General features: G+C 49.7%; 168 protein-coding genes, 9 non-coding genes and 1 pseudogene across 177 annotated transcripts in view; 86 read left to right on the top strand and 92 right to left on the bottom strand.

Moving 5' to 3' along the window:
- Window positions 1-730: 730 nt before the first annotated feature.
- On the top strand, window positions 731-1552 carry YALI1_F26367g (uncharacterized protein; the record flags this gene model as incomplete). Its single annotated transcript, XM_505638.3, has 1 exon — window positions 731-1552. One exon carries the CDS (start codon window positions 731-733, stop codon window positions 1550-1552), a length of 822 nt encoding a protein of 273 aa, XP_505638.3.
- A 4635-nt stretch (window positions 1553-6187) lies between these two features.
- YALI1_F26313g (uncharacterized protein) lies at window positions 6188-7627 on the top strand (the record flags this gene model as incomplete). The annotated part of the gene is made up of 1 exon (XM_505637.3): window positions 6188-7627. The coding sequence occupies one exon, from the start codon at window positions 6188-6190 to the stop codon at window positions 7625-7627; it is 1440 nt and encodes a 479-aa protein (XP_505637.2).
- A 4712-nt stretch (window positions 7628-12339) lies between these two features.
- On the bottom strand, window positions 12340-14094 carry YALI1_F26234g (uncharacterized protein; the record flags this gene model as incomplete). The annotated part of the gene is made up of 1 exon (XM_505636.3): window positions 12340-14094. The coding sequence occupies one exon, from the start codon at window positions 14092-14094 to the stop codon at window positions 12340-12342; it is 1755 nt and encodes a 584-aa protein (XP_505636.3).
- An 898-nt stretch (window positions 14095-14992) lies between these two features.
- Window positions 14993-15877, bottom strand: YALI1_F26216g (uncharacterized protein; the record flags this gene model as incomplete). The annotated part of the gene is made up of 1 exon (XM_505635.3): window positions 14993-15877. The coding sequence occupies one exon, from the start codon at window positions 15875-15877 to the stop codon at window positions 14993-14995; it is 885 nt and encodes a 294-aa protein (XP_505635.2).
- Window positions 15878-17148: 1271 nt separating this feature from the next.
- On the bottom strand, window positions 17149-18816 carry YALI1_F26186g (uncharacterized protein; the record flags this gene model as incomplete). Its single annotated transcript, XM_505634.1, has 1 exon — window positions 17149-18816. The coding sequence occupies one exon, from the start codon at window positions 18814-18816 to the stop codon at window positions 17149-17151; it is 1668 nt and encodes a 555-aa protein (XP_505634.1).
- Window positions 18817-20759: 1943 nt separating this feature from the next.
- On the top strand, window positions 20760-21719 carry YALI1_F26167g (ADP/ATP carrier protein; the record flags this gene model as incomplete). Its single annotated transcript, XM_505633.3, has 1 exon — window positions 20760-21719. One exon carries the CDS (start codon window positions 20760-20762, stop codon window positions 21717-21719), a length of 960 nt encoding a protein of 319 aa, XP_505633.2.
- A 1502-nt stretch (window positions 21720-23221) lies between these two features.
- Window positions 23222-23710, top strand: YALI1_F26142g (uncharacterized protein; the record flags this gene model as incomplete). Its single annotated transcript, XM_505632.1, has 1 exon — window positions 23222-23710. The coding sequence occupies one exon, from the start codon at window positions 23222-23224 to the stop codon at window positions 23708-23710; it is 489 nt and encodes a 162-aa protein (XP_505632.1).
- A 994-nt stretch (window positions 23711-24704) lies between these two features.
- YALI1_F26127g (uncharacterized protein) lies at window positions 24705-25244 on the top strand (the record flags this gene model as incomplete). The annotated part of the gene is made up of 1 exon (XM_505631.3): window positions 24705-25244. The coding sequence occupies one exon, from the start codon at window positions 24705-24707 to the stop codon at window positions 25242-25244; it is 540 nt and encodes a 179-aa protein (XP_505631.1).
- A 191-nt stretch (window positions 25245-25435) lies between these two features.
- YALI1_F26108g (uncharacterized protein) lies at window positions 25436-26683 on the bottom strand (the record flags this gene model as incomplete). The annotated part of the gene is made up of 1 exon (XM_505630.3): window positions 25436-26683. One exon carries the CDS (start codon window positions 26681-26683, stop codon window positions 25436-25438), a length of 1248 nt encoding a protein of 415 aa, XP_505630.3.
- Window positions 26684-30235: 3552 nt separating this feature from the next.
- Window positions 30236-31652, bottom strand: YALI1_F26058g (uncharacterized protein; the record flags this gene model as incomplete). The annotated part of the gene is made up of 2 exons (XM_505629.4): window positions 30236-31561; window positions 31623-31652. The coding sequence occupies 2 exons, from the start codon at window positions 31650-31652 to the stop codon at window positions 30236-30238; spliced, it is 1356 nt and encodes a 451-aa protein (XP_505629.4).
- Window positions 31653-33313: 1661 nt separating this feature from the next.
- Window positions 33314-34144, top strand: YALI1_F26039g (uncharacterized protein; the record flags this gene model as incomplete). Its single annotated transcript, XM_505628.3, has 2 exons — window positions 33314-33387; window positions 33601-34144. The coding sequence occupies 2 exons, from the start codon at window positions 33314-33316 to the stop codon at window positions 34142-34144; spliced, it is 618 nt and encodes a 205-aa protein (XP_505628.1).
- Window positions 34145-34401: 257 nt separating this feature from the next.
- On the bottom strand, window positions 34402-36207 carry YALI1_F26012g (uncharacterized protein; the record flags this gene model as incomplete). Its single annotated transcript, XM_505627.1, has 1 exon — window positions 34402-36207. One exon carries the CDS (start codon window positions 36205-36207, stop codon window positions 34402-34404), a length of 1806 nt encoding a protein of 601 aa, XP_505627.1.
- A 1244-nt stretch (window positions 36208-37451) lies between these two features.
- YALI1_F25999g (uncharacterized protein) lies at window positions 37452-38494 on the top strand (the record flags this gene model as incomplete). Its single annotated transcript, XM_505626.1, has 2 exons — window positions 37452-37461; window positions 37512-38494. 2 exons carry the CDS (start codon window positions 37452-37454, stop codon window positions 38492-38494), a joined length of 993 nt encoding a protein of 330 aa, XP_505626.1.
- A 97-nt stretch (window positions 38495-38591) lies between these two features.
- YALI1_F25987g (uncharacterized protein) lies at window positions 38592-38865 on the top strand (the record flags this gene model as incomplete). Its single annotated transcript, XM_068283445.1, has 2 exons — window positions 38592-38695; window positions 38739-38865. 2 exons carry the CDS (start codon window positions 38592-38594, stop codon window positions 38863-38865), a joined length of 231 nt encoding a protein of 76 aa, XP_068139546.1.
- Window positions 38866-39011: 146 nt separating this feature from the next.
- Window positions 39012-40694, top strand: YALI1_F25984g (uncharacterized protein; the record flags this gene model as incomplete). Its single annotated transcript, XM_505625.3, has 1 exon — window positions 39012-40694. The coding sequence occupies one exon, from the start codon at window positions 39012-39014 to the stop codon at window positions 40692-40694; it is 1683 nt and encodes a 560-aa protein (XP_505625.3).
- An 83-nt stretch (window positions 40695-40777) lies between these two features.
- On the bottom strand, window positions 40778-42316 carry YALI1_F25951g (uncharacterized protein; the record flags this gene model as incomplete). The annotated part of the gene is made up of 1 exon (XM_505624.3): window positions 40778-42316. The coding sequence occupies one exon, from the start codon at window positions 42314-42316 to the stop codon at window positions 40778-40780; it is 1539 nt and encodes a 512-aa protein (XP_505624.1).
- A 542-nt stretch (window positions 42317-42858) lies between these two features.
- On the bottom strand, window positions 42859-43368 carry YALI1_F25941g (uncharacterized protein; the record flags this gene model as incomplete). Its single annotated transcript, XM_505623.3, has 1 exon — window positions 42859-43368. One exon carries the CDS (start codon window positions 43366-43368, stop codon window positions 42859-42861), a length of 510 nt encoding a protein of 169 aa, XP_505623.1.
- Window positions 43369-43892: 524 nt separating this feature from the next.
- Window positions 43893-45074, bottom strand: YALI1_F25924g (uncharacterized protein; the record flags this gene model as incomplete). Its single annotated transcript, XM_505622.3, has 1 exon — window positions 43893-45074. One exon carries the CDS (start codon window positions 45072-45074, stop codon window positions 43893-43895), a length of 1182 nt encoding a protein of 393 aa, XP_505622.1.
- Window positions 45075-46132: 1058 nt separating this feature from the next.
- On the bottom strand, window positions 46133-46606 carry YALI1_F25908g (uncharacterized protein; the record flags this gene model as incomplete). Its single annotated transcript, XM_505621.3, has 1 exon — window positions 46133-46606. One exon carries the CDS (start codon window positions 46604-46606, stop codon window positions 46133-46135), a length of 474 nt encoding a protein of 157 aa, XP_505621.1.
- A 319-nt stretch (window positions 46607-46925) lies between these two features.
- YALI1_F25885g (uncharacterized protein) lies at window positions 46926-48965 on the bottom strand (the record flags this gene model as incomplete). The annotated part of the gene is made up of 1 exon (XM_505620.2): window positions 46926-48965. One exon carries the CDS (start codon window positions 48963-48965, stop codon window positions 46926-46928), a length of 2040 nt encoding a protein of 679 aa, XP_505620.1.
- A 2011-nt stretch (window positions 48966-50976) lies between these two features.
- YALI1_F25865g (uncharacterized protein) lies at window positions 50977-51579 on the top strand (the record flags this gene model as incomplete). The annotated part of the gene is made up of 1 exon (XM_068283444.1): window positions 50977-51579. The coding sequence occupies one exon, from the start codon at window positions 50977-50979 to the stop codon at window positions 51577-51579; it is 603 nt and encodes a 200-aa protein (XP_068139545.1).
- A 703-nt stretch (window positions 51580-52282) lies between these two features.
- On the top strand, window positions 52283-55495 carry YALI1_F25852g (uncharacterized protein; the record flags this gene model as incomplete). The annotated part of the gene is made up of 1 exon (XM_505619.3): window positions 52283-55495. The coding sequence occupies one exon, from the start codon at window positions 52283-52285 to the stop codon at window positions 55493-55495; it is 3213 nt and encodes a 1070-aa protein (XP_505619.3).
- A 104-nt stretch (window positions 55496-55599) lies between these two features.
- Window positions 55600-58287, bottom strand: YALI1_F25792g (uncharacterized protein; the record flags this gene model as incomplete). The annotated part of the gene is made up of 1 exon (XM_505618.3): window positions 55600-58287. One exon carries the CDS (start codon window positions 58285-58287, stop codon window positions 55600-55602), a length of 2688 nt encoding a protein of 895 aa, XP_505618.3.
- Window positions 58288-58841: 554 nt separating this feature from the next.
- YALI1_F25783g (uncharacterized protein) lies at window positions 58842-59185 on the bottom strand (the record flags this gene model as incomplete). The annotated part of the gene is made up of 2 exons (XM_068283443.1): window positions 58842-58966; window positions 59020-59185. 2 exons carry the CDS (start codon window positions 59183-59185, stop codon window positions 58842-58844), a joined length of 291 nt encoding a protein of 96 aa, XP_068139544.1.
- A 1173-nt stretch (window positions 59186-60358) lies between these two features.
- YALI1_F25771g (uncharacterized protein) lies at window positions 60359-63292 on the top strand (the record flags this gene model as incomplete). The annotated part of the gene is made up of 1 exon (XM_505617.3): window positions 60359-63292. One exon carries the CDS (start codon window positions 60359-60361, stop codon window positions 63290-63292), a length of 2934 nt encoding a protein of 977 aa, XP_505617.3.
- A 3345-nt stretch (window positions 63293-66637) lies between these two features.
- On the top strand, window positions 66638-67363 carry YALI1_F25708g (uncharacterized protein; the record flags this gene model as incomplete). The annotated part of the gene is made up of 1 exon (XM_505615.3): window positions 66638-67363. One exon carries the CDS (start codon window positions 66638-66640, stop codon window positions 67361-67363), a length of 726 nt encoding a protein of 241 aa, XP_505615.3.
- Window positions 67364-67397: 34 nt separating this feature from the next.
- On the top strand, window positions 67398-67865 carry YALI1_F25701g (uncharacterized protein; the record flags this gene model as incomplete). Its single annotated transcript, XM_068283442.1, has 1 exon — window positions 67398-67865. One exon carries the CDS (start codon window positions 67398-67400, stop codon window positions 67863-67865), a length of 468 nt encoding a protein of 155 aa, XP_068139543.1.
- A 382-nt stretch (window positions 67866-68247) lies between these two features.
- Window positions 68248-68321, bottom strand: YALI1_F25691r. Its single transcript has one exon. It is a non-coding gene; the product is annotated as a tRNA-Ala (tRNA).
- A 513-nt stretch (window positions 68322-68834) lies between these two features.
- YALI1_F25671g (uncharacterized protein) lies at window positions 68835-70386 on the bottom strand (the record flags this gene model as incomplete). The annotated part of the gene is made up of 3 exons (XM_505614.3): window positions 68835-70126; window positions 70181-70268; window positions 70336-70386. 3 exons carry the CDS (start codon window positions 70384-70386, stop codon window positions 68835-68837), a joined length of 1431 nt encoding a protein of 476 aa, XP_505614.3.
- Window positions 70387-70749: 363 nt separating this feature from the next.
- On the top strand, window positions 70750-71329 carry YALI1_F25663g (uncharacterized protein; the record flags this gene model as incomplete). The annotated part of the gene is made up of 3 exons (XM_066094454.2): window positions 70750-70757; window positions 70833-70916; window positions 71194-71329. The coding sequence occupies 3 exons, from the start codon at window positions 70750-70752 to the stop codon at window positions 71327-71329; spliced, it is 228 nt and encodes a 75-aa protein (XP_065950526.1).
- A 34-nt stretch (window positions 71330-71363) lies between these two features.
- Window positions 71364-72541, bottom strand: YALI1_F25650g (uncharacterized protein; the record flags this gene model as incomplete). Its single annotated transcript, XM_068283441.1, has 2 exons — window positions 71364-72183; window positions 72486-72541. 2 exons carry the CDS (start codon window positions 72539-72541, stop codon window positions 71364-71366), a joined length of 876 nt encoding a protein of 291 aa, XP_068139542.1.
- A 51-nt stretch (window positions 72542-72592) lies between these two features.
- YALI1_F25649g (uncharacterized protein) lies at window positions 72593-75601 on the top strand (the record flags this gene model as incomplete). Its single annotated transcript, XM_505612.3, has 1 exon — window positions 72593-75601. One exon carries the CDS (start codon window positions 72593-72595, stop codon window positions 75599-75601), a length of 3009 nt encoding a protein of 1002 aa, XP_505612.3.
- Window positions 75602-76048: 447 nt separating this feature from the next.
- YALI1_F25614g (uncharacterized protein) lies at window positions 76049-76969 on the top strand (the record flags this gene model as incomplete). Its single annotated transcript, XM_505611.1, has 1 exon — window positions 76049-76969. One exon carries the CDS (start codon window positions 76049-76051, stop codon window positions 76967-76969), a length of 921 nt encoding a protein of 306 aa, XP_505611.1.
- Window positions 76970-77123: 154 nt separating this feature from the next.
- YALI1_F25587g (uncharacterized protein) lies at window positions 77124-78725 on the bottom strand (the record flags this gene model as incomplete). Its single annotated transcript, XM_505610.3, has 1 exon — window positions 77124-78725. The coding sequence occupies one exon, from the start codon at window positions 78723-78725 to the stop codon at window positions 77124-77126; it is 1602 nt and encodes a 533-aa protein (XP_505610.2).
- A 397-nt stretch (window positions 78726-79122) lies between these two features.
- Window positions 79123-80421, bottom strand: YALI1_F25570g (uncharacterized protein; the record flags this gene model as incomplete). The annotated part of the gene is made up of 1 exon (XM_505609.1): window positions 79123-80421. One exon carries the CDS (start codon window positions 80419-80421, stop codon window positions 79123-79125), a length of 1299 nt encoding a protein of 432 aa, XP_505609.1.
- Window positions 80422-80936: 515 nt separating this feature from the next.
- Window positions 80937-81812, bottom strand: YALI1_F25556g (uncharacterized protein; the record flags this gene model as incomplete). Its single annotated transcript, XM_505608.3, has 1 exon — window positions 80937-81812. The coding sequence occupies one exon, from the start codon at window positions 81810-81812 to the stop codon at window positions 80937-80939; it is 876 nt and encodes a 291-aa protein (XP_505608.3).
- Window positions 81813-82178: 366 nt separating this feature from the next.
- Window positions 82179-82895, bottom strand: YALI1_F25546g (uncharacterized protein; the record flags this gene model as incomplete). Its single annotated transcript, XM_066094468.2, has 1 exon — window positions 82179-82895. One exon carries the CDS (start codon window positions 82893-82895, stop codon window positions 82179-82181), a length of 717 nt encoding a protein of 238 aa, XP_065950540.2.
- Window positions 82896-82967: 72 nt separating this feature from the next.
- On the bottom strand, window positions 82968-83945 carry YALI1_F25535g (uncharacterized protein; the record flags this gene model as incomplete). Its single annotated transcript, XM_505607.3, has 1 exon — window positions 82968-83945. The coding sequence occupies one exon, from the start codon at window positions 83943-83945 to the stop codon at window positions 82968-82970; it is 978 nt and encodes a 325-aa protein (XP_505607.3).
- A 1190-nt stretch (window positions 83946-85135) lies between these two features.
- Window positions 85136-87820, bottom strand: YALI1_F25496g (uncharacterized protein; the record flags this gene model as incomplete). The annotated part of the gene is made up of 1 exon (XM_505606.3): window positions 85136-87820. One exon carries the CDS (start codon window positions 87818-87820, stop codon window positions 85136-85138), a length of 2685 nt encoding a protein of 894 aa, XP_505606.3.
- A 1025-nt stretch (window positions 87821-88845) lies between these two features.
- YALI1_F25485g (uncharacterized protein) lies at window positions 88846-91810 on the top strand (the record flags this gene model as incomplete). The annotated part of the gene is made up of 2 exons (XM_505605.2): window positions 88846-88881; window positions 88988-91810. The coding sequence occupies 2 exons, from the start codon at window positions 88846-88848 to the stop codon at window positions 91808-91810; spliced, it is 2859 nt and encodes a 952-aa protein (XP_505605.1).
- Window positions 91811-92169: 359 nt separating this feature from the next.
- YALI1_F25444g (uncharacterized protein) lies at window positions 92170-93027 on the bottom strand (the record flags this gene model as incomplete). The annotated part of the gene is made up of 1 exon (XM_505604.3): window positions 92170-93027. One exon carries the CDS (start codon window positions 93025-93027, stop codon window positions 92170-92172), a length of 858 nt encoding a protein of 285 aa, XP_505604.2.
- A 2987-nt stretch (window positions 93028-96014) lies between these two features.
- Window positions 96015-96355, top strand: YALI1_F25413g (uncharacterized protein; the record flags this gene model as incomplete). Its single annotated transcript, XM_068283440.1, has 2 exons — window positions 96015-96144; window positions 96192-96355. 2 exons carry the CDS (start codon window positions 96015-96017, stop codon window positions 96353-96355), a joined length of 294 nt encoding a protein of 97 aa, XP_068139541.1.
- Window positions 96356-98382: 2027 nt separating this feature from the next.
- Window positions 98383-98656, bottom strand: YALI1_F25388g (uncharacterized protein; the record flags this gene model as incomplete). The annotated part of the gene is made up of 2 exons (XM_068283439.1): window positions 98383-98589; window positions 98633-98656. The coding sequence occupies 2 exons, from the start codon at window positions 98654-98656 to the stop codon at window positions 98383-98385; spliced, it is 231 nt and encodes a 76-aa protein (XP_068139540.1).
- Window positions 98657-99242: 586 nt separating this feature from the next.
- Window positions 99243-100964, top strand: YALI1_F25382g (uncharacterized protein; the record flags this gene model as incomplete). The annotated part of the gene is made up of 1 exon (XM_505603.3): window positions 99243-100964. The coding sequence occupies one exon, from the start codon at window positions 99243-99245 to the stop codon at window positions 100962-100964; it is 1722 nt and encodes a 573-aa protein (XP_505603.3).
- Window positions 100965-102554: 1590 nt separating this feature from the next.
- Window positions 102555-102646, bottom strand: YALI1_F25348r. Its single transcript has one exon. It is a non-coding gene; the product is annotated as a tRNA-Asn (tRNA).
- Window positions 102647-103746: 1100 nt separating this feature from the next.
- YALI1_F25309g (uncharacterized protein) lies at window positions 103747-106518 on the bottom strand (the record flags this gene model as incomplete). Its single annotated transcript, XM_505602.3, has 1 exon — window positions 103747-106518. One exon carries the CDS (start codon window positions 106516-106518, stop codon window positions 103747-103749), a length of 2772 nt encoding a protein of 923 aa, XP_505602.3.
- A 1940-nt stretch (window positions 106519-108458) lies between these two features.
- YALI1_F25289g (uncharacterized protein) lies at window positions 108459-108840 on the top strand (the record flags this gene model as incomplete). Its single annotated transcript, XM_068283438.1, has 2 exons — window positions 108459-108486; window positions 108530-108840. 2 exons carry the CDS (start codon window positions 108459-108461, stop codon window positions 108838-108840), a joined length of 339 nt encoding a protein of 112 aa, XP_068139539.1.
- A 330-nt stretch (window positions 108841-109170) lies between these two features.
- On the bottom strand, window positions 109171-112038 carry YALI1_F25254g (uncharacterized protein; the record flags this gene model as incomplete). The annotated part of the gene is made up of 1 exon (XM_505601.2): window positions 109171-112038. The coding sequence occupies one exon, from the start codon at window positions 112036-112038 to the stop codon at window positions 109171-109173; it is 2868 nt and encodes a 955-aa protein (XP_505601.1).
- A 4205-nt stretch (window positions 112039-116243) lies between these two features.
- Window positions 116244-117728, top strand: YALI1_F25212g (uncharacterized protein; the record flags this gene model as incomplete). Its single annotated transcript, XM_505600.3, has 1 exon — window positions 116244-117728. One exon carries the CDS (start codon window positions 116244-116246, stop codon window positions 117726-117728), a length of 1485 nt encoding a protein of 494 aa, XP_505600.1.
- Window positions 117729-118596: 868 nt separating this feature from the next.
- YALI1_F25182g (uncharacterized protein) lies at window positions 118597-119684 on the top strand (the record flags this gene model as incomplete). Its single annotated transcript, XM_505599.3, has 2 exons — window positions 118597-118897; window positions 119206-119684. The coding sequence occupies 2 exons, from the start codon at window positions 118597-118599 to the stop codon at window positions 119682-119684; spliced, it is 780 nt and encodes a 259-aa protein (XP_505599.3).
- Window positions 119685-119907: 223 nt separating this feature from the next.
- YALI1_F25164g (uncharacterized protein) lies at window positions 119908-121053 on the bottom strand (the record flags this gene model as incomplete). The annotated part of the gene is made up of 1 exon (XM_505598.3): window positions 119908-121053. One exon carries the CDS (start codon window positions 121051-121053, stop codon window positions 119908-119910), a length of 1146 nt encoding a protein of 381 aa, XP_505598.1.
- A 5356-nt stretch (window positions 121054-126409) lies between these two features.
- On the top strand, window positions 126410-127519 carry YALI1_F25110g (uncharacterized protein; the record flags this gene model as incomplete). Its single annotated transcript, XM_505597.2, has 1 exon — window positions 126410-127519. One exon carries the CDS (start codon window positions 126410-126412, stop codon window positions 127517-127519), a length of 1110 nt encoding a protein of 369 aa, XP_505597.2.
- Window positions 127520-129553: 2034 nt separating this feature from the next.
- YALI1_F25079g (uncharacterized protein) lies at window positions 129554-130129 on the top strand (the record flags this gene model as incomplete). The annotated part of the gene is made up of 1 exon (XM_505596.2): window positions 129554-130129. The coding sequence occupies one exon, from the start codon at window positions 129554-129556 to the stop codon at window positions 130127-130129; it is 576 nt and encodes a 191-aa protein (XP_505596.1).
- Window positions 130130-130814: 685 nt separating this feature from the next.
- YALI1_F25066g (uncharacterized protein) lies at window positions 130815-132158 on the top strand (the record flags this gene model as incomplete). Its single annotated transcript, XM_505595.3, has 1 exon — window positions 130815-132158. The coding sequence occupies one exon, from the start codon at window positions 130815-130817 to the stop codon at window positions 132156-132158; it is 1344 nt and encodes a 447-aa protein (XP_505595.3).
- A 1536-nt stretch (window positions 132159-133694) lies between these two features.
- YALI1_F25035g (uncharacterized protein) lies at window positions 133695-135329 on the top strand (the record flags this gene model as incomplete). The annotated part of the gene is made up of 2 exons (XM_505594.2): window positions 133695-133750; window positions 133940-135329. 2 exons carry the CDS (start codon window positions 133695-133697, stop codon window positions 135327-135329), a joined length of 1446 nt encoding a protein of 481 aa, XP_505594.1.
- A 1844-nt stretch (window positions 135330-137173) lies between these two features.
- On the top strand, window positions 137174-138046 carry YALI1_F25001g (40S ribosomal protein eS6; the record flags this gene model as incomplete). The annotated part of the gene is made up of 2 exons (XM_505593.3): window positions 137174-137179; window positions 137324-138046. 2 exons carry the CDS (start codon window positions 137174-137176, stop codon window positions 138044-138046), a joined length of 729 nt encoding a protein of 242 aa, XP_505593.1.
- Window positions 138047-139861: 1815 nt separating this feature from the next.
- On the bottom strand, window positions 139862-141190 carry YALI1_F24963g (uncharacterized protein; the record flags this gene model as incomplete). The annotated part of the gene is made up of 1 exon (XM_505592.3): window positions 139862-141190. The coding sequence occupies one exon, from the start codon at window positions 141188-141190 to the stop codon at window positions 139862-139864; it is 1329 nt and encodes a 442-aa protein (XP_505592.2).
- A 1922-nt stretch (window positions 141191-143112) lies between these two features.
- On the bottom strand, window positions 143113-144516 carry YALI1_F24929g (uncharacterized protein; the record flags this gene model as incomplete). The annotated part of the gene is made up of 1 exon (XM_505591.3): window positions 143113-144516. The coding sequence occupies one exon, from the start codon at window positions 144514-144516 to the stop codon at window positions 143113-143115; it is 1404 nt and encodes a 467-aa protein (XP_505591.2).
- Window positions 144517-146998: 2482 nt separating this feature from the next.
- YALI1_F24905g (uncharacterized protein) lies at window positions 146999-147298 on the top strand (the record flags this gene model as incomplete). Its single annotated transcript, XM_505590.3, has 1 exon — window positions 146999-147298. One exon carries the CDS (start codon window positions 146999-147001, stop codon window positions 147296-147298), a length of 300 nt encoding a protein of 99 aa, XP_505590.1.
- Window positions 147299-148444: 1146 nt separating this feature from the next.
- YALI1_F24881g (uncharacterized protein) lies at window positions 148445-149359 on the bottom strand (the record flags this gene model as incomplete). The annotated part of the gene is made up of 1 exon (XM_505589.2): window positions 148445-149359. One exon carries the CDS (start codon window positions 149357-149359, stop codon window positions 148445-148447), a length of 915 nt encoding a protein of 304 aa, XP_505589.1.
- A 1724-nt stretch (window positions 149360-151083) lies between these two features.
- YALI1_F24864g (uncharacterized protein) lies at window positions 151084-152691 on the top strand (the record flags this gene model as incomplete). The annotated part of the gene is made up of 1 exon (XM_505588.3): window positions 151084-152691. One exon carries the CDS (start codon window positions 151084-151086, stop codon window positions 152689-152691), a length of 1608 nt encoding a protein of 535 aa, XP_505588.1.
- A 306-nt stretch (window positions 152692-152997) lies between these two features.
- On the bottom strand, window positions 152998-154833 carry YALI1_F24826g (uncharacterized protein; the record flags this gene model as incomplete). The annotated part of the gene is made up of 1 exon (XM_505587.3): window positions 152998-154833. One exon carries the CDS (start codon window positions 154831-154833, stop codon window positions 152998-153000), a length of 1836 nt encoding a protein of 611 aa, XP_505587.3.
- Window positions 154834-156643: 1810 nt separating this feature from the next.
- On the bottom strand, window positions 156644-157633 carry YALI1_F24798g (uncharacterized protein; the record flags this gene model as incomplete). Its single annotated transcript, XM_505586.3, has 1 exon — window positions 156644-157633. The coding sequence occupies one exon, from the start codon at window positions 157631-157633 to the stop codon at window positions 156644-156646; it is 990 nt and encodes a 329-aa protein (XP_505586.3).
- Window positions 157634-159211: 1578 nt separating this feature from the next.
- YALI1_F24773g (uncharacterized protein) lies at window positions 159212-160183 on the bottom strand (the record flags this gene model as incomplete). Its single annotated transcript, XM_505585.3, has 1 exon — window positions 159212-160183. The coding sequence occupies one exon, from the start codon at window positions 160181-160183 to the stop codon at window positions 159212-159214; it is 972 nt and encodes a 323-aa protein (XP_505585.1).
- Window positions 160184-162267: 2084 nt separating this feature from the next.
- Window positions 162268-163236, bottom strand: YALI1_F24742g (uncharacterized protein; the record flags this gene model as incomplete). The annotated part of the gene is made up of 1 exon (XM_505584.3): window positions 162268-163236. The coding sequence occupies one exon, from the start codon at window positions 163234-163236 to the stop codon at window positions 162268-162270; it is 969 nt and encodes a 322-aa protein (XP_505584.2).
- Window positions 163237-163657: 421 nt separating this feature from the next.
- On the bottom strand, window positions 163658-166642 carry YALI1_F24708g (uncharacterized protein; the record flags this gene model as incomplete). Its single annotated transcript, XM_505583.3, has 1 exon — window positions 163658-166642. The coding sequence occupies one exon, from the start codon at window positions 166640-166642 to the stop codon at window positions 163658-163660; it is 2985 nt and encodes a 994-aa protein (XP_505583.2).
- Window positions 166643-167511: 869 nt separating this feature from the next.
- On the top strand, window positions 167512-168168 carry YALI1_F24699g (uncharacterized protein; the record flags this gene model as incomplete). Its single annotated transcript, XM_505582.3, has 1 exon — window positions 167512-168168. One exon carries the CDS (start codon window positions 167512-167514, stop codon window positions 168166-168168), a length of 657 nt encoding a protein of 218 aa, XP_505582.3.
- Window positions 168169-168680: 512 nt separating this feature from the next.
- On the bottom strand, window positions 168681-170753 carry YALI1_F24667g (uncharacterized protein; the record flags this gene model as incomplete). The annotated part of the gene is made up of 1 exon (XM_505581.3): window positions 168681-170753. The coding sequence occupies one exon, from the start codon at window positions 170751-170753 to the stop codon at window positions 168681-168683; it is 2073 nt and encodes a 690-aa protein (XP_505581.3).
- Window positions 170754-172377: 1624 nt separating this feature from the next.
- On the top strand, window positions 172378-172733 carry YALI1_F24649g (uncharacterized protein; the record flags this gene model as incomplete). The annotated part of the gene is made up of 2 exons (XM_068283437.1): window positions 172378-172486; window positions 172531-172733. 2 exons carry the CDS (start codon window positions 172378-172380, stop codon window positions 172731-172733), a joined length of 312 nt encoding a protein of 103 aa, XP_068139538.1.
- Window positions 172734-173914: 1181 nt separating this feature from the next.
- Window positions 173915-174985, top strand: YALI1_F24635g (uncharacterized protein; the record flags this gene model as incomplete). Its single annotated transcript, XM_505580.3, has 1 exon — window positions 173915-174985. One exon carries the CDS (start codon window positions 173915-173917, stop codon window positions 174983-174985), a length of 1071 nt encoding a protein of 356 aa, XP_505580.1.
- Window positions 174986-175710: 725 nt separating this feature from the next.
- On the bottom strand, window positions 175711-175970 carry YALI1_F24615g (uncharacterized protein; the record flags this gene model as incomplete). The annotated part of the gene is made up of 2 exons (XM_068283436.1): window positions 175711-175825; window positions 175876-175970. 2 exons carry the CDS (start codon window positions 175968-175970, stop codon window positions 175711-175713), a joined length of 210 nt encoding a protein of 69 aa, XP_068139537.1.
- A 3584-nt stretch (window positions 175971-179554) lies between these two features.
- Window positions 179555-179817, top strand: YALI1_F24578g (uncharacterized protein; the record flags this gene model as incomplete). Its single annotated transcript, XM_068283435.1, has 2 exons — window positions 179555-179619; window positions 179664-179817. 2 exons carry the CDS (start codon window positions 179555-179557, stop codon window positions 179815-179817), a joined length of 219 nt encoding a protein of 72 aa, XP_068139536.1.
- A 51-nt stretch (window positions 179818-179868) lies between these two features.
- Window positions 179869-181071, bottom strand: YALI1_F24564g (uncharacterized protein; the record flags this gene model as incomplete). The annotated part of the gene is made up of 1 exon (XM_505579.3): window positions 179869-181071. The coding sequence occupies one exon, from the start codon at window positions 181069-181071 to the stop codon at window positions 179869-179871; it is 1203 nt and encodes a 400-aa protein (XP_505579.3).
- A 3778-nt stretch (window positions 181072-184849) lies between these two features.
- On the top strand, window positions 184850-185209 carry YALI1_F24525g (uncharacterized protein; the record flags this gene model as incomplete). Its single annotated transcript, XM_068283434.1, has 2 exons — window positions 184850-184920; window positions 184966-185209. The coding sequence occupies 2 exons, from the start codon at window positions 184850-184852 to the stop codon at window positions 185207-185209; spliced, it is 315 nt and encodes a 104-aa protein (XP_068139535.1).
- Window positions 185210-185617: 408 nt separating this feature from the next.
- YALI1_F24517g (uncharacterized protein) lies at window positions 185618-186003 on the top strand (the record flags this gene model as incomplete). Its single annotated transcript, XM_068283433.1, has 2 exons — window positions 185618-185758; window positions 185803-186003. 2 exons carry the CDS (start codon window positions 185618-185620, stop codon window positions 186001-186003), a joined length of 342 nt encoding a protein of 113 aa, XP_068139534.1.
- Window positions 186004-186108: 105 nt separating this feature from the next.
- On the bottom strand, window positions 186109-186385 carry YALI1_F24511g (uncharacterized protein; the record flags this gene model as incomplete). Its single annotated transcript, XM_068283432.1, has 2 exons — window positions 186109-186269; window positions 186313-186385. The coding sequence occupies 2 exons, from the start codon at window positions 186383-186385 to the stop codon at window positions 186109-186111; spliced, it is 234 nt and encodes a 77-aa protein (XP_068139533.1).
- Window positions 186386-186475: 90 nt separating this feature from the next.
- Window positions 186476-186735, top strand: YALI1_F24509g (uncharacterized protein; the record flags this gene model as incomplete). The annotated part of the gene is made up of 2 exons (XM_068283431.1): window positions 186476-186478; window positions 186523-186735. 2 exons carry the CDS (start codon window positions 186476-186478, stop codon window positions 186733-186735), a joined length of 216 nt encoding a protein of 71 aa, XP_068139532.1.
- Window positions 186736-188028: 1293 nt separating this feature from the next.
- Window positions 188029-188544, bottom strand: YALI1_F24489g (uncharacterized protein; the record flags this gene model as incomplete). The annotated part of the gene is made up of 1 exon (XM_068283430.1): window positions 188029-188544. The coding sequence occupies one exon, from the start codon at window positions 188542-188544 to the stop codon at window positions 188029-188031; it is 516 nt and encodes a 171-aa protein (XP_068139531.1).
- Window positions 188545-188579: 35 nt separating this feature from the next.
- On the bottom strand, window positions 188580-188889 carry YALI1_F24486g (uncharacterized protein; the record flags this gene model as incomplete). The annotated part of the gene is made up of 2 exons (XM_068283429.1): window positions 188580-188717; window positions 188761-188889. 2 exons carry the CDS (start codon window positions 188887-188889, stop codon window positions 188580-188582), a joined length of 267 nt encoding a protein of 88 aa, XP_068139530.1.
- Window positions 188890-189409: 520 nt separating this feature from the next.
- YALI1_F24478g (uncharacterized protein) lies at window positions 189410-189681 on the bottom strand (the record flags this gene model as incomplete). Its single annotated transcript, XM_068283428.1, has 2 exons — window positions 189410-189588; window positions 189642-189681. The coding sequence occupies 2 exons, from the start codon at window positions 189679-189681 to the stop codon at window positions 189410-189412; spliced, it is 219 nt and encodes a 72-aa protein (XP_068139529.1).
- A 662-nt stretch (window positions 189682-190343) lies between these two features.
- Window positions 190344-195408, top strand: YALI1_F24469g (uncharacterized protein; the record flags this gene model as incomplete). Its single annotated transcript, XM_505578.3, has 2 exons — window positions 190344-190395; window positions 190586-195408. 2 exons carry the CDS (start codon window positions 190344-190346, stop codon window positions 195406-195408), a joined length of 4875 nt encoding a protein of 1624 aa, XP_505578.3.
- Window positions 195409-195493: 85 nt separating this feature from the next.
- Window positions 195494-196141, bottom strand: YALI1_F24413g (uncharacterized protein; the record flags this gene model as incomplete). The annotated part of the gene is made up of 1 exon (XM_505577.3): window positions 195494-196141. One exon carries the CDS (start codon window positions 196139-196141, stop codon window positions 195494-195496), a length of 648 nt encoding a protein of 215 aa, XP_505577.3.
- A 487-nt stretch (window positions 196142-196628) lies between these two features.
- On the top strand, window positions 196629-196922 carry YALI1_F24408g (uncharacterized protein; the record flags this gene model as incomplete). The annotated part of the gene is made up of 1 exon (XM_002143079.2): window positions 196629-196922. One exon carries the CDS (start codon window positions 196629-196631, stop codon window positions 196920-196922), a length of 294 nt encoding a protein of 97 aa, XP_002143115.2.
- A 471-nt stretch (window positions 196923-197393) lies between these two features.
- YALI1_F24401g (uncharacterized protein) lies at window positions 197394-199424 on the top strand (the record flags this gene model as incomplete). The annotated part of the gene is made up of 1 exon (XM_505576.3): window positions 197394-199424. The coding sequence occupies one exon, from the start codon at window positions 197394-197396 to the stop codon at window positions 199422-199424; it is 2031 nt and encodes a 676-aa protein (XP_505576.3).
- Window positions 199425-199758: 334 nt separating this feature from the next.
- On the bottom strand, window positions 199759-201576 carry YALI1_F24359g (uncharacterized protein; the record flags this gene model as incomplete). The annotated part of the gene is made up of 1 exon (XM_505575.3): window positions 199759-201576. One exon carries the CDS (start codon window positions 201574-201576, stop codon window positions 199759-199761), a length of 1818 nt encoding a protein of 605 aa, XP_505575.1.
- A 1244-nt stretch (window positions 201577-202820) lies between these two features.
- Window positions 202821-203376, top strand: YALI1_F24343g (uncharacterized protein; the record flags this gene model as incomplete). Its single annotated transcript, XM_002143078.3, has 2 exons — window positions 202821-202872; window positions 203159-203376. The coding sequence occupies 2 exons, from the start codon at window positions 202821-202823 to the stop codon at window positions 203374-203376; spliced, it is 270 nt and encodes an 89-aa protein (XP_002143114.1).
- Window positions 203377-204203: 827 nt separating this feature from the next.
- YALI1_F24332g (uncharacterized protein) lies at window positions 204204-205781 on the top strand (the record flags this gene model as incomplete). The annotated part of the gene is made up of 1 exon (XM_505574.3): window positions 204204-205781. One exon carries the CDS (start codon window positions 204204-204206, stop codon window positions 205779-205781), a length of 1578 nt encoding a protein of 525 aa, XP_505574.2.
- Window positions 205782-206054: 273 nt separating this feature from the next.
- Window positions 206055-207401, bottom strand: YALI1_F24301g (uncharacterized protein; the record flags this gene model as incomplete). The annotated part of the gene is made up of 1 exon (XM_505573.3): window positions 206055-207401. The coding sequence occupies one exon, from the start codon at window positions 207399-207401 to the stop codon at window positions 206055-206057; it is 1347 nt and encodes a 448-aa protein (XP_505573.3).
- Window positions 207402-210405: 3004 nt separating this feature from the next.
- Window positions 210406-210714, top strand: YALI1_F24270g (uncharacterized protein; the record flags this gene model as incomplete). Its single annotated transcript, XM_505572.1, has 1 exon — window positions 210406-210714. One exon carries the CDS (start codon window positions 210406-210408, stop codon window positions 210712-210714), a length of 309 nt encoding a protein of 102 aa, XP_505572.1.
- Window positions 210715-212798: 2084 nt separating this feature from the next.
- YALI1_F24247g (uncharacterized protein) lies at window positions 212799-213503 on the top strand (the record flags this gene model as incomplete). Its single annotated transcript, XM_505571.3, has 1 exon — window positions 212799-213503. One exon carries the CDS (start codon window positions 212799-212801, stop codon window positions 213501-213503), a length of 705 nt encoding a protein of 234 aa, XP_505571.1.
- Window positions 213504-213897: 394 nt separating this feature from the next.
- YALI1_F24228g (uncharacterized protein) lies at window positions 213898-214683 on the bottom strand (the record flags this gene model as incomplete). The annotated part of the gene is made up of 1 exon (XM_505570.3): window positions 213898-214683. The coding sequence occupies one exon, from the start codon at window positions 214681-214683 to the stop codon at window positions 213898-213900; it is 786 nt and encodes a 261-aa protein (XP_505570.3).
- Window positions 214684-217575: 2892 nt separating this feature from the next.
- Window positions 217576-217961, top strand: YALI1_F24197g (uncharacterized protein; the record flags this gene model as incomplete). The annotated part of the gene is made up of 2 exons (XM_068283427.1): window positions 217576-217647; window positions 217728-217961. The coding sequence occupies 2 exons, from the start codon at window positions 217576-217578 to the stop codon at window positions 217959-217961; spliced, it is 306 nt and encodes a 101-aa protein (XP_068139528.1).
- Window positions 217962-218310: 349 nt separating this feature from the next.
- On the bottom strand, window positions 218311-220191 carry YALI1_F24173g (uncharacterized protein; the record flags this gene model as incomplete). Its single annotated transcript, XM_505569.3, has 1 exon — window positions 218311-220191. One exon carries the CDS (start codon window positions 220189-220191, stop codon window positions 218311-218313), a length of 1881 nt encoding a protein of 626 aa, XP_505569.1.
- A 141-nt stretch (window positions 220192-220332) lies between these two features.
- On the top strand, window positions 220333-221664 carry YALI1_F24171g (uncharacterized protein; the record flags this gene model as incomplete). Its single annotated transcript, XM_505568.3, has 1 exon — window positions 220333-221664. The coding sequence occupies one exon, from the start codon at window positions 220333-220335 to the stop codon at window positions 221662-221664; it is 1332 nt and encodes a 443-aa protein (XP_505568.3).
- Window positions 221665-221763: 99 nt separating this feature from the next.
- YALI1_F24151g (uncharacterized protein) lies at window positions 221764-222345 on the bottom strand (the record flags this gene model as incomplete). Its single annotated transcript, XM_505567.3, has 1 exon — window positions 221764-222345. One exon carries the CDS (start codon window positions 222343-222345, stop codon window positions 221764-221766), a length of 582 nt encoding a protein of 193 aa, XP_505567.1.
- Window positions 222346-222578: 233 nt separating this feature from the next.
- Window positions 222579-224495, bottom strand: YALI1_F24130g (uncharacterized protein; the record flags this gene model as incomplete). Its single annotated transcript, XM_505566.3, has 1 exon — window positions 222579-224495. One exon carries the CDS (start codon window positions 224493-224495, stop codon window positions 222579-222581), a length of 1917 nt encoding a protein of 638 aa, XP_505566.3.
- A 395-nt stretch (window positions 224496-224890) lies between these two features.
- Window positions 224891-225211, top strand: YALI1_F24126g (mitochondrial 54S ribosomal protein mL54; the record flags this gene model as incomplete). The annotated part of the gene is made up of 1 exon (XM_505565.3): window positions 224891-225211. One exon carries the CDS (start codon window positions 224891-224893, stop codon window positions 225209-225211), a length of 321 nt encoding a protein of 106 aa, XP_505565.1.
- Window positions 225212-225540: 329 nt separating this feature from the next.
- YALI1_F24115g (uncharacterized protein) lies at window positions 225541-225925 on the bottom strand (the record flags this gene model as incomplete). The annotated part of the gene is made up of 3 exons (XM_066094453.2): window positions 225541-225694; window positions 225791-225818; window positions 225865-225925. The coding sequence occupies 3 exons, from the start codon at window positions 225923-225925 to the stop codon at window positions 225541-225543; spliced, it is 243 nt and encodes an 80-aa protein (XP_065950525.1).
- A 1597-nt stretch (window positions 225926-227522) lies between these two features.
- On the top strand, window positions 227523-228716 carry YALI1_F24099g (uncharacterized protein; the record flags this gene model as incomplete). The annotated part of the gene is made up of 1 exon (XM_505564.3): window positions 227523-228716. The coding sequence occupies one exon, from the start codon at window positions 227523-227525 to the stop codon at window positions 228714-228716; it is 1194 nt and encodes a 397-aa protein (XP_505564.1).
- A 701-nt stretch (window positions 228717-229417) lies between these two features.
- YALI1_F24079g (uncharacterized protein) lies at window positions 229418-231607 on the top strand (the record flags this gene model as incomplete). Its single annotated transcript, XM_505563.3, has 2 exons — window positions 229418-229426; window positions 229526-231607. The coding sequence occupies 2 exons, from the start codon at window positions 229418-229420 to the stop codon at window positions 231605-231607; spliced, it is 2091 nt and encodes a 696-aa protein (XP_505563.1).
- A 738-nt stretch (window positions 231608-232345) lies between these two features.
- YALI1_F24031g (uncharacterized protein) lies at window positions 232346-234325 on the bottom strand (the record flags this gene model as incomplete). The annotated part of the gene is made up of 1 exon (XM_505562.3): window positions 232346-234325. One exon carries the CDS (start codon window positions 234323-234325, stop codon window positions 232346-232348), a length of 1980 nt encoding a protein of 659 aa, XP_505562.1.
- A 3177-nt stretch (window positions 234326-237502) lies between these two features.
- Window positions 237503-237573, top strand: YALI1_F24000r. The gene has a single exon. It is a non-coding gene; the product is annotated as a tRNA-Gly (tRNA).
- A 5-nt stretch (window positions 237574-237578) lies between these two features.
- Window positions 237579-237707, top strand: YALI1_F23999r. The gene has a single exon (XR_002432168.3). It is a non-coding gene; the product is annotated as a 5S ribosomal RNA (ribosomal RNA).
- A 958-nt stretch (window positions 237708-238665) lies between these two features.
- Window positions 238666-241104, top strand: YALI1_F23988g (uncharacterized protein; the record flags this gene model as incomplete). The annotated part of the gene is made up of 1 exon (XM_505561.3): window positions 238666-241104. The coding sequence occupies one exon, from the start codon at window positions 238666-238668 to the stop codon at window positions 241102-241104; it is 2439 nt and encodes an 812-aa protein (XP_505561.3).
- Window positions 241105-241187: 83 nt separating this feature from the next.
- YALI1_F23963g (uncharacterized protein) lies at window positions 241188-241901 on the top strand (the record flags this gene model as incomplete). Its single annotated transcript, XM_505560.3, has 1 exon — window positions 241188-241901. One exon carries the CDS (start codon window positions 241188-241190, stop codon window positions 241899-241901), a length of 714 nt encoding a protein of 237 aa, XP_505560.3.
- Window positions 241902-244502: 2601 nt separating this feature from the next.
- On the bottom strand, window positions 244503-244979 carry YALI1_F23925g (uncharacterized protein; the record flags this gene model as incomplete). Its single annotated transcript, XM_068283426.1, has 1 exon — window positions 244503-244979. One exon carries the CDS (start codon window positions 244977-244979, stop codon window positions 244503-244505), a length of 477 nt encoding a protein of 158 aa, XP_068139527.1.
- Window positions 244980-245282: 303 nt separating this feature from the next.
- YALI1_F23922g (uncharacterized protein) lies at window positions 245283-249809 on the top strand (the record flags this gene model as incomplete). The annotated part of the gene is made up of 1 exon (XM_505559.3): window positions 245283-249809. One exon carries the CDS (start codon window positions 245283-245285, stop codon window positions 249807-249809), a length of 4527 nt encoding a protein of 1508 aa, XP_505559.1.
- An 896-nt stretch (window positions 249810-250705) lies between these two features.
- Window positions 250706-252178, top strand: YALI1_F23867g (uncharacterized protein; the record flags this gene model as incomplete). The annotated part of the gene is made up of 1 exon (XM_505558.3): window positions 250706-252178. The coding sequence occupies one exon, from the start codon at window positions 250706-250708 to the stop codon at window positions 252176-252178; it is 1473 nt and encodes a 490-aa protein (XP_505558.2).
- Window positions 252179-252475: 297 nt separating this feature from the next.
- Window positions 252476-252561, bottom strand: YALI1_F23849r. Its single transcript has one exon. It is a non-coding gene; the product is annotated as a tRNA-Pro (tRNA).
- A 186-nt stretch (window positions 252562-252747) lies between these two features.
- On the bottom strand, window positions 252748-254193 carry YALI1_F23833g (uncharacterized protein; the record flags this gene model as incomplete). The annotated part of the gene is made up of 1 exon (XM_505557.3): window positions 252748-254193. The coding sequence occupies one exon, from the start codon at window positions 254191-254193 to the stop codon at window positions 252748-252750; it is 1446 nt and encodes a 481-aa protein (XP_505557.3).
- A 761-nt stretch (window positions 254194-254954) lies between these two features.
- On the bottom strand, window positions 254955-255527 carry YALI1_F23819g (uncharacterized protein; the record flags this gene model as incomplete). The annotated part of the gene is made up of 1 exon (XM_068283425.1): window positions 254955-255527. One exon carries the CDS (start codon window positions 255525-255527, stop codon window positions 254955-254957), a length of 573 nt encoding a protein of 190 aa, XP_068139526.1.
- Window positions 255528-256962: 1435 nt separating this feature from the next.
- YALI1_F23784g (uncharacterized protein) lies at window positions 256963-259056 on the bottom strand (the record flags this gene model as incomplete). Its single annotated transcript, XM_505556.2, has 1 exon — window positions 256963-259056. The coding sequence occupies one exon, from the start codon at window positions 259054-259056 to the stop codon at window positions 256963-256965; it is 2094 nt and encodes a 697-aa protein (XP_505556.1).
- Window positions 259057-264546: 5490 nt separating this feature from the next.
- Window positions 264547-265542, bottom strand: YALI1_F23719g (uncharacterized protein; the record flags this gene model as incomplete). Its single annotated transcript, XM_505555.3, has 1 exon — window positions 264547-265542. The coding sequence occupies one exon, from the start codon at window positions 265540-265542 to the stop codon at window positions 264547-264549; it is 996 nt and encodes a 331-aa protein (XP_505555.3).
- A 973-nt stretch (window positions 265543-266515) lies between these two features.
- Window positions 266516-268238, top strand: YALI1_F23706g (uncharacterized protein; the record flags this gene model as incomplete). Its single annotated transcript, XM_505554.3, has 2 exons — window positions 266516-266576; window positions 266863-268238. The coding sequence occupies 2 exons, from the start codon at window positions 266516-266518 to the stop codon at window positions 268236-268238; spliced, it is 1437 nt and encodes a 478-aa protein (XP_505554.3).
- A 1392-nt stretch (window positions 268239-269630) lies between these two features.
- Window positions 269631-271007, bottom strand: YALI1_F23664g (uncharacterized protein; the record flags this gene model as incomplete). The annotated part of the gene is made up of 1 exon (XM_505553.3): window positions 269631-271007. One exon carries the CDS (start codon window positions 271005-271007, stop codon window positions 269631-269633), a length of 1377 nt encoding a protein of 458 aa, XP_505553.1.
- A 3432-nt stretch (window positions 271008-274439) lies between these two features.
- Window positions 274440-275879, bottom strand: YALI1_F23616g (uncharacterized protein; the record flags this gene model as incomplete). The annotated part of the gene is made up of 1 exon (XM_505552.2): window positions 274440-275879. The coding sequence occupies one exon, from the start codon at window positions 275877-275879 to the stop codon at window positions 274440-274442; it is 1440 nt and encodes a 479-aa protein (XP_505552.1).
- A 2042-nt stretch (window positions 275880-277921) lies between these two features.
- Window positions 277922-280696, top strand: YALI1_F23595g (uncharacterized protein; the record flags this gene model as incomplete). The annotated part of the gene is made up of 1 exon (XM_505551.3): window positions 277922-280696. One exon carries the CDS (start codon window positions 277922-277924, stop codon window positions 280694-280696), a length of 2775 nt encoding a protein of 924 aa, XP_505551.3.
- A 528-nt stretch (window positions 280697-281224) lies between these two features.
- On the top strand, window positions 281225-281580 carry YALI1_F23560g (uncharacterized protein; the record flags this gene model as incomplete). Its single annotated transcript, XM_068283424.1, has 2 exons — window positions 281225-281395; window positions 281449-281580. 2 exons carry the CDS (start codon window positions 281225-281227, stop codon window positions 281578-281580), a joined length of 303 nt encoding a protein of 100 aa, XP_068139525.1.
- An 18-nt stretch (window positions 281581-281598) lies between these two features.
- YALI1_F23551g (uncharacterized protein) lies at window positions 281599-282330 on the bottom strand (the record flags this gene model as incomplete). The annotated part of the gene is made up of 1 exon (XM_505550.3): window positions 281599-282330. The coding sequence occupies one exon, from the start codon at window positions 282328-282330 to the stop codon at window positions 281599-281601; it is 732 nt and encodes a 243-aa protein (XP_505550.1).
- A 2264-nt stretch (window positions 282331-284594) lies between these two features.
- YALI1_F23529g (uncharacterized protein) lies at window positions 284595-285896 on the top strand (the record flags this gene model as incomplete). Its single annotated transcript, XM_505549.2, has 1 exon — window positions 284595-285896. One exon carries the CDS (start codon window positions 284595-284597, stop codon window positions 285894-285896), a length of 1302 nt encoding a protein of 433 aa, XP_505549.2.
- Window positions 285897-285979: 83 nt separating this feature from the next.
- YALI1_F23484g (uncharacterized protein) lies at window positions 285980-289078 on the bottom strand (the record flags this gene model as incomplete). Its single annotated transcript, XM_505548.3, has 1 exon — window positions 285980-289078. The coding sequence occupies one exon, from the start codon at window positions 289076-289078 to the stop codon at window positions 285980-285982; it is 3099 nt and encodes a 1032-aa protein (XP_505548.3).
- An 858-nt stretch (window positions 289079-289936) lies between these two features.
- YALI1_F23474g (uncharacterized protein) lies at window positions 289937-290223 on the top strand (the record flags this gene model as incomplete). The annotated part of the gene is made up of 2 exons (XM_505547.3): window positions 289937-289955; window positions 290015-290223. The coding sequence occupies 2 exons, from the start codon at window positions 289937-289939 to the stop codon at window positions 290221-290223; spliced, it is 228 nt and encodes a 75-aa protein (XP_505547.1).
- Window positions 290224-290515: 292 nt separating this feature from the next.
- On the bottom strand, window positions 290516-292867 carry YALI1_F23446g (uncharacterized protein; the record flags this gene model as incomplete). Its single annotated transcript, XM_505546.2, has 1 exon — window positions 290516-292867. One exon carries the CDS (start codon window positions 292865-292867, stop codon window positions 290516-290518), a length of 2352 nt encoding a protein of 783 aa, XP_505546.2.
- Window positions 292868-293330: 463 nt separating this feature from the next.
- Window positions 293331-294632, top strand: YALI1_F23441g (uncharacterized protein; the record flags this gene model as incomplete). The annotated part of the gene is made up of 1 exon (XM_505545.1): window positions 293331-294632. The coding sequence occupies one exon, from the start codon at window positions 293331-293333 to the stop codon at window positions 294630-294632; it is 1302 nt and encodes a 433-aa protein (XP_505545.1).
- Window positions 294633-294841: 209 nt separating this feature from the next.
- On the bottom strand, window positions 294842-296098 carry YALI1_F23414g (uncharacterized protein; the record flags this gene model as incomplete). The annotated part of the gene is made up of 1 exon (XM_505544.3): window positions 294842-296098. One exon carries the CDS (start codon window positions 296096-296098, stop codon window positions 294842-294844), a length of 1257 nt encoding a protein of 418 aa, XP_505544.1.
- A 651-nt stretch (window positions 296099-296749) lies between these two features.
- YALI1_F23399g (mitochondrial 54S ribosomal protein mL61) lies at window positions 296750-297511 on the bottom strand (the record flags this gene model as incomplete). Its single annotated transcript, XM_505543.3, has 1 exon — window positions 296750-297511. The coding sequence occupies one exon, from the start codon at window positions 297509-297511 to the stop codon at window positions 296750-296752; it is 762 nt and encodes a 253-aa protein (XP_505543.2).
- Window positions 297512-298345: 834 nt separating this feature from the next.
- YALI1_F23391g (uncharacterized protein) lies at window positions 298346-299485 on the top strand (the record flags this gene model as incomplete). Its single annotated transcript, XM_505542.3, has 1 exon — window positions 298346-299485. One exon carries the CDS (start codon window positions 298346-298348, stop codon window positions 299483-299485), a length of 1140 nt encoding a protein of 379 aa, XP_505542.3.
- Window positions 299486-300004: 519 nt separating this feature from the next.
- On the bottom strand, window positions 300005-300648 carry YALI1_F23368g (mitochondrial 54S ribosomal protein bL12m; the record flags this gene model as incomplete). The annotated part of the gene is made up of 2 exons (XM_505541.3): window positions 300005-300431; window positions 300584-300648. 2 exons carry the CDS (start codon window positions 300646-300648, stop codon window positions 300005-300007), a joined length of 492 nt encoding a protein of 163 aa, XP_505541.1.
- A 290-nt stretch (window positions 300649-300938) lies between these two features.
- YALI1_F23364g (uncharacterized protein) lies at window positions 300939-301340 on the top strand (the record flags this gene model as incomplete). The annotated part of the gene is made up of 2 exons (XM_505540.3): window positions 300939-300964; window positions 301031-301340. 2 exons carry the CDS (start codon window positions 300939-300941, stop codon window positions 301338-301340), a joined length of 336 nt encoding a protein of 111 aa, XP_505540.2.
- A 650-nt stretch (window positions 301341-301990) lies between these two features.
- On the bottom strand, window positions 301991-302380 carry YALI1_F23351g (mitochondrial 54S ribosomal protein uL14m; the record flags this gene model as incomplete). The annotated part of the gene is made up of 1 exon (XM_505539.3): window positions 301991-302380. The coding sequence occupies one exon, from the start codon at window positions 302378-302380 to the stop codon at window positions 301991-301993; it is 390 nt and encodes a 129-aa protein (XP_505539.1).
- A 1986-nt stretch (window positions 302381-304366) lies between these two features.
- YALI1_F23331g (uncharacterized protein) lies at window positions 304367-305233 on the top strand (the record flags this gene model as incomplete). Its single annotated transcript, XM_505538.3, has 1 exon — window positions 304367-305233. The coding sequence occupies one exon, from the start codon at window positions 304367-304369 to the stop codon at window positions 305231-305233; it is 867 nt and encodes a 288-aa protein (XP_505538.1).
- Window positions 305234-305486: 253 nt separating this feature from the next.
- On the bottom strand, window positions 305487-305972 carry YALI1_F23315g (uncharacterized protein; the record flags this gene model as incomplete). The annotated part of the gene is made up of 1 exon (XM_068283423.1): window positions 305487-305972. The coding sequence occupies one exon, from the start codon at window positions 305970-305972 to the stop codon at window positions 305487-305489; it is 486 nt and encodes a 161-aa protein (XP_068139524.1).
- A 1038-nt stretch (window positions 305973-307010) lies between these two features.
- YALI1_F23270g (uncharacterized protein) lies at window positions 307011-310436 on the bottom strand (the record flags this gene model as incomplete). The annotated part of the gene is made up of 1 exon (XM_505537.3): window positions 307011-310436. One exon carries the CDS (start codon window positions 310434-310436, stop codon window positions 307011-307013), a length of 3426 nt encoding a protein of 1141 aa, XP_505537.3.
- A 4230-nt stretch (window positions 310437-314666) lies between these two features.
- Window positions 314667-316046, bottom strand: YALI1_F23214g (uncharacterized protein; the record flags this gene model as incomplete). The annotated part of the gene is made up of 1 exon (XM_505536.2): window positions 314667-316046. The coding sequence occupies one exon, from the start codon at window positions 316044-316046 to the stop codon at window positions 314667-314669; it is 1380 nt and encodes a 459-aa protein (XP_505536.1).
- A 1156-nt stretch (window positions 316047-317202) lies between these two features.
- On the top strand, window positions 317203-317652 carry YALI1_F23201g (uncharacterized protein; the record flags this gene model as incomplete). Its single annotated transcript, XM_068283422.1, has 2 exons — window positions 317203-317346; window positions 317389-317652. The coding sequence occupies 2 exons, from the start codon at window positions 317203-317205 to the stop codon at window positions 317650-317652; spliced, it is 408 nt and encodes a 135-aa protein (XP_068139523.1).
- A 729-nt stretch (window positions 317653-318381) lies between these two features.
- Window positions 318382-320892, top strand: YALI1_F23191g (uncharacterized protein; the record flags this gene model as incomplete). Its single annotated transcript, XM_505535.2, has 1 exon — window positions 318382-320892. One exon carries the CDS (start codon window positions 318382-318384, stop codon window positions 320890-320892), a length of 2511 nt encoding a protein of 836 aa, XP_505535.1.
- Window positions 320893-321706: 814 nt separating this feature from the next.
- Window positions 321707-322981, top strand: YALI1_F23157g (uncharacterized protein; the record flags this gene model as incomplete). Its single annotated transcript, XM_505534.2, has 1 exon — window positions 321707-322981. One exon carries the CDS (start codon window positions 321707-321709, stop codon window positions 322979-322981), a length of 1275 nt encoding a protein of 424 aa, XP_505534.1.
- A 536-nt stretch (window positions 322982-323517) lies between these two features.
- Window positions 323518-324162, bottom strand: YALI1_F23133g (uncharacterized protein; the record flags this gene model as incomplete). Its single annotated transcript, XM_505533.3, has 1 exon — window positions 323518-324162. One exon carries the CDS (start codon window positions 324160-324162, stop codon window positions 323518-323520), a length of 645 nt encoding a protein of 214 aa, XP_505533.2.
- Window positions 324163-324560: 398 nt separating this feature from the next.
- YALI1_F23109g (uncharacterized protein) lies at window positions 324561-326522 on the bottom strand (the record flags this gene model as incomplete). Its single annotated transcript, XM_505532.2, has 1 exon — window positions 324561-326522. One exon carries the CDS (start codon window positions 326520-326522, stop codon window positions 324561-324563), a length of 1962 nt encoding a protein of 653 aa, XP_505532.1.
- A 949-nt stretch (window positions 326523-327471) lies between these two features.
- Window positions 327472-327966, bottom strand: YALI1_F23095g (uncharacterized protein; the record flags this gene model as incomplete). The annotated part of the gene is made up of 1 exon (XM_505531.3): window positions 327472-327966. One exon carries the CDS (start codon window positions 327964-327966, stop codon window positions 327472-327474), a length of 495 nt encoding a protein of 164 aa, XP_505531.2.
- Window positions 327967-330328: 2362 nt separating this feature from the next.
- On the top strand, window positions 330329-331185 carry YALI1_F23071g (Compare to YALI0F17314g, Misc non-coding, similar to Saccharomyces cerevisiae POR2 (YIL114C) and POR1 (YNL055C); ancestral locus Anc_2.254, similar to uniprot|P04840 Saccharomyces cerevisiae YNL055c POR1 mitochondrial outer membrane porin; annotated as a pseudogene).
- Window positions 331186-331830: 645 nt separating this feature from the next.
- On the bottom strand, window positions 331831-332721 carry YALI1_F23047g (uncharacterized protein; the record flags this gene model as incomplete). Its single annotated transcript, XM_505529.3, has 1 exon — window positions 331831-332721. The coding sequence occupies one exon, from the start codon at window positions 332719-332721 to the stop codon at window positions 331831-331833; it is 891 nt and encodes a 296-aa protein (XP_505529.2).
- Window positions 332722-335053: 2332 nt separating this feature from the next.
- On the top strand, window positions 335054-335767 carry YALI1_F23024g (uncharacterized protein; the record flags this gene model as incomplete). Its single annotated transcript, XM_505528.3, has 1 exon — window positions 335054-335767. The coding sequence occupies one exon, from the start codon at window positions 335054-335056 to the stop codon at window positions 335765-335767; it is 714 nt and encodes a 237-aa protein (XP_505528.2).
- Window positions 335768-336734: 967 nt separating this feature from the next.
- YALI1_F22993g (uncharacterized protein) lies at window positions 336735-338135 on the bottom strand (the record flags this gene model as incomplete). The annotated part of the gene is made up of 1 exon (XM_505527.3): window positions 336735-338135. The coding sequence occupies one exon, from the start codon at window positions 338133-338135 to the stop codon at window positions 336735-336737; it is 1401 nt and encodes a 466-aa protein (XP_505527.1).
- A 1536-nt stretch (window positions 338136-339671) lies between these two features.
- Window positions 339672-340127, top strand: YALI1_F22978g (uncharacterized protein; the record flags this gene model as incomplete). The annotated part of the gene is made up of 1 exon (XM_505526.3): window positions 339672-340127. The coding sequence occupies one exon, from the start codon at window positions 339672-339674 to the stop codon at window positions 340125-340127; it is 456 nt and encodes a 151-aa protein (XP_505526.1).
- A 661-nt stretch (window positions 340128-340788) lies between these two features.
- Window positions 340789-341763, bottom strand: YALI1_F22957g (uncharacterized protein; the record flags this gene model as incomplete). Its single annotated transcript, XM_505525.3, has 1 exon — window positions 340789-341763. One exon carries the CDS (start codon window positions 341761-341763, stop codon window positions 340789-340791), a length of 975 nt encoding a protein of 324 aa, XP_505525.3.
- A 21-nt stretch (window positions 341764-341784) lies between these two features.
- YALI1_F22940g (uncharacterized protein) lies at window positions 341785-343415 on the bottom strand (the record flags this gene model as incomplete). The annotated part of the gene is made up of 2 exons (XM_068283421.1): window positions 341785-341938; window positions 343327-343415. 2 exons carry the CDS (start codon window positions 343413-343415, stop codon window positions 341785-341787), a joined length of 243 nt encoding a protein of 80 aa, XP_068139522.1.
- A 29-nt stretch (window positions 343416-343444) lies between these two features.
- YALI1_F22935g (uncharacterized protein) lies at window positions 343445-343921 on the bottom strand (the record flags this gene model as incomplete). Its single annotated transcript, XM_505524.3, has 1 exon — window positions 343445-343921. One exon carries the CDS (start codon window positions 343919-343921, stop codon window positions 343445-343447), a length of 477 nt encoding a protein of 158 aa, XP_505524.1.
- Window positions 343922-344660: 739 nt separating this feature from the next.
- YALI1_F22915g (uncharacterized protein) lies at window positions 344661-345956 on the bottom strand (the record flags this gene model as incomplete). The annotated part of the gene is made up of 1 exon (XM_505523.3): window positions 344661-345956. The coding sequence occupies one exon, from the start codon at window positions 345954-345956 to the stop codon at window positions 344661-344663; it is 1296 nt and encodes a 431-aa protein (XP_505523.3).
- Window positions 345957-346633: 677 nt separating this feature from the next.
- YALI1_F22908g (uncharacterized protein) lies at window positions 346634-347536 on the top strand (the record flags this gene model as incomplete). The annotated part of the gene is made up of 1 exon (XM_505522.1): window positions 346634-347536. One exon carries the CDS (start codon window positions 346634-346636, stop codon window positions 347534-347536), a length of 903 nt encoding a protein of 300 aa, XP_505522.1.
- Window positions 347537-347660: 124 nt separating this feature from the next.
- YALI1_F22883g (uncharacterized protein) lies at window positions 347661-349115 on the bottom strand (the record flags this gene model as incomplete). The annotated part of the gene is made up of 1 exon (XM_505521.3): window positions 347661-349115. One exon carries the CDS (start codon window positions 349113-349115, stop codon window positions 347661-347663), a length of 1455 nt encoding a protein of 484 aa, XP_505521.1.
- A 229-nt stretch (window positions 349116-349344) lies between these two features.
- On the bottom strand, window positions 349345-349426 carry YALI1_F22880r. The gene has a single exon. It is a non-coding gene; the product is annotated as a tRNA-Ser (tRNA).
- Window positions 349427-350163: 737 nt separating this feature from the next.
- YALI1_F22867g (uncharacterized protein) lies at window positions 350164-350748 on the bottom strand (the record flags this gene model as incomplete). Its single annotated transcript, XM_505520.3, has 1 exon — window positions 350164-350748. The coding sequence occupies one exon, from the start codon at window positions 350746-350748 to the stop codon at window positions 350164-350166; it is 585 nt and encodes a 194-aa protein (XP_505520.1).
- A 671-nt stretch (window positions 350749-351419) lies between these two features.
- YALI1_F22858g (uncharacterized protein) lies at window positions 351420-351811 on the top strand (the record flags this gene model as incomplete). Its single annotated transcript, XM_505519.3, has 2 exons — window positions 351420-351561; window positions 351624-351811. 2 exons carry the CDS (start codon window positions 351420-351422, stop codon window positions 351809-351811), a joined length of 330 nt encoding a protein of 109 aa, XP_505519.1.
- Window positions 351812-351989: 178 nt separating this feature from the next.
- Window positions 351990-353315, bottom strand: YALI1_F22841g (uncharacterized protein; the record flags this gene model as incomplete). Its single annotated transcript, XM_505518.3, has 1 exon — window positions 351990-353315. One exon carries the CDS (start codon window positions 353313-353315, stop codon window positions 351990-351992), a length of 1326 nt encoding a protein of 441 aa, XP_505518.3.
- Window positions 353316-353395: 80 nt separating this feature from the next.
- YALI1_F22836g (uncharacterized protein) lies at window positions 353396-356989 on the top strand (the record flags this gene model as incomplete). The annotated part of the gene is made up of 2 exons (XM_505517.3): window positions 353396-353582; window positions 353847-356989. 2 exons carry the CDS (start codon window positions 353396-353398, stop codon window positions 356987-356989), a joined length of 3330 nt encoding a protein of 1109 aa, XP_505517.3.
- Window positions 356990-357203: 214 nt separating this feature from the next.
- YALI1_F22794g (uncharacterized protein) lies at window positions 357204-358052 on the bottom strand (the record flags this gene model as incomplete). The annotated part of the gene is made up of 1 exon (XM_505516.3): window positions 357204-358052. The coding sequence occupies one exon, from the start codon at window positions 358050-358052 to the stop codon at window positions 357204-357206; it is 849 nt and encodes a 282-aa protein (XP_505516.1).
- A 992-nt stretch (window positions 358053-359044) lies between these two features.
- YALI1_F22784g (uncharacterized protein) lies at window positions 359045-359440 on the top strand (the record flags this gene model as incomplete). The annotated part of the gene is made up of 1 exon (XM_505515.3): window positions 359045-359440. The coding sequence occupies one exon, from the start codon at window positions 359045-359047 to the stop codon at window positions 359438-359440; it is 396 nt and encodes a 131-aa protein (XP_505515.1).
- A 2381-nt stretch (window positions 359441-361821) lies between these two features.
- YALI1_F22750g (uncharacterized protein) lies at window positions 361822-366984 on the top strand (the record flags this gene model as incomplete). The annotated part of the gene is made up of 2 exons (XM_505514.3): window positions 361822-362002; window positions 362432-366984. The coding sequence occupies 2 exons, from the start codon at window positions 361822-361824 to the stop codon at window positions 366982-366984; spliced, it is 4734 nt and encodes a 1577-aa protein (XP_505514.2).
- A 110-nt stretch (window positions 366985-367094) lies between these two features.
- Window positions 367095-367370, bottom strand: YALI1_F22701g (uncharacterized protein; the record flags this gene model as incomplete). Its single annotated transcript, XM_068283420.1, has 2 exons — window positions 367095-367244; window positions 367287-367370. 2 exons carry the CDS (start codon window positions 367368-367370, stop codon window positions 367095-367097), a joined length of 234 nt encoding a protein of 77 aa, XP_068139521.1.
- A 2644-nt stretch (window positions 367371-370014) lies between these two features.
- On the top strand, window positions 370015-371439 carry YALI1_F22674g (uncharacterized protein; the record flags this gene model as incomplete). Its single annotated transcript, XM_505513.3, has 1 exon — window positions 370015-371439. One exon carries the CDS (start codon window positions 370015-370017, stop codon window positions 371437-371439), a length of 1425 nt encoding a protein of 474 aa, XP_505513.2.
- Window positions 371440-379429: 7990 nt separating this feature from the next.
- YALI1_F22578g (uncharacterized protein) lies at window positions 379430-379759 on the top strand (the record flags this gene model as incomplete). Its single annotated transcript, XM_068283419.1, has 2 exons — window positions 379430-379599; window positions 379651-379759. The coding sequence occupies 2 exons, from the start codon at window positions 379430-379432 to the stop codon at window positions 379757-379759; spliced, it is 279 nt and encodes a 92-aa protein (XP_068139520.1).
- Window positions 379760-380619: 860 nt separating this feature from the next.
- On the top strand, window positions 380620-382173 carry YALI1_F22568g (uncharacterized protein; the record flags this gene model as incomplete). The annotated part of the gene is made up of 1 exon (XM_505512.2): window positions 380620-382173. One exon carries the CDS (start codon window positions 380620-380622, stop codon window positions 382171-382173), a length of 1554 nt encoding a protein of 517 aa, XP_505512.2.
- Window positions 382174-382673: 500 nt separating this feature from the next.
- Window positions 382674-382793, top strand: YALI1_F22548r. The gene has a single exon (XR_002432167.3). It is a non-coding gene; the product is annotated as a 5S ribosomal RNA (ribosomal RNA).
- Window positions 382794-383089: 296 nt separating this feature from the next.
- On the bottom strand, window positions 383090-384904 carry YALI1_F22525g (uncharacterized protein; the record flags this gene model as incomplete). The annotated part of the gene is made up of 1 exon (XM_505511.3): window positions 383090-384904. One exon carries the CDS (start codon window positions 384902-384904, stop codon window positions 383090-383092), a length of 1815 nt encoding a protein of 604 aa, XP_505511.2.
- Window positions 384905-386531: 1627 nt separating this feature from the next.
- On the bottom strand, window positions 386532-387088 carry YALI1_F22504g (uncharacterized protein; the record flags this gene model as incomplete). Its single annotated transcript, XM_068283418.1, has 3 exons — window positions 386532-386746; window positions 386789-386988; window positions 387033-387088. 3 exons carry the CDS (start codon window positions 387086-387088, stop codon window positions 386532-386534), a joined length of 471 nt encoding a protein of 156 aa, XP_068139519.1.
- A 2230-nt stretch (window positions 387089-389318) lies between these two features.
- On the top strand, window positions 389319-391871 carry YALI1_F22481g (uncharacterized protein; the record flags this gene model as incomplete). Its single annotated transcript, XM_505510.3, has 1 exon — window positions 389319-391871. The coding sequence occupies one exon, from the start codon at window positions 389319-389321 to the stop codon at window positions 391869-391871; it is 2553 nt and encodes an 850-aa protein (XP_505510.3).
- A 1489-nt stretch (window positions 391872-393360) lies between these two features.
- YALI1_F22436g (uncharacterized protein) lies at window positions 393361-395126 on the top strand (the record flags this gene model as incomplete). The annotated part of the gene is made up of 2 exons (XM_505509.3): window positions 393361-393406; window positions 393856-395126. The coding sequence occupies 2 exons, from the start codon at window positions 393361-393363 to the stop codon at window positions 395124-395126; spliced, it is 1317 nt and encodes a 438-aa protein (XP_505509.1).
- A 958-nt stretch (window positions 395127-396084) lies between these two features.
- YALI1_F22414r lies at window positions 396085-396173 on the top strand. The gene has a single exon. It is a non-coding gene; the product is annotated as a tRNA-Thr (tRNA).
- A 97-nt stretch (window positions 396174-396270) lies between these two features.
- YALI1_F22402g (uncharacterized protein) lies at window positions 396271-397292 on the bottom strand (the record flags this gene model as incomplete). The annotated part of the gene is made up of 4 exons (XM_505508.4): window positions 396271-396981; window positions 397032-397071; window positions 397143-397156; window positions 397218-397292. 4 exons carry the CDS (start codon window positions 397290-397292, stop codon window positions 396271-396273), a joined length of 840 nt encoding a protein of 279 aa, XP_505508.3.
- Window positions 397293-399860: 2568 nt separating this feature from the next.
- On the top strand, window positions 399861-401093 carry YALI1_F22376g (uncharacterized protein; the record flags this gene model as incomplete). Its single annotated transcript, XM_505507.2, has 1 exon — window positions 399861-401093. One exon carries the CDS (start codon window positions 399861-399863, stop codon window positions 401091-401093), a length of 1233 nt encoding a protein of 410 aa, XP_505507.2.
- A 333-nt stretch (window positions 401094-401426) lies between these two features.
- YALI1_F22359r lies at window positions 401427-401550 on the bottom strand. The gene has a single exon (XR_002432166.3). It is a non-coding gene; the product is annotated as a 5S ribosomal RNA (ribosomal RNA).
- Window positions 401551-403658: 2108 nt separating this feature from the next.
- On the bottom strand, window positions 403659-405335 carry YALI1_F22321g (uncharacterized protein; the record flags this gene model as incomplete). Its single annotated transcript, XM_505506.2, has 1 exon — window positions 403659-405335. One exon carries the CDS (start codon window positions 405333-405335, stop codon window positions 403659-403661), a length of 1677 nt encoding a protein of 558 aa, XP_505506.2.
- A 1248-nt stretch (window positions 405336-406583) lies between these two features.
- On the bottom strand, window positions 406584-407519 carry YALI1_F22299g (uncharacterized protein; the record flags this gene model as incomplete). The annotated part of the gene is made up of 1 exon (XM_505505.3): window positions 406584-407519. The coding sequence occupies one exon, from the start codon at window positions 407517-407519 to the stop codon at window positions 406584-406586; it is 936 nt and encodes a 311-aa protein (XP_505505.1).
- Window positions 407520-410120: 2601 nt separating this feature from the next.
- Window positions 410121-415431, top strand: YALI1_F22241g (uncharacterized protein; the record flags this gene model as incomplete). The annotated part of the gene is made up of 2 exons (XM_068283417.1): window positions 410121-413337; window positions 413381-415431. The coding sequence occupies 2 exons, from the start codon at window positions 410121-410123 to the stop codon at window positions 415429-415431; spliced, it is 5268 nt and encodes a 1755-aa protein (XP_068139518.1).
- Window positions 415432-415566: 135 nt separating this feature from the next.
- YALI1_F22219g (uncharacterized protein) lies at window positions 415567-416289 on the top strand (the record flags this gene model as incomplete). Its single annotated transcript, XM_505503.3, has 1 exon — window positions 415567-416289. One exon carries the CDS (start codon window positions 415567-415569, stop codon window positions 416287-416289), a length of 723 nt encoding a protein of 240 aa, XP_505503.1.
- A 3381-nt stretch (window positions 416290-419670) lies between these two features.
- YALI1_F22172g (uncharacterized protein) lies at window positions 419671-420267 on the bottom strand (the record flags this gene model as incomplete). Its single annotated transcript, XM_068283416.1, has 1 exon — window positions 419671-420267. The coding sequence occupies one exon, from the start codon at window positions 420265-420267 to the stop codon at window positions 419671-419673; it is 597 nt and encodes a 198-aa protein (XP_068139517.1).
- A 126-nt stretch (window positions 420268-420393) lies between these two features.
- Window positions 420394-420866, top strand: part of YALI1_F22171g (uncharacterized protein) — a gene marked incomplete at both ends in the record, with an annotated part of 2277 nt that continues 1804 nt past the window's right edge. The window contains one exon of the mRNA XM_505501.2: window positions 420394-420866. This exon is cut by the window's right edge and continues 1804 nt beyond it. Coding sequence (XP_505501.1) covers window positions 420394-420866 — 473 coding nt within the window.

The following is a 420866-nucleotide window of genomic DNA, read 5'->3' as shown; positions in this document are numbered from 1 at the left end:
CTCCTTGATAATTCATTAAAAAAGTTAGAATTTATCGGTGGCTATTCTTTTATGAGTTGCACGTGATGTTTATCTTCTCCCACTGTACTTCTCTTCTCTTCGAGTTGTAGCTCTTGCACAGTTTATCGGTAGTTTGTTTGGCTCGACTGGGGAATTTCGAAAAGTGACCACGTGGGTAGCTCAGAGCGGTGTGTTATCGGAGGTGCCATCTCGGAATATGTGGTCTACGACTATTTTCTGCTTGCATTTTGTGATTTTCGCCATGACCTTTGCGTTTTTCGTTTCCATCCCACGCTAGTGGCGATAATCTGGTTGTTGGACATGCAACAGAGGGAGACCTCAGTGGTTACAAGGTCCGGAGAGTCTTTTTGCGAAACCGCGTGTGTCGGACGAGCCCGAAAGCCGACGTCATTGCCACCCTTTGGGCAATACTCCGCTTGTCGCCCCTCTGAAGCCCAGACTGCCCCATTGTGCACAAATAGTGGGTGTCAAGGTTACGGTTCTCGCTTGCGGAACTAGGTTCACGCTTGTGTGTCTGACTTTTTAGACGAGGGTTTGAGAATTGCAAATGGGACTCGACAAGGTTCGAGGTGGGCTTTGTAGACGCAAACTCTGCTTGTTTTTGTGGTTTGGCGAATGATTTTACGATTTCTACACTTTGGGCCTTGTTTACTCTATCGCAGTTTGAATTTCATATTGGCCTACCTCCCTATATCCTATAAGCAGCTTCATGTATATAGATATATATATATATCAATGGCTCACGGGCAAACGAAACCAGACCTCCACAACGATGTTCCCCTACCACCAACTGCTGCCGCTCAACAAAAACCATTCGAAACGCCCAAGGCGCAAGTACAACGAGATTGAGCGTTTGTACGTGTGCAACTGGCACGGCTGTTCCAAGGCCTATGGCACCCTCAACCATCTCAACGCGCACGTTGCGGCCCAAGGCCACGGCTCCAAGCGCGCCCCCAGCGAGTTCAAGGAGCTGCGACGCATGTGGAAGGAGCAAAAGAAGGCAAAGCTCATCGAACAGCAGTACGGACACGTCCCCCAGCTACAAGGCTCGTCGGCAGTAGTCCAGGGCCCCTCACAGACCGGACCTCCTGCTCCGGGCAACGGCTACTACCCGTACGGATACCAGAATGGCCAGCAAACCACGCCCGTGACCCAGCCACAGAGCTACTATCCCCAGAGACTCGCTCCCATCCAGAGTCACTACACGTACGACAAGAAGGACGGCGAACCCATGGTGCCTACCAGCGCATCACCGAATTTTGCAAACTCGGGCGTAGGCCAGGTGATGGCTACCGTCAACAACACAGCTGTGGTTTCCGGCCTGACAACGCCCGTCACGCCGTCAAACTCCACTACAGTGGCCGCTACGGGCTCGGCGCAACCAGGATACAACTACTACATGGATCAGTCGCAATCGGCACAGCAAAATCAGTACATGAAGTACTACCCCAAGCCGACGTCGTCGTACCAGTACGGCGCCGCTACATCACAGTACGCGCGCGCAGGCACGGATATGGGTTATCAGGAGTAGACAGATGGGTATACGGTTATTTAATTAATACAGCTGGGCTGAAAGTAGACGTGAGTATGAGAATATGTATGTATTTCCTCCCTTCTATCTTTGTGGTCTTCCGCTATCTACAAGTAGTCCAGACTACCCCACTCACACTAGTGTGCGCTAGTGGTGTCAAAATAAAAAGGACGACCTTGTATTATCCACGGGCTTAGCTCCAAGAGCTCCAATAGTTTGCTGTGTAAAATCCAAACCTCCGGCGTGTTCGGAGGGCCTACCAGTAGTTTGTCTTATAACGTCCCTGATCTAGACCCTATGTATAGCTACAAATTTATTGAAAAGAGGTTTATGATCCTACTCCAGCACCATTTCTGAACTGTTACCCGCCTGTCGCCACCTATTTTTTTTTTTTTTTGGCACCTGATTATTCATGTCCCATCCATGTGACACTGACGTGCTAGCGCTTCTCCCCAGCGGTCTAAAAGAAGGCCGTATTTTTTTACTCCCCTCTCCAACAGTCGACCTTGATATCCAACGCCCTCAGATTCACCCCAAAAGTTGTCGCAACAGGTATAACAGACAAATATATGGAAAAACAACTAAAACCATTAATCGGCAACTAGCCTAGTGTGGTTCACGGTTAGCGTGATGCCCACTGAGACTAGCGATTAGTGTCACCATCTCCCTCCGCCTTAAGTAAGCGTCAGGAACCACCTCATTCACCTACACACTCCAACCCCAGCTCGCACAAACGGCCGCTACTTATACTGGCCATGCTCACGCCTAGGCATATTGTCGCCCTCACAAAAAATCGCATCTCGGGATAAACTCAGCGTTTCATAATGCAAGGCCTACCTGCGAAAAGCTCGCCTTACATGGGACCGGGTGTTATGGAGTCTTTTTACCTCAGGTAAAACATAAAAGCTGCTTTGAGAAACTCCGATCCAGATGCTCCTTCTATACGTCCTCGTATAGCCTGGGGGTTTACATCTCGTTGCCCGGTGGGACATGATATATACAGTACAAGACTCGATCGAGAGCAAACAAGATGGGGAAACATGCAGGGAATTTCGGGGAGGGAAGAGAGAGACATTAAAAATCATGTCTTCTTGGCCATGCGGCCCCATGTGCCACACTCAACCTCCGGAATTATATTTCCCATAACTGATAAATTTCGTATTTATCATCTCTCTGAAGAGATTTGGGTGGTTGGGAGCCCTGACCAAGCGCGGTAGCAACCAAAGGTGATACACCCCAAACTCACTTTTCTCGGTGGAAGGAACAATAGGAGTGAAGACCAGGTGTACTGTTGTTTCTCTGAGATGTCAGCTCCGTTATTCTTAGCGTGTCTGCCTATTGCAAAATTTCACCTATCTATTATTGGGCTGCCTTCTCCTTCATAGCTATAACTGAAGGCATTTGTACCCAACCAGGAGGGTAGTGCCAGGGGCTCTGAACCTCGTTTCTCATCTCCAACCCCATCTCCATCTTTCTGAGATCTATCATCCTTCCATGCGCATCAGTGCAGGAATGCGTTACGGCAAACATCTGTGCTCTTTCAGGTCCAGGTGCTATGTTCAAACGGCTACCAGCTAGGTCACGCCAGATTTGGTTTGGGTTAATGTTCGCGACAAATAAAACGCGGTCACGTGTCACAACAATGAACAGGGTATATCTGTATTGCTTCTCTTTGCCCATGTATGTGCTTACTGAATGTAGCTCTACTCTACTGCACGTACTTGGACGTGCTTGTACTTCTTCTCCACGAAGTTCACCATCAGAAGCATATTCCTGTAGCACTCACAACTGCTCCAAAACAGCGGGCTATAACACCACAGACTTTTAGCTCACTCGTCAAGTGCGCTCTAGACCACGTATAAACGTATATAAACACATCTCGTGCGGACGCACGTAAACCTTTACTTTTTTTCCGGTTAAACTTGGACTAGTTGGCCGTTGGAGATGCTGGCACGGGCCTTTATCTGCTACAAATAGAGAGCGTCGCGTCGCTTATTTATCCCCCGCGTCCAGTTACAACGCTCGGATCCGGCGATGGGAGGATCCAGCCGAATCGGCCAAAGCCGGCCCACTATAAATAATAACAGCTATAACTACTCGACGGTGTCTAACGCCGCCTTTAGTGGCTACCAAGAGAGCATTAGTGGCTTCTGCCTCACCACTTAGACCCGGCTAAGAGCTAGTAGCATGAGATTGGGTTGAGCCCTGAGAGCACCTGTCACTATTGGATGGGGCCAGCTGTGTCTCTTCTCCTGTTCAAAGGCCGTATTACTCATCTCTGAGAGTAATTTCCCAGCATTTATTCCTATGAGCATCTCATGTGACCGACCAACTCTGTGGGCACGTATTCGTGAGTGCGACTAGGTTTTCGTCTTGTCCTCTTTTGTGTTTTTCTGCTTCTCCTCTGTTGGACAGGACGGAGTCAAACACTTCTCAACTCAAGCTCAATCTATAGGTCGTTGCTTTTTCCGCTGAGACCGCTGAGACTCCGAACTGTGTCCTTTAAGATCGAGCTGGATGGGGTTAACCGGTGGAATTAACAAACAAGCAGATGTCAGATACAGTAGACTAGTGAACATGGAAGAGGTGCAACTGCTTGCACTCGGTCACAACGGACTGCAATTGCCTGCAATTGTCCACGTTTCGCGTCTATACATATCGCTGCTCACCCTCTTGCTATTACTTCCCGGAGCGGACATTGTTATTACCGCATTCTTCATACATCGTATTCGCAGACCTTGTCGTCGTACTGCATCGAAACGGTCCGTTCGTGTTGGCAAGACGATACTGCTTCATTTCCAGCCTGTCTCGCGCTTATCAAGTGGCCCTGCATCACACAAAAGGACCCATAGGGCCGTATCAGTCCACAATCACGTCTCTGAGCTCTGACGTTGACATGTTCCCACATCACGATCATCGTGCCATGTTGGGTTGACGTGTGGCCACCGAAAGACCTACCAAAGCCGTGTCAATGGTCCACACAGGGGATCCAGAAAAGACCACACAACGTCTTTCTTTGGTGCGCTTCGCGCCATTACTTAGGGTGCCGGTATCGTACCGAACCACAGTCCACCTGGTTCCCAGCCACGCATCTTTGACTTTTATTGTCTCGTGTCCATTGTACTGCAAAGCTTTATGCTCAAACACCAGACAAGCAGACTGCAAACGATGGAGCTGCGCAACGTTAACGCTACCTTGGAGGCACAGGAACGGCAGCGGTGCTGTACTCTTGAGACATCATCGAGGGAGCCAGTTTGTTAGGGCTTCGCTAGCCAAAGTGTAACTGGTTTCTTGCACGGTTGTAATTATTTGTGATTTGTATGACTTCAACTAACTGTATCGTACGGTCTACAGTACAAGATACCTACAAGCAGAGCCTAGTGGTGCAGACCCATAAATTGCATCTATGCTCCTCCTAAGCCCGTATCGTGGAGATTTGCTTCATCTCGGACCAACAAGAAATGGCCCGGAAGAACTCTCCCTCCACCACGATGTGCCTTTCAGCCTCTGCACAGCCGGAGCGGCCACACGTCACTGCCCACGCTTTGCATAATGGCCGTGATCCTATGTCCGTCCATGTCGACCGTTTCAACTGAGTTCAAAAAGTAGTGCAGTGTCCCCAAAAGCAAAAGGGAAAAGGAAGAAGCGGAGCGCGCCTACTAACCCAAAAGACTCAGAGTTCCCTGAGACATACCCGCGATCGACACCTGATTTGGGACTGCATGGTTTTATACGTGGTCCCAATCCTTGGAAAACCAGGCTATTGTCCCCTGATGAAAATTATATTCTACACACACACACAAGTGTGTAGCTGCTCAAACGATGGCACTAATGTACAATGAGAACTAAACTAGCGTCGACAACAAAAAAAAATACGATGGAGCTCTCCATCCACCGATCACGAGGCTGTCAAAGCGTTCTCACATTAAAAGTACTTGTACTGTACAAGTACCAAGCTTCACCTCGCTATTTTGTCATCCCCAAATCCCTAATAATGCCATTGTCAGCCTGTATATATACGAGATCGAACCAAGGTGCCTACTTGTAGTCGGACCGTCTGAGACTCCACTCAAACGATACAGGTGAGGAGCTCGTACCCAAACCGCTTCTGTATATATCACCGTTTACCGAGAGCAACCAAGAGTAACTCAGTGCATGTACTGCCTTCGTACCCACATACGGTTATTTTCCATCTCCTGATCCACTTGCTCGACTCATAAAATTATTTAGAGATATAGATCGTCGACAGTTGAGGTGAAGGTGGTCTGGTCACAACACAACACCACATTTCTGGAAATACCACAGTTATTACAGTATATTAAATGAAGCACGAGAATCTCCTGAATTATACGACCCAATTTATATTATTATGCCAAGTTTATTAAGCGAGTTATATGAGAAATAATACTAGTATCACGTTAACAAACCACAAAACTCGGCATGCTTCTTAATCTCAACTAATAATCAGTCAAAGCAAGTATTTCCTTCTATGTCCTCCCCAGCCACCTCATATCTCTTCTCTCTCTTCCAACACTCCTCCTACTCACAAGCGCGGTCTCCAAACTCTAAAAAAACCTGCATGACTACAGATCAGAACATCAGCTCACAGGCCATCTGTACACCAAACATCACATAATGTCCAAACCCGGCTGGACCACGGTGGCTCTGGCGGCTGCACTCAGTTCGCTGGCGACCGCCTGCGTGCTGACCTTTACAAAATGCAATCCCAACTTCTACGACGACGTGCGAACACAAAAACCTGCTGAGTCAGCGTCGAAATCCACATCTGCTTCAAAGCCCTTCCTGGCTCCCTCTGACGACGAGCAGGAAGAGCTGATTCTTGAACAGCTTGCGCGATCCCGTGTGTTCTTCGGTGACGACGGACTGGAGGTGATTCGAAAGTCCTCGGTGGTTATCGTGGGTGCTGGAGGAGTGGGCTCTTGGGCCGCTACCATGCTGCTTCGATCTGGTGTTGGAAACGTGCGGTTGGTGGACTTTGACCAGGTGACTCTCTCGTCTCTTAACAGACATGCCACCGCCAGCAGAACCCATGTTGGTATCCCCAAGGTGGAGTCTGTGAAGCAGTACTTTAGCGGAGTCGTCCCCTGGGCCAACATCGAGGCTGTCCAGGACCTGTGGGTGCCTGCCAAGCTGAGTAAGAGCGAGCAAGAATACACTGAGATGGCCGAACGACTTATCTATGTTAACGGCGACAAGCCCGACTGGGTGCTGGACTGCATCGACAACATTGACGCCAAGGTGGACCTGCTGCATTTCTGCAAGTCCCGTGATATCAAGGTCATTTCGTCCATGGGTGCGGGATGCAAGAGTGATTTCACCCAAGTCCGTATTGCCGACATCTCCCAGACTGCCGAGGATCCCCTTTCCAAGGCCACTCGAGTCAAGCTTCGAAAGCTCGGTGTCTACGAAGGTATTCCTGTGATCTTTTCGACTGAGAAGCCAGGAGAAGCCAAACTGCTTCCCTTGGAAGATTCTGAGTTTGAAAAGAAGAACGAGGAAAACGAGACAACTGTCGGTGAGCTATCCGTTCTACCCCAGTACCGTGTGCGGATTCTGCCTGTCCTGGGCTCCCTACCTGCCATTTTTGGACTCTCCATGGCCACCCATGTGCTTACATCTATCGGGGATTACGCCAGCATTCCTGAATACATTGTCACTCAAAGCCGACACAAGCCCAAGGCCTACGACCAGATTCAGCAGACCTTGGTTGGCCAGCTGGCTCGGGAAAGTAAGCGTCGAACCGGAGAAAACGGTATTCGAATTGCGGCTCCTTTTGACTCAGCCGACGTCGGCTATCTTGTCGAGGAGGTATACAAGAACAAGTCCGTAATTTCAGGCGAATGTTCGCGACTGTCGCTTTCGCGATGGAGAAAGGAGGGCCCTATTAACCTGCAGAATGTGGTTGTCATGACCAAGGACGAGCAGAAGAAGCATGAGGAACTAGTCTTGCGCGACGAGAACCCCATGACCGTGGAGGAAGTGTATCCGGAGTGGGTTCTGAATCAAGTTGAGCATAGATTGAGACAGGAGAAGCATTATTCTATGTATAGATAGGATGGCCGATAGTTCAGGCAGTAAATAGCGTTAAGTATATAGTGGAATTTCACAACTGGATGGATGTGCGCATAACCCCCCTAGCAGGGAAGTGAGATAATTTTATGTACGGCATGTGCGCATGTGGACGATATATCCTGCACGAGCCGGTATACCTAGTCTGCATACTACAAGTAGCTAATCTGCCCTGTCTTGTACGCATGCTCGTAAGATAAACTCATGGGATTGGTTGGTACACTGTAGACAGCAAACGATGGTTAAAGGACGAGCCGTATGCTTTTGGAGATAAAGAGATTGGATTCTGAAGCAGCTTTACGTAATTTCTGTATAAATATTATTCAGAATCTTGTAAATGATCCCCAGTTTAGGGTGACAAAGGGTATGCATTGTGCATGATATGACAAACATCTTCAACGGAGAAGGAATGGAGCTACAGACTCAAGTACTTGATTTATAGATACACCTAGAATCGTAGATTAGGGATTCGAACTCCCCGTCACGATCGGAGTAATATTCAGCCTCGCGAGATGGAAAGTAGTGGGATCAATGGGGCAATCCTTAGCGGTGATTAAAGACAAAGTGTAGCCGTTTCTATGGATTAGATATCCAAAGTGAATAATAAAAAAACGCATTCTTTGTACACTAGTGGAATTTTGTCTGACTTTTTATTTCTCTTCCATTTTGAAATAATTAGTGCACAAACAAGCTAGGTTATATGAAACTGAAAAAGCATTTACCCCAAACCTACGAAGGTCTCAATTGTTCACTGAAATGGCTCACTTGGAAGTATATAGAAAACCATTCGGCTTGATCATCACTGTATATCTTCTCTCAATTGAGGTCCAGGCTTCTTCACGTCTAGGATTCATTCCAGTAATGTCATCAAGACATGCGCATCCGCGAACTCACTCCGTCGGTCTCCAGACGCTCGTAAAAGATTGCTGTTAAACAGAATGCGCCATTCCCAACAAACACCAATCAAGGGACCCTCTTTGTCCTAATCTAGCTGATCATAATTTGTCTGTTGATTATCACAGGACCAACCCTTGCTACAGGGCGTTGAAATTCTTGCTTCCGGCAGATTGTGCTCCAACATGTTGACGAGAACCAGCCTTAAGACGATTATGACGACGCTCAAGTGGAAAATACGATCTTAGTACACGCGGGAAGTGGTTGGCTTGGATTTTGGCGCGATTATTCCCACACTAATGCACTGCACCGTAGACTCGATTGTTCAACTCCTCAGGGTCTCCGTGGGCGAAGTCAAGACTCTTTCAGACACATGAGGTTGGGGTTACAGTCTGGGCTGATGGTAGCAAGACTTTAAAAGGGGCAAAGTGCTCATGTCCGTACACGCCGTCTTTTATCACGTAATGTGTCTCAGCCGTGTGTAGATAGTTCCGGAACACTGTTGGGACGCTACTGTACATGGTGTTCAGATTGGACGCCATGGTAAAGACAGTCCATATTGATAATTGGGACGACCAATGCTGTTAGAATGGCAACATGACCCCACCAGAGCTCTCGCAGTTCTTTCGCCTAATTTCAAATTCGATTTTTAAAAACGTATTCAGTTCACAAAATGAACATGGACCATGCACAGGAGAAACAAGTGGACAAAAGAAACGACATTGAGTTACCATTCCGCGCTAGTGGACACTCAAAAGTGTATGTATCTGTCTTCTCGTACGTTTGGGGAGAGTTCGAGTGAGCAGAAGATCCGTAGACCGGGGTAGAGAGTATTCACAGCGTTTATGCCTCTAGGATTTTCGCTGACGTCACTTTCCGTCTTTCCAAACGAAGACCCTATCGTACCAAATCTCGTCGTATGCTAGTGCCCGTACCTAGACTACCGCACCACCATGGTGGGTTTGAGACTAGCCAAACGTTGAGCGAAAAACAGTAGAACCAACCTGTAGCTTTGGCCCGGTTTGAAAAGACGATACGGCAGCTGGTATGCAAGCGTATTCGATACGTGGTGGATCGATGTACTTGTAGTTAGTTGGGCATGGTTCTGTACGAATAAACTACGTAGATGGGTCCATACGTAGTACCATGACTAGGCCAAATGCATGCAGGTACCCTTAATAGCCGTTTCTATGATATATATAGGCTTGATCGAAGGCATAGATGTTTGCTATGACTGATCACAGTGCCCTAAATCTCGTGTATCGACCAGTGGGATTGTAGTACTTGTAGTTGCAATATGCGTGCCAAATACTTTAGGCGTTTGCGAGAATTCTCATCGCGTTTAAGTATATTATCGAACCCTTCTAGAAGCTCCTCTAGAAGCCCATTAAACGGCTTGAGATATACAGAACCTTTGATAGACCTCCTCCACCCCGATGTCACATTTTTGAAACGCGACCTTATCGAGATTCGTGGCAGTGCTCCTGCACTGCAGTCTCTCCACTGTGTCTTGGGCGTCTACCGTACCTTGCCATCAGTGTTTCATGGAGTTGCACCCCACCCTCTCATGTCTCGGCGAGTTCTCGGGCCTCGAATCAAAACAATGGTGCGATAGAGATTAAGTAAGAAGCTCATTGTTCTTCGTATATACCTGGCCGTTAACAGCCTGTTTCACGGATATCGGCACTTGGTTGCGTTTGGATTAACCAGCAGACCCCTGCAGGAGACTGCCGTCGTTGATGCAGACACGGCCCCTCTTCCTTTTCTTCGGATATCAGACCTACTTGTAATTAAATCTAGCGGTCTTTGTAAGGTATCTCATCGGACCGAAAATATCTCTTAGGGTATCGGCGCAGTTTACTTCACATAAGCGTTGTCATCCGACGAACCTAGTTTAAAGCCAATCGCAAGTTGCGACCGATGGAAACCCTTCTGAGGCAGTTCCATACGTCTTTACTTGTGCTATGTGCTACGAGAAAACACAAAGTCAGCTCCTGGTTACTGATTTACACTTGGGTAGTCGGTGATTGCGATTGGAGAGAGATCTATATGGTTAACGTGGTAGGACATTGAGAAAGACCCTTAAAACGGCGTACCGAGGTTTCTTGGTTAGAGAAGTGCCGATTGCAACGAGTATAAGAGTCTTGTAGTTGATGAAAGGGGTTCAAGTTTGAACATATTAAAGTGAAATGTTGTAGAAAGGCTCCTAACCTGTCTCCAACCCATGAACCTAAAGCATATTTTACAATCTGGGGAAGTGACTATCACGTGACAGATAATGCCATCAGGGTGCTGTGAAAGCGACATAGGAAGACTGGTAAAAATGTATACTTGCCGCCATCGAACCAGGTTCATGGAGCATAGTTATGCTTTAGAGAGATCATTGAGAAGGGGGAAGTGGTGAGTGCAGTAGTCATCAACCCTACTTGTAGGAGAGTAAGTCTCATTCGAAACTGGCACGGCTTCAACTACTTGATTCAGGCTACAATATATAAATAAATATTCATTTATTTCGACTTCTACTTCGATTTTCCTGACTTGTTCAAGATGATACACAAGCCAGACCTGGATATTTGTACCTGGCACATTGTTGGTTCTGATATTCCGGCTCTACTTGTAGGTTGTCGTGAGAGTCTGGGAAAGAATGTTATAGACAGAGTCGCTACTGAAAGGGTTCCTATAGGTGGGATTGTAGGTTTCGAAACCGCTGACTTCAAAAACTTGCAGGCGCAAAATGGGGTGCTACATGAGACATGATAGTGCACTAGTGTCAACAACAGCAATTTACATAACAGAAAGCAGAATGAAGGAAACATCGTGGGGACTTCAAATTCTTGTTTAACGAAGTAATAAATACCCAAGAAATTCATTATATGAGCACTGTCCTGACTGCATGAGAAAAGAATATCATGTTTTAAACTACTGATGAAAATGTCAGAGGAGACTGGTTTGCAGCTCTGGCTCAATAATCAGAGACCCTAAGAGATATCTAAAAGGTTACTTTTGCACTAGAAAGAACAAAGGTTACATTATTCAACTCTTGGCAATCTTTCTGAATGGTATATGCCACTATTATGCATTTGTGTGCTGTGATATTTGAATTGAACGTTCCCTTCATACTTGCCCCCCTTAAGATTCATAGCCTCAAGAACAAAATGGTAGCAAATGGAAAGATGGTACGAAAAAATGTAAAATATCACATTTCTGAAGTTCCCATCCTCACATTTTCGTCCTGGAGCTCCTAAATGTATATGTTGGAGTCTGCTACTCAGTGAAACTCAACTCGACAACAACGGTTGTGCCAAACAAGAAAAAGTGTTTTGGAGCCACTACGCTTGTTATAAAGAAAAGCGCTTAAATATATAGCAAAGGCGGCGAAAACGAAAAAGACAATAAGATACATGGGTCCATCCATTCATCTACTGTTGTGGAGGTCACTGTCCCCATCAGAGAAACAGCTCTCCTTGTAGATGGAAGGCGATGAGAAGAAGAAGAAAGCTCCAGAATGGGAAGATGACCGCACTTGTCGATACATTCAACTACGTAATGACGTTGCACTTCTCGAACGGCTTCAGAACCACATGCAGTGTGGTCTCGCAAGCTTTAATACCAGATACAAATCTCCAACTGTAATCTACCAGAAAAGCACCAATGCGACACTACTGCAGCACTAATGATCATCTATGATCCAAGACAGCAACAACCTACGTACTGTTCAAAGTCTCTTTTCCTACCAATCTTATCCATTATGCATCTACTTCGTCATCATCTACTATCTAGGTCGAATCCACACTAGCGGAGACCTACACCATTCCGACTCTGTTTCGGGGAAAGAAGCCGTAGCGTCCATCCTTGGTCTGTCCCACCCACCAATCCTCATTCTCAGCGTTGTACAGCAGCTTGAGAGTGTCGCCCTTCTCGAACGCCACGTCTCCAGGTTGCTGGCCTGAAAACGGGAACAATGCAATCACAGAGCCGAACGATGGAGTCCCCGACTCCTCCTCGTTGAGCATCTCCACGTCCTCGCCTTCAGGAGCCCAACTCTTACGCACCTCTTCAAGGGTCATGTGATGAGGCGATAGTGCTCTGGCGGACGAAGAAGACCACGCACGAGCACGACGAGTCACGTCACTGGGATATCTTTCCTCCAGGCGACATGTGATGGGAGTAGGGCCGGAGTTGGCGTTAGTGGACGTTGACACGTTGGAGAGGTTAGAAAACGCTCGAGACCGTCGAGTTATTGGTGACGCTGGGGTCTTGAGAGGGGAATGGGTTTGTTTGAGAGGCGAGCTCTGTGGCGTCAACTGAGGGGTGAGTTTGGTACCCGACCCTCCATCGTAGGACGTCACGGGAGTCAAGCTAGAGTCTCCTCCTATCAATCCAAGAGGGTCAGCTTCACCCTGGAACAAACCCTGATCCGACGAGAACAGCACAGGCTTGTCGTGATGGAACGGCTTCTGGGCCTTATCCACAAGGCCCATGGTGGTTGCCGTAATGTCATCCTTGGCTTTTTCGAAGAACTGTGCGTGACGCTCTCCGGTGTAGAAGTGCTTTTCACTGTCCCAGTCGTCGTAGTCTGTCTTCACAGTCTCTCCTCCTCGGATCGTCTTGAGTCCCTCCTCCGCTCGGTTCAGGGGATCAGGGAACCGGTCTCTCCAGCATTCTGAGATCTCTCGGAACGATTCGCTCTGGGGGTGCACCGAGGAGCACTCAGTAAGACCCTGGGTGACACTGAATTCGAGGATTTTCTCCTGCAGCAGCTCGTAGATGGTCATCTGCTGGTAGAAGATCCAGGTAGTGAAGGGGTTCAGGAACTCTGAGAGCATGGCCAGGTATTGAGGCACTTGGGTTCTTACCTCGCCATCAATGGCCATGAAGATTTCCGTGGCCTCGTCGAATCGGGCCTGAAGAGTGTCGATATGCAGCTTATCCTTTTCGGAGTTTGTGCTCTTCTTGATGGCCTTGTGTAGCGACTCGGACGCCTTATCGTAGTCAATCTTTTTGTGGGCTCGTTTGGTTAGGCGTTTCTCAATGGACTCCAATTGAGACCGGACCGTGTTGATGCGGTCGCAGGCTACTGAGCACAGGCTCTCGGTCAATGGCAGCAGCGCCACAGCCAGATCCTGAGCCAGATGCTCGTAGTCGGTCACGTACGCCAACACGGACTTTGGCGTCACCTGGGGTTCCTTAAAGTTGTGTTTGTCCTCGACAATGGGTCTGTACAGCTCTGCGAAGACGGTAGCAAAGTCCGCCTGCGAGTCCAGCAGCTTCTTCCATGTCTCGGTCCAGGTTGTGAGCTCGTGGGTCAGGAAATGAAGCGCATCTTGGGCCACCTTGAAATCCTTGGCCCATTCCACAATCACTCGATCTTCCACGGACTTGTTGCCAAACAGGCGGTGGGGCGCCCGTTCCAGGGCCTTTCGCGTGCCTCGCAGGTACGATGTCATTTGCAGGGGTTGGGGGAGAGTTGCAGTCCGCGTCACTGGTTTTGTACCGGGTGACTCTGGTGGCGATGAGTGATTAGATAATGTATATGCAAACTTTAATAAATGTCTCATGACTGGCGGTGGGTTGGTCGGAGTTAGTCGTCGGAGTTTGGCTTTGCTGCAACTGTCGGTGTATTTCTGGAGATATGCGGTTTGTGTCGCAGAGCTCCAGAAACCGGCGTTTTTAGTGATGAGGGTTTTTGTGTCGTTGACGCTGCAAAAACAAGTGTATGTACTCTGCTGGCTACAAGTCGCTAAATAATGCTGCCTACCCTCTTGGCAACTCCGACACTAAAACGGAAGGAGTAGCTCCGACAGGCCCCGCTTTCCGGACTAGCTTAGCTTTGGGGCAAGACAGTGAGAGCTCTGGAGCAGCGGCAACCTCAGACAGTCGGCAATTTACTTGTAGTTCCAGCATTTTAGGAGTTAATTGACTTTGCCAAACGGTCACTTGAGATTGCACGCGTGACAGGGTTCAGGGGTATGCGGTGGCTATGGACCGCCGTGGGTACATGCGGTACAATATCTGGTGAAGTTCATGTTACAGTACATACTGTACCCAGAGTTTTAAGGAGCTAACAGTGGCTAGTGAATTCACGAGGGAGTGTGGTTTGGTAATTCCGATCTACAGTACGTTTGAAACCATGAACGTGCACTCCAATTATTGCAAGTGATAGGAGCTCAGTGAGTGTGCAATAGTTGAAGTATAGACAACCACGAGCTTGAGTAAATTTGTACTGCACTCGTACAAGCCCACTTGAAATTAACCTGTAATCATCTACAGTACTGTACGTAAATGCAGATTGAGTCATCGGATAGCCCAGCCAACCTCTCTAGAGTACGAAACTTGTCATTGGTACTACGTAGATTTAACGCATTCCCCTAAAGTAAAGGAAACGGCCCACAAGCATGTGGGCTTGCTGAATTCATCTTCATTCATGGACTGGACGACCAGTGAAACCTATATACATTACTCGATATCGTCATCGTCCTCTTCAACCTTCGGCTTCAAGCCGTCGGGCCCATTCTTTGAAAGAGCTCGCACAGTCTTCCACAGAGTCTCTCGATCAGTCTCGGTAGCCAGACCAGAAGCAGCCCATCGAATTCGACACTTCTGATCCACAACATAGACGTAGCCAGTGTAGACGTTAGTATGGCCAATGGCATTCTTGATACCCCGCATCAGCTTGCCGAGATGCTCAATGATGAAGTATCGCTTTCGCTCATCAGGAGGACACTTCTTGGCCATGGATCCCACGTACCAGCTCAGCATCCATGACTTGATTTTGTTCTCGGGAATGTTGAAGTTGACAATCTGGAAGTCTCGGTTCTGAACCAGATCAAACTTGTCGAGATACCGGTCAGCGTTGGTAACATAAGATCGAGCATGCTCCTCTCCAAACACAGAAGTGAACATCCGCACAATCGACACGTTGCCCTCCAGGGTATCTGTAGTTGAAACAATCTGGGGGCTGGCCAGAGTTCGTCCCAGAAAGTTTGGCATGTATCGAGACTTTTCAGCCCGGAAAAATGCTGCTGGAGACAACCACTGTTTACCATTGTGCTGTCTCAATTCCTTCATGTCCCGGAATCGCGACTCTCCAAACTCCTCCATCAGCTCCTTTCGCTTCTTCATATGCTTCTCCTTGTCTCGGACGTCTCGGCCCCACTCCTTCCAGGTTCTTTCATCCACAAAGTAATGGGGATCGCCTGATTCGGGCTTCTGAAACACTCCCAGAGGGTGTGAGAGCATCTTGACGGGCAAGAGTCGCGAGCCCTCCGACTTTTTGTTGGCCTCGAGCGCTCGAAGCGCCGTGTGAAACGATCTGAGCTGCCCAAATCGAAGCCCCTTCATGTTGGTTGGTATGGTTCGGAAAGCTTAATAAGCATAGTCGATGATGGTGGCGGGTAAAAATAGAGTTGACAGGGTAATTGATTACATAATCATATACAGGAGAGTGGAATCAAACTGATGACCTCGTCGCAAAGAATAATAATATGATGTCGAAAATGCTTCCAGAGTCAACGGAAAGTAAACAGACAATATTGAAGCAGTAATGTTCGCAAAAAGGCTGGTTCAGGCACACATAAAAGAGCTGCATATTCTTGAAGTTAGATCTATCGATGGTACAATGGATGGATCATTTTTGAGTGACTCATAATCACGCAATGATGTTGAAATTTCGACAGTAGCATAATATTATCTGATGAAACCAGTTAATATATTCATATTTAAAAACGACCAACTAATTGACAAATTCACTTGTCCCATATCACATCTTGTAAGTACACATGTCATATCGTGGACGGCGTATAATAGGGTCTGGTCCTGATGCATAGTGGGAGTTACCCTACCGATCTCTCACGAGTATATAGTCTGGTGCATGTCGCATCCAGTTTTGATTCTTCGATCAAAAACTCACGGAGGTATTATGCCACGACGGTGCGCGTTTTTTCGTTTGCGCAACGTTGCCAGATTGGACTCAGTCCACTCGAACCTCCCAGATCGAATTCCTGCCATTTAGGAAGCCTGGCCATAAAATTATATGGTATGGGTGTCACTGAAGGGATACATGTCCTCTGTATAAAGCGATGTTATGTTCTTAGCGACATTCAAAGTGTACAACAGAGTGTACATTATATATTATTAGTTATCCAGAGTGTGTCGTATATGTTTGGGATGTGTCTATACTCATCTGTGTCAATGCTGTCGATGATGTTTGGAGGGAGTTACTTGCTTTGGCAGCATTAACTGAACTGTTGACTGATCTGCTCATGGCTGTTTTATTTGTTGTATGATAACGACAATGCCAAAGCACAATATGAATTTACTTAAGCGAGGGTTTACAGCGCTAGTGATTACTGATGTTTCCAAGTAATGTACACCAATGTTTACTTAACATTTTCATGTTGTTTGACGCACCAACTATTATGCACACACCATATCAGTACAGTTCGGTGATCGTTTACTGAGTGGAAAAAATTGATACATATTATATAGCCCGTTTGGACTGGAGGTAGAGTGTTGCGGCTGGAAGATCCGGTACCGACTTATGTCACGGACGTGTGCTTTCGCGCACATTGTCACTGGACCACTGGCTAAGTTTTTTAAAACGAAATGGCCCCTTACCTCGGGATATGTCCGGCGTAGTTGTCTCTTCGGTAGTCGAGATGCACAAAGGCTCGCTCCACGAAAGGAAGCGTCTCGATGGCGTACTGAAGAGCCTCGCCAATGTCGTGACCGTCTCTAAGAGAGGTGCAGTCGAGGACAATGTCGACCTCGACCACGTGACGGTCTCCGGCGTGGTACACGTTGAGCGCAGAAACTTCTCGGATGGAGTCTGCGAAACGCATGCACATGTACAACACCATCTGGCGGTCTGCCGGGTCAGCTGCCGCGCCAGATAGGTTGTCAATGTGTTCTAGACCTGTAGCTCCCCAGGAATAGATAATGTAGAGACACAGGAAGATGGCTCCAATGGGATCCAGCCACCAAATGTCCAGGTGCTGGCCGGCCAGGGGGAACACGATCGAAAAAGTGTTGAACACGATATCGGTCATGGCGTCCTGGGCGAGAGCCTGGACAGCAGAAGAAGGCGATCTTCGGCACCAGACCCAGCAAAACAGCTTGACGATGATGGTTAGGGACATGACGGCCAAAGCAGGGATACCCACATCGACGGTGGAGTGATCTCCTGAGATGAGTCGTTCTACTGACGCTTTTCCGACCTGCAAAAACGACAGAACAATGAGAATACTGAAGACCAGAACACCGATGGGTTCCAGACGCGATCGACCAACGGGATAGCTCTGTTGACTCTCCCAGTCCTTTCTGTCGACAAGTCTGGTACTGAGCCAGATGATGAGGGTCGACATAAAGTCCAGAACGGAGTCTACGACGGAAGCAACAACGGACAGCGAGTTTGTCAGGAATGCAACGCACAGTTTACCAGCCAGGAGAACTGTGTTGATGAAGAAATTGACGTAGATGGCGATCATAATGTCCGTCTGAGACTCAACTCGAGAAGTGCCCCATTCAAGATCTTCATGGATGTTAGCAGGCACTCCCTGTCTGAATTCCGGCGTGGAGTTCTCGTCTACATCCACCAGATCGGTTCCGTAGGTTCTAAGAAGCGTGTGGTGGATTCCAGAGTCCAGAATCTTGTCCACGGCTTCAAACCGGTCAATGAGCTCGTCTTGGTTATCGTAGAACCGCCGTACTCCGGCAGACTTGCCCTTCCGCATCTCGCTGTCGCTACGGTACACCTCCCAGTTGGTGAGAGGACGAGAGTAGCCAATCAGCCGGAAAGGACGCAGTTCCGTGAGCTGATTGAGCTGCGAAAGACGCTCTTCTCGGGTAGGCAGAGAAGACATGGAGTTGAGAGTATGCAGTGCCTGTCCAAAGGCTCCAGGAGCGAGAGGAATGGGCGAGTACAGAGTCCGTCGTCTGATAGGAGACTGAGCTCGAGAAAGGCAAGGGGAAGTAGGAGAAGATCCAAAGTCTCGCCCCTCTCTCTCCTCATCAACATGGATGCTTAGATGCTCCCGGGGACCCCCTCGCTCAATTCCAAGAACACTGGCACTGGAAGGTCGTCGGGTGCTGTTGTATCGAGGATCAATTGTCTCGGACGATCGTCTCCCTGAGCCTCTCTCCTCTTCAGTGGTCTCGTCTCGTCCTCGAGGATAGTGCTTGCCAGCAGAAGAGCTGCGGTACCCTCTGCCCCGGGATGAGCTGTTCTCCCGCGACAAAGAGGCCTCCCGCTTGTCAATCAACGGCGTTTCTTCGTTGGTCATGGTGTTGTACAAGGCAGAATGGTGGCCTTCGGATTTTTTCACTGTTACATCTGCATGGCTAGGGTTAGGTGCAGCTAGGGGTGATTTGGCGCATGGTGCGGGGGAGATATGGTCACGTGAAGCATATCAATCGAAAGCTAAAAAGGAGAGCTTTCCACTGAATCTACTCCCAACTCAATCGGAACACTATTCCGCAAGCTATATATCTCTCATTACATCAGATAAAACTAGGTTAACGTGCATGATACCAACGCCGAATACCATAAACAATTTGTTTGGAACCATACAAAAGAGTGGGGGCGCGACAAGACGTTTATCTGTGACTCTCAACATAATTCGAAAGCCCCTCAAAAGAGTTACCCTACTGGTACACGCTCACTCAGACACCGTGGTCTCAAAAGACGGAGATAAATACACCTCTGGAGGAAGCTTAACATAATTCTAGACCCGCAGATTATCATACACGTGCAAACTATTGGACAGGGCTTAGACCTAAATGAAGAATAGAGAGAACTAGAGCTTCTAAGGCCGAATTCCGGCACAGTAGCGTGAAAAGGGGGATAATTCGCCCTAACCCTACTTTCCCTCATACCCAGTAACCCCTCCCCACCTCTCAACATCTCCACTATACCATCTTCTGTCCCCTCCCATCAACATCTGCGCCTTGTGCGCCACCCCGCGTAATCACGGAAAAACCTGACTTTGCCATCTGTCCCCTGCCTGGAGGGGTCATCCCCTAACCTGCACTCCTGCACTCAACCCTTAAATCCCCTGACGGGTTAGGGTAGGGGATAGAGCGGGAGATGGTACATATACATATAGATATCCATACATGTCTATAGGTGGTTTGGGGGAGGTCGAAACGTGTTTCATTACTTGTCAGTATTAAAGTATACACACTTGATATATATTATGCTGAAACCAAAAAAAAAAAAAAGACTCCAGTCATATTTCACACCCAACTCTATTGCACTTGCCAAACGCTAACTCTTGTCTCCATCCGTCCAGCCCGCCATTTCTCCGTCGACAACCTGTTCCTTCCAAGGTGCGGTTTCAACCCTAAACCTAAACTTCCGTATAGAGTGCTCAGAAATATCCACCCTTCCAGCTCTCTCTCTGGGCAACCAATAAGGTGTTTTTTTAAGCCACGTTAGTCTTCAAGAGCAATTGCACGTGTATTATCGAGGTATTTCCCACGGTCCATTTATGAGAGGTTTAGTAGCTCCGACAAGAAGAACTGGTCTTAAGCGGAGTACACACGTCATGCACAGGAGATGGTGGAATACGATCAATGACGTGCTCCAAGCGTCTAACGGGAATAATTCACCGACTACCCACATGGCTCTTCTCCAATAGCGTGCAAATAATGCCGCATCCTGCCTGTGAGATTATGCATAGAGTGCAGCCCAGGTTAGCAATCATACATGGACGGTGGTTGATTGGGGTGATGAGGGATATGTTTGAGTAAGCCGGGGCATTCAATTGACGTCTCTGCGACCGTAGATGTTGTTTCCCGGCTATATTTGTTATTAATGGCCATCCAAAACTCCGGATTGACCCTCTTTCTTTCCACCGGACCCCCCTCTGCAAGGTTTAGCTTAGACTACTTTGGTGTTTGCTAACTGCCAAAGACAGGACTATATAAGTTGGATAGTTGCTGAAAAAAAGGCGCCTTTTGTGTCCACGTATTTGTCGACTCTTTTTTCTCGCCACTTATACAAAAACTATCGCAATGGGTGGAAGTTCCGATGTGAGTACAAGTACAACAGACAAGACTCAATGGACCCAGAGCTGCATTATCATGCAGCAGATTATGCAGGGTTCTCGCTACTAATTGAAGGTGAAGAGTTCCGAGGGTGGGCTGTTGAGCACAATTGGAGCTACTTATGAAGTCAATGCCTCTCTAGTTGAGATGATCCCCATAATCTGCCGCTTACTGGTTGATGCCAAGAGTTATCATCCGACGTGAAGTACTAACCCAGACTCAACATTTCTGGATTGATTTCCTCATGGGAGGTGTGTCTGCCGCCGTGTCTAAGACCGCCGCCGCTCCCATCGAGCGAGTCAAGCTGCTGCTCCAAAACCAGGAGGAGATGATCAAGCAGGGTCGTCTGTCTCGACCTTACAAGGGTATCATTGACTGTTTCCGACGAACTTGGGGAGAGGAGGGTCTGGCTTCTTTCTGGCGAGGTAACACCGCCAACGTTATCCGATACTTCCCCACTCAGGCTCTTAACTTCGCCTTCCGAGACAAGTTCAAGGCTATGTTTGGCTACAACAGAAAGAAGGATGGCTTCTGGCTTACTCTGTACGGTAACATCGCCTCTGGTGGTATGGCTGGTGCCACATCTCTGTTCTTTGTCTACTCTCTCGATTTCGCCCGAACTCGACTTGCCAACGACGCCAAGTCTGTCACCAAGGGCCCCGATGGTAAGCCCGTTGAGGGCCAGCGGCAGTTCAAGGGTCTGATTGACGTGTATGTCCAGACCATCAAGTCTGACGGTGTCCAGGGTCTGTACCGAGGTTTTGTCCCCTCTGTTATCGGTATTGTTGTTTATCGAGGTCTGTACTTTGGTCTTTACGATACCCTTAAGCCCATTGTTCTTGTCGGACCTCTCGAGGGTAACTTCCTGGCCTCCTTCCTTCTTGGTTGGGTTGTCACCACCGGTGCCTCTACCGCCTCCTACCCTCTGGATACTGTGCGACGACGAATGATGATGACTTCTGGACAGAAGGTCAAGTACAAGTCTTCCATTGATGCCTTCACCAAGATTGTGGCTGCTGAGGGTGTCGGAGCTCTGTTCAAGGGATGTGGAGCCAACATTCTGCGAGGTGTTGCTGGTGCCGGTGTGCTGTCCATCTACGACCAGCTCCAGATGATCATGTGGGGTAAGAAGTTTTAAGAGCTCTCAACGTTTGCCATAGCTGATTAGATTAGTACAACAGCTGTATGAATGGAGCGAATTGTAAGTACAAGAGTCTTCAAAATGGTGCACAAGATAGTGTGCGGAGATCTTCGGTATACCTGTAGCAAGAGTGGACAATCCGGTGTAGTTTGTACGGGGCGCTTCTACTTGTACAATGACAATGACACGACTAATCGCAGAAGAAAACTACGCAAGCAGTCATTTCTTCTACAATTGTATTGTGTGTAGCAGTCGGAGACGAGCTGTATACAAGTACTACAAATACGACTACTTACTTACCCATACATCTGCACAACGAAAGTACGATGTCGGTTCAGTAGGTACTCGCACAGACTTCTTCAGAAGGGATAACGTCAGACTCATGTTTCTTGTGTGTTTAAGTGCTCATAATAGACAGACAGTGTTGTAAGATGGGTTCGGAAGAACTTTGTTGTAAGATGGGTTCGGAAGAAAAAGTGTTGTAAGATGGGTTCGGAAGAACTACAGTACATCGTGCCTTCCTTTTGGTTAGTCTGTGTCGTACACAGTCAGTACAGTCAGTGTCCATTCCTTATTGGACAGCAGGAGATCTCAACTTTGTAAGTTGGAAAACGCTTATTGTAGCGGGTTACAGCAACTGTACAAGTGTGTATGATAAAGATCGACCATTGGGCATATTACAAAAGGATATGTCTCTTCTGCGGTAGACTTGTGTATCCAGCTTCAAGTTGCGATCGTCCTATATCGCCTTGTTGGAACTCCATGGTGCTCTAATTACCAGTACAGTATGTACGACATGGAGTCCGGAGCGGTAGTATATGCCAAATCACGTGACTGCAACGGTACCGTAGCTACATGACGATGGAACTGTGAGTCTCTGCGATTGTTGTCGAATTATCACTTGAAGATTCCCATTGTCAGGCTGCATCCAACGATACCTGAATGTGACCGCGTCAACAGTACAACCGACTCTCTGGCAGTGTCCAAAACGACATTCTCTCTTTCTGCCCCCCAAACAACAAATTGATTGTGTTCCGAGCCTATTTCATTTAGGCTCAATGGCACTATATCCTTTGTATGTTGCGATGATTTATCCTTGGGGAGCTGTGAAAGGAAGAAGACTTTGCGAGCCACTTTACAATGATGATGGGAGGGTCATACATTCTGAATTTAGGACCCAGACCTTGCATATTACTCCAAGCGTATGCAATCACCGATTTGAGCCCTAGAATGTGCAGATCGACTATATAAATCAAATACCGACCGGTGAAGGGTTAACAAAGGCCCAGTACTGACCATAACCGTCGTCTCGCACGAAAAAAACAACACTTTTCGTTTCTATATCGTCATTTTCGAGTCCTCTTTGCGAGCTGTTTCTCATGTTGTCAAATTAAGATTTGAATCACGTGCCATAATTAAGCTCATTTCGTGCATCCCCTTGCATTGTGCAAATCAACCATCGTTACAAACCACACCATACACCACCTTGTCACTGAAAAATGCCTCCCGCTAAAGCCACAAAAACCTCCAGCGAGGTCGCCAGCACGCCCTCCGCCAACCGAGGCGGTCCTCGAAAGCCCCCCGCCGCCACATCAGCCGCCGCTCTGCAGAAAGAAAAAGAGCGGGCCGACAAGGAGCGAGAAATGCTCGAAAAACAACAGCAGCTCAACCAGCCCCCAGCCACCATGACAGCCGGCGAGGCCATGAACTTCGACACACTGCCTCTCGAGTCGCTGCGAAAATACAAGTCGCTGCACAAGCTGCAGGCTCCCTCGGCTCTGACCCTCAACGGTTACCTTCTGAGCGGACCCATGGGAAAGAAAACGTGGAGCTACAAGCACCGAACTCGAGTCAACAAGCCCGAGCTTGCATCCGCCGCCAAGAAGCATTTCATGGCCCAGCCCGTGCGAGAGTCCGAGATTATCGTCGACTTTGTTTACGCCGTCAAGAACCACGACAAGGCCTTCAAGTTGCAGTTCAACCCTTAGGATAGGGCAGAGTGATTTTGAGGTGCGAGAGAAGGCCACTGTTTTCCGTCAGTCTATCCACCACCCGACTGCCACTATCTGCGCGTGACTGCATCATCGTCACTGTATCAGTCTCATGCGACTGCTACTATTTATTGGATGCATTCGACAGGAATGTCTTGGATACGACCGAGAGAGCTGTGTATGCTGTTATTTTAATTATATGTTTATTTGTACATCTACTTGTACCTACAGTCCCGTGTGTAGACTCCGCCACTGTGGCCGTTAGTGCACCGTTAGTGTGATTTGTCGGAGTTTCCAGTCCTCTGCATGGTGATCGTTTATTACTGGGAAATAACCATACAAGCACGCGTGCTACATCGTACTGAAATGAGGGTAATTGGCTATATATTTAACAAAGATAGAATGTGAGAACTGATCACATGCATATCTCATCTTCCGGTGATTCATTTGAGCGAAATGGCTACCTCTTCTGATCATTTACGCCATTGTACAGCCCACTCATTTAAGCAGCCCATTCATTTAAGACTCGGAGCAGGCACTTTTTTCATGCACCTGTGATCCGCAGAAGGGGTGATTGACACACTCGCCATCATCTCAGGGCAGCTCTTGAATATACAAGTATACCCGGATCGGATTGAGGAAAGGTATAATAATTTCTAATGTGCGTATTGCCGTATCTTTCTGTACAGTGAGTTATTATTGCACTTGCCGTCATGTGTCTGTGGCGTATCTGAGATCTAGGCAAGATGTGAAAATTCCACCGAAACTATCACCACTTTGCAAGCGTCGCTTATCACATCACAGAGTCGGGTGTTACAATGCCGATGAAGCCCCCCAAGCTCCTCTTAAAACCCCTTTCTCCACCCTTCATAAAGGACGTAAATCATGTACTGCAACTTGGTCAGGACTCCCAACACGTAACTCTGAAGCAACGCGAGAGCCAGGGTGAAACATCTCCAGTTACACATCACTTTGGACACACTCTGACAACATGGACGATGCCACGACGATCAACGCGGTGATCGCAATTCTAGTCATCTTTGTCGTTCTCCGGTACGTGATCTTCAATGGCTCCGAGGAACATAATCCCAACCCAGACGCCCCCATTGCTCACAGACCCGATGAGTTCCGGGAGCTGTCCAACATCGAGCAGCATGCCGCCGCCCTGCAGGCCGAGCGAATCACACGAGAGTACGACGAGCGACAGCGGCGACCGGTGACCCAGAGCATGATTGAGGTGGTCCAGGCCATTGCTCCTAACGTATCTGTGGCTCAGATCCGATGGGATCTGGAAAAGACAGGCAACATCGAGGCCACTGTGGAGCGATATCTGAGCGAGGGCACCCTCCCTCATCCCCCCAAGTACGATCCCGAACCTGCATCCACGTCCAGCACACGAAATCCTACAGAGCCATCAAAGGCCAGCAAGATGGAGTGGAAGAACACAAAAGAGGAGCGACAGGAGCAACTGCTCAAGCAGCGACAAACCATGCTGGAGGACGCCCGAAAGAAGTTTCTGGACAAGAAGTAAAATGTTTATAGAGGACAACAGTAATTATTATGGCGGTTTTAGCACAACAGGGAGTAAGGGGATGATACTGTACAGGACTATGAAACAGTGTACAGTATCAGTTGAGGTTCTAGTCGTTTCAATCTATTAGTATCTATCTATGTCTATAATGAATGTGAGTTAATGAGTGGGTTGGATGTGTTCCGAGGTGCTTAGGGATGGAAGTTCCAGGCCAGAATGTTGGGGGTGTTGTTGTGGGTGTTGACCAGGCCCTTGCTCTGGGTGAGGACCCACTCGAGAGAGGGAAGGTCAAAGTTGATGATAGACATCCAGTAAGAAGCAATACCGGCCACAATGGGAGAAGCCATGGAAGTTCCCTTCCAAGAGGTCCAAACATCATCTCCTCGTCGAGAGGCAGAGGAAATGGCAACACCGGGGGCAACCATGGACACGCAGTTACCGTATCCAGACCAGTCCTCCATGTTATCGGCAAGGTTGGAGGCTCCGACAGTGAAGACACCAGTGAAGTCCTTTGCGAATCGAGCAGGAGAGACTGTACAAGCGTCCTCGTTGTTGTTGCCGGCAGCGAAGAAGAGGGCAATGTTCTTCTCAAGGGCCTTCTGGATCAGAGTCTTGTAGACCTCAGTGCTATCAGATCCAATAGACATGTTGATAACAGATTGACCCTTCTGACCAGCAGCGTGGTTGATAGCCCACTCCATGCCAGCGAGAATGCCAGACAGAGAACCGGTGTTCTGGGGTCCAAGGACCTTGACAGCATAGATTTGGGCGTTCTTGGAGATGGAAGCAGCAATGGAGGCAACAGCAGTACCGTGTCCATGTTCATCCTCGTCAACGTCGTTGTTGAAGTTGGCACCCCAGTGAGCTCGGCCACCAAAGGCAACATGAGAAGTTCGCACACCAGAGTCAACCACGTAGATGTTAGTATCCCGAGTTCCGGTTCGGTAGACGTATTCGGAAGCCTGGGGGGTGTTTCGAGGGTTCTGCAGGTGAGAGATTCGACCAAGGTGCCAGGGCTGACCGGATTCGGTGGTGTAGATAGAGCTATCTCGCTCCTCAAGGTCCTCCTCGAGGCCAAGACCCTTAACGATAATATCTTCCTGGAAAATGGAGATGCAACCGGCATCGGCAATGAGAGCCAGGGTCTCGTTGGAAAAGGTTCCGACGTAGCCAGCAACACCAGCGCCCTTCTCAGTAGATGAGACATCGTAAAGCTTCTCAATGTGATCATTACCAATAATGGCCTTGACATGAGCGAGCTTGTCAGAGATGGTGGAGTTGTCAGTGAACATGACAATGGTGGGCTGTCCAGAGATGTCTCGCTTCTCAAGGTCCTGGTTGTTGATCAGATCAAGCAACTGGTTGTACTCGGAGGCGGGCTGCTGGGCAATGGGGAGGGCCACAGCCAGCGTAGAGAGAAGAAGAAGAGAGAGCTTCATGGTGGAAAGAGGATGTTGTTGTGTTTGAGTGAGGAGCTGTGAACTGATGATTGAAACGAGAGGACAGCTGGTTTATATAACTTTTACTACAGATCAATTACCGCTCAATTTAACGAGCACGCGTGCATCTAGACTCCCCATGAGCGGCACAAATCAGGGTTTTTGCTAGCCCAATATCTTACATTCAGCTTTCCACACATGTGCACATGCATGGTTTCTGCGCGCCAAGACATCGCCAACGGTACATTAAACTCAATGAACAATGGAGCCTTGCCTAAGTTTTAACTGATGCAAGATTGGGGGTACAATGGGAGTTCCCGTGATGGGGGTCGGAGAGTTCGTCTAAAAACGAGCCCAGGCAAGTACTGTATTAGTAGGTTGAGACACATTACGGGCTTACACGGAGTATTTCCGGCGAGGCTCATGTATAACTTGCATGTTATAGGTCTACAAAAATGGATGAAAAAAGGCCGCATGAAGAACGCATAGAAGGTCGTTCCTTGGGATTGCGAGCTCGATAAAACTTGCTTCTATAGAATCCCCAAGGTCAACTATTGCCGTACCTGAATTTCTGGGTCATCACTGTTACATCTGTGAGCTCAGGATGTGTTGATAATTTTTGAACGGAGGCGGTTGAACACGAAAGTTAGAGCGAACCCTCCGACCAAACCACATCGTTTAGAAAGCTATTGTGTCACTGAGTTCAGCTTGTAGTGCACCTGAGAGGTTCATTCGACTGAGTTCGAAGGGTTCAAGCTAACCGATTAGGTCGAAATCCCTGCAAAGTCCATTGATAGTTAGTGTAATGTTCGGACTTCAGCCGTGGACCACTTTTGCATAGTCACGCCATTCTACCCCAAGACATAATTGACTACAGACATAATTGACTACGCCCACAGTTCTGTCCCGTTTCGGGTCATATTTGGCCTTGTTCAGTTCATGTGACTTACTCCACATGGCAAAAATGGTGTAAACGAGAAAGAACATTTTCAAAAACCATAACACCCATTATAATAGCAAAGAACAATACTTTCAGCTATTGAAGTGCGGAAACCCAACGTGTAGGGTTATGGGAGAGCTGAAAACATAGTCAAACAGTGTTACATTCCACAGTCTCGTCAAGGGGGCGAAGAGGTCGTTTCGGGTATGCAAGGGGATGTAACACCTCTAGCCGAGGCTCGGGCTTGTTGTCAAATGATGATACAGACACAGATATACTTGTATTTGTGTAGCCACGCCTGATACAGAAAACATGAGAGTTCGCAATCAAGTCTATTTAGCAAAACGTATTGACAGGTGGGTATCGTAGGTACCTGCCGTAATGCAAGACAGTTAGGTGGAGAAGTGGAGCTGAATGGCAATGTACGTACAGCAGACAAAGGAATTCATGTTTAATCCACGCCTTATCAAGCATGGCTTGCTTTTTCTGGCCTTTTGGAGTGTTTTTAAACCTCAATTAGGCTTACAAAAACTATTGTCATGCTCTACAAGCTCGACACCCGGAAAATCTTGCTAGGAAACTATGCGGCAATAGTTTGTATAGTATACCTACGGGCGGGTTATATCGCATGGCTGTAGAGTATAGTGTGTATTTGCAGGGTCTACGATTAGCTATTTCCGGTACTTTCGTTTGTATCGCCGTTGACAACTGTTGCTATCATAGGCTACACCATGATCTACCGATCAACTTGTCATGTCATCGACGATCCAACAGCCCTACACACATTGTGTGTTGAATAAGGTGTGTGTCTCTGATGACAATGGTTTCCTCCGCCCTACCTTGCCGGGTACGTATTTGCTTTTGCGTCTGGCGCATCTACGGATACTTGACCCCCACGGCGATCTAAAAAAACTTCTTTGTTCCATTGTGTAAAAAATACTACTTGTAATGTGCAGTAATGCGCACGGCTAATTATTTGTCAGGAAATGTGATAATGCCCTGAGTGATTATCAATAAGAACTTTACCGGGCTTACTCTCGATGCAAACCTTTGAGCCTGAGAAGGGGAAATACCCAGAAACACCCCTGTAGCCTTAGCTAAGATTGTCAACTGAAATGCGGCTCGGTCTCGTTTCTTTTTCGCCCCATATTTCTAGTTCTGGGAGGGAGTGACTTTGATTCGGGTCTGTCTGAATCCTAGATGCGGTATAGACAATACTACAAGTAGGCTTTACGCAACTTTCCTTTGGACAAGATAAGCCTTGTAAAAATACTGGATCGAGCGCTTTAGACCTTTTTTAGACGCGCGGAAATGTTACAGGAACCTACTGTTTGTGCCTGTGGTGCCCGTCGTATAGTGTTTGCCATTGCCGTAGACTACTCGTACTGTAGTCCAAAAATCTGCCCATGGTGAATACATATTTTTGTTCTACATCTGATGGTACATCACCAGTTACTCAAACCAGATGTGGTGTTATTATGTGACCTTGCCATTTATAGATGAGAGATACATCCCTGTAACCCTGGCTATAGCTGTGCCTAACGGTCTCTGGGGGCATCTTTTAGCCGACAACAGATGTGACAAAACACGGGAAGACTAATAATTTGTCATGGCCATTTGAGGAGACGCAAAAGGCCCTCCGACAAAGACCCCTTCTGACCCAGGACCTTGGTTTGATACGACATTGACCACAGTTAGAGGCCGGGATAAGGCAGAGAAGGTAGAATACGGAAAATGCAAGCTTGGGGGGCTACAAGTAGGGTTAGTTAGTTAGAACTTTTCACCTTGTACTTTCACCGCTAAATCTCAGCCCACTCAAGGCTGGGGCATTTCATGGGTTAGCTCGTTGATCCCAGTCTACAAGCACGATGCGCTCAAAAAAGAAGAAGGAGAACCGTGGACTCCGTCCACATCTCGGATTCCGGCTAACCTGTTTGCGCTCGTAAAAGTATGGCTCGTAAAATTCTTCCCATTCCAATAACCATAATGCATCACATCGCCCAGACGATGCGACTGTATGTACACTGGATGTACTTGTATGCAACTTTGATACCACCCCAATGTCTCCGATCAACCCCCGAGCGATATCAACAAATGCCGAGACTTTCTCAGTACAGTACTGGCACGTAATAAAAAACCTACACGGCTTCTTGCTGGCTGCGATCCTGGGCTAGGTCGTGTTGGAACATCGTGAACCCAGCAGATAACCCTTGGGTCCTACAGTAGACCTAAAACGAGGTCTGAATTTAGTTACCCGCGCGGGTACTCCCTGTCTCGTCCACAATGACTTTGAACTGTCTTGAACGTACTCAATACTGCCATTGTAAGGGTGTGTATGTCGTTACGCGAGACTTCCGGAACGGTGTCGTGCTCCTGAGTACGAGTACGTACATACTGTACCGTATGTACTACTTTTACTATACAAACATGCATTATACAATATAACCGTAAATGTAGATCACCCAATCTACACCACCATTTTCCAGAGCATCACGTCGAACGAATCCCAAGGCCTCCACTTGTGAGGCCCTGTCGTCTCCAGCGTACTCAAATTTCCCCTCTCCCCTCCTCTCATCCATACATCCTCTGTTCAAATACTCGCACATAACCTCCTACTTGTTCAGATAGCCGTCGGATCGAAGATTACCAGCTCCAGGCCAGTGGTGCACAGCGTTGTTAACCTCCACGGGCTTCTGGTCGGCGATGGAGTTGTATTTGACAATGTTGACGACGAGTCGTCGTCCATCGGCTAGTGCGCCATTGAACTTTGCGAAGGCGACTTTAGCAGCTTCAGGGTCTTCGAACGTGATCTCACCCATAGCACCCTGTGTACCCAGAGTAAGAATGCGACAGTCACGGATAGCGCCGAGCTCAACAAAGAACTTGTACAGATCGTCTCGAGTGGTTCCTCGATCCAGATTGGAGATCTGAACAATGGGAGGCATGGCCAGATGCTTGATTGAGTATGAAGGGGTTCCGTTGGCCGACAGCTCCGGTACCTTTGCACCGAAATTTGTGTTAGACACCTGAGCAGCAGGTCGAACGGCAACAGTATCTCCGGGATTGGCGTACGCAGCGGGACTAGCAACGGCCTCCTGAGCAGTATGCTTCTGAGGGGACGTGGCTCTGTATCGCACTCGATCTTCAGAGTATCTTTCCCGAGACTCTTGGTAGCTTTGGGCCTGGGATCGAGGCTGGTCGTTGTATCTATTCCTGCTTTCGTTGCCGCGTCCACCGTTTCCAAATCTGTCTCTGCTGTCGCTACTGACGGCTCTATCCGATCCCCCTGTTCGCTCGTACCGCTCTCTTTCTCGACTGTTGTACCTCTCCTGGCTTCTGCCAAATTTGTCGTTATTTCCGTACTTGTCGTAGTTGCCATACTTGTCGTGTCCACCGCCTCGTACGTGCTTGTCGTCTCTCCTGGAAGAAGTAGAGGACGCCGAGGTGTCGTGCGTGGATCTGTGGTTGTCACTCGATGAGCTATGGCTTGAACTGTAGGAGCGGCTGGTGTCGCTGCCGTTGTATCTGCTGTGGGAGGGAGCAGTTGTTGTGCCCAGCTTGTCCAACTTGGACTTAGGAAGAGGAGGCTGGCCGAACCGGCTTGCCAGAGGGTGTGCGGGCTTGGCTGGGATCTTTGTCTTAGCTGGAGGTGGCGCTTGAGTCTTTGCGGGCGTCTTTCCGGAGATTCGGTCTCTCAACTCCTGGCCTGGTCGTGGCTGAGCTGGTTGGGCAGGGGCTGTCGGAGATGTTCTGGGAATACCCTTGATGGCCTGAAAGAGTGCGTTGTTCTTAAGCTGATTAGCAGACCGCGTGGAGGTTGGCTTGGCTGTTGCAGCTTTTTTCACTCCTCCAGCTGATGCGACTCTCTTGGCTGACCGTGGAGAGCTGGCCGAGCCTGGAGGCGCCGAAATCCGGCTTCTCAGCGCGTTGGCTTTTGGCTATGTTAGTAGTGAAATAGTAAAATGGGCGCGAGTATCGACCTGACTTCACCTGACTGACTGGGTGCGCGGATATCATGTTGATGATCATGACTTCTTTCGAATCATGACACGGCTGATCTGAAGGGTCTAGAACATTTCACCAATATTCTATCAACCGTTCTGGGCACGAAAAAGGGCATCCCAGGGTCCAGACCTAGTCTGGGTCGCTTTAACCCCGAGTGTTGTTCGTATCTTCCATCCTGTTCGTCCTTATCGCATGTGGTCGTCTCATTGTCGCCCGTGGTCGTGGTTCTCTGTTCTCACCTGTTTTGACGAAGCTGCGTTAGTACGGATCACTTGTAGCATTGCAAGTTAGTGCTGAGGCATTGAGTGGCTCGAAATGCAGAGTCCTGGCCCATATATACTCACACATGTGTCGTTGCACTAAAGAAGACCGATAGTTGCAGAATTGAGATGCTGTTGGCGACTTTTTGATTTTGCTGCACGAGATGCTTGTAGTTGTACCCTTTAAAAGTTTGTTTCAGACGAGACGGTGAAGGGAGGACTTACTGAAAAGGATGGAGCAGAGTATGCTGGGAGAGGTGAGAGAGGGTGGAAATAAATTCACCCGACTTAAACAACCTGTCTGGGAAGTTTGCGGTCTATTTATACCAGAGATTCCAGTATTTTGTTCACTTTCCATTGCCGTTATGGCCACGTTTGGCGGCTGTTCATCTGACACCTTGTCAAATAAATGGCTGCCTGCCCACTCTGTTCAGAAGGTTACAACGACACTGGGAGCCAGCAACAAAAACGATTTGTGAGCACAATACGAGATGCAGCATTGATTATGCTGACCAAAGCACCCCCAGAGAGCGTACTTTGCCGCAGGAACCGAACTGTCCTTCGTACTCATACCAGAAGTGGATACAAGAATACAGACATATTTGCAAGTACAGAACGTCTAAGTACCTGTCCATACTGTACATCCTGTACATGTAGGTTGGACACGGCTGTGAACAGTGAAACTGAATGTACAAGGGCCCTGTAGGAAACAAGTGTGGAATAGCAAAGTAACGAGATATGATGGTTGTGATGACAGTAGGTATAAAAGTTCGGCGCCACCTATAACAGAACTGTCATCGGAATGTGTCTCTGATCATCTCTGCTTGTCCTTCCTACAGTATTCGTACACCGCGCGCATAGTGCATAGTGCACGTGTTCTAAGTAAAGATAAGTAAATGGCCAAGTATCCACGTAACTGGCAAAGAGAATTTCAGACCATAATTTTACACCGAAACAGACAGCTCTTCCTTACTACAATAAAGTACGAGCATTGTACTGTACTGTACTTACTGGAATATCAACTATTGCCCTCAATTCAAGTCACGATTAGAAATACTCTTGGACTAAAATTGTTCATCAAATATCCTCTGCCCTCAGGTTTTGTGAATGAGCGTTTAGATGTTGGAGTGTCTAATTACGTCATCAAGGTTGCCTATACCTACCAACCATTTCCTCCACATGATACCCTCCTCCTCACATCACACACTCTATGTAACACCTCGTATCTATATAATCTGCATCTCCCCCCCGTTTATCCCCCTTGGAAACCCCACATCAGCTCATCTCCCCCTGAGCACCTTTTCCTCGTCACATGCACCTCCCAATCGCTCCTATGTTGTGGTCCCCCACGGCAAATTACCCTAACCCCGGTCTATATCCCAACATGGCCGACATCATAATGGTCCTTATCCATTACAGACAACCATGCCGCCCAAAAAGAGAACCATGCTGAAGGTCGTCATCCTCGGCGACTCCGGCGTTGGTAAGTCGTCGTTGATGTAAGTATACCAACACAAAGCGCAGTCTGCTGGGCCCCCTGGTTGATGTGCTACCATGGCAACCTTTCGTCGACTCAAACGGTTGTTGGGCAACAAAATCGTCATTGGGATTATGCCACAGATGAAGAGAAGACAGAGATGGGGAGCAACGAATGACATCGTTTCCCACAGCTTGATTCGCTTTCTTCCACCTACTATCAGATACTAACCAAGGCAACAGTACGTCAACAACAAGTTCAGCACACAATACAAGGCCACGATCGGAGCCGACTTTCTCAACAAAGAGCTGACTCTCGAGGGCCGAAAAGTCAACATGCAAATCTGGGACACGGCCGGTCAGGAACGGTTCCAATCCCTCGGTCTGGCTTTCTACCGAGGCGCCGACTGTTGCGTTCTGGTCTACGATGTCAACAACTCCAAGAGTTTTGATGCCCTGACTCTGTGGCGAGATGAGTTCCTTCTCCTTGCCAACCCCCGAGACCCAGAAAACTTTCCTTTTGTGGTGATCGGTAACAAGGTGGATGTGGAGGAGAGCAAGCGGGCAGTTTCCGCCAAGCGAGCCCAGGCCTTCTGCAAGGCAACCGGCAACATTCCCTATTTTGAGACCAGTGCCAAGGAGGACACTGGTGTAGACCAGGCTTTCGAGACCGTTGCTCGAAACGCCATGGCACAGGTGGACTCAGAGGACTACACGGACGATTTCGCCGACACCATCAACATCCATCTGGATAATGAGCAGTCCAACTGTGCTTGTTAAGAAGTATTTATCGCAGGGGCACGTATGTTAATATATTAGAGGTTAGGATGGGATTTTGTGTACGGTAGCTAGATGAGCTGTAGACGACGTTCATGGCTCCTTCGGTTTAACCACTGTACACTGTGCAACGGACAAGGTGGTTACAAGAGCCTACCCTACTCGTACCATACTTGTTCAGGAAGAACTTGTCACTTCCAATTACATATGGCTGAATAATAAATAATGCAATAACTTATATGATCTTATTGTTTTGCGGCTCAATCGTGCTCACGCCGTTCTCCGACACGACCAACAACATTGGACTTCAGATACGACTTTCGCTTGCACAGACTGGTCCACCGTCTTCTTCTCCAAGTACCCCTGAATCCGTCGGGAAGAATGTCATAGACCCACTTTTCGTCCTGGTCAATCTCGAGGTACTTGCGCCAGGCACCCCACCAAGCTACCCACTGTTCAGGCATGTAGTCCATTTCCCAATCGGACGACCGCGGTAGAGAAGATAGCATATCTCTCTCAGGGACCTCCAGGAAGGTCCATCCTGTAGGAGGTAGAACTTCCTCTAACGAATAAACTCCTGGGGGCGCAGGGATCTGATGAAGAGAACTAACCCCGTAGGTTGCCATAGACACCTCCTCTTCAATGTTTCTGATGGCCTCGCCCATGGTCGTTGGCGGGGGCGAAAAGGTCCTGTCTGGAATACCATTTGTGTGACGGAACTGAGGTAGGATTCGAGATTCAGAGTCAACAGATCCAGCTGAAGCGGTAGGGCTCAAACCCAAGTCGTCAGGATCAGCATAGTAATTGGGCTCATGAAGCATGGACGGAATGTGAGGATGGGCAACATAAGTAGCCGTCTTCCATTGTCTCGTGTGAACATCCAGTTCTTGCAGCTCAAATACCTCTATCACTCTCACATCATCGGCGGTATGGTACAGGAACTCGTCTCTTGCTAGTTCATCAATCACCTCCTTTACAGCCTCAGGTGTGAACTTCTCCCGGGTCTCGTGAGGGAGCTTCTTGTACTCTCTCAGGACGATTCTATGCAGCATCGGGTTAAGCAGTAGAATGACAGCCCATCCAAAGACAAAGAAGAAGAAGCGCCATGGCATGATACGGAGAATGGTATCTCCGTATACATAAAAGATAGCTACCCCAAGCATTCCAACAAAGTAGATGGCAGCACTGAGTGATTCATCTCCAGCAAAGTAGATCAAGTGTGCCAGAATGCCAGCAACGATATCATAAGTGCGAATGAAGTCGGTCATCGCATTTTGTGTGTCCACCATGTTGATGTAAAAGTCTCTGGAAAACTCGGGAGCAGGAGCAGGAATCTTGGGTTCAATGGTAGGCCATTGGGTGGTCAAATAATTCTCCTGGACGTCGTAGTGTCTGGAGGCGTACGCGGGAACCATGACACAGAACATGATGTATGCCAATGGGGTGATGAACAGCAGTCGGGGATGCAAACAGATGAAAGAGTAGATGGCCATAACTCCTAGCGTAAAAGACGGTCTCTTCCACATTAGAATCTCCAGCACGGTATAGTAGGTTTCGTAGATGATGGTGAACCGCGACGTGACGCCCCTGAAGTTCTTTCCCATTAGATTCATACTAAAGGGGTCCTGGCCCTGCTGGATTCTGACTCTCTTGGCCACTGCAGCTGATTTAGGAGGCAGAGCTAGGGCCAGCATCTTGTCCATGAGTTTGACCGACAATTTAGCATGGGGGTTGATGGGTTCGGGGCCGTCCGTGTCCAGCTCCGAATCGGAGGCGTCGCTCATCACGTTGCCGTCCGAGTCTGCAATTTTTCCTCCTCTTAGTTTCTCAGCGGACACATCATCTGTAAGACCCTTATGGTGGCTGTCTGAGTGGTTCTTGGGCGAGCTGTCCAAACTCGAGATATCGCTTTTGGTCGAGCTCCCATTGGCGATATCGCTGTCGTGCGAGTGGACGGGTTGTAATGACAGATTTTGATCATCGTTTTGGTTGTGGAACGCCAGGCTGATGGCTTTGAGATTGCGCTGTGACGATAATGGCTCGGCCAATTCCACTGTCGAGGTCATGATGCAAGATGCGCAGCAGGGCGTGGTACGCTAAGTGATGCCGTTAATATCTCACAAGGTCACTGAGAGAGGTTCACAAACACTGATCCAGCTGAGCCTTGGAGGATGTTGCTGCATCACACATGTATTCCAAAAGCCTACTGTTGACGATTGCTCTTTTACCCTATTTGAGGAGGGGTTAGATAGACCCCAAATGTTGACAAGGGTGCAGCTGGAGAATGAAAGCTGGATATGTTCTCTCTTGAGAATCCAGTGGACCACTTAACCTGACGGAACAAGAGTACCCTCTCCAATGTGAACTTCGGTGAGCTACATGCCGTTTCTCTATTTTTTGGGATTAACTTCAGAAGATGCATGCAGATATACGAACCTGTTCAGCCTGCTTGGATACAGTATCGTACAGTAGCTGGATATTATGACTTGGAGAAGGTCTCTGAAACAAGGACCAGAAGTGGTGGTTTTGGAAGTGGTTTTGGAGGTGGTTTTGAGACCGTTTGCGACACGACCCGGTGCACCAACTGTCACCGAATTACAGGCAAGACTCCAACTTACAGCCTCTGTAATAACGCTATTCTTGCTCTTCCCCCGTATAGATATTTGAAGGCGGAGAGGCATGACACACAAGCTTCAACTGAACTTGACTATCAAGATTCACGCCTCTCTCTCACCCGATAATTGACTTGGGCCACACTTGATGAAAGTGGCCAATACTGCTCATATGCAAGATCCTTTTGTCGTCTTATATGGATCTGAAACTACAAGTACGAGTACACAAGAGTTGATGACGTTCGTTTCACTTTTCCCATTGTATGTTTGGAGGTCATCGAACAATACAGTGGGTAGTGTGTAAACATTGGTATCATTCAATATGTCAGTCTGAACTACAAGAAGCTACAAGTACAAGTAATTACACCGATTAACCCAGTCGATGAAAACCCCAAAGTCAAAGTGGGCTGTTTTCGGGCTGGAAAAGAAATCACCAACTCTCTTGATCCATAGTCTTCAACCATATACATCTTCAGGTATTGTCGTACTTGTGCCTACAACAAGCTCGAAACTCCAGACAAGGAAAGAATGCACTCATGTTAGATCCCCCACATGGCCCAGCTCTTGTTTCCAACCCTAACCCTAGCCTCCTGATTTGACACGCGTCTCCATGACAACCACGCATGTTGATCTGCATAAGCTTGTATACACGCCGGAACATCACGAACAATATCGGTTTTCGATAACAAGTCCAAAAAATGAGCATAAGTGAGTATCCGTTTGATTTTTCTTCTTGTCAGCGACATTTTCTAACCCAGTTCAAATCGACGCTTTGCCCGATTTAATATCGAAGGTCACATGGGGTCCTCAGAAGCATCTGCTTGTGTCTTCCTGGGATACTAAACTGCGTCTGTACTCTGTCAGTCACGACAATTCTCGACAGGTCACAGAGGTGTCTGCATCCAGCCCGATTCTCGACTGTTGTTGGGGGGACAACGGTGTTGCATTCACAGGAGGATTGGCAGGTGTGGTTGAAGCAATAGATCTTCAGGCAGGAGAACTTTTGAGCATAGGACAACAGCATGCAGATGCCATCTCGTCAGTGGTTTGCGATGCCGGCAACAATCTGATTGTGTCGGGTTCGTGGGACAAGAACCTGCAATTCATTGACGCTCGGGGAGGTTTTGGAAACAAGGACAGCTCTATGATGATTCCCACAGCAGGCAAGGTCTACACCATGGACAAGGCTACCAACTCCAACTATGTGGTTTGTGGTCTGGGCAACCGCCAGATTCACATTTACGACATTCGAAACATGGGCCAGGTCTTTCAGCGTCGAGACTCGTCCCTCAAGTTCATGACTCGAAAAGTAAGAAGTATGCCTGATGGAAAGGGATACGCCAACACATCGATCGAAGGCCGAGTTGCGGTAGAATGGTTTGACCCCTCGCCTGAAGTCCAGGCACAAAAATATGCATTCAAGTGCCATAGGGCCAAGGAGCCTGACGCCCAGGGTCGAATTGAGGTTCATCCAGTCAACGGAGTGGCCTTCCACCCAGCCACACCCGCATTCTTCACTGGAGGATCAGACGGTGTGGTCTACTGCTGGGACGGCAAACAGCGCCGACGTCTCAAGCAGTACCCTCATATGCCCACCAGTGTCATGGGTCTGGACGTGGACTCTACATCCGGCGACATGCTGGCCATCGCATGTGCTGATGACTCTTTCAAGGAGAATCCTAATGGAGCATTAGCCAAAAGCTCATTGCACGTTAGATTTCTGGATGGAGAGGGCTTATAATTGGCCATCTATCTATCACTACTTGTAGCTACTTGTAGCTAGTGTCAGTCTTGCAATTAGGGTATAGATTGACTTCAAGAGCGTGAAAACTTGAATTATGGAATGGACAAGAGATACGGTAAAAACCGAGCCACCTGAGGCTTGGTTAATGCATAGACACTGTCCAGTCTTCCATATCTATCGGAACAAAGTCCCCAATTGGTTACACACACTTCCGACAGAAGCCGCAGCCCCCTGTCTCCAGGTTTATGGTTCTGGTAGCTCAGCCGTGGCTGAAGCACGCAATGGAAGGTAAAGGAGGGTCTAAAATTGCCATTTGTGCGAATCAACAGGTATATCGCACCATTTCGGATAAATTAATCAGCTTATAATTACAAAACAAATGCCGTTATTTACCAACATCTGTTTTAATACCCCCTATTCACCATCGCTTGGACACATCGTGATGCCGCCGGCATGAGCTAATCTGGATCTACAAGGAACTTGCTCTAAAATAGCTAAGCCACAGAATGAGCAGATGGTATTCGTTCTTTTGACGGCTCCTCGTGAAATGAGGCTAAAACGCTGTCACTCCGTTTCCAGGCTGAAAACGCCACATTTGCAGCTTTCCGTCGGAAATGGCGGACATAACGCAGTGGCTTGTGTTTCAGAGACATCAGCATATGAATGTGTCCAACAAATGGCAGTATATAGCTGGCGATTAAGAAAATATACGACCCTAACGTATCTTCATTTTGACCAATTGACCATGTCCGAGAAACAACTCTCAATCTCAAGTGCCGATATCGTTCAGGTGCATTCGCACACGCACACGCACTTGACACCTGAAGAGAAGAGTCAAGAGAAGAGAATTGTGCGAAAAATCGATCTTTGGTTGCTGCCAATTCTCTCTCTTCTCTACCTGCTATCATTTTTGGACCGTTCTAATGCCGGAAATGCTCGTCTAGAAGGACTAAACGATGCTATAAATCTGTCTGATGCAGACTACCTCACCTCTCTATCTCTCTACTTTGTGGGATACATTCTGTGTGAAGTTCCTAGTAACATCATTCTCAAGAGAACGACTCCTCGAATCTGGTTGCCTACGGTCATGTTGCTTTGGGGGGTCACTTCTACTCTCACTGGAGTGGTCTCCAACTCCTCGGGGTTTCTAGCCAATCGGTTCTTTCTAGGTGTTACAGAGGCAGGTCTGTTCCCTGGTGTTCTCTTTTACTTCTCCATGTGGTATCAGCGGAACGAGATTCATTACCGTGTGGCTCTCTTTTTCGCATGTGCGGCCCTGGCCGGAGCTTTCGGGGGTCTCCTGGCCTACGGAATTGGCTTCATGAAAGGCATCGCAGGACTAGGAGGCTGGGCATGGATCTTTATAATCGAAGGTCTCGTCACAGTCGTCGTGGCCATTGCTGCCTACTTTCTCATCTTCAACTATCCCTCTACAGCTCGATTCTTGAGTGAAGAAGAACGAGAGATTGTCAAGAAGAGACTAGAAATGGACGGAGATGCAGCCAATGAAGAGTCCTTTGAATGGAAATGGGTATGGAGAGCATTCACCGATGTTAGAGTGTGGCTATATGCTATTTCTTTCCACGCCCTAGCTCTTCCTCTATACACTTTGTCCATGTTCCTACCTTCCATCATCAACAACTTTGGCTACTCAACCACTGTTTCCCAGCTTCTGACGGTTCCTGTTTACGCCGCTGCAACTATCACTACTCTGGCTGCGGCTCTATTGGCAGAAAGAACCCGAAACAGATGTTTGTATATCATTGCCGGCAGTGTTGTTGCTCTGATTGGATACATCCTCCTACTAACCACCCATACCCCTGGTGCCAAGTACGTGGGTGTCTGTTTCGCAGCTGCTGGCATCTATCCAGCTTTGGGAACTCTCCTCTCGTGGCCCAGTATTAATGTTTCTGGTCAAACGAAACGTTCTGTGGCAGCTGCTATCCAGATCATGATCGGAGACATTGCACCCATCTATGGTGTTCAAATATACAGAAGCAACACAGCACCCAGATACATACCTGGGCATGCCACAGCTCTGGGATTTGTCGCAGCTGAGATTGTTATCACCGGTATTCTTTGGTGGGTGCTCACTAAAGAGAATCGAAGACGGGATGAGCTGCAAAAGCAGGGTGTAGTCTCCGAACACGACGAGTGGATGGGTGACGAAGAGTTGTCGTACAGATACGAGACTTAATTAGCTTCATTAAATAAATTTATTTACTGTCTATGCCACAATTATCTAACGTACTCGTACACAGTATGCCATGCCCAATTTAATTACTTGGTCTTGATGGTGTCCTTCTTCACCTCCTCCTTGGCGTCCTTCTTGTCAGTGACGGCTCCAGCCTGCTTTTTCTTGATCTTGGGAATCGCCCATGCCTTGTAGGGGCTAGAAATTGCAAAGATGGCGCCCAGAGCAATGTGGTACAGGAACCAGGAGTTCTTCCAACACTTGAGCGACAGCCAGAAGTCTAGAATCATAAAGGACTGGGTAGCGTATCCAAATGCGGTTTGGACAACGATCCAACACACAATGTCGTAGTAGATCTTATAGGGACCGGCAGTCTTTCCATCAGACTCCATGAAGAAGGGTCGCAGGTATCGTCGGAAGAACTTACCAACAGACTGGTACATGGCAGCGGTCACAAAGGTGAGATAGTAGCCAGGTCGAGTTCCATGCCAGAAGGCGGAAACCACAAATGTGAAGATAGTGGCTCGGAATCCAGGCTTTTGGCCTTTGGGCACCACTCGGAGGTACACATAGTTTCGTAGCCACTTGTTAGTGTTCTGGTTCCAGGCCTCCAGCAGAGCCTTTGTGTTTTGACCAGTTTCGAATCCCCACGGGTCCACGTTCTGGACACGGTCCCACTTGTACTTGCCAGTTTTGGGGTCCACGCCATGGAATCCGAGGCCAGACAAGATGCAGGCTCCCTCGGAAATGGACCAGGCTCCGTAGTACTTGAGTCGGTACATGAAACCGAGCATGTAGAGGTACACAATTCGTCCAAAGATGTTGTGCTCCTTGGTGAATGCGTCTGAGTAAGCGTAGGCGGTGGAGATTCGAGAGTCCACCTGGGTCCACAGAACGATCCAGAAGATACCAGCGGCGAGTTTCTTGGAAGCAGCGATTCCAGATCGGGGGATCTTGTGTCGCTTTCGTCGAGCAGCTCGCTTGGGGTCCTTATCTTTCTCCAGCTCCTTGAACAGGCTGAGATCGAGCCAGTTATGGAACTCCATATAGTCGTAAGAAGGACCTGTCAGAATGGAAGGGAAGTAGAACACAAAAGCTAGGAAGTCCATAAGACTGGGGTGCTTGAGAACAGCCCTTTTAGTCTGGAACTCGCTGAGCTGCTCACCCTTCTCAATCTGCCATCCATCGTAGACGTTCCATCCAAAAGACGATAGCTTCATACACAGAACCATCTGTGCTCCGGTGATGTCAATGACATTGGGGTCGTATGTTTCGGGGAAAAACTGCGAACGCAGGTGATTGACGAAGAGATGGGTCATGACAAAACCAAAATTGACCCAGGGCATGTAAGGGCTCTTCCATTGGGTGATGAAGAAGGTACCCATTGAGGAGAAGAGCAGAGTGGCAGCTCCGCCATAGAGGGAGAAGACACCCACCATGTAGAAGATGGACACGGAGATGATATAGATGATCTTGAGGTTTTTGGCGTCATCTGGCAGCCGTTTCATGAGAGAACTCAGCGGATAAGACATGACCAGAGTGAATGCAATCTTGAGGAGGTCCGGAGGCAGCCCTGTAGATGCAGACGCATCGGCTGCCCACTTATCTGCCCATGGAAAGGCCATGTTTGAGGGACTGGGTGGTTGGTGTCGAAAGCTCGCGTTCCTAGGGAAGTTCCCTACAAAAAATCTTGCTCAAGTCTCGTGGTGAGCAACGAACAATGTTAGACAAGGTGCACCCAAACTCTATAATCACGTGTATGTTTAATTATAAATGAGAGCATTAAAGCCAGTGCTACAGTGGATAGTCGAGTGTGTTATGGATGTCAGCTTGTGTCCCGCCTGTGTGCATCTTTTGATTTTATTAAACATGTACTTTTTTGGTCTACAGTCTGCGTTTTGGCGACGCCTAAGTGGTTGTCCTGTACTTTTCAAGTAGATACCCCCCACCTCCAATACAGTTCCATATCGCATATCGCCTAAATTAAACAATAGAATTAAGTTTGACAATATTACTTGGGGTTTGTTGACTTGTCAACTAAAACACAATAACACCACTCTTTTTCTCTCTCAATCGCTCAATGCTCCTCATCAGTACAAAAGTCGTCATAAACCCGAAATGAATGTGTTAAGTTAGATATAGTGTGTCAATTGACCTCCCAGTTTGCTTATTGTTGCTCAGGATCAACATCAACGGCTCTGTTAAAAGAACGCTGAATGGCTCGCTGGTGGAGAGCAACTCGCCACTTTGCAAACCACAGAATAATGGAGGAAATGGCCACAGCAACAACAATGAAAACCTCGCGTCTAACTTCGTATCTACCGTAGAAGGTGAATCGAATAATCCAAGCCACCACACTGGCTGCCAGTCGAATGTACTGGTACTTCTGTCGACCAGTCTCCTGGGTATATTGCAGCACGAAGGCAACAGGATAGGTGATCCATTCAAGGGCTAGCGCACCAATTGGAGCCGCCAATTCCCAGCCGTACGACGCAACGTAGTACTGGTAGTCAATCTTGAATGTGTAGTAGAAGTAGAGACCCACAATGAAGAACTTAGCAATGAAGATTGCATTCTCAATGGGGTGTAGCTTGATCAGCTTGATCTGGTAGTGTCTCTGGAGATCCTCCACCTCGACGGGGTGGTCGTGGCCAGACTCTCGGTGGTCGTCGGGCATTTTGTTGGTGTACGATAAAGAAGAATAGTATGGTTGCTAGTATCTGTTCCCCATGGTGTCTTATATACTGGCCCAGTCCGCCTTAGAATTGGAGTTAGGTTCAGAACTTTGGAGGTACAATTGATTGTCAGTGGCGTTAAACAGGTCTGAAAGTTTCGAGACAGTATAAACACAGCTTTCACAGGGCAGTGTTTCAGTCTCGCGTATTTGCTTCGCTACACCCTATGATGACTGTTCCACTACAGTTCGTACCCATTTGTATCTAATTGGTACAGTCAAGAGCGCAAGTGAAACAATGGGCCTAATGGCGAGAAGCTGCTGTGCAGATAACCGTCTACTTGCATTGGCGTGCCTTCCCAGCTGCAAGCTCGTTTCTAAGTTGCTCAGTGTGGAGAGTGTCTCTTGCGTCATCTCTACGACGACTTTCATCTTAATTCATCTTCATCCATCATTGCTCATCCAATGTCTATCACCTCTATATACTTATCTACTAATTTACTTATTTACAAACCGTCCGAGAATATCTATCCGCTAGCGTTGATGGCCTCGTGGAACGCGCCTCGCTCGCCCTGGGCTCCAGGACCCTTGATTCGCAGAATCTTGGACTGAAGACCCTTCTCCTTGGCAACTTCCGCGGCAGTCACGTCACCATTCAGAATTCGCAGATGAGTGTGCACAATGTCGGCCATAGCATCGAGGAAAAGAGGGTTGTCGTTGAGAGACTCGGCTCGTCGAATCAGCTCGGGATGCTCGGCCTCTCCTCGAACTTCAAGATCCAGCTCGTGCAGAGTCTCAATGTGATCGGAGGTAAAAGCCACGGGGACCAGAATGATGGGCTTCTTGGCCTTCTGGTACTCGTCGACCATCTTCTGTGTCTGCGCTCCCAGCCAGGGCTTGGGGCCGACTTGCGACTGCCACACCAGCTTGTAGGGGTTGGAGAAGCCCAGGTTAGTCATGACAGCGTAGGCCGTGGCAGCAACCTCAGCGGGATAGGGGTCGCCCTTGTTGACAACCTCCATGGGCAAAGAGTGTGCCGAGAAGAGGATGGTGACATCTTCGGGGTTGATACCCTCCTTCTCGTAGGCAGCCAGCTGCTCCTTGACGTTGTCAGCCATGGCCTTGGTGAGACCGGGGTGGGTGGGCCATCGGTCAATTACGGACCACTCAATCTCCTCGTTGGGGTCCAGCTCCTTTCGCACTCGGTACAGTTCGTTGAGAGAGGAGCCGGTGGTGGAGAGCGAGTATTGGGGGTACTGGGAGAAGGCAATGGCTCGCTTGATGCCGTCCTTCTTCATCTGGGCATATGTGTCGGGAGTAAGGGGGTTAGCGTATCGGAAAGCCACATAGGGCTTGTGGGGAGCAGTCTCGGGCGACAGAGTATCGAGCTTTTTGCAGGCCTCGGCTGCTTGCAACTCGGACCACTTTCTGATGGGAGATCCTCCTCCAATTTCTCCGTAGTGCTTCTCAATCACGGGGGTTCGTCTCCAGGCAATGAATTTGGCCAGAGGACCCTGGAATGGGCCCAGAGGGATCAGATCCTTGTCGGAAAAGAGCCTGAGCAGGAAATCGTATGTTTCAGGTACGGTGGAAGGACCTCCCATGTTAACCAGTACCACTGCAGTTCCGTTGCCATTAGAAGCGGTAGTGGACTGGAAACGTCGTGCCTGGGCAAACAGATGTCGGGCCGGAGTCTTTAGTCGTAGCATGATTCTGTGTGACAGTAGGTGTGGTGAGGGCAAAGTAGCAAGTGTTGCACCCTTTTAAAGTGTGATTCGAAGTGGTCCTTTTTCTATGTGGACCTACGATGTGTTTATACACCGCTTGGCTGGAAGTCTAAAAATCTGAAATTTTCACGATCTGAGCTGTTTGTCGATTGCATCAAGATCGAAATTGAGGCGGGTCCGAGGACAATGAAACTCGCTGAACAATGTCTAAATGCCCGACCGGTGATATGGGAAGTGTTTCGACAGATACCCGGACTCCAAATCTGCTTAAACCAATCACCCCACTAGCTGCCCAAACCCTTGTTGCTTATAAATTTAAGCCCCACAATTGGCCTCGAACGAAAATTAAGCCTGGTTTTAGTCAGACCCTAGATTCTAAAGATAAAGCAGCGGACATCGGGCCGGTCTAGATGTGTCATGTGGTTAGTGGGCGGGGTCGGGGGCGATAGCTATAGATGCTGGCTGACGAGACGGATTTCCACATCGGATTTCGGCTTTGATTAGACGAGCAGAATGCGAATAACACAGGTACATGTACCGGTATTACCACAAGGACTCTCTGTATGTGATTCTACAGAAAGTGACTGTTGTCAAGAACAGCTGTTCAGGCTGATTTTCGAGACCTGAATGGGTGAAACTTGAGTTCACTACAAGTACCAAGTACAAGTACAAGTACAAGTGCAGAGTATGAAACAGCTTCAAACTACTGTACAGTTGCTGAACTGGACCTTTATATATAATCTTGTGTGTTTGTCTGTTTTGCAGAACATCACTGTCGTATGTATGTGACTCGGCTTCTGAGTCAGTCACTGGAGATTCAGGTCCGATATGGAACTCTACTGTTGCTGTAACTCCTTAGTCATAATTTTACTGGGGATATTTCATAAATTCCTTAAATGTGTATCAATTAGATAAATAATGTGCGTGGTGTTTTGGATATGTCGTTTAACAGATCATGAGTCACACAATGATGCGTTTTTAGTCATAAGACTGATTACAGAGCTGGATTAGTAAGCGTTCCACACTTTTGATTGTGCCATTCACTCCTTAGCCTCAGCCTCGTCCAACTTACGCTTCTTCTCGTCGTTGATTCCGGTGGAACCAAACCCGCCAGCTCCTCGCTCGGTGGACTCCAGATCGTTGGTCTGGACAACCTGGACCTCGGGGGTGACGATTCGCTCGAGAATCATCTGGGCAACCCGGTCACCAATGGTCACGTTGAAGTCCTCTGTGCTGTGGTTGAACAGCATCACCTTGACGGGGCCTCGGTAGTCGTAGTCAATAACACCGGCGCCAGTACTCAGGCCATTCTTGACAGCAAGCCCGGACCGGGGAGCGATTCGAGCGTAGGTGCCCTCGGGAATGGACATGGACAGACCCAGATCAACCAGACCTCGACCGTTGGCAGGAATAGTCTTCTCTTCGGCAGCATACAGATCGTAGCCAGCAGCGTGCACAGAGCCTCGAGTGGGGGCTCGGGCGTTTTCGTTGAGGAAGGCAACCTTGAGAGACATGCTGTTTATGTTTGTGTTTGTGTGAATGTTTGGGGGAAGGGGAAGAAAACGCGAAACACGAGCAGCTATATAGACTCATTTAGGGAAAGGGTTGAGACGCGTCAAGGGCCATGCGCATCAGTTATTGAGTTTACGCACAACTGCATACAAGTTGTACTGTACATATTGTAACAATATGTACGATACTCTTACCTACAAGTAGTGACATGCTGTTACCCTGCTCCTGTGAAATTAATTATATTAGTGATTATGCAATAAATAAATAAATAGTGCCGGTCCTAGCCTATATACAATGCTGGCGTAGACCACTCGTAATCCCTTACTGGCGCAAAAAGTCAACCAGATCGACTTCCTCGTCTCCAGTGCTGAACTCGCTCTTGCGTCGTCCTCCAAAGCCCCAGCTGATGCTACCTCTATGATGGTCCCGATGAGAGTCTCGCTGACAAAGACCCTGACTATGAGGTTGTTCTCGATCCAGGTCACCAGACCGCCTGCCAAATGGAACACCAAAGGTAACTCCACCAGGAGACCGCACAAACATCATCTCAGGAACAGTATCATTGTCCTTCTCGGGGCTCTTGGCAGTGGAACGGGGGGGAAAAGTCACCGACGTAGGTGTCTGGTAGCCAGATGGAGGGGCTGACGGAGGGGCTGACGGAGGGGCTGAAAGAGGATCCGACTCCCGAGAGTCCGGCGCCTCCCTCACATCTGGACCATCTCCACCGCCACTTCCTCCAAACCTCATTTCATAGTTACCAAAAGTAGGTAGCGAAATTATAGTTCCGGCCGACGACTCGTTCTCCTCACTTCTGGACTGGTTGTCATCATCGTGAGGCTTGTTTCTATGCTCGTTGCAGTTTGTGCACTCCTGCTTCCTCTCCTCAGCCTGCTTCAGCAGCTTTCTCTCCCGTCTCCACTTTCGATAGTTGGACTCTCGAAGAATGAAGACAACCGTATCAATGAAGCAGTTGGAAGCCTGGCTGACAACCGCCCAAATCATGATCGAGAACTTGCTGTATTCGTTCTTGTGTTTGGAATACTGCATGGCCTGTTGAACAAAGGGACCTGTCCACAGAAGGAGATACGCCAAAGGGTAAATGAAAATGTAGTTCATCTGACGCTCGATGTCCGCCCGTCGCTGCCGAAACCGCTTGAGATTCTGTTTGTTGATATGCGACTGCAAATCTGCAAGGTTGGCAGCTCTTCTGCCGGGAGTAGCAGCAACAGGCCCTTCGTCCTCCGTGGGACTATCTGGGGTGCGAGTAGGACTACCTGGAGGCGTAGATAGGGGGTCGTCCTGAGCTTCCAGATCCGAAGAACTCTCCTGTCGACCAACCCCAGGCCAAACTTCGTTCTCACCCTCCCCATAAATATCCTCTTCAACGCCTGGGTAGTGATGATGGTGATGATACAGCATACCTAGACCGGGGAAATGACTCAGCCAGATTCGCACCCTCTTCCACCCCTTGCTGGACTCCACCTTATCCTCCAAAGCCCCTCCTTCTTCCGCACCAGCCAATTCGGCCATCGAAACATCCAATCTCTTAAACTCCCGTCTCACATGAATAAATACTGCAATGTAAATCGCGAAAATGGCAAACATGATGAAATACCGCGGTCCCCACGAAAGAACAGCCCGATACCAGGTCGGAGATGCTGGCAGAAAAACAAATGTAGGCAGAGGAACATATCCTCGAAAGCCCAGGTCCTGGGCAGCTGGGTAGCTTGTTCCAACAAATGCCAATGAAGACAGCAAGGTGGGAAAGATGGTGAAGCAAAAGACGTAAATGTACTTTCTGTAGGGATACAGACCATTTTGAAAGTATTTGGCAAATTTTCTGTTCCACAGGTTGTCCTTTGAGTGCTCGTTTTGAGGAGCAAACACCATCATGGCTGTCTGCACGGCCAGGAGAAAGGCAGACATATCGCCACCCTCAATTGCCACGTTTGTGAACCATCCAATGACTGCTGCAAATTGTGGCGAGTCTGGAGTTCCACACAGCTTCTTTGCGGGATAAATAGTTAGCATGAGTGCTTTGAGGAAGTCAAACAGAATCAAGGCGAGCACCAGTTTTCGTCGGAACTTGATTACGCGGCTTCGAAATCCAGCGTTCTTTGTCAGATGTCGCTTCTTATACTGGTGATAGAAAAACCAGAAGATTCCATAGGTTCCTGCTAGCAACGAGAGTGAAGAGAAGCAGATGGAGACGATACGAAGGGACCGGTTTTGCGAGGTTGTGTACTTGCTGTCCCACAGGGGGTCTGACGAGTCGGTAACGTCCGTAGCTAGCACATGTGTGGACTGGAAGAGAATAAGAAAGAGGAGAGTGATGGCAATGGTGGTTGCATCATATTTCATTCTGTGTGTGTTTTGTAGTGTTGCGTGGGCGTGGTTGTTGCACCAGCGCCTTGTGTATCAGAGGTTGAGCCCACGAGCCGAGGTATGTGGTGATTGTGGTTCGTAATGAGCGACTGTGAGTCGGTGTTGTTCAAAGTCGAAAACCTCGTTTGTCGACACTTGTTGAGCTCGTTGTGCGAGTTTTGTGCCGCGCGCTCTGTATCGCTCCGTCGTATTGTTCAACGTTGTCAGATCGAATGTGTGGCACTTTTGATAACGTGTTTCTGTCGATGTGATTAGCAACTCCGGTTTTGCCGCTGTAGCTTGAGGCGCGCACCCGGTCGTAGTGCGGTCTTCTCGGTGGGCAAGCGGATGAGATGAAAAAGAGATTTCGCGATAGGATCCCCTTCACCGACACTTCACATATACATATACGCACAAAGGGCAAGTATACTATAAATCTTCCCATTAGAGTCTTGGTGCATGAAGGGAGGCCTTTCCGTCATTTGGGTTGGGTAATAAAAGTTGGTTGCAGGTGCACCTTGGAGTTTAACCTAGCGAGCTACAGCCGGCTGTCCAAATGGAAGTGTCAAAAGGACAAATCTGGTAAGCCTAGAGAAGGCTCACTCGCTTCGGTGAACATGTCACAAATACAGTTGTTCCATGGTGGCTTTGAGACAATTCCTACGGCTCTATAGTTTCGTTTTATACCCACTTTTGACAGCGCTTTGTCGCCCAAAACTTTTCTGCAAATAACCTCCACTAAAGGCTTTAGGACTTAAGCCCTGGGCGGGCTCATGGCGGGCTGGGAAGACAATCGGAGGTTAAAACAGGGAGCAAGAAGACAAGGGTTGCATCATACAACAAGTGGGCTTGTACGATTCGACGAAGGGTGCGGTCGTTGTTTGTGCAAGTTAGGGCTCTCTTTGATCTTCGGTCCTGTTTCCGAACCCCAACTTCTCCTTCGTCGATATGGTGTCTCTGTCTTGGCTGAGACAGATCCATCAGACCTATAGATGCCATGCACACCTCTCTCTGCAGGCTCACTGAGATGTTACAGGAGGTCTGAGATCGCTCATCTTGTAGTCGAGGGGGTTCAACTGCATCGAGATGAGATGAGATGGACAAGGGAGGTTGGAGGAGATCTGTGCAGATGTCGAAAAGAAAGTGTGATCCCAAGTCGTGATGGTGTCGTCGTGTGCCATAATATCGGGCGTGAGGCCAGCGGCATTAGTGCGCAATATTTTGCTTCGCTCGGTAACATCTCTACAAACTACAAGTGTGCAGTGCACTTAGTTGTATGAAACTGATCGGGCTGCACTACTGTACGCGTATCAGTGCAATATTGTACATACCCTACTTGTACTACTCTCTATAAATCACGCCTCTGGATTCTGGGCCAACCAGCACAGACATAGTAATGTTGCTCTCGGGACGGAGCAGGTCCGCGATACTTTGACGTTCAACCGTGGACAAAGACAGGCACGCAAACGACACTTTTAGACAACCATTAGGACTGTCGGGTTGCGGTATAGCCGCATGGTTAAATCAATCTGATAGCGGTGAGCCTGCGCAAAAAATAAAACTGCAAAACAGCCGAAATGAGTGCTCTCATACTCTCTCCTCACGGCCAACAGAGCTACTGGGGTATGTACTCCACATCGCCAAGCCTAGAAAAACTTAGGCCGTATTTATTTATGGGACTGAAACAGATTCCTGAGACACTTTGGCCCAACGTGGTATAAGGAGTGGACAAGCAAATAGAAGACAGCGAACCGTCTGTAATCCACATGTCGTTGTCTATTGTAGGAGGCGCAACGTGTCTCAGGCACTGTAACTTGTCTTACAACAACCCTTCACACCATCGGCTAAATTCTCCCGACCCCCACCCTAGGGTTATAATTAAATGAACCCTAAGTGTGCAGACAATAGAAGTTAGCTCCGTTCTCAACCCTATTTTTCCTGTCAATCTCACCATTATTGACACTTGTAGCCCACTTGTCTTTTTCGTGGTTCCGAAATCGGTTGGGACATGAATTGGAAATGTCTGGTTTTGATGGTAAATAATATTTTACAGCCCGAAGATGTTATGAGTCAACCCTCAACGTCACGTGAACCATTCGTCAGGTCCCCCACCCCCCACTGTTCCCTACAAGTACCTACAGTAGGCGATGCTTACCTTTTTTTTACCCATCCCTTCTCCACTCTCAATACAGGTCCACCCCATCGGCCCGAATACGTTGCTTTGCCTAGAAAATCGTACCCTGTAGGTACGAGCACATGTACCCGTATACTCTCCTCGTACATCACATTCTGTAGCATGGAGTCCGCCTCGTTTATGTCATGTATCGTACGAGCGAGCACGGTCGCAGCTTCGATACAATCATACTGTGATAATACGTCAACGGAGAACCGTGAAAAGGTAGCTTCTATACATCACTACTCCACCTATTTTACCTATCGTGTAAATCCCCACTCATTTTTTCATCCCAGAGCTTATGGAAAAAAAATGAGTGTCCCATGCAACGGATATGCGTCCATCGGCTTTTGCGGCAATAGTGACAGTGACGTACGGACTCAACAATGGACTTGTTACGTAGGTACGGTAAGGGGTATTTGGGTATTTGTACGGTAGTTATCGGCCATTAGTGACGTTGCTCTATGTTAGAGTCTCATTGGGTGCTGTAGTTCGGTGGCAAATGGTCAAATGGTTCTTTCCTAATGACATGAGTCCATGGGACGAGTACAATACACTACAAGTACCGTACATACTTCTTGTAATTACGATACAGACCACGTCAAGTTCACAGGTTATGAGTGAACAGATTATGACTATGTCACTTGTGGCATTTACCTTCATGCAATGAACCTTTCAAGCGAGACGGCAACTCATCCGGCTTGAGATCGCACTTGCCTCTCCTCGAAAGTGTACTGAAAAATTATTCTTGAGCCCCCTAATTAGCCTCGTCGCATCACACACCACTGTCCCAATTAGGCACGAACTTTTTGCAGATGCTGCAAGCGATCTAAATTATTAGTGCCTAAAGTGCAGGTGTATTTACAAGCACCAGACTAGATTTAACCGATAACAGTTTCCGCCCGACCTGACGACATATACGATGCTGCGGTTTCGGGGCGTTTCCAGGCGATGGAGCCAAGGCATAGGGTACGTTACCCGCCAAGTGCCCTCGCCCAGCCGTCTCCACCGCTTATTGACACACAGTGCCATCCCTCTTAGACCTGGTCCCAGAAGACAAGAGTCCGATTTTGGAGCCGTTGGATGGGATGCCACTTTTGATCCACAGGGCGCTCCAGTATTTCCCGACACATTTGACCACATGAATATGGATCCGAATGCTTGGGAGGATGTGGAGGATGTGAAGGAGCCTGTGAAGAAGGCCCACAAGGCAATGAAACAAGGGAACGTTGAGGTTGACTCTGAAGGACGACGAATCAACCCCATGGGGATTCAGATGTTGTCTTCAGGTTTGTACAACCAGCTTTTCGGGGACTACAACCAGACTAACTCCTTGACCAAGCCTGAGATGGTTAAGTTGGAGGCTATGGCCAAGCATCATCTGATGAAACACGAACTACTGGGCAAGAAGACCAAGAAGGAAAACATCATCGATTTCGACTTGCCTCCAATGCTTGGATCCAGTCTGGACGAGCATTTCTATCGAATGGCTAAAGTTATGGGGGAACCCTACATGGATATTATCCAGGGCATGATGACCAAGGAGTTCCCTGCCAAACCTAGGCCCAGGGACGTGAAGACAGATATCAGTGGATGGATGAGATACGCCAAGGGGAAGAAACCAGAGCGAGTAGATTACCCCAAAGAAAACGGCCTGGTCTTTGATATCGAGGTGCTCTACAAGGTGAGTGGATACCCTGTGATGGCAAGCGCCGTGAGTACTGAGGCCTGGTATGTCTGGCTCAGTCCCTGGCTGGTGGAGTCACGCGAAACTGGCGTGGATGTGGAGGAAAAGACCAAGAGTCTAGATGGGGAAAACCTGATTGTCAACCATCCCCAGGAATCAATGCATCTTATCCCCCTGGGTCCACCGGATGAACCTCGGGTTATTGTGGGACACAATATTGGCTACGACCGTCAAGCAGTCAAGGAAGAGTACTCCCTTAAGCAGACGAAAAACTTTTTCATGGATACTCTGTCACTGCATGTTTCTGTCAACGGCATGTGTTCTCGACAACGAGGAACGTGGATGAAGGCTCGAAAGGGCCAGAAACGTATGAAGAAGCTGTTGGATGATGAGGATCTGAGTAATGAGGAGAACGTTAACGAGCTGCTGGATATCTCAGACGATCTTGCAGATGCTTACTCTGAGGACCCCTGGGTCATGGTTTCTGCCACAAATTCGCTAGCTGAAGTGGCTCATTTGCATTTGAACGGACTCGTCATGTCTAAGGATGACCGTGAGCTTTTCAGTCAAGAATCGTTGGGTGAGCTGCAGCAGCGTGTCAAGCAGGCTATTGACTACAATATCACTGATGTAGAAATCACCGCACAGGTGTTCAAGAAGATTCTTCCGCTGTTCCTCGATACGTGCCCCCATCCCGTCAGTTTCACGGCATTGAAGAACATCTCTTCGGCAATCCTACCCACAGACTCAGAGTGGAAAGACTACCTTAACCGGTGCGAAAACATGTACCAGAAGATGAAGAAATCTATTGACGAAGGTCTCCAGTCTTTGGTTACTGAAGCAGTCAAGCTCAAGGATGAAGCTGATAAGGAGCCCTGGCTCAACGATCCTTGGCTGTCGCAGCTGGACTGGACTATTAAGCCCATCAAGATGGTGAAGATTCCTGCCAAGCAAGGAGGAGGTGAACGGCTTCCAAAGAACGTCAAGTTCCCCGGTTACCCTGAATGGTACAAGGCCTTGTTCAAGTCGTCTGCTGGACCTATGCATATCACCACAAAGACACGAATCACTCCGTTGTTGCTGCGTTTGAAATGGGAAGGTTACCCTGTTGTTTGGAGTGACAAGGAAGGCTGGATGTTCCGAGTTCCTGTTTCTGAGCAGGCTCATTTCGAGGCCAAGAAGTACAAACTGGCCACTCTCGATACCGAGCCGCATCTTCGAGATGATGGCTCGACCCTGTGTTTCAGAATTCCTCATAAGGATGGCGGTAACACTCGAACCACACAGCTCATGGGCAAGTCCTTCCTGGGACACTTTGAGAAGGGGACCCTGAGCTCAGACAACCCCCAGACCAAGGAGATGTTCGAGATGTCTGTCTGCTCCTCTTACTGGGTGTCCAACCGGTCTCGAATCATGTCTCAGCACTGCATCTGGGACGGGGATGGTGTGGATATGGGCCGTGGTCCTGGATTTGGAATTATCATTCCCAGAATCATTCCCATGGGCACCATCACCCGACGATGTGTTGAGAATACTTGGCTGACAGCCTCCAACGCCAAGAAGAATCGAATCGGATCCGAACTCAAGTCTATGATCAAGGCTCCTCCGGGCTACTCCTTTGTGGGAGCAGATGTGGACTCCGAGGAGCTGTGGATTGCTTCTCTCTACGGCGACTCTTGTTTTAAAAACCACGGCTCCACCGCCATTGGCTGGATGACTCTGGAGGGCACAAAGTCCGAAGGCACCGACCTTCATTCCAAGACAGCCTCGATTCTAGGAATTTCTCGAAACGAGGCCAAAATCTTCAACTACGGCCGTATCTACGGAGCAGGTCTCAAGTTTGCCGAAGCGCTTCTCAAGCAGTTTTCTCCCAATGTCACAGACGCCGAAGCTTCCACGCTTGCAGGCCAGCTCTACACTTCTACCAAGGGTAAGAAGATCTACTCGATTGGTAAGTACTCTGGAGGAACTGAGAGTATTCTTTTCAACAAGCTCGAAGAGATTGCCACCCAGGATATGCCCGAGACTCCTGTTCTGGGAGCCGTCATCACCAAGGCTCTCTCCTCTCAGAACCTCAAGAAGTCATCGTTCATGACCTCTCGAGTCAACTGGACCATCCAGTCGTCAGGTGTCGACTACCTGCACATGCTTGTAGTTTCCATGGAGTACCTTGCAGCCAAGTATGACATTGACATGCGACTCTGTATCACTGTGCATGACGAGCTGCGATTCCTGGTCAAGAATGAGGATGCCTACCGAGCTGCCATGGCTCTGCAAGTGTCCAACATCTGGACTCGAGGCATGTTCTGTCAGCAATCTGGTATTGATGACATTCCCCAGGGCTGTGCTTTCTTCTCCGCCGTGGATATCGACCACGTGCTTCGAAAAGAGGTGGACTTTGACTGCATCACTCCAACCCACCCAGATCCTATCCCCCACGGAGAGAGTCTGGATATCGAAGGCCTGCTGGCCCGTAAAGACGCCCGGTTGGAGGATGCCACTCACGTGATTGATCACTCTATTGACAAAAAGGCTCAAAAATTCCCCTACACAAGCCGAACCCCAGTGCTGGCGGCTCTTGAATCTAACCCCTCAAAGGTGATCTCTTCTTTACTGGATCAGATTGGCGGAGACAAGAGAGCGATCAGAAAGCTAAGCAAATTGTAATTATAGAAATGTATTTATTAATCAAACAGTAGTCGTATTGTACATCATAATATTAGTTACACAGCCGTCTAAATAACCTCCCTTAATCGATAATAGTCCCATATTTACCCATACAACTTCTGGTTAAGTGTCAGTCGTGAGTTCCACTTTTCGTCCAAGATCTTAGCTGTCACAGCCAAGGAGATCTTCGACAGCAGCCACTGCAAGTCCTCCAACGGGTTCTTGGACTCCAGGTTAGCCTCAAGTTGTTCCTCGTCGTCCGACGATAACAGAGCGGGAAGTCGCTCAATCGCAGGAGCGTCTTCCCCAAGATCCTCGAAATATGTGTACTCGGCATTGATGAACAGGTACATGATACGTGCCTGTACATCATTGTCAATGATATCGCCTACCGAGGTAAGCTTGTCCTTGATCTTCAGTGCAACGAGAATCTCCAAAAAGAGGCCTGCCGTCTTAATAGTGGCACTAATAGGCATATCCTCCTTCATGAACACCTCCTTCATGGCACCCAGGACCTCGGAAATAAAATCTGACGCCGAGTCGGAAGACGAATCGCTGTTTGTAATGGACCAGAGCAGCTGGAGACGAAGCAGGTTGATGGCAGAGTTGATGAAGTCGCCAATCTCGGTGTTTGCATCGTCGTCTTCAACAGCAGACTTGACCTTCGCGATCACTTCGTCCAGAAGAGAGTCGTCAGAAGATATTTCAGAGAAGGGCATAAACTGACACAGGACCTCAACTCTCTGAGTAGCGGAGGCAATTGTGTTCCAGTCAGCTGCAGGGTCCGACAGTACGTTGGCAAAGTCGCTGGAAATTTCAGCCATCAAGTCAGCGAGCTTTGGAAGCGTGGATTCGGGGAAAATATCCTGCTTTTTGGCAGATGCAAGGAACTTGACACACTGTAGCTGGGTCTGTCGGTTGTGATGGGTCTTGAAAATACGGCAAATGGTAGAGTGCAGCTCAGAGAACTGGTCTTCGAGTCGCTTGACAGTGTAGAGAGACAAGTCGACTTTGGAATGCAACTGCAGGATCAAAGTCAGCATGTCAGACGAAGACGAAAACTTGTCCAACAGAGCAGGAGTCTCGTCGATGATCAGAGAGGAGATAGTCTCTGTATCGTTCGAATCTTGAGCCTTTCTGGAGCCCTTCGCCTCCTTGAAAACACCCTCCACACAAGCAGAGATTAGTTGCAACAAGAACGTCTGTTGGCTGGCAGAGAGCTGCAGAATGGTGCTCAGCTGCTCCTCAAACTTGTCCTTGGATAACGAAGAAGGATCAAACAGCAGGTATGAAAGCAGTTTCTTAACATCTTCGGACTCGTAATGTTGCGTAAGGTCCTCGGCGATGGTGGCTCCGACTTCAATGTTTGCATTTGAGCTCTCATCATCATCTTCGTTCTCTTCCGATTCGTTGTCCCTAGGCAAGGCGATAGCACTGCTTACCACAGACACGACACTCTTGTAGGTGACCCATTTGGCGTCGACACTCTTGACAGCCTTGACCTTCCTGCCCATGTTTTTGATTTCGTCTTCACTCTGCTCGTTGCAGTAGTCCACGATGAAATCAACCACCTGCTCTCTGACCACGTCATTGGCATCCAGCAGCAGCATTATCACCTTGTCTACATTGTCCTGTTCAAGGAACCCGGCCTGCTGCAGAAGCACGAGGAACTCAATCACTCCAGCCCGCACATCCAGATCGCTGTCGCTCTGAGCCATCTCTACCAGACGAGATCTGAATCGTTCGGTAAAATGCAAGAAACCTGAAGTGTTGAGGGTATCAAAAAGATTGGCCAGACCGTTGACCACCGACTCTCGTACACCGGGATCGGTATCAAACAGCAGCCAGCCAAAGTATCGAAGATACTGGTCTTCAAAGAAAACAGACGGCAAGTTTTCGATCCAGTTGTTGAGCTGCAGAACACACTCACTTCGGATTCGTGCGTCCACGTCTCGGTATCGGTTTACAAAGCAAGTTTCAAAAATGTCGTTCATGAAGTTGGCCAGCTTGCCAATCTTGTTGGAGCATGTCTCGATAGTGTCCTTGGCTGCGCTGACTCGTTCATCGCTTCTTCCTTTGGAAGCACGGCCCTTGCCTGATGCCGCATTCGTCAGCACCTTCTCATTGTCCTCCTTGAGCTCCAGAACAGAGCTGTACACGTTGCACAGGTTCGTCAGAAACATGAGAGACACTACAGTGGCCGTATGACGGAAAGGCCGCAGCTTTGAAGACGACAGTGCAGACACCCAGATGAGCAGGTTGTCGATGACGTTGCCCTCGGCACTCTCGTCGTCGTAGAGCAGGTCCTTGTCGCTGGCAAAGGTGACCAGGTGACGCAGAAACTCGTTGAGATGGTCCCGCAGAAATTTGTGCGGCGGTTTCTTGTTAACCAGGGGGTACTGCGCCGCCGACTTGTTTCGAACGTGGTCCTGCAGCTGGGCCACGGTGGCTGCTGCTGAGTCTCCCTCTTCAATGTCGTGGGTCTCAATCACGTCATGGCATCCGGCTAGACGTAGAATCATGTTGACAAAGTCCCGGATGGCAAAAGTCGAGTTTTCCTCGTAGCTTTCGATCCAACCACGTGCCAGCTCCGTCAAAGAAGACTCGCTATCGCATAGAGCATCGTACAGATAATTTGGAGTCGCATCAGCCTCATCTGGAAGATCGATTAGCTGGTTGGTGTTAGCGTTGCCGTTTCCGCTGTTGGTTTTGTGTCGTTTGGTTCGTCGTGTCTGGACTACAGGCTCGTCTGAATCAGAGGCGTCGTCGTGGTATGCTGGAGTTAGTACCATGAGGCACAGAAGACGCGTTCTACGCGAATCACTTGTATGGACGTGAGGAACGCGATTTCTGCAGGATACGCGTAAATCGAACAGAAATCGAAACGGACACAACTCCAGATGTGTGTGCCCTTCTTTCCTGGTTGATTGCACAACCACAATCACGTATCCTCATATCATGTCTGAGATTTGACGCGTTCAAGTGGACGTCCAAAACACCACAATCCACTTCTTTCACACACTCACTTCTTTCAACACGCGTTCGTCGCGACCGTCTAGGTTCTGTGCTTGGCATTCTTGGATGATCCGGCGGGGTATCGAGACTACCGGTGCTATTGCGTGGGGGTCTTCTAGAGAGAGCGTGTGGATAATTTGGAGTTGTCTATTCACTTGCATACAGAGTGCGGATTAGAGTTTACCCTAACCTCTATTAGGTAATCGGGAAGTGCTACTTACAATGAGATGCAAAATGTATGAGCACCTGAACCGCTGTGTGATATCGTAGAGCTATCGGTATAGGGAGATCTACGAGTTGATGTGACTCGTGCAAAGCTGTGTTTGTGCGGTTACAGTCCAACTGTGAGGGTCACACATAAAACACCGCTGCCGCCGTCCCTCCTTTCATTCATAAATAGTATTGACGTAATAGTAGCGTGATAGCCACTGTATCTGTTTTGTGGTTGTTCTGTGACTTGTAGTCCCGACTCAGTTTCGTTTCTTCCGCCTAGTTCCTGATTCCCAGACGCTCCTCCTTGGATCGCTGGTCCTTCTGGGGCTTTGGAGGCTCGAACTTTGGGTTCTCGGGAGCCTTCTGTTGGTGTTTTGTCATTTCCTCAAGATGCTTCTGGTCGTCGTACTCGAGAATGTCGGCCGTGGTCACGGTGATGGCGGTAGGGTGGCGTCTGATCATCGTGTTTGTGTGGATGAAGAGAAGGGTTGTGTCTGTTGTTGATGTAGATAAAGTTCCGATAGATACGGATCCATAAAGCTAAACGGAGAGCAAGAAGAAGATATAGAGAGCGTCTGTAGAAAAACGAGTTACAAGAGGGAGAATGTCTGTCTTGTTTTGCACGTCATTTCGACTCTTGTTTCCACGTTAAATCAAATACAAGTATCTGTAACTTGTAATACTGTTGATGTCTCACCGAACTGAGCAAGGGTGAGATTAAAATTACCAGTATGTACTTCTCTTTTAGAGGCTTGGAACGTGAGATTAGCACATACTCCCTGGAATATTGCTGTATACGGAAAACTGAGCGCATTTGAAGATAAGTTGGTACTTGTACTTGTTTCTGTTTTACGATCCCACTCGCATTTCAGAGCAATATGCAAGCAATATAATCTTCATATACAGTACAATTAGGGAAATCCAACATCGAGCTTCCATAAACAAAACATAAAAGAATGTCAATCGTGTTTTTGCAATCAGAAGGTGAGAGAGGAGTACTTGTAACGATTTCAACTGCTTGTACTCGTACTTGTAGTACTTGTACCGGTACGAGTACTCGTGAAAGTATGGGTTCCATTTAAACCACCAATAATATCAGGTGCTAATACGATGAAACACACAAATGGCATTGTCAAAACTTGTGCGGTGAAACATCAATGAATGAATCGCTTGTACTTGAAATCATACACATGACAGAAAACTCAACAGACCAGAAGAAAAGACACTGCAACGGTTGAAAGTGCAGAATAATCCCCTACCACTGTCGGTAGCAGGACATAGATTTGATCAGATACTTATCGGTGCCACCCATAAGGGAATTATCTTCTCTCGCTGGATCACGTTGACACCTAAATAAACTCTCTTACTAAGCAGTTACACTTTTTCATGCGTTCGAACTTAGCACATTTACGCTTACACTTACACAACAATATCACGCTTGTTCGGGCCAGCTGACGTACAACAGACCCCCATACTTTCTGCTACACGCTCTACACATTCAACGGTCATCCAGAGCCGATCGTCCATCAGTTATTTAACAGCACAGAGTGGCTACAACCCCGACAGTCTGTGCACAAGACACATATCCAGCAACACAACCGCATCTTCCGACAGAAAACAACATCACAGCCCGAAATGGAAACGTGTCGTATCTGCAGGTGTGAGGAAACACCAGAGGAGCCACTCTTCTACCCGTGCAAATGTTCCGGAAGTATCAAATACGTCCATCAGGGTTGCTTACAGGAGTGGCTGACCACATCGAAGAAGGGTCAGGTGTGCGAGCTATGCAACACGAAGTTCCTCTTCACCAAAATATACTCACCAGACATGCCCAGGGACATTCCTCTGGGTCTCTTCTCACACCAATTATCGATATCCGTGCTCAAGAGCACGAAAACGTGGTTGCGATATTTTCTGGTGGCTTGCAAGTGGTTGATTCTTTTCCCCATCATCACAAGTGGCTTCTTTTTCAAAATCTTCAAGTTCACGCACCAGCTCTTCATCGAGGAATCGCTAGTGGACAATATCAGTACCTTCCCCCTCGGTAGAGCACTGTTGCCCCAGTTCTTCTTCACAGATGGAGGTCTTTACAGTGGGCTCTTTGTCATGACATTCGAGGGTCTTGTCATCACCAGTGCATATCTCCTAACCGTGATTGTCCCTTTCTTTGTGCGTGAGTGGGTACTCAACTGCTTCGCCTTCCGACAGGAGCTCGACCGTATCCAGGAGGAGGATATCAAGCAGAGACACGCTCAGGCCGTAGTTGACGTGATGCGACGCATTGGAGGAGAAGGCGCCAACGAAGACGTGGAAAATGTCATTGACGCCCTCAACCAGTTCCAGCAGGATCAACGAAACAACGTCCAGCACGACCGACAGGTGCTGGAAGAGATGCGACGAATGCAGGATCAGATTAACCGACTAGAGGATCAGAGAGAACAGCAGGCGCGGGCTGCTCGGCGTGATGACGACGAGCTGGCTGCATTAGATGCTGCCGCGGAAGACAATACTCTGATGGCATTTTTGGGCTTCACAGGTCCCCTCAAGGCGTTGTGGCAAGCTACATTCACTGCATACACTCTTTACTTTGGATTCACAGTCATTCTGCTCTTTTCTCCCTACACTATTGGCCGCGCTACCATGTTTACTATCGAGAAGAATGTCGATACGATAAACTATTGCATTGATGCCATCCAGGGCATAATCATGAAGTTCCTGCGAGGAGTATTTGGCTCTACTTGGTTCCCCATATCCGACGAGCTTACTTCTTACAACACAAAATTCTACAATCCCACAACTTTCGGAGCACATGCCTTTGAGGTTCTTGTTGGATACACCTTTGTTGCCTCGCTGGTCTACCTGTACATGAAGATCTCCAAGCCTAAACTCTCTGTGGACGCCAAGCAGCTTCTCAAGCTTCTGGAGGCCATAGTAAAGGTCATTACCATGTTTGGCGTTGAGTTGTTGGTATTCCCCTTCTGTTGTGGCCTGCTTCTGCATGTGTCCATTCTGCCTCTATTTGGTAACTTCAGCGATCTCTGGTGGGAGCGACTGGCTCAGTTTAGCATGTTTCCTCTTACAAACATTGTTCTCCACTGGGTCATTGGTACCTTCTACATGATCCAGTTCGCCATGTTTGTGTCCATGTGCCGAGGTCAGATGCGACCCGGTGTTTTGTACTTTGTGCGAAACCCCAATGATCCTTCTTACCAGCCGGTCCAAGAGGTGCTGGAAAAGTCAATGTACTTCCAGTTCAAGCGTATCATCATTTCTGGAGGAATGTACGCTGTCTTCATTGGATTGTGCATTGGAATTGTCACCTTTGCATACCAAAAGTTGCTTTCTGACAAGGCAGGCCTGCTGCCTTTGTCGCTTGATGTTGCTCTAGGGGATTTCTGGCTCAGCAAGCCCTTCTTCCACGTGGGTCTTCACGTGTGTCTGTCTCTTTGGCTGTCTTCCCAAATCGATGGAAAGCAGGTTGCAAACTACACTTGGACTCAAATTCTGAAGCGAACTTGCGCAGTGCTCTCCCTCTCGTCTTTCATCTTCAACGACGACCAGAACAGTGAGCAGGATCCCAAGGGCTCCTTTGTGCGGGCTCCTTGTTCGGATTCTGTTTCCCTGAGAAAATCTAAGAACTTCTTTGTGGAAGTGACAAAGGATGACGTTCCCATTATTCCGGAGAAGATCCCCAGAACCGAGACGAACGCTGAGGCTGATGCCGACTCCGGCTCCATTGCCAGTAACACAGACACTGCAACTGAGACCACAGGCGCAACTGAGAATGGGGAAGAGGTCCCTCCGTTGACTTCTTCGGATTATGTGGTTGTCTATACTCCCCCCCGGTTCCAACCCAGAATTTTGGCACTTCTGTGCACCATATGGATCTGCGGTGCTCTCTGTATCACTGGTCTTGTAGCTGCCCCTATTCTCACTGGACGATTCCTCTACTCCGTAATTCTCAACAATCTCTGGAGCGAGTTTTCCGACATTGAGGCCTTCTCCATCGGTGCTCCAATTGCAGCTGGTTTCTACCTGGTCGCCTCCACCAAGTCGGGGGCTATCGCTTCGCGATTCGTGCTCGTCTTCCTCTCTGGTATTGCTCTGTTGATTGCCACATCGGCTGCTTGCGAGATGTATGTTCTGCGAGTCGTGGACATCTTCATAGATTCCGACACATCTACCGTCGCCCGAGCCATTTCTATGGGCTTCATGGTTCTGGTCGCAGCGAAATATGCTCCTTCCCTGCATGTTCCTGTACTTGGCCCTCTATTCACGCAAACCTTCCAGAACGGAATCCGAACCTGCAATCTCAAGGCTCTTTCCAAGCTGGTGATCACCTCGTCGGCATTATCTCTGCTGGTGGTGGCTCTTCCCGCCATGATTGGCCTTGTGCTTGACGGATTCTTCCAGACACATTTTATCCACATTGCCATTTACCCCGTGATCCTGGCTCTCTCCATTATCCCCGTCGTGTGGGGTCAGGTGTTCCAATTCCTAGAGCTCTACGAGGCCCAGATTCGAGACAAGTTGTACACGACTGGAGAGAGGCTGCATAACCGGGAATAAGGGGCTTGTTTAGGATCCACCAGGGACTTCAAGAAAAGACAATACAAACTGGGTGTATCTTTTTTTTCCTTATTTGAATGTACTGTATATAGATTAGCATATTGAGTTATGGGTTAACCATTGGTATATACTATTGGTGCTTGTACTGTTAGTCTTAGTCTGATTACTGGTACAATGAGGTGAATTAAGGGGTCTTGAGGGGTCTTCAGAGGGTGTATTCATCTTCATTACTTCCGGAACAGGCAAGTCTATGTTCCATAGAGGGGTCGCAAGGGTTTTATTATCCGATATATCAGTAATAAATACAAGTAATGGTGACAAATAAGTGCTAAAATAAAGAAGATTTCACATGTCATCAGCTGGGCTACACCTCGACATAGAGCAGATCCCCAGAAGAGATGTTCTTCATCTTGCAGGAGAGAGATATTTTGGCTCGATATTGCACCTGTGGACCAATGCACGACATGTATATATACCAATAAGTTCAAGTATAAGTACAAGTACTGTACTGTACTTGCACCGTTGCGCCGACTGGATCATGTCGATTGATCTTGAAGTTCACTGGCGAGCTACAATGTAGTGTGTGCGTCCAGCTCTCGTACAAGTACATATTTTTAGCTGTACAAACCTAATCTAGTTTTTTTACTTGTATATAATTGCCGTTATTATATTACACCCTTTTCAAATACTGTGATAAGGCGTTTTGCGGGCAAATATTATTGCTACCACTCAGGGGCACTTTTCTTTTGCAATCGGTTGTTGATGTTGCTGTATGAGGAGAGGATGCATTAGCCACTGTAAAGTGATAACAGGTGGTGTAGAGCGACTGGTATAGAGACTTACTGTAATGACCTGGCTGTATCGCTACATGTGCGATCAATTACTGACGTAGACGTAGTCAGCATCATATATACTCCACCTTTTCAAAAAAGTCAGTCATGAAATTACAGAATCCATCCACAGACTTGTCCTGTACCTCGTGCTCGCTTGTGTGAAACGACGAGTGTGGAATGGACCGATTTCCTTGTTCTCTGTGACATGAGTTGCAAGGAATTTCAAACATGGATGTATGACGACGTGGGATGTCTTAAAACCACACGTGATAAACAGCGTCTCGTGCACGGGCACATATATGGCTCCCACGTGGATGCTGTACATATAGTCCAGCTCTTTGGCATACGGACGTACAGCATTTTCTACTGTACTACTTGTAGTCCTGGTGGCTCGGTTCCTCGTCCGGAAGCCTCCATCAGAGCAGGCAAACTCAATAGTCAGGGGCTGCTGTATGGAGTCTGCGCCCTGCACAGTGCACAGCACCGTGGACCTTGTCTGGTTGCCCCTATTCGGATTAGGTTGGCCCGTTAACCAAGACAAACAAACATGATGACAGGCGAAGAAGAGACCAAAGGAAGGCTTTTAGGCGGGGGCACGGGTAGAATAAGACAATAGGGCTTCCGTTCGGGCCCAAGGCACGCTTTGCATTGTCTCTGCATTGCTGGCCTGGGGTGGAGGTGCATGTGTATGGTGTGTAGCTACCAACTAATTACCGGTTGTATTTTTGGAATAGAGCGTACAATGTGTGTGTGTGTGTAGTTGTACTTACTGTAGTGGAACGTATGATCTTCGGAAGACTGCTGCTTTTCGGACCCACGAATTTCTTATGCTGAATGCTAATGTGAGAAGTGTGCAAAGACAGTAGATCAAATGCAGTCGGGCAAACAGTGGTCATACAATGGGAGGTCCGCACTGTGGGAAAGCGAGGGTGAAGCCCAGCGGTAAACCCTGGTAGCTAGCGGCGTGGGTAGCGATGAAGTGGAAACTGGTACTTTCCGTTCTTACCCTTGCACACGGAGCGTGTAATTCAGGGCACTTGCTACTCTTAGATACAACCTATCAACCCATACAGGGGGCTACAGCAAATAAACTCGAGGTAATGTACGATATGTACGGGTCGGTGGGAAGCACGGGCACACCTAATGAATCCAGTTATAATAGGCCGCCGGTGGGGATATACGAATAATGGCGCTTGTATGCCGCTCATTATTACATTCAGGGATGGTCCCAGGAGGGGAAGTCTGCAGCAGCACCGACGTGCAATGTGGCACAAGGCGTTTCTGGCCGAGGGAGCAGACACTCTTTTTCGACGTTGTTCTTTAACTACTTGTAGACATGGTTCGAGATGGAAAATCCAAAGGTGCTAAAAAGCTGTGCTCCACATGATAGCAGATGCGCTACAGATAGCACATTCCAAGGGTAGTAGTGTCGGTACGGTATTTGTAGTGTGCCAATGGTTATTTCTCACACTCACAGTCGTAAGTAGTACAATTTGGACGAACCACAGCAGATCGCTCTTCGTATTGACCCCGTCTATAGTTTGAGGTTAACCGACCATGCTCTCCCTTGAAGACTATTCACAAATTTGTAGCTAACCGCCTCTTGTGGCTCGCTTCGGCGGTGTTTAATCCTACAGTGGCGACCTCGAAAGAACGCCTGCGCAACGCTGATGGCGTCCACGGCTGTATTGTCTGCCCAGCGCATTTGTGTTACGGGCCCCGCAACAGATAATATTGCCAGTATTAACTCTCTACCATGCACACCTGATGACGACAAGATTGTTTGGTTTTGCAGTGAAAATCACTTCGCTTTGTCGTTTCTGCTTTTGTAAAAATCTAATCTCCGGCCTGCCATTTGGGTGCATCTGTGATGTGCAGTTATTAGGGGGACCAGTGTTGCCTAACGCTATATTTTGAGGGGTCGCTACAAAACGTCATCCGAAAGTGAGCAATCTTGGGTGGTCCAGGCGGGTTCTCTAGGCCCATACAAACCCCATAACTCTCGACCCTCCCCAGAGGGGCAACAGCACACTCGATTTAGACCCATCTGGTCCTGACACAAGGAGTGATAGACAGACCCCCTTACTTACCACATCCATCAATTATAGTTCGGCTCAAACAGGACGCGCGTCTAAGACATGCGTCGTTTACCACACTCCACTCTCAGAGCGCCCAAAATCCTCTTTTCAGAGTATTTCCCCTAAGCCCTACCACGCTGCTTCTTCAAGAGTCCCCAGAGCCGCCAGCCGGACAAAAAGCACAAAAGCAAACGCCCCACGCAAGACGCACACGCAAGCCAAGCCTAGCGAAACGCAACCCAGGAGTCAAACTAACAACACAAGGATAACTTGTTATAATGAACTCTCAACGCAGGTGAGTATACTACATTTCGATAATTTCCACTCCAGCTGCTTCGGGCTCTTCTCCGTCTCCCTGTCACGTTGCAACCTCTTCATCCAGGGTCAGTTAGTCAACTTGCACGACGCTACGACAGTCACAACAAAACCACACCATGTACTACTCGAACCTCTACCAAGACCCTCTTTATCAGGTGGCCCAGAAGTCTCCATCTACCGACTCTCGGTCGTCTGATTCTGCGTCCACGACACCCACGACACCCACAAGCACACATGATTTCGTGTACCCGTCCAACTACCAGTATCTCTCGTACAAACATACTAACCCGTCCAGGCGCAACCAAGGCCCGTCAGACGACATTCCGCCGGTGCCTGAAATGCCGCCCATCGAGGCGCTAGACTTGAGCCCCTCAGGAACTGGAAACACCGCCACCACCGCAACAGCAACTTACCCCAACGTCGCGCTCAGCAAACGACGTTCGCAGGCACACATCAACAGAGACTCCAATTCTTCAGGATCGGTCTCTTCGCGACGCATGTACGACCAACGTCATCAGCAACACAACAACAACAAACAACAACAACAACAAACAACAACAATACTACCAAGAGTCGCGTCAGGACCTTCGACCAGTCGAGCCTCTTCACTTTGGAGACACGCAATCCGACTCGTCTCAACTTCCAAACCTGCCCCGAAACTTCCCCAAGTCGCTAGCAGAACATACAGACCGAAGCGAACGGCGCTGGAAACAACCGCCTCCCCAGGTCACAACCTCATATTCACGACTCTCACCACCTTCCCAAGGTCCCTCTTCTCCCGGAGAACAACAGACTACGTCTCCCACAGGCTTCTCCAGCACTTTGATCAACTCCATCAGTAAAAAAACAAAGGGTCACGCAGCTCCCATCTTGCCCATGGGAACAGTCAAGAGCTCAGTCTTCTGGCGGGAACAGGAGGCACGCGACAAGCTGCGAATGCTATGCGCTCCTGCGGAAAATGCAGAAAACGCTACAACCTTTGATGAGATTGTTGAATTCGGCTTCCCCGTTGGCATTCCAACGTCGCCCAATGATATCGGATTGGGAGCTCGACAGATGACTCTACACGTGACTCTGTCGCCAGCAGCCATGCGTGATCGAGACGAGGTTCTTTATGGCTGGCAGAAGGAGCTGGCTACCGGAACCAACAACAATTCAAACCCTACCGTGGACGATGTGTCTACATACCAGCAGTCAAATTACGACGACGACAGATTGCGTGGACAGCAAGCTCTTCTCAGCGGATCCACGGGAACAGGAGGAATGAAGCGTGTATTTGGCAAGCTCAAGAAAAAGGCACCTGCAAACAGCAGTATTATGATCACCTCAGCCGACGTTCAATAATGAGATCATCTTCTCCCTGTTCGTCCTAATGGCATTTGTTTCTTGACACTCACACACGCGTCCGCAAGCCGGACTTGATACCTTTTTTTGTACCACGTTTTTTAATGCGGCTATTTATATGGATGTATTGGTAATGGAATAATATTAATTTTTTATAATGTGACAGGTCGCGTACAATAGATCGATACTTGGGGGCACGCGTTGGAACTGCTGTGATCAAAACAAACACAATATGACGAAGCTGCTGGTACAGTATGTACGATACGAAGACGGTGCAACAAAAATAATATCCGACCAATCTACGAAACTGCGCTTACGCGTAATAGTCGACGTGAAAAAATTAACAAGTTGTGATTGTCCGTAGTACAAATGTAAAAAAGTATGGACGACACCGGAATCGAACCGGGGACCTCGCGCATGCTAAGCGCATGTGATAACCAACTACACCAGACGCCCATTGTTATTTTTAAACAAAAAACTAGGGGTACTGTATCCAAAATATTATTTTTTGAAAAAAATCATTAGAATAAAAAAAATGGTTCTACAGTGAATCTAAGATAGTCACATTGTAGTAAATGGTGTTATATTAATTCTTCAATGCTTTCTAGTCCATTTGTAATTGGACAAAGCTGTATGGCGTCATTTTGTCCCGTCGTTTTGCGTGCGCGAGTTTCGTGACTTGGTGAAGGAAACATTTTCGAGGATACAGACCGGATATTGATAGAAGAAACACAGGTAAAGGGATCATATCTTTCTAAATTGCTTTATATTTCTCTTGTGTTTGTCTCTGTTAAATGGAAGGCTCAAGACAGGTTGTACGATCGACTTTAAGGACACCTGAAATGGTGACTCTGGTGATATAGGTCTCTACTTCTCAGATAAATTCACAGTGACGTTTCCAAAACTCATCTAGTACAATTAGTACACTATACATAAGTCATTATCTTTCGTTATCTAGTGGATGCAGATCTACTTGAGGCCAGCGCCAACGGCGATTTTATCAATCGTGGCAACCTTGATGAACTTCTCGCGGGCCAGGTTTCTAACATGCTTCATGAACGGCTCAACGGTGATCTTTTCTCGGTCAAGAGCAAGACTGAGAGCATAAATAGTGTCGTCAATGGCTTGTTCCTGGGCAGTCAGATCGTACAGTTGGTTGAAGACCACATTCTCTGCACAAACAGCCGAGTCGATATCTGGGATCTCGCAGGCTCTGGCCTGTGTAATGACTCGACGAGCCTGGTCCATTTTGTCTGACAGGATCTTGTTGTTTTTGTCTGCCTGCGCTTCCAGTTGTCTGAGCAGCAGTACTTCCGAAGACACGCCTGCTTCCAGAGAGCTGAGTTTCATCCAGAGACCTTCAATCTGGGCATCATCTGCTTGCACGTTTGCCTGGATGGCATCCGCTTCTTTCTTCAGCTGAGAGTGTAGGTCATCTAAGGCCTTCATTCGCTCAGGGTTAGGGGGTTTAGGTGGAGCCGGTTCGTCAGAAGACTTTGCGGTGTCCATGTCCATGATATCTGTGCGGGAAGCACGGGATCTGTGGTGAGGAGTGAACTGCTGAGAAAGAGGACCGCCGCGTGCCTGAGGGTGGTGGCTGGCCTGGAGAGGGTGCTGAGCATGCTGAGCATACTGAGCATACTGGGCCGGTGGCTGAGGTACGGCGCCCTGGTTCCATTGCTGCGGTGGCTTGGGCGGAAGGGGAGGCACTGCTTCGGAAGCATGAGTCGAAGAGCCACCCAGATCTACAGGACCCGTACGCATGGGCTGTTGCTGAATATGTTGACCTGTGCGGTTGGGCACAGGTGGCACAGCATGCTGGCCAGTTTGAACAGGCTGGATTGGCATACCCGATTGTGGGGCCAAAGGCGGAGGACGCTGCATCTGGTGTGTCTGTTGCTGGTCGTTCTGAGAGGGATAGGTAGGTGGAGGTCCGTATTCAGGTGTAGGACGACTGTAAACAGGAGGTTCCTTACTGAAAATGTCTGACAGCACCCTCAGGAAGGTAGCCAGGTTCGTATTCTGGGGATCCGAACCCCATTCGCTGATGTAGGGGTGATAGCACCGTCCGTTGTTGTCCACGTAGTTTCCCGGGCTCAGCATCATGGTGCTGGTCGGTCTGACGTATGCAAAAGGTCCTTCGTCGGGATACCGATGTGGCACCCAGACCTCCACGGGGATCTTGTATGTGTCTCCAGCAATCACTGAAGGCACTGTTCCATGCAAACATAACAGTAGTGCTGGTTTGCCATACTCATCGGCTGGGTTAGTTGTTTATCCCCAATCAGTACTGTCCAAATCCTCAAGATACTTACTGTAAACACTGGTTCGAGGCCGAAGTGTCGGGTAGCGTGTGAGAGCGTCAAGAGTGTCGTTGTATGTGCGGTCCAAATGGGGGTATTCCTGCTGTTAGAAAACAATTGATCTTGCGCGTTGAAGGGGGCATTAGGAGCTGTCGTAAGATACTCACCGGAAGAAGCACGTTCCGTAACCACTGGGTGAGCGCCGGCGGAAGCGCCATGGCAATGCAATGTCTCTTGTAACCTGGGTGTCTTGGTTAGGTGGACAGTAGCATTTGATATGCAGATAATGGCTGGCGGGTGGTGAGTACGGCCCTAACCCTGCTGGTAACAAGTAAAGGGGTGGGTGTGGGTGATCATGGCTGAGGGAATATGTTAGTTGTTGTTTCCTCATTTTTTTTGTTCCTCTGTTTCAATATTTTTATCTTCCTTATTTGCTGTTTTTCACTGACAATTATTTTGTCTAAAACCCTTGACGAGTCCCTTACTCTAACCACAACTACTGTACTCCAGTATGTACAGCATGTAAGAGTCCAAATTAGCTTCAGCCACCATCATCAATCTCATCGACAACATCACACAACATGGGAGGGTGAGTGAAATCGGTTATTGAAGAGGAAGACTTGTCAAAGTAAAAGGGACTATTTATGGACGACAACTAACGCAGCTGGACTGTTATCATTGTATTGGCACTTGTCGTGGGTCTTTGTTTTGGTGCCTGGGTGTTCGCACCTAAGGGCGACAATCAGACGTGAGTATGATGGAAGGTTGCGGATGTGATGGAGGCTTGAGCGAAAATGGCTTGCTGGATTTGCCACGTCTCTTGAACGACGTCGTGATGGCTGCTGGTCAGCTTGTGCTGGTATGAGGCATGTGCATGATCACATGTTGCACACTACCACGAACAGAGGCATATGGACAGGGCCAATTACTCTACTTGTACGACATTTGGCAGTAGATGGTGTTTGAACTGCTCATGATAATGGAACAGTTCACATTACTTATCAAGGGAACAGTACTAACAACAGCGTCTGGAGATCTTCGTTGATCCTTGCCATGGCCATGATGTACCTAATGTGGGCAATCACATACCTCGCCCAGCTACACCCTCTAGTGCGACCTACTCGAAGCGACTTGCGACCCGAGTTTGCCGAGCACGAATAATTTTCTAACATATAATCATTAAAATGTCTACAGTTTATGTACCAAGTCGCTGGCCACGACCAGAGAAGCTACCGGAGCCCTCACTTCTGACAGAAGCACCAGTAGTAGTAGCACCATCTGCAGCGGCTCCGCCGACAGGGCCACCGCCCAACCCCCAGGCATTGGAAGCACCAGCAGGGTTGGTAGGAGCCTGCGAGCCGGTGCCCATGTTGGAAGTGTATGCCGACGATTCAGTCCCCAGAAGAGTGTAGTAGAACTGGGGGGGTTCGACAATTCGGAACTTGCCGTAAGTAGGGTACACGGAGGGGTAGATGGTGTCGAGAAAGTAGAAAGTGTGGGCAGCCACAATGCCAAGAATGCAAGGGTAGAGATCGGAAGGGTCGTCGAGCAGGGAGATGAAAAGGTTGACAGGGAGCAGGAACTTGGCCGAGAAGCTGACAAAGTAGAACGACACCTGGTTATACTTGTGATCCTGGACCCAAGCATAGGTGAGTGCCATCATGAAGGCACGGGTGTAGAAGGGCGAGTTGATGAGCAGATAGTCTCCGATCCAGATGAATAGAGAGATAAAGGTGAGCCACCACGCGTACTTGGCTGTGATCCCTCCGTAGTGGTTGGCCTCGAGGTCATTGGAGTAGCTGTACATTTGGTACGCCGTGTAGAAGGCGGGAATAGCACTGCCCTGTATAGCGATGAGGGCTGTGAAGGGACGCCAGAGCTCCCAGGTCTGAAACAATGTGCTCCATTGATTGTAGGGGAAGTATGGGCTGAGGAATCCCAGTCGTGACAGAATAAATACTGACACAGTGGTGATGGTCAGGAGCTTGGTAGCCGGTGGAACCTGTTTCAGGAATCTGCGTTAGTGGCTTGTTCGTGTGCGTCGCCGCAGCATGGCTCAATGAACTCACTCGTTATACACGTTTGGCATCTTGATGTCAATGTCTGTGCACGTGGCTGTGATCGTGTTTGTGTGGCGAGTATGGGATTATGGATCGTGCTGTTGTCAGTTAACTTTATGCAAACCCGATGTGGTACTTCCACGAAGTTATGGTGGCGCCGGCAGCGAATGCATCTGCGAACTCAACTACTGGCAGCTACCCGTGATGGGCATTTATGACATGGCATATTGCAACTTCGGAGAAACCCATATACTAACGGACACGCACTCCAGACACCACTCAACTGTGCCATATCACACAATGTATATATCATGGAGCTTCATGGCGTGACCGACTGGTGGACCTTCCTGTAGCGTAAAACACGATGCAGTTTACGCCCTTATTCCTGCATTTGGTGGCCACTCTTGCCGCTTCCCCTGGCGGCACATATGAGCCCAAACATGTTGATTGTCCCCCAACCGTACTGGTTCGAGAGGCCAACGATACCCTCAATCCCAAAGAGAAAGACTACATGGACCGGCGATGGCTGCAGACTCAGCAAGAACATGTCAAGTTTATGGAACGTCTCGACATTCCCGACTTCAACGTCTCCTTCTTGGACGAAGTCCCCCCTGTCGTGATGGGAACTGCCTTCTCTGGAGGTGGTTATCGATCCATGTTGACAGGAGCAGGTGTCGTTGCTGCCATGGACGCCCGTGTAAACGGGTCTCTTGACCTTGGCGCGCTGGGTGGTCTCTTCCAAGCAATGTCCTACTTGGTGGGCTTGTCCAGTGGAAGTTGGTTGTTGACCTCTCTCTTTCTGAACGACAACTTCACTGTTCCTGACCTTCAGGCTGCTCCTAACCTCTGGAGTCTCGAGAACTCATTCTGGGGTGGAGAACGAATGAAGGACGTCCAGCTTGACAACCCCGTTCCCAACCCTGGTATTATTGATAACAACGGAACCGAGAGTGACAACAGTTCTCTTGTCATTGGATCTGGCCTGACAGATCGTCTGAGCTCTCGACTGAAGAATCTCGTCAAGCTAGCTCCTCGGAACATCGTTTCCGACTCAATCAAGCACCACTGGAATCGACGACCTTCGACCGGTGGAGCTGAGGTTGTCAAAAACATTAACCTCAACGACATGTTGGCCAAACGACCTAACTCTGGTATCGCTGAGCGTCTTCGAAACATGCCTCCAATCGGTGAGAGCATTTCCAATGGTCGGCGTACTCGTCCTAGCACTGGTTTTGCTGACCGTCTGAGAAACAGACCGAAGACTGGAATCTCTGACAGACTACACCACCGTCCCAGTACTGGACTCTCTGATCGGCTGCGAAACAGGCCCAGTACTGGCGTTTCCGACACCTGGAAGAATCGACCCAAGACTGGCTATGCTGATCGGCTCAAGAATTCTCAACGGCCCCACTTCGATCTCGCCCAACGACTCAGAAATAGACCCAAGACAGGAATATATGATAACGTCGACAAGGGGATCTCTCGAATAAAACCTGGGTTGTCTGATGCCCGAAAGGCTCTTGACAAACACATTCCTTCGAAACCTTCAATGGGTGACTTCTTTAACCAGAGAAGACGTCAGTCTGATCTCGAAAAGCTCTTGGAGTACGTTTCTCCTGACTTCCTCTGTGACCTAGACTATTCAGAGTTCCTGAAGTACCTTGACCCTCTGTATACTTATTACCACCTGGAGAATGAGATCAAGCAGACCCTGTACTACTTCCTGATGATCAAGGAAGAGGTCGACCTGAAATCCAGTGCTGGTTTTGTGACCACTATCACTGATTACTGGGGTCGAGCACTCGCCCGTCAGCTGCTTCCTGATTCTCGAGGAGGACAGGGTACTACCTGGTCCGATGTTCAAATCACACCTCAGTTCATGAACGCATCTGTGCCTTTCCCTATCATGGTTGCGATTGGTCGAGAGCCCTCCGAGTCTAACAGTACCTACATGATCTCTCCTCTTTGGTCGACTCTCTTCGAAATGACTCCCTTCGAGTTTGGATCTTGGAACCCTTCTTTAAACGCCTTCTCTGACACTCGATACCTTGGTTCATCCCTCTATAATGGGACCCCCGTCAACAATGTTACCCTTGAGCCTGTTCCCTCAACTGAGCCCGTTTGTGTCTTGGGATATGATAATGCTGGTTTCCTTGCCGGCACTTCTTCCTCTGTCTTCAATGATCCTTTCGAGAATTCGGGTATCGATCAGGACTACATTCGAGAGCTCTTTACTGGTATCATTGATGCCCTTGAGAATTTCAATACCTCTTTCTGGGGTGAATTCTTTTCTACAGAGAACAGCACTGTCCCTGAAACTGATCTTACTTGGCGGGACGCCGACTATGCCATCTTCTCACCCAACCCCTTCCTTGGGTTTGACTCTAACGCCACCACTGATAAGTTTTCTGAGTCCAAACATCTTTTCCTGGCTGATGGTGGTGAGGATGGCCAGCTGGTTCCCTTCGAGCCCCTACTTCAGGAACAGCGTAATGTTGATGTCATCTTCGCCATTGACGCGTCTTCGAACACTGAGGACAACTTCCCAGATGGAACTGCGCTGCGTATGTCACAAGAGAGATACCTTTCGGAGGATTCTGAGCAGGCGGCTGGCATATCGTTTCCCCAGCTGGCTGCAGAGTTTGGCAATGAACCTGTTTTCCTTGGATGTTTCATAAACTCGTCTTACTCGGTACCACCCAAGGGGAGAGCCTACAGCTATAACTATCGACGAGACCGTCCTGCCGAGCCCAATATGACTATTCCTGTATATCCTCCTCCTCCCCCGTTCGATTTCCCTAACTCTACCTTTGATCCTAACTCCACTTTTTCAAATGTTAGTATGGCTTCCAGGGCTCACTGGAGAGCCAGACAGATTCCTGTTTCCAACGGCACTACTAATGATACGGGACCTATAATTCGCCCTCGACCTCGCCCTCGACCCCGGCCCTCACGACCCCGGCCTATCATCGAAGATGGTCGTGACTATGACGCTGACTATCCTTATGACCACACTACCCCTATTGGTGCCATTCCAGTCATGCCTCCTACAAATGTTTCCACCGACCCCTTTGTCAACGTTACTGTTGGTGTCGACAAGTACCCTCCTCTCATTGTGTATATCCCAAACAGCTACCAATCTTACTGGACCGGTGATAGTACTTTCCAGGTTGAGTTTTCCACCGAGGATGTTGCCGGCTACATTACCAACGGCTACAATCTGATGACCAGACAGAACTCCACTGTCGACCCCGACTGGAATAAGTGCGTTGGTTGTGCCACTATTCTCCGGGCTTATCAGGGAGCCAACAAGACCATCCCAGACTTTTGCATGGGATGTTTCGATCGATATTGTGTTGATTCAAGTAAATGATGTTAATATATGACTCTTGTATGACGTTCTGTAGTTAACGTACGTTACGGCTGTGTGTTTGTAGAGAGGAAACGAAGCTCATACCCGAGACTTCAAACAACGAGTTTTGTGACAGTTAACAAAATCGTACGGCTGGTGAATCTCTTTTTTCGCTTCTGAGTTCAATTTGCGACTCCATCAGGTCTCATTTAGCTCTATGTGATGGCATTCTAATACGAGTTATTTTAGAGGGGTCATACCTGACATCTGTATTATGTTGCATCCCTGATGTACAACACTCTATTAGCCTGCATAATGTATGCGATGTATGCTTGGTAACAAATTACTACTTATGTTCTAGAAAGCGCGTCACTCTTTGCCGTTAAATATAAAAGGGCCAACAATTACGCAGTGTTGAATATTATCTTCAATAAAGAAGCAACATAGCACAAACACAAACACAGACACATGTCTACTACTACCACCACTACCAACCCCTTGGCAAAGACCATCGATAAGCTCTTCACTGCCCCCGAACAGTCTGAGGGAGTTGGTGCCCGAGTCAGACGAGCTATCGGTACCCACGAGCTACGAAACCTCAATCCCTTCATCATGTTTGACCATTTCAAAGTGCCCTCGACTGCCGGATTTCCTGACCATCCCCACCGGGGCCAGGAGACCATCACTTACGTCATTAAAGGGTCTGTTGATCATGAAGACTTCACTGGAAGCAAGGGTACTCTGAGTGCCGGTGATCTTCAGTTTATGACAGCTGGAAGAGGTATTGTTCATGCCGAGATGCCCACTGCAGGACCCAACGGCGAGACACAGGTTGTAGAGGGTATCCAGCTTTGGGTTGACCTTCCCCAACACCTCAAGGACTGTGAGCCTCGATATCGGGATTTGAAGGCTGAGGAAATTCCTGAGGCTCACTCTGAAAATAAGGATCTAACTGTCAAAGTCATCTCTGGCCAGGCCATGGGCGTCGACTCTGTCAAGGATCTCGCATACACTCCTGTCTGGTACCTGGATTACTTCACCGAAGCCAACTACAACGGCAAGCAGGTGAGCCAGACTATGCTTGCAGGCTTCAACTCTCTTCTTTATGTAATGAAGGGTTCTGCTATCGTTGATGGTAAAGTGGTCAACGCCCACAATGTCGCCATACTCTCTATCAAGGGTGACACCATTGATTTCACTCCTGCCCCTGACTCTCGAATCATCATCATTGGTGCCCAGATTCTCGACCAGAAGATTGTCCAACATGGTCCCTTTGTCGCAACTTCGGAAGAAGGCATCATGAACGCCTTTATGGACTATCAATATAGCAGCAACGGCTTCGAACGAGCAGCTGCTTGGGAGTCGGAGATTGGCAAGAGGATGATGTAGAGAGCACTCTTGCAAGTTACAGAGGTTGTACCAAAACATAACATATAGATGAATGCTAACTTGATAAAATAAAAAATAATAATAAAAAAGTGCTGTACAGTAGCTTCTCGTAGTCTTAAAATTTATTCTTGTTCTCTATAAATAATTCTGTAGTCTAAGAGGACTCGGAGAAGTCGGTCATACTGTTCTTAGGTTCGTTGACTTCCTGCTTCTTGGAAGAAGGAACCCAGTTGGGGGAGTTTCGAGCACTGACACCTGAAGCGTACAGCTCGTCAACATCCTCAAGGGACAGACCCTTGGTCTCAGGGATGAAGAAGAAGACAAAGATAATGGCGAAACCAATGCAAGCAGTGAAGACATAACCGTACTTGAACCCAATGGAACTGGTGATGAAGGGAGTCAGGAAAGAAACGAGGAAGTTGATCATCCAGTTTCCTCCAGTAGCAACAGCCATTCCCTTTGATCGCATTCTGAGAGGGAAGGTCTCAGAAACAACGACGAAGGCAATAGGGGCCCACGTAGAGGCGAAAGCGGCGATGAAGATACAGGTGAACAGAATCATGACATCACCAACAGCCTTTCTGGCGGGAAGGGTGGTATCACCGTTGGGATAAAGAGCAGCGAACCCGACAGTAGAATAGACGAGGAAACAGACAAACATGACCATAGCTCCACCAAGAAGGCACTTTCGTCGACAGAATCGATCAACAATGTAGAGACCTCCAAAGGTAGACAGGAGGTTGATTCCGCCAAAGATCATCGAAGTAGCGAAAGAATCCGACATTCCAATGGCCTTGAAGATAGAAGTTCCGTAATAGAAAAAGTAGTTGGCACCACAGAGCTGCTGGAGAACCTGGACGAGAATACCAAGGGTAAGCCGGTAGCCCATTCGGGGCTCGCCAGTGAAAAGTTCTTTCCATGTGGCCTTACCAGCACTCTTTTCCCTAATGACAGAGTTCTCAATAGCCTTGAGTTCCTCATCAATGACAGCGTCGTGGAGAGGAACCTGGTTTGTCATGGCCATAGCCTTTCGGGCCTCCTCAATGCGGCCAATTGAAACCAGGAACCGAGGGGACTCTGGCATGAAGCACATGCCAATGAGAAGGATAAAAGCCCAGGCGAAGCAAAGACCCATGGGGATTCGGTAGGCACCGGTATCGAGCCGCGACTTGGTAGCGTAGCAAACACTAAATCCAATGAAGATGCCGAGAGTAATAAACAGCTGGAAAGAAGAGACAAGAGCGCCTCGAAGATTCTGGGGAGCAGTCTCTGACTGGAACATGGGGACCAGCACAGAGAGTGCACCAATACCAACACCACCGATGACACGACCAATGGCAATCTGGTACCAGGCTGTGAAGGCTGTGATCTGGATAAGCATACCAACAATGTAGACCATGGCGACATAGACAATTCCCTTCTTTCGACCAACCTTGTCAGCAAGGAAGCCACCAAGAAGGGTGCCAAGGAAAGCACCAATGGAAAAGAGTCCAACAATGAGCCCAGCTCGGATTCGGGATAGAAAGAAAACGCCAGACTCATCGGCTTCTCCAAAGCTCTCTAGGAAAGGGTCCATGTTGATGAAGCCAGAAATGGTACCAGTGTCATAGCCAAAGACAAAACCGCCCATGGCGGCAAAGAGACAGAGCAGAATGACAAGAAGCTGCGATTTCTTGGCAGGCTCAGGCATCTTGGTCTCCTCAGTAATGGAGACCTCAGCCATGGGATAATCGTCGGTCATAGCACTAGTGGACATGATCGAAGGTGGATGAACGTAATTACCGAAATGTCGCCCCCATCATCTCTATATAATAGTTTCTGGTTTATGTTGCCATACTATTCATCGTCCATATCGAGGGTCCCTGCGGTCGCATAGTGTATGTTCTGGAACGCCCTTGAGATTATGGGTCTGCAACCAATAACGCATAGAGTACGAGTGCCCACCCTATGCCCCCCGGCTCATGTGATAACATCACCAAAGTAAATTCTGTCTTGATAATGCCGACAACACCGTATTCTATGGTGCTATGTAAGAAAGCGAGTGCATGGACCCTGCTTGTTATGTGACTCTTAACCATCACCAACATGTTTTTGCAGATCAGATGAATCAATTAACTAATGTTTGTGTGTTGCACGTGTGTGTCTCTCATGTTTTATTTCCAGTCTCCCCGTCGCAGGTTTGCGTCGTATTTCTCCAGGAAGATCTTCAGGTGGTTGTCAGTCTGCAGAACGCTCTGAATCTTCTTCTCCTGCACACCATGCTTCCAGAAGAGATGGAACTTGTAGACAAGATGCTCGTGTAGTCTGTAGAAAACCTCCTTGAACTCCCGATCAAGCTCGCCTCTGATCTCGAAAAAGTAGTCCTGCTTCTTCTTGTCATTCTCGTGGAACGCCAGGGTTCCAATTCGCTTCAAGAGCTCGCCATTAATGTTGAGAATGAAGCCCCGGTCCAGCTGTCCGGCAACGAGCATGTCTCGCAGATGGGACACAACATTGATGCTGATGAGGGCAGGAGGGTACCAGGTCTCACCAGGGTCTGTTGCCCCGGATTGTGTCATCAGCTTGGTAGATTCAGCGGGATCAAACAAGTAAAAGTGTCGAAAAGCCTCCAAGCCCAACATTCCAGAACCTCGAAAGTCAGTGGACGGATCTTTGCCTTGGAAACCAAAGTTCTCCCACTGGATCTCACCCTTGGAAGAAGGAGCACCCTTCACCACATCCTGGTGCGGGATCTTTTGAGCAGTAGCAGGGATATCCATCAACTTCTTGCTAGCAGTAGCCCAGGTGACAGGTGTCTCGGAGAGCTTGATAAGGTCAATCTTGGTGTCATTGAGAGCTCCAATAATGGCGAGAGACAGCTCCAGAGCTTCCTGTCGGTCATCGAACGACACTCCTGTGTATCGAGGCAGTTCATAGAGCACCAGAGCGTTCAGAAGCTGGTTCTTGGAGTCTTCGTTGGGAATGAAACCACCTTTGAGCTGCGAGTCGTCGCTCACAGACTTCTTGAAGTATGCAGTCATGTCAACTCGTCGGCCCAGAATGATCTCACAATTGAGAATGTAGAGGCTCTCGGCGAAGGGGCGTGTCTTTTCAGGAGAGAAATTGTAGTAGTACTCTGAGATGACCGCAGTGGCGGCCTTGTCGATCTGAGTCGTGTTGAAGAGAGTGGTGGAGCCATTGATCAGCCTGTAGAGGCCCAGGAGGATCCAGTTATTCCATACAGTGAAGAACTTCTCTTCGTATGAACTTGTAGAGGGATCGCTCCCCCGTGCTACATTCTGTACCACTAGAATGCGCCACTTCTTCTGGTTGGCAAGAGTGGTCAGAACATGCACCTGAAAGTATCCCCACAAAAGAGAAATGTATCGGAAGATGTTAGGGATGAAGCCGAGAATGTACGACTCACCCTTGCCCACTACTTTGTTTTTGAGGTAGTCCAATCCCAGTACCATTTTGATCGAGTGTCGAAAGGCTAGGATAACTGGGGATAGAGCTGAATGATATTGTAGAGATGATTGTCTGACGTTGGAGTGGTCTCATACTGTAGTGTCATATTGTAGGTTGCTTGAACCTTATGTGACATCTGTAGCTGCATCTTGCATGTGGATGTCGGAAGTCAATTAATAATGATATATAGCGGTAGACAGCACTACTTGTACCGGTAGAAGGAAGGGTTCCACGCCTCCAAGATAGAGAAAGACTTATTAGAACGTGTTGCAGCCTGAATTAATAATTTTGTTGAAGCTATAGACACACAAAATCATCAATGGCAAGCTACATACAAGCAGGTGTATCCTAAACAGCAAGTCCTACAAGTACATACAGTAGATGCATGACTGCCGGCTGCCTCGGTTTGCTGCTGTATTATCAAGACAGAGCAAAAATATGCCGCCTTGCCATGAACACGCCATTAAAATCGTTAGTTGAGTTGTTGAAATATATACAGATTAAACGCACCTCACACCGGCTACTTTCGAGCACCGATGATTCTCAGTCGCAGCTTCTGATCGGGATGGTGACCGTTTGAGTCCAGGCTGATACCATCAGTGGTTCGTTTGAGAGCCACATAGTGGGGAGAAAGGTAGACGTTTGAGAAGCCTGCAGTCTCCAGAGACTTGGTGATAGATTCCTCAGAGAAGCCATGGTGGTGCGCGACCACATGATAGTGCTCACCGCCATGAGAGTGGCCGTGAGGATCACCATGGTGATGACTGTGATCATGGCCATGAGAGTGATTGGAGTGTCCCTTGGCGTCAGGAAAGATTTCCCCTGCGCCTTCGCCAGAAATAGAGATGAAGTCAATGATCAGTATCGTACCACCGGACTTGGTCAGATCAAACAGCTTCTCGAGGGTACCATCAATATCAGGAAGATGGTGGAAGGAGAGCGAGGAGAAGACAATGTTGAATCCACCAAGAGCCTCCTGCTTCACCTTTTCGAAGTCTGCCGGTTTCGAAATGTCTGCCACAATAGCTCTCATTTCCTTGGGGGTAATGCCCTGGTTCAGAACAGCCTCGTTGAAGCCCTCCACCATCTTAGGAGACACATCCACGCCCACCACCTCGCTGGTGTAAGAGGAAATTCGCTGGGCAACAAGTCCAAGGCCTCCAGCAAAGTCAAGTACCTTGGGAGCAGGATCATGCTTCCAAAGCGAGCTCACTGAGGTGTCATAGGTGTCGTCTCGAGTGGTAGAATGGGCAGTTCCAAACTCGAACCCCAGCAGCAAACGTGCGCACTGGTCTGCGATTTTCTGGTAGTTTTCGCTTGTCAATTTCTTTTCAGGGCCCGAGTTTTTGCCCTCAAAGAACTCGATGTTATGTTTCACGTAATCGTCAGTCGACATGGCTGTTGTTGTGAGTGATGATGATGAGAGATGCGCTACCTTCAAGGTGTGAAGAAGACCGTATTTAAGGTTTGTAATCTCAAGTTAGGGATCTGATAATGTGAGTTTGAACTGAGATTTGCATAAAAACGAGTGAGAAAAAAGAGACATCATAAATTCGTTACATAAATACACATTGCTACTTTTTTAGATCTTTTGCTCGTTATGAATGGTCTTTGAGACAACCGACTCAGATTTCTCGAAGTCGCCATCTTGCGAAGAGTTGTCCGTGGGCAAGATGTCACAAGGACATTGGTTACTGACGGGGTTCTTTTCACCATCGGCAGGCTTATCTGACTTGCCGAAAACAACTCCCTTGACCCGCTGCTAAAGCTCATCAAGATCGACATTGGGCATCGTGAAAGAAATGAGAATCATCACACCCGCAACCACAAGAGGACCGTAGAGCATCTTTCGGTAGACATGGTTGAATGCTTCAATCACGGCCACTCGTTCAGGAGAACCCCACGCGTATTTGAGAGGTGCTCGAACATCATTGACCATCTTATGAATGTCTGCTTCGCTGAGAAAAGGAGCGTACTCAGTCAGTTGCTTCGGATATGACTGTCGATACATGGACCCCGAAATGGCATCTCCAATGACCGTTCCGACTGAAATCGAAGAGTAGAAGATGGCCGTAGCAGATACCACTTGGTTGTGATTGACCACAGACTGAATCAATACCAGAGTGGGAGACTGCAGCATGCCGGATCCAACTCCTTCCACGGCCTGGGCAGCAATGAATTGAGCAAGAGAGTGGTCGGGCTGTCGGTAGTGGTATGTCAGACCCAGTCCCAAGATGTACACAAAGCCACCAGCCACAATAATAGGTTTGATTCGTTTGGTGTAACGAATGAGAGCTGCAGCACCGATTGAAGCAGCTGTGGAGGCCACTGTAAAAGTCACAGAGGTGTTGGTAGCAGCAGTGACTGAGAGACCCTTGCATACCAGGAGCCAGGGGTAATAGTAAGGGTAGTAGATGTAGAAGGCAAGAGAATAGAGGCCCACAAAGATACATCCAGTGATGAGAGTTCGATCTTTCATGGCAGAGAAAGGAAGGAAAGGGTATTTGGGGTACGTTTTTTCCCAGATTGGGAACAGGAGGAGAAGAATGGGTCAGATTATGATCATGGGAAGAACATGGGGTTGGGTCCAGGACTTGGAGGACTTGACTAAAGTGACAGCCAAAAATAGCAAGCAGAGACGCCCTGTGAACAAAATGAGGCCCACTAAATCGAACTGAAGAAGAGTCTCCTTCATGTTGCGGACAGACTTGCCGCACTGCATTCCAAGAGCGCGAGCTTTCATCTTATGTCTGAACATAATCGTCAAGACTGGGATGGATACGACAGGGACAATGATGCACCACATTCCGTAGCCCCAGTGCCAGGTGGAGTGTTTAATGATAGCGTTGGTGATGGGAGCCGAGCACCAAGGCACGAAGAGGTAGCAGATGTTGGGCAGGATGACGAAAAACATTCGGTTTTTTAGATCGGAAGTGTCTGCAGCGAAAACTTGTTCCATGAACTGGATACCTACCTGGCCAAACACGTAGAAGATGTGGGCAGCAAAGTAGGTGCCAATGTTGGGTGAAGCGGCCAACATAATGAAGCCAATGGTGAAGAGAACCACAGACATGAGAATCGACTCGAATCTACCAAGTACATCGGCAAACTTGGCCATCACTGGCCGAGTGGCAATGTACATGACCGCTTTGACCACACTGAGAGCAGACAGCAGAGACATCTGGTCAAAGTCGGAAGTTGCAAATGTAGAGTAGACCGAGACTGTCTGAACTTCGAGGGCCACCGCGACGGCTACTAGTAGCATGGAGGCCCAGGCCATCCAAAGATCCGTCTTGTTCCAGAGAGAAGTGATCTGTTCCATCTCTTGGGATCCACCTAGAGCATTATCGACACATGTGTCTTTCTGTTGGACGATGGTGGGATTGAAGATCTTCTTTATCAATGTAGTCTCAGTGGGAGCTGCTTTGACAGAGTTAGATCCGCATGTGGATCCCCGTTCTTCGGCATCGTGGGTTTGCTGCTGGCTTCCACCGACCAAGCAGTTCTTGAATGTACCGATCCACTTCATATGACGCGCTGCAATGGTTCTGGGGACGAGCGAGGAGTTCCATCTCCATTATATAAACTTGTTGAAAAAGAGTTGAAACATTATTTTGTTTTTTTCTCCTATTCGTTTTATCTAATCCATCGTTGTTCCTGATCTGACTTTCAGTCCTGAGCTGACATGCATGGGGAAAGAAGAAAAAAAAGGAGTATGTACCTTGGTGGTTACAATTCTTTGCATCTGTAGTTCAACTGAATGTGGGCAGCATCAGTAGGGTTCTCAAGGGTATTTCTACTACATATGATCCTTACTAATCCACTCACAGCGTCTTCACGTCTACATGGAGCCCCGAAGTTTGGACAGTCACCATACCATCCTCAACAGTAGAGTAAACATACAAGCATTTTAAAAGCGAAGGCAGTTCGTCTGGGCACGAACATATAACGCCATTCGACAACAGTTACAGTATGCTTAAAGGATCCCGCGTTTATACAGTCAAGCTAAGACTTTACAGGTACGAGTAGGTAATGAGACCGTTAGAACGTTTAGACAGTGCATTAGTATGAAGGCAAAATGAGTGGTCGGAGTCCGAATAGTGCATGGGAGCGCAGCAGAGACGTGGTTGGAGGTAATTCCGAGTCCGATAAGCCTTACCAAACCCAATAGTGGAAAATAGACGAAGTGACCCGATATATCAGGGTTTTTGTCCTCGAAACCGCCAGTACCGGCTCGGCTCTCCGGTAACTCTGTTCTCCATCTAACTATTTTAATCACTATGTGTGTCTTAGTTAGACTACAACTATCTAACATTGAACATATCTCCAGAGCCTGGACCAGTTTTGCTAAGCTGGATACAAGATTGTAGCTCCTTCCAGTAGAGGCACGCTCCTGGAAGTTCAGAACTCAACTCAATGTTGCAGTACATATCAACGGTCAGACAATTGCTACTGCCAAGACACAATATTTTCTCTCTAAACGTTGGTAAACTTCATCAATTGGGCTCTGGGCAGTTTCCAATGCAGCCTTCCTTGGGCATCATCCTTTAAACAATTCCCACCCGTGATATTGGTGTCTACAAGTGCGAGTACTCGTAGAGGAATCATTCTAGTATTTCATGTTATCACAATAGGATAAATTGCATTTTACTGTTGATAATTAATGCATTGATATAATATATACACTTCCGAGGGCATGCGCTTACGTTAGCTTCAACTTCAGTCGCTATCAGGATTGGCAACAAATAGGTGAATCCGTCGTACCTCCTGGACACTCTCCTGAGACGAATCAGACGCGGCTCGTCCTCGTGAAGCTGGAACTGCAGGAGGTGGCGTGCTTTCTTGAGGTGCTGAAACCAAAGAAACACTGCTTCTACCGTCAACATCATCGTCGTGAGAGATGATGGACCGGTTATCGAATCGCGACATGGAATGGATAGAGGGAGCATGCATGGACGATGGCATGTCCGTGTGACTGCTGCTTCTCTTTCCGTCGTCATCGTCAACCTCCGAAGCCAGCAACCTGGGCTTCAAGTGGGAGTGACGAATGTCCATGGTCCTCTTGAGGCCAGCTGCATATCGCATGTCCATGTTCTTGTTGAACTTCTTTCCAGCCTTGTCCGAGATACCCAGGGGAAGACCCCAGACCTTGGAGGGCACTTCACACCATGCTGAGGCTGTTCGTTTTCTCAACGCACGGACATACTGAGACTCGACACCCAAAGCAGGATAGTCGGAGTTGGAAATTCTGCCCTTTTGAGACACCTGGGAAGTGGTCGAGATGATGCTCGGTGCGCCCTGTAATCCTGGCATGCTTGTGGCGGTTCCAGTACTCATATTGGTGACTGAAGGTACCAATGGAGCGCCCACATCAAAAGCACCATACTCTGTAGGATCTGGGATATTAATTGAGGGATCCAAGAGAACGGGAGCAACAGAACCACCAATGACAGCTCCTCCTCCAAATGCAGATCCGTCGAAAGCAACCCCTTCAGGGATCGCAGGGGTTTGGGGTGAAGGAGGTTCGGGATGCTCGTAAGAAGTTCTAGGCTCGTATGCTGGGTTGTGAGGATCAAACGAAGGATCAAAGGGATCAATCGCTGATTCGTGTGTGTACTGAGGTTGCAGATGATGTTCCGCTAGCAGATCCTCTCCGCTCATGGGACGTGTGCTATGACTGCTCCCGCTGTCGTAGCTATGGTTGCCGGTAAACATGGAACTCATAGATCTGTTGTTGTTATCAACGCCTCCTCTCTGACTATTAAGGTACGACTCGTTGGTCACGTACTCCTGGGAAATGTCATCTGTAGAGCCAGAAGGCGTGGCGTAAAACGACTCACGGGTTGCAAAGTCGAACGACGGGTTGGAAGTCGACGAATTGCTCTTCTTGTGGATTCTCAGAGGCGCTGCTGGTGTAAAAGGGTCCAGATGGTTGCCATCATTGATCTCCAGGTGAGACATGCGGTTCGTCAGAGGGTACTCTCGAGGTCCAGCGGGGGTCTTGGTGACCGTAGGCACAGGGGGAGCAGCTTTTGCCGGTGTGGGTTCATCTTCGTCACTAGAAGAAGAAAAGTCGTTCACGACTCGCAGCGTTCGTCGGGGAGGCGAGTGCTGGTAGTCCGAGTCCGGGGAAGGAGACCGAGGAGGCAGATGGTGCGACGGCTGGTAGATGGGTGCAGCAGCAGGAGTGGGCGCAGAAGCAGGGGCTGGTACAGGTGCCTTTGTGACAGCAGGAGCTACTGGTGCAGGTGTGGGTATTGGCTTTTGAATGTTGGTCTTGGGAACAGGAGGCATGGCAGGGGGGCACGTGTTAATGGTAGTTTTGGGAATAGGTGGCATAGCCGGTTTAGACACTGCTGGTTTGGCCACGGGCTTGACCTCGACTTGAGGGCTATCAAACTTGTACGCACTCTGAACGGGAGGAGTTTGCGGCGTGGGTTTTGTTGCAGCAGGAGTAGGAACTGGGTATGGCAGGGTAGACTTGCTGGAAGAGGTTGTGGTCGAGGCGGCCGAGGGTTGTCGTGTCGTATTCGATGCTGATCCGTATGACGACGTGTTTGCGGGGACTGGGTAGGGAGGGCTCTGTTGCGAGCTTGCGGACGTGCTTCCATGGGCACTTCCCCCAGGTACATTTCCGCCAGGTCCATTATTCTTAGGTGTCGAAGGTGCTACTGGTGTCGAATAAGACGTGTTGGGCACCGGTGGTCGAGAAGAAGCGCTGTAGTTGCGGCTGGTCGAGTCATGCTGTTTTGGTGACGTTCCGTTAGTAGCATAAGGAGCGGCAGCTGGGCTTGCAAACTGACTGGCCTGATAACCAAACGACGCCTGTTTCAGCTCCGGAGTCCCCGAGTAGGGGTTGTGGGTTGATGTTACGGGGACCTTTGGTGGCAGCGACGGCGGTGGTTGGGCCGTAGACGACTGTGAGGCCTGTGCTCTACCAAACCCCACGCCCTGTTGTGCATGTTGGCTTGCCGGTGACACGGGTTTGGAAAAGTTGATTGCTCCAGATAATCCGCCAGCAGATGTCGTTTGAAGTGGAGGCACTTTTCGGGCCTCGCTTACGGCCCGGCGTTCCGAGGTCGCGGGTTTCGGAGAGGTCGGCTCTGGATCAAGCAGAGAAGAATACCGGTATTGCTTTTTGGCGGCTGCAGGAGGCGTCCCCGGAGCAGCAGACGGCGTGCCCGTGGCACTCGCAGCTCCATAAGGTATGATTGGAGGTCCCAGCAGAGGTGAGCCTGTCTGAGGGTTCGGGCTGGCACTTGGAGTGGTGGAATTCGAGTCCACTCCCACAGGTTTTCGATGGACCGGCTTTCGCTTGGGGACATGAACTGGAGGCTGTGACGGCGACGGGGTCTTGTTGTCGGAGACCACGCCATTGATGTACCCTCCAGCTCCGTGAGACATTGTGATTGTGGTGGTGTGGTGCTGGATTTGTGACAGTTGTCTGTCTAACCAGTCTAGGAGGTGCTATTTTCGACTGCATGTCCCAGCACTATAATAGGCTTTTGCATGTGTGACGTCAGCCAAGCGACAAGTAGGGGTCGGCACGTGACGCAGCAAGAGGTGATTTGGGATGCTGTGAAGATGAACATTGTTCCTGACGCAGAGTTCGAGATGTATCTACATTGTAGCTATATCTCAAGGGTCAAATCCCTTTCCAAACTATGTTGAAACGCCCTGGACATCTTTGACCCCAAACTCCATCTTTTCCATCACCCCTCACTGGAACATGAAATGGTAAACACACTGATGGCAACCAACTCTGGAAGCTACTGTAGCGAGTCTGTAGCACTTGTTCAAGCTATTGTCATCGAAATATGATATTCCTATTACTGTAGGAGCATGAATTGTGTGTTGAGTACCATAACCATCTTTCCATGATTATATATATTTTATATATTTTTATAATTTAACAGTACATAGTAGAGAATATGTATCTTTTTTTATAATAACATAATACGTACATTAAACTCTATAGAATATGGGAAGACTACCAGATGTCTCACTGTAGGGAACAGTACGTAGTGTCTAAGTGTGTTGTTGAAATTGTAAGAAATAATGTCAACTGCGAGACTCGATTTACTTCACTTGGCTTATTGGGCTTATTCCAATGTCGGCAATCGCAGTGCAGATATGCCATGTGGGAAGATGTGAAGAGGTGCACGGACCGTATGTAGTTGAGCAGAATTTACGTCATTAGTAGAGGTTCTACTTGAGAATGACGCGGTTTGTAACGTGACCTTATAGCAATAAAAAATGCCTGCCATCCCGTTTTCTAGACACCTCTCTAACGCTCTCTAAGAGTATCAAATACGCAACTGGCCGGATCGCACTCTATTGAACCCCAAAGTAGGGTAACAACACATGCCTATGGCCACGATGTCAAAAGTCAATTGACGAGACACACTACGTGTAACCTAACCACTACCATGTCTGATTCAGCTCAGTACACGTTGGTCTACGAGGTGAGTAAAGCCGCCCGAGGTGTTTTGTGGCCCCCACAAGTCTCTTCTCGACGTGTCTTTCAAAAATTACACGCCCCCAACACCTCACAAGACACCACTAACACAGCCCTCGACTGAGAAGCTCTCGGTCCGAGACTTCCAGAACCTGCTTGAGAAGGGACGGGATGAAGACAAGGTCGATGCCATGCGGCAAATCCTGGTCGCCATGCTCAACGGCGACCCCATGCCCCAGCTTCTGATGCAAATCATCCGATTCGTCATGCCCTCGAAGAACAAGCAGCTCAAGAAGCTGCTGCACTTTTACTGGGAGATCTGCCCCAAGCTCCAGCCCGATGGAAAGCTCAAACAGGAGATGATTCTCGTGTGTAACGCCATCCGAAACGACCTGCAGCACCCCAACGAGTACATTCGAGGAGAGACCCTGCGATTCCTGTGCAAGCTCAAGGAGCCCGAGCTGCTGGAGTCTTTGATTCCCTCTGTGCGATCCAACATGGAGCACCGACACTCCTACGTGCGAAAGAACGCCGTTTTCGCCATCGCCTCCATTCGAGAGATCTCCGAGACCCTTGTCCCCGACTGCGACGAGCTGATCTCCACCTTCCTGGACGCTGAGACCGACGCCACATGTAAGCGAAACGCGTTTGTGTCGCTTGCCAACATCAACCGAGACTGGGCGTTTGCCTACCTGCAGAAACAGCTGCCCTCCATCGGTTCCCTCGACGAGCTCATCCAGCTGGCGTTTGTCCAATTCATTCGACGAGACGCCATTGTCACTCCCGAGCTGAAGCAGTCCTACATTGCCATCGTACTTGAGATGCTCGAGGCCTCGTCTCCCGCCGTCACTTACGAGGCTGCCATGGCCCTGACTGCCCTCACCTCTAACCCCACTGCTCTGCGAGCTGCCGCCCAGGAGCTGGTGGATCTCGCCATCCACGAGTCTGACAACAACGTCAAGCTCATTGTTCTGGACCGAGTTGATACCCTGCATCGACGAAACCCAGGAATTCTCAACGAGCTGTCCATGTCCATTCTGCTGATTCTGTCGTCTGCCGATCTGGATGTGCGATCCAAGGCCATCGACATTGCCCTAGACATGGTGTCCTCTACAAACATTGACGAGGTTATTAAGCTCTTCAAGAAGGAGCTCCAGGCCACCGTCTCCCAGGAGTACGAGCGAAACGCCGAGTACAGACAGGTTCTTATCCGAGCCATCCACAACTGCTCCATCAAGTTCCCCCAGGTGGCTGCCCAGGTTGCTGATCTGCTGCTAGACTTTGTGGCCGACTTCAACTCCTCTTCTGCCAACGATGTCATCATCTTTGTACGAGAGGTTGTCGAGCGGTTCCCCAACCTACGATCTACTATCGTCCGACGACTGTTGACCACTCTGTCTTCTGTTCGACGAGCCACTGTCTACCGATCTGCTCTCTGGGTCATTGGAGAGTACTGTCTCGAGGAAGCAGACATCCAGGAGGCATGGCAGCACATTCGAAATTCTCTTGGAGAGGTTCCCATTGTTGCTTCTGAGCGACGAAAGAGAGACGGTGAGACCAATGGTGCCGAGGAGGAGCCCGATGTTGGCGAGACTGCCACCCACAAGCCTTCCCGAAAGGTTCTTGCTGACGGTACTTACGCCACCGAATCTGCCCTGACCACCACTGTCAAGGCCGAGGTTGACGAGTTTGAGGGCCAACCTCTGCGGTCTATCATCCTCAAGGATGGCAACTACTTTGTTGCCGGCGTTCTTGGATCCACTCTCGCCAAGTTGGTGTTCCGATACGCTGCCATCACCAAAAAGCCTGCTCGGGTCAACGCTCTCAAGGCCGAGGCCATGCTGTTCCTGACCTCTATTCTGCGAGCTGGCCAGTCCGAGTTTTCTGCTGTTTCTATCGACGAGGACTCTACTGACAGAATCCTGTCTTGTATTCGAGCGATCTCTCAGGGCGACCGAGAGCCTGCCGTTGTGGAGGCCTACAGAGAAGACACGAAGGAGGCCTTCCGAGCCCTTGTTGGCAAGCTCGATAAGGAGCGTGCCGACAAGAAGGCTGCTGACAAGCGAAACAACGCCGTTCAAGTCGATGACTCCCTATCTTTTCGACAGCTTGTCAAGACTGATGGTGACGACGAGGAGCCCGAGGCTCTTGATACTATCGACACCACTGTTGTTTCTACCAAGCCTCTTTCCTCTCTTGCCAAGGTCCAGCCCCTCACTGGATTCTCCGACCCTATCTACGCTGAGGCCGTCATCAACGTGCACCAGTTTGACATCATTCTCGACATTCTGCTTGTTAACCAGACCAAGGACACCCTCCGGAACCTCACAGTGGAGTTCTCTGTGCTTGGTGACCTCAAGGTTGTTGACCAGCCTCAGAGTCTCAACCTCGGTCCCCATGGATTTGCCTCTCTACAGACCACCATCAAGGTGTCTTCTGCTGATGCGTCTGTCATTTTCGGTAACATTGTCTACGACGGTCAGTCTTCTCTGGACAACAAGGTTGTTATTCTCAACGATCTGCATGTTGATATTATGGACTACATCAAGCCTTCCACCTGCTCCGAGACTGAGTTCCGAAGCATGTGGAGCGAGTTTGAATGGGAGAACAAGGTCAACCTCATGGCAAAGGGTCTTACTCTTCAGAAGTACATTCGGTACTTTGTTGAGAACACTAACATGAAGTGTCTCACTCCTGGTGCCATCAAGGAGGATGCTACTGATCTTGAGGACGACTGCGGCTTCCTTTCTGCTAACCTGTACTCTATCAGTTCGTTTGGTGAGGAGGCTCTTGCAAACATCTCGATTGAGATCAACGACAACCTGGAGATTTCTGGACACGTCCGAATTCGGTCCAAGGGTCAGGGTCTGGCTCTGTCGCTGGGTGATCGGGTTGCCGACATTCAGAAGCAGCTCGTGTTGAAGAGCCTGGCATAAGGTGAGCTTGTATATATATATATATATAGAACAAGCAATGTAATGAAAATTGTACTATCTGAGCGGCAACGTGGGTACATACCCTACTATTACTGCAGTTACTGTATAGACTGATCGATCTGCCATGCTTTACATGAACCATGTATATGATGGCTTCCGATATGCACAATTTGAAATTTATAGGACGTATCTCAATGCTAACTCATTCAGTCTGGTTAGTCATAAGAGAAATTTATCTATCTATTTGTCTATATGCAAAAAACTATTACTATTCCTCCGCAACTCTTGTCAGCTTCTTCTTGTCGTCATTCTATCGCTTGTTGTGTTGATTTTGTGATGTTCGGGGAGTGAAAGCCAATTTACTTCTTGAAGATGTCCAGCAGACCAGTAAGGAAGAGCGCCGAGAGGACGGGAATGGTGAAGTTGTCGTCGATTCCGAACACATCAATGGACTCGGAAACGGCTCCGACGAGACCAGACATGGCTGTCAAGACTCCCAGAGTAAGTCGAGAAGACTGCTTGGACCAGGTGATCTGGCCGGGCGTGTCGACTTCAGCGCCGTACTTGGGGATGATGATGCCGTATAGAAAGAGACATGCGATCTCAGAGGCAATGAAGGCGCCCATAAAACCAGCCAGCGACTTGTTCTTGTACTTGGGAGTGAGGTATCCATAAGCCCGGCCGACGGAAGAGGCTGCGGTATCAGCCCAGGAGAGCAGAAGAACAGCCATAAGAGCAACATCCTTAGAGGCGAACGAGAAGACCAGAATGAGGCCAAGCAGGTACCAGATGGTTCCGTTAACGCCGTTAATCTCGGACTCTCGCATCAGAGCTCCCATGACTTTGCAGTAGGCCTTGTTGAGGGCCTTGTTTCTGAGACGCAGGAAGTCAAAGGTGCCGATGAACAATGCCATCACCACGAGAACGGGAGTGACCTGGTTCAGGTTGATGCCTTGGGTGTACAGCCATAGGGTGATGAAGCCGATGGAGGTGTGGAGGAACTTTCTGGGGATTTCGTGTTTCTTGAAGAAGGCGCCAAACCGGCCATTATGCCAGAACGCCAACAGGTCTTCGCCGTTGGTGTCGGTGGTGTTAGAATTGGTTTCGGTAGTCTTGGTTTCGCTCTTGAGAGAAGCAGGTGTAGACTGAGTGCCCTGGGCGGTTCTGCTAACAGGCGCACTCTTGGTGGCGCTAGCTCCAGTAGATGCAGCAGACATGACACGGGTGTTTTTGTGGGAGGGTGGAAGGGTGCGGGACGCGTGAAAAGGGCGTTATTTCGGCGCTTCTGAAACGTTTAGAATGGTTGGCTGTGGTTTTCGAGGGTGCAAAATCACGATTTAATTTTTTTTCCGCTTTTCTGCGTTTTTCCCTCTTGGCGATGTTAGCCAAAGTATAACTGCCGACCCGAGCAAGTACAACCGTACTTTGGCTGGAGTGAGCGAGGTGATTATGACAGAAGAATGGGCCGTTTTTGTCTCCTGAAAACCTCACAGCCCTATCATAGTACATTTACTGTTTCCTCTGACCCAGCTATCCTACGCTACATCCCCTTACTAACCGCGCTAACGAACACCCGGCAACTGACTAATGGACGGAGGGACTAATTTAGCATCCTTTAGTTCAGCCTATGATTGATACCGTTAGTACGTTGTCTCGTCTTCGGCACAGTACTTCTTGGTCCATGCAACGAAATATGCATTGAGCACTTCTCTGCCGAAACTTGACCGAGCACTCACTCATTGAGCCTAGACGAGAACACTGTACGAATACACTCTTCGTAAGGCAGCGATTGCATTGATGACTAGTGGGTAGAACTCCCTGTGTATGTGTCGGTATTCTCACTTTATTGCTCATAATCTGTGGTATACCCTCAAATCGGCTTGTCGGCTTGCACTACGTAACAATAGGACTTGTGCCTTACATATCATAGCACATTGCTAAGCCTCCATAACCAAGACGTTACACCGGACCAATTACGTAATGCGGATGCGGTTCGGAAGCCTTCTATTTTCAACACTCGCCGCTATGATGTGGCTGCATTCTGCACAGCCATTTTTTTTTTTTCTTTCTACATTGTAGTCAACAAAGATTCTCTCTCGGTGGCAGCGTTTGTTTGCCTCGGTCAAAAAAATTGACTTTTTTAGTTCAACCGGTAATTATGCCTCCTACAAAATCGTGCCGAGAACACTGCACATTGTATCGGCTACAGTTGGCAGACAGCAATGAGACCGCCGGTAGAGTAGGCGTAGTCGTAGGAGAGCGAGCATGGGTCTTGAGGCAAGCGATTATTATCAGCGATAATTTATCACTCTTTCCACCCTCCATGACGCTATTTGTCGTTGCGGTATTTGAGTGGGCTGTCACTACTGTTCAGTACAGTAAGTAACTGTGAAAACTTTTAACCTGTATCTGGTGGATGATTGCTACAGTACGATCGATTCTTTGCAAGGCACATTTCTCACGCTGTCGGTCACTTCAGCGTAACATCACATCATGGATGGACATTAGTCAGGCCCCCGTGTATGTACGTTTCTCGTGGAATGGAGGCTTAGACGTGAATGTGAGCTGTGTCGCGTTACGTAACGTTTCTACAGTGTGCTCAACTATGTGTGTACGAACTTTGGAGCAAACCGTAACTACGACGCTGGTAACTGCGGCAACAACAACCAGCCTTCGGAGTGTCCGACCCACTTTCTCGACGATGATCACATGACTTGTGGACGAGAGGTGGGCACCCTAACCCCCTTTCTCTGGGTTGGGTTCGTTTTTCGATTTAGTTTTTTTCACCTCTGGGCCCTCTAAAATAAGCAATATTAGGGTTCCGTGCACTCGGAAATCTTGGGACAAGACAAACGAAAAGCCTGCATATAATACGCAAGAGGTATCGCGCTAAACTGTCTGTTGTAGAAATATAGCCCAATGGAGAATGTGGGAATTACTCCAAGACAATATTGTTTTGACTTGGATAGAAAAAGTTGGGAGGATAGTTACACTCGGTGACTTCGATGTAAGAAATATGACCCCCAACGTAACTCAAAGTTCAAGAAAGTCGTGATGGACAGGATCTTCGCTTAAGGTCGTGGACGATCCCCCAAACAGGTTACCATAATGAGAATGGGTTGCGGAAGACCTTGGCTAAAGGCTTGGCCACGAGTACGAGTGTGAGTACAGTAGCAGAAGCTGATAGTCATGATTGTTCCTGAAACTAAATGTCACTTGTACGTTAGATAAAACCTTGCAGATGGTGCGCCGTGTTGGGCTAGGCACGTAGAGCTGCTAGTACAGTGGTTTGGCCGGGTAGAGCTGTTGTAATTCAGACGGCTATTGGCCTGTCTATAATTAGGGAGTTGTCGTACATTGTTAATGCCCAATTTTGATTCTATTCCTGGAAACAGCGTAGTAACTAAGAAAGATACAAAAGAGTAATCGTTACTGTGAGACATGATATTGGATATCAAACTTCTCGTATAAATGGGTTCTCAAACTAACCGATACTTGTAAATGGAGCAGTTACCTTTGTGATCTAATTAGCCTGGGGGATACGTTGGATGAGACACAATTGGGCACTTACTAAAAGGGAGAGATTTGCGCATGGGTATCCTATCTGATCTTCTTGATTGCTTTTATACTCGCACGGAGAGTGGGGTTGGTAACATTGTACAAAGTGATCTTTCCCTATTGCTACAGTACATACGAGTACAGGTACTGCGTATACTTGTGCGAGTGACACATAGCAGTACCTGCAAGCAACTCCGAGCAAGCATCAATTACTCCATGTGGTTTGACTACGATGTCAGAGGTTTGTTTGCACATATACTGTACGACACACGCTACTCCTCGTTACACCTTGCCATGAACTGGGACAGGTTTCAACCTACATTAGCATCTAGACAAATACTTTCCACGCCCTTTTGTCGTGGACCAAAAAGAGGATGGTCCAGCCAGCCTCCTGTATCACTGGCATTGTCAGCTGTATCCCAAGATGAGCACCTGCGTCTTCCGCTGCAGCAATTGTACGAGTACTCGTGCGATGCAGCAGAGAGATGACCTGTTAAGGCGGTACATTGGATAAGAACTCTCGTGGCGATATTGGAGGCAATGAACCACCTAGATTAAGTCAAGTCGGGAAACTGTACCATGTCACCCGGGTGTCTGGTTTCACACGTTCTAGACAGTGGTCATACTGCTTTGGGGGGCATCAATTATGATTGACACTATGGGTCGTCCCACTCCGACCGGTACAGTGATCGTCCAATGTCTTTCAGGAGGGCTGGGGCAGATCAGTCTGTCCGCAGTTGAACATCATCGAGTTGGTAACCAGCACTGGCGACGGTGTACAGTGCAAATTGTGGCACGGGTGAGCTGATAGCTCCATGGATAGTCCGTTTGATTGTCGCCTGTATGTGGATCACATGGCTATGTGTGTACGGCCCTCGGTGTGCCAGCGCTGTTGTGTTCGATCAGGTCATTTGGCTTACCCTTGTCTGGTTGCCAATCTCTGGGCAAGCAGTTGTTCTATATTTGGGAAACAATGTTGGCAATTAGTTGAATTGCTGTGATATCGACCGACCTCGCCGGGCCCACTAACCAGAAAAAGAAATCCATATTGGCCAGACAAACAACTGCAGGGCCCGTCGTTGTGCGTTTGAGTTTCGCTAATCCCTCAAGGACTGCACAATGACGCTTCCATGCCTTGGTACATGGCTACAAGAACCACCCTCTTCGATTTTCCATACACCCCCAAATCAACAAACATAACTAAATTTGGAAGAAGTTACCGGATATAACGGATCAACTCGGCCCAATTCGATCGGGGCAAGGGCTAGCCGACAAGACGAGGCACTTATCTCAAGCGGAGTGACTACGAGGGCGTGAAAAACAACAACCCAAAAGAACCTAGTATGTACAAGTACCGAGCAACAAAGATGAAGAGGGTCCTGGTGCTGTCCTATTATCTTCACATGTCATTAGCTATGAAGTTCTCATGTATAGCCATCTAATCGGTGGAATCATCAGGGGCCATCTGCACAACCGCTATCAATATCGAAGTTGATATCGATGGTGATCCCCGTTCTCGTGCACCGGTAGTGCTCCACTGCCGTTGTCATTCCAGGAACACCCCCCTGCTGTGCCTGAAAGTTCTACTGTTGTTTTTCTCTTTCCCCTGCCCGTGCCTTGCACTCCCTTCACCACGTCGCACACTGCCGAGCAACAAACAGGCGTTTTGGGTTCCCTATTTGGAATTTCTTTTTGTAATGGTTCGCTTTCTCCGCAGATCACTAACTCTTCCAACCAAACACGCTGCTTGGGATCGACATTGCTGATTAGCGTGATTGTTGTGAAGATCACCACCTCCAGGACAAGGGGTGCTAATTGATAGTACGATGGACTATACGATTAATCTATGGACCAGATGTTACGGCCCAAAAACCATAGCAACAACCATACAACACTCCAGTAACCCATTGATCCTCAACATTCAGCATGGGACTTTAACCAGCCACAGCATCATGTTTAGTTCAGGCCAGTCATCGATCCCTGCATCTCGTTAACGTGTTGCGTGGATGTTATTTTGGGGACTTCGTTTTTCCGTCTTTTTTCTCTCCCTCTCTTTTCTCTCGCAGGCCAGAAACGGACAGCTCACTGAGTTTGGGTACAACAGTGTCGATCACCAAAGACGTGTTCGTGTAAGGCGGCTGACGCTAACAAGCAAAAATGAAGATCGTCGCAACAAGCAAAACCCTCACAAACGGAGGGATGGGTTCTCACTGACCGACAGACCAGCTGTCTGATGCACACAGGTTTCGATCAGCAAGTTTTTCAGGAGGGCTAGCTCTTGGCGCACATCTTAAACCTGCGTGGCAGGTTTTCATATCGATTGAGGGCATTGACTACCCATTGACCTTCTCTGGCTACTTTGTTGACAAGGTCTAACGGCATTTTTTTTTATTTATTTTTTCACGCCCTGCTGGGGGTCACCCCTGCTCTAACTTTCAGCAGCCGGGGAAAACGCGTGGTCGTGTATCAACTAAAGTTGGTCTCACCTCTCCTCCGCCCTGGCTTAGGTTTTGGTTAAAATAGAAGGATCTACGGATCATCATCATGCTTGTGCGGAGGGTAAAGACAAGACAAAACAGAGAGGTGTGTGCAAGTGCCAAAGAGGATGGACACAAATAAATAGAGAGAAAAGAGCGAACCACTGTATTACGCAAGCACCGATAAACAAATGCTCATTTTGTTGACCCCCCACACCTATAACAGACCGTTGCGTGGGAATGAAACAAAAGCACCCCACAGAAACACCCACAGCAGGGTCCAAGCACACCAACGCGACATGTAGCCCCCTAATCCAATCTATGACATTGGTCCCAATACAATCGTAGCGAGAGGACGTGTTCTGGGCTGTTCTGTGCTGTGTAAGAACCCCCTACAGTAATATTTGGCCCTGCATAAAGTTAATAGCCCCTACTTTTAGTGCCATGGACACACACCACCCTGTCAGGTACACAACGGCGCCAAGACGACTTGCACCGACCAGCACAACCAGCCGCTAAAACAAATCATACCAATTGTCACCATGATATTATTGTGTTACCCCCCAAAGTGATGACCATAAGCTCTCCCCGCCTCCCAGGCCCAGTCCCTATGCCGATCATCATACCGGAATGCAAATCATGCAAAAGATCGACACTGTGATCGCCATTGCGCCTAAAGGATGACGACCAGCTCAGCGAAAAACAGTGCTCGCGTCTGAGACCCAAAATACACTCTGTACGAACCTTGGCAGTCCATAAATACCCTACCCGTCCTCCTTCTTACAACTCCAACAGATTCACTTGTGTTCATTTCGACTACCACACTCGCTTAATACCCTTTCAAAAGTCGAGAGACCCTATTAAGACACAATGAAGTTCTCTGCCACTCTTCTCGCTGCTGCAGTCAGCGTTGCTGTCGCCGACCCTATCCTCGGAAAGGGACCCGACCCCAACACTTTCTGGTTCTCCCAGCCCTCTACTCCCGGAGCCCCCGCTCCTTCCAACCCTCCTGCCGCTCCCGCTCCCAAGCCTAACCCCGGCGGAGTTGACCCTAACACTTTCTGGTTCTCGCAGTCCAGCACTCCTACCCCTGCTCCCCCTGCTCCCGCTCCCAGCACCCAGGCTCCCCCCCCCCCTGCTTTTTCTCCCCCCTCCTCCCGCTTCTTTCGGCTGCCCCTGCCCCCCAGCCTGAGGAGACCTGTATCGCCCCCGCCGGCGCTCAGGAGAAGCGATCTCTGGCCCTCCTGTCCCAGGTCTTCTGCTCCACCAAGTGCTTCAAGCTCTCTTTCGGTCTGCAGACCTGCCAGGGTCTCCAGTCCTGCGAGTGTCAGTTCCTTGATGGCTTCGCCTGGACCCAGAAGTGTCTGTCTTGTGCTCAGGCTTACCCCCAGTACGGCATGCAGGAGATCGACGACGTCATTAAGAAGTGCCACCCCCAGGCCACCTCTTCTGTCGCTCCCCCTCCCGTTGTTGTCACCACCACTCCCCCCGATGTTACCAGCTCTCTTCCCGAGTGTGAGGTTCCTCCTCCCACTTGTACCCCCGAGCCTTCTCACCCCGCTTCTCTTGATAACATGCTTAACAAGCGATTCAACCTGATCGGCAAGCTCACCTGCAAGAAGACCTGTAACACCGTTGTTGCTGACATCAACTCCTGTGGCCAGGATGCCAAGTGCATCTGTGACAAGATCAAGTCCACCCAGTCTGCTGTTGACCAGTGCACTTCTTGTGTCCAGCAGTACAACATGTGGCCTTACTTCAACGTCGACAAGCAGCTCCTCCAGTACGTTGAGGCTTGCAAGGCTGTCGCCACCCCCACTGCCACCCCCACTCCCATCATCCCCGTCTGCCCTACCGAGGGTGCCACCACTGAGCCCGCTCCTTCTTCCACCCCTGCCTCCTCTACCCCTGCCTCCTCTGCCCCCGCTTCTTCCAAGCCCGAGGAGTCTTCTGCCGTCCCCACCTCCGCTCCCGTTGCTCCCACCAACGCCACTGAGTCTTCTGTCGCTCCCTCTACCACTGAGGCTGCTACTTCCCCTGTCCCCACCAACGGAACTGTTTCTTCCTCTTCCGTTGCTTCTTGGACTACCAAGACTCTGACCTCTACCGTTCCTTGCCACGAGTGCGAGCACGGCGGCAACAAGACTGTCATCGTGACTGTCACTGAGCCTTGCTCTACTGAGGTCCCTACTACCTCCGAGGTTCCTACTACCTCCGAGGTTCCTACCACCTCCGTTGAGGCTGTCCCTACCTCCGAGGCTCCCGTCCAGAACACCACCCAGACTGTCACTGAGGAGTGTGAGACTTGCAAGCACTCTTCTACTGCTGCTCCTTCTCTCACCACCAAGACCACCGTCATTGAGGGTAAGACTGTCACCATCACTGAGCCCTGCTCCACTGAGGCCCCCACCGAGGCCCCCGAGGCTACTTCTGCCCCCGTTACCACCAAGGTCACCGTTGTTGAGGGCAAGACTGTCACTCTCACTGAGGAGTGTGAGGAGTGCAAGCACCACTCTACCGAGGCCCCCAAGCCCAAGCCTACCTCCGAGTACCCCGAGGGAGTTTCTCTCACTACCAAGGTCACTGTGATCGAGGGAGTTACCAAGACTGTTACCGTTCCTTGCGATACTACCACTGAGGCTCCCGTCCCCGAGACTTCTGCCCCTGCTCCCAAGCCCGAGTCTTCTGCTCCCCCCGCTCCTGCCCCTGCTCCTGAGTCCCCCGCCGGCAAGCCCGAGCCTACCCCCGCTCCTGCTCCCTCTTCTGCTCCTGCTCCCGCTCCCAAGCCCGAGTCTTCTGCTCCTGCCTCCCGGCTCCCAAGCCCGGAGTCTTCTGCTCCTGCCTCCCGCTCCCCAAGCCCGAGTCTTCTGCTCCTGCTCCCGCTCCCAAGGCCCGAGACTTCTGCCCCTGCCTCCTGCTCCCAAGCCCGAGGAGTCTGCCCCCTGTGCTCCTGCCTCCCAAGCCCGAGGAGTCTGCCCCTGCTCCCGCGCCCCAAGGCCGGAGTCTTTTTGCCTCCTCCCGCTTCCTGCTCCTGCCTCCTGGAGTCTCCCCCGCCGTCAAGGCCCGAGTCTACCCAGCCCCGCCCCCTGCCCCGCCTCCTGCTCCTGCTTCCTGTCTAGTCTTCTGCTTCCTCCGCCCCTGCCCCCAAGCCCGAGGCTTCTGCTCCTCCCGCTGGCAAGCCCGAGGTTCCCCAGGCTCAGCCTTCCACCCCCGAGCAGGCTCCCCAGGCTCCCTCTTCCGGCCCTGCCCAGGCTAACGGCGCTGCCTCCAACGGTATCTCCGCCGCTATCCTTGCCGCTGCTGGTATCCTTGCTCTTTTCTAAATTATGAAGTAGAAAGCAGTATACATTTAATATTATTCAATACCCCTTTATTAACCTGGGTTTTCATAGTGAATAAATTTTCTTAGATATTTAACAAAAACATTTCTTTACAAAAACTACTACTAATCACTACATACCCCGTAGCAAGTCTCCAAAACGCCAACATTGGAAGGTTGTTCCGTTTGCGTTCTTCTCCTTTTGCACAGGGATCGACAAATAATGAAAAAGAAAGCTTCCAATGTCGATCTCCCTATATGGGAACGAAGCAACTTTTACGGTTTTTGTTTACAGCTCGTAACGGGGCAACTGTGCCAGGTCGGTCCTTTTTTCCCTTGATATTGTTGACTTTTGTTGTTATGCACTTACAAGTACCGGTGCCGGTACGAATACAGTACGAGTACCACCATATGATGTCGTAGGCTGGTCAATTGGGACATGTAAGCGTGGAAGATGAAGGATTAATCCATGTAATTGATCTTACAGAGCGCTCGCCCTGTCTAGTTTTCTCTCTGGTTGCTTCACGAAGAGAGACTATGAATAGCTACAGTGTATCAATAATTCACAAAAAATAGAGACAATTGAGCAAAAAAGTGTACTGCAAGATATATTTGGAAGTGATATTGGTCAATGGTCTGACCATTGTTTCTCATGGGATAGAGTTAATTGATACTGATGGCAGGTGGGTCTGGATCTTCAACCTCCGGATGTAGATGGACAGCTCCCGCGCTTTTGCTTGTCCCCCACTCCGAAGGAGATCGTCACCGCGGCTCTGTAAGGCTGAAAAGTGGGTGTACCGTAGAGGACGGAGCCGTAAATTTCTCTTCGAAGCTAATACTGAGACACTGGTTTACTGGTGAAGAGCCAAGAACCTCAAGGTTGGAAAAGAGCATCCTTGGATATTGATTCTTGAACACATGCCACGATAAGGGGATCATAGGAGTCCTCAGTCAGGGGTTTATGACCTCCCCCCTCCCGCTTGATTCCCTTTGTTTGCCAATGAGCAGTGCAAGGGCTTGTACCATTGATATGGCCTTGCTGTATCTCTTGTTGCTTGTTCCTGATTTCAAGAGTCAAACAGAACGCCGTGGAGATAAATGATGACCGATTTGCACACCTGCAACACAGTTTTGCAACCACTTTCGATTTCCAGAGCAATCAATTCCCTGTTCGTAAGTCGATGCCCAGTCACTTATCAATGTGAGCGTGTAATTGACAGCGGTTGATAGTGATGTGTTGCTTGCACGTAGCTCCAACTCCTTATCCTCTGATGAGCTACTGTACCTACGATAGTACACCTAGTAATCGATGAAAGGATGTCAAAATATATATGACCACGATACCAGCCTAAACTACTCGTTTGACAAGCATGAAATGAAAAAAATCGGACGACCTCGGAGAGGGTCGAACTCTCGATCTTACGATGGCGGCCATTTAGGTGACTAACAGTCGTACGCCTTAACCAACTTGGCCACGAAGTCCGGTTTTTTTGAGATTGAAACTGTTGACAGACAGTTCTGAAACTGTTCAGACAGTTCTGAAATAGATGAAAGATCTGAAAAAAAAACAAATTGAAAAAAAAAAAAAAACCAAACACCGAGCTACCCCCAACTTCAACTCCCGATGGCACAAAGACTCAAACACGGACACACCACGAATCATATTTCATGATCCCTATTCCGAATTTACACCGTCTACGATCTTTTATGAAAAACAAACTAAACCGACCTTCGAGTCTGGATAAGACACATGAAACGATTTGATATGATTTCTTGAATCTGTTGGCCATGATTCACCTACCACACGAGACCACGACAATGACATCAACTAGACGGAAGCGTTCGAAAAACCAACTGACAGTGCCTCGCAGCGCACACCGCAAAGATTCAGAAGTGTATGATTTATTGAACGCCAATAACCCGGCTTACTAGGTACAGTATATAGCTGTAATGAACCACTAGAATAAAAAAAGAGCTGTAATGAATCATTAGCATAAAAAAGGAAAAAAAGAACAACCGAATCCGAATCTGATTTGCGGGTATAACATTGTTTATAGGCCTCAAGTAGCTGAAATGTATTTCCCTACAAGTAGAATATAAAAACAACAAACCCCGCGAGTTTTTCTGTTCGATGTAGCTTTTTCTGTTCAATGTAGCTGAAATGTGTTTTCCTCAGAAGCAAAAAATGAAGCATTTTCTACGTGTTCCGAAACATGATCGGAGAACTAAATTTGCAACATACGTAACTGCATTGGTATCTTCAACTGTCCTCAAATATCAATTCCTCATTTAATGTGCCCATTTACATCCTTGGAGTGAGTAATGCTCGAATACTCTGATGCAGCATAGTTCGAATAATGTACAGTACTTCGTACGATAGAAGGGCTCTCTGTGCTGGTATCATCTGCTACTTCTTCAATTGACTACAGTACTTACCCACTCCACGCATCTACTTGGACTTTACGCGCCGATATTGTAATTGGAGTGCAGTGGACACAATAGTTGAACAAATAAATCACCAATATTAATTAAATATTTACAGTCAATAGACAAATGCAAAAACGATACTTCCGAGTACCCACTTAAGGATAATGAGAAGGAGGGGGGCCAAAGTAACCAGGGTCGGCAGGGATGTCCATCAGAGGGGGTCCAGCACCATCTTGACCGGCGAAAGGAACATTGTTGCCCCACCAGCTCAGATCCTTGTTAGTGTACTGCACAGCGAAGAAGATGATGATACCAGAGAGTGCGGTACCAGTGGTGAGGGCAGCATTGATAACGTAGGTGTACTTCTTCCACCACGCAGTGTAGTATTTTCGGAGGTAGTAAGAGAACAGGACGGCAATGTAAAGACCACCAGTCATGTAGGACAAGTTGTAAGGAGCCCAAGACAGACCACCAAACGCGACGAGAACAGGGTTGACCATCATAAGTCGATCCTGCCACTTTCGAATCTTTCGCTCCTTCTGGGGATACTTCTTGACTAGCGCCCAGGGAAGGACCGTCTGGACACCCCAGAAGAGCAGGAAGACGCCAAAACCCATGAGGAAAGCCCATCGAAGAACGGGGTACTGGTTGTCGAACATTCGCTTGGGTCCGAAAAGACCCCAAATGACAGAGGCAGTGAAGAACGTTCGCTCGTTGGGACAGGTGAACTTCTCGTGCTCCTTCTGGTACTTGATGTCACAGAAGTGTTCAATCTTGGTCAGCTGGAATTGGATGACACCGATGGTGACAAGTCCATTGACCATGGTAGCCCACAGCTGAACCCGCAGCATGGATCGAGGTCGAAGGGCCATGTAGTGGCCAATCTTCTGGTCAGAAGACAGGTTCTGAGCCTGTACCTGAATCTGAACGGCAAAGGCCTTGGCGACATTGATACCAATGGGTCGACCAGCAATGGTGTAACCCATAATGAGCTCCAAAATAACGTTGAGGGTAAGCTGGGCACCAGTGGCAGACATGACAATGGTGAAGGGGAACAGGAAAACCAGGGTTACACAGAGAATCAGAACAATGGACCACACGGGAGTCTGGACTTCCCAGTGCTCAACGAAGGCAACGGTAAGACCAAACATGACGATAAGGATGGCATAGTACCACCAATCTGGCACCTCCTTGTACTGAGCCATCTGTCGAGAGAAAGGATCATCTCGACCCTCGTAGTTGGATCTGTTCAGGTATCGGATAGACAGCCAGATATCCTTGACGGACTGCTTGCAAACAGACCACTCGTTGGCAACGTAGTAGAAGAATGACATGGGGTAGATTGCGAAGAAGATACCGTAAAGAACCAGGTTTGCTGCAGTGTAGTAAGGCGGGGAGTAGTTGTGGTACTTATCCTCATCCAGCTGGGAGTTAGTGAGAACCTTGGCGACCTCAAAAGGCTGGCCAGTGTTGTCAAACAGGTCGTTAGAGTTGATTGGAAGGTAGGCGGTGTTGTAGTAGTTGGAGTACCATACACCAAGAATACATAGACCACTAAGCACGAAACCAACGTACTGGGTGACAATGGTGTAGAGAGGCATGTACACAGGCTGGACAAGAGCGGTGATCACGGACCAGTCAAAGGTGGCGATGGGGTTGAAGCCCATTCCAGTGACACTACCGGTGACAGTTGCCAAATTGATGTTGTTGGGGGCAATCCAGGACATCCAGTTGAAAGTGGAGAGGGCTGTGAACAGGTAGTTGGGAACCCAGAAGTAGAGGAAGGCACCAAATCCAAACATCATAAAAGCCTGGTACTCAGTGATCTTCCATCCGCTAACAGTTTCCTTTCGGTGACCGTCCAAAAGAGCCTTGTTAACAGCAAGGGTCGGCAGGGAAGTAGGCCAGAAAGCTCGGGTGGGGTAGACAGCCACTCGTCGCAGAAGACCAGCAAGGCCAAAACCCATGTACTGGGTGACCAGCATGAATAGGAACATGTATCCGAATCCGAGGGCCCAAGACTGGTCGTAGAACATGGGCAAGTACTGGACAATGATGTTGGAGTTAATGTAAGGGGGCACGGCAGCCACGGAACACATGAGGGTTGCCATGAGCTGCTCTCGGGCGGACCAAGGGCCGGGGTTGAGGGAGAAATCGATACCCCAGAGCTTGAATCCCCACTTTGGCAGAATGTACTGCAGAAGCACACCAGAGGGGTAGAGGAAGAGCTGCAGCACGGGTGTGGTTAGAGAAATAGCGGGCTGACGGGGGTAGAAGAATTGGTTGACGAAAGCAGAAATAGCAACCCAGATGGTTCCGACAATGTAGCATCGAATGGTCTCGACATGCTCATTGGGGTCTGCAGGAATGGGGGTGGTGACAGATCGAACCTGGGGATAAGGAGACCAGTCGTGGAACAGAGCGGCGTAGTATCGCATCATGAGAGAGTTCTCTGGCTGGAAGTCATCACCGGCATAGTCTCCGACCATCTCGTCCTCCTTCTCGCCCTCAGGTCCATGTGTGTATTCCTCCAGAAGGTCACGGCACTCGTCCATCATGCCAGCAGGCAAGTTCTTGTCGTTCATGTGGTAGTCAATGTTGGCTCTGATGATACTGGCGGCAGTAACATTGGACATTTCCTCAACCTTTCGAGCCATGTAATGGACATCTTCAGGGTAGGATCCATCGAGCTCGGAGGGAGGGATGAGCAGTTGCTGAGCAACCCACTCAACGGTGGTCATGGATACCTCTGCGATACTGGCATCGTAGTCGGTTTGGTCCTTCTTCTCATCAGTGGTCTGAGGAGGCTCGGTTGTGTAAACAACTTCGTCGGAGATATTTTCCATGCTCCCAGAAGCAACATCGTTCTGGACGTGATGTTCTGCTGCCGACTCGTAGTAGTCGATAGGGGGTTCGTCGTAACCCATAGTGTGTGAGTGAGAGAGAGAAGTATTAGAGAGAGCTCTACTAAACCAGCCCAAGAGAACCCCATTACCATATATATCTGTCCATTATCGCGGAGTCTCTCGCGTGAGTCCATCAAACTCTACTTCCGATGGTGCCGTGCCTGGTGGGATGTCTGATAGACTTCAAAAAAGCGAGCGCGTCTGTCTTGTCAATGAGTCAGATTGCAGTGCCATGCCACTTGGCTGACGTTTTGCGAAGCGCCAAGAGATTGTAATTGAGGATTGCGAACGCGAATCTGGTCTTGTGCCGTTTGTTGAAGTGGTCCCCATGTAAATAAACATGCTGATATCTTGTCGCCATCTCGTAGGGCTGTATCATTCTCTATCCCCATACCTCGAGGGTAAGCCAATCAGTGTAACGCAACTCTGATACCAAACCATCGTTTTTGATAGAGTTCATGCTCCACCACCAAACAATGAAAATGATTCCAGACACAAGAAAAATGTCCTGCACAGTGCTGGCCGAAGCGGATTAACGCGGACCCTGCCAAGCCATTTGTCAGATGAACCACAGCAGCCGTTGGGCTAAGGAATCGAGGTCAAAAAGAATGAATGTCGCCCAATCCGGGTCTTGCACAACTACCCACCCTCCTCTCCACACGACTGATAAGGTCATACATTTTTTACGTATCACAAGCGCAGACAAGGTGTATATTTCTCTCTCAGCCATGCACTCCACCTACGCCAGGGCTGCAAGCTCAGACTTCGAGCCAGTTAAACTATCGCCTAAAGTGAAGCCAGCCTTGTCGAAACCGCGGAGCTATGAACCTACGGGCGTTTCGATGCGTACTGAACGGCACCGGGCCCATGCATTACAAGCTTTACTCACAAAGAGCTTTCCCCCCATCGGCATCGGGGCGCTTATCCCGACACATGAGACAGCATCATGTGTAAACTCACGTGAGGTGCCGTTCGTCGCAAACAGCAGCCCAGGGATTAGTTTTTCACCATAGCCCAAAAGACACTCGATATTAGCCTCTGCGGCCTTGTTAGCCGCTTCACGGTAGGCTTTAGACAGACACGGAATCCCGCCTGTGGGGTAGAAGGTCATTATCATTGTCATCAAGCTGACTGGCACGGCACGATCTACACCACTCTACACCTCTCTTCTCCCCGAGTAGAAGCCGTCTTCTGCACACAGGGGCTGCAATGACTGCACCCATCCTTCGAGGACTTTTGAGCTTAGCCGTTGTTAAAGGCTGTTTGACTAGCCCGTTTTTGGCTGCGGTGAATACAACTGTACGTGAATACGTGAACTCCGCCGAAAAAGCCCTCTGCATTACACTACAAGTAGCACTTTGCGCCATGAGAGATGACGCAGAGGCTAGTCCGAAAACCAGACGGACATATCACACCCAGTCTGTTTACTATTACCTCCCCTCCTTAGAATGTAGCGCCACCCACTGTAATTCTACCATGTCCAAAGTTTTCGTTTCCGGGGACATGAAGAACGTTCCGCTCCCGACTAGTTCCCGTCTGAGGAGCTATAATAGCGGATGAAAAAACTCAACTAGTGTATTATAGCGTATGATGACCCGGATTATGAATACTAACAGACGGAGCACTAGTGAGCCGGGGCGGAAAAACTAGACAGTGTCACATCCATTATTGATCCAAAGACGACTTGTTCGTCGGCGAGCACACAAGATTTGAAATAAGGAGACATTCCAAACTTTTTACGTATTAGAAACAGAAAAAGTTTTGCAAATCAAGTAGAGGGTTGCAGGGACCACGGCTTCGAGGCTCCAACATCTACGTCACCTTTGAGATTCGCTCTCATTCCTTATCAAACTTTTGGCCTTGGTGTAAACTAAATCCCAAAACGGTCACATTACGAGAGGAAAAAGATAGGGAACGTACCAGTACAAGTAGGCGAGCAATTGTGATCGTTTTGGTTGTGGATGAGTTCTGTTTCAGCACCATACTCCAGTTTTTACGTCGCACTGCGAGTCAATTTCGTTTTCAGCCAAAGTAGTGGCTCGGTTGGACGGCTCGGGTGGGCAGTTTCAGCCGCTTTCTACAAGCGCCTTTCACCAGGTTACCTCTCGTCAAGTCAAGCAGGCGGCTGAACTTTGCGTGCCGTGGTTTAAACCCTCGTGCAATCAACTGCAAGATAAGAAAACGGAGCCACTTGGCGCTGCAGACAATGTCCGTGAAAGTCCATTCTCAACGCCCAAAAGCAAGCCTCTGAAGGTTGCTGTCCCCGAGAGTGGCGTTTTTATAACACAGTGCCATAATCATATCCAACTACAAGTACTCTCTACTTGTACTGTAGTAATATAGGACATGTCACCTCTCGATCGTTCCATTTGATTCAGATAAGATAGCCCACTCTGTCGAGCTTGCTTTCGTATTCAACATGCCTCGCCCCTCTCATGTGTACCAAGCATCTCAATGAAAGTTTACTTGTATGGTTGTTTAACCCACCTTCTGATTGCATTTGCAATCTATCTGGAGCACAGCTCCCACTCTACTCTACTACAGTAGTACAGTATGTACCGTTACAAGTATGTGTACTCATACAGTACTTTCACAAACGCCACTTGTTCTACTTGTTCTACTTGTTCGTATCTCAACAAATCAGTTGTTAATCTATACCAATCACCTTTAATTTTAGTTTCGCTGGGAAGGAGGAATATATCGGCCTCCAGATCCAGCGCCAGATCCACCCTCACGTCGAGAAGGAGGAACGTAGCCTCCTCCGCCACCTTCTCGTCGGCTGGGGGGAACATATCCGCCTCCGCCACCTTCTCGTCGGCTAGGAGGAGTGTAACCTCCAGAGCCAGCTCCAGGAGCGGCTCCAGCATCTCCTCGTCGGCTGGGGGGGACGTATCCACCCTCTCGTCGCGAAGGAGGAACGTAGCCACCGCTGGGAGGGGCCTGTCGACCAGCTCCGGAGAAGCCGGCTCGCTTGGCTTCCAGCTTGGCCTCCAACTCGGCCTCCTTCTGTCGCTGCTTCTCGTAGGCGGCGTCGGCTCGTGCGTTGGCCTCCTCTCGGGCCTTCTTCTCTGCCAGCAGCTTCTCTCGCATCTCCTGCTCGGCCTTGGCCTTGGCTTCCGCCTCAGCAGCAGCCTTGGCCTCTGCCTCAGCGGCAGCCTTGGCCTCTTCCTCAGCTCGTTTGGCGTCAGCGATTCGCTTGGCCTTGACCTCCTCGATTCGAGCAGCCTTAGCCTCGGCGAGATTCTTGACGGCCTCCTCTCGAAGACGAGTAAACTCAGCCTCTCGCTTGACACGGATATCGTCTCGGAAAGACTTGTAGAAGGGAACGGCTCGCTGCAGACGCTTGGCCAGCTCGACCTTGGCGTCGTGCTCGGCCTTGGCGGTGTCCTTGATGAGCTTGATTCGAGTATCGTAGATCTCTCGGTCTCGCTGCTTCTGCTTGACAAAGTCGTCCTCCACCAGCTTGATCTCCTCCATTCGGTAGGCTCGCTCAGTGTGGTCGATTCGCCGAGCAGTGACTCGGAGTCGGTCTCCAAGTTCCTTGGTCTCCTTGGCCAGCTGGTCCACCTGCATCTTTCGCAGAGCGTTGGTGTCCAGACCCTCGAGCTTGTCGAGATCGATAGTGATGATACCCTTCGCGTTGATCTCCTCGGCCAGCTTCTTCTTCTCCTCCTCTCGGATGGCGTCCTGCTCCTTTCGGATCCGCTCGAGCTCTCGGGCGTGCTGCTCGGCAGCCAGACGCTCCTTCTCGGCGAGCTCCTCGTCCAGAAGTCGCTGAGCTCGCTTTCGAGCCTCCTCTTCCTCTCGCTGAGCTCGCTCGGCTTCAGCCTGGGCCTTTCGGGCCTCAATTTCAGCTCGTCGAGCCAGAGTCTCGGCGTGCTCTCGCTCAGCATTGTCCTGAGCAGTAGTGAGAGCAGCCACGTACTGCTGCTCTCGAGCCTCGGCGGAGTTGAGAGGGTCAGCAACAGAGAGAGTTCGACCAAGCCGAGAGAGCTGGGTTCGAACAATTTCAATGGGAGTGTCCTGCAGAGAAGCAGAGCCTGTGGCGGCTCGGACCTCCTCGAACAGCACGGATCGCTGGTCGTGGTCAATCTTAATGGCCAGCTCGCCCTGAGCACAGGCTCGGACAATGAACTGCTCAATCTCCAGAGGGGTAGCAGAGAAAGGGGCAGGGAAAGTAGCCAACTGGATGACAAAGTCAAGCTTGACGGACTCGTAGACCTGCGACAGCTGCTGGAAGAGCCGGGTGAGAATGACCTGGTAAAGAGGGGCAAAGTAGGGCTTGAACTCGGGGGCCTCAGCGATAGCGCCAACCACGGGGGTCAGCTTGGCTCGAATAGACAGAGGGTGAAAGTCGACCTCCAGAGTCTTGTACAGAGCCTTGATCTCAGGCTTGACGTGAGCCAGAATGTTTCGGGACAGCGCAGACTTGAGAAGAGCGTCTCGAGTGGGGGTTCGCTGCAGGTTGAGCAGACCAGTGAGCCGGGTGTTTCGGTATCGATCCTCGGCGCTGGAGTTGTGGGGGATGGCGAGGGCAGACAGAAGCACAAAAGAGGCGACTCGCTGGTACTCGGACACGGGGATGGCACCTCGGGGAGACTGGGACAGCAGGTGGAAGAGCTTGTTCCAGGCCGCAGCGTGGAAGAGGTAGTTTCCGGCGACCAGGAAGATTCGGGCCAGGTTCTCGTAGTAGTTACCCATCATCAGGGGCTTGGCGGGTCGCTTGGAAACTGTCAGCAGGGTGTGCACATCCTCGACGGATCGGAAGGCCTCCTGCCACAACTCCAGCTTGACGGCCACGTTGAGCTGTGAGAACCGGGTGTCAAGGTACCGCTGCAGAGTGTCAGCATCAGACAGATCGACAGAAGTTGCGGTCACGGGGGGAGCGTTGGGGCCTTTCTGGGCAGTGGTCTGCAGATGGGATCGCAGAAGCTCACAGAGTCGTCGGAACTCGGTCTTTCTAGAAAACTTCAGACAGAAGTTGAAGGCCTGCTCGACCACCTGCTGGTAGATGACCTCCAGCTTGCTGTTGTTTCGCAGAACGTCCAGCACGCTTCGGTAGGCCTCCCACAGGAATTTGAGCCAGGGGGTTACGACCCGTCGGTCAGTTCGGTCCTTGGTGTCCTCGGAGGACACCGTGGCCAGAAGCAGGTCTTCAGGCGTCTCCTCGGCCTCCAGATCGTCAGCCTCCTCCTCGTCGGCAATCTTGTCAGCCTGGGCCTGAGCATCAGTAACTCGCTGCTCGGCCAGAGACAGAAACTGCTTGATAACAGGCTCAATGGCGTTCACGTTGGTGGACTGCACGATCTTCTTGTACTGGTGAAGACCATCCTTAATGATTTTGCCCTTGCGCAGGTCAACGGAAAGTTGCACAAATCGAGCCACGATGGGCTCCAGAGTAGCCACAGAAGTGGTTCGGGCCTTTCGGGCAGACACAGTCTCGTGGAGAAGCTCCAGAGCAGCATCCTGCTGGCCCACGGCAATAAGCTCGTCGGTTCGCTTCAAGACCGTCTCGGGACGGACGTTCTGATGGGGAGCCATATTGGTGGTGTGGTTGCTTGGTAGGTGTAACTAGAAATTTTTCAGCAGACGTGTGAGACTTGCAGGTAGGGTAACTTTGAGGGTTAGGCAAAAAGAAGGGATTGTGGTTGTGACGAGGGGCAGAAGTAGAGGGCTGCGACAGGGCGTGGTGCTTGTATTCAGTTTTTGGAAGTAGAATTCTATAAAGCTGTCCCATTTCTCCTCGCATTATCACGTCATCATCAGATCCACTACCTACCATTAGCTCCTAATTTTTTTACAGTGGTGTTTAGTTAGTTAGAGTTTTGTAGTTGGGAGACGAGGAAAGAAGATGTGTGTGCTGTATGTATATATATGCAATTTAACTAAGGTCACATGACCAGACAGAGCCTCGTATCGTACAGTAGGTGTGGAGGAGAGCATGACTTGGAAAGTGTCTAATACGACGGTGATGATATATCTTGGTAAGAGTACTGGACTTGAATGAAGTTGTGCACTTACAGATATCTCATGATCTTTCTCAGGTTTGAATGTACTGTAGGTGCACGTATGTACAGTAGTTTGTATGGAGTGGAACTAACATGCCTCCTGACTGTTGTGTATCTCTGGTCTCTTTGGTCTTCAGATTTCCCCGGTAATCCCGGTGATATGCTCCCTGTTACCTTGAACCGCGGCTTCTCTGATATACCTTCGGGCCTGTGTTAGAGCATTAGTTGTGTAGAGCGAGGTCAGAGACTCTGTGGAGCTGTCGGCTCCGTTGTAGGAGTTGTAGAACTGCTGTATAAGCACACCGGGTTCCAAATGTCATCTATATCTACCAATAAAAGAACTGTATCGTACCATCGCGGTATCTGTAGGTTCGATGGACCAGTCCTCGAGTACATCGTACATACTGTAGTTCACGGAGAGTATATGGGACCCAAAATGGACGAAAGGAACCTGCAACCGCTTTTTCGAGTGCATTGATATATCAGTAATGTAGCTATTTTCAGGCTTTCGACCTAACTGGTACTGTACTACGAGTACTCTTGTGCCATGATGCTCAAAAGTCTGAAGTGTCTCTTCATCTTCCCTGGCGTTTTGTAGCAACACTGATTGCTGGGCCTTACTCTCTCAATGCTGTGTAACTGTACAATGTTACTGACGAAGAGATCATGTTTGATGGATACCTCGCGCTGTTCTCAAATAGCTCCAAAAGTCGAGCGTATAAAGTGTCCTCTCTTGGCCATCTCTTGGTAAGAGAAATGATACTGTTCGCACTCATGTAAGGACGGTGGCGGTTTAACGAGATACCAAATCCACTACAGCTTGTGTGCATACAACGAAGGAGGAAACCCTTGTCCCTTACTACGCTCCCTTTCATTGTATAATGAGCTGGATATGTTGGAGGGACACGCTGAAGAGTAAATGGGAGCCTTTCAAGCTCCTAAACTTTTGATTCTTGAAGTGTCAATAAAAGTACCTGTACTTCAGATTTGATGAATAAAGACGTCCATCTCTCCGACACTCCATCTCCGTGTATGCTCTGGTGACATATGGTTCTTGTGCTACAAGTATTGTAGTGGAAGGTACACTCATGCATCTGAGGGGAAGTGGCATGATGTGTGTATGACCACGAGCAAATACATGCAAGTGGCTCGGGGCTGTACTGTAGATTGTGCTGTTTTGAGAGTCATTCTGCGCTCTACGATATTCGAACTAACAGCCGTAGTTCGCTGGCTATATCACAGCTTGAGCTACTACTGCACGAGTACGAGTACGAGTGCAAGTAGTTGACCGAGAAGGTGTATGGGAAGGAAGCTAAGGTATATTCTGCACATATTCTGTTGCATTAGCTACTGTATGTACTGACACTCGTGGTCTCATACAGAAGGATGGTCTATTCAAGTACCGGAACGATTCTGTATCTGTTGTTCATTCCCCCATACACCATGCACAACCAATGTGACTGGCATTCTACACATAACTCGTCAGTCATATGCCGGCAATCGATTCTGAACCCCATATTAAACCGAAATAGCTGTTGACAAAGAAGTGGCCAGTATGCAAGGATGGATGCTCCCACATGGGGATGAGCAGTCTGCTTGATTTGTCAGGTTGTGACAGCTTTACCATGAGTCATGTACAAGTACAGTGTACTGGTAGATACAACGCTGGAACATGGGACATTTTTTAGCCAAATATTTACTCAATGTTTACCCGATGGTTGCTTGAATACGTCTCCTGACCTCCTTCAGCTCCTAAATTTACCATTTCTCTCGCGTTACTCGGTCTAGCAGATGATCCACGTTGTCGATGCTCAGTTATGCCCGTCAGCTGTGCGGTTAAATGGACAATCTAGCGGAGCGGAGATAATGGAGTGGGGGCAGGAGTCTTGTTGCACCGTCTATAACGGTGGTAGTTCCGTCGGAAGTGTTGCAAAAGGGGCTAAAAAGTAGTACCAGTATATACACAGGCAGCTACATTCCGTCAGATGATAGCCACTACTAACTTGAGTCCGTGTTTGCTGTCGGAATTGGTCGGAATTCATCCCCATGGAACACGCTGCGCGCTCTGGATAATTCTCTCATCGGGACTCGGAGCTGTATTACACTCGGACCCTGTTTAATCTGAGTCTGAGTCGCAAGGGTTAACGGCCTCGGTAGAAGGTTGAGTTGAGCATGTCAGACGTGGACCAACTGAATACTAAATTATATTTGACGGGCCTGGGATTCCGAGGTCTGGTGGTTTGTTGCTCGACCACCTGGTTCTGTCTAAAAGTCGATATAGACTGTTCGCCACCTCCCCACATCCACCAGCCATTGCTTCGAGCGGTGCTTTAGCTGCTGTTGCACTTCTGTGACTAGTTGTAGTCCAGTTGTGATCACCCCACACATTTAGCGCCGCTGAGTTATTCACGTTCCACAGTTTGATTCAGTGGGAGCACTCAAACTCTGGCATGGTCCGAGTAAGAGGTGGTTGTTCTGGATGGCGTCCCTCAGAGCGAGCATCTTCTTCAAGAGACGGCACACATTGTAGATACCCTACAGCAGCTGTGACCCTGAAACATCGCCGTCTGTACGGTACGGTGCGTATATCGATACCAATGCAGCCGTAGCACGGCGTTTTACTGACAAGGCGCATCTATAACAGAGGATCCAGTTGTACCCAAACATCAGAATGGTGGTCGATACAGCGTCGTCACAATACAGTTAAAGATGATGATGTGTAAGACAGAACATGAAACCGAATAAAAGTACAGTATGTACTTGTACTTGTACGAGCACTATAGGACAATGAAGCAAGCGATCGGAGAGCGACGGGGCTGTCATGCCGTTGGAAACGGCTGAGGAAGATATGCTTGACAGCGGCCAAGTGTCTGGAACATTCGCCAGACGGCCCAAGGGACCAATCACGCTTCCTGAGAATGCACTTGTTTCTTTATTGTACGCATCCAGTTGAGTTTTCTTTTTTACCCACATGACAAGGTTCAATTGCGGTGTCCGTCCCCGGAGCAAACACGATTGGCGCTACTGGTAGCAATTTTTTAGTGAATCTCGTGAAAGAGACAAAGGGAGGGGGTTGACAAAGGAGTCTTGTTGAAGAGGAAGGTCTGTAGGCCTTCTTGATGGCTTTTCAACCGGGAATTGTGTGTGTAACCCCCTCCACAGCTCCCTCCTCCTCCCTCCCCGATACCGGCCCCTATATCGCTGCGCCCTCCAGAATATGCCTTATTAAAGCAAGACCTGCACCCCTCATCTCGATAACTCTAAAGTCCTAAGTTTGGCTCTTTATGTGGGTGTGTCTTTTGGCGATGCCCTAGAAATACAAAATACAAAAAGTTAAGCGGGCCTTGTAACCACGCGGAGGATGAGTCACTAGCCACTCCCAGGTCTGCTGTCTTTGGAGGCGTCGGCTATCGATCCCAACGGGCTGGTGTGCCCGCATGAAGCAAATAAAATATCGCCCGTAGACGCATATCAACACCTCAGCCTGACCTTGGAAATTGCAAGTCACAAGACCACCACCACTTTCTTGGCTAGCGAATTGAGAGCACTCTCTTAGTCTGGCGTACGCTGCTAACACGCGAATACTCGCCTGCCCTGACATCTAATACACTGGCGCAGAGCTAACCCCTCTCACTCTAGCCCTGCACTCACAAGCACGTTTCGATATATATCAGTGAATCCCGTTGTTGACCACTGGTACAACATATATATCCAACCTCGACATTGAGATACACAACAATGACCACCATGCGCAGCTCGACCGAGTCCTTCTTCTCACATTCGTCGGACACCACCGATACGTCGTGCAACTCGTACTACAATGTGGCGTCCGCCACACCCTTGCCACGACAGGAGCTCAAGCAGCCCACTGTGTCCAAAACTATTGAAATCATCAGAGACCCGCGCTGCAGAGGAACTTTTGACATTGGAGACGAAATCTGCGGATCAATCTTCTTCACCCCCGACAGAGACATCAAAGTGGACCGACTCTCCATCCACTTTTGCGGCATTCAAACCTCGTCCTTCAAGGCCACTATGGACGACACAAAAGCCTCATGGAACTTTCTGAAGCAACGAATTACCACCGACGAAACCCTCAATGCCGCCCAGAGAGGCTACGAACGCATCCAGGAAGGAGATACCTTGAAACCTGGCCACAAATACGCCCTGGACTTTTCGCTCTTTGTACCCCACGAGTTGCCCGAGGTGGCTCAGCGACTCACAGGTCTTTCTCTCAACAGAAGACTGCCTCCGTCGCTGGGATCGTCGCTGTCCTGGGAAGAGCCAGCGTTAGATGTGCCCGGCAAGGTGGCCACTATCATCTACGAGATCAAGGTCAACATTTGGGATGAAGGGGCTCGAAAGAACCACCAGAGAATCATGCCTGTTCGTGTCATCCCTTCCTATCCCGTTGTGGAACTCCAGCATCACCAGAGTGCCATCTCCTCTTCCTGCGACCTTAAAAAGAAGAGTCTGATGAGTAGTAAAAAGATTGGAAGCATTGCTGCCCACGTCCCGCCCTCTGTGGTTCTCAAAATCCCGCAAACCGAGATTGACCAAGGCCTGTACGCCATCTCCAATAACGGCCCTTACATGGACAACACATCCCCTGTCGAAATCAAGCTGGAGTACAAGCCTGAGGCTGGTGTCACTCATGTGCCGGAGGTCAAGCTCATCACTACCCGAATCCACTCCGACACTTTCCGAGCCTCAAAGGGCATGAGTTTTGTTCCCAACCTCGAAGTCATTGAGGAGCAGAGGAAGCAGTTCAGTGCGTGCACAAACAACTCCAGTTCTCCCGGTATTCTCAAGCTTACGACTCAGAACGATTTGCTGGGATGCAAGGAGCTGAAGGAAGAGTGGGTCCCCTGTGCTGATGGTGGGTTCGAAATGGTTGTTAGGGTACCTGTTTCCATTCCTCGAAAACCCAAGTTCATCCCCTCCTTCTACTCTGCATTAGTATCTCGACAGTACCGTCTCGAGGTCCATATCACCGTGGATCGTCAAAAGATTCAAATGTTTGTTCCTGTGCAGCTGGCGACCAGGAACTACACGCCCTGGAACTCCAGGGACACCCCCGAGGAGGAGTTGCCCAAGTATGAGGCTCAGAGCACCAACTACGTGGATGTTTCAGACTCTGTCTACTTCCCTGCTCCTTCTGTTGAGCGACCTGCTGACCAAAACGAAGACTCTTATCCGGGGGAGAACAAGTCTGTATACTAGGAGGGGCTTGCCCGCTCAGCTACCTAAAATTAAAAGTCTATGAACAGACAACCGCTAACTATTTATTCAACTCTCGATTAAGAAATATATCGCAGCTCATTCTTGTGGATGTGTAGTCTACTGTATGTACTGTGGTTCCACGCGTCCTGGTGAGACCCGTCTATATTCGCGGGTTTTGTGACGGGGCATGTGACCAGTGTTGCTATTGACTCCCGTGCTTATCACTATTCAGTTTGTATACCGAAAAAATCGCTTCCCCTCGGACCCACGTGACCGTTTTGCTGAAATGTACAAATGAGGAAATTTTATCCAGTTCTATACCTACAAGATGTGCCTTTCTGGTGTGTAGATCTGCTGCACTGCTGAACCTTCCTCATTCGGCAGGATGTAATCCCGGGGTTGTGTTGAGTAGTTATCAGTTCGATTCTTGGGTGGGTCGTTTAATAGATGAAGAACCCCTGGTCACATTAGAGTTGACTGGTCGTGAACACTCTTTGTTGATTCATGTACCATACTTGTACACACTGTAGTCACATACAGACAGGCGAGTGGTAAGTTGGATATGACTACAATGTAGCAAGTGACATGGAATGCCCAAAGATTGCATGTCTTATCTGAAATATGAAACAGGTGATAATTCACCAAATCTTACAAGTACTTGTAATGTACGTGTAAGCTACAATTGTACGTGCCCGCACAAGTAATAAGCGAACCTTCGCATATATACACGCCAAGTAGACCGTACATGATATACTGTAGCTACTTGTACTGGCGCTTATACGAGAGGACCATAGAGAGTCGAGGGCATACTAAAACAGCTGCGATCTAACCGCACATCCGCCGAAAGACAGCGCGACACGAACAAACCATGCTACATCACGTGCAAATGTCCTTTCAACGACCACACCCTAGCCCCTCTCAATCTCACACCCAGCACTTTAAGTTGACACGTAGGACAACTTTCTGCAGTGTGCCAACCCTAACCAGAGAGCCCAGTCCTCGCCTCGCGCACATCTTAGCATTAGTCGACTACAGTACTTCTAAAACATCAACCATGGCTACCTTTTTCGAGAAGAACAAGAAGAACTTCCAGGACGTGACCATCGTCGAGGGCAAGGTCGACACCTCCCAGTTCCTGGATGCTTCCAAGGACCTTGTCGGACTTTTCGGTGAGTGTTCTGAGCTGTGACCAAGGGCGCAATGGCGTGAAAGGAGACACGTGACAGAAGGACGGTCCATCGTAGTCGACCTGTGTGCTAGATGCCTCGAGAAAGGTCCACCGTCACAGTCAACGCGTGACAAACAACGCCCATATTGAGATCACGCGATCTGACACCCTAGCAACATCAGCGGTATCATAGCGACTGCAGCAACTGTGGGGCACAACAACCGTTAGAACAAAAGCAGGCCGCTTGTCATGACCACGGAACTGCAGCGACAAGCCGATGCAGTCACTGCCCAGTTCAAACTAACACAGACCTATTCGGATCTACTGCCTTTGGCGTTGTTCAGTCCGACATGAACGGTAACATCAAGAAGATCCAGGATCGTCTCATGACTAACCCCATCCAGAACGGTACTCTCCAGGATCTCGTGCTTGCCGAGAAGGGTGAAAAGACCAAGACCGCTACCCAGGGTCTGCTGTGGCTGATGCGAGGCCTCGAGTTCACCGCTGTGGGTCTGAGACGACAGATCGACAACAAGGACGAGGAGCTGGCCAAGTCCTTCACCGAGGCTTACAACGCCACCCTCACCAAGCACCACTCCATGCTAGTGCGACCCATCTTCAAGCTCGCCATGAAGTCTTGCCCCTACCGAAAGGACCTGTTCGAGAAGCTCGGTCAGGACCAGACTCTTGTCTGGGAGCAGTTTGTTGCCTGGGTTGAGGGTCTCGAGAAGATTGTTGATATCATCAAGGCCTTCTACCTCGAGGGTAACTACGGTAAGGGTTTGTAAGTTATTTATCCATCGGATAAGGACATAGTAAAATAGATAATTGTTTTAACATACTGTACGCAGGGGCGAGCGCTTTTCGGTTATACAGTGTACACAACTTCCACATTACGGTCACATCACGTCGCTTCTTGTGTTTATCAATGTTTTTTTACTTTTTATATCACTTGGGGGATGTTTTTTTACTTTTTGATAGTCCTCAACGCAAGACCATCAATCAGGCCACTCAATTGAACATCTCCACTATGGTACGTCCAACCGAGGGCTCAATCTCAGTGCCATCTCGAGCCACCTTGACCTCTCGGCCAGAGTTTAGCGAGTTTCTGAGGTGGCGCGTTTCAGAGAAATGTACACGCCGGTTCCGGTTGCCCAGCCATTGGATTCGGAAGGGCGAAGTCCAGTTGGACTCCTCTTCTACGGGTTTAGACACAGAATCTAAAACCTCCCAAAACAGAGACGCCCGCTCGACATCGTGAACAATTCTTCCTGCGGGAATCTCGCCGGAAGAGGGCGTCATGGTGATCACAGGACTGTATACATGGCTGGAGGAGGTGGTGATGACGCTTGAAATTGTTTTCTCCTTAGGAGGGATGGGCTCAATCATCTTGGCACAGCCAAAGAACTCACCTGTTCGGTTGGCAGAGAAAATCAAATAGACGTTGGACCCGTCTCGGAAGGCCTTATTGAGCATGGCCTCATTATGGCTCTGGGTCGACCACAGCGAGTTTTCTCGCGACACCTCCAAGTCTCTGACCGTGAGACTCTTGCAGACAAAGTACCTGTCTGTGAGGGGTGGAGAAGAGGTCTGGGACCGCTCCGAGTCCGTCAATGGCTCGGGGCTATCCGTGTCGGGGTCCTTGGTCCGTCTCTTTACTACTAGTTTGTTGGATCTGATCTGTCCTCCTCTTTGGTTGAAAGCTTCAATTCCAGCGACAACACCTTCTTCAGACTTATAATTGACAAACGCACATCGGCTTCGGGGAATCATAAAAATACTCTCAATGTCTTTGGTTGCAAAAAGTGTCCGCAGCGAGTCAATGGGTGAGTTTGACGGAATGTTGCCGACCCATAAGGCGTACGCAGACTGTCGGGGCTTGGGTCGTGCCGTGGGTGGCTGACTCAATGGGGCATTGGGGTTTGACGGCTTACGTTTCCGCTTGGGTTTCGGCTGGGTATAGGACGCAACAGGAGGGTAGTACGAGCAGATGGGGACCGGCACCGGGTATACGATAGGTAGGTGCGGCTGTTGTTGGTCGTAGGTCGCTAGAGGCGGCATGGGCTGACTAGGCAGCTCGGAGGGTATTGCCTGCTGTTGGTACTGATCCCGGAACTCGTCAAAGTCGTTATAGGAATTGGGGTTTGGCGCAGACATTTACTGATGGGGCTCGTTTCGGAGGCAAAGAGAGATGAATGGGATGGATGATGGGGCTGTTAAAAGCAGAAGGGTAGGTGTGAGGGTGAAGGGGGAGGGTTGGATGGAGGGGGTGGAAATAATAGGTGGGAATGATGGGGGAAGATAGGATGGGGAAAAATAGGAAGGGGGAATGGGGGGAGGGGGAGAGAGATGGAGGGAAAATGTTAGGTCATTGGCCTGAGTTAGTTGAGCTGCGCGAAGAGTGCGGTTTTCTTGTCTTGATATGCAACAATCGAATGACAGCGACAGTGACAGCGCCAGTGACGTGTCTGAGATGACAGTGACAGGTCTAGAAGCGGTATGACGAGTTGCGAGTGGGCACCGGCCATGCAATTGAGACCGACGCGGGGGGACCTGCGCGCCTTGTGGGAGAGTGTAACCCACCATGACGGTTATTGTGCCGCCACCCACGATGCCGTCCACCACCAGCCTCGGGCCGTGTGGGCGTCTGCTCCTCGTCCACCGCGTTTGGGGACATCGCCATATTGTGGTGGAGAGACCGGGCTAACTAGAAAATAGCGTCGTGTTTGTTTCGCCATGACTCGTATCGCCAGACCAGCGCCATTGTGGGGTAGAGATACTCACCAAGAAGATGGGGATGTTTCGGGCGAGTACAGCAGATCAGATCGTGCGATCTGCTGTCTAGGTAAGATGGAGAGGGGGCTGCTAAAGTACCGTAGGTGGAATGGAAGCAGAAGGTGTGTTGTGGGCTGCCAAGTAGGTTTAGAGGATAAGGAAGCTGTTACTGCGTTCTCCGTATTTTTGGGTCGTCACAATCTGCGACAGTTGGGATTTGCCTTTTGGCTTTATGTTTCCAAGTAGGGTCCTCTGGTGTGTACAGTGAGTGGGGCTTAGCTGTGTATGACCGTGGTTCCCGCCCACCATGTCTATACGTGCTCTACGTAAACGCCACGTATCTGTGTGCGCACTTTGCTTCCGCCTGTACGTACGGGACACCTATGCAGCACAAGCACGTCTCACATCGTCGACACCACTGGCCCTCTTGATTTGGTTCGTGTTAGGTTTAGGTTCACTGACATCCAGGATCAGGTTTTATTGATTTTGATTTTGATTTTCGATTGTGCGGTACTGGAGTAGACTTGTAATAGCGGGGAATTTATTGATAATTTCATTTCCAAGATGGCTTATTTTAGCCTACTTTGTATGAAGAACGTTTGTAGCGCTAGTGGCGGGCGCTCCAACCGGCGCACTGGCAGTATTTATCGGAGCTGCACCAAGCCACCATTTGTTTTTCTCCGGGCACAGCAAAGGGAAAAAGTTCCATTTTCATTTTCTCCTTATAAGCGAGCGAGCCGTAAACTCGGTGTACTGTCCACGCAAGCCTTGCACCAGCACAACGTATACAAGGCGGCATAAAAGCGATCTATGGGTCGAGAAGTCAGCCAAGGTGGAGACAAAGTGAGACAGAACAGGACCATTTGTCGAGCCCAGCTCTGCTCCGGCGTCTTCCCGGTGGCAAGTGGACAGATGGACTAGCGGAGAAGACGAAACCCTTCGTCGTGTCCAAAGGTTTAACAGCAAAAGCGGCTCCAAAAATGCACCTTCCTGTAGGGTTTCACAGCTTGTGCCAATCTAACTCTCGGCTTACATATGTGGATCTGCCAGCTTCCACATCAGCCATACAGTGTCCAGAAAAAGTAAAGTCAGGTAGTAAACGAATACGGGCTCGTTGGCCGGGTAATAGCGACACAGTACAGGCCTGCCTCCAGGGCCAGTTTCAGATTTCCTGAAAACCAACTCCAGGTATGATCGTCCGCCTTGGCTGTGTTGAGCAGCATTACCATTACCCCAATTGAGAGAGCCAATATTTGTCAACTGCACGACAATGTCACTAACACCCTCTCTGTCTGTCCTACACCCTTGTGAGGAGTGAAACGGAGTGCCGTTAAAAGTTCACTAAACTACGAGGCTGAGAGCGAATAGGTTTCCAGTCTGTGATGTTCATCCAGACCCAACAATTGTCTATCGCTGTGGCCGAAAACCAAACAGACAAGCAGGTTGCAACCGTTGGTGCCGTTCCAGCTTATCACCATCATGCAGTTTGCACATTGTTAAGCACAACTAGTACCCTTTGTAAACACAAGGACAAGACAAACAGTCATAGGTCGCACAAAAGCCACTAATTCTACAAGTAGCTGTAGAGCGAGCAGCTGTCAGCTGTCAATTGTCACTCACGCAAGACGAGAAACACATGCGTGGGGTAGGGGTTGCTTTTGTCAGCACGCAGGGCCCGACAAACAAAATTCAATCGCTCTCCTCATTTGTTGGCTGGGGGTGATGTGGGGGTCTGGTACAAGGGGATCGCCATGTGTCTCTGGTATCCAAAGCGCGCTCGCTGCTCCAGCTTGTGTTCCTGGACTAATGAGTCTTGTTTGTCATGGACCAAAGAGCATGGGTCTATCATGAGCCATTGAACATTAGTCGGAGCTGTCAAAAGCTGTCCCGGAACAAGTAATGTTACCGAAAGTCCGTCTATTGAAAAAGCACAGTTTGGCACAAGACTCTGTCCAGAACTCTCTCTCCTCTTCTTGTCTCAACCCCAGAACATAATCAACGAGCGTCCGGCAGCTAGGGGTGGTCAGTGCAAGTGCCATTGAGCGGAAATGAAAATCTGCAGAGACAGAGAAACGTCAAAAGAATGACATTTGTGCTACGTGGCATCTCATGAGCTGGTCTCAAGGTTCCTACTAGCGCGATATGGCTGAAGAAATTGAACTAATGTCTGCGCTAAAGCCCCCGAGACGTCTAATGCCAACTTAGAGCAGGCCCTTAGCATTGTGAGATGCAAAGAATCCGGGTATTCTTGTCTTTATTACCTGTGATCCTTGTGAACGGAGACGAGAAAAAAGAAACCAAAGCTCTGTTTGTCCACAAGTACAATTCCGAGGTGTACTGTACGAGTACCAGTACACGTACCGGTAGCTACTTGTAGCAGACCATATGTTAGACGTACTGAATGACACTCGTCGTGCATCAACCGTGGGGGGACCAGTCCACAGAATCAGGCTCCAAATACGCTGTGCCAAGTTGGTCAACTCGCACAGACAGACAGACAGACAGGCTTCCGCTCACACCCCTACCCCAGACCTGTTTCAGCGTTTCAACATCCTCGGTGTCGGATGCATGTCTAAGTTCACAAAAACGGAGAGCCTTTAGAGCATCCAAACTCTCGCCCAGAGAGACCACATGCACGCTTTGGCCAAAGCCAAAGACCAATGTATGGGAGAGTAGGGTCAGTTTGGAGCTCTAAAGGACCTCTGAGTTCCACCGGCAAAGCGGCGAAAGAGCCATAAAAGAGATACACCTGAGCTACTGCACTTCCCTACCTTCGCTAGTGCCGGGAAGAGCTCCATTAGTCCCGTATTTAAAATTTCAAGTTGATTTGCATTGTTTACCAATTTACCTGGACAGAAGCTCGTTGCAAAAAGCGGAGAGACAAGTCCCTTGGTGGACAGCGGAAATTGCGCTGGGACGTCAGCATGTGAAACCCAGCGGAGAAAAAAGCGCAAACCTAAGCACTCGAAACCCTGTGTTTTCTGGACAATATGTCAACGTCCAAAGCCTTCCTGATACGCTGTCGTCAGGGTCAGAGTTGTCAACAATTCTAGGTTGAGAGCGAGTACGACAAGCGAGCGACTAAACCGTCAGATAGCGGCGTGGTTAGACAAGGCGATACAAGGACTCGACCGAGTACAACAAACAAACACATCATGTGCACAGATTTGATATCTGCTGCACCTGATACAAGTATGGTGCCGCCGTACATACAGTACTCGGTTTGAAGACTGCAGTTTGCGGTATGATAATTTGGTCGCTACAATGTTCAGTGAACCTCCTTCCGCTCTAAACTTCTCGTCATACAAAGCAACACCGCCTAAGTGTACCGCTTTGGGCCAAACTGCGAAACCATAGACAGACCCGTTGCAGAGAGCAGGCACATAGAGACATAGAGAGCGGCCCGTCCCGGTCGCTACATTACGGTTTCCAACTCAACAGACGTCCCCACTGCGTTTCCTGCGTATCACTATACGTCCGGCCCTATAACGATACAAACAAGCACTATACATGTTTTCGCTATTATCGGTATTATTGATACAAGAATATGTGCCAACTTTGGTTTTATGCAGATGATAGCATGGAGTCAAGTGATTGGTGTCACCGGATGTATATTGAGAATCGTGTTTTCAAAACTCGCACCGGTATTGGATATACTGACTACAGAAAGAACTCTGTTGACCAACAGGAACATCTCGAATGCGGCCAAGAAGAAGGCCTGGGATGAGCTGAATAAATTTTCCGCGGTGGTTCAACGGCCAAAGTCTCTCTGGTCATATGAAACGTTCGTAATACAATTGTGGTTATAATTCCAGTGCCTGACTAACGTAAAGGCTCCCACCCACAATCCAGACTACTGTTGACGAAGCGAGAGAACTTTTAGTCCTCTCTTGTCCTCTGCTTTGGCTGTCTTGTGTATTTGAAGGGTCTTAATCATGGTATCTTCTCGTCATGAGCTGTCTTGAGTGGTATTAACGAGACAGAAGCTGGAGAATGGGAAGGCCCGAGGAGACAGATGCTACTGTAAAGCTGTACCAATAAGATGATAGATGTGTGGAAAGAAGTCGCCCACAGTCTCTCCGTTTCTCTTTGCATATTTATCTCATGTCGTACCATCTGATAATACATACTGTAGCTACAAGACAAGAACAGCCATCGATACGCACTTTGTCATGCTGTTGGCAACATGTACTCGTACCGGTTTTATAATGCAGGTTAGTCACTAATATATATACAAGAACATACACGGCAGAACCTCTCGGTCCCTTCAGCTGTTCTCATCAACCAAAGGTCATTTTATGGAACTACCGTTCCTCCATCATGGTGCTGGCCTGTGTCATCCTTGCAGCAACGCATCCCATCGTTGAGGTGTAGTTGAAGCAACCTATTGAAGCAGTCTTAGATTCGTTCAATCAAAAGAGAGATGTGCACTGATTAGCGTCTTTGCTCACAACTCCCTTGCTTCCAAAAGACGGGGGGCAGCCAGTGGAAGGTCGAGGGTTAGTAATCAGCACAGGAGCCAGAACGGAAGTAAGCAAAGGGGCACATTGTGCGGTCATACTCGCATAAAACAAAAACATAAATTGGAAAATTACTCATTAACGGACAGAAAATTCGCTATAACTTCCCTTTGAACATCTCAAACTTACCCAGCAACCTCCAACAACACCACCCCAACCAGGAGTCGAACCCACGCCAAAGCGCTGCGGCACCAGATCATGCATATAATTTTCAAACTATGTTTTTTTCTGAGCTATCCTCGAGATTTCGACCAGACCCACCATCGACCGGACGTGCTTTACGACCTAGGTGCCATAGAACCGATTGGGGAACCCCAGAAACTCTTTCTTCCGCGCCAATCATGACAGCCGATGACACAGACTCGCTGTCGTCCCATTCGCCCCTAGCATACGTGGTGCTTTCCGGAGGAATCGGAGGTGCCACTGGAGACTCGGTCATGCATTCTCTCGACACCGTCAAGACCCGACAGCAGGGAGCTCCCCACGCGCTCAAGTACCGCAGCATGCTGAGAGCATACTCGACGCTCTATCTGGAGGAGGGATTCTTTCGAGGACTATACGCTGGCTTCACGCCGGCACTGCTAGGTTCGTTCCCGGCAACTTGCATGTTTTTCGGTACCTATGAGACCACAAAACGAATTGGCGCCTACTACAAGGCTCCTGACACCTTTGTGCATTTGCTCGGTGGACTTCTGGGTGACCTGGTGTCGTCTGTGTGGTACGTGCCATCCGAGGTGCTCAAGACCCGTCTGCAGCTTCAAGGGCGACACAACAACCCCCACTTCTACTCGGGATACAACTACAGAGGCTTCAACGACGCGCTCAAAACGATTTATAGAAAGGAGGGCCTGGGAGCGCTCTTCTTCGGTTACAAAGCCACTCTGGCTCGAGACTTGCCCTTTTCGGGACTGCAGTTTGCTTTCTACGAAAAGTTCCATCAATGGGCTCAGGATTATGTGGGCCATGGCAAGGACATGGGCGTCGGCCTGGAGCTGTTGACAGGTGCAGCTGGTGGAGGTCTCGCAGGTATCATCACCACTCCTCTGGATGTCGTTAAGACCCGTCTTCAAACACAAATCACCAAGCCAACTTCGGTTGGAGGACCTACAGACACTCGGGTGATTTTGTCGGATTCAGTTCTGCGGTCACTGGCAACGATATGGCGTACTGAGCGGTTTGCTGGGCTATTCTCTGGTGTGTGGCCTCGATTCGTCTGGACTTCCACACAGAGCAGTATCATGTTGCTGCTGTACCAGACTGCTCTGAAGGCGTTCGATGTGTACGATCCCTTCAACCTGGAGGACCACGGACGACAAAAGTTGCAGTAGAAACAAAATGTGGACTGCAAAACAAAGCATGAAGGAAGGAGAGGGAAACAGACATAAGAGGGCAACTCTACGAAAGACAATGAGGGACAAACTACGGGGACAATGTAAATATTATAGATAGATAGAGCATGGAAATTGATTAATTGACGACTTACAGAGTAACACCTGTGTGGTAGACAAGATGTGTGACCAACAATGCTTAACAGATCATGCCGGGGAGTGATAGGAGCTACCATTGTGTTATCTATGACTAGACCTTTATCAGGGCCAAGACTCGGTAAATCATTTCGTCTTGAGCTTCTCCAGCAAAGAAAGACTACAAGCAACTTTTCGTAATCCGGTTTTTGTTCTGCAGCTCAGATACGGCTTCGTGTACACCGTATGGCTGCTTTTTCTCTCCCCGTATCCATGTTGATCCTGACGGGGAGCAAAGATCGACAGTTTCTGCAAGAGTGGTGGGGATGCCGATACAGGGACCGTCAAGCGAGATAGCCCACGAGCGACTTTCAGAGCAAATATAAACGGCGGGACGAAAAAGATTTTCTCATATTTGTCCGCTTTTCGATATGGCTGAACGTTGCAAGTAGCTACTGTATAGAGCTTGGAGTTGTTAGAGAAGGGGTCTGTTGTCGTGTGACTCTTAGCTGAGTCTTTATATTCTTTATATTGTGTAAACAAAGCAACAATAATGTCAGTTTCGCACTAGTACATAAGGTGATTGTTAAGAAATGAGATGCTTCAGATGGCACCAACGATAGTGGATTTACATGTCGATAAATCGGCTCTAGGAGCTGGACAGGACGAGTTTTTTAGAGACACCTTCAAACTGATGATGCACCAGCGGACGCATCGACGCACTCCACCTTTGAGATGCAAGAGTAGACTCAACGTATACACATGCCCACCAATACCGTCTACCCAAAACGATGGGTTTATCGCGAACAAAAGTTTGTTCCATGGGTCGCCAACAGCTCCAACGATAGTTGGTTAGTCGAAGATTTATTATGTTGGCCAGTAGCTATAGATACAAGGTCTGAATGGGACCGCATGAATGAAAACTCCTCCCTCGGGGATAGAAAGCAAGAAGACAGAATGTGTCGAGGACGTTCAAGGAGAATGTCTGACCCGAAAATGTCCTTATCAAAGACCCAACCTTTTGCACACGCAAGGTCCATCTCCGAAGTACAATAGAATAGGGTACGTACTGGTACGAGCAGGGAACATAGCCTCCTTCGGCCGCTTTCCGAAGAAAAAGAAAACACTCAATACGTAACTTACAGTGTACTATCGGTACTCGTACTTGTACCCGGTACAGCAGAAGAAGAGGAGGATCATCTCTCCCATTTTCGTAAGTCCTAACCCAATCCCACTGTCCCACATGCAGATGAGTTGCGAGATGCAAATCATTTCAGTACAAGGTCCACCATGTCCACCTCGTCGACCTGATAAGTCGGACTTGGCCAATGAGGACTTTTCTTTTTCACCACCTGTCTCAAAAAGAGGAGGGAAAAGTAACGAACAAGGTTTTTTAACTCTTCTCCACACCATCGGCGACTCGTGGGATATGCGTCTCCGCGGCAGCCAAGAGTTTTAGCGAGTGATGATAATGCCATGACATGTGTAAGTGAATTGAGAGGGTCATGAACTCCTGATGAATGAAGGACTGCAAACCTCACCGAAATTATCAGTTGAGATGAGTTTTTATCTCGCACTAGTGCCTGCACCACTAGCTCGATGTCGAAGTCTCCACAGCTCAACAGTCATCTTTTCGTGTCTAACCTTTCAATATACCCACCGAATGCACGAGATAACGCTCCTCTGGAGATAGGAGAAGGCGACGGAACCCATGCATCCACCCTGGGGAGTTAATTGATTCTAGATACCAGATACCAGATACCCTCCACCTTTTGATCTCGTCCAAAACACATATAAACACCCTCCGGAGCCTCTCAAATCGATATCAAACAACAACTTCACAGTTTCCCCACAACCACCTTTCCACACTCTTCTACTTCCCTCTTACACTCTACTACAATGGTCTCTGCCAAGTACATCGCCGCCACTGCCTTTGCCGCCATGGCTCTGGCTGCTCCTGCCCCTGCTCCTGCCCCTGCTTCTAACGAGCTGGCTGCTCGACAGCTCTGGAACGCCATTGAGGATGTTGATGCAGATGTTGAGACCGTTCTCTCTCTTGTCGACGGCACTGTCAACACCCTCATCAAGCCTCCTGGAGACCGGCCTACTGAGATCTCTGTTCTGACCTCCACCTTTGCCACTCTTAACACTGGAGTCGACAAGCTTCTGGCCGATCTTGGAAAGATTCCTCTTGTTGGCTCCGTTGTTAACCTCGTTGCCAAGATTGCAGCCAACCCCGTCATCAACGGTCTTCTCCTTGTTGTCGAGAAGCTCGTCACTCTGCTGGTTGGTGGTCTTGTTGACTACCTTGTTGTCCCCCTTGTCCAGTCCATTGATGGACTTCTCAAGAATGTCTCTCTACTTCTGCAGATGCTTGGAAAGCTCCCCGGTATTGAGGATCTCTCCTCTTCTCTGGGTCTCGAGACCGGTTCCCTCAAGAGCCTTCTGTCTGCCCACCCTGTTTCCTCTGCTTAAACAGGATGACTTCAATTCTCTTCTTCGGCTGTGCCACTTTATACTTAATTAACTCTCTTATCGTATCAAATCTAGAAACCCGGTTCTGTACAACCTGTTAATGTGGTAGAAGTACCGGTGCCTGGTACAAGTAGCTAGTTTTTTTTTTTTTTTTTGTGCATATACTGTACATTCATTTAATTATAACTTTGCTGTGAAAGAATAACCTTTGAAATGAATGTACGCTTACACGAATATTACTAATTAGTACAGTACATATTGTACAGCTACTTACTGTATGATGGTTAACTAGGGAGGAGGGTATATCTCCAAGTACTTGTACAAGTAGACACAAAAGTGATCAAAACACACGCCAGAGGAGATCGGAAGAGCGGTTCAGTTCTCTAATCTCAATCCCTCCATTGCCCTCTTCGTTTGCATTGCCTTTGAAAACGTCTCCTTGTGGTTCTTCTTCGTCATTGGTTTGGTTCTGCGTCCCCTGTGGTGACTACGCGCCCTGCTACGCTGTTCTCTCGGTGGCCTCGGCCGCCTTCTACGCTTGCTACTGTCTAGTCTGACTTGTAGCTACACAAAAGACTAACTAATACTCGCTGAATATACAGTATATACTTAGATAACTTGTTAAGCTTTCACTTGCACGCGACACGCACTCCAGTTTGGGTTATAAATGTTAACGCCAAATGTCATGTTTCCTCTTTCATATACAACCATGTCGCGCAAGCTGGGGCCCCACGAAACGTACGCGGCTACACGAAGCCGTTTCGGTAGCTACTCCAACGTTTTTGTGAGTGCTCGATTAAGAGACCCCGCTCCAACCGAGGCAGTTGAATACGCCGTGTGTCAACTGATCCATAATGAACCCATCCTAGGTGTCACCATTACAGGAGACAAGCCAGGCCAATACGAAATGCACAAACTGAATGCCGACGACTACGATGTCAAGGACTTCCTGGACACTACGACATTTTGGGATAAGCAGGTGAGTGAAGCCCAATCCGATCTCCATTACGTGCGGTTTGATCTCACCAAGGCTCACTGGAAAGTTGTTGGGCTAGACCACGGCCGGGAAGTCCTCTTTCTCTACGACCACACTCTTCTGGACGGAATGTCTGGATCTTTTGCATGCCGTCAATTGGTCAAGTCCATCGAGGAATACCGACAAGGCAAAAGATCTGATGACAATAAGATCCAAGTGTCACAGAAAGAGTTGCCACCACCCGTGGAGAAACAGATTACCGTTTCCGCTCCTGTCTCCCGACTGGTGAAGGAACTGGCTAACGAGTATCTCTTCTCAAAACCCAAAACCTCTTTGCCTCCTCAGGTTCTCCCATGGACGGGGTACTATGGTGTCATTGATATGACTACCGAGCAGACAAGCGCGTTTCTGAAAATGTGCAAGGCACATTCCATCAGTGGAGGGGCCGGTCTGTATGGTCTTCTGGTGTGCTCGTCGTCAAAGGTGCTTCATGACAAGTATCCTGACGCAGTTCAGCAACAGGTGAGCGGTTCCATTCCTTGGAATGCTCGTAAATTCACACCCGGTCAGGACCCCGAACGTCTGGGAATGGTCGTTGGGGAGTCTCTGTTTGACAACCCGGTTCCCAAGCCTGCAGATGTTGAATTTGGAAGTGGACCAACGATTCCTTCTGGGTTCCTGGAGGTTGCCAAGGTGTACCAGGATCAGATTAAGAAGGACGGAGTCTCGACATGGTTCTCCGGCTATCCTTTCATGCATATCATTGGTCTGATTCCTTTCGTTGACCTGGAAGACTACTTTGCCTCTCATACCAACAACTACCAGCGGCATGGAATGTACTCTTTGAGCAACCTGACCGCTCTGGAGACCTCTACTACGGTTGAGCGGCTGCGGTTCTCTCAATGCACAGGAGGTACTTGTCCTTTCATTCAGTTTTCCACTGTGGGAATAAAGGGTGGCCCCATTAGCATCTCAGTTGCCGTTGCTGAGGACGATAGCATTGTTCCGCAGGTAGAAAAGTACGTTGAGGAGTTCCTTTCGCACATTTCCTAGAGGCACTGGTGCCGTCATAATATATCACATTAATGATCATACACATTCACTACAAGTACTTGTACGAGTAGAGTATGTCGATGAAGTATCCTTGTCAACAAGTCAATGGGATGAAGATAGGCGGCTGAGTCGCTCTTACGTGACAACCAACAGAGACACTACGACCCTGGATTCCACTTGCAGAGGGATGTACTGGATAGTAGGTGTTTGAAACGAAAAGTAAACACATAAGCTTGCATGGTCAGGATGAGATGATCTTGGCGAATTACCGTTCAGACCCCTGCACCCGTCCCAGCGCCCTTTGAGTAACGTCTTTCCAGTGCCTTGCTCGTATTCTGTGTGTTTAAATTTATATTTAGAACCTGGGAGATGCTCATCGCGTCGGATCTTGTGGTTGACCGTCTGCACCTTTACCCCAGGGGGTGTGCGCGTCCTTCTGTAATGCGGCAGTGAGCTTTTTTTGAGCCAGTCGTATTGATTGCTGAGATCTAGGCCGAAAATATGTAACTATCTACACGTACGGGTACAAATAGCTCTGATCGTAGTGTGTCTGACCAAGGCGGAATAGTGGACATGTAGGTTGGGGTTGATGTGTCTTCGGTCTTCTGTCTTCAGTTCAGGGTCGGTTATTGATGACGTTGAATCTTGGAGACGGTTTTCGCGTAACTTGCAGGTTCTTGGCAGGCGTACAAACCTCTTTCTTTCACCTAAATCCTGGTGGTTATTTCTCTGTTGGCTGCTCTTCGACTTGGTGTACCCCAGGGCTGGTTCTATTTATAGTAAGCTTCGGGGGTCTGCATTGATTGTACATGTTACTATCTTTAGAAGCAAAACGGCGACGCGTGTGGGGGTGTGCCTGGGGAGGAGATCACGTAGTTTTCAGGCCATATAATGATACGAGCTCGAAAAAAACACCGCTACAAGCCCTATGTGGCTGTTTTTGCCGCCTGAGCTATGTCTAATTGCCTCACTACAGATGTTCCCCAGCTAGCGTCACTAACGGGAGATGGGAGCAACCAGGGGGTGCTCTGGAATACCTCCTAGGGAGAATCCTGCCAAGAGCCTTTTTTTGGGGGGTGGGAAGGAGCACATATGCTGTTTACTTCCACAGGTGACCCAGGCTGACTTTTCGGGGTGACTTTAACTGTCAGTGTATACGTGTTTGAGTGGGAGAAAGGCACCGAAAAGCGCTCAAAAGCGGTTGTTTGTTTCAGAAAAAGACATGGGTCGATTCACTGCACTAGTATTAGCTTGTCTGGGTGAGTCAGCTACTCTCTCGGTCCACTACTCCAGCCTATCGTGCTGGGTCGCGCCAGGAAGTAATTTTTTTAACCTTCCAATATCCTGTGAGAGCCGTGCATGGAGGACGCATGGTGACGTTGGGAGAGGGTGGTCCAGGGTTTTCAGTTTGCAACTGCCTTGCTATTAATAGCACTTCCTTCTGACATATTTACGTGCCAAACCACACGAGACGACAGCGACGGAAAACACAAGCCATCACCGTTAAAGGATTCTGCTCGACACAAACACATCACCATGGGACGTCGCAAGATTGTTATTCAACCGCTGGAAGACGAACGCAACCGTTCAGTGTGAGTATTCTGGCATAGCCCGCGACATCAAGACACGCAAGAGGAGAAACAGATACACAAGTGGAGAAAACAGGCACTTGATTAAGACATGTAACAGCGTTATTTCCATCGAGCGTGCTTGTCCACCACCTCCTTCTTCTCTGCACTATTCTTTCCTCGCCACCTACTTGTAGGACACAACTAACTCAGAACATTTCTCAAACGAAGAGCGGGACTGTTCAAAAAGGCCCACGAGCTGTCTGTGCTTTGCCAGGTAGATATTGCCGTGATTGTCTTTGGCGCCAACCAGAAGCTGTATGAGTTCTCGTCAACAGACACAAACCAGCTCATTCAAAGATACCAAAAGTCCATTCCCTACGAAAAGAAGACGCCTGAGGACTACAATGGTAAAAAGCGGGCGGGCGGCCACAGAGCCACGGGAAGCGTCACGAGCATCAAGAGCGAGCCCACCGATGAGGACGACGAAGAGGAGGAGGAGGATTCTAACAACGGAACACAAAACGCCACCCCTCAGATGCCCCCCAACGTCACGCCACGGATGGCCCAGAGCGTGACTCCGCAGATGCCTCAAAACGTGACACCTCAGCAGCAGCTGACTCCCCAGCAGCAGGCTCAGCAGTCTCAGCAAGCCCAGCAGGTTCAACAGGCTCAGCAGCAGCAAATGCCTCATCCCCACCACCCCGAGCAGCAGCGTTACTATGACTACATGAGCATGGGACAGATGGGCCAGCATCCCCACCAGCAGCAGATTTTACAGCAACAGATGATGCAGCAACAACAGCACCATCATCAATTGCAGCAACAGGCACAACATGCTCAGCAGCACCAGCAGCATCAGCATCAACAGCATCAGAACCACCAACAGCAACAGCATCACAAGAGCCAATTCACCCCCATTTCGCAGGAAATGAGCTCGTTGGCGGGCCACCTGTTGGACATTCGGCGTGGAACTAACGACATGCCGCCTAGTTCTATCCCCGCAACCGCTGGAGGAAACCCTATGGGCCAGGGCGTGGCCGGGGCAGGGAGCGGATACATTCCAGGATCCGAGGGCTCGTCACGGGTCTCGTCTCGACAGAACTCGGTAACCAGGCCAAAACTCAAGGTTCAGATTCCGGGCGAGAAACGAGGCAGCACGGGAGGCAACTCTGGACCTGGAGGTCAAGGCTCCACAGCAGGACAGGCAGGGAACTCCAGATCCACATCCGGGGAAGGCACACCGATAGATGGGTCCAAGGACGAAAACACCTCACACGCCGCGCTGCTTTTACCACCACCCTCTCCCTCCTCGTACATTAATAACTCGGGAGTGGGCCCTGGAAACCCCTTTGCGAAACCCACGCTTCTGAATGGAGAACAAACGCCGTTGTCGGCAGCGTTACCATCGCGGTACATTAACGACCTGTTGCCCAGTCCGTCAAATTTCTACGGCACAGAGTGGAACTTCAACCCCGGGTCTGCAGGGGGCTCTTCCTTTTCTGCGGGAGGCTCGTTGATACCCACCAGTGCCTGCAAAGATAAGAAGCGGGTGGATAACAGCGATAGTAAGTTGGACCCTAAGAAGCAGAGGTTGGGGTGAGATGATGACATGACATGATGCGATGCGATTCGACGATGATGATTGATTATGATGATGATTAACTTGTTCCACGGACACAATGTGGCAATTTTTGGTATATAATAAACCCAGTTTGGGTACTAACACTCCTTGTACAATACATTCTAATAGTTTTGATGGGGAATTGTAGAACAGAGAGGCAGCAGTATGGTACGAGTACGCAGATGATCTGTCGTGAATCATGTTCGACGGCTTGGTTTACTCACTAGGCATGGAACACCCAGCTGCTTACTGTTAGCACTTCTGTACGCCTTATCAATGCACCTTGATGCGGAACCCTACCAGGACTAGTAGGTTACAAGTACTCATACGATACATATGAGCAGTGTGGTAAGGGCGCAGGAGAATGTTGGAACGAGTGTCTAGTGGTTCTAGTTTTTTTATTGAGCCTTACATGGCGTTCAGGTGCATTGTACTCCATTTAGAGGATGGCAGATGTGTACGTCTGGTCGCCATGTCTACGTTGTGAGCGTGTTGGTGAGTTACCAACTGAGGATGTTCTCTCTCCTAGAATACTTGTACTTGTACTTCTAATACGAATGATTCAAGTTTTAGATGTTGGTGTATGTATACAACTTCTCTCTTCTGATGAAATGAGGTATTCGTGTCAATGTCCAAGGTTGTGTTAAGTGAGAAGGGCAGCCAAGTTGTAGCCATACTGTAATGTGTAAGATACTGCGAGGAAACATATTCATATAGTGCTGTGTTGTAGAGGTAGACAGCTCACGGACTGGGTATTTCAATCCTAGCCACGGGTCCACATACTCTGATGGTGCCTATGTTTCATTCTGAGAACGCTGTCTTCGCGTTTCAGTACAGCAGTATGTACAGGTAGATGTCTCTCAAGACGATGACTTGAAAGTAGAACACTGAGTAGCACAGTATGCAGTATGCTGCTTGAGTGCAGATGAGAACGACAAAATCTGCCGGAGTGAATCCTAGTACCGGTACTTGGGTGTGAATCTACTTGAACAGATCTGTGTACTACTTGTAGAATTGTACTCGTACTTCTGTTCATGATACAAGCCATGCCTCTCTGTCTTATCATGGCCTCACGCACTCACTCTCACCTTGTACATTGTCTGTCATACAACAGCAGCAGCCCCTATTCACCTCACCTCACAACACGGCTAAACCTCACTTTGCAGTTGACACTCGGGTCTTTGAACATCTCTGCTGCACTGAACCTGACCGACATAGATGCAGGAGTCGATTCAGCGGGTCCCTACGGGAGATCTCGAGATGAGATGTGACCGAAGACGTATTTTCATGGAATATACAGAAAATCGTCATTTGGTACAACCCGAGTAATCGTACTATTACTTACCCCCCACAACTACAGTACCCTGCTTTATCCCTTTCTCACCATCTACGAACACGGCCAGTTGGATTACAATACTTTCACCTTTTGTTCAAGAGTACTTGTACCAATAAAATTTATTAAAGTTAAGGTGTATCGGTTTCGTATTCAAGATATCTTCTAAAAAAAACCCACAAAGACCATGTTAAAGGTCAATACGCCTCCAGATTAGGCATTAAAGTCTCGATTCCATCTCAAATATTCAGAGTCGGTTTTTAAACAATGGAAACCGGCCCCAGACAACCCCCCATCGTTCTGGTCACGTGCTCACAGTTCCCTCTATTAGGTTTGGTTGGGACTTTGGTCTGTTTTGAGCCCCTTTGGTCACGTGCATAACCCTAAGAACCCTAGATTTGTGACTCGCTTTTTTACGCTTTCGACTCTGCTCCCACCTGTAATCTTGACATTTTCACTTCGTTTCTCTACAGCGTTCGACAATAGCAAAATGAAGGTGAGTGACGGTGGATATTGGTGTGACTAAGGCGACACGGGAGAACGACAGAGACGGTATTGAGGGGAGAAATTACCAAGTCCCGTTTGTCGAATTATGTTGGATCACATTTGGATCATATCTCTGACAAATTTCTAACACCAGCTTAACATCGCATACCCCGCTCAGGGCACCCAGAAGTGCATTGATATTGAGGACGAGCACCGAGTCCGAGGCTTCTACGAGAAGCGAATGGGCCAGGAGGTTGAGGCTGACTTCCTCGGTGACGAGTTCAAGGGCTACGTGCTCAAGATTACCGGTGGTAACGACAAGCAGGGTTTCCCCATGAAGCAGGGAGTCATGCACCCCACCCGAGTCCGACTTCTGCTGTCCAAGGACTCTTCCTGTTACAGATCTCGACGAGCCGGTGAGCGAAAGCGAAAGTCCGTCCGAGGATGCATTGTCTCTTCCGACCTGTCTGTTCTGTCTGTCGTTATCGTCAAGCAGGGCGATGCCGACATTGAGGGCCTGACCACCGAGACTGTTCCCCGACGACTCGGCCCCAAGCGAGCCAACAACATCCGAAAGCTGTTTGCTCTCTCCAAGGAGGATGATGTCCGACAGTACGTTATCCGACGTGAGGTGACCACCAAGTCCGGAAAGACCTACACCAAGGCCCCCAAGATCCAGCGACTCATCACTCCCCGACGACTCGCCCACAAGGCCCAGCTCCGAGAGAAGAAGGTCAAGGCCATCCAGGCCTCCAAGGATGCTGCCGCTGAGTACGCCCAGCTGCTCGCCAAGCGAGTTGCCGAGAAGAAGTCTGAGAAGGCCGAGGAGAAGAAGCGACGAGCCTCTTCTCTCCGAACTCAGTCTGTCCAGGCTTAAACGGTTGTTTATAAAAGAAAAAGATGTATTATTTCATGCCCAGAACAGCGAGCGCAGTGTAGTTCGATCGTAGAAGAATAAGAGCGAGGCCAGTGCCCTGGACTTATCCATCGCGTATCGGTAGATAATTACAAGCGCATCACGCGAATCGGTCTGGACCTCGTAGCATTATTATTTTTTTGCATAACTACGAGTGAAATTCAGAATAGTACTGAACTGTTCGTACCGATACTGGTGCTATACCTTGGTAAAGGAAGGTATTACTGACGATTTTCAGACGAGTCACGACGGTGAGTCACGGGGCTCAGTCTGTACTTGCACTGGTTTGTACTGTAGTTCGGTGGAGTGCCCAGAGTCCGAGTACGATGCATACCATGGGAAATCTCCTTGGACTGTAGAGTAGAGAAGAGTCACTCACGAAGTGGTCATGAACTTTTATTCGCCTTTCAGCGCTACAGTACAAGTACAAGCATTTGAGTATCAAGGATTACTCTACTTGTAGATCTCCTTCACAGTAGGTGGATTATGTCTCTGGGCATGTGTTCAGAATAGACAAGTTATAAACATAAATGTCTTGCAAACGCTGCTGTATAAGAGCAGATCCTGAAAGCAGATCCATTTGCTGAGACACTGAAGAAGTATAGGGATACCTGTGACAGGACATAAGGCTTTTCTCTGTAGAACAAACTAAGGCTACGTCTCGGACAAGATGTCTCTCACATCCTCTAGTGTAGGACAAGAGTTATTCAGAGGATATTCTTGCCTTGAGAATAGGAATCTGCCAATTGGCCATGAGTTGGTTTGTCAGGGCCGATTTGGTACCTTTCCTGGGAATCCGTGGATCTCTTCGTTTGTTTGTTCGACTATTGTACATACTGTGGTCCTGGGTTGGACTTGCAGTTCTTTATTCATTTCTCACGAGATCCATCAGTGAATTTCATCTGAGATACTGCGAGAGATTCCGACTATAGTGACGATCTGGGATGAATTACAGTAAATGAAGAGCCATTTCGAAGATTTTTGGCATTTCAAAAAGATGAAATATTGTCTGTTAAATCTTTTTCACTGCATGGCCGCTTTCACAGTTGACATTATACCATATGTGGAATAATCCCTGGGATAATGCATGTTCCGTTTTAATCGAACGAATTGCACCGTGTGTCACAGATGAAGTACGGAGTCAACCCAGTTGCAGTAGATTTCTGACGTGAGCAATGGGACTGTCCTACTGAACTACTACTTGACATCACGTGATATCACTAGTACAAGCTGTAGTGGACACTAGAATCCAGTGTCGGTGTCTTTAGACCACATCGCAAACGCTCATCTAGCAAGTGCCGTCGTGACACTTGATAGGACCGTTCTGCTTCTCTCTCTAGTACCACGCCTCCATTTCGTCTTAGTCATAGCCTACAGGTATTTGTATTGTCTTCTCTACAGTATCTCCAAGCCTCGCACTGTTGTCTACACCACTGCCTGTTCGGCAAACAGTTGGGCCTGGCACAGTCTCGTAGATATCCATGCTCAAGAACAAGTTTATCGTCAAGACAAAGAACCAGTTAGTCAAGAAACAGGAGCTATGTAGGCGTTTGGTGTCCTGGACGCCAACAGCCCTCAACGTGTTGTAATGCTAAGCTCATTCGGCTATAGAGAACACCAGTGGCTGTGCGTAATCCGTCAGGTGATACTCACCAACTCCTCAAGTTTCTTCTTGTGGTCTCAATGTTCCCTATCTGCTTACTCCTTTCCTTCATCACTTTTCATGGCTCATCATTTGTTACATCAAGTATACCATATACACAGCATTGTTAATAATTACTTTTCGGCGACCGCTTCAGGCTGGACAGAAGGTTCACGGGTGGGTCGTCTTTCGGCCTTGGTATGCTCGTGGCCAACGTCATCGCCACTACTGCTACTGGTTATTGCAGGAGCTTCAATGTCTTCAGGCTTGGGAATATCATCCTCTCCAGCAACCCACCGTTTCAACACAGGAACCAGAAACTGGGCTACCAGAATCTGTTCGCCCTGGTAGAGAGTCAGGGGAATGGACACCTTTCCAATCACCGGTGACTGTGATCCATACTGAGCTGAAATCATAGGCGCCCCCAGAGCGACAGTCTTGGCAGCTCCACACAACATGATGGCACAGGTGTCTTTTCTGCTGAAATGGAACGGTCGTGCCATTCTGTAGAACCACTTGTAGAACTTGCCAGAGTTCTCCGTCGGCTTAGGCAGATGGTTGACCGGCAACCGAGCTGCTCCTAGGCAGAGCAAAGTGAACAGGAGGTAAATACCCACGTTGAAGAAACAAACCATCACCATGGTCGTATAATGGACTTCTTCAAAGGCCTTGTCGTAAAACGCAGTGGAAAATGTACTCCAGATGAGAAGCAGCAGCATCAGGGTGCCCACCTTGGCCAAATATAAGTGAGTGACCGCCCACTTAGTTTGCTTTGGGAATACGTTCTGAACCACCTGTCCGACAAACAGAGGCACGAATAAACTGAGACCGACCTGTTTCATGACCTTGGCGTACAATTCTCGAATACTCATGTGGTTTGCCGGGTTTCCGTAGGCAAATCCAGTATGTTTGGAAAGGTACAGCTGAATGAGTCCCGGCGAGATAAAAGAGCCGAGAAGATTTCCTACTGTGACCTCCAGCAGAGCGAGGGACTCGTTTCCATTACACATTCGGGTCATCAACACATTGGAAGCAACTGTAGTGGGGGTGGTGCCGGCGATAATCATTCCAACCAGAACCCACGGGTCCATGTTTTTGTTTCCGGACTTGTGGATGGCCACGACAAAACCAAACATGACCGCGGGTGTGATCACAAACGATAGGCCTTGGGTGATCAGGTGAGCGCGCCAGTGCTTGGCTTGCTTGGCCATGACTTTTGTGGGCATGGATAGTCCCGAAATAAGGAAGATAATCGCGACTGCACAGTATGAGAAGGCGATATCGGCTCTTAGCACTCCGTGGGATCGTGCAACATTGGGAAACAGGTACGCCAGCAAAATGACCACTCCCATGCCGATAATGAACCAGTTTTTGATAGCAAACAGGACCAGGAACTTGACCGTGTGGCCGGTCTTGTACACTGCTCCCGGCTTGCTACCGACGATGTCTTCGACCATAGTCATGGTGAAAGTCGAGTGTCGTTGCTTGTTTTGTGGGGGAAAGAAGATGAACGTCTCTTATGAGCGGCTGTGAGTGTCATTAAGAATCTTTGAAACTCACCTCCAAAACTCTGAGTCAACCGTTGGTTAGCGGTGGCCTTCTGATCTCGAACTCTGAGATTAACTCCGACTAACATGCATGAGGTATTTCTTGGCGCAGTATTTATGCCTGGCTGATGCGGGTGCTCAAGGTGGAGGGATTAACACAACTAAAGGAAGCAACTCTTCAAGTAATTAGAAGGGATGTGTGAGATGTGACCATGTGCCTGATTCACTAGATGCACGCGACTGGACACAAAACAAGTCAGCTCACATGGAGCCGCCAAAATACACAGAAAAACGTTGGGTTTCCCGTATCCCGACTTCAAGACAGACTCGTGATGTATAAGTCACCCCCACAAGAGCTACGGTATCTCCGCTTCGGCATGACCTAAACCCTCCACACTGTAAACGCATCGCGGATCGTTAGCTAGGACAAAGGTAACATACTTGCAATGCGAGATGTGGATCGTTAACGAGAGTTGCAAGGGATGGTTACTTTTAGCTACAAGTAGCTACAGTACTTTTGGAAGTGGTATACAACACCTATTCCCAGTTGTATTGTTTTTCTTTTCTTGTAATAAGACACGCTAAGTATTGGATAGCTACAGCACAATTCAGCAGTTGTTGAGTTACAATCAACAACATAAACCACTGTCAGTCACTCGTATCCAACCCCTCCAAGGCATCACCCTGTGTGAGTCCCTCATCTAGCCAGGCTGCTCATCACCTGTACTCCGCTAGCACCATCCCTAGACCCTTTTTCTTCAGCAGAACTAAAGCTGAATAAGTATATGAAAGTCAATCACTCATTGGGCTTATCCTCCTATCTGTTCATATTGTGAGTAGGGCCTCTTGGATGCAGTTGTGTTTGGATGGTGAATCTGTCATGGCTGTCTTCTGTGTACTTGAAGTTATAGAAAAGTGCCAGTGTCATCGGGTACAAGTCGCAGGTGAGAGTGAGGGTTCTGTAGCGATCTACAAGTAGTAAAGAGCTACTGTAGATATTTTGAGTATCCCCATGTTGGATTCATAACGGGACCACGGTTTGTTACTACTTGTAGTTGTAGCAATGACATTAAATTGAGCTATCTACGATACTCGTGTGGGTTAGTTTCCTTGACTTAGCCTCACTGGCACTCAAGTTGGCTGAATCCAGAATTGGGTGCCTAACTGGATTTGGGGGTGATTTTGGGCTGAAATGATGCTTCCTGACATGATCCATGTTGTGAGATCCACTCCTCTAGAGGCTCCTGCGGCACTCGCACAGTAGTAGTTCAGCCAATGCACAACATCTCTAGTCAAGCTTAACAGCGGGCTCGGGAACGGCAGGGATGGCGTCTCTCATCTCCCGTTGGTAGTTGACCAGCAGCTGGTACAGGTCGCTGAGGTACGCAAATTGCAGGCCCGAAAGGTCTCTGATGAACACAAACGGCAGGAAGAAGGTGTCTCTGAGAAACTCTCCAGAACGGTTGCCAAGTTTCTGGATGAACGCCCATGTGAGCGAGGCTACCGACTGGATGAGCGAGGTGGTAAGGCGAATTCGACGAGAGGACATGTTGTGTTTGTAGGTGGTGTAGATGTGGAATAGGGGTGTATGGCAGGAGTGTTGTGGCACAGATAAGGTGATGGATACGCGTTTCTTGAAAGATTATAAACTACCGGTACTTGTGGCTACGGATAGTGGAATCCGCACAAAGAGACTATTGTACTTGTATTTGACAGTGGCAACCGGTACTCTCTGACTGTATTTGCATTGCGGTCAAAATCAAAACATAAATTCGTAAATAGGATGTGCTCTACAAACTTGAATCGCACCATGGGCAATATCTACAAGCGTAGTGCGCTTACACAAGCAACCACCAGCCGGCGGCAATCATCATGACACCGACAATGACGGTGATGATGGCGGCACCAGCTCGGTCTCCTCCTCCAATATTGAGAGGATGAGCCTCATCCTCTCCAAAGGGATGGAATCCCAAAGCTCCGGCACTACCGTTACCCTTTGAGGTACCACCAGTGATATCTGTGAGAGGTCCGCTGGACTTGAGCACCTGGGTGTTCTGAATCACCTCCATGGCACTCAGCTGTTCTCCTAGTCCAATGTAGTCGTTGGAGTACTGGCCGGTGAGCCAGTTGAGCGAGCATGTGTGTCCGTCTCGGCCTCCACTGCAGGTTCGGGCGGCGGCGTAGGCAGAGGCCTCCAGGTACCACATGATGTCGGATGCAAGAGTGGGCACCATCTGGGCGGTCTGTCCGAGCAGCGAGGAGAAGATACCCTTGAAGGTTCGCTGATCGGAGTTGCAGGTGATGGTCTTCTGCTGGCAGGCAATCTCGACCATAATGTTCTTCTGCGGTCCGCCAAAGAAGAGGTTGGGCCCCTTGGTGGAGTTCCACAGCCCGTTGGCTCGGTCCAGCCACTTACCGTGGTTGGGGTCCGTGTGATTTCGCAGCACCGTGGCGTTGTAGAGAGCAGCTGCTCCAGACAGGTAAATACCGGCGTTGTAGGTCCACAGGTAGGGAGATCGGTCGGAACAGTTTGGCAAGTGGATACCGTCGTAAACTCGGCCGTTGTCGACAATCTCAATCTGCGTGGACCAGTCCCAGATTCGCTCGGCCCACTCGAGATAGGTCACATTTCCGGTGTATCGGTAGAGACGGGCTCCGAGGTTGAACAGTGCTCCGTTGGCAATGGCGTTCTTGTAGTCATAACCAGAGTTCCACTGGAAAATCTGCCAGTGCAGACCTCCGTAGCAGCTCTGGGTGTCCCATCGGGCAGCCATGGTGTTGAAGGCACCCTGGGCTACGTACAGCCATCCGTACTCATCTCCAGGCTCGGGGAAGTTCTTCTCGGCAGCTGTCATCATGGTCATGGCCCACACTCCCTGGTCATCGTTACCTTCGGAGGAAGAAAAGTTGGAGACCATGAGGTCGTATTTCTCGCCTCGCTGGTGCTTCATGGCTGCCCAGGTGAGGTTGTTGTAGGTGTCGTTTCCAGTAATGTGCCAGTAGTCGATGAAGGCGTTCCATGCTGCGCCGGCGTGCCACCAGTAGTAAGGAGCGACAAACATGCCCACGGTTCCTCCGGGTCGAGTTCCATCGTAGTAGTCCATGAGGCCTCCAGCCACCAAAGCGAGTGCTTCATGGACCGTGTCTGGTTTACTGAGATCCATAAAGGAGAGATCTGCTCGGGCGGTGCCCAGCAGGAACGCCAGAGCGCTCAAAATTGCGGGTATCAGACCAAACCGCATTTTGAATGTGTGTATGTGTGGAAAGTAGAGGGAGAGGGAGACGTTGGCTGGGCCGATATCTGACGGCAGGAACGTAGTATCGCTTGTGTATAAACTTTTTACTTGGCGTGTGGTGAAAATGATATGTAAACGCTGTTCCTATGCGTGTAGAGGAGGGGCAAGAAATGGGGGCTTATTTAAAGGGGCTTTGGGGCTTTGAAAATGTTCCCAATACTCTTGAGTCGCCATTATGAGCCGTTTTGGTCGACGCTGTCACCCTCTCCTAGCCCCCTACAAACACCCATCCCGATAATTAACTCCAGTAGCTGGGCTATAATGTTGCGCTTAACCTACAAATGATGCCAGACTAACGCGTTCAACTCATGGAGGAGATGGGCTATGCACCTAAAACAAGTGCGAGTACGAATACTGTGGTGAAGTGTATAGGGAGTCACGTGACTGAGCGAACCAGCGGCCATCTTTCCCCTGTGTTTCCTGTGACTGTCTGTCATACGACATTTCTACCACTTGTAAGACTCAGTCAGACACCATTCTTGGTGCTCACTCACGCGGATGAACTTGTTGCCTTGACAGGCTATTTTCGGACACTGGCAAAAATAGGGTTCCGCGTTTGGGTAGGGTAATTTCGCCTTCGAACTGAGCCACGGGAGAGGAGAATGCAGGGATGGGCGATGAGCATGGGCAGTGACGACGATGCCGGTACTTGTAGAATTTTTGGACGAATTACAGCAGTAGAAGACTGGGTCACCGTTTGGCTAAATGGCTCCTATAACTCTCGTGGCCCACATATATCCAAGCGGCTGTACTTGCTTAGCTTGTCTATAACTGCTTACTGTAGCTACTTGTATGTACTTGTTCTATAGTTGCGCTGAGAATTAGTCAGTGTCTACTTAGCCTACCGTTAGTCCATTGTTACTTGCAGGGTGTACGAGGTGTACTTTTTCGGCATGTCTATGACGATGATGGGGCAGGTTTGGTGACATACGGGTACATACTGTACTCATATCGAACTCGCACAAGTCATGATAATCACTCACGGCCCATTCTAAGACACCGTTTGGGATCGACAACTCCGAATGCACCATACCTCTCTCCATCGTCCACGTACCATACAGTCGCCCTCCCTGTCCGTCAGGCTTGGCAAAGGGGCTGTGGCAGGAATGGACTAATGAAAGATGGTGGAGGGTTGGAATGGGTGTCTTTATATACTTGCACGTCGGATGCTGACCTTTGCTCGTATAACCCGTTTTTACGGGTAGATACAGCTTCAACAAGGGGCTCTCGATAAGGTTGATTGTGGGGTGATGCGATTCCTTATAAATTATCGTGACTTGAAGTCTTGGATAAGGGACACGAAGCGATGCGAAAGTTCTTGGGTGTACAGAGGACGTGATGTAGGGGTGTCGGATGTGTGTTTGAGCAGCTTGCTGTAGCGTTGTACTTTCGACTGTCGACAATGACCTCGTCAAGTGACTCTCTCCAATGTTGCAGTTTATAGTACATTCAGTACGAGTATGAGTGTATACGATACTGTAGTCCGTACCACGTGAGAATTCAGACAATGGTCTACAACAAGTGATACTCGTGTGTATCGTACCATCGTAGACATGCACTGACCGGCACACAGGCACATTCAACAATCACTTGTATGCACCAGACTTCGTGGGCTCTGCGCCAGGTTGGCTACGTTGCATTTTCGGTGAGGTTTCAGCACTGTCTTGGGCGTGGTGCAGCATTTTAGATGGAGTGATGATACTCGGAACAGAACGACATAGGAAGTACCGTTGTACTTTATACCGTGGTGAAAGGCGCCCCATGGCACTGGGGACGGAACCTGCCGATTACGCGAGTATTTACACTTGTACAAGTACTTGTATATTGCAAATCGTCACTACACTCATTAAATGGCCATCATATGCCAATACTGGTACTCGTACATTGTAGTACAGTTTAACCAGTCCCAAAATCCTACAGTCCAAACTCACACAAAAGAAGACTGGGCGTGGAGAAAATATATATAGGTCGGCCTATAACCAGTCCCGACTTGTCTTCCCCCAGGCCACTTGTAGCTCCGCAACCACAAAACACCATGCTCGCTAAAGTGCACCCACCAAAGACCTCAACCTAATCAGAATGTGCTGGCGCATTCCCTCTCAACGGCCCGAATCGGCAGAGTACCCTTACCCTGATAAAAACCCACCAACCCTTTGTTTGATTTTTGGCGTGCTTGTGATCAGAACATATTCTGCTATACTTGGAACTCTTGGAACCGTTCTCCAAGTATAACCGTTCCCATCACAGCATCACCCTAGGGAGCACTAGTCGACCGCCAATACCCGCCAGATCACCAGCAGCCCCTTCCTGACTGGGTTTTATTATTGGACAAGCCACGGCACTGACAACAGCGTGGTAACAAGAGACAAACACAGCAGCCCTAGTTGCACAAACGGCCCTTCGGAAACACGCGACCGCCACATTGACAATGTCACGGCAACCGAGACTGCTGTCGTCCTCAGAACGAGCGCGACTGGAGGAGTTCCAGGAGGCAATTCACTACTCTACACGATACAGTGACGACACATTCGAATACCGACACGTTATGCTGCCCAAGAACATGCTCAAGGCAATCCCCAGAGACTACTTCAATTCCGAAACGGGCACGCTGAGAATCCTGCTGGAGGAGGAATGGCGAGGTCTGGGCATCACCCAGAGTCTGGGATGGGAGCATTACGAAACACACGCACCCGAGCCCCACATTCTGTTATTCAAGCGAAACAAATAAAAGGGCTGTTTCTGCGACATCTCTGGCGGCCCTAACACACGATCGTGCAAACTCGGCGGGCCTTCGCATCATTTTCCCGACAGTTTCGATCGAAAACAAGCGCCACCAACCTACGACAGAGATTTAAGTGATATATAGGTTTTATTTGATGATGGTAAAGGAACTGACGACAGTACAGAGCCAGCATGGACTTGCGATGCTGCGATTGAAGGGGTTGTGGAGGGAACATTGGCTAATTGAAACATCCCTCGTTTAGATCGGCTTAGATACCTGTAAAGGCCACACAACCTACACCGAGAAGGACCAATACCAATGGCAGTTCCCACAATCAACCGGGCCAATCTGACCATGTCTCAGAAGTGTTAATTTCTCAATCTTGGTAGAGACGATCTAAGCCAAGTCAAGATAGGGCCTACACGACGTAGGCAGGGGTGTATTTACATTTGCGGGGACGTACGGGAACACTACTTGAACTGCGCTCTCTGGGCACGTTCACTTTATAGCCTTACTAGAGTCTCCTTTTGTTGAGTGGTCTGGACGTGTATATCGCTGTAGATTGCGTCATGAACGTGAGTCTAATGGCCTGCGCTAGCAGCTAATGATAGATACTAAGATGCCAGTAGTTGGAGCAATACACAGCGGAGGTACTGGCGAATTGATCCCGACTGTTTCAATTATTGTTTGATAATCACGAGAATCGCGAGAATCATAGGTGAGACAAAGTGATTGGCATGGAAGTACGCACGCGCCGAAGAAGGCACATCCCGTATTTGTAGTTTGCCATTTGGGTCTCATAGTGAGACATCCGAGGCTATGCGATCTCTAGAGATTTGAGGGTTGGTAAGTGTACAGGCGTTGTAGAGTTGTGTCATATCAAGGAGTCCACCCTCCCTCTCGTCTCACATACTCTCTGCTCTCGCTGGAAGCATAGACGGTATGGGAGGAACAAGAAGAGTATGAGTATCTGTAGCCTGTGGGAACTACATGTGTAAAAGCTGCGATGCAAGGTCTGAAGCATCAAGTCTCAGATACTGTAGCTCGCTGACGATCTACGAACGGGAACATTCAAAAATCGGATCTACGAATGAGACATAAGAAAACAGTTCTAATATCTATAGTATTTGCGGGGGGAATGGTCGTCACAACTCAAATGGAAGCCTTCTCCTTGAGCTGCCACATTCCAGTTCGTGCGTCGGAGATGACAACTCCATCATCCTCCAGCTTCATCAGCTGCATGGTGGTAGTGTGCTGAGCGGCATCAAGAATACGTTCAGGGTAGCCCTCGTAGATCTGCCGTGTGATGGTCCGGGCATCAGAGGGACCCTTCTCATGCAGAATAGTGTACACCTGGGTTTCTCGCTTTTTCCGTTGCGAAATGTACTCTGTGATTTTCTCCCAGCCGTTATCGATCACGGGTCCGTGGCCGGGGAATATCTGGAACTGGCCGTCCGCTCGCTTGGTCTTGGTCTTGCCAGTTTGACGCATACCCTCCAGAGACTTCATATAGGCCGTCAGATCCTCAAACACAGACGTTCCCTGGCCCAGAATGTTGTCTGCAGAGAACAGAACATCATCCTCCTCTAACCAGAAACACAGGTGGTCCATGGCATGTCCGGGAAACAGATGACAACTCATATGGAAGCCTAGGTTCGAGATCACCTGACCGTCGTCCAGATACTCGTCCACGGACCAGCCCTCGTTGATGTTCTTCTCTTTGTCCATCTCAGGAAACGGGTACTTGACCACTTTAGGGGGAGAGGTTTGGACCTTCTTATCCTTGAGTTTCTTGAGCAGCGGCACCGTACCCTTGGTGTGGTCTGCGTGCCAGTGAGACAGAATTATGGTGTCAAGCTCAATGTTGTTCTCTTTGAGATAGTTGGAGACCGTCTCTGTGTACTCATCGGCTCCCTCTCCGGTATCAATCAGCAATCGTCGGGGTCCCTGGCCGATGAGATAGGTGTTTGTGCCCTGTAGAGAAAATTTGCCCGGGTTCATGCCGAGGAACCGGCTCACTAGCGGCGTGAGTTTTGTGACGGCGGGAATGTGAACGAGTTTCTCCATGGTGGCAAAAAAGCGTGTGTGCAGAGATCAAGGCTGGGAAAACACGATCCAATATATTGATTGGTTTTAGCCAACGGTGATGCATGCATGCACGTTCAAAAGTCAAAAGTCGTTCACATGTGTGTGGGGTTTCGGCCGACCGCGTTATCTGCGAGCCGAAATGTGGGGAACAAGCGTACACCCCAGATTCCGGGCGGATTTCGGTGATTGTTGCTGCGCCGAAAAACAGCTTTCCTGTACAATCACAGGAGTGCACTCCCGTCACGTGATGACGTCAAGTGGAGTGTGTAGTGCTGTCAAGCCACAGTTCATCGGGAAGGTCTACGAGAAGCTGTACTTGTACGGTTGTTCGAATACACTAGCTATAGCATAGCAATATGGCGATTACTCGCACACTCGAAGGGCTGTGGTTAGTGATAACGGCACAAGTAATTGGAGTACAATAGAGTACAATAAGGTGGCGAATTTAGCAATTGAGGATTGAGAATACTGGTCGTTCTGACACAGAGTATCAGGCAGTATCTCTCGTCATTCCGTTTTGAGTTGTTTCAACAAACTGTCAACTAACCCTCTACCATTACTTGATACTCCCAATTAAATACACACACCTACCCTCTCAGAAAGTACTGTATGTACTGTAGCAAACACCAGGTGTGGACCAGGAAGATGACTATTGCCTGTTCGAACCCATTAAAACCCACTACCCCTTCCCAACCAGATCATTCTAATTGCCACCCGAACCGCACGTGCACGGTTAGGCCTCTTCACGATACGCGAGTCCGCATCTAGACCGTTTCCTTTCATAGTTATTTTGCTATGATACCACGGACTGGTTATCGGCAGAGGAGAGTGAAACGGGCTGACTGTTGAAATGAAGGCCATATCTTATATCTCGCAAACTGGCCGTGTCGCAAAGGTCCGTATGTTCCTGGAGATGACTGGAAGTACCCCTATATCTGGTACGCACCATCACGCTAAAACTGACATAGTAGAGATGAGCATATGCATTAACGTGGTGGAGTAAGAGTGCAATACAAGAGAGTGTTTCGCATTCATGGAAGGAATACAATACAGTACACTTGCACTTGGACTCTTACTAATACGTATCTGACACATCAATTAAAGATCTGTTTGTCCTCATCTCCCCGGCATGTTGCGAGAAAGCCACAGACACAGCCGACAGAACGAGTACGAGTGGTGCATATTGTGCGATTGTACATGCGCAAAAGCAAAATTAATTACACTTGATGATGTCGGTGCTGGTAGCTATTTACCAGCTGTATTTGAACTCACCACAAACAGCTGATGGATAATATACACCAACATCTCTCCAAAGCCAATGTGTACTCACGCTGGAGACTGGCAGTAGTTGAGTTGCTGGTTAGAGAGGTTTGGGTTTGATCTAAGACTATATGCGAAGGCTAAAGGACATGACATAGCAATGTTGAAATTTGGGGAGGGGCTTCAAAATGTTCAAAAAAATGGACTTCTAAGCACAAAGATAAGTCAAATTTAGCCAGAAAGCCATTGGAAACAGCTTCATCAACAGTTACTGCTAACATCTCCTTCCAGCTACCTCTCAGCCACTTACTATCAGTCCATTAGCCTCAGGCAGCAATGTCTTGCGTGCAAGAGCCTTGCATACACCTTTATGCAGTCAAGCTACATTATCAATAAATAATTGGGCTTACCACGCTGCTTTCAACATCTCCAAAAAACCAGCCATGGCTCTCAACGAAGTACCCCCGGAGCCCACCAACCCCTCGCCAGAGGAAGAGAGAATGACCCCCAATGAGAGAACCCAATTGCTGACACCAGAAGACCCCCAGGTGACCCCATACAACTTGCTGAGTGTGCGTATTGCCCGGTCGTTCATCACCGTCTTCTTCGCTATCTCGGTGATTGCATTCCTTCTGCTGACCCTCAATCTGTTTGTACACGTACCCAGTCTGTACACCAGAGGAGGAGGTTTCCTGTCGTGGTTCTTTTCGCTCATTGCAGTGACCACCACTGTCAACTCGGCGCTTTTCTTCTCCACCCCCTCGGTCATGGAGAGACAGATCCAATACGCCACCATCTTCTTGCTGTTTATCGATCTAATCATTCTGGTTGCCACCCCGCAACTGCGATATGGAGAAGTGATTGCTGGCCTCATCATCCCCGTCTGGGCCATTCTGACCTGCTCTCTGTCAGCCGTCTCAGACCTGATCGTGCAGTGGGGCAAGAGCACCGAGGAACGACGTCTCACCGGCCGTGTGGAGACTCGAAGAACCCTCGGAGAGTGGCTCAAGGTATCTGTCAATCTGCTTTTCAACCTTGTCAACCTGCTTCTGCTCATCGCCGTAACTCTCTCCATTACTCTGTTTGCCATTGATGCTGCCCGTGTGCCTGTGCCTGGAAAGCGAGTCGATGTTGACCATGCCGCCTTCAAGGTCCATATCAATTGCTATGACCTGCCCGGTAACCACCTGCTCCAGCTCCAGGATACCCATCCTCACGTTGCTTCCAGACGACCCGATCGGCCCGATCCGTCCAAAAAGAACGTTACCATCTTCGCTGAGGCAGGATCCACTTCCTCCGAGGTCTACTGGAGTTGGATCACTGACCTCTACGCCATGAACGAGATCCCCCGAGTTTGCACTTGGGATAGACCCGGAGTTGCCTTCTCCGACGCCAGCCGAGGTCTCACTTCCGCAGGGGACATTTCTGACCTCCTCAGCGAGGCTCTCACCTCTTTCTTCTCTTCAGAGGAAGAAGGTGGCCAGACCGAGCTTCCTAACCTGCTCATCGTCGCCCACGGAATCGGAGGTCTCTACTCTCGTGTGTTTGCCTCCAAGCACATTTCCATCGTCAAGGGAATGATCCTTATTGATACCCTCCACGAAGACCTAATTTCAGATACTCTCACCCTGTGGAGAGGTATCAAGCTCTTTATTGAAGGAGCCATCTCTCCTCTCGGCCTCCAGTCTCTCTGGTCTCTTCTAAAGGGCCATGGCTCTTGGGACCGACTTGTGGGCCCCGACATGGTCTACACTACCAAGTACCTTGGCTACCAGCTCAAGGAGAACGCTGTTGCCTGGGTTACTCGATCCGAAGTGCGAGCCTCCAACGCCGTGCTCGTCAACCTGGACATCCCTGTCGAGATCGTCTCCTCTTCCCAGATGATCAAAAAGTCTAAGAAGTGGAGCGCCAAGCAGCGAGAACTCACTCGTCTGACCAAGGAAAACGTTGGCTGGAAGATCCTCGAGGGTGGCCACGATCTGTGGAAGGAGGGCAAGACCAAGAAGGAGCTCCAGGATATCCTCCGTGACTTCGTCGATTACTACATTTGATCGCTATAATCGTCACGTCAATCATTTAACCATCCCTGTATATCTATAGCTAATGACTATTACAAGAAATAAACTAGAAATATGTACTGCAGGGTACGAGTTACTGTAGTCTCACCTCCAAGGTGCAAATACCAAGTACACAAAAGTACCGGCACGGTTACACTTCATACACTTCATTAATATTAGCTAGTGGGATGCTGCAACAGAGTCATTGCTATGCTAGAGTCATTGGCTAGTAGAGTCATATACCATGGCCACGATATCCTTTCAAAAATTCGTACAGTAAGTAATACCAAAAGGATGTTTTTATCCCTCCATTACCATGGACTCATCGGCATCGGCCTCCAAATCGCAAATGTTTCTGCAGTTGGGGCACTGAAAATGAGGATACGTCTTGACCATGAGCGGTCGGATGCAGTTGTAGTGCCAGGCATGCGAACAGGGAGCAATGAACAGTGGCTGGCACGGTCCCCCCGCCACAAGACAGATAGCACACTCGGAGTCGGTGGGATCGCCGTTAGCCATGCCTCGAAGTCGCTCCACCGCTTCGATGTTGTACTGCTGAACCTTTCGTTTCCAGCTCTGGTTCGTCTCCACTCGGACCTTGATGCACTTGAAGATTTCCTCCGTTCCTCCTCGGAAGTCCATGCCAAACTGAAGCATGTCTCCGTTCTTGAGAACGTGGGGCTTGGAGGGCTTGCCGGCCTCCGACAGACGTCTACGGTTGAGGAATGTACCTGAGGAAGACCGCATATCCTGCACAAACCACTGGTCGTCCTTGACAAAGAACTCCGCATGCGATCGCGAAACAACCTTGGACTTGAACACAATGGGCCGCTCGTACTGGGGAAGCTGGGGCTCATCCTTGGACTCCGTCTGACGGCCGATGCGAATGGATCCACTAGTCAGACGTCGCTCGATGGGACCAAAGTATTGTGCAGGGGTGGAAGTAGAATGGTCGATGACGGGTGTGAGTCGGATGGACGGGATTTGGGGCTCGGAAGGCGCAGACGGAGGCGCAGCGGAGGATGCAGTGGCACATGTAGCAGAGGGGCCGTCGGAGGCAGCGGAGGCGGCAGAGCCCGGTGCGTCGGACTGTGAAGACGATGGCGCAGTGGAGCCTGTATTGGCAGCCGTGGCGGCGCCTGCTGTGGATGCTGCTGCTGTTGCTGCTCCGGTTGTGGAGTGTCCGGCGGCAGAAGAGAGTTCGGGAGTGTCGTCCATGGAGTCGCCATGCTGACCGCTGTGCTCTTCGTCGTAGTCAGCCATGTGGACATCGTCTTCTTCGTCCATGCCTTCCAGTTGGTCCACTTCTCGCTGGCCACCGTTGTCATGCGAATGCAGCGTGGCTGCGGAAGTGGAGCGCATGCCCGCGCCGACCCGTTTGGGTGCGCCTGCGATGCTCATGTTTCCTGGGGAGTTGGATCCGGTGGGAGATTCGGGGGGCGTGGAGTTGGGAATGTTGTCCGTGTCGTTGGAGTCGCCCGAGGAGTCGGCGCTGTCGTGCTGGTGGTCGTTGGTACTGGTCACGGATGTGACGATATCGTTGGAGGGGCCGGCGCAATCGTGGAAGAACTCCTCCACGGCCAGACCTTGGTTGTTGTAGGGGGTCGAGGGCGACTTGACCTGTTCGACGGCGCCGGGGGTAATGTCTAGACGCAGACCAACAGGGTTGTTGTTGTTGTTGTTTCCCGCTGCGACGGGCACGGGGTTGCTTTCACCAAGGGCTGGAGACGCGTTTCCGTTTGTGTTACTAGACGACGATGTGGTACCTGTGGCGGCTTGTGGCTGCTCTCCCAGGTTTGCGAACGGGTTGTTGGACGCCGTGGAGCTTGTGTTGATGTACGTGTTGCGGAAACCGGCCTTTTGTTTCCCAAAGTCGGCCAGCACGGGGGTGTCGCTGGTTGTGGTTGTAGTTTTGGGGCCGGACAAAAGGTCGTTGGAGGGCGAAGGAGAAGCAGTCAACTCCAACGGATCCGAGGTAGCTGTTGTGGGGGTGCGTGTGCCACTGGAAGAGTTGTTAGTGGCGATGGGGTTGGAGTTGTTGCTGCTGGTCGATGCCGCGTTTGTGTTTGTGTTGGATTTGGGGTTGAAAACAGACCCGATGTTGAAGAAGCGTTTCTTCTTAGGACTGGAAGGCATCTGTGCGTTAGCTTAGTTAAGGTGCACGTTTGCAGAATAAGGTGTACTCAGCTGCTGTACTGTAGGGTGGACTGTGGGCAGGGAATATGAGATGACAGAGGTGTTCGAGAGAAGAGGAGGAAGAGCAGAAAGCTATGGGAGAACAAAATGGTCCTGTGATTCAGTTTTGTTGTCCAACGACATGGGTTTAGTGGCCAAATCGGCCGCAAGCAGGCCCCCAAAAGCCGACGCAAACAACAAAACAACCCGTTGATGAGTCGTTTGGCACAGCTCATCTCAACCCCAAACTTCACAATACAGCGCTTGTCTGTATAAATACCTGTCGACCGTCCCTCCACACATCCACTCCCGCAGCCCCAAGGTCCCCTCGCCATCTCCGACCTCTGAAGATGACCAGAGGGTCCAGTGACGGCGCAGCAGAGAGAGAAACGCCGGAAAACCGGAGACCGGAATAACCCAGAGAATATGCTGGGGCTCCGCGACGACAAACACGACGTCCACAGGCCCTAGCGCGCCAGCTCCACCCGTGCGCCCAGTGCTCCATACTCACCTTTTTTTTGCCTCCGTGTTTACTCTTTCTCAGTTCACTGCAGCGGCATTTCCACCAAGTTTAGTTGTAGGTAAGGGGAGATTGCCTAAAAGGGTGATCTACGCACGTGATGTGGTTTTGGCATAATCTATGTCATTTGACTTTGCCCGATTGGAAGAGGCACGAAATGTGCGTTTCTTTTTTAGAGCGACTTAGCGGCAGGCAGTAAAAAAAAATTGCACCATCAGACTGAACAAGCAAACAGCACCAATAACACGCGGTCCCGCTAGCTATGGTAAACAAGCACACATGTATAGCTGTGTGCGTGCCCCATGGCTTTATATTTCCCCATTTATCATCATATATAGAAGTACGATACTGTAATTGTATGATACAAGCAAGGGGCCAATTTTAGTATGGGAAGACTGGAGTGCATGAAGAGAAGAGAAGAGTCTGATTGCACTCTCGCGTTTGTGTGATCGGAGCTCGTAATAAGTCAGCTACGAGAACATACCAAGCATGGAATGAGGTTAGTCCCATTTTCGACCAGGATTTGAGGATGTAGGTTTCATCTACGAGTCGAGGTGGTTAAGAAAAAGGCGAAACACCACCATATCTACAGCATGTACAGTATGTACAGTATGTACGGAATACAGAGAATTACTCCGGTCTAATTTCCTGTACTCGTACCACGTGCACCTGTGGCGCATCTCATCACAGTATGAGAACAAGAACGAGTACCAGAGGACTGGTTCCATCAAAAAGTACAGCATGAGTGCTCGTACTTCAGTCAGAGCCACAAGTAACTAATGGTACCTCCAATGGCATATATAATTAAGCCCCAGACCGAGTCTATATTGCGCCCAGATTGCGCCCAGATTGCGCCCAGATTGCGCCTTGAGAGCTCTCTGTTGAGGTTTTCGTTCCACTGGCTGGCAGCCTTAACAACAATGGAAAGCAGCCTGAAACAGTGTCACTTTGCGAGTAAAGGTGCTGAGAAATACAGGTATAGTGGGTGGCTATCCGTTTCAGGTAGCGACTGAAATATATACAGAATTGCCAACTATGGGATAGCAATGGTATTAGATATGTTCTCTCAGAAGATGGTGTAGAAGTCAGAATTGAAGTACTTGTACAAGTAAAATGAAAGCATACTACCAGTACAGTACCAATACTTGTACGATACTCGTACTCGCTCTTGTACACGTTGAACACAAATAATACATCTCTTATTACATACAGTTACAATACAAGTCCTATACAGCAAAATCCTCCTCTCTTCTAAACACGGTACAGGCCGTTGTAGGAGCCATCGGACCACTCCAGCAGCTGGACCAAACCAGTAATCCACTTTTGGGTCTCCCGCAACCGGATCTCCCGGTTGGAAGGGGTTCCGATGCACCAGGGGCCGTCCAGCGCCTGAATTCGGTTCTTGGCACCGGTGTAGTCTTGGTCTTGGATCAGAGGCACAATGGTGAGCAGCTCAGAAAGGATGTTGTCCTTCAATCGCAGGTACCGCAGCACTCCCATGAGGTTGCTGAGGTTTCTCTTGATCACTCGGCCCTCGTCCGTGTCACCATAGTTCTGCAGCAGCAGAGCAATATGGTGTCTAAGCACCGAGTACTGCGAGTACACGTCCTTGGCCTCGTCGGCGTTGAAGAAGTCCTCGCGGTTGGTGGCCAGCGCCTCCAAGAGGTCCTTGTCCTGGGCCTCGGCGTGCAGACGTCGCTTGATGAGCGCCAGCTTCTCGGGGTGGGTCAGGTTGGCACCTTCCTGTCCAGCCTGCTCCTCAATCCGTTCAGCGCTGAAGCTGTCAATTTCCTCGTAGGGGTCAGCTCCTCCAAACTGCACCAGGTCCGGGGTGGGCCACAAGGGTGCGGGGGCCACGACGATGGGGTTTTTACGCGGTCGGCCACGTCCTCGCTTCTCAACTATAACGCTGGGGTCTCCAGACGCGTTAACCGCGTTTCCGTGTGTGCTGGGATCGCCCGAGTTGGGGTCGATGCTCTTTCGCGGCCGGCCACGGGGTCTCTTGACCACGGGCTCTTCTCCCTCGGGTCGCACCTTTGGTGGTCGTCCTCGTCCTCTCTTGACCTTGGGGGTGGTATCGACCACCTCGGTGCCCGTGGGAACCTTGGGTGGACGTCCTCTTCCTCGCTTCACAATTGGGGAAGCTACCTCTTGCGAGATGGTGTGCTCTTCAGACATGTTGTGTGTCGTGTCGTTGTGGAGGAACACTGGCGAAATTCCAGTTTTTTTTTGCCTACGCATTTCCAATTATTTTAATATGGATTTTGCTTTTTTGAGGTATAAAAACGGAGAAATACTGCGCGCTCTATGAGATGCAAGGAGGCGGGAGGGGTTACAAGGGGCGTCCATTCGAAGCTCACGAGCGGCCACTCTCCTTTTTTCAACCACTTTCCGTCCTTTACATATTCCTCTCCACCACCTCCGCGCCATCGCCAACCGCCAGCCAGCCCCCTCTACACCTGGCTTCTGTCGCATGGGGTATGTGAGCTGCACGCGCGTCAAAGACGGCGGCGGCCTTACTGTAGTTGGGTGTCAGCTCAGGCAGGTGGGATGATTGCGTTGCAGTGGAGATGAGCAAGAAGATACAAGGGCGTAAGTGGATTTGTTGAGTTGTGTTTTTTTTTTTTTTGTTTTTGTTTTTCTCGCCTTTTTTTATATATATTTAGAACCCCACAGTTCCCTCCTCCCCCTTCCTATTGCCCCCTTTTCTCTGGTGTAGCCACACTCTACTGCCTTGGAGTTGCTCACAGCCCCTCTCTCTCTCTCCCACCAGACACCAACTCCAAATACCGTTGTTATTATGACACTGGTAACGCTTTTAATTTCCGGTGAACCTAAGGGTTGTGTTGGGACTAAAAGACGAAGCTTATTGGCAGCTTTCTATGCTATTGGCCACTGAGGAATGTGAACTTTTGGACGAGGGTATTTTTAGCTATAATGTGGGAAAAAAGCAATTGGCGAGGAGGACAAGTTGGTAAGCGGGGCTTGCGAATATAACGCCAGCCGCGGGATTTGCTCTTCTAAAGCTCTTTCCTGACCCAGCTACACCCAATTGCCGCTTCACAGCTCCTTCTTCCTTTCCTCCCTCTGAGCAATCTTGGCTTCTGCCATGCCGATTACATTCAACTAAACGCACTAAACTTATACACGCATGGTGGGAGGAGGGCCTTGAATCTTGAGTGCCTCCCCCACCCCCCGTTCACGCCGTAAGCCAGTTGGCGAGTTAGCTTGTTTTGCAGACGACGGCCAAAAAATTATCTCGATGATGCCCCGACGTTGTGCATTCGCTTTTTTTTTTAAAATTTTTATTTCCGCTGTACTTTCTCTGGTTATGTTTTTCCCTTCATCCGGCCATCTCTCTCAATACAACCTGGCAAGTTGACTCTACAGATCGCCAAAAAGCAAGGTTGCATTCGCTAATGATACATAGCCCACTTCAGGTATGATTTGTGATCAGCTTAGTCATGTACGAGCTTTGCTATTGGCTGAGTAATCATAGGATTGAATTGGGGCACTTTTATCTGCTCAAATAGATACTGTATGTACTGTAGGTTGACACACAAGTACAAGTGCAGTAGTCGTATCGCACCAATACATGCAATACTATCGTAATTACAGCATATGCGAGCACCCCTGTTATCTACATGTGAGAAGCGCCAAGTTGCGGTTCTAATTCGTCTTACTGTTAGTTCAATGTATCATCTAATTGTCAATCTAGGGCAGACTGCCGTTGTCTACAACTTGGACCTTGTTAATACAATCGTAAAATTCATTCATCGTCAAATATAAAAAGATGTCTCAACTGATACCGCTGGGTACTTACTTCTTCTGCTCAGCAAGGTACTTCTTGGCAGCCTCGTCCACTCGCTTCTTGATCTCCTCGGGGGTGGCAGTGCCGAAAATGTCGACACCCCACTCGATGGGGTCGTTTCGTCGAGACTCCTCGTCAAGGCTGTCCAGGAACTTAATCTCCTCGGGAGACAGATCAAAGACCTCGAAGTTGGACTTGATTCGAGAAGGGGTGACGGACTTAGGCAGAACAACATGGTTCTTGGATCTGATCCAGTTGACAATGAGGGCAGCAGCATCCTTGCCCTTCTTCTTGGCCAGATCGATCACTCGCTCGTCATCAATAGCTCGGGGGAAGCCGTAAGTGTTGTTACCGAGAGGAGAGTAGGCCTCGAGGACAATGTTCTTGCTCGCAAGGTACTTGGCCAGACCGGGCTGCTGCAGGTAGGGGTGGTACTCAATCTGGTTGACGGCAGGGGGGATCTTGGCGGTCTTGAGGAGCTTCTCAATTCGCTCCTCGGTGAAGTTGGAGACACCGATGGACTTGACCTTGCCCTCCTTCACGAGCTCCTCGAAGGCCTCCCAAGTCTCCTCGACAGGGACCTCGCCAAGGGCGACAGTGCCGTCGGCGTTGTGGGGGAAGAGCTCCTCGCCGGTCTTGAAAACAACGGGCCAGTGGATGAGCAGCAGATCAACGTAGTCGGTCTGCAGCTCCTTGAGGGACTGGTCGAGCTGCTTCTTGACGCCCTCCTTGGTTCGGGCGTTGTTCCAGTTTTTGGTGGTCAGGAAGATCTCCTCTCGGGGAACTCCAGAGGCCTTCCAGCCAGCACCGACTTCGTTCTCATTCTGGTAGATGGTGGCTCCATCAATGTGTCGGTAGCCGTCCTTGAGAGCGGACTCAACGGCCTTGGCGACCTCGTTGGGCTTAGAGAGCCAGGTTCCGAGACCAATCTGGGGGATCTCGTGTCCGGAGTTGAGCTTGAGAGTGGGTCCGCCTGCCATTGTGAATGTCTTCTGGGTTGGTTGTAGGTGTGTGTGATGTGTCTGTTAAAAGTTCAATTGGTGTTGCAAACAAACAATTGAGCTATAAACAAGAAAGATGAGGTCGTAAGAGAAGGGGGAAGGCCACCTCTATATATAATCCTCGCTATGTACATCCACCCACCACAGCACACCACACCCAGCCTAAGCCTAAGGTTAACGTTATGGAACTCAGTAGAAGAGGTGGACTATTGCAAGAGATTATGAGAGCGTTGCAATGGCCCTTGAGATATTAAACAATGGCCAGGAAAGTGGTGGCATGGAAACGGCTCACAACCTGTGATTCTCGCCAGCTCCATTGCTTCTCACCAGGTGACACACCGGGCCTGGTATGTCGGATAATTAAGTCGTACGTCGGAATAATGACGCATTAGCTTTTCGCAAACAACCTGACGCAATCGCAATATGCAGATAGCAAACCGAAGAGGCTAGAAGAGGGGTTATAGGAGTGCTATGAGGGTGGGAATTGCTTTAAATAAGAGCCAAAAACAGTCCCACACAGGCGAAGAACACACACAAACAACCCGCTGCCCATTTACCCGCCAATTGCACCCACCATACCCGTGCGTCTTGGGCCCGTCTCCCTCTCTCGCCTCCCACGCCTATGATGCAATAACTGTGCCTCGACTGTACCCCCCACGGCAATCCACCAACTTTGCACAAGCACCATGACGTGACCCAGGCAGGACCTGACCTAAGCGAGCGAGAACGAACTACGCCACAGCTGATAGGCCGAGTCTCAGCCGTATCTGGGCATGTGTCTGGTCCTAGCCGTGCTGGAAGGGGCTACCACATGAACAATGGCGAGCTCTAGTGCGTGAATTTCAATGCCGACATGAGCAGGGGACAGACAACCACAACCTCTTTCGCGCATTCTGCATCCCCCATATACGTGCTTACAAACTACAGTAGTGCCGTATCTCCGCATTGTGGGGTGAGGCGCTTAGTCCGGTTAATTGCGCTAGCCATGGGGAAGGCGAACGTGGCTGCGATTGACCAGCGCGAATCGCTGTGGTTTCGACGGCGCTTGTACGTCACAGGTCACGCTCCTCTTCCGTCCACGGAGCTTCCAGACCAAAAATGATCGACACAGACCCCCAAAATAAACGTGACTCTTTAACGGCCGACAAGTCCCTGGTGAACTCTAGTTGACCCCCCACGGCTGCAACAGGAACAGGTAAAACCACATCTTCGCGTGCATTTAACGCAGTCATAGTGATGGTGCAGCCGTGGTTCAAGTCATTAGACCGAGACCTGTACGCTACAGTACAAGTAGCACATGTACGCATGCCCTACGCTGTCCCAGCACAACTACTCGTCCAGTAGTCTCCCTTCCTCCACCGGAGAAACCAAAGAACTTACTTCTCTAGCTTCCAGCAGTTAATCCGTGTCTTTACGCGGCTCTCAGCATTAACTTCGTCGAACGAAGCCATCAGACACCTTGTCCATTGCTATGGCATCCATTATTTCCAGCCATCGATGCGATTGTCTATAGGAGAACATCCCACGGTTATTTGCTACTGTATGATTGGTGACGGGGACTTTAGAAGACGAAGATACGTTCCAACATGGCTTCAAGGTACTCTCTTTCTGACTGTCGTTAAATCAATGCCGTAGAGAGAGATTCAGGATACAGAGACTACAATGGTGCATCTATTGTACCAGTGAATTGCTTTTTGCATACAGCTCTCGTTAATCTGCTATGATACATCAATCCTATGAACCTGGTAAGCCCGATAAGTTGACATAGAGTGCCCAATATGGTATCATCGGTACATGCGATTCACTTACCACTTGAATTGAAGTAGAAATGTCGCTCCAAAAATGTCTAATCCACCATCTCGATAAGTAAACAATACAAGTCCATTCCAAACCATCCTCACTATGAGTTAGCCAACTGCGACATGGTATACTGATTCAGACATGTTTCAGGAGAGATAGAACATACCCTTTATATACTTTACCAAGAGTAGACATCAACGTACACTCTACATCCATCCAATCAATAATAATACATTTGTTATATAATCCTATCCTTTCTAGTCCTACTCGTAGTTCAAATCCAAGTCAACATCCATGTCCATATCCAGACCGTCGCCCATCATTTCGCCTCCCAGCTGGTCAGCCATTTGCTGCTCCATGACGTGGTCGGGGATATCCATGTCGTTGAGCAGCATGTCGTCCATGAGAGGCATTTGCATGCCCATATCCTGGCCCATGCCCTGCATCTGGCCCGGCTGCATCTGTCCATGCTGCATTTGTCCCTGCTGCATCTGACCCTGTGGTCTATGGCCCTGCTGCTGCTGCTGCTGCTGCTGCTGCTGCTGCTGGCCGTCCATGGGGTACTGCTGCTGCTGATCCATGTTCTGGCCCTGTTGCTGACCCTGCTGGCCCTGCTGTTGGCCCTGCTGGAGTTGTTGTTGCTGCTGCTGCTGCTGCTGGATCTGGGGCCCCAGTCGCTCCCGAATGAGCTGCTCGGCTCGCTGGATACGTGCGGCGTCCACGTCGCTTCGTCGCTTGGACGGCACAGACAGGTCCACCTTGACAGGCCGCAGCTTGCCAGACTCGTGTACAGTCAGGTTGAACTTCTCGTGTAGTCGCTGGACAGTGTCGGTGTCGGATTCGTCGCCAAAGGACTCTCGTAGCCGCAGAATTTCGTTCTTGTAGAACTCGCTCTTCTCATCATCAACGTCCATGGGTCGCTCACTCTTGAGCTCCTCAACCTCCTTCTGTGTCTCTTCCAGCTTCTTCTTGATGTCGTAAACGGGGATACCTCGAGGAGCAGTGAGCTTGAGACCCTTGGCGCCCACACTCGTGGCTCCAGTCACAAGCTCCATCCACTCGTAGTGACGCATGTATCGCATGGCGGCAATGTCTCGAGGCGACACGACATCGACCTCGTCGTGAAGCGCAGACTTGCCATCGGCGCCAATCTCGCCAATCGCGTGCACAAGCTGATGGGGCAGCAAATGCGAAAGGCCCTGCACGGGCGGTCCAACCGGGGGCATAGGCATTTTTCAGTGAATGTGTGGTGATGTGTTATCGACGCGATGAAAGTGAGTTGGAGGTTGGGACGAAATTAGAGTTTACATAGTGAGAAGGGTGTCAACTAAACGCTATGTATTAAAAGCAGGATTACTAAAGAAAATTGTGAACACACCTCGTCATCTCAGAATCCATGAATTCATACATAGGAGACTCGTTCATTGCTACAAATACTTGTGCAATGCTGCAAGATATACTCACAATCAATAGACACACAAATCAACGCTACTCGTAGTATAATTAGTGGTTGCACTTGCAGTATACTTTTGCTTACATAACCATATCACATAATACAGCATATCTCAATCAGTTGATATCATCACATTGTAACTACTACGGGTCAGTGGAAATCATTTTACATACAATCATCAAATATAGGTATCATTATTATCAATAGTAGCTGGCAGGCTGGAACCGCTTCCGGTCACGCTGGTCATCGTTGTAACCTCGTCCTCGGAAATCGCCAGACTGCTCGGAGCCAGGATTGGAACCAGGAGGTCCAGGGGGTCCAGGGGGTCCAGGCGGACCGGGAGGACCAGGCGGAGGTGCCGAGTTATTACCTCCAAAGAACCGCTGTTCTCGATTGTAAGGGCCGCCAGGGGGCCCACTGTGGCCACCCTGTCCAGGACCTCCTCTTCCTCCTCCTCGTCCGCCACCACCGTAGTACTGCTGCTGCTGCTGCTGGGCGTATTGGTCGTATTCATGCTGATCTCGCGAGTCTCGGTTCATGCCTCCACCAGGAGGACCGCCTCGAACTGGGCTTCGGAACCGGGGGTTTCGGTATTTTTCGTAGTACTCCTGCTGGCCGGGAGGACCGTCAAATTGGTCGTAGTCGCGGTGGTCAGGGTACTGGTAGTAAGGGTCTCTGTATGGGAGATTGGGGTATCCTCCGTCTCCTCCGCCGGGTCCACCTCTGCCACCAAAGGGACCGCTGTGATCACGAGAGCTGGGACGCGAGTCTCTGTCGCGAGAGTCTCCAGGAACAACGTCAAAGAACTTGGCAGCTCGGGGCTCCTGTTCGTTGTGCTCCTCCTCGACAATTCGCTCGGATGAACCCGTATTGAGAGGCACGGAACCCTGTCGAATCACGTCTTGAACTAAATCTCCTCGATCGATAATGTCGAGCTCCTTCTCACGCAGATAGGTGGTCAGAGCCAGAATGGCCTCCTCCAGACCAGGGGCATGTTCCAAGGTGAACGACAGAACGATTCGCTGGTATCGGGGAGAATCGTAGTCGGTCTGGCCCAGCAGATTCTGTCCACTCATCACTCGAGGTTCGGGGTAGACCTGGAGATGGATTTTGAGGGCAAGTCGCAGAGGAACCACAATTTTGGAGAAGAACTCGGGGTTGTCTTCAGAACAGACCTCTGCAAAACGGTTCGAGTACGCGACCTTAAACTCGTAGTCGTTAGGGAGAGAGTTCTTGATCACGTGAGCAGCTTCCGCGGAGGAGCCCAGAAGACCTCGAATCTCGACCTCGTCGTTATCGCAAATGTCGCTGGGCTCAATGGACGGGAAGATGACACACGTGTTCCACTGGCCTTCGGCAATGTTGATAAAGAGATCGTTCTCCATCATAAGAATGCGACGATGGGAACGCGACACCTTGATGAATGTGTTGCCGTGATCGCCGGCTCGTTTGGTGGCCGTTTCCAGAATGTCGCTCTTGGTGGGAGCAATGTTGGCCGAGTTTTTAGACGGACATCGCACCAGCACATTGTCGAACCGGTGGTGCGAGTATCCGTTGGGGGCACGGTCGTAGCCGTTGGTGAACTTGATGAACACATTGTATTTTCGCATGAGCGTCTGGATGAGGTGGCCACCGCTTCCGATGACTTGCTTGTGGTATGTTTCGGGAATGTAAAACTGCGTTTCTGAGGGGAACTCCTCTTCCAGCAGTTGCACGCCGGTCAGCACCTTGCCACTGTCGTCGCCCACAATATCCAGGAAAAAGTTGTATTCGTGGAAGGGAGACAGCTTGATAAAACATTTCGACGAATCCATGATCCGGTTAATCTTTCCATTCTTCTTGCCGGTGACAAATTCAAACTCGGAAAGAGGTAGTTCTAGTCGGAACCGCAGCTGGCATTGGGCGTTGGGCCAGAAAGGGGCCTTGGCCAGCAGAGAAACAGCCCGCTTGACATCGGCCTTGAATCCAGACACTTCAAACGAAGAGCCCGAGCATGAGACAGTAGCTCCAGAGGTTCCAGCAACCAGATCGATGAAAGAGAGGTAGTCCTCTGTGTACTTGACATCGACTCCAACATAAGTGTTTGTGGCAGGGTCTTCCTGGCCGGTATGGGCCCAAAAGCCGGCATGGTATGAACCAGAAGCCATAAGCATTACTTCGGCAATGGCTTGTTCAACATGGGTATCTGAAATTCCCGTCACTCGAATGACGGATCTAGAGGCACCCAAAAAGGGCACCTGGATGAAAGCTCCCAGCTTCTGCATCACCTCCTTGAGTCGCTGTTGGTACTTGAGACACATGAGGTCGATTTTGGCGTAGGAACCCAAACAGTCCTTGTAAATTGTTTGCGTCTTGTTTTTGATCTCTGCAATGAGCGTCTTGGCAAGAAGTGTATGATGCTGTGTAGGGCCCACAACAAAGACCGAATCGTAGTTGAGGTTCATCTCTTCGTCCACGTGGAACAGCTCGGGTAGCCAATTGGGGAAGAGGATTTTGCAATGGCTCTGGGCCTCAATGTTTTTGACGTTGAGCAGCTGGCATCCGGCAATCAGAGGCTGCATTGAGAGGGGCACTTCGATGGCGTCGATGAAGGAGCCCATGAGTTTGTGGATCAGAATCTCCACTCGCAACTGGGCGTACTGAACGAGCTCCTGGTCGCCGTAGATGAGCACGTGGAAGGGTTTCTGAGCATCCGAAGAGGACACAGAGCCTCCAGAGTACCCCAGACCATAGGTCACCTTGTCGACGTTGTTGGTGACATATATCGACACATTGCAGTAGGTGGCGATTTCCGTGAGACCTTCCTTGAGGTCATCTCCTCGCTGAGAAACCACTCGATCCTCCAGCGCCACATGGCCTCGAGCCACAGCCGTGTATGCTCTCAGAATCCGTGTTCGTTCGGTCTGGACCGCTTGTCGAGCGCCCATCAGAGACACTGTGACGGTGTTTTCAACCAGCCGACGCTCCTCCAGGTTGGCCTTCACGTCGGAGATCTCGGAAACGACCTTTCGCAGGCTCACCAGGTTGTCCAGCACCTCTTTAGTGTCTGGTTTGGCTGCCAGTCGGGTTCGAAACCTCTCTGTTTCCTGATCCAGCGGTCGAAACACGTTTCCCACATGCCACATGTAATCTGTGGGCGGGTACAGGTACGTGTACCGCAGCGGAATGGCCACGATGATGTCCATTGTCGGTCGAGAAGAGTGGTGTTAGTAGCTACCCGCTGTCCAACAAAATGTCTGCGTGTGTGTATTTCCTGTATATGCATGTGTTGTATGTATACAGGGCAAGGGTAGCGACAAGTACCTTTTTTACCTTCCCGTGGCCGTATATTTTGACTGGGAGGGTTGCCTTGGTTACAGGCATGGAGTGTATTGTGACAGGGTAGTAGCGCCGGATTAGTCATGGTTGTGGGCAAGAGAAGTCACGTGCAAGCGGCTACACAGAGTCACATGACCGGTATTTGCCCCCCAATGGCTGGCCTCTTTTCCGACCACCATTTTTGTGGCGTTCAGATCTGACCATACATACGGGTACAGTACATCCGCGACGATCGGTGCTTGGACCGCTAGGGTATATAGGTACAGCATCTATCGGTGTGTGTGCGAGAAGGTGAATGAGAGGAGAGGGCAGTACACTGTCTATATGTAACCATTACAAATAACTACTGGCAGTCTGTCACTCAGTATTGTGACAGAATTCAAAGGCTCAACAGTATTGTATTGGTATAGTACAGGGCAACCACTTTCCGGTGTTTTTACTTGTACTGTCGTCTGGTTGGGCGTCAGTTAGGCAACCAAACACAGCTACTTGCACCGTACAATGCAACAACACTCCAAGTACGACCCGCTGATAAGCATGAAGTTGTGTTTATCTGTTCAATTGAGGTTGGGGCAACTACGTTATACGACTATATATGTCGCTGGTAGTTCAGATCAAGTTCTGTCTTCGTCCATATCGTTGACCATTTGACGACAGTTTTAAGTAACTCACTTGGCTATTTACTTGAAACTATAGTTGACTAGCAACTCATTGACTGCAAGATGCGCAACCCCACATGTTAAGTTTCGTCATCGCAGGTTCGTTATCAACACTACAATACACCATAATGGAACCACCGCCGCTCCCAGCGAAACCGCCAGGAGGTGCTCTGGGATCTCCTGCCTCGCCTGCTCCGTCCACACCCGTAGAAGCCACGCCAGTTCCCGCACAAAGCAACTCCACACCGTACACACTGTCGCATCTCGATGAGCTGGCCACCCAGCACATTTCCAGTGTGCCTCAGGACGTGCTCAAGGGCTCAATTGTGGCCGAGGACGGCGGAGACTACAGCCGACAGACGCGCGCGCTCAAAGATCTCGAACAGCGAGCACAAAAGCTCAAGGAACAGTACCAGGAGACTCTTCCTGAACTGCGTCAACGAGTAGGAGAAAAGGTGACTGCAAGCAAGAAATTGGAAGGAGAATGGGTCCAGCTGGAGGCAGAAATGTACCGGGCTCTGCAACCGTTTTCAAGTCCAGCTCTACAGTCGAGTATGACCCATTCAGCTGTGGAATCGGACGAGCTTAGTGAGATTCTTCGAGAGTCGTTTCTAGGATCCGATAGCACCGACGTGGCCCAATTTGTGGCCGACTACAGACAGGCTCGCTCACGATACCATCTGCGACACGAGAGAGCACAAAGATGGAAGGAGGAGCGGGTTGCGAGAACATAGCATGTTGATTAGGTTATTTATATCATCAATGAATGAGACAAGAAAGTAGACAACCGACGGCGGTGACGCAAGTCATAGATGGCTATGCGTATACAATTTGAGACATGAATCGAACGCAGAGCTCGTTACTTGTGCTTAGACTCTATCCTACTTTCGATACATGTCTTTTCAGAGCCATACTGTAGCTCTATATCATAATTGTATCTCGACGATGTATTAATGCAACATGGAACAGTATCTAAACCTGCTTACTGTACTATTTCAAGACATGGTGAGATAATATTGACACTTCATGATGCAAGAACATCTGAACATGTGTGCGTTTTCACTTTCGTATTGGTTCCAATACCGGTACGTAACTAGCAGGCTACGTTTGCCTCACATCGAACTACTCGTTCCACTGCTGCATCACTCGTCCTCTTCTTGAGTATCGTTATCATGACAATATATTAATTACCAGGTTTTTCCTTCTCCCTACTATCAAGTAGTACATTCAAACACTCAACTTCTGCCTACTTTCTGCTACCGGCTAGAGTGAGAGTGGCAGGGTAGCTAGTCTCCTCCTCGTCATCATCATCCTGGGGAAGTCGGAAGCCCACATAATCGTCAGTGTCAAGACCCTCGCCAATCTCACCCAGAGATCCAAGATCACCGGGAGTCATGAGACCGGCTCGGTCACGGGGGGATCCAGGCACAGATAGAGGTCGAGTCAGCTTGAGAGGCTCCTCGTCTTCGAAGGGGTTCTCCTCGTGGTCAAACTGGTCGGGGTAGGCTCGTCGAAGAGCCAGCTGTCGAGCCTTGATGTACTCTCGGCCCATTCGCTTCCAGTCCAGCAGATCGGACAGTCGCTCGGTTCGGTTTCGCTGGTTAATTCGCTGACGTCGCGACTTCTTGGAGAACTCAAACATGTAGTCGGTTAGCTGGTCAACACTCTCGTCAATAGACTTGAGACGACGGTCCACAATGTAGATGCCGTAGTCGGAGGCGTTCTCAATGAGATCCTCCATGTAGCAGCCGAAACCAGAGAGGTTGGTGGTGATGGAAGGAACGCCCATGACGGTGCACTCGGCGGGGGTGTATCCCCAAGGCTCGTAGTAGGAGGGGAAGACTCCGAGATGACAGCCTCGCACAAAGTCGTCGTAGTCGAGAGGCAGGATAGGGTTGTTGGAGTTGAGGAACTCGGGGTGGAAGATAATCTTGACCCGGTCCTCGGGCCGGTTGAACAGCTGTACCCGTCGGATCTGGTTGAGAATGGGGTCTGTGGAGTCGTCCACCATGTTGTGGGTGACAATGGGAGGGAATGTTTCTCGCTTGAGGGCAAACACTCGTCGCTTGAGCAGCACTCTGTCGGAGGGGGAAAGCAGCTGGTCGAGGCCGGGGATCTCCTTTCCGTCGTGGCTGTTGTGGCGGGCACAATGGTCGAGCATTCGTCGGCCAATCTGCTGCTGGATTTCGTTGACGGTGTCCTCCAGAGCCTTCATAACGGCCTGGCCCTTGAGGGTCTCCACTGTGTATGATGAGGTCTGGGCGGGCATGATGATAAAGGCCACAATGGTCTTGGTGGACTTCTCGCTCTTCAATCTGTGGTTGAGACGGGCGAGAGACTCGATGAACATGTCTACACCCTTGTTTCGGTACTCGTATCGGCCGGCAGTAAAGGTATACAGAGTGTCGTCGAGATCAAAGTCCAGGTGACCGTAAAAGTGGCCCTTGACAAACTGGTTGATCTTGTCCTTCATCAGGGCATGCAGGTTCTGGAACTCGTGCATGGCCGAAAACTTGACCACGTTGAGACCGTTGGGCACCACACCGTCGGGCTTTCGCTTGAGCAGGTGCTCGGACTCGTAGGCGGTGATGTGCGACACGGTGGTGAAAACGTCGGCCGAGTGGGAAGCCGCCCGCTCAATGCAATATCGGTGGTAGATGCCTCGCTTTCCGGCCTCGGCGTCCACGTCGAAGCCCTGCAGGTTGTTGTAGAAGTCGACCGAGCCGGCGCACAGGTATCGGCCCAGCAGAGTAGCGTGTGTGGTGAAGATGGTGGTGCAGTCGATTCGTCGCTTTTTGCACAGAGGCAGAGCAATACCGGACAGCCACTCGTGGAAGTGGGCAATGACGGCCCGCTCGGTTTCGTGGGTGGTCAGCTCTCCCAGGAACCAGGCCACCAAGTAGCCCAACACAACGGCGTCGTTGGACTCCTTGTCGCCCTCGGGGGCGGGGATACCGGCCACAGTCCACAGATCACTCTTCCACTCGGGAAGGTAGCCCCAGGCGGAGCCCAGGTCGAAGAGAATGACTCGGGGAGCGCCCTCAATGAGCCATCGGCCGTAGACGTACTGGATGCCTCGTTCCGCCATGGACTTTAGTGTTTTGTTGATGGCTTCGGGAATCTGGGACTCGTCGGTGATCTCCTCCACCTCAATGTCGGCCGACTTGCGGTTGAGGGGTCCAATCAGGTGGTACCGGTCCCCATACTCGTAGACGGTGACGGGGGCCTTGGACTTGATGACCGAGTAGATTCCGCCGACCCGGTTGGCGACCTCGGTGGCGACCTCGAACAGCAGGTGGTTTCGTGTGTCCCTCGTCATGTTGGAATCGGTTGTTGCGAGAGAGAAAGAGGAAGAGTTGGGGGTTGTGGTGTCAATAGCGGAGCAATGGGAACAAACCTCACTATTAAGGCTAAACTCGCAGTGTTCAAGTACAGTCACTTTGACAGGTAGAGTTTCAACCTATGTGGCTCAAAGTTTGGGCTGCCTGTTGGGGGCCTGATGGGTCTTGTGTGGAGTGCGAGGACTATGCACGTCCTGTACCCATAGCCATATTCTACAGGCCCAGGGGAGGGGAATATCTCCATCGTATTTCCCCTCTGTGTTCGTTATTCACTTCCACCTCTTCCAGACTAGTCGATCTTATAGTGTTGGTAACGTGCGTACCGCTCCTTGGTCATTCTGCACTATGGTGTGACTTCCCCGCACAAACTCGAGACTTAAGTTGACGCTAGTGGGTCTAGTATTGTATCGTACGTACACGACCCAGGGATATTGTGGGCTCTGTGGGCGCGATTCACGTTGATTTTGGCCTCGTTGGCCGCTCCAAATCCAGGTCAAGTCAGCCCCAACCCGACACATGGCCCCATTATTCACCCGGAGACTCGGACCCGTTTGCATCTCTTGTCTTGGTCACTCCCATTCGACCCGATCCCACCAGCCCAGCACGGATTAATGCAAGCTGCTGCCGGGGTAGGCCGCGGCAAAAAGTAGATGCAACGTGCGGGCCATCAGCTGTCCAAAAGCAGGTTTCGGAATAATTGGACACATTGTTTTAGCGGGAGTGGATCGGAGTCGCATATTCCACGTCCCTGTGGTGGTATCTCACTCGTAGCTGTAGCTAGTGACATTTGCTTGCGGTGATCTTCAGAGTACAGTAGTTTATGTCGACGATTGTGCATGTACGTGTAGAAATACTGAGCGTGCGTTGCTCTCAAAGAGCCCGGATGTGGATACAGATGCAAATTTCGCATTGTCCTCGTACATGTCTTCACAGCTATGCCTCGAATATGACTGCCATGGCTCGGATCAGGCCCGTCTCGTCCAAAAAAATAGCCTCACTGATAACCTTTTGGGTTGAATGAAAAAAGGTGATGTGTTTCCAAATTGGGATCCGTGCCAATAGACCTGAGACAGCCAACGAGGAGGCATTCGAGATGCTGGACGGCTCGGGGTGCAAATAGTTTCCCCTACGTCCTCCACACCGTCTACAGACAAGTCCCGCGTACCTCCAACAGCTCCTCATTCGTTCTCGCCGCTCTTCACTTGCAGTTTGAAAAGTGAGACATGGGGAGCCGCAGACCGCATTTTGATACAGACAAGAGACGGCGGCCGGTTTTTCGCTCAGAGTAGCTAGTGGTTGAAGTCGAGTAGGTTCCGTGGGTTTCAGGTCGGTGAGGAGACAGACGGTCAGATGCGGCAGTTTTTGTCTTGGTTCTAGTACGAGTACTTATATCGCACAGGTGACACCGTCAGATCCGTCTTGTTGATGGGACGATATCTTGTACCCATCTTCAGACAGGCTCCGCTTCTGACTGGGTGGTGCAAGGTTGGAGAGGTGACGTCACTTTTGATTCAAAGTGGGTCGAGACGAAACCAACTTTGGGTTGAATCTAAGTGAGTGATTTGATGTTATATAGGACGCAGTCATGCCATTAATGGCCCGATGGCTTTCTTTTGGCGAGCATGCTCACCATTCGGGTTTCTGGTGCGGTTTCTGTCGTCTCGAAAGCTAAACGCATGTCCAACTAAAGCTAACAAAACTCAACACTACTGTACAATAGAACTTCTACTGTTTCACAACCAGTGCGAGTACGAGTACGTGTGATGTACATTACTCACTGCACGAGTGCTGAAAAAACAGCACATCTCTCTCACTACACGCACCGCTCCCAGCTTAAAAAAACACATTCAACACCTACAGTATCGTACACACTGTACATACATGACCGAAGCAGATGGTATTCTGCAGTGCTTCAATGCACGTCCGTTAGCATGGCTGAGCCGAGGTTGAGGGACTGACAATGAGGTTAGGATTGGTGCGAGTAGAGAGAGAAGCCGTTATGTGCCCGTTATGTACACGTTTCTGTACACGTTTCGTGAAGTAAATAGATCTTTACTTGTGTGTGTATAAGTGCCCAAGTTATTGAGCCCAAGCTTCTCAGTACAGTAGGTACTTGCACGAAAGACCAATCATAACTGGGTTGAACTGCTCCATACCACTCCACACGTGCGTTGTCAAGAGGAGTATAACGACAGAGGGGTTGTGACGTTTGGTTGTTAAGAATATAAATACACCAACGTCCGACACTAAACCATCACTTCCTCGAGCCACGGGGACATCTACATCTCAAAATCAAGGCGGTTTGGGATGCTTGAGAGTCTAACCTTGGGAAACAGTGAGATGAGATTGATTAGGAGTTTGAGATGGAAGCACTTCTGGGAGACTAGAGAGTGATTGAAGTGTGTTTTTTTGTTCTTCTCTCTTAGTAACACAGAAACCACCCTACAAGCACGACATTTTGTTTTATACAAGTACTGTACGTGATGACCGCGTACAGTCCGGACCCGGTCTAATTTTCAGGCACCCCCTCAATGTGTGAACCCAATCAACAGTGGGAGACACACCCACTCCCACATCTTACAGTATAAATAGGGCAAGTCAAGTTTGAGCGACAGCTTTGGTTTACTGTGCTAGTGATCTCGATACCAAAAAGAGTACGCATCCGCTTCCTACACTCCGACAGCACGACAAGTGACCTACGCCACCGCCACCACCAATCCACACTGCGATACCAGATTGCACTCCCCTAACCCACTCACACACCTAACTTTTTCTCACTCATTCCCCCACCCAAAGTAATGTCTTCGATCCAGACTCAGCTCAACAGGTTCATTTCGCAACCTCTCCGAGTCGCCGTGAAGCCAGATAGCGACAGCAGCCCCGAAGACGACCAGCGCACCTTTTTCGGCCGCCTCATCACCATCGACAACGAGGCCAATCTCATTCTCACTGACACCAGCGAGGTTCGCAGCAGAAAAGGAGTTCGTACCCATCAGCGGTACGTTGGAATGGTAGTTGTCAAGGGCGACGACATTGAATCTGTTGGAATTGCTTGTTAAGTCAACCGAAACACAAGCACTGACACTCAATCACACTCACCTACTCTACACACTCTAGTACACAAATCACATCTTTACACATGTTGGGATTCAAAACACAGGGATTCAACGGCTACGCGGCCAACTACTCGCCGTTTTTCAACGACAAGATTGCGGTCGGAACGGCGGCCAACTACGGGCTGGTCGGAAACGGAAAACTCTTCATTCTGGGCATCTCTCCCGAGGGCCGCATGGTCTGCGAAGGCCAGTTTGACACCCAGGACGGCATTTTTGATGTCGCGTGGTCCGAGCAACATGAAAACCACGTGGCAACCGCCTGCGGAGACGGATCAGTCAAGCTGTTCGACATCAAGGCCGGTGCCTTCCCTCTGGTATCGTTCAAGGAGCACACACGGGAAGTCTTCTCTGTCAACTGGAACATGGCCAACAAGGCGCTCTTCTGCACATCTTCATGGGACTCTACAATCAAAATCTGGACGCCGGAACGTACAAACTCCATCATGACCCTTGGCCAGCCTGCTCCGGCCCAGGGAACAAACGCTTCAGCTCACATTGGCCGTCAGACGGCCCCCAACCAGGCAGCAGCCCAGGAGTGCATTTATTCGGCGAAATTCTCGCCTCACACAGACTCGATTATTGCATCCGCACACTCCACAGGAATGGTCAAGGTGTGGGACACTCGAGCACCCCAGCCTCTCCAGCAACAGTTTTCCACGCAGCAAACCGAGTCTGGAGGACCACCAGAGGTTCTGTCGCTGGACTGGAACAAGTACAGACCCACAGTGATTGCCACAGGTGGCGTTGATCGGTCTGTTCAGGTCTACGATATCCGAATGACTCAACCTGCAGCCAACCAACCCGTTCAGCCATTGAGCTTGATTCTGGGCCACAGACTACCCGTCAGAGGAGTTTCGTGGTCACCGCATCATGCCGACTTGCTGCTGTCGTGTTCTTACGACATGACTGCTCGAGTTTGGCGGGACGCTAGCACTGGAGGCAACTATCTGGCTCGACAGCGGGGTGGAACAGAAGTGAAATGCATGGACAGACACACAGAGTTCGTTATTGGCGGCGACTGGTCGTTATGGGGCGATCCTGGATGGATCACCACCGTTGGATGGGACCAGATGGTTTATGTTTGGCATGCGTAAACAATAGAAACAATAGTGCAATGCATGATTAACATGGTAAGTGTTGGAGCAGTATAGTGTTGGAGCAGTATAGTCGGGGGTGTTACAACGTTGTATCTTCCGAGAGTCGAGCTACAATCCAAATGTTCGAGTACTTGTGCCGACCAGAGTGAGGTGTGCTTGTAGGGCTTCCTAGCGAGCTTTTTACTGACAGTGTATGTACGTATGTACTCGTACCATTGTGAGTGGCCATCACGCACTACTAGTAGAAGTACCCAGGGAATATAGTCTTAGTCATTACTATTGTCTCACACGAGTCGACATACGGGGTCTGATTATGTTCTGTCTGGTAGCGCAGGTTGCGTCCTATCTTGTCTCCACGATAGTGACGGAAAAGTAGATACACTCGGTTATTTACAGAAGCTGAAACTGCTGTACTCTTACAAAATGAGATCTTTAGTCTAGATACAGTACATCCCGACGGTTTCACGCTTGTAGATCAATAGTAGCATCCTAACAGGCATGCCTCAGAGGACATACGAGCACCAAAGACTTGGCTGTAGCACTTCTGGACTGTTAATGAGATATGGAACAAACAGGCGTCACTTTGGACTGCCTGGAACAACCAGCGAATATCTTTGACTCCCTCGACCATCACTTCAGACTGTGCTCACCTTGACACACTCTTATCTGGAGTCTCTAACAAGACGACATACAAGTGTTACATTTTGAACCGAGACAATTCTTTAGTTTTCCACAGTTCCTTCCGTCATATGATTATGATCCTTTATGTACTCAATTGAATCAAACACTTTGTCACTCCGAGACCGCCGGAGATCCACGTCCAATCCGTGAAAACATCTCCGTGATATTGCTTTTTCCCTCGAATGTTGACCTAAAAAGCACATCACAGCTCTCCTCCAGCTGAACCATCACATGTCCAAGACACAGTTAAGGTCCCGGGATATTTTACGAGTTGCTGGGGCGAGTCGGTGCTTTTGTCCATTGTCTATCGCCAGGGTTTAGAGCTCAAAAAGCACTTGGATGCTTCGGTAATAATGATTCATGAGACACTGTGAAGCACAAGTGTATCATGCGATTGGGGTAACATCATGGGATGCTACTGGCATGGGAGTTGCACTAAAACTAAGACACTCTCCATACTGTACATGTTTTAGAAGATACTGTAGCTTCCACTGTACACACAGGCCATGTCTTGTCGCCGGGTCTCCACCAGGAGCTTATCTCTCCCTGACAAAAACCGCTGTATTCACATATCATCCACTTTTCGTTCCTGGCGGCAATCTGTCTCAAAGCAAGCATGGTCGACTTCCACAGCAACTCATTTGGCCTTCTATTATGTGAGACTGGCAAGATGCCCACACTGAGCTCTCAACATGTGTAGGTTTGTTCTGAGGAGTAGATTTCCATGTGGAGGTGGGTAGAATTTAACCCCCATATCTGGCGGAGTTGCGTCGGAAAAAGCAGTTCTTGCGGGGGAAAAAGAAAACATGACGAGAAGAGGGCTGTCGTTAGTGTGTGTCTCTCCAAGGCTGGCGCTCATCTGAGGTGTCTATCTGGTGATGACACTGGTCGATCCAAGGAGGAGTTATACGAGTACGAGTACATACGGTGATGACATTGGTTGGTGCAAATACCCCACCTGTACCTCGAATGTACTCCATCATCTCCGCCCTTTGGAAGACTGTTTCTGAACAAGGGCGCTTTAGCGAGCGAGGAGAAGAGGTTCTATAAAGTCAGATTATGATTTCATTTGGCCAAGCACGGGCTCAAAAGCAGTCAAATACATTATCAGCCGAAATATATATAAAACCATTGTTCGTTACCGAGTTCCATCGCTCAAGGCCGCTTTGCAGGTGTGCGTCTGCGGTATGAGACAAGAGACTGCGGGGTTTATTTCCAGCATTGTTGGCAAGGGGCCCTGAGCTCCGGAGACTTTTAATATCAATAAAAAGTTATCCGTGAATCATAAAACTGCTGGAACAAGACAAAGTGGCGGTAATGGTTGCCAGGTTGCTTGTACTATACCGGTAACTACTCATGCTGGTACGAGTACCTTACAGTATGTACTGGTACCCGGGGACAGGAATGTACCCATACCCACAGTGTGGCTGCAAAGTCCACAGTGACGCCATCGTACGAGAGATGGGCCAGAGCCGTATACTGCTTGGCCTGCAGACCCCTAGACTTAAGGGACCCACTTATCCCGCCGTCTCTCTGGTTTCGTTTGACCTTGCACATGTTATGTCTATTCAACCAAGAAGCTATAGGACTTGTGTGATCCTCTTCGTCTTGTTGGGAGGGCCTTTTGTGGGCTACATACATTACAGCTACAGGAGGTCTGAGATTTGCACGGAAGAGCCGGATTGGGTAGTCATTGCGTCTTTTTTACTTTGAGCGTCCTGCTACGTGCAGTCCCAAAAGTCTGTGATGTCGGAGATCGTCACAGCCCACTCATGTTTTGTGCATCGCGGATGTAGACTTTTCGTTGTCCTCTCCAGGCGGGAATAGCGTTTTACGAGCCCATCAAAGGCGCAGACCAAAGCCAAAGGTGAGGGGATTCGGCATGATGGTTCCGCTCTAAGCTCGTGTTGAACCGTATCCGGAGTCGGAGGAGGAGAAGACCATCTGCAACGGACAGGTGACTCAAGGACGCACCCGCACTTCTGATTTAAGGCACCATTCCATTACTAGCCGCATTCATTACTAGGCGCATGAGAAGGCACTACTGCACCAGGCCGCTGCGTGGGGCACGATGACAGGGCGGCCCTTTAGGCTCCGATACTTCATCTAGCGATGCTGGCCTCGCACTAGCGCTAGTGCCGACCTAGAGCCGATACTGCAGACTACTGCGGTGGTTAACCTTGCGTGTGCTTTCGAGGCAACAACTTGGAGGTACGGTACAGACATTGGTTTTTCAACCCAGGTTGCTATACGGAAACGAAAAGTGCCTGTATGGGCGTCGAGAGAATGGGAAATAGTTTAACGGCAACTGTGGAGCCAGAAAAGCTCCCGTGGGCATGAGGACTTGAGCCCCGCAACCGCCTGCACTCCAGCTATTGATTGATACAACAACCTCCACGCTAGTGTCAATGTGTCAATGTGTCAACGTTGTACAAGCCGCTTCTGTAGGGCTTTTACACTCCCATGCATTGGGGACGGAAGCTGTTCGTACATATGTTGACGCAACCGCGCAGAGACAACCGCTTGTTTGGGCGTACTGCAATGCACGTGCATCTGACCTCCAAAGCAGTGCCGTACCCAGGACGTATTTGGCCTTGTTTGACGGTGGAAACGCATCATGACCGCAAAGTGCTCCTGGAGACGTATGTTACATTGTTGTATCATCTAAAACTCTACGACTTGTACATCCTGAGCGCTTGTTTTGGGTAAGTTTTGTCCAGCTTTAACCAAGTGTAGATATGCCTCTGGTCTCCTTTGAAGGACGGTTATTCCGAGTATTATTCCGAAGCCACATTAGAGCGTGCCTAGACTCGCTACAGGTGTTCAAGGAGTCCGGGAGACGGCTACAGTATACAAAGCACCATTTTCTACAAGATCAAACATTATATATTGGTTAGAAAGTTGTTGGAATGCAGTGGCGGCTTTTCGGCAAACCCTTTCGAAAATACAAGCTCTCAAGACGAACTCTTTGATCTCAACTCTATGCCCCAGCGCAGTAAGGCGGCGTCACTGACCTATCAAACGAAGAGCTCGGTTAAATAACATTTCAGGCTGTTTCTGCACTCTGCACGAGGGGATGGGGTGTACACTTAAGTCCGTACGATACAAGTCGTAGCACAGTAATGTACTGTATGAGTACGAGGGGGCGAGATTGGCGAGAAAAGAAGCGAGCTGAAAAAGAGGCGAGCTGAAAAAGAGGCGAAAAAAATGTGGGTGTCGCGGAAAAGCCAAGACTGTCTTGACAAAGAAAGGAAAGAAGACACGTAGCCGCGGTCCCCAAGCAAAGCAGAGAAGCACCGTGGCTAAGAGTCCTGTAGTTAGTTGCACAACAACAAAAAAACATCCAAGGAGCGGGGATTTCCGCTAAATAACAAAAAGGTGGAATTTCAATATATAGATCAGTTAAAGTTATCCAGCAGCAGAAGCTTACCGGAAACGGTCACCCGTCCACACGTGAAGTGTTTCAGAGGCAGTCAAAAAAATGAACATGAAGAAGAGGAAGGGGTATCTTTCGGTGGCGAAACAAACGTAAAGGCGGCGACGTGGGAGGAGCGAGGAGGAGTGGGAAGGCGTAAAAAGACGCAGTGAGGCGTAGAGAGGGCAACCATGGTCGGTGGTGGAAGTGGGCTGACTGAAGATTGGAGTGGACTGAGTGGAATCGGACTCTTCGCATGGGTTCGGAGCTGTTCGAGAATCGGGGATCTAGAGAAGGGAGTAAAGATGGTTAGCATACAAGTGTCTACAGTGGTGTCGCTGCCCAAAGGTTTTTTGTGGGGGAAAAGAAAAAGAGGAAAGAAAAACATGATAAAACAAACGTCGTCCGAAATAAATAAAATAAAAAAGTACAAAGATCAGAATGAGAAGCATTCCTCGCAAGCAGCAAGAATGTTCGAAAAAAGGGTGGTGAAACATGTGGCGAAAGATGGTGATTGGAAACGTGATTGTGAACTGTTCTGCACAGATGGATGGGCAAGAAACAGATATCAAACAATAGTGGAAGAAGAATCGGACTGGTTGTGATCAACAAGTGTGCCGGCTTTCAAAGCTGCAGCGACAAAAAAAGGAGCATTGTAAAATCAATAGAAATTGATGATCAACATCGGGGCATCCGGAGGAGAGGAGGGAAGGGGGTTAGTTGTTTTAGGTAGACAATAGAGGGTGAGTAGATTCAATAAATAAATGGTTCAGTAAGTGCCAGCTTACTGGAAGCCCATGTCGACATAAGAGGGGTTCTGGTCAACGGTGAAGGTGTCTTTGGTATCAATCCAAGAAGCCATCTCATCTTTGAACTCTTCACCTGGAGTGTGAACCGAGTCCAAAAGAGAAGATGCCGACGATGCCGAGTGGCAAGACATGGGCTGTGTGGCAGTAGAATCAGACATATTATCAGGAATGTCAAGGGTGAAAGAAGGCTGTGTTGTCGGAGTGCCGATGGGCATGTTAGGCACCTCGGAGGGCATCTGGTACCAGTCGTAGTAGTACTGCTGTTGGGTGTTAAAAACTGCGGATGCAGGCGCTGTCAGAGTGGCATTGTTGGCCAGAGGTGACATGAAAGGAACATCAAAGGACATAGTAGATTCGGGAGAAGTCATGGAGGAGCACGTCTCAAAAGGAGGCTCGTAAGACATAGACTCGAAAGGAGTGTTATCAAATTGAGGCATAGGGTTGGAAGTCATAGCCGGGGCTGCCTCGAACGGAGTCACAGGCTCAAAGGGGTAGGAAGGCGTAGGCAGTGACTGGGCCATGGTAGGGGTGTGCTGGGGGGTGACCGAGGCGGAGTGGTTCTCTTTAGGAGGCTCCATTTCAGTCTTGGTGGACACACCGTGCTCTTCCTTGATGTTGGTGAGCAGCTCCGGGTCAGACAGCTTGTTGGTAACAGCCTTCCAACAAGCATCACCATAAGCCTTGGGAGTCAGGCCGGTGATGGATCGGAAGACTCGGTGGAAGTGCCAGGGAGACAGACCCGACTTGGCTGCAAGCTCCTTGAAGCCCAGGATACCACCTCGTCGTCGCTTTCGCTGGATCTTCACAACCTTTCGTCGAGAGTCTTCCTCGATCTGGACGTCGTTGTCCTTTACGGCGGCAACAGCTGCCTGAGCGGCGGCCTCGGCAATGTGTCGACAGGCGCCCTCAACGAGTCGAGTGTGCTCAGACTCGCTTCGGTGACTGCTGTGTCGCTGCTTCTGCTGCTCCTGGAGGGCGGCAACGGCAGCAGTAGCCTTGGCAATGTGACCGGAAGAAATGGAAGCTCTTCGGGGTCGGTGGGTCTCCACAAAGATAGACTTGGGCACGGAGGTGTTAGAGGAGGCGGAGGCGTCTGCAAGGGCAGGAGAGGCTCCGATGTCAAGGCCCAGGCTGGCATTGACATAATTCACTGTTTCGTCAACCATAGAGGGTTGCATTTTGTCTGTTTGGAGGATGATTGGAGGGGAGGTGGGTGTTGGGGTGAGTTTTGGAGAGACGACTTAAGTGTAAGTCTGAGAGGGGATGGGAAAGATGGGAAAAGGAGTCAAAACGGAGGTGATGATCTTCTATTTGCTGAGACTGGAGTTGGTAGTTACAATCGGAACTTTTGGAACGACATGGGCCGTCTTTATAAACCACCAGACCTGACCTTAGCGAATGCTCTTCTGGTGCACGTTTCTTTGTTTGGGATTTTTAGGTTCGTTTTGGCATTCATGCATTCAAAGGGCAATTTCATTAAAACTCAAATTTGCCAAGGCGACAGATCGTCCGCATGAGAGCTAAATATTTTGGGTTAGGGTTCTTCCCTTTGTCTGTTGTAACCTCTTTGACAGCCTGACTTTCCAACCAAGACACCACGTCTCCTACTCCCGCAGAGCACCAATCAGTGCCCGTCCACCTGCTGCTGCTGCTGCTGCTGCTGTGGGGTCGACAATGGCGGTGTCACAGAAAGAAGAAGAAAAAAAACACAAAAAAACATGCTCACCTGAAGCTGCCACCAAAAGTTCGATGTCCTCGCTGTGCTAAAGTAGTTAGAGCTACCATACTACATTCACCACCACCATTAGTCTATTCCATGTGATTGGAAAGATATTCCCCACAGACCCATCTCCCTGAGGACGCCCACTTCTGTGTTATTTTTGTTTTCTTTTGACTCCACAGACCGTCTGGTCCAGCGAAACCAGCAGCTAGGTTTTCCAACACCCTCTCCAGGCGCTCTCTTTTTTTTTCTGCGAATTTCGATCACATCACAATAACACTATTTTCTGATCGAAACTCTATTTGTGGATGCAGCAAACTGGAATCAGACAATCTTTGTGACTTCGTCTTTCCTGCACGTCCGACTATCAAAAGTCTATTATTATGGGGGACAAGAAAAAAGCGTGGACACAGAAACAGCAGAAAAACCCACCAAAGCCATTATCCATGGCGACACACAAAAAGATGCACAAAGCGCAGAAAATGAAAACGGAAACGAAAACGAAAACGAAAACGAAAGAAAAAGAAACAACCGCGGTGAAGAAAAGAGCGAAAAGAAACCAAGACAAACTCTGTGTAGAGGGGCTCCCGGGATAGTCGGGACCCCTGGAGCTACCCGCACCACTTCCGTCTTCCGAACTGTCTCCCTGCGTACGAGCCACCACTTTTTCCCAGGCTCAGGGACCGCATAAGAGCCATTCTCTAGGCTCATCGCACCAATACATGGTCGCGTCCTTAGAGAGTACTAATTATTGTTTCTTTTAGTGCGATCTCACAGTTTTGACTAGTCCAACAAGCTGCCGCTACTGCGCAACCATCATAGACCTCCTACAGCCCCACCCTCAGAAAGAGCCTTTAATAGCGACTGAAAATGAAATGTATAGCTGTAGTCCAGATGCAACAAGGGACCCGGTCCAGCTGACAGAATCTACGGTATACCGAGGGAGGGAGGGTGATTATTCTTCGGCTTATCAAGGTATGAGAATCAATGAGGTTCCCTGCAAGAACCCAAACAACAGCGCAATAGCTCCACACTTGTGGCTGCTGGCTTCTACAGCATATTTCGGGGTCTCGCAGAGCTATTGCCTTTCTGGGCATCTTCATATGCAACATGGAAGTCTTCGTAGATGTCTGGGTACACTGACTCCCCTTTCGAGAAGGTCAACCAAGTACAGTCCATACTTGTACTCGTACTCATACATCCATTCTCTTTCCTGTCTATCCCGCTTCAGCTCTGCTCAGTGAATGAGATGAGAGCCCTGAAACTGAACCAACGAGACTTCAAGCAGCCATTGCCTGAAGCTTCAGGGAAGGCGAGATGCGAGAAAGATAACCAAAACTGGAAAGACACGAGCTTAGAGGGCCTTAACTGTGAGTGTTGCGTTGAAAGAATGATTGAGGCTGTGGGCAGAGATGAGCATCCAGCGTGGCAGACAATCAGACAATCAGACAATCAGACAATGAAGATGTGTGAGGGACGGACTAGATTACACTTGATTGTCTCCAACAATGGACTTGTAGCAAAGGGTGGAGAGACCGCGAGGATGAGTAGAGTAGTGCTCTCCTCAGACTGAACCACATGGAGTTTCACAGTCTGCCAGATGACAAGCTCGTGCAAAGTCTGAAAACCCAGCGACATTCATAGATGGCATATACATGACGAGTTTCGGAAGAGTTTTACCGTCTGTTGAGAAGTCAAGTTGCAAGGATACGACATTCAAAGTTCGGCCAGTCCTTGTCAATGGCGTTTGTTTCTGCATTTCCCTTCATTCAATCAGACTTTCAAACACAACCTTGCAATAAGAGAGGGTAAGAAGTGACGAGACAGAAAGGCAATGTAAGCGCACAAATAAAAACTAAATGGAAAAAGGGACTGGCAAATATGAAGTGGTTGGAGGGGGGCTAGAGCATGTCATGAGAAAGTTAGGTTTCATACTCCTCCTATCTTTGTTTTGTCGCTCAACACATGACCCTTCTCCAGAAGACAACAGACATGCTCTTCTGTTGACACTGTAGCGAAACCTTGCCATCAGTTGGACGGTACCGACACTATACCTTCTCCAGACATAAGCTTCCCTTGGATATATGAACGATTGTCACTCAACATGTGACCCAACAAGTCGCTCGCAAGTTGGAGAGAGTGGACTTGGGCCTCTACGCACCAATCTCGTTGCCAAGAACCTGCATATGGCCCCCCCGACAACCGAGACTAAGCCAGCTTTCAGATGCACTGTGCAGCTTTGCAGCCATCGTCGTATTCTGGCGGGTTTCGTTAAGCGAGAAGCATCGATGCCCCGTGCCGCATGTATACAGTACAAGTAGCAGGCACGTAGCACCAGTCAAATGTCTCCAGGCATCGCAGTAGTACCTCGCCGTTGCTGGGGACCAGTGTCAGAAAGTGTATATCCACGACTAGTGGTTAGGGCGCATCTCAGCCAAGATCAGCTCAATGCCAGTGTGTCGGAAGATTCTCTTGGAAAGGTCCATGTGGTTCAAGAATGGCTGTTTCCACCGCTCAAGTGCAGGAATATCCGCGTAGATTCGCCCAAAATAAAGTGTGCGTGGTTTTGCCACCGATATATCCACGGACTGAACCCCTGGCTGATGACAGCTGCAGAGACCGTTAGTCTGTGTCAAAAATTTGACATGTCAAGCGCGTCATGAACACATGGTCTGGCATAGTCGACCACGACTTGCCCATCTCCGCTCCTTCCCCATCTCTCCCTGTCTCTCCCCGTCTTTTCCCCGTGTCTATTTCCACCCATAAAGTGGGGAGAAGTCGGTTACAGTTTCTCCTCTTCATCTTGGTGTGAGTCTCTGAAATGAACTGTTAAGCGAATAATGTGCTGAACTCTAACCTAACATTAGTGTTCGTAAAATAGGGTTTTGGAGGCATATGAGCCTATATATCCAACCTTATTGTGGCTTGGGATGGGGTTTACTTAGCCGCGGATTTGGGTTTCGTTTCGGAAGGTTCCCAGGTTCCCTCCTGGGTCCTCCTAGGATATTTTACGACCATTAGTGTTTTCGTTACGATAAATGAAACTAGATGCAAGTTGTATTAAATCAAACAGCGTGTAGATTTCTACAAATGACACGGAGTCGCGCCCAGCCGGGGACCTACCCTACCTCCTACCAACCCAGCTTAGCGTATGCAGGTACCGGTGGAGGCGGCAGAGGCTACGGCCGGACCTGCCGAAAAGAAAATGTCGCCAACGACGACTCTAGTTTCATGTTATGCTAGTCTCAGGGGCCTATAGGTTTTATTTTTTTCTCAAGCCATGGCATAGTTCGAATTCTGTTTGGTGGTGCTGCCGGCTACCGAATCTGCACACCTAGCTAATCGGAAACAGTCCATTCTTTGCCTCCAAAAAGAGTCCAGGTGTGTGTAAGGGACTCGCTGCGGCTCCAGTGTACAGAGTGCGACAACTCTCTACAGCCCATATCGTGAGGCTCCTCACTTTCTGTCACCCCGGAAGCCCTGTGCAACAAAACATCGTGGAAAGTTTCAGAGTTTGTGGACCTGGATATTTTTTGGCACTTGGACTCGATGACAACGGTAGCAAGCAGCTGTGGCAATCGACGCTAGCGCACTAATGGAACGGCTTGGAGCCTTCTAGTGCCATGCTAGTGTCGCGCTAGTGCCAATTCTACGTCATCCACGAGCTAGTGACACGAACCCTTGTTTCCCAAACACTACGGATCAAGCCCTAATCAAGGCAGGTACTGGATAAAGAGAGAAAGTAGGGCAGTTCCGTGGTGCTAAGACGAGCAGTCTAAACTGTCAACCAGGTGAACCGCACTAAATCTTCTTTGTGGTGCCTTCTCACATTATGAGTGATCGAAACCTGCACCTCATTTACAGGGCATGTCCATCATATGCCAAGCGGGTCTAATGCTATAGGGTGGCTTGTCTTCCACTATGGATGATTAGCATCAATGCACTCCAAGCTTATGAAGTGCGTAGATGTCTGAATGTGGCCTTGAATAGTCAATGGAGATGAAATGTTATCCCACCATGCACCATCCACTGTCGCCGAAAATATCTCATCCATCTATCGCCATCGCCAGGAGGACAACGCTACATTGGCAGCAGTAATCCGTGTGTCTGAGTTCGATGCAATAAATCAACGTTGCACTAATGCGGTGTATTTATCATAACCAGGTGGTCAGCCATGCTAAGCCCTTAGCGTGAATCTTACCCTTTCATTCGAGTAGTACAAGTAGTTTGCTACTTTGTCTTTTGGTGCAAGGTGTCGAGCACTGGTTCGGCGTCCGAAAGTGTCGACAGAATTATCTGCTCTCAGAGGCTGGAATGGATCGTGGAGATCGAGACGGCCGCGGAGGAGTTTCATAGGAACAGAAATTCCGGTTCTCGATCCATTGCATAAAGTCGCATGCAAGCCCGTCCAGTAGAGAAGATGTAATCGATGAAGGACAGGAACAAGCAGACTGCCATTTTGGGATTATAGGTTGCAGCCGGCTCTGTGTTCGGCTCACGGCTTGTGCGTTGCTTGTAGGCATAACAAAACAATGCTAATCCTTCGCGAGATTGACAACCTGAATGATAACAAAGAGGTCTCGGATCTAGGGACTCTGTAGGGACTCTGTAGATCGATGAAAACCACTTGTTTGGTGTTGACCACTTGCTCTGGAGCTCAGGAAGATTCCTGTTCAAGCACAAGTCCGCCTGGCCATACCTCCCCCACCCTGTCTGCAATATGAAATGATTATGAAAGTCTGTGACCCTGTAGCTCCCAAGTAAGTTTTCATGGCCAGGAGGTTTGAATGTAGATCGGAAACACCCAAGCTGGCAGCCTTTTACCAAAGGGATCGTGTACAAGGAAGTGATCGATATCTCCTATGGTTGTTCTGTTTCAATTATTCATCATATACCGAATTAGCAGAAGATTAACGTCTCCTGGTGGTGTTGGTGGGCTCCCTACCTTGCTCTAGTAGCAAACAGCAAGATGGAACCAGAAGGGTATCAGACACACACCAATCAGGGATTGGTCAGACATGACCGTTCGAGACCGTTTGGAATGCAGACGGTGGAGTGTGTAATCCAGAATGGTAATTGTGTCCCCCACAGCTGGGATCAAACGAGCTTTCGCTACTTGTGAGTATGTACACAAGTCAACTTTGGGACAACCCACATGCAACGTCGCACATGAAGAACGCCCCTCGCCCCCCCTCCTCCACCGCTTACCACCTGCGGGATGCATGGAAATCTTCGCTTATTGGTCGTAGGAGTCCGCTGCCGACAACAATCCGATCTCCTTTCTTTGTGTCGTCACCTTTCCACCGATTGCACATCGCAGACGTCCGAGGACCGACGTGCTAAGGGGGTTTCGCTCTGTAGCATCCAGGCCGTTCGCACGCACGCTTTCTGTGGATCAAGGGTGCAATCGCCAGATGCGCAGCTTCAGCGGTTAGCCGCTCTAGCACAGCTCATGAGAGCCCCCACGGAGTTGAGTTAACCAAAACTGACTGCCATAAACACTCGTAGGCGTAATCGGCGTCGGTATTTGGTTAAACAAGGAAAACCTCCGGGAGCCGGAGCCCAGTTGGCTGTAGACAAGGGAATTGGCTCTCTTTCTAACGATAGCTGGCAGGGCTGGCCATTAGGTACGACCCGCTCCGTACTGTCTAATGCTGATGTTGCAGCTTGTTCGGACAATTAGAGGGCTCATCAAGCCGGCAATCGGCAATCAGCGACCGAAATGCGTAACTTTGTGTAGGGGTCAGGACAAAAAAGAAATCTCCACCTGGATGGAGAGACAAAAGTACTTGTACTGTTGTTGTGGGGGCTGCAGGGCTTCTTGGCGTGGATAATCGGAAGATTTCACGGTTGACGTCCGGGTTTGGGCAGCCATGGACTGCGTGTACTGAATCGTGACAAGTGCTGTCTGGTTGCTGAGTCACCAGGGACAAACGGGACAAACGGGACAAACGTTTACCCATCAAGGTAGGTTTGGACGTTCTGTCTCATAGGTTCAGAGCTGCTGATGATTGAGATTGGAGACACACAGCCACCGTGTATCACAACCTCTTTCCTAATGAAATAATCTCATGGTTTCATAAGAACAAGAGGGCCCGCTGGCAGAAAGTTTGCGAGCTTTGAGACAAGTCCAACAAGGGAGTCGCTGTTTTGCTGTGGTTGCGTAGCTCAAAGTTTGCGATCGGACACCTGAATTCCACATGCAATGAACCGACAGACTGACACTGAGACACTGACTGAACACTGACTGACCTGACTGACACTGACTGACTGAACGACTGTCAAACAGACTCAATTCGCATTAAACTGAGATTGCAGGTCCTCCAGCGGCGTGTCGAACCTCCGAACAAAGTTGGTTCGGAATGCGTGCGTCTGGGTCGTAGTGTTCAAGCGGCTAAGCCCATTTGGGTGCAGATCAGGTCCCCAAATGTTGGAGTGGGGGTCCAATTGACCTTGGAGGTTGCTGGGCCACGATCTGGGCGTCCTTGAGGGCCCTGATCTCCTCTCTCTCTTTCTTTCTCTCTCTATGAGTGTCCCGGTACAAGATTGCATGTCCAGGTCCGGAGCCACACAAAGAAGCGATCATCAAGAGGGGATACAATGGTTCAGTTCTTTTCTTTCTTCTCTCTAGCGCAAGTACATACAATACGACACTGTATGACATCATGCAACATTGAGGAAAAGAGAGCGTCGAGCCTGATGGATATATTTTATCCATATAAACGCACCGTGTCAGAAGAGGAAGGTCCAGAGCATCACGAATCTCTGGTATTTGTGCCCACAGTCCTGATGCATGGGGCATGAACAACGTTGGTGAGAGAGGAAAAAAAGAAATCAACACATTCACGGTTGAAGTGGGGGAGGAGGAGGGATATGAAAGTGTGTTGAGGATCTGAGGTGGGCCCACAGACTGGATGTATCTGTGAAACATTGGACCACAAGATGCGCCAGTGTTTTGCGACTTTCTCACCCATACAAACAAGATGCCACCCCCTTAATCCACCCCATCTGCATGATTAAGGGAGCGAAAAACTCGATCGGCCATGTGTTTGCTACTTGTACCTTCGAGGCTAATCGTGACAGGGCGGAAGGAGAGGGAGTGTCCTTGTAAAACATTTGCCCTGATACAGTAACTGGCTCAACTCACGCAGGGTCTTCCCAGATGAAAAAATAGCCTTCTGTTTGTGTCAGTTGAAGCTGTCTGTGGCTGGCTGAGGTCTGAGACAGCTGAGGCCATGGATGGTGCTGAAGGCGGCGGTAGTACAGATGTCGTCATACCGCTTTGTCGCCATCATCTAGGCCTCGTCCCCAGGCTGGGTTCTCCTTGACCCAGTCTACGTCGTCTACTTTCTCCACCACTGGTCCATCTCGACTTAGTGAATACCGATCGAGCCTATTGAGCACGACGGTATGCAAAACAATGCCGCGAGCTCATTAATGAACGCTGTTGCTGCATGATACCTGTAGCGGATGGACTTGACCCGGGAGCCGTGGGCCTTAATTCGCTCGATCTTCTTACCAACCAGCATCCCAAAAGAAATATGCTGTGTGAGCGTTTTTTCACCGTTGCCGCTATAGCGCCCAACCTACAGTTAAGACTCATCATCTCTGTCACCCATAGATGGTCTATAGGTTGCTACTCGGGGACAACTGGGAGACTTGGTCCAAAAGTGAACGTCTTTCTGACAGCACAACCGGGCCACAGCTCATCACGCACATCCTAACGAACATATATGAACTCAGGTGGAGTAGCATGTGCAGATTGCGGTCTGTGGTGAATCCCAAAGGGGCAAGAATCAATTAATATGGCTGTAAGTTAGCCAAGCGTTCGTGTAAAAAGCCTCCTGCAGGGTGTGGTTCCTACACCGGGAAGAGATGGCACGAGACCCAATCGCTGGCGATGAACTACGGCAGATAATAGGACAGAGAGTTCGATAGTCAATAATTTCGGCCGTGCTAGACATTATGAAATGGTCTTATTCACCATAAAAGTCAAGATTCAGTTCCGACTATCGCTCTTAGTCCCACCCTTATCGAGCGTTACGTCCATGGGGTTTAGCCAACGCATCTGCAAAGACGTTCTTCTGTTTTAGGAAAACGAATGAATAATATACCTCTACTATCGCTAATCTTCTCTTCGCAAGCTTAAGATGTGAATTTGTCATCTTACTCAGAGATACAAGTGTCCAACTGTTGAGGTGGTGAAAACAGTACACACCGTGAGGTCTTTCTTTCCATAATTACAAGTTCCCCGAAAGTGGGTTCCTATTAATAGGTTAGGGCATCAAATCTAACCTACCGTGGAGCTTCTCAATCAGCATGACTATTCCCTTTGCTCTCTACTGTGCTTGTATCATTTTTTTATTTTTATTTTATTTTTGGTCTTCCGGATGTCTGTCCGCGCTTACGTAACCCACGGAATTTACTTAATCCCCTAACTAAAGCTAACAAAAAACATCTGAAACGTGTCACTCTCCCATCAGGGGGTTAGGGTAGTTTCACGTGTCTACCTTTGCCGGAGTGATTAGTCAGGTGGCACGACAAAAGCGTTCAGAGATACGATATCGGGTGGTCGCGGATCTGGAAACCCACTCATTCCTTCACTCTCACTCGCCTCTTGACGTTACAATATGTGTCCTATTGTTTCCACCCAAGCCTGCCATGCACACGCATCATCATGCTGTGTGTATCTGAACCTTCTGTCAGCTACAACATAAGGGTATCACCAACATGTTTCGGTCAATATCGCCATTGCCATTCTGGTCCAAGGATGCGACCCAAGGTAAGTATGAAGAGGGTTATGGCACGCAAGCTCTTTTTTTGTTTGTGTCTGTTCTTCTTACAGCACTGAACGCCTCAACATGAGGACATGTCACGAACGCGTTAGGGGGTGGTAGAAGAGATCCACAGCGATGATCCGGCACTAACGACGACTGTTCGAGTGTGTGCAATGACAGGACTTACTAATTCAGACCCAAAAATGAAGAAATACACGTCAGCACTAGAGAAGTCGCTGGCTTTATGGGACTCGGTCGACGAATGGGCAGACTACATTTCGTTCATTGGCAAGCTGCAGAAAGCACTCAAGAGCCATTCCAACCCATCCTACCTGCCGCTACAGAGCGAAATTGCCTCCAAACTGGCCTGGTGTCTGCTGCCAAACCTGCCGTCAGGAGTGCACCAGAAGACCCTGGAGGTGTACCGTCAGGTGTTTGAGATACTGCGAGGTATCGGCGACTATCACAAGAGTCTGGACGGCAAATCGGTGGACCCCGTGGCCCAGGGAATCAGAGTCTGGCTCCCCGGACTGCTCCCGCTCATGGCATATGCATCCATTAACGTCAAGCCCATCTTGATTGAGGTACTTCAGGAGGACATTGTGGAGAAGCTGCCTCAAGCGACTCTCAAAACGACAATTCGACCGCTGCTGCTCTCACTGCTTCCCGGTATCGACGACGAGTCAAGTGAGTCATTCCAGGCGTGCTTTGATCTCATTCAGAAGCTCAAGCTACGTCTCCATGATGAGCCCTACTTTTGGCAATGCTTCTTCCTCACCATTGTATCCGCTCCAGATAAGAGGCAAGGAGCGCTGGTTTATGCATACAAAGAACTGCCCCAGTTCTCCAAGGTCGAGGGCATCAATGAATCCGACAAGATCATTCACAGTCTATCCTACGAAGCCCAGTCAGCTGTCACTCCGGAATGTGGCCTGCTGATCCGGGCCTTCTGTCGGGGGCTAGAGGACGACCAACTCCTTGTCCAGCGAGGTTTTCTGGAACTATTAGTCAAGAACCTGCCTCTCGATTCTCCTGTCATTACAGGCCTGGCCTCTAAGAGCGACATTTCTCTGCTGATGACAAGCGCATGTGCCGCCGTGCTCAGAAAGGACATGTCTCTCAACCGAAGGCTGTGGGCCTGGCTTCTTGGACCCGATGATGTTTCCATGAAGGAGTACTTTACAACACACGGCCGAGATGCGCTTGTCCAGGGCATCCTGGCTCTGAGTTCGCCAGTGAGAGCTTCCAAGATTTCTCTCTCGTTGATGGATCGATGGGAAATTGGATCTACTGTGATTCCAGAGATTCTGACACCCATTATCCAATCTGTCTACGACTGTGAAAAGAGACCTGACTACCAGGATATTGTGTTGTCAGCCTCCGCCTTTGTTGACTCAGTGGAGGCAATCAACATTTGGGCCGACATTCAAAAGATGCTCAAGACTGGCTCTCTATCTTTGGCTTTATTCACACTTCAAACCTTCAATCTTTCGGACGAAGAGATGATTGTCAAGCATGCTCCTTTGGCACTACTGAGCCATCTTCTGTCTGGACGTTTTTCTCAGTGGAAAGAGTGGAACGAGATTGCTACTCTGTTGATTGAACTCATCCCCGAGCGGGCATTTTTACCAGTGGAACATTCGACGCTCACTGATGGCGATTTCCAAGTGTCCACTATTGAGTCCAAGGTCGAAGAGTACTACGATGGCGAGTGGGCCGATGGATATGGAGCTGCTGATGTTTACTTGTTGCTTCTACAGACCTCCACTCGCTTGGCTGATGAGTTCTTCCAGAAGGTCACTGCTGAATGTAGTAATAACCCAGCCATCTTCTCCAAGCTTGCACTCATCATTTCCGAGCTACAAGCCAAGCAGGTTTCTGGTTTTAAGTCTGAACAGCTGGAAAAAACTCTACAGCTGGCAGGTGAAGAAGCAGTGGCTCAATTCGACCCCTTCTCCAGCTCTCCCCTGCCTTCTCTGCCTCCCGTGGCTGTCCTGGGATGGACCAGGCTGTACCCGCTGTTCCCAGCGAATCTTCTTGCTCTGGTAGGATACATTTTCACATCATTAACCCCCAACTCACAGTACTACAACGGCCCTTTCCACAATGCAGAGCTGGTCAAGGCGTTGTGGTCTCTTCAGGCTGTTCACGGTAGCGATGACAGGGAAGTGGAGGCTGCTCTGAGTATTCTGTTTTCGAAACCCTGTGATGAGAAGTCACAAGTGTTTTCGGCTATTTGGCAGCACTCTCTTTCGGCACCCAACTTCTCCAAGTTATTGGCTCGACCCTTGTTCCTGTATCTCGACTTGCTTCCTCTTCCTACCTCTCAGTTGGAGCTCTATGGCAGCAATGCAGGCAAAAACAAATTCCTCGCCTCTGATGTGTCGTCCAATGAGCTGATTTCCCTGGCTTTTGCATCGGAGAAATCTCTTGCTGGCTCTTACTGGCTCAACACAGTGGCTTCGAGCGGGTCGTGTGATAAACTATTCTCACTTCTCCTAGACCCTCTGTCCAAGTCCGCATTTTTCAGCCGGCCAACCGTTGAAGGCAAGCTGCTGTTTGAAGAGTCCGATGACCTGGCTCTTTTCGCATACCACGTCTCAGCTCTCACGAAGGTTCTTTCTGCCAATAATTCTAGCATGGCCAAATTCCATTTCAACAAGGAGGAGGTGGAAGAATTTGACATCAACGATTACTATGAAGGCAAATCCACCTATGCCGCTTGGACTGCCAACCTGATGGCTCATTTTCTGCAATTCCAGGCTGTTGATACGCTGGCATACAGTTCAGCTCTGTCTGCAGTGCTCAAGCTGTGTTCCATTCTGCTTGATTCGCCTCTCTTCCCTACTTCCAAAGCCAATTGGGAGGTATTTGTGCGCGTGTTGGTGACTAAGCTGTCTGACTTGGTAAACCAGGACTCGGAGCTTCAGGTCATCGTGCTTGCAGTTCTTGCCAAGGCTCTGCAGGCCTTGGATCTTTCCATGACGCTTTCCAAGAGCGAAAAGTTCATTGGAAACGGTCCTGTGGACATCCCCTTGGTGTCTGAAACCTCAGATGTGAACATTCCCGGTGTTTTTATTGCTGTTGTTCTGCATGGCTTGTCTTCTCGAAAGGGCGTTATCATCAGTTCGGGATGGATTCACTTCCTAGAGTGTCTGCTCGGAATCTACTCTACTGATTTGTTCCAGATTAGCATTGCTATCGTCGAGAGACTGTGTGCTCTTGTTGATGGTACCCCCGTTGCTTCTCTGCAGAAGCTTTCTACAGGCTCCAGGGAGGTTCTGGTCGAAGTTGACGACAAGGACGGCGAGAAGGACCCTGCAGTTGGCGATACAGTCACTGATGTCACGGCACCTCTGTCTGACTCCATTATTCCTTACCTGACAGGTCTGGAATACTGTCTCGAGTCCCTTTATCTTGCTTACACCAAGGTCGAGGCTTCGCAGGAGGAACTAAATCTCAACTCCACGGGGTGGATGACCAACGTGGTCAATGGTGTCTTATCTCTGGAGGAGCCTACAAAGGGCAATGGCTACAGAATGATTGTTCTGTTGTGTTTCCAGAATGCCGTCAAGAGCTGCTTCAATCTGTGGCGGAAGGTCGATGGACAGGAGGCCGAGGAATACACTTTGGACAGCGTTGTCTACCTTGGCCAGCGGTTGAAATTCCGAGCTCGAAAAATTCTCGACAAGCTGTTCTCTTTCGAGCGAGGTGAGGTTCTTCAAATGCTGATCGAGCTTTCGGAGGATGATATGCCCCATGTGTTGAAGGTATTGCATGTTCTGGATGGCTCTCGGCCCAAGCTGTCGGTGAGCCAGTTGCTTCAGAGTCTCTCAGATGACCAGAAGAAGTCAACGGCCTCGTTCCTTTTGGCTTATGTGAAGTCTCTATCCAACGACGCTGTAGAGGACATTTACACGGACTACATGGGTTTCGCCCGAACCGTCATGCTGAACCCCGTGCCCTACAAGGAAATCTTGTCTCCCACCGTTCAGACCCTCACTATTATTGGAGTCAAGATTGATGGCAGCAACTTTGCCAACCGAAAGGTGAGCAAGGAAATCTCTGATGCTGTTGTGAAGCTGGTCGGACAGGTTACCGATGAACAGACTCTCATGAAGGTGGTTCCTGTTCTGCGAACGATTCTCATTGACCAAGACAAGGTGAGTTCCGTTTTGCAGGGCATTGTGAACAACGTCGTGATCCCCAAACGGTCTTTTGAGTTACTCGGCGTCATCACTCAGATCCCAGGAACCGTCAAGGTGTGGAAGAGTGCCGTTCACGACTTTTTCATCGAGGACAACTTTGTCTACGAGGCTCCCTGGCCCCAGATTCTGTCCAAGTGGTCCACGTGCACCAAGGAGGTTTCTGAGCTCATCACCGGCTCATCTGGTGTCTTCAACTGGGGCTCTCGAGGTAACAGTGTTCGACGTTTGTGTTACCTGTTGCTTTCTGGCCAGGAAGACCAGTTTGTGCTTCATATGAAGGAGATCAAGGGCATTCTGGATGAGATTGAGCTCGAGTCCTTGTTCATTGCACTGCGTGCTATTGTTATGCGGTTCTCTGCCACTCATCTGGTTCCCATTTGGCCTCTGGTTGCCCACAACCTGCAGGTTATATTCGAGGGTCTGCTGCAAGGTAAGGAGACGGATAACCGAATCGTGATGAGTGCCTGTAAGCTGCTCGATCTTGTGCTGGTGCTTAACCAGGAGGATTTCCAGCTGGATCAATGGCTGTTTGTCACCGATTCCAGTGATGCTATTTACGGACACCCTTACGGTATTCTGGATCAGTTGGCTGAGTCTACGCCTGTCAGCAGTGATGATCTTCATCTGGAGGAGACTTCCAAGCGACGGCCTTTGCTTTTTGGACAGAAGATTGGTTCTCTTACCTCTCTTGCACAGCTAAAGCCTTTCTTTGACCGGCTCTCCATTTACAACTACGAAAGTGTTTACGCTCTCAAGGAGACTGATCAGGAGGCTTGTGAGCTGGATCTCTTGGCCGATATCCAGGAGTAAAGATGATATATTATACTAAATAGATTAATGAATGAATGATATGTATGCGTGTGAAAAAATGTAATTAATATGCAATGATGGTCTACTACTTCAGCTCGAATCTGTAGACACTTAGAAGTTCCCTGCCTTCTTTTCTTTCAACAATGCGCGTCACGATCCATCCCAGTTCCCTCATTTTGACAGCCACTTGTTCTGGCTTGTTGCTTGCACAGAACAAAATGTAGGCGATTCCGTTCTTTGACAGTATGGTCTTCAGTTCTAGTAGCACCTTCCAAGTCACCTGCATTCCGTCTTCACCTCCAAGAAGTGCCCAATCGACCCAGTCACCATCTGTCTCCGGGTAGGGTTCTACGGGCTTGTCGTCTGGCACATATGGAGGGTTGAAGACCAGTAGATCGATGGTATGAGGTCTCATCATTGTGGTACGTTCTCCACGAAGCGCCTCGAGGTACTGGGTGCCGTTGTTTTCTTTTGACGTGGCCAGAACCTGGTTGCATGCAAAGGGGCTGATATCTGTAGCCAAAAAAACGCCTTTGGGCACCACGGATTTCAGCATGAAGGTGGTGACGATGCCTGATCCGGTTCCGATCTCTGTCACCACAGGGTATGACAGATGGCTGTTGATGTAGCTCTGTTCCATTTCCAGCACGTCCAGGAGCATGAAGGAGTCTTCGCTGGGCTCGTAGACCTCTTCATAGTTGGCTGATGACGTGGAAGGTGTTGGAAACGACATTTCTGGGTGGTGTCTAGACTACGATATTCTTTGGTGGTTGTGCATGCCAAAATATATATTCGCATGCAACTTAAACTCGTTCCAGCTGCAACTCAACCTCAACCACTATACAAGCCACGCAACATGAAGATCAAGATCAAGGTGAGTATGATTTGGGGAGACCGCGGGGTACATGATTGGGGACTCGAAAGAACTCATTGTGCGCATCCTCCCCGCAGATTCGTGCTTGCGGTGCGCTAACTTGGAAATGCTAACACAGACACTCATTGGAAAGGAGGTGAGTCCTGAACCACGATATACACCCAGCAGTAACATTCCTAGATGAAATGACATTTGGAACACTGTTGCGGCCAGTGTGTGACGACGAAGCTAACACAGATTGAGATGGACGTTGAGCCCGAAGATCAGGTGAGTATGAAGAGATGGAGGGACTGGGGGGACTGTTGCGAAGTGGTCACGCGTGCGTGCCACGATGAAGTTGGCATGAATGAGACACGATAAGGGGAAAAAGTCATGGGAAAGTGCTGTTCTCTATCACGATCCTACAAATGCAAGGTTCACTTACGGACCTGTTCGCACCTATCCCGTCACCACTCAAACAGGACTAACTCAGATCTCCGTTCTCAAGGAGAAGATCGAGGAACTCGAGGGTATTCCTCCCGCCCAGCAGCGTCTCGTTTTCACCGGAAAGCAGCTCCAGGACGAGAAGACCATTGCGGAGAACAAGATTGAAGCTGGAGCCTCTCTGCATCTGGTCCTGGCCCTTCGAGGCGGCAACTAATGTATTGATAATTGACTGATTAGAGGATGTGGGATGGGGCAGCGTGAACTACGTGCTACTGGATGAACATATGTGGAATTAGGTATAGATGTGAATAGGTAGTAGCTACTTGTAATACTTGTAGTCTTTTTGGTTGCCATACAACTAGCTACTGTAGCTACAGTATGTTCTGTAAGTACGTAGTTACATACAATACTTGTTCCTGTATTGTGGCGCCAGTATCGATATAAAGATAGAATAGACCGACAAAACAGACGGGAAAACAAATGTATCTCTTAGCATTAGGTGTTGGAGGTAGTACTTGTCTATATGTCTATATATACTGATTTCCACAAGTCAAGATGCGTTCACACTGTTCCGCTCATCTCATGTTGACTCGACGAAGCTTAGTTATCACTGCAAATAAAACCTTCGCAGAATCATCACCAAAAAATATTGACGCCATATACGACCTCGAAACACCACACCGGTATGGAAGGAAGGGTGAAAAACAAAGCGCCCGCCGCGTTGCAGATTTCTGCAGAGCAGATTTTGCTGGAGGCATATGAGCGAAAGGAGACGCCTCTTCAGCAGACAGAGCAGATTGCCGATCTGGAAGAGCTGGCAGAGTACCAAGGCCGCAAACGACAGGAGTATGAGGGAGCCTTGCGACGAAATCGACTGAACACCGGCCAGTGGATGCGGTACGCGCAGTGGGAGCTGGAGCAACGGGAGTTTGCACGTGCCAGATCTGTATTTGAACGAGCTCTCGAGGTCAACCCAACGCATGTGCCCACCTGGATCCGATACATTCAGTGCGAGCTCAAGGAGAAGAACATCAACCACGCACGAAACCTGCTGGACAGAGCCGTCACACTCCTGCCGCGTGTCGACAAGCTGTGGTTCACATACGTGGCTACAGAGGAGACGCTGGGCAACATTGCCGGCTGCAGAGCCGTGTTTGAGAGATGGATGCATTGGAGGCCGCCGGTGACCGCCTGGGCAGCTTACGTGAACATGGAGAAGCGATATCGTGAGTTTGACCGTGCGCGGGGCATTCTGAGACGATATGTCACTGTTCATCCAGGTGCACCAGCATGGAACAAATGGGCCAAGTTTGAGATGGAGGCAGGAAACAGAGACACCGTCAGGGAGGTGTATGCTCTGGGAATCGACACATTGGTGGAAATGGCGCATGGAGGCGTGGACTTTCTGGATGAGAGTCTGCTGGCTGGATGGGCGAGTTTTGAGACTCGTCATAGGGAGTACGAAAGAGCAAGAGCTCTGTACACTTATGGACTCGAGAAGCTGCCCAAAAGCAAGTCTGCAAAGCTGTATGCTGACTACACGGCCTTTGAGAAACAGTATGGAGCCAAGGAGGGTATTGAGAATGTGGTTCTCACTAAAAGACGATCCAAGTACGAGGATCAGTTGAAGGAGGACCCTGCAGACTACGATACGTGGTTCTCTTACATCACTCTAGGTCAGGAAAGTGGTCTTGAGGCCGATCAGATTCGTGAGATCTTTGAACGTGCTGTTTCTAACGTTCCCCCACATTCCAAGCGTCTTTGGAGACGGTACATCTTTCTGTGGATCAAGTATGCCATCTGGGAGGAGCTTGAGAACAAGGAGGTTGAAAAGGCCGGTGAAATCTACAAAACATGCATATCTATCATCCCACACAAAAAGTTCACATTCGCCAAAGTGTGGTTACTATGGGCCAAGTTTGAGATTCGACATGGCAATCTGCCAGAGGCTCGTAAGATCCTAGGCCGAGGACTGGGCATGTCGGGGGGCAAACCTGCGCTGTACAAGGGATACATTGCTCTGGAGGCCAAACTGCGTGAGTTTGACCGGTGTCGAAAGCTCTACGACAAGTATGTGGAGAAATTTGCCGAGTTTGCTGCTCCGTGGATGGAGTATGCGGAGCTGGAGCAGATGCTTGGTGACGAGGAGCGAGCTCGTGCTATTTTTGAGCTAGCTGTGTCGCAGCCCGAGATGGAGATGCCTGAACTTGTGTGGAAACGGTTTATTGAGTTCGAGGCTGAAGAGGAGAACTACGACCGAGCACGAGCCATCTACCGACAGCTTCTTGATCGAACCCACGGTCACATCAAGGTGTGGATCTCGTTTGCCCAGTTTGAGGTCACTGTTCCTGCTGAAGACCAGGAGCTGCAATACAACGACGAGGGAGAGGCCGAGATTGAGGTCACTGAAGAAGCAAAGGCACGCGCACGAAGTATCTTTGGCGAGGCCTGGGACGCTCTCAAGGCCGCCAACAAGCGAGAGGAGCGAGTGGTTCTGTTTGAATCATGGCGTGAGTTTGAAGAGGAGCATGGAGATGACAAGTCTAAGGCGGATTTGGACAAGCGAAAGCCCACTCCTGTCAAGAAGAAGCGAAAGCTGGAGGATGGCACCTTCGAGGAGTACATCGACTACGTCTTCCCCACCGACGAGGAGGACAAGTCGTTCTCCAAGCTCCTGGAGAATGCTCGAAAATGGAAGCTTCAGAATCAGTCTTGACTGTGGGAGCCAACTATGTATTTATCTGTATATGTATAATAGAATCGTTGTATAACACTAGCTGCGATCCCTTATTCATGTTACTCCACCCTGCGCCACTATCACCAAGCTATCACCAAGCTACAAGTACAGCATTGTGTGTACAGGATGTACCAAAGACACTCGCTCTTCAGAATTACTGCTAAATAAGGTTTGAAAAGATTGCAGTAAAATATATATATATATTATAATATAAAAAACTTATCAAAATTTTTTGTACAAAATACAAGCCTACGGACAAAATGATATACGAGTCTAAGATCCAAATCCATTAGTATACATGTTAGTAGTTTTTTTATTTTGGGGGCCCGATAACTCCGGGAGGAGGAGGCGGGGGATGACGAATGGGCTGGTCTCCATCCATTCCAGGCACCCCAGGAGGAGGAGGGGGAGGAGGAACTTTAGAAAGACCAGGAGGTCCGGGAGGCACAGACATGCCGGGCACACCAGCAGGAGCGCCACCGTAACCACCAAAGCCAGAAGACGACATACCAGGGGGCCCGATGGGAGACTGGTTGTTATTAAACATAGACTGGTGGTGCACGGGGGGCTGGTGCTGATGCTGGTGCTGACGGGTGTCGCGATTCCACGGCGACTGCTGCATCGACTGCTGAACAGATACCTTGTCGTGCTTTTTGTAGTTGTCACGTCGCAGCCACGGGGGAGCAGCAGGCTGCGAGGGAGGTGTGGGTCTGTGCCAAGGAGGGAGTTCGGGCGACGAGTTGGACGAGTTGTTAAAGTTGCGGTCGTATCGGTCATAGTTGTTTCCGTTAGTGTTGTGCATGTTTTGCTGGTGGCTCTGCTGTTGGGGCTCTCGCTGGTTGGACTGGTTGAAGCCGCCTCGGTCAAATCTATCAAACGACCCTCCTCTCTCGCTCATGGGCTTTCGCATATTGATGGGAGCAGCGTTGGAGCCAGTCACAGCAGGGGGCAACTTGGACACGTTGTTAGTGTTGGGGTTCTGAGCAATGGACTGCTGCTGAGAGGCAGTGTCAATGACTCCTTCTCCCTGGAGCTCTCGCATCAGAGCGTCGTACTCTCTGTCGGCATTCTCAGACGTGCCAGCGTTGGTGCCCTTCTCGAGACAGTCCCGGGCGAAATGCCCCTTGGAGCCGCAAATATGGCAAACAATAGACGACATGAAGTTGTTTCGTCGCTTGTTGCGGTCGTCCATCTCGTCTCCAGAAGACGACTGGGGAGCGCCACCGTAGTTTTCGTCATCTCGAAGAGTACCGTTGAGAGCAGCCAGTTCTCGCAGCTGAGACCTCTTGAGCTCGTTCTGGCCCTCAGGAACACTAGCAGCAGTATCGATGACCTGCTGGACCAGCTGGACTGCCCGAGCAATCTTCTCTTCGTCCTCTGAGATGATCAGACAGTGAAGGTCATCCTCGGCAGTGGACTGGAAGGGGATGTCTGTTCGTCCCTTGCCCTGCTTAACACTGCCTCTGCCTCGAATGCAGATTTTGGCGCCTGATTCCTGCTCCATCTTCTTCAGCGTCTTTCCTCTGGCTCCCAGCAGCTGGCCGATAAAGTTGATGTCGGGGTACTCGTTAACGGGAATGTAGACAACTTCCTGGGTCTTGGCGGGCTTATGGTAGTCCACGGGCGGGCGGTAGTTGGGAATCAGTCGCTGGGCCCGCTCGATCAGCCGGTGGCGCTCCTCTTCTAGCTGGCGTGTGTATCGGGCATCCCGTGTGTTGGTTCGCTTGCCCATGGAATCATACTGCGGCGGTGGCGACGGCGACCGCTCGTCCTCCGGCGGCACGATATCTCCCAGACGCAGCTGCTGGCTGATCTCTTCAATGCGATAGTAGATGGCATACGCTTCGGCCTGCTCGGGCGTGAGGTGGCCCGTCAGGGCCGTTGGCATCTGCAGCAGGTCTGCCACCTTGTTCTCGCCGTGGCTCCAGCGCTGCTTGCGTCGTCCTGGCTGCCGTTTGGTGCCATCGTCGTGTCGGGTGGGGGGCACCACAAAGCTGTCGAGGTGTGGCGCTGATCCCGGGTCGGCCGGGCCCTCGTCGAACCGCCTGCGCCGGGCCAGCGGCGTCGTGTTAGAGCCCGACGACGACGTGTCTTTGCGATGTCGTTGTATCGAGCTGTATGTGCTGGACATGTGGTGTGTGAAAATGAATGATGAAAGTGAGTGCTAAGTTGGGTGTGAGCTGTAGCAGATTTTTTAAGCTTTTAACTCTCTGAGGCATAAATCAGGGCACGTGAGAGGGTAACTAGAATGGTGGGTAGCGGCGTTAGACTGAGACGACTAAAGAGCGTCCTTTTGGCTGGCTTTGGATACGAAAAGACACAGAGCTGTTTACCCACCGGTATCGTCTTGACGCACATTTTCAAGCCCCGTTGTAGAACATGCTAGAAGGTTCCATGCTTAGTACACCGACAAGACCATCGCTGACTCGTGACTACCGGTACCAGTCCTTATACAAGAAGCTACCGTACAACCACTACAAACTACAGTAGTAACAGTACAGTGTGTAATGGTACCGTGTCGCCACCGACTGTACATTTGGCCTCAACTTTTGGACTCCAAATTACTCACCGTGCTCGTCTTGTCTCAACGGTTATGCAAGCACTGCGTCATAGGGCTACAAACAGGAAGCTGTTCCGCAACCGTGGTGTCCGTCCGATACGGACGGCGTTGGCGGTCACGTGACCAGTTGCTTGCAGTGCTGTGGCGAATAAGCTATTGTGCTTGGTCAGCGGGTATGAGATGGAGATATTACCCTTATTACCTTAATAGTAGAGATTCTCGCAATGTAGGGAGTACTGCAACGATGGGTGGTCTTGTGGGGCTCTCGCTCATACGATTACAGGTATTTGTATACGATTTATGGGGGATGGAGAAGCTTGCAGTGGGTTTTATCGCCGAGAAACTACGGCTATTTGTTATGATCACATGTACTCGTGGTCTGTAATGTACGCGTGTGAAGAGGTGAGATTTCAGAAGTCGGTGAGATACGTAGGAGCGGTACGAGTACATACAGTACAAGTACAAGTACAAGTACGAGCTCAAGCACGATCGTAGGCGAGTTGATTGATTCTTGAGCTCGTTGACAGTGAATCAAGAACATTTATAGGAGTTTCTAGTCCTCGTATTCTGCAAAACCACTGATCACGGGGTGGTAGAGATCTACGGAGACAGAAAGTGTGGTCTACTACGCCTCTAGAAGAGCATCTTGAATGATATTCACTTCTTTATATAACAATATCTTCTTTTCTCAAGAAGCTGGTATTTCTGCTTACTCAGCCTGATGGTTGGGAGAAGGTTAGGGTTGTATATGCTGTGGGCCAATCAAGAGAAACCAATAAGACCAAATCTACCCTCCATACACAACACTACACAACATGACTGCTGCTGGAATTAGTTTGACTGGAGGTCGAAACCGATGCTTTTCGGGTGAGTATGGCAATTACATCGAGCAGCTTCGTCTCCTTTGTTTTCCCGGCTTTTTATGGTCTCTATGAGGTTCGCTCATGGCGCTGCGAGGGTGGTTTGAAAAACAGCGACTTTGTGAAGGAATGATCCTGGATCTGCGGTCATGCTACGTGGCAGCAGATTGGAAGGGCTGAGTGCAATTTGTTTTGTGTTACTTCTGTTTTGATATGATTTGATACCCCATTCAGATCGGGCCTAACGGCCGTCTTGACACCAACAGCACCATGAAGGTCATCAACTAACACAGAATGGCAGTCGTTCATGCACTGCACAGCCAAGACTGATGCCAAAAGCCGGGCTCAGTGTCTCCCCAACTTTGAGGACTACATGGAGTGTTTGCATCATACCAAGGAGAAGGCTCGTCTGCGAGAGATTGAGTCTGTTCTCAAGCAGAAGAAGGAGGGTCTTGAGGCTCCCCCCGTCAAGGTCATCCCCGTCAAGGCCATTGGTCTTGTCGAGGAGTAGGTATTACGAAGGAAATTGATTAGTGAATGTTACTGTAGAGCGTAGGTCTCTAGGACTACAAGTAGAGCAGCATAATGAGACACGATAGCGACCCGCCAAGCGAGTTGCATGCGAAATGGTACCAGTACAAGTACAGTACAAGTAGCCCATACTACAATGTAGTCCATTTTGCCGTAATGCGACCATTTGAAATGGCCGGGGACATCTCTCCATATGGAGGCATCATGCCTATGTGATGCATGGAGAGAGATCCGAGGCAAGCCCAAGTCTCACCTTGAAACAACCGGTCGGCCCAGAAATCACCCCAGAATTTCTTCTTGTACGGACGGTTGTGACTTGAGCTGTTTGTGCCAGTCGTAGTATGCCTACAATACGAATACCGTACGAGTTCTCGTACTAGTGTCCCGTGCTGTGCACTTATTCGGCCGTTACTTAGTCGAGCATCGACATGGCTTTATTTTCTGCAACTCTCGTCACATTATAAATTAACGTCTATGGCTGTATCCTCCGTGTTACAGTAATATCAACATGTCACAGCAGATGCGAGCAAAGAAATGTGTATGAAAACATGGCCAATAGCGGGTTCAGCTTGAGTACTTGTACGCTAAAGCGCTCAAAAAAAACCCCCGGTTTAAGCTATGCGCCCGCATCGGCAGATATTTGCTCATTATTGGTGCTCTTGCCCTCTCTACTTGTAGGCACTGCCCCTGAAGACCTCGTCAACATAACCTCCCCACGGGTGAACCTTACAACCTAGTCGTGGTAAGTACATCTACACGTCCCATAGTTGGCCACCTCCGCACCACTCTGTCTGGGCCCCCGCTAAAATGCTCGAAAAACGCCATGGCGACCACCACAACGCCAACATCAAGTACGGCACGTTTGTGCTTGTCATTTCGCTGCTGGTCGTGTGCTACATCGCGGTTAGGAACCTAACCCAACCCGAGGTTCGGGCACGCACGAAACGCGATCTCAGACTCCCGCTGTGGCTCTCGGTATTGCTGTGGACAGCCCTGGTCATTGGCATGGGAGTCATTCACGTCGAGGAACTCAACGAGGCGGCCAAACGGTTTGGGCGGCTCTGCTACGCTCTGCTACCGCTCATTGTCTTTCTCGCCATCAGACCCTCCCCTCTGCCCCGGACCTTTTATCTGAAACTGCTACCGCTCCACAAGTGGCTGGGACGACTGGCCACGCTTGTCGGTGTCGTCCATGGTGTTCTCTACACCGTCCACTTCGTCAAGAAGAACGAGTTCTACAAGGTGTTCAAGTTCGACAACTTTCTGGGCGTCATCATCCTGGCCGTCTTCCTGGTCATGGTGGTCACCTCCCTGCCCTTCTTCCGAAAGCGAATGTATTCCCTCTTCTACACCATCCACTACCTGTCGGCGTGGTTCGTGGCCATCGCTACAATCTTCCACGCTAGACCCGGAGTGGGATGGCTCTTCTTCTGGGTCGCTCTCTTCATGGGCAGCTCGCTGCTCTACCGTGTCCTCGCATCCAGCACGGTCCAGATCGAGTCTACGGAAGCCATGGGTCCCGATCTGCATCGTGTCACTTTCCCCCGAAGTATTCTGCCCGAATTCTTTGTCCCAGCTTCTCATATTCGAGTCTCTAGAACTCTCAGAAACCCACTCTCCTGGATCTCCTCCACACACCCATACACCATTTCGTCTCTGCCCTCAGACGATCACGTGGAGCTCATTGTTCGACCCACCAAGTTCTCCCTGGCTCACGCTGCTTCTGGAACCCAGTTTGCCGTCTACGGCCCCTTCGAGTCTCTGCCCGACGACTTTTTCTCGACGGCAAACCGAGTCCTAGTATTTGCTGGAGGAGCGGGTATCTCCTTTGCTCTTCCTGTCGTCCAGACCCTTGCAAAGGCCGGAATCTCGCATAAGCTGGTTTGGGTGTTGCGAAACAAGGCTGGTGTCAGTGAAGTCGAGTCGCGCTTGGGTGAAACGCCTACCGATATCTACATCACTGGTCAAGATCCCTTCCTGGGAGAAGGTGTGGTGTACGCTAAGGACGCTGAAGGCACCGCTGGCCTCCTGTCCGAGGATATGGAGATGGAGGAGATTGGCCAGGAAGATGAAGACAGAGAGCGAGATGAGCTCGACGACCTGCTCTCTGAAGACGAAGGCAGCAGCAGCCAAGATAGCACCAAGGGCGCCCACAAGAACAAGGGGAAGGACCAGGACAATGGAAAGCGGGAAGCTTCTCAAAGCATTACATACCACGATGGCCGTCCCCAGCCCGCAGACACGGCCAGCGCTTACTTTCTCAACCGAAGCGCTCCTGAGGGTAAGTGGATTCTTGCCTGTGGCCCCAATGGTCTGGTCGTGACCGCTGAGCAGGCTGCCAAGAAGACTGGGGTTCGGTTTTGCAACGAGACTTACTCCATGTAAGGCGGATTGAATATCGGCATACAAAAATATTTATATCTGATAGAATAAGAGCAGTTACGGTACAATAATTTGACTAAAGCAGATACACCTTGTCAACATAATCAAGAAAATGATATTAATAAATAATAGCAGCAACTAATAAATAACTCTGTATCTAATGTAAGTAGTGGCTGTTAGAATAGTTGGTGGATCACTTTTTTCATGTACTACAAGTACTGTACCAGTACAAGTACAGTACCGTAGTTGTTAGATTGTGGGGATGAGGTCTCCTTGCTATGCGAGAGTCATTTCCCGTAACTTCCCTGACAACATGTCTTCATAGTTGTACTCGTAGGTCTGCACGATTTCCAGAGGCCATTGAAGATAGTCATGGAACTCTATAGGAATGTGATCCATGATGTAGTAGACGTCCTCTGATGATCTGTCTGCCCACCAGAAGAGAATATGCCACATGTGGGTGTAGGCGGCATAGTAGCAGATGATCATGAGAGCGTAGGGGTTGGCGTTGTTCTTGAGGTCTGAAAACTCAGGCTGCCAGTAGGTGCACCAGGCCGAGAAATGCGCGACACTGTGGTTGAGGATGTCCATGTTCAACAGCTGGATCAGAGAGTTGATTTCCTTGGTCAGAATGCCCTTGATACGTCGCTTCGTGATGGGCGAGTAATCCATATTGAGTTCCACCAACTCGACAATCTCCCACAGAGCCTCTTCCCTGGGCAGCCGGATGCTGCCCTCAGCAGGTGCCTCGAAAGGAGGATGGATCACGGGTTCTTGGCCTGTGATTGTGGTTGTGATGAGACGCAGATTGCGCACGATTGAAAAGAGATCTGAGCCTCCGTCAAAGTTGGCAAGAGGAATTAAAGGGCCAAGAGACATGGCCACCAGGTAGATGACGACAGATGTCACCAGTAGAGCTTCACAGTTTTCTGCTTCCGTCTCCATGATCTCCTTCTTATGAGCTCGCAGCGTTTCTGTGAACTCAATGAGCAGTCTCTCGGTGACACGGTCTTGCAGTGGCACGTAGCCGATCACCTGTTTCATATCGGGAGGACCACTAGATGTGGGATGCTCGTTTCCGTCGTTCAAAAGATAAGTTGCAGTCTGACGGTTCTTTCCCAGATGCAACGTAGCAAAGGTCATGGCGGCCCGTTTGAGAGCAGGGCTTCTGTTGGACAGCGCAGGCACGTTCCCCATCCATATCGAGTCTTTGGTTCCACTGGCAGCGCACAGAATCGGGCTACTCTCATGGAAGTAGAACCGCAGCAGTTCCAGCTCGGTCATGTTGAGTCCCAAAACCTTGGCCATTGACGTCGGTCTGAGCTTGTGTCTGTGAACTGGAGGCCCCACATCCTCCTTTTCCTCGTCGCTAACAATGTCCAGCCGCTTTCTCCGTCGGTATGAAGGAAGTTGGCTTGAAGGACTCTCCTTGTCGATTTCAAGTTGTCGGGAGTGTTCCGAAAACAGATCCTTGTCCAACGATCCATTGGGAGCTGAGGGATGCTGCTCCAAGCTGGATGAAGGCATGTCTGAAGGGTAGCTTTTGCCGTTTGTCAGGGTCTCTGCACCAGAGCCCTCCTCGTAGGGACTCGGCGGTTCGTACAGAGGCTGGTCATCGCTCATGATGCCAGTTGCTGAAGTAGCTACAGAAGGTGGAATTCTCGTCTTTTCTCCTCCCTCTGGCGATGGTCGAAGTTGAAGGCTGTTTTCTTTCGAGTCGGGGCGGTGGCCAAGTGCTTGTATCTGTCTGCTTCGTGTAACGAGTGAAGGGTCTACGGCTTCTCACACCAGAAGAAGCCCAAGATCGGTTGACGAAGAATGAGGGTGAACAGGAGATGAACAGGAAGCTTAGAGTTAATTCCGACCGACAAGATGAGCGTTCCCCCGTCTCGTGCTGTCAAACGATGTTGTACTCGTACCTAAGCACTGCATGTCCCCGTTGTACGTTGCAGGCCTAACGTGGAGTAGCTTATATCACCAGATGGAGAGAGACGCAGACATGCATCTGATATTAAAGCTACTAATAACTACTGGTAGAGTGAAAAATACTGAGACGACAGCCGCAGCCCACCCGTATGCTACGGCTAGCTCGCTCGTCCATCTCGCCCGTCAGCAGCGCACTACAAGACCCAACTACAGGAGGCAGACGCAGCATTTCTTTCGGACCGACCCGGTCTCTTCTTTCCTCCGATAAACAGCATTAACTCCAACCTAGTTTTAATAAATATTAATTATTAGGCACGATCTTGTGCATTGTGAATAAAAGGCCGCAATTTGGGGGGCAATTTTGGGAGAAATTATGGTTGTATATAATCGGCCATGTATTTAGAAGAGTGGCTACAGCGTGGCTGACGTCTTTCCGAAAACTTATACTCTACTATGTTGGATTTTGGACGTGGTTGGTCTACGAGGAGTGAACAAGCCCCCCATAGCTACAGTATATTACACAAAGGGGGAGCAACAACCCACCTTTGGTTGTTGCATGTCTGATGGACGCGCGCTACTGTATATAGCTTTGGGGGCTGTTGATGGCGTTCAAATATCTCAGGTTATCTTATGCATTCGAAGCAGCACAAGTAACGTACTCAGTGCACCATACAAGGTACGCTATAGCAATCCATAGTCTGCACTGTTTGTAATCATAAATGCTACCGGTACTGTACGGGTACGGTACTCGTACAAGACTCTGCCCACTTCCTATTAATCAGTAGCCACCTTTTATGATAAAACGAGAGTTTAGGTTTTCGGCAATGGACCCTGCTTGTTTTTTTTTTGAGAAGCCATAATATCGGTGAGTGAGTTATTTGATCGTGCTGTATTTTGGAGATGATGTGATGGAGACCTACATTATTCGATTTATTTACTTACAATAACTACTCCCCTATTAAATTGTATGACTATGGTCTGTGGAAGAGACTGCGGAGAAAACTGCAGACATACATAAACTTTGGAGTTTCTCAACCTCAACTCCTTGTTGCTGAAACCGCTTCCTGCGTCCTCCCAAACGGCTCCCCTTGTCCTGGGCTAGTTCCGCCCACCGTCAATGAGCATTCTGGTCAAGTCTCCGCACTGCTACGGTAGACGGTCGAATATTTTTTGCTACTCGTAGGTGAATACGTCCTTCTTGCAACCAAACAAACTCAACTTCGTTAGCACTGTCTCACTCTTCTCGGGTCACGTACCGGTACGAGTACATGTCAGTTGATGGAAGAAGGTGCAAGTTTATTCAAGCAAGCAGTGGGGGCGCTATTACTGTACTTGTACCTACAGTAGTGAGAGTTCTCGTACTCTCTTCTGCGTATACTTGTAGACACCGTACAAGTACCGTACAAGTATTCACGGAGCTGTGGTGCATGGTTGACACTGAATAATAAAATAAAAAACATTAAGAACACGCTGGTAGGACCCATGACGGGGCTATCCAGAACCCACATTCTTGGTCATGTACGCACTCTTGGCCAATACCGTACATCCGCTCTCCACGGCTTCCATACAAGCTGATGTAACGTCGACCTGCGGTAGACAACCGCTTGTGACCGTGGACAAGGAGCCTACACGCAGCTTACTCCTTGACGTGAGGGTGAAGAAGTTTGTTAAATGGCGCTAAACTGGTCTAGTTTCCACTAGAGGTGCATTAGTGCCATTTTTAAATCTCGCGGTATGTTCCCTTGGCATGGTGGCCATCTCTATGATTATACTCGAAGCTGCTGGACTTGCCCACATGCTGACAGATGTTGCCTGTTCGTATGGAAGAAGTCGAGGTACGAATACCATGGATATAAGTGAAAGTTCATCCTGAAAGTACAAGTACGAGTACGCGTACAATAACACTGCCGTTTCTTACACAGGAGCTGCTATACATGTGGCTCAGTGTAGTCTTAGAGCCAGCACAGGCATGGAAGAACATCATGGAGATGCTTCTGTATAATGCCCTTGCATGGAAAATTGCGCGTCACGTGGTCCATACTGAAGCTACTTATACCGGTACCTGATAACTCTTGCCAGTTATACCAGACGGCACCCGTGTACCTGCCCGTGCAGTAACTAAACGCTATATGGGCATCTCTATACAGGCACAGTATGTGACAACAGGAGCGACCGGGAGCTACCAGGTAGATCGATGTTCCATTGCGTAAGATACGACTGTATAAGAGCTCAGGTTCGCTTAGCCAGAACTTACTATTGGTGACGATGAAGTACGAGTGAATGTTTCAGAACCTGTCGGTTAACTTGAAGAATGGTTTTGGTAGAAGGTACAGTTGAAAAGATGATGTTGGGTGAGGTGTACCTAGCCGTGACTGGACGGCAGGTCCACGCCTATGGGTGTTTCTCTGGTTATAGCTGTACCCTCGCCCTCAGCTGAGATCGTGGGACAGGCTATATGAGAGCTCCTCGAGCAATATAGGGAAGTTTTATGGGGTATTCCGGTCAGGGGTGGCCCCTGCGTGACCAGGTACCAGTCGTTGGACCTTCCAGATGGACGAAAACCGACGCAAACACTTGGAATAGCGCGTGTGGACGTGAATATTGATGAGTATTTAACCAGGCGGCGATTCCATGATACACAAATCAAGGATCCCGACTCCCGTTACTCCAACTACCACCCCACCCCAGTCTCTTTTTCAAAATGAAGTTCAGCGCCATTCTCCTCTCTTTTGCTGCCGTTGCAGTCGCCTCTGTTGCTGAGCCTGTGGCCGAGCCTGTGGCTGCGGCTGAGCCCATCACCACTGCCGAGGCTGAGAACCCTGCTGACATCCACAAGCTCAAGGAGATGATCCACGCAAAGAAGTGTGCCAAGGTGGCCCACAAGTGCCCTCCTCCCTCTCCCAAGTGCGTCACCGTTACCAAGACTGTGAACAAGACCGTCACCAAGACCGCCCAGGCCAAGAACCACTGCCAGACCCCCCAGCAGAAGTGCGGTAAGAACGGTTGCTAATTAGGCCGTCGTGACTTCGATTTAACATTCCGATCAGGCTATTATTTTACATTATACCTCTCAATACATACGCTTCCAGATTAACCTGTATAACATGAGACATTGAAATTTCTTGCTCCATACAAATACAATTACACCAGTGGCATTCTGCATCACAGCGATCGACTCAACTGCTACAAGTACAGTACCTGTTCGATGTGTATCACACCTGTGTGTGTGTCAGTCCCTTCAATCACTTGACCGCATATATATCCGTCGATATTTTCGCAATACTCTCTCTAAATCCCTCAAACACGCATACCTGGGGAGACTTGAAACTCTCGGCTTCGATGAGATAGATGCACCCTCCACTTTTTGCACAAGTACCTGGTTCAAGTAGAAAAAATAGCCAGCTGGGTTGTGTCTGCAGTCACCCGTTGGTTTGTTATGATGTTTATTCATCAATCTGCACATGTTACAAACATTTATTAGAGTCTATAGATGGGGTCTATTGCTCTATGTAACATACTCCAATGTCAAGAATGGATTGGTCTCTCTCCAGCACGCCTCTGGACTGCGCGTCGTTCCTGCCAGCAACCCATGCGCACGGAGGTTTCGCATGCTTGTAGTAATGCAAGCGAATCCGCCGGATAGCACCATGTCAAATCGATTACACGTTGCTTCTTTACTGTTCTTGTACATCTCCATGGGGAGCCGTGGATCTATAACTACAGCACGCGAAAAAGAGACGCTGGTAAAGTTACGCACGGTCGAACCCAGACGTTGGTAAGGCTCATATGGTGCTACTGAATGCACATCCCGATGACCCCTGGCTAGAGACTGTGGCTAGTTTGACAGATCCAAAAGATGGGCTACAAGTAGTGTCATCTTGTATGTGTGACATCTCAGCCAGTGTGCAGACGGTGTAGGCAAAAAGTGTAGACTCAGGCTGTCGGTAGTCTTATTGTACGCGCTTGTCACGCTATGCGGCTTTCTAGAATGTTTGTGTGTCTCTCTCTGTCTCTCCCTCATAACGAAGGAGCGAAAGAATGTACGATATTGGACGTGGCTCAAGGTTCAAATTGAAAAACCACAACGAGTGGCTAAGGTGACGGGTAACTTTTACACTTGCACAGGGGTGGTGTGAGAAATAACAACACGAGGCGCTATGGCCGCTTGTATAGTTCGGGTTGGTTCCGCAGGGGTAGAACGATATGGGTTACAGGTGTGTTACAAGTAGTAGCGGCACTTGTATCATCGAGCCGTCAAACAGACATGCCAACAGTATGCCTATCTTTCGCGGGGGTTACAAGTGTTCGTAGTTTTAATGCCTCATTGCATGGCCAAGAGCTATATCGGGCCCATGAATGGCTCTATCAACACACACTGTGCTTGCAGAATGCGGAGGTGAGGGGAGAGAACACGTTGAGACATAGACCGCACGAGAGTTTTGTCCGAGTCCGTTGTTCGTGACTGGTAAGGTTCTGAGACACGTTCGAGTGGAGGCCGCCAAGCGCCAAAACAGGCGAGCACAACCGCGCAGAGTTCGGGTCTCAGATTCCTCGTCTCGGATCTCTCAATCCAAAATAGATCAATGTTACATTAGATGGACCAACGTGCCTTCCAGCTTTGCCTCTCGCTGTCTTTGATCAAAATATTTCCCCTATAGGTGCATACATGCATTCCCAGCTCCATCCCTTGGCCTTCGCTAGTCCCTTGGCATGCATAAGCGAGATGAATCTGGTGTGCCAAATTGGAGCCTTTGGTAGCGTAGAACGCACTGCTCAAGCGCAACATGGACTTGTATCGATAAAAGGTGCGGATTCTTTGCTCGATATCAAACGATTACACCCACCTCAAGTGGACCCGAAACGGAAATGTGGCCATCCGACAAGCTCAGAGTTATACATCGCCGATCTGTCTTTTGGAATGCAGGACCTAGTGTTTAGTGCTGAACGTTGTCACGACACGAAGAAACATGCAGCGGATGCAGGGTTTCGTTGCTGACGGGAGAGGAGCCCGAGGACTATAAAGTGCCGCTCTGTCGCCTGCTATTCTTGTTCTTTATCCCTTGATCAATCAACACACTCGTTTAAACATCCACAATGAAGTTCTCCGCTGTTCTCCTCGCCTCTGCCGCCGCTCTTGTCTCCGCCAAGAAGTTCACCATCGTCGCCATCCGATCCGGATCCGACATCCAGAACACCCCCGTTGTCTCCGACGGTAAGAAGCTCGTTCTCGGCGGTGAGGGCGGTATCCCCACCACCTACGAGGTGAAGGACGGTGTCCTTTACGCCAACGACAAGGCCGTCCAGTTCGGCAACGGAGCCACCATTGAGGATGGTGAGGGTCAGGGAACCGACGGCGTCACCGTTGACGGCCAGGACCACCTTTACGTCCCCAACTACTCCTTCACCGCTTGCGCTGCCCAGGGCCGAGCCTACAAGTACACCGTCACCTCTTCCGATGACTGCAAGCAGGGTGCTACCCCCTTCGCTGCCCGTGTCATCTACGAGGACGACAACAGCTCCGAGTCTGCTGCCGCTAACGGTACCGCCGTCACCAAGACCGGTGTCGTCACTGCCCAGTCCACCCAGCTCGTCACCATCACCTCTTGCGAGGACGACAAGTGCCACAAGCCCACCGCCGCCCCTGCCCCCGGCTCCAACAACGGTGCCGTTGTCTCCCAGATCGGTGACGGCCAGATCCAGGCTCCTCCTTCCGCTGCTCCCGAGCAGGCCAACGGTGCCGCTGCCCTCGGTGTCTCTGCCGCTGCTGCCGGTGTTGTTGCCGCTGCCATGCTTTTCTAAGCTTGGTGTGATGTATACTTACTGATCATGATATCCTAATAAACTTGTAAATGGTACTCAAAGTACGACTTCAAACCAGGCTGTAATGTGTTGGTAAACGGACTACAGTATGAGTCCATACAGTAGCTACTTGTAGCCCCGATTGTACAGCGTCCAACACCAATAGAAGCGCATGAACATGTTCAAATGCTGGTCCACACATTACTCCATGAAAGTTCTCCCATTCTCGTGAGCCAACATTTTGTACTGTATGTACGGGTACGTACCATGTCTATCTCCATTGTGTTTCACGCGTTTCGACGCGATAGAACCGCTCAAACAGGGCCAAACACTTGTCAACCACAATCATTATACTAATACATTAATATTACATATTCCTCGTGCGGACTCCAGTCTACTCCTTGCTAGACTTGGAGGAGCGTCTGTTCTTCTTGTCCTTGGACTTCTTGTTCTTCTTGGGAGACTTGATGGGTTCGGGCTCCTCTTCCTCCTCCTCCTCCTCATCTTCCTCCTCCTCCTCTTCCTCCTCAACGGCTTCCTCAACGGCCTCTTCCTCGGCCTCTTCCTCGGCCTCCTCGGCCAGGGCAGCGGCCGCCACGTTGACAGCCTTACTCTCAATGTACTTGTTCTTTCGGCTCTGGTAGTCGATCAGCTTCTTCCGGTACTCAATCTGGTAAGGTTCCTTCTCAGCGTCAGACAGCTTTCCCCAGAGTTCGGCCACCTCGTTGGCCATCTCCGAGTTCTGGAGAGGTGGCTCGCCTCGGGCCAGTCGAGCGGCTCGAATCTCGGCCCGCTTTTTGGTGGAGAAGGCCAGGAAGACGGTCATGGGCTTCTTGGGCATGTTGGGGTCCACCACACGCTTCTTCTTGATACGGCCGGTGGGGGTGAGCTCCACCTCATCTCGGAACCGCTTGCCGTTGGACAATTCCTCGCTGAGAGTGATGTCCACGTTGTCGGGGCTCCACTTTTCGACAAACGCCTTGGTTTCCTTGTTGTCGAGGCCCCGGGTGTGGGCGACACATTCGACCAGTCGCTGCCAGCTCTCAGTGGCCACAAGAGCGGCAACCTTTGCGCTCTCGGTGAGCTCCGAGGTGAGGAATTGCACCGTGGCGGCGTTATCGTGCAGGGTTTTTGTGTTAGTGATGTCGCTGGGCGTGTAGTAGATTTTTGATTTAGCCATGGTGTGGAGTTGACGAAGCAGTGACGCGTAGGTGGAAGAGTTGGGTCAACAACAACAGGGGGGATACAGTTTGACTAGTTGACGGGCTAAAGAATGCTGAAGAATGTGAAGCAAAGTTAGTTGGATGCGTGCTCAAACTAAAGTTTCGGGGGCATGGGGAAGGCTGGAAAGGGAGAGAGGGAGGAGGGGGGGGATTGGGCCAACACTTTCCAGGGCAGGTGATACGGTACATTGAACCAAGAGGGCAGGCGGTATTTCGCGAGTGTGCCCATGTGGTTTTTTTTCGGGCCCCACTGTCTATACAAGACCCTACCGTGGGTCACGCGACAGACCTGTTTATCTGCATCTTTCACGGCCCACCAACCATCAACGCGTCTCCCAACCGGCACCACCCACCAGCAGTAGAACTGTTCAAGCTATACCCTGCTCCACCAAAGCCACTGCGCGTAGGGCTCGTGTTTTGTGGGGCCTGGTAGGATCATGAAGCGACCCCTAAACTAACGGGGTGTGATTAGTGCCTGTAGACAGACGGAGCGGTGGTTTGTTTTGACACATTAGAGTTGCGTCAACAATCTTCAACTAACGGAGCCGGTATGACATGCGCCGTTTGGACCAATGAGAGCCCGGGCCCGTCTCTGTTGCAACCCTGATAAACAAAACAAGACAAGACATGTTAACAAGCCCGCCAAACAAACACGGCACAATGCCGAAATTGCCTCTCCATTAAGTACAAGTAATCTCGCAATAGGGGTCGAAGAGGATTGGGGGGAGGGTTGTGGGAAGGGGGGGTTTTTTGTACGAGCTGGAGCTGGAAAGAGCTACAAGTAGTAGACAAGTATGGCGTGCTCGTGAGACTTTATTAATGGCATACCTGATACGAGTGTCTATATGTCGGTATGAGTACGGCACGTAATTTCGTTTTTCAGCTCTTTAGTGTGGTGCGGAACCGATCCTACTCGTACAATAAGTACAGTATGTACTGTAGCCTTGGTCAGTTGTTTGTCTTCTCTTGTTTGTGCGGACCTCCACTTTGGTCCCAACAGATTCGGTTGTGTGAAGCGAGCCTTCCAATACCGACCATGGAATGATACGATGCAGAACAAAGGGGTCGGAAGTGTCGCGATTGATTGGAGAATGGAGAATGGAGAATGGAGAATGGAGAATGGGGACAACGGTTCGATATCGTGTCACAAGCTGATTTTCGACTCGCCACCAAATCACATTTTCAAGAGATATCCCAGGCCCACCTACAAGTACCTCAATCACCCGATGAGGGCAGATGATAGACTGACTCACAGGGGCGTGCATAATCGACACTCTCCGCGCTTATTATGTTGGAGAGATTTGAGCACTGTCCACGACGTTGCAAGAGGGATATTGACAGTGTAGTGGTTATTTGAGGTGATTGTGAGCATTGGAGGTGACGACATTGTCAAGTACTGTACAGGCTATTGTCTCATCAGGGAACTACAGTACATGTGTGTATGAGTACGAGTACGAGTACATTCTCATCGTGTATAGAATGTCCCTCTCCGGACACACGGCACGTCTGCACTGCACTATGACACAAGTCCGTGGAGTCATGTCGAGACCTGAGACGGTCTAAGAATAGACACTCAGTACGAGCGAGTAACGGGTGTATTTACCAATACATACTGTGCTCGTACTTGCTAACAACAAGTACGTGCGTAGGTTATAGAACTGTCACTTCAGAGTCATACTCATACTCATACTCGTAGCTACGACATCAGCCTGAAGCGCAACTCCACCGATCAAGCACGAGACTGGATAATCAGTGGATAATCAGATGGCTGGCCGAGACAACCATCCAGACCACTACACCTGTAACAGCCGATCTCTCACCAATAAACACACCATGTGCTACAATACTGCCTAACGTGTCATAGCCGCCCAACCCCTCAAACCATGCGTCGGGTTAGCTTCTTAGTTTGGGGTTACGTCACATGTTGGTCCCCCATCATCTCGGTCTCGAGCCAGCCATTTAAGCCCAAGTTTAGAGCTTTTCATGGCGCGTGATGGAGGGCAAATCGGGTGCCAATGACGACGGTTTTGGGCATTTCGGCCGACATATCCATCCACCAGTCCCCTTGATTGCCGCCTGTAATTGCTTGCTACGCCTGCTGCTGCTGCCTGGGTCATGGGACCACTGCCCACTTGTCAAAGCACAACGTGATATGGGACCCAAATTCTATCGTCAATAAGCCTTCAGTTGCGCCAGTTCCCCACAACCTCGTGCATGAGTTGCTGCTCTCCAAAGGTATATAAGGGGTCGTCATCAACCACTTCTCTCTTCCTTCTTCAGAAACTCTTCATCGCATGATGGAGCGATATCTTCTCCCTCCGGCCCCATGCCGGTTGTGATTCATCGGAACATTATCATCATGTGGATACTTCGGCATCATTCGGATCGTCATCATTACGGAATTATTACGGAACCATTACGGATACTACGGAAAACGGAAAAAGAAAACGGAAAAGAAAACGGAAAAAGAAAACGGAAAAATATCACAGTTCAATCACCCCAGCCCCAGAAATACTACGGAAACAAGACGGTAAAGAGCTGCTGAGCAGCCGCTAGTGCAGAAGATTTCGCAATTGACTATACAGCAAAGAGCCATAAAAGCCTGCAGCCCCGTGAGCTACAGAGCCAAGGCGCCACCGACCGACCCCGCCTCGAGCTCGTGTCTCGACGCACCATGAGAGAAGATTGAGCCCGTGCCTCGTCTTCAGAGCCCGTGTCTCGCAATAATTCCAGTATGAGCCCGTGTTCTCATATCGAGCCCGTGTTCTCGACTTTGGATTCCTGTGATGAGCCCGTGTTCTCATATTCGAGCCCGTGATCTCGACTCTTTCCTATGAGCCCGTGTTCTCATGGCGAGCCCGTGTTCTCGCATCGTCCCTAGTGAGCTCGTGTTCTCACTTCGAGCTCGTGTTCTCGAATTTGTCCGCTAGATGAGCTCGTGTTCTCATCGCGAGCCCGTGTTCTCGCCTTCTACAGTATGAGCCCGTGATCTCATATCAAGCTCGTGTTCTTGACTTTGACGAGCTCGTGTCTCGTCTCGAGCCCGTGTTCTCGAAGTATGGAGTGGACCGGACGGAAAGTTGATGGATTAAGTTGGATACGCGCAGTGCAACCTGATCCTTTGGATCATGGTGAAGATGGAACCGCAACCGAGGCCGCCGAAAGAGCCAGAGCAAAAGTTAGTGCCGATGACCCTTGGAGCAAGACCCGTGGAAATCTCACAGAGGGATTATAAGAGCCGTTGCCTGTCGGATTACATAGTATTTTGGAGGACGTAGGCTGGAACGCCGAACCTCCGGGGCTAATACGATTGGACTATTCAGTCCCATCCCCATAATTTTTGACCCGTAGTGTGTTACTGTAATTGTAGATGAATCTGTGAAGTATTCGATACTTTAGAATGGTACAGAAGTGCTGCACATTTGACTATCACGATGTACAAGTGTACTTGCGGAATGTTCTACCCGTTCTGGTGGTGTACTTGTGCTGTAGTTTGATATTATCAAAAGGTTTGCCTCGGTTCTTTCAGGCAGGATATACCCGTACATACGGTACAACGTAGCATAAATAATTGTCTATATACCTTACAGGTCGTCAAAGGTAGGCAGATCGACCTTGCGCTTCTTGCTCTTCTTGACCATGTCCTTCCAGTCGTTAACAACCTCCTTGGACTCCTCCTGCTTGAGATCTTTGGCCTCCTCAAAGTCCCGCTTGATTTTCTCGTTGATACGTGTCTGCTTCTTCTGGTGACGCTCAGACTTCTCCTCCTTCTTCTGAAGCGTGGAGGACCAGGCTCGGTTGGCCTTCTGGACGTCGTTCTTGGTCTTGTGGATCTTGACCTTGTTCTTCATGGCTTCCTTGTGTGCCTCCAGCTCCTTGAGTCGGGCCTCCTCCTTGGCGGGGTTCTTGTACGAGTATGTGTCGAAGTCAATCACCTCGCCCAGCCATGTGTTTTCAGGTCTCTCGTTGTCCTTGGTTCGCAGCTCAGGCATCTTAGGCAGACGCAACAGGCCGTAAGAGGCTGCCAGCCCAGGCAGATCCAGTGACTGGATTCGGAAAATGGACTGGGCAACATGCTTGGAGTAGAACCGGACAAAGGACACAAACGAAAGAAGAGCCTGGTCATGGCGTTGTCTGTCTTCGAGCACCCACTTTCTCAGCTTGGTGTACAGTTCCGTAGCCTCCTGATCCAGTTTCTCTCCTTCCAGCTCCGACCCAGGTCCGGTGTATGGTCGCAGCTTCACCTTTCGGACTCTCATGAGGTCCACGTATTCCTCCTCTCGTCCCTTATGCAAAAGTACAATAGCCTGGCCCTGTCTTCCAGCTCGACCGGCTCGTCCACATCGATGCTGGAAGGTGTCAGCATCAGAAGGAGGATCAAGCTGGACAACAAGATCAACCTCGGGAATATCAAGACCTCTGGCAGCGATATCTGTAGTCATCAAGATGGCTTGCGCTCCAGTCTTTTGGTACTTGTTGAGAATCTTGATTCGAGTAGATGATGGCAGCTTTCCATGAAGACCGTAGATCTCATAGGGTTCTTCCCTGCCCTCGTTGAGATGTGAAAACATTTGCTGGTAGTATGTCACAGCTGCACATGTGGGCAAGTAAACAATGGCCTTTCTGTAGGGGTAGATACTGAGCAAATTGAGAGCGTAGGCCAGCTTCTCGCGAGGCTCCAGAACAACGTAAGAGAGACCCAGCGAAAGCGGGGTCTTCTGTTCCTTCTTACCGCCAACCTTGACGACAATCTTGACGGGATTTCGTAGACCAATTTTGACCAGGTTCTGGATGGCGTCTGTGATTGTAGCAGAGAAAAGTCCTGTTCTTCGCTGTTTGGGGAGAATGTTGATGATGGATGTAATGTCTCGTCCAAAGCCGAGGTCGAGAAGCCGGTCGGCCTCGTCCAGGACCAGAGAGTCAAATGCGGATGTCTTGATTTGGGGAGCACGCAGCAGCTCGAGCAATCGGCCAGGAGTGGCAACAATGATCTGAGGCTTGTCTCTAAGGAAGTTCTTCAGATCCATATGAGATGGAAGATCTCCACCCATGATCAGCTGGCCTCGGATCTTCTTGGGCATGGTGGGGGCGGCCTTTCCCTTCTTCTTCTTCTCCAGGGTGATTTTGTCGCTAGCATCGGCTTCAGGACATCCCATCTCCAGAATGGACTGCAGCACTTCATATGTCTGTCGGGCAAGTTCCCGGGTAGGAGAGACGACCACAGAGTAGACTCGGCCAGAAACAGCCGGTCCTTCCTTCAGCAGATTCAGCATTCGCTGGATCAGAGGAACTAGGAAGGCAATGGTCTTTCCTGAGCCAGTGACTGCCTCGACAATCACGTCCTTGTTTCCTGCAAACATGGGGATGACTGAAGCTTGGACAGGGGTCATATCGGTGAATCCGAACTGCTCCATGGTGTCGATCAGCCATGGCGCAACGGGCAAGTCTTTCCAGTCGGTAGACATTATGTTTTGTGTTGTGTGAGTGTGCTTGGTCTTTTTTTTCTCACCGCCAAATTATTTCCATTAGCCTCGTACTCTGTGCAGCTTACATGCAGGCCGACACTCCCAACTTAGTGATGAAAAATTCCCAGCTCGAATCTTGTCATGGCTCTGATAGCTGCACTAAAACGGCTGATTTCCGCTCCGAAAGCGACACGACAGCTAAAGTTCACGCCACACCAAGTTTCCAGAATGGCCGAGTATCAGAAATGGACTCGAGCGGACCTCATCAATCGCATTTTCGAGCTGGAGGGCAAGGACCCTAGTACCGCCCAGGGAGCCGTGCCAGACCCGCCGGTCAAGGCCTCCAAGGCCAAGCGAAACGAGAGCTACGACATTAGTCGGCACCCCGTTCGAAAAATCGCGATCCGCTTTTCCTATCTCGGCTGGAATTATGGAGGTTTGGCTGTCCAGCATGAAGACACCCCTCTGCCCACTATCGAAGGAACCATTCTGTCTGCCATGCAACGGTGCAGACTGATCCCCGAGTCGGCCAGTCTATTCGATCTCGACTTTAGCAGATGCGGAAGGACAGACCGAGGCGTGTCCGCCTTCTCTCAGGTCATTGCTCTTAAGGTGCGATCCAAGCTGTCTCCCGAGGAGCAGCAGGACGCCGCTAACGACAACAAGGAGCTCAACTACATTCACATTCTAAACCAGCTGCTGCCACCAGATATCCGAATCTACTCTGTGGCTCTCAGACTGCCCGAGGGATTCGACTCCAGATTCTCTTGTGAATACCGGCACTATAGATACTTTTTCCACAAGGGCGATCTGGACATTGATCTAATGAGACAGGCTGCCAAACTGTACCTGGGTGAACACGACTACAGAAACTTCTGCAAGGTGGATGGATCCAAGCAGTTGGCACACCACAACCGAGTCATGTTAGAGGCCGAGATCGAGCAGCTCTCGGACGACATCTACTACTTCAACCTCAAGGGACGAGCCTTCCTGTGGCACCAGGTTCGATGCATGATGGCTATTCTCTTCCTGGTGGGCCAGAAACTCGAGAAACCAAGCGTGATAACCGATCTGCTGAACCCCGAAAAGTATCCTGGACGCCCCGTGTACGACATGGCTCACGATGTTCCTCTGGTTCTTTATGACTGTACATTCAAGGAGCCCATCGAATGGATCACTCCCAACGCCATGCCCCAGGAGCGAATGGAAAACTCCAATTTCAAGCACTGGCACGACGTCATGCTCCAGAGCACCCTCAGTCTAGCTATGATGAAGCACATTGCTGAGCGAACTGGAAGCGAACGGACTTTCCCCCGTGCTGAAGACGGCGACAGCGACAGAGTGGCGGTGGTCAACGGCTCTGGAAGCTTCTCTCGGAAGATCCCCTACGTTCCCATCAGTAAGCGAAAGATGCTTGACACTCCCGATGTGACTAATGAAAAGTGGAGAAAGCGAAAGGAGGCTACACAATAAACCCCATCCATCATCGTCACCATCAACATAATCTAATAATGAAGCATTTTTAAATATATAATTTATACAATAGTGAGATACACGTCCTTCTGGTCCTGTCTAAAAGTAGCCAACAGCATGCATCAGAGGCAGCTTGGGATGCTGCTCCTGCCACGAGTCCATGATACCCATGATTTGTGCGTCGAGGTCTTTGCTGTCAGCTAGACTCCGGGCCAGCTTCAAGATGCCTTGGGCTCCAATCACAGAGTCCTCATGGTTATCACGGATATCCACGTTGATAACATGCACAGGTCGCTGCAACTTTTCCCCCCGGTCCATCAGGTCGTCGCAAACAGCTTCGAAGCACCGCTCCTCGCAGGTGAAGACCACGTCAAAGACGTTCTTGTGTTCCACCCATCGCTCAGGAGCCGTCTTGATCTTTCGATTTCGATCCAACATGGTCAGCAGTCCGTTAGCTGTGTACAATCGCTCGTCTTGTGCACTGAGCTCGTTATAAATATCATCGTATGGCGTTCCGAAGGCGTAGATGTTGGGCTTGTCGTACGCTGGACCTGGCAGTCTGACCGCGCTTCCCGTTCCGTAACTCTCCACGTCGAACCCGGCCTCCTTGAGAACCTTGTGGGCCTCCATTGATCGATTCTGATTTGAGGCACACACGGTGCACATCTTAAGCTCCGTCATGATTGTGGTGATTGTGTGTGTTAGTGTGTGTTCGTGTGAGATCGAAATGAGTGTTCGAAAATATCATGCATGGAGATAATATTCAAAATTAGGTTACAGTACATCCAGGGAACCCAGCACGATACAAGTACATGTACAGGTACGATACAAAGGTCGGGTTATATCTACTCACTCAGTCACTATCATTACAACATCGTCATTAATCTATTTATTCAATACACTAGATAACCTGTCTAGTTGCCGTCAGCCTTGTACTTGATGAAACGCATCAGGTTCTGAGAGGCAGCATCAGCGTCCTCCCGCAAACTGGGGTTCTGCTTCTTGTTAATTTTCTTGGCCATGTGTCGAACCTTGGGCAGCAGAGGCTCCAGTCGCTTCAGGTAGCCCTTGTTGACAAATACGGGCCCATCGTAGGGGTACTTGTCGCCAAAGATGTCAAAGATCTTGTCCACGGCCTGTAGAGCAACCTGGGTTTGGGTCTGCGGAAGAGCCTCCAGAAGCTGGAGAAGGTACTCTCCAACCTTCTCAACCAGGGCAATGGATTCTTGAGAGCCACTCTTGCCGGTAGCCATTGCTAGAAGACCAACCAGAGCAACAGCTCGCTGGTGATAGTCGGCAATCTCGTCGGCAGTGAGAGTCTCCGTGGCCTTGGTGACTCGCTCAATCTGTGCCAGAATGAAGTCGGACTGGGAAACAGTCAGAGAGTTGATCTTGGAGTCCAGAGCAGCTGCTACAGCCCAAAGAACACCAACAGCAGATGTGAGGGAGTCAATAGCAAGCTCGCCCTCGTACTTCTCGAGCATGGGGAACACATTGATCCAGAGCTGCTGGGCGGCTCCCTGCCACTGCTCAGAGTCCTTTGTGGGCTCGTGAGATGCCATAGTCCATGCCAGATTGTTGAGAGCAGCCATGGCTCGCGACTCGAGAGGGGCATAAGTGAGAGCCTTCTCAATGACAGCAGAGGCCTCGTTGAGAAGCAAGTTGATGGTAGAAGTAGCGGCAGTTCCCTCAGCGCCGTTCTTGTCTCCATGGCCAAAGTCAATGTCCTGGGGGATGTCAACCTCCATATCTTCGTCGACGTCCTCGGGCTCCTCGGTCACGCCTGACCAGGTGACCTGTTCGGCAATGTCCGTAATGAGCTCGAGAATGACCTGGAGGGCGTTCACGGTGGAACGGGCCTCAATGGCGTCCATGTCCTTCTTGTCCGTGGCAACCACAGTTCCGTCCTTGGAGCCAGCATCCTGCTTGGCTTGCAGGTCGGCAAATGCAGAGTTAGAGTTGAAAATGATGAGCAGTCGCGACAGAATCTCGGACAGAGAGGCGTCTCGGCCCTTAGAGCCTACTCCCTGGCTCTCGACACAGATGTTGTAGTGCAGACCCCACACAAACACCTGGGCAGCGATGGGTAGAGTGGTATCCTCGAGGTAGATCTTATAGTCGAAAGGAATGGTTTTGTAAAATTCGGGGTTAGACTCGGAAAAGGTGTAGAGATACTCAAAGGCAGCAGAGAGCACAGCAGAGGGGAACTTGGGATTCAACTCAGCCTTGGTCTTTCGCAGCTCCAGAAGAGCAGCCACGGTCTGGACGCCAGCTGGCGAAGAGGCGATGGCGTCGAAAATGTCATCGGAAGTCACGCCCATGTTGGTGAGCAGAGACAGAATGTTTTCGGCAAACTCGCACAGTAGAGTGAATTGATCTCCTTTGGGGATCTGCTGGGAGCCGTTGGCAATGTTCTGGCAGGTGGAAACAATCTTCTCCAGAGAGTCGGATGCAATCTTGATGACGTTCTTTCGGAACATGAACACGGCCACGTCGTAGCCCTCCTCCAGGACAATGTTTCGCAGCAGGCCGTACGACTCCATGACAACCTCCTCGGAAGCGTCAGGAAGCAGCTTGTCGATCACAGTCTGGATGAGCGACTCCTTGAGAAGCATCTGTCGCAGCTTAGGATCCTCGACCATAGCTGTGATCATTCCAATGGCAGTGCACTTGTCTGCGGGCTTGCCGCCGTTGAGCTTTTCTAGCAGAGGCAGAATCTTGGTGGTTCGTGTGTTTTCATCCTTGCGGTCGTCCTTGGCGGCCTGGGACGCCTTTCGGGCGATGGGGTTGTCTCGCTTGGTGTGCTTGGCTTTTCGCTTGATTTTTGCCATTGTGTTTCGTGGTTTTGTGTGTTCTTAAGGATGTCTATGAAGTTCTTTGATTTCTCACTCTGCACCAACTTCACAATTTTTTAAACTCGTGCGTCTCTAAGGTGCTTATTCAGCGATGGAGTGTAAGAGGAATATGGGTGAGTATTACGATATGTTTTTTTGTGTTTGTTTTTGTTTTTTGGTGAGAAACTATTCCAAAACACGTCGGAAAAACCACTCGCGGGTATTTGTGTTTCTTGCAGCCCTTCATATATCCATTTTAGCCACTTCTTTATTGCCGGCTACCACAAGTAGTGCTTCCCTCATATCCCTAACCCTCAGCATGGTCCTCGTCAACTGAAAAACTTAGCATATCGAAAACGACAAAAACGTCACTACACACAACTACACACAACATGCTTCGACTCCTGACCAGATCGCGGGCCACCCCCCTCCGTGTGATCTCGCGTGCATACTCCACCCCCTCGCAGCCCAAGGTGCCCTCCAGCGTCGCCGCAGGAACCGTTCTCAAGGGTTGCAACGTGCGAAAGAACGGCCAGGACCCCGTGGCCCTGGAGGACTCAGAATACCCCCAGTGGCTGTGGGACATTCTTGATCCCGCGGCCCAGAAAGCCAAGCTTGCTGCCGACCCCGTGCGAGCGGCCCGAAAGGCCCAGAAGGCTCGAGCCAAGGCCATTATGCAGGAGAACAACTTCGTCTCCAAGATGAACAAATAATCAGATCCGGCATAAGTCTGCCCAGTCTCATGTAAATATGATGTATATATGTTTTTTGGTTGGTTGGTGAAAGAAGAGTGTAGGGTTGTGGAGGCTGGTAGCGAGACGAGATAGGCACCTACATAAACAGTATGTTTTGAATACAACTTGTATATATATCATAGAGGACGGACATGAGCTCTATGGCTTCAGATATCTAACTGCTGCATCTGTTTTGTGGATCATCTACCCCAGATCACTACATCAGATTCATACCCCTTGTCAACTCACCACGTCCTCGGATCATGGGTAGTCCACTCAGTTAACATATCAATTGTCTATATGCACAATTACTCCTTTCCATCCTTGGGGAGAGGACCGCCCTTAGGAATCTCAACTTTCTGGGCGTTCGCCAGAGCAGCTTTTCGAGCCTCTATGCTCTCAGCAATCTCAGGATCGATCTTGACGCCGGGCTTGAGGTTTCCGTCGATTGCCAGCTGTTCACTTGGTTAGCTGTTGATTGAGATGGTTATTGGTAGCTGACGCGCTTGTTGTAGCTGTTTCTTTTTCGAGCAGCCGGTTCGTAGTTCCTATACTCACATGATGATTGGCTTGAACCAAAAGTAGGCTGTGTTAGTGGGTGAAAAGCTGAGAATCAAGGTCGAGTTACTCACTGGTCGATGCCATAATGACAGAAGCCACCACAGGCACGCTGTACTTGCTCCAGGCGGTCATGTTGGTGTGATTTGGTGTGTGTGATTAGTGAACGGTTAGGATGCTTGGAAAACCTTGAGCAACATATCGTGCCTTGGGGATGATATCTAAGGCGTGGAACGCTCCAAAGTCTGAGGTTAGGGCACTTGGTAAGGCAGGAGCTGTGTGAGTTCTATTCAGTATGCTAATGGATTTCGAAGTTTTTACTGGAGATTTATCACTGTCTTGTCCCCTCATAACACACTGCTGTAGTTCGTGCAATATTCTGCACGTGACCCACTAAGGCGGGTGCATGGGGGTACTTGTAGCCGTACTGAACGCACAGGCGAATGAGTAAGAAGTGCCGTAAACGGATAATGGGGGCTGTGAACGCATCTTGAAACGTCAGGCACCTTGTAGGTAGGATCTAGGGCGTGAGTAATCTCCTTCGAGTGTTACTTCCTTTTTTTTTTTTTTTTTTTTTTTTTATTTTTATGTTTTATGTTTTATGTTTTATGTTTTATGTTTTATGTTTTTTTTTTTTTTTTTTTTATAATAATAAGGAGAAGATGCTTGCTGTGACATCCACCATTATACATCTTGGTACAAGTAGTTGAGGGTTTGTTGACGAACATGTCTATCTGGGATGTATATATTTTCACATCCGTGTTTAAAAAACGCATCACGATGTTTCATATTATAGAGCGGCATATATATTGTATATTTTGGTATTGTTTTATTATGGGTCAGTAAACGATCCCTTTCATGGGCTCCGACCTCAGCGGTCGCTGCTTCCGATCCTGTTATGACCACAGCTCCAGTTAGACTTTTAGTTGATCAAAGGTCCTCTATCGCGAGGTTCCTGAAACGCGAGGGAGAGAGAGCTGGAGAGCTACAAGTATCGGGGTGTTTCCGTGTTGTCCATGTGCAAGTGTCTCGTTTCGGGGAAATCTGGGCGTTCATGGATCAACTTTGTGGGTATACCGTTACTTGTACTTGTACTTGTACAACTATTCCACACGCAACGATGGCTAAGTTGACTGAGCATACCCCCCCTGGCTGGAAAATGGCGACAGTACAAGTACAAATACAAGTACAGGTACTTGAGCACACTAATGACGTGTTGAAAGTGTACTTGCACAAGTACGTGTAACAGACATCCTACATTACTCCACCTACACGGCCCCCGACTTGTCGACACCCCATCGTACTCGTACGCCCTTTCCCATCCTCTTCACATGCACCAGGTACATCATACAGTACAGTACCTGCGGAATGAAACCCTTTTCAACAAGCGATGACGCATGTTTTGTTTTGCCACCAACATTTGGGTTTCTCAAGTCCCCGCTTGGACCAGCTGCACTGCCATAGCTGGAGAGTACATGAGAGAGAGGAAAGTCGCTGGTCGATGCAAATGACATGGAAATGCGGAGTAGCCCGAGAGCGAGGAAAAAAGACGAGATTTCGTCGTGTTTCGGGCGGTCGGAAAAGTCGGCTCCGATGTCCCGAAGAGCTTAACACATCTACTCCAGCTCAGGTTACCCGGCCGCATATTAAGCGACAAGAAATATTTACAGATAAACCCAACCACCCTGTACACCGTGCCATAGGTGGATAACGGCACCACAGTCTGTTGGCCATGCCATTTTTCAAGAATCTCGTCCGATTTACTCGCGACGTCACCCGGGACTTTTCCCGCACCGTCCACGAGACGTACGAGAGCCTGGCTTTCAACATCTCACTGAGATGTGAGGCCCGACTCCAGGCACATCGTGAGGTGCTGTCCTATGCCCGGGCTGGCCGTCCATTGACGTTCCGTCAGAAGTTTGACATGTTCAGCAAACATCGCCAACATGCCCGTCGAATGCACACCCGACACTTCAGCTCAAACAATTGTGCGCGTCACATTAGCCGTGTATTCGAGAACGGCTACAACTACCAGCGAGCACCGGGCTGCCGAAGGCGAATCACCTACCCCCTGGCAGGCTACGCGATTCGAAGAGCCTTTAGTTCGGCGTTCGAACGCAAAGATACTACATGCAACTTCGGCCGAAGATTGTACGCTACAATGGCCATGCCCTGTAAGGGCATCCATAAGCTACAAAAGACGGCCTTTGGAGGAAAGAGCATCGTGGAGGTCACCTCCCAGCTGAGAGTGCGGGAGCTAGATCTGTGCTCCGCTGCCCAGGAGTACTTCCCCCGATATTTTCTTCCCGTCGAGGTTGAGTCTGTCACCGAGGAAGAGTCCCTCTTCCAGTCTTCTTCCTGGGTCGCCTGTCTGGAGCCTACTTCCACAGGCACATTTGTGGACTTCAACTTTGCTCCCCAGCTCTCTCTGGAGGCGGAACAGCTGACCACAGAATCCCTGGACCAACTGGAGCGAGACTTGCAGGCCTTTGTCCAGGAGACCAAGGTGCTTCTCAAAGACATCAAGACAGTGTGCGCCTCTCTTGGAGAGCTGCCCGTAACTGTCAACAAAAACAACGTTCGTGTTCACTTTCCTAATGCTGATGCTGAAAAGGTCAACATTATGCTCAAGGACATTGGCGTGACCCGAGGAGTCATCACCGAGGAGGAGTCCAGTGACTCTTCTTCCGAGTCGCTCATGTCTGCCAGCGTCGTGGAAACCAACTGGAACGAGTTTCTGGAGGGCTCTCGTCTGCAGCCTGCTGTGCAGGCTCGAACTGAGGCCATTTCTGTTTCGGACCTGTGTTCGACACCTCCCTCGCTGTCCGAGTCCCCGTCCAGTGCTTCTTCTTACTCTCTGAGCAATGAAAGCTCCCAGGAGAACACTCACATGGACTCTTCTGTTGAGATTGTCAGTATTTATTAACTAATGAAAGGATTACGAATGATTTAATCGATACTGTAGTGCAGTAGTCTCAGCCATATACTGTCATCACCGGTACAGTACATACAGTACATACAGTTCTTCTATCGCTGATGGACCGTATTAACTTATCTCCGCAGCTTCACACTCGGAACATACTGTGCGCCATTCAGGTATCTGAATGTAAAAGACTGTACAGAAATTAACTGGAGCTAATGTGGGTACCGTCTTTTTGGTCCAAGATAATTTAGCACTTTATGTCACCGACCCATTGCCACAAATCACACGTCTGGTGTGTCATTAGTGAGCGATTGGAATCACGAGTTTTTTTTTTTAAGCAAGTATCACCAAACAAGGTCCCTGAACTTGTACCTGAACCTCTGGTTTAACAGCAAGCAATTACAAGTACACCGCCTTTATCTTCGACACGCGAAATAAATCAATTTCCGACCAATTCAATTAGTCGCACTCGGACTTAACACCCTTGCCATGGTCTGGGCAACTATAGTCTGTTCAGTTTGGGACTCCATCTCCGAACTTCACCGGCTGGTACATAGGATACCACCATCACCGCACCTGAGACAATAAATTAAGGTTTGGGTAATCCCTCAGGCAACGGGACTCACACTGTCCAGCGTGACCATGCAGGAGGTACCATCAACCTCACTACAAAGACGGAGCACACCGCACACCACCCCCCGACCATGAGTGAAGTGAGTAAGGAACACAAACAGGCGCAGCCAACGCAATTGCGCACGCCCCCGAAGGTCCGCCTCTCGCCACCGAGCCTCTGACTTCACACACTAACCCAGAAACCTGAACTTGTATCCGAAACGGAATCTGAAGACGACCACAGATACGAGGACACTGAAGATGTTCTTTTGGGCTCAGAGGATGCCCCTACTAGTGCAGCAGCCGAAGAAGTTGCTGGAAACACATCGACCATCTCCATTGGCACTGCCAAAGCCGACGACGATGAACTTCCCGCCACTCCCAAGCCAACTTCGCCCACGTCACTGAAAGTGACACCTGGATCTTTCCCTGGAGCTGCGGGGGCAGATGAGGACTCCACCACCACGCCCTCGGCCACGTCGCCCTCTGCTAACGTTCTCAACTCCGACGGAGAATCGCTAACACCTGGCACTTTCCCCGATGCCACATATGACCAGACCCCCTCACCCGTATCATCGGCTCCTCCTCCTCCGCTACCCCATCGGCCCGCCACCCACGGCGACGGTGGAGCAGCCTCTGCTCGAGGAGAAACTCCCCCCACACTTCCTCCTCGGCAGGGAGCTCCCAGTCTGCCACCACGAAAGCGGTCAGCCTTCTCGTGGTTCCTGGGCAACAAGAGCCAGACCAGTCTCAAGAGCGAGGACAACATCACGGCACTGGCCAACAGCCACCGTGCCAACGCCCAGCCCGCCAAGGTCGATGAGAAGATTGTGGCCGAGGGCTACGGTCTCATGTACAGCCGAATGCAACAGAACCAGGACAGCCTGAGTGAAAAGGAGGAACGGGAGCGACAGGCGGTGTTGCAGGCTGGCGAGCTACTGCAGGAGGACTTCCGACAGTTGCGACAGAAGGAGTCGCTGGAAAATCCCTTCATTGACTGGGACTTTTGGAGTCGGGTCATTGAGGACTACGCAACCGTGGCTAAGGAGCACCCTAAACAGCTCAAGGAGGCTATTAGCGCCGGATTCCCCACAGAATTACGGTCTATCATCTGGCAGATTATCACAAGCTCTAAGAACGCTGCTCTGCAAGACTTCTACACTGAAATCCTCAAGGAGAGCACTCCCCACGAGAAGGCCATCCGACGAGATCTGTCTCGAACGTCGTTTGTCATGGAGACCTCTCCCGACTCTCTATACAACGTCATCAAGGCATACAGTCTGTTTGACCCCGAGGTGGGATACACACAGGGCATGGCGTTTGTCACGACCCCTCTGCTGCTGACCCTCAACGAGGTGGACGCTTTCTGCCTGCTAGTGCGGCTGCTCAAGGACTACGAGCTCAGAACAATGTTCCTGCAGGAAATGCCCGGACTGCATCTGAAGCTGTACCAGTTTGACAGGCTGTTGGAAGACCAGGTCCCGTCTGTGCATATCCATTTGACCCGCCAGGGAGTCAAGTCGTCCATGTACGCCTCTCAGTGGTTCCTTACGCTGTTTGCATACAAGTTCCCTCTATCAATGGTGCTACGAATCTTTGACATCATCATGACCGAGGGTATCGAGGCCATTCTCAAATTTGGAGTGGCTTTGATCCGGAAGAACGCCGACACAATTTTGGCTCTCAAATTCGACCATCTGCTGCCCTTCCTCAAGGAGTCTATTTTCGACGTCTATAGAGAGGGGGCTGGAGATGTGTTCCGAGTCAACGAGTTTGTGCGGGATGCCATGGACGTGAAAATACACCCTCTGTTGCTACACAAGTACCAGGAGGAGTATCTCGAGATCAACCGTCTTGAGCGGGAGCGATTGGAGGAGGTTGAGGCTCTGCGACTTGCCAACGGTCAACTGACTCTGCAGGTGCGACGAATCGAGTCGACTCTGGTGGCTCTCGAGAAGGAGCATATTGAGGTTGCTAACGAAATGGTACAGGGCAAGGTCAAGCTTGCATCTCTGCAAGACGAGAATGAGACTCTGAACATGCAGGTGAGCGAGATGAGACGAATCACTGGTGACGAGGATCTTGAGGCTCTGATGGATCTCAGACAGGACAACGAGCGTCTGGTTGCTGAGAATGAGCAGCTGCAGTCGCAAATGACGGAGATGAAGCAGGAGCTCGACGAGATTCGGGGAAAGCATGGCGAGCTTGATGCCCAGCACACCAATCTCAAATCCAAATGGGGCGACATGCGCAAGCTTTTGGATGCCATGCCCCAGGAATAGCTAGCTACGTAACATAACCAAGCAATATTATATTTAAAAGGCAAGTGCAAGGATGTGATATACTAGTACAAGTAGTTAGCTACATGTGCCTGATTGTGTTGTACTGCTACCGCCCAACGCACATGGACAACAGTATACAGGTATGCGAACACTCGATGCCCTCAATTGAGGGATCTGTCTCCTCTTAGGAGTCCCTTCTTGGGCTCCTGCTTGCTACATGTGTTTACATGAGCAACTACTTGTAGCTAGTCGATTCCATGAACGCGGTCTTTTCTTTGTTTACGGCTTGTATTAGTTGGCAATCTAACGTGCCTGTGACATCACAAGGCTAAAATCTGAGATTAAACACCATCCCGCCAAAAGATGCGCATATCAACAAAATGTGGGGTACAGTACATACCATGCAGCTGACCTAGCAAGGGGCTACCAGCAGTAGCTCCTTTTGTTTGTGTATGTGTGGGTGTGTATTTATATAGGTCTGGGGAGTCGTATGTTGCGCGTCATCTCTCCCGAATGTCTCCTCGCCAGTCCACACGTCCCAAGCATCCTCGAATGAAGTGTCCTCACTGTCCTCTGGACTTCTCTACCCCCCAAGAGTTTGAGCTGCATATTGCTACTGATCACTGACCAAGATACGACTATGCCATACGATACAAACGGACGTCTATAAGCACAGCACAGTACTTGGACTTGCCGGTAAAATGAATACAATTAACTAAATGAGTAACACAGAATAATTTAAGCAAGCTCCGCCGTGTGAAGGGGAGTGAGGTTGGCGGTGTGGTGGGGCTTGTGCTGGTAGTGAGAAGTGCCGCCAACTCCAACCTCGTGGGCGTAGAGAGGAGGGGGCTTGGGAATGTCCTGTCGGAAGAGGTGTCGCTGGATATTCACCTTGAAAGCGTTGAACTGGTACTTCATGTGCACTCGAGTGGGCACACCAAAGACCTTGTCCAGCTCCTCAAGAGTCAGGTTCTTGGTTTCAGGCAAGAAACAGAGCACGAGGAAGAAACCAACCACGTTCCAGGCAGCGTACCATCCAAAGGCTCCCTGTGGAGTGAAGGCAGCTAGAAGAGAAGGCCAGGTGACAGCCAGCACAAAGTTGAAGAGCCAACAGGTGGCAGTAGCAAAGGACATACCTAGATCTCGAATGTAGAGAGGGAAGGCCTCGGCAGAGTAGGTGAAGGGAACTGGACCCTCTCCGCAAGAGTAGACGGCTGAGAAGAGATAAATACCCAGAGCAATACAACCGACTCGAGCTGGGGAGTTGGTGGGGTCGTCCTGGTCGATCCAGAAACAAAAGCCTGCAAATAGCAAGAAGATGGCCATGAGCGGGAAGGTAACTAACAGAAGCGCTCGTCGACCAAACGTATCAATGGTGTAAACAGCTGGAAGTGCAAACACAAAGTTGATGGCGCCGAAACCAAAGGAGGCAAGAAGAGCCTGGATTTCGCCGAAACCGGACTCCATGAAAATGTTGGACGAGTAGTAGGCAATCACGTTAATACCGCAGAACTGCTGCATGAACATGACGATGAAGGAGGCCCAGGAAGCTCGTCGGTTTCGAGGCACGGTAAAGAGCTCGAAAAATCGGTTCTTGCCGCGCTTCAGCTCCTCCTCTTCAAGCAGCAGCACGTGTGCGTAAAACAGGTCGCGAGCGGCCTGGACTTCCGAGTTTCGAATGACTCGCATGCACTCGTAGGCCTTGGAGATTTCTCCTCGAGCAAGGTGCCATCTAGGAGACTCGGGACACCAAATGACCTGGACACAGACGAGCAGGGCAGGGATCAGAGCAGAGCCCAGCATCAGACGCCAGTTGAGACCCTCAATGCCGTGATCAGGCACATAGTAGAAGGCCAGGTCCATGACGTATCCCATCATGATTCCAAAGGCGGTCCACATCTGCCACATCATGACCATGGCTCCTCGAATGGTGGGGGGAGCGCATTCGGCGGCGTAGACGGGAACAGTGGCAGACTTGGGTCCAATACCGAATCCAAGGAAGAATCGGGCAATGAACAGGTGCCACCAGTTGTTGACGAAACCGGACCAGAAGCACGTAGCTCCAGACCAGAAACAGGTCCAGAAAATGGTCCATTTTCGGCCCAGCAGTCTATTAATGGGGTCGGTGAGCCAACAGGAAACCACGGCACAACAGAGGTAGGGGGCCGAGTTGACCAGACCAAGAAGCCAGGTCTTCTGAGACACCACACCGGCCTCCTCCTTGATGCCAAACTGAGCAGGGAAGATGATGTTGGCTCCGTTGATGACAGTCTCGTCCATACCCTGGACGGCCGCAGCCAAAGAGCAGCAGATGACAATGTAGTAGACCTTCATGGGGTGGTCCCACTTGTGGGTGATTTCTCGTCTCAGCCAGTATCGGTCATTGTCGTCGAGAATGTCAATGTTGTCAAAGTTGGCCGGGTCTTGGGCCACTAGAGCGCCCTTTCGGAAAATGTCCTCCTTGTCGCCCATTCCGTTTTCCTTAGCAAACCCAGACGCGATTTCCAGCAGCTCATCGCGGGTGTATCGAGACAGCGGGTTTTCGGGGTCGAGATCAGCGTTCAGAGCGTTCCCAGGAGGTAGCCCTTCGGCGTGCTCGTTGGAGGGCTTCTCATGGAGACCGTTGTTATCGGAAGTGTTGTCTGAAGCGTCGTTAGTCTCGCTGGGGACCCTGTCGATCCCCTCGGTACCGCCCTTCTCGGATGGATAGGAAGACATGGCGAACGACGTATCGAGTATGCCATTCTAGAGAGAGAGATCGCCATCTATATATAGTTGTCAGAAACATAGCAACGGAATAACCAGCTGCAGCTACGAGACCCGGCAACTGCATGCAAAGTAGGCCCGAAGTCTCAACCAGACAAGACTTACCCTCCAAAATAAGGAAGCCGGCCAACTCTACCTACTCGCAACTCTAATGATCTGCTCGAGGACTACTCCATCTGTGGTAGGAAGATAATACGTGTCCGTTGCAGTGGGTCTCTTTGTGTTATCGTCTTACTGAGGTCCTCGACATGCCCCTTTGCGCTAAAATGGGAGGCTTTGAGATAGCTAGCGCGGGGAAGTGTAGATACAATACGCAATGAGCTGCAGACTTAGGTGGGTTTGGCATGAACCTACTGGGTCAGATAATGTCGAAGGGCACCAAACATGGGGAAAAAAGACATGCTAAATGACAAGTGGATTTATTGTTTATCAGCGTGTGTCCATCAAATGTTGGTTTTGTGTCTGTTGATCTCCGTATGTCATCCCTTACAACCCATTTCCAAGGTCGTCCGGGGTGCATGTGGCTCTTTAGGTTGAGTTCGGTGTAGCCGTCCCTTCGTGTTGTGTGGGGAGGAAAAAGGATGTTCCGAGACAGGTGATTTCAAAAGCAGGCCTTACTACAAACACAAGCAGCTACAGTAGTCCAGAACGTCGAGGTAGGTCCATGAGTTGGCAACTCCGACGGCGCTACGTCACCGCGCATAAACAGGCAGCTATAGAGGGTCTGGGAGGTTGCTATTTTTTGCCGACCAGGGGTGGCATCTATTCACATGGTGGAGACGCATACTTGTGTCTCGTGTCGACTTTGACATGCTTAGAGTTGGTAAAGTTCGGCCTGATTTCTCCCCCCTTCTTTCCAGGAACAGACAAGAGGACGAGCGGCACCACCCGAAAAGGGTTCCGAAACACACTCGTGTGCTACCATGTCTAGCGTCTGTTATGCCGCCAGCACGGAGAAGGTCTCCCTCCCTATGGGGGCCGCGTGGAGAGTGTACACAACACGTCTTGGCAACATGCGCCCAAGATTGCTCCTGCGTCATCATCTCGTGCATTTGGCGAGCTCTACACCCCGCCCAAAACAAGCGGGCTTGTCGCAGGTTGCTCTTAAACGCCAAGGAAACATAATAGCGACAAGTCTAAGCTTTGAAAGCCCTTGGCAGACTCACTCTTGGCTGGAGATGATTACGTCACTTAAAGTTGCTGCCTTTCTTTCTCTTCTCTAACTCAGACTTATTTCTGCAATTTGAGAATGCACTGCAACAGCGGTATACCCCACACGGATAACGGAGGGAGCCCTGGGCCGTCCGCGAGAGCCATGGCCGTCCGCGGGCAGCTTCATGTGCCGAAATCCTCTGGTTTTCTCGTATGACCGTTGCATAGCGTATCTCGGCGCGGCTGTTCCTGTCGGAAAAACGCGGGCTACCGATCTTCCGAGTCTCCCTGCGGCTACATTATGGTGTGTAGATCGCATGCCATCGGCCGCGTAAAGTTGAGAGGTTCGCGGGGTGCCTCGCCTGGAGCCATCAAAGGGAACTAAAGGAAGGAGTAGCGAGGTCTGGAAGGGCCATTTGGTTGAGGCATGTACCGTATAGTTGTTGGAAGACCTACGTTGTGTGCCCTTGAGTAGACATTGATAGTCTCCCTACATGTTACCCATTAGCCCTTGAGGCAAGTTAGAACCCAAAGACGCAGCTGGTATTTTGAATTTTGCTCACAAAGAGCCCCAGCCTTGCGACACGCCGTGTTCTCGTGACGGCTAGGCTGAGCGATAAGCCTCGATACCCGTGGAATTATAGTCGACTTATTCTGTCAGTTTTGTCAGGCTGCAAGTTTATGCTGCCAGGAATAAGCATGCACAGTTTGTACCGGTAAGTACTACATGGAACTTCCGAAAGCATTGTTTCAACTTCCGAAAGCCTTGTTTCAACTTCCGAAAGCCCCGTTTCATTGCACCACGCGACGCTATGTTTTCCCATTGGGGAAAGATTTCATCTCCTTAATCTGTCCACATCGGCTGTGTCCGTGCTACTTGGAATACATTCATTGGAGACATGCTCAAGGTTGGAGGGGAGTTCATAAAGCAGTTTTACGTATTCGATAGACATGAAACAAAGAACAAATAAAGCCACCGTATTCGCCTTTGTCTTCCGATGTGGGGGTCTGCCATGACAGAAATGTAACATGCTCAGATTCAAAAGAACGGTTTCGTTGAACGGGAACAGAGAAATTGGGATATGTGGCGGTAATATCTGCACAAACCAGATCTATACACCTAGGCTCTACTTCAACCCGAAAGTAGCTAGACCTGACGGGGTTTAACAGCCACTAGCAATAGAGAGATGGAGGAGGGGTAAGTCAGATAGTGTTATTGGTGGTCGGAAATCTGATGAAGCCCCGAAAAGCTGTCTTATTGGCGGGTGGTTCAACCGAATTTCCCTCAGTCGCATTTTTTATCCGTGCCCAGCGCTTCCAACATCCCCTCATCATGCATACTAAAACACCTTTTGCCTCCACAGGATGTGGGTCCTGTTCCTGAACCGTCTACTTTTGGATTACAAATCCACTACTGTAGGACGCAAAAAAGATGGAGACATCACCTCATGAGACACACCTGGCCCTCAATTAGCCAACGTACCGTCCATTATCGCACCTTGAAGGATTTCTCACCTAGTCATTCGACATCTGATTAACGGAGTGAGACACAAGCAAGTGCTTATACAAATACTGACACTTGGAAGGAAGTGCCGTATGCTTTCTTAGTCTAAACGAACCAACCAGTGCTTACACATCCATGACTAGTTTGTTTTATACCCACCCCACATCGAGGAATTGTTCCGGCTATGATGGTTACACTTACTAGTATAAATCCTATTGAGTGGAGAAACGATCGCCGAAACCTCCATCTTCTTTTCGCTGACATCTCCACAACCAGTGTTGTTGTGTTGTGTGGGGTAATCTGATAGTGCTCAACAGTCCCGATCCAAAGACTATATACTTTTGATACATGAAATATATACAATCCTAAATAATAATACCAGTACTATCAAATGACCGATCATTTTATTTCGCGCTTTTACTAAGCATATATATGAAAGTAGATGCCAGCATTTCAAAATTTGCAACTTACCCGCGCCGATGGTTTAGTGGTAAAATCCATCGTTGCCATCGATGGGCCCCCGGTTCGATTCGGGTCGGGCGCAGTTTTGGTTACGGCCCATATCCTGGTGAAAATACGGCTTCCCGGTCCGATCAGGCCCATAGTCCAAGCACCAGGAGAGCCTAGTTTAGTAATTGTAGTGGGGAGACCATACGAGAATCCTGGGGTGCTGTAATCTTTTTGATTTTTTATGAGTACAGTATGTACATACATACTACAGTAATGTTCAAGGTTCCTCTCACATGTCTTGTTGGTATACCTTTTTTACTTTTTTAATATTATTATATACCTTATGAGCTAGTTTGATATCCCAAGTAAAATCCATGAATTACTACTCATACTGTTAGGACGGTTGTTTACAATCTCGACATGCTGCTGCTCAAAATGCTGCACCTCGTAGGCCATGTGCATGTGAGAGAACAACTCTATGCACACACAATAACCAAAACAAGTCAACCCGGCTGCCTATTTGGTACGGAAAATGCGTAAATACGTCGAGGTTGAATTTGAGCTTGGACAAGCGTATTATTGGTAGTTACTTGTACTTTGGCGATAGTTGCTGGAAGGCACAATTCATAGCACTTTCAAGCTGCGGGGCTATAGATGACGCCACTAGCGGCATCAGGCGACGACAAGGGAAGGAATGAGGCCGAAAAGTGGTCCAACTTGTGTCGATAAGCAAAATAGCAACCTCTCCACACATCCTCAAATTTTGCACTGCCCGCCCAAACCATATCCTAAACGGCACGGTACTGTAAATTATACAACTACTCTGATTACCGAATAAAGGGCCCACTGCATGAGTTTTGGGTGTGTAGAGAGTGCGCCTGTTAGCAGCAAGACATACGACCCATAGAGTAGGCTTGGGGGCTCAAAACTTGCAAAAAAAAGACGCTGGATTTGAACAGCCAACCAGTTGCTATGATTGCAAACCATTCAAGCACCGACATGCGTACCCACGAGTCCCATAATCACACTCACATCCACTAAGCCAACGTCTTCCACAGCTGAACTCTATCTGCCACTCTATCAGATATCTCGAGCATAAGTCACTGGTCAACAGCACGTCGTACATTGCAAGTGGTAGCACTCTCCCAACAACACCTCGCTCTACTCACATACCGGCAACCTCATCATGGCGCAAATACGAGGCAAGTTGCGGAAGGCACTGGTGTCTCTGGCAGCCCTGTCTGTCTTTGTGCTCTGTGTTCTGGCCATTCCTCGATCCCATTCCATCTCGGGCGCCAACAGACTGCTTAACAAAAGAGACGTTCTCCCGGAAGATGAATGCTCCAACGTGCGACACATTCCACGAGCTGACCAGTGCGAGTTCGTCAAGCTGCACTGCTCAGAAGACGAAAACACCTTCATCGATTACATGCAGGTCTACTACTGCTCGCCTTATGGACAACGACCCTTCCTGCTGATCATGCTGCTTCTGTGGCTGCTGACATTGTTTATGACACTCGGAATCGCCGCCAGCGACTTTCTGTGTCCCAATTTGGGCACCATCTCCTCACTGCTGGGCATGAGCGAGTCGTTGGCGGGAGTCACATTCCTGGCCTTTGGAAACGGATCCCCTGACTTATTCTCTACCTACTCGTCCATGAAGATTGGATCAGGTTCGCTTGCCATCGGAGAACTCATTGGTGCTGCCAGTTTCATCAGCGCTGTTGTCGTGGGAGCCATGGCACTTGCCCGGCCGTTCAAGGTCGCTCGAAAGTCGTTTGTTCGAGACATTGGCTTCTTTACTGCCGCTGTGCTGTGCACTATGGCGTTTATTTCGGATGGAAAACTACGTCGGTCCGAATGCATTCTCATGCTCATCATCTACATGATCTACGTCGCCACTGTTGTTTCCTGGCATTATCACTACACCAAGAAGCGCCAGGCATACCTTTCTGAGATTCGAGCGCGAGAGTTCTTTCTTGATGCTGGACAAGAGGCTAATGTGATTGAAGATGAAGAGGTTGGAGAATCTTCAAACTCGGTTCTGCAAGACGGTTTCGATAGAGAGGGATTCTTGTCTCTGACAAACTCAGACGACGCTTCCAGAACCTCCAGATCTCCCGTCAAGAGTCCCCAGACACCTACAGCAAATAACCTATCGCCCCACCCTAATCCCCATGCTCCTCATGGACGTTCTTTGTCTCCCCACGGTCGTCTGCCTGATCGTGGACGGTCCCCTCTGGCCGTGGAACGTCTTAGAACCGAGCACGCCCAGTCTAGAAGCTATTCACCTTTGGATAACAGATCCAGCCCTATTATCACCCCTGTCCACTCTCATCCTTCTTCCCACAGTCATCGAAACGTGCCCCGTATCGTTACTCATAATTTGGATCTCGATGAGGACGAGGAAGAAGACAGATATACGGGACTAACGTCCTCTATGCGTCTGCCTACTCCCCTGCACACAACCCATCGAGTTCACGATTCTGCGCCTATCAGACCGTCTCTGTATGGTGCCCTCGACTTTAGAGACCGAATCAACAATCTTAATGACGGTGAGGATCATCATGCTCACAACCATTCAGATTTGATTCACTCACCTCTGACTCGTCGATTAGACACTGAACTCTCACCCGTTCCCTCCTCCATCGAACCCATGTGGTCCAACGTCAAGGAGGTGACTGAGAGTGCTTGGGTCGTGGCTCTGTTCCCTACCCTGACTGATTTCTGGTCCAAGTCGTTCATGGGAATGGTGTCCAGTGTCATCACGGCTCTCCCTGTCTTCCTCCTATCCATCACTATCCCAGTTGTGGAGTCTGTGGTTGAAGAGCCTCAGGTTCCCAATGCTTCCGAGCCCGTGTCTGCTTATTCTGATGATGCTTCGTTTGTGTCCAATAACACTGCTACAACGAACCCTTTGTTGGCTGCTGAGAGCGAAAACAAGGTACTTTATAATATGGCTCGACGAAACAAGATTCTTGTGATTGTGCAGGCCATGCTGGCTCCTCCCGTCATCAACATTCTCATGCTAGATGAGGTCCCCGGAGTATGGGGAACTATTTTCTGCATTATCTGTTCCATGACGCTAATGTGGCTGGCAGCCACTAACTACGACAGAATGGTGCAGTCTGGCCAGTACCGCTTCCTCGCGTTCTTCGGCTTCCTGACTTCCATTGCGTGGGTGTCTCATATCGCGGATGTTGTGGTTGGTGTTCTCAAGGCTTTGGGTGCCATTCTGGGCATTTCTGACCCCGTTCTGGGTCTCACTGTGTTTGCCTTTGGTAACTCACTGGGAGATCTGATTGCCAACACCACCATTGCCAAGATGGGATTCCCAATGATGGCTCTCTCTGCTTGCTTCGGTGGCCCTCTTCTAAACGTTCTTGTGGGAGTCGGAGTGTCTGGTCTCATTGTTACCAGCTCTCCTGGTAATGCAGTCAAAAACGGCAGCTACCACATTGAGATCAGCGGGACTCTTATTATTTCTGCTGCCACGCTGTTTCTGACGCTGGTCATCACCATGGTGATGGTTCCCTTGGCTCGATGGCACATGACCAAGACAATTGGAGTGACCATCATCAGTATCTGGACCATTTCCACAATTGTCAACGTCATCTTCATTTAATGCGCTCGCGCAAGCCTCCAAAAGTCACGAACCACAGACATTTCCGTACTTATTTATACTAATTAATGATTAATGAGTGAGCCATGGGTATGTATCGTCTATCGTGTAACAAAGTTCGAACATGCATATACATTATCCACGCCAGATTTTTTTTTGAACATCACCACTACACAACACATCACACTCAGGACATCATGTCTGACGATCTCCAAGAGTACCTAGATCAGCTGGAAACAGTGCAAACCGAACTTCTGGATGACCCAGAAAACGCCGACCTGGCAACCCTGAGGGATGAGTTGCTCGAGCTAATTCAGCTGTTACAAGATGATACTAATGCAGATGATGATCAAAAGGAGGAGGCCTGTGGTGACGAAAAGGATGTGGTGGAGGGTGAGGACGGCAACGAGAAGGGAGCAAAAGATTCTGCTACAGGTGGAAGTGCACCTGTCAAGCCCACTTTGGCTGTCCCTCCGCCCCCAGCAAGTGTTCCCAAATCACCAGCTCCTCCTAAACCAGTGTGCGCTCCAAAGCCGCCTCCAAGAAGCGCATCCAGTGCATCGCCGACTCCCCCTCCCTCAGCTCCACCAGCTGAGTCACGTGCAAGCGACCGACCTGCTCTGCAGTCTCAGAACGCTCTGGCTCCCAAGAAGAAAAAGAGCAAGTGGGAGAAGCAGGAGGAGGCACTAGATGCCACGAAGAACAAGTGGCAAAAGTTCAGCCAAAAGGCCAATGCGGGACGGGCCAGTATGTTTCAGAGTCCGTCTGACGCATCCGGTAGAGGTGAGTATTACATTTGAGATTATGGAAGATACGGTTACGATGGACTACTACTGGTCTAAATGCGGCTAAAAGTGTGCATCACTTTGCTGTGTCAAAGACAGCGGCAGCGGAATAAGATAAGTTGATTTTCCGACACGGAAGGGAGATTACGTTGCACACGAGCTCAGCCATCAGCCGCAAGTGCTTCTGTGAAAGAAGTTTGCTTTCGCTGCAGCAACATTCATTGTGCGGACGCACGTGTTGCTACCCACCCTCAACAAGAATTTTGCTGCGGCTCACTATTTTTTTTCATCACCGGAATGCAGTTTTGGTGCAGTCCATATGGTGGCGAAGGAATAGGAGGTCTTTTGTCAAGCATTCTTCATGCCGGAACCTCGGTTGGATAACTGGTTGCCAAGCTCCGCAAGGTAGATGCCAAGTACAGTCCAACAGCGTACCGAAACTGTCTGTTACGATATCGAAGCTAACACAGTGGGACGAGTTGAGAAGCCCAAGGCCAAAAAGATGAAGCGGCTCGGATGATGAGGGGACAAAGTGTACATACTGTACCTTGAGGGCTGCATTGTTGCACCGAAGAAAATAGGTAAATAGATTGCTGGAGCTGCATTCGGACTCCGACGAACTGGTCTGGTCTACTCTTAGATTACTAAGCGATAGATGGATGCACCTTGCTGATCGCTGTGCAAAGATGAAACGGGAAGGCTTGGCGGAAGGTGGTTAATTACTTGTACCGAACCAATGCCGGACTCATATGAAGTGACTTTTTTTTAATGTCGGCGTTTGGTTTCTCGGTTACTGCCGAGATAGGGGTGTTCTGCAGCAAGCAGATCGGGGTACTTGTACGAGTCCGATAATGCGAGCTTTTCGGGTCACCAATATTTCGGGTGAGCTGATTGAATGAAGAATTGGCAGGAAAGCAGACCAACTTCCGCGCTATAGCGAGCTTGTCAAGTCCGAAATGTCCTTTTTTTTAGGCGTTCAGTCGCTAGTGCCGGGTTTAAGGGCCACCAAACTATAGTTGCTACAAGGATCAAAGCTGTGCCCCTTCAGAGATGACTAATTACAGTACAAAGGGGAATACAGTTTGTGTGTGCACAGGCTCAGTTGAGTGGGCTCAGGTTCAGAGTTACGGGAGGGTCTGTTGGTGGCGCTTCCGTGGACAAGTTTCGGTGTAAAAAAAGTAAACAAGTTGGTCCAACAGCTGTAGGTTAGGCAACTGGAGGCTAACTTTGGAGCAGTAATTTATGCGATGAAGCTTTTTTTCAATCAGGAGAGATGTTGGGTTGGATAGGAGTCGGCCAAAACCAATGATAGCCAAGAGTCGAGACAAAAATAGATCGGATAAATAAATGAGCGTGATAACAAGTAGCTACAGCAGGTTTTGGATCTCGACGTTCTAAGGTAGAGAAGATACTTTGAAGAGGTTGAAGGGCAGTAGAAATGTGAGTCCGTCAAGTAATGCGACAATGTTTGGTCTCCTTTCATCTTGAGACCTATTATTATCACAATGGTTGGATTTTAGGTAGTGATACGAGTAGTTACTCTTAGCTACTTGTAGCTACGGATAGGGGCCAGTCTGAGGACCCAGGAAGGGCGCGGTATTCGGGGCAACCGTGTCTTATTCTCGCCATGTAGGGTCTGCTAACTAGTACCTTGATCCATGTGCCGAAGGCGTCGGTCGTCTGTCTTTTATTGAGCTTGACTGTCATGCCACGTCTTGGTTGTTTTTTATTTTTAAGTCAAGCTCGGGCAACCGAGACCTGTCTTGAGGCGGTCAGCGAACGAGTACTGGTGCTCGTACGGTACGAGTACGTACTTATAGGAGAGGTGGTGGAGCAATATCGATGGATCGATAAAGCCCCCATGCGCCAATCGTTCCATGCACAACTGCACCCCAACCGGAGGAACTGTGGTGAGACAAGCCCACCCTTCATCTCTCACACAAGCACCCAGTGGAGCCAGTCAGAAAGTAGACTTTGGGAAGAGAAACCGATCAACGGCTGAGTTTGACGTCAGTAGAGATACCGAGCAGCTGGAACAAGGGCCCAGCAAGCGAAGAGAGGCCCCAGCCCGGTGACCGGAGCGATAAGAAGGGGCCACCCTGACGGTGGCGAACACAAAGGCTGGGCGAAACGTCAACCTCTCGGTGTACCTAAGCTCTCAACGGCAAAAAACCTTGACCTTGGAGGCCCGCTTACAAATAGGCATCTGAGAAGCATCAAAAAGTATCCACGCTGCTGCTATTTGGGATCGGGTCGGAAAGTGAGATAAAAAGAGGGACATGTTCCGGAGGGGATGATGGCCATGTTGGGGAAATAATAGCCCCAAGTGGAAGTTACAGAGTGTGTGCTGCCAACGTCGACTTGCCACTATCGGAGCCATTGAAAAAATATCCCTCATTCTCATCAGGTAGAGCCACCCACCTTGGTGCTTGCACTACGTAGTGTAGCGATACAACACCAAGCGTAGCGGCACCCTCATACCTACCCCACCTGTTTAAGGGATATACTTGTATAACGTTGCATTTATATCTCGACTAATTGGTTGAAATGTGCGACGCTGGCTGCCCTGGCGGCTCACGGCACGGTGATCCATCTGCGACCGTCACACGCCGGACTCTACAATGTACGCCGCCAGCCAAGCACATGGCGTATTGCTAAACGACAATGTACCAAGCGATAGCTGCGATGACTGTATGATTTAAAAGCCACCCAAGGTTTTTTGGCTTCCACATCTCCTCCAGAACATACCTTTGGCTTTTTGCTTTTCTTGCACGGCTGAGCGGAACGGAAAGGTGCTAGAAACTGGTTGCTTCCTTCCGATGCAGGCGACTTGGACTGACAAACCATTGCGACGGTGGCAGAGGGTCTAAGTTTGACAGGCTGGGCGATGGGCCAACCGAGGCATTGGCACATGTGTACAGGACAAATCTGACAGCTCTCACCGGCTGCTTCACACAGCTTCGCCATTGCACGGTTCGTCCGATTGTCATAGTCGGACAAGCTTCCATAACAGCTTTCGTTTGGGTTTGGCGATTGTATGTTTTGAATTAGATGCATCTGAAAGTTCCCTTTTCGGATCGGGCTGATATGCATAACAAAGTGCGAGGCCAGCTTCCAGTAGCTCAGCAAGATCAAATAAATACAAGAGTGTAGCCCACTGTAGCAACTCTAAGCTACCTGACGAACGTGTCTCGATCAATGTGAGTATACCATGGCGTCTTAGCGGGCCTGGTGCCGCTGCTATCTGCTGATTTTACTTGAATGGAGAGAGTAGCCCAACCAACCTTGCTGGAAGGGTTAACCGTTCTAGCCTTGCTGCTTGGAAGAGGTTCCAAAGTCTAGACGGAAAAGGATCCAACTTTTTTCTTCCTCACACATATCACCACTCCAAGCACCATGGACAACGGCCCTATCGATCCCAATCGGGACGTGGAGCAAGAACACCCGGTGCAAGTCGACCACACCGAGAAGCACGAATCTTCCTCCTCCGGAGCTCCTCTAACGCAGATGTCGGAAACCTCGGAAGATAACACTTACACGGCGACCCCGGTGCCTCTCACCGATGTCGAGAACATGGACCCCGATTCCCGGGACGTGAACGATCTGCAGCGGGTGCTGTCCAACCCCGAGTCGCTGCACAAGCTGCAGTCATACACAGAGCAGATTTCTCGTCGAATGACCCAAGATGAGCGAGAGTCTCTCAAGAACAACGAAGACACCTTTGACCTGGCCCGAATTCTCGACGGCTTTGTGCAAAAGTCCCACGAGCAAGGCGTGCACATGCGTTCTGCAGGCGTGGGCTGGAGAAACCTGACCACCGACGGTATCGACCAGTCCACCGTCTTTGTTCCTTCGGTCGACGAGCTGCTGCGAGCCCTGGCCACCCTGCCAGTCCAAATCGCTAAGGCTTTCAAGAAGAAGCAGACTCGACACATTATCCAGAACAACAACGGAGTGCTCAAGGCCGGAGAGATGTGCCTGGTGCTCGGCCGACCTGGATCTGGATGCTCCACCTTCCTCAAGACCATTACCGGACAGGTCGGAGGCTACACTGGCGTGGAGGGAGACATTTCATACGACGGTCTCAGCCAGAAGGACATGCTGGAGTACTTTAAGTCGGACATTATCTACAATGGAGAGCTGGACGTGCATTTCCCCCATCTCACCGTCGAAGAGACTCTTAACTTTGCTGTCGGATGCCGAACCCCACGACAGCGTCTGGACGGACTCACTCGAGACCAGTACATCAAAAACTACGTCCAGCTGCTGGCAACCGTCTTCGGTCTGCGTCACACCTACAACACCAAGGTTGGAAACGATTTCGTTCGAGGTGTGTCTGGAGGAGAGCGAAAGCGAGTCTCTATTGCAGAGGCCCTGGCTACCCGAGCTTCCATTTTTGCTTGGGATAACGCTACTCGAGGTCTCGATGCCTCCACTGCTCTGGAATACTCTCAGGCCATCCGAGCCACCACTAACATTCTCAACAATGCGTCGTTTGTTGCCATCTACCAGGCCGGAGAGCACATCTACAACCTCTTTGACAAGGTCACTGTGCTCTACTCTGGTCGACAGATTTACTACGGACCCGCCGATCACGCCAAGGACTACTTCCAGCGAATGGGTTACGAGTGCCCTCCTCGACAGACTACCGCCGAGTTCCTCACAGCTGTTACCGACCCCCTTGGCCGAGAGCCCTACCCTGAGATGGTCGGCAAGGTGCCCACCACCGCTGACGAGTTCGAGAAGTACTGGCTGGCCTCCCCCGAGTTCCGAGTGGTCCAAGCCGAGTACGACGACTATGTGGGTTCCCATAACGCCGAGGAGACATTCCAGAACATGCAGGACTCGCTGTCCAAGGATAAGATGAAGCGACAGCGAAAGAAGTCGCCCTACCTCATCTCCTTTGCCATGCAGATGCGACTCCTCACCCAGCGAGGTTTCGAGCGTCTCAAGGGAGACATGGCCTACCAGACCATCAACGTGTGTGCCAACATCATCCAGGCCCTCGTCATTGGTTCGCTTTTCTACAACATTACTGAGTCCACCGCTGGAGCATTCTCTCGAGGTGGTGTTCTTTTCTTTACTCTTCTGTTTAATGCTCTCGCCTCTATGGCCGAGATTTCCCACTCCTTCTCCCAGCGACCTATTATTGTGAAGCAAAAAAGTTACTCGTTCTACCACCCTGCCGGCGAGGCCCTCCAGGCCCTGCTGACCGATATCCCCGGTAAGCTTGTTACCATGATCTGTTTCACCCTCATTGTTTATTTCTTGACCCACCTGAACCGAACGGCCGGCCAGTTCTTTGCCCATCTGTTCATTTTGTTCGTCACAACCCAGTGTATGACGGCCTTTTTCCAAGTGCTGGCCTCTGCCACTCCTTCCGTTGAAGTTGCCAATTCGCTGGCTGGTATTGGTATTCTGATTATCGTCGTCTACTCTGGTTATATGATCCCCACCCCTACCATGCATGTGTGGTTCAAGTGGCTGAACCGAGCCAACCCTGTGGCTTACGGTTTCGAGGCCCTGATGGCCAACGAGTTTCACAACCGAGTCATGACCTGTGAGCAGATTGTGCCCGCTGGTCCAGACTACTCCGGCATGCCCGAATCCAACAAGGTCTGCTCCTTCTCTGGTTCCACACCCGGTTCTCTGGTCGTCACTGGTGACAACTACATCAAGAACTCGTACAACTACTCTTTCTCGCACATGTGGAGAAACCTGGGTATTCTGTTTGCTTTCTGGATGGGCTTCGTTTTCTTCAACGTCACCTTCTCCGAGTACATCCAATACCACTCCTCTTCTGGTGACGTTCTGCTGTTTAAGCGAGGCCATATTCCCGAGGAGCTGCAGAAGGAGGGTGCTGATATTGACGAGGTGATTGCTGACAAGGCCCAGGCTGACGATTCCGAGAAGAAGATGGACCGCCTCCTCTCCCTCGATGAAGAGCGAGACGTCTTCACCTGGCAAAATGTCGACTATGTCATTCCTATTGCTGGCGGTACTCGAAAGCTGCTAGATAACGTGCAGGGTTACGTCAAGCCCGGTACTATCACTGCTCTTATGGGAGAGTCTGGTGCTGGTAAGACCACTCTACTCAACGTTCTGTCTCAGCGAATCAACTTTGGTGTCATCACTGGTGACATGCTTGTCAACGGCCGACCTCTGGATCGAACTTTCCAGCGACGAACCGGTTATGTCCAGCAGCAGGATCTGCATCTTGCTGAGTCCACTGTTCGTGAATCTCTGATTTTCTCTGCCCGTCTTCGACAGCCCTCTTTTGTCCCCGACCAGGAGAAGATTGACTACTGTGACAAGATCATCAAGCTGCTTGGTATGGAAGCTTACGCAGAGTCTCTTGTTGGAGAGACTGGTCGAGGTCTCAACGTGGAGCAACGAAAGAAGCTGTCTATCGGTGTCGAGCTTGTCGCCAAGCCTTCTTTGCTGCTGTTCTTGGATGAGCCTACTTCTGGTCTTGACTCTCAGTCTGCTTGGGCTATTGTCCAGTTCCTCAAGAACCTTGCTGCTGCCGGCCAGGCCATTCTGTGTACCATCCATCAGCCTTCTGCTACTCTGTTTGAGGAGTTTGACCGTCTTCTGCTTCTGAAGAAGGGTGGCCAGACCGTCTACTTCGGTGATATTGGTAAGAACTCCAACACCCTGGTCTCTTACTTTGAGCGACAGGGTGGTCGAAAGTGTGCTCCCGATGAGAACCCTGCCGAATACATTCTCGAGTGTATCGGTGCCGGTGCTACTGCTACTGCCGATGGAGACTGGCACGATAAGTGGAAGAACTCTGAGGAGTACCGACAGACCACCGATGAGATTGCCAAGCTCCAACAGGAGCTTGCTCAGCGACCCCAGAAGGAACTGGACCCCTCTCTTCAGCGAAAGTACGCTGCTCCTTACATGACTCAGCTGCGATGGGTTCTTCGACGAACCCAGATTCAGTTCTGGCGGTCTCCCGGCTACATTATGGCCAAGTTCATGCTTCTTATCGTTGGTGGTCTCTTCATTGGTTTCTCTTTCTGGGACATCAAGTTCACCCTGTCTGGAATGCAGAATGCCATTTTCGCTGTCTTCATGATCACCACTCTGTCTGTGCCTCTTATCAACCAGATCCAGTCGTTTGCCTTCCAGTCCCGAGAGTTGTTTGAGGTTCGAGAGTCGTCATCCAACACCTTCCACTGGTCTTGTCTGCTCTTCTCTCAGTTCATTTCTGAGCTGCCTTACGCTCTGATTGGTGGAACCATCTTTTACTGCTGTGTCTACTTCCCCACCAAGCTAGGTACTTCTGCTCGAGTGGCCGGATACTTCTACTTCATCTACGCCATTCTGTTCAACCTGTACTACCTGTCCTTCGGTCTGTGGATTCTCTACTTTTCGCCTGATGTGCCCTCGGCTTCCATCATTACCTCGCTCATGTTCTCCTTCGTCATTGCCTTCTGTGGTGTTATGCAACCCGCTTCTCTCATGCCTGGTTTCTGGACCTTCATGTACAAGCTGTCTCCCTTCACCTACATTATTCAGGCCTATGTTGGAGATGTTATGCATGACCGAAAGATTACCTGTCTGCCCCGAGAGTTCTCTCGATTCAACCCTCCCAGTGGGCAGACTTGTCAGGAGTATGCTGGTAAGTTCCTGAGCCAGGCCACCGGCTACCTTGAGGACCCCAACGCCACTACCCAGTGTGGTTACTGCCCTTACTCTGTGGCTGACGAGTTCATTGCCACTGTGGGCATCAAGTACCACTACCGATGGCGAAACGTTGGTTTCATCTGCGCCTACATCATCTTCAACATCTGTGCCATGGTTCTTTGCTACTACCTGGCCCGTGTTCGAGTGTGGCGAACTGGTGCTGCCATTGCTGACTGGAAGGCTAAGCGAGCCAACAAGAAGAAGGCTGCTTCCAGCGAGAAGGCCTAGATGGAGGATTTGCGGAGGATTCACACACAAAACTGTTTATTGACACTATAGAATGATACATTGAGATTGATTTATTAAAAAAAATACTTGTAGTTGGTTTTAGTAAAGTGATCTAGAAAGTTACGTACTTGTACTAAGTGGTCATGAGGACAGTGCAAAAAGTTGGAACAGTACTTCTACTTTATTCGTACAGAAGTAGGATATCTACTGGAAGTGTCCGGATGTTGTCGCTAGATGTGCACCAAAAAAAAACACACGGCACATCTCAACCTGTTTCTCTGACTCAATATATTACTCATTTCACCACCCCTATGCCCCAATTGGCTTGCTTCTGATGTTCTGTTGTAACTCCGCCTGCAGGTGGCATGTAATATGAGTAGTGGACGGCACTACGGAGTCCGAAGAAACGGCACACGGAAATGCAGTATAGAAGACGACACTAGGGAGATTGAGCCGTGAAAAGGTCATATTGGAGATTTTTTCGGATACATTGGACTTGTGTATACGATCAAACTCCCTCATAAAGCACCTTATCACTCCCTGTCGCTCCGTAGGGTATCTAGAGTGATTCTTGATAAGATCTGACACTGTCACTTGAGCCGCATAACCTTCGTATACAAGGCACGACTCAGAGGAACTGTTGAGGGCCGGTGGCGTTCAATTGCGATGGAGACAGCACTACAAGTATCGTAATTGTAGTGGATTGAGATTGACGGGGGTTCTTGCAGACCTTGGAGGACACCGTGGCAAATTATCTGGTCACATGACCACATTGAAGGAACCGCACCTCTCATGAGCTCTCTCCACACAAACTTAACTTGGAGTTCTTTTGAGATGAACGGCTTCCGTGCCATATCCACTTGTCCCAACCTTGTTAGTTATCCCACCACACCACAATGAGAAGTATATATAGAGCCAGAGCCCCGTCCAAGACAACCCCACTTCTAGCCCAACACCTTACCTCCTCCCGCCGGTACTCCACAATGTCGCCCAACCCCGTCAACACCGCCTCTCTCGATGCCTGGAAGACCCAGGCCTTCAAGTCGGACAAGAACCGACTCGCGCAGGCCGCCATCTCGCGAGGTAACTTCCAGGACATGATCATTGACCGGTCCGCCCTCAACAAGAACATTGGCGTCTTCAACACCCAGATCCAGCTCGAGGGCACCCCCATCACGTACCAGCGGTCCTCGGGCCGATGCTGGATCTTCGCCTCGCTCAATGTGCTGCGGATCGCCCTGCAGCAAAAGCTCAAGATCCCCTCGTTCCAGTTCTCCCAGACCTATCTCTTCTTCTACGACAAGCTGGAGAAGTCCAACTGGTTCCTGGATAATGTCATTGACACCGCCGACGAGGAGCTCGACTCGCGGCTCGTGCAGGAGCTGCTCAAGGAGCCCGTCAACGACGGAGGCCAGTTTGATATGATCATCAACCTAGTGGAGAAGTACGGCCTCGTGCCTCTCGACGTGTTCCCCGACTCGTGGAACTCGGAGAACTCCCGAAACATGTGCTACCTCATCACCGAGAAGCTGCGAGAGTACGCTCTGACCCTGCGTGAGCTGGTCAAGGCTGGCAAGAAGGACGAGGCTCTTGCAATGAAGGCCGACTTCCTCCAGGAGATCCACACCATTCTGTGCATCACTCTGGGCACTCCTCCTGCCGTGGACGAGAAGTTCACCTGGGACTTCCAGACCCGAGACAAGGTGTCTGATGACAAGGAGCTCGAGATCTCCGCCAAGAAGGTGGAGACTCTGCAGCTGACCCCCAAGGAGCTTTACGAGCTCATTGGAATCGACTTCAAGAAGTACTTTTCTCTCATCAACGACCCCCGAAACGAGTACAACAAGCGATACACCGTTGACCGACTCAACAATGTTGCTGGTGGAGCGAAGGCCCACGTTGACTACGTCAACACGGATATTTCCGAGCTCAAGAAGGCCGCCATTAAGGCCATCCAGAACAACGAGGCTGTTTTCTTCGGTTCTGACGTTGGCAAGTTTGGAGACCGAAAGTCCGGTGTGCTCGACACTCAGGCCTGGGACTACAACCTGGGTTTCAACACCAGCATGAAACTGAACAAGAAGCAGCGCCTCCAGACAGGTTCTTCCATGATGACCCACGCAATGGCCATCACTGCCGTTCATCTTGATGAGAGCGGAAAGCCCGTTCGATGGCGAATTGAAAACTCTTGGGGTAAGGACAACGGTAAGGACGGCTATTACCAGATGTCCGATGCTTGGTTCGATGAGTATGTCTTCCAGGTGGTCACCACCGACAAGTACGTTGAGCCCGAGGTTCTTGAGATTCTCAAGCAGGAGCCCAAGGTTCTGCCTCTGTGGGATCCCATGGGAGCTCTCGCCCGACTCTAAGTCTAGTATTTATGCACGAATAATGATGATATGATATCAAACAAGGACGTAATTCGGCGTACCCAATACAATTGTAGTTAATATATAAAGATGGAGATAATTACATTTTCGATACAGTCATCAGATACGAAAGATCGATCAAAATAATCATCTGTGCCAAATAAAGTTCGTATAAGAAGCTTAACCTAATCAACCTGGACGCGAACATATCCCTTGATTGGAGCGACACGCCATGCGGTGCAAAGCTCTATGAGTTGAAAAAGAAAAGGATAGACATGTAAAGCAAGCAAAAAGAAGGGGCCCAACCGGGAATTGAACCCGGGACCTCTCGCAAATTGCCTAGGACACCCTAAGCGAGAATTATACCACTAAACCATCGGGCCTCCGATAGTGACGTTTTTGGAACGTGTTCCGTTTTCTTGGGCCATTAAACTCACGTGACCCAGAGAAAAAAGCTTAATTCTGTCGCAAAAAGCCGTTAAAACTGGGCAATGGGTTATGATCGGGTGTTTTTACAAATGTTTCTTGAGAATAAAATTTTCTTTACATATTAAAGATATAATACTTGGTTATGCTTTCTTCTCAACTGTTGCTGGGGTGGTAGTGGTTGTAGCGCTAGCTGTTGTTGAGGTTGTGGATGATGTAGTAGCTGAGGCGAGAGGGGTGGTTTTCTTCTTGGATTCAGTTTCCTTTGCCGCCAGAGTCTTCTTTTTGGGACCAGGCTTCTTGGCAGGCTTCTTGGTCTCCACCGGCTTGGGAGCTTCTTCAATTAGTGGCCCGGAGTACACGAAGAAGCCGTCTTGAGTTGATGCTTGTTGTTCTTCCCATGCAGTCTCTGTGTCGTCAATGAAGGGATCGTTAAGATCGTATTTACCCTCCACTCGCTGTCGCCGTTTCATTTCCTTCTCTTCCTTTTCCTTGTCCTTGTCCTCTTCCTCTTCGTCGTCGTCCTCCACCTCTCCATCGTCGTCCACGAGATCAAGAGCCTGGTTGGGGTGCACATGATCGTATCCGTACTTGTCCTCAGCCAATCGGGTGAAGTTGAGCACAGTGGTATCATCAGCTGATGCGGTCCAGTCATTGGCCTTGTCTGGAGTGGAGTAAAAGTCGTACTCCTCGTTATCAATCACGTACTGTTTGGGTTCAGGCAACGCAGCAGACTTGTCGGCCTTCTTGAGAACAGACTGTGAGGGTTTGACCTTGACGTTTCCTCCAGCCAGACGGATTCGGAGTCGCAGAGTCACCTCCGGCTTGGAGCCTCGACTGGCGTCCTTGTTCTGCCCAATGGCATCCAGTCCCTGGGCCTGTTTCTTGCCTGGCGACATGGGCACTGAAGGAGGAGGAGGAATATTTTCCTTGGGCCTTGCCGTCACCTTGTCGTCGGAGCCAGTGACAATAGGAATGGATCCCACCGACTGCTGTGTCTGATCATCCTTCTTTTGCTTCTTCTTTCCCTTCTTTGGCGCTGCTGGGTCGTCAGCCTTCTTCCGTTTCCCTGCTGCCGTGGTAGCTGTCGGTTTTGCCGCTGCTGTCGCTGCTGTGGATGCCGCCTTGCCCGCCTTCTTCCCCCCCGCCGTAGTTGGTGCCGCTGCCGGTGTGGCAGGTGTAGCAGGGGTAGCCGGACTAGAAGCTGTTTTGGACGGAGGGGCAGGAGCCGCAGGCTGAGGTGGTTGCTGCGCCTGGACGGGAGGAGACACTTGCGATGGCGGTTGTTGGTATTGGGTCTGATATGTTTGCTGCTGCTGTTGTGGAGGCGGATAGTGCTGCTGCTGTTGCTGCTGCTGCTGCTGAAGTGGGTAGTCGCCCTGTCTGGGCTGAATCTGCGAGTAGCTAAAGGTGGTGGCATACTGGGGCGGAGGGCCCGGCTGCTGATGCGGATGTGGATGTTGGGGAGGCGATTGCTGGTATGCTAATGGGCTTCCTGGTGTCTGGTTGGTGGAGTTGTTATCATCTGACAGCAGCGACATGATGGACATGCCTGGAGAGCGGGCATGGCCTGAGGGAGGGGCCGACATGGTTCTTGTCGGATGTGATTCTTTCTGTGGGTCGCTTTGGCTATCTCCTGGATGTCGTTATGCCTCCAGAGTCCAGTGTCCAGTCCTCTTGTCGTGTCGGGGCTTAGGTTGTATGGGGGTGCGAATATATCGGCGAGTGTGCAAGTTGTCTTTTTTGCTGTCGTAATAACAGCACACTTTTCATGTTGGGACCACTTGGTCCACTTGTCCAGCTTTATGCATGGGTTGGGAGGACGGCTCGTTTGGCTGGGTATTACGTATTACCACGATCCCTACCAGTAGATCGGAAGCTGATGCAGGGTGAGATGGAGACATCTCGGGAGGGGGTTTGGGTGGTAAAAGTGCCAGAGACAGTGTAATGAGAATAGATCAATCAATACAAACAATCTCTGTCGCTATTTAACCCCCCCACCACCTCTCCTTGGCCCCTCAAGAGTGCTCATAATCAGGCTACTTTAGTCTACGCCGAGCCTCGTTTGGCTGAAACAGCTCATTTAGGGTCCATATGCACGTGCGTTACATGGGTGGGGGTGGATCAGAGGGCGGGGGGAGGTGGTCTGTAGCGCCCCCACTTGGCCTTTGCTCAACAACACCTATAGCTGTGTTTACGTGGCTATGCTGGATGTACATACCGGCATGTACTGTACGTTCCGGCACACTGCGTTCTGGTACAGTCACCCATGCCCCGCAAAAAAAAGCCCATTTTTTGTCTTTTGGCTTTCGATGTAACTCTACCGGTGCCCCTTAATTATCGCCTTTAGTTAAGCGAGCCTACACCGCACACTTAATCTGATTGGGATCGAGACTTTGCAAGCATGAACCTCCAGGCCGTCGCTCCAGGCCTCCGACTGCCGCTGCTGCCGCTGCTTCTCATAGCTGACGAAAGCGAGGAAATCGTCCAGACGTATATTGACGAGGGAACTATGTACAAGATTGCTATGGACGATGGAGAGGTGGTGGGGGTGGTGCAAGTGATTGGAGACGAAATCAAAAACCTGGCTATAGCTCCGGGCAATCAGGGTCAGGGGCTGGGAAAGAAGGCCATAAAGCTGCTTCAGGAGCAACCTCATGTGTCCAAGCTCGTCGTGGGCACCGCAAACTCGTCTATCGACAACCTGGCCTTTTACCAAAAGTGCGGGTTTCGGTTCAGCGACATTCGACGAGACTTTTTTCTCAAGTACCCCGAGCCCATTTTCGAAAACGGCATTCGGGCTATCGATATGCTGATGCTTGAATGGACAAAGTGACACTACTCGTACAATAGTTGCCGGTTGAAAGTGAGAGCAGGAGTGACAGTCATTCCCATTTGAAACATGGGGTCTCTTGAAACACATTCTGTCTCACAGATAATTGTGCCGGTACAACTGTCTACAGCCGCTTCAGATGTCACGGCCGTTATGATCTGGCTACTGTACGCGGGTACACTCTGGGTCACACACTGGTATTGTACTCGTACATACACATTGTCTTCATCCGTGGAAAGTGTCAAGTTCAAGGCTACACCTTCATACCCTGCCGTGGAATGTTCTAACCTGTCCCTAGCCCAATCACTTTGCGATGTGGTAATGCAGAGTAATGCTGATGGATCTGGGCTGATCAGACGAGACTACGGAACCTGCGACGGACACAAAGAAGCCTTGGCGGCAGCTACTGTATAAGTTGACAGTAGCAATGGTCCGTTTTTGGGCTCTTGGTATGTTCTTCAGCTGTCATTGTCACAACGCCCTCACCTGTCATCACGTTCCGTGAAATACACTTATTATCATGTATTATAACAAGGACAAGTGCCACTATGACTATGTATGTACTCGTGCAGTAGTGCCCATGGTTTTCATGGGGTAACCGCGCCCTTAGCTTCACCCTCAATCTACTCTTCAATTGTGTTTCTCCTCAGCTAAATTGCCATAGAGTATCATTCTCGTACGCCGATATCGCTTCGGAAGCTCACCTTCGTCATACTCTGGCTCGAACTTTTTTTTTTTTCTTCCATATTTTATTGGGCTAGACTACTCGTAGACTATGGGCCAACCTTGTTCTCATTCAACCGTGTAGCTGAGCCCATATTACCAGCACAAGTGAGGCGGTCCCTACTTGTAGTGGTACTAGTAGTAAAATCCAAGGCAGCCCCAATCGCCAGTATAGTCCCTCAAACCAATCAAACCAAACCTATAAACCTGACCATTTATCAACCCTACATACCGCAGGACAGAGTCTGAGTTAACGTACAGATCGGGATCCGTGGAAACGTTGCAACCAACTGAGAAAGAGAGGAGAGTGAAAGCAGAAGAGAAGGGCTGGGGAATCACATCACATTACCGTAAGACTGCTGCTATTGTGAGACAAGCCCGCATAATTACGTACCCGAATGTGCTAAAAAAACAACCACAGAATACGCCCTGTGCACCCGTACCAAACCTGTATTATCGCTCGTATCAAAATAGCAAGTTTTTACACTTGAAATAGCGTCTATGATCTCCACACCCCAAAAGGAGTTCAATTTTACTTTCGATTATTGCGTTGCACTCAGTCACTCATTCAGTATATTGCATCTGCGGAGAGAAAGACCAGCTAACTGAAACTACATCTGTGCTTGTACTGTACATACTCTCACTCGGAAAAATACTTGTTCTATCCACTAGTATTCCATTAATATACAATAAATTAAGTTATGATCGCTATAAAGCTGTTTTCACCATGCAACCTTCCCCTTCCCGTGTGTTTGTTTTTTTGTTCTTTTAGTTGTGTGCTGTGTGTCGTTTTGTAGTGCGCCTAAGTAGAGGGGTTCAACTTCAACCAGTCATATTCATCTTTCTCCTGCTTGACCAACCGCGTCAGATTGGACTTCTTGGTGCGAATGTAGGCCTCCTTAGAGAGAGGCGCAATGGGAACAGGGGCCTGCGACTGCGAGGGCTTTGGTCGAGGCGCAATAGGCACCAGAGGAACGGACTTGGTGGCCGACATGGGAGCCACAGCAGGCAGAATCTTCTTGCCGTAGGACGCAGAAGACGCAATGGGAGTCATTCGAGGCACAGCAATGGGGTTAGACTTGTCGTTGGTCAGCGAAGAAGATAACGACGAGTTGCCCGAGGTGGTGCCGGTTCCAGAGGCTCGGTTTCGCTTCTTGATCACGTCTGTCTTGAGAGAAAGAGGCCGGACAACACCGTGCAGCTTGAGGAACAGACCACAAGCGTTGCAAAGCGACTCTCCCTCAGGAGACCGTCGCCATAAAGGAGTGGTGGTTGTGTTGCAGTTGGAGCACTGCAGCGCTTCCTTGTTGGAGGGACACGATGTAGACATGGCAGACAGCGTCTGGGAGGAGGCCGAGGTGGAAACCTTTCGGAGGTTAGTAGACGACGAGTTTTGCCGCTTGATTGGTCGCAGGTTGGAGCCCATGGAGGTGGTCATTGACCGGCAGGATGCCACCTTAGGCAGCAGCTGCTTGTGTGGCGACGAGAGATTTACGCCCGAATGGTATGAAGTGGCAGCTGTGCTCTGCTCGGGAGAGGGCGACTCCGAGGCCATCGCCGAGGCGGAAGAAACCGAAAACCGCGCTTCTCGAGGAGGGGCAATGGCTGTGCTGCTGAGCGAGTTAGCCAGCGAGTGAGGGTTGGTCAGAGCGTTGTTGTTGTTGCTTCGGAAGGGGTCGAAGAACAGAGGCTCTTCCACGGGGGTGGAAGCTCCCGATGATGGCACACTGGCATTTGGAGTGTGGTGGCCAGAGGACGCAAAAGTCTGGAACTGGACGTTGGGAGATGCAGAGTAGGGAGAGGAAAAGTGTGACGACCGGTTTCGTCGGATAGGACCGCCTCGAATGGAGTTGGAGCGAGATCTCTGCTGTGCAGATAGATGCGTTTGGCTCTGGTGAGAAGGCATAGAGTTTTCCTGGTAGAAGTCGATACCCTCGACAGCCAATGGGTCCAGAGCGAAATGGAACGAGTTGTCTGCGGGGGCAGACGCTGCCATACCTCCCATTCCTCCTCCCATTCCTCCTCCAGTTCCTCCACCGGTGCTGTTGTGCTGCTGTCCCTGGGGTATACTGCTGAGCTGGCTATGTAGGTGCGAGGACGACGATGCGCTGGGGTTGTACGAGCCGAACGGTTGTGAGTTGTGCAGGTTGTTGGTGAATAGGTTGTCGGCCAGGTTTGTCGTCGAGTTGTTGGCATTTCCGTTATTGTTAGCTCCGCCCATCATGCCGCTGGCGTTGTTGTAGGCTCCAAAGCTCTGGGCCATGCCGCTGGGGGTGTCATACGAACCAATCTGGAACATGCCTCCCTTGCCGGTGTTATTGCTGGGCTCCTCGGGCGAGTCAACGATGGACTGGGGGGTCATATCCAGTCCCGACGGTGTGGCCTCGTTGGAGAAGGAGTTGGACTTCGAGAAGACTGGCTGGAAGGACGAGCTGTTGGTGTTGACCGAGCCAAACTGCGAATCCAGTCCATCATCGGGGCTGAGCAGCCCAAACTCCACATTCACACTGGAGGTGGCCACGGTAGGTGCCACCGAGGGGCTGAAATGGGCGGGGGGCTTCTGCTGCTGTTGTTGCTGCTGGGGGACGTTCTGCCGTCGCCAGTGCGAGTTGTCCATGCGGGTCTGTTGGTTGACATTCTTTTGGCCGGACAGTAGCATGCCCATGAGGTCAACGGGCTGCTGGAAGGACTCGGCTATGTTGGCGTTGATGGCCGCGGTGTTGTTGTTTGCGCTGTTGTTGGTGGCGGAGATGACATGGGTGTTGTGGGAGATTGCGTGGTTCTGCGAGTCGTTGGCGTTGCCGTCCACGTCGATGAACTTGTCGAAGATGTCGTTGTCCTCGGGGAAAAAGTCGTTGAAGCCATCCGACTCGGAGTAGCCAGAGATTCCGAACATGGAGGGAAAGTGGCTGTCTGGAGTGCGAGTCGAGGTAGAGGAGGTGTTTGGTTTGTGGGGGCGCTTTTGTCTTTTGGCTCTTGTGTCTTTTATTCCGCACCCACGGGGTTCCTGAGGAGTATCACGCTGAGTAGGTGGTGGAGAGACGTTTGCTTGTCTCGCGAACGGTCGTGTTTTTGAACGGTGGAGTCTCCAAGCTGGTTGTGTAGGAGGAGAGAAAAAAAATCGAAAAAAAGGATCAGCTGTGTGGGACTACCAAAAATTAAGTGCTGTAGGGAGGAAAGCTCAAAATGCCCTGGGTGGCCAAAAGAAGCTTTTAGACTCGGAGGAAACCCTTATAAATATGCCCTAAAATGGCACCTTGTGTCCGGCTGCACGTTCTGGCTGTATGGACAAGGTTGTGCGCCAACCTTGTAGAGAGGGTACCAAGGGCAAAAACCGACAAAAAACTCGTTTGACAAAAACCTTTTGAACCTTGTACACACCACCTTTGTCACTGTACGCCCCCAGCCCTTGTGACAGCTCTTGTGAGAGCCATGAAGGTTCCCCTAGCCACCCGAGTCGGACAAACTACGGGGAAACCACGTATTTTCAAAGTGGCTGTGGACGTGGCGGAACAACCGAGAAATGGAGACGACAAGGCAGGCGGGGGGCGAGTGTAGCACGTGACCCGGACGACCAGTTGACCGGCCGTCCTGCTCCGTGACTCTTGCCGTCTCACCACGCCGTCCTGTCTGTGCTGCACGGTGACTGAGCTCTTGTCAGTGCTTGTCCATGGTGCTTGTTTATGGATCTGGCAATTTAAGATACACACCTACCGAACACACCTTGTTCTACTGTGCGTATATTATTATGATAGTCCGGGTGCAGGTGCACTACCAAACTATTAGCCACCTTTGCACGGAGCACTGCTCCTCTATAGCTGGCTATTGACACGTTCAGCGCACGGTCTCGTTTCGCAGTGACTCAGTGCTGAGAATGACGTGATTGCATGCGAGTGGTACAGATGACTACGTCAATATTCTGCGAGAAGTGCGTGGTTTCTGTGCGATAGTACAAGGTGGTCGACATGATGGTCACAAATTTTATTTGCGGGAGACCGAAAAGACGGGAAAATCCAAAAGCCAGGATTTTGGAGGAATTTTGCAACCCGTCCGACATCGCTGGGGTAGAGTTGAACTTGACCGCCTGTCGCTCAAAGTCAAACGGTTTTTAAACCAAGATTTGCGTGAAAATGAAAAGCTAGAAAGCGTCTCTCTACTTGCGAATCCAATGTCGGCAGCCATTGACACACACAGCGGGCGTGAGCATGAGCATATACGAGTAACGATGTATGTACGTGCGCGTAAAAGGGTCAGTGTGGGCAAGGCTGATCAGCGGTGTAATTAGCCTTGCTACTCCTTTTTCAGCTGCTAACGAGTTTGGGAAGTGGCATGGTCATGTTACGATACTTTAGACCGTCCATCTGTCGGAGGTAGACCAATGGCATCGGTGACGTATCCAATTCTCCGTCGTCACAGCTCCGTCCAGATACTTGCTTTATCCGATGTACCGACACTTGTACACACGACATTTGTTTTACGTCTTCCAAGGAGTCATGCTTAGTCGAAGTATTGACAATAGACCCTTGGCACGAGCTAACTGGTCAGCCGAATACAGACACACTACTCGTACGAGAGTACAAGTGTGGTAACTGGTCTACGACCCCCACTTCCCCACAACCATTGAGCTTGAGTGTCCCTGGCACATGTCCAGGCCTGCGAGGTGCACAGTGCTTAACTCCGGTGCTGTTAAGTTGTCTCCGGGTTTTTTTCGTGCTTCTGCTGCACATCCATTGTTCTTGTATAATTATCACCGAATATTTCTTCGGAGTACTTCTTGGACCTGCACCCGTGCATGAGAGCAACCGATGGAGGAGCCTCCATCATGTCCGGCAACTGATGGGGTCTGACTGGGTTTAAGAGAAGTCGTAACGAGCCGGCAGCTGGTAAAACGCCAAGTCTCAGGCGGTGCATCTCCCCCTTCTAGCCGTGCCGTGTAACATGGTTCATGTTCATCTGTAGTAGGCTCCATGATACTTGAGGGCTGCACGGCGAGCTGTGTAAGAGTGAAGGGAGGCCAATACCAGACACACCATCCAAGCGAATACGAGAGCGGCCAGCGGGAAGTTGGCAACTTCGCTTCCAAACTGACGGTCTCACTTGCACTTGCACTTGCACTTGAGTCTCACTTGTGCTTCTCGGTCTCTGACCATACGTTGGCTCCAAGGATTTTATTTTTTCCCAGTTTTTTCTCATGGTAACAACGATCCACCGAAACTCAACTCAAATGCAACAAGAAATGGTCTGAGAGACTGGCTCTGAGACAGTGGCAAAGTGAGACATCGAACCGCTGGAAGCGCAAACATCAATAACTTCAGACTTTGGGCCACACTGGCAATCATAGGGTCTGGTTTTCGGTGGGAAGCAGGATGGAACCTGGAAACCGGCCTTGAAACAGACGCAATTCCGGTCTATTTACAGCTAGTGTCTTTTTTCCAGGCCTAGGCCATTAATATCAACCATTTGACAGCCCCTCAGCATCACGTGCCCCCCCTCAAACAATGCACCAACCATATAAATAGAGTGTATCGACAAACTGAAAGTCCAAACTCAGTCACTCGGCTAGCCTTAGGTTGGCCATTATTGCTGTACCTCTGCTGGGACGGACTCCTCTGTTTCACTCTCTTGACCGAGTTTAAGAGAGGACCATCGAGAAAGAGAATTTGACAACAACGGCCTTTTCCGGAAAACGGGAAAGTGCAACAAGAGAGGCTATCTTGAAAGCTCGATCCACTCTCGCTTCTCCTCCCATAAACACAACTTGGCAGGCCAAAGAGTGCTAAAGCCCGCATTGGCGACAGCTGCGCTTTGTGCTCTCTCCACCCTCGAATTGAAGACCTCCTCACTTCCGTTCGAGCCGCTGCGAAATGTGAAACCCCATCTCATCTTGCACCAACTTGCAGATGGTCGGTAAATGAAGGCTGTGCTCATGTAGTACCTCGAGTTTACCCTCATCAAAGTACATACACTACAGTAGGGTGACAAGCGCAAGCGCACTTCAGCAGTTATTGTTCAGGCCGCATACGGAGGATGCTTCGCAACCAACCTCTCCCTGCCGCTCTGTTGATTGCTTGCGGGGCCGTCTCAGTTGTCTCCTTCCTTACAGCTCTTTCCCTGGCCCAAACTCAGCTGTCCCCGACCCGGGTAGAGTTGAGAAACTTGGTCCCGTGCCATAATAAGAGAGACATGAGTGCTACAAGTAGCGGTTCCCAAAGAACCTCTGAGGAGCAACTTTGCGGGCGGTTAAAGCCATTCTTGTTGCATGTTCAGACACTTGTTGTACGGGGTATGCACTGACGGCTGTTGGTTGTCGGGCCATGCGACCTCTTGGCCCTCGGTTCATATCGCAAGCACAGACCTGGTTGAGTCCCCAAAAACGGCTTCGGACCGACCTCTGGGCATTCCCGCTCTCCTTCACGGTTGGTTGCAGATCAAAGTCGTAATTGGAGCTAAACCAAGATACACCTGGCGGCCGTCGATGGACAGCGCAGAGTCCTAGACGTGACTACAAAGCCTGGTTGTCTCAAATTCCCTAGACAAAGAAGCCGCTGTTAATGTCGCACAGAACTCGTCTGCACAGGTGCAAACTGCCGGGTTTAATGTTCCGGCTAACCGATTCCATTAGACAATGTTCGATGGCGAGCATAACTGCCATTTATGGATAGAAACCCCCATCCCCTGTCCACGTATAGCCTGCGGGAGTTATGGGTGCGGACTACATTGTTCAATAACCACAGCTATGGTCTGGCAACACTTGTCTTATTGACTTAGCGTATGGTATTGCAAATCCCACATTGTTGCCAAGCAACTGCCAAGAGCAAGAGCAATCATCAACTTCATGAGAGAGGAGTGGATAGGGTCGTCGTAAACACCCTCATAGGGTCGTAAACACGCTTTTTTTGGAACTACGGAATTACAAATGCGTACAAATCTACTCGGGTGAAGACGAAACTCTCCTCTCTGACCTTCTTCGTAACCATGGTACGGCTTGGTTAGATTTGTGGTGCCTGAGACGTGTCTAAGTGCACAAGGTCTTGACCCAGACTGTCAAAGCTCTGAGATAGCTCTCGGAGCCATGGTTTGGTTTGATACGATATTTGGAAGCAATTGACGTCAAGTGCGAGTACAAGTACGAAATGTATGGAGAATACAAACTAGCGAATACGATCGTACGTTATACGCTGCTCGATTCCGTGCAGGTCAGAGGTACCCTGCATTGCTAAGTAGAAAGCGATAGAAACCCGAGCCCGAAGAGTGGCGGGGTGAACTGTCTCCTACAATGGTCAAATATCAACGTCCGTTTCCATCCACGGTTGACAGAATTATGCATATCTACCTTTGACAGCTTGGTACATGGCAATTATCAACGTTGACAGACATGAACATAGAACATGACGTGAAGTTGGACTGAACATATTAAAGATTGGAATGTCAGGCTGACAATGGCTTGAAGATGGCCAATGTCGTCCACGCACTCCCTTCAATTGTTCATATTCCCCAGACGGGCAGTTTACCAGAGACCACAGGATGGCCCTCTACTATGGTAGTACATAGTGTTATGCTGTGTGAATAGTACAAGTAAGGCCAAAGATTGAACAGTGTAAAAAGAACTAAAGAGTTGCAATGATCCTTTGCCGTTTCTGACATTCAGGATATTCTGTCACTCAAGACAGTTTGTTGACTCTGCCCAGAATAGGACATGGAAATCAGAAAAGCCACAACTGGCCATGTATCTGAGTCGCGCGTCTCGAACATTCCTGTTCAAGAATGGTGTATAATGAGACACATGAGACAAACCAGGGTCCAGTCTCGATCTTGACGAGCTTTAATAAAGATCTCCAGTGTTTTACAGGCATTGGTACTTGTAGCTCAAGCTTCGTTGAGCATCAGATACAAAAGTACCTACCAGGAGAAGACAGACGATCAATGTACCTTCACACAACTCGCAAGGATCCTTACAATACTGTCGCATGTGTATTCACAGAGTAAAATAACGGTTGAAGAAGACCTCTGACAGCTCTCAAGTAGGGCGATTATTACATTGCTAATGATTTGCTGTGTGTGCCCCCATGAACAAGCACATCAAAGGAGTTGCCGTGAATGTGGATGTAAACAATGCCAGACAGTAGGAAACAGATGGGCATGTGCTATAGCTATACCTCAACAGCCGCACCTCCATCTTTCATGGTTTCACTAAATCTCTTCCCATCCATGATTCTTAGGCATTCACGATTTGTAAGCAACACTTCTGCCCTACCAACATCTTTTCCAACATCTTTTTCTTGAATCACATTATCCAGTTTATGCTATATATAGACGAGAATCGAACACTCTCCGTCTGGTAACATCCGTGATGATGCTGTGGCCATGTACGATACTGACAAACACGCTACTTCTCCTCGGTCTCGTACAGAGCCTGTTTCTCCACTCCCTCCTTGAGACTGTCCGAGTGCACCTTGTACTCAAAGGTCACACTTTCAGGAACTCCCAGAACCGCCTGCATTCCTGCTCGAATAGCCTCAGTCACCTGGGGATCGTTGCTAGTCCGGTTCCACACGGAAATGATATCCTCCTCCTTTCGTACCGAGATGACAGCTCCTACAATCTCGTCCTGGTACTGGCCCTCGGGCAACAGAGTACCGCCAACCAGGGCCAACAATAGCTTTTCCCAGTATACTGCTGCCTGGTGCCTGAGAGAGGCAATCTGCATGGGAGGGGCTCTAGTGGGCACAACAATATCGTCATCGTTGTCCAGTTTGGCAAACTGCTTCGAAGGTCGTCTCAATCTGCACACCCATTTGCCTCCGCACACGTTGTGGCTGTCTTCCCACATGGGCTTGATTCCCCGTCGAAAGACCTGGAACTCGGAGGTGTATGGCAGCTTGTCGACATGTTTCAGATGTCCGTAGAACGACCAAAACTCCTCCACGGTGGCAAAAGTGCATACTCGCTTGGTGGCCGCCTCGTAGTTGGAGATCCGCACGCCCTGAGCCCGATAGAAAAACCAGATGGTCCACTGGGACTCCAGGATCCGTTGGCCCAGCCGTGGGGTCACCACCACCTCGTTGTTTTCGTTGACCACCGTGTTGGGGTCCATCAGAGGCGTGCTTGGGTCATCATACGGCACTCTGGGAGCGCTTCCGCCACCTTGGTTTCCTCCGTGGTGATGGTGAGAGCCGTTGTGTTTCCGTTCAAACCGTTTGGACCCTCCGATAGCTCCTACTGCCGAAGAGTCCTTGCCTGCTCGAGGTCGCCATGGTCCTCCGATGGACGATCCAATTGGCGATGCAGGGCTGAGAGCGCCGTTTTCCTTGAAGTCCTTGAATCCCGTGCCGAAACTAAAGTCGCTGTGTTTCTTGTTCCAAATCGAAGAGACGTCTGACATGAGTTCTGCTGTTCAACTGTGTTCTTGTTTTCTGGGGTGGTTGGTATTGCTAAAAGTTGGTGGGTTGCGTGTTGCTGCGAGTGAGTTAGAATGTCGCTGGTTTGCTTCTGTGTCGAAAGAAAAATGCGGGTCGCAAGAAGCTGCTATGTTGTGGGGAATGTGGTATAGATTTGATTTCTATTGTATGATGTGAGGTCTTCAGATTTTGCAACCCAAACTCAAAACGCGCAATCAGATGTGTGGGGGAGGAACACATTATAGAAGGAGCTGGGAGGCCGGTGTCAAAAGCAGGGTACAATAAGAAGACTGTTTTTAGGCGCGCAGACACGGTTATATGTGATTCGCTTTGGTTTTGTGTCTCCAACTACTCTGCAAGACAGATATTATTCGTGCTCTCTTTTCTGACGTCATTGTCATGTGACCGCTGAAAAAATCAGCCCGCCATAGCTGAGTAAATGGTGTGTCTATCTATAGTGAATTAAGTGAGTAAACCAGATGGCGTCTGTTATGCCATCATGCTGTCACACTGGTGTTGTAACCGCTGTATTTTCGGGTGTACATATATATCCCTGTTCCACCAGATTTTGTAGACACCTCAGTGGTCCACTGAACACTATCAAAACCCTGGTTGCGTAATGGCCCAGATGCTATTTGCACTTAGCCTCCTGTCTAACCAAAAGCACCAGTTGAACAAAACCAGCCCGAATTGCACGGCTGAAACAGTAAGACAAGCCGTCGAGGAGTGACACAGATGAGCAAAGCGACGTTCGCCCACCACCTCAGCGGCCTGACGCGAGCGTGCCGCACAGGAATCAGAGGCTCGGATCGACGGACTCCGACTAGCCGAAGTGGCCTCAGCTCCAAACTGGGGTTAGGGCACGCTAACCGTACGGCACTCAACCTGCATGGACTCTGCGGGCCCACTCTTCACCACCAGAAATTTCTTTCTTCTCTCTCCTCATCTAAACACACAATGGCTGATCTCAACAAGTTTTTCGAGACCGTCGACTCTCTCAAGCCCGAATTCATCCAGCGTGAGTATCTGCCTGCGGATTTGGCGGCTAAAACACCCTCATGTGTGGAGTGGGGTTATGGGTCTGTGGGACTAACCACAGTTGCACAGACACAGGCACTGGCGAAAGACACGACACAGACCAGCACAGAGAGTGTGTCATTACGCGCCATGGCCGTGGAAATGTCGTGGTCTCAACGTTTGTGCCAGTAGTTGTGTCTCTCCATCTCCACTCGTGACGTGTCAGTGGCGTTTTTTAGTTACCGCCCAAGTACACCGATAACCGAATCAACCATACTAACCACTAGGACTCTCTGACGCCGTGGCTATCCCCTCCGTGTCTGCCGACGCCGAGCACCGACCTGAGGTGGTCAAAATGGCCCATTGGACCGTTGACCAGCTCAAGGCTCTGGGCGCTCACGACATTGAGCTCCGAGAGCTGGGTGTCCAGGAGGGCACCGAGGATCTGCAGCTTCCCCCCGTTGTGCTTGCCAAGTACGGCAATGATGCCAACAAGAAGAACATCCTTATCTACGGCCATCTAGATGTTCAGCCCGCTCTCAAGGAGGACGGCTGGAACACCGACCCCTTCGTTCTGACCGTGGACGAGGAGAAGGACGTCATGTACGGCCGAGGCTCCACCGATGATAAGGGTCCCGTCATTGGCTGGCTCAACGCCATTGAGGCCTACAAGAAGGCCGGCATCGACTTCCCCGTCAACCTTGTCATGTGTTTCGAGGGCATGGAGGAGTCTGGCTCTCTCGGTCTTGAACAGCTCGTCTTCGCCGAGGGCGACAAGTACTTCAAGGGTGTTGACGCCGTGTGCATCTCCGACAACTACTGGCTGGGAACCACCCACCCCGTTCTTACCTACGGTCTGCGAGGCTGCAACTACTATTCCATCACCATCACCGGCCCCGGTGCTGATCTGCACTCCGGTGTCTTTGGAGGTATTGTCAACGAGCCCATGATTGATCTCTCCAAGGTGCTGGCCACCCTGGTCGACGGCAAGGGCAAGATCCAGATCGAGGGCGTCGACAAGATGGTTGCTCCCGTAACCGAGGAGGAGCGATCTCGATACGACGACATTCACTACGACATCAAGGAGCTCACCGAGGCTACCGGTGGTAACGACATCAACATGCACTCTACCAAGGAGGACACCCTCATGGCTCGATGGCGATACCCCTCCCTCTCTATCCACGGTATTGAGGGCGCGTTCTCTGGTGCTGGAGCCAAGACCGTTATTCCTGCCAAGGTCTCCGGTAAGTTCTCCATCCGAACTGTCCCCAACATCAACTCCAAGATGCTGGACGAGCTTGTGTTTGCCCACGTTGAGAAGGAGTTTGCCAAGCTCGGTTCTAAGTGCAAGCTGAACGTCGAGCTTGTCCACGACGGTGACTACTGGGTGTCTGACCCCAACAACTGGAACTTCACCGCCGCCAAGAAGGCCACCAAGGCTGTGTGGGGAGTCGAGCCCGATCTCACCCGAGAGGGTGGATCTATTCCTATCACCCTCATTTTCGAGCAGGCCACCAAATCTGATGTTCTGCTGCTGCCCATGGGCCGAGGAGACGATGGAGCCCACTCCATCAACGAGAAGCTCAACATCTCCAACTACATTGGAGGAGTCAAGACTCTCGGAGCCTACCTCCACTACATTGCTGAGGAGAAGAAGGAGTAAGCGGGGTGGAAATACCGCTATTTATATAAGTAAAGGTTGAAGATCTTCAGTGAGAGTTGTGAGAGCATCTTTATCGGTGTGTTCTACGGTAGCTGTAGATAGGTTGAAGATTATTGCCGATGAATGGGCAATATTTAGTTACTTGTGACGATGAATTGTTAATTGTTCTGTATATTAGTTGAACTGTTGTTGAAGCGGGGTTGATTATTCTTGTTTGTATGTATGTCATTTAGTTAAGCTTTTAAGAACCATTCGTCTGTCGGTTGTTCCTGAATAATGCCTTTATCCCACATATTGAGCCGCTCAGGTCTCGGGAGAAATAGGAAGCACCATCCCCTGCCTCGTTCAGTCTTTTTTTGAGTCTATATCAGCCAGGCATATGGCTCCCACCGGCGCCGTAGACCGTATAATGAAGAGACGTGCATTCTCGATTACCTTCCTTAGGTGTGATGTGACCCTAAAAATTGAGCGTCGGATTTATTGTGGACCACATCATTGGGTGTGGCTGAGGAAGGGACGTAGATTATTGCAACAAAAGGGCATGGGAGGATTTGGGGCAATTGGAAATTATTGGTAACATGTGTCAAACAAGAAACGACTGAGGCAATATACCATACCAACCTACAGAAGATCTAGTAGGGCGCCCGTATTAGGTATTCGGCAAGAGTGTGTATCGGAATGGGTAGCTACAGAACTTGTCGTATTTGCTGTGAAGTGCTTTGCTCAATGTGTTGCCTCCTTCTACGCAAAGATCCACTCAATGCTTGCTTCTGAATAACAGGGCCGTGTCGATATCCGTCTTGTTTGAAAGGCCGCGTTTCATCCCTGAAAATCTGGAATGCCGTCTCTCAAACCCCGCCGTTTCGTTCCTTCCTTGAGACACGCTTTTGCTTTAGAACTGAGGGTACCCACTCTGGTACACGAGCCATGGGAGATGATGGCCGTTCACAAAACCGTACTTGACACCGTCGTAGACTACAAGTAGGTGTTCTTGCTCCATACCGGCGGGCCACCGGAACTCGTCGGAAGAGACCCCGCGTAAGCCTCGCTAACTTCCCCCTTTGATTGGTGTTCGGAAAAACTTTTGGTTGATGATGCGTCTCCACCTGAGGCATGCGTGCCAAGAGCAGAGAGGGGGTTGTGTTTGCCAGCAACAGTTTTTCCTGAACCTAAAGTGAAATTCGAGTTTAATTACTCCGGTAATTAGTCGGTAAACAGACGAGAGCGCGGCGAACATGATTGAAGAGGGAACGATAAAGTGGCGCCATAGAAAACCGAGTTTGGGAATTTAGAGCGAGCGAAGTTGGAAATATGGAAACTACTACTACGATACCAGGTCTTGTTTCATCATATAAATATTATTATTCTATCATACAGTCGTTAATTGTTAGTTTACCAGAAATCACCGTGGTCCTTCATGGCAGCAGAGACCTTGAGGAAACCAGCAATGTTGGCACCCTTGACGAGAGAGGGGAGGCCATCGACCTTCTCGGAGGAGTAAGTAGAAGCAGTCTCAACGCAGGTGTTGAAGCAGTCGACCATGATATCCTTGAGCTTCTGGTCAACCTCCTCCTTGGTCCAGGAGATTCGCTGAGAGTTCTGGGCCATCTCCAGACCGGAAACGGCAACACCACCAGCGTTGGCAGCCTTACCGGGACCGTACCAGATACCGTTAGGTCGGGCCATTCGCTCGGCCTCGAAGACCTCAATGGCGTCGGACTCACAGCCCATGTTGGAGCCCTCGGCGATGAACTTGCAGCCAGCAGCAACCAGAGACTTGGCCTCCTCACCGGAAACCTCGTTCTGGGTGGCACAAGGAAGAGCAACGTCGACCTTGCCAACGTGGCACCAGGGTCGAGCGTCCTCAATGTACTTGAACTTGGTCTCGGGAAGAGTGGCGGAGGGGTAGAGAGAGGCCAGCTCCTTGTGCTGGAGCTTGATATCGGCAATCTGCTCAATCTCGGCGGGGGTGAAGCCCTCGGTGAAGTCGGAGACCAGCACCAGAGCGCCCTTAGAGTCGGACATGGAGACAACGTTTCCGCCGAGCTCAATGACCTTGAGAGCGGCGTACTGGGCAACGTTACCGGAACCAGAGATGGCGACTCGCTTGCCCTTGAAGGACTCCTTGCCGGAGGTGGCGTACTCAATCATCTTCTCAACGTAGTAGACGAGACCGAAACCGGTAGCCTCAGGTCGGATCAGAGATCCACCCCAGGTCAGACCCTTACCGGTCAGAACACCCTCCCAGGTGTTCTTGTACTTCTTGTAGGCGCCGAAGAGGAAACCGACCTCTCGACCACCAACACCGATATCACCGGCAGGGACATCAGTGTCAGCACCAATGTGTCTGTGGAGCTCGCCCATGAAGGCGTAGCAGAATCGTCGAATCTCGGCGTCGGACTTGCCCTTGGGGTCAAAGTCAGCACCTCCCTTACCACCTCCAATGTTGAGGCCGGTCAGGGCGTTCTTGAAGATCTGCTCGTATCCGAGGAACTTGAGAATGGACAGGTTGACGGAAGGGTGGAATCGGAGACCTCCCTTGTAAGGGCCCAGAGCGGAGTTGAACTGGACTCGGTAGCCACGGTTGACCTGCAGCTTGCCCTGGTCGTCCTCCCACACAACTCGGAACTGGATGATTCGCTCAGGAACAGACACCACAGGGATGACCTTCTCGAACTCGGGGTGCTTGTCGAACAGAGTCGAGTCGTGGATGGAGTTGTAGAGCTCGTCGTAAGCCTGTTGGAATTCGGGTTCAGCGGGGTAGTTCATTGTGATTGTCGGTGTTACTGAGGAGAAAGATTCAAAGCTACAGACTTGTCTCCTCTATATATACCTTCTCGGAGGTTGTAGTGTGCTCACATGAAGATGAATTTTTCATGCAGGCCTAGAAAACCCTAACGCCGAGCTTGCCAAACTATGGAGGGTGACATGAGCTATTGGGGTCGTATTGAGACGGAAAGAGACTCTACAGAGAGCTATAATCCATCTGTATCTCCTCGCAGGGCCCAAGGGCAGTTTTTCGGCCCAAAACACCCAAAAATTCCCCGTTCTGAACCTCTCATTGGCTGAGATAACGAAACACTAAAATGCATAGACTCAATGCGCCTTTGTGCGCTCACGCCTCCGGTGCATGCTTATCAGGGCCGTTGCAGCCAATGGGAGCTCACAACGCTCTAGAGTTGAACCTAGATTTTGGTTTTGTGAACCTTATTTGGTATATGGAGGTTCCGTCCAACGCAGATTATTGGTGTTCGCCACATTCAAGCTCCGATAGCGACCGGTCCCCAGTCACTAGTGGCTGGCGGTTAGAGGTAGTCGCCCCTGTGAGCTTGTTTGTGCGAGTGTGGAGACCACCTCTTGGGTTTGGCACCCCGCAATCGGCGGATTAATACTCCGGAACGTGTGCGGTATCGGCATTTCAGTCGTATGAGCTCCATCTCTTTTCTCTTTTCTCTTTTCTCTTTTTCTCTCTGGCTCTCTCTCTCTCTCTCTCACGAGGGCTGGTCACGGGGCCTGCTCGTCCCTAAAGTGGTGTCTTAGGCGAGTCCAATTTGCGTGCGTATTGTATGGGTACAGCAGTTGTACTCGAACTGCAGTATTAGAGGCCATAGCGGCCGGTACCGGTAGTGTCTCCTAGCTCGCGGTCTAGGCGGAAGAATGTTGCCTGGAACCCTCTGACGTCGCTGACACCCGCTACTTAGTCCAACTCTACGGGATTAGCCCCTTGGCTGGCTTTACGTTTATCTGATCATGGCTGTATACCTTGGGTGGTGCTGGGGCGTTTGCCAGCATTGATGCTCCGTAATTAGCCACTAGAAAGCCGTGCAATTGGCCTGGCCAATCTCAGAGTGTGTGTCTGTTCCGATCTTGTCCCTTTTTTTGTGATTTCATTTCTACTCGGCCGAGTCGGCCGTTATGCACCGGGCAGACTTTGGCTCAGTAAACACCGCACACCGCGCCGCAGGGAGGCCAATCAAGGGAAAAAAGGCACAAGAGCGAAAAGATCCAGTGTTTCGCCAGTGCATAATCAACACATTCGACACCCAATGAGATCCGCCCGCATGAACAAAGACGACCCGGAGGAGAGTAGGATGAGGCAGGCGCCCAACGTCAGCCCAAGAGACACTATGTCACGTACAAGCCCCCTGCTCTTGGAACAAGCGGGGTATACCGAGATTATTTGGCTCTGACATTGGTAGGCTCGTCTGTCGTAACTGTACTTGCCCCGGTGAGTTTATCCAAGATCAGGAGAGAACGTATTCTGATAGCTACGCGTAACTACACTTATTTACTCCGCTCACTCCGTTTACTCCCTCCGCATTGTGCATGTCCGGACGGATTTTTCCACGGCAGAGTTTCGGCTCAGTGGAGTGTGTGCAAGGCCAAGAAAGTCACTTGTGCGCGTGCGTCCATCGGACCTCCGTCGGCTGTGAGCGATGACGTAGTTGCCCAGAGACGCTCCTTACTTATTCCGGCTGGCATGGCTCTTCTTGGTGGTGTGTCATACTGTCTCTGCGGTGGCCTACAGTATGTACTCGTAGTGACAGCTCGTGTGGCCCTGTGAGAGAGCAATAGCCGGAGTTAGACGACCCCCCACTTCGGGGTTAAGACTACGCCACTCACCAGCCACGGGATCGTCGCTGTGAAAAAATCTTCACAATTAAATTGTAATATACTGGCGAAATACAAAAAAAGAGAGAGAGACCACCAAACTGATTTCGGAACGACCCGCATCAAAAAAAAAAATCAAAAAAAAAAAACTAAACTTTTGAAATTTCAACGTAGCGTAACATTTGGACACCATCCAATATACATCGGTCTAAAAATCCAGGCTAAATCAACACACAAAGAACCTGTCAAACTCTCGCTAATGTGGGGCAGTGGGACTCTAGGGCCACAATATCGGCCCGCCCGGCGCCACAGACGGGCCACTGTAGCAAACAGAGTCAAACCGCCTCCCCTGAATGGCTTCTATTTTTTTTTTCCTAAACGCTGCCAATCGTCGTGTCTGTGCCAGTTAAACTCTCGGAATTTTTAGGAAGAGCCCACAAAGTTTTGCAGAAAAGCATGAACGTTTCGCTACTGCTAAAAACCTGCTGCACGGAAAAAAACGGTGGATCGGCGGATTTGACGGTAATACGTCGGCTATAGAAGGTTGCGCAGGGCTGAATCTATAGCCGTATGTATGGGGGCTATACAAATACACTCTTTGCGACCCTGTACGCGCCGGTATCTCTCCACTGTCTACCGTATCAACCCATTTACACTACCACTCTAAATAGTCTCACAAGGCGTACATCTGCCCGGCACAGGAGAAGATAAAATCACCACGTATACATCCGTCTTGCGTATTAGAAGGCATGTATCCGGTGAGAGGAATCCCGGCCAGCAGCGGGACCCACCCGTCACGTGATCTGCTAGAAGAATGATGTTCCGTCGATAGCCAGGGTGGCATTTGAGAGTTTCGAGAGGGCGCTTCAAAGGGAGGACATTATTAGCCGGCAATAGTTTTATCTATGTCGAGGAAACGACAGCGGAAGTACCGGTAGTTGATTCCTAGTACCTTGTACGAGAATACAAGCCGGAGAGAATTTGGTGATGTCATCCTTGTGAAACAAGTCTGGTGCACTTGCACAAGCGGTATACTCCATCAAATCAAGGGTCATAACTATTCCTAGATGTCGCGTATCTGAGATCTCCACCGAGGGACATACATATACCAGTACAAGTACAAGTACAGTACAAAAAATACGTGTACTGGTACTAAAAGCACCGTACCTATACTACTTGTACACAGCTCTCCAACATCTTCACAAGCATCTTCTCAATCGCGCGTGCCAATCACAAGTAAGACACCCCACCATGCTTCCCATGTTCACCAGTGTCTTACATCAATGCACAAGAACATGCATGGGGTTAAGAGATACTAGTACCTACTACAGTAGTAGACACCTCGTAGATACAATATGTATCAGGATCTCACTATAACTCCATTACCAAGTAAAAGGCATACCGTCCTCAAGACATCATTTAGGGCATAAGCAGGAAGAGCACAGGGTGGGGTGTATCATATGTCAAAGGCCTACACCCAGTGCGACCCTGGCAGCGCCAATTATGAAGGTAGCCCAGCATCACAAGTACCCCATGTCTTGTAGCAACGCGCCTTCCCCCAACAAGTCCAAAATCTATATATTTATTTGATTATTTACCTCGCAGAAGCGACAGCTCAAAGCCATCATCCCTTCGTCCTGACGACGAGCCCTCAGAGGGATCCTCCTCGTCGTCAATCTCAAACTTGTCGGCCTCCTCGTCGTTCAGGCCAAGCTCCTCCTCCTCGGTGGCGAGGGGAACATGCTGACCCCGGTGGGAATCCCGGCTCGTCAACTGGGTGCCCGACAGGTACTTGTAGAGCATGATGAGCGACAGGAAGAGGAAGTAGACGAGGAAGGCTGCCGACGACAGGGTCAGCAGGTACGACGAATGGTCGATTCCAGCGTCATTGAGGTAAGCCATCTGCTCCTCGGTGGCTCCCATGAAACAAATTCCAGACTCAACGAGCAGGAAGGGAGGCAGAAACTGCCAAGCCTTGGCCACGGCGAGCTTTGAGGGGCCGTCCTTGAGCACAAAGGAGATTTCGATGATTCGGGTGAGACCAGCGAGAATCAGAGCCCACCCAAAGAAAGCATGGACCTTGGTGGACACCTCCAGATGCTGAGCGTGCTCACTCATGGCATAACCAGTGAACATGAGAACGATGGAGGGGATGTGGTTTCGCATGGGGGGAGAGCCAGCAACCCATCGCTTTCGAGACAGCAGAATACCGACCAGACCAGCGCACCACCAAATGATGCCCATGGAGGTGTGCTGGTAGTCTCCATGAGACCAAGGCTGGCCCCATCTGTGCTCGGTAAAGGTGTTGACGATTCCCCACAGCATGATGATCGTGGAGTCGTAGAACTCTTGGGACACGTTTCGTCGCTGCAGCCAGGCCTCTCCCAACAGCAGCATGATGGTGAGAATGCATCCGTAGGCGATGAAAGAAGAGCCCATGATTCCGTGGGCCAGACACTGGCCGAGATGGTCCTCGTGGCACCAGCCGAACATGGTGATGAAGATGAAGCCAAACTGGACCCACGAGGCAATGGGAAGGAAGCAGGCCAGCACCAGCAGGCACTTGGAGAGCACGTTTCGCACCCGGTAGAAGAAGGGGTATCGTCTGAGCACGCTGTTTTCCTCGAGCTCTCCCTCTCGGGTTCGCAGCGGGATCTGCAGGAACACTGCGAAGAAAACCTGGATGCCAGCAAGCACCATCAAGCACCATCCCCAGATGAGCGCGATATTGTTGGGCGAGTATCGTCGGCCGCCATGGGTGAGTCCAAACACCATTCCCACGACCGCCGTTGCCGCAGCCACAATCTGCATGGGAATGAAGTATCTGTGTCGAGCCAGGCCCATTATCAGGCCAATGGGGAACATGATTCCAAACGCCAGCATGGTGACCAGCACGTAGGTCCACATGGCCGCGCCCACGCTCTCGTTGGAGGTGTACTGGCCCTCGGGAATGTCGTGGTTGCCCTCCTCGTACTCCGGCAGAGTATTTCCATGGTGGTGGTGACCTTCGTCTCGTACAAAGTGGTGCATTGTGTGAGGTGGTGTTCGGAGAGTCGCGTTTCGCACGCTCTATATTCCACTCTACCTACCACTCGTGCCTAAACTTTGACTTTGGGAGCGGTTTGCTGTGAAAGGGGTGTGGGGGCGTTTAGATAGACCAATTTGTATAGGGTGCAAGTATGTGACAAGATGGGCGCTGTGTTTGGCGTCGCAGGTTGAAGGTGGACCTCGACAGACTATATAATTTGCTCATCGCCAAGTCATCTCATCCCATCTCATCTCGCTACTGTACGTCTACCTACAGCACAAGTCGAGCTACACGTCACGTCACTCATCACCCCATTAAACTTAACACGGGGTGGAGCCATCTTCAGTGTATCCGAGCAATGAGACGTGGTTACAGTAGCAGCTGAACCTTCATCTACTGCTCGTGGCAACTCGGAATAGATGCTCGTCTTGTCGAAGAATTTTCAATCGCATGTCCGGTTAATATGTATGTATGCATTGTGACGCGTGAGCGATTATAACGCGGAGCCGAGGACGTGGAACCGAGGACGCAGTATCGACATTGTCCGAGGGTCAAGAGCTCTGTTAGACAAGCAAGAGATACCAGAGGGGAAGTAGTACCAATCTTGCATCTTCTGAAACGCACGCAATAAGCAAAAGTAGCAGCTTGTAATAGCCATATCTTTTCATTCAACAGAATGACAATGTATGGGGTCACTTGAGTGGACTGTCTGGAGGTACTGTAGCTGCAGTACACTGCACTCGTACTGTTCAAGACTCCGTCTTCAAGCATACCTTAACAAAACATACTCGGGCCAAAACCACGGTAACGGATATATTGGAGTTTAGAGAGCTATGAGGTGTAATGTTTCTATTCCCAGGGACGCCTCCAAATCGATTATATGTAACCGCGTCGATTTTTCTTTCTTGAGAGAGTTCTTGAACACTGAATCAAGTGCCAGTAGAGATGGCTTTTCAATTGTTTCCCAACTAAAGCTAACTACTGTGTGTATCTGATGCGTACATACAGGTAGTGCCATGTTCGATGCGATGGAGGTTTGGAGGTTTGGGGATAGCATGATTATATTGTCAACAAGTGAGTCTTTTTAACCAAAAGTACGTTGGAAGCTCTCGACCATGCTCATATACTGCTTCTATCCCGAGCCATACAGTATCATAGCTCTCACTGAATGTAGAACTTCTGAGACTTTATGAAGCCAACTGGGTGAGAGAAGTACAGGGAACTGATGGAATTCTCGTGATTTGATTGATTGAATATATCAAATAATACAGACTAGCGGCTCTGAGTTACAAATATACAGATAGATACTGTAGTATGTACTGGTATCCCAGTATCGATTCTCACTGCAGAGTTCCGGGGATACATGTGATATAAATCCCATATTGAATATATTAAAAGAGAGCTATAACTGAAGAGGTTGCAATGAGACACCATCATTGTGATCATAAATACTATCCACTTATTCATTCAGTTGTGGTTGTGTTCTGAGTCGCATTTCAAGTACAGGTACAAGTGTGTACATGCTTCGATGATCCTAGTGAAATAATGCTGACGGCTTATGGTATAGCAAGATAGACGGACTAGACACAAAGTACCAAACAACACCAACGTAACCAGTCCAACAAGAGCCTCAAAACGATACCAAAAACACTGCCTCTACTCTCACACCAAGCTTTGTTGTGGATTACTGGAAGACATTCCCCTAAGCTTCTTGTCGAACCTCGTCTTCGGACTTGAACAGTGTGACAAAGATTGTCTGAAAAGAGATCAAACTTGAAGAGGGCATTATATTAAACGGCCTGTACAGTATGTGCCAAATGTTACCCAGGTGTATTGTATTACTAAGCAGGGGTCGTGTTGACCTATACCATTGACACACTTCTACCGTAGACTGCTGTGCTTTTCATGTGAATTGCATTGTAGACAACTTTGATATTGCATACTCTATCGTACCAGTCAGAATAATATTTTTATTATATAAACCACGCACCCCATCTCACAACGCCATACAGCCCATCAGTTGGTTTATGTACGATACCACAGCATGTACCAATATGCACCCTCCCACAACCTCGACCACATAGAGTGGAATCATGCACATCTGATTTATCCTCCCAACCTTGCAATACCTACATCACCAGTCAACCCCCCAGCTACGCAACTAAATCAACCTGTGCAGATGACAATCGACTTTGACAGCATCATTGCGCCCAAGCTGGGCGCACGCGAGTCGATTTCGTGGAACAGAAACGGCATCATTGCCAGCATAGGCGACGAGGGCGTGGAAACCAATTTGTTGGTGTGCACCGATGGCCAGGACTGGGTGCTGACCAAGCCGACGTTGTACGCTCCCAAAAGCATCCTGCAACCCCCGACGACCTCGTTTGTGACTCCGCATCGCGCTTTCTGCCATGTGGAGTGGTCTCCTTCGGGATCGGATCTCGCCATCATTGACACTCTGGGCTCTCTATACATCTACAGTCAGTACACCACACTATCGCCCATCACATGTCTCAGAAAGCCGCCATCCGAGGAACTGACGACTCCCATCGATCTCAACGCCATTGTAGGATTCACCTGGGTGGCTCCTGAAAAGCCCGTCATCTTGACCAACCCGGGACTCAAAGCAGGAGGCAATGAAAAATCGAAACAAAAGCTGTCGGACGTGAAGGATTTCCCCACCGGCCAAACTTCGCAGCTGCTGGGCTACTCCGGCATCAGCGTCACTTACGGAGTGAGTCAGGGACTGCATTTGGGACCCCGAATCCCTCAGGGCTTTGGAGCATGCATAGGAGTGACCAGATCGCAGGTGCTCAAGCTGTGGACCCAAAACGGCCCCTCGCAGCCATATAACCTCGTTAAGCTATCACTCAACCAGCTGCATTCCGACGACATCATTTCACATGCCAGTTTTGCAGGCACCAAAGACCACAAGATGCTGTTGGCATGCTACTCGCCAGCAGGAGCCATCTACCTCTACAGAATCGAGGTGGAGTGGTCCAAGGAGGAGGAACCTAAACTGAGAGCAACTCGACTGCTCAAGGAGACACTTATGCCGCAATCAGGTGCCCCGGCGCGACTCACTGACCTCAAACTGTTCAGCATCCGGTCGAACCAAGTGTCGTCAGAAACAGAGGCTGAAATGGTGTGCGTTTTCACGGATACAAAGGGAGCCACTACAAACAGATATGAACTGCAATCACATACACCGGATCTCAACTCGACCTTTTATTCACTCGGCACTAACGACTCATCCGCCAGCTCAACTACAACGCACAAGACACACATTATCTCGCTGGTGGAGACCACCACCTCCAACAAGATTGTCAACATTGGCTCGCAAGTGTATGACTCCATCTTCTTCGCTGCACACGAAGACGGCATTCTCAACTTTAGATACAGAGGCAATGTGTCTTCTTCGACAAAGGGAACGCCTTTCAACATGTTCAGTGATGCTGGCTATGCTTTTACTCCTCTCCCCAAGGGCTCAGATCGTCCTGATTACATTTGTGTATCGCCCACGTGTGCCTCCTACGTGTATAAGACGAAAGATGGACTGAAGCTACGAATCATTGACAACAAAATCCCCGATGCCGATCTCACAGTTGCCCAGATGGTTGACTCCGCTTTTGTCCTTTCTCTTCGACACTCGGTTTCGTGCATTTCTGCTGTCTGTAACGATGATGTCATGATGGTAATGCGACGAGAGATTCAGCGGGTTTCCAAATTGGCTCCTGCTCTTGAGACACAGTTCCCGTTGCTACTTCTAGCTGAGTCACACAAGGCTATCAACTTCTCGCTGGATCTCAAAAAGGACCACCAGATGGACAAAATTATGATCAACCCATCTCTCCAAAGACTCCTGACCATGCAGACGGTTATTGGAACACAGCACGGATGGACTCGAAATGTCACCTCGCGTCTTTCGTGGTGTTTCCTCAACCTCCGTCTCGTCTCTTTCTCTTTGACATTTACTCTACGAGCCATTGGACAGCAGAAGCCAGGCGTGGCCCCCAACCATGCCATGCGAATCCACTATCTCATGTCTCTATCTGGTCTTAAGCGATGGTGTCTTGATTTCGCTGCCTATCTCTGCCAGGAGCTGTTGGCTGCCTCCAACGAAGGCCCTAGTTACTTCCAGAAACAGCATGTGGCTTTACCCATGGTCATGGCGCGTTCTTCTAGAATGTTGCTCATGTACTCGTGGCGAGGCATTCGATCGCTAGACACGATCCTGATGCAAAAGCCTGGAACGGAGACGCAAGAGGCAGGCCTGGCGTCCCAGCGACAACGGGAACTGTCGCACTTCACACCCATCTCCATGACATTCTTTGAGCAGCTTTTCAACGTTATTGATTCACACACGAAGCAGGTCGCCGAAAACGTGGAGGACCGTTTGGGGCTAGAGCAGCAGCTCCTGTTCCAGGGAATGATCCCCCAGCAGTTCTTGCCGCTGGCCAAACGGTGTGTTGATGAGTTTGACAAGTTCCGAAAGACAAATGATCTGTCGCCGTTGTACTTTTACAATGTGTCGTGGCTCGGCCTTGACGAACACTACGACGGCCGTCCGGCCCCAACACCTGCCATGGCTCCCTACAGGAACGTGACGTCCACGGGTCTGAAGATTGACTGTCTGCGAAAGTTCATTATCGAGCGACAGGAGGGAAGCATCTTGCGGGTGTGTCAGCGATGTGCTGGAACGTCAGTGTTTGTGGACTCATCTGACGGCAAGCAGTTCACTGGCACACATTGGACGTTTGCTTTCCAACGAAACTGTTGGTGCGGAGGCATGTGGATTCCCGAAAGCTTGGGTGTTTGATCTCAGCACCAGTATTTAATTAACGATGTTTGCATACACTAAAAGTACAAGCACACACATACATACTATATATAGTATATACGAGTAGCAAGACGCAGAAATACACTGAGAAACACGAAATACCAAGTAAAGAACCCACTGTAGTATTTAGCGATTACTGCATCGATCAGTTTTTGTGTTTGTACCACTTTCTCCTTATCATATTGGCCATTTACATACAGGGTCTACTTGTACAGTATGTACTTTTTTCCTTGTGCAGAGTGCTAATTCTATATCATACATTCCCATTATGTCGTTGCGATTACCCAATGTGGATAGGGCCTTTTTATTATTACTTATTCGAAGCTAAATTGGAATGTGTGTTTATTCTCGTGAGACAACCAAGAGAGGGATCTGTGGGGAAGAGAGTTGATCGGCCGCGCACAGCTGTGTATTGTGTGTGAGTGAAAGTGGACCGGCAAAGATGAAATGTCCACGACGTTGCTTATGTAATTGCACACCAGCCGATACAGGCGCTGTACTGTATTGATGCTGTACAGCTATGACCGCATCTGTAATATGTGCAGGTGCAAGACAAGATTCGACCGGGGGTCAATAAACTTCCACTTGTTGGTGGGGGGTGGGTCAGTGGAAAAAGACATGAGTGAAATACGAGTGGTGGAAGGTGGAAGGTGGAAGGTGGAAGACATGGGGTTGGCTGTATGGTGATCACACACGGCCTGTCGGTACCAGGGGTAGTTTCCACGGCTTAGCCTCCCCGTAACACGGCAAATATCAATATCGAGTATCGAATAAGCTCTCACACCGGCCTAAGCGAAAGCCGTAGTATCAAAATAGTCTGTGGTGGTGAGAAAAATGCATTATTAGGTGAAGGGAACGTTTGATGAAGAGTCCTTGGGCCACTAGAACAGCAGAGCCAGCAGCGCTGCGCCGGCCACGGCCGTGGGGACAGCAGCAGCGCCTCCAGGGGCTGCATTAGCGTCAACGTATTTTGTTGCTTGGGTCTGAGCAGAGGCCACCACAGTGTCGTAGGCAAGCACCCAGGCGCCTCCTCGGTAGCACTGCACTGGGGGCGCGTTGAGGTAGAAGACGGGCTTGGTGGTGTAGAACTCAAAGTCGGGGAGTGGTGCGGTGATGCTGGCGGTAGTGCCGTTCAAGATGGTGGCATTATCGGGGCCGCACAGCGCTGCCGACGTCCATACCTGACCCTTGGAGCACACGGCAAAGTGGTTGTCATTGCCCTCGAGAAACTCGGGAATGTAGTATGTGTGGTCCGACTGGCACGGGAACACATTGTATGCTTGCGGCGTGGGGTAGACCAGGTAGACGTCTGTGGTGGGGGCTGGAGACTGCTCCAGGGTCACGATTGGCGTCGGGGGCAGCATGTACGTTGTGGACCATGACGGAGGTGCCCATCCTGTGGTTGTGACGGTGGTGACGGTCTTTGCTGCGGGCAGCTGGGTCTGTTTGACGGTGACGGTAGTGCCAGCTTCCGGAGTAGCCGTGATGAAGACTGTGGAAGGCGGTGTGGAAGGCTGGATGATTGTTACCGGTGGGTTGGTGTTGGTGACCGGCACGACAATCGAGGTTGATGGCGTGGAGGCGGCCACGACGACTGTGACTTCGCTGGACATGGCTGGTTTGATGTTGGATGGGTAGCAACAGCTGGGACCGCGGACTTTTTTGTACTGAGAGAGATGAGGGGGATACAGTCTGCACGTGATGCAAACAATCCAAATCCCACTAACTCTGTTGAACAAGCGAAAAGCCAAAGCGAAAACTGCGAAAAAACGAAAACGAAAAGTCTCATTGTCACAGCAACCTAAAGACACTTGTAGATGAGCAGCAAAACACGGTATGGATTTGCGACTGGTGCAGATATTATGGGTAATCGGTAACCACGAGCTCTTCTATCAATCACAGCTTGTCGAACCAGCTTTGCACAACTCTCCCCACTCCCCCCCTGAAGAACATCTACCCCCCCCTGACCCTACTACCATGTCTCATACTTGTCTGTGAGCCCTCCACATTGGCTTTTTAGCGCATGGGCCATGCAACAAGCTTGTCCGTGGATACAATTTGATAATTGGGCTGTAGTTACATGGTGTGCGAGGATGTGTACTCAGAAACCTGTAGCTCATGATCGCCTTAGTGTCTCTATCGCCATCATATCCTCTACTACCACTCGCAGCCGTACGTACTACTCGTAGTGCCCGACTAGCAACTGGTTCCTGCCTATGGCACTATTATTCACATTTCCGCTCCCAACTATATCTGCGGCAGTTAGGTCCTGTACCCCGCCAAAAATCTTAGCGCACTGGTAAATTAGTGGGGCCAGACAAGCTAAAAAAAAATTGGGACTTCAACAACAGACAGATATCAGAGACACACAAAATGGCTGATGTAAGGGCGGTAGAGGTGAAAAGATTGGACACAAGATACTTACGTACTTTCTCAACAACATAGGTTTCCCCGAATTCTTATAGCTGTTCTACACAACCAGTTAGGGATGCTGTTTTCATTTTTTTCTCAGCTCAATTCCGATGACGTAAACTCAAACCGACTAGTGGCTAATTAGTGGGGTCAGGTCCGCTGCAGATCATCTCAACCGACATTGCGCTGACCAGTCAATTTCAATTACGTTTCCGAATTGGTGGGCGAAGCGAAATATGTGTACGTAATTGGCTGTTCAAGAGATGTTGGCAATATACCGGGAGCACTGTACAGTTTTTTAGCGTTTTTCTTGAGTTGAATATTGTACAAGTAGTGAAGTAGGTACAGTCGACTATGCGAACTGTGATCTGAGCTGTGATTGTTAACTAAGGGCTTTTAGTATGGAGATTCAACCGGTTACGCGGACCCTCTACACATGCTGGCTATTCTCATCAGAAGGGCACCCTTCAAGCATTCTCTCCTCTATACGAGCATTCGCAAACGTCTACACAACGTTTCGGAGATCGACACTGGAAGCTTCCTTTCCCCACATACGATGAGTGTCTTAGAATCCGAGGCGGAGACAACTCAGTGCCGTGATGGTTGCTAATGACGTGAGAGATAATACCGACGGGTATGACTGTAGGCTGGGGGCTGTCAGATAGCTGTGAAAGTTGCCAACGTGACGTGCAATAGGCAACAGATAGAGAAGGAGGTGTAGAGAGTATCTACATACTCGTACAGTGAGTGCTTGTAGTAACGGACTGCCAGGACAAGTATGGACAGAAGAGAGACAGAGAATTAGCCATTTGGTATTTCTTTCAGAATTACGAGTTTTATATACCTGGGAGTCTGTGGTCATCGCCTTAGAACATCTGCTCCTACTCGCTCCCATAATGCTTGTGTGGAGAGCGTCTTTTTTCCTGTATCGCACGTGCGTTACGGCACCTACACAACTGAGCTTCCTGGGTGATTGTGTGAGTACGTAATTATTCAGCTACAGTTGACAATGAAATATTTCAGGTCTGGAAAATACCCTTGAATGAGATTGTATGTACCAAAATCCACCACCAACAGGTCACAGCAACTGTCATTCATCACGTGCGGAACCACTAGCATACTATTAGTGACAGTACATCGTAGAAGCGAGTGGTGGCGTCGCTGGCTGTCTAAGCCACAATATTGCGTACCTGCTTATGACGTACTCGTGCTCGTACTCGTACCAGTACAGGCCCAGTCTGTACACACCCAGCTACTCGGCTATCGAACAGTAGCCACCTTTCTCCTAGAAAGGCTTTAAAACAAAACCCGGGTCCCTACTCCGATAATGCAACCTTCTCCACACTTCATTTGTCAGCCTCGGCCGATAGTACGTCAGTCCAAGACACAGGGATGACAGCCATATTTAGTTGTTCCGCTGTCATATATATACGCATGCCTGGCGAATAATCACAAAAGACAGAGCATGTCGGCTTCGGAAAAACAGCCTATTCAATCGTCGGACAACTCTGAGCAAGACATACAGCCTTCACAGCAGCAGCAACGACACCTCTTCCACAATGATGTGCGTCCCGGACACTATGCCGTGTTAAAAAAGTCACTGTTCATGATGCTCTTTTTGAGTGTCGGAGTGCTGGCTGTCTTTTCCGTCTTCTGGGGCGCCATGTTCCGCAGATCGGAGAGGGCTCATAACCTACGGGTGGGGGTCATCAACTGGGATCAGGGGGTGGTCGGAGACTTGTTCATGGACCAAGTGGGTGCTAGACCTCAAGAAAAGACTCTGGTAGCGCTGGATTACATTCCCTCAGACATGTTCAGCACTAGGGAGCAGATCGAAACTCTGGTGGTACAGCACAACTATTGGGGAGTGCTGGTGGTGGAACATAATGCGACCGAGGACACCCAGGCGATACTAAATGGAGACATGAAGGAGGCACACCAAATATCATACTACTATGCATCAGGAAGACAGGAAACAATTCATTGGACCTACATTCTTCCCCAGATTCTAGAGTTTCAGGCCCAGTTTTTGGAGAAACAGGTCCCTCATATTCAACAGCTGCTGACGAGGAACTTCTCAGATTTGCAGGTTGCAAACATCATCAGAAACAACATCACAACACTGAAGTTTGCAAACTACGACATCAGGCCATTTACAGGAGGAGTAGCATCGGCTATAGACAATGTGGGACTCATCTATCTCATCATTGTATCATTCCAACAAACAATGATGTGGAATCTCATCCACGCCATAATGATCCCTTACAAGATCGTCTTCTGGCAGAGATTTCTGTACAGATGCGCCGTCAACTGCGTCAGTATGTTTATTGTGTCGCTGTGCTTCTCGCTCGTGTCTCTGGCCTTCCAACAGGACTTTGGAGTCGCCTACGGAAAAGCAGGCTTCGTAGTCTACTGGCTCATCAACTACCTGGCTATGTTAGCACTAGGAGGAGCCACGGACAACATTCAGATCATCTTCGTCAAGTACTTTCCCCCAATCTTGCCTGTCTGGCTGCTCTTCTGGGTCATTGTCAATACTGCCACTGCCATGTCTCCTCTGGAAGTGTCGCCTGGAGTGTACGCTTATGGAAAAGCCATGCCACTGTACAATGCATTGGAGGCCATCCGAACGATTCTGTTCAACGTCAAGTCTACAATTGGCTTGAACGTCGGAGTACTGCTCATCTGGATAGTAGTGAACTGGTGCATCTCGTTTGTGGGTCTGTGGAATAATGACCGCTTGGCAAAGGCGAACAACAAAAAGTGATCGAACAACGAATGAAACAAAACTACATTATACTACATACTGCAATATCTATGTTAATGAATAAATTATTGTATATTTCCACCTTACCTGCCTGACTGCTGTTGGAGAAACGAAACATGTGCCAGCTTGGATGCGAAAGACCCATCATGCGCCTGCCAAGAAGGCAAGCTATCCACCTCCACAGTTTTCCCGTCAAGACTTTTTACAGCAAACTCGTCCATACCTACTCCATCAAACGCCACTCCGCCCATTCTCAACCGACCAAGAGCGTCTGTTTCTCGATGACACTCATTGGTGATGATCTCATGAGCTCCTTTAGTCACAGACAGCTGCAGCTCGTTCTCGGTGAAAATGTTCAGAAGACAGCCCTTGAGTCCAGGGATCTCGAGGTTAGGGGGGATCCGCTCAATGAGCTTGTATGTGGGAGTCTGTGCCATGGCGATGTTCTCCAAAAGCGCCTTGAGAAACAAGGGCTTGTCGATGGAGTAGTCGACCAGGAAGTTCCACAGCTCGGAATCCTTCTGCTTAAGAGAAAAGGAAATGGCCTGGTAAGGGTCCTGCAGCTCGTCAATAATCAGCCGCAAGGCCTCCATGTTGCGGCCAACCTTTCCAAGCAAGTATACCAAGTCCGGAGTCAGACTCTTGTCTGCGCGACACAGGTCAACGGCAGAACCAATGTCGTAGTTATTGTTGGACTTGAGGAAGGCAGAAAGAGCCACATGGTCGTACTTCGCATACAGAGCCATGAGCTGGTTACCATAGTCACGAGCAGCAAACGAATCAACTTGGTTCAGAGAGTGCAGGTACACGTATGCCAGGGGAGAAGACTCAGGGAGAGAAGAAAGAACAGTTTTGGGAGGCAACTCATGGTAACCTTCCACGAGCAGCTCAGTGGTGCGTTTCAGAGTCGTCTGAATCTCCTCAGCAGATGCTTTGTCAAGGGCAGCAAGAGTAGATGCTGTGTCTTTACCAGCTCCAATGGTCAGCAGGCTGGGGATATCCTTGGGTGAAATATCGCTCAGGAGATGATGAGCTTCAATTAGATCAAGACACCGTTCATCTCGCAACTCCAGCAATAGCGCCAGAGCAGGCTTATACTTTCCGTCGGCAATGTTGAGCTCAGCAAGAGCCAGCTTCAGCGCACTGGTCTTCTTGTCATCTTCAGAGGAATCAATCTCTTCAACAAGAGACTGCTCGATTCCTTCGCCGAACAGACCCTGCCACTTTTTCATGTAGAAACCAAACTTTTCAGCATCATCGCGTAGATAATGACGCAGGTACTCGTCGTAGACCGAAGACTGAAGCTGGTCAGGGAGATAGTTTGCCAAAAGCTCGTAGTTGTTTGACTTTCCAAAGATGAAAGCCCAGTTTGCCCAGTCCTCCGACCAAATTGTGTGTTTGTAAGTATCCTGAGGGTCAATTGTACCCAGAAATGCAGTCAGAACAAGAGAAAGAGCCGCTCCAGCTTCTCGCCAAAGTTCATCTCTTACGTGAGACTCAACCCATTCAATGCCGAGATTCTTTCGCTCCACAGTACCGTAGATGGACTCACACGTGACCCAGGCAGACTCGTACTTTTCGTGCTCAACAAGCCATTGCACGTGATCGGTGAGATCTCGCTCACGAGCAACTACTCCGTCGTGCGCACTGATAATGTAGTACTGTGCTTTGGCATCTTTCTGCACAGGTGCATGGGTCTGCAGCTGGTAGTCATTGGGACCCAAAGATTCAAAGCCGTTGAGAGGCAGCTCATCAGAAGACACTTCTTCACCTGAAGCAGCATCAATGAGCCGCAACTCGGGTCTCTGGGCCCGTCGCTCTCCTTTGGTGTAACACAGCAACATGAGCATGTCGGCTCCAAAGGTCGAAATGCCACACAGGAGAGAATCGACTCTGAACTTGGTCACCACAGCAACTGTTGTTTCTGGCTGGGGTGATTTCGTGGAAGACGCAGAGGTTGAAAGGATTCGGCGCGAGAATATTGACATGCCGTCGTTGACAGGCTCCTTCTTGAGTCTCTTACCACGTTCCTTCTTCTCCTGCGTCACCTCCAGAATCCAAATGTGGTCTGCCCAAGCGAGGTAGATTCGATCGTGTCCATCACTGAGATGCATGCGGGGATGGTACAGATCGGCCCGCGAAATGTTGTCAGGTTTGGGCACCTGAAGAACCTGTTGTTTAGTCACGTGGTTCCATATCGTGATTCCGTCGTCGTTGATCCACAGCACTACGTCGCCAATCCACCTCAGCAGCACGATTGTCGAGTCGCTGGTGCAAATATTGGTGTCGCTTCGAGCCTGCAGCCATCCCTTTTCCGATAAGACCACGTTTCCGGCGGTTCCACCAGACACAAATGTCTTTGATGAGGCGTAGTTTGGGTCTAGGGCTACAGCATGAACTGGTCGTTTGAAGTCGGATGCAGCAATGTCTTGGGGATCTGAAATGCTGCCGATGACTACGCGGCCATCTAGGGACGCCGAGGCAAAGTACGTGCCGTCTGTGCTCAGAGACATGATACTTGCCGAGTGGGCCTTGAAGCTGCGGATCAACTCAATGTTGGGTCTGAACAGATGGATGAGACCCGAGTGGGTGGCGATAATCACAATATTATCGTTGACCAACGTGGCAGACACGGGGTCGCGCGTAAAGATAGTTTTGGGAAGACCTGCCAAACGAGAGTACTTGAGTCGTGGTTCAGCTTCTTCAGTATCAGAGTCAGAATCGGACTCAGAATCGGAGCCGGAGTCTGAGTCAGACTCAGACTCGGAGTTGGTGGATTCCGAGTTGTGATCAGACTTATGGTCATCATTCTGTTTGCCATTCTGTTCATCATTGCCTTCTTCCTCCTGCGTATCCTCCTGTCCATGCTTATCAGATCCTTCTCCATTCTGAGCTTCGTTGTCATCACTATGTCCTTCCGTATCCTTCTTACCCGAGCTATTATCGCCAGAACCATTGCTTGTGTCGTTTCCGTTCGTCTCAGTTGCTTCATCGACTTCGTTGTTGGCAGTAGTAGTACTCGTATCGGCCGTATCTCGAGCGGTGTTGTAGTCGGAGCCACGTGACTGGGGAATCACCTCCTCACCCGTCGGCGGATTCTCCACATTGCCACCTTCATGTTGAGTTTCAGCTCCCTCCATAGCATTGTCGTCTGGCATCTTGACTGGAGAGGATGTCTGCATGATTATGTAGGCTGTGATATATGCGGGTTACCCGGGAGTCGAGTCCAGGGTGTCAGGAGGTGAAAGTGGTAAAAATGGAACAGTTCAAGATCTGAAAAGTGTATAATGACCACCGAGACGAGACAAATCGAATGGTATAGTTATTATTCTGTTAGAACTTCTACCTGCTGATTTAAAGACATTCGCTGTTACCCCTTCCTCGTCCAGAGCTATGACGTCTTCGTACATACAGGTGTATATTTGTACGTTTGGAACCAGCCGACACTTGGCAGCGACGTGCTTGTGTCAAGAATTACTTTTTTGGACGTTGAACGCGCACCAGTTCCGTATAGTACTTGTACAGCGGGGATTCTATTGTATCTCTGTAGCGTATGTATTGTTTAACTACCGAGTGTGTTTTAGTTGGGACGGTTAAACTACGGCAAGGTGTAGTAGTAGAAGCTACAGCAATACCAAAAAGACCGTGTATTGTACGTACTCATGTGACTACTTGTAGAATGCGACGACAATCACAATCACAGATGAGCACTGCCGTAACACTGTATAACGACAACACCCCTGCTGTCTCATGTCATATTTATAGGTGCATGTAAACCCGGAACAGTTCTTTTTCTGAGTCTGAAAGTTGTTTCTAAGAACGAGTACCAAGTGTACGAAAATACACGCCACGGTAGGTGAAATTGAAAAAGTGGGGCAACTTCCCACTAAAGGGGAAGTTATCAAATTACCATCTCTTTTGATTTTAGTGGTTTAAAAGGGTTTTATATATATCACATCGATTTCTATCAGAACCTCTAACTGATCATTACACCTATTTTCATCACAACTCTGATCCCAATCAAAGTTCGCTTCATCAACATGCCAAAGGCCACCAGAGGTGAGTAGGGAGAATTCGACAGCGGAAAAAACCAGCCGGTGAGCAGACAACTAACGCAGGCGTTCTGATTGAATGCGATCCCTCCATCAAGGCGCTCATCGTCAACATTGACTCGTCGCAACACAACATCATTTTGGACGAGCTGGATGACACCCATCTCATGATCCACCCCTCCATGGTCGAGGTGGTCAAACAGAAGCTCAACAAGATGCTGGCCGAAAACACATACAACCCCAACGAGGAGGCTGCCAAAGCGACTGGAAAGTAGACAGTCGACGGATTATTTATTCAATAAAATTGCAGACAAAGTGGATGGACCGTTCCTACTCTACACACTGCCTTGCAGTAATACTGTCATAAATGTGGCCTGTTGTACAATACGCGACAATGATACTGTGTATTGCAGCTGTCTACTGTAGTTTACAACGAATACACACCCGTAGTAACTGGTGGTCTATTTTATGTGGTCTTTTTTCTACCGACTCTCTACAAGTCTCCCCCACTCTCCATGTAATTCCTTCATCATGCGTTCAGTCGTATTTACATGTCCACCCTCTAACTTATTGCTCACTAATATACAACTTTTGAATAACGTCTCCAACCCAACTGACGAATCCATCCACCTCCATAAGAGCCTCCAGCTGCTCAGGCTTGCCCCGAGTGACCATCTTACGATGATACTCGTCGTAGTTGCGCACCAACAAGTCCTGGATGGCCTCAATCAGCACATCCGCAGCCTGGGCATCGTCCACATACGACTTAATCTTCGTGTACGACCGCGGAATCTCCGAGGCCGTGTCTTCTCGCAGTTGCCGCGTGTCAGTCACAATGTTCTCCGGTTTGGGGTCCGTCATGATGCTCTTGGCAATGTGGCGCACCTCAGACTCGGTCATGGTGGAGATGGCGTTACGCAGGTTGGCAGAAAGTTCCACACGAGCGTCCATCATGGAGTTAATGACTCGAGGCAGAGAGGCTCGTGCAAGACCAGCAATGCCATCCTTGTCGGTGGTCACACGTCGCTCACGCGCAATCTGGCCCAGAATGCCCAGAGCTCCCGAGAAGTCAAGCTGCTTCTCCTCAGGCACAAACTGAATGTCAAACTCAGCCACCTGTGAGTTGAGCATCAACAGGTTCTTGATAAACCAGAGCTCGGCGTCAGACGGACCCAGGCGCTTCTGAGCCACCACACGTGCAACATTCAACGAAGTGATACAGTCGTGCAACACATTGTGAGCCATGGTATCAAAAACATGCGAGTTGACCAACTGGTATATTTGCGACAGTAAAATCACAGTTCGTCGTAGAGGAGGGTACCAGCCCTGAAGGAGATCATTGGAGATATCGGCGTTAGATTCGTCGCCAACAGAAGAAGAAGCTGTCTTATCATCTTCTTTTTCATTGGTCCTTCTGCTACCAATCAAGAAGTCTCCGTCTCCAGGAACGTAGTTAACAATCTCATGATCAATGATATTTTGGGCCCTGAACACCAACCGTGACTGGACGTCTTGTAGTGCGTTGAAAACCAGGTTGCCAAAGCCATCGTCATCCATACTCTCATCGTCCTGCAGGATGACGGCAATCTCACACAAGACAGAAACAGACCGATCTCGAAGTATTCGAGTTCGAAGCTGGTCATACAGACCCTCAAACAGTCCATCCATCCATTCAGCAAGTCGACCATGGCCCTCGTCGGGGAAGAAATGGTCAAAGAGCCGCTTCTCGTCGCTGAAAATCTGCTTGTACAACGACAGCGCCTTCCGACAGAATTTGACGCTGTCTGTGCCACTGGAGGAGTTAATGTCAAACACAGATTTATCAATGTGAGGTCGCAGGATTGGTTGACGGGCTGCAAAATACTTTTGGTATAGCTCCTGCATCATGGGCTCAATCTGTGGATACTGAGCTCGCTTTGACACCTCAGACACCATTTCTCCCAGGTTAGTGGCCTGCTCAAACTTGCTGTACATGAGAGCATGACTGGCTGCCGACGAAGAAACGGTAGCCATCTTTTCCTGTGCCTCTGCGCCAATATCCGTCACCTTGTTGCCGAAATACACCACCACCAGACGTAAACATCGCACTAAAAGTGCCATGAAGCGCTGCTCATAATCCTCAGCACCCTTGAAGTTGTTGTGCTCGGGGATATAGACAAGCGACTCGTCAATCTGCTGCAGAATGGATCTAAACGCTGGCGTCTTGATGAAGTTGTGACTGCCTCCTGTCACCTGTCTCTGGACAGATTCAATGCGGGTGAACATGTCGAGATTCTGTTGCAGATTACCGATGAGAGTTTCCAAATGTGTCTGTTCGTCCATGAGCGCATTGCATTCGCGTTGGAACTTCTCCGTGTCGTTTTCCACCTTGAGGAATGAAACGGACAGAGTGTCCAACAAGCCAATGATGTCGTTAGTCTGGTCCAGCAGCTTGGAGCACGTCAGCGAGTACGACGTGGCCTGCATGTACATGGTGGTGGCCCTTTGGAGCTGTGGCGTGTTTGTTTCTTGTGATGACGATGCTGATTGTTGTAGGGAGCTGTTTCCGGAAGGAGAAAAGAGCTCTTCCACTTCTCTCCTCGAGAATGGCCATTCTGTGCGCAGTTTCTCAACCTCGGGTCTCTCCAGCGAGCCCACATTGACGCTCTGTGTCCGTCGACGCAAAGGAGGCACCTCCAGCACATCTGTCTGGGTCACTTGGACCACCTTCTCCACGGCCACGGACTGAATGATGCTTTTGGCACGTGATCTCTTCGGGCTTACCGGCTTTGGAGCCGGCTTCGCCGCGTCCATGTATGCCCATTCGTCGTACATCTCTCTTGCTGTGTAACCACGTCTATCCTCCGGGTGTGGGTATGGAGAGCTGTACCACGTATGTCGGATGTGCAAATAGAGTTGCGCGTGTGTTTGGAGTGACATGAGAAGTAGGAGAACAAATGTAGTGGGTAACTGGGTAAAGGAGTTTGAATAACAACAGGTAATTTACATACAAAAAAAGACCAGTCAACCCCTCGGCTTATGTTTCAGTTTCTTCCGAATCAGATCACCGTGGTAGATGGAAGTTCAAGGTGATCCGTTTAGTTGAATATACTTCAGCATAAGCTAAAAGTTTGTTAATGATTTTAGGAAAGTAGAAACTCGACAATGACAGGGGTAAAAGATATGTTATGAGAAATAGAAATGTCAAATTTCAATCACAACCAATTCAAGATCCAGAAATTAAAAATTCAGTTCTAAAATACCACGTTTTAAGCCCCCTATACCTTCACCTCCATTCCACCTCGGAGTTTCACTATCCGCATAAGGTTTTAGTCTCAATATGGAGATCCGGAAACACCATTTCTACGACACGATACATTGTACTTTCGCCACGCTCTACAACATGTCTATTGAGGAATGGAAGAAAACCAAGCTAGTGGGTGTGATTGGCATGGGCGACATGGGCCGTCTGTTTGCTAACCACTGGAACTCTCAGGGCTGGAAAGTGCTGGCCTGTGATCAGGAATCCCACTATGAGAAGCTCAAGGAGGAATTTGCCGATTCGGAGATTGAAATCGTCCAGAATGGCCACTATGTGTCTCGAAAGTGCGATTACATTCTCTACTGCGTCGAGGCCGAGAATATCGGCAAGATTGTCAGCATCTACGGTCCCTCTACAAAGGTCGGTTCCATTGTAGGTGGTCAAACGTCCTGTAAGGCTCCCGAGATGGCTGCGTTCGAGGCACATCTGCCCTCTGACGTGGATATCATCTCGTGCCACTCACTACACGGCCCCAAAGTCAACCCCGAGGGCATGCCTCTGGTGATTATCCGACACAGAAACACCGAGGAGTGGAAGTTCGAGTTTGTGCAGTCACTGCTGGAGTCACTCAAGTCCAAGATTGTCTACCTGTCGGCAGAGCAACACGACAAAATCACTGCCGACACACAGGCTGTGACTCACGCCGCATTTCTGACCATGGGCAAGGCCTGGCAGGCGAACGGACAGTACCCCTGGCAGATAAGCCGTTGGATCGGAGGTCTGGAAAACGCAAAGATGAACATCTCGCTGCGAATCTACTCCAATAAATGGCACGTCTATGCCGGTCTGGCCATCTCAAACCCCGCTGCCAAGGTTCAGATCCAGCAGTACGCATCCAGTGCCGGCGATCTGTACAAACTCATGATCACAGGCAAGGAGCAGGAGTTGCTTGACCGCCTTACGGCTGCCCGAGACTTTGTGTTTGGAGGCCTCAAGAAGGAACACTCGCTGCTGCTGTCCGATGAGATTCTCGAAAAGTTTTCGCTCGGAACCAAACCCCTGGGAGAAACACAAAAGCCGAACTCGCATCTGTCACTGCTGTCCATTGTCGACTCGTGGCACAAACTCAAGATCAACCCCTACGACCACGTCATCTGCTCGACACCTCTGTTCCGAATCTGGCTGGGTGTCACTGAATACGTCTTTTGCACTCCAGGACTGCTCGAACAGTGCATCAAACACTCCATTACTAACCAGGACTTCCGACCCGACGATCTGGAGTTTGTGGTGGCTGCTCGAACGTGGTCTAAGGTCGTTTCTTACGGCTCCTACAAACTGTACGAGCAGGAGTTCAACGACACCCAAAAATACTTTGCTCACATGTTCCCTGAAGCCACTCGAATTGGCAACGAGATGATCAACACCATTCTGTCAACCACTTAAGACACACTTGCAGGTCTAAAAGTTCCTAGAAAACAATAGTTTCAATAATAGAGTGACTATGATGATGATTATTATGAGGATGAGGAGGATGATGATGATACAAAAAGTATTACTTATACAAATCTATTATAGTAGTTTACCACTGTTCTGGTTTTTGTTATATATAGTTAACTGACAGCCATCAAGCTACCGGTACTTGTACTGTCTCTCTATCGTCGCTTGTAAATGCAAGGCTTGAGCAACCACTCGCCCTCAGCCTGCTTCTTTCGTCTCTTCTCGAGCTGCTCGCCGTCCTCGGGTCCCTTCTTTTCCTCCTCATCTCCATAGTCAATGAACTTTCGCTTTGGCACCTTCTTCTTTCGTTGGGCGAGAATCTCTTGGGTGGGTTTGAAGAACTCGAACCGCACAAAGTGCGTGTTTTCGTCGTCTGTGAGCTTGTGGAAGAAGCTGAGGCTCTTGAGCACCTTGATGAACTCGTCGGTCTGGCCGTCGGTGAATCGAGACTTAATCTCGGCGATCCACAGCTCTCCATTGGGCCGCAGAATTCGCATGGCCTCCTTGATGAAGTCCAGGAAGTTGGTTCCCATAAGAGCCAGACAGAAGACGACAATGTCAGCGGAGTTGTCTTCCATGGGCACATTCTTCACATCTGCCACTGTCACTCGCTCGTTGGCCTTCTTCAGATCAAACGACTGGGTCTCGACCACCAGGTTCTTGTTCTGGGGGTTGACGCCCTTCTTCTTGAAGTTGATCTTGCTCAGATCCAGCGCCAGCTGCGCCTCTCCACAGCCCATATCGGCCACCACAATCTTGTTCTCGCGCTTGTGAGCAGGCAGCCCTCCAGGAGAACACACAGGCTTGTTGAGCCTCTCGGTAAACCGCTTGACAAAGGTGTCCACGGGGTTCTCGGGCCAACCCTGCACCTGGTTTCGGAATCCAGCATGATACTCGTCAAAAATCTCGGGGTTGTCGGTAATCATTTTGAGAGCCTCTTCGGAGGGAACAGTATACAGCTGCTCGTTGATCCATCGGAACCGCGATCCGGCCAGCTTCTCTTTCATCTTGAGCTGAAGAGGTGTCAGCTTGGCGGCAGGAGCCTGTGTGAACGCTTCAGCAGGAGGAGCAGCTGGCTTGGAAGCCTCTTCAGTCTCAGAAGCCTTGGCCTTCTTATCCTTCTTATCCTTCTTCTTGTCCTTCTTGCTCTTTTTGTTCTTGCCAGAATCAGCAGCATCCTCAGCAGCAGAAGCCTTCTCAGCAGCTTTAGCGGCCTCAGCCTTGGCCTTGGCATCAGCCTCGGCGGCCTTCTCGTCATCCGCTCGCTCCTTCTCTCGCTGCTCTCGCTTCTCCCGCATCATGACGCCTCGCTCGGCCTGCTGGTCTCGTTTTTCCTTCTGACGCTTGGTCAACTTATCAGCCTTGACATCGTTGGACAGATTCCATCCGTCAACCTGGAACATGAACGACATTGTGTGTGTGTTTAAGTCGGTAACTGGGGTGTGAAATCAGTTTGAAATAATTAATCCAAAATAATTTTTCGAACCCAGATTAAGCTGCATCATTTCTGCAGAGCTGAAAGTGGTTGAAAGAGTGACGGAAATAATGGAGACATTTTCATATAAATTACTTGTTGGAAAATGCAAAGGATTTGTGCACATTGGCAATGTAAACCCGAGTTAACAGGATCTTTCCAATGCCCTAATTACTACATACCGAGGCCCAAATTTACCGCTCAAGTATGATGATGTACTTGCTTGTACCCCCTTCAAGAACCTGAACTGTTCCCCCTTCAAACAGCAATAAAGAACATATCGTAACGATACATAAACCACTCGGAATCCCCAGCACCTCTAATTACCCACGAACTCCAAAATGCTGTACTATTGGCATTAGCGACCCCCCCCCCCCCCCCCCCCCCCCTTTGGCATTATGTTAGGCTGACAATAGTGTAGTATGTACAAGTGCCAACAGCTGTACTTGTAGCTACAAGTAGTACCCGTATGTGTACAATCACTCGCGACGCTCACACCTATGGGTGTGTCATAATAAATCATGTAATGGAACTATATACCGTCTCACGTGCCATTACTGTTCACGAGAGATCCACATATTTACTCTTTCTAGTTCTTGGTCTCGATCTTGACCTCGGTCTCCTTGATCTCGATCTTGGCTCCATCCTCGGCCACCTCCTCGGTCACCTTCTGCTCAACCTCGACAGCAGCCTCCTTAACTTCGTTCTCCTCTCCCTCAATGTAAACTCGTCCCTCCTTTCGGGCCTTGATCATGGCGTCCTTCTTCTTCTGGGCAGCGGCCTTGGCCTCTTCCTTGGCCGCCAGCTCCAGGGCCTCTCGGTCTGCCTCCTGCTGCTTGTGCAGCTCCACCTTCTGTGCAAAGGCCACATCTCGCAGATGGGTCTTCTTGGCCAGCTCCATCTTCTTGTCGTAGTCGGTGACAAAGGGGATGGAGTACTTCTTGAGCTCGCCGGCGGAGACAGGGGTTGCTCCGGCAGCCTCAGCAATGGTCTCGGCCATCTTCTCCCAGAACATGGAGGCGATAGAAATGGTTTCCTCGGAGCCATCAGTTCGAGTGATGGTCACGGTAGGTCCAACGGACTTCTCCTTAGGAGCCTGGACTCGAGACACACTCATGGCGACGGAGGGGTTCCAGAACTGCAGAGTGGGCAGCGAATGGGTCCAGAACAGCTTGGTCTGAGACCGGTTACCAGAGTCCTTGAAACGGAGCTTCAGAGCCGAGACATTGTCGGGCAGCTTGTATGCTCCAGGAGCGGTGACGACCTTGTTGAGCTGGAAAATCTGCTTGTCGACTCCAGTCATGTTCTGGTAGGTCTGACGGAGGTTTTTTGCCAACTGTTTGGACGACATTTTGCTAGTTGTGTGGTCTGAATATGTCAGATCAGGTGCGGTTTCAAGCAGTATTTTGGCTAGGAAATTTGGTGATGAAAACAGGTAGGGTAAGAGATTTAAGGTTACATATAGGAAGTGGTGGTGATATTGAGGGGGCTTTAAGGTGGATGTAGGAACGAAGTGAAGGGTAAGAATATACTTGGAAATGTTGAAAGTGGACCAAAATATCTATGTTTTTTTTTTTCCACATGCTTTTTCTTTGATTTTTGGAGCAGTTTTAAGGATCGTTTACGTAGCAATAAGTTCAAGTACTTCTCAAGTATTCTGTTATAACGTTTACTTAACCCAAATTAGAACACTCCTCCTTCACAAGTGTTTTTAAGTTGTAAGGGTGAGTCCAGGAGGTTATGGGCGTCATTAGGCGACCCGTATTTGGTGTCTCTGTGCACTTAATGGCGTTTGAACAAGATGTATTCAACAACACACCGCGTCCAGATACCTGGGATGCAAATATTTTCTGAGAAAGTCGATATTTGGACAGTTGAATAGACCCTGACTACATGCTGTGAAACAGCCTGCAGGTGCCAACATCAACTTTAACACACACGATTACAGGAAAGACGCGTTGATGGCCAGGTTTGATCTAGACGGTCACCAGTCTAACAGAAGTGGATTTGCCAATTGAGAGGAGATACGACACAGACAGTCCGTGAGAAACAAACTACTCAACGACTAACAACTCAACGATATACATTGCATACACCAACTCTGACTCAACGTTCCACCACGGTAAGCCATTAAGAGACAGACACCGATACCCAGCCACAGACATAACTCTCGACTAGGCCTGACATGTTCCCCTACAAAACCAACCGACGCGGCAGCCGTTCAGGTGACCGCGAAGAAAACCCGTTCGCAAACACCCAAATGTCGCGGTCCAGAAGCTCATCTCTGTATGGTGGAGGAGCACCACGTCCAAACACATCTCACGGGCACAGACCACAGACAGCAGGTCGTCCACACACGTCGCATACCCACTCGACCAGCGTCAACTCATTTCCAGCCTTCAACAACGGATACATGGGCGGTCTTGGATCGGGGTCCCCTGCAGGTGGTAAGCCAGCGTACAAGAGCCATCATCGCTCGTCCACGTTGCGGGACGTGCGTGATTTGGAGCCCGAGACTATTGAGCCTCCCTCTTCGGCGTGGTCGGCGTTAGGAGCTCTCAGAGAACGTATCAGACGTCTCAACATGGAGTCTGAGATGGAGGGAGATGATGAGAACTCCGAAGACTCGGCAGGCACCGAAACGGAACAGGAGGGAGTCTCCAGAGCAGATGGAGACACGTCGTTTGCATCAAACGAGTCCAGCGAATCGTGCGAGTCCATAGAGTCGGAAATGGAGCATCAGAGAGCCCATATACAACAACCTCTGCAAACTCAACACACTGGGCAGTCCACTATGTCCAACTTTGATCACTCGGAGGACATGATTGACATTGAAATGTCGCTGAACCGATTGAAGAATTTGGATGCAGATCTCTACGAGTCCTTGTATACCATGTACGAGGAGATGACTGCCCTGTGCCACTTACCAGGCCAATCTGGCCTCTCAGAAGGCATCTCAAACAATTTAGTGGCTCTTTCCTCCTTCGTCAAGATCCTCGAGAAGAAACTAGAGATCCATGCCATCAAGAGAACCAACCGAAGAAGTGTCATTGGTGTTGTTAGTCCTCAGGGATACAGCTCTAGCAGCCCCTACCAGAGTCCCTACACCCAACAACAGATACCGCCGTCTCAACAACAGCAGTATGCTCCTCAATTCGTGCAGCCCCCCCCACAACATCCGACCACTCCCCGGATGCCCCGGTCGTCGTCGTTGAGATCTGTTACTCCAGCCACGCCCTCAGAACTCGGAACTCCTAGCTACGCTAGACGCCTTGCTGCCCACAATAGACGGCAGAAGAGCATGAGCATGAGCCCAGACTTTTAACGAAGGAGTAGTGGGTGCTTAAAACGAGATCAAGAGGTGATAAAAAAACGGGATTCTGGTATGCCTAGCCGTAGCTATCCAATGACGGCGTTCATACCAACATGTAGAATAATTTATTAGTAATGTACAACCACCTGGTGATTATAGACGGTTGTAGATGCAATTGAGATGTTTCAGCTGGAAGATATGAAACTGTTGCCCATTGGCATTCAGATCATGTCATCAACGTAACATATGAGTAAGTGATTAGGTCAAGGAAATCACACTGCTTCAGTACCGATATCTGACTATCCGAAAGGCTATTGATATTGTCAACATATCTAAACAGTCAAGCAAACATTTCCTTCGTCGTATTTCATGCTTTACATCTTGAAAGTACTCTGTCGTATCACAGCCGTACCATAAGGGCAACAACGACTACTACTCCAACTACGTTCCAGTTCTCCAGCCAGAAGAGCATCCAATACTCGTGGTTCGCACTCGTATTTTGTCTGGTTCAAAATGAGTTACTATATACACTTACTCAAGAGTAATCTTGGCGCCGAGATCCTCAAGCACCTTTTTGATCTTGTCGGCATCCTCCTTGGGGACGGACTCCTTGACCATCTTGGGGGCGGCGTCAACAATCTTCTTGGCGTCGACCAGAGACAGACCGAGCAGGGTCTTGATCTCCTTGATCACCTTAGGCTTGGCCTTGGCATCGTATGACTCCAGCTTGATGTTGAAGATGGTCTTCTCCTCGACGGGCTCGGGGGCGGCCTCCTCGGCAGCAGCGGCAGGTGCAGCGGCGGGGGCGGCTCCGGCGGCGGGGAAAGAGATATCGGGAATGTTGAGTCGGCTCTTGAGCTCGGTCACCAGAGACGAGGTTTCCAGCAGGTTGAGCTGGGCAATCTGGTCGACAATAGCGGTGATCTTGGGGTCCACGGGGGCGGCGGTGGAGTTGAATCTGTGTTAGTTGGAGCTGGGTGGGTTTTTTTGAAGCGTTTCGTCTTCAGATCAGTGCTTTTGTGAGTTGATGACATGATCTGGCTGGTGATCTGGCTTGATTTCAATGTCGAGAAAAACAATCAAGGAGTGAATCTCGCAATTAATACTCACCGAACACCAACTCGAGCCACACGGGCGACTCGAGCAACTCGAAGAGACATTCGAAGAGCAGACATTGTGCGGTTGTATGGGGTTGAGATGGACTCAGTGTAGACGCTGCTGTAGGTGAGTTTTCAAATTTTCAGGGTGCGTGACGGAGGGTTACCCGGCCTTGCTCTTGTACTGTGGTGTCCCAAACCTCCCAATCACTATACTTGTAGTCAGAGGGAGGGGGATTAGAGACGGGAAGAATAGACTCGTGCGCACATTTAGAGTTTGCCATAGAGCTGCAGAACACCATCTTCACTGGGCTTTGAAAAACACACAGCAGACGACAGCTCAGTGTGTGGAACAAGACGGAACCAAAATGACGTCGCGATTTTGTCTCGAGTGGTGAGTGATCAGAGAGAACTAGATAACGAGAGGACGAGAAATGATCGAGGACCAGCGCTAACCCAGCAACAACATGCTCTATCCGAGAGAGGATAAGGAGGATAGAAAGCTGCTGTTTGCATGCCGAAACTGTCCGTACACGGAGTTTGCATCCACTCCTCTGGTGTTCAAGCATCAGCTGATCACCAACATTGAGGAGACGGCCGGAGTGACAACCGGTATTGGAGCAGATCCCACTCTGCCTCGATCCGACAAGGAGTGTCCCAAGTGTCACGAGCACGATGTGGTCTTCTTCCAGTCGCAACAGAAGCGTGCGGAGACCACCATGATTCTGTTTTTTGTCTGCAACAACTGCAACAACATTTTCCGGTCTTAGAGGGGATTATTCGAGGGTTGTATATTATTGGTTCGTTAATGGATTATTTATGTTTTGACGTGAGCATCTGTGTGGAGGCGTAGGCGGTGGAGGGATAGGTGGCGGAGACCAAGTTGAGCTGTAACACAGGGGATTGGGAAGGGCGTGTGAGACTTTGTCTCATAAAATGGAGGAGGTCTGACGTTGGTTGGTATGGGGTGGAGATGACATTTTGAGGGCATACGACGATAGCTATGAGATTCTCTACTTGATCAAACACCGTCTTCTAGAACGGAACCTCAAGTTGATACAAACAAGAGTTGCTCCTTATCTCGAAATAGCACTTTGACATGTTATTTCTGGATGGCTGAATCTATGATGGAGTACAATAGTGACGAAGTAAGATAGTGATGAAGTATGGAGGCAAGCTCTATCCCCACAGAACAAGTACATACGGTACAAGTATTCGTACGAGTGCTGTAACTACATCTGTGACAACATTCATTCATTATCTATAATCATCGATAAATTACTTTCTTGGGCTTACTTGTACTCGCACTACAACCACTCCTTGTTTCCAAGCTACCCATCCCACACTACAGCTTGTGAATACCAAACATTTAAATACTATATACAAGCCATGGTTACGGTACGGGTACGGTAAGCACAGATTACAAGACTCGGGGAGCCAGAGAAGCGACCTTGGTGAAGCCTCGCTCTCGCACCTCCTTGGCAACGACTCCGTTGAGTCGGTTACCCACGGGCTCGTTGGCGTCGTTGATCAGCACACAGGCGTTGTCATCAAACTGGATGTAGGAGCCGTCGGGTCGTCGGATCTCCTTCTTGGTTCGCACAATGACAGCCCGCTTGATTTCACCCTTTCGGGCCTTCTGGGTGATGGAAGAGCCGTTAGGAATGGGTCGGGCCCGCTTGACGACACAAACAATCTTGTCGCCGACACCGGCGTAGTTCTTGGGTGACTTTCGCAGCACCTTGATGCACTCGACCAGCAGAGCACCAGAGTTGTCGATGCAGTTGATCAGAGACTTGAGGTACAACATGGTGAGTGAGGTTGTGTGTAGTTGTGTTAGATCCTAACTGAGATGTTGAAATCTGGGTGAAAAGTTGGATTCTCGAAACCTTAAATGACAGTGTGTATGAGCAGAGCATATGACTAAGGAGGGCGACAATTAGCGGAGCCCTGGAAGAGGATTAGGTCATGTGAGTTTTTTCCAGGTATTAATAATATAAAGCGCCTATTGAATATAATTGCCTGTTGAGATTGTGGGTTTGTCACTTAAATGGGGATGAGATCCATAAGTGAGATGTATGCTAAGAATTTGGGAAAAGAGTTGGCCAAAAAAAGTGGAACTTTGTTACAGTATTGTAGAGATCAGAAACATGAAGGAGTATGATACAGCATGGGTTCCAGACATGCTGGAGATAGGCTGTAAAATACATTGAGTACCAATTGGTCAGCTGAATTGATCCCGCTTACTAAAATTCAACCAATATACCTAACAAGTGGTTCCACTATCATATACTGGAACGTGCCAGCTATGTCAAGCTGGTACAAGTACGAGTACAGTATGTACAGTACCTGTAGCGCAGCTAAGCCACCGGAGCCGACGACACTCTTGCATCTCAAATATCTAAATCTCCACGGAACCAATCACTCTTGGTGATCATGATGTCATTGTAGGGTGTGTAAGTGTTTTCAGTACGAAGGGAAACGCCAGACACTAACTACAAGTACTGTACTTGTAGTGTTTCTGCTTCAGTTATCTCGCCTCGTTCTCTCTCAGCCCACGTGACTTGAAATACAGCCTCGGAATCCAGCGCCAATCAATCCTCAGCTCGACCAAACCCCGCGCCACGCGTAGATCACGTTAGTACAAGCGCATTTCATTTTACACGAATCTCGCAGTGCGTAAATACAGTTCGGAGCTTGTGAAGCCATGTCAACAACCAATAGTTGGGGTTGTATATAGGCGCGAGGGTAGATGACGTGAACAGCTTGCTTATAGGGTACTGTCAAATCCTCCGGGAGTATCTCTGATCTTCTTCCATATCACCTCAAACCCCTGACCATGTATGCTGTATGCTGTTTTCTCATTCCACTGTGTCTGACATCCACTCATATTTGCTGTGTTGGGAGAGCCAGCCAACCTTGTTTGCTTATCCCTGTTTTTCCAACTCAGCCTGTGGGCCTGTTTTTTCCAGAATTTAAACACACATTCCATGTGTAAATAGAGTGACTTGCGAGGTGATCGAGATATGGAATTGATGTATGGCACGTCCGCTGGATCGCAGAATTGCAATGGATCTATATCAGAGCACGTGCCATTGCTCCATAAAGACCAAAAGTGGACACTTTACCAGCGCGCCATTTATTTTAGCGGCTCTAAAAAGGACCCCCCTCCCTCTTCCGTGTCTCTCGGTTAGCTCATTGCTTACCAAAAGGGTAGCCAAGCAATAGTTCATGTAATGTGAACAGGTGGATTTATGCGCATGTTGCAGCGTACTGTGACATTTTCTCAAGGGGGCCGAAGAGGGTGTTTCGGGGACCAAAAAGAGGCGGGAAAGTCGCTGGATTAATCACGTGACCACGAACTTGGGTGGTGCCTTCTCAAATCCCCGCTCGATCACCCCAAACTCCTCATTGCTACGATACCTACACCAAAGAGCCCTTCTGGTTTCGGACCAGAAACTCTAATGTGGTTTTAAAGTTCTGGACACCGCCTCGTCAACTTAGCAAAGCCAGAAAATGCAAACTTGAAAATAGACGTCTACTTGTTCTTGTATTGTATCAGCAACGACCGGTTTTTTTTTTTCGAATCCGCGGTGAACCAAGCTACTCCGACCCTCAGCTTGCTCGTCCAACACTGCTCTCGACCTCGACACGACCACGGCCTCCACGCTCGCTAGTATTCCGTCGCCGTTTCCAAAAATAGATCTCAGCTCACAGACACCTCTTGTGACACGATCATAAACCACTCTTAACATCACGGAAAACAACGACCAAGAACACACACAACTAATCCATAATGCTGCACCTTCTGCCCCAGCTCGTGCTGCTCTGGCTGGCGACTTTTGTCGTCGCCGACATCTCCATCACATCTCCTAAACTCGGCCAGTCTTTCAAGGCCGGTGACACTATCAAAGTGTCGTGGGAAGACGACGGAGACAAGCCGCCTCTGGACGACCTCAAGGGCATCACAGTGACCCTGGTCACCGGAACCAGTAACACAGACCTCAACCCGCAGGGTCTCAAGCTCAAGGACGGTATTACTCCCGACTCCGACTCGGTGTCGGTTACTATCCCTGCCTCTGCCGGCGGAAACGGTTACTACACCATTCAGCTGTACGCGTTGCTGGCCAACGGAGGTTACACCATCCACTACACCAACTGGTTTGAGATGACCGGCCTTTCTGGCGCCACCAAGGCTCTTCAAGAAGACCCCGGACAACCCCCTGCTAAGCAAATTTCCGACTTGTCTGAGAAGGCCCAGGGTGACCTGATGGCCTCCCATACCGTGCCCTACGGCGAGCAATCCGGAACCATCAAGTACGCTCCCATGCAGATGCAGCCTGGCTCTACCATCACCGCTAAGAGCATGTCTCAGCGGTTCCCCACCTCCAGCTACACACCTTTCCTGAGCTTTGCACCTCCTCCCAAATGTACTTCCACCGATACTCCTGGTTGGTCGTACTCTCGAGGCTCTGCCACCAACATGGCTCCTCCTGCGCCCTACCCTTCTGCTCTTGGATGGTACGCCGCTTCGGCCAAGAGCCGAGCCACTCCTAGCCCCATGCCCACCGTGGAACACCACTCGGACCAAGCCAACACACAGCACAAGAAGCGATGGTTCGACACCGACGAATGGCTTGCTCCCAAAACCCGAAGCAGTTAGTTATTGGAATCAGCATAATGAAGGATGAGGACAATTAAGAAGGAGAGAAGAGAAGGATTGAGATAGGAAGTCTCGGCATGATGTGTACACGTCAAGGATATATAGATATTTATGGGAATGGAACATTGAAAATGAAAATGAAACTGTGGTAGGAGTGAGGCTCGTAATGTCAAGCTGTGAAACGTTCGTATTTCGGCAGACTGTTACGGCATCTATATATAGGTGTTACAGAGATACATGACAACTGTAGCTTTCAGGGGAAGGAGGGAAGAGATAGGGTCAGGGATCGGTGGAATGAAAAAGGAAGCAGAGGACAAGGAACTGTCGCGTTCTGGGTTTCTTCGGCATATACAAAAGTCGACTTCGGGGAAGATACCGAAAGGGAGGATAAAAAACATACGGTGTGAGATGCAACGGCATAGCTTCTTATGGATCGTAAACATCTATGGTATTTGTACTGTATATACTGTAATGATAAAGGATACTCACTGTGCCTGTATACTGTACCTGTCCTTATACAGGATACCACTGATTGCCTCTTTTGTTCCGTGCTTGTAGCATGTCTACACGTATATGGTGCTTGTATGAGGTAAGGACTGTACAAGAGGCTGGCGAGTGAACAGATGTGAGGTAGCTGTTGGCTGTACAGTGGGCTCGTTGGTTCGACAAGCCATTGAACGATTACATCATGTACAATCGAACTTGCCCTTTCTACCTGCACTTCCAAAAATTTTCTCATCTTGACATGACTATCTTGATTATCACCAACCACTAGATCAGTCCAACGGCAACCGCCCAATTAGTCGATAACTACCGAACCGTCGTAAACCACGCATTGCACAATTATCAAGCTCATGGCACAAGCTCACTTCCATCCCCAGCTGACATCTCCACACAACCCAAACGTCCACGGCTCTGGATCACCATTGGCCGATTAACGTGCATCGGCTCGTCCGGAACGTGCAACTTTGAGCTTTCTGTATAAGATGTGTTGGAAACGTGGGGGTAAAACTGTTTGACCAGGGGGTTGTTTGACACGTGGTTTTACTTCAATTCACTTGGCTGTTTCAGCTAATCGCTACAAGTACTCGTACTACGTACTGGTAGCTACCAGTTAGCTTGTCTTCCATACAGCTCGTACTTCCGCCAGTGTTATCTCACTGCATGTGTAAATCGCTCACAGGCAAGGTATACGGTCTCCCCGTACGGGCCGTGCACACAGTGTAGCTGCACATAATTCACTATCGCCACCGGCGGCCAAAGTCTCTGCACTCGCTCCACTTTTCAGCAGCTGTCTCCACCGGTTCAGCCCGCTCACACGTGAAGGTTGTGCCGACTGTATACTGGATTGCAGCTGCTTGTACTCGTATATACTGTGCTTGTAGCCTTTAGATAGCGCATGCGCGCAAATGTCGTCGATAAAATGAAACTAAATACAAGGACGGATTTTAACGGACATGTATCGATAGCCGGGGGGCTGGAGAGCCTTTCACGCCAGGGTTTACATGACGATTAATAGCTTCAATGTCTTGGCTATCAGTGGGTGCTGCACTTGAATAATGAGGCATTTGATTTCTCTTAACCACCAATTAATGAAGTCCATTACTATACCTCTTTGGAAGTACCCATCATCAATAACTGACTGCTTAAAACGTAGTCTATTACGAAACAGTGATCGTCAGTTTCTACACTACAGTAGCTACAAGTGTATACAATACAATAACATGTTCAATTGTCTATTATCACATTACTGTACAAATAAATAACCACCAATCAACTAGAAGAATCCGACTATCTGGGAGGGCGAAGTTACCTCATAGTTGTCAGTGGCGGTGGAGGTGTTGTTAAAATTCTGGTCCATGGACATGTAGAACCGCGACGAGTTAAGATCATCAAAGAGCGAGTCCTCAATGTTGGCCCACTCTTCGGCAATAAGCGACGGAAGCCCCAGAGTCGAGCCCAGGGTATCAAAGGTGGGGTCGTCAATGATCGGGTCCTCTAGAAAGGGAGGCTCCATCAGACCGTTGTTCTGAAACATGTTGTTGTCACCCTGCCACTCCATCTGCTGCTGCTGGTTGCCCTGGCCAATCTGGTCCTGAGACTGCGCTGCAGGAGCAGACATAGACTCCGGGCCTTGACCTTGGCGGTTGGCACGCTCCTCGGCAGCTCGAAGTTCGCTCTGCTCTCGGTCGTAGTTCTCCGACGTGATGTCTCGACCCCAGTCGTTTTTGGTAACCGACATGGTTGTGGGCTCTCGCATTTGAGGCGCGTAAGGACCCACAAACGTGTTGTCCCGGTGGCCCTCCTTCTCCAGCCGCTTGTACTCTTGAGCGTCAATGTACTGGGCGAGAACCTCCAGACGAGCACCTCGAAGAAGACCGACAATGACGGCATGACACTTCCAGGCAACATAGTACCGCTGCGAAAGAGATCGGACCCATCGGTGAGTTCTGATGGCAGCCTGAATCAACCGCTTGGGATCTCGGATCTTGTCGGGCGAATAGTCAAACGTCATGTCATTGTACTTTCGGTTGACGGCAGGAGTAATGATGGGCATGTCGCGCTCGGCTCGTCGAGTGTTGATCTCGTTCAGGTATGCAGAAATGCAAGTACCAAACGAGAAGGTGAAGTTTCGCAGGTTGACGAAATGCACATACCACATGAACCCAGAGAAGAGATGAGGTCGCTCCATAGCAGCCTGCATGATATCGCACATCTTAAGAGCACACGTAACCACCTTGGTCTTGACCTCGGCGGCGTCCATAAAGTTGCCGGCACACAGGTAGTAGCCAAGACGGAGACGCACTAGTGTCATGTACAGAGACAGCCGCTGGGCGGCAGCATGGCCGTCCACGGTGCGGTAGTCGCTGTCTCGGGACTCGGGTGCCTGTAGAGCCGACAGGATCTCCTCGTAGTAAGGGTTCATGTCGTTCTCAAATGCTTCCAGCTTGCGCTCAATGGCATCGAAGTACTCCTTGCCCATGGCCTGTGGAGAGGTGCCCATTCCATCGGGAGTAACATGCACTGTTGTTCGCAGCAGTCCCCGAACCACATCTAGAGAAATGAAGGCCCATCGCAGCTGCTTTCGTCGATGGTAAATGTGCTGCTCCTCGCCGGGTGACAGCAGGTCATCGGGCAGAGAGTGTCGCTCGAACAGAATGTCGGTATCCGAACACTCCAGAGGCAGAGAGGGAGGCAGAGCCAGCTCCATGGATCGATGGGCGTCCAGAGTGACAATGAAACCAAACAGCATTCTCCACAGATGAGCAATGGTTGGGGACACCTTGGAGAAGTGGCTGGGGTCCATATGCAGCCCCATAGAGATTGAGATCTGGATGATCAGACCGGTGAGGTTGCACGAGTCGCAGCCGTCGGCCGAGTCGCCGGCGTCGGGATCGCACATGGCCGTGATTTTGAGCAAACATAGCACCTGGAGTACCCGCAGGTTGGCCTTTCGCAGATAGCCGATGTGGTTGAGGCAGTTTTCGGCAATCTGAGAAAGCCCGGCTCCAAGGTACACGTCCGAGGTGTCTGCCGAGGCAGGAGGAGACGAGGCGGAGGAGCCGTCATTGTTTGAACCGCCAGTTGTGCTGTTAGAGTTGCCACCTACCAGGTACTCGGGAACCACCCAGTCAAAAGGGAGCGTAATTCGAGCCAGACGCAGAATCAGCAAAATCTGGGCCACCTGTCGCAGATCGACAGTCTTGACAGTGGCGGGGATCTCTCGGTTCAGAATGCGCTGCTTCTGGATGAAAAACTCGTCGAGACACTCGTAGAAGGATTTGGGAATGACCGTGTAGAAGAACCGGTTGACCGAGTTCATATACTTGTCGACCAGAAAGTACGTCAGGGGCTTGGGAGGGACTAGCTCCAGTACCTCGTAGATACCGTTCGGCGAGTCAAATGGGAAAGACTTGGAAATGTCTCCACAGTCCATGGTCGAGCAAGATGACGAGGTGGAGGCCGGAGTCTTGTCCATGGGCGACGCAGCCGCATTGAAAGCACCGCCGCCATTGGCGTGGCTGTTTGTGCTTCCCGGCGCACTGGTGCCTCCGTAATGGCTGCCAGCCCCTACAAACGAGCCTCGGCCGACCCGGTACTTTTGCGGCAAGTCGGTAAATATGTTTTTGTGGCGCATAAGTACAGGTGCGTTCTTGTCCTTGATGTAGTTTTGTTTCTTGGCCTCGTACACCTGTTTGGAGAACCGCTGCAGGTGCTCGTTTTCCGAAAAGAAGGACATGGACGAGAAGGGTCCAAACAACTGCTGGCGCGCGGGCTTCATGCACAGCGAGAATTTCGACGAAATGCCAATATATTTGGTGTCTGTGGCGGTCCGGGTGACCACCTGGTGCAGCATGTCAGCCGACGATTTGAATGCGGAGGACGGCGACGACATGGACGGCGAGGGCGTATCTCCGATCGGCGGCAGGTGTTTCTTGGCCGATCCACGTCGAGGCGAGTTTTCGTTGGGGGGCGTTCTGCCCGGAGTGGCTGAGGCTGCGGACGATTTTCGCACCGCTTGGTTGACGGGCGTAGCAGGGTCGTTTGTATTGATGGTTAGGCCGTTGGGCTTGTGATGCTGCTGAGCGTGGTGCTGCTGTTGCAGGTGCTGGTGTTGATGTTGGTTGAGCGCGTGGAACTGCTGTTGTTGATGTGCTTGCTGGGGCATGTGCTGTTGCTGTTGCTGGGGGACATGTCGCATGGTTTGTTGCTGTTGGTGCTGCTGCTGCTGCTGCTGCTGTTGGGGGATGTGTTGCTGTTGCTGGGGAGGAAGAGACTGGAACTCCTGCTTGACCACGTCCTTCAGCTCTTTGGTCTCGCCCTTGAGCTCGTTCTGTTCCAGCAGTTGCTGGTGCATCTTGGTGAGCTCGGCGACAGACTTCTTGGGCCGGCCACGGGGCTTCTTGGAGCCCGAGTTGGCCGCGCTTCCTCCTCCAGGAGCGCTCGTTGGTGCCACCATGGACTCGTCGCTGGGGATGGGCATGTCTCTGTCCTGGGGCGACGCGCTGCGGTTCATGTCATAGCGACAGAGATGGGCGGCGTTGGCGGCCTTGCAGGTGGAGCACGGCAGATTGCGGTCGCACTTCATCTTTCGTTTACGGCAAATAAGACACGAAAATGTGACTCTTGACCGTTTCTTGGGCGGCTGGCCCGAGGGCTCGGTTCTTGCCTTATGTTTCTGGTCGTCTTCAAAGTCGTTCATGGATGCTGCGGGTGCGGGGCACGACTAACGCCAGGAGAGGTATGGGCGAGGTTTTGTGTTGCAAGAGACGGTGGTGCAATTATCGACAAGTCAAGTCACGATCATGACGTAGACCAAACGGTCTCGACTCGACTGCACATGCGCTAATCTAAATTAGCGTAAAGCAGCGGGGTAAGTTTGAGAGAGCAAAACTCTGTCGATCTTTTCTTGACCCAAAGTAAGGTGGGTATAAATGGGGTGACTGGGTGGCCGTGGGGGGCACGGGGAGATTCCCAGGTTTCCGCAGGATGTGCGTGTGTTGCTTTTGCGTCCAAAAAAATAAGTCGAACGGGCGGCTAGCCCCTTCACACTCACAACCACACGCTCGTATCTAAGACCTGTCGCTAACACCTTTTTTGTGCGCTATTTATGACATGCTGAGTTTAAAACAAACAAAATACAAGAGACAATGTCGAGCACTCAAGGTTAACCACTGTAACACCAGAAAGAGGTATAGGACGGCTGATAAAGCTACGATTTTCGCATGGAAATGGAAGAAAGAGAAAGGAAGGTCGCACAGACATCCACACGCGGTCACCGCGGGGAGCGTGCACGCCATTAGAACCGACCCACGTCTCGGCACGCTACATTGCCACCCCCTACCCAGCACCTGGCACATGTAGCTCTGTTTTCAAGCGCAAACTTTTACCGCAAAGTCAAGTGCACATGAGGGCTGCAAGGAGCCCTTTAAGCGGTAAGTAGCGACCGGACCTTTTGTTGTATTCCGTTTTGCTCTTTTTTCATTTCGCCCTTTACCGTTCAGATAAATGAAAGCAGGTAGAGTTGAGTTGGGCTGGCACACGAGGCCGAGGCTGTGTCGCCAAACTCGCCGGTCGCCGTTGGCTCACATCCACCATCGAGAGCGAGAGAGGGAGAGCGAGCGAGCCTCATCGGCTATCGGCCCGGGTGTGCAAAGACAGAGACTACATAGTGTCTTCCTCAACGCACTAGTTAGGATACAAGTGCCACTATGGTGCAGTCTTGAATATCATGTTTGCTAGTCCAAAGGTCGACTTTCTGCAGAAGCCGTGAGACGAGCCAGGCCATTGCAACAGTATATACGACATGCGTGGTGCACGCCACAGATGTGAGATCGAGGCTGGCAGACAAGACATCCACACCAGCACTCGGTCAGCACCTCTCCTCCAGCACAGCAGTTCAGTCGCCGTGCTTCCGTGAGACCGTATTCCCAGCTGTTTCACCAACGCATGCGGCATTTAATTTGCCTTTCGATACGCTGGGATGGTGGATTGTGTGATGGGAGAGCCTGAATGCAGCAACTACAAGGACCACAACGGCGTGTGCTGGGGGGCCTCTGGCCCGAGAGCAGCGGCAGAAAGGCCAAGTCGCGTTCGAGATTTGATTTCAATTTCGATTCTCTCAGTTTAGCACCAACCTCGGCTCCAGCCGCGTCTCTCGCACTAGAAGTAGCTACTTTCCCCATCCTAGGTGGCCCACCAGTATAGTTTGGGCTCCCGCACCCTTGGAAGCCATCCGAATTAGCCCTATGTGGAAATGCAACGGAAGCGTAAAGGAAGCCATGAGGTTGTCTTTTTGCTTAGATATCTCTGCTTCGTTAAATGGAACCTTTTCTCGATCTGGGACGCGATCGGAGCTGTAGATGGCGATGCAGTGGTCCCAACATGTTTTGGAAACAACCAGCCGACTCCCCAAGCCGAGACGACTACAGCCGTGGTCTCCGAATAGGCCTACCGTCATGTGTGACATCACCTGATATACTCAACGTTCAAACTCAAGATCAGAGATTGTCATTGGTATCGATGTGAGTTTGGTGAGTCCGATGCTTCCGGTGGCACATCCAAGAGATGAGCAGTACATACTGTAGACCCTACGGCTCTTGGAATTGCACCAATGCTGTGGTTGAATGAACGGAGCTGATTAAAAGACGACTGCTGCGAAATCTCACCACATCTGTTTCCAAATTTCAACTCATATAGCAGCCGTATTTCCTTGGGCGTGCCGGAAAGAAGCCGATAGGGAAAGCACAACTCTGCAGACGTGCACTTGGGCTGCACAATGTGCTGCTCCAGGGACCACCGAACACTGGAGGAAGCTGTCGGATCAATTATCCGAAGAAGAAGCCGTTTTTCCGACCCTTCTGCAGCCCGGCCCTATTCCGAGGGGGTCCGCCCAGATTGCCCTTTTCGACCTCGTTGACGGTTTTCTTTTTCTGCATTTTACTGTACCTCTATCTCGACCACACAAGATGGCTCTTTATTACATTCCGCACTGGCTGTGAAACAAGCTCAGTCTAGCGTGTCGAGAAAAACCTGTATTTCGACTAAGCTCGAAAAGCGTAAGCTCCAGGTGTCGCTCACTATCAACTCAGATTTGGTCATATGGGAGACACGACTGACAACAGAGAGAGACAAAAGAGGCACAGATTCCGCGCGTGTTCGGAACATTGTATGTTCGAGTACGAGTACGAGAGGTCGCTTGTCCGTCGTTCCTTGTTCTCTAACCCCATCGCAGGTGCAGCAGACACACTTGGCGACATGTGTCAGACGTCATTCTTTGTGAAATTGGACCGATCCACTAAAAAACATAAAAAACATGTTCTCGCGCTGGCGGTCAATTCATCTGTCGTTTTCTTTTAGACACTATGCAGCAGACGCACTTGTACTCGTACTGTAGCAGACGCACCGTCGAAGCTCTCCCAGGGGTAAGACTCTAGCTCAAACACCTACAAACCCCAGTAACTATTCCTCTTTGGTGAGTACTGTGGGGACGCACGGCGCATTAGTGTTTGGAGGAGCTTGAGTGGGGTTGTATCTGAAGGGTCATTAGTGTGCTTAGTCAGTCGTGATGACCTCGTTTGTGCTGCCTATTTTTTGTTGTCGCCAGACATTGTTAGGTCCGTTGTGGCACTTCAGATATTCGTCATGTATACTTGGTGCACATTCTCACCGCATCATTAAACACAAGGTTAGCTGTGGTTTAACCTGCTTTAATGAAACCTTGAAGTGCGTACCGACTGTACATTCCACCAGGCAAGATGAGCAAGGATGGTGGGCAAGTGAGAGCAAATAGCGAGGGAAGATTTCACAGGAAGCACCAGATGCTTGTTATAGAGGCTAGGACTGATCTGCACGTGACATGTGGTGGGAATCGGGTCAAGTTTACATTGGTTGGAGAATGAAAGCCGACAGAGGAACGGTGGGGTCGGACCAAACCTCAGCCTCTCTTCGACGCGTGATGGTTGTCTCGACCTCTAATCCACGAGCTTCATTTCGACTCTAACGATAAACCTGTTTCAGCTGACCCTTTACGCGAGGTTGCTGGAGCAGAAAGTGTGGGGACCACGGCCATGTGAGTAAACACGGGCATAGGGATGGATATAAGTTTGAGAAAGGCTACTGGAAAATGGGTAGGACTTCATCTAGCGACGTACTTGTACATACAATGAGCCAGCTGAGGACGGCCTGTCCCCAAGATGGGTCCAGAGTGATACTGTCGCTCGTTCAATACCATAGCAAATACCAACTAAAGGATCGTGCTCTATACCACATTCTCAGGCTGTTGCCGGATGTTGGCCAGGTTCCAGAATCACAGAGTAGTCCTTTTCACTACTGCGACAACTAAGGAAACACACTAAGCGGTTGCGTTAGTGTACGGTAGCATGTATTGGCCAGTAACAGAGAGCGTTGAGTGGTTGAGTAAGTGCTAGTGGGGGCGTATTAATGGACTGAATGATGGCAGTATTGTACAAGAAAGTATGTCCAGACTTAATAGTGCACCCTGCAGAAGAAGTTGTATATATCTCAGGGTTAATCTGGGTTACCGAGGTGTAGTTCCATTCCGTTTACTGGCGACTGTCTACTTGTATCATACCCTTGAATTTACTGTGACATTGTTCACGCGGAAAGATACGGTATATATGTACTGTACATACTCTGTAAGGCGGACTGAAGAGTAAGTGAGTCAGTGGGTGATTTTGCTGTCACTACTTGTAGATAGGTGCACTTGTAAGTACTTGTACTATATATACGACAGTCTCCATCTCTTCACCACTGTACATTCAATTTGCTACTTGTACTTGTAGGTATCATGATCTTTTATTATTATTCTACCTGCTAGCTCCGCCGAGTATAGCATCTATTATCCTTGTGCAAGATTGAGCAGCCTGGAACTACCAGTGCCGTTCAATCTGCTGTCCTTCTCATTGCCATGCTAAAATCGAGACTTCCAAGTCTTTCCGGGAATGGTTAGTTTCGTGATGAAGATGGTGACACCTCCACAGAACATGAACACTCCGGCCCAGGCCTGGCAGCCGTCAAACGAACCGTTGTCCTTGAGCAGAATCTGACCAGCGATGGGCATACAGGTCAGACAGGCAAAGGCGACGAAGAAGGAGACCATGCCTAGTCGTCGGCCAACCTCAGCGACAGGAGTCACCATACCGACCAGGGCAGGGAACAGGGAGATGGAAGAGCCTGAAATGATACCGAAGACAGCGGAAAAGGCGATGATGGGAGGGTTGGTTCGTGCTGGAATCCACAGCGCGAAGATGAAGACGGAGCACAGAATGGTGCAGAAGGCGTGCATGTTAAAGCCTCCAACGTGGTCAGCAATGATTCCAGGAAGAATTCGTCCTACCACGGAGCAGCCATTATAAATGGAAATCAGGTAGAAGGAGACTCGGGGAGACATGCCGTTGCTCTGGCCCTGGACAGACATGTATCCAATGGGCACAAACAAGCCCCAGAAGGTCATGAAGATGCCAGCGGTCAGCAGCCAGATGTGCATATTTTTGTAGGGCGCAATCAGATCCTTCTTGATGTCCAGAAGAGGCAGTTTGGGGTTAGCGGGGATTCGAGAAGAGATGGTGACGGTGCAGATGAGCGCCATGCCCAGCAGAACAAAACCAATGGCTCGCACGGTCCAGGGGAAGCCGATTCGAGGCTCGAGCTCGGAGAACATGAAGGGCATAGTCAGACCTCCAATGGATGAGCCCGCAACCGCAATACCCAGGGTGAAACCTCGCTTGGCCTTGAACCAGGTGGAGACACCCAGAAGAGATGCGTAGTACAGCATGGAGTTTCCCAGCGAAGTACAGATACCCTGGGCAAGCAGAAAGTGCCAGTACTTTGTAGATGCAGAGGTGGTGAAGACTCCGAGAACGACGAAACAGGTTCCCACGCCGGCAAGGTATCGGGGTCCATATCGCTCGGCAACGGGGCCAAACAGCAGACCTCCAGCCACCAGAAGGAAGATTTGCAGGGAGGTGATCCATGAAACGGTCGATGCAGAATAGTTGCTGAGCTGGTTAGTGAGATAGAAGGCTTCGAACATGCCGACTACGTTAATGTATCCAAAGGAGGCGTAGATGCCACAGAAAGCTCCCAGACAGGCCAGCCAGGCCTTGAGTCCCACATCTGGTGGAGGCAAGCCGGCCATGGGGTTGGGAACAGGCTCGGTAGTCTCCTCCGGCTCAGACTTTTCCGACTTGAAGGCGTCTTCCTCAGAGGCGTCTTCCTTTTCCTTTTCCAGCTCCACGGTGGCAGCCATAGGCACAATGTCAGATCCAGGAGAGGGGGGCAGTTGAGACATGGTGGATATAGCGGATACACGTCCTGTTGGCTTCCGCCGCAGTATATAAACAGCGGATCTATGTTTTAATGTTTTTTTTAGGTCGACCCCTAGACTAGTCAGCTATAGCGGTGCTGTTATGGCGCAGCTAAGAGAGGGAACCCTCCAATACGTGGGAAAAAAAATAGCGGAAAACTGGCAGTTAGCCCCTTTTGGTCCTCTGAGGGCCGGGAAACTGGTACAAACAGCCCCTAGACTGAGGCATTTAGTCCGCTTGCCCCAGACATCTTTCAACAATTGCTTTTCGTCCTTCATGGTACGGCTTGGGATAGACACAAGCTCTCCGGAGATAAACTTAGGAGGAGGATAGCCGTGGTTCTTGTCTTGGCTGTTTCGGCTGGAGGTTCGGGGATCGAGAACGTCTTTTTTGTGTGCTCAACGGGCAAGACGCTCTGTTCTCTGTTCTTCTATTTTTCTCTTTCAATCTTGTCATGCAACACTAGCTCCAGGCCTGGCTCTTCCCACACACGGCCTTCAAGTGCAGTATGTACAGTGAAAGCCTCGTCCCTCTCAAGCCCTCGTATCTGCGCGTCGGAATTAAAATACCATCGCTGAAATAGCCTAATAGTCTATCCTGGACGAGCGTGTAAGATGGACAGATTGTCCCCAAGACCCCCAAAGTGGGCCTTTGCAAAGCCGTTTGCTTCACCCCCTCTGGTCTGATGCTGTCTCCGAGAAAATGGCTTGTTTGCACAGTGGTTAGTGTCCGTTCATACCTCCGTTTAGTCCCACTACTACCTAGTGCCGACCGGTAGCGTGCCATCTGCACTAAACCTTGCCAGAGGTTAACGCTGACAATGGGAGAGCTGAGATGTGTAAGCAAAGAGTGATTGAGGAGGGAGACAAGTCATGCGCGAGACCAAGGGAAGGAGCTCTGCAAACAGCCCTCTCGAAACCACACGTCAAGCCCCTGTCCGGAACCCTCCAAAACCACATCTCTTCGCTCTTGTTTTTCAAACAAGACCACTGCCGCTTGACAATTGATACCCCACCTATAACCACCAGCTATAGGCTACAATCAATCTGCGATTGAAGAGCGCAAGGATGTACTTTGACTGCAGTGCGATACATAGGGTCACGGCAAGAGATATCAACCCAGACTAACCCTCGACATGCTATGAAATCATCGTCTCGGAGCGGTGTTGGGAGTAGCAACAGTGCTGCTGCTCTCACACTGGGACCAGTACAAGTACCAGTAAAAGTAGCTACCGGCACTTGTATCAGAATAGTCCAATCTCAGCAGAAAAGGAACTGCCAGATAGTTCGTTCGAACCCCAACTAGTTCTTAAATGGTATCTTCAAGATTTTGTCTCATACCAAAACCGCCGACTCATACAAGTCAAGAGTCGGCAGTCCATTGAATGCAACTCACTTTTCCGGACTTGGGCCGTTGAATTCCATACTCCACGATTGGTCCCTGCTTAGACTCGGTCGTGTCTATGCGGAGGAGCAGATCATGCATGTTTCAGGCTGCCCATTGCAAGCGTGTGTCCACTCATTGCTCATCACCCAAATATTTTGGTCTTTCAGATTAGGCGACAGACCATGGGCTGAGTCAGCGGGTTAAAACCGAACAAGTCGCCCCGTCGCCCCGGTCACGTGACGGGGGAATGGCGGGTGTGAAGCCAGGAGGACGAGAGGGTAAAAGTCTGCATCGCCAGCAAGTTCCCAGTGGCTGCTCTCAGTTGGAGGCAACATTGTTTGGTCCATGTTACAGCCACTTGAACAACATGCTGTTTACTCTCTCAGTAAACCCTTTGGGACATGGTTAAATCGCGCTCCGAGAAAGTCCCAACCCCAAACCTTTGATTTTGGCCTCACCATAAACTCTGTTGCAGGCTGATGTGCGCTGATTATCCGAGAGAGTTTGAGATGAGTCCAGAGCCGTCACGTTTGGAGGGCCATGAGACGTGGGTGTAGAGGTTGGAAAGAGCACAATGCGGTTTATATAGACGTCTGAAGGTAACCACGCGCGGTTTGTGGGTCCCCGGCTTCCCCATTTCCCCCCACACGTGGCTCCACGGACACCCACCACCTCGATTAGCGTTTCGGAGATAATTACCTGGGGGAGCGAAACTTCGGAGTGCATGGATATATCTTTAGGGAGTCTTGACTGACGTGCGCTTTATTCCTTGACCAGGTCTCGGATCAGGTAAGACAGACTGACCGCAGATACTAGCACGTTACAGACGACTACTCCTACGACTACACGCCTCTTACTACTACTCACACGACCTACTCACCCCACCACTACACTACAATCACATCTACTCACACTCAACCCACACTCTCACTCATGACAGACCAAGAGTCTAGACGAAACGGACTGGAGCAACTGGCGGTCCGGGCCATTGCGGAAATGAGAGAAGGACAGGGTCCCCGACCGCCAGATACCCGCGACCAGCAGCCGCTGGATCTACTACCGGATCACGAGGACAAGTCCGTGAACAACAATGGCACTCGATTGGCGCCCTACGAGCAGTGCATTCCGGACCTGTCTGCGCCCGGAGCAGGGTTCGAGGACGACTTTTCACGGGTCGTCAAGCGGCGGCGTAGAGCGCCTGTCAGCTGCCTGCTTTGTCGGAAACGCAAAGTGCGTTGCGACAAGCAGATGCCGTGCTCGGCCTGCAAGACTGCTAACGTGACGGGCTCGTGCGAATACGCCCCGCCCACTTGGGGAGGACGAGAGGTCCGAGGAGGACAGGAGATCCAGTTCACGGTGGACGAGGCCGAGCCCATTTCACAGCCTCCGGGCAATAACAGCTCCAACAGCGATACCCGAGGTCACCACAGTAGCAGCAGCAGTTGCTCCAACATCAGTGTGCCGCCGATGCAAAAGCCGTTGACGCCGCCCCAGATGCTGCAGCCCATCGTCAGTCCACTGCAGCCCACCGTCAAGTCCAAGTCCTCGCACCAGCGCATGTACGGCCGGTTCCCTAATGCCGCAAACTTGCTCCGAGCGGACCTCAGCGAACGTCAACGGGCCAAGGGCGTGGAGGTGCCGCCTTCTCCGAGAAAAAAGCAGCCGCTCCACAACGACGCAAAGTGCAAAAGGGCTATTGAAACGCTGCAGGAGACCCGCAGACGCAGGTCCGACAGCCCCATCGACCCCGTCTACAAGCCGCTGCTGGACCTCTTCCCCGGCCAGCAGTACTGTGAGTTTCTCATTGACTCGTTCCTCAAACGGGTCAACACAGTGCATTACTGCGCCTGTCCAGAGGGTCTGAGAACGGATTTCAACGCCCTGTGGTCGGCCAAACAGCGTATCGAGGATGGCGAACAGTTCAATGCCCGAACATACCTCAATCTACCGTCCATAGCCGTCATGCTGTTGGTATTCCGACTCGGCAGAGGCTCATACCCGCTCAAGGACTGGAGCCCTCCAAACTACTGCATCAAGGACGGCCACCGAGACAACACGTATCTGGGTCCCCAGGTGTTGGAGGTGGCCGAGGCATGTCTTAACGCGTCGCATATTTTCCGACACGGTGGGCTCAAGACCATCCAGGCTCTTGTGCTCATGAAACTGGACTGCTTGTACGCTCCAGACTCCGAATACTCGCCTGATGGGGTCGATTCCGTCAACCTTACCGGTGTCATTCTTCAGCTGGCGCTCTCGCAGGGTCTGTACATGGATCCCGCCAACTTTGATACCCAGAGCACCTCAGTGTTGGCGTTCCAGGACTCGCTGTTGGTGCAGTCTCCCAAGGCCCACAGGCGGTCCATGAGCGTGTCGTCTGCGGGCTCTGCATCGCTCATCGAGCCGTCCTCGGCCAAATTGTGGCGTATACTGTACGGATGCGCACTCATTCTGGACGCCAAACGAAACCTGGAGGTTGGAATTCCGTTGTCGTTACCTCAGGGCGATTGTGATGTGTACTTCGACCACACAGACGATGGTGGAAAGACCGCCAGCAACGTCCTGGCGTTCCGTCGGGCCATGCTGCGCTTCTGTGCCCTCTCGGGCTGTGTTATGACCGAAACAAGCCGACCAGTCATGTACAGAAACGAACCTCTGATCCAACGACTGGGCCAGGACTTACACAAGTTCGGGGTGGACGAGGTGGCTTCTCTTGCCCAGCTGCGAGAAGAACTTGGCATCCCCAAGGACGACTCGTTGGCATTTTCGTCCGATGACGACCATGCCGACGAGTCTGACACCTCGTCGGTTGCGTCGTCGGCCACCTCTGCCCTCCAGCTGATCCACAGATGCCGCATTTACTGTCTGTGGTCCAAGCTGTGTGTGCACTATGAGATGGACACGTATGACGCCTCCGAGGAGCCTCTGTACGGCCACCGTGAGCTGTGTGTTCGACTGGGCATTGAGCAGGACCAGGCCGGGGTGCTGTCCCAGTACCGGGTCATTCTACGCATGTCCAGTCTCATTACTCTGCTGGTGTGGGTGGCCCGGCGACGCACTGCCTCTGTGGAACTTGGCGCCCATTCATGGTACATTGTGTCTCTTGTGCATTCCATGATGGGTCTTCCGTTGACCGGCGTCATCACGTGCTGGTTCCGTGTGGCTATTTTGGCCAAGGAGACGGGCTCTCTCAAGGGCACACGCTGGGACCCGGATTGGCTGTTTCGACTCATCACCCAGGGTATTGCCGTACTTGGCGACACGGATGTCGGAGACCGCCAGATGCATGGTCTTTGCGTTTCGTTTCTCAAGAAGGCCCGTTCCGACTTGGGGCGTTTGCTGGCCAAGATGCCTGGATCCGACCCGGCGTACCTCTCCTCTCAGTTTGATGCCATTGACAAGCTGGCAGAAGTCGAGGTGCTGAGCGAGGAGGATGAGGGCTTATGATAAGGAGTGAGCATGGCGATAATTGCATTTTCTTTGGTATCCAGACTAGAGTATAGGAGGAAGGTGTAACTACAGCGTAGGAAGAAGGAGTAGTTTACGGGCATATATCTGAGACACTGAGAGTATTTATACGATAGAGTGTGAACGGAAGATATCGAAGTGTTCGCCAGGTACGATACCACAAATCGGGTCTGTGCCCGTAGTCGCACCATCATGGCGGTCTGGCCTAGAACAAGGTGCATGAAAGACGTGTATCGTGTGTTAGTTCAGTGATAGTGGTTAAAATGACAAACAGTAGTCTCAAAAGGTGGGCTTGCCCCCCCCCCCCGTTGATGCATGTATCGTAGTGATGGATGGCGACGATCAGTTTGTGAAGATAAAACTTATTTTATCTCTCTCATTTTCCAGTCTGCTTCTTACTGTACTTTTACGGTATGTCCTCTCTTACAGTATAATTATTCACCAAGTCCTATTTCCGGCCCTTCATTCTTTGTCTATGTACGAAGAGTACCACCCCTTGCACGTCCATCACACGTACCTGACGATTGTGACCTACGCCGTTCGAGCGACACAGGTTGTAGGCGGCTTAGTAATGCTTAGAAACATGTGATTCGAAGCGAATGGTCTCTTGGGAACATCTCTTTGGCCTCCCCGATAAATCAACTCTTGTATCATAGCTCCCATCCTTACCTATTCGCGCGACCCGCTATGACGTGCAATACCACACTCCATGCTTAAAGTTTTCTTCGCCGAGTGTCGATAATCCGACATCCAACCCAAACCGCTCTCTGCCACCACACTACACACCATAACCATGCACCAAGCGCTCCCCCGTCCCGGCGGCTCCGAAAACTCGTTTGTGCCGCGCAACGGCCGGTCCGGCGGCCTGCTGGGCCAGATCAGAGCCACCGCCCAGCGGATAGCTGGACCGTCATTCAACCACCGAGGATCGTCCAACCTCAGAGCCCTGGTGGTCGGCCTGGCCATCTTGCTGTCAATTTACACGTTTGTGTCGATGCTCACGACCCCGGCCGGATATACGTACAAGACTGGCATCCCCGTGCTCGGCGGAGGCCCCGACTCCATCAAGGTGGCCTACTCCAAACAGCCCTACATCTACCCCACCATCGCCAACGAGGACCTCAAGCTCAAGGACGGCGCCGATAAAGACCGGCAGACGGTGACCCAGTACACACAGGTCATCTACCGAGACGGCGGCAAGTCCAAGCCTGTGACCCAGGCCAACATTGTCAACGGCCATGCTCCATTCACCAAGTCTACTCCTGGCAAGCCCCGAACTGTCATTGTCATGAGTCTGGACGGCACCGATGCTGCGCGAGCCGACTCAGAGCTGTCGCTGACGATTCTGCAGAACCGACTCAACTATGCCAAGAAACATGGCTTCGGGCTGTACGCGCGGTTCTATCAGGACTTCCTCAACCCTCTCAGCGGCCACGGAATCACGCCCGAAAACTACGAAAACTGGGCCAAGTTTGAAATCATCCGAGCAGCAATGCAGGCCTTCCCCGACGCGGACCGAATCTGGTGGCTGGACTCAAACGCCCTCATTGCCAACGACAAGTTCAATGTGGAGACCGATCTGTGCGACCCCGTCAAGCTGGAGAAGATCATGCTGCGAGACGTACCCGTGATCCCTCCCAACGGCATCATCCACTCGTATAAGCGGGTGCCTGCCAAGGACATTCAGCTGCTGCTTACCCAGGACGATGCAGGCCTCACCTCCGCCTCCATGATCATCTCCAACGACCAGTACGGTCAGGCCATCACCGACTACTGGCGAGACCCTCTGCAGTACAAGTACGAGGACTTCCGGAAACAGCAGCCGGGCAACCCTGAAAACGCCGCCCTTACACACATGGCCCAGTGGCATCCCACAGTGCTGTCCAAGACAGCCATCGTCCCCGCGCGAATCCTGGCTGCCCGTGCCTTTGACGGCGAGGTTCTCAAGGACGTGCAGTACTCCCCCGGCGACTTTGTGCGCCTGGTGCCCTGTCACTCGGCTTACCAGTGCCCCACCCAGTGGCTGGAGGCCGTGCATGAGTCCCAGTCCCAGGCTGCTTCGGCTTAGTCTGAAAATAATTAGCATACGGTATAATAGAGTCACCACAGGGACCCGACAGTAGTTAGTGGTATAAAGTGATCACTTGATTGTCATCACTTCGATTTAAGTGGTTTGGTTGTGGCTACAATGCTAGCCTATAGGTCCAGTGCCTCACTTGTAATCTGAGAGACAGAACCAAGGAGATGCAGAGTCTTGTGCTTCTACCATATCGTATAGTAGTACGACTTCAAGTACCAGCGGCGTGTATCTTTTGTAGGCTTTCTTGTAAATATGAATCTACAACGGTAGTACTTGTATCGTAACTGACATACTCGCCCAGACAATACCAACAACCGAGAGATCAGACAAGAGCACAGTGATTAAGGAGACGACGCTCAAAATCTGAAGTCATTTAGTTGAACATATAGCAATGAATGTCTTCGTTTCACCTGATAGTGTTCTTATCGACTTGACAATAATAAAAAAGCGGACTATCCCCTACTTCTCCAAGTTCTCTACACGCCTTCTCATTCCGTCTAATAGTAGCATGCATAAATAAAAACTTACATAGTGTTGAAGTCGTCGAGCTCGTTTCGGTACTTGAGAGTGGCCTTCTTGATCTTGGATCGGTCGGTCCAGGTGACAAAGTCCTCCATGTTTCGGGTCACCAGAAACGCAGGGTCGGTGACAATGTGAGGACCCACTCTCACGTGACCCTGCTCGATCATGGCAGTTCCAGCGTCCAGTTTTTGGGTCATCTTGAGTTTGTGCATGATGACGGGGAGTCGTCGCTTGGCGATAGCAGACACAGATATCTTGGTCTCCAGATGCGAAACGGTGGTGTTAGTGGAAAGAATGCCCATCTGGTAGAGTTTGTCGAGAAGCAGCTTTTCGTGCTTGATTCGAACAGGGTCGTCCGGTTGGAGCTGAGATAGCTTGTATGCTAATTGTCGGATCTTACCGCAGATTTTGTTGTACTTGTTGTAGTCGTCTCGGTCCTGCAGATGGAAGGTGCCCATCACCTGCTGTTCACGGTGGCCATTATCTGTCTTCCAGTTGACAAAGTCGACCTTCTTGAGCAGCTTGCCCTCGTGGTGCTTGAACTGTCGTACCATTTTGTCAAAGGTGTTGTGAAGAAGTGGTGATATCTTTCCCTGCACCGTGAAGAATAATTTGGGATTTTTTTGATATAGAGTTTTGCCATGCATAGAAGCGAGTATCAAGGAAAATGCTTAGATGGGTATTTGGTGTGACTACCACCGAGACTACTTGTAGTATTGTTTGTGTTGGTTTTTGGTTTGATTTTTTATTTTTTTTAGTTATTTTTATTTATTTATTTTCCAACTATTAAATATGCCATACCTTGGTAACTTGTTAATACTTCCTTTTCGATCTCCTTCTATTTCATTTGGAAATTCTCAACATTTCTGATCTATGGATTGATCTTTCCAAAAAAAATATATATGTATATATCAAAGCATCCCTCTCTATCGTATGCACTTGTACGCGAGTGGCAAACAACTCTTTACTTGTAGTAAAACAGTATCCTCAACTTATCCTATCATACCTCTATTACCAAATATATCTTTATACAACGTGTTTTCGCTTAAAGCAGGTCAACAATGAGCTTGGAACCCTTGTTTCCATCCTCGGCAGCAGCAGCAATCTCCTTCTTACTGTCCTTGAGAGTCTTTTTGAGCTCCTTCTTCAGCTTATCGTCCTCCAGGTTCTCCAACAGAGTCACAATGACAAAAGCACCGTCTCCAGTGGCCCATGCGACAACGTGATCCCCAATTGCATCGTAGAACTTGGCACCGAAGTCGATGGGAGTCTCGACCTTGACTACCTTCTTCTCCTTGTTGTTCCAATGTCCCTGTTGAATGAGGGTTCGCAGAGCTCGCTGAGCGTTGGGCTGCTTGATGACGTGGTTGTCACCGGCGGGATCGGCAGACAGAACCTCCATAAGAGCAGCGATAGCCTCAGACTTGTCACCGTCACACGACAGAAGAGCCTCAGAAATGAACTGAGAACCCAGGGTGTCGTTCATGAGCTCGTAAGCGTTGTTGGCAATGGCCTCGAGAATCAGAGGGGACATTCCCTTGTTGATCTCCTCCAGTCGAAGAGCATCATCCTTCTTGGCAGTACCAGTTGCGGTCTTCATCTCATCGTACTGCTTGAGCTGATCCAGAACCAGCTTGTTGAAGTATCGAGAGTCTCGGCCTAGCATGGCATACAGGAAGGGTCGTCGACCGTTCTTGTCCATGAACAGCTCATGCACGGGCTTCTCGGAGAGCTCACCAGAAAAGGCCTTAACAACACTCTTGGTATCGTCAATGGTGTCAAAAGCAGTCATCATGACCATGTGTCCGTACTGATCAGCAGCCAGGGTGTCGGCAAAGCTCTTGAGCGACTTGAGAAGACCCTTCTTCTCCTTGGCAGAAGCCATGGCCAGAGTCTTGCAAGCCACCTGCGATCCCTCGTTAGTATGCACCATCTCTGCAAACTGCTCGCCAATCAGATCGATGAATTCGGTCTTCTCCGAGTTGTTGGTGTCAAGGTTGCTGACGTACTCAAGCATGGCAGCATGAATGACGGTGAAACCAATGGAACCCTTGTTGACAGCAGCAGTGATAGTTTCGTTCAGGTTTCGCATGATGATGGGTCGCTTCTCGGGGGCGTCCTCGATAATATCCTTAAGGGTCTTTGTGCCAGCAGCGTCTCGGAAAACGGCAAACTCGGCACCGAAAAACTCTTGGATGATTTGTCGCTTCTGAGCAGCAGTGCTGTAGTCTCTGTAGGCATCCTCCAGCACATAGGCACCCTCCTTATGACGCATGAGCTTTCGGAACCGGCCGTGCAGCTCGTCAATAATAGATTGTCGAACGGCAGCAGATCCGTAATGCAGCATCTTGACCAGCAGGTACTTTCCGTAAGACGAGATGGCCAGGTCGTAGTAGTTGCCCTTCAGCGCCTTTGTGATGATCTCTCGCTTCTCCTTGTCAGCGTACTTGAACAGAGTCTGGATAATTCGCGATGCGTCGTGCTTGAGAATCAAGTTCTTGATATCGTTCTTGGAAATGGCCCAGATATCCTCCACCAGCTGCTTTCGCTCAGCAGGCTTGACACCAGTCTTCATTCGGAGCCGCTCCCAAATCTGCTTGATCTGAGCGATACTCTCTCCTCCAGATCGAGCAAGCTTTCGTTCCTTCAACAGGCGCTTCTGCTCAGCATGGCTCTCGGCAGCACTAGACTTGCCGGCAGGGGCCTCCTCTCCGTCCTCCTTGGTCTCCTCATCCTCCTCGTCGTCGTCAAGAGCGTCCTCTTCGTCATCTTCCTCCTTCTCCTCGTCGCTGTCGCTCATCTCCATGTCGTCAGAATCGGAGTCATCGGAGTCCTCCTCCTGATCCTGTTCCTCATCAGTAGATGCAAAATCCTCCTCGGAAGAAGCCTCTTCGACCTCCTCAACCACCTTCTTGGCGCCCTTCTTGCCAGTGGACTTCTCCACCAGTTTGACCTTCTTGGACACCGTCTTCTCTCGACTGTCAGCTGATCGTTTAGCAGAACCCATTGTGTGTAATGTGTAGTGTATAGCTGTGTCTGTGGCCGAATATGCGAGTTTGAAAAACTTCAAAAATAATTTCGAATAAGCTTCATAAAATTTTAGAACCCTTACCCGTATCAGTGGTGAGCGAACGAGGCGATTCTAACGCCACTTGGGCAGAATGTGGGGAAATATATGTACAGGGGGAAGTTGTTCTTGTCTTATATATGGCATTTTTCAAGATGTATGTTTTTTTAAGTCACTAAATAACTCTTTTAAGGCACTATTCTCTTGTCTGATTCTGGGTGTCTTGTACACACCAGCTATCCAACAATAGTATTAAGTAAACAAAGTATATTTAGTTGATCAAATTACCTCAATAGAAAGAGTAAAATAGCCACGAAATTCAAAGAATATTTCATATCGTAGCTGTTCTCTATAATGCTTGCCATTTGTGTACTTGTACAATACGTATATGTTACTGTTTTCGTCAGCTTCGCCATGTATCCTTTGTTGCCAGTCTCAGAATGCAAGTGTACCGGTGACAGATTACCCAGACGAACAACCCATAGCAGTGGCACGGTAAGGTCGTGTTCATATCAACCGAAAGCTCTTACTCTGACAATCGTTACTTGTATTTAGAACTGATACTCTTTTTTTTTAGTTCTAATGACCTTCAATCATATTGTGAAGCGTCTAAAAAAGTGCCCTCGACTAAATGCTGTACAACATTGACATTCACACGGACCATGTCTGGGCTCTGGTTACTCTATAAATAAAATGTAATCACCGGTAATTACACCGGACAACACTGGTAGTTGAGGGCGTACTCAAATGAGGTGAAAGGGGTTGGTCTTGCCCATTGCAACTTGGATCTCTGAGGATCCGAGAGCATCCAGCTCGAAGCTAACCAAGAGTAGAAAGCTGAGCGAGGCACAGGGCGTTCATGGGGAGAAGGATGGAAAAATATAAATAACTAATGATCGAGGTTCATCTGGTTGACGAGATGCTCAATGTCCCGGGCCTCCAGTTCCAAGGCTTCCTGGATCATCCGTTCTTCTTCGTCTTCCAGTGCGCCATCTTCGTCGTCGGTCAGATCCATGACTACGTCCACGTTTCCGTCGAGATCGCCGTCGACGAGCCCATCGACAGCTCCATGGACCGATTCGTGAGACTGTAACTCGTCTCGCAACAGCTGTTCCAGCTGGTGCTCATCGCCAATGTCTGGCAGCTCAAGGGCTCCTGCCTCCACCAAGAGACGCAAGTCGCGGGCCAGTTCGCCCTGGATGACGTCCGCCTCCATTTCAGAGATAGCAGTTCTTTTGGCCAGCACATTTTTGATGCGTCGCAGCCGGAGGTGCTGTTGGTGAGCGGCCACGTGGCGGTTGCGGGTATCGTACACGTCCTCGTCCACCATGCCGCGCGTCGCCACCCGATACTTGCCGTTTTCGGCTGGTTTGGTTGCACTCATGGCATGCTGGAGTGGATCCAAAGAGAGGTGCGGAATGAAATGTTCGGATCCAGATGCACAAGAAAAATCAGGTCCCAATCAGTGAGCAGGGTAACTGTATTTCTGAGGACGGTTCCTCTCAGCAGGGTAATAGGAGGGTGGAAGTGGTGGCAGAGGGCTATAAAATAGTATTTGTGTCACTATAATAAGACAGATTGATTCCGGTTGATGTTTTTTCTGGTGGAAAATCCACTTTTTATCTCTTCAGCTTGCCTATGACCCGTGCTATAGGGGTAGGTCCAACCTACAAGTAGAGTCAGTAATTACTTAAGACAGCACCGAACGAGATATTATATATATACTAAAAACACGGCGGTTGTAAGAGCACCGCCATTCAAATATAATACAAGTGCCGTACTGATTGTTGATGTCAGGAACCACTGCTCGTACGCCGATGTTCCTGGTACAGTCTAGTCCAAACGACACCCTATCTATCGTACCAGTATGTACTCGTACTCGTACTCGTACATAATTAGATCGCGAACCTCAGCACACTGCGTATAGTCGTTCCGACAAGGACTGCAGAGTAAATGCTGTAGCATCTGTGGGAGTGTTTGTTTGCATCGCATCATTCTGCAACAACAGTTGTATTCTCTTTTGATAGGTCGGTCTCTCCGTGCGAGATATTCCATCTTCTATCCTACATTGTACAGTAGTGCCTGTGCCTATGATCCGTGTATAGATCACCAATCCCCTTCGGCCGTTTCTATATCTACAATATGGGGAAAACTTCTGACAGACTATTCCCCAACAACGACTTATTACTGACTGTACACAGCTGTCATACACTGTAACCGAGATGCACGATCAATGTTGAGCTACTCGTGACCCGTCTCATTACAACTGCAATTATCGTGTGTTTACCGTACCTGTACCTGTACAGTAGACGTGGTGCCAAATGCGTCATAGTCCACCCGATATATACCGGCTAACTCACTTCGCTAATTCCGGCCCACGCGTTGTGGCTTGGTGCTGGTTATCGGAAGCTTTTTAATTTCCATTCACGTGTGTCGTCTGCGACAGATCAACGATCCTGGATATTATCACCCATGCACGATGAGATCGCTTAGATGAGATGTCAGGGTGAAGTAGTAGGTCGCTGCAATGCCGGTGTAGTGCCTCGGACAGCTGGTGGAGGGGTTGTGTCCACACTCAGGTTATATATATACTTGTGCCAGTGTGCCCAGTTTCACCTTAGAGTGACACCAAACGCCCCCAACTGACACCTTTCCCACACACCTACTTTACTGTACTACAACACGTTACAGTTCACCACCCCACATGCATATAGGATACATTTTGTTGGGGAGAACCGAACAGAGGGGAGAGGAGGTTGCACTGAGCAATCAGACCATGTGACCGTTTTTTGAAGGAGATGTGCTGAGAGCGGGGGGCCAGAGATCATGTGAGGATTTGTTGAGAATCCTATGGGGCCTGCTAGGGCACCATCCAGGCTCCCGCCGCCCTCCCTTCGGCCCGAGAAACAAGCTGTAAACCGCTCAGATCAAGCCGCACATATTTTTGCCCTCCCTACCGCCTCCCACCCGGACCTTCCTCTGGGCTGTCTTGTATGTTTATGTGGACGTATGGTGTGCGGCAGCTCAATTTTGATTGGTCGGAACCATAATAACTTTAGTTGATCAAGGTGCGTCTACCGTCTTTGTTGCAGTCCCCGCCTACGCCGCAGATTAAAGGAACTAACTCACCGCAGTGGCTAACGTAGCTTTTCGCTCCCCGTAACTTGTCTTCTTTCTCAGCACAAACACACATACACAAACAGTGAGTATAGTCACCGTGGCGACACAGGCACAGCGCCATTGAGGCGCCGAACGCCCTCTCCTCCATTGAACACACGCACATCCACAGTGGCACTCTCGGCTCAATTGCACGTGGCTTGATTCACCTCAACGCAAATTGACACGCAACCGAGAGGTACCGAGTAACAACCGAGGTGGTTTTGCGATCAATCGGGCTGCAAACACAGGTGGCGACATTGTCAGCCTGTGATGTGAGACCCGACCATGGGGCCATTGAGGGTGCCCATCACGAGTCTCGGTAACCAGCCCATCGCATTCATGATGTGTCTTGGGGGGGAGGTATCACAGGGTGTGATTGTGTTTTGCACCAACAAACGCATCAACACTATGACACATCGGCATTCAATGGTCGTCTCCCGTCTCAATTGAGTCTATGGCGTCCTTCAACTGCCACAATCACCGTCTGGAGGTGACGATTGTTTTTTTCTCAGTCGCTGTGCTGCCGCGCGTCTTGATGACACCCGCACGTGCTGAAGCATCATAACACGCAACACGTACTAACCCAGTGGCTCCTCTCGCTTTCTCTGACATCGCCAAGGCTTCCAACGACCTCCTCAACAAGGACTACTACCACCTTGCTCGAGCCTCCCTCGAGATCAAGACCAAGGCCCCCAACGGTGTTGCCTTTGTCGCCAAGGGTAAGTCTTCCCAGAAGGACGGCTCCATTGCCGGTAACCTCGAGGCCAAGTACGCCGACAAGGCCAACGGTGTCACCGTCACCCAGGGATGGACCACCGCCAACGTCCTCGACTCCAAGATTGAGATCGATGAGGCTCTTGCCCAGGGTCTTAAGGGTGAGCTCGCCACCTCTTTTGTCCCCTCTTCCGGTGCTAAGAACGCCAAGCTCTCTCTCTTCTTCAAGCAGCCCTCTTTCCAGGCTCGAGCTTTCTTCGATCTCCTGAAGGGCCCCACCGTCACCTCCGACGCCACTCTTGGCCACGACGGCTTCATTGCCGGTGCCGAGGTCGGATACGACGTCTCTGACGCCAAGGTCACCAAGTACTCTGCTGCTGTTGGTTACACCGCCCCCGTCTACTCCACCTCCATCCTGGCCACCAACTCCCTCTCTGTTTTCTCCGCCGCCTACTTCCACCGGGTTAACCCCGCCACTGAGGTCGGTGCCAAGGCCACCTGGGACTCCAAGGCTGCTGCCGCCCCCGTCGGTCTCGAGATCGGTGCCAAGCACACTCTTGATGCCAACTCTTTCGCCAAGGCCAAGATCAACAACCAGGGTATTGCCGCTCTTGCTTACTCTGTTGGCCTCAAGCCCGGTGTCCGAGTCGGTGTCGGTGCTTCCATCGACACCCAGCGACTCGAGCAGTCCGCCCACAACCTCGGTGTTTCTTTCACCTTTGAGGGTTAATTAGAATACTTTAATGAGTTCTGTATATGTAATCAGTGTGTCTGACTGACGGTATGTTGGCTTGTAGCTTTCTTGTCGTATTCGGCGCTGTCGCCGAGGTGTAGTATCTTGAGCAGGCTGAGGGAGAGGACTTGCTACTGTCATTTGTATTTGTTACCTGACTGGCCGCCATATGGATGCAACAACGGTTGTTTGCGTGACCAAAGTGTCATGGTGCCACGCTCTTACGGCTTCGGTGTGATTTGACAAATGTACAACAACGTACAAGTACTTGTAGCGGATCTTGCTGTTTTACCTCGTGTGCTTACAGTACGAGCACGATGACGGATATAGCCACACAATGTTGTCTGTAATTTTTTCTGTATGTCTTCTTACAATGTATCGTAGATACTGGTATCAACAGTACGAAGAGAGAAAAACACACACACGTACAAGGACGTTGTGGATTGTACTCGAACCGTAGTCCCGCCTCCTCTATTGCCTCATAACACATAATTCATTACTCATATCTATAAATATCTATATGGGTGCCAGTGGTGTCACTTGGATGCGTCTGCTCGATGGCTGTAAATGTTCGATTTGAATGGAGACCTTTGAATTCTTCAATGAGGTGTCACTGTCTCATCGATTGGCTCGTCTAGCACGCTATCTACACATCATGGCAATCAACACCACACCCGTGGCCCCCAACCCAGCAACAGCTCCGACGTTAATGCCTCCTCCCTGGGTATGATACTGTCTCTCTTCGTTCTTCTTGCGTCGGGCCTGTCGAAACTCCTCGTCCTGCTGGCGCTGGTGTCGCACTCTATGTTCTTCGTACGAGCACTGTTGGTGGTGGTGTTTATCGTAGTCAAAGTGAGGCACGTCGTAGTTGGACGCCTCTCGGTGTTCTCCGGAAAAACGCGAAGAAGCAGTGTTTGCCTTCATTTTCGACGTTCGGTAGCCACCCTGGAACGTGGACGTACGTTGCTTGTCTGCCCGTCGGTTGAATCCAGACGCAGGCCGTTCGCGGAACATTCCAGTGCTGTGGAATCCGGATCCAGTGTTGGGGTTGCCCTGGGTGCCTGCCGAGCCTCCATTAAAGCGGTACGAGTTCTGCTGGTCGTAGTCTCGCTTCTGAGCGGGATCAGACAGCACCGTGTAGGCCATGGAAACCTCCTCGAACTTGAGACGGCTCATCTTTTGCTCCTCCTCGCTCTTGTTGCGGACCCGGTCGGGATGGTACACCTTGGAGAGCTGGTAGAAGGCGGTTTTGATTTCTGCCGCCGTGGCGGACACGCTGACGCCCAGAATCGAGTAGTGGGTCGACGAGTCTGCGGCCCGAGCGGCGGACGTGGAAAAGTGTCGAGGACCTAGTCGCCACATGGTGGACTCTGTAAGACTGCTGTTCCTGTAACTTGTGAAATTACAAGTCCCAGTGCCATGCAAGATTATCGGGAAAGACTCAAGATTAGGCTTGGGTTGGGGAACAACAGATTGGGAAAGGGAAAGACTTTTCGGAGCGTTCCCCCAGGAATTCCGGGAACAACAATACATAGACGGAGTTGTTTTCAGGGCAGAATTTGATCAAAAGTTTCGGAATCAAAATATAGCCACTATTGGCCAAGCTTGATACCCCCTTCCACTTGGCCAAATACCCATTTGCACTGTCGCAATAAAGTTGAATCTTAAAAGTGCTCTGATCTGGAATCTTCGTTTCTTCATGCTGAAAACTTCACCATTAGTGTAGAAAGAACACGAGATATTTGGAGGTCTAATTAACTGAGGCTCCTGCCTTGATGTGCCTGAAGCAAACTCTCCATGTCACGTGATTTTGCAAGTTGGGCAAAAGAGTGGTCAATGGTGCGGGTATGGCGTTCGTTCTTGGTATGACGAGATCTATGCTCGTGGATAGGAGTTATCTGTCACTGGTGGTATCCATTCGTGTCGTATGAGCACAAGTACATACTTGTACTTTAGACAGGTGTTGTTCATTCCATTGATGGTTCCAACTTGGCAGGTGGTGCTATTAGTTGAGATCTTCAACAAATGACCCAACTACCCTCTTTACTTGTACGATCCGGATGCAGCTCTCGCTACTCACAGTCGACCACATGTTCGGGAATATCGGGATAAATCACCATAACATGTAATGAATCAAGCAGACAATAACGTGACTCCAACATGTGTCTCCCACGCTACCCACTCAGACACTTGGTGCACTTTCCCTGTCACTGTCAAAAGCCAGAATAGTCCGATATTATGGGCTTAGACGGAATGTGCATCTTTAGGGCCGAGTGGGAGCTGGTTCCGGACTATGGTTAGGCGCCAGATAATATTGTGGAGGTGAATTCCAGACAATAGCATCCCTTAATTAATTAAAAGGTTGGTATAGGCACTCTCCTGGGGGTACCAATCATCGGCCTGAGCTATAGCTCGCAATTACAATAGCACCCCTGTCAGTCTGAAACAGAGCATTTGCGGATCAGACATGGTTCCCATGGGAACCGCCCTCGTGTGTATCAACAGTAAGTACTGTACATACATATGGCTTCAGAGGGTAATGATAGGAGTATACGCACAGTCGGTGCTGTACACTGTCAATGACAGGCCTTTACACTCATCAATGCTACAGTATGTACAGCACAATCACAGCACCATGGACCGTCATATTATGTGAGCCAGTGCATCTCCAACACTTACGGTTTAAGCACTCTCCAGGTCCACACTTACAGGTGGGTGGAAACTTTCAGGGGTCCGTCGATCACTAGCAACCAGACGATGCGTAGCGGCAGAGGTCTTTGCACCGGGGGTTTTTGTGGCCGGTAAGCGCCTCTCAGCGTGTGCTAGAGCCGACGCCAAGCTCGGTCTTGTTGGCGGCCCTCGGGCCCTGTAGTGCCAGATATGGACTCGCTCTGGTCGCAGACGTCTCGCACGCGTTCGCGTCAATACGAGCTTTTCTGGGGCAAGGTTGTGACACTGTGCGCTTTCTTGGCTGGACACACAAGTTTTTATATTTTTATTTTTTTCGTAAAAAAACGGGTAGGTGAAAAATGTCACCTTCATAAATGGGAAGAAAAAAAAATCGTAAAAGGCGCACTATGCCAAAATAAGGAGGGGAAACACCGTCTCCACAGCTGTAGCACCCCGTAATACCGCCGAGGGCAAACTAGTCTATGCTATCACCACAAACAACAAGTACAAGTACACCTGCCACAAGCAGCTGATAGGGTGGACACGTCACTCCGTCACTCGCGTGGGAGGTGTAACCTCACAGTTGGACTCTGGCTCAAGCGCAGCGCTACAAGAGCACAAGGGAAAAACATAGACTCGCAAATAAGCTTTGCTGGAAACCAAAACAAGCCGTGGTCCACCTAACCTGCACCAAGAGATATACCATACCGTTACGAGGTAAAACGCACCACTCTTCCACTCTCTCGCTCATTTTCGAATATTCAACATGGCCATCTGCGGCGGAGCCCCCAAGGCTAGTGAGTATTTCAGCGCACACGGCAACACGCGTGCGCGCCAAAACGCACCCTGAAGCATATACGGGATATGATCTGGACGGAGCTACAATGTTGAGGGTGTTCTGAGGACGCCATGTGGCACTGCAACCCCCGAGTTGTCACTGCGATATTGCTATTAAAAGACGCCACATCGATCGAGTTGCCCTCCTACGACACCAGCGGGGATACCCATTGTCTGCGGCGCCATGCCATATCGCATGAGCATGATATTGAGTATTGAGGGTGGTGGAGTCTGAATCTGGAGCCAGGACCTGAGGGCACAATCTGAGTGTGGACTTTCAGGCTTACTGAGGTTTCTTGCAACATATGTGGGCTCATGAGGCATTGTCTTGGATGTGGTCTCAGAACTACGTTTGAACATGACTTCACCAGGTCCATTTCATACCTCTCATTTCTCACCACTTGTGAGACTTCGTTTACACTCTTACGCCTTCTCTCTCTCTCTCTCTCTCTCCAAATATACCACAGCTCATTATCATTCTAACCCAGTTTCAAGAAAAATTGTCATTCTAGGTGATGGTGCTTCCGGTAAGACCTCTCTGCTGAACGTTTTCACTCGGGGATACTTCCCCCACGTGTACGAGCCCACCGTGTTTGAAAACTACGTGCATGACATTTTCATCGACGGCCAGCCCGTACAGCTGTCTCTGTGGGACACTGCTGGTCAGGAGGAGTTTGACCGACTACGATCTCTGTCGTACTCAGATACACACACCATCATGCTGTGTTTTTCCGTCGACTCGCGCGACTCGCTGGAAAACGTGCAGACCAAGTGGGTGGGTGAGATTGCCGACCACTGTGAGGGCGTCAAGTTGGTGCTGGTGGCTCTCAAGTGCGATCTGCGAAACAATGAGGAGGGCGGCGAGGGCGCCAAGAAGACGTACGTCACCTACGAGCAGGGCCTGGAGGTGGCCAAGAAGATTGGCGCTCTTCGATACCTCGAGTGCTCGGCCAAGATGAACCGAGGAGTCAACGAGGCTTTTACCGAGGCTGCTCGATGTGCTCTGGGAGCTAAGCCCAAGGGCGCTGCAGCCGATGACAAGGAGGAGTCTTCCAAGTGCGTCATCATGTAGTGTATTTATTACGGATAGAATGGATTGTGTTATTGATTGTGGGCATGAGAGCTTAGCTCGGTGGGTGTAGGAGCGAGTGGTTTTATACAGTATGTCATGGAGAGAATGATCTCTCTCTGTGCAGAAGTTGTCCCGTAGTATGCTTATGTACACCAGGGGACAGGTAATGGTATTCACCAGATCATGGTTTACCTATTGATCACGCATCAGTAGGTGTACACAAGTAATCATGATCTAGCACTTGCAAAAGTGTTTGTAATAACTACAAGTAGTTCAATTAACGATCATTTATATCGAGTTCATCCAATAGATCAGATGTTCATCCACCCCCTTATCAGTTCCCATCGCCCCAATATGTTTCTTTGATGACATGTTTATGCATGCTACATGAATGACATATGCTCAAAGGATTGGTGTGAGATGAACCACAGCCATGTGATTTTGTGAGCATATGAAGGAGGTGGTTCAAGCAAATGATGACAGCTCTGGTACCAGAAGGTCCATTACTACCAGCGGCATTGGTTCCAGTCTTGGTGGCTGTCTCGCTTGATGACAGATCCATATGGACATGCTTGACATGTGAAATTTACCGGCATCAGATTATATGTGACTAATATGACCATCTACGGCCGAGAGATGATCGCATTTTACTTTCGCATTCACCTGTCCTGTAGATTAGTTATACAAGTGTACAGTATTTGTAGTCTCACATCTACTCGTCTCGCGACCCGTATCTCGATTGTTGTATCTGTGAGGTAACATCACCATAGTAGAAGAGAAAGCATTAAGAGATTTAGCATGACCCACATTGCTCTCAACGGACCATTCTGACTCACAGTCCAACTAACAGTCACGCATCCACCACCTCTCCTTATAGCAACTCTGCTCTCACATACAGTGTACAACCCTCTACAGTACATTCCACGAGCACACGCATATGCGACTCTGCTTAGTATGTATTCTATGACTATCGATCAACCTCTCCAAACACAAGATCCATGGTACCAATAATGGCCACGGCGTCGGGAAGGAAATGTCCTCGGGCAATGTGATCAAAGGCTCCGAGATGGGCAAATCCGGGGGCTCGGATCTTGCACTTGTATGGTCGCTCACTACCGTCGGAGACGACGTAGACACCCATCTCTCCCTTGGGGGCCTCGATGGCGGTGTAGGTCTCTCCGGGAGGAACAGAGTATCCCTTTGTGTAGAGCAGGAAGTGGTGGATCAGGGCCTCCATATCCTCCTTCATGAGGTTTCTAGGAGGCGAGTTAATCTTGAAGTCCTCCACCTTAACGGCGCCGGCAGGCATGTCGTTGCAGCACTGCTCGATGATTCGCAGCGACTGTCGGAACTCGGCCATTCGAATCAGGTATCGGTCGTAACAATCTCCGTTCATGCCGACGGGGACGTCGAAGTCGACCTTGTCGTATGCGTCGTAGGGGGCGTTCTTTCGAATGTCAAAGGGGATACCGGATCCTCGCAGCATGGGGCCGGAAAGACCAAGGTTCAAGGCGTCCTGGGCGGTCACGGTTCCAATGTTGACGGTTCGTAGCTTCCAAATTCGGTTATCGGTCAGCAGCTCCTCGATTTCGTCCAGACGGTCACCGAACTGTGTAGCCCACATGTAAATATCGTCCAGCAGGCCGGCGGGCAGGTCCTGGGAGACTCCTCCAGGTCGCACGTACGCGGCGTGCAGACGGGCTCCAGAGACTCGCTCGTAGAACTCCATAAGCTTTTCTCGCTCCTCAAAACCCCAAAGGAAGGGGGTCAGAGCACCGACATCCATGGCGTGTGAACACACGGACATGAGATGGTTGAGCACTCGGGTGATCTCTCCGAACATGGTTCGGATGTACTTGCCTCGCAGGGGCACCTCCACGTTGAGCAGCTTCTCGACAGCCAGAGAGAAAACCTGCTCGTTGGTCATCATGGACACGTAATCCAGACGATCAAAGTATGGCAGCGCCTGCATGTAAGTCTTGTACTCAATGAGCTTCTCGGTTCCTCGGTGCAGCAGACCGACGTGGGGGTCCGATCGAATGATTTCCTCTCCAGACAGCTCCAGAATCAGACGCAGCACACCGTGGGCAGCGGGATGCTGGGGACCAAAGTTGATGGTGAAGGCTCGGATTCGGGTGTTGGCGTCCGACGTGTTGATAGGGGAGTCCTCGTCGTAGGTCTCGAGATCCTCCACCATGTGAGAGGTTCGGAACAGCAGGTCCTGGTGGCTCTCATCGACGTGAGGCACCTTCTGGCCCAGAGCTCCGGAGGGGATGGGGTCCTGGGGCAGAGCGGTGGTGGCCATGTATCGAGCAGACAGCCGGGGGCGCACAGCCCTGACGGCTCGGGCAGCAGCAGATCGCAGCATTGTGTGAGGGGTTGTGCTTTTGGTGTGTAACAGAGGTTCGGTCGCTGTGAAGAGTTTAGTCCAGATGGGAGTATTCCGAGAACGCTGATTGGCGCAAACGGGGGTTAGGGTTGAAGGAGTGTATATAGGTTGTGGGGGTGGTTGTGGTGGTAAGAAGTCAGTAGATTAAGACAATTGGCCCGTAGCTATATAATTCACGACTTGTCCCGTGGAAAAAGCCCAATTGCATCGTTCTACCATCTCCCTCTTTCAATAGCTCGGCTTTCATTGGGTGGAGGTTTATGTGTGGAAGTCTGACCAGCCAAACTTCCCAAGCTCAAAGGAATCACGTTTTGCGAGTTTGAGAGGTTTAACAGGAAGATATAAAGATACAAAAGGGGATAAAAAGGGACGGTTATTGTAATGCAAGTTTCATAGTTTCAATAAGTGATCTTTTGGGGGAGTTTGAAGACTGCTTTGTTTTATTCCAAGTAGTGGATAAAGTTGGTTAGCAACGTTTAATGAGTTGATTCAGGTGACTGTGAGCGGGCTCTGTAGGGGTGTATTTTTTGGACGCAATTTGCGAATATTTACTTCTAAAGGACTCTATTCCATTAATTTGTGTTGATTTTAGCACAGAATATCCTACAACACAGTATATTATGGCGTCCCAACGACCTCCCCCTCAACTTCACCCCTACTACGGTTTCGGCTTATATTTCCCCCAAATTTGAACCTACATCTCTCTCCTTCAGAATCCACCATATTTTGTGAATGAGATGCAAGATTAACCCTTCAAAAACGCCAAAAAAGGAAACGACCAACCACATTCTAGACATTGTTTGATATTCAGCCTCTCCCACAGATTATGACTACTCGGCGGTTCTGATTGGCCACCCACTGTGTGCACTTTTTACAACGCGGGGTTTATACTTTCAACCTAATATTCAACGTCTGGAGGGAGAGGTCAGCGCTTACTTACAGTACAGCAGGGTGTGTACGGACACTCAGTGAGTACACTTGTAAGTGTATAAGCACACACAACAGGATGTATTTATAAGAGTGATGTTCTCACAATGTAACGTTCCACAGTATTCCAAGACCTTCCAAAATGTCTCCCTCACTACTTCCTCACGTGACTTGTTGCTCTATTATACAACTTTCTCTCTGGTGCCCCAGTCCGCCCACGCCCCGACCTAAAGCTCCGCCGTAGGTACTGTAACTTATCTCGAGGGTTAGGTTTCTAGTATTGATGACTAAGGAGCGGGGTTAACGGCGGACATGTGTAAGAAGAAATAGCGGTGGCGTAGTACACGAGGGACATGTGATATGTTTCGACCAGATCTCCGACTCGGCTATCATACCGCTGTACATAGAGCTCTATTCAGAGGGTCTATTTCGTGCGACTGGTACGTGCTTTTACATAGGTGGCAAATAGACTCAAGCTTCGAGACTGTTCGAAAATGGCTACCGAAAATCTTATATAGCCACGAGGTTCCCTCTACCCACCACAACAGAAAAAAAAACTAAACCAGTTACACACAACACACAAACACAATGGCTAGAACACGATCCAGAGCCGCTCCTGCCCGAGCCGCTCCTTCTCAGTCCCGATCTGCCTCCACCATGGCTCATCCCCAGCAGCAGCACTACAACCACCCTCCTCCTGCCGCCGCTCCTCCCGTCCAGGCCGCCCCTCAGCAGCCCGGTATGTTCGCCCAGATGGCTTCTACTGCCGCCGGTGTTGCCGTCGGATCCACCATTGGCCACACTCTGGGTGCCGGAATCACTGGCATGTTCGGAGGAGGATCTTCTTCCGCTCCCGCCGAGCAGCAGGCTGCTCCTGTGGCCGCCGCCCCCGCCCAGGTCCAGCAGCAGCAGCAGACCGGTGCTTGTGAGGCCGACGCCCGAGCCTTCACCAAGTGCCTCGACGAGAACAACGGAAACATGCAGATCTGCGACTGGTACCTCCAGGCCCTCAAGGCTTGCCAGCAGGCTGCCAGCTCTTACTAAGTGTGTCCAATGAAAGGGACGACTTTGTAGGAACCGGACTGTAATATATTAAAATAATAGATATTTGATATTTATATGACCATTTTGTAGAGACGAAAACATGTTAATACAACATGTCCTTGTCAGGGGCAGCCGTAATTTTTTAAATCGCACACCAAGATATATATATATATATATATATATATCACTGGACAGCCGAAGGAGCAGATAATGTGTCCTCTATCGCATCGGTAAGAGAGAGATGTATTCGATAACTGTACAGGATTTAAACGAGAACGGAGTTTCTATCGCCTACACCTTTGTTTTGGCCTGTTAGAAGTATTGTACGGGTGCTTTCATCTCTCATCTTCACGTCCTTGGTAGTCTCTTCACCCACCACCTACATCCAGCGATTTCCTCGTCAACTACACCGTGATCATCCGCATAATTTCATATTAACATGCCATTGCTACTACTTTTCAGTTGCTTGTACGGGTACAGATGCGTACCACACTGAAGAATGCCATCGAATAACCCACCAACAATACCTGTCTGAGCCCATTCCTCAGACCTCAAGACCTCTGCAGATGACAGGGACCGACATGAGAATCTCTCGTCTCTCGTGAATAGATATAAGTGATCATTTCACTTGCCTGCTGGTGCTCACTGTTGCTCACTACAGCTATTTTTCTCTCTCGTCCTCACTCATCATGTCGTCCTTGAGCATGTCATCCAAGAAAGCAGAAGGAGCTCGGACTCCTCCAATATTTCCACTCTGTCCGTCCATGTGACTCATAGGTCGCAGCGAGTTGGCCCGTCCTCCAACCATGGAAGGAGCCATCATGGAGCCTCTCATACTGGCTCGAGACTGCGAGGTCATGGAGTTCAACTGGCCAGACTGAGGGCCATAGTAACCCGAAGGCAGGTATGCAGTAGATCTGTTTCCGGAGTTGTTGAAGCCCATGAATGAGTTTGCGGACGATCCCGGGTGGTAGGCTGGCTGCTGCTGCATTTCGCCCATTCCTCCACCATTTTTCTGGGCGTTCATCACCTCGGCAGTAGGAGAGAAGAAAAGCGACGACTTGTGGGCGGCCATGGAGGCCGCCTGCGCTTTGGACATGCTCTTGCCCTGAGGCGACAGGTTGTCCATGGACAGCTCTGCGTGATTTCCAAACGGGTTTTCCGTGGGGAACAAGGACTTGTGGTCGAACTTACGTTTGGGCCGAGGGTTCTTGTTGTGGTAAGCAGCCATGAGAGGCTCGGCAGCGTTGGCCTTTTTGATTTGCTTCTTCATGTGCCATGCGACACCGAATCGCCATGCCGTGACCAGCAGTGTGAGACCTCCCAGAATGGAACCCACACAGATGAACACGGTGCCCTCGGGGTACTTGGATGTGTTGACGTAGGGGTTATCTTCGGTGTAGGGGATGACAGGCTCCGAGGTGGGCATGCCGGGGAGCGTCAGGGTCGGTGGCTCCTCGGTGAAGGTGTTTTTGCTCTTGTTGGCGGTGAACCGGGTCACGATACTTTCGTTGTTGTCATCCTTGGAATCTGTGTTGTCCTGCCGAGGAGCCAGGGTGGCTCGTGGAGGGGGAGTTGTGATGGTGGAGGCCAGGGCTACCGTGGCCAGCACCAGGACCATGGGATTGAGCTTCATGGTATGCAGTTGTGGTGGATGTTACGACTGGTGTGCTATCGGAGTATGTGTGTCTTGATGGCGGGCTAGGCGGTGTGGGGCCGGGTGTTTTCTTTTGTTAGTTGCGTCTGTGTAACGAGGGTTGATGTGTGCTCGTGTCTGTGCCGTATGTCTCGTGCTGGACCGTGTGTCTCGTCTGAGTCTGTATCACGGTGCTGGTGAAGCTGGAGAGTTTACGCCATCCGCATTTTTTTTGGCACTTGGTTTTTGCTGGAACAGCGCATAACGCATTTTTATTTTTGCACTGGCCTATTTTTAGCTCCCGACACTGACTGGCATAAACAGCGGTCAACAAGCGTGGGGAAGACGGCCTAAACGGGTCTAAAATCCCGCGACGTCAGTTCACAAAGAGCGAGTTCCGCTGTCGTCCGCAAAACTCGTCACCAAACCGACCAGCGAGGCTCAAATACCTCACCCCCCGTCCATCTCTTCGCCGATGCCCCTTTCCATGCACTCCCAGTCGAATATAGTTAACCTTGGTTACGCGTATGCTTCTGAGACATGTGTGTGGGCACAGTAATTAGCTCCAGGGTGTATAACGTCATTTCGTAGATGGGAAAAGCCATATATTTATAGACAGAAAATTATGGCTGAAGCACAACCGAAATGAAGTGACATGACGGGAGGAAGTCATGAAGACTGAGATAAACACGTCCATGTGACAGCCACATTACAAACACCGTCACGACACGTGGACGCAATGCATACAATGACACGGCATATGTGTGCGGCTAGACGTGTTATTACAGGAGAACACAGGCAGATTGCTTGATCCGGCCCATCAAAAAGAGACTGTATACCCTGCTTATATACTTATGGTATAGTGTAGCTACGAAAAGCCTCATGTTGTGTGGAGTTGGCTAGACCCTGTTGTCCTTTTAGGTTGTATAGAAAACATAACAAATCATGGTCATGTTCTTTAGGGTTAGGGCTGGATGTTTGGAGGGGTGTTTGTAGGTTTAAGTAGCGTAACAAAAGTTACTGGTAAATACTGGGAGCGTGTCTGATCTCATGGATCTCATCAGTGAAGCAAAACAGATTATGAGTGAGTGTGAATGATTTCAAATCTTCAAATCTTCAAATCTTCAAATCTTCAAATCTTCAAGTAGTTCTGTTGATGTATTCTTATGGACTAAAAATCTCGATTTAATATATCAATTTTTTCTTCTTTCAAGTCTCCAATTCTGTATTTATGTCATCACGAAAACGTCTCGATCCCTTGAAGCCTAATCTGATTAGGGCTTTAAGAGCTCATGAAATCTGAGGGTCTCTGGAATGGTGAATACCTGAAAGAATTCGCTGGAATTCACTACGACGGATTATGATCAGTCTTGAAGGAACCTGTCAAATTTTCGGCGTAACAACACTACTATTGTGTCCGTTTGGAATGGTGTCGGTTGTAATCCCGACGCAACTTTAATATATCAGCGAGATCTACACTGCTGCCTTAGCAATGGTAGTCAGTCTACAGTACAGCGTTGAAATCTTGCCAGGGGTGTGGTGTTTTAGGATCATGGGCAACACAAGTTACCGTGAATTAAATATACATCAATGTGTGTGTAGTTGCACACAGAGCGCGTTCCATTGCAATGGCCAATATCATGCCATGCCATGTCATGTCATTTCAGGTGCATGAGCATGCTTACAGCTTTGAGACGCCGGCCTCAGCCCGCTTCTTGAGCTCCTGGTTCATTCGCTCGTAGTTGGGCTTGAGGTTTTCAAACACAGAGGTGAAGGAGGCCACTGCGGCCACCCCGCCGCTAAAGTTCTCGCCATGCTTGAAAATACACTTGTTCTCGCTCACAGGCACGATCTCAAAGTAGTGCTCGCCCTTGATAATGTGCTTGCTGAGCAGATGGCCCTCCCATGACAGGTTGTTGGGCTCCCATTTGTTGACGACACAGTCAAAGATTTGGGGCTTCTGCTTGCCGGGGGTCCACACCTGGATGGTGATGTGTTCGTTGGCCAGCTCCTGGGGTCGGTGAGAGTAGTCGTTGGAGTTGCCCAGGACAAAGGTCAGGAAGGTGTTCCATTCGGGGTACTTGTTAAACTGGTACAGAATCTGGCTGACGACTGCTGCGGGAGCATTGATTTCGATTTCTGTGTGAATGGTGGGCATTGTGGGGGTTCGACAAGTTTTCAGACGTGGTCAAGAGAGATGAAATGAGACAGACGTCGAGTGTGATATATATGAATGGTCTTTTTTGGGCAACCCTATATATATTTAGGCTTAGGTGTGTTAACGCCTTTGCTCCCACTTGTGCTTATCATGGTGCATATGTAAGGCGGGGTTTGGTGATGGTGGCAAATGGAGACAGGCTTCCATAGCTGCCATGAATGGACAAAAAATGGTTGGATAATTCTCTTACTGGGGTTTAAGAGACAATAAATCTCTGTCCATACATTTTTATTCTCCATTTTTTCTCCATAACTGTCGGTATAGACCTTTGTAACTTCCCCACCTATTGTAGCGGTTCCCCTGACAAACAACGTTAGATCTACAATTTTGCACCGAAGCCACCGTCTGTACTCTTCCCCACAATCACATGAAACGGAATGGCCTTATTTTCAACTTTTTCTGCGTCGCCATTATCATGCCATCCACATGTGATTGAGGTAGAAAGACGAACAACATGGCGATATTGATTATTATGGAAGGTAGCAACATGTGCTTAATCTTTGCAGACATTGCCTTAAGCTAGCGAGCGACAACTTTTGGAGGAAAGGTGCGCCGCGTGCTATTAGTACACACAGTGAACAATGTGCTGCACATTAATGGAACTACAAGTACTCATACTCGTACATGTAGTATTTGCTTTTTGTTGTTTCAGATCAGATTGAGAGCCTGTATGCTGCTTTCACTCCCCGGGCCAAGAAGGAATGTTCAAACCCGCAAACCGGTCGACGAAGGAATTCAACTTTGAATAGGTAAGAACATCGGTGGAGTCCTCCTCAGCAGGATGAAATACATCCAGACCGATCGGCATGCTTCTGTGATTCTGGCCCCTGTACCTATCTGCCAAATATGTCTCCGAGTACTTATGAATGCGCACAGCACCTTTGGAGATGCCAATAAAGATCAGGTGGCGCTCTGTGCCAAAAGCTTGTGTCGGTATCGACCATGTTCCAAAGCTTTGCGGGGCATTTGGAGTATCCATCAAGTTTTGGATCTTGTGCTCCTTCAGATCGACAAGCGCAGAAACCACTCCATGCTGGTTGTAGATCAAGGCATATTGTGTGTGTCGTTCGTCCTGTTCCACCTTGTGGTATCTGTTTAGTTTCCACTCTTCAGGAGTAGACGAGTTGGATCTGGTGCTCTGAACAACAGGCTTCTTCGAGAGAGACATGAACACGTCGTAAACATGGCCGTCGTAGAAGAGCATCCCAGCAGGAAGTTTTCTAAGCGGTTTCGTGTACACAAGATTCGTGAATCCGCCAGGCGCGCTGAATATAGACGAGAATAGCTCTCCCTTGTGTCCCGTGACGACCAGGATCACCCTTTTCCCCACAGCTTGCAATCTGAATGGCCCTCTACCATGTAGTCTTGCAAAGTACAAGGGAGCTTCTTCGGGATCCTCCATCTTTTCTGTAAGATCCTTCATGAGAAGACCGAGCTGGTCTCCATAGGTTGAAACAGCAGCCATTATCTGCGAAGTGCAAATAGATCGATGGAAGTCGCCTACCACCTTCATAGACTCCTCGCCATAATTGATCTCGTGAACCAAGCCAAAGGGAGCGCTGTCAATGTACATTAGTATAGGGGAAGGCGGGACTTTCCTGTGCGATTGGCTGAGATTCACAAACTTGTTCTCGATGAAGACACCGCTATCTTCGTAGACAATTTCGCTTTTCAGATCTGCTCCGCGGCAGAAACATTGGAAATCGTCTGGAAGAGGTGTGTTGATATGAATTGGATTTTTCAGACTCAACTCGAAAGGCCGTGTGTCCACCTTTGAAAAGTGAAGGGCACTAGCCTTCCAGCTGTCCCATTGGCTGTAGTCGAGATCATAGAAGGGGCAATATCTCAGAAGCACGTCACGGTAAGTTGTTTCAAAAATCAATTCCAGCAGCTCTCGACTGGTTTGAGTAAGGGAAACGAGAGCCTCCAGATCTAAGTAGCAGCAAATGTGGTCGAGTATCTCCGATGGTAGCATGGCGAAACGGAGATGGTTTAGCTCGCAAGTGTGAGGGGAGGAGGAGTGATTGTGAGTTTGACTAACCCTGTATAGAATATGCACACATACCACGATCCAATTATCGCTCTATAATGAATCATAACATATCGTCTCGTATGGTTTTCTGGCACTTGCAGTTATTGTACAGTATCATATCGTACCTGCACTATGCACAAGTTTTTTGATGGACATGAATCGTTGAGTCCATAAAGAAGCTCTATATAGACAAATATATATATTGAACAGATGTACTAAACTAGTAAACAGAGAGGGGAACAGTTGAAAACCAAACATGAAAAAGTTATTGGGTCCGAGCCGCCATCGTTTATCTTCAAACTATACTTTTCTTCCACTATTGACTTGATCCTCAAGTGACTTCCCTGTGGAGTAGTGAACTACTGTTGTGGTTGATATAAACGGAAGCAATGAAGCAATGAAACAAGGAAGCAATGAAACAAGGAAGCAATTTGTCTGGAGGGGGTTACCAAATCTCCTTCACTGCATTATACCTACCCTCTACATTTGCACTAACTCACCCCACCCATCTCGAATGACCCGCTTAACCTCGTACCTGTCAGACGCACTCCCACGCAAATTAATTTTGGTGAGTTTTTCAGTTCCCAAAAATCCAATTTTTGACACACAATCTACACGAAATGCTTCATCTGATTGGCCTGGGTCTGTCCCACGAAACCGACATCACTGTCCGAGGTCTGGAGACCATCAAAAAGTGCAAGCGAGTCTACCTCGAGGCGTACACTTCGATTCTCATGGCCGCCGAGAAGGAGACCCTGGAGAAGTTCTACGGCAAGGAGCTCATTCTGGCCGACCGAGAGATGGTCGAGCAGGCATCCGACGACATTCTGGCCGGCGCCCAGGAGGACGATATTGCATTTCTGGTGGTGGGAGACCCCTTTGGAGCCACCACCCATACCGACTTGGTGATTCGAGCCCGAGAGCTGGGAATCAAATACCAGACTATCCACAACGCCTCGGTCATGAATGCTGTTGGAGCCTGCGGTCTGCAGCTGTACAACTTTGGCCAGACCGTGTCTCTCGTTTTCTTCACCGATTCATGGAAGCCCGATTCTTTCTATGACAAGATCCACGAGAACCGAAAGATTGGTCTGCACACCCTGGTTCTTCTTGACATCAAGGTCAAGGAGCAGAGCATTGAAAACATTATGCGAGGCCGAAACGTCTTTGAGCCTCCCCGATACATGTCTATTGAGCAGGCTGCTTCCCAGCTGCTGGAGATTGAGGAATCTCGAGATGAGAAGGTGTACTGTTCCGACACCCCAGCTATTGCTGTCTCTCGACTAGGATCTCCTCGACAATGCATCAAGGCCGGTTCTCTGGGAGAGCTTGCTGAGTACGAGTCTGGCGAGCCTCTGCACTCTCTGATTGTGCTTGGAAACAACGTGCACGACCTGGAGATCGACTTCCTGGTCGAGTTTGCTGATGATCCCGAGGCTTTCAAGGCTCTCATCACCAAGGATGCCGAGAACTTCAAGAAGGAGGTCAAGATTATGTCTTACTCCGACGACGACGACGAGTAAACCAATGTAAAATTAATAAATTATCTTCAACAGTACAACCCTGTAAGAGCCACCTAGTCGGTATGAGATTGGTATAAATACAAATAATTTATGTGATGCTTTGCGAGGGTTTACAAAGAAGCTATCACTTGATGGCTAAACTCCTGGAACAACTAGGCTGAGTGCTAGATACACCCTCCGACAAGGAGTCAACAGCTCTAACCATCGCCATGTATCTAGAAGACACAAACTGCTTATTTTTGCACACATCGCAAGCATAATCACAGTATTCTTTCGCCAACTGGGTTCTCTCCTTGACGGTTCGCGTCTTCTGGGGTTCAAAATATTCAGCAATAGAAACATGACGACATTGATTGGCCTTGGAACAGTACCTTTTCATATCGGCATTCGCAGTAGGGCTATGGGCACCTGAACAATAGTAAATGATACACCTGGCGCCCTTGTTGTCTCTGCCTGCTCGACCTGATAACTGGTAGTAAGACTCCAGGTTGTCAGGAAGATCAAAGTTGATGACAAACCGGACGTTGGGCTTATCCACACCCATTCCAAATGCAATGGTGGCTACAACAATTTCGTAGCCGGGCTCCGAGTCCGTCCATTTGGTTAAAATATCTTCTCTGACGTTGAGATCCATGCCTGCATGGAAAGCATGAGCTCCATACCCCTTCCTACCCAAGTTCTGAGCCACCTTCTCGACCAAGGCTCGGGTACGACAATACACAATGCCTGCACCGGGACATGTCGACTTCTGGGCCTGTCTGCGTTCCTTGTAGTCTTGTAGAAACTCCAGAATGTCCTTCATGACCACTTCCTGAATACTGTTCGAGTCTGTGAAGCGATAATCGGGGATGAGGTATCTGACCTCGTAATGCAAGTTGGAGCGATTGATAGACGTGGTGAACACTCCCAGCCTCTTCTCGTCCAGTCCCATAATGTCGATTATTCCTTTCTGGACGCTTTCGGATGCTGTAGCTGTGAGAGCAGTGATGGGAACATTGGGGTACTCCTGTCGTAAGAACCCCAGCTCTTTGTAAGTGGACCTGAAAGAGTGACCCCATTCCACACAACAATGGGCCTCGTCAATCACAATCCTCACCAGCAAGTCCTGATCGTAAAGACGCTTGAGGATGCGCTGAAATGCCTGGTTTGAGATGTACTCAGGCGACAGGTACAACAGGCGGGTTTCAGGGTTATCACTGACCAGATCTTGCAGAATTGTGCGCCTGTCGTGACCCTGGACGTCACTATTCAGTGTCTCTGCAGGGATATCAAGTTTCTTAAGCCCCTGAACCTGGTTAGCCATAAGAGCTAGTAGCGGACTCACCACCATAGTGACGCCCTTGGAAACTGCAACAGCTGGCAGCTGGAAGGTCAATGACTTGCCGTGGCCCGTAGGAAGTAACACTAATGCGTCTCTTCCCTTCATAGCCGCCTCCACTATCTCCTTTTGACATCCTCGAAACGCGTCCTTCTTGAACACCGATCTCAGCACGCTGTAGACATGCGCTTCCGAATACGAGTGGTTCTGTTGACCAGATATATCGTCGTCTGTCGAATCTCCGTCGTGTTTCCTCTTCATTCTGCGCTGAAAATGTCGAACAACGCGTGTTGATGTAGAACGCGTAAACAATCAACTCATGATATGCGTTTAGTCGAACAGGCAAGAAGACGTACAAAAAGACGAATAAGACTCTACTCTCTCCAAAACTTCATAAACGCAAGGGGGATATCAAAAAGGAAGAAAAAATCATGCGAAAAGAAGAACTGAAGTATTATTCTGTAGCTAGGAAGACGACGCAAAAAAATGGCGACATCCGCAGGATTCGAACCTACGCGGGGAAACCCCAAGAGATTTCTAATCTCTCGCCTTAACCGCTCGGCCAGGATGCCCAAATATGCCTACTGAAAAGTGTTGAAACAATACACTCATAAGATCCATTAAATTCCCTGAAAATGCTTAGTAAGTGGTATCAAAAGATAATAATTTGTGTATAATTTACTTCATCAAATTTTGTTTCAGTTCTGCTGATCGCAGCTTTCACACTAATCATTTGAAGTACTTCAACAACAACTTGCTCTGACCCTACTCTCAAAGCGGATCTAAATCAAACTATTTTAGCGGGAAAAACGGAATTAATTACTTATCGAGGCCTATTTTAGTAGATGGAGAAGTCCTCATATCTTTTGTGTCTTCTCTTTGAGAACGATGTCGAGGACATGGCCACTGCTTGAAGTGTACATCGTTCGACCCTTGACAGACAAGTCATAGATTGTTAAGAGAAATGCCAATGCAACTACTAGGTGTTGGTGTAATTCACAACTACTAGCATACTTGAATTATTCACATTTACGATACCGGACGTCTCAGCGCTTCATTTTGTACAGCTGTGGTGGTGCTCACTCTATGAACTGTGTCTGCTTACCGTACTACAAGTACAAAAGAAGTAGCACTCCACGAAGATCATTTCCACAGCATATCTCGCGCTTGTTCCATGCCAAAAACTATAGCTCAACAACCGCCGTACAAATACGAGTACAATACAGTCATAATATATCACATACACTTTATAAATAGTCATCAATAGTACAAAGGGAAAGGTCCGTAGCATGTGTCTCCAATCAGACACTTAGTAGTAGTCACCGGTATAAGCGTCATACATGGCCTTTTCGTCCTGGGTGGGCTCTTCGGAGAACCGCTGCTCGGTAGGGTCCTGTCCGTTAATTGGAACGTCGTAGGCAGCGTAGTACTCCTCCTGCTGTTGCTGGGAAGGCGAGTTTGTCTCAGTGACGGGGTTCGAACCGGTAGCAGCAGCAGCCACAGCTCCTTCTTGGGCGGGCAGCGTCTTCTTCTTTCGATTCTCGCTTCTGTTCTCCTGCTTGTAGTTTTGGTTCTGACGGTACTTGGTGAGGTAAATCTTCAGGGCCTCGGCGTAATTCTCAAAGCCCAGAGACAGCATGGCAAAGAGAATGTCCTCGCCATTGACTGTCTTTCGCTTTTCGGCTGCGCACTTCTCCGACGCCTCCGAGGTGATGAAGGAAATGAACTCGGACACGCACTCCTGCATGCACTCCTTGGCTTCCTTGGACACCTTGGCGTTTTCGGGCAGCGCAGACTTCATGATTCGGGCCACATTGGCTATTGGCAGCCACTTGTCCTGCTCTCGAAGTTCGAGTTCGTTGCCAGAGGAGGGCTTGGAGTCCGAGTCGGCCATGGTGTGGTGGGCGTAGGTGAGGGGGTGTTTAGTGGGGTCACGTGAGGAAAACGAACGTCAATCAAGAGGTGATTACGTGTCGATTCGGCGTCGTCGCAAGGGTCGTCCAGTTCACGGTTGAAAAGTGAGTCTGGCGTTTTTCCAACAGTTCGCGTGAGTAAATGTTGTGTTGTATTAAAAGGTGCTTCGGAAACCTTATTGTCAAAACCCTAAGCTTAACTGTTTCATCAGCCACACCAGACGGAGATCTGAGCGAAATAATGACTTGATTGGAACGGCAGTAGCGCCAGTGAAATGGCAGAGTTTTTCCAATCAAAATGATACCAAACAAATGCCGATTATATCCACAATAGCGGTTGCACACTATCGAGCAAGTCCTGCAGGAGTTTCGCCGATGATGCACAATTGTGGAAGAAGTAACACCAAGTGATGAAGAGTAAGGACGTCGAAACCAGATTAATTTCGCCACCCAAAGGTCCTCCCTCGCCATCCCCACTACCTTGTTTCATCTCAAGTATTTGTACACCACCATGTTAGCGCGACGAGTTGAAATAAAGTTGTTTACACCTGCACCCTGGTACATGTACACCCATCCCGAAGAGCAGTGCTGAGAGGCAAGTGCTCGTACTCGTACTCGTAAAGTACATGACAACAAAACACACAGCAACGCCATGAAGGTAAAAATCAAACAGTGGAACGCCGTGAGCGTGTGGCAATGGGACGTGCCCAACGACGAAGTTTGTGGTATCTGCCGGGTTCCGTTTGATGGAGTGTGTCCTGTGTGCAAGTACCCAGGAGACGATTGTCCATTGAGTGAGTATGATTCAGAGGATTCAGATGATTCAGAGAAGTAATGAGTTGTGGTGCTAACACAGTCATTGGAAAGTGTGCACATTCGTTTCATTTGCATTGTCTACTCAAGTGGCTGGAAACAGAGACGTCCAAGGGCTTGTGTCCCATGTGCCGACAACCATTCGAGACGGCAGACGATGCTCAACAGCAGCAGCAGGTGGAGGAGACCCAGAGATTGCATCACCATCATCGTCGGACCTCCGAGGTCTAACCAGATTATTTATTAATGCATTACTGTCTTTGGCAGTTATTTATTCAAAATACAAGTATGCACATACAGTACTGATTGTATTGATCATGTTACATGTCACAGTGTGGGTAATGATTGGTTTTGTAGATTGTGGATTGTGTGTTGACTGTGTGTGCAGATGGAGTACAACTACAAGTAGCTAGTAGTAGGAACCCTGGCCAGAATACTTGGGTGCGGAGGAGGAAGTGTCCTCTCCAAGATCCAGACTTGTTTGTGGAGTCCACTTTTGAGCAGAAATCACCTGTCGACCGGAGGGCCACTCTTGAGCAAGCTCTGAAGGCGAAGGAACAGGCTCAAACGATAGACGATCATTGTCAGCCTTGTAGTCGGCATGGTGACGGTTCAGCGTCTCCTTGAGATGGGTCACTGGAATATAAAGAGCAGACTTTTGAGGGATCTTGACATCTTCCAGTTGCAGAATGGCTGCATAAGCTGCGCCTACAGCCTTGCCAATCTGGTTGTTCTCATACGCCTGAATAGCCATGTGCTTGAAGACGAATCCCTCGGCCACCCCTCGTGCTCTGCTCAGCCAGGAAAGCAGCGAGTCTAGAGTTCCCGAAGACGTCGACGACAGGTCTCTGTTTGATTCAAAGGATGACACTGGCGCCAAACTCGGGGAGCCATCGTCCTTCCTTAAATGCAGCTTTTTTGACAGTGAGAACTTGGAGCTCTTTTCCTTGACTAGACTCGTCACCAGCTTGCGTTTCGATACTGGTTCTCCCAGCAGGGCAGAAGCGGTTTCAAACTGATCTCTGGCAAAGATTGCAGTTCGAAGTAACAACGAGCTTGAAAACCCTCCCGAGTTTGCGCCTGCAGACGGAGCTCCTCCATCCAGATAGGTCTCTGCATCACACTTGTACAGAATGAGCATGTGGGACGCTCCACAGAGCATGTGTGAAAGGGCCGACATTGTAGCTGAGCTGAGGTCTCGAGGGACCGAGGCTGGAGGTTCGTTGCAGATGATCTGGAAGCTTCGACACTGCCTGAGATAGTCTACCACGCCTCGAGCTTTACTAATGTATGCACTGGCATGCTTCCATCGATCCTCCTTATCTCTAGCCACGTACTGGTTGGCCAAGGTAGCCAGAGCCAGAGCGTACGTGAATAGTACCATGATATATTCGAAGCTGAGACCATGCAGAGGCGTCTTGTTGGCCATTGACGACTGTGACTGGAACGGAAGTCTCCAGCAAGTGATGATCTGAGACGTGAATCGAAACACCCCTTCGTTGTCGACAATGCTGGTAATGTGTGGCATATATTCCTCCAGAGCCTTGATCACAGGCATAATGTCGCCATTCGCCTCTGTGGCGCCTGTCTTTTTGGCGTGTTTGAGCTGTTCTCTCACTCGGGCCCGGGCAGCATCGGCATTCTCAATAACCTGCTGGTATCGGTCTGAGGTGATGAGTTGAGTCAGCGACAACGGGCTGGTCGTGGGCAGCTGGCCGGTATACGATATGCTCATTTCCGCGGTCGTTTAGTTGCAGTCTCGTGCTGATTTTAGACTGCTGGTTGTAATCCTGATGAAGACGCGGAGTAGTCTGCATGACCTGCAACCCTATCTCGTCGGTTCAACAAAACACACTTCCAGTTGACCTGCTACAGACAGCACATCACGTCGCCGCGACCCTTCAAAACAAGGCCTCGATGGAAACACCGCCGTATCTCAAGGTGCAGACGCTGGCTCCAGACGTGCTGGAGGGCGCCACCATTACCTGCATTGAAGCATGGGGTGAGTATGAGAGAGAGAGGAAGAATGTCAGCATATCGGCAATGGGATCACACACTTCAGTGAGGCGAAGACGATTCTTTCAAACTCCGAAATCAAACGACACAAACACATTCATGTTTGCGGTACCTTCCACGTGTCTTTCCATAGTCCAAAGTGACTGCTGACATGGGTGTCGAGTGCTGCTCGGTTCCCTGCGGGGTATCACACATTTCCTACGATGGATGAGTACAGTTAAATTCCAATCATTTCCGTCTTCTAACACAGAAAACTCTCTCTATCTAGGTACTTCTGATGGAGAAGTTCTGCACTTCTTCTGTGTTCAGGACATTGAGGTCTCTTCTACCGACAGGGGACGTGAAATTGCACCACCACAGTACATCATTGCCAGCAGGCAAAAGGTGCATGCTACCCGAACCAGGACCGTCGACAAGATTGTGGTACTTCCCCAGATCTCCAGAGCTTTGGTTCTGTCCAATTCCACTGTCTCCGTGTTCTCAGTGCCAGAGTTCGCTCCTGCCTCCGGCTTTGGCAAGGTCAGAGATGTTCTGGACATGTGTGTAGATCAAGACATCAGCAAAGCTCTTCTCAAAAACCCCACGGCAGCGGCATCTTCTGTCCACGTCACTACATTCACGAAAAACACTATACGAATCGTCAATGTGTCTGCAAACGGCCTGAAGCTCGTCAAGGACGTGAGCTATGCAGAGGCTCTCACAGGAGTGCGTCGAGGCCGTCTTTGTCTCGTTGGTAATACCAAGACATATGATCTTGTGGACGTTGAGAGAGTACGAAAAGTGCCCTTGTTTGAGGTGTGGAGTGGTGCCGACAGCGGAGCAGATCTCAAGCCGCAGCCCGTCGCAGCCCTTGTCGGAGATTCCGAGTTTCTAGTTGCATGTGGAACTCAGAAGGGAGATCCTGCCATGGGTATGATCATCAACAGTGATGGAGACATTTCGCGGGGTACCATTGCGTGGAACGATTATCCTACCTCGGTGGTTGTCGATTATCCTCTTGTTGGCGCGGTTGTTGGTCAAAAAGTGTGTTTCCATAATGTCGTCAATCAGACAGAGGTCTTGATTGGCGATGAAGTGGATGATAAGGTCAGCAAAGAGGAGAAGTCTGACGACAAGCAGGAATGCAAGAAGGATAGCAATACCGACGGTGATAATGGAAACAAGGACAAGGGGGACAAGAAGGACAAAAAGGACATGGAAGATGCCGAGGGTGAATCTGAAGAGGGCGAGGATAAGGGGACCGATAATGAAGCCGGGGAAGAAGCTAAAAAGCCAGAAGGGGCTTCGAAGGAAAATACCGAGGCCACCGTGGAACCTGCCACCAAGGTAACCATCTCCAAGGTGCTCAAACAGTTCGATATTCCGTTCCCAGAGATGGTGAACAAGTTGACACTGGTGGATGTCTACGCCAAGGACAAAGGTGGCTCGAAGGATGACATTAAGGACATAGAAGAGTCTTCTCACTCTACCAAACTCTCTTCTTGGTGCAAAACATCTTCAAACATCTTTACTTACTCTGACAAAGGAGTCTTCACATACATCTCCACCCCTCGACTGTTTCATCTGGAGAATCTAGTCGAGCAGCAAAAGCTGGGAGAGCTCTATATCGAATTGGAATCGTTCGGACATGGAGATAATGCCAATTCAGAGGCCGCCAACCGCCAAAAAGAGTATCTGCAACTCTTGGTATGTTTGTCGCACTTGTCTCATGACAGACAGGCTGACTTCAAGCAAATATGGACCAACTCTTTCCACGATTACCTGTTGGATCTGAAGATTCTCATGTACATTTTCTGTCCCAAGATTTTGGACAAGTTGGAGGTACCCAATGGTGTGGTTACTGCTCTTGATGTGTCCAAAAGCATGGTGGCTCCAGATGACAAGTCTGGGGACGTTGTTTCACGAAAATGGTGGCATACTTGTTACGATATCTGCCAGTACCATCTGCGAGACCCCAACACTGCTGATTTCAAGGGTAGATGGATGCTAGAGGTACTCCTGTGCCAGTTGCTGGTTTCCGATTGTGCCAGCGACCTGTTAAAGGAGAATACGGCCGAAGATTCGTCTGATGTTGTCACAGGTGCTATCATGCATCTTGTTGAGAGCCAGCTGGTGACCGACAAGGGCATTTCTGAGTCTGCGGAGATTCTCAGGGAGCACAAGAAGTGGTACCCACTTTCGCTGCTCGATCTCCGTGTCAACAAAATTGCCTCTGTCTGTGAAATCTGGCAGTCAATTCTTGCCGGTGACATTGAGGAGCCCTTATTCACCAATGGCCCCAAGCGCCTTTCTGCGCTGCTCAAGACATGCTCAGACAAAGAGTTGGTGCGTGCTTATGGACTCTGGCTTGTCGACAAGTTTCCTCAGGAAGGCGTGGCGATTTTTGTGGACCAGGACAGTTCGAATGCAGGCTCGAAAATCAAGTTTAACTCCAAGGAGGACAAGGACAAGATCTCGACCGCCATCAAGGCCATGCAGAACCAGGTGGCTTGGAAATCTTACCTTCAACAGATGTTATTCGTAGAGGGTGAGGTCAGTATGGTTGGGGAGTATGTTGGTTTACTGATTGACGAGTGCATTGCTGACATCAAAGATGCCAAGGACTACGACGAGGATGAGGTGTCAGCAGCGTACAGGGCTCTCAACCCCCCTAAGCGGTCGTACTTTGAGTTCCTCAAGTCGAAGAAGGGCACCGACACCACCTTGGCCAGCCGTGTTGAGATCATTCGAATGATTGACCGGGGACTGTGTGGAGAGAAGAAGGAGAAGGGCGATGACAAGTCTCACAATGGCAAAAAATCTCGTGGAAAAGGTGTATTCGGGGACGCCAAGTGGCATTTTGATGTTAATTGGTCGTCGTCCTTGACTCTCGAAGACTATCTTAGTTTTCAAGAGAAGCTCATTCCCTATCAAAACCAGTTCTTGTTGGAGTTGGTCATTATTTATGGCCAGTTGGGTGACCATCAGAGATGCATTGATATGCTGGTGCACGATCTCACTGACTATCAGACTGCGGTCGACTATTGTGCCAATGTTGACAATGTGGAGGGAAGTACACCTGCTGCGGATGAGATTCTCAAACGGTCTCTTTTTACTCACTTGTTCAAGCAGCTTCTCAAGATCACGTCTGACCAGGATACAAAAGTGTACTACTGTCGTCACGTCATGGAGAAGTACGGCAACCATCTTGAAACCAAGTTTGTGCTCAACGCGGTGCCTCCAAACTGGCCCATTGAGATTCTGAATGGGTACTTGAAGAATGTTTTGCGACAGCTGACCAATGACAAGAACAAGAGTCTGATGATGAAGAGTTTGACTCGAAGTGAAAATGTCAGCATGACCAACGAGCTGACTGCGTTGACAAGAATTGATGCCGAGGTTAGAAGGGAGTAGGAGGGATGGAACATCAGCATATCAGTAATATGTAAAATAATGATTAATGATTTGAATGAATCTACCAGTATAACACCAAATACTCTCGTACGGCTGGTGGTTGTGTTTGTCTATGAAAATGTTGCAAGTGCATCGCTCGGGCTGTTCTACTAGGGCGGAACGCTTAGACACGTCTGTGCGTTTCCTCTTTCATTCATCACATACTATATACATACTAGTTCTCCTCCTTCATCTTGAGAGAGGCAATGGGGGTTTTCCCGGACACAATGTCCAGAAGAGTGTTGGCTTGCTCGGCGTTCAACGAGAAGTTCTTGTTGAGGTTGTGGACGACAAAGTCGGCGTTGTCGGCCTTTGCGGGCTTGGCCACTCCTGTGTTAAAGGTGGAGCCCTTGGACGGATCAAAGGCGTCCTTAAACAGCTTGGCGGTGTCAATCTTCTTAGTCTTGGGCTGGGCCTCGGAGGTGATGAGGGTAGCGAAAGCCTTTGAAACATCCTTATTCTCGAAATCAAGGGCGTCGAGAGCAGCCTGCAGACGGGCGTTCTCAGCAACAGTCACGTAATCGGTCAGCAACTCGTCCTCAGCATCTCTCTTGGAGACATCAGGCTTGGACTCTCTGTTATTCTTGAAGAGCTTTCGGGGAGCCTTTCGGTCCTCATCGGCCTTGTATTCTCCGTATCGCTTGGGGACCACCTTCTTGTCGAGGGGAGTTCGTCGCTTTCGGAACTTGTCTTTGGCAGCATCGTAGTTGGTGGAGACCAGGTTGTCGTTGATGGCGGAGGAGTTGCCAAACTTGATTCGGCGATCGACCCGCTTGTTGGTATTGCCATCGGCAGATCCTCCCACAGTCACTCGGCCCATTCCAGGGGCGTAAGACTCTTCAGAGACGCTCTTCTTTCGCAGATTGAGCTTCTTCTTGGGCTTTTCGTCACCTGCCTTCTGCCGGTCGTTCTTGATGGAGTCGACCACTCGGGCATAGTTCTCCAGCCCAGGCTTGGGGGCGTTGCACACGGCCCGCGAGGTCGACAGGTGTCGCACGCCACTGATACACGTTCGCAGGTTCATGGTGTTTATGTGGTGATGTGATCTGGAGGTGATTTTTCACAGCAGTCGAAAAAAGTTTCTTTCTGGTCGGTGATCAAGGTGTTTATGGGGTTCGAACTGCGGGTCATGAAGACCAAGTTGTTCGATTCTGATGCGTGATGATTATAAAGGCAATTTTTAGTGCATTCAGATTTTGATAAATGCTGCCTACAGTACATATTGTACGAGTACTGTACGTGACTGCCGTGTAACTAGTTACCAGATGTACTATGGTACCATAGTCCAAGCTCCTACTGATTCCCCAGTGTAAGAAAAAAGAAGCCTCGGAGTTTGATTCGTCGTGTGCCCAGAAGATAGTTCAATTGGCTGCTTAAATCGATAATACGAGACCTTGTCTGACCTCTATGATTGACATGTGGGCTCATCGACTGGTGGTGGTTGGAGACTAGCGCTTGGATCTAGAAGCACACAAAACCTCCTCTGAAACCTCATAGCTACAAGTAGGAGTACAGTAGTGCAATAACCAGCGACTGCTCATAACACCAATGCCATTAAGACTATGAACGAAGACACTAAGAGCGTTCGTATCTCCCAATGGCTCACATTCAACAATACTGTAGGTGATGAACTAGCACTAGTTAGTGTGGTTTTAGACTGCACAGGGTAAGGACAAGTGAGACCCATGACTCTGTTTATATTATGGGTTCGGAGGTTGCAAGATCGGATATGACGCCGTCTGTTACCTACGCACGGGGCCTGGGTGCCCGGGGGTGCGTAATTTTTTCCCTCATTATATCCACTAGCACTTGCCATATGTCAAGATGCGCCCTATAGCGCTCTTGGCATGTAGCATCGGTGGGCCATGATGACGTAAGGACTTGGCATGGGTCGATTCAGCAGGTTCGGACGTTGATGGTTTTCAGCCCCTCATTCCAGCCGCATGACGCTAACCGGTGTTTATAAGTCCACCGTGGCCGTCTCTGTGTGTCTAGCCATACAAACCGGAGCATGAAATGGAAAACGATGAGCTGACCAGCTTGCAATGTCTGTTTGCAGTATACTGCGAGGCCTACGAGACTGGCAAGCCGCTACAACAGTTTTCCACAACAGAGTCGGAGCTGCAACTCAAGGCCAAAAAGTACATTGAACATGAGAATGTGCTTCGTCAGGTCTACCAGGCCCACGAACACCTTTCAGGAAGCAGAGAGAAGGACGAGGAAGAGCAGTTGAGTACCAAACTTCAAAAAGCAGACATTCCCAGTCTATGGACTCTACCGCATGGCCCAGAACGTATCATGAACGTGGCCGTAGCTCTTTACATTTTGTTTGGAGACAAGGTGGATCCGATTGCGTTTGCCTGTGAGAATGGTTGCACCCAGAACCACGAATGGTGGTATTTGATGGAGTAGGAGCAGGCGGGAGGAAGTTCTAACTAATTACATTATTACTAGGTGAGCTGGAGTGGTACAAGCCCACCAGGTGGAAGTCCTATGGATGTACTGTAGAATGTAGCTCATATTGTGGGTAGCTAAAAGTATTTTATTTGTCATTGTCTTGTCAGAAACATTTTGTAAGGTTAATCAATTGTATAAAGACGATTCTTACCACAATCCCTCGAAGTCTTGTCTGTTTTCTGTTGTACAGCATCTACTACTCGTAACCGTACTTGGTACCAGTACGTGTCCCCCCCCCCCCCCCCCCCCCCCCCCCCACTTTTTTTCTTCTTATTTCTTTTTTCTTCTTTTTTTCTTTTTTTCTTCTTTCTTTCTTTCTGTTATTGGAAGTCCGTCCGTCACGTAGTACTCTGTTAAAGACGCTAACTGGAACTACTTCAACGACCAAAATAGTTGGTTGTAATGCAGAAAAAAAAGCGGCTACAGAAATCGTATACCTGTTTTGGCAAGATATACTGTCACATGACCTCAGATCTTCAAACGCAAGGGTGCCTCCATTCTTGTCCAACAGTGTCCTTCAGATTTCAACGACATTCCCGCACCAAAGCGGAAATCTTATGGCTGCGAGTCTGAAGAGACGCGTCAACTACAAAGTAGGTCAACTGTAGAGTTTGGTTTTGAAGGCAATGTGATTGGGTGGAGGTATGGAACAACGTGTGGAAGAATCGGGTAGAGCAAGAAAAAAAAATTGACGAGAATTGTAAACAAGGTAATTGAGCGTGCAATTGAGCTGCTGTTCCAATCGAGATGCTGTTTCAATTAAACTGCTGTTTCGAAATATAACAGAGGAGGACGTGTAGTCAACAACCGCTACTTGCACTCGTCCCAGAATGCGGATCATCACTTTCGGAGTAGCCAGCTTCTCACGTTTCTTTTTGCTGATTCAATTAACGCTGGTTTTCAACGTCATCTTCAATTTCCGGCTTTCCACATTCACAGTGTCCTCAGCTGTAGCGTGCATCCAAGACACTTTTGACATTGCACAGCCCCGTTTCGAAGTGGGGTCTACCTAACAGAGGTGCGGTGGGGAACGTAGTGCTGAAGATAGGCGCCGAAAAAGGGGGTCACGTGACCCCAGCCCAGAAGTGGCCCCCCACCCCCCGGTCGTCTCCTTTTCGGACGTACTGTAGCACCCTGGTCCATGTTTAGTGTCGTACGCGACCCGCTAGATTACGTCATCTACAACCGAGTAGCTAAACCCAGAGCTAGATGGTCATAGCCTTCAAGTCACATGTAATCGGCACATACGTTTTAGATGGAACACCAGCAATACTCACCAATTGTGTGTGTGTGTGTGTGTGTGTGTGTGCTTAAAGGGGGCTTGATGGTTTCATGCTTCGGGGGCCACATTTCCGCCAGTATCACATGTGTCATGTTCTCTTAGCTCCTTTTCGCAATCTGGCAGGTGAAGGATCGTCGTATCTTTGGCAGTGTCAGAGCTCTCCATGCAGGGAGACCATATACATGAGGAGTCTAGGCAGGGGCAGGGAAAGAGGTAATTGTGAGCTGGTTAAGGTCATTCACGTGCCAAACACTCCCCAGCCTCCGCGAAGAGAACGAAGCCGGGCAACTGGGTGGATGGCGGACTGGATCGGAAACTGAAACTCCTCCATTTTCACACACACATGTGGATACTGCTCAACTCCAAAGCTTTACCAGCCCGATATGAGACAGTAGCAATGGTGGAATTATCGAGGTGAGCAAGGAACTAACAAGAACAGCTTTCCCCAAGAATTGAACACCCGTTTTACCAAGAAAATCACATCTCAGCACAAACTTCAATCTAACGCCCCTTGATCCAGCCCCGGATCCTCTATATATCACTACAAACACTCGGGTCGGCTCGTAACTGTGCTGTGTGTAGGTCGGGGAGGAAGCATGTGCGCCAAAGTCTATTGGAAATATTGGAGAAGGATCACATGGAGTTAGTGTAAGGCGTGCACAACCCGGGGTGTAGGGCTGCGAGCGGCAGGGTTGGACCGCGAGATATAATGTTGAGAGCAATTGCACACGTCGGGAACGATGCGGGGCGCGAAAAAAGGCTTAGTAAGCGCCCCTGTGGAAAATGCCGCACATGTCCGGAAAATAACATGGAGCAAAAAAAGCTGCTGACTTGGGAGGACACCATACACGCCGGCGCAGAGCTTAAAATTGCCTTTTCTTTATGGTGGTGCATGTGTGGTGCACGTTGGAGGAGTGTCCAAATGTCTATAACTCAGAGCGGTTTTAGCAATCTTAGTGAAGGGTAAAGAAACGCGTTCTCTTCCACGTCACTTTGTACCTGAGGACCCCGACCGAGCGACTCTTCCTTCTGGATAGCCATCACCACCCCCGCCATGTCACAGCCCAAAACGCTGGATCCCCGGGCTTCCCGACAGCCCAATTCCCAGATCCAGACCCAGGCGCCACCAGTGCCAGCTTCGTACCAGGAGCAGCGCCAGCCTCAGTCTGCGAATCACCATACCCCGTCCACAACCCAGCAACAGCCTCTTTCCGAGCCTACCTTGCAAGTTCAGAGTGAGTAAATGAGATAGGAGACGACACAGACACGGACGACTACATGGACAAGACAAGGTCATTACAACCACACGGACGACACGGACGACACGGGCAACAAAGACCACGACATTGAATGATTGACAGAGATGAAGAAGTTACCATACTGGCGCAAATGAGAAACCGAAACGACAGCAATTGAATTGCCAGCCACCATCGGACATCCCCACCCGACATCACCTTAGTTGGACCATTACAGTAATTTAGTATTCTGCATGTGGTTCATCACACCAACAGCCCACTATCTCACGCCGTGATATTCAAAGTATCCAGGATGCACAGATACCCCATTGGAATCTCGTTCCGACACCTGGTGAAAGCGCAACTTGCCTGTTTGTGCAACTGTCCGTCTTTGTACCTTCCTTCACTCTTTACCCCTCTCTAACACAGACAACAATGTGGAGCGATCTATTGCTCGACTGAAGATTGTGTCCACCCTCCGATCCAACGATCTGGAGCGAATCCAGGCTATTGCCGAGGGTCCCCACGCCAACACGGAGCTTCGAAACGATCTGCTCGACATTGCCGTGCAGGTATCTGACCTCGAGGTGGTCAAGTTTCTGCTCCAGAAGTACCCCGATATTGATGTCAACGCACAGACTGCGCCTTCCGATGAGGACACTATCTACAACAAGACCCCCCTGCATCTAGCCGCTGAGCAGGGCCGAGACGAGGTGGTCCTGTTTCTGCTGCAGCAGCCCGAGATCGACGATACCCTCGTGGACTCGCTGGGACGACAGCCCATGGAGGTTGCCCGATACCCCGAGATTGCAGAGACGATTCAGACGGAGCGAAACAAGTTTGTGGAAAAGATCTCCAACGAGATGAAGGTGGCGTTCGACCGTGGCGATCTTCAGGGAATTGACGCTCTGTTGACCAACCCCAGATCGTCGTCTCTTCTCGACATTAATGGCCACAACCCCGAGACTGGATCCACCGTCCTCCACGACTTTGCACACAGACGAGATGCTCGAATGGTCGAGTTTATCTTATCGCACGGAGGTGACCCTCTTGTTCGAAACAAGAATGGCCAGCTCCCCTCAGATCTGACCAAGGACGAAACCATTCGACAGTTGCTCCAAAAGTCTACTGCCAAGCAGCAAGTCATTTCCGAGGCTGATATCGCTAACGGACCCCCCAAGCAGTCCAACCCCGCTCCTCAGATGAAGGGTTTCCTCAAAAAGTGGACCAACTTCACTTCTGGATACAAGCTGCGTTGGTTTGTGCTTGAGGATGGTGTTTTGTCCTACTACAAGAAGCAGGACAGCACCGACACTTGTCGAGGCTCTATCAACATGAAGAACGCCTACGTACGGCTCGACAAGAGCGAAGATCTCAAGTTCGAGGTTGGCTCAAAGGTCCAGGGCGGCTATAAGTTCCACCTCAAGGCCAAGCATCACGTTGAGACCAACAAGTGGGTTTGGAACATTAGCAACGCCATCAGATGGGCCAAGGACCAGGAAGGTGGCAGCAAGAAGAAAACAAGATCAGCTGCTACAGCAGGTGGAGCTGCAGGAGGCGCTAACACAGGAGGCGCTGGCAATGCCATTCCCAGTGGCGGAGCTTCTCACGGAGCTGCCGCTGGTGCCGCTGCCGGCGGTATTACTGCCGCTACCAGTGGTAACAATCTGCCTCCTCCTTCAGGCCCTCCCCCCGCCATCCCCGCTGCTGCTTCCGAACGACCCATTTCTGCCTACAGTAACAACCAGCTGTCTCCTTCTGACGTTGTTACTGGATCTGCTTCTGTGCGATCTCGAGCTGCCTCCTCTTCAGGTGCTCCCGATGAAGAGGTCGATCTTGAGGAGTATGCTTCTGACGATGACGATGACACCAACGACGCTGAGGATCTCGCACAGATGGGAGCTCCAAACGACGCTGACTACGCTTTCATGGGCCGATCTATTGGTCTGGAGTTTAAGATGATCCGAAACGCTCTGACTATTCTCCTTCAGTCCAACGACAAGGGCGAGCTGAATCCTCGAAACCTCGGCCTTGGCCTTAAGGCTCTAGAGGACGGAGTTTCACAGCTTGAGAGGCTCCACCAAGAGTACACCGGAATGACTCAGACCCGAGAGGTGTACTACCAGCGACGTTTGGCCCGAGAGATTGACATTCAGCATCTCTGGGAGCAGAATGTCCAGAGCCTGGAGAAGGAGCACGAGAAGATCCAGCGAGAGCTGCACGAGGCCACCCAACAGAAGAAGAAGGCTCGACGAAGTCTGCGAGAAGCCTACACTTCGTACCAGCGAAACTCTCTTTCTGGCGCTATGTCTCCTGACCCTTCCATGCACAACCTTCACGGAGTTGCCGCTGGCTTTGCTTCCCCTCCCTTCCCCGAAGCCCCCGAGTTTTCTGACGATTCTGATGATGAGTTCTTTGATGCAGATGATACTCAGGACATTCCTGAGATCCAGGAGCCCGGCTTCGACTTTGAGGAGTCTCAGTCATCCGCTGGTCCCGGTGTTCGAGGCGCTGCAGTTGGCGGCCTTGCTGGTGGAGCTGTTTCTCGATCTGCTGCTCCTAACTCTGCTCCCCCCGCAGCTCCTGCTGTTCCCAAGTCCCGATTCGATCCTGGCCCTGCTGCATCTCACGCTGCTTCGGCAGCGCACACTCCTGCTCAGAATCCCTTTGGTATTGCTGTCGCACAGGCCGATGCCTACGAGGCCGTCAACGATGGTGCTCGAGCTCAGCCTGCCCAGCCTGCCAAGTCTATCAACGACCCCTCTCCTCTTGCCCAGACTCCTTACACTGAGCATACTTCTTTCATGGGTAGTCAGCCCGGACAGTTGCAGCCCGGCCAGTCTCAACGATTTCCTCACGGTCAGCAGCAGCACGGTCAGCAGCAGCACGGTCAGCAGCAGCACGGTCAGCATGTCCAGCCCAACCAGACCCACGGCCATTCCCAGAACCCTGCTCAGGCTGCCGCTGTGACTGCCTCCCAGGCCCACAAGTCCCACCAGCCTCTGTCCCAGCCTCCTCTGCACAACCAGCCCGGCCACGCTGCCACTCCTTCTCGAGATTCGTTTGCCGCTCCTCCTTCCAGAGACTCTCACTACTCTCAGAGCTCTTCTCACTACGGTGAGGGAAGCCGACCTCAGTCCGTGAGACAGGATAGTCGACCCCAGTCCGTCCGTTCCGTTGCCAGCCATGAGCGACCTCATTCCCGAGACCAGCATGGTCAGCAGGGACAACAGCAGTACGGTCAGCAGCAGCAGTACGGTCAGCAGCAGCAGTACGGTCAGCAGCAGCATGGTCAACACGGTCCACCATATGGACAGGCCCCTCCTGTGCCCCAGGGCCAACCCCAATCCCACCCCCAGGCCCACCAGGGCCCTCAAGGACAGGCTCCTCCTGTGCCACAGTCTCAATCTTATTCCCAGGCTCCCCAGGGTCAGGCTCCTCAAGCCCAAGCCCCTCCCGTTCCTCAGGGTCAGCCTACGCAGGCTCCCCAGGGCCAGCGACCTCCTATCCCCCAGGCCCATTCTGGTCATGGTGTTGGAGGAGCTGCTGCTGGAGCTGCTGCTGGAGCTGTCGGAGCTGGTGCTCTTGGTGCCGGCGCTGCTGCTGGTTCTCGTTCGCAGTCTCAGCAGTCCCTCCCCCTGTCTCAGTCCCAGTCCCAGCCCAAGGCCCAGTCTCAACCTCAGTCTCAACCCCAGCAGAAAAGTGCGCAGCCCAAGTCTGCTCCCAAGAAGGACATTTCTCTGCCCTTTGGTGTTGGCGAGGTGAAGCTTGAGGTCGAGGATCAGAAGGAGAAGTGGGAGGAGATTCTTGACGAGAACTCCTTTGCTGGTTACGAGGACCCCCCTCGAAAGCAGCTCGCTATTTCTGCTGATAATCGACCCAAGGTGTCCCTTTGGGGTATTCTCAAGAACCTGGTTGGTAAGGATATGACCAAGATGACTCTGCCTGTGTCTTTTAACGAGTGTTCTTCTCTTCTTCAGCGAGTCGCTGAGGATATGGAGTATACTGATCTGCTGGACAAAGCTCGAACTTTCGACGACTCCACCAAGCGACTGGCTTACGTTGCTGCCTTTGCTGCTTCCGAGTACGCTTCCACCACTCTTCGAGTTGCGAAGCCCTTCAACCCTCTTCTTGGTGAGACTTACGAGTACGCTCGACCCGACAAGAAGTTCCGATTCTTCAGTGAGCAGGTTTCGCATCATCCTCCTATCGGTGCTTGCCATGCTGAGTCCCCTTACTGGGACTACATGGGTGAGAGTAATGTCAAGTCCAAGTTCACCGGTCGAGCTTTCGATATCAACCCTCTTGGTACTCTGTTCCTCAACCTGCGACCTGATAACGCTCCCCCGGAGTTGTACACATGGAAGAAGGTCAACACCCAAGTTGTCGGTATTATTACCGGATCTCCTGTCGTCGACAACTATGGTGATATGACCATCACTAACCACGACACTGGTGACACCTGTACTCTTCATTTCAAGGCTCGAGGATGGCGAGGAGCCGGCGCCTTCGAGGTCAAGGGTAACGTTGTGGACAAGAACGGCAACCCTCAGTGGACCGTTGGAGGACACTGGCACGAAAAGTTCTATCTCAAGAAGCATGGTTCCGAGTCTAAGGAGGTCATTTGGGAGGTCAATCCCCGACCTCCTGCGCCTTTCAACCTTACGCCTTTTGCTATCACTCTGAATGCTCTTCCCGATCGTCTCAAGCCATGGTTAGCACCGACCGATACTCGTCTTCGACCAGATCAGCGAGCCATGGAAGAGGCTCGATACGACGATGCTGCAACGGAAAAGAACCGAGTCGAGGAGAAGCAGCGAGCCGCACGACGAGAGCGGGAGGCTAAGGGTGAGGTGTACAAGCCTCGATTTTTTGAGGAAGCCAAGCACCCTGTCACTGGCGAGACTTACTACAAGTACAATGGAGATTACTGGAAGGAGCGAGGTGAGAAGAATTTCACTAATGTGATGGATATTTTTTAATGTATACTAAATGAATTGATTTGATGTTTGATGGTGGGATGTGGACAATAGAGTGGAAATTCCAGGGGGGTTCGCCTGAATGTGTTTGAACTGTTATTACAAGTGCGAAATTAGTGGAACCTCGGTTGTGCTCTGTGTTGATAAGAAATTCGTGTTTGGGTCGCTCCTAATGAGTCGGAAAAGTACACACTCTCATTATCGAAAGATTCAATACAGCATGTAATTCGGTTATGAGCGTAACCCGTTGTAGTAAGAGTAGCCTACAAGTATTGGATGTACTGCTATTAGTTGATTTGCCGCACTGTTGACACTTGTAAGCGATGTAAATGCCACTGTATAGTTTTCAGTACCTTGGGAAGCGAGGTATAATGAAAAATCGTAGTCATTATAGATACTCGATGATATGGAGTATGTTACCGTTCACGGCTTAGCTACATGCCGTATTGCTGTATAGATCCACCCCTGCCTTGTCTTACAAACATGTTTCGAAGCCTTAGAACAAGGGGGGCGATGGTCCGGGTAGCACCGTAGCAGAATCTAGAAAAGTGGTGCAGTGGTGGTGTGTTCTCCAGCGGCAGCACGAGGCTGTGTGCGTCGTGCACGCTAGGATGCAAGCTGGTCTTCTCTGGTCCTGTTATTTTTAGAAGTGGTTCTCGGTGAACTCCTCCAGGGTCTCGTGTTGTATTCACATGACTGTAGGGTTGGAGGCTCCAGCCATCGAACAAGATTATGAGCCCAGATGAAGATCCAGACTGACAAAGTAGGTTGGTAGCCAGCAGTTATTCCCGGGATATGCAAGGCTGGTGTTCTTGGCAGCCTAAGAGAGGCAGGGCTGAGTGCCAAGAATGTGGGGAGCCCAAAAGAAAGGGGTGTTCCTAGGTGCGGACTCCATTGGAATGTGTTTCAGGCGTCCAGGAGATGGATAGTTTGGTTGGTGGCGCGGGATTTGGGTACGAGGTTTTCACACTGCCCTGTGGCATGAGTATTAATTGAGCGGACATGTATGCCCGAATCAAAGCAGTTGATCCAGCCCCGTGCGCCATTTTTAGATATGCATCTGTTACGCCGGATAGCGAGTCGTACATCTCGAGCCAAAGACAGAGCCAAGTCTCCGATGACTCCGACATGTTTTCCCAAAGCGGATCTGTCCAAACACGAGTGCGAGCTTGAGGTTGAGGTTCATGTGGCTCGGTATGTACAGTACAAGTACAGTAGGAGGAGTGCTCCTACTTGTTATGAGTCTGTTTCATGTTCTCCCGTATTCGACACTCATCTTCATCCTCGTTGGTCTGTCCATTGTACAATGTGACCGTGCGTAGGCGTCACGGAGAAAGGACATACATGGGAAGTTCCGTTCCTGTTTGTTGCACCCCGGCTCGCATTCCAGGTTTCAAGCGTGTACTTCTAATTCAGTGGAGGACAAACCGAATTTCTAAGGGAAATCAAAAAACGCAACGGACTAAAACAAGACCACACTTGAGGGAATTTGCACGCCGTGCAATATAGCAAAAAGTCCATTTGGATCTGGGGAGACATGGACATAGAATGAAAGGCAAAACAGCAAGCAGACGAAAAACATGTGGGCCACCTTACAGTGTGAGCGCTGTAGAAACCATCTCAAGCGGTACGCGCACTGCCAACGTCTTCTTTCGGGACAGGTAGGCTGTACAATAATGCAGGCTGCACGTGTACAAGGGTATGTTCAAGATGGAACAATAGAAGAAGGACAAGGAGGAGCATGTGGGGAACAAATGTGTCACGCCGAATAAAAAAAAAAATCTCTGCAACTGTGCGTTACTTTGGAGTTGCTGTAAGGGGTTGTGCAAGGAGGCCTCGACTTTGGGGATCTGTTGTTGTCTTCGTGGACGGCAACTGTCTTTTGCCGACAGGTCGGCAGCATGCTAGAGTTTGTTACTATGTGAGTTATGATTCGGGCGGTCGGCAAGAGATTTGACGCCAAACGCGTGCTGGGAAATTTGGAAAGGGGGCAGGGGGAATTTAGCTGGGACAAGACGCGTGTATGTTGAATGTCTAAAACGAGCTGGCCCCTTTTACGTTGCTTTTTGCAGTTTCTTGCTTTTTGAAAAGCCCCCGTATTACCATTCTTGGCACCGGCTCAGAGGCTGAATCTCGCACCCCAGGTGTATGTCTAGCGAAATGGAACTTTGCAAGGACTCTGGGGGCTGAAGAAACCAGGGCGCGGTCCTAAAAGCCCCGTAGAAGGGCGAATGTTGGCCGTAAAAGGACGGGGGCGGGCTGCTAGTGTGGGCCTCGGGCACGGCTACCTAGAATCACAGGTTGGGTGCAAGTGACATGTTGACGACACTACATTTGGGAGGAGTCAAGTGACAAGGACGGATACTCTAAAAAGAGCCAAGTCTCGGGACAAAGAGTAGACGAAACTCTATGCACTCCTTTGTTATCCCCTAAACAAAACAGCGTGGACGTTGTTGCAGGTGGGTCGTTTCACATGTCGATTATGCTGCTATTATTACTTGAAGAAAAACGTGGGTTCTTGCAGACCATGGCGTAGTGGTGGTACGCAGGTGGTGACATCACCAGTTTGGTTATCCCCGACCCCCACGTGTTTTCGTCTTTGCCTTCGAGTCCCGACTTGGTAAAAAAATCACAAAATGGTGGAGATTAAAAACATCTTCATCCCCGTTTCACGATCATGACATTTTTCCACCAGTACATGGCCAACTTTCTGGCCGTTTGTGTTCAGCTCGTTTGTTCATTTTCCTTTTGCTCTTTCAATCAAACTTTGCAGTTATCCTTTTTGCCCCTCCTACACTGCCAACTCCGATTATATATTCCCAAGAGCTTATTTTTTGTACAAAAGGGACGATATGGAACGTGAGATGTGCGACAACATGTCTCGACAACTTGGTGAGTGGCGGTAGATGGCAAGGTGGTGGAGAAGGCGTGGTCGAAGATGGCAGACAGACTCCCGCGGCTGCCAACGCGAGAGAACCGACATAAATCACGCCCACAAGTAGACACGGCACAACACCAACATGCCACTGCGGAATGTGGAATGTGGTGGTGTGGTGGACCACACTTGCAACTACAATACTAACTACAGGACCCCTAGAACGACTCATGGCGGTGAGAGCCCAGCTCGGGCTCTACACAAACGTCTGGGTCTCTGCAGAGCTCGATGAGCCTGTGGAACTGAACGTACTCTACCAGGCCGTGGCCGACGTGATCATGGACGAACCCATGCTCGGTGTCGTGGTCACTGGACGAAAGGAAAAAGACCTGCGCTTCACCAAACTCAAGGGCATCAGAATATCCGACGCCGTGTCTCTTGAGTACTTCAACGAAGAAAACATCGCCAACATCCACACCCAACTCCACGACATTCAGTTTGATCTGCAAGGTGATAAGCCCCTTTGGAGAGTCTTCCCCATCAACAAGGGCAAGGAGCTTGTCTTCGTCTACGACCATACGCCCCTGGATGGCATGTCCGGAGCCTCTGTCTGCGTCAAGCTCGCCAAGGCATGTCAGAATGTCCGAAACCCGTCCGTGTCACGACATGACGTGGCCCTTGTGTCTGGAGCTCCCATCCCACCACCCCTGGAGGGCCAGATGAACGTCTCCGTGCCCTACTGGAAGCTCTGCGTCGCTCTCATGGAGGAATACGCCAAGCCGCTGTGCACCTTTGCCACGGCTCTGCGTCGACTGGTCTACTCGAAGGAGGTGGACCAGTACCGATTTGGAACCGGTCCCAAACACAAGAAGAAGTGGACTGGACGATACTCGCTCATCGACATTGACAAAGCCAAGACCAAGCGTCTGCTCGACACGTGCCATAAGAACGAAGTGTCTGCGTCGGCTGTTCTTTTTGCCGTGCTCGTGTCTGCCTCTTCGGACACTCTCTACAGACACTACCCCGTTTCGTCGTCCAAGATGCGGGCCAACGCACGTATCCCATACAACGCGCGTCAGTTCATCCGAAAGGAGCAGCTGGCATCGTTGGGATGCATGGTTGGAGATGCAGAGCTGCAGACGGTGGTACCCCCACCCAAAAACGTGCAGAAGAAGGGATACTACAAGTCGAAGGAGTTTTTCGATATTGCCCGAGGGTTCCGATCGTCGGTGCTCGAGAACATTGCCAAGTCCCGCCCTGACGACTGTCCTGCCGCCATGCACGACATTGGCATGATCCAGTTTGTCCCCTCTATCAAGGACTTCTTTGAATCCCACACTGAGGGAGCTGCTCGTTCGGAGCTTTTCTCTATCTCCAACCTTTGTGCCGTGGATCCCTGCGGCACCAACATTGAGCGACTGCGCTTCTCTCAATGTACCGGCGCTAACTGTGCGTTCCTGCAGTTTGGAGCCGTCGGAGTCAAGGGAGGCGCTCTTTCTGTGTCCATCTCTGCTGCCGACGACCCCGATGACTGTCTTGGCGATCTCACCAAAGAGGTTCAGCGATTCGTTGACCAGTTGTGATGAGATGATGATATTTATTATTGTTATTTTATTGTGCATTATACGGGATGCGGCAACCTCGAGTTTGAAACTCCACCATGGCCTCAGTCGACCCACCCGGCGTGGGCTGGCCATGATATTTATACGCGCATGACTATTTGAGCAGACCGGCGTGTCTGCTCCACCGCTACTCAGTGGTATCTCTCTACTAACGTCTACTTAGATAGACCCAGGAAACTGGATTGGGCATAGATAATACAGGATAAGGATTAATTATTGTCATGTGGTGATTGTAGAACATGTACATACGATAGCGATTGGTGAAGTGGCTGCAACGTGTTGGCGTCTCTAAGGGAACCAGCCCGGGGACGTAGAGTGGATGTACTGGAATTGACCATACAGTACACCCTGAACACTGTATAAATTCCGGGGAATGCGCGTTTTTAGTGGACCTGAACGCGTAAACAAGACACGTTCAACTCTCTCTTCTAACTTTTGTTCCTGGCTATCACCAGCCCACCATCTCTCAAGAGTGAACCTTGAACCTGACTTGGCTACCATTAGAGTCTAGGGCTGGATGAGTATAGGGGGCTTGAGATCGTGGGGGTGCAAAGGGGGGAGTGTTTCGCCTTTGGAGAGTGTCTTTTGTATGCGTACTGTATCGCTCTGTGGAGCTACGTGTATATTTGTGCGAGGTACAAGTACGGAAGTTGATGATGTCTTGGATCCATAACCCGAGAAGGACAAGTCCTTGCCCAGTTAAGTGGTTAACGATTACGAAATGTGACAGAAACAGAAGTGCATTCCATTGAAAAACACAGGTTGATCAAAATATCTGTACTGGTACGGTAACGGTATGTGTTGTATTATGTGGGAGGTTACAGCCCCCCACCCACCCCCTTCACATCTGGGTTTCATCTCGGCTATGTGCAGCTGTGTACAGTATTTCGCTTCCTCTCGGCTGTGACTGACTATCACTGGCCATCTCACTTTGGAATATACGAAAGCAGATGTCTAGTCGTGGTTATTTCTTTGTTATTGATAGAAATGAGAAAATGTTTTCCAAGCTAACCCTGGGTCCTATTATTAGAGATAGACTTGCGAGATTCTAGGAGAGAACATGGGAACTACTGTACGCGTAGGGAGACGAACAGGGACTCTGCCGCAGGGAATACTGGCAACAAATGCATGCCATACTGAAAAGCCCTATGATAAATCACCAACTTGGAAGGTTTTTGCGCTCGTTGCTGCAGAGAAGACTCGTTTCTAGAGTACAGCACTAGGAACCGAACCTGGTAGGGTCGTATTCTTAGCACCAAGGCCACGGCTGGTACGACGTCTCAATGAGGTTTTTTTTTCGACCCAGAGCTCGGCAAAAGTCTGAGCCAACTGGCGGTTACCTTCATAAGTACAAGGACTACGTTTGAAACTCAGTGTGGGTTGCTAAAGCCCATTACACATGCCGCTGACCAGAGGATCCACGCGGTGTGTGCATAGCCCAAAGGGGTCATTCCCCTGGCTTCCCAAGCTATACAGAGGCGTTATAGCCGTGCGACTTATGTTACAGTGGACGCTGCTGCTGGTTCTAACCACAGCCGTTGCACCATGCACCTCCCATGCCTTGGCATTTTTGCTCGGGCTTGGCGGTCTTGGCAAAGGAATAACCCCACGACCCAAAATAGTAGTATTAAACCGTAGCGATCTCCGCCTCGGTAAGGCGTCGACCCAGTCAAGGTATTTGAAGCCTTCTAACTCAACCTCCATACAGGAGAGCGTTAAGGTGGTGTTAGAGCTGGGTGGTAAAAATTATACCGCCCATATGGAGGGAGGGAGGCAAGTTCGCCACTGGTGTTTAATTCCCGGCCCCGAATCCATCGTTTTTTGAACTTAGTGGTTTTCTGCTTCAGCTGTGAAGGACCATATGTCCATCGCTTACACCTCTCGGAGGTACCATAGTTTGGTGTGAGAAAAAGTAACTGCTGACCAATTCTGAGGTCACCTAGCTCGTGAGCTGATGTGTAATCATCAATTACATTCCATTAGGAACGAGCCTATATTGTATTCTCAACTCCTAGACAAGTGGTGAGACATGTGCACATCAACCCCAGCTGGATGCGGTTTCAGACATGGTGGGTCCATTCCAGACTGAGAATATACCACGCCTTAGAACCAGGGTGCTCAGTTACGCTAGCGAGAATACGAGAGCACGAGAACGCGGCGACGGTAGCCGTAGTTTGAAATCGCTCACAAGATGTGCACTACGAGACACACCATAAGGCTGAGACAAGGCTGGTCCAGAGTTGAGGGACTGGCATGATTACTGCTCAAAGGCTCTTGGCAGGGGTCCAGGGTCACATGGACATGGGATATAGATGGCATTCTGTGCGCTAAATCTGCCACGCGGAGAGGAGGGTTGGTCCGCACCAGCCTGCTGCAGTCTTAACCCTACAAGTGCAGTACAATTTGGATCAATCATGGTCACGATATGTGTATTCAAACTGGGTGATGTAATTTTTGTGGTCTTGAGAAGAGGGAGTTGAAGGGAGCTCATTGAATGAAGTGTGTCAATTTTCAACATGTTCGCCAATGATGACAGACTCGGACATGATTCCCCCTTCAATTGTACCTGTCAAACATCTGTCTCTAGCAGTGTCAAGTCATGCTCGACATTATAATTTTTCGGATTTTCTCCCTGTGCCTGAACTAAAGGAGAATTGACAAGAGCTATTTCCATATAGTGCCGTTTAGCAGGTTCTAAGGTGTCTTCACAAGAAACATGGGCTACGAAAAAAGTTGTGTCTGTTCCAAACTCACGAATCAGCTGATATGCGCCGAAAATCACTCAAGCAGAATCTACAGATTTCGAAAATCGGAATTTGCCGTGAACGTATTCAGGTCGGGTGATACTTGTAAATCCAGAAAATTTATTGCAGATTCAGACCAAACCTGAGGTATTAATTCCCCAGAGCCCAAGATGTTTCTCGTGATATACTCCACAAGTGGGAGCCTCCGCCTGGCAGCGCTACATGTCCTCTTGAGGTTAACACAGCAAGTGTCGGTGCGCTTCGTATTCTAGAAAGCCTGGCAGTCTTTGTTGCCACCTCCACCGCCCAATGACTGCCAGCGTTATTTATAGAAAGCAAGAAGGATACACGGCTGACGTAAGTCCAGCAATCCAGTGGGTGGTGGCGAAACCATCTGTCTTTGTCGGCAGTTGCTACTCACGAAGGGGGCTAGTTGAAGCAGCAACGTTCCGAGTCCAAGTTATTTGTCCCCTGCTCGGTCATGTGAGCGATATTACGTCATAGTGTGAACGGAGTCTGGTTCTATCGTCATCTGGGACATGACGTCAAAAGACGTTGCAGCGGACATGCATCATGCACGATAATGCATAACTAAAGAGGAATACGCATCTCTAAATGGGATAGCGATTTCGTGAGCGTTCGGCTGAAAAACGAGCGCAAATGAGTTATTAGGGCGACAACTATACACCTACTAATAACCTCTTTTTTTCGGAGCTGAACTCAAGTTGCGGGTGAAGAAGAAAAGTTACCATGGAGAAGCGAGCATTACATGTTATGAGACCACAGAAGATTTTCAACTCAACACTACTTGTAGCTATTAATTGAGTATTTTTTTCACTCAGATTCAGCCAGAGTATCTAGAGATGAGATCCACCTATATTGACCAACTTTCACGCGAGAGAGGTTTGATTTCTATTCACGAAATCTCCGCTGGAGATGTAAGAGACGTCAAAGATTTTGTCTGCAATTCCGAGTGCGTTGAAAAATAAGTACAAATATCGAGATACACTCAACTCTGGCTCTCGATTGCTCAGGTTCTAAATTAATCTGGCTCGGGATTAATCTGGCTCAGGACTCTGGCTCTGGACTCTGGCTCTGACGTGAATCTTTCTACAAGCGGTAGACTTCAAAACTCAACAGATAGCACGGAATAAAAGTATTTTCTTGAAATGACTCTCGAGAAGATTCTATCTTCTTTCAGTTTTTGAACTGTAGAAAAATAACATGTGCACAACCTCAATCCCGTCCAGTTGCCCGTTTACATAACAAGTGATACAGGGCGACACCAAACAAGACTGCTATAGAGAAGATAAAGTAGGAAAGTCATAGGAGTAGTTGAAATATAATGTCATTGACATCACTTTTCTACAAAGAAACAACTCCTAGCCATTTCCCTCCCAAAACTGCAATTCCAACGTTCGATGGTGAGTTGATAGGTATCTAGCGCTTCCTTACCACAACCCAGAACTGCGTTGATTCTTTCGTCGATGGAGACAAGTTCTATTATATGAGAAGGGAACACAAAAAAACATATATTCTGCCTGTCTGCTTCGTTTTGGTGATTTCATGGGTGTATATCGTGTTCCCTTCCACCATTCTGGTTGTATAGATACCACTTCACCGAGAGAGGGTTGCTGTGGCAAGTGTATATCTATGTACCCATTCAATAGAGTCGCTCTTTTATATTATTTTTCACTCTAGACTGGAAAAGAGTAGACAGAGGCGCCCAAGGACTCTGGTGTGCATCCCTGCTTTAATAGACAATAGTTAGGGGATAAAACTGGTAAAAGACAAGGTGGACTTTGGTTTATTGTAGAATATCATTGGATATTACTTGACGTTAGTGTTTTTTGAGAAGTAATTGCTGTTTGGATTGGTTGTCTGGAACCTCATTTTGATACTGTTTCGGATGTATTTCATGTAACCAATAGTTTCCTTACTCCACCAGCAGAACCAAACAATCAATGTTTTTCCTCTCACACACCGCTCAAACGACTCAATAGTAAACAATGCTGGTTGCCGAAATCCCGGTGTCACGCAATTTCGGTCCATGCGATTGTGACGGTTCGGGGGTGGTGTCCAATTGTGTAGTGTAGCGAGTCAAGAGTACATCTGTTCATTCAACTAATCAGATGTGCTCTGAGAATGGTGATAGATATCAGTCTCGATGGCTTCTCCTGCCAGGTTCAACAGTTGCGTGTAGTTAGGGGGCGATATTCTGATAGTGGTACTTGTAGTAGCTAGGAACATGGTGTCAAAACACACTAAATCCGGTCAGAAACACAATATTAACGTCCGAGTCGTGACAACCTGATATAATGGGACATTAACAATCAAATGTATTTGTTCTGTACTTGCTCTGGAAGCACATGTTATCAGGGACACGGATTCTCTTTAGTCACCACCCAAATGATGTTCCAACCGCAAGAGAGATGCAAGTTTTTTCAATTTATTGGCTCTCCATCATGAGAAAGACCGAAATTGGGTCTTACTGTATCTACAATTGCGCAATTGAGCATCGTTAAGACTTCTATCCAGTCCCGAGTGTACTCCAAGAAAGTCTCATTCTTTTGTCCGACTTAAATATGCTGCTAGATTTGGAGAACTTTTCTTGATCGATACAATTTGAATATCAGTGCAGACGACTGTTAAAAGTGCTCTTCAGTGCTCCACGCAGACTGCAACTGCCATTCTTTCTGGTTACTGTTCAGAGTGGGTAATTTTGAAGTACCATATCTATTCTCCCCAAGGGAAATTTCTTTGCCGATGCGTCGAAAAACAAAGGCTGCGCAGTTTTGACCAGCTTGACATCCCTCGACTCTTCCTTTTTTTGACCCCCTTGAACCTGACCCGGTTTCTACAAGTCAAAAAGCCGCCATCGAGAATGTAGCTACTGGAGGTACAGTTGAACTTGCAGCTGGTTTACAACGGGGAAACGTAAAGAATCCTGCCGAGAGAGCTCTAGAGTGAGCAACTTTTTTCAATTGAAAGTAAAGATCAGATATAGGAACTTAACGATGTTATAAGGCTGTCAAATATGCAGATAGTTGGATTGTTGAGGAACCCAAGATATTTAGCTAAGAGACAGGTTTCAGGACAACCATGTAGAAGGTGGAAAAGTCAGCTAGGCGATTATCAGCAAAAGAGAATCATCTGTATGTCAATTGGCGTCTTCTAGGTGATCACACCAGTGAGACTTCTGATCGACGCTGCCCCAATTGAACTGCACTACTTTTTTTGAACTGCACTACTTTTGTTGAACAAGCACTTAGTAATAACCAGATATCATATTTACTAGAGTCACTGTAACATTGTATGTTGCTCCATTAAGTAAATGGAATTCATTGTTGCGGGTGATACCCCTCACCAGCCTTTTTATGGTCTCTATCATATACACAGAGATAGATCGGCAATGTCACTGCAGCGCATTGTCCAGAAGATGATATTCGAAGATCAACAAAAAAGTACTCCTTGACACTCGTCTTATCAAGATAAGCCGGGGTAGGGTGCCCAACAGATAGTGAGACAAAAAATATCCCTAGGAGACAAAAAATATCCCTAGGAGACAAAAAAATTCCCTAGAATAAAAAAATAACAACAAAGCAAGGCACCTCGGGCGAAAGAGAAGCAAACGACACTACAAGGCGGTTAATATGGAAAGGCACGCATATTGAAAGGCACGGTCACTGATGGATAGTCGTACTTGTAGACTTGTATGGTATCAGAACTGATCCTCTGCAATCGTTAACAATGGCCTGATAGTGATTCGCATATCACCAATTACAGTATGTTCAGCTTTTTTTGTTATCTGAAACACTGATAGTACCACCACCATAACGTGATCAAAAAAATGTCTTCAGAAGTCCAAGAAGCAAGATTTCAGATACCTCTGAGAACCTTTCTTCAGCGAAACGAGTGGCACGAAAAATCCTGGTTGTCCTTGCTCCCTCGGACCGACTGACTAAGCACATTAACTTTTTCTATCTACAAGTAGTCGGTGGTTAGACTCGTTGTGCATCTCTGCGTCTTCTTGTTTTTTTTTAGGCCCCATTTTAGGTATGGTAATTGCGTAAACAAGGTTGAAGGCTCGAACCATATGTGCAAAAAATCCAGAGGTGGCTATAGGGGTTGGTGGAGCAGTTTTAGGAGGGACATGTGGAGGGTGTGGATCACACGAGAGAGTTTGAGAGAAGCAGAAGGTGTCTTTTCTTTTGAATCAAAATGGAAGATTTTGCACCTATTTCTTTGTCGACATGAGCGCGTATGCTACCGTTGCACCTGTGGGACTTGGACTTGTAGCACTTGCAGCACGTGCAAGGTACTGTAACATCCACACGATTGTTGTTCTTGTACCTCTTTTCCTCTTTTCGTACCAAGATCCATGAGGTGGAGGTTGTTTACGTTTGGTGAGGACGTCATCTCGTTTGGTGTGTTGGAGGGTGGTCCCCTACTTGGATCCAGCAGTCTCATACCATTTTTTCTCGACGGGCTGGGCAGACTTCGCTTGATGACCAGGGCGCGCCGATTCGCTCCGATTGTCCTGCTCATTTGCACCGGCTCACATATTTTACGCTGGTCCGAAGATCCGTAGTCTTCCGGCCTTTTTATACGAGTCTGTCTTTTGATTTTGCCAAGACCACTGGCGAGATTGAAGATCTAATGACAAAGTGATGGAGGAGTCTTGTCAGGCAAAGAGGGGTGTGTCAGACTGTGGCGGTGTCAGTCTTGGCGGTGATTGTCATAGGGCATGGAAAACAACGATAACGCAACTTCTCAAAGTGGTATGACGTGCCATGCTGCCAAAAGAGCCCTGGGCAGGCACCGGGGAGGATTGGGTGGGAGATGGAGCGCTGGAGCTTTGCAACCACTGGGTTCCACGGGTCCTGTGAGTCTACGTACATCCCCACAAGAGCGCCAACTAGACGGTTGAAGAATGGTTGAGGCGAGAACCCGAAAAAACCCGGATCTCTGCGGTGTGCCCGTTTCGAGAAGCCAAAACAACCTCTTCCGGCATTTGCTCTGCCGAGTTTGATTCGTTGTAGATAAACTTCGGCCCAACGTTGACCAATGGCAGACCAGCGTTGGAGATAAGCGGCTTGGCTGGTGGGATGCAGATGCATACATGTAGCGACGAAGGGTGCTTGTTCCATATTTCATAATACTTCTTGGCGCGTGAGGTTCTCCAGAGAGAGATGATATGAGAGTATATGGTGGAGATATGGGCTGAAATAGGGGAGGTGGCAAACAAGGGGGTCATGGAAATGACAGAGACCAATGAGAATAACAATGTTAATGACTCGGTGACCAGGGCTTGTTGGTTTTTGACACCTGCTGGCCTCCACTCACACGACTTGTTGGATACGGCTATGAGACCTTAGTTGCCTCGAGAATAAAGGTGGTGGTGGGCTTCCACCCCATAGCCAACCAGCGCAGGTCCGCTGAGATGGAAGGGGAGCGAAAACCAGGGGACATTTAAGGGTATCTGCGAGAAAATGCTGGTTAATAAGCACAACAGGAGACCTCGTGAGCTTCAGTAAATGCCCCAAATTCGCACAGATATCCCTCAGAAGGTTGAAGCAAACCCTGCTTATTAACCGAGCCTGAGCCAAAAGACGGTTGATATCAGCCACTAGCCAAGGACCAATGAGAATTAGAACGGGGGGTTTTCCACAAGAATTTACAATTTTAGGTCATATTCGAGATGGAAATTCTCAAACTCAGCCCAGAAACCCACCTTCACGTGTGACTGGCAAGCTGGTTGGGCTTGGACGCCAAGAATGTCACCTGGAACAACTTGCTCGCACATATCGCTGGCCAATTAGACGTGCAAATTTGCTATCTTCGTTGCAGCACAGGGTTCATCTGAGATGAGGCGGGAGCGCATCTGAGGCAGTTTGAGAGGAACTGGGGTAATCGGGCAAACTGGATATTCAGGACAAGGCCGCGGGTTTATTTTCCAGACCGAAATTCCCACAAATCGCAGCCCCGGTGACTCACAGCGTGGGTCCTTATGACTTTTGGAGCCCAATAAACTCACAACCCTATGCAGTATAGCCTCCAACTTTGCGTTTTTAGAGTGTGAAAATTATCCTCCCTCGCAGAGTTAGCTGCATGTATAATCAGAGTCCCACCGGCTACCAATAGACGCTTCGGCGATCAGGTTCCAATAAATAGCAGAGGGTTCCCGCAGGAGTGGAAGCGGGATATTGGGTACACACTGGGTGAACGATACAAAAACTGTACATTTGGCGACATTGAAGACTTTTTTCCCACAACTAACCTAACAACGGCTTTATACACTAACTACGATACAACCAAAAGACAACAGCAGTCCTATTAACAACAACAACAACAAGACAACCTACTACGACCCAATAATTTACTACAAAAAGAACCGATGCACTACCTAGAACACCGCCGGAGCGAACAACTCGGAGGTATCGTCGGAAAGGGGATGGAGATGCTGGAGAAGCGAGGAGGTGATGTGTGGCAATACACTTACGATACTGGAGATGTGGCCTACATCACCGTGTCCATGTGCATGATTCTGGTCATGATTCCAGGCCTGGGTTTTCTGTACTCGGGTCTGGCCCGAAGAAAGTCGGCGCTGTCTATGATCTGGGTGTGTTTCATGGGCGCCATTGTTGCCCAGATTCAGTGGTACTTCTGGGGATACTCGTTGGCCTTTTCTCCTTCTTCTAACCGGTTTATCGGCAACCTGGACAACTTTGGTCTTAAGAACATTCTCAAACACGAGGACGGCAGTCGCAAGTACCCCGAGCTGCTGTTTGCCGGCTTCCAGGGTATGTTCTGCTCTGTGACCGTGGCCATTGTGGTGGGAGGTGTGGCCGAGCGAGGTCGTCTGCTGCCCGCCATGATTTTTGCATTCTGCTGGGCCACCATTGTCTACTGCCCCATTGCATTCTGGATCTGGGGCCCCAACGGATGGGCTGGAGCTCACTGGGACGTGCTGGACTTTGCAGGAGGAGGACCTGTGGAAATTGCATCTGGTATCGGAGGTCTGGCATACTCTTTTGCTCTTGGCCGAAGAAAGGAACAACTGCTGCTCAACTTCCGACCCCACAACGTGTCTCTGGTGACCATGGGAACCGCTCTACTGTGGTTTGGCTGGCTGGGATTCAACGGAGGCTCTGCTCTTGGCTCCAACCTGAAGGCGGTCTACGCTGTGTGGAACTCCAACATTGCCGCCTGCTTTGGTGCTCTGACTTGGTGTCTGCTGGATTTCCGGCTCGAAAAGAAGTGGTCTACCGTGGCCATCTGTTCCGGTATTATTTCGGGGCTGGTTGCTGCTACTCCCTGTTCTGGTATCATTCCTCTGTGGGCCTCTGTCCCTCTCGGTATCGTTGCAGCAGCGATTTGTAACTTTTCCACACAAATCAAGTACATTCTCAAGATTGATGATTCCATGGATACCTTTGCTGAGCACGGCGTCGCAGGAATTGTCGGACTCATTTTCAACGCCTTCTTTGGAGCCGACTACGTGATTGGCTTGGATGGATCCACTCCTCACGGAGGAGGATGGGTGTCCAACAACTGGAAGCAGATCTACAAGCAGATTTGTTTTGTGTTGGCCGCCTCTGGATACACCTTTGTCATGACTGTCGTGCTCTGCTACGCCATCAACTTCATCCCCGGCTGCAAGCTGCGAGCATCTGAGGAGGCCGAACTTCGAGGAATGGACGAAGACCAGATTGGAGAGTTCGCCTACGACTACGTCGAGGTCCGACGAGACTGGCTGGCTTGGACTCCCCCCACCAAGTCGCACATGCACGATGAGCCTGAGCACTCGACCGATGCCGACGCGATTGAGGCCAACGCCGACGTCCTGGCCGGCTCCAGTCCAAACGACCAGAACTCGTCCATGGAACAACCCCCCACTTCTTCCCAGGCCACCTCGGCCGACGATGAAAAGAACGGAATTCATCCGTAATTGCATTATTTATTCTAACAGGTTGGTATACATGAGTTGAAACTGTACAAAGTGGTAGCACTATCGTAATAATAACACGGCTGAGGCAAATAAGTCTTTAGTACAACCCTGAGCGCACAATTTGAGTGCATATTTACAACCTCTTTCACCTACCGGCGAATCTTTTTCAACTCTCAAATGAACCACAAGCGTATATTCTATACATACCCGGACTTGTGTCCTGGCGGACCATGACGAAGATGGAGGAGCCTCTAACAGTATCCAAGCAGCAAAACCATGCTTGCTTGATTGAAACGACACTGCTGTAGCTACCAGTAGTTACAAGTGGTCACCAAGCTTGGTTGTCAGATAAGCAGTGTTAATGATATAGTAATAGCGTCTTATGACATTTCCATTCCGTCATCACTTCTCTCTTGCCAATAAATAAACGTCTTGTCGATTCTAGTTCCGGTCACGTGGCTCATCTGGCCCTACAACAGTGTTCAGCGATTTATTGCGTCAGTTGCGGCCATATCCTGGTGAAAATACGGCTTCCCGTCCGATCAGCCCATAGTCAAGCACCAGAGAGCCTAGTTAGTATTGTAGTGGGAGACCATACGAGAATCCTAGGTGCTGCAATTGTTTTTTATCATTTTTTACTGTCCTTTCTTCAGCTTTTACATAAATGTGTTGATGATTATGTAAGCTCATATTTTTGAGAGTCGCTAAATCCACAGAAGTAGCGACGGGGATGGATTTGGAATAACAGCAACGATGTTTGCTCACTTCTAGAATTCGCCAACATGTCAACACATGTCAATATTGCCATTGTTGATTGAATAATATATCGGTTTGACTGGTGGGCATCGTTACAGGAATAAATGTGTGCTACAGACAAGGGAGTAAGTACCCCACGTAATTTCTTAAATACAGTAGGCTACAGATTAGTAACCTCATCAACGACTCTGACAACCCGGTCAGTCCAGATCTTGAGCACCTCATCTCGAGAATAGGGCATGTCAGGCTTATCAAGATCGTCTTCATCCAAATCAGCCTGGCCAAAGGTAGCCATCTGTCTAGATTTGATGGGACCAACGGGGTTCCAGACCTGTTCCAGAGCAGACATGTTTCTGAAGGTCTTGGCGGGTTTCACGGGATAGAGCAGTGGAATATCCATGTCGCCCTTGTCGGTCTCCTCCTTCTCTAGCATAGAGTGCCCAGCACCAGCATACAGAGGCATGTCGTGGGGTCCACCGACTCGATGACCCTCGGTAACAGAAGCAGAAGAGGACTCGATCATTCCTCCAGCTCCTCCTCCGTACAGAATCTGTGTCAACTGGCCAGTGGTAGAGGAAGCCTCACATGTGATGAGATCCTGAGCCTGAGAGACAGTGGGTACCTCAAGGCGAGGCACGGCAGGATCAAGAACCACATGTCCGGTTAGTTTGTTGAATCTTGCATCGCTGAGACTCTCGTTTCCACCCTCGTTGCTCTCCACAATCAGGTTCACCAAGAGCTTTCGACACTCCTCCTCGCCGATGGAAGTTTTCCTAGCCAAGAATGAAATGTCCAGTGCACAGAATGGCTTGATGATGTGAGCCACGTACTTTCGCTGGACAGTATCGACAATCTGGTCAAAGTACTGTTTCAAGAACTTGTCTTTAAGCAGATCCTGGTCTGTCTTTTGCAGGAAGATCTTTTTGTAGAAATCGCTGATATCCGACTGGTAGAAACCGTCATGCAGAGCCATCATCTGGGAGATGCGGCCATCACTTCTGTAGGGCTGTAGTTCCTGTGAGTCAAACACGTTAATGTCTGAGTTGGTCAGGATGGATGCAACCACCAGATACTTGAGAATCTGGATTTTGGCAGGAGATCCGGCCTCATCATAGTTTTTGAAACTCTGGAAAAACTCCTCGCATGCCTTGTCCCACCGCTTCTCCCGCATGTACATTTTGCCGCCACATTCTCGAATGACTCCCAGAATTCTGGGGTGGGGCAAACACGCCGATTTGATGTTGAGCGTCTGTTGGTAGATGACGCCTAGTTCTCGGGTGTTTCCAACAAGGGTGTAATACTGGATCTGCAACGAAAGCAGCTCCAACATGTAGTTGTCGGATGCATCTTGGGCGGTATCTGGCTGATCCAGTTTCTCTCGAAGTTCCCAAATTTCCGTTTTGGCACGGGTAAGATCCTCCACGTCGATGTAAAGCTTAGCAAGCTTGAGCTTTGTCTTAAGCCACAATCCATCGGAGCCGTTTGCATCGAGCCGCTCAATGGCCATGGTGTGTACCTTCTCCAGCTGTCTGGCGGAGGACTCGGATCCCTCACTCTCAGCGCTCTTGGTGATGTTTGCAACCATAGAATTGAGCGATTTCTCGGCATAGTTGCGTGTAATTGACGTCGTTTTGCTTGTGATGAGATCCAGCATCTTGCCGTAGTATTCAAACGTCGTGGTCCACTTTTTTTCTCGTTCAGAAGCTGATTTGGCATCCGAGCTTGTCAGACACTTGATGACCTGCTTGATGGACTTGAACGCCCATTCGCCAGCAGCAGGGTCGTTGATGATCTCTTGGAACTGCTCAATCGCCTCCTCGGGCTCGTCCTCCTTGACCGCCTTGGCGTTGTAGTACTTGTTTTCGCAGTCCATGGCCTCATTGTCGTCGTCCTCCATTTCCTCCTCCTCATCTTCGTACTCAAAGTCGTAATCCTCGTCTCCCGCGCTCAGCATAAACTCATCGTCGTCGGACATGTTGTGTGTGATTTCCTGGGGTGTGAGATGTGGGAAGTGTTGTGGGAAGTGTAATTAGGTGGTTCAGAAACAGGTGCATACTGTCGTACCTTTAGAGTTTCCAGATAAAGGGCGGTTGAGAAGGCGTAATCGGCAATATACCGGATATTTGGTATTGTAGGAGTTATTATTAAGCATTCATTCGATACTTTAGAACATTTTGATGTCACAGTACCTTTTTTTTCTCAGCTCTGGTCGCCCACAACCACTCCAAACTTGGCCCGTCTCGGATGCACTTCTGCATGTTGGCCATCAGTAAACTACTTGATAAGACTGGTACAAGCATTCACTTCACTTCTGGTTCGAGCACTCATTTCTGGTACGAGCACCCACTTCTGCGATAAGTAAAGATTTGATTTTTGTATTATTTTTCGAATTATCCTCTTCTTTCACGTCAGTCTCAATTCATTTACAGAACTTTTAAAGTCAGATGGTCGACATTCCGAAGATGCAATTAGTGAGTTTTACAGACTACCGATAGCCACCATCACTGGCTGTAGACCTGCAACGACTAGTTGTCCCATATCTTCCAAGTTGATAGTACAATTGGGGTTCTCGCTACTGTATCCCAATTGCTCTATCACGTGGAGAAAGCCTCTACCCTCGGGACCAGACTCTTGGTTAGTTGTGACACTTTCAAGTAGTGGACAATCCAGCGAAGTTACCGACTTTTCGAGCTAAGAAGAACTCCGATAAAGACACAGCCTAATTGGAGTGTTTAACATGCGCTTGTCGGTTGGACTTGTACTGTATGTACTGTAGCTATACGAGCCTGACGAACCATCTACAGTACAAGTAGCTAAACTCCATTGTTCACTAGTGTGTTCTTCAGATTAGAATAAGTCTTCTGTACTTTGGGGATTTTAAAAAGTGTCTCACTTGTAGTCCCACTCTTCCTTAACCCTCTTCTCGTATTCCTATCAGTTCCGCTGCCTTGACTCTTGGGTCTCCAGACACATGGCAACTAGTTGTGCTTATGGGCTAGCTGCAGGCGGTTCTTTTGGGCAGTTCAACCGCTCTTCCTCTTTCGGAGAGCAGTGTCAATTTCCACGTGGAGGTTTGAGCAGTGTTCCCGCTCTCCATCGTGAGATTAAGGAAGGCGGGCAAGTCCCTCCACACACTAGAAGTTAGCAGCCCAAGCCGTGAACGCCAGCTATAGGAAGTTGTTATGATAACAGGAAACGATACTTGCAACAATAATGCAACGGTGTAAAGGCTTAACGACTCCGCGTGTTCTCCCTGTGTCCCTACTTGTAGTCAGGTGAACGACTTTTGTTTTGGCCTCAAACTACACGGCACCAGCTCTCGGAGTTTTAAAGCGTCGGAGTCCCGAATCTCCGACACCGATTCTCACCCCTGTAGATACAATGAGATGTATTCCTCGAGGACAAGAGACTGCCACCTTGTCAATAGATGCACGGTGTTCTAGAAGCGGCTAGGCAAACAAGTTTTCACTCCCACTAGCATACGCCGGGTAGGCACGACTTGCACGCTCCATGTTAATATTCCACGTGAGTAGCTCGCTTGACAAAGAGATCTGGTTCGAGATCTCGACCAAGCTACAGGCTGAACGAGCTATTGCTGGTCTCTAGGAAGGTACCGTGATGCTGTTTGTGTTGCCAAGCGCCCACGTTAGATGGATTTTCTGTCCTTGTTCCGCAAGTCCCTCATAGCAACGCCCATGGCCTCCAGCTGACGTTTGATGATGCGTTGCTATGAACCCTCCTTTGAACCATCGTGAGGTATGACACCAGGCGGATACTATAAATATCACGGTCAATTGCAGTACAACCCGAACATGTGCTAAGCTGAACAGCAACTGTCACGTATCATGGTGTTTGTAACTAGTTAGTACCAGGTAGCTGCTGACTAGTGGTAGTGCTGGCTTTTTGAAACGAGCTGCTAGGTTATAATAGGTATTTGTCCTTGCCGAGCTGCTAGCGAGATATATCCGAAGCCATTGATATAGTCTCCGACCACAGGTTAGACCTACCACCACCGCTCCGCTTGTCCAGGTTGAACAACAAGTTTGTACCCACAACTGCCTCCTTCATCTGTAGACCTGATATTCAAAGCCTGCCACACTAACGCACTGTTAACCTCGACCCAAAAACCTCCCCAGGCGCTAAAACCTCGTCGACTCATGCTACTTGCCGCTGATACAGTTATCGCACATATGGGTCATGTGCATTTCAACGTTGGTTGGTTTGCTGTGGCGTTCACTTGTGTCATGGGCTTGGAGCCAGGTAGTTATAGTTCCCCCAGGTCCTGAAGCCCGAAGCCCGGGCCATGTGTTTTCGATCCCAAGCTGTTTCGTCTCCATTTCGTTTCTTTTTTCTGCCCAAACCCCTACTCTCCTTTCTTGTAGCCCTCCTCCGTACGGCATTCTCACTCACGATGATTATGCTAAAAATAAACAGTGGCAGAAAAAAAACGTGCTCTAAGCTCCACGGAGTTGTCATGTCCTACAGACATCCTTCGGGACTAGAGCTAACTGCAGACGATCGCCTGGCACTCGCACACTCGCTCCGATCCAATCTCGTACTCGCTAAATAATGCCGAAAAACAAAGGCCGTTACTAAGCACTGTATGGCGCAGGTACAGTCACGATCGACATGGACAAGTGGAGTCAACCTTGTATACAACAGTGACTAGAGTCAATGTAAATAGGAGGTCCTCGGACTTGTCCTCCCCATCCAATATATATATATATATATATATATATATATATGTATATATATATGACGCGTCACGTGGACCACAGAGTCAAGACCACGTGCTCTCCGTCAGACGTCCCGTCACATCTCCAGCCGCTTACTTAAGCAGAGTTTATAGCAACTGAATCTCATCAAACAAAAATGTCGTCTCAGAGTTACAGTACTGTACTTGTGTACCTGTAGGCCAGGATTTCTGCATGGAAAGTTTCAACACTTCCTAAAAGAAACCTTTCTCGGAAACTCTTTTTGCGACCGACTGTCACGGCTTCAGCAGTCTGCCGTGCGTTCGGGTAGCCTGTGCAACAGCCCCATGTCCTTGGATGGTGGGCGTCTATTGACGGCGTCTTTTCTTTTTTTTTTTGTCGATAAAAAACCTCTGTTTTTCTGTCATAAACTGCCTTGTATGAACGTCGGCCAGGAACTCTGGTTGGGTGGGACAATATGTACAGTTTCTTGGCTTTAACAGCCACCACTTTTGTCGATTGGGCGGCTCGTCTGACGCAGTTTTCTCTTCAAATAATATACCATTGTGGTCCCCGGGCTGCAACAAGCATTCTACGGGGTTCGGTTTTTTATTCCGCCGACTATTGCGGCTCACAATGGGCCTCCATGGTCCGGTTTAGGTTTCGGCACGGTTCTAGACGAGCCTTCTGCCCCTCAGCCTAGACCCATTTTTAGTGCGACCTAGAGTAGCCACATGGCACTTCCATCTTGGGTCGACGAGAGATATACGAGGATGGATATACGAAAGGCGGGGGGACCCCGATTTGGTCTGGCACAGGGGCTGTTTGAGGCCCGGAAATATCGGATTTTTTACAAGCCGTTGGCCTGCTGTATTTTTGTTACCCTGTCTCGTCTGTACAGTCGGATTAGAGTCTCGTCTGGCAGCTGGCACCTTTTCTGGCACCACCTTGGGTCTCTGGGTTGAGAGACCTGAATACAAGGGGAGAGAGCCTCTGTGTCAGGATAACTGTCAGTGGTCCAAGTTAGTCGTACGAGCAGACGTAGCGCTACTGGGCCGGGAGAGCTGTCCCACCGCCTATAGCTCGATTATTTTGGACACTAGGAGGACTTGTACTTTGTCGTCCATACAGTCCAAGTACAGTTACCCCGACTACGCTTTCGAACTCTGCTTGTAGTGCCTGTATCAGTAGTACGCAGGTCTGGACCACCGACTAGTTTGAGGGGCGGTCAGAAGCTGAGCGTGTGAGGAGCAAAAGTCGACAGCCCGGGCACTTGTCATCCTGTGTGTGGTTTCTACAGTCCCCCGTGTCGGAGCCCGACCAGTGCCATCCAGCCACCTTCGTTGCTCGCACCCAAAAGCCACCAAAGTTATCTCTATGGTTTCAGGCTCGCTAGTTTGAGTTTGAGGGCCAGGGTTAGTGCGGGATAGTGAGAGACACCTCGTCTTGAGTATTTGTACACCCGGCTTTGGTTCTTGGTTCGAGGTATAGGTGATTTCCCGTACTTGCCGCGCCACGACCCTGTTTTTGTGACCCCGACACTTACGGACAGACTCACAGACTCCCCACAACACTTATCCGCCGGTTCAACGTCTAAACTCTTTCTCTTCATCTTGTACACTCGCTCCTATCACAAGACTTGTCACCACTCCACCACCCAAACTCACCACGTCCCCAGTGCCAGTGCCGCATCCCATGAAGCAAACGGCAACGTTCGACTACAAGTTCCCGATGGACTCGGGGTTTGGCCCCCAGAGCCACCACGACATGGACTCGCTCAAGTACGACACCTCGTCCTACGAAGAGCTGTTTGGAGACCTGCACGAGGTGACCCCCCAGCCCAACGACCCGTCGCCTGGCACAAAGATGCAGTCCATCGAGGACTTTCAGGACCTAGACGTGGATCTGCTGGGACTCGTGCAAGGCAACCACCCCGGCGGAAGTAGTCACAACAGCAGTAGCGGAGTGGCGTACTCAAACCCCACCCCTGCCAACGCCTCCGTCAACTCGTCCAACACAAACATCATGTACCCGTCGACACTGCCGTCACCACAGCTGGGTACGCCCATGTCGCAAATGAGCCTGACGTCGCAGTCGATATCGTCGAGCGAGAGCCTACATCACACGCCACCCATGAGCATGACGGCGTTGTCGTCGCATCAGCAGTCGCCGTTCCAACATCAGCAACTGCAACAGCAGGTCACCCAGCAGCTCCAGCACCAGCAGCACCCGCCACAACAGCAACTTCAGCATCCTCAACAACAGCCCGTGCCAGGACAGGGCCCACCACAACAGCAGCCCTCGATGCAGCAACAACCACAGCAGCAGATGGCACCCCAGCAGCAACCCGCTGCCGCACAGGCCCGCCGACAGCCCTGGAACGTGAACATGAACATGGTGTCGGCGCCCACCCCATGGGGCGCCTGGGGTCTCGGTGGCTCCGCAGCAGCAGCCGCCGCAGCCGCAGCGCTGTCGCAGCACAACGGCGTGAGAGTGTCGCACATTCCCGTGTCCAACAACCCTGCGCCACGGAAGAAGCTCAGTGAGCACCAGCTGCGAGTGCTGGAAAAGGTGTTCAACGAGACGCCCAAGCCGTGTCTCAAGACACGCACGGAGCTGGAGCGGGACCTTGATCTGCCGAAAAAGAACATCCAGATCTGGTTCCAGAATCGCCGGGCCAAGGAGAAGCAGAACATCAAAAAGCGGGAGGGCGAGCTGGCCAACGCCGCCGCCAACAGCAGTGCGAGCAACAGTGCCAACAACCCGTCGTCTGCAGTACGACAACCACACATGGCTGCTGCTGCTGCCGCCGCCGCCATCAACAGCGACGGCCCCCAGCCGGACCAAAACATTAACAATCCGCCCATGAAACCCGTTATGCATATCCCCAACGCCAATGGCAAACAGGTGCCCACCACCACCCGACAACGGCCCGGTCTTTCTCTCCAGCGCACATTCTCTACCACTTCTCAATCTTCTATTAACAACACACACACACCGACCACCCCGGTCATGGGAGCTCCTCCCAAGAACCCCACGACCCCCGTGGGCCTCGGAGGCAGCACCAAGCATCCTTCCTCCACATCGCTGCCGGCGCTGGCATCGACAACCAATTCTGATACGCCCAAACGGCACCGGTCCAACTCGTCGGCGTCGTTTGACCGACGGTCCAGCACCAGCGCAACGGCCTCTAATCAGTCTGCCCTTGTCGGTATGGGCATCTCCATGCCTGCCGGGGGCCACGGCCACTCGCGGGCGTCATCCACGTCGGTTCTGGGGCCTCCTCTCGAGCGCAAGACGCCTGCCGAGACGCTAGCGGCCGCTTCCAAAATGCGCCGAAGCAACTCGTTTATGGGCAACAACATGTCTCTGTCGCGACGAGGCTCGGAGACTGCGTCGGCCCCCGGCCACGCGCGCAAGAACTCGATGCCCATGAACCATGTGACGGGCCAGGTGGGCTCAGTGACGTCGCTGACGTCGATCATGACGCCCTCGCTGTCGCACACACCCTCTGGTTCAGGCCAGGTGACCCCAAACTTGATGACTCCACACACACCTCAATTCTCGCTGGACGACGGAGAGGTGACACCATTGAATTCGCCCTCTGCATTTACCGGCCATATGATGACACCGGGCCCTGGACCTGCCACCCCAATGTCGTCGCAATTCCGAGATCGCTCCTTCAGCCAGTCGTCTCTCTACGGCCCTATTGCCGAGGATCATGCTCTAGAGACTACAAGCACTAATGGACAGAGTGGACAGCATATGAACAACAACAGCATCAACAACAATGGATCGCACTCAAATAACCAGCCCATGCAGTTTGGCAATCCTGTGGAGTTTGATGTGGGCGGAGGCAACGGAAACGGAGGACAGAGCAACGGTGGTGCCGGCAACAGCATGAGCTTCGGAGTGAATAGCATCGCAGGTGCCTCTCGGGACTCGTCCGTCTACACTACCAACTCCAACGGGTTCTCACAGAGCCAGGGGAGCGGTAGTTTCACCAGTCTCAGCACGTCGGTGGACAGCATGTCTGCAGTTTCCATGGTGATGCCCGACTCCACGCCCATGTTTACTCCGACCATGGATGACGCCACCATTGCTGGAGGCGACTCCGACGGCAAGCGCATCAGCGTTGTCAAGGAGGAGGATGATCCATATTTCCAGTTTGTTCTTTCGTCCATGTTCCCGCAGGACCAGGCTCACGACAACGACGAGTTCTACAACACCATGATGGGCATTAGCTAGCTAGAGTCCAGCTTCCCGGAAGTATATACTAATTCATTCCTTGAATATTTATGAAAAGCAACATGTGTATTTCTTGTGTGTGCGGCAAACGTAGCAATTGCAACTGCATAAACGATGATTGTAAAAGTATCACACTTTGCTCAGACAGGTTAGATTCACCTGGTACGAGGACAGTGTCTTAAAGGTTCCATCTACCTCGGCCCTTGTTTCTTGAAGAGTGGTCAATATGTGTTTTATACAGCTGAAATTTCCCCTGTATGTTGAGATCGAGTATATTGGTCATAATCTGGGCTCTTTAGTCGATCCCAGTTTTCTCGGGCAAGTTTTTTTCTCCACAAAGTACTGCTGGAAAACTCTATGTGACTTGTTGACAGATTACTTGGGTTATCTGCGGGATATGTCTTGGATAGGCAACCGGGCATATATCACCGGGCGGACTGTTGGTTCTGTACGTACATACAGCACTTTGAGCTCATGTCTCACACGCAACCATGGTGCGTGGAGGCTTTGGCATCCTTTCTACTTGTAGTGGCTATAGTACTTGCAGTCCAAGCAAACATGAGTATGTGCTTGTATGTACTGAAACCCGTCTACGGTAATATTTTAGAGTGTGGAACTATGGGATGAGTGCTCATTCGATACTATGTTGTCACCCGATTTGCCGTTTGCGAGGTAAGACACATTCGGTGGTTCAGGCGGCTACTTGTATGTAGCATCCACGTTCATGTTTTGTGGATCAGATTAATGGTATGGATATGCACGGGGCGTTTCCCCGGTAACGTGTAGGCAGTCCAGTGCAACCCAGACAGCTGAGCTCCCTATAGCCGTGCGTGTGCGGTCATATCACGCTACACTTAGCTACAGAATAAAGCTCGGTAGCGCCAACAGCGTTGACAAATAGCTCAAGGGCGTGGAGCACAGGGTTTAGGAGGTTTTAATGGGCGAGAAGGCGCGTAGATGTAGTCTTCCTCGGTCCCATCGGTAATCACGTGTGTGCCGATTTGCAAGACGAAAAGCCACGAGAATAAACCGGGAGAGGGGATGGAAGTCCCCGAACAGCAACCAGCCCTTGCCCTCGTGGACATAACCTTTCACTTGCCAGAACTCTAAGCGTCACCACGGTATACAAGCGCACGTAGAAGATTGTGGAAGTCGTGTTGGAGACTGTTGATTTGGGCGGTGGAGGGGGGTATTTGAGAGCAAGTTTGGGATTTTTGCCATTGAGGGGGAGATTATTGTGGCCATGCAGTCGGATTTGCCGTCACGGGACCGCAACATGCTTTCATTGCAGTCCTTCAACAATCCATCTCACCTCCCCCAATGGCTTTTAACTTTCGAATGACGAAAGCACCCCCCTTTGTACAGATGACTATTTGGGACCAATCCAATAGCGCAATTGGGTTTGCATCATGTATAAAAGGAGCAATCCCCCACTAGTTATAAAGTCACAAGTATCTCAGTATACCCGTCTAACCACACATTTATCACCATGCCTGTTGAGAAGCTCCACGCCCGATACGTCTACGACTCCCGAGGTGAGTACCACAAACGAACTACAACGCCAATTGCCTGGATTATCGCACAGTCAAACTGTTGATTCCCCACACTTGTTGTACGTGTCATTCAAAGTCAAGTCACGACGCAATTGCGGAGATTGCAAGAGGTGAATTGGCACAGATACAGCGCGCACGACACCGCGGGCGGGCAATTCGACAATTCGTCTTTTGGCTCGCCCAATTCTGTGCCAAGAAGTGCACTTTTTGTTGACCGGTGCTGGGCCCCCCCCTCAAGACCGACGCATCCGCCCGGATAAACTCTGTTGGGGTCCGGAAAAACATTGTCCAATGAAATCGCGCATAGACCCACTCCACACGCATGACATGGCATTGCGTCAGTGCTAGGCCAGTCGGTTGATGCTAAATAAAAAATGGCTGCGTCATAAAGAACAAGGGCAAAGAATAACGCAATCGCAAGACTAACTCAGGAAACCCCACCGTTGAGGTTGACCTCACCACCCAGCACGGTCTCTTCCGAGCTATCGTCCCCTCCGGCGCCTCCACCGGTGTCCACGAGGCTCTCGAGCTCCGAGACAAGGACGCCTCCAAGTGGGGAGGAAAGGGTGTTCTCAAGGCCGTCCAGAACGTCAACGAGATCATTGCCCCCGCCGTTATTGACGCCAAGCTCGACGTCAAGGACCAGGCTGCCTTTGACAAGTTCCTCCTTGAGCTCGACGGAACCGAGAACAAGTCCAAGCTCGGTGCCAACGCCATCCTCGGTGTCTCCATCGCCGCTGCCCGAGCCGGTGCCGGTGAGAAGGGTGTCCCTCTCTACGAGCACATTGCCTCTCTGGCTAGCTCCCCCCAGCCCTACGTTCTGCCCGTTCCCTTCCTCAACGTTCTGAACGGTGGCTCTCACGCCGGTGGCCGACTCGCCATCCAGGAGTTCATGATTGCTCCCACTGAGTTCGAGTCCTTCTCCGAGTCTCTCCGAGCCGGAACCGAGGTCTACCACGAGCTCAAGAAGCTCGCCAAGAAGGAGTACGGTGCCTCCGCCGGCAACGTCGGTGACGAGGGTGGTGTTGCCCCCGATATTCAGACCGCTGAGGAGGCTCTTAACCTCATCACCGAGGCCATCGATGCTGCTGGCTACACCGGCAAGATCAAGATTGCCATTGATGCTGCTTCTTCCGAGTTCTACAACGAGGAGGCCAACAAGTACGATCTTGACTTCAAGAACCCCGATTCCGACAAGTCTCTGTGGAAGACCGGTGAGGAGCTTGCCGCTTACTACTCTGAGCTCATCAAGAAGTACCCCATTGTCTCTTTCGAGGACCCCTTCGCTGAGGACGACTGGGCCGCCTGGTCTCACTTTGTCTCCACCACCGACATCCAGATTGTCGGTGATGATCTGACCGTCACCAACCCCGTCCGAATCAAGCGAGCCATTGAGGAGAAGTCCGCTAACGCCCTTCTGCTCAAGGTCAACCAGATCGGAACCATCACCGAGTCTATCCAGGCCGCCAACGACTCCTACGACGCCAAGTGGGGTGTCATGGTCTCCCACCGATCCGGTGAGACTGAGGACGTCACCATTGCTGACCTCGCCGTCGGTCTCCGAGCCGGCCAGATCAAGACTGGTGCTCCCTCTCGATCCGAGCGACTCGCCAAGTACAACCAGCTTCTCCGAATCGAGGAGGAGCTCGGTGACAAGGCCATCTTCGCTGGCCCCAAGTTCCACCTTTCTCGAGCCATCTAAGTTACTTTTAGTTAGCTAATGTATGTATGATTTTGACCAGGAACTACGAATGCAAAGCACAAGTTCTACAAGTAGACGTGTTGTATACCTGATACCATGTTCTTGTGTACTCATGATCGTGGACGTGTTGTTACATGTTATATCAAGCGTCATGATTGCGACTCATAATGGATTGTGCGTTATTTTGGGTGAGGTAATTCCAACAAGTGTTGGGCAAGCAATTGTACGATAGATCAAGCCATGACTCTACAGTATAATGAAAGGAGCGTGTGCTCGTTGTAGGTACTCAGGTGAAATTGATCTTCAGAAGAGCCCTCTTTAGCATGTTTTCTGTTATTTGCTGGAAGCAGACAAACGAAATGACATCGTGCTTTGTAACAGCCCAAGCTCGTCACAAGCACCCTCCAAGACGACATTCAAGATCTGGAGTTCTTGATTGTTCCCGGTAAACACATATGTGGTTCGTATACAACGAGAAAATTGTACATTGGGCTCGAATTCGGATGTAATTCTCGGATTTTTAGAGAATATTATGGATAATCACATAATCACATAATCACACGATACATTAAGACATGCGGAAGACGAGCGTTCCGTACTGAGTCCTCGTTGAGAGGGCGGAGCACGGTCAAGCACAGGGAGATACACTTCAGCTACTTTACTGGAGCGTCTTGGGACAATCCGCACGTCATACTCGGATTCGGGTCGTCAGAAGAGCGGACGGCAATCGTGCTCACAGTTTTGGTCTATTCCCCAGTTGTTTTTTTATTATTTTAGAGGAAGTCTTTCCAGTGATATCATTGATATCTCTTGACTATCACGCTAAGTATTTTTTTTTTTTTTTTTTAATTCTAATGATTCATTAACAGCTATTATCTTTAGTAAGCCGGGTTTTTCAGGGGTTACTGACTAAAGAAGGATTATGAATATATAGTAAAATATTTTATAAATTGAAAAATCCGTCAATAGTTTAGTGGCTAGAATTTTCGCCTTGTCAGGTATTACACCAGCACGCGGGGGACCGGAGTTCAATTCTCCGTTGCGGAGTCTTTTTTGGTCGTGCATGGCTCTGCCTTTTTGCTCATGGTAGAAAGACTACAAGTTGTGCAAGTGGATTCATATGGTCCATATGTAGATACATTAATTAGTATTTGCCGTTTCGCTTCATAAAGTCCTCGGCTGCCTTTTTGACAGCCAAGTTGGGATAAAGGTCCTTAGGGCTGAGGTTCTTTCGTGTCAGTGGGTCTTTACCACCGCCCTTCAAATGCTCTAGTAGCCAGCTTCGCTCGTAAGTCTGTCCAGCGGGTGTCACAACAGGGTCCATAAACAGATTGAATGAGATAGGGTCCGCCAAGTAATCGGGGATCTCTTCCATAGCTGAGTTTCCGTTTTGAGATCCCTTTTGGGAGGCCTTGAAAGTGGAGATGATCTGCTTCTCTTTATCCAAGAACTCCTCCTGTACAAACTGACGTTCCGATCTGAGTGCCTGTCCACTTAGTCCCTGTGCTTTGAGCTCGTTTAACTGCTCCTGTTTATCCTTTTCCAACAGCTCCAGCATGTAAGTCAACAGTGAGTCAGACTGGCGCCGAACAGACTCGAGTTCATGGGAGTGTCGTTGTTCCTTAAGAAGCAAAATCTGTTCGGAGATTTTGGGCGATAGAGCGCTCGACATCTTTACCGATTCGGCGTATGCTTTATCCAGTACCTCGGCGCCCTGTCTAAACCGTCGCAGAGCTGTCAAGGCGATACCTAGGTAGTACAATGCTTTGACCGAGTTGGGCAGTATTTCCAATGCCTTTGAGCAATCTCTTTCCATCTCTTCGTACTTGCCTAGCTTTGAGTAGGCCATCGCTCTCTGAGTTAGCTCGGATCGAAACTGTCGCGGATATGTCTGTTGCAACTCACATTTTGGTAGTATATGACGTTTTTCGGGTTTTTAACGATTCTGTGTTAGTCAGGGTGGGTGAGACCGTGTCTGTCACCTATCACCATATATTCATCCCTGCTCAGACTCACGCTTGAGAATAATTCTGTGTTAGTTGTATGATCTGTTGACAAGGCTCTTCTGCTGGCTGGGCCAGACGTACTCACCATAATGGCAGCTTCAAAGTCGTGATTGCTGTAGAAATCATTTCCGATCGTCTTAAACTCCTCGGCGGTCGGCATTGTGGTAGCAGTGATGCAGGCTAGCTAGTCGGAACAAAAAATGACCCTGATGGTTAGTGGGTCTAGGTATTGTGATATTGAGGAGTAGACTTTGATGGCGCGCACAGGGCATGCATGATTGCAGACAAGGATAGTGATAGTGATACGGTGCCAACAAGGGCGTTGAAGGGGGGGGGTGAGAGATCACGTGACATATCAGGAATGGTCCGAATATGTTTCTACAACTACCACTTTTAGTCGCCTTTTTCTTCATCTCTTCGATCTACAATGTGTTCTCAAAGTGTCTAGAATGTTCCACTTCCCCACGTTCTCCAAACTTGTCCCAACATCGAAGTGTATTTTGGGGGGTTGCTGTTTCGGGTCTAGAACAGTCGCTTGAGAGAGGAATTGTTGGGTATTTTGTACACAGTTGATTTGTCAATTTGCTGGTTTAACTCTCTAGAAAAGAATTGTACTGTTTTTTCCTGCTTTTCTTGTTTGAAACAGCAGATTTGTGTGGAGTGGTGTTGGTTCGGCAGTAGTGAGATCTAATCATGGATGCACCTGGGGTGAAGCAGTAGAATAAATACGATTCAATTGCAAATAATGGTATTGTATAAATACTTGCACTTGTAACGGCGACTGATGTGTTCGATTTTGCACCTGGAAACAGCAACAGCAGGTATTCTTCGAGAAACCTTCCGTGCAGCCTTGGGCTATAAACCCTTCAATTAGCTGTCGTAAAACAGTATATTTTGAAACCAGAAACCAACAGTTGATGAAAACCGGTGCAAGTACAAGTACAGTATATACAATACATACAATACAATACAGTACTTGTACTGAAACTCCAATACTAACATTAACACCATGTACAAATGTTCCGGGATCTCCTAGGCGTGCGTAGTCGGTTCCAGCGAATTACATCATCAGCCAAGTAGAAGCAACGCTTGATATCAACGATATGAGTCTGTATGGAAGACACTATCAGAAGCAAATTGATAGTAAATTGAGCACATCTTCTTAACAGGGCATTCCTTTCATTGATATCAAATTCAATGTTATAAATTCAATGTCATAATCAAATATTATAACACACAAGGCACTCTCGTACAATTCTAATAGGATATTGACAAAACACACCACTATTAGTTACAAATTACTTAACCATTCATCCCAATAGTATCATGCCCCACTCATGCAATAGATGCGAGACATGCGTTATCGCAACAGTCTCCGAACCCACCAGAAAACAACACAAGACACTGCTCCCACGAGACGAGAAGTGGAATACACTCAACCTCCCGCTCACAAGACCAGTTCCCCTCTCCATACTGTCATTGACAAACGTATCCAATCTTCATTCGTCAACCTAAAAAAAGCCCCACTCAAGTTACCCTACCTGAAACATAAACCAAAACCGTTCGAGCACACGCATTATCTGAAGTGGGGTTAAAGACACAGCTGTTCAAGACAGAAGGTCAAGAGAGACACCATGTCTACAGCGTATTTGAAGCGGACCTGACATTCGCGTGACCTCGTACTTTTTCTCACGGCCCTATCGTATTTCCAAACATTTAGACACCAGCAACCACATATTCTGATCGACTTTAAACACCGCAATTTTTTAGCCTCTTTTTTTCACATATTATCTAACGTTGCATGCTTGCGGCGATGAAATGTTTGGGGAGACACATCTTAGTAGAAAGTCATGATATGGAATAGAAAAGAGGTTTACCAAACTCCTCTAATTTTTTCGATTCCAGGGATTCTAAGAATGCCCCAAATATTCCTCTTCAATACCGCTTTTGCTCAGGTCTTGAAAAAATCCTTCCCCATTAAACTCACATACAAATGCGCCCATATGCGTCTTGGAGGTGCTGTTGGTAAAGTGCCTACTGTAGTTTGCTGTTATCTATTTTCAAAGATACCGCTCTGGCAACCTCATCTCTCGTTCTTGCGCGCACGCGGAAAGAGGTGAAATACACACTTGCATGCATGTTACACAAACAGATCAAGTTTCTATATAGCCAACAACTGACCCAACCCTCCCCATCCTTGGTTCTGTGCTAATTTAATCATGCTTCCCCGCATTCCCCCCCCCTCTCCCACCTCCCCCACCTCATCACACTATCTGGCAGAACGCGGGAACTCTATCTGAGACGAACACAGAAGTGCTCTGAGAGGGGAGCTGGCGGGCCCGGGATATTGGTGTCATGTGACCATAAGATGCGGAAGACCCGAGCGAGGACTTTGCCGCCGGTCGGTTTGCGGTGTCAAAGTCGTGTTTTGGCTTGGGCCGTGCTTTCCGTCGTTCTAAATTAGCCTTTTCAGCCCACACGACCATGTACATTATCTTTCTTTGTGTCGAGGCCAATAGGGTTTAAAAATTTGCAAAAAAGCGAAGATTTGCAAAAAAAACTGGGTGAAAAAGAGTTATGGCTCGTGTGACACAAATCCAAAATGCAGGAGTATATATAGACCCTGAGGCGCCTCTCACACGACCTGTTCGCGCGACTCTTCACTGTTTTTATGCGTAATCTTCAACAGATTTACTTTCAATAAGACACAGACAGCACACAAGACAAGATGGCGACAGTACGAGTACTTCGAAACTTTATCAACCCCGTATCAGCCATTGGAATTTTCAAGCAGGGACTGGAGGGAGGTCTTTCCAAGGAGCAGCAGCCCCTAGAGGCCCCCAAGCCCGCGTGTCTGCCCCAAGGATACTCCGAAATCATGGACACAGCAGTCTACCGAATTGCACCCAAGAAAAAGAGCTCCAAGGGACCTGCTCCTCTGGTTTTTTTCATTCCTGGCAACCCCGGAATCTCCGAATACTACACCGTGTTTTTGCAACACCTGGCTGAAATGTACCCCACATACGAGTTTGTGTGTCCCAGCTACAGAGGATATTCGACTTTCAACCCGGCGTCGTTCAAGGAGGACCTGTACAGTCTCCAGGACCAGATTGACAACAAGGTCAAGATTCTGAGACATGTGGTGGCCGAGAGCAAGTGCGAGACATGTACTTTTGATGGCTACGAGTCCGACGACACTCTGGCCGATTCTTTCGCTACCCCACCTTCCTCCAGAAGGTCTTCTATCGACTCTCTGGATTCCATGGACTCCATGGGTTCCATTTCCTCTGGCGAGACTCTTCTGGGCTCCATCTCTGAAAGTGAGACTGAAGGACGCCCGGTGATTCTAATGGGCCATTCTCTGGGAGGCTGGTTGGTTCAGCGAGTGGCTGTGGCTGTTGCCAACGATCCCCAGATCGATCTGCAGCTCGTGTGTCTCATGACCCCGACTCTCAAGGAACTGGCCAAGAGCTCCACTGGTCAGAAGCTCAAGACTCTAGCCAAGCAGTACCCTGTGCCTGGCGGAGTTCTGGCTCGAGGCCTGCAGGTGGCCCAGAAGGTGTCTCCTCTGTGGACTCGGGTGGAGCAGCAATTTCTCAGCGACGCTCTTCCTCCTCATATTGTGCAGGCTACCCGGGGATTTGTTTCCCAGCCCTCGATCATCCGTCAATGGATCGAGATGGGCAAGGAGGAGCTGGTGGCCATTGGAACCGACTGCAATGATGTGGTTGATTTTTGGCACAACAACGGAAAATTCAAGATCTGGGGCTTCTTTGCCCACCAGGATCAGTTTGTCGACGACGAGACTCGACAGGATATCTTCAACGAGTGGGGACACTTGAACCACGTCACCTTTGACGTGGGAGCGGAGGAAATCATCCATGGCTTTTGCATCCACCACAACCAGGAGGTGGCCCAACTAACCAAGCAGCAGTTTGATCAGCTGCCTTTGCATTTTTAGCATGTATATTAATACACCGTACCAGCATAACTGGCGAGAACTGTAGAACTGCCGTACAAAGACTGTAAAGCATCGACAACTGCAAGCATCTGAGTAGGTCTATGATCAGTTGGTTACAGTATGTACTGCACAAACACACATGTAAAAACCAAACCTTCACCCTTCAAATAACTACGAATACTTCTGTACGTACAGCGTCTAAGTTCAAGACACGGTTTTCCCAAGGTTACTATGCTCGATATATAGATGGATAGGAGAGTGGCAAAAAGAAGTGAAGAGAAAGGAAAAAGAGAAAGTTAGACATAAAAAGACTGTCAATTAAGAATGAAAAAGAATTGCAGCACCCAGGATTCTCGTATGGTCTCCCACTACAATACTAACTAGGCTCTTCTGTGTGCTTGGACTTATGGCTGGATCGGACGGGAAGCCGTATTTTCACCAGGATATGGCCGCAACTGGAAAAATGATCATTTCGTGAGTTCTATCCGGCTATATGTGTCACGTGATTTTAGAATAAACAAATCTTATAAATGTTTTTTTTGTTCCACGAGACTTTCGTTGTTTTTATGGGCTCTGGGGAGGTTCAATCTCTCGATCAACTAACCAATTATTCTGATTCAGGTTACTCGAAGAGGTCTTGTTCAGGTCCAAAAATCGACTGTATATTTAAGCAAAATGAGACACTAGGGTAATAAACCAAATACTAGCACCATTATGAGTCTTTTAACACCAGAGTCGATTCTACTTGGACCAATGATCTTCTCTTTCCGACGGTGTTCAACATTACAATCGCAACTCACAACTACACTACGAAGGAAGATTTGGGGGAGGGGACCCAGAGCTCTATGCCTACAGCCTCTTGTTATGTACTCTTAAAGGTTCGGCTGGTGTACATATTTATTGCGAGGTTCCACGCCTGCATCCTTTCTGAATGCCAATCAGACTCCGTCTGCTTACCACATCCAGACTGGCTCTTATCGGCTTAATACCTAGACTCTCCTGCTCTTACTGGCACAGGCTGTAAGGCTCTGACTCTCATTGGCATAACATTTGTCTCTTAGGCTAGTAACATGGCTCTGGCTCCTACTGGTTTGCTCTGGCCCATGTTCTCAAGGCGCTGGCATTCTGGTCACAGTTCACAGTGTCACCCTGCGCTGGCGTCATCGTTTCACAGAAGCAAGTGTTGGCATAACTTTCGTTCCACAGTATCACTTGCTCGGCAGACTCAACTTGTCTCAGTCGCTTTAACTAGCGTTTTCTGGCGACTGATGGTTTTCGCCATCAACAGCTCCAAACGGCTTTTCATCGTTGTCGTAGTGTTGACATTGGTCGGTCGGTCGCTCTGAAGAACTCTTTACTTGGCGGTTTGGCAGGAGTGGCCTAAACACTTTGCCCAAAGGCGGTCCCCACAGACGTTTATGTCCAATGGTGCTTGCAAGCTGAGATCAGGTTGCGATCATCACCAACTGTCACTCTTTACCGTGATACCTGGTGTACAGATAACAAATCAGTATCAGATGAAGAAGACATGTCTGTGCAAATGACAGTCCTTCTCCCCATAGCATTTAGGAAATGTTACCCATGATGAGAATCTCACCCTGGGAGCTACCTGAACACGCACTAGACACAGCAGCGTCCGCAATAGCAAGCTCATTGGCAACCTATCGTGCCCGTCACAGCTTATTACAGGAGACAGGACTCTTGAGGGATAGCTAGGCTTGACTCAGTCACCATCTTGCGTCCAACGGCGGCATGTACTAAGGGGTATCCTTTTACCAGGCAGCTTCGTAGCTCTCGCTCAGCGTAACGTCTTAGTTACTCGCTTTCAGAAGTGTTGTTCATACAGGGATTTCCACCCCAGGAGTGACCCGTTCTCGAAATGGGGCTCGTAAGGAGATTGCTTATTTCACTTGTCATAGCTCCATGTCATAAGAGGCATGAAGAGAGGTGTCCTGGTGGATCTGCTAAGCAAGAATTCGTCGTAGCCGATGCCCAAACATCTCCTGTAAACAAACAGTCCCCGAGTGAAGGGATGAAGAGCCTGTTGTCTTCTAATGAAGGAAAAATGGGACCTCAAAGGGGCATTTATATTCCTTAGGAGTCACTCATTGGGCTCAATAATGGCGATAGTTGCTAACCTATCTGCGGATCCTTGCGTAAGAAAACTGAAGATGATTCAGAGTACATCCTAGGATCTATGAATCCAAACATTCTTCTCTATTCTTTTGATCTCGATAAAATCTTGATAAGATCTTGATATACGAAATACCCTGTTCATCAACATTTCGCAGTGCATCTCTATTGACTATCTTCACGCCCTTATTCGAGTGTTTCTCTGACGTGGTGTATGTACCCTTCCTACTCAACGCGGAAAGATCAACGTCAGCGTTGGCCATAATATGAGTTGGTTGCGACTTTCTTGACATAATATCCTAGCTGCTGTCACAATGACAAAAAATACCAGTAGTGTGACCTGCACATGTGCTCATCTAATTCATAATCATACTATTACAATAGGTTTACAGATGTCACGCAGTGAAGATACTAGGTCGCGGTCTTCGCTGATTAATACAAACCATGATGGTACTGGTCACAGTCATCAATCTCCTCAACGTGCTGAACACGAACGGGAAGGTCCTCGAGAATCTCCGTCACTCGAGCAACGTCCACCTCCAGGTACTTGGCCAGAAACTGACCAATCTCAATGTTCTCGTGATTTCCTCGCAGAGCATCCAACTTGTCGAGACCGCTCTGCTTGTTGGAGTGAGCGTAGATGTTGACATCGACGGCGGAGTGGCCGTGCGTAGACCAGCCCGTCTGGGATCGTCGAGAAACAATGTCGACAATGGTGTCAATGGGGTCAGCCCGGTTTCTAATCAGAGCCTTGACCTCCTGTTTGGTGTAGTCCTTGACTCCAAGATCGTTCTCGAGGATCTCTCGCTTGACGAACTTCTCCAGCTTCGAGCCAGAGGCCTCGGAAGGGTGGTCGGGTCGAGCAAACGCCTGCAGCTTTCGAGCAATGTACTCTCCAGAGTGCTGTGCAGCAGCAAGAGCCTCGGGGTACCAGACGTACTCGGGGTACTCAGCCTGGACCTGTCGAGCGGTAGCCAGGCCTCCAGTCTCGTGGTCGGAGGTGGAGACAATGATGGTTTCGGTGTCAAGAGAATCGGCAAAGTCAACGACGGCAGCAAACATCTCGTCGAATGCCATAACCTCTCTGACCTGAGCAGCGGGGTCATTCTGGTGGCCGGCGTGATCAATTCGAGAACCTTCGATCATGATGAAGAATCCCTCGTCGGAGTCCTTGGTCTCCTGGTGAAGAATCTCAAGGGCAGAGATTGCGGTCTCCTTGAGAGAGGGGAACTGCTCGGGGACTCGGTCAATCTCGTAGGGCATGTCGTAGTCGGTGAAGAGAGCGAGAAGGGGTAGGGTGGCGTTGGAAGTATCGAGCTCGTCAAACTCCTTTCGGTTGGCAATGTATTGGAACCCGTCGATCTGGGCTTCAGCAATCAGATCACGGCCATCCTGTCGGCCCTTGGTTGTGAAATGGATTCGTCCGCCACCCATGAGCAAGTCGACAGAACGGCCGAGGGGAGTAGCGTAGCCCAGCAGCTGGTCAGCAATCTCGTCCTCCTGAGACCGGTGAGCAACATGGGCTCCGAAACAAGCAGGGGTCGCGTCGGTGATCCGAGTGGTCACCACCAGTCCGGTCTTGAGACCTTGTCGCTTGGCAGCTTCGAGAACACTGCCACAGGCCTTGTAGTCGGGGGTGACGGAGATTGCTCCGTTGTAGGACTTGGCACCACAGGAGAAGGCGGTGGCACCAGCGGCAGAGTCAGTGACGGGGGAGTCACTGGATCGGGTTCGCGACGAGCCAATAAAGTGCTTGTCGATGGTCAGGGTGTTGTTGTAGGCCAGTCCCTGGACGTACTGTCGGTAGGTTCGGGCCAGAGAAACGGAAGCAGGTCCCATACCATCGGTGACCATGAAGATGACGTTTTTCTTGGGCTTGGACAGAGGAGAAACAAGGGGATTGTCGTTGACAGAGTCGGCTCGCGACATGGACAGATCCAGGTCAAGTACGTCATTGACAGCGTATCCTTTATAGCCAAAGAAACCCAGCACCATGGCCAGACCTCCAAACAGCACGAGGATTCGTCGCCAGTAGAGCCGCTCGTACGCCACCTTCTGGCCGGCCTTGAACCCGTCGAGATACTCGCGCGAGTCGGTTTTTTGATCCATTTTGTGTGTGTCGTGTGCGTGTATCTAATGAGTGTGTGTTGTGTGTGAGACTGACAGCGTCGTCGAAAGGTGTCTATAGTGTTACACTGCATCCCTAGATAAGCAATCTTGGGACATGTGCGAACTTAATCTAACCGGGTAGGTGGGGAGTAGGAGATACGTAAACCCAGGAGATATAACGGGTTCTTGTTGAGTATTTGTGAATTTAGGGATGAATTTGCAGTCTCCGAAAGATTTTGGACACGTTGCAATTTTCAAACTTCAAAAATACTTGCCAGAAGACCCCCTTTTCGACTCCTTTGCGGGATAGATTAAAATACCCCAATGCCTTGTCACAGGAGGATTCAACCGAAATGGGAGGTAGCTCAAATTACAAAAACTACACAACAGACCGGATTATTTTGGCCAGTTTTCAAGCTACCACGATTGTTGAAATTGATTTGTAAGCAGAACAACTAAGCGATCATTCTTATAAACATATTATCCTCCTAAAACCTGTATAAACGGACCTTACACGCAACCGGACAACCCCCACATCTCGGTTAGCCGAGATAACCTAATTTGACAGGATCGGAGGGTCCCCATTCAAGCCGTATTACGTCACAATTCAGCAACCAAATCATGGGCTGTGTGGTTTTAGCGTTCAGGCCGCGACAGAGACGTGTCTGTCACGTGACACAGAATTCACGGGGCGGCCCACCAGTATTGATCTCCGTTCTTGAGGAGCACACTCTTGGTTCTGTGCATACAGTACATACTGGTAGATTTTCGAACGCTGCAATTGGCTTAATGTAAACCGGGAAACCGTCAACCTAAAGTGTTTCCACGTGAATGGGGGTTATGGGCGAGAGGAGAAGCTTCTTCTGGGATTGATAATGATTATATAACAACAAGCTCGACATTTCTGAAGTGTTGCGAGGATCACATTCCCATTCACGGTTTTATTTTTTAAAATATCTCACAAGGGTCGTGAATTCTTGGATCTCTCTGTTTCACTCTCAAACGCGTATCATCATCTCGGCTAAAGTGTTCGTTTGCTGTACAAGTTAGTTTAGTTTGTTCGTTTTCGCGAAAGTTCCGTGATATCTTTCGTTAGCTGGGTCTGGTTCACGTACAAGTACACTGTAGTCCAGATACAACCCTCAGCTCACACACAGATGTCCAGTACCTTCCGTCGTCTTTACATTATTGAATCTATCTCTATATACTGTACCTACTTGTACTTGAATTGTTACTGCCAATCTTCCATCAAACCACCTTTCTGCCCTCAAGGTCGGCGAACAGGGCATCCACGACCTTTTCGTTTTCTCGGATACAGAATGCGTGAGCGGCGTCCTTGACGACGAAATGAACGTTGGGTAGGTGGCCAAACTCCTCAAAGAGCTCCTTGCGAGTCTCCTCGGCCACCCAGTGGTCGTCTTTAGCAAAGAAGCCGAAAATGGGAAGCGTCTTCCAGAAGCCACTGATAGCAGCGGGTTCAGGGTCCGAAGCAATGGCCCGCATCTCCTCCTTGGCCAGCTCAACTGTCTGTCGCACCATTCGTGGGTTGGTGGCGTACCGGGTTACGGCATCGTAGGCTCCCATGTTACCTTCTGAGGGGTCTTGCGCGTCTCCCGCAGCTGTATGGGGCAGCATGGCCCCGCGCGACGACACTCGCGACGCCACGAAAGGCACAAAGCCCGGGATCCAATTGGCAACTCGCACGGCCGTGAACACAATGCTGGGGGCGTAGTAGCCGATACGTTTGTCCATGGCTGTGAAGTAAGATCCTCGGGGACTCTTGGCAATATCCTTGACTGTGGGGGTCAGCAGGCCAACGAGAGAGATGGGGATCTTGGGGTCTTCAGTGGAGACCTGGCAGGCGACTCGTTGGACGATCCAAGCTCCTACAGAATGGCCCATGATGATGAGACCAACGTGTTTCTTAGGATCAAATCTGCTTCGAACGAGCGCCACAAAGTGGTTTATTTGGTCCTGGAGTCCAAACCCGGACTCTGATTCTGCAGCCTCTGCCAGCGCCTCCTCTTCTTCAAAACCTCTCAACGAGTCGCAAACGAGGTCGAAACGGGGACTCTTTTGGGCCAGAAGCGCCAGAAAGGTGCGGTAGAAGAGATCGATGCCGGGGTTGCCGGGCACGACCACGGTGAGAATGGGTTCGGCGGCCGAGGCGGCGATTTCGATCATGGTTGAGCTGTGAGAAGCAGTGGTCGTATCGTTATCTAATGCACGTGTACTTGCTGGGAACTTTGGCTGCTCAGGAGCATAATTAAATGGTGGGAAGTTCGACAGAGAGAGCGAGACAACGAGACGACGAGACAAGTCTACTACGACCACAGAACGGGAACCACCTCAAATGGACACCTGGAACACTAAAAGTAGAAGTAACACATTTTATCTCAACATGACGTAATCTTAGACCCGAAAATATACTGGCAACCCAGATGAGCATTAGTCTGAGGGGCGTGGTGTTAGAGTGTTGTATGATTACACTGAAATATTTTACAGTAACGGGTTAAAAGTATGTACATACAGTGGTGCAACACAACAGCAATGGGAGCGCCAATACACAATTACCGATGACGGTTGCAATTATGGCGGGTCTTTCGCACGATATCGCGTACGGTATGGTTGTATTGTCCCACTCCACCCGCGCCAACCACGCATGGACGCTAAAAAGAACCAATTAATGCCATGCCATGTTGTGGTAAGGGTCTACTTGTACTGGTAAGTACATTACAGGAAACCCGTACATGATGCAACTGGGGCCCCTGCGTTGCAAGGCACTGTAATTACCGCGACAGGGCCGGTGACCATTGGGTTGGGACGCTCGGTATCACGTGCCACGGGACCAAAAGTAACGACACGTGACTGCTTTTCGTCGTCTTTTCTTCTCGTGTTGTCTCACATTCCTTTTTACATTCCATATAAGCGATCTTCTGTAGAGCGGTCGATCCCGGCGTCCGTTTGGGTCTATCATGGAAGCGGCTGTGGTGGATCTCCGCTCCGATCTCGAGCAGGGCTCCACTGAAAGCGACGGTCGACGCGTCGAAACGCGTTCCCACCGTTTCGCCTCTGAGAAGCATCCCTCTGGACGTTTTTGTTTCTCTCTTCGGGTCTTGCAATTCCGCAATAGTGTTAACCGCTCAGTCAGCTGCAACTGCTGCATGACACTGGAGGGACGCAGGATGGGGTCCGTACGAGAGACTGGCAAGAGTTACGAGTGGTGTGTGGCAGCGTAATAAAGACGTAATACCGACGTTTAACACGGGCTTAACGTCGATACATGGGCATTTACTCCCCTCCAATCACACCACAACCGCCTCAGTATCACTACTTGTACTGCATTGGCCAGAGGCATGTTTCGAGCCGAGCCGACCTGTCTCAGAGACGCGATCTACACGCCATTGTCCATATCCGTGCAAACAATGAACGGCCACGCCAGGGCCCGGACAGCCTAAGGCATGGGTTCCTGACCGTCAACATGGGTGTGGATGGTCAATGTCGCCACAGTTTCGGCTTTCATCGACAGTACGAGTACTTGTACCGCCTTATACATGTGCCTATCTCCTACATTGTAGTTGACCGTCCGGTTGTGGCTTCATATACAAGCTCACATTCACGGTGGATCCACATAGTTCCATGTCTCGTACTCCACAATACGATAAACCAAGCGTTTTAGTTTGGCCAATCTTTCAGCCCGCGCCGTTACTCGATCTACTTTCGGCTCCAGGAATGCTTGCAAACACACCTTTCTGTCCATCACTTCTGACTACAAGTACTTGTATGTACAACTGTATACTCTTATGATCGCCAACATGGGCTATGATTTACTGTACAACGACGTTGGCACTGCACACTGCACTGCACTGATGAGGCTATGCTACTTGTATCAAAGGACCCCACTGCCACACAAGCCGCCAAATCGCCCGTCTACTGCGACATGCCCACCTGTGGGCACGTCAAAGCCTCTACGAGGCGAGGTGCTAACCAGCATGTACTTGGCCTATTGTTTCGGGAGAGTTCCTTGTTCCACGCGCAGAGTTCGAAATGCGCGTCTTCAACGCAAATGTTTATATTGTATAGTCCCAAGGGGGCGTGTAGTTGCAGGTCAGCGGAACCAGCCATTGGGCCAGGGGGAGGGACTAATAAGTGGACCCAGGTTGGTCGTGTGTCGGGCGCGATAGCAGGGGCTAGATTGGCCCCAAGAGCGCAAACGCCGACGACACATCTTCCGTGGAACTCACTTCACTCCGCTGCTCTTATCTTTTTTTTCTTGTCGCCTGTTGCTGTGTTCATTTAAAGTCTCTCTTTCTCTTCTCCAAACATTAACTGTAGAGGCACGTCACGTCCTGCCGACGCACATCAAAGGATAAAAAGACTATACCGTATTTGCAATTAGTATAGTGGCTCACCTCTGCTAAACCACCGCTACTGCGAATACTCCGGCGTCACCACCACCAACAAAAGCCCACCAGCTGCTATACACACCGTCTCGACCACTCGCAACGACAGACTACGTGGACATACAAGTGAGTACTACGGACCAATCCCAGAATTGGCACGGTGATCAAGACCAGACTACGCGACACGTCCGGAAAACGAGTTGGAGATGGACCAACAATCGAAGCTGGGTTCACAGGTAGAATAAGAGATGGGGCTCACGAAAGCGTCGCGCTTCTGCTTGCTTCCAGCGTCCGACGTCCGGTGTCTGGCGTCCAGCGTCCGGCATTGGATGATCGCATCTAGAAGAGCGCACCATCACACCCGATTCACACCCACAACTTCATGAACATGCCTAACGCAGTGGACGACCTGGTTACCCACCATGGGTCACTCAAACAGTTTCTGCAGACGGAACAACACGAGACGGACATCAAGCGCAGCGCGTCGTCGTCCGCACGGGTCCACAAGGCCCGTGAAAAGCTGCTCAAGCTGTCCCGTCTGCAATTTGCAGAGCTCTCGACCGACGTGTACGACGAACTGCAACGAAGACAGGGTCTTAGCTACGAGACCCAAGACTATCTAGCTCCGCGGTCGAATTTCCATCCCAAGCGAAATCAGGCCCGCCAGAAGCTGTCCACTCTGCCAGTCTCGCGGTTTAGAGACCTGGCTAGTGACATTCAGTACGAGATTGAGCGTCGGCATGAGGAGATCGGTGTTGCTGCGCACGAAATTGGCCAGCCCCAAGACCACCATCTTCAGGATCACACCATGGGCCATGCCGTCGATGTGCCTATGCATCTAGAGAATGATAGAAGCTACGAGGACGGACTCACCAACGGTCACAACAAAGACCACAACAACCACATGGATGTACCGACAGATATCGATCCGGACACGTCGTTCGAAGTCACCAATCAGCCACTAACATACGACAATAATAGCTATGGAGTGGCAGTGGATGCCGTACCGGCTATTCAAGTGGATGACAGCCACGTGACCGAGAACCACAGCGGCGAGCACGACCGCGCTCCTAGTCAACAGAGCCAACGATCTTTCCCCGAAAGTGGCACCCTCCAATCCAAGACGCTCATTCCCAACAAGAGTACGCTGGTGGAAGAGACCGACTCGGAGGAAGATGAGGAGGAAGAAAATGAAGACGAGGGGCAAGATCAGCGTTATGTGGAGGACGAGGATCACACTGCCACTCCTGCTGCATATGGTCAGAACTCACTCAATGCTCAGAACGACTTCGCCAACAGCACCCAACCTTTGCATGCTAGAAATGTCAGTCAGACCAGCAGTGAACACAGCCATCACATTGGCAACAACGCTCCTACCTACGACATTCAAAGTGCCACTAGAGACGTCAGTCAAGACAACCACAACAACAGCCACTCGTTCCATCCCGAGACCATTCATCCCGAGGACGTTGATACTTCTAAGGTGATAGACTCTCCCGAATTGGACGACGACGAGCTTCTGGGTGGACCTACAGGTCACACCCAGGTTGGGTACACACATGTTCCTACTCCTAGCGACTTTGAGCCTGAGTTTGAATCCAACACAGCCACCAGAGGTCCGAACGACAAGAGTGTTACTTCTGCTTCTGCTTCTGCCGAGTCGGAGGACCTCAAAAACAAACTGGTGGACGCAGAGAACATGTCCAAGAGCTTGATGGAGGAAAACGAGCAGCTGCACGAGTTCATCAAGTCGCTGGAGTCCGAAAAGGCGCGTCTTGTGGAGACCTGCAACGCCCAGGTGGAGACTTTGGAGGAGGAAAAAACACAGCTGCGGGAGATTATTGGCACACGAGATGTGGACCTGGAGGACTTGCGGGGTCGCCACGAGACTCTCGTCGATAAACAATCCAGTTTGGATGACTCCTACACTTCTCTGGCTACCCGTGTCAGTTCTCTCGAGGCTGAATTGGAGCTCAAGGAGGTTGAGCTGGACAAACTTCAGGGAGAGCTTGAGCAGGTGAATATTGAGCATAAGAATGAGCTTGAGTCTGTTCGAAAGGAGGCTCTCAAGCAGAGCTCTCACAACGGTTTGCTTGCTGGAGGGGTTGGAGCTGGTGCCGGAGCTGGTGCTCTCAGTGCTCTTTCTGGCTCTGGATCTCGTGAGCGAGGTCTCGATCGAGGTATTGACTACGATCGTCTTCCTTCCATCTCTCCTGACACTTCTATTGACAAGAGCATGCCTGCTGTTGAGGATATGGACTCTGAAGCCATTCTGAACCTGCAGAACCAGCTCAGAGAGCAGAGAGAGAAGACTTCCGAGGTCAAGAAGCAGGCTGCTGTTTTCCTGGCTGAGATGAAGTCTCTGGCTGCCAAGTCTCACGACCACGAGGTGGCTCTCAGAGAGGTCAACGAGCTCAAGGCCGAAATTGAGCAGTGGAAGGCTCGATACTCTAAGACCAAGGCCACGGTTCGGTCTCTCCGATCGTCTGTTTATGGCACAAGTGGAATCGTTCAGCCTGCCATTGAGTCTACCAATCCCTTTGTTGATGAAGTTCATGGTCTGGTGGAGGATGTGTCTCTCACGAAGTTCCAGCTTGCCACAGATGAGTATCTGCTCAAGTCCCGGGATGTTGGAAGCGACCATTCAGAGCTTCTTCATCATCTTCACAGAGTAATTGTTGCTACTCGAAAGGTCACTGATGACTCCAATGATGTGTCTACAGAGGGAGGAGCTCGAGACTACCGAACTCCTCTCCTTTCCAACCTATCTTCCATTGTTTCCAAGACCGCCAACCAACTGATCACGTGCACTAAGAACCACGCCACGTCGTCTGGTCTGCTCCCTATCTACTTGTTGGATGCTTCTGTGGCGAATCTTGCCTGTGCCGTCATTGAGCTTGTGAAGGTTGCCAAGATCCGGTCTGAGAACGGTGAGAAGCGTGCTCTGACACGCGAGGGTCTTGGCCTGGCTCTTGGAAGCGGTGCTGGCAGCGTCAGCACTCGCAACACCACTCGAAACACCTCTGTTTCGTCCGCTTCGGGCTACCCTTCTGCTTCTACAAACTCCAACCATACTCCAATTCGAGCAGGTCTCTCTGGAGCTAACGCTGGAGGTGTGAGCTTTGACTCGTATCCTCTTTCTCCTTCTTCCCAGACGGACGGACTTACTCCTCCCCACCAGATTCCATCTCGATCTGACTCCTTATCTTCCAATGAGGGAGTCTCCGTCGAGTCACCCGTCAAGACACCGTCCAAGGGCAACAGCCGGCTACGAACTCTGCGACTCGTTTCGGCTCCTTCGTCTCTCCGAGACAAGAACAAGAAGCGAGGTGACGGCGAAGAATTAAGCCGAGATCCCAGCCATGAGCTTCCTGAGATCCCCCATGATGTTGATGGTAACAAGAACGAGTCTCATTCCATTCGAGAGACCCTCTCTCTTTCTTCCCAGGTTGCGGAGTTGAACGTTCCCAAGACTAGATCTCGACAGATCTCTGAGGAATCTGCTGGGCCTATCGATCCTCTGACTACTCAACCTTTGTCGACTCACTCCGCTGAACCGGTTTCAACTCACTTTACTGAGCCTCTTTCGATGCACTCCACTGCCCACTCCACTGAGCCTCACTCCACTGGAGCCTCACTCCACTGAGCCTCACTCCACTGAGCCTCACTCTACTGAGCTTCACTCTGCTGGGCCTCTTTCTTTTTCTGAGCCTCTGGCCGATAGAGAGATGGCTGACAGCGTGCCTGAAAAGGTGTCTGAAAAGGTGGAGGCGGACTCCTCTTCCACGACCAACGGCTTTGGCGGTGCCTTCGGTGCTGCCGTTGGCGCTGTTACAGCTGGAGTGGCTGCTCTTTCATTCGGTCAGAAGAAGAAGGACGGTTTAAAGGAGACGGAGTCAGAGACTGAGTTCCAACCTCGGGATCTCGACACCGAGTTCAAGCCCCGTGACTTGGACGCTGAGCTTGATTTCCATCCTCGAGAGCTGGATGCCGAATCTGGTCTTCAGCTCAAGCCTCGGGATTTGCAAGCAGCGGGCCAGAGCCAGGCTCTCAACTTCACGTCTCATCAGGCAGACGTGGAGCCCCGAACTCTGGACCAGGACCGTGTTCTCGACAAGGCTCGTGAGATGAACAATGCCCGTGAGCACGGTGCCGAAGAGGGACATGGATACTCCATTGGGCAGAATGTGTACTCTGGTTCCAACAAGGAATACTTTGATTGTCATCCCAACGGTGAGGACGGTCCTGCTGAGCCTGAAACTTTCGACGGTCCTCTCCACGAAATTCAGCGATACGACTACGTGTCTGCTCAGGAACTTCGAGCTGCTGAGAAGCGTGCTGACGAGGAAACCCGCGCTATTGCTGTTGTTGGAGACGGGGATGACGACGAGCATGACGACGAGGAAGTGGAGGAAGATGACTTTCAGGATGCTCACTTTGAGCCTGTTCATGCTCACACAGAGTCTATTCAGCCCCATGTGGCTTCCAGTGGGGTCGATGGTCATGCACCAACCCCCAACGAGCTCAGCACTGCAGCCATGGCCGCTACTGCTGTTGTGGGCGCTTCCATGGCCGGTACTGGTGTTGCTTCGGCCCTTGGCAAGTCGTACGCCTCTCCTGCCATTGCTTCCCCTGCTCTGGACTCTTCTGCCACTTCAATGTCTTCTCCTGGTGCCTTTCATCCCCAGGAGTCTTTCGATCCTCAGGCCACTTTTGAGCTTCCCAGTGCACTTCGGGAAGTTGTGAGCCAGTCGCCTGACATTTCTCATGTGTCAAACATGTCTGAGAACCAGGATGATACTACGGAGCTCACTCAGATGAGCGACGATGGCAATGTCAAGCCCCGAGGTGTTGATTCACCCAAGTCTCGAGAAGACTACGACACTCTTCTTGGCGGCGAGGATCACGAGGGTCACCACTACGACAATCACAGCACTCCACTGACCCATTCTGTCACTTCTGTGCAGGATGCGCCTCAGCCTCGCGAGTCTCTCACCAGTGAAATCAGTGAGATTGATGATGGGCATGTTCCCCCCGTCAAAGTGGCTCAACATCAGTTTGAGGGCCACTCTGAGGAGATCGAGAGTGGTGAGGACGGCAGTGAGCTGGAGAGCAGCGAAGAGGAGGACAGTGACGAAGAGGATGATGAGGACGAGTCAGAGTCCGAGTCCGAGGACGAGCAGATCATTGCTGCGGATCTGGGCATTTATCTGCCCAAGGCCGTCAAATTCGATGGTGAAGATCCCGACAACACCGTGGAGGATCTGCAATATTACCTTGAGGAGCAGTGTGTAGAAGTCATCGAGGCTATTCAGAATCTGCTGACGGCCATCAAGGGCAATTCCAACATGATTGCCATCTCCGCTCACTCTCGAGCCATTTGCAAGGTTGTGCTATGCATGGTGGATGCCACTTCTCAGTCCATGGCCCAGACTCGAAACCATCTGCTTAAGGAGAATGGCACTTGGATTTGCCAGGATCTGCGGGCCTGCACGGATAGAATGAAGATGATCTTCAAGGACGACAAGTTCGTTAAGCCCGGAGCCGAGTACCCTCCCAAGCAGTTCAAGCAGCGGCTTGCTGGTCTTTCGTTTGATCTTACCAAGTGTACCAAGGAGTTGGTCAAGACAGTCGAGGAGGTTTCCCTTCAGACGGAAATCGGCGAGATTGACCGTCAGATTGCACATAATTAAAAGTATTTATTGTATTTGTATAGTCTGAGTTGCAATAATGAAATCTTGTAGTTCTGAGTCTGACTGGGTTGTGCTGGGTTCGTTGCATGCACCTTACACAAGTTCCTGCATGGAGGCTAAATATTTCTTCACGACATGTCACTGAAACGAAACACAGAAACAGAAGTCGAGGAGGGCGTCAAGGTGGCCAAAATCGAATCCAGCACGGAAGAAACGGCCAAAAACTTTTTTCTCCAATTCAAGACACGCCTCGACATCTCTCAGGATGAGCGGTCTCAGGTCATCAACATTTCGCGAGACGTGACGGCAGCCAGCAAGAAAATCATTTTTGCACTTCACAGGGTCAAAAAGAATGGCCAGGAGCCGCTCTCATTGGCTCCAGACGTACAGGCGACCCTGACGTCTCAGTACAAGCTGATTGCTGCCAAGTTCGCCGAGATCAACAGTTTAGTTGGCAACAGCACAAACGCGTACTGGAAATACTCTCGGCAGGTGTCTGGAGCTTCGGAGGAGATGATTGAAGCCATGTCTTTCCAGTTCTGGCTTGAAAGGGGCCAGATCATGACCATGGAAGAGCTGCATGAGATCATCAAACAACACAACATTGATGTATATGTCCATCCTAGAGACTACATTTCTGGTCTGTTTGATCTGACCGGTGAGCTAATGAGATACGGAACTCTGAACAAAGCACATGGATTGCCAATTGTGGCGTTACTGCGGGAGTTCGAGTACTCTGTCTTCGTGCTCACAGGTGATCCAAACCTGGTCAAGAAGATAGAGGTGTTCCAGCAGAGTCTGGCTAAGCTGGAGAGACTCTTGTACGATCAGAGCTTGCAGGTTAGTGAAGTTGTCTGAAGAGAAAAGATGAATTATGATAGAGACGGTATCGAAGGTACTCGAGGATGTTTATAGCATTTTGAATATAACAATGGCATGTTTACGGAGATTGACTACTGGTGGCCACAGTACTGAATGAGCACGATGAGTAGTTGTACAGCAATGAATATCCATTTCAGATACAAACAGCTACTTTACTCACACAGATCTTCATATAAATGTCAGGACCAACTTCCCAGTTTAATACTGCTCCTTCTTCTTTCCATATATAGTAATTTATCTCCAATTGAACTAGGTGGGAGAATCTACTATAAGTACAAATATAAGTACATACTGTACCTACGATAGTGTCTACGATAGTATTGATAGTATATGACCTGGTTAATCAGAGGAACATAGCCATCACTATTCCTCAATACCACTGTGTTCAATTCCGGCCATATATAAACGTCTCAACGCTGTCCTCATTTACACTGGTACACTACACCTTGTCGTGCACAGTTGTATCGCTATTTAACTACAGTCCGAACTTCGCTTTGTTAGATTATTACCTACTTATCCATGTGGAATACCTCCTCGTCTTCGTCTACTCGAATTTCCTGAACCTCTGTCTGTGTACATTCGTCAAACTGCTGAAACTCCCCACATCGAGCCTGGTGGTACCTCGAGACGAAAATGTCCTGGTTCCACACAAACCCCTGCGACTTTTTCAGCGCCATAGTCACGTGACAGATTCCGTCTGGTGATTTGCCCATGTCATAGTACGAGTACTCATCGTTGGTGAGCATGGTTGTTGACAGCAGGGTCGAGCGTGGTGACTGTGACGACATGTTTATGTGAGAGTGTGAGTGTGGTGTGAGTGTGAGAGTGGATGTTAGTGGTTGCGAGCTGACTGTGGTGGACACGGGACTGATAAATGCACTTGTTATGAGGAAATCGTGGTGGTGGTATCGATAAGGAAGAACCGTGAAAAGAGCGCAGTGTGACGTTGGCTATAAATGGGGTTGGGAAAGGGTCCTTGTTGGGCATTGCTATGCACGATAAGAGCGTATCACGAGACCAGCATTAGAGTTGAGGGGTGAGTCACTCTCAAGCCACTAGTGTGGTTTAATGTTAGATTTTTTTAGCGTGGGGGTCACCTAGTTGGGTATATATAGCCCCCATTTCCTGTTTTCTATTCTTTCCTCGTAACACCCGGGTGGCTGTGAGGTTCTCCAAGGTCCCACAGGTACATGACACATCACGCCTCAGGCGCTTGTTATCGCCGATAAAGGATAAGCTTCGGGATAGGGGATGGGGAAAAGTTTAATATGAGCGGGTCCAAACAAAAGTTGTGCTTCAAGTTTGAAAGTGATGGAGTGACTCGACAAAAAACATTCTGGGAACAATATTTGTCTCCGGCTCGTGTTACACACGCCAATATAATCTCTATTGCTGTGGCACTATAGGCTCACATTCTGGACACATCGACATAGACTGTGGTTATAACAATTAATTACTGTTGGGAGAAGTATATATAGAAGTATATCTATCCATGCCAGTGTTAAGAGTCATATAAATGAGACCGTACATAGCCGAAGGGGACGAAAGAGAGCTAAAACGAGACCGAAAACCACCACAGAGAACCTGGGGAGTCACGTTAGCTCCCGGGTCCACTTTTCCCCGCTCGTTTGAGACATATATGACCCATATCCGGAGAAAGGGAAGCGCTCCAAACAGCAGAAAGGAAGAGTATGTACACAGTATGTACAAGTGCAAGTACGAGTACATTTGTAGTAGTGGGTTCGTCTGAGGGACAAGCACACATAGAGACATAACATGCTGTGATTCTACAACTACTGTACTTGTACTGTATTCAACTTTTTCAACTCTTCCAAATCCACTCTTCAAAATCCACTCTACAAAATTCAACTGATCTACTTGGCAATATAAAAGGAACTTTATCCGAATATTCGTTGATATACGGTTAGAGTTGCCCGATTAGGGAAAAGGTACAACCACCAGTACAGTATGTACATTACAGCAGTGCACCTTTTTTGCACTCTTCAAACTTCACACCGGAAACATATTCCTTTGGTTCGAAAAATGCTTCCGAACGAGAATGGCCTCGGGGAAGTTTTCTCGGAAGTTTTCATCACGTGACATACCTCGGCCCGACGCCAGGAAAAATCTTCAGACGATCGTTGCGTTCAAAGTGGCATGCACATGCAAGCCACTGCTGTACCGGTGCCGGTTTGAGTATTGTACGCACAACTGGTCATTAATTTGGAGAAGTATGAAACTCAAATGGAAAATATTGGAAAAATGGAGAGGGAGGAAAGAAATGAACCAGTTGTTGTTCGCGGTAATCTCTCTGGCAAAAAGAAGGAGAGCAATATAACGATCCTGTAGATACAACGGTTCAAGTCACTTCCAGAGCTCCAAGTTCAGTTGCTAACCGCTTCAGAGATGTCCTACAACTGGAATGTAGTCCTGCATGCACTCTCAACTACAATGGGGTAAGACAGACCGCGTAGAATCATGATAATGCGGAGAACGCGAAGAACGCCGGAATATTTATAGAGCGTGACTCTGGTTCTCCCTCACTCACTGTTCACGTACAACCCAATCCTAGCCGTTCAGAGTTCCAGACTAGCCGCGATACGTTTTGAAGCAACAGATATTTTCCTACACAGTTGCCTCCAAAGTGTATCAAGTCTCCTTCTCTCCAAAGCTTCCATCATGCCCAGTGAGTGAGAATACCTCAGTGAAACACGGAAAGAATACGTTCTGGAACTTCCCTTAGGAGTTGTCGAGCACTCCACTGTTACTTGCAGTTGCCATATTGGCACTTGTATCTTGACTCCTGAAGTAGTATAGTTCGGAGATGCTCATTCAACCTGCGGCAAACATTTGGTTCAATGACACTACAACCATGTATGACTATGTACTGCACGGATACAGTACGGGTATTGGTGCGGTTCTCCTACGAGTACAGTACCATACTTGTACAAATAGTTCGATACACGTAGCTTTGGTACGATCGAAGTATCACGCTGGAGAAGGCCTCTCGCTCATTCCCATTGCCCCGCTTCCACGAGGATTCACGTGTGTGACAGAAAAAGCGACTTTCTGATCACCCCGCCATGTATAGCTTCCTTGTAAGATCCAGCTGAAAAGAAAGAAGCGTCATCCAGGTGTGTCAGTTCAGACCCAACAGAAGCGCCCATATGTTTCTCCATGTCAATCCCATTGTCTTCCAGTCATTCTGCGAAAAAACACAACGGTTCCAAAAATTTATCGGAAACCTACATCGTTAACTGAACTCTAAGCGACAATCTCGCATACACGTGACTTCGATGCGGCTGCAAAATGCTAAGGGCCGTGCATCCTCCGTTTTTTCATAACAGTCATTAATCGTCAGGCACAAACCCACAGAAGCACGCCGATTCCAGCCAGTTGAGACCCCAGCGTTGCCCAGCAGCAGTGTGACCAGCCCGACCACAACCCCTTCCTAAACAGGAAGCTCTTTGAAAAACTGGCCGTTCGATTCGCATCTTGAGCAGAGCGCGAGCCTTCACGTACGGCATTAAAGTGAGTATTGCTGGAGACTTGCCATAGGGCAATGTTTGTAACTAGGGAATGAACCAGAGCGCACAAGATCAATGTGTGCCACGTCGCAGGAACTCCCCATGACTGTCGAGTGACTGGCTGTGGCAAGGTGGCGAGACATGGGAAACTCATAGATACAAGCTGTTTCATGTGTCCAAAAGGCATGGCTTGCCCTACGTGTTCACCTCGAGACACTTGTCGTGTGCTCCGGCTCGTCGGTGATACACGAGGCTGCAATGGTTGTCGTATTTTTTGTTCAGTTGGTGGCATGTTGTGAGTCGTGACTGTTTGCCATGGTTTATGACTGACAGGGAAAATGTGTGACCCATCCTCTAGGTTCACCCAGAAGTCTCGACACTTTGAGTGGAATGATAACACAATGAGGCTACAACATGTTACAATCATTGCCGTCCTGATACAACAGATCTCAACACCAACATCATACTAACGTAGCTTAGTCAGGGCGCACACCACCACTGTGTACGAACCTCCTACATCGTCCAGATCAACACGGTCTACATTAACGCGACAATGAGCACTACTAGTCCCCCAGAAAAGAAACGGAAGAGAGAGAAAGTCGCAAGAGCATGCAAGAGATGCAAACATAGAAAGGTGAAATGCGATGGAAAGTTCCCTTGCGAAACGTGTATCAGAGCAGGTGCCCAATGCGTGTATCTGGGAGCTGAACGTGAGCATATGACCTTCCAGGAATGTTACCACAAAGACGAGGACGAGAATCGCGACACTGCCCACCTGATCGCTATGCCCCCTGGACCTCCATGCTCCGAGGGCATTCGAGCAACACACGAGAGTAATCATTTGGATGAGGAAGTGACCTCTGGACAGGCTCATGTCACTCAACCCAGCCAGATCAACGGAAACATTGGTTCTAACGTGAATACAGGTCTACCAGGACCCGGAAGTATTCCTGCCAACGGAGTTAATGGTCTCCCCAATCAACATCCTCGACACGACAGCACACAGGGAAGTAGTCATGGAAGCAA

The sequence above is a fragment of the Yarrowia lipolytica genome, chromosome 1F, assembly GCF_001761485.1.
Source record: "Yarrowia lipolytica chromosome 1F, complete sequence".
NCBI classification, from domain to species: domain Eukaryota; kingdom Fungi; phylum Ascomycota; class Dipodascomycetes; order Dipodascales; genus Yarrowia; species Yarrowia lipolytica.
Note: the sequence above shows the minus strand (reverse complement) of the source record. Positions and strands in the feature narration are given on the sequence as shown.